This window comes from Arvicanthis niloticus, chromosome 16 (genome assembly GCF_011762505.2).
Source record: "Arvicanthis niloticus isolate mArvNil1 chromosome 16, mArvNil1.pat.X, whole genome shotgun sequence".
Taxonomy (NCBI): domain Eukaryota; kingdom Metazoa; phylum Chordata; class Mammalia; order Rodentia; family Muridae; genus Arvicanthis; species Arvicanthis niloticus.
In genome coordinates, this window is record NC_047673.1 from 7,545,121 (window position 1) to 8,114,968 (window position 569,848).

General features: G+C 48.9%; 12 protein-coding genes, 3 long non-coding RNA genes and 1 pseudogene across 60 annotated transcripts; 9 read left to right on the plus strand and 7 right to left on the minus strand.

The window, feature by feature from the left end:
• Nucleotides 1-704: 704 nt before the first annotated feature.
• Nucleotides 705-114,253, plus strand: Atp11a (ATPase phospholipid transporting 11A). 11 transcript variants are annotated; one of them, XR_013104275.1, is made up of 31 exons: nt 705-956; nt 52,031-52,153; nt 58,643-58,732; nt 59,664-59,744; nt 63,267-63,374; nt 66,496-66,624; nt 68,619-68,722; nt 68,975-69,025; nt 71,645-71,709; nt 72,253-72,334; nt 73,404-73,554; nt 74,444-74,641; nt 77,206-77,379; nt 78,707-78,876; nt 80,769-80,840; nt 81,314-81,387; nt 84,310-84,413; nt 89,059-89,240; nt 90,689-90,940; nt 92,129-92,306; nt 92,922-93,024; nt 93,197-93,342; nt 95,212-95,271; nt 96,234-96,361; nt 97,454-97,589; nt 98,002-98,025; nt 102,967-103,032; nt 103,956-104,059; nt 104,823-104,988; nt 109,341-109,603; nt 110,473-110,607. XR_013104275.1 is itself a non-coding variant. In XM_034520900.2 (31 exons), exons 1-30 carry the CDS (start codon nt 918-920, stop codon nt 107,182-107,184), a joined length of 3,438 nt encoding a protein of 1,145 aa, XP_034376791.1. In that variant the 5' UTR covers nt 705-917; the 3' UTR covers nt 107,185-107,191; nt 107,378-114,253. The 11 variants fall into 11 exon arrangements, 10 of the variants coding, with proteins under 10 accessions (XP_034376791.1, XP_076769932.1, XP_034376788.1 ...); XM_034520900.2 differs by adding an exon at nt 107,107-107,191 and having other exon boundaries at nt 107,378-114,253; XM_076913817.1 differs by adding an exon at nt 107,107-107,191 and having other exon boundaries at nt 108,591-114,253.
• On the minus strand, nt 103,396-110,487 carry LOC143434641 (uncharacterized). The gene is made up of 2 exons (XR_013104276.1): nt 110,355-110,487; nt 103,396-105,200 (listed from the first exon to the last, which is right to left on the minus strand). It is a non-coding gene; the product is annotated as an uncharacterized LOC143434641 (long non-coding RNA).
• Nucleotides 114,254-119,560: 5,307 nt separating the features above from the next.
• Mcf2l (MCF.2 cell line derived transforming sequence like) lies at nt 119,561-264,529 on the plus strand. 19 transcript variants are annotated; one of them, XM_076913823.1, is made up of 33 exons: nt 119,561-119,685; nt 125,241-125,413; nt 204,225-204,308; nt 209,898-210,012; nt 220,629-220,719; nt 229,049-229,168; nt 232,321-232,437; nt 232,957-233,106; nt 234,031-234,155; nt 235,657-235,771; nt 239,616-239,735; nt 240,176-240,367; nt 240,723-240,914; nt 241,576-241,735; nt 242,579-242,652; nt 242,888-242,964; nt 244,756-244,822; nt 246,078-246,193; nt 251,419-251,488; nt 252,926-253,018; nt 253,112-253,204; nt 253,866-253,991; nt 254,829-255,050; nt 255,184-255,276; nt 256,230-256,308; nt 256,983-257,049; nt 257,545-257,660; nt 257,927-258,019; nt 258,825-258,899; nt 261,372-261,493; nt 262,060-262,172; nt 262,714-262,817; nt 262,957-264,529. In XM_076913823.1, the coding sequence occupies exons 2-33, from the start codon at nt 125,245-125,247 to the stop codon at nt 263,040-263,042; spliced, it is 3,636 nt and encodes a 1,211-aa protein (XP_076769938.1). In that variant the 5' UTR covers nt 119,561-119,685; nt 125,241-125,244; the 3' UTR covers nt 263,043-264,529. The 19 variants fall into 19 exon arrangements, with proteins under 19 accessions (XP_076769938.1, XP_076769939.1, XP_076769937.1 ...); XM_076913824.1 differs by having other exon boundaries at nt 119,577-119,730; nt 262,904-264,529; XM_076913822.1 differs by having other exon boundaries at nt 119,577-119,730.
• Nucleotides 264,530-269,126: 4,597 nt separating this feature from the next.
• On the plus strand, nt 269,127-279,533 carry F7 (coagulation factor VII). Its single transcript, XM_034520700.2, has 8 exons — nt 269,127-269,237; nt 271,667-271,827; nt 273,810-273,834; nt 273,911-274,024; nt 275,479-275,619; nt 276,650-276,759; nt 277,222-277,345; nt 278,434-279,533. The coding sequence occupies exons 1-8, from the start codon at nt 269,165-269,167 to the stop codon at nt 279,021-279,023; spliced, it is 1,338 nt and encodes a 445-aa protein (XP_034376591.1). The 5' UTR covers nt 269,127-269,164; the 3' UTR covers nt 279,024-279,533.
• Nucleotides 279,534-281,522: 1,989 nt separating this feature from the next.
• F10 (coagulation factor X) lies at nt 281,523-298,556 on the plus strand. The gene is made up of 8 exons (XM_034520585.2): nt 281,523-281,679; nt 283,215-283,378; nt 287,876-287,900; nt 288,847-288,960; nt 291,021-291,152; nt 293,338-293,573; nt 295,957-296,074; nt 297,950-298,556. The coding sequence occupies exons 1-8, from the start codon at nt 281,610-281,612 to the stop codon at nt 298,537-298,539; spliced, it is 1,449 nt and encodes a 482-aa protein (XP_034376476.1). The 5' UTR covers nt 281,523-281,609; the 3' UTR covers nt 298,540-298,556.
• Nucleotides 298,557-301,296: 2,740 nt separating this feature from the next.
• On the minus strand, nt 301,297-303,537 carry LOC143434643 (uncharacterized). Of its 4 annotated transcripts, none has more exons than XR_013104278.1 (3): nt 303,175-303,536; nt 302,411-302,929; nt 301,297-301,663 (listed from the first exon to the last, which is right to left on the minus strand). It is a non-coding gene; the product is annotated as an uncharacterized LOC143434643 (long non-coding RNA). The 4 variants fall into 4 exon arrangements; XR_013104277.1 differs by having other exon boundaries at nt 302,608-302,929; nt 303,175-303,519; XR_013104279.1 differs by having other exon boundaries at nt 302,719-302,929; nt 303,175-303,508.
• Proz (protein Z, vitamin K dependent plasma glycoprotein) lies at nt 303,529-313,909 on the plus strand. The gene is made up of 8 exons (XM_034520990.2): nt 303,529-303,686; nt 305,817-305,980; nt 306,454-306,478; nt 307,102-307,215; nt 308,631-308,762; nt 309,121-309,203; nt 312,366-312,483; nt 313,334-313,909. Exons 1-8 carry the CDS (start codon nt 303,617-303,619, stop codon nt 313,825-313,827), a joined length of 1,200 nt encoding a protein of 399 aa, XP_034376881.1. The 5' UTR covers nt 303,529-303,616; the 3' UTR covers nt 313,828-313,909.
• Nucleotides 313,910-317,051: 3,142 nt separating this feature from the next.
• On the minus strand, nt 317,052-349,039 carry Pcid2 (PCI domain containing 2). 2 transcript variants are annotated; one of them, XM_076913833.1, is made up of 15 exons: nt 348,251-349,039; nt 344,611-344,700; nt 342,712-342,785; nt 341,669-341,736; nt 339,703-339,742; nt 339,208-339,262; nt 331,560-331,663; nt 330,055-330,138; nt 327,089-327,164; nt 326,137-326,278; nt 321,698-321,798; nt 320,278-320,351; nt 320,019-320,144; nt 318,369-318,492; nt 317,052-318,092 (listed from the first exon to the last, which is right to left on the minus strand). In XM_076913833.1, exons 1-15 carry the CDS (start codon nt 348,284-348,286, stop codon nt 318,003-318,005), a joined length of 1,284 nt encoding a protein of 427 aa, XP_076769948.1. In that variant the 5' UTR covers nt 348,287-349,039; the 3' UTR covers nt 317,052-318,002. The 2 variants fall into 2 exon arrangements, with proteins under 2 accessions (XP_076769948.1, XP_076769949.1); XM_076913834.1 differs by lacking the exon at nt 330,055-330,138 and having other exon boundaries at nt 348,251-349,032.
• Nucleotides 349,040-349,168: 129 nt separating this feature from the next.
• Nucleotides 349,169-390,030, plus strand: Cul4a (cullin 4A). Of its 2 annotated transcripts, XM_034520488.2 has the most exons (20): nt 349,169-349,365; nt 349,655-349,770; nt 359,771-359,874; nt 365,197-365,266; nt 366,367-366,440; nt 367,012-367,174; nt 367,428-367,517; nt 368,325-368,407; nt 371,663-371,730; nt 376,172-376,290; nt 376,809-377,001; nt 379,172-379,276; nt 379,439-379,549; nt 379,627-379,712; nt 380,114-380,221; nt 381,941-382,054; nt 384,518-384,623; nt 384,955-385,127; nt 386,147-386,299; nt 388,627-390,030. In XM_034520488.2, the coding sequence occupies exons 1-20, from the start codon at nt 349,218-349,220 to the stop codon at nt 388,720-388,722; spliced, it is 2,280 nt and encodes a 759-aa protein (XP_034376379.1). In that variant the 5' UTR covers nt 349,169-349,217; the 3' UTR covers nt 388,723-390,030. The 2 variants fall into 2 exon arrangements, with proteins under 2 accessions (XP_034376379.1, XP_076769947.1); XM_076913832.1 differs by lacking the exons at nt 359,771-359,874; nt 365,197-365,266.
• A 10,138-nt stretch (nt 390,031-400,168) lies between these two features.
• Nucleotides 400,169-417,485, plus strand: Lamp1 (lysosomal associated membrane protein 1). 2 transcript variants are annotated; one of them, XM_034519970.2, is made up of 9 exons: nt 400,169-400,451; nt 406,532-406,653; nt 408,899-409,118; nt 409,551-409,709; nt 413,111-413,289; nt 414,549-414,668; nt 415,820-415,886; nt 415,970-416,140; nt 416,579-417,485. In XM_034519970.2, exons 1-9 carry the CDS (start codon nt 400,406-400,408, stop codon nt 416,716-416,718), a joined length of 1,224 nt encoding a protein of 407 aa, XP_034375861.1. In that variant the 5' UTR covers nt 400,169-400,405; the 3' UTR covers nt 416,719-417,485. The 2 variants fall into 2 exon arrangements, with proteins under 2 accessions (XP_034375861.1, XP_034375859.1); XM_034519968.2 differs by having other exon boundaries at nt 400,178-400,451; nt 406,529-406,653.
• Grtp1 (growth hormone regulated TBC protein 1) lies at nt 415,975-444,066 on the minus strand. 3 transcript variants are annotated; one of them, XR_013104281.1, is made up of 9 exons: nt 443,902-444,066; nt 443,463-443,614; nt 435,580-435,738; nt 433,225-433,349; nt 430,435-430,531; nt 422,314-422,486; nt 422,054-422,239; nt 417,909-419,472; nt 415,975-416,330 (listed from the first exon to the last, which is right to left on the minus strand). XR_013104281.1 is itself a non-coding variant. In XM_076913835.1 (9 exons), exons 1-8 carry the CDS (start codon nt 443,946-443,948, stop codon nt 420,245-420,247), a joined length of 999 nt encoding a protein of 332 aa, XP_076769950.1. In that variant the 5' UTR covers nt 443,949-444,066; the 3' UTR covers nt 416,909-419,472; nt 420,218-420,244. The 3 variants fall into 3 exon arrangements, 2 of the variants coding, with proteins under 2 accessions (XP_076769950.1, XP_034375862.1); XM_076913835.1 differs by lacking the exon at nt 415,975-416,330 and adding an exon at nt 420,218-420,304 and having other exon boundaries at nt 416,909-419,472; XM_034519971.2 differs by lacking the exon at nt 415,975-416,330 and having other exon boundaries at nt 416,909-419,472.
• Nucleotides 444,067-462,094: 18,028 nt separating this feature from the next.
• Nucleotides 462,095-494,815, minus strand: Adprhl1 (ADP-ribosylhydrolase like 1). Its single transcript, XM_034520032.2, has 8 exons — nt 494,412-494,815; nt 489,249-489,413; nt 486,666-486,791; nt 486,112-486,252; nt 484,021-484,148; nt 483,735-483,867; nt 480,104-480,257; nt 462,095-468,824 (listed from the first exon to the last, which is right to left on the minus strand). Exons 1-8 carry the CDS (start codon nt 494,620-494,622, stop codon nt 464,747-464,749), a joined length of 5,136 nt encoding a protein of 1,711 aa, XP_034375923.2. The 5' UTR covers nt 494,623-494,815; the 3' UTR covers nt 462,095-464,746.
• LOC143434644 (uncharacterized) lies at nt 469,003-473,494 on the plus strand. Its single transcript, XR_013104282.1, has 2 exons — nt 469,003-470,037; nt 472,957-473,494. It is a non-coding gene; the product is annotated as an uncharacterized LOC143434644 (long non-coding RNA).
• A 1,950-nt stretch (nt 494,816-496,765) lies between the features above and the next one.
• Dcun1d2 (defective in cullin neddylation 1 domain containing 2) lies at nt 496,766-524,713 on the minus strand. Of its 8 annotated transcripts, none has more exons than XM_076913838.1 (7): nt 524,694-524,713; nt 516,135-516,351; nt 515,301-515,469; nt 510,642-510,772; nt 502,304-502,386; nt 499,747-499,843; nt 496,766-498,788 (listed from the first exon to the last, which is right to left on the minus strand). In XM_076913838.1, the coding sequence occupies exons 2-7, from the start codon at nt 516,307-516,309 to the stop codon at nt 498,709-498,711; spliced, it is 735 nt and encodes a 244-aa protein (XP_076769953.1). In that variant the 5' UTR covers nt 516,310-516,351; nt 524,694-524,713; the 3' UTR covers nt 496,766-498,708. The 8 variants fall into 8 exon arrangements, with proteins under 8 accessions (XP_076769953.1, XP_034375924.1, XP_076769952.1 ...); XM_034520033.2 differs by lacking the exon at nt 524,694-524,713 and adding an exon at nt 523,465-523,596; XM_076913837.1 differs by lacking the exon at nt 524,694-524,713 and adding an exon at nt 523,438-523,457.
• LOC117722125 (U6 spliceosomal RNA) lies at nt 518,353-518,452 on the minus strand (annotated as a pseudogene).
• Slc9d1 (solute carrier family 9 member D1) lies at nt 523,884-561,461 on the plus strand. Of its 3 annotated transcripts, none has more exons than XM_034520028.2 (14): nt 523,884-524,039; nt 526,612-526,783; nt 527,454-527,968; nt 528,561-528,740; nt 531,260-531,451; nt 532,894-533,022; nt 535,196-535,288; nt 542,706-542,892; nt 548,384-548,504; nt 550,097-550,292; nt 554,387-554,537; nt 558,633-558,712; nt 559,553-559,702; nt 560,652-561,461. In XM_034520028.2, the coding sequence occupies exons 3-14, from the start codon at nt 527,525-527,527 to the stop codon at nt 560,763-560,765; spliced, it is 2,037 nt and encodes a 678-aa protein (XP_034375919.1). In that variant the 5' UTR covers nt 523,884-524,039; nt 526,612-526,783; nt 527,454-527,524; the 3' UTR covers nt 560,766-561,461. The 3 variants fall into 3 exon arrangements, with proteins under 3 accessions (XP_034375919.1, XP_034375921.1, XP_076769951.1); XM_034520030.2 differs by having other exon boundaries at nt 548,387-548,504; XM_076913836.1 differs by lacking the exon at nt 523,884-524,039 and adding an exon at nt 524,681-524,795.
• The last annotated feature ends 8,387 nt before the right edge of the window (nt 561,462-569,848 follow it).

Consider the following 569,848-nt stretch of genomic DNA (forward strand, 5'->3'; position numbering starts at 1 on the left):
GGTACGGAAAGTTGTACAGCTGTGTGCCACTTCACACCTAGGCAGCAAAGAACGACCTTCCCTGGGACTGGGGGTGCTAGCCACGGAGATGTATAGCCGTAAGGTAGAAGCAGGAAGCACTTGGCAGGGAGCTGGACCACAAGGTAAAACCCAGGACTGTGGAGGGTCTTGCCATAGGCCTGGTTTCTGGAAGGCAGAACAGAGACCGGGCCCCAAGCAGCACATAGAAAGTAGTGAGTCATAAGAGCTGGATCAGGACATGCTTGGTTTGGTCTCCAAGAGAGGAAGTCCCAAAAGAGGTGGTGGTGTCTGCACCCTGTAGCCACCTGAGGATCCTGTGTCTTCTGTCCACACCAAGGCAGGAGGTGTGACCCTCAGACCCAGGGATCCAGGCCCTCCGCACCCGCCATCGCGCCCTGGGCTCACAGCCAGGCTTCCTTTTTAGAACAGGACTGAATGGTGGGGGTGGGAAGGACCAGCACCCGACGAGCCACGCGGGGGCGATGACAGCGCCCTCCCGCCCCGCAGGGAGGCGGAAGCAACAGGGCGGCGGCGCGCACTAGGGAGTCGCGGCGCGCGCGGGGCCGGGGCGGGGGCTGCGGCGCGCGCATGCTCACACGCGCCCGTGACGCGCGGGGCGCAGCGGGGCAGAGCCGGCTCCAGAGGCGCGGCAGCCGCGGGAGGAGCAGGCGCGGAGCATCGAGCGCAGGCCGCGCCGGCCGGACGGGAACAGCGCCGGGCGCGGGCCGCCTCCTCCGAGCCGCCTGCGCGCGGGCTGAGTCCCTTGGCCGCCACCGGCGGGGCATGAGCGCGGAGGGGCCGCGGCCGCCCCCCGCGCCGCCCAGGCCGTGACCGGGCGGGGGGCGGCTGCACTAGCGCCCGCAGCCCAGGGGCTCGCGGAGCCTGGAGCGATAACCATGGACTGCAGCCTATTGAGGACGCTCGTGCGCAGATACGTGAGTGGCGCGCTGAGATGGGGCCAGGGCCGGGGTCGGGGTCGGGGTCGGGGTCGGGGTTCAGGCCCGGAACGTCCCGCCGGCAGGTCCCCGCCGCGCTCCACCTGCGCTCGGCCAGGCCCACCCGGAAGGCAGTTGCAGCCTGGTCAATCTCGAGGTCGAGGGACATCCATCCTCGGGGGGTTGCGCTCAGCTACAGCGGGGCGGGCCCGTACGGAGACCGGGACCGGCTGGGACATGTGTACGGTGCTACGGGGAAGCGGGGAGCCTCCACCGGGGAGTCAGAAGTGAAGTTTGCCATCTCTGAAAGTAGCCAGCCAGGTCCGAGTGTCCTGGATGCCGCTGCGCAGTTAGTGCCTCACCAGGGGAGACCAGGGAGGTGGCAGCCATCAGTCGGGACCGGGCAAAGTGGGTGTGTGTACCGAAAAGAGAGAATCTGCCCCGGGACAGCTTGTCTTCCCGAAGCCGGACACAAGGACCTATTGTCCGGCAGCTGGCGCCGGGTGGTCACAGGTTTGAGGAGCGCGTGCCGAGTGCGGGCTGGGTACGGAGGGGACCGGAGCCGACTCTTTCTGGCTTCTCTGAGCCGGACACTTGGCCTTGGATGTGGGTTTTTCTGAAGGGGAATTTACCCGGGTATTTTTTCTTCTTTTTTCTGGTTAATTTCCTTCCAACTTTGGCCTTCCAGTAAGAAAAGAATCAGACTAGGAAACTGCAGTCCTCCCCCAACCCCTGTGGGAAGCGAAAGGAGGAGGGGTGGTCTTCTTGGTCCCTGTAGAGACTCTCCATGGGCCCACCAGCTTCCCAGGGCCACAGGACTCATCTTCGTCCCTGGTACTGTCTTTTACTTCCATAGTGCCCTCAGGGAAGACTTCAGCTATCTTAGAGTTCCTTAATCTAGGTAAAATTTCCGGTTACTTTCTTTTTGCTGTGCCATTTTACTTTCGAAGTGGTATTTTCTCTCAGATCTAGGCTGCAGATAATTCTTTAACAAACTTTGCCATTCTTATTATTTGATAATCCATCTGGAATGTAAGTTATGGAATGATATGCTTTCTGCTCATCTCATTTTCACCTCCTTGCAGTGTGTTCTCTTGACTCCTCTGCCACAGGCCTGTACACAGCTACTTTTTAATCTGTTTTTAAACTCTAGTCTAAGCCATGAAATTAATTTGACTCCCCCGCCCCCCCCCCCCCAAACAGTTATGGTTTGTTTTCTTGTACTTTGGTTTATCTTCCAAGATGTGAAGTCAAATTACATTTTTTTTGGTAAGAGGAGAAAAAGAGATTGGATATTCTTATCTCATGGTTTATGCAACTTATTCTACAGAAATGAACCTCTCCTCTGTCGCCTGCTCAGCCTTTCACACAGTCAGAATTCCTGAGATCAATAAGAGCATCACAGCTCCCTCTGAGGCCTAAGCTTGCTAAAGATGGAGTCATCAGCCCTTGGAGAAGAACGTTGTTATAGGTATTTTGTCCTGGGTCAGTTACCGGCAGTGAGTGCAGGCAGGTAAATCAGAGAGAGAGAACTCTGTCTTAGAGGCCAGTCCGCTCCACACCACACATTGCTGCGTGTTTGAACAGTCACATAGCTGTGTGCTCAGCTCATGCTCCATGTAGTAGCCGTGTTCCGGATGTAGTCTAAGTCATGTCATGCATCTTATACCTCTTAAGGGGCACGTGTAGAGCCAGTGACTCTTCCTCTTAGGTATGTGAGGTGAGGAGTGTGGGTCTTGTCGGTGACCCTCTGAAAGGAAGCCACAGAGGCTAAAGGAGGCCTTCCCTTTGCAGCTGTGAACCTGGCTCCTAGGCTCCTGCTTCAGTGCTCTTGTTAACTTGCTCCTTGCAGTTCTTGTGAAGATTGAGTGTCTTAGTCTAGAAAAGGGGTAAGGATGGGGCCTGGATCCCCAGAGAGGCCCAACAAGCATACCAGCACCCACTGTTAATGTTTCCTGGGGCCCTGGGCAGGCCCTAGCCTGGGCTACAGTGAGAACTTAGCTGAGTACTCTTATATGGGGGGGGGGTGTGGGGGGGGGAAGTTCAGGAAACCTTCAAAAACTTTTACTTTTTTGAGAGAATCTCTCCCTAAGTGTGGTTCTGGTTGGCCTGGATCTCATTATTAGTCTGGGCTAGACCTGAACTCACAGAGATCTGCTTGCCTCTGACTTCTCCGTGCTGGGATTAAATGCATTGGCTACCTGACTCCAAGCCTTTTTAAAAAAGGGTCGAGGGTTGGTTGGTTCCCTACAGGGCTTTCCTGAGAAAGTAGGGGGAACAAACTGGAGGTGGGTATGATTTGTATACTTGGCAAAGATAAAATAATTTAAGGCCAGGTGTGGAATACTGCTGCCTCCGAGCAGAGGTTATTTAGAGCCTGCTTCCTGGGCCAGGCTCCTCACAATGGCCTCTCCCTTTCGCCTCCTGGTTCATGCTGAAGGGATTTGATTTCCCTCAAATCCCTGTGGGTTAAGAGCTTCTTTTTGTCATGTCTGAGTGATGTGTTTCTGCAATGGGGCCTGGATTTTGTTTATTAGGTTTTATGGCTTGTTGGAGCCTCTGCTTTCCAAAATTTGCTTTGCAGGCAGCACACACTGTCTAAGACAGAAAACTCAGGAAAGCCTGAGGGTGCCCCCCCCCACCACCACCACCTTTGCCTTCCTTTCTTTTTTTGTAACAATTGGCAATTGAACCTAGGACTTGCTGCAGGCTAGGCAAGTTATATCCCTAGGTCTTTTGACTTCCTACTTTGAGTCAGGCTCTCCCTAAGTTGGTCAGGCCGGCCTTGAACTCTCTTTGAATCCAAGTGGGTCTTAAGTGTGTGGTCTTCCTGCTTCACCTTCAATAGTGGCCGGAATGGCCGGCTGCACCTCTGTGTCCAGCTCATTTCAACTTCATTTTATTCTATTTTATATGGATTGCTTCTTTGCCTGCACATGCCTGTAAACATGCCGTGTTCATGCCTGGTGCCTGTAGAGGTCAGAGAGAATCAGCTGGGGCTGGAGCTACAGACCATATGAGCTCACACGGGCCTACTGGAGATCAAACCTCTGGAAGAGCAGCCTCTTAACCGTTGGACCACCTCTCCAGGCCCTATAGTTCTTTATATTAGAAAAAGACAGTTTGGCTCCTGAGAACTTCAAGCATTTACTTTATACTTATCCAAAAGTTTAGAAAATTGTAAGCATTCTCCTCCTCCTCTTCTTCTTTCTCCTCTTCTTTCTACTACTTCCTCTTTTTCATTTCCTCTCCTTCCTCTTCTCTCCCTCTTTTCCTTCACTGTCCTCTTCTCCTGCCCCTCCTCATTGTCCTTTTTTTTTTGGGGGGGGGGTAGAGTTTTACTATGTAACTGGCTGTCCTAGAACTCAGTACCTAGGTCAGTCTTGTCTCAAGCTCACAGAGATCTGCCTGACTCTGTCTCCCAAGTGCTGGGATTAAAGGTGTATGCCACAACCTGGCTTCTTCATTTTTCTTACCAAGTGGTTTGTATCATGGACATCAGGGCTCACTGTGAGCTTGCCTGTTCTAAGAGACTTAACTTACTGGACTTCCTGCCTTTAATCCAGCTCTGGGGATCCAGGCCTTCCTGTTCAGCCCCCAGAGTCCATATTCCCGGATACAGAGTGAAACCACTTAACCACCAAGGCCTTCTGGTATTTGAAATAAGTGATTCCTTAGGCGTAAAACCCCCAAGCTAATGGATGGTCCATCTCCAACATAGTGGTAGCAATCTATAGGGTGGACTTGTAAAGTTTATAATTAACACACATTTAACAAGGCGGCAGCTAGACAAGTTTGTCCAGCGCCTGCCTGCCTTCAGAGGCTGGTGTCTTCTGATTGGATGTTTCTAAGTAATCACTGCAGCTGTATATTTAACCTTTATGTTAAATGTTAAAGGTTGAATAAATCACCTTTATGTTGTTCCTTGCATGGAAGCTTCCCCATTGTCCTATGAAACCCTACTGAATGTCTGCTCATTAGGACAAGCAAACCTCAGATGCTTTTATTTCATGCCAGAGACTGAATTTAATAACCCAGGGGAAAGAGGCTTGTATCATTACAGCCAGTTAAGTTTCTAGAAATGAGAACACTGTCCTCAGTTTACAATTAGCTTGAGATGGCGTGATTCTGCCAACAGGCATGTGTAGTGCTTCACTGCCTAGGAATCCTGCTTGAGAATGTGCTCTGAGCTGGACATACAGACTGCTGTGGGGTGCCTGCGCCCTCTGCTTGACAGAGACAGGCTGGATGCAAGAGTCCTACATCTCAGACTTACAAATGTTCTTTTAACCAAGTTAAACGCAGGTAAGAGTGCTATTTATTTGTAATACAAATCAATAGAAAGCCATTTTTACAGTACTGGAAATATGACAAGATTGAGTAGGTACTGTTTTTGCCTGACTGGGATGCTGAGGGCTGAGGAACTCAGGGTGGATGCAGAACTCTGGAGGTCAGGCATCTGTCTCTTGGATCGCCACTCACATTTGTCTCTGCCTCCACCCGGGTGGGTACTTCGGGCTGCTGGTTAGTTTCTTCAAACTGAATCCTGGTCTGTAAAGCAAGGGCTGTCGGTACTGCCCGCTCCTGGGAGCCCACAGCCCCCCACCACGTGGTTGATGCACCTTGACTGGAGCACCTCAGTTTAGACACCACGTGTTGTCCTGCTTCTCAGCAGACCTGCACTCCCTCTTCATGGGGCAACTGAAAACCTGCCTGGATGTTTGAAAAGGAAGCAGACAGCTTACCCCTGTGACACAGCCCACAACTGCTGTTTGTGTCCTGGCCTCCTCCTGGTTTGGGACAACAGATCCCATTCTGATAGAGACCAGTTCTGTCCTTTGTACTCTGGATCCCTCCCCAACCCTCTTCCTGTATGGGTGACATAATCTACCCCATGGCGTACAGTCAATGTCTTCATTTACCCGTTGTCATAATGGCTTACCAAATGGAGCTGACTAGACTCTCCTCCCTCCCACCTTGTCTTATCCCACTCCTGGGGGGTGTTCATCCCAGGATCTTCTTGACCTTGGTGGTATCCCTCACACCTGACTAAAGCGTCTTCAAGCGGTCTACATACTCACACTTTGTGTCAGAGATGGAGATCCCCATTTTTGGATAGCCAACTCAGAATGGAGAAGTAAACTGAACACAAGCTACGTAGCCAGGAAAGAAGTGAGAGGGGAGAGGAAGGAGAGAGACAGAAGCAGGGCAAGGAAATGAGCCAGGGATCAAACCAGGCATCCCAGAGACAATGTACGTCTTTGTCTTTCCAGGGCATAATTCCAGTCACCTCATTTTTCCAGTACCTTCCAGTGACCCCATGTATTTATGAATTCATTACCATATTAATCTGTTGATCAGGTCAGAGTCTTCATAGTCCAGTTGTCTTCCATGACTGACTGGCAGTTGAGGGCCAAGCCATGAGCCGTTTGCAGAGGGGGATGCTTTGTATCCAAACCATAGCATTGGTTTAGCAGGCCCCATTGGGCAGCACCCTGAGGGCTTAGGGACCAAATGAGTCTGGGCTAGGTAGTGTGGTCAGTAGAGAAAAAGGGTAGTGTGGAAGCTGTGGGGGCAGGGGCTATAGGACAGAGGCTGTGGGGATGGGGGGTGTGGGGCAGAGGCTGTGGGGATGGGGGCTGTGGGGATGGGGGCCGTGGGGCAGAGGCTGTGGGGATGGGGGCTGTGGAGGCAGAGGCTGTGGGGATGGGGGCTGTGGGGCCAGAGGCTGTGGGGGCCCTCCGCTTCTGGTGCCTGGTGCTTGCCTGTGCATCCTTAGGTGCCTTCTGAACTCTTCTCCCCTTGCTAGGACCCTGGCCCCAGCACTGATGCCTCCTGTCTCTGTTGTTCCTTTATCTTGGGAGGAGATAATCTCCCTGTACATGCCAGGGATCCTGTGTGTGTGCCAGGGATACTGTGTGTGTTCCAGGAATCCTGTGTGTGCCAGGGATCCCGTGTGTGTTCCAGGAATCCTGTGTGTGCCAGGGATACTGTGTGTGCTAGGGATCCTGTGTGTGTGCCAGGGATCCTGTATGTGCCAGGGATCTCGTGTGTGTTCCAGGGATCCTGTGTGTGCCAGGGATACTGTGTGTGTGCCAGGGATCCTGTGTGTGCCAGGGATCCTGTGTGTGTGCCAGGGATCCTGTGTGTGCCAGGGATACTGTGTGTGTGCCAGGGATCCTGTGTTCCAGAAATCCCATGTGTGCCAGGGATCCTGTGTGTGCCAGGGATCCTCTGCTTAGGCCTGTGTACAGCTGCTCTGTGACCTCTGATGGCTGACTCTCACCACCATTGTCTTAGCCATGGTTGGAGGAAGTGCTGTGGGCAGTTCTGAAGCAAGCATTACCAGGCTTTGGAGCGGTTAACAAGTCTTTAAATCTTGTTCGGCAGTATCGCAGACTGCAGGTTTTCTTTCCTTAGCTCATTGCATACAGTCCCAGGAATGTGGGACAGACTGGACTCTGAAGGCTTCTGGCTCTTCAAACAGAGTTGCTAGGCTCTCAGCCTTCGTGCCTCTGATGATAGCCTGTGCCTTCCCAGGCTCTGCCACCTCACTGACTGTCCCACGGAGCTCCTGGGGATTGATTCCGGTTTTCTTCTGTGGTTCATTGGGGCTCAGGGCCTGGGGGGACAGCAAGCCTTTCAGAACCTGGTTTCAAGAGCAAAGCTCTGAAGGTCTCCAAGGAGTTTAAATTGTTATTTCCCATGAATTAACTCTGACCCCTTGGCAGGGATTTTTCCGGTTCTGTGTCTGGAACTGGTCCTGGATCAGGCAGCTGGCTGGGCCTGCACTGGTTAGACTCAGTAGCTGGGATGGTAGTTGACTTTCTGACCAATATTTAGATGTAGGTGAGTGCCTGCTTAGTATCCACACTTTCTGACTTTTCCAGAATACTGGTGGATTCTTTTCCTTATGATCCTGCTGCTGGAGGGTACAGCTGCCAGTGCGGGTATGGGCTGTTCGGAGCTGCCTGGCGTGTCGCCGGCTTGTGACCTGTCTTTCACCCACTGATAAGGATTCAGGCTTTTCTGGTTTGGGCCCCCATGTGATGAGGGTAAAATGGTTTGCATGCTGCTTTTCAGGTTCTTACTGTGCTGATATAGTCTCTCTGCCTGTATGTGTGCATGTGTGTGTGTGTGTGTACATGCATACATGCGCTCTCTCTCTCTCTCTCTCTCTCTCTCTCTCTCTCTCAAGCTTCAGCGCTGTGACTGAGGTAGGGAGGTCCTTCTCACTGTACCTCCTGAAGAGGAAAGTGGTGTGGAAGTCAGTGGCCAGGGCTCCTGGTGGGCCTGGCCTGTGAGCACTGTGTCCATTACTCACTCTCTCCACTGTCAGCCCCTTAACTGGTCGTCAGTGCTTTTAAAGTGGAGTAAGGAGCAGTTGCCGGTGCTTCTTCCTCTCATCCCATCTGCAGGAGTTGTTAGTGGCAGGCCCTACTCAAAACCACACTGAGCCAGACAGATGTAATTCAGAAAACTGTATTTTCACATTTCTGTTCTAAAACCTATAGTGACCACCGTCTACTCTTTCTGATACTTGTCCTGACTAATCCCTCTGTTTGTGTAGTTTAGCTTCCATGGGTGTCAGAACTACACCCCTTCTTTGGATGTTTGTCGAGAGGTTCATGCACATTGGACATAGAGGTGAACCTCACTCCTAGAGAGTGAGCTACCCTCCTGGGGTGAGCCATGCTGCTCTGGGTGATGGCTCTGCTTCCAGGCTGTGGGAAGGGTACCTGGCTTGTCTGGTATTAGTTTAGACTTTAAAGGAACATCAGCACTTGGGGGTTGATGTCCACTGAGAGTCCGACTCAATCCAAGTGGTTTTTGTTGTTGTTGAGACAGAGTCTTACTGTGTAGATGGCCTGGAACTTTCTGTGTAGACCAGGCTGGCCTCAAACCCATAAAGATCTATCAGTCTTTGCCTTCTGAGTGCTGGGGTTAAAGGTGTGTGCCACCACTCATGTGGCCCAGTCCAGTTTAAAAAAAAAAAATCTGTTTTTAAATGATGGGGTTGGCCCACGTTCCCAGGCTGGCTTTGAAATCCTTCCTTAGCCTCACAAGAGAGCTGAGAGCCACTGTGCCTGCCTGGCCCAGTTTGTGGTTCGGGTTTGGATAATTTTTCACAAATGAAGGTGTTACTGGCAAGAACACGTATGTCCCTGCAAGTCCTGACCTCATTCACCTGGCAAATGATGTCATGGCCCTAGCCCTCCATCCCTGTGTGAGTCACTCTCTGTGGTTCTCAGGTGTGTCCAGGTGGCCTTTGAGCTCATTTTATCTCCCAAGGGGTCTAAAGAAGAGGCAGATGGCAGCTGCAGCTGCTTCCCTGCGGTGCAGATCTGAGGATCGGATACTCACTGGAAAGAGCCTCAGAGCTCCTCACCGGAACGCATGTGTGTGTCAGCTGGATTTTTTTTTTCAACTTGAAAAGGGAATGAACAGCTTTTTTTTTTTTTTTTTTCTAGTTGGAAAATAAAAATTTTTAAGAGAAGGTTTGTTCTGTGAAAACTGAATTTGATCAAAAAGCCAGTGGGGTTCTGCCCCACTCCCACTGAGCCCATCACAGGCAAAAGAGAAAAGGGCCTAGGTAAGAGAGCTGGGTAGAGGGGTCTGGGCCCAAAGTTAGCTCTCCCAGCAGAGGGAACCTTCTCTGCTGTCACATGGCAGACTCTACCCTGAGGTTGGTCTCCACGCCCTCAGGGAGGAGCACTGTGTTCTTCCACAAGAATGCTGGCCGTAGCCATGTAATGGAGCGGCTATGGGCTTGTGAGCAGCTATGGGCTTGTGAGCAGCTATGGGCTTGTGAGCAGCTATGGGCTTGTGAGCAGCTATGGGCTTGTGGCCTTATATGAGGCTATGCACCCATTTTGCCCAGCACAGCCTCAGAGCAGGCAAGTAAGTTAGGTGACCCTCTCTTTAGGTGGAGAATGGGCCCAGAACATTGTGGTCCCCTGCCCCCAACCTTGCATGTGACCACACTGGGACCTGATAGCCATGCTGCTGATTCATGGTGATCCCCCTACCTTGTTGGAGAAGTCACCTCTCTGCGTGCCCCTTGAGTATATATAGAGGATGGACTGGGTATCCTAGCTGATGGTACCAGCCCTCTGTGGTCTCCACAGTGTATATGTAGGCAGGTGGGGTTCAGGGTGGCCTTGTAGATGTGACAGCCTCACTGTCACTGCTGTCATATTTCTGTGTCTTGTGTCCTTTCTCTTCATGGGACCTGTCTCACCCAGGGGATCCTAGGGCACTAGTCAGGCATTGTACCTCTGCGAAATCATGTTTGTGACTTGGTTTTGTCCTCAAGTGTCTGAGGAATATTGTGGTTGGTATTTGGTTTATGCAACATACCATAGAGACAGAGTCAGAAGGCAGGGCAGGCTTGAGAGAAAAGTCCAAGAAACAACTCCAGACCAGAGCTGCAGAGGGGATGGAGTAGCAGCAATGACTGGGGCTGAGGACAGAGTGGAGCTGGTGCTTCATGGCTGAGGGCAGGGCAGCATGGCCACGTCTGAACATCCTGACGTGCTCCTCCTCCTCATGCCCTGTACCCCATCCTGATGTGCTCCTCCTCATGCCCTGTACCCCATCCTGATGTGTTCCTCCTCCTCCACATGGGCTGCACCCCATTTATGTTTAGGGCCTGACCAGCTGTTGATATGGCCGGACATCTGTGCATGGACATGGGACACTTTGTACCTGTGAGGACAAGCCTTGGAAGCTGCCTCTCTCTGAAGTACATCAAACATTATGTAAAAATGACGTGTGAGCCCTGAGGCACCCTCATTGCCCTGGCTACTTCCATTCCTCTGTTACTGCAGAAGCATTATCCCTATCCCTGTGAAGTGTCTTCTACCCACTCCCTGTCTGGGACTCCTGTCCCCGTCCCATGCCAAATAAGGTGCAAAGCCCTTTGGCCTTTGAGTGTTTGACCTGGTTTTACAGATTTCTTCTGGCTGCCTGTGTTGGTCCCCACAATGATCAGTTAACTAAATTCATCCTCTTTAGGTGAAGTCAGAGCAGGCCAGCTGGAGTTTGTGTGGAGGCCCCAGAGGAGTTTCTGTAGCGGATGGCTGTTTCAGGCTCTTGTCTGGTGTCTCATCCGGTGAGATCGGCAGCAATAGTTTCTTTGACATGCTCATTGATGGGCGTCTAAGTTAGATGGCTAAGTATACCAGTGCTAGGGATGGGTCAGAGGAAAACCAGCCTATGTCTGGGATGTTACCCCGAGGGATGCCTCTTACCAACTCTGTCAGTGTAGTTGGTTCCCTGACAGCCTATATGCAACACTGCAGTAGATGTCATGTCCTCCTCAGTGACCCAGGCCCCACACAGCCTATCTAAGCAGGAAGCTAAGGGCCTGAAGGCTGGGCTATGTCCCCATCTGTTCAAAAGAGAGAGTAGTCCTTCCGTATTAAGATAAGATGCCGCCATCTTCAGGGCTTTGTCACCAGCCTAATCTTCAAGTTACACAGCACGAGGGCTTCAGCACCTGAAGCAGCACACAGTACAGGAGGTTCAGTGTAGACCGTGTTCAGACACAGTGGATTTCAAAGCACACACAGTTTGCTTTTTGTATTACCAAATAAATTATAACACATTCTACAAAATCTGGGAAGACTCAGCATAGAATATGCTGTGTGTGTGTGTGTGTGTGTGCGTAAGGGGGGCTAAATAGTGATAACAGGTAATTCACCTGTTATTGCATGTGATCTAATGACTTGATCTTCTCTTCCTTGTGTATCTGTCGAGGCAGAGGACAAGGCAGTAACGTAACACATTGTTGTGGTGTTTGTGTTGTAGTCCAGATGCACAGCATCTGGCTTATTGACCAGACAGATGTTGTTATTTACGTCACAAAGTGGATTGGGCCTGCCGACTTAGTAGCCACAGCCATGTAATCAGTAGGAGGCATGGCTCCAGTTAGTGGGCTTGCTACCTTTCTCATCCTCAGGCTGATGTGTTTTCTGCAGCAAAATTAGGATTGGTTAAGCCCCCGAGCTAGCTCTTGTCTGGCTTGCAGTGTGCTTAAAGAACTGTAGTCTCATTGTCATTTGATGAGACTGTTGTTGCAGAAATCATTCTTCTTCTAGTCTGGTGTTGTCTGGCCTCCCTGGCCTCTGTGGATGTTGAATTCTGGAGACTACAACCGTTAGACTGAAAACAAAGCAGGAAGCCTGTCTTAAGCAGAGCTCCCACCCAGCTTTGACACTAAACCCCAGGCCTGGAGACGTCATGTGCTGCTCAGAGGCACCCAGAACTTCTGCAAAGTGTGAACCAAGGCCAGGGCAAGAACGACTTGCCATAGGTGTTAGCCATAGGTGTTAGGCTTCACAGGAGAATGGGCAGGGGCTGTGTAGGCTTCGTGTCTCCCACCTCAGATCCGCGGCTCCATGTACCTTCCTCCTGCCTGGGAGGAGGACATACTGCAACAGTTAAATATTCTGTGCTCAGAGAAAAGAGGATTTCCTCAGCCTATTTTCAGCAGGGGATTAGGGACAGCAAACTTCTGCTGTGAGGATTTCATCTAGGTTTTTGTGTAGTTTTGCAAGGTCTCAGAGATCACCTAAACGTGAATGAAGGTGGGAAAGAAATGATGTGGAGGCCATTGACGTGGTCCTCTGTGAAGGGTCAAGTCTCACCTGCACTTGTCACTTTCAGATAAAATGCTTTGCATACAGAATCACTTTTTATCTCTAGAAAGTATTGATACAGTTATTGGTTCAGAAAAATGTAAACCATTAAAGTGGTGAGTTTTTCTAGTAATGACTAACTTTGGTATCGATTGGGAAGTGTCGTGTGTATGAAGGCGGCTGCCACAGTGGTCAGTGACCTTTTGGTGATCATTCCTGATCAGTTCATCTCACCTTTTCTTGAATAAAGAATGCAAGTAAAACATCACTGGAGACTGTCTGCAGACGTGTGAACTTTGCACACAGAACCCTGCACCAGTCAGCCTTGACTTTTGATGCTTCTCAAACTTGTTGAATACTTGCTGTATGCACTGCACGTTCAGTGGAGCACACTGGAGACTGGCTACCACACAGATAAGAACCGAGTGAGCGGTGTGTGGTAGTGTTAGAGGAGGGGTACCAAGGCGAGCAGGGGTGAGTACTAAGAGGTCTGGGCCCATGGCCTTGCAGCTGTGGACCATCAGGCAGAGGAAGCCTGAGGCTCAGTCTGCGTGCTGTCACCTGCAGCTGGGTAGACACAAGACTGGCCCCTGACTTGTCTGCCATGGAGTTTGATGTCTTACATTGGTAATATGTGTGCTGCATTTTGAGGAAGGTTGGTTTGTTATTAAACCCCAAATCTGGCTTTGTAGCCTAGGCTGTCTTCAAATGCAGGTTTCAGCTCCCTGAGTGCTGGAATTACCAGGGTGCACTGCCATGCCTAGCTTTTTATGCAAGCTTGAATTCTGTCTTGAATTAATATGGTCAAAGAAATAAAATTACATGATAGAAAAATCAGAATAATTTTAAAAATTAAATCACTGTTAACATTTTAGCCGACACGGTATACGTGTGATACACAGACAGTACAATGTATATGTTTATGGGGCACAGCATGACACTTAGTGTTTATAGAAGAGCACGAGGGTCAGCTCAGGTAACTGGCCTGTCTACACGGACTCCTTCTTACGTTGGAACTGATTGCCACATGCACTAACTTCAGTGGTTATTGAAATAGTTCCGTGACTGTTGCCAGCTCCAGCCACCCGTGCTTCTTGTCTCCAGCCTCGATGCCTGTCCTCACTCTATTCCCACGCTCCTCCTGGCTCAGACGCTGCTCTCCTGCTCTTTCTTGAGATCAGTTTCCGACTCCACATAAAAGTGGGACCACCGTGCTTGTCCTTTTGCTCCTGGCCTCCTTCACTTAAGGGGTGGTTTTTTTCTTCAGAGGTGCATGTACATATGTGTGTGCTTGTGCCTGTGTGTATGTGCACAGGTATGTGCCACACAGCACATGTGGAGGTCAGAAGATGACTGTTTCAAGTTGGTTCTTCTCTTACACCATGTTGGTCCTCGGGATCAAGCTTGGATCACCAGGCTTGGTGACTGATCTGATAAGCCAGCTTGTCAGTCCAGGGAATGATTTTTAATAGTCTGTGGACATGTTAATTTGTTGATTATGAACAGTGTTTTGTGGTAAAATGGTGCCCATGATACTAAATTTATTGTAACTGCCATGTCTGTGGTATCAGACAGCACCGTATTTTGCCACCATTAACACAATCCATTTCCAGAACTTAGTCCAGATTAAAGTTGATTTGTGGATAGTTTTAAATAAGAAATCTCTTCTACATTTGATATTGTACACCCTTCTTTTTGAGGAAACACTTTTAAAAAAATCTATAAAGCCCAAAAAGATGGCTGGGCATGCTGGCAGAGACAAGTGGATTGCTATAAGTTCAAGACCAGCCTGATCTACAATATTGAGTTCCAGGCCAGACAGAGTTACACAGTGAGATCCCGTATTAAACAAAGAAACAAGAAAAACCCAAACAAACAAGAAACCAAACAAGCAAAAACAACAAACATGGTGATGGTGGTGACGATGATGATGGTGGTGATGATACTGAGACCTGAGAACCAATGACATTTTAGTAGATCATTCCTGTTAGGTTATTGGTAGTGTTTTGATCGAGGCAGAACCAAGACGGCTTATACACTGCTTAATGCCCAACTGGGCTGGGAGGGTGGTGGGTGTGGATGCTCCAGAGAGGAAGGCCTGGTAACCTGGCAATGCCAATATCAGGAAGGGTGCGTTTAGCAGCTGGGACAGCTCAGGAGTATGGTGGCAGTCACTGTTGAGTTATAGCATCGGGAGTATGGTGGCAGTCACTGTTGAGTTATAGCATCGGGAGTATGGTGGCAGTCACTGTTGAGTTATAGCAGGGGGTTCCTGTGTTTTGTCTAAGTACTTGTAGCAACTGGAGCTGTGGCGTTCTGTGTGATGGATTTTTTTCAGAATTCCTTTCTAATCACTCTTGCCTTGAAGACATTTTTCTTTCAACCTATTATGTTGACTCTTTTATGATTCAAAGAAACAGTAAGAAACAGATTGATAACATTTAAAATTATATTTACTAGTAAAATTATTAGTTCCGTGAGAACACTGTCAGGCTGCTTTGAGATCTTGGTATTTTTTGGTTTCTTGTCCTTTAATTGAAGTGTTTTGGTTTTTTTTTTTTTTTTTTTCTGTTTCATAACTTTTTTTTTTAAGGAAAGTATTATTTTTAAAGTTCTGCGTCCTCTTGTTCCTAGTAAGTTTGTGTATGTGTTTGTCTGTGTGTGTATGTGTGTCTGTGTGTGTCTCTCTGTGTGTATGTATGTCCATGTCTGTCTGTCTGTGTGTATGTGTGTCCGTGTGTGTAAATAAGAAGCTTATTATAACACTGATTAGTTGGGCTAGAAGCCAGTGGTCAGAAGGTGAGGGTCACAGCGTTACTTCTGTGGGCTGAGGGTCTCACCTTGTAGTCCAGAAGTGAACTGAGCCTGGTGGGCACTTTTCCATATCACCCAGCATGCCTCACTGGGGTCAGCTGACCCGCGGCTGATTTGCTCAGTAGTAATATGGCCTTCGTGCTGGATGCCTCAAGGCTGAGCTTGTGCAGAGAACTTGGCATTCTTCACGTCAGACTTTATTTTGTTTCGATAGGCAGGTTAAAGAAGAGAAAATTTGGTTCACATCTCAGTGTGAAGGTCGCTAACAAAGGCTTGGCCTTACAGCTCTAGAGAGCGAAGATGAAGTGTTTATTAGGGATACAGTTTAAGAAGGAAGATGACAGGAAGCAGGACAGGGCACGACAGCCAGCTTTGTAGGGAGCATGTCCTCCAGGCACAGCATCTTTGTAGACACCTTGTCCTTCTGCCTCCTTCACAAGATGGGGCTGTCCCCAAGGACGAGACTGCAGATGCACCTGAGCGCTGTGTGCTGCCCAGCCCCATGGGATTCACCAGGGAAGCTGTGGCTGCTCACAGGGCACTAACTGTGGCTCGCAGTTGCTGCAGGTATCCAGCCCTTCTGCCCACCAGTCCCCACAGTTCCCTAGAACTAAGATCGTGGATACAGAGAGGGCCTGAGTGAGCCATTCACATAGCTCACAGCTGCCCCGTGGCAAAATTGGGGGCAGTCACACTGGCACCAGCACTGTGATTAACTCCGCAGTGTTTTCTGTAGTTTTATTTGGAGACATGCAGGAGACCATGTCTTCTGAAACTACACCTGCAGGCCTTGTGGGCCCTTCTGGAAAGATATGTGCTTAGGAAGAGCACATGGCTCTCACGTGTGCTTTTTTAAGTTTGGTCTGGCACAGGCACCTGCCCTTTCTGCCCATCTTACTCCCTCCAACACCTAAAATACACAGTAGTCACCCCTGTATCTGGCTGGTGCAAAACTGGCTTTTTCCAGCAGGGTGTAATGATCTTGGAGGAGGCAGGCACGGCCACTCCCTAGAAAATAACTGCCTGGGATTTTCCTGTCTCCTCTTGGTGCCTATGGGAGCTTCCACAGCACAAGGAAACTTCAAATCAACTCATTGTTATGATTTTAGCAATCAGGAAGGAACCAGGGGGAGGAGAAAGAGGTGGAGTGGCGAAGCCTTTCATGGCCAGCATCACTGAGAGAAGTCCCAGCAGGAGGGGCAAGCAGGACTTCACGGGGAGACTTCTTCCAGCCTGCAGTTCAGTTGTCCTGAGGTCACAGGAAGCCATGGCTCTGATACCTTTGGTTTGTAAACCACAGTGAGGGAGGTTGTTGCCAACTGGTCAGTGGTAGAGAGGCCAGTTCTGAGCAAGTACTGGAAATGAATCTAAACACATAAGCAGACAGATCATGGCCAAATGCTGTTATGTGGTAAGACTCCATAGTGATCCCCGAGGCCCTGGTTGCATGACCAGAGAGTTCTCTAGGGATGTTCAGATGGGACCATATTTGTCACCTGGGGCCAGGGAGAGCTATTGTGCACCTGGCCCATGGCCCCAAAGCCACTTAAAACTTTTGTTGTTAGAATTTTGACTTTAATACTTAGTACAGTGTTACAAACATGGCTTGAAATAGTTGAGAAAATTGTGTCACATTGTTGCTTTGTTAAGAATAGAAGGCAGGAGGAAGAGCCTGGGCAAGACAGGGGCAGGAAGAGGAAGACATGGATCCAAGGCCACCTTCTGGCTTTGATGGGGGCATCTTGGTACTTTCAGTTTGTAAATGATGAGCAACCGCAGTTTCCTGGAGAGGTAGGTTTTCAGGATAGAGTCTGCTGAACTCAACCTGCTATGAGGAGGTCGACAGTGAATCCCCTTCCTCCCTCTCTCTCAGCATCTGTGTGGAATGAAGGAGTGGAGACTCACTCTCTGGAGCTGGAGTAGTGTGAGAATAGAGGATGCTTAGCTGGTGTCATGGCTCCGAGCACCTCCAGTTGATGGTTCTAGAACCTGTGCAGAATAGGTGCCGCTTTGGCTTGACCCTGGTGTTCATGAACGATTCCCTGAAGCTTTCTTAGTGCAAGGGTCCTCAGCCCACTCAGCTGCAGACCACCAGCACCTCACACCTGTGGCCATTCATATACTGCCTGGTGATAGACTGTGTCTCCAGGTGCTGAAGAGTAAAAAGCGCTTGGTGACTCAGGACCATAAGGGCATAGAGGTTTCTCCACTGTATAAACCTGGAGGCCCTGATAGAGTAACAGCCTAGCTGAGAGACCAAGGAAGCACGCCAACAGTGCCCCGTGGGAAAAGGGTAGGGGCAGCATCTCTGGAGGTAAATTCCTTGTCTCTGGAGACCATCCAGAGCATGGGTGGGTTTGTGGATGGTAGGGAGCTACATTCCCGATGACAGGCTGTGTGGTAGAGTCTGAGGCCCAGGAGAGAGGCTAGTTTGCAGTTCTGCGGTGACATGAAGAGACCAGAAGAGGCACAGGAGCTTCCTTCCTCCTCACCAGCTGTGGCAGTGACCCCCCCCCCCAGGTGATTACCACCATCATGGTAATTACAGTGAGTACCCTTCAATCCCAGTGCTGAGAAAGGAGAAAGTATGAGTGTGTCTGCTGTCTGTGTGTTGTCTCTGTTTTCAGGAAGATGGGATGGAGGTTTTCTCTGCTGGGAGAGGTTGTGGGTTCTTGTCTATCTGTAGTGAAAGGACTTGGAGTCCTGTCAGAGAAAGACACTCACCTCCAGGGAGGAGCAGGCACAGCTGGAGGGAACTCCTGATAGTAAGTGACTTCAGAGCTCTTGCAGGCAGATTCCGGGATCAGCCCAGCAAATGAGCACAGGCTGGTCTTTAGCCTGGCCCCTGGCCATAGCTCTTACCTTCTGTCTGTCCTGCTCGTGTTCCATAGTAACCCATGAGCGTCCTGGTGCAAGGGCTGCTGGAAACAAAGAAACCAGCCGCCCTAGCTCTGAGAGCAGTTTCTGTTTCTTTGGGCTATTTGAAAGGCTAAGCAGAGCAGCCTATCTAGGGAAGGTTCAGAGCTTACAGAATTTATATAATCAGAGGCAGAAAGGCAATGTTCAGCAGGCCTCTGGAGGAAAGTCCTAGGACACTAGCCTTTTGCTTAATGTTCAGCTTCAGAACTCTTGCATGAGTTCTGAGTCCCATACAGTGACTGGTGTAGGTGTAGCTGAGCCTGACTCTCTCTGGGGACCTTTGAGCAGCAAGCTGTTATCTTTTTGCAAGCTTGGCTGTGCTTTGTTTAGTGACTACTTGTTGAGGCCCACACTCTGCCTCAACACTTTGGTGCTAAGTGCTCTGGTCAAGAGAGAGAATGGGGCTCTTGGGGCAAGAGATGCGAAGAATGGAGACAAGACAGGGTGTGATTCAGTCTCTCTTCTATTTTCTCAAGTCTCCCCTATTGAAGGGAATTCTGAGGTATTTATATACGCAAACAAGAGAACACAGGTGAAAACATTTTACCACGTGCACCATACAGCTGAGGTCACTAAACAGCAAAACAAGCTATGTGGGATAAACAATATATTTATCAGAGTGTGCTTCAGCTGTTATAGGCTTTTGACAACCAAGTCTTTAATCAGGGTATATGGTTCCAGATGGCTGCAAAGTTGATCTAGCCACTTTCTACTAAAGTCAGCTCCCAACAGGTCCCCCTTTTTAAATTTTTTTTTCAAAAGGGAAGGCTGGGAAAACTTACGGAAACCGTGCCTGTCCTAGGTTGGAACAAAGGACCCAGCCTCACTTAAGATGGTGAGGCCTCCCTTATTTTAGGGGCAAGGGTCTCGATATGCTCTCTTACCCGTCATTGGCTATCCGGCTTAGCGCGTAAGTTAGGGGTTAATCCTCGTCTGTCTTGATGACAGAGGTTTAAGAGTCCCCTGCTTCTAGCCTGTAATATTGGATCTGTATGAGTTTCATTTGAATAGCATCTATCTGTTGTCGTATAAAAGCCATCAGTTAGTTGAACCACATCAACCCAAGAGACAAGAGACTTAATGCCTAAATAGTTGGTATAAAAGCAACACTCTTTAAGGCAACACACAACTTCCCCTGTTGGAGAAGTAAAAGGTCTAAGCCTTGTACCCACAAATTTTCAATAGAAGAAATTATACCAATGAAATCTTTGAATTTGTATCAGCTTAGTAACAATTATACAGATTTAGACAGCCTAATATTAACCACGTCAGTCCCCAAGTCCAGGGAATTGGGGCGCCGACTCTTCATTAACTTCTTCAAGCTGAATATGGGCGTTGACTTTTAGAAGAGGAATGAGGGGAAGGGTAAATTGATAAGCATCTGAAGTCTGTCTTAACTGCATCCAGCTGGAAGTCCAGGGCATCAGTGAACATGCAGGTGATAAGATTCATTCTCCAAAGCTGTGTATTCTGCAATATACAAATCTCAAAACAAGTTTTAGTATCTAGATAATTATTTTGTTTCTCTGAAATCTAGTGTTCTGGAGGCCTACCTCTGTCATGTCTGATCCATATAATTCTGGAAGACATAACTACTACCTTAATGACCTCTTCAGAAAACACATAGAAAAACCTTTTTTTCCAAATTAGCCTTTCCTTAAGCCAGTAACCAGAAAAACCTTTACATTGAGTTTTTATCCAGAAAAATATAACTATATAACTCAGAATCACACCCATTTTGAAAGTTAAATCAATTAACATTATCATTCTGCTTAGCTCTCTGTCTAGAGCAGCCTTCTATTTATTCCTCGCGTCTTTAAAGCCTTTTTCATCTGTTTTTACTCACTTATTTCTTGCCCCATTTTCGTTACTATAACCTTTATCTATTTATTTCACTTCCGAATTCAGCCAGCTCCGTCAGTCGACTGGTTCTCCAGCGCAGGGTGTCTTCCACTGTATCCCGCTTACTGGAGTTCAAACATTGAGGCTCTGTCCAAATTAGCCTTTCCTTCTTAGTTTTCTTCTCTATCCTAGTTTTCTTTTCTATTTTATTAGCGCTCTCTCCCTTTTCTGCTTCTGATAGGCTATCTTGTTGTTAAGCCAAACAAGATCCACCATACCTTGCAGAAAAGCGTCTAGACTCTCCACGCCATCAGTTCTGAATCCTCTGCGAGCCAACAGGGTCCTTCGTGACTGGTCAAAACCCCGAGACGTTCGGCTCCGCCCGGGTTTCAGTACCAAATGTAGCGCACAGCCTCGCCGATAAGGAGAACACCACACTCAGGATTCTTCTGACAGCATTTATTGAACAGCTCTCATGATGGTGAGGTGGAGGGAAGGACACCGAGCTCAGAAAGCCCGCTGCTTAAATAGAGCTTTGGGAGACGTGCAGATCCCTCATTGGCTCAAATCTTTCATCCAATTGTCATACTCGGTTTTCGCGCCATGCGCAGGCACATTCTCAAGTAAAGCTTCCGTGGAGAACCAGGAAGCAGAAGCCTGCGCCATCTTGTAATGGCAAATGCGGCTCCTCACATCTCCCCCTTCCTTATTAAACTGCATCAACACTCGAGGACTGTTAGGTTGCCGATCTAGCCCACCGTTCTACCGATAGGCGTTCAAGGCAGTTAAACAGTATGAGACCCTCCACACCTTTTATCCCGTGCAATGGGAACCTGAGCCCCGGGAAGTGTGGAGGACCACCACTAGGATACCTGGTGCAATGGGAACACGAGCCCTCAGGATATCCTGTTAAGTGATGGTGTCTCATTGTTTAAGCAGATTCAACCAGGCTTGAGGGGATGTTCCCTGCTCCACGGCAAGCAATGCCTGCGTGATCACCACCTTATCCTTTTGATGTTGTTGTTTGAATTTGCAGAGCAACCAGAGGGTAAGCAGCACTCCCCCAAAGATCATGCAGCCAAATAACCCTACCCCCACCCATTCCATACTGCCCGAGTAAAATTTTCATATTGAATGGAGGTATTTATATACGCAAGCAGGAGAACACAGGTGAAAACATTTTACCACGTGCACCATACAGCTGAGGTCACTAAACAGCAAAACAAGCTATGTGGGATAAACAATATATTTATCAGAGTGTGCTTCAGCTGTTATAGGCTTTTGACAACCAAGTCTTTCATCAGGGTATATGGTTCCAGATGGCTGCAAAGTTGATCTAGCCGCTTTCTACTAAAGTCAGCTCCCAACAACTACTGCGCATCCTCTCAGGGTCAAGGGTTGCACCAGCGCTAGAAATATTGACAACGAAAAGGACGACTCGGCTTTTCCTGCTAGAATTTAAAATTTAGTGAGGGAATCACACAGTTGCCTTAATTATCTGATGAGCAACAAACCCGTCATTGCACATGGCAGCCGGGCCCACACAGGCAGAGCCCCAGCGGTGTGCTAGCCTGTACATTAGAAATGCTAGGAGACCTCCTCCATCTGTCCTGACACTGACCGTCTTAAGGCCCTGGCCTGGGAAGACAGTCCCATGACTTGAGCTTGCCCTTATCTGCCTCTAGTCTGACACCAGGGCGCACTGGCAGGTCATGCTTAGAGCTTAAGTCCCCAACAACCTGTAGTTAAAGGGTGTGCCTCAGTCCTCACATTCCTCGGGCAAGGAGTTCTTAGGCTGCAGCCAGGGCCCTCCTAAAGGTCACAGTCCTATCCTGTTCTGAAAGGAGGAGCCTGTGACCTGGGTACCCACTCCTAGCAGGGTGCAAACACAGGCCAGGTATGAGGAATGTGGTAGCCCCAAGCCAAAAAGTCTACTTACAGAGCAGCTGACTGACTGTCCAGAGAGCGGGTGTGGCTGGCTGTTAGGGACAGTACTGGCAGGCTGGGCTGCATGTCACCCTGGGTCATGTCACTGCCTGTTTGGTCCTTGCTGGCCTCTGCGGGCCTTCTGTTTTTCTCTACCTTGTTCTTGGTTGTTTGAGTGAGCAGTGGTGATTTAGTGAGTGCAGAAATACACGGGTGAATGAGGAGTGTACAATACCGCACCATCTCTGCCGTTTGTCTCCAGTCAGCTGCCCCTGCAAGGCCATGGGGGCAGCATCGGTGCTTGGTCCCCTGCTTAGGTTGCTCCAGGATGGGGGTCCAGGCAGCATTAGAGCTCAAACAACATGCTGTAACTTTGAAGACACTTGTTAGTACAGCACCAGGACCCCTGGCACACCTGTGTAACCTCTGTGACTCCTCTCTGGGCCGGTGTTTCCCTTCTTGTGGTTTCCCCAAGTTTCTTTCCTGCTTGTTGAAGATGCCAGAGTCCAGTAAGCTCTTGCTTCTGCATTGCTTTGGAGTGGTCAGGGTGTCCCCATGTGAAGAGTGTCAGAAGGCCACATCAGTGCTCTGCTATTTTTAGTGACCCCCGCTATCTTTAGCTGATGCTCCCCAACAAGGCCAGCAACTTGCCATGTCTAATAAGAAGTGAGGGAAGGCAGTGCTGGCCTTGGTCCCTCCAGAGCCAGCAGGGAAAACAAGCACTGTTTGGAGGTGCTTGCACACAGCTAACTTGGTCAATAATGATCAAACCTGCTTGGAAGCAGAGTGCTAGAGCTGACCACTTAAAAATAGCCTATAACAAAGATTTTGTAAAAAAAAAAAAAAAAAAAAAAAAAAGAAATATATAATAATATGTTATAATAGCTATTGTTTACTGCTAGGTTGGAGAGTGGAGGTCATAACCACCTCTCACCTGTGTTCATCTGTGTGTCCTGACGGCTGTGTGGCAGCCTGTTTCTCTGTGGGAAACTTTAGTGGCAGTAATCATAAATCATGGGCCTTACAGGACCTTGGTCAGCTGCCCTAGGGGAGGACATTGTGCAGTAAATGACAGGTGCTGCCTATGTCTGAGAACATGTCTGCACTCTCAGAGCTCCACTGCTACAGACTCTTGACTGAGACGGACAGCGCCTGTGCTGCTCTGTGTTACTCTGGGTGCTCTGCTCTCAGTGTCTCAGTGCTGCTGCTGTCAGTGCGATGCTGAGGACTGAGATGGGGGGTGGGGGGAGGTAACAATACACTGTAGGTGCTAGCAGTGTTGAGAGGGGCCTGGGCACTCAGTGCTCTTCCAGAGCAGCAGGCTGGAGAGCCACGGCATCGCACACGAGTGAGGGAGAGTGACTACTCAGCATTCTCAGAGAGGCACAGAGGAGGCTCTTGGGAGAGAATAGTGTCATAGAGATGTGTTTACAGTGAGTCTTAGTTAGTGTTCTATCACTGTAAAGAGACACCATGGCCAAGGCCACTCCCGTAAAGGAAAACATTTAATTGGGGCTGGCTTATAGTTTCAGAATTTAATCTATTATCATCATGGCAGGAAGCATGGCAGCATAATGGCAGACTTGGTGCTGGAGAAGCTGAGAGTTCTATACCTTGATCAGCAGGCAGCCAGAAGGAAACTGAGTGCCACTTTGTCCAACAAGTCACATGTCCTAATAGTGCCACTCCCTATGTACCTATCTGGGGCCATTTTTATGCAAACCACTACTCAGTGAAAGATTATACAGGTGGGTTACAGTAGGTTATTGAGCTGGCTGGCTGAGACACAGAGGTATACGAAGGTCAAGAATTAAACAGGTGACTTGTTCTAGAATCTTGGAGGTAGTTCATGGTGCTGTGGTCTCCTTAGACTCCTGTCTGGGAAATGGCTGTTTGTGCTGCTGGGTAGAACCAGGTGCAGCATAATCTATAAACTAGCAAATAGACCTTAAAGTTTAAGCTTAGAGGTCTTTCAGATTGTGTGTGTGTGTGTGTGTGTGTGTGTGTGTGTAAATTTGTCAGTTGAAAGTTAATAAGGGGGCTTGAGGATTTAGCTCAGTGGTAGAGTACTTACTTGCTAAGGCTGAGGGTTGGTCCTCAGCTCTCAGCTCGGTGTGGAGGAGGAAGTGGGGATAAAAGTTATTAGGTATCCTCTGTTTGCAACATGGAGCTCTTAACTCTAATTAACCTCATATACCATAGTGCCCTGCATACAACCTCGGAGCCCTGTTCAGTATCAGAGTTAGCCAGCTTCTTTGGAAAGTCAAGTAGTATTGTGTTGATGAGACAGGGGCCCATGTTGGGGGAGGTTGTGGAGGACTCTCTTGATCTGAGGCCACATGAGGCAGCCTGGTAGCCTTTGAGCAGTAGCAGTTTGTGTGTATCTGGTAGCTGCATGTTGATTATCTGTCAGGGGCAGCCCCTCTTGGAAGGGAGAGAGAAGGCAGAGACACGGCTTATGCTCATGGCTGTCCCGTGAGACTCACCGTATCATCTGGGGTAACCCTTGGGGTAGGTACAGGTGTAGGTGAAGTCAGAGGGAGACAAGCAACTGTCTGGGAAGCAGCAGAAGAAGCTGGTTGTAGTTGGTCCAGTATGGAAGGGTGATTTACAGTCAGGAATAAGGGGCTTCCAGTGTTTGGAAGCATGGACTATAAGACCTGGCCCCCCATGTGTGAGGCAGTGACTCTGGGTGGCCTCGTGTAGGGTTAGCTCTGGCTAAGGTGTTACGTGGCAGTTAGATGCTCAGACAGAGTGTGAGGTCTGCTGTCAGGGTTGGACTGGATGGAGCCTTGGAGTTGTGCCTGGAGTGTTCATAGTGGTAATTACATCCAATCTGCCTCTCATAGAAGGAGTTGGTAGTTTGTGGGGATGAGACCAACCTGGATCTAAGAAGTCATATATTTTTAAATATTTTGAATTAAAACAGATTTTTACAGCATGAAATGAAAATTTTGTACAAAAACATAAGAATAAACAAGCTCAAAGAGGTGGTGTGCTGTTGGCGATCGTCTGAAAGGCAGAGCTTGCCTTCCTCCCCTGGCCTCTCTATGCTTCCTGACCCCTCTCAGCTACTCGTCCCTCCACCATGGTGGATGGTGAGACTTGAGGAATGAACACACACAAGCCTGCTATTCTGAGTGCGCCTGTGTAAGGTTAACCCGCATTTACATTTGATGTAGGCAGCAAATGTTGAATTGCAGAGCTGTGTTAGAACCCTTCTGTTTTAAAGTTGGAGCAGTAGATACAATGTTTACAACCTATTCATATCAAAACTTAACTTATAGCCTCTATGTATTTTCTTCTAGAAATACACGTTACATTGTTAAAGTTGCACATGGCTAAGAACAATTCAAGCTGTGAGGCTTGTGTTCAAAGACTCCCCACCGCTCCTTTCTTAAATTCTTGGTCTCCGTCTTGCAAGGCTGAACCTTTAGGAGTGGAGTCTGGTGGTGGAAGTAGGCACCAGAGGTGGGCCTTTGAAATTATAGCATGACCCTTGATTCTGGCCTTAGTCTCTGTCCAGAACAGCCATTGCTGCATGCTTTTCCTGTCAGAGGCTGGGCCTTATCTCCCTTATCTGCCCCACTGTGATAGCCCACAACCCTGCAGGAACCATGAGCCCAGATAAACATTTCCTACCTTAGCTGATTCCGTCAGACATTGGGGTCACAGTGACACAAAGTGACTGATAGAAAAGATTTGCACCAGAGATGGGGCCTTCTATGACTAAACTTGGCCCTGTAGAATTTGTTTCTAGGAGGAATTCTTAAACAGTTTGGAGCTGAATTCCTAGAATGCTATGTGTGTGGTTTACTCGGTGCTGTGGGAGTTCGGAAGAATAAAGTGATGACAAATGTAGACAATTCTGTGCAAGCCCAAGAGGGTTCAGACGGGAGGGAGGGAGGGAGGGAGGGTGGGTGTTCCTGGGAGACTTGGAGCAGTAGGAAGGAGAAAGTACACGAGGGGACAAAGTTTGGGGTCAGGAACCCTTGGGTAAGCTGATGCCCATGCCAAGCAAGTTGTTTACAAGCAGAACACTTTATATCCAGTTTACAATGGGAAAATGAGAGACAGCTGAATTCCATCATACAATGGAGTGATGCCACCTGGAAGCTAATCACCCAATGTTGCACAACAGGATATCAAGTGAGTCACACACCAACCTCACAGCAGCCTTGGGGCAGATAACCACAGCCCTTCAAGTGGGAGAAAAGTCGAGATTTTAGGACTGAAGCTCCCCAAGACACTGCCTTCAAGGTATTGGCCTTGCCAGGCATGTTCCTGGTTTCAGATAAGGAATGGATTTCCTTCACCAGACATCAGGGCCACAGAGAAAGCCTTGGGTCTGCCTGGGAGTTGGCCTAGAGGCCTTTCCTGCTTTATCCTGGCAGAGATCACTTATGTTCTACCCATGACCTAAGAGTTTTGGAGATACTGAGTTCAAAATGAACCAGTTTATTTCATGACAGCACAGCAGTCAAACTGTGGCATGGTGATTGCCTGCTGCATTTAGTCAGAATTATAGTGAGAATCATGAGGGGACAGCAATGCAGAAAGATTTGAAAAAAAATGTGCATTTTGACTGCAAGAGAACATTAATGTTTTGGAACAAGTAACTATGGACCACACAGCTGTGGTTGTTATGATCAGTGCCATGAACAAGAAGCTATGCACTTAAACTAAGACCATAGTAGGATGAAACCCCACCCATCAAAGGCTCTAGTGTGTAAAAATGTAGCCATGCCGGAAGTATTTATCTTCTAAAGAGAATTGCTGCAGGGTCCTCTGCTGGAGAGGGGCTGCCTAGGATGTTTTCCTGAACTCAGCAACACAGACACCTAACTGTAGTCTCTGTCCAGCACTTGCTGAAGTGACAAAAGAACACAGCATTGTACATAGCGTGCTGGATGTTTAGGCATGAAGGACTCAGAAGTTATCAGGTCATGGAGGCTTGTAGCAAGAGTTTTAAAAGAAAGCCTGAAGGCCAGGCAGAGTGTGATGGGGTTGGGTTCATAGGATATAAATTGTTCATACCTTAGGGCTGTTTTTGTCAGGTATTGTGGTCACTGCATCGTAGTAGTGACAGGTTTAGAACGTAAGTATTCATGTGCCTTAATGTCTCTGTTCCTCCATGCAAAATCTGAGGCCCTATGCATGGGCCTAATGCATGGCCCTAGTACTCACTTAAGGTTAGTTGCCATAGTAGCACTGGATACAGATGCCATCAGAACACAGGTACACATCGTCCAGACATAGGACTCATATGATAAGCATTTATGTCTTCTTCAGTAATTCTTTGTGCATGTGTGTGTCCCCATCCGAAGTCTAAGTGCATCCTGCCCTAGATCCACTCTGGCAGCATGAGAATATCTCTAAAGCCATCATTGACTTCAAGGAGCATCCTCCTGAGGCAGCACCCTAGACTGCTAAACACTGTTCTGCCTATGCTCAGCTCTAAGTTACAGCGTTAAATAGATGAGCCATAGTTGCTTCATGGCTTGGAGAACTCAGCTGATGCCAGGGAAAAGAAATTCTAGTTAGACATGGCCTGCCTCTTTCCAGGAATGACTTGAAATTGCTTATATAATTAAATGCAGCATAAGGAAGGGGAGGGGGACCCAGAACAAAACAAAACAAAACCAGAAAGCAAACAAGCAAGTACCAGCAAGCCTCTGAGGTGAATTTGGCTCTTTGTTTCTGCTAGTGAAATTGAGAAAAGGAACTCTCCTTCTCTGTCTAATAATAGATGTCCATACATTTGTCTGGGGAAATAAACTTTTTTCATTCAAGGGGGAATTAATTATAAAAGATACTAGGAAATCCATGTACTACAAGCTGTAGTTTTGCTAATGTTTTTAGAAGTGTTCAGAATAAGTTTCTTTTTCTTTAAATAGTGAGTTGATTTTTCTGAATTTCCTGAAAGTGTGGCGTCCCACATAGTTTGGCTGTGGCATTCTCTTGTGTGGGAGAGGGGCTGAAGTCTTCAGCGTGTGGTGAACTGACAGGTGTAGGGTCCTGGCATGTCATTAGAGGTGCCAGACAGAGGCCACGGGTGGGATGCTGCCTGGCCCTCTATGGGCAGGTCACCGATGCTGACTCTTCACCATTCCAAAGTAGTACTACATCAACTCCTCACAGATCTTCTGGGGACAAGATTAAACAGCCACTATCACAGTTCAGTAGCGTGAAGAGCCACTGCGAGTGCTGACACCTCTGAAAACAGTGTCAGCATTTTAAATTCTCAAACGTCAGCTGCTGGTTAGAATGAGACTTCAGTAGTTTTTACCTTATATGTTGCAGACACCTGTGGACTGTGACATTGTTAAAGTGTCCTTAATACACTGGAGATGAAAAGAGATACGGTATAGAGGAAGGGTTATTCTGAGAGCTGTAGACATTTTAATTACATCATTTGGGTGAGATATCTGTAGTAATTTCTTCAGACAGTGGAAGCTTGAGAGAAAAGTTGTCTGTGATCTCTGAAGACTTGCCGTCAACCTCAGACCTTATTTAGAGTCAAGTAAACCTCTGATTTAAGTCGTGTGGACCTCGTGCTTAGGCTTCCTGAAGAAGGGAAAAAGTCCTTTATAGTCACTGCCATGCACTGTTTGTGCTGACACAGTTCCCAAAGACACACCCCTCTGATATGATAGGTGACACAGGTGACTCACAACTTGTTGTAACACTCCACCACGCCTCACGTGACCCTGGGTCACCAGGGTGGATGATCTTATCATCCGCCCTGGCAATAGTAGGCCGGGTTATCCCACTGGGTCAACACTGGCCACCAAATCTGGCTGGATGACACACATGTTGTCAAGTGTACTGGCGAGCCCGGCGGAGGGCTAGAGTGGTGGCCACCCACATCTTGCTGAAGTCGTGACAGTGCCTGCAAGCTTGGGCTATTCCCTCTGTGGGTTCGGTCGACAGGTCAAGTGTTGTTCAGCCTCTTTGGGCCCTGGTTTTCTGAACCATAGGTTCAGAGCAGTGATTGTTACAACAATCTGTGAGTCACCTGAGTCACCTTTCATATCAGAGGTGATAACCTTATACTTGTCCACAGTCGTGAGTGACGGTGACAACCATATAGCACTGTCCATAGTCGTGAGTGATGGTGATAACCAGACAGCACTGTCCACAGTCATGAGTGATGGTGATGACCAGACAGCACTGTCCACAGTCATGAGTGATGGTGATAACCAGACAGCACTGTCCACAGTCGTGAGTGATGGTGGTAACCAGACAGCACTGTCCACAGTCGTGAGTGATGGTGATAACCAGACAGCACTGTCCACAGTCGTGAGTGATGGTGGTAACCAGATAGCACTGTCCACAGTCGTGAGTGATGGTGATAACCAGACAGCACTGTCCACAGTCGTGAGTGATGGTGGTAACCAGACAGCACTGTTCACAGTCGTGAGGAGTAACCGACTACAGTGTCAAACGCTCGCTCTTTCCTGCGTGCCACTGACATTGGCTGGGTCGATGCCATGTCACTATTTGTTATTTAAAGATTGTATGTTGCTGGTTTCCTCACACAGAAATCTAAGTTTACAGGTAATTACTATAAAATTATTATTTCACTTGACTAATAGTAAACAAAACTCCTTTGCTGTGACTCTTCCCTGATGATTAGTACCTAATGATACTAATAGTAACGGTTAATACCCTAGAAGGGGCCAGGGCTCCCGCACAGATGTCACAAGAGAAGGAATGACTGAGTCCTCCTGACACAGGGAATTTCCCAAGTAAGGATCGCAGACCCTGTGGTGGCTGCACAGTCTGCGTATCTCCCACCCCTGGGCACCGCAGTGTGATCTCCTAGCCCCATAAAGCAGGCAAGGTATACCACTGGCGTCCAGGTCCTCCCTAGCACAGGCGGGCAACCCCCACTCACTTCATGTTGGTCTGGGGTAGGCAGGCTGTGAGCTCAGTCCTCCTTGGCCTGTTCTCTCTGTGTCCTTTCCTGTTTAGGCCTGGCACACCCCTGCCTGCTCTGCCTCTGCAGTGTCCTGGGCCTGCCCTCAAGGCAGTTAGGAAGGCAAAAGTGTGCCACCCTCTGTGGACCCCAATGTGCTCTGGGCTGATGCCATCCTTTGTTCCCTTACCCAGGGTAGCCAGGCCTGTCATGCCCTGGGCTAGACTGGGGGAGGAAAGCTAGCTGGAATACAGGTGGGTGCAGGTAGGATATTGGTCCATAGTGAGTGCTCAGGCAGAGAACACACACACACATGCACACGCACACGCACACGCACACGCACGCACGCACGCACATGCGCATGCACACCTGGGAGGAGTTTTGGAGAATTGGTTCAGTTTAAGTGAGGAGAAAAGAGCTATTTATGTCCCTGGGGAGGTGGCCAGGGTCTTTGGGGCAAGGTTTGTGTGGCCATGTACTGTTGGCCAGGGCAGGGGTGTTGGAAGATGCTTCATTTGCATATTGAGGGCTGTAGCATCTGGGGAACAGGCGCCTTATAAGATCAAACATAGCGTGAAGCCTGAGAGCTGTCAGGTAATACATCCTTACTAGGGTTGATGGTGGGACAGGAGGGAGCCAACATCCTGTCATCCTCATCTGAGGTATCCAGGGTTGAAGCTGTCCCCAACCCTTCCTCCATAATGCTGTGCCATTCCAGTCCCACAGGCTGATGTCCTCCAGGACACGGTGTGCTGTTAGGAACATCCTGTCTACCTGATGCCCTTCCCATCAGTGGGCACAGCTCAAGCCTGCTAGTGCTGCCTGCTCTCCACACTTCCACACCCTCTGACCATTGCTGCCCCCACACCGTGACCTGCACATTCACACCCTCGTCCTGCTGAGCCAGGGTGGTAGCCTTCACTCTTCCTCAGGCACCATCTGTACACACAATCAGGGTATGGAGGTGTTGCTTGCAGACCCATTCCTCTCTCCTGCAGCACATAGGATCTGCTGGTTGGTGAGCTTCTCTCTGAGCTGGTTTTAGGGATAGCTTCTTGTCCACTTTACAGCAGACGTAGGGGACTCCTCTCTTCTCTCACTGGCCCAGCACCTTTCCTGGCTCCTGGCCCCTCCCTCCTCTGCCTTCTTAGGTCTAACTCACTGCCAGAAGGATGTGCCTCCTTTGTACTGCTTCTCCCTTTCCACAGACCATCCCCTGTGTGGAACTGAGCATGTCCTTCATCCACAGGACAGAGAAGAGCGGGCCTGGGTTTCACAGGTGCACCCTGCCTGCTGCATGACATCACCCCACTGGGAACAATGTGCAGGCCTACACCTTCAGGCTTGCTGTCATCAAAGCTTCACACTCATGCACTGGAGGACACTCCAGAGTAAGCTGGGGCTTGAACACCTTGACCTGTGCTGCTGGATGCATGGGGTCCTTGACCCACCTGACCAGTCCCCTGAGGGATCACATGCATCACCCCAGTGACTGTGATCCGTGCCACCCAGGCACATCTGCTCTTTCAGAGGCCTGTGGTACTTCTGTGGATCCTGTCCAGCCAGAGTCTGGGCTCCGTGTTGAGACCATGGCATCCCACCCCATCCCACCCCTCCCATGTGATGCCATGGCCGCATTCTTTTTTATTTATTTTATTTTATTTTTTAAGGAAGCTTTTGTGCTATTTTTGACTATCAGTTTGAAAGCCTTTCACTCCTAAAGAGCTATTCCTTAGATTAACAGTGTACTCGTGAAATGGACCTAGCACTAACCAAAGAGTTACTGAATATTTGCAGGGAGTTGCAATATTTCTTTATTAAAAGCCCTAGAGATAAAAATAGGCAAAGGAGATACACAAAATCAGAAGGAAATTCAAGCATGCTACTTGACACAGTGGAGGGGAGCAGGGAGCTTGGTGTCTGGGAGGGTGGGTACCATGTTGGGGAATAAAAAGGAACTCACCCTGTATACCAGGTTGGCCTTGAACTCACGATGATCCTCCTGCCCCAGCTTTCCCAGTGCTGGGACACAGGTTTATGCAACAAGGCCTTGCCTGGGGTCTTTTAGACCATCTGCCCATTCTTGGCTGCAAGTCTTCATGCTGTGGCATCAGGAAATGTGACTATGGCCCCTTCCCAAGAGCATGCTGATTATGCCATACAGTGGCCTCCTTTGGGAGTCTCTGGGTAGTCGACTTGTGGTCATGAACCCGACAGTCTTCTGATTCTTATGAAAGAGCCTTGTCACTAAGGGTGTGGTAGGAAAACATGTAAACTAGTGCTACGTGAAGTCCCCGTGCTTATTTTGGAGTAAAGACATCATCCGGCCATCAAAGGAGTGTGCACAGACCCTCTACTGGTGTGTGTCTGCGCTTTCCTTGAGCCATTTGCCTGTGTGTGCAAGTATCACCTACTGACTTAGTACTCAATTTCCACTCCCAGGCTTAAGCTTGGCGTTGCAGTGGCCTGCTGCAGCTGCTCCGTTACTATCCCACTGACGGCTACAGACGAGAGGGAAGTGGTCTGGGGCTGTTCCCAGCATGATGACAGAAGAGTGGGGATTTCCAGAGGGCGGAAAGACTTCCCCAAACTAGTAGTGATTGAGCACTGGCTTCTCTGAGGTTCCTCCTGCTAGTCATTGGATGGAGTGACAGGTGAGGACATTTATCTGATGGTACCCAGTCCTCTCATGATGCCTTCAAAAGAAAAGTGAAAAGTAAAAATTTACTAATGGCCGGTTTTAGTAGCAGCACATTAAGCAGCTTGCGGGTGTTTGAAATATTGGAAATCATAAAAGTGGGCGCAGGGAGTAACACAGGGCGAAGCAGCTGTGTGTTCCCCGTGTCCTGCACACGTGACAGATGCAGGCGCTGTCACTTTGAGAGTACGCAAGGTACAGAGCACCCAGTGTGCTTCGCTGGCCTTTGTTTCTGAGTGCAGGTCATCCTCTTCCTGAGCTTTTCCGTGTGCGTCCTCGTGAGCTGCATGGGCATTTGTGAAGAGGAGAGGTATGTTCAGATCAAAACCAGGCTCCTGGCCTTACTTTAATCTGATGCTTTCCCATCTTGAGCTGGATTTTTCAAGAGAATTGATCTGAATCGGGAAACGTCTCAGGTTCCCTTTCGGAGCTGGACCGCCACTCTCTGCCTGTTGCACCAATGAGGAGGGGCTTCGATCTCAGAAGCTTCCACCCTCAGTTGCTTGGCCCTGTTTTTTTGGGCCTTTCTTACAGACGTGCCATGGTGCTGAACAGATGTCCAGTAGTCTCAAGTCCATCGTGAAAATTAAATTACACAGATGAATAATTGAGAAAGGTAACAAAGGCTTCCTAACCCTGTCGCTGGCCTCTGCTGCGGCTGCGGCTCTGGGAGATGACCTCGGAGTCCTGTGGTTTGTAACACACGCATTCATGTCCATGTATCATGTGCCTTCCAGAGCCTGGTATGACTCTTTCAGTGTTGAATACTTCACTGCCCCACGTTGGACACCACCAGGCCCACACTGCCTGGCTTAGGGGTCACTGTGTCCTGGCCTGAGCTGTTGCTCTGGTCAGAGAGAGAGAGAGTGGGGATGGAGGGGAAAGAGACTCTAAGAATGGAGACAAGACAGAGGGTCTGATCAAGTCTCTAGTCTCCTTTATTGAAAGGAAAACCTGGGTATTTATATGCTTTGCCACGTGCCTTGTAGGCATGGATACCACGTTCGTCTTGCAGGTGTGGATATCACATGCACCATGTGTCTTGCAGCTGGGGGCACTAAACAGCAAAACAAGATATGTGGGATAAACAAGATGTTTATCAGAGTGTGCTCAGCTGTTGTAGGCTGTTGAAAACAAGTCTCTTGTCAGGGTATATGGCTCCAGATGGCTGCAAAGATGATAGCCGCTTTCTGCTAGGGGTCGCCTCCCAACATTTCAGCATTGCCTGGGCAGTGTTTCCAGAAGCAAGCACCATGGTACCCACCAGGTTCTGACTGGAGCTGAACAAGTGGGGCCTGTGTTGCTTGGCATTCATTCAGTTCCAGCATTTTCACCTGACGTACTTGGACTACAGTGAGCACATTCCTAGTAAACCCGCCGACTCCTCACTGGCAGCCAGAGAGCTGCTCCGTAATGGCTGCTGGCAGTGCCCACTGTCACCTCTGCTGTCAGCTTCTGTGAGGTGAAGTGTGTAGGCTGAGTGAAGGAGCATCTTACATAAGGGATGTGAGCACGGTGGGGTTTGGTACCTTGGGACACTGGGCACAGAGGCTCCTCACATCAGTGTCACATCTCATGAGTACATGGATGCAGATGCAGCAGCTGGAGAGGAAATTGGCCCTAGAATTTTTAGTTTTGTAGATTACATTTCGAACTAAAATGTAAAAGTTCATCAAGCACTGGGGTGTCTCTGAGGTTTGCCAGCCCAGTGAGCGGATGCTGCCAAGTGCTTCCCGTCCGTGAGAGTGGCGAAGGTGCTCAGGCATAGGGAGTTCCACCATGACAGACGTTTCCTCCCTAAGACGGAACACAAGACTTCGTTCTGGAAGGAGGCTGGCTCAGACTCTGCTCACATGTGAAGTTCCACAGGAGAGCTGAGAGGGAGACTCAGTGCTGGGGGATGGGGCAGAACAAATGTATGTCTCAGAGGCTGGACACCTACATTCCTGCTCTCTCAGGGAGAGAGGAAGCCTGGACTGAGGCTGGCTGCCTTGGACAGGTGCCTGCAACTCTCTCCCCTCAGAGGCTGTGACAGGACTCAGAAGTGCTGGCTACCTCAGCTCCCTCCTGGGCTGAGTGTTCAGAGGTGTCACAGGGTTCCAAAGGACATGCTGAGAAACTTGGGTGTCTGTGGACCTGCCTGGGAAATCAGAAACCAGAGTGACATCTCCATTCCTACTCCATGTTACGCCCTCCACTCAGCATGTCCGTGGGCTCAGCTTCCCAAGTCCATGGGTTGTTTAAAGACACTGGCAGTTGTGCACTGGTTGCCTTTGCCTGGTTTGGGAGTATTTTCTTCCCCCATAAACAGTCAGTCTCTGCCTCGTCTTCCTTCAGCTCCTGGTAACCTCTGATTTGCCCTTCACCTTCATGCATTTGCCTGTTCCGGACTTAGAAATACTAGAGTGGTTCAGCAGATGTTTTTGTTGGTTCTGGCTGGTTTCAGTCAGCGCAATGTCTGCAGGATGCATGCACGAGCTTCCTCCCTCTGTGTGGCTGAATGATGCTCTGCTGTGGGAGTATACCGGGTTTCGTGTACTCATGAGTCTGTAAACGTTTACAGTGTTCTGCTTTCTGCAGTTGTTTTGAATGAAGAATTCAGCAGTGAGCATTCATGTTTGCTTCTTTGGAGACACCTCGTGGATAACTGTTTTCCAAACTGCACCATTTCCATGCCTTTTTTTGAAGAATAAAGAGCAAGCTTTCATTATCTCTTTATTCTTTAAACATTTAAAATACATATTGTTCTTCGTAGCCATGTGCATGGCTGTGAGGTGTGGAGTCCTTTTTCAGCACTACACTCAGATGTCTGTGCGAGGAGCCACACCCTGCAGCACCACTCTACCCCACCCCAGCACACCCCCATGACCCGTAGCACCCCCAAACCAACCCACCCCTGAAGTATCCACACATAGCACCACCACCCCTGCAGTGCCCCCGCCCTTGCAGTGCCCCACCCCTGCAGTGCCCCCGCCCTTGCAGTGCCCCACCCCTGCAGTGCCTCCCACCCATGAAGTGCTCCCTACCCATGCAGTGCCATCTAATTCCTTAGGTGCAGTCATTTAAACTTGAATCCATCTTGCTCCAAGGCAGAGATTTTGCAACTGGGAACAACTCTGCCCCATCCCTCCCATCCCCAGGACACCCGACCTTTATCTAGAGATGTTGGTTGTCACTGTGGGGCAGTCAACACCCGTGGAGAGCAGTTGTACACTGACGTTGGTGCTGCCTTATGATTCTGAGCCCAGGAATGCTGTCGTGAGCCCCTGCCCAACTCCAGGAGACACCTATGTGTCATCCTAGAATGACCCTCCCTGCACAGGCGCAGCAGCCGGCCTGCACTGCTCGGCAATGGACGATTCCTGCCTTTCCCCTGTGCTGAGAGTTCATTGAAATCAGAAGTGAAGTCTCCACCATCATTAGAAGCTCTGCAGTTTACTTCTATTTAAGGGAAAATGGAGACAGACACTTTGATTTGTTCTGTTAGAGGTGTTTCCTGATCATCTGCAAGGTCTGCAGTAGTTTTTCTAAGTTTTTCCTTGTAGTTTTGTTTTTGTTTTTTAATTAAACAGATTCGTTTTTTCCAACCAGACAAAAGGAAGTCAGTTCTGAAATGAGGTCTAATTACACAGCAACATGTTAATTTAACAAGCTTTTCTTGGAGGTGCTCAGGCCTGGGGATTTCAGCCCTGCTCAGCAGGAGGAAGATAAACGTGTCCAAGTGCCGTCAGCACGGTGTCTTAGGGTCTACCTCTGAACACGCCTGGTTGAAGGATTCTGTCTCAACTCAAACTTGGCCAGTTGTTATAGCCAACTCATGTGGAGCTGGACCGTTGTTTCTTGCTGAGTCTTGAGCCCCTGCCCTTCTTTGTTCAGATATGGTTATGAGTCAACACTGCCAATAAATTATTGCTTTGACCGTAGTTTGATAAAATTCTAGCTGAGGTTTGAAATATGGTGGCCTGCGAAAAACGAGAGACAATTTTCCCAGAATTAACTTGAAGTTGTTCATTCTACAGGGGTGGGACTTGGAACAGCTTGTGGATGTGGCCACAGCTGGATTCTGTGGCCTGCTCTAGATCTATTTTCTAGAACCATGTGACACAGGGAGCTACAGCAGCCAAGGTGACTCCTGACAGTTTGATCTTCAGCCCCTGTGAGTGGCTCCAGGTCATAGGGTGACCTTCCGCCATGTTCTGTGTAGAAGCCTGTCTTTCATGCCTTGCTGGCTAAGACCCTGGAAGAAAATAGAAAGTGTAGCAGATAGAATCCTGTTACGGATAGTTTCCTGTGATTGAGGCCATGAAAACTTTTCTCTTCTAGCTTGGTTCTTAGAGTCGTATCTTAGTCTCTTGGTCTAGTCCCACGGGAGGCCCAGTCTTCTGGTCTGGTCACACAAGAGGTATCTCTGATCTCTGACCCTTGCGGCTCTGATTAAGGATCCAGATCCTAACCTCATTTTCAGTAGATCACTTCAGCTTACCACATGGTTCCTTCATTGATGAGCTCAGGTGATGGGCTAGTCAGCTGGCCAGACAACCTCTAAATCTATATCCTCTGGGAACGAGAAATTGATCATTCTCCCTTTAAAACAATGAAGGTATCAGAAGTGTTTTCTGAAACCTTGGTAATTCTAAGTCCTCAAATGTGAAACTCTGATGAGCCACCAGACACTACTAAGTGCTGTCCTTACTGCAGTGCCTGGCTTCTGGTAAACTGTAAGGACCCTTCTCCCCCACCCCAACCCCCCAGGAGACAAGGGAAACCAAACAGAAATCGCGAGAAAGAAGAGGATACCATTGGAAAAGTGCCTGCCATACGAGAGAGAGGGGGCCTGAGAAAGCCACATGACAGGCCGAGCTGGAGTGTGCCTGTACGCCTAGTGCTGTGGAGGCCTAAGGCATGCTGGCCAGCCAGGATAGCCGAATAGGATAGCTCCCTAGGTTCAGAGAGACTGTCTCAAAAAATATATACCGGGCCTCCACATGCACCCAAACGTGTATACATGTGAACATGTGTGCACAAAATGCGAGTGAATGGTAGGAAGCCCACATTAGTAAGAGCTAGTCAGACAAGCCAGTAATTGAAAGAGCCAGACAGGACGACAGTGAGGCTGTCTGTCTGTCTGGGTCAGAGGGTAAAGGTGGCAAGTGCCATGTGAGTGTAGGGGCCAGGCCTTCTGGCCCTGCATGGAGGCATGTGCACAATAGCTTTCCCTGTCACTTACTGTGCCTAAGGTTACAAGCCTAGAAGCCTCTCTACATAGCACTGTTTGCAAATGGGGAGGGAGAGAAAACACGGATAGGTCTATTAGGGTTGTGTAAACAAATCATCTGTTGCTGCTATGCAGTATTGGACACTGGTTGAAAGGAATGGCCCTGTGTGTTTATCAGTGCAGATAAGCTGTTATCTCCTTTCTGTTGATATAAATGTAATACTTGTTGACTGCATCTAGTATGCACAGAGAGTGCCTGGTGAGGCCACATGGGTGAACTGGAGTGTAGACACGTTCCAGCCTGGCTGTAGACAGACAGATGTAACAGCATGGTGTGGCTGAGCTCTGTGGACCAGGACGAGAGTGGAAACAGGGACCATGGAACAACAGCTTCATTTGCTGTGTTGTAATTTTTTAAAAAAGATTTACTACTTTATATATGTAAGTACACTGTCACTGTCTTCAGACACACCAGAAGAGGGCATTGAATCCCATTACAGATGGTTGTGAGCCACCATGTGGTTGCTGGGAATTGAACTCAGGACCTCTGGAAGAGCAGTCAGTGCTCTTAACCACTAAGCTTCAACCCTGTAATTATTTTTTAATTTGCTTATATTTATTTATTTATTGTATTGTGTGTGTGAGGTCAGAGGACAACTTGCAGGAGTTATTTCCCATCTGCCATTTGGGAGATTGACCTCAGATCTCAGGCTTGGTTGCAGCCACCTTACCTACTAAGCCATCTCACTGGTCCGTCTTGGTAGTTCTTAGAGTGCATAATCAAGGCAGTCGAGACACAGGCCTATAATCTGAGCTCTCAGAGACAGAGAAGAATTGTGGGTTTGCAGACAGCCAAGGCTGCATAATGAGACCCCTTTTCCAGCGTCCCCTGACAGTGCCCCAAACAAAACAAGACACCAGATGGTGTCAGCATTTGTGGCCCTGCCGGCGAAGAGGCATGTCCCTTGGCGATTTTCTTCTTTGCCAAGCGAGTGTAATGTGTGACCTCAAACACTGGGTGCATGGGTAGCCCAAGCCTTTCCTTTTCGTATTTGACTGGGCCACCCTGGCAGATGTGGCAGTCTGTTTGTCCTCATCTCCCTCTTGCTGTCCAGGTTTCTTCACTGAATGCTCAGCCCCCTCTCCTAGGTCCTCTCTCTGTCCGTGTGTTGAAGTACATGACCTCAGGCCCTGGATCAGACCGCATGCAGTCAGCCAGTGGATGCTCTCTGACAGGCCTGTTGCCTGGCACGGTTTGGATTCTTGGGTGCAGATGCTGGACCTCTGGGGTGTTTTCCCACTATTCTGAAGTTGGGACGTGAGCACTCGAGTTGAAGTATGGTGTCTGAGACTGGGTACTCTGCTCTGACAGGCTATCCTCCGGGCAGCCACTGCTGGTCCTTGCCCAAGGCTGCTGTGTGATGATCCATGGGGCTGATCTGCCCTTTTTGGCAGGTGCCAGAGAGCCCACCTCCATCTATACAGAGGCTTCAAGCCTGTTGGAGAAACTATCCAATATCTTGTGGATGTCACACTAGCCAGAAACAGCTAAAGTGGTCATTCTTGTCTTAATTCATGTATCCTTGATGGCAGTCCCCATCACTGTGAAACAGTGACCTCCAGCTTCAACTGTGTTCAAGGGAATAGCTAGATGGAGCTATAACAAGCAAGTATGTATTCACTGTGCTCCAGCGGCTGATGCAGCTAAGACCCTGCGACCTGCAGCCTCCCTGGCGACCAGCTTTCTTCCTGTTCCCTGGGTTGGACTGGTTCTCCCTGAGGATGATGAGACCAGAGGCTTGTTTGAGAGCACTCAATTCCCTGTCCCTGCTCTGGTGCCTCTGCCATGTCCTCTGGAACAGCAAGCATACCTGCCATGTGGGGAGGGGACTCCTGAGGGCAAGGCAGGAAGTGAGGACCACTCACCCCTGGGAGCCTTTTGGGGAAGCAACCATCAGTTTAGTCCATTTTAAATCTGTAGCAATCAATCCTCCCCTCCCTTCTCCCTCCGTTCTCCTCTCCATTCCTCCAGTTGTAGAGACATTGAACCTGGTCTCACATGCGCTAAGCAAATGCCCTACCCTGAGTTGCATTCCCAGACTGCTTTTTTTTTCCTTCTAATTTGAGACAAAGTCTCATTATGTTGCCCAGGCTAGCCTTCAACTCACATAGTCCAACTTTTCATCCTCCTGCCTCTGAGACTCCTGAGGAGTTGAGGTGACAGGTATCCATCACCAGGCCAATAGGTATTGACAGAATAAAACAAAACATCTTAGAAAAATCTTGAGACTTTTTAACTTGGTTACTCAAGACAGAGGTCCCCTCTGTTCTAAGGAGGAGGCTGAAAAACAGAGGCCTGCCACTCCCTTCAGGAACAGATGCTGAGCAAGGCTAAAAGTCCTTCCAGTTGGAGCAGCAGCTAAGTTCTGTTTCTGCTTGTTTACTGCTGAAATACTGATGCGTCCCAAGTCCCTAGGCCTCTCCATCCCTACCTCCTCCATAGTGAAAGGCAGACTCTAATTCAAACACCCGAGTTGATGGATCCCTGTGCTGAGGAGGTGAGCAGAGTGCTCCCAGGCTGGGAGTTGCCAGTGTGAATGCTCTGTTATTAGAAATGGCAGGAGAAATATGTACCAGGGATGAGTTTGATATCGTGGGTACATTTTCTGCTCTACTTAAAACCCCTGTCAGCCATGTTTTAATACAGCAAACCAGTTGTATTTACACAGGAGTGCCTAGCATCCCCACAAAGGCTGAAGCCTTAAGCTAGCCATGCTTGCCCGTTTCCGTGGGAACAGCCTCATAGACCCAGCTGCCTTCCAAACTCTGCTGAGGTGTATATCGCCAACCCGCATAGTTGTTGACCCTCTTCCTGGGCAGGAGGCCTGCAAGTACTGAGGCCTCTGAGGACAACTCACAGGGAGAGACTCCAGGTGACTCACAGCCATTTTCTCAACTCACTTGTCCCTATTCCTTCTGGGGTCCTAGAAGGAGAGATGGGGGGCACTAGTCAGCAGAGCCTCCCAGCAGGGCTGCTCACTGTCTGCTTGTGGGTGATACTCAGAACCAGGACAGCCCTGCCCTGGTGTGGGAGCTCGATGCTCAGGCTGCCTTGGGCATTACGGCATTTGGCATTTGCATGACAGGACTGGGACATTTGACATCTCATGGTGTTGGGGACAGCTTATGTACCAAGAATCATCTGTGCTAGAGTTGTCCTGAGCCAGTAACCCAAGTCACACGTAAAGCAGAAGTCCAATTCAGCCGGGTTTTGTGCGCACTTATGTTCCCAGGGACACTGCAGTTCTGGTGTGGCTGTTGGATCTTGCTGAGGGTTACCAAGGCCTAGGAAGGACTCTTCTAGGGTGTGACACTGAGTCGCTGTCCTCTGAATATGCCTAACAGCCTGACAGCGGGGTATACCACCACCCATCCCAACATGTACATTAAGCAATCTTCCCTCGGAAGGAACCTGGCTTCCTGTTTCTGTCTGACTGGGGCACATGGGAGATGGGAGCAACCACAGGCCCATGTTGAAGACTGCCCATGGCAAGGGTCCCAGGAGTGTTTGCATACAGTGCTCACCTAGGTGGATGTTTCCCTGCATGTCCCCCCCATCCATATTTCCAGCTCCTGTTTGTCCTTCAGATGAGGCAACTACTCCCCGGTGGCAGGTAACAGTGGCCTTGCTCTGTATGGAAGCCACAGAGTTTGTTCAGAGAGGGGCCTGGGGAGAGGCTGGTCACAGGTGATATGTGCAGAAGCCTGACAAAGCCACAGGGTCCGCTTATAGAGAAAGAGAGAAGCTGGCCCCACAGGTGCCACCCGAGACACAGGAGCCCCAGCCAGGAAACTGTCAGGACTTGAGGTCTAGAGTGAGAAGGTGTCTCAGACCACAGATGATTCTTGCTGTGTTGGTGCAGAGTGTACCCTAAAGAGCCAGCTGTAACCTGTGGGCAGTGTCTTGCTGAAGGTGGCCTGCCACCAGTGTGAGGGAGGCAGGTCAGGGATGGCTCATCTGTTGGGCACAGCTTAGCTGCCTGTTCTTGTGGTACTCTGGCTGACCTCTACCCGGTGGCTCCAGTCTCTCCCATCTCCATTCCACTCAGACAAGGATATCCTCAGCTGTGTTCCTTGTCCACTCTGGGCCTCCAGCGTGATAGTTGCTGGTTTCTGGTTGCAAGGTAACATCATCATGCAGACTGACATTCTTTAATCTGTGAGCAAGGGAGATGGGTACATCTGAGGGCCTGTAGCATCTGTTCTCTGGCCTTCTCTGTGAGGTAGGCCACCTGCTGTCTTCTCTCTCACCCATAGGCTATGGAGGAGGACAATAGTGAGGAGTGAGTGCCTCCAAGTGTCTGACATTGCCTCACAGTGGATGTGTAGCCCTTCCCCACACTGTTACATGTGGCTGTCTGGGCCTTAGGCCTATGTATCTTTGGCCTCCTAGGAGGACAGTCCCTCCAAGTTTTGTGGGTGCCCTGGCCAGGTAGCCTCATCTGAACTGTGGAGACTGTCAGCAAAAACCTCAGTGGAACTGGTGTCCAGGACCCTCTTTGGAAGGAAGAGGTCTGTCATTGCCTCATCTACTTTTGCACTAAGCAAGTCTTGGCCCAGATGCCCTCTCCCCATCAGCAGAGACCAAGCAGAACTGAGCAGCAGAGGTTTCTGTGGAAACTATGGACACATTTGCCTCCCATGGTCTCCTGCTTCTTGAGAAAGGAAGCCACTGAGTAGAAGAGGTCTGTGCATGGTGTGAGTGTTCCTGCCCTGTGTGTCTGACTTGTCTGCTCCTCCCACTGGCCTGAACTCCACCTGGCAAAGAGGTAGCCATGGAGCCATATAAGCTGGACCAACCCCTGGATGGTACCCCTCGGGGAGTGGGGCGCTTGGGAGAGTGAGCACCAGGCGCCTCAGATTCTCTTGGGCTCGAAAGCCCTGCACCACGGTCTGTGGTTGTCCTGTTCAGAACTGCAGGCTCACTAGGCGGTGTCTTTCACCCCATCCCCTTTCATCACCCTTTATGCAAGTCATATGGCCTGTTCCTTGTTTGATTGGCATATCTCAGAGTGTGCATGTGTGACTGCGTCAAGATTAAGAAATAGTCCCGAGAAGGAAGAGGAGAGTGTGCTGGCATTTCCTAAGTGAACTTCAAACACAGGAAGAGATGTGTAGCCACACTTTCATGGTAAACAAACATTTTGTCATAGTTCCATGGAGTGTTCTGACTTGCTTCAGGGCGGATCCAGTTGGCTCACTTGGGTGCTGCCAGGTTGTAGCTGAGAGAGCTTGGGGCTTGAGTGTCATCTTTCCTTTCCTGGTGCTGAACTTAACAGCTCAGGAGCAGTGGTTACCATGGTCACGAGTATGCATGAAATGCCCCTGCCTCAGCTGAACTGTGGCTTTGAAAGCCCTTCTCTGACAGACCGTAGCCCCAGGGCAGCACCTAAGGCATGAGCATGGACTTTAGAGATACACTAGAGATAGGTTTGTAGGCACTGGAAGGGATTTGTCAAGTATGAGGTCCTTAGGAAGGTGGTAGTAGGCATGGCTGTCTTGAGTACCTCCTGTCTCCTTAAAGGGAGAACACTGTTGTCATGAGGCCCTGTTGGCAGCTTATGTGGGACCCTCTTTTACCAGCTCCCCACCCTCCTACCAACCCAGGACAGCATGCCAAGGGAAAGGGGTATTGACTGAATCATTGCCACAACGCGTATGGGGCATGGCTACGCTGGCAATGTGCCCGAGGTCAGAGACTGGGCTGTATCTTTCCTTCAGTTTCTCTGTGACGAGGATACTCTGTGGCAGTGGGAGGGGACTTCACACAGGCCTTCACCTCCTGGCCTCCCGCTATAGTGCACTGAGCCTGGAGTCTGATGTATGACTGCAGAGGAGTCAGATGGAGCAAAACACTACAGCGAGTGTCCTGAGAAACGAAGGTATGTTGTCTGTGACCCTGTTAACTCGGAGGCATGCATCAGGGCAAGGGGCTACCTTTTAGACACCCCGTGGGTGAATGTTTCAAAGGTGGGGACCCTATGGGGGAGATATGTAGCTGCTTATCTCTTAGGGAGAGCCAGAGTCCAGTTAGCCCACCACAGCCATGGTGCCCGTGCAGGACCTGTGGAGCTCACTCCCTGTTGCGTGAGCTGTCAGCAGCCTTACCTGCTGTTTGAGTGTTCTCACACCACAGTTACTGATACAGTAAATGGAGATGAACTTTGACATGACCTACTACTACTACTACACCATGCTATCAACGTAAGGGATGGACACCAGGGTACTTGTATTCCTTGGTTCTTACATGCAGACCACTGTCCACTTGGCAGCCTGGTGTCTAATAGGTGGTGCCAAGTCAGTTTCTCCCTGGGTGCTACCTTTGCTTCCCGAGCTCTGCTTCCTGTCTGTCAGATACTACATCTATCTCATCATGTAGGCTTAGGAAACACACTTATTAGATGTGTGTTTGCTTAACTAGTCTGTGGCTTCTGCACCAGAGTGTACCACCATTGGTCTCCTGTGCACCAGGTTGCATATGAGCATGAACTGTCTGGGCCTAAGTCAGTGACATGCCACCTGAAGGAAGAAGTGTGGGTGGACCAGAACTGGGTGCCAGGATGTGGGGAGCTGGATCTGGAAAGGGACAAGGCTCCTTTGCAGAGCTGAGCCAGGACAGGGCCCACTTTGTTGGTGTCCTTTAGACATGAGCACATGGCCTGAAGTGGTCCTGGGCTATGCTAGGTCATCACCAGGCTGTGGAGGTTGATGGTGTTAGCCAGGGTCTTGCTTACTTAACCTTCTAGGTCTTCGCTCTCTATGCAGTGCCTTCTATGCTCAGATCTGCTTTGCAGGTTTTCCTTCCAAGGCTTCGCTGAGATTAGATTATTTGTGGTTTCCTTTCCATTCTTCATATATTTTTATTCCAACCCTAAGATGTAGCTTTCCTCAGAGCTGCCTCAGGGCCAGTGATGGAGGCTGCACGAACCTGCTTAGAGTTCCTGTCTGCTCAGCCTGCTTGCAGCCTGAGGTGTGGCAGCCCTCGAAGCCAAGCCCAGCCCCAGTACAGTGTGGTCTCTAAGGCGGAGTCTCAGCTTTGGATTCTCAGGGGTTTGTTGGTAATTGCTGAGCTGTCTGCAGCTGAACTGTGCTTTCTGAAGTCACTGTGTGTGTTGTCAGCCAGTGTGTATTTTCACTGAGCTGTTTTGTAATTACTGACTCAGCCCTGCCTGTGTCTTCATTAGATATTTATTCAGTGTTTTGTAAATATGCCCGCAGTACAATTGGAAGGTATATAATTTCAGAGTTTTTTTTAAGCTCACATGTGTACCCACAATGCTCTGGTTTGAATTTGGACGTTTGCTGATCTTTCTCACTCATTCATCTGTAGGAGGAGGAATGGGTTGTGGGAGGTAGACACAGAGGCTCTTGGTTCTCATGCCTGGCCACTCAGGACAGGTTGGCTGTGGCTTTGGGAGGTAAAGAGCTGGATGCCTTGTGTGGGCTCCCGGCCTCACACCTCACCAGGTTTGCTGCTTTTAGTGGCATTGCCGGTGGCCCCCACACCAGGTCCGTTGCTCTGTGCTGAGTCCTGTTGGCTGCACCCTTACTAAGGACACGAAAATCTGTATGTAGCGTGTTGAATGGCACGTGGGCAGGTCTGTACGTGGGGACGTTGGTAATATTTCCTTCTACCTCCTCCTGTGTCCTTGGCTTTCCATCACCACCTGTTCCTGGCAGGCACTGGATAAGCTCATGCTTCTGGCCACAAGCAAGGGCACCACCAGCACCAGCCTTCTAGGCTCCAATCCTTCTCCGTTCTAAGGCCGGGAGGACAGAGGCCACAGGGCTGGAGGCCCAGGCTCTAGGGTAGCAGAACCAGTGTTCATGTTCTCTACAGATAACTAGGCACCATGGCCTCCAGAGAATACCTCCTTCTTTGGTCAGTGTCAGTCCAGTCTCTCCTGGCTGGGGAGGGGAAAGTCCCGGGCTCAGGTCTGACACCAAGTTCTAGTCCTCTAGCACCTTCCCCTGCTCACCCAGCATGAAGCTGAGCAAAAGGAGGTTTGGGTCCATGAGTTTGACGAGAGCGAGTGTTTGTGAGACACAGTCATATGGACATACTATTAGTAACATACTTATTACAGACATGTGGCCCAGAGACACTCATTCACATACATGGTTTAAACAGCTCCCAATTTCCTGACACTAGGCCTGTAGTTGCTGTCAACTTTCCTCAGTCAGCAATAGCAGGGACCCTGTTATGGTTCAGTTAGCAGTTGTGAGGGCTCTGTTGTGGTTCCGTAGAGGCTGTGATTAAGCAGTCAGTGCTTTCTTAGGAGTCACTTGGGGCCAATGTGGGAAGCTGTGATGCACCCCAGGGCAGCCTGTCCACTCCCTCCATCCTCACCAGCTTCCTACCCAAGGCTAGAGGGAAGCTGCAGCCATTTGTACATGCAGCAGTCAGGCCCTCCATAAGTCCACGTGTGTCAGTCTTAGGAGGTAGTTGGTTACCTTGGCGAAGTGCTGTTCCCCTGGAGCTGTACTGTACTGTCGCTTGAAAAACCATCCCTATCCCAGCATGCTTGCCATTCTGTACAGTTCCTTCTGTCACCCCCTGTTAACCGCTGACACTAACTCTAGAGCCCCCAAGACCTCAGTGCCGACTGCTGCTGCCGCTGCCGCAAGTCAGGTGAGCCCAGAGCAAGCCAAAGTCATTTGCGGCTACAATTTCTATTTCTATTTTGGTTCTGAGTGCAGGAAGATAGGCTTGGGCAATGAGTGTTTAATGGTTTTCAGATTGACTATTTTCTAAATCAGGTGGGCAGTCAGTATACTTTTCTGATCTAAATGATTTTGTGTTTAGAAACCATGTTCGTAGCAGAGAAATGCCCCATGAGCCTTGTAAATAGCCAGAGGGAAAGTTGGTTCTGCCGAGCATGGTAGGATGGGTTTGGGGTTTCTGTTTCCTGTGTTTCCACAGTGCAGAGTTACAGAACAGCAGAGGGACAGGCATGTCGGGGTACCCCGCCCTGAGGGCTCTGGGCCTTGAGCAGGCATGTGGGGTTCCCCCCTCACTGAGCACCTTGGACCTTGGCCGCAAGTCTAGACCTGAAAAGGCTGAGAGGAGATCCTGGACCAGGGCACTGGGTCTCCTGAAAGCTGCTGAATACTGACTGCATTTGTACTTACTGTACCTGAGGGAGTCTTGTGGCTCCAGAGTGAAGAACTCCCTCTTCCCCTATAGAAGGAAAAGATTTTCACAGGCACTAGCCTGGACTCTGTGAGACAGAGGGCACACTGTGGGGGAGAGTCTGCATCCCAGGATATGACTGTGGGGGGACAGGCATGGGCTGGACACCGCTCTGACCTAAGTGCATGCTGTGTTGGGGCTACTGGACAGGGGAGCTTTCCATTTATAGCCATAAGCAGACACCGCAGCAGACTGCCATTGGATACCTATAAATTTAAGCATTGTCCTCAGAAGGAACTGCCTCTGTAAATCGATCAAGAATTGAGCTCAGTAACATGTTTGTCCTGTCGCCATGGTGTAATTTGGTTAGTGGGTTTGCTTGTTTCAGCTAAAATTTGAAGCTTCCATTAGGTGACTAACAATGACCAGATCAACTTCCTGTGAATGATTTAAATCTCAGCCACCCCCACCCCCACCCCACCCCTGTCCCTTTGCTAACTTCTCTAGCTGGCCTGGGGCAGCTGGCGATTCATAAGTGAGGACGGACTGTGGAAATATGGGCCTTGTGACTGTGTCAGTCCTTGATTGAATTTTAGCTCCCGTGCATATCGTCCCTCCTGGGGCAGCAAGTTTGTCAACTCATGTGCTTGCAGAGCAGCTGCAAGGGTCCTTGCTGCCCTCCACCTACCCTCCACCTGCTGGCCTCCTTTCCTCTTTGCTTTGTGTGATGAGCAGGGTGCGGGCAGTTCCAGTGTTCTACAGTGGAATGTTCTCAAGTGACTTTCACTGGACTGAGCATCTTTGACCTTTGACCTGCCTTTACTTTTCATAACTGATGATGACTGGCTTGCTCTCTCATCAGTCTCTTCATACAGAAACTCAAGGGTCTCTGGGCTTGGGAGAGAGCAGACCCTGTGGTAAGCTGACTTCTCTAAGAGATGCCTTGAGATACTGCTTAAGTCGAGAGATGGAGATGACACAACCCCAGGCTATGAGCACAGTGCACACAGACACAGTTGCCCTGTGGTCAAGGCACGGTGTGAATCTGGTGTGTGTCTATCAGAGGCCTGTGTGGTACCAAAGCCATCACTGTCCATGGACAGCTACCGTTTGTAGTCCACAAGGTCTGCCTACAGATCCCGGCCCTAGGAGTGAAGTGGAGGTCATCCTCCAGCCTGGACGTTCCCTCCCAGAAGAGACAAACCTAGTGAGTGTCCCAGAGTTGTGGAGTTTCAGTTTCAGGATGGCCACTGCTCCTGATTGTTCTGGAGTGAGAGTATAGAGAGGCTTGCATGTAAAGCACCAGCCCTGTGCCTGCACGACAGGGGTTGGGGAGCCTCTTCAGCCCTGCTTGAGTGATACCCCCAGTGCCAGGAATACTCAAGTTCAAGTTCTGAACGACCTTGACCTCGGGCTTGAGGCCAGAGGGAGAGATCGAAAGTGCTGCTTTGCTCTCGCACAGCAGGCCAGGTGAGGGTGGGTGAGAAGTCTGCTTTCCATCATTCAGCCTCCTCAAACAAAGCCAGTTATGGAGTTGTGCTTCCCTTTTCTGTAGGAGTTCATTGAGATGCTAACTAGATGTGGATTTCAGAGCTCCATTTGCATCTTTCTTTGAGCAGGGGTAGCCTGCTCAGTCTGACGGAAACGCAGTCTCCAGTCTTCTCCAGACCCACTAGAAGGAAGTTTCCATGGTCTGTGTAGAGACTCCGAGTCACCAGTGGATGTGCTGTCCTCTGAAAGGCAGCTCAACACCTGCCCAGACCATGGAGCCCTCTAGGAGAACCCGCTGAGCGCGGTGTTCACCTTCCAGCAGCCCTGCCCATTGGTCTTTGGTGTGTGGTCAGTCCACAGTTATCAGAGAAGCACATTGCAGCTCAGGTGGGAAGAGGATCCCAGAGACTTGCAAGGGATGCCGTGTGGGCTGGGTCCAGCCAAAGCTGCGGAGGTCTACGAGGGGGGCACAGGAACATGACGGGATGTAACTGAGACTGGTTAAGGGAGGTGACAAATTCTGTGTTTTTAAAAACCCCTCCCAGTTTCTTTGAATGGTGGCAGGATGATGTCTTCCTGTTAGAGTGGCCTTATCTTTGGTGTATTCTGGAACATTCCCCATCCTCCTCGTGTGAGCTGCACCAGTTAGGGTCCTCTCTGTGCTTTATGAGAGTCACATGATTGAGGTTAGAGCACAGACAGTGGGTGTCTATCCCTGACCGTGCCCCTCAGGCACGTTAGGTCTTTCCATGCTTACAGGGTCTTCTGTTTCCTCTTCCACTGCCCACAGGGAAGAGGTACCAATGACAAATGACTATTTGGAAAAATCTGTATTTTCATTTTTTAAAAAATTAATCTGGCACCAATATATCAAAGATGTTAATCTAGATGATTATTTTTGTACACCAGCGTTCTGTGTTTGAGTTGTTTTATTTTTTTACTATTATTTATTTATTTATTTTTGTTTTTTTGAGACAGGGTTTCTCTGTGTAGCCCTGGCTGTCCTGGAACTCACTCTGTAGACTCAGAAATCCACCTGCCTCTGCCTCCCAAGTGCTGGGATTAAGGGCATGTACCACCACTGCCCCGGCTAGTTGTTTTATAATATTTTTCTCCCACAGTCTTGAGTGGAGGTGCAGACTGTCATTAGGAACAGTGACGGTGGGCAAGTCTTGGCAGGAACCCATCCCGTTGCCTCTGCTGTACTGGGCAAAGGCAGTTAAGGCTGACCCAGTGACATCTGTTGGGTTCCCTCAGTAAGTGGATATGCTCCCTGGGCAGCTGCAGGCAGCCTGTGGGTTCCCAGCTCTAGAGCTTCCTCACCGGGCCCTGAAATGCTGGCTGGCCTCTGTGGGCTCAGGCACTGCATCCACAGCCGCTGCCTGCTATTCCAGGGGGTTTGCCTGGTTCACAGTGATCTGTGTCAGTGTCTTCCTTCCACCTTGTCACCTCCCTGCCCACCTATCAGTCCCCTCTGTCTGCTCCCATGCTGCACATGAGGAAGCCTGGACCCATTTATCCATGGAAGTGCTGTCTGCTTCACTTGCCTCAGATTTATTGATCTGTTCTTTTTAGTACTTTATTAATTAGTCATGTGAACAAGGTCCTGTGGCTGGTCTAGACTTCAATTGCTGCTAATAATTGTCCATTTGTTCTGATGGGCCCAAACCCCAACAGCAGTCTTTTACCCTCAAGATACAAGACTACTAACACTCTTGCTGTGATCTGAGCCTCTGGTGGTCAGCTTGATTTGTCATCTGTCAGAGACAAGTGCATATGGGTTTTATTTTTAAAAAACTCAGGCAGTCAAATGATTCCTAGGAGCAGCTCTGACTCCTGGCCTTAGTCAGGAAGAGCAGCAATTAATATTTAACTGACTGTGTTAGCACCAGAGCAGAGCCTTCGCTGTCTTGGCCCATGCTTCCCTGCGGTTAACCCTTCCCTGGAGAGCGCCCTACAACTCAGCCTAGAGCCTTCCCCAGCCAGGAAGCATGCATCTGTCAGAGCTACACACACAGCCAGGTCTGGGAGTGAGACCTTTTTAGGAGGTGCATGATCTGAGAAGAACCTCAGAGCAGCTTGGAGGAGCAAGATTCCCCAGGAGCTATGTGCGTGGCCACAGGGATTCTCTTCAGGGCTCCTCTTCTACACACTTGCAGGTGTTTTTACCCCAAACCTTCTCTCCTCCTGAGGGTAGATAGGAAGGTGCTAGTTCTCCTCTAAGTGATGCCTCTGAGGCCTGGTGTGACTTTAGCCTTCAGACTCTCAGTGGGGACTCAGGAAGTTGTCTAGTGCAAAGTTGTCTAGGAGTTCCACCAAGCAGTGAAAGGTGTTTGTGCGTCTTCTCTTTCCTGTGTGTTTACAGCACTTATCTCTAAGCGTCTCTGTGAGGAAGGAGTAGAGCCCTGAAGGCTGTCTTGGGATGTGTGGCCCTTGACAAGACTTTGGTCACCATCCCCACACTCTCAGCCTTCCCACAAAACAAGAACAGCTGTGCATGAAATCGTCTTTACTGGGAGGGGCTACTGGGTATGGTTTAGTTGGAAACTCCTTTTGAGGAGGCAAATCCTAGATTCTGATGAGGGAGTGCTTTTTTGGCTCGTTGTGGGATAAGACCAGTCACTGCCCTGGGAGTGGCTGTGCTGCATCTGACCCAGGGCTGGAAAGCTGGCCCCTGTGGCAGTGGTACTCACCATGCCTGGCTCCTGGGGAAGTGGCTGCAGTTTGAGCTGTTTACTCAGACTGCTGCACAAGCAAAGCCAGTTCCTACTGAGGAAAAGTGCAGGCACAGGCATGCAGGGAGACAAAAGGGAATACCCACTACAGAATCTACACCATGCATGCATTGTGTAGCACAGCATACTGGGGAACAAATGGGAAGGGCTTCATGACCCCAGCAAGCAGGTACCTGAACAGAGGGACTGGTTATACTAAAGGAATAGAAAGAGCCAGGAAGGAAGTGACTGGAGCAGGTGCACAGGTGCTGGGTTGCTCGGCAATGCCTCTTCTAGCCTGGAACTCAAGAGTTTCCCAAGCAGCAAAGGTCACCCAGGAGTGAGGTGTGTTCCAGGTCCCCCTAATCTTCTGGCCCAAGCACCTTCTGACCATGTATTTTGTGTCCTTTCTACAATTTGAAATGCACAATCCCCCTGCCTCATGTTGTGTCTACCTGGGGAATTGGCTACAGAACTGAAGCCCCTCGTCACCAGTAGGGCTCAGCCAGTCATGTCTGGCAATGGTAGGGAACCTGGGAACCCCATGTGACCCTCATCAGAATGTACTTGGGCACAGAGCAGGATGGGACTATGGCCTCCATCTCAGCAGGATGGTCTCTGTTTCAGCCTGACAGCATTGTGGGGAAGATCAGCACTCCAGGCTTCAGGCACATGCTGACAATGCTCTTCTCTCCACAGTGTGCAGGAGAAGAGAACTGGGTGGACAGTCGGACCATCTACGTGGGACACAAGGAGCCCCCTCCGGGTGCAGAGGCCTACATTCCACAGAGATACCCCGACAATAGAATCGTCTCCTCCAAGGTAGCCTCACTATCTGCCCTGAGCTGCTGCCTGAGAAAGGCTGCCACAGGGGATGGCCTCTTCTGAGCAGCTTTGGCACTCCTGTGCAGCGCAGTGTTGGTGCTGCGCTCCTGTGCAGCACAGCGTTGGTGCTGCTTTCCTGTGCAGCTCTCCCTAGGGTGCCTCTGCTCCCACAGCAGCTGTGGTGCTTTGCACTGCAGTCCTGTGCGGGCAGCACCTCTCCAGTCACAGAGGGGTGCCAGGTAGGCTTCTCAAGACCTTACCCTCTTCCTTCCTCTTGGGCCACACCTCACTGCTGCCCCTCACCTGCACATTGCCTGGCTCTGTGTCTGGCAACGGGGCCTGCCAGCTACGTGCAATAGTCGGGGGAAGAAGTTCAACTGGATCCCTTCACTTGAGTGAAGTGCTCTGTGGTCAGCAGGATGTGGGAATGTAGTCCGCACATAGAGAGATCTGGGAATGTCAGATCCATGGCTTCCCAGAGGATGAGGCCCACCTTTGCTCACGAACAGACATGCCTGAACACACATGCATTTGTATGCCATTTGTATGTATACTGTGTGTGCATTGCAGGTGTGGCACGGCTGTGCTGTGTTTGCCGTGGAGCAAATGCAAGGTACAGATGTGTAAGTCAGCCCAGATATTCCTAGACCGAGACTTGTGTGGTCAGTCTGTTTAGGTCACACAAGGCTCTCAAGAAGGAGGTCTCTGTCATTTATAACCAGGTGTTTTGTCATGCACAGCTTTCTGGAGGAGCTACTTGTGTCACAGAACCCTGCACTGTCGAGAAGACCTTATGACCTAAAAGCTTAGCTTCTCAAGGTCTTTTTTTTTTTTTTTTTAAGATCAGAGTTAAAATATTTATAATAGCTTTTGTCCAGAAACACAGCAAGGTAAGTAAAATACACATAAGCAAAGCCCACCACATGAGTGTGCCCTGAGGTGACACAGCGCTGGTAGTGAAGAGACAACAAAGAAAGCCTGTCCAGAAGCACACCTCCTAGTCCCTGTGCTCACAGGCCACACTGACACTCCATCAGCTCTCGCTGAAGACAGACCCATCAGAATGTGCCTGCCTCTGTGTCTGTGCATGTGTGCGTTTGCAGGACACATGTACTTGTGCTGTGTGTGTCCATATCTGTGTCCACGTGTGTATGTGTGTGTGTGTGTATGCTCTGCTAATGCTGGGCGTGCTCATGGAGTGTGTGTGTGTGTGTGTGTGTGTGTGTCTGCCATAAACATGTTCTATCTGGACTGTACAGGATGCCTGTGAAGAGCAGAGCAACCTGCTCTGAACTCTCTGACTGAACTCTCTGAGAGGCTGAAGGATTTTGCAGCCGATGGAAGCCCTTTGCCCTTAGCCGTCTGGGGCCTGTTGCCCACAGTGACTCTCGGGTTTCTTCTGTCTTTGTCCCTGGAGAACATGAGCTACCACAGCCTCCTTGATTTCTGGAAAGGAAATCCACAGGGAGGGTGTGTGGGAATTGCAGGCCCCAGGGGTATTCAGGAGCAATTTTTTCTAGAGAGGCTTCTTCACACCAGGAAGCTTTTGAGCAGGAACCCACAGAGTTAAGTCAATACTCTGGGCAGAGAGTGGGCAGAGGGAGGCCAGGCCAGGCCAGGCAGAACACTCAAGTACTTTTCCTCCCAGATTCCCAGCAGGCTCAGCATGAGCAGCGGGCACCCGTGTGACAAGGAGCCAGTGATGTTTCAGGGAGGAGACACACATAACCTGGCCCCTGTACCACTCAACTTCAGGAAGGAAGGGTAGGCTCTTGGACAAGAGGCAGAGTCCCAGGACCTCAGCTGACACTGGGCTATAAGGCATCGTTAGGAATTTATCTTTGTTTTTGCTTAAATAACACCTCACATGCATGGAAAGTGCTAATCTAACAGGAATACAAAGGTTTTTGTAGAATATGTCTATAGTAATGTGTCTGTGTATCCAAGGAAATTTTGTTTCTATCATAGACATGTCAAAGAATGCCCCTCAACTTAGCAGTTTAATTAAACCAGGAAGCTGTGGCACGGTCTGTCCTGTGAAGAATCACAGGGGCATTAAGTTGTGTTATGCCCCAACCTGTATGGCAGGTTGTCATTACTGGTGGTCAGTGTTTGGCCAGAGTTCCCACATTATCCCTGGGAATCCCTATCTTATGGAAGAAGAAAGATGGAAATGGCAGCCTGCGTGGTTCTACCTGGCCTCTGGCCACACGGACGTCCCCTGTGCTCTGTGCCCTGGGGAGACTCTGCTCTCAAGAGCTGTGCCTTGTGCAGAATGGTCCTGGGGATCCTTGCTTTGCCAAGTAAATGCTGGCTCCGTCTGCATTGCCTGCTCCCCTCCTCACACCCCATATGTTCAGGAAAGCTAGACTATTTTTGATTACTGTGAAACTGGTTACCTCAGTTTGGATGCAGTTTCATTGATGAGTGTTTATATAAGTGATAAGTGACTTCCACATTTACCACGTCACTTCAACACTGAGCAGCCTTCTTAGGCTACAACTGATTTAAGAGGAAACTAAAGCTTAGGGGCAGGAACATGTCAGTGGCCACGGAAGGTCAGTGCCCTGAAGCATGGAGCTCTGCAGGACCATTGTCCCCATGACTCCGTCCTAGACCCTTCAGAGTAAACCCACATCCTTCAACACCAGCAATCCTGCATAGCGTTGCGATTTCCCATCCTTGACAGACCCTGACCCAATCACAAAGGAAAACGATGTGACTCCACTGGATTAGAGACCAGTGCTCGTCCTAGTGTTTCTGTGGGATAGTCAAGTACACACATGTGGGCTGGATCCATTTTAATTGAATAATGATGGAAGCTTTGGGACCTGGCAAACAGGAGAGTACCCAGTTCTTCTCAGTGTGTCCCATTGACTTGTGACAACATGTAGAATAGGTGGGACTTCTGTGAGCCATCCTCATGCCAGTAACAAAGCCAGAGATTGGCACACCCAGGGGAGATTGTATAAACCTGAAACTCACATGCCAATGGGGTATCCGCTGTTCAGTGTGAACACAGAGAGGCCAGTGAACACCCTCAGGTCAGGGTAAACACAGAAAGGCCATTGGTTTGGTGTGAACACAGGCCAGAAGGAACCTTCTGCTCAGTGTGTGTACACAGAGAGGCCAGTGATCATCCTCAGCTCAGTGTGAATACAAAGAGGCCAGTGAACATCCTCAGGTCAGTGTGAATACACAGAAGACATTGGTTTGGTATGAACACAAAGGCCAGCAGTCATACTCTGCTCAGTGTGAACACACAGTCCAGCAGTCATACTCTGCTCAGTGTGAACACACAGAGTCCAGCAGTCATACTCTGCTCAGTGTGAACACAGAGAGTCCAGCAGGCATACTCTGCTCAGTGTGAACACAGAGTTCAGCAGTCATACTCTGCTCAGTGTGAACACAGAGAGACCAGCAGGCACACTCTGCTCAGTGTGAACACAGAGTCCAGCAGGCACACTGCTCAGTGTGAACACAGAGTCCAGCAGGCATACTCTGCTCAGTGTGAACAAACAGAGTCCAGCAGACTTACTCTGCTCAGTGTGAACACAGAGAGTCCAGCAGTCATACTCTGCTCAGTGTGAACACAGAGAGAGCCCAGCAGGCCTAGTCTGCCCAGTGTGAACACACAGTCCAGCAGGCATACTCTGCTTAGGATGTCAGACAGCCCAGCTGACCCTGGCCCAGAGTTTCCATGAGCATGAAGAAGCAGGGCTTCTTCGCTGTCTTGAGGTTCAGTGTGCCTCAAGACATCTGCATGGGAGAGAGCTGTGTCCTCATTTTCCCAGTCCTCTCACGGGTGAAGCAGTCACTTTGTTCTTCCCCTTGGTCATTGATAACAGAGTTTTCCAGGCTGGGATACTTTCCTCTGCTGATAAGAGAGTGGAACTAGAACTTGATACCTGAGTGTGGATGGCAGAGAGACATGTGCTGGCCACATGTCTTCACTGATGCGAAGACTTTTACAGACCAGCAGAGACAGAAGATGTGTGGCTGACCTGCCGCTGTTACTGTGCCAGTCAGGCTCCTATAATGAACAGTTCCATGTGTGTGAGAACATGCAGGAGGGGCACATGTGTGGAGGCAAATGTGCACACATGTACTTGTCAACACCATAGGTCAAGGTTGGGTGTCCTCCTTAATGACTCTCCATGGTTTTTTTTTTAGTTTATTGCTTTTTGTTGTTGGTGGTAGTGTGAACACACAGTCCAGCAGTCAGGGTTTTGTTGTTGTTGTTACTGTTATTGTTGTTCTTGTTCTTGTTGAGTCAGAGTCTTTTCCTGAACATGGAGCTTACTAATTGATTAGATTGGCTAGCCAGCGAGCCCCAGGGATCTCCCTGTCTCCACTTTCTCTCTGGGGTTGTGGTGTGCACTTCTGTGCCCTGCTTTTTATTCGGTGCTGGGATTCTGAACTGTGGTCCTCATGTGTGCATGGCAAGCCTTTATTTGACTGGGTCATCTCTCCAGCCTCTTGTTTTATCTGCTACAGCGGTATCATCTACTTGTGGACATTTAAATTATTTGTCTTCCTGTTACATGCAGTCAGCAGTAATAACCTCAGGATGATTCTCAGCCACAAGAGGGTCTTCTTAGTGGTAGGACTGCATAGCAGTCCTCTTTCTCTGGTACACAGAAGAATTTCAGGAAACTAGAACAGTAACATTCAGATAGCACAGATCCAGATGTGCATATGGCCCTCTGTGGAACTGCATCGAGCACAGTAGGGCCACTTGTTGTAGCCCACTGCAGTGGAGCTGAGCGGTCCCAGTCACCTGCTTCAGGGGCAGCCCTCAGAGCCACTTCAGCTGCACTGTGGCTCTGTGTTGACGCCTGCTTCATTTAGCAGACTCAGCAAACCTAGGTCTCTCTATGTAGCCCTGACTGTCCTAGAGCTTACTATGTCAGCCAAGCTGTCCTTGAACTCAGAGAACTCTGCCTGCCTCTGCCGCCTGAGTGATGGGATGGTGTGTGTGTGGGGGGGTGCATGTGTCAGTGCAGGTACCCATGACAGGCCAAAGAAAATGTTAAATCCTTTAGGGCTGCAGGTACAGGCAGTTGTGGGCCACTGCGTGTGGGGTGCTAGAAATATTTTGACTAACTACTGTGCAAGTAATGAATTCTGGCCTGGGTACAGGGAGAAATAAGGTTGACTTCATAAGTAAGGCCTTAAAATAATTCCATTTGACAGTGGCATTGTATAAAAAACAAAAGGTATAAAACCAAGAGATAGGTCTGTGATCATCCCAGAAATGTGAGGCAGAGGACTGAGAGTCTGCCACTAGAGTCCACTTGTGTCTTTAGCACCCCCCTTAGGAAGCTAGTGGAAGGGATGGATGGAAGAAATGCATGCTTCACCAGAGTGAAGAGAGAGGTGCTTGTCAAGTTCCAGAGCAGCAGCCTCCATCATAGCTGAGTGGCTGCTTTAGCCAGGGCTCTGAGCAATCTAAGTCCTTCCCAGCATGTTTCCACACAGACAAGAACACTAAACTGGAGTCATTGGGAAAACTGCACAACTGCCATAAGAGAAATGAAAGACTCTCTGAGCAGAGGGTAGACAGCCATGTTGATGGGCAGGAAAATGGTGTTGTTAAAACGCTGATCCTGTTGATGTGGTCACCACAGTTGCCACAGTCCCCACCAGTAACCTTGAAGGTCTCCTCATACTTGTAAATGTGAAAAGGCAAGTGAGCTTGGACAGCAGCACAGTGTAAAGGGTGTGTGGAGAGTCGCTGCTGTGCTCAGTGCATGCTGAGGGAGAGCATCTCAGTGTAAAGGTGTGTGCAGAGTCGCTGAGGGGACAGCAGCACAGTGTAAAGGTGTGTGGAGAGTCGCTGAGGGGTCAGCAGCATAGTGTAAAGGTGTGTGGAGAGTCGCTGAGGGGACAGCAGCACAGTGTAAAGGTGTGTGGAGAGTCGCTGAGAGGACAGCAGCACAGTGTAAAGGTGTGTGGAGAGTCGCTGAGGGGACAGCAGCACAGTGTAAAGGTGTGTGGAGAGTTGCTGCTGTGCTTAGTGAATGCTGAGGAGTCAGTTTGAAGAATATGTAGCACGGGAACCACCTTCTTTTCTTACCCAGTAAATACAGCAAAAGGTCCCTGCGTGTAGCCACAGACAGATGCAGCACACTGCAGTGTGGACACCATGCCCTACTGTCAGGGAAGCAACCTTGAGGCAGCTCGAACTCTGTTCCTTCTGCAGCATCTCTCAGATGTACCTGACAACAATGCAGAGATGAGAAGAGATAGCCTGATGTAACACTCTGTACCTGCACAGAAACTGCCTGAGTGCTTTGCTCTCTGCCTTGACTCACTGACCTGAGCAATCTGGACATGACTGCTTTGGAGGGTATACTCTGTCTAGGGCATTGTAAAAACCCTAACAAATGTCAGTAATTAAGTCCTGGTGAGTTTATATCTACTCCTGCAGTATGCAGGAGGACACTGCACACAGTGACCCTTTTGTGCTTTTGTTTTCTACAGTACACGTTCTGGAACTTCATACCCAAGAACTTATTTGAACAGTTCAGAAGAATAGCCAACTTTTATTTTCTCATCATCTTCCTGGTACAGGTAAGGACAGTCGTGGCTTTCTGTCTTAGCGAATGCCATTTGATTCTCAAGTAAGTGGCACACAGGCACTAACATCAAGGACTTAGCACCCTAAGGGCTGCCATTCATTCTTGTGTTCTTGAGGCTTAGCTCAGCTGAGTATCTCTCCAGATCCTTCTGTGTACGTGGACCTTTCTGTGGCCACTTCCCAGCCTTACGAGGAGACAGGGCAAGATCTCCAGCCACACCTGGCAGCTCCACTTACTCCTTTCTGATACTCGGAGAACATGCAAAGCAGGTGTACATCCAGAGAGGCAAGGATACAGCAAGGGTGTGGCAGATGCAGCCTGTAGAATACACTTCCTGAACAGCAGTACAACATTTTTCTAAATTATTCTAAGTATGGCTATAAACTACTTAAAACCTCCTAGCATGAAGTCTGTCAGAACGAACTCGTGTGACACCTGTAGAATGGACTAAATGAAACAATGTATCCTGTGTCACACTTGTGAATGGACCAAATGAAACAATGTATCCTGTGTCACATTTGTGAATGGACTAAATGAAACAATGTATCCTGTGTCACACTTGTGAGTGGACTAAATGAAACAGTGTATCCTGTGTCACACTTGTGAGTGGACTAAATGAAACAATGTATCCTGTGTCACACTTGTGAGTGGACTAAATGAAACAATGTATCCTGTGTCAGACTTGTGCCCTCACACTTACTGACATGGTTTTCTTAAGCACACCCCTTAAGGAGCCTCCCTAAGTATTATAGCCACTAGGATAGGGTGGTGACTCTCCTGTGCATGTTGCTAGGTAAGGAAGAACCCAGCAAAGTATGTTGAGGTAGGAAGAAGCTGGGCTGGGAAAAGGCTGGGCTGGGCCAGCTTGCCACCAGGTTGCTAAGTGTTTCCAAGGTGACTCCAGTGCTCTCTTTTTGCCACAGTTGATCATCGACACACCCACAAGTCCAGTGACGAGCGGGCTCCCACTCTTCTTCGTCATCACTGTCACAGCCATCAAGCAGGTAGGACTTGGATACTTACTTGTGGTTTCTTGTGGTGACTGATTTGTTTCATAGTAAGCTTGGTGTTAGGTGGTTGAGAGGGTGATTGCAGATGTGCAGTACCATCCTTGACCATCACAAGTGTATGTCATCAGTGTGACTTAGTGTGAGGGTGTCAGTCAGATTTCATTATTCACCTGTGATCCAGTTGCCAATCTCCTTGCTGTGGAGTGGGTTTTGCTCTTTCCCCTGTTTGTATTCTGTGCTTTGGAAGTAATTACTAGGTGCAGTCTAACAGTTAAGGAGTGCAGACGTATGCTTCAGCTCCTTTGTAATCAAATGTGTATGTTATTTCAGATTTTTACTCAAGGACCATTTGTCTAATACCCACCTATCTTTATTCAGTCATTTACCAATGTCAACATGGACTTACAAATGTTTATTTTAAACTTTGGGCTATAGTCCAGTAATGTTTAAATTGTTCTTGCTTAAGCCATTACTAGTTGATTCAGTTGGACTCAACTAGTTGATTACTCAACTAGTTGGCCATTACTAGTTGATTCAGTTCAGCCTTCCCATTGGGTTATTTGCTAGTTTGTGTGGGGTAGAAGAGACTCCCTTCTCACTCTCTGAGCTGACATTAGCCATGAGACAGCATAGTAAAAACTGACATAATTTGGGGCCTTGACATTTATCCTGTTGTTTCCTCAAAAGTTTTATCATTTTAGTTGCTAATTTAGGTAGCATTTCATGATCATTTTAAATATGGTACAGTATATTAGCTAAATTGTATGTGTGTTTATTCTGCATGTAGATATTCAGTGACAGTTGATGAAAGGCCATCTTTTCCCCATTTTGAGGGTTTATGTCTATGAATTTTGTTTAGCTGATGCATCTCCATCACTAGATTGTTTTATATACTGACTTCATTTGTAGTCTGTAGTACAGTTTTGAAGTTAAAAGTATAAATGGAACAACTCTGCTATTTTGGACCCCGATGCTTTGCATTTCCACATAAATTTTAGGATTAAATGTTAAGTTTTTAAAAATATTTGTACAGTTTTTAATTAAATTAATTTTTTAATTAAAAAAAAAAAAAGGTCTCACAGCCAGGAAGGCAGGTACTCATGTTGCCAGCAGGGGTTGCCTCCATTCTAGGTGGGTGGTCTCGTTCTTTCAGCTAATTCATAAGGCGCAGAAGCTCCCACCTTCCTAATGCTGCGACTCTAACCATGAAGTCACCTTCATTGCTACTTCATGTGTAACTTTCTACTGTTATAAATCATAATGTAAGTGTCTGTGTTTCAGACGTCTTATGTGACCCCTGTAAAAGGTTGTCCAGTCCCCAAAGGGGTGGCAACCCACAAGCTGAGAACCACCGCTATAGGGAAGCAAGTTAGAATCTCGGTCACTGGTTTGGTGCCTTTGAATTGGAGAAGAAAGTAGGTCTGTACATTCTGAGCCAGCCAGAGCAGCTGGATTCCAGTGTGCTGTCCATGCTCCTGGGCACTGCTCTACCTCACCCTAGAATGTGTTTCTGCCCAGGCCTGGCCTGCTGACCATTGTGAGGTAAAGAGAGTGTCTTCTTGGTCCCGGAAACGTGGCCAGGGAGTGTCTCTGGGAAAGCTGTCTCCAAGAAAGCTGTCTCCGGAATACACTTTTCTGACTGATCTCTTTCAGGTAGCATCATGTTTGAAAGGCTTGTTCATTGTCTAGCATGTCAGAGCTTAGATCTGTGTCATAAATGAGAGACACTCTGGGGTCTGTGTGTACAGACCTGATTAGCTTACCCCACAGTCTATCTGTAGCACGTGGCCTCTGTTCATTCCAACCCTGGTGACATGCCCTGCTCAGAGCATTTGTCCTTTGTTCCTGCTTCTTTATATATTTCTTTATTTTGATTTTTTCCTTCCCCTTCTCCCTATGTACTTATTTTTAATTAACCAATAATAATTGTATATATTGTATCTGGAGATAAAGGAAGATTGATAGATGTAAATCCTTCATTCTTGGAGTATATAACTACAGGTAGAATTGCTCTAAGCTTCTGAGGAACTGGCAGGAAGTCTGCCCTATACAAGCAAACCCTTCCTGCCTGGTCCACAAGCTCTGCCCCTGATGTGCTCTCAGCCTATCAGGGCTATCTCAGTGTGTGCCTGGTGCCTGTTTCCCTGATGGCTAGTAAGCCTGGGGATAGTTCCATAAACTTGAAGCCATTTGTAGATCTTTAGAGACCCGTCCTCTGCCTGTTTCACATGGTCTACATTCTTCTGCAGAGCACTGGATGGCATAGCTTTGCTTTTCAGTATTTAGAATTCACTTTTTCATTTGAGACATCTAGATAATTTGCAGAATGTTAACTTCTAAGTAAATTCTTTCCCAAGAAGAAACAATGTAGCCACATAACAGCAGGTGCTTAGGTGGCTGGCTTTGGGGTTTACTCTACAATCTGACAGCTGTGGGGGTCTCCACATGTGTGTGGGTCTCTGTGTGTGGGGTGTGTGTGTGTGTGTGTGTGTGTTGTGTTTAAGAGATCTTTGGCACCTGATTCTTGCCATAAGATAGTAAGGATTTGTTGATTATCTATTATTATTATTGCTACTTATGTTTGGAATTTTAAACAATATAAAACTGAGGAATATTTAAAAGTTATTTATTGATAGTCTGGGCATAATGATACATACCTTACATCCCAGCACTCAGGAAGGAGAGTAGGAGGACCTCTGAGTTCAAGGCCTACTTAGTCTTAATAGTGAGTTCTAGACCAGGCTCAAGTACATATGATACTGTCCTAGTTGCTTCCTATGGCTGTGTTAAAATACCATGACCAACAAACTGGGGAGGAAAAGGCTGCTTCCTGGCTTCATTTGTCCTGGGTTGCTCAGCCTGCTTCCTTATATAGCTGAGGACCACTTGGTTCCTCCCACAGTGCAACTCTGCTTCTGTTATTAGCCAAGAGTGTACTCAACAGGCTTGCCTAGGGGCCAGTCTTGTGGAAGAACTTTCTTGATGACTCTAGCTTATGTTAAGTTGCCCCCTGCCCTGCCCAAAACAAAACAAAACCCAAACAAACCAACTAGGGAGAGATCTTATCTAAAATAATAATTCTAAAAGAGGAAAAAGAAGCTAATTGCTGTTGGTCTATCTTTGTTTCTCACGTGGCAGTCATCTGGAAATGCAGGTTTGAACACAATGTGCCTTTGTTCTCAGAGCCAGCGGGCGAGTATGGTTGGCAGGTGCAGTCTATACCTGGGGACTGCTGAGCCACTGTAGAGACTGTCACCGAAGAATTCTCAAGCCTGGCTCGTCTTTTGACTGAATCATTTCTTGTGAAGGAATTTTTCCCAAGCATAGGTCTTGGGTTTATACAGAAGTTTTAATTACAAAGATTATTTCAGCTATAATTGCAGAAACATAAAGCAGCCTAAATGTTGCTGTGAGAGTGACCATCTATAAGGGCCAGGGAGGTGTGAGAGCCCAGGCTGGACCATGCTCAGCCATAATTGTTTTAAACATACCTTCTCTTTGTCTCTCTGCCTTTAGGGTTATGAAGACTGGCTTCGCCACAAGGCTGACAACGCCATGAACCAGTGTCCTGTGCACTTTATTCAGCATGGCAAGCTGGTCCGGAAGCAGAGTCGGAAGCTGAGAGTAAGGGCACAGCACATCTGCCTGGCTTACCAATATGTTTTCAGAATCCTTTTAAAAGGAACTTTTCAAAGCAGGTTTGCCATTAACGCACCGGTTGTTGGCTATCCACACTGTCCTGTCTTGATTTTGTTGAAGATTTGAATGGTGTAAGTCATTGGAGCGGCTTGCCTTTCTGCCTGTACTGACTGTTGAAGGCACTTACACTGTGTGTATGACAGAGTGCGGCTGCTAAAGCCCGTCTCAGGCCACATCCCAGCCGTCACCTTGGTCATCACCTGACTGTAAACTTGCACTTGATCTCTTCCTGTCTCTGTCTCTCCTGGTACCCATCCCATGCCTGAGCCTCATTCGACTCCACCTCCCTCCCTTTAGGTAGCTCTGTTATCTGTGCTGACCACTTTGATAGCAGTCTGCCCCATCAGCAAGTATGGCTATCCCTAGTACAGGATGAGTCTTACATACCCCAGCCTGACCTCAGCTTGAGGTCAGAGGGTGTCTCTCTCATAAGGTGGGCAAGCGCCATTTCATGTGTCACTGCTTCCAAGAGACCCTGGTCTTCTGGGCCAGGAGCTTGAAATGTTTTCATACAATCAGCATTCAGTAGGCTCAGCGCCTATGGGCCTAGCTCAGAGAAGGCTGCTGGTACCTCATCTACGTCACCATACTTGGGTCCTAGCTTGAGTGCAGTTTCTGTAATGATGGGCTGTCTGTTCCAGAGTCCCCCTTACTTGTAGATAGACATGACTCCTCTTTAAATGCAGAAGTGAGCGGTGTCTATTGCAGGAAAGTGCTTCTTCAGTGTAGTAGGTTCTGAGGACAACCACTTGCTCAATATATGGTATCCAGGGTTTAGAAACAAATTGCAATAAACTGGTTCCCTGGGATGAGCAGAGGAGGACCAACCTGTTCCTGTGGTCTCTACTCCAGCCTGCTAAACCATGATGCCCTTTTCTTAGAAGGCACAGGAGGCTCTTAGGAAATTAGTCCTGTTTTTGTGTCCCTTTTAATCTTTTGTTTTGGATAACATGATGTAAGCAGTAGAGGAGACGTTCTTTGTACTTGCCCCAGTCTGTCTCTGGGATTTGCTCACTCCAAGAAGGGTGTATCCTCTTGGGTGGAGTCTCTTCACCCAGTCCAGGCCCCTGTCTCATCTGCTTCTGCATGGTGAACATCTGCAATTCCTTCTTTCTTGCCCCTGAACAGAACCCTTGGTGTGTGTTATGAGTACACTCACTCAGACATCAGACATCAGAGGACACAAGACTGCTTCCAGCCTCTGCCACAGAACTACCTTGAACTTTTGTGTGCAGGACTTTGTATGAAGTTCGATTTTGTTTCTTTTGATATGAAACTCAACTATTGGTTGAAATGTGAAGCCCTTTTTGGCTCAGGAGAGCCCATCTAACACCTTCCAGAATGGCTGCCTATTCCACCTTGCTTACCAGCCTGTGGGTGCCTGTCTTGGGGACCCAGCAGCTTAGGGGTGCATTTGTTTCCCCTTTAGCTGCTCTGTCATCCTGGGTGACTAGGCTCATGTCTCCTGGGCTGTGTGCACCTGTGCTCATCCTTTCTCTGGGATTCTTCATGTGAAGCAGCAGTTCCATCTCTTACTGTTTCCTAGTGTGTCGGTGAGGCTCATTTTACTGTCAGGTTTTGAGAGTTTGTGTCTTTTTAAGAGTATTTAGTTCAGTGCCAACTGAATGTCTACCACTGTCTTCACAAGGCTTTTCCAAAGCAAGCATGTAAAAGGAGGAAATCCCCACTGTTCAGTTTGCCCTTTAGGGAGCTCAGTTTTGATATTGTGATTAACACTCTTTTATAAAAATTTTTTTTAATTTATTCCTCACTCATATATCATCCTAGTCAGAGTTTCTCTTCACTCCTCCCAGTTCCTCCCACACCATCTCCCCTGTCCCCCAGATCCACCCCTCCTCCATTTCCCTGCAGTTCTTCCCACACCATCTCCCCTGTCCCCCAGATCCACCCCTTCTCCATTTCCCTCCAGTTCCTCCCACACCATCTCCCCTGTCCCCCAGATCCACCCCTTCTCCATTTCCCTCCAGAAAGGGCAGGCTTCCCACACATATCAACAAACATGGCACAATGATTAAATATGCTTTGCCCAGCCCTGGAGTCCAAAAGTGTGCTGCTAGGACTTGTCTGCTTTCTAATCTAACCTAATGTTTGCATTTAAGCTCTCTGAGTTTCTGTTGTTATTGTCTTAAGAATGAAGTTAAGTCACAGCTCCATTGTTAGCTGTCTTACTTTCTTCCTGCTTCTTGTACTCCTCTGTTGGTGAAGTGTGTGTGTCCTCCGGCGTGTGCGCATGTGTGGGTGTGAGTGTGCATATGTTCGTGTGTGTTCATGTGTGCGTGAACATGCATGTATGTGTTCATGTGTGTGCGTGTGCATGTTGTATGACACGCTACATTAACTCAGCTGACTGGACTGACTGCACTTGGCTCCGTCACGACGCTCCTGTACTCTGGAACCCACCCTTCCTTCCCATTTAGTTCTTAGCCGCTGTACCTGTCAGATCCCTTGTTAGGATGAGACATGGGTTTCATGTAGTTGTCACGATTGTAAAGGGATCCCCAGCTGTCCTGGAAATGCCTACACTGCTGAAGAAATAATGGAAGACACAAATTAAGGTGACTGGTTTAGTTAGTGGTCACATATAGGCTAACCTGCAGCTGAGCCATCTGTCTTGGTGACTACCAGGGCAGCTCAGTGATGGGCCACTGAGAACTCTCAGAGTGAGCTTGGAAAACCCCTTTCTGATTGGAGCCCCCAAGGCCTACTTCACTCTCAAGCACTTTAACCAAGCATGAGCTCATCCTTTGTGGTCTGAATTAGTGATAATCTTGTTAGAGAGTTGTCTGGGTTCTCATTACGACATGCTCTCCTGATTACCCTGGAGCTGCTCTGGTCTGCAGCTGGCCACAGAGGCCCAGCAAAGCCTCATTTCAACAGAAAGCCTCCACATGGGTCTTTGTTAGAATCACATCTGTATCCTAAGGGACTGTGGTACAGGATACAGTAGGAGAGTGAATTCCAGCCCACAGTAAGCTGTCGCACAAAGGTGACCTCTCGGTAGCCATACTGTCTTCATGTCTTGCAGGTTGGGGACATTGTCATGGTGAAGGAAGATGAGACCTTTCCCTGTGACCTGATCTTTCTCTCCAGCAACCGGGCAGATGGGACATGTCATGTCACCACAGCCAGCTTAGACGGAGAGTCAAGCCATAAAGTAATGTACCTGGATTTGGGGTACAGCTCAGGGTCTGAGCCAGACTGACATCCTGGGTACAGACTAAGTATGTCTGTGCTCTCAGAGTTCACTCAAGGGTCCTCCCAGGGTCCTCCCAGGGGTTTTCCCCTCTGGCCCTTTCCTTTCCTTTTGCTCTTTCCCATTTTCACCTCTTCTCTCCTCCCTTAATGTCTGTGACAATGAAGGTCTGAGGTGAGCAGACACATCCACCATTACTCAGACTTAACAGATTGTTAGAATAACAGTGGTTTCACTTTCTTAGTTAAAAATCCATGTCTTTTCTAGTGATAATCTTGTTAGAGAGTTGTCTGTGCAGGCAGAATCTGCAGATTATATCTGTTACTTCACTGTCTTGTTAAATTATCATAAGACATTTTCTGGAACTATAATTAATTGTTTGAACTCCATATGGAATTCTACACTAGATTTAAAAACTTTGACAATTAGGTGAGCAAAAAAAATATAGTACTGTTAATTTGCAGGGTTGTTTTTTTAACTTAAAAGTCTGGAAGTAGAAAGTTCTGTGAGATTTGAAAGCTGGCAAACTGGTGCTTCTGGCAGCGCTCGGTGTCAGCCTCTGAGAACCTAGAACATTAGGAATGATTCCTGTAGGTACAGGCAGCCTTGCTGAGATGGGACACTTTCTCGTAGGGTTAGTGAAGATGTGGCATCTTTGGGAGCCATCCGTGGCACCATTGTGTACAGGCCTGTAGTGGTTCCATGTTTTCTAGGCAGTACGTGCAGGAGACTGACTCAGCATCCTCCTTTAGGCATACAAAGCAGCGGTCTTTTGGGGAGAGGCTCCTAGTGACTTGAGTTGCTGTACCTGGACAGGGATCAGGGCTTTACCTGTAAGCTACTCCCCTCTGCTGGACAAAGCCTGCTCTGTGGCCCTGTCTGAGAGCATGACTCTATTCCAGGGAGACTGGCCCAGTGTCTGGATAGATCTGAGCCCCAGGGGTTCAGTTTTGTTCTGGGCAGTCCCTGCTGCACGTCACACTTGCATGCATTTGCACCATGTTTCTGGCTGTTCCTGTCATTTCTGTACATTTGGTTTGGCTCTGGGGGCTGGATTATGTGGAACCTTTCCTTGAAAGAACAGATTGTGGGAAGGCTTCTACTGACCTCAGGGAGTCTTACGCCAGTCACATGACTTCAGCCTGGCCTTTTGCCCTTTTGGGACTTTTTACATCTGTGAAAGGCTATCAAATCCCTGATTAGAAGCCTCCCCCAGACGCCACGCATCCCAGCACTCACTCTTAGAGCTGTAAGCAGAGACGAAGGGACACCCTTCTGACAGGACCCTGATACACATCTGTGTTCCGGGGTTCTACTTCCTAGGTAAAGGAGATCCATCCCCATGTTTACCTGTGCTAGCTAGGCTACATGGCCCAGGACAGCAACACATGCCAGCTGGCATCTGTCTGGAAGTGCAGTTCTTGGGCTCCTGCTCAGACTTACTACCCTGAGACCCGAAGGGAGACCAACAGTAATGGCCTAGCAGCCTCCTGGGGATTTGGATGCACTTAGTTCAGAGTTGAAGCACCTTGTGGTTTAAACAGTTGAACAGCCTCAGAGAGTAGTGACAGGAGGAGATTTGGTGGCAGAGTTTGGGAAACGAGACCAACTGATGCTTCTAGCATCTCCTAGGAGCTACAGTTCTTTTCGTGAAAGAAGAGAAACACATGAGTGACTGACAGCAAATGCCAGGTTTAAGGAAGTCCCAGGCTTGCCCCTCATCCTGCTAGTTTTGATGCTGTGTCAGCATGGAGAGCCAGTGTTCCTGTCATCCACCATACAAAGCAACAACTCAGTCTCATCTTTCCATGACCCTTTGCGTCCAGACTCACAGTAGGACATCCAGACTCACAGTAGGACCCATAGGATGTGCTTGAAGATCAAATTCTGGATGGGTGCCAGAAGCCAGGTGCAGTGAGGTTCAGGGTGTGGCTCGTGTTTTCTCTCCACTGCAGACTCACTACGCAGTGCAGGATACCAAGGGCTTCCACACAGAGGCGGATGTTGACAGCTTGCATGCCACCATCGAGTGTGAACAGCCACAGCCTGACCTCTACAAGTAAGCTGAACACACTGACTGGGAAAGACCGGGTGCACTGCTGGGAGAGTCACTCTGTGGTTGTAGACTAGCATCGTGCCGACCTGCAGCTTCTCCAGAAGGAAGCTTCACTGTTGTTTATGTCTGTGTGTTAAGAAATGTCACGTCAGCCAGGGGAGAAGAAGCACAGAGAGTAAGAGGAGAAAATAGGAAGAATGGGACGAGCTAGCTGTGGTGCAGACTGAGTAACGAAGAGAGCTTTTCTCTTGACAGGTTTGTGGGGCGCATCAATGTTTACAACGACCTGAGTGACCCCATAGTGAGGTGAGTCTTCTTGGAGTCCAGGCCTTTACCCTCTTTGTTGTTACAGCAGAAGTTCGCACGGGACGGGTCCTGCCATGCTACTTGGTGTAGAAGGTGGGCCTGCCTCATAAGCACATTCACACGTTTACTCTGGGGTTGGTCTGCACATGTGTGCAGATGCTGGGACCGCACACACGACACCACCAGTGTGGAGTCTCTCCAGCTGCGCCAGGTCAGAAGCCTGCAGCATGAGTTTTAAATGAGGGAAGGGCCCAAACTGACTGAGCAGCATCCCCACAGGCTGTGAAATCAGAAGTTTCTAATACAGAGGCCTGTCTGACAGAAGACCAGCCTGCCTGTGGCCATTACTGGGTTGATTGCTCAGGGCTTCTTTCAGGCCCAACTAGGATGAGGGGTCCTGGCTACCTGCAAGGAGGCACTGTGTGCTGGTTGGCTTCCCGATCCATCATCCATGCCTCAGTGCCTGCAGTCAGGATGTGCATCTGAGAAAGAGCAGCCATCGGGCACTGACATGTCTGAGCGCCGGCCAGTGGTTGGCCCTGGGAGCCACCTCACATGTCCCCGTCTGCACACCACATGCTGCCATGCTGCCCAGCGGAGAGCTCTGTACCTTAGGCTGTTGCCTCTGCTGTGCTTGATGAGGAAGGGTTTGGGTTCATTGCTTAGGAATTTGGCTTTCCGTAGGTTTTGAAGTTGACCTTTTCTTGCAGTTTAAGCAGTTTCCAGATTACTGATACCCTGGTATCATTCTATGCTAAAAGGAAACATTTGCCTAGAAGCAGAGGCAGATTTCTTATGGGAGAAGTACCACGGACTAGTCACTAGAGCGTCGTGTCTGGCCTGTCTCTCATGGGACTCAGTAAGACACTGCTTTAAGGGAACAGTTGGTTACTTCTTAGCTTGCGTTTTTAATGGTTTGTTTGGTTGTTTGTTTATGTTACTTTTTTGAGATTTTATCTTGCAATTATCTAGAGAGGCCTTGAACACCCGATCCTCCCGCCTCTGCCTCCTGAGTGCTGGATCACAGTCTGGTGCCAATGCTGCGGTCTTACCCTGCTTTTGTGGTAGCCATCCACCGGCAGGCTAGTGTTAGTGGGAGGCCAGCTGGCAGGAGGGTGGAGGCATTGCTTCTGTTTTCAAAGAAGAGCTCCTCACTGCGTTGGAGACGAGACTGTGGAGAGCTGATTGATGTCAGATGAAAGAGCAAATGGGGGGTTTTCTCACTGCCCGTCGACGAATCCAAGGAAGCCAGTACTGTGGCCCTTGAACTGTGGGCTGTGACCCCAGGCTGGGGACCGTGGTCCTAATGCTCTGTGTATTTTGATACTAGCTTTAGCTTAGCCTTTTAACATCAAAGTTGTTCTGCTTGTCATTTGGATTTTTACGATGTTTATAAATATTTGGAGTAATACAAACAGGAGGCAGATGTTTGCTTGTCTCAGCTCCCCATCCAGACGCCCAGGCCACTCAGTTACACTTCCTCTCCCATCTGTCCACACTAGAAGCAGAGGATTCTGTCAACTAAGTTATTTTTAGAGCTCTCAGGACCCATTTAAGGTGAGGCCATTTGTTTTCATTAACTCTTGTGACATGAATTATTGTCAGCAAGTTACTAACAGAAGCCGACAGCCCTGCACAGGCAGCGGAGCTGTGCTATCAGTGCCTGTCAGACCAAAAGGACTGCCACTTACCTGCCGACCGCTCCATGAGGGGCTTGAGCAGCTTGCAGCCTCCCCTCCCTCTGCTCCCCACTGCCTCCTGCAGGGTGCAGTCTGAACTACTAAGTGTGTAATACTGTGTGCATCTGTCTCTCTCCGAAAGGGTGATGAGTACGCACATAAATTAAAGGCAGACGGGTTCTTCCCCGACACTCTGGGTCATTGGGACACTAGCAGTACAAGAATTTGCACATTTAGTTCACTCCTTTGAATTTTCCTTCACTGCTTGGCGGGAAGGCTTACAGCCAGCCACTACCTGCAAATAAGCCTTGCATGCTGAACTGCCATTACTGGGGCCCTTGGAGTCCCTTCAGACTCAAAACTGCATTTACACCAAGTAGGAGTCTCCATGCCCTGAGGGTGGCAGAGAAATGGCTGAAGGATGAGCGAAACTCAAAGTTTCAGCCTTTCCAGACCATTCTGATGTCCCCAGCCCAGACACCTTCTCAGTGGAACTGTTGGGAGAGGTTGCTGGCCCTGCCTTCAAGTCTCTTTTGTAGCAGAGCTAGGTGACATTTCTGATGGCCCCCGGTGTTACAGGTGACACCGATAGGGACCCCATCTGAGAGCTCTGTGGCCTCTGGTAGGGTGTCATTGAAACGTTCAAGCTCCTGGTTATTTAAGAGTAAGTCGAAGGTGACCTACTTCCTCGAAGCCTCTCCAGTGTCGCTGTGAAGCTTCAGTCCTTGAGAGTGGCAGGCCCGGAAAGCAGAGGGCTAGATACAGCCAGCAGGCAGCAGCTCCGCCTCAGAAAAGCCTAGTGGTTACGCAGTCTTCGGCAGTCTTCAGTATGAAGACTTACACAGCTTCCTGCTGGGAAGAATGGGTTGACTTTCAGTCTTGCACAACCCCTGTTCACCCCCAACTGCATCCTACCACTTCTGGTCTCCTTGTCTTCCAGGCCATTGGGATCAGAAAACCTGCTTCTCAGAGGAGCCACACTCAAAAACACTGAGAAGATCTTTGGTAAATATTTTAATCTGTAAACTGGCAATCATTTCTAAACTCCAGGACACACTAAGCAAGCTAAACTCTTGCAACACCCTGAGAGGCCTTTAGATGCCTTAAAGTACTGAGGATGTAGATTTGGTGCAGGGGCAACTTCTGCTAAGAGATAAGTGTTGTTGTGTAACCTGAACCCACAGAGTCACTCAGTGAAGGCTATGGCTTATTAAGGACCGTTAATGCATGACTCGGGGCCTAAAGCGGTGTCTGTGACCGTGTCCACAGAGCACTGGAACGCAGGTGATTTCTCTAAGTCTGCACATCACTGTTAGCACCTGCCATTGACAGTGCTATTTCCTGTTTGGATGTACTGAAATACATTGTGCCCTGCTGCCAGATTACCCAGTGTATTAACATTTGCACTAAAGAGTATAAGGTACAGAATAGATACTATACAAGCAAAATCCTAGTGAAGAGTGCAGCCAGCTCAGGAGTCACTTGCTGGTTAAGTTAGACACGTGACCTGTTCCTGCGGGCAGACATCACTGAGTCTTCTGCTTCCAGGGGTGGCTATCTACACAGGCATGGAGACCAAGATGGCCCTGAACTATCAATCCAAGTCCCAGAAGAGATCTGCTGTGGAAAAGTAAGGCGACTCCCTGCTGCCGCCTCCCACCCTCACTAGCCCCTGTAGATATAGTAGTATTCTCTGGGCTGACAGTGTCCTTGGAGACCACTCCTCCAGGGACTGTGGCTGCTAACCCCAGAGCCCATCACTCTGGAGACTTGCTTTCTTTCCTCCTGGTAAGGTGAATAGCCACACCTTCCTTTCTCTGCTAACATGCTACCTGCACTACCTGTAAGTCATTTCCCTGGATCCGTTACAGATGCCCATATCCCCACTAACCCACTGATCCAGGCAAACCTCAGATTAGGGGTACTGTTCAGCCACTTTATCTGGGGGACTTGTTGGGAACCATGTGTGTTCTGATGTGGTTTTACTGAGGTCACAGTGAGCAGAGTGAATATTTTCCTACAGACAATGGACAATGACTAGACTTATGAGAGAGTGGTGTCTGAGGTTGTGTCATCTCTGCCCCTTGTCAGAGTTGTCCTGTTTGAGGTCAGAGAGTGAGGCACCAGAAGCTAGTTAGTGACCATGTGTGGGATGCTGGCAGGGACTAGGGATGCTGTCCCTGGGCCTGTCCACGCTGTGTGGTATGTGAAAATGGACTCTTCATCAGCCCAGCTTCTGCATGGGCTTCAGAAGCAGACCTGGAAGGCAGAGCCTCTGCCCTAATCTGCCTCACCTTGATTCAGCCTCAGGCATTTCCAGCCTGGGGGGGGGTGGGGGTGGGCCCTTCTCTGGGTTTTCCCTTCTGTCACTCCAGAGTGATGATCACTAAGTTCTAAGTTCCTTTGGTGGTGCCTGATGGTCAGCAAAGCTGGCTCTGGCTGCTCCTGTTCTGTAAGCAGGGGAGTCCCCATGGTTCAGAGAGGCTCACCAACCGCTTGGCAGCACGCAGCTTTTCTTCCCATCCTGTGGCTCTGGTCCTGTGTCCTAAGCATTGGCAATGGCAGCTGTGAATGAGCTGGAGTCTAGTCTCACTGGGTCAGACTGGGTCAGACTGGGTCAGACTGGACACTGCGTTCTAGGGCCTTGCCGGGTAAGGAAGGACCGGAGTGGCCTCTGCAGGCTGGGCTCTCTCATCTAGGTCAATGAACACATTCCTGATCGTGTACCTCTGCATCCTGGTGAGCAAGGCCCTGATCAACACAGTACTGAAGTACGTGTGGCAGAGTGAGCCCTTCCGAGATGAGCCGTGGTACAACCAGAAGACCGAGTCAGAGCGCCAGAGGAATCTGGTAGGAGGCATGTCCCTTGTGTAAGGAAGTGACCCTTAGGCCATTGTTACCAAACGATGATGCCAGAAAACTACAGAGGTGACTTGCTTCAGGCAGGATGGAGCCTTGCCAGAGCTGAGGACCAGTGCCCTCACTGGCACCTGGTGTAGGCGGGTGTGAACTGCCTGCTGACTTGGGTACTAGAACGTGCAAGTCTGGAAAATATTCCTTTCCACAGGAAATGTATAAGGACCAAAATCATTTCGATGTTTCCAAAACTTAGCATACCCACCATCGAGATAAATACTGCTTTTTATGATAACTAGATAAACAAAAGGCTCTGACCTCAGAGAAGAGCAGTGTGCACCAAGGGGTACGGAGGCAAATGTAGCCCTGTGTGCAAGCACAGACCCTGTGTGAGGCTGTGCTCCATCTGTCAGATTGTCTCTCCCTGATAACTAAACTGTACAGAAAGGCGTTCTGAGCTGAGTGTGGCAGTGTAGGCCTGAAATCCCAGAGCAAGGATGAAAGGAATGGGTTGGGGGATTGTGATTTTGAAGTCAAAATCACTGTATAGAAAGATCCCATCTCTTCATGAGCTTGGTGATTGTTACTTACAGAAGGACATCATGAACATCAAAAGTGGCCATTGGTCTCTACTTAGCATGGCCTCTCGGCATCCCTGATGGTATAGTTAGTATGATCCCCTGTCCCAGTCTCTTCCCAGAGACAACAGCCATTCAATTCCACTCTTGATCTTAACAAGACATGACAGGCAAGGAGCTACAATTTGTTCTTGGGTTGGGAATACTTATCTTTGCTTATATGGCTAGGGTGGTGGATGGCCTCGCTGAAGTTTTCTGTCCTTGCTTGGTGACCTACAGCTTCCTTATGTAGCCAATGTTCCCAGTTCCTCAGGGCCTTCACTGATTTCCTGGCCTTCATGGTCCTCTTCAATTACATCATCCCAGTATCCATGTACGTCACCGTGGAGATGCAGAAGTTCCTTGGCTCCTACTTTATCACCTGGGATGAAGACATGTTTGATGAGGAAATGGGAGAAGGGCCTCTGGTCAACACATCTGATCTCAATGAGGAGTTGGGACAGGTCAGTATGAGTTCTTAGCTCTGCAACCATCCACTATGGCCTAGTGGTCTGGGTTCTCTTTAGTAACTGGTAGTCTATCCGGTCACACCTTCAGCGTGTGGATGTGCTGCGGTGAAAGTCAGAAGCAGGAGTAGCAGTGGAAATGCATTGGTACTTTACTCTTTTCCTGAGTGCATGTTTTTAACCTGAGCCACATAACAGTCAGTGTGGTTTTATACAACTTTACAATGTGAAGAGCTGGTTGCATTAGCTGATTAGAGTAACCGAGTCCTTGGGCTTTCTTACTTATTCTGGGCCTTACAGTTGAACGAGGGTGGAGCCCAGAGAGGCCACTGGCCCGGCACTTGCTTTCAGGCACTGCTTTATTTTTTTATATATGACATTTTGTAGGTAGACAAGCAAACAAAAGCCTAACGCGGTTTTCTGGGGTGGGCTGCTGCAGAGTTAATGGGTGCACGGTCTGCAGAACCGTGGCTCCATCAGCTCAGGATTGGGATGGCGAGGTCCATAGAATAAATAAGTAGCAGATACCTGCCTATCCAAACTGGTGCAGAATGATGACAGATGTGTGACCACAGTCACACCACCTAGGACAGCTGTCCGGGGACCTAGCCTGTGAGGACAAGGCTGATACCCTGTGTTCTGTATGAAGCCACAGGGTCCCACAGAGTAAGACGGCTGATACGCACCACACCTGCTGGCCGCAGGCCTCGGAATGGCTGCATAGGAAAGAATGCTCCAGAAAGGCTCACCACTTCCCTCTCACCCGCCTCAAAGGGAGCCTCTGACCTCTTCCCAGCCGTATGTCAGGGAAGAGCCATTTGGCAAATGGCAGTTGGTTAAATAATTCATGTTGAACTGGACACTGCAGTCTGCCCTATGGTTGCCTGGCAATACCATGTAAACAGTCTGTAGACTGACAGGAAGAGGTCCCCGTGTGCTGTGGGGAAAGCATTTGTTACTGAAGAAGATACTGTCAAGGCTCCAACTTTCTGACACATTCCGCTAGGATATTTCCTGTGCCACCTCCTGTGTGATGTGTGGTCTGTTTGAGGAAGTGCTGTGGAAGAGGAAAGTGAAGGGATGCTTTGGGGCAGGGTGTCTCTCCCCACCTAGAGCACCTCACAGAATCCTGTCCTGAGCAAGGCAGCTGGGTTCAGTAAACTGGGTCACTGAGTCAAAACCAGCTGGTGAATAAGCAAAGCAGTGGCTTCTCCAGCTGCCCAGTGAATATGGGTGAGCATGCCTCTCAGTTTACACAGCAGAGCAAGATGGCAGTTCTGTCTGTAAAATAGGAGGTGCCCACCACCAGTGTCTATGTGTGAAGCAGAGATGACTGCCTTCCACGTCCACCTCACGCAGGTGCTTCATGCAGTTCCCCGTGTGACCTCCCACCCTTGTGATGTCAGCAAAAGCCCAGAGTTTGTTTGTAGGGCAGCATACAACTACTTGTAATTCCAGCCCCGAGAGATCCAACACCCTCTTCTGGCTTCCACAGGCACCTGAACTCACATATGCACATCCATACACAGACACCCATATACACACAGAAGGTTTTTTGTTTGTTTGTTTGTTTGTTTGTTTGTCGAAAAACAGTCTTTAAACCTTTGTTTTAGAACTGGGTAATAGTTGATGTGAGGATCAGCCAAATGCCCAGTGCCTGGCATAACTAAGACCTAACACATGTCCGTTGTAATCTTCTGTTATCATAGTCACAGCCTAGAAATCCGCCACCTGCTGGGTCCTTAGGGGTGTGGCCTGCACACCCTCCCTGGCTGGGTGACCTGGAAGATGTTCCCATGTGCTTTGGGCTTGTGTTTAAATGGCAGGTTTGTCTTAAATACAGTCTCAGCCCAGCCATGCTCTGAGTCTGTGCTTTATTTGTTAAAGCTAAGCACGTGGCGGGAAGGGCTTTTTCTGTGGGGTTTATAAGAGCGTGTTCCTGGGAAGACTCTTCATAGAGCACAGGATCTGGCTGTCCCCTCTACACTCCTACCCCCATTCATTCCTACACTAAACCCATCTCAGCCACCCCGAGCTGTGGGAATAGCTGGCCCTTCCTTTCCTCTGTTCAGTGGTCAATGATGGGTGTGTGTCCTGTGACTCACCTTCATTTAGAGTTTAAAGCTGGAGGTGTCCTCAGCACTTCATGGTCTTCTTTCTGAAGTGTTTTGTCCTTTTCCTTCTGTGTCTCCTGTCTTCTAAACCCCTTCTCGTGGAGACCTTGACCTCTCAGACTCCTGGAGAATGTTCCTCCTTTGCCCATCTGTGCTGTCTTGCTTAAGGAGAGTCAGGACCTCTTCTTATCCTGCTCTTCACAGACCCATGGAGCCTGGTTCCCTGGAGGACAAGTTCCACAAGGCCATTTTCTGTTGTTTCATACCTGTCACCAGTGTGAGGCCTCTTCCCCTCAAACTGTCCCTGTCTAGACCCACACCTGACTCTGGATCTAATCTGTCTGGTCAGACTCTCAGAAGTCCCTGTCCACTAGGATTGTGACAGACTTGTGCTAAGATGTGTCACCCGCCTAAGTGAGTCTTAACTTGGATGTGTGGTGCCTTCAGGTGGAGTACATCTTCACTGACAAGACGGGCACCCTGACAGAGAACAACATGGCCTTCAAGGAGTGCTGCATCGAGGGCCACGTCTATGTACCCCATGTCATCTGCAATGGGCAGGTCCTTCCTGACTCTTCTGGCATTGACATGATCGATTCTTCTCCAGGTGTCTGTGGAAGGGTACGTTGCAGGTCCTCAGGGTGGAGGGTATGGCTCTGCCACATGATTGAGGATACAAGTAGGTGGGGTGCTTTGACTCACACAAGTGGCCCTTTCATTTGGACAATACAACAGATCCCCTGCAGGACACTGATGAGGTCATGGTTTGAATCCACTGTGGTGCTGTGTCCCCTACCAAGGATCAGGAGATCTTGACAGTGATTGCTAGAACTGACCTGGAAAAACAAAAACGAAAAAACAGGGCAAGTGGAGCAGGCCGTGTACTAAAAGTAATGTGAACACACACAGTCTGTATTATGTACAAAGCTGCATGTGCATGCAGATGTGTGCACACGCACACCCAGACATGCACATGTATTTACATGCACACAGATATATGTACACATACGCTCTGCTCGTATACACACGCGCAGGGCACATACACATGCTCAAGTCATCTTACCCCCAGTGAGGGTTCATTGCAGCACCTGTGTACAGAGACTGAGGGCTATGTCGTGACTACAGAGCCTGAGGGATCCGCAGAGACAGGAGAGAGTATTCACGATTATGAGCTGCTCACAGTCAGACCACAGGCTCCTTCAGGGTGAACTCCAGCTGGCATCACTTCTTATAAAGGAGCAGATGCCCTGCAGCCTCACACCCTCCTGTCCTCACCCCAATTCCCATGGACCACGTTGGTTGTCAGGGAAGCCTACCCTTGGCCCCCATGCTGCCCAGCTACTGGTTACCTCAGAATCTTCTAACTCTGACTGTGGGGTGCAGCCAGTACTGAGTAAGCTCAGCTCAGATCTGGGTCAGCCTACTGCGACCTCATGCAAAATAATTCAGCTCTAGCACAGGACTCCTAGCTTCTTCTTCCAGGGCCATGTTACAGCTGAGCCTCAGGCTGCAGGCACTCAGCTAGGGGGTAAGTCATGTGGAGTACAGGGTCCTTGGCTGGTAGCAGACTGCTACTGCCAGGCAGGTCTTGTGGCCAGGAACAGGAAAGTGGGGTATTCAGGAGTGAGTGTGCCAACTGTATAGGTGACATGTTTTTCCCATGACATGGATGTTCCTGAGTGAGCTCATGCCTTGCTTATTCCTTGGAGTGTCACGATGAGCAAAACCCTTTCAGTCTTCACTGCCTGTTAGCACTTATATGAGTTGCCATGGCAACTCTAGAGCATGAAGGAATCACATGTGCTTCTCCTTTGCAACCACTGAGACAAACTAAAAGTAGTTCACCCCAGGAGGCTTAGCCTCTGCTCTGCAGGCCTGTCCAGGCTCTTGTCTTGTTCACATTCTTCCCATTGCAGAAGGAGGTGTTACAGTTTTCCTGTCTCTGCAGGAACGGGAGGAGCTGTTTTTCAGGGCTATCTGCCTGTGCCACACTGTGCAAGTGAAAGATGACCATTGTGGGGACGATGTCGATGGTCCCCAGAAATCTCCAGATGCAAAGTCCTGTGTGTACATATCATCCTCGCCTGATGAGATTGCACTGGTCGAAGGTGTGCAGAGGTGAGTCAGGATACTGGGTCTAGCTCTCTCAGAGAGTGTTGGGGTAACAAGTCTGTAACCCAACTCAAGACTTGTTCTGGAAAACCCTGTTTTGCACCCTATGTGACCTCAGGTCCCTTGCACCCTTTGTAGAAGTGGCTTTCCTAGCTAGCAGCACAAGCCCTTGTTGTTGTGTTTCCTGAGCTTGCAGCCATCTAGACGGAGCCCTGTCCCCAAACCCTGCCGTTGAGCCTAAGACACCAAGGCTAGCTATCTCAGCTCTCCCTGTCACCTGGACTGGAGAGCCAGCCTCTGGATCTGAGGCTCTCCCTGCCTCGGCTTTTTCTTTGGACTGGATCATTTCATCCTGGATGTTACACTAATGAGGGGTCTTCCCGGAGTTCTTTCTGCTTGCATCAGGTGTGGCATGTTAAACAGATACTTAGAAAAACACTCCAGACATGGCACAGGTTCAGGTTGGGGACATCTCTAAGGCTCTTAGCTCACAATTCTTATGGAAGCGTAAACCCTTGGTGTCTCCTCTTTGCTGCACTAACGTGTGCAGCCTCCCCAGACTAAGAACAATGGGAGAGCATTCTTGTGCCTCTCACCTCTTGGAGGAGCACTGTGTTGTAACTAAGCAAGTCTGCTTTTCTTACACAGCTTGGGAAGTTGCAGAGATGTGTGAATGAAGTTACCCTTACTAGGTGTCCAAGACGCCCCAACACACATGTACACACATAGCATTTGAGCTAGGTTTGGGAACATTTATAGCAGTGGTTCTCAACCTGAGTCTCAACTCCTTGAAGGGGGGGGTCACATATCAAAAATTCTGAATATCAGATATTTATATTATGATTCTTAACAGTAGAAAATTGCAGTTATGAAGAAGCAACAAAAATAATTTTATGGTTGGGGGTTACCACAAGATGAAGAACTGTGTGAAAGGGCCGAAGTGTTAGGAAGGGTGAGAACCACCGGTTTATAGAGTGGAGCTGTGGGTGTGCAGGGAGTAAAAGCCAAGTCAGTCTGTCCCGCCATCACTGTACCTTTCTGTCAGCTGAGGCCAGCTCTCATTGGGCCGCCATCGCTTACATTCCCAGCACCTGCCTGCCGTGACAGCTGGCATTGGATTGGGGGTGTACGCTGTCCCATCTTTTGGTAAAGCTGTGCAAGACCAGGCCCTCTTCACTGTCCTGCAGGTGCCCGTGGCTGGAAGGGTAGGGCAGCATCACTATGAAGAGCCGCCATGGTCCCGTGTCCTGCCAGATAACTAGGTTGACCAAGGTCAGACTGTCTTGGCTGCAGAATTTATAAAACAGAAATAAAACAGACCTAGGATGGATTTCTCACAGTTTGGAAGCTGAGCAGTCAGGTCAAGGCACCAGCATCTCAGTGGGTTTCTTGCTGTGCCCTAAAATGATGGCAGCATAGAGAGAGGAGAAGAGGGCAGGGTTACTCTATGTATGAGGAGCTCTCTCCTTGGTGGCCATATTAATCATTTCATGAGAGATGATGTGTTCCTGGCCAACCACTCTTGACACTTTACCTGGGTTCAGTTTCCAGCCCAGTGGTTTTGGTGACTGTTCTCACTATGGAGGAGCGACTCTGATCAGCTACCAAAATTTGGCTAGGAGCAAGGAATGCAGTCCAGATACCTGGGGCTGACCTCCCACCAGCTACCAGCACTCACAGAGGGCACCTCTTCACTGTAGGGGTGCACATTCTTGGATCATTGTCTTAAGTGGCCAATGAATCAGAACTCCTGTGTCCTGGCTTTATAACGCACTGAGCAACCTGTCTCACTGAAAGTGTTTCCTCCAAGAAAGTCTGTCTCCGTGTGAGATGAAGACCCCATGGAGGAGTCTTGTCCAGCTGTCAGACAAGCACTGGCTTTGCCTTCTCTGTTGCAGGCTTGGTTTCACATACCTGAGACTGAAGGACAATTACATGGAAATACTGAACAGAGAGAATGACATAGAGAGGTGAGAAGCCATCTGATGTTGTGTCACTGGAGAAGAAGGAAGTGAGGCTCCCAGGCCCTGTGTGAGAGAGGCAGGTCTGCCTACCCCAGGGCCTCAGAGACCATGACTGCTGGCTCTGCCCCAGTGGGTCTCCCTGAGAGGTTTGCAGACATGGTATGAGAGTTGTATATTCCTAGATAGATAGATAGATAGATAGATTCCATATATCTATAAGACATAGATATTACTACTCTTCTGGGAGGAATCAGAGCTGGACTGACCTGTGACCACTCTCAACGACTAATCCCAGCACAAGGCTAGAGGTGGACATTCTGTGAGGTCCAGAACATCCCAGGGTGCCCGCACACAGTATGGACGGGGCCCAGAGAGAGGCAGAAATGCCCCCTTCCTGCTGTGGCAGCCGTTTGCCAACCGTTCAGGCTCAGCACCCATTTGGCATCAGAGACTAATTTAGTGTCTCACTTCTGTTCCAGATTTGAATTGCTGGAAGTGCTGACCTTTGACTCTGTGCGGAGGAGAATGAGCGTGATTGTGAAATCTACTACAGGTACGGCTTCTCTAATATGACATGGCAGTGGTTAGCGTGACTGTTAAATCTACTACAGGGACGGCTTCTCTAATATGACATGGCAGTGGTTAGCGTGATTGTGAAATCTACTACAGTTATGATGGTGGTTATGTTCTGATGGTGAATTCTTCTGGATCATTAAAGGTTTAGGACATAAGAATGGTTTATTCTGTGTGTGTGTGTGTGTGTGTGTGTGTGTGTGTGTGTGTGTGTGTGTGTACATTCATATAAGTATTTGTGTATAGGCCAAATGTCAACCTTGGGTCTCATTCTTCAGGCATTGCCCCCTCTTTTTTTGTCTGCTAACTGTAGACAGGCTCTCACTGGCTTGGAATTCACTGAGTAGGCTAGGCTGACTAGCCAGCAAGCCCTAGAAATCCTCCTGGCCCTGTCTGTCCAGCACTGAACTTGCAAATGCATGTTACCCTACCTAGCTTTTTTTCTACATGGGTCTTCATACTTGCAAGACAGATTCTTTCCCACCTGAGCTACTCCCTCTCTCCATTTATCCCACTTTTTGAAAGACACAGGTAAACTCTATAACAACCTTGGAAAAAAGTGAGTACAGGGCTGGCCCCCATAAACACTTCATCATCTAAAAGCATCCTGCTACTGTGCTCCACACACATCTAAAAGGCAGCCCATGGTTTAATTGTATTTAAGGACATACAGTATGAGTTTGCGGGTGTTTCTGTACTAGAACTTAGAACACTAACTCATGACCCCTGGTTCCTCGGCTGTCTGCTTCTGCTTGGATCTTTATTTGGAAGCTGGACATTCTGCTTGTGGTTAGAGTGTGGGATGGTGAAAGAGTGGGCACAGTGGAGCCCCTTGACCAGGTGATTCCTGACCTTGGCGTGTGATCTCCATGTGAGTGGACACTTGCCTCTCCCCCACCATGTACCACTGGGGCAGCTCCTTCCCTGGCAGCATCTTGTCTAGAAGGCCTAGGGCTAGCCCCGCGTCAACCTCTCCAGAGGAGTTTCCACAAGAGCAGACATGCGTCTCATCCCCTCCCTGCCCTCACAGTGGGCTGGCTGCTCCACAGCACTCACAGGGCTCCGGTGTCAGAGCCTGCACTGTGGGTGTGTCCCCATGTCCCCAGTCTGTGCCACCATCTCCCTGCCTCCCATAGACTGTCTGCCCAGCTGTGTTTCCCCTCCTGGGTCATGGTGTGAAGTGGCAGCCCCTCCCCCTGGAATGCCTTCCTAGATAGCTGCTGCATTCAACTGGGAGCTGCCTAGTATTCTTCCTGCCTAGTGCGGGGGGGGGGGGGGGGGTCCCACCTGGGAGGCCCTGCCCTCTTCTGCACCTTTCAGGAGACACTGAACAACAGTCACATCTGTTGCCAGTGTTGTCCCAGTGTAGGCTTCTTCAGCAGTAATACTTCCCACAGTTTGGAAATAGCACAAGAGGGCATCTGTCAAATAGTTGTGCCTCGGAAATTGATCCCAGTCTTTACCCCAGAAGTGTGCCCTCCTTCTTCCCACTCCAGACAGTTCTGGATTGAGTCTCCACACACTTCCAAGCATTCTCAGCGTTAGGGGCTTAGGAGCCTGTCTCTATAAGGGATCTGGGTATCCTACCTTCCTGGGAACATAAACCAAGTTATGTCCTTCCTATAGCTTTGCTGCCGCTGGGATGCACAATGGTGTTTTCTTTTTTGTTGTTGTTATTGTTGTTGTTGTTGTTATCATTATTATCATTATTTTGGCTTTTTGAGACAGTGTTTCTTTCTGTAGCACTAGCTGCCCTGGAATTCACTCTATAGACCATGCTAGCCTCAAATTTAGGAACATGCCTGTCTCTGGCTACTGGGATTAAAGATGTACACCATCACTCCTGGCTTACTGTGATGTTTCTGTAGCTACACCCAAACGTTCTATTCAGCAACAAGCTTCGTACACTGCAGGCATGAGATTGCATTGCTGCTGAGCCGGATGACCAAGTGTGGGCCTAGCTCGTGTTTCACAGAACAGGGCAGCTTAGGGCTGGACTTGAGACACTGCAGAGCATGTGGACTGAGCAGGCCACATCAGAGCTGCTTTCTCAATTCCTCAGCCGAGTCTTTGCTGCCTGTTAATGTCTCTGACCTGGAAGGAGAAAATTTTTTGTGTTGAGAAAAGGAGCACAAATATCCAGCACAAAGGTGCTCAGAGCCCTGGGGACAAGACTAGAGATGTGCTGGAAGACAGGCTGTCCCATGACCCTTGCAATACAAAGGATGGGTTGTCCATGGAATTCCCATGACACTTGTGATACAAAGGATGGGTTGTCCATGGAATTCCCATGACACTTGTGATACAAAGGATGGGTTGTCCATGGAAGACCCACTTTCAGGAGGAATCACACCTTCACCTTCTGGTATTTCATGACGTTTGAACACTCCCTTTGGGTCAGCAGCACACTCTTGTTCTGTCATGCTCACTCCACCTGCCCAACCCTAGTGCCAGGAAGTTTTTTGCTTCTCACAGGAAGTCTGGGCATCCAGAGCCCTCATTGTTCCAAGGCAATAGAAATCAAACAAGGCCAGTGTGTTCCATGGATCACACTTCTTTTAGGTCTTAATGTATTAACTACTCCTTTGTGATGGCCTTTAAACTGGTCTCCACACTGGACTTACTTGCTTTCATTAAGAAGTTGAAAAGCTGGAATGATGCCTCATCAGTTAGAAGCACTGACTGCTCTTTCAGAGGTCCTGAATTCAATTCCTAGCAACCACATGGTGGCTCACAACCATCTGTAACAAGATCTGATGCCCTCTTCTGGTGTGTCTGAAGACAGCGACAATGTACTCATATACATAAACAAATTAGTCTTTTATAAAAAGAAAACAGAAAAGTAAATTTGTCTCCCCATGTAGTAATTAAATTCAACATTATTTTCCCACTCATTTTCCAGGAGAAATTTATCTGTTTTGCAAAGGAGCAGATTCTTCAATATTTCCCCGAGTGATAGAAGGCAAAGTGGACCAGGTCCAGTCTAGAGTGGAGCGTAATGCAGTGGTAAGTTCTCTCTCTCTCCTGCAGACTGCAGTTTCTGATTCTTCTCTGAGCCAAAGTGCTTTCTGACATGACCTGGCCTTCTTGTTTGCTGACTAGTAATGAGAGGTCGTCTAGTTTATGCTGGAGGCCATTCTCCTGCTGAGGCAGTTTCCATCCATCCTCTCAGCCACTCCTACCAGCACTGAAGAGCCAGAAAGACCCCATGCCCAGCTGTAAATCTAGGCTATGCTATGTAGACATTCCAGATACAGCACTGTCACATTCCCTCAGAAACAGTCCCCGTAGGGTGCCACAAAAGGCACGCAGTGAACTTCATTGAACTTATTAGGGCAAACTTTTTGAATTCCTGATGTTAACTCTAATTTCAAATGGGCACATTAGGGATTCTGATTCCTTCTGCCAAGGGCCACCCCCAGAACTGGAGACACATTTTGTGCTAAAGAACACACTGTCATAGTCTATGCTTCATTTGTTCTGGAAAGTTCTCTCTCACCTGAGAATCATTTTCTTTAAAAGATGTAATATGTTAATTATAATTCAAGTACATCTTTTTTAAAGGTTTTATTGAGCTATCATCAGTAAACATTAATGTGTTCATATTGAAAATATAAAATAGGTAAGTTTTGCTTTACACTTGTAGAAGCATTGCTACCCCAGTGTCCCAGGAACCTTTGCATTCCCTCCTGCCAACTCTCCCACAATCCACCACTGTTCGCTCTCACTGTGTCTGCGGTCTTACCTTCTGGAGTGTTCTTGTCCTGTAGAATCCCAGGTCCGTTTCTTACCAGGCTTCCTGAGAACACATGACCTTTCTGACATTCATCTGCATGGGCGTTCAGTGCGGCAGGCTATTCCTTTTCTTCTGAGCAATCCGTTCATCTGATGCCCAGCTTCCTCATTTGTTCACCAATCAGTGGACATTTGAGACCGAGTGCCGGTGTGAGCCGTGGGTTCTGGTTTAGACAGCCCCCTTGCCGTGGGAGCCTCCTTGTGCTAGCTTTCCATGCTCACCTTTCTTCTTTGTTGTTTTCCCATGAGTGAGGTCTGGCTGTGGTCTGCGTGTAGTAGTGCTCCTGCTTTTTCCGTTCAGGACTCTAAAGTGTGGTCTGTGGCTTTTACCAAGATTGGAAAGTTTTCAGAAGTGCATTTGCAGTGATGTATGTCCCCTCCGCCTGCCTCGTCCCTTGTCTACCAGAGCTGGCTAGTTGATCCCTGTCGTGTGGACTCCATCTCACATGGTGGTCACAATGGTGAACTTTCCGCATGGGCTGCTAGATCTTTCCCACCTCCTGTAGATCTAGAGTTTAATCAGAGATGTGATAGAACTCAGAAACCACTTGTTCCTTCACACCGTGACTTCATATCGTTTGCTGGATTTGCAACAGTGCTCTCTCTCCCTGGGGCCCTTGGGGATGCTGGGAATATGCTGTCTGCTGGCCTCTTGATGGCTTGTGCCTGCCTCTGGGCCTGTCCATTCATTGTCCTCTTCCAGATCTTTCAGGGACATTGGTTGTTACAGCATCTGCCTTAGTTAGGGTTTCTGTTGTTGTGGTAAAACACTTTGACCAGAAAGAACTTGGGAAAGAAAGGTTCACTAAGGCTTTATGTGCACCCTAGGGATGCCCCACTAACAATGGGCCAGTGATGCCCCAGAAGTGACAGGTAGAGACCCATTCTTCTCATTGTGGGCTCCCTTCCTCCTCAGAGCAACTTTCCTTGTAAGCAGCACAAGTGAAGAACTAAAACAGATGGAAAGTGCAGACCAATCATAATACTAATTATGTAAAAATGTTAATATGAAAGTGTTCACATCTGTCATATCACCATGCAGAATCCAGAAGCACATTGACAGTAGACAGAGTAGAAGCCATTTGACTCCAGAAGCAGATCATTTCGTACATGTATCCCACTCACACAGTCACACTAATAGACCATTGAGAAAAATGGTCCTTGGTCATTCACCTCGAGATACAGAGAAGGGACCTGCCAAAAATCAATATCTATACTTAATTTTGAAATAACAGAGAAAATGAGTAGATGAATGTTTTCTTAATGTAATAAAATGCATCCTGCTCCCAAAGGCAGCACGTGCATCAGTGGGGAACATTGGGGCATCCTCGCCTGAGGCTTGCCTCCAGCCACACCAGAGGGTTCTATCAGGTTCGTGCCCTCTTCCCAGATTATCTAGGTTTGTGTCAAGGTGACCAAACCCAACCAGGACAGCATCCCACAGACTCTCCTAGAATTGTTAGATCCGTCCTGCAGCTCAGCCCAGGAGGTACTCAGTCAGCGAACTGAACAACCACTTTAAACAACTAAAGCTTTACACAAGGAAAGACAGTTGTAGGTAATGCTGAGAGGACCAGTGTTTGCTTCAAACCCAGTTTCTCCTTCAGTCACTTGTTTTGGTATGTTTAATCACAATTAAGAAATTGATATCAAATGTAAGACTTTATCCTCTATTTTTTCTTAGAATTTTATAGTTTTAGCTGTTAAATTTAAAGCATTGATCTTATTTTCTGTGTGGTGTGAAGGGAGCTGTCTTACTTTTTGTTAAGTGGGTGTTATTTTTTGAATCCCGTTGTTGAATGGCTGTTTTTGTTTGCTCTGTTTTCCCTGTTAAATGATCTTGTTTCTCTTGTTAAATCATCTGGCCAGATGTTCCAGGGTTTGTTTGGGGTCTCAGTTCCATTCTGCTCCCGGCTGTCTGTCTGTCTGTCTGTCTGTCTGTCTTCTCCCCAGTTCTGTGCAGTTTGCTTTACTGCTATGTGCTAGTAAGCTCTGGAACAAGAGTGTATGCATGGCCAGCTTATTCTTATCCAAATCTGCTGTGCTGTTCTGCATACCCTGGCATTCCCCGTGAGTTCCTGAAAGATGGCCCTCGGGAGTTCCACAGATCACAAGACTCCACAGATGGTTTGCGTGGTGTTGTCACTTAACAATAAGAAATGTCATCATCCACAGAAGCAGATTCGGTTCTGTTACTTGGCTCTTCTGTGATTTCTTCAGTGTTACATAGTTTTCAGTGTGTTAGACTTTTTCCTCCACAGGTACACACATTCCTGAATATTTTCTTTCTGATGCAACTATGGGCAGAATTTTCTTAATGTTTTTCCAAGGTAACTGTGGGATCATGTGAGATGCAGCTGGCCTGTGTGTTCCGATGCCACGACTGCACCATTGCTGCAGTCATATAATACCTCGGATTTCATGCAAGGTGGGCTGTGTGTTCTTTAGAACGCCTGCCTGTAAGATCTGGTCCTCTGACAGGGTTTGTGATGCTGAGTTGTGGTCAGCCTAAATGCAAAGGCCAGGCAGGCTCTGCTGCTCCTTGCCCTGAGCGGTCCTGGGGAGCCGCTGTGAGGACACTGTTGCTCCTACAGTCTTCAGATGTTTCCCCTGCATCCGTTCAGAGCATCACATAGGTCCTCATCTGATGACGTCACATGTTACATTAGCCCATGTTCTTGGCTGAGTCAGTCTGTCACTCAGGGAGGAGTCCTGTTCGTGGCATTCGATCCTTCTGTGGCTGTTGGGCTCTGTTAGCTAGTGTGTTGCCCAGGATTGCTTTCTCTGTATTTACAGGGTAAGCACTAAGTATGACTGTGCTTTGTACAGCTTGGTAGTGTTTTATACAGGACATTTTGTCATGCTTAGCAAGAGGCTTGTACATGCCAGCACTCTTGTGTCACCACAGTAGAAAGTCCTGAATACCTGTACAAACAAAGGCCTCTTCACATCTGAAAACTTTACTCACTGCTCACAACACTCTACATTCTGGACAATCCTAGATCATTCTTTTAGAGACTCTCTGTTTGATGATCCTCTGACTTGTTAATGAAGCAGTGGACTTTGCCTCTGTGCCCCACCCTCCCTCTTGAGGGATTAGGAGAACTGTTAACCAGTGGGGTGTGTCCTTCACACTTACTAGGAGATCTGAGAAATAAAGCTGTGACCCGAAGAGCTGAGGGAAGTGCTGACAACACAGGAAACACGTTTTAAAATCTGAAATCCAGAGTTTGAGATGCTTGCCTGGGAGGCCTATGAGTGTTTCACTGTGTATGTGGATTAGGGTGAAGGAGCAGGAAACACCCAGAAACCCCACCAGGGGCTGCCACCCAGGGATAGTTTGCTGTGCCTTGGCAGGAGGGAGGCACAGAGGGGGGCTGTGCATCGCACATGCTCCACATGTGTTAGGACCCGTCATCCCTAAGGCTTATTTTAGTCTCCCCCGTACCCAGCATGAGGATGAATAACCTTGCAGTCTTCCATCTCCCAACTTCAAAATACTACTACCACAACACTGCAAATTATTATCTCTCAAAAACTAAATTGGATTCTGTATCTGTTTACAAAATTAAATAGAATCTGTTTGCAGTTCTACAGAGCACATGACTGTTTGTATGGACCAGGCATCACAGGTTACACATCTACAGAGCACACGACTGTCCGTATGGACCAGGCATCACAGGTTACACATCTACAGAGCACATAACTGTCTGTATTTAATGTAATTCAGTAATACCTAGAGAGTGGCTGGGTTATGACTCATTCATTCTCTTCAGAGATAGGTATGACAAAGACCTGAAAATGCATTCAGCAGGTGACATGGGATTCACACTAAACACTGGCTTGTGTTAAACAGGAAGGGCTGCGAACCCTGTGTGTTGCCTACAAGAAGCTGGAGCCAGAACAGTATGAAGATGTTTGCCGACTGCTACAGGATGCCAAAGTGGCGCTTCAGGATCGGGAGAAGAAGCTGGCAGAAGCCTACGAGCAGATAGAGAAGGACCTCATTCTGCTTGGTGCTACAGCTGTCGAGGACCGGTAAAGATGTCTCGTGTGTCTGTTTAGTTACAAATGGGAGAGGGGGCCACGAGAGTGGGGTGAAGGGCAGATAGCACATGTGTTCTGTGCCAGTGTGTTCTTCCCAAGGACAAGGCTCCTGTTTTCCTTCATGGACAGTGACAGCCTGGAGATTGATTACTACTGGGTGATATGTTACTGTCCACAAATCAGATGCCTGGGAGGACACTTTCCCTCCAAGTAGTGACAGTAACATCTTCACATTACATCACACGTGGAGGATTGGCTTTTTCTCATGCCTTAGAGAGGAGTCAGTAGCCATTTCCCAGCTGCTGCTGGATCCTCTGCATCTGTGACTTTGTGTAGCTCAGTGTCCTCAACATGGTTGTCATTGTTTGTCTAAGACAGTTACAGAAATGAAGTGGGCTGTTGTAGAAACCTGTGAAGTCACTGGGAAAGTTTCTGGAATTCTCAGTTACAAAGTGAAGAGCAAGGCACAGTGCAGTGGCCTGAAGGCAGGCAGGGGGCTGCTCCTGGGACAGGCTCTGATGGCCTCACATGGAGCCATCATGTGACATCATGTGGACAGCTTGCATGGCTGAGTTAAGCTGTGGAGCCCAGAGGGTTGACACCCAGAAACACATAGGGGTGAGTGGTGTCATAATGAGCTTCTTCCTAGACAAGGTTTCTCTGTGTAGCCCAGACGACATGGACCGTGCATCCTCCTGGGATTACAGATACAGTGTTCTGTTGAAGTGATGATTCATCACAAGCTACTTTTTAAAAACCTGAGCTAGTACACTGGTAAACTTTCCTCTCTGGGACTCAGGTCCCTTACTATTAATTCAGAAAATTACAAGGTTGGAGGTTGTTTCCTTCATCTGTGCAGCTGGAGTAATGGGATCGCCATACCTCAGGCCACAAACTTTCATCCAAGGACTAGTCTGACTTTGCAGAGTTCTGTAGAAGTGAAAGGTTACATCAGATTTCACACAGTGCTGGCACATGCTGAACCACTGGTAGATGTTAGCTGTGAGACCAGTGGCATTATTACCAGTATCTGATATCTTACTTGAAGCCTGGATTCCTATTTGATAAGTAGCAACATTAGAACACATAGTACCAAAAGAAAAGATGATGCCTTATTTCCCAACTTTATTTTTCCATTTTATTTCTGGTTGTAATGATTCGTCTTCTCATTGGAATGATACTGGGTTGTAGGATGTAAGGCTCAGCAAAAGTACAGCACACAGAGCAGCCTCCTTAAATAGCTCCTCCACGGTTGGCAGAGCTGTGCAGCACATCCTGTGTCCACTTGGACCTGTGGGAGCAGGTTCCGGTGTTTCTGTAGACCTCAGCCACTTGGCACATGCTGTGCTGTAGAACCGTCTTTTGATAGCGCCATGTTTCTTGAGGTTGTTTATTTTGGTGCCCTTTGGATCCTGATCCCCTGGGTTCCATGCTCTTAGGCTCCAGGAGAAAGCCGCTGACACAATTGAGGCACTACAGAAGGCAGGTATCAAGGTCTGGGTGCTCACCGGGGACAAGATGGAGACAGCCGCAGCCACCTGCTACGCCTGCAAGTTGTTCCGCAGGGGCACCACGCTGCTGGAGCTGACCACCAAAAAGCTAGAGGAGCAGAGCCTGCACGACGTTCTCTTTGACCTGAGCAAGACTGTGCTGCGCTGCAGCGGGAGCCTGACCAGAGACTCCTTCTCAGGGTACGCAGCTCCTCCCACCTTACGGACCGGGGTCTCTGGGGGAACTGACACCTGCACCCCTGGGGGTCACGTAGAAGCTCCAGCACCGGGTGTGCCTAGGCAGCCAATTTCAACCTGCTGGGCAGAGAATGTGAAAAGCTGTCTCGATTGGAACAACTTCCATCTGCTGTTGTGCCCATGGGTCCGTCATGGATGCCTCAGAACGCTGCCAGAAAATCCAGAAGGCAGTTAGAAATAATGGAGGTTGTTTTTCTGAGACAGCAGTATTGCTGAAGTTGAGTCTGCCAAGAATATCTATTGGTTTATTCATGCATTTTACAGGGGCACCTACACCAATGTGGGTGAGTCATCTGACTCTCACTCGTTGTCTTACGTTTTTATTTATTTGTTCTGGTTGTCAGCATGCAGGTGCCACAGTGTAACTTGGAGATTAGAGGACAACTTGCATCAATACCTTTTCTTCTTCTACCACGGACAGGTTGTAGGCTTAGAGCAGGCACCCTAACTCACAGAGCAGCCTCGCTGGCCTGTCTTAAGAGTCATAGAAATTTGACAAAACAAGTCAGCGTTTGAGTCTGTCTTAAGAACAGCACAGAATCATTTCTGTGTTGATCGGCAGAGTTTGGGGTCACAGATGTGTTTGTGATCCTTAGGCCTAGCAGAGGGGCTTGGAGACAGCTCAGTAGCCAGGAGTGCACTGCTCTGGCAAAGGGCCCAACTCTGGTTCCCAGCACCCACATCAGGCTGCTCTCAACTACCCGTAACTCCCACTCCTGGGAGATCAGCTCTGCTGGTCTGTGCAGGGGTGTGCCCATCCCTACCCACAAATACATACATATTTAAATTATTAAAAATAAACCTTTAAAGTCCAGCGAAGGGAGACCTTGACCATGTTCAAGAAATGAGGTCACCAGGGCAGAAAGCCAGACAGAGAAGGTTAGAGACCTGTCCTCCCAAGGCCCTCCCTGTGGTGCATCAGCACTGAACTTACACAGACCCACAGCAGGGTGTGGCTGCTCTGCCTGGGCAAAGAAAGTTCATTAAAATGTGATGTACAGTGCAGTCCAGGAGTTGGATCCAGTACTGTAAAGACTAATGAAGGAGGGAGACCTGCAAGCATCCTGATCCCGTGAACTGGCATGGTGCCTGCGCCCCGTTGAGTGGTTTTCCCTTGTGTGTGCTCTAAAGCCTCTCCACAGACATGCATGACTATGGGTTAATCATCGATGGAGCTGCACTGTCCTTGATAATGAAGCCCAGAGAGGATGGGAGCTCCTCGGGCAACTACAGAGAGCTCTTCCTGGAGATCTGCAGAAACTGCAGTGCGGTGCTGTGCTGCCGGATGGCGCCCTTACAGAAGGCCCAGGTACGGACTGGCCCACCAGTGGGCATGGGTGTCAGTCACTGTCTCTGATTGTTAAACAGTTAGGGAGATGTAAACATTTAAACATTAGGCTTAAGCGCAATGCATGTAGGGAAGTCTATGAAGAATTTGACTTGGAAATCAAGAAATAAAGAGAAATCGTGAATAGTACTCATTGCATTAGGTTGACATATTTGATTTTCACATGTGACAACTTTGAAAATTAAAATAGCATTAAAAACAATTTTCTAAAATTGTTTGATAATAGGTGGCATGGGATTTCAACCCCTTTGTGTAGACTACAGTGTTGGCATTAGCCCCAAGCCTTTTGGACACCTGAACATAACTCTTAAGTTTGTCTTCATGTGTTTGTGAAGTCTTGTCATTGATCATATCTTAGTTTATATGAGACCATTTGATCCTCTGTGGAAAAAGTAGTCTGAGAGCTGTAAGCAGACAGTCCCCTGTTTCCTGTACCAGCTCTGTGTCTTTGATAGTCTGAGAGCTGTAAGCAGACAGTCCCGTTTCCTGTACCAGCTCTATGTCTTTGTTGGTTCTGCCCAGTTAATTACAAAACTGAAACAGAGAAGGTAAACTCCATGTTCCGTTCTTTTCCAGATTGTTAAGTTAATCAAATTTTCAAAGGAGCATCCTATTACCTTAGCGATTGGTGATGGTGCAAATGACGTCAGTATGATCCTGGAGGCCCACGTGGGCATAGGTAAGCCATAGCTGCTCCAGTTGGGATGCACTTCAGGCAGACAAAGGTTGTGTCATGTGTACAGAGGGACCTTGGGCCTCCACCTTTGCCTTGTACTTAGGGGACATACCGGGCAGTGGTGTGCTGGTCAGCTGGCTCTGGCTTACCAGCCTGTTTGCTCTTCTTATTCTAGGCGTCATCGGGAAGGAGGGTCGCCAGGCTGCAAGGAACAGCGACTATGCAATACCCAAGTTTAAACACTTGAAGAAGATGCTTCTTGTTCATGGGCATTTTTATTATATCAGGATATCTGAGCTTGTGCAATACTTCTTTTATAAGGTAGGAAGTATTTCTTTTCTCCTCTCACAGTTTTAGTGGCATGAGACCTTTGTCAGGTAACTTAATGCTTCCAGGGGTTTATCACAAAAAGAAGTGCTCATAAAGAGTGGGTTTTTTCTGCAACAAGAGAATACTGGGTAGCCAGAGTTGGCCACTTTGTGGGTTCTTCCTTCTACCCTCTCCACTCTTTTTCTTCCACCCTTTCAACCCCTAACACGAGACAGGGAAGAAAAAGGATAGAGGGGAAGGGGGTGGTGGATAGAGGGGAAGGGGGTGGTGGAGAGAGGGGAAGGGGGTGGTGGATAGAGGGGAAGGGGGTGGTGGAGAGAGGGGAAGGGGGTGGTGGAGAGAGGGGAAGGGGGTGGTGGAGAGAGGGGAAGGGGGTGGTGGATAGAGGGGAAGGGGGTGGTGGATAGAGGGGAAGGGGGTGGTGGATAGAGGGGAAGGGGGTGGTGGATAGAGGGGAAGGGGGTGGTGGAGAGAGGGGAAGGGGGTGGTGGATAGAGGGGAAGGGGGTGGTAGATAGAGGGGAAGGGGGTGGTGGAGAGAGGGGAAGGGGTGGTGGAGAGAGGGAAGGGGGTGGTGGAGAGAGGGAAGGGGGTGGTGGAGAGAGGGGAAGGGGGTGGTGGAGAGAGGGGAAGGGGGTGGTGGATAGAGGGGAAGGGGGTGGTGGAGAGAGGGGAAGGGGTGGTGGAGAGAGGGAAGGGGGTGGTGGATAGAGGGAAGGGGGTGGTGGAGAGAGGGGAAGGGGGTGGTGGAGAGAGGGGAAGGAGGTGCTGTAACCCTTAGACTACTTCCCGCTGATTAGGATTGTTGAGTTCCTTGGGGCGAGTTTGATCTTCACCATCAGGGTGTCTAATTATTTCTCCTCCTCTTTTTTTCTCTTCATCTTCTTCCTCCTCCTTCTCTTCCTCTTCCTTTTACACCTCTTCCTCCTCTTCTTCCTCTTCTTCTTCTTTTTGACCCACAGCAAATAACCAACAACCCATCCTGCCTCGTGGGGTCCTAGCGTTTATATACCTCTGAAAAGTTCTCAGAATCCAAACATCACACAGTCACAGAGAGTGTCTGCACCTGGCAGAATCATGCCCCTACTAGAGCATGAGGCAAATCATAGTCACAGCACAGTCACAGAGAGTGTCTGCACCTGGCAGAATCATGCCCCTACTAGAGCATGAGGCAAATCATAGTCACAACACAGTCACAGAGAGTGTCTGCACCTGGCAGAATCATGCCCCTACTAGAGCATGAGGCAAATCATAGTCACAGCCGTGGAAAATCCCCATCTCTCATACCTGGATTAAAATGGAAACGTAGTCTTATAATATTTCTGTGGTTTTCAAAGAAACCAAAATTCTTTCTATAATCCCTGACACGTGTTGAACCTTGTCAGAGTGCAACATACGATGTCTGAGGGCGGTGTCTCCAGCCCTCTCCGCGCAGGCAGGCAGGTCCTTGCTGCTGGCTGTCACTACCACCTTTGCTGTTGAGCCAGTGCAGCTCCCTTCTGCTGCCAGCGATCACCAGGGCCACTATAGATAGTGTATGGGAAAGCTTTTCCATCACCAGCGATCACCAGGGCCACTATAGATAGTGTATGGGAAAGCTTTTCCATCACCAGCGATCACCAGGGCCACTATAGATAGTGTATGGGAAAGCTTTTCCATCACCAGCGATCACCAGGGTCACTATAGATAGTATATGGGAAAGCTTTTCCATCACCCATGTGGCTGCTGGGTAGGATGTTGGGCCTACTTGGAACAGTTCCCCCATGTGAAGCGTGATGTGTTGACAGTGCCTGGTGATCTCTAGGCAAGCCCATGCATTTCTGCTGTACTCTTGAACTAATGGCTGTGACTTACTTTTCAGAATGTCTGCTTCATTTTTCCTCAGTTTTTGTACCAGTTCTTCTGCGGATTTTCACAGCAGGTCAGTCTGATGTTGTAAATTGGAAGTTCATCATAGTCTTGTCTTCCTTCCTAATGGGGGGCCATGATGAGGAAACAGGCTTCAGGAATGTGCAGACAGACCCATGGAGCTGGTAGGGCCCAGGTGCCATCCATCCTGCTGCCCCTGGGTCCTGTCAGTAGACAAAGGTGAAGGAGCAGGCTACAGAGCTGAGGAGTTGCGAGCCCCCAGTCTGGGTGTCCTGAGGCTGGGTATGTCCCTAAACACAAGCCTGTAATGACATAGCCCGTGGGCACTCTCATGGGTGTGTGGGTCATCCTTGAAGTCTGAGGCATTGAAGTACACGGAATGCTAGCATCTGTGACTGGGAGTCGGGCTCCTCAGTACGTGCTGCCTGAGCAGACACATTTCTGTCCCCGAGTACTCAGATGGACAGTGGCCAACAGCTTGTGTCCAGAGCCACCAGGGCCAGGCCAATGAAGCTGGAAGATGTGAAGGGAACAGACCTGCAAAGTCTGGGATCTGAGCTCTGCCTGACAGATTGCCTTCATGAAATTTAAAATCTGTCTCAGTGTCTATCTCTGTAGAATAGTGGCTTTTATGCATTTTAGGTACATTTTCTATATATTTAAGCATTTTGCAAATTAAAAAGTAACATATTCATGGCCTAGGGTGATGGCTCAATTGATAAAGTTATTGCAGTACAAGCATGAGGACCTGAGTTCAAATCCCTAGTACCTGTATTAAAGCTGGGTATAGCCACATAGGCCTGAACTTCTGGTAAGAGAGGATAGAGGCAGAGGATACCTGCGGTTCATTGGCTGTCCACGCTAGCTGAGTCAGTGAACTCCAGGTCACCTGATGCTGACCTCTGGCTTACACACACACACACACACACACACACACACACACACAGTGCTATGCTAAATCGTGACATCAATGTGTTAAGGCCACCTTGGAGTGCAGATTGCTTCCTCTTACAGACTTTGTACGATACTGCGTATCTGACTCTCTACAACATCAGCTTCACGTCCCTCCCGATCCTCCTGTACAGCCTCATGGAGCAGCACGTGGGCATCGATGTGCTCAAGAGAGACCCGTCCCTCTACAGGTGCGTGCCTCTGCCTGTGCAAGTGGGAGCAGAGCAGAGTCCTCCAGTCAGCTCCTAGTGGTAGTATTTCAAAGTCTGGTGACATGCTTCCACAGGACGGTAGTTAAACAGTCAGGTGGTGTCTTGGGGTGTGCTCTGTAGGTGATGGGTCTACGCTAGGCTTGAGCACACACGTGAACCCCCTCTGCACCTCGAAGCTTGACAGAGATGTGAGCCCCTCTGCATTCCATTGCTTGATAGAGTTGGGAAGCTCGGAGTGTAACCAGCATCTGCTCTGCTCCATTTCTTAGTATTAAGGCAATACAGCTTTTCTCCTGTTTCAGAACTGCCCGGATTTTCTGATAGATACAGTGTTTCTTTGTAGTCTTTTTCCACCTATGTCATAGTAAGGAGCTTCTCCTGCTTCTGTCCAGGTTCTGCAGTAACCATGAGCTGGATGCTACAGGATAGCCGCCAGCCAGCACGCAGTCGTCATTCTTCACCTACCTCACTCAGTTTGCCCAGGGTCTCTTGTCTTAGTCATGTGTGTGCACACGGCTATGCACTTAGTTCTGTGAGGTCTTTTACCTGTTTAGTTTCAGAGCCACATAACATCAGACAACCTTCCCCTGTCCAGTTCCACAGGCTCTGGGATCTTTCTGACAATACCTAGAAGCTAGAGGAAATAGGTGTGCTTGTGTGTTTATGCACATACGCGCTCACACTTCTGCTGACACACTTACTCTTGTAAAATGAACAGGCGTAGAAACTCAGTGTAGCTTGGTAGCAAACCCAAGTCTTCAGTCTGTTAATCAGTGTGTCAGCTACTGTGTGCTGTTGTGTGGTAATTACATTCAGAAGACCAGAGAGCACCAGGTTCTCTTTGACAGTATTATAACTGAATCTGAGACAGAATAGTCAAAAGCCAGTGGAGAAGATTGGGCACAGCAGTGTGAGGTCTGGGGACCATGTGGGTTTGCCATTAGGGGTGCAGACACTGTTTGACAGTCACAGTTGATGCTGCTCAGGAGCATGTGGGTGGCGGTGACACCACAGAGGGCTGCACGGGTGGACCTTGGGCTGACGTCACAGTTCTCCCCTCTTCTCAAACAGAGACATCGCCAAGAACGCGCTGCTGCGCTGGCGGGTGTTCATTTACTGGACATTTCTGGGCGTTTTTGACGCTTTGGTATTTTTCTTTGGTGCTTATTTCATATTTGAGAACACAACCGTGACCGTCAATGGACAGGTGAGTACTGTGCGTGAGCGAGCAAGTGAGCGAGCGAGCGACCTCCTGCTTTATTGCTTAGTCACTGTGTGTGGAAACAGGTCAGCTGTGGCTAGGTGTGATCAGTGGAGCAACTGAGAGAAAGGAAGGGACAAAGGGACGTGTCATTTGCCAGCTGTGGGGAGTTAGAGTCGGTCCTGAGGTTTTCCTGACTGGTCCCAGGGGCTCCATGGTGTCATCCAGCCAATGTCCTTTCATGTGGGAGTTAGGTTGTGTGAGTGTCGCTCCACAGTGTGTGGGCATGGCCCCTTCACAGCGAGCAGCTCTATAGTTCTCTGAAGGACTGCAGCCTGTTGTTTGCCTACTTTCTGGGGTGTGTTATATTCGTATCTTGCTTTTTTTCTCTTTGCCATTTGCTTCCTTCCCACCTCAGATAATGACCACCAACACGAGCATGGTAAGACACTTTGTCCTCTCTGTGGTTTGCAGTGCATTACAAATAAAATATTTCTTGAAAATATTTTCAAATGTGACCTCTTCTGTGTGCTTTGTGGGTAGAAAAGCTATTAGCCATTCCTGTCCTCTGCTGGTGTCAGAGTCACCTGACTCTGCCAGGTGTCTTCTCCCTGGGTCTCTGTCAAGGCTTCTCTAGAAGGGGAAACGGCCGTGTAGGTCTGCATGCCACTGTAAACTAAGGTCAGGAGGTCTGGTGGGGACCTTGCGTTGCTGGTGTACCTGTGCCACCTGGGGAGAACCAGAGGCATCAAGTAGACCCTAGATCTTGTCCTCATAATCTCACAAGTTCCAAGTTAGTGTCAAGCCTGGCTAAAGTCACGGGTTCTGAGATGGCCGTTCGAATAAACACTGCAACTGACGTCAGAGAAGACTCCTCCTAGACATTCCTTCAGGGAGCTTGAAAACAGAAATGCTTCTCATTTCTCGTTGAACCAACTCCCCTCCTGTCCGTACTGTCTTCCACATGCTGGTCCTCAGACTGTGAGGTTGGAATGCCAGGGTCTGGCCTGTCTCCTGGTAGTTTGTCTCCCTGTGCATTTGTCTCTGTTGCCTCATAACTAAAGGTACTGATCTCTCCTAGAATAGCACACACCGGTCTTTACTAAGTCAGAGCCTGAAGATCCGCTGAAGCTCACTTCCCTGTTTTAAAGATCTTGAGCTCTTTGTAGCTCCCAGTCCTCCTTTATTTCCATCAGATAATGCCTGTCCATAAACATGGTGCAGCCTCTAGGCAGCACCTCACCTCCACATGTGTCTTAAACAAGCAGGCCTCAGCACTCAGCTCTGTTCACACCTCGCCTTGCCACGCAAGGACCCTTCAGTGATCTGGTGGTCACTGGTGTAGGAGGTTGAAGAAGGAGCTTGCACAGGCTGGGAAACTGGTGTAAGGCCTAGCCAGAACTCAGACCCTGGCCTGTGCCAGCATGGTGCCCTCCACCCCAGCCCACAGCATCTCAGGGCCTTAGAGTATGGCACAGACATTCCAGGGTGGGGGTGTGGTTGATGTGGAGAGCTAGGGAAGGACTCCGAGAGGCTCTCTATTTTAGAAAGACAGTGACCCCATTTCCCGGGCTGTCCCAGAGACTCTCTTCAGTGTCTCCTGCCTCTTATCCCACTCCTGGGGTTTTGGCGAGTCTCCTGCCAGGCCCTGCTATTGTGTGTAGTGACTCCTCTGCCGCCTGTCATGGGAGCTCAGGATTCCTGTGTTCCTTTGCCTGCACTCCTTGTCTTCCACCCCTCAGACAGTCCTTTAGGCCTTGTGTGGGCTGCTAGGAAGATGCTTCCTGGTGGCCCTGCAGTGTCTCCCCCTGACCCTCCCCATCACCGACAGATCCACCCTTTGCCACTGTTAAAATGTTCATCAGAAACAAGTCCAGAAAGCAAGAGCTGCAGGCAGAGACAGACACGCCTGAGCCTCCTGCAGGGCTCTGTCCCTGAGAAGGACCTTGGCGACTGCCTTTGCTCCACACACAGGTTGTCAGTGGAAGTACAACATATATGTTACATGTCTTGACACAAAATAATTCCCAAAGGACGCTTCCAGGGTCACCCCAAACCAGTGCTTGTCAGGACAGGCATCACAAATTCACAGGGTTCATATTCAGGTATGATGGTGACTATACTCTGGTCAGCCTGTGGAGCCGAGAGAGCAGAGTCACCTTGACATCCCTTCACATGTACTTCAGGATAGACAGTGACACCTCTCTGTGAGGTTGGAATGCAGGGACTGGGATGAACACAGATCCAGGAGGCCAAGGAAGAGATCTGGTTCTCAGTCATGCAGACCACCCTCCACCTCCACCCCAGCCTAAGCCTCAGGGACCCTACTCAGCCTGCATTAAGCTGGTGTGTGGGGATATGAGGTGAGAAAATATTAGATTTACAGGACTCAGGTGCAGGATGACCATATGGTGATCCTCCCAGGTGTGCTCCCCAGGGATCCAGGACACGTCTTCTAGATCCTTCTGTTTAGAAGCTCGTTCTGTTGATTGCTATTAAAGATTTCTCTAGAAAGCTCTACAGCAGTCCATGGAAACATTCATAGGTCTCATGTAGTGTGAGGACAGTGGAATTATGAATAATTTCTTAAAATTTGTACCATCAAAATTCATAAGTACTTTTTTTGATGCTACCAAAGTAGTAATCGCCATACGCTAGCTGACCCCTTGGATGTTTCTAGCCTGGTATTTAGTTTGGAATGTTACAATAGGAAACACCTAGTGGGTAGCTTAGTCAGTCATCCATGGCGAGTGATCACAGCACAGAGCTGACAGAGGGATGTGGAGCCAGGCCAGAGGAGTGCAGAGGTGTGACTGTGACCTTAAGAAGCCAAGCTATGTCTGTCATGGAATATTACTGCACATAAAAATGAAGTTGGCTTTGGTGAACAGAAAATACCTTCTGAAAATACTCACCATAAGGCACATAAGTGGGCCTGCTCTGGGTGTTCCTATAGGGTGAGGTTGTATGAAGTCAGTCAGACCACAGATGGAGGTGTACTGTTGCGTTATATATCCATCAGCTGAACAGTGAAGGTATGTCACTAAGGCGGTAATCACTCAGACCATTCCTTTAGGGGTATTGTTGAATATGAGCCATCAGTGGAAGTGTGTTGTTAAGGTGTGAGCCAGTCAAACCACCAGTGTTGGTGTATTATGGAGATGTACATTAATTAGACATCAGTGGAGGTACACTGTCACGTCATGGGTAAGTCGAGCACGGCTGGGGCAAGTGTAAAAGTGACGTCTGGCCAAGGGACTGGTGACTTAAGGAATCTAGAACATACTGAGTGACTCTGGGTAGGTGACCAGAAGGTTCCTACTGGACACAAAGGAGGAAATGAAGATTATACAGAATCAGCTCTGTGGCCATCTGTCCATCCCAGGGAGCTGACGTGGAGCCATGGGCACAGGGAGGAGATGACCACACATCTCCTAGCCAGTTTCCAGTTTCTCATTTGAGATTATTACATTTTACCTGCCTATTGAAGTGATGGTGGCCATAGTGTGTCCTGTAGGGACTCGGGGCCTGGTGACCCATCATGGCACCCAGGTCTGCCATCACCCACCAAACCCAAGGAAACCTGGAGCCAGGGAGGGATACTGTCCTCCCTGTAGCAGGTGTGGGAGGAGCAAGTTGCTGAGTTTACCGTGGCCTGCGGTGTGACACTGCTGGGGTCTGCTTGTTCCCTTGCTTGTCCCCTGCTTACACCTGTGCCCAGATCATGCTGACATCTATATTTTTAAAGAGTTCTCTCACTCTGTGCCAACTGATGGCCCAGAAGAGCTGGGGTGGAGGCAGGGGCTCCCTTCTGCCAAGCACAGCCTTTGCAGAGGCTCTCCTCCACTCACTGCAGGTCGCCACTTGGCTCACACCTGTAGCTTCTGCTTAAACAACCCAGCTGCTTGCTCCTAACATCCTGTTAGGTACACACGTTCATGCTGCAACTCTGCTGCCTCAGAGGTAAAGCATGCGGGAGAGTGCTTGTAATTTCTGTCAGTCCTGCACTCTCTGTGCTCTGGGCTTGGTGTGGGCTTTCTTCCTGTGGGCCGGGTCCAGCATACCATGCAGCATCTCTGGGTTCTCACTAGTTGCAGCAGTAGCCACTCTGGAGTGACCCATTGGCCCCTGGCTAGAAGCCCCTCACATGAAGGTCTCAAGGCTTCTGTTGCTGCTGTAGGCCCGAGGAGGAAGGCTTCTTCTTAGCAGGATGAAGAACAGGACTTGGCATCCCTCTACAGTCGATGTCTCCACAGAACCCTGATGCTTCTCTCCTAGCATGCTTCATGTACCCTGCTCTGACCCAGGGCTCCTCCTGCAGGCCATGGACTCACAGCAACCCAGGTTCAGGGTATGGTTATAGGCACATGCTCTGATTAAAGCTAACCATAGGCAAAAGCACTGGCAGCCTAGCCTTTTGATTCTTTGTGAAATAAACTTTTAAGAATGTTCTGGGAACAGTCCTCTGAGAGGTGCAGTTCACAAACTCCAACAGTGTCTGCAGTTGTCATGCAGGCTCATGCAGTGTGTATGGAACTTCTCTTGCAAAAGGCCTGTGTGGACCAGCTTTCCTGAGAGAGGGCTCGCAGCCACTGACCTCACATGTGTCTGTCTGTAGTTGAGAAACGTGTTGGCTCTTTTAGCATGTGGCTTGTGTCTGTACCCCCCCCCCATCCTGCCCGAGTTCCCACTAGAAGGAGGGCAGCCCACACCTGCTCCTCCTCCTCCTCCTCACTGGCCTGTTGTGAGCAGCCACGGCTGTGGCCAGGGCCTGGCTGTTGGAGGAGTAGCCACTGTAGCTTCTGTCTAGTTTGTGCCACCTGCCCACTTCCTCCTTGTCCTGAGGTCCGCACAGAGAAGCCCTCCCTGATGGCTGTCACCTCTGTGTTCTGGTGTCTCCTCTGGCTGTCTCCTGCAGTGTTGTAGCAGCCGTGCCCCTCAGCTGTGGGCATCTCTGTCACCACAAGCAGGTTCCCTGAGTGAGTTCTTGAGCAAACAGGCAGAGCAGCCCTGAGGAATATGGTTGTCATATAGTCTCTTCTATGGAAAGCAGCCTAGCCAGGGTCCAGGTCTGCACCATACATATTGACTCCCTCTATGCGGTCTCTCCCTACTGGACCTGGAACCTAGTATCCAGCAGGGCCAGTTTCGGGACAGCAGGACACCAACACAAGTCATCCTTGACCCAGGCTTGGCCATCATTGCTGGCCTAGGGCCATCTGAACTCTTGCCTTCTGTAACTCAGGAAACTAGTCTCCGTATCCTTGGGCTGAGGTGCAGAGGCCATGGGTCATACTCTCCAGCATCCATGTCCGGGATAAGGGAGGGGAGGCGCATGGCAGCGGGCGCTCACCGAGGCTCACCGAGGCTCTTGTCTTCACAGATGTTTGGGAACTGGACGTTTGGGACGCTGGTGTTCACTGTGATGGTGGTTACAGTCACACTGAAGGTGAGTCACTGCTCGTGACACACACGTGCCAGTCATGGCCAGCCTGCCTGCAGCTCGCCTTGAACACTTGGGGTCTTAGATCCACACTGACACCGGCACCCCCGTGCTAGGTTCCCACACTGACACCGGCACCCTGTGCTAGGTTCCCCAAGCTGTCTTCTTCAGTTCATATCCAGGCACCACCCAGCAAGTGAACGCTGCCTACCACATGAACTTCAGAATCACTCAAAAGAAAATGAAGAGCTGAGTATTTACAAAAGGGTAGGAATTGAAACTCTAAGGATACAGAGCCATAGTCCCAATAGAATTAAATCAGCTCTGTTTACATAAATTAATGTATTTAAGAAAAAATTAAAATATCTGTTTTATTTTTATCTATTTATTTTACGTGTGTGGGTGTTTGTTCGTATACCACATGGGTGCCTAGTGCCCCTGGATCCCCTGAGACTAAAGTTACAGATAGTTGTGAACTGACATGTGGGTGCTAGGAATTGAACTTAAGTCCTCTGGAAGAGCAGCCAGTGCAGCCAGTGCAGCCAGTGCTCTTAATCACCAAACCACCTCTTCAGGCCCCAAAATTCAATTTTTTAAAGTCAAGTTAGATTTTGTGAAGAACCTCATGATGAAAGTCCCCAAACATGTTACACTGGGTCTTTAAAAGTATGGAGACTTCTTATACTGCCTCTGTAGACAGCAGTATGTCAGCATGAGTGATACTTCATGATTGTGTGTGTGTGTGCACACAGACACACGTCCCAGCTGTCTCCTCCTGAGGAAACATGGGTTTCCTCACATGACTGACTCTCTCGTGAGCTCTTGCAGTACTGTGCCGTCACATTTCAGTTTGGCTCACTTTTCATGGTTTCCAGTCCTAATTCTCCACGCTTGGACGACAGCGGTATTCACACCTCCTTCTCTTGTAGCTCGCACTGGACACACACTACTGGACCTGGATAAACCACTTTGTCATCTGGGGGTCACTGCTCTTCTACATCGTCTTCTCCCTGCTCTGGGGAGGGATTATCTGGTAAGAACCCTTAAACCCCACATGGCCTCAGTGCCCCCCGCCCCTGCACAGCTTGCAGCCTCCTGCACTGGAGCTGCTGCCAGAACATCCCTGGTGTCACGGTACATTTTTTGGAGCTCCAGCAGACAAGTGGTTCCTAGTTCCTAGTGGACAACCAGTGTGGTTTGCTTTCCATGTGTGTTCTCTGGGGACACTTTCAGTCCACGGCCCTCCAACATAGTGTGGGGCAGGATCGTATGGCTCATAGTGCTGTGACATGCTCAAAGGACTTCAGCGTCCCAAAGTCATAGGGAGCCCCACCTCCTGAAGGATAGTGTCCTCTTCAGCCGAGTAGTTACACCATGGCCAAAGGCCCTGTGACTTGAGAGCCCAGACCAGAGAGTAGTGGGAAGGGGAGCATGGAGCCAGGGAAGCTATGTCAACATACCAGGAAACACTCCCTGTTCCTCCGACTCCTCTGGAGGCATGTATTCAAAGCATTTGGGCCTACTGGCCAGTGCTCCACCCACATCCACATCCGTAGGTACACTGCTGCTGTGTGAAAATCAAACAGACACTGGGGCTCCAGGATCCTCATGCCGCTTTGGGCAACAGGCTATAGTTGCTTCTTCCCTTTCTGGCTTAGAAGACTATAGGAGGCAGACTCAAAGCGTGCGGTGGCACAGTCAGACCCTGGCTGTACCGAGAGTGGCACCTTTGGGGAGGGCTGTGGCATCACTCCTGGCCAGGCAGGGTCTCACCAGTGTCCTCCCTGTCCACCCAGGCCGTTCCTCAGTTACCAGCGGATGTACTATGTGTTCATATACATGCTGTCCAGTGGGCCTGCCTGGTTGGGCATCATACTACTTGTCACGGTTGGCCTCCTCCCTGATGTCCTCAAGAAGGTCTTGTGCAGGCAGCTGTGGCCCACAGCAACAGAGAGAACTCAGGTAAGGAGGCTGCCTAGCCAGGCCGGCCACTTTCCTCTGTCTGTCTCCTGACTGGGAAGTTACTAAGAGAGATCTCAAAAAGTCTGGGCATCATAGAACTGACCAGCCTGCACCTTAGTCTTTAGTTCTGCAGTAACACATGTTTTAAGTGTTCTATTGGTAAAATTCAAGATGCACAATGTTTAATTTGTTCTTTAGACTAAAACAATCATCTGAAATGAGAAGAAAGATAAATAGAAAAAAATAAGTTATTTTCTGTAAACCCACAAAAAAAGTAATTGTTCCTTTGATCATTGAATTGTGGTCTGGTCTGGTGCCCTGTGATATGGGTACACATGTATGTACAAGACACTGGGTTCATTCCCTAACTCTGGAAGGGGAAAAAGATTTAAGTGGTGCCACTTTTAAGGGTGTTGAATTTGGCTCAAATTTACCTTTACAAGAATAAGCGGTGGGTATGGGGAACTCCGTTTCACACCTCGCAAACTGGCCAGCAAGCTGAGTCCTCAGCAGGAGGGGGCAGAGCATGAGACTGGCTCGGTGGCTTGCTGTCACCAAAGAGTTCACGAAGATGCAGATTTTCCACTTTGCCTGTGAGAGTCTTAATCTCTGAGTGAGACAGAGTGAGACAGGGCTGCAGGAGCTTTATTTCCAGCACTTCCCTGTAGCTTGTGGTGCTACAGCTTAACAACACGGGCCTGTGCAGAGAGAAGGACTGAGTCCGCCTCAGAAGGACTGAGGGCGACAGCCAGTAAGGAGCCACTGTGTAGGTCCCTTATTACCTGGCTTACCTACCACCCATGTATGGAACGTGAGTCTAGCGTGGAACAGCTGGCCATGTTTGGGGTGGGAAGCAGATGTCCCTGCCTGGGGGCTGCTGTGGCCTCCCAGAATTCCCAAGCTGAGGTTTATTCCCTCTCAGGGCTGTAGATCACTAGTTCTTTCTTACTCTGTGCCTCCTGCAACCGTTGATAACATCTATTGTCACAACTCTTCCCTGAGCCCCTGGTCATGGGAGTGGATATGGCCACTCAGCTATCAACAGTCCCAAGTCAGTGCTTCTCAACAAATGACGGCAGGCAGGACTAGCTGTAGAGCTTGGGGACCCTCACTTCACAACATGGAAGTCCACTTGCCACTGATCCCCCACACACAGAGCTATCAGTGCTTAGCTGTCCTGGTTTCCATGGGAATGGCATTCATTGCCCCTAGCCAGCAGCCCAGCCCGTGGGGAACTGGCAAGTTGTCCATCACTGTCTTCCACACACTGAAGCCTCTGCTTTTCAGCAGTGCAGCTCTAAGGCTGACATGTACTCTCCTGACAGACACAGTAGACACACATGGTTGTGAAGGCTTGTGTGTACCCAGGGTTACAGTGGACATGGTGTTCCCAATACCAGGGACACTGGACATATGTGCTCATTAGGATGCCTATGCAGAGACACTGTGACCATGACAGCACGCCATATATAAGGACAGAATGAGCACTGCCTACACATGGGGTGTGTGGGAACTCAGGGACACATGCTCACAACAGCACTGTGCAGAGGATGAGTGAGGCAGCTCAGGGTCACAAAAGCACATTGGACCTGATACCCAGATGCTGATGGCTGTTCAGGCGTTTGACCGGATTCATCTGAGCAGAGTTCAGCTCTGCAGCTAACGAGGGTACCTCTCCACAGCTACCTGAGATTTGCTGTGATAGAGGTTGCTTCCACAGTAGGGACTCTGCAAGAATCCTCTGGAATGGCCTTGCAAGGTGGATGGGAAAGGCTGAGATGAACTTTGTCTCCCCTCCATTAGTGGAGAAACCCCACTGCTGTGGTGAGACTGGAAGCCTCTTTGCTACAGACTAGCCCCAGCTGCAGCTGCAGTGCAGAAGGCACAGAGCCAGGAAGAGCCAGGTGTGGGCCTGGGTGGGGAGGAGCAGGCCAGTGGGGCCTGGCCTGGCAGCACCCAGCGGCTAGGGCAGTGGTGTTACTGTGTCTATATGTTTGCCTGTAACCAACTTACCTCTTGTCTCTCTCTCCTGCCTCCCTTACCGTCCACTGCTTTGCCTAAATAACCACTACTTGTTCACACACTCGGCGTGCCTGGGCTCCGGACTGCGGCCTGCAGGCCAGGAACAAGTGCCTTTCTGTTGAGCAGCCCACCGTCTTTATGCTTTCCCAGACCGCCAGTAGTCTGAGTTTCTGACCAACAGGTGACCATCTCTGCCTTCTTGCATGTTGGGGTGATGGCCACAGGACCAGGTGGAAAGGACTTAGTGTGAGGCCGCCCACTATACTCTGGTATTGTCAGTCATCACCATTACCTCATCAGGTAACACGGTGACGGGACACCACCTGCGAGGGGTACACTAACGATGGGCTCTGTCTTCCTCCAACAGCTCACAGCAGCCCCCCGTGTCCATCACAGGGTGCAGAGCTTTCAGCATTATTTGACACAGGTGGCTTAGCCACTAAGCACCTGACAGTCAGACAGATCATACACAGTCAATCCAGCTTGAGCAAGGCGACTTCAGCATGGCGCTGTTCTCCACAGCCATGGTGGTACAGACTGAGACTTCTTCCCACACATCCACCCTGAGAACTCTGTGAGATGGAGTCACACTAACGGTGACCTCTGCTTACTGATTCCTGTTCTACTTTTCAAAATAAAGACCTGTTTTTAGAAAACTCTGTGATAGGCTGCTTTTAACGCCCTGTGGCAGCACGGAGCTCCGCCCACTGTGGCAGCGGGGGACCTCGCCCTAGGGTCCTTCCCCTTGGTGGCTGCTATAGCCAGTACCTGCTCCTCAGCCAAGCGGTCAGAAGACGGCAGCAGCATGTAATGCTGTGGTGTTTTCGCTGAGTTTCCCTGTACCCCAATATGACACCCTCATGTGCTCCTTCAGTGAGGTTTACAGGATTACCTGCATGGGGTTCCTGCCTTACCAGGGCTTATGCCTAAAAAACACCCAAAGCAGAAAAAAGAAAGAAAAAAAAAAGTTACCTCCTATCCTATGTATCTTAAACACCATATTTAGCAAGATGATACATTTTAAAATAATGATAACCAAAATGTTTCTAACTTAGTGCCATAAAAAATCTGTTAGAATAAATTACATCATTCCAGCTGCTGTTTACACTCTTGAAACATTTTGGAGAAAATTTTTAGGAAGACTAAAATGCCACAAATACTTTGTAAAACATTATATACGCCAACTCAGGCTGCAAAGCCTGTTCCCTGTTGATGTTTCCTAAACACTGAGTTTCTTGGAGCAGTGCAGAAGCAGACTCCACCGCTGGTGAGGTCCGCTGGGGGCCTGTCTCCTGTAGCCCGAGTCTCAGCCCCGGGTAGCAGAGCAGAGCACACATTACAGAGGCCCTGCCACTGCATTTGAGACACAGCAGACAGACAGACTGTGCTGCAAAGCACCATGGGTCTGCAAAGCTTTGGAGGAATAAACATTGCACAGGCCTCTGTGGGGCAGATTTGACTTCAGACACCTGGGGTTCGCTTTTAACCTGTTCCTAGTACAGGGCAAGCGTGAAGGACACTGGGCATGTTATATATATCACGCTGTATATATAACATAGTGCGTGTCTCCCTCCGCACAGTCTCTGCGTCCACACACTTGCAGCAACCTGCCTGCCTCCCTGTGCCTTTGTGGGCGCCACCACCATCTCTGGCTTCTCCTCACTGGACACTGGCCAGTTCCACCTGTTCTTCTGCCATCCGGCCTGTATTCCTTCAACTCTGAAAACTCCCTCATTCCTCGGCGCTGAGGGACTGGTGAATGAGGACTGGAAATGCCTAAAAGCTGCGCCACGCCAGGCCAGGAGCCAGCAGCCTTCAGGACAAGGCCTGTGAATGTCCTGTCTGCCAGGCAGGCTGTGCAGAAACACTGCTCATATGTCAGTGCCTCTGCAGAGGAAGCGACACACAGGGCCCTGTGACAGTATGCAGAGTTTTACAATTCTGGACACAATTCCTCTATGTTGGGAGCAGGAGCTTGTTAGGACTTCCAACTGGTGGTCCTCTACTGTGGTGCTGCAGCGTGCCCTTTGACCTTACCACTTCTTCTCTGGGTGCAGACTTCTTCAAATAAACCTGCTCGGGGTCATCTGTTCCCTAGAGGGGTCTTTGTGCACAGGCCACCCCTGAAGCCAGCTCTGCCTGCCTTGATGGCATCGTGAGTGATACGTGCAAACCCTGCAGGCAGAGTGGATGGCCTGCCGTGGTGGAGTGTGGGGCTGGCATAGGTCAGTGTAGGAGTGGCCTGGGCCTGCAGTAGCCAGGGCACAGGCACTGGCCTCCCTCACTGGCCTCTGCAGGCAGCAGCTCAGTGTCTTTCCTCGTCCTTGCAGCAGAGCACCCGACTCAAAGCATTGGCCGATGCCACTTCGAACAGCGACAGGCCCCTGTTGAAGGACTTCTTACCGCAGCCAAGACGTGTCTAGCCCAACGCTAGGTAACGGTATGGCTGCCTACTGGGCGCTGGGCCAGTGTGCTGTGACTCTCAGACTGTTCTTCCTCCAAAGTTTTGCTGTGTTGTCTGTTTTTTAAATGAGTGATTTGCTCTGAAAACAACCTATAGCACTTTTACACATGCGCACACACATACACACAGGTAAGTAGCACCTGAGGGTGAGCTAAGCACATAGGGGAAACATTATAACACATGTGGCCAGTGTTGCCTGACAAGCTGGCTTCTGTCCTTGTGACAGACACAACTTACAAGCCACTGGGGATAATCGTATCTGGGCATTGGAAGTAAAATCTCACACAGCACAGGACGTGAGCCCAGGTAGTCTCTAGCTGAAACCGTTAGTTAAGCACAACTATGTCTGGACAGCCTTGAGGCTCTGAGGCCCCTACAGTATTTGTGATCCAGCCTCACCTAGTGGTGCTCACCTGAAAACAGTATAAAATCAGGGAATTGTCACCCGGGAGAGCGGATCCACCCTGTGCAGCCTTGTGTTCCCCACCCCCACCCCCACCTCCACCCCGGCTGCCACTGCTGTTTGTGCATGCTGTGATCTTTCTTAAGAGGTAGTGCCAGCCACTTGTGTCTAGTAACTGAGGGCGTGAGAGCTTGCTGTGGTCAACATGATATTGACCCAGTCCCATCGGGTCTGGACACACTAGCCCACACAGATGAAGCCTGTCTTTTTCCTGGGGTAGTGCTAGAACCCTAGTTCAAGGATGTCTGGGGCCTTTGATCACCATAAGTGGCATTAGTGACAGGGAGGAGGCTCAGTGTGTTCAGCACTTTGCTCCCTGCCCTCCTATGTTGTCCCCTTGTCAACCACGCGGGATGGTACCCAGACCTGAAGGCGCATTGCCTCTGGGCACAATTCCCATGGGCTGGGCCCACTTACCTGCCCCTCAGGGTGATACAGTGGTCCGAGGGAGGCTGGCAAAGCTTCAGTGCATTGGTTGTTAAGGGCTCCTCAGAGAGGTTCTGTGACTAATGTGGACCTTCTGTTCTTTTGGCAGAACATACAACTTCGGGACAGCATTTCAGAATTCACCCCTCTGGCCTCTTTGCAGAGCTGGGGTGTTCAGGGCACCAGACTCTTGGCTGCCCGATGCAGCTCCCACTCTGGGAGAGTTGTGTGATCTAGGTGGGAGAGTGAAGCGTATCTGGGCTCCCTCCTCACCCAGGCCTTCCCCACAAGGCGAGGTATGGGTGCTGTAGGTCCAGCCTGGAGACACCCACTTGATGGACAGACAGCCCCTCTGCCCCAGCCTCTGAGAGCTCTGTTCTTGGGCACCTGTGTGTGCCTGCGCCTGTTCCACCCTTCATCTTCAGGAAGGGGAGGGTGGGATCACAAGTCGGCCACTCAGGCACAGCACGCTGCAGTCCAGACTGTGTGTGACCGGCATCATCTTCCTAGGCCTGGTCGGGCTGTGGAAAAGAACTTTGTGCTAGACCTCATCTTAGGCACTACGGCTGTGAAGCCGGCCTTGCCAGCCTGTGTATCCACCTGCTGCTGTCTGCAGCCTTGTGCACAGCACATGCGCTCTGCCCATTCTGTGTCCCGATGTTCCTGACCACGTGTTTCCTGTGTAAACCATGCACACTTCTCATGAGAGAAGTGGCCATGTCAGACACTGAGGGGTGTGTGTCTCCTGGACCTGTGGCCTCGCTGTGCTCATGCTCGCTGTCCCCTCGCAAAGCCATTTTCCTGGATCATGTCTGAGTCAGTTTGCTGAGATACTGACCCTACACATCAGAGCTTTTGAAGGTGTCAGCGTCCCCTTCCTGTCACCGGCTACCTGTGGAAGATGACATTTATGTATGTGAATAAGTCACACTGTTAGCCAAGTCTCTCAGGAGTGAGGTGATACCCACCACATTCTGGAATGATGTCAGTTAACTTACTGGAAAACATTTGTTTCTGGGGTGCTGAGAAAGGTGGAGGTTTGGGGCACCCAGGCAGGTATTTATCTCACTCAGAGGTGAGTCCCAATACCCAAGCTGTCTGGGGCTAATGCAGATTCATCCGGTCTAGTTTGCTGCTCAGCCTGCCTTGCACTGGGGCCACACAGATTCCATCCAGGGCTTCACTTGGAGTGGACAGGCCATCGGAAGGCCACTGTACTGTGAATCTCTGCTGCTGCCCGCACCAGCGTTTCTCTTCTCAGCAAAGCACCCGACAACACTTGTAACAGCCCTGACTCAGAAGAGTGTGGTGCAGCCTGTCAGAAAGTGCCAGGCAGAGCCTGGGAGAAAGCGGTACCCATCCCTGGAGTCCTGTGGTGGCCCTGGAGCCATGCTGAGGGTCTCTGGCACTTGAGAGCCTGTATCCTGGGAAGCACAAATTTTACAACATGATTACACAAGGTTCCCCTATAAACCGTGTGCTTGACTTGGGGCCAGCCAACAGGAAGAGCTGTTGGGGGGGGGGGTGAGCATAAACACCACACCAAAGAAGGGGAGGGGGTGGCCTTGAGCTTCAGACAGACAGAGGATGTCCAGCTCTGCTGAGGGCTGTCTGCCTCCACCCACCCTCATGCCCATTCACCCACCTGTGTCGCCATGTCAGAGGATTGGAGCCCCAGGCCACACTGGCCCTTAGATAGTAGTTTGTGCATTTTTACAGCCCCTTCTAAGAACCCAGATGGGTACAAATATAATACCTGTGGGGAGGGGCAGATTCTCTCTGTGTTTAGTTAACAGATTATTTGTAATGTATTTTTTTAGGGATCTTAAAATTACCTTTGCACTAAAGTATTTTCATAGCTGTTTCTATACCTTATTCATTTGTTGATGCACCTTCTGATTTTTAAATATGTTTTTAAAGCTTTCACTTTTTAAGTTTAAGAATTTTGGCCACTCTAAATGCTGGTGAGCATTTCAGCTGAGTGTTTCAGTGTCCGGCAGTGACCTCTCTGATTCTCCTTTGTGCCTCTCTCTTTCTTGGTGTTTCCAGAGACTGACCAGCTGAGGGCAAACCATTTCCTCTGCTTGCTTTGTCACAGTCCTTTGTCACTTCATGGTTTCTATTTTGTTTTTGTTTTTTATTTCCATCCTTCAGCCTTAAACACTTAAACAATATTCTTCCTGCAGGCTCATTCTGTGACCCTCTCTGGGCGTGTGAGCACTCTCCTGCACTACCACCCCCAATAGATGCAGTTGATGTAGGAACATCCCAGACTGAATGCACACTCCAGTGTCCTTTAAAATTGTGCTTAGGAAATTACCAAATGAAGTTGCCTGAGAATTTGAAGTAGACAAGGGCCCAAGTGAAATGCAGAGACAGAAAGCAAACACGAGTGCAGAAGGTTGTCCACCTCACCTCACGGTGGCTGCTGTTTACTTTCCTTAAAGCAAGGAACTTCAACTCAAATTAAGCATCTTTTTTTCTTAATTCAGTTGCATAAGTGAACATCTGTGGCTTACTACATTGGCCCGAATTCATGGCTCCACCCCCTGCAAGTAGTTCACCTCACATATGTTCCAGGAGCCCTGGCTGCATATGTGTTCTCTGACTTTCTGCTCCACACATTCATGCCATGTATAAGCATGTATAAACATGTACACATGTGCATTCTTCTTCAAGACCATGTACCAGCCTGCTTTCTGACAGCCCTGTGCAGAGATGTTGCCCTCTAGAACATCAGGCTCCTTACACACACACACACACACACACACACACACACACACACACACACGCTTGGGCTGTGCTCACATGGACACTGTGTGAGTGAGTGCTATGCTGGACTGAGGTCTCCCCTCCCAGGGAAGTGTCCCTCTCAGTCAGGACCTTCCCTTGCTCCCTCAGTCCTGCAAGCAGGATCCAGGCTAACCAGAGCTGCATGCCATCCTGAGTAGAGGTGCCCGACCCCTGCCACACACTAGCTAGGAAAACATTCTGTTCCTAAATCCCAGCAATCCATTCCCGAGTACAAGCAGACCAAAGGCCCCACCCAGGGGGATGGCGCAGCCAAAGCTGGAACAGGGTCATTTCTGAGTGTTCATACTGAGCACACTTCCCAGGATCAGCTGCTGAATGTCCTGAGTGTGCCATCACACTCACCCACCGTCCTGAGTGTGCTGTCACGGTCACCCACGTTGCTGAGCCTCACCCAGGTGTCTAGTGTTCTGGAGGAAGCTCCAGCCTGGGTCTCTGAACCCCTAAGTTCAAGGTGTATCTGCACTGGTACTGGACTCGCCCATTCATTTATTTCATCTTAATGTAGCTTATTAGCCATGCCAGAGAACAGCAGGACCTTGCATTCTGCTTTTCTTTTGGAAGTTACCCATCCATGACTAAAACCAGGAAAACGTCACTTGGTGAATGCAATCTTTTTGTTTTAAAACCTAGAAGACAGGTGAATGGAAAGGGGCGTGGTTCCGATGCTATGTCTGGACAAAGCTTTAATGAAGACATGTATGTTGAAAGTATTATGAAAGTGTGATTCTAATTTTGCAGAGAAATGTCTATCAATTTATATAGCTTTATTTTTTACCTTATCAAGAGATAAAGAATTTTAATATGCATATATTGTCTGACTTAGAATCATGTGTGTCTGCATTACCACTTAAAATGTCCATCTACTATGTAATGTATGAATAAGAGAGAATCAAAGATGTATTTAACATGAATGGTTATCTGTAGCTGTCACTGTCATAAGTACTGGGATTTATTTTAAATTATCAAATATAGTAAGTACATTAAACATGTCATTCTCCAACACTAATGTTTAACTGAGAGCCCAGTAACCTGCTTTGAAAAATTAAATTGTGAATTAAACCGGATCAAACATCTCATGAGGTTTATTTTGAGTGCTGCTGATTTGCCCTTGGTTTCTGTAGGCAATCCTGATCCCCTGATTCTGTTTTCTTCCCAACGTGTGTGGTAGTGTGTTAGATGCACACACGCTTTCTGCTAACAGAAGCCATGGTTAAGACTCCAGGCACATGTGTCTTTTGGGAGGTAGGGGGGTCACATTGTGTAGGTGTTGTGGGAAACAGAATCTCTCAGCGTCACTGCAGGAGGCAGAGTAGTGATGTGCTGGGGACTACACCTCACTTCTCTACCTGAGCATTTGAGGGCCATCTGAAGCCTGAATGTAAAGCCACACTGTGACAGCCCTGGCCAAACACAGAACACAGGAAATTTAGCATCAAACTCCCCAGTACCATAAGGCCTCTTCACTGGGTCCTCTAATCTTGTACCCCACCTCTGGGACACCTCCTCTCCCATTCATCTTCTGCCAGACTTGGGGCTCACCAACCCCAGTGTCACTACAAGGCAGTTAACTGGCTCGTGCTGTTCCAGTTGAGACAGCTATGTGGGGAGCCTCAAGAAGGCCCAGGAGTCTATTCTGCCAACCCTGCCACCCTCTGCAGCTGGATGTCCTGGATGTGTTGGCACCTGAATAGACCATGTGGATGCTGGGCTCCTTTCTTGAGCACCTAGGTCATGCCTGAGCTTTCAGAATAGATCCCCTAAGAGCTGAGAGGGACCATGAAATGAAAGGCTACTCTATTCACTTAGTGGTGTCTTGTAAGAGTGATCTTCAGGCTTTGGTATGATGTGCTGATGATCAAGTCCTTACTTGGCTCCTGGCCATCTAAATGGTTCCCGTTACATGCAGTTCATAATCCTGAACTTTGGGACTCTCTGTAGTAGCTTGGCCATAGCTGTGTGTTTGTGGACCAGAGTGCCCAAAATCGAAATATGCACTCACTGCCCTGCCTTGAATGAGACTAACATTGATTCCCTGCCTTGAAAGCAAGTCAGGGATGTACCCAGCAAGTCCCTCTGGGGGTTCCAGCCACTAGAAGTCTTGTAACTAAGAAGCTCTCTGCGCTGCCCTCAACCTTCTCTGCAGACATGGGTTCTAAGCAAGTGTTAGGGTTTGTATATGCTTGGCCCAGGGAGTAGCAGTATTTAGAGGTGTGGCCTTGTTGGAGTAGGTGTGTCACTGTGGTATGGGCTTTAATACCCTAGTCCTAGCTGCCTGAAAGTCTTTCATTAGCAGCCTTCAGATGAAAATGTAGAACTCTCAGCTCCTCCTGCACCAGGCCTGCCTGGATGCTCCCATGTTCCTGCCTTGATGATACTGGACTGAACCTGTGAACTGTAAGCCAGTCCCAATTAAATATCATCCTTATAATGTTGCCTTGGGCGTGGTGTCTGTTCCCAGCAGTAAAATCCTAAGACAGCAGGTATCAGGGTAACCAATACAGACCCCCCCCCCATGTAGTTGCCTGGGCCTGTGTCCTGCCTCTGTTCTGCCCAGCTCTCCTGATCACTGGGGCCTTGGCTTCCTCTCCACATAGCAGAATATCTGACACCAAACTGGCTCTCCCCCTAGATTCCAGTGGTGAATAAGTCAACAAACAAATGCACAGTGGCTGGTAGTAGATAGGAACTCCAATGGACCAAGGCCAGGTGTCCTTTTTATGTGTCCATTGGGGAGTCTCTGACCCCTGATCCAGCCTGGATGAAGGTTCTTTTGGAGGTCTTGGCATGTTTCAAACTCTGGGACCCACTTTGGGTTATCCATTCTCTTTCATACAGACCTTGGCTAAGAAGTAATTCTATTCCCCCCTCTCACAACTGACTTACCTTGTATGTGGCACAGAACACCCTCAGGAATCGATCACAGGGGAGCATGTGTGAAGTGGTCACATGACACCAGGTACTTGCCTGTTCACTGGGTTCCAAGGCTGCTCAGCATTGTGGAAGAATCTACCCTCACAGCTCGGGAGGACAGAAATCCAAGGTCATAGTGTTCAGCCCCTGTGTCTCCCCTACTCCTGCTTGGGAACTCCATTCTCATCTCCTGCCTTTCCTCACCTGGCATCATCCTTGGCCTGTGTCCCTCCAGGCCCCTTCCAGGTCCTATTGTGTTGGATCTAAACTAAGGATGGCTTCACACCTTAAAGGTGTGCCCGGTGAACTACAGGTGGTCCCACAGCCCTTTAGGCAGGGGCATCCCTGGGAAAAACAAGGGGTCTGGTCAGTGAATGCTATGGCAAACCTCCTGGGACTTCCTTTGCTCACTCAGAGAACCATCAGACTACAAGCTGACCCTTTCCACTGGCTATTGTCTGCAACGTTAAGCAAGCTTGCTTATTGTGAATGGGTCTATGTCTGTCTGTCTGTCCTCCCTCTCTCCCCCTCTCTGTGTCTGTCTCTATCTCTGTTTCCCCCTCCTCTTTTTCCCCTGTGTGCGCACGAACACGCCAACACACACACACACACACACACACACACACACACACACACACACACACACACACGCACACACTCTTCACTTCGGCAAGGATTCCCTGAACTGACTTGATCTCCTGAGCTTCCTGCTTCCCCTTCCTTTGTGATGCTAATTTCCTGTATCTTGCTGGGGCTCCTTGGGGCTCTTAAGGCCCACAAGCACAAAAGACCTACCCTGCTAACAAGCCTGACACCAGCAGGGAGCTGCTGGGTTGTGTGAAGGGACCGATGGGCTTTGTTCTTGGCTGCACCAACTCCCTTACACTGCCTCACTTGAGACTCAACCCAGCCCTTTTCTGAATGGCAGAAAGCTTGTTCTCAGCCTTCCGAGAGCTCTCCAAAGAGCTCCGTGTGTGCTCTGGCTTCCCTTGTTGCCAGAGAGCCTGGCCAGGGCTGTGCCGCTCACATTTTAGGCACTTGAGACACAGTTTTCTGATTGTCAAGGGGTGTTTACATGATGATGGAGATACATTTTATAATATAAGGACTTTAGTCCTCGAATGAGAGGCCATGACTTGTGCAGTGCCACCTGTGTAGGGTCATGGATGTGGCATTGGCCACTTCTGTTTCTGCACTGGTAATGATAGTTGTTTGTGCGTCCTCCCAAAACTCTATATCCATGGGGACCGTTCCTTTTGCACTTTTACGAACTTTAGTTGTTCTATTAAATGGCATTTCATACAGCTATGTAGAAGGGGTCTTTGATGCCATCATGGGAAACAGGAACTTAGCCTTTTAAAAGTTAAAGAACCATATGCAGAGGTTGCTACATGGCTCAGGGGTAAGAGCACTATCTATCAAGCCTGATGGCCCGACTTAAATTCCCAGGACCTATACAGTGTAAAGAGAACAGATCCCACAAGTTGTCCCCTGGCCTCCACATGTGTGTCTTAGGACTCGAATGTGGAGGCACGCACACACACGCATGTGCATAAGTGTACACATGCACACACACACATGCATAAGTGCACATGCATGCACACACAAACACACACAAAGCCAGTTTTGTTTTTTAATTTTTTTTTAAAGCTTCCTGAAGGCACAGTCTGACCTTTTGGGGTATGGAAACCTTCAGGAAGGTAACCCCAGGTCTGCCTCTCAGTAGCTTCTGTCAGTCAGTACAGGAAAACATCTCCTTCTCCCTAGCTAACTGGAGAACACTGCTTGCTCTGCTAGAGAACCCAGGTTCATATTCAAGTACATATGTGGCAGTTCACAACCATCTGTAGCTCCCAACTCCACAGGCTCTTACATGTTCCCCTGCCTTCCCTGGACACTGGGCACTCAAAGTCCCCAGACAGACATGCAGGCAAAGCATCTATACACATAAAGCATTTTAAAGGAAAATCTTTGCCGGGCAGTGGTGCCTTTAATCCCAGCACTTGGGAGGCAGAGGCAGGTGGATTTCTGAGTTCAAGGCCAGCCTGGTCTACAGAGTGAGTTCCAGGACAGCCAGGGTTACACAGAGAAACCCTGTCCTGAAAAACCAAAAAAAAAAAAAAAAAAGGAAGCTCTTTAAGAGGATCTAAATATACTAAAGAAAGAAAAGTCAAGGAAAAGATTCCAAGGGCTCTCTTTCTCTCTTTCCAGTCCTTCCCAAGTGGTCTCTTCTCCCCAGCCCAGCCTCCCTTCCTGGTCATCTGATGGCTTCTTTCTGTTCCCCCATCCTTTCTCTGCCTGTCCCTTAAGCTCCTGCATTGAGGACTGGGCAGGGTAAGTGCCCAGTCCTGGAGGGGAACAGAGTGCTGAGGCTGGCCCAAGACGAGGGTTCTTTAGTGCGGTCACCCCAATCCCAGATGTGAGTCCATCTTGTCTACCCAGCTCAGCTCATCCATTGTCACCCCTCAAGTGGGTCCAGCCATGGCTACAATTCCCACACCTGTTTGGTTTGCTTCCCTCTTTGGGGGAGGGGGGCTTTTCCACAAAGACTCTCCTCTTCCACCCACCCAGTCAAGCCATTTGTACCCCCACTTCCCATTCTAAATGTTTGCATCTGGCAGCAGACTTACTACGGTGAATGAACGCTTGCCGGCTTGCCCGCGAGCCCCGGCGATGCAGGTTTAAACAGTGTGTCTTTGTGTTTTCTGAGAGACCGGAGTTTGTCTCTCCGGGGCAGAAAGCAGAGGTACTGGGAGACGGGAAGACTGACCCCTCTTGCCTTGGGACCAGCGAATAGGGGGCTTGACATATGAGTCTCTGGGGGTGGGGTGGGGTCCTGAGAGCCCCTGTGTTTAGGTGAATCCTGGCAATCCACCGTTTGCAGTGGCGTTTAGAGTTCCCTACAGGTGGTTACTCAGAACAGAACCTCAAGCGATCAACGTGAGTGGACGAGTGGAGCTCGCTCTTCCACCCTCAGGTCAGCTAGGAACAGAGGCCAGAAAGGCTTACGGAACTTGTCTAAAGCCAAAGGGTTCCCACCTGCGTCAGTTCTTCCGCCTGGAAGCAGCAGAAAAGGGTCTTGGGAGAGCAGGCTAGCCCAGTCTGGTCACCTGGGACTTCGGAGTGGACACAACTTCCCTACAGTCCTGCTGAGAAGCCTGGTGAGGACCCCAGGGCAGATCTCGAGGTATGGGGAGTTAGGGTACAGGTGCATCTTAATACTGGCTGGGCTGGGCTCAGAAAACCACAGGAGAGAGCTAAGCTGGAGATGCATGCACCTCCCTTCTTCCGGGCCCGCCCCTACCCCGCCCTTGCCCCACCTCCTCCCTAGGACCCCGCTCTTGCCCCCTCCCCTTGAGTCCCCGCCCATACCCCACCTCCTCCCTTGAGATCCCTTTCCCACTGTCTCGCAGCAACGGTCGCCTCAGTCCCCAGCGCCACCGCCCCTCCCCCACCCTCGCTCCCGCTCCCGCCTTCCCGTCTCCTCCCTCCCTGTCTCAGTGGCCCCAGACCGACCGGCGGGCGGAGTCTGGGAGCGTGGCACCTGCAAGCAAGTGAGCTCGCTGGATGAGGAGAAGACAGTCCCCAGCACAAGCAGGTGTGCGCGGGGTTGGGGCGACGAGGGACAAAGGAGAGAGGAGTGGTGAGATACCGAAAGAGAAGGAGGGGGTTACGGGAACGAGGGTAGGGGTGGCAGAGGAAGGGAGTGGGAACGAGCTCGTCGCCTAGAACCATTCCTGCCCGGATCGCTTTGCTACTAGACTGGGATTCTCTCCCCTACATTTCACCTCCTCCTGACCGGAACTCCGGCTCAGAGCAGGGGTCTCCCTAAGTGCTCCCGCTGTTAAGAGTGAGGTTCCTCTCACTCCCCCGGTGTCACATGGAAGGGGAATCCCAATACACACCAGGCAAGGTGTCACCTGCTGGAGGCGGGGCTCTTGCCTCCCCTGGGCAAGTCTCAGAACCACCCTTCAAGTTCTCTCCAGCTCCTTCCAGCCCACTGACTGGGCCAGTGTCCAGGACAGGTGCCACAGACGGAGAGGCTTGGACCAGCACCTAGATCTCCGGCTGATCGCTGGACTTGCCTGCTTTGCCTTTTTACCAAAACATGCTTAGGTTGTAGGTTAAAAATAATTGTGTCACTTTCTCCGCTCACTCCAAAGTCTCCCAGTGGGAGTTACTTTTTAATCAGCCTCTTGGCATGGTTACTCTTGACCCTCTCAAGCCCTGAGTGCCACCTGGCTTTTCTAGAAGCCTCCTGGTCATGGCCAGTTCTGCCCCCAAACAGCTGCGGAGCCGTGGGCCAGTGAGGGTTACGATGCCCAGCTGCCCAAAGGATGTACTTCGAGGCCGTGGGAGGCCCCAGGATGTGTGGCCCTGGCAGCAGGTCACCACCAAAATAAAGTACCACCCCTTCTCCTTGGTGGCTGGGGGTGGGGTGTGCATGGTCCTCTCTTCCAGTCATTAGGATACCACTTGGTTAGGTAAGAGTGGCTTGCTCCCCTGGAGGAGGAGCCCCTGGGCTCTGGGGAGGACTTCTAAGTACAGAGCCCAGGGGCCTGTCTGTCCCAGAACTGGTCTCAAGACCTGAGCTTGCAGAGGAGGGTTTCAAAGCTCTACCACAGCCTTGGTCAGCTGCAGCAAGAGAACCTCCACTTTGTCCTTAGCCTTTCTTGCCTACAGAGCCCTACAGGTCAAAGCAAGGTTGTATTTTAGCTTGTCATCTTGGCCTGCATGCAATTCCTCGGCCGAGGCTTGGGAAATGATCGCCCAGACTCTCAGCCAGTGTGGTCAAGAGCGGCTACTCTCCAGGAAGATGGCAGACGCCTGTTCCAGCTTTCTTGCCAAGTCTGTAGAAACAGAGACTGGTAGAAAAGACTTGCAGAGAATGATGGCTGTGGAGAAGCATGGCGTTGGAAGCCACCCACAGGCTTGAGCACAAAGTCTCGGTGCCAAGGACCCCCTTGTTTCTGTGTCACCAGACATCTCTGATCCATCAATTCTCTGCAGAGCTACCTCAAGTTTCTTTAGTGGAGAGGTCTAAGAACATGAAGGGGGACAAAATGTCCCCTCCCCACACTGCCAAGGCCTTTTGTGGATATGCCTTCCTCATAGGTGCTAGGCCAGCTCCATTTGAGGGTCCTCCAAGTGCAGACATTTGTCTTGCGAAGCCTGCTGTCTTGGTCGCCTCTGTACAGAGGTCTCTTCCTTGAAGGTTACTTAATTTCATTTCTGGAAAATGTGGTGAAATATGAAGCAAAGAGGTTTCTCAAGTGAGGATGGAACAAGGGACCTGCCTGGCGCCAGTGTGAGGATGGTGGGGACAGGAATGCTATGTCCTATGTGTGCCAAGCCTATCTATGCCACTCCCTGGCTTTACCCTTCCTGGTTCAGGTGAGAGAGTGACCAGGACAGCACCTCTGATCTCCCATGGACCTCTTAGTGTGAGACTATGAGTACCTGACCCTTGTCCCTGAGCAGGTCCCATCTGCCCTGCATCTTATGGAAGTCATAGGAACCTTTCTCTGTGGGGTCTGGCATTTGGGTACAGAATGGTTGCTGCTGTATTCCCCTTGGAAAGAACCCCCACAACGTGGGTACACAAAGTTGGGGCTCTTTGGGGGGGGGCACTACACCTGAGAGAAAGTCTCTTACAGCAGCGCCACCTGCATAGGGTGTTGGCTTCAGAATACTCTAGGCCATTGCTTGGGATGGAGTGGGGGGAGGCTTTGTGGTCATCCCATGGCTTCAGGCTGCTACGGGTCTGGGAAACTGAAGTGATACTCCCTCTAGGCCCTGTCAAATGGAGTTCTCAGAACTTTGGGGCTTTAATGGATCAGTGAACACACCATGATACCAAGAGACCCTCAGACACCCAAAAGGGCCAGTCACCATGAACCAAGGATCAAGAGCACAGAACACAGAATGTTAAGTAGCTCAGTCATTAATCGCGACCACCACGGTAAACTCTGTGGGGTCACAGGAAATTCCCCTCCCTCAGAATGTTCAGGGTGACTTTGGAGCCCTAAAGGGCAGATGTTCTGAGATCTAAGAAAATGCCAGCCCCAGAAAGCAGCATTTCAGCTGGGGACGCTCTAGGGCTCTGACTGACAATTCACGGTGTGCATACATTACCGAAATTGCCAAAATGGATGAGCAAAACCAGAACAAATCTACCGGGGAAGTGACAGCAGACACAGGGACAGTGATTACACTCTGCATATAATCTCTCTATCTGTCAGAGGACAAACCAACCTGGGAGAGGCTCTGCATGAGTAGACAGAGGGGGAGGGGGAGTGGGAGTGGGAAATGTGTCAATGATCCTGAGTGGCGGGCTGGAACCAGAGTCACTCATGTGAGGGGTGCCTCTGCGCTTTGTTTCCGCTCTGTGTGGGTAGCAATCGAAGAATCATTGGGGGCCCAGGCTGCCACGGTGACCTCTCCCTGAGGGTGTTGCCTCCTTTGCACGCATCGGCACCAAGTCTCGTCTGTGTTGCATTCTGTGCCAACCACCAGAAGGCAGGAGTTACTCTGACAAAGACAACGGCAGGTGTGTAATAAACACTGCCCAAGCGACCAGTGAGTCAGAGATGGGACTGTGCCTTGCTTCACTGAACATAGCCAAGCTCCAGCTACCTGGTGACTTTTCAGAGCTGTGGTTTAGCCTTGCCCTTGTGTGTGTGACACCTATTGAGGCTTCAGAGTGCAGGGACCTGAGACCTAGGCCACCCAGGCTGGCTTCTCATAGTGGACAGAAAATACCCGAAAGCTGTCAGACACCCATCTAGTGCCTGGGGTTGTGCCAACCTTGAGATTGTAAAACTGAGTCCATACGGATGCAATTGTCAGGACTGGTCTTCTGCGCCCTTGGTCAATACCAGCTGTGAACGTCTGGTTTCCTGCCTCAGAAAAGTCACCACTGCCTGTCACCCTTGTGCTGCACCCAGCCTCCCTCTCTGCCTGAGCGTGAGCAAGTTTTACCTCCCAAGGTTGTTCTTATACAGTTCTCTAGGGGATGGTGTGGACATAGCATTGCTGGAGAACGGTTGGCTCCAGCAGCAGGCATGTGGAGCTCAACCATCCTTGGGGCCTAAGGATGACCTAGGGGGTCAGAGTACCCCCAAGCCTTGTACTGATCCTCATCATTGCTGGAGAAAGTACCCAGGATGTTCTCAGTTGTCCTTAGAGATAGAATGGGGAGAAGAGAACCACAGGTTCTGGGCATCCGTGAGGCAGAGGCACCCGGCAAACTTTAGTCATCCTTAAGTATGGACACATATAGATAGCATCACCCTGGCCTCTTCCCAGAAAAGTCTGGGACACTGACATCCCCAACACAGATTAAAATTCTCTTCACTAAAATTTAGAAGACTAGAGGGTTTACATCTTGGTATGTTTGTTTTTCAACCAGGGAAATTTCCCTTCCAACTTTTTATAATCATAATTTGGTTCACAGAACCCAGAAGTAGGTCTCTGGTCAAGGGTGACTTGCCCTTGAAATTCTGTCCTTCTGGAGGCTCTACATGCTGATGAGGAGGGCAAGACAAAGCTATGCTGTATATATGAGGTGCCACATAGAGAAACCCACCCCAGGCCCTTCTCCTCCACCCCAAGTTTGGTCCCCAGACCATTACAGGGACAGCTTGAGAAACTTCATAGTAAACGAACATGCATAGGGTGACAGAGGATACAGCGGGCAGCATTTATAACCACAAAGGGACTTGGTTTTTGTCAGATAGGCAGATAGGCCAGTTAGTTGCCCATTCCCAGAGCCTGCTGGGAGTTGGGGAGGAGGCAGGAAGGAGGATAGCCTTGGCTGGACACTTCTGGAAGCATTGCTACTTACTAGACCGTGGGCATTCCCTGGCCTGGCAGCCTGCTTCCTCCCTGAAGGGGCCACAATGTGAACAGAGGTTCTCAGGCCCTAGGCCCCCAGATCACGTTTCTCAGGCCAGATATCTTCATATAAATTTTTACCCACCACTTGCCAGACCCCAGGAGGGACAGGCAGCTGAGCCCAAATAAAGATAGGCCTCTGATTCTGACCATGGTTTCTCTCTGAAAAGAGAGGTCAGACCTGTGCAGAGAAGGAGGTTGCATAGGAATTTTGAAGTTGGGAATCTTAATCATCCAACCTGTCCAGGAAGGAGTCTCCTGCAGACAGTGGTAGGAACTGGGGAAGAAATGGCTGAAGCAAGGTGTCTGTAGCCTGAGGCAGGGGACTCACTGGAACTCAAGGGCAAGCTGAGAGGGATGTCACTGTAGAGGATAGGTTTCCTGTGCAGAGCCAAGACAGTGTACTTAGAAGAGCCCCACTCTTCTCTCAGGTGTGTGCTAAACCACAGAGAAGAGTCCTGTGGAGCTCAGGGAGTGGTCACCCCGGGCAGGTAAATCTAGCCACGGCGCCTCTGAAAGAGCCATACTTTCTCTTTAAATTCAAGCTCACTTCTCCAGAAGCTTCACCAAGCAAGGTGTTGGCCAGATCTCCCCTGGCGGAAGAAACACGGTAAGGTAATGTTTGTTCTGGAACTGAGAGCCTTCACTTTGCTTAGAGGACTTTAAAATGTTTTGAGTAATCTGAAGAGCCACCAGCTTGGCTTTGAAAGTGAGGCGAACACGGGAAGCCAGAGAACAGGCACTTTTGTGTCCTTGAATCAAGACTCTAAATGTCAAGAAGAAATTCTAAGTTTTTCCCCCTTTCCCTTCTTACGCAGAAGTAAGTAGTTTTTCCTGTACAACCCCTATGTCAGTATTTATAAGCAAAAGCTGTTTGTTGTTGTTGTTGTTGTTGTTGTTGTTGTTGTTGTTTTACTGAATATCAAGACAGCCTGCAGCTGGGCAGTGGTGGCACACACCTTTAATCCCAGCACTTGGGAGGCAGAGGCAGGTGGATTTCTGAGTTCTAGGCCAGCCTGGTCTACAGAGTGAGTTCCAGGACAGCCAGGGCTACACAGAGAAACCTTGTCTCGAAAAACAACAACAACAAAAAAAGACAGCCTGCTCCAAGCTGTTGAAATTTAGACAATAAGCTTAACTTTACACATCTTATATCTAATTCAGAATAAATGCTAAAGACTGGTGGTTTCATTCTTGTCCAAAGAAGCAATCCTTGGATCTCCTGCAACCTGACTTCATTTTCTTTTGACATCACAGCCTCATGTCCGACTGCTGGTGCTTCATCTTCTGCAAGGAACACGCTAGAAGCAATCCTTCGTCACCACAGTGCGATGGGGCCTCAAGGGAGGAGGCTGATCACCAGGTGGACGTGTCTGATGGCATCAGGCTGGTTCCTGACAAAGCAGAGGCCACTTCGACCACAGCCTCAGGTAGGTGCTGGCGGCCCAAGCCGCTCTCTGATCCGAGATGATTATTAGACTCTAAAGTCCTGAGCTGAGCCACCAGGCACCAGAATGAGTCGCTGAGCCCCTGGCTGTGCCGAGGGTTGTCGTGGGTTAACCTGTTAGTGTCATAAGAAGAGGTTAGCTCTGCTTAGAGATTATGAAACGTGTGTCTTTGGATTTTAAATAAAGCACAGCACACCAGAAGGGGAAACATTTGTAGTCTTTGCTTTCCTTTTTTTAGTACTGTTGCTTTAATTTGGTATGTTTTATCTTAACCATGCAGACCAGCTCCACGTTACCAGAAGTAATAGAATTAGAGCCAATCAGTGTGAACCCCCAGCCTTCCAGGGCATCCATCAGCTTTTCCCAGGGTCCATCTCTGCATCAGGCTGGTCGTGTTGGGCCATGGCCATGACCAACCTACCAAGTCAGCAGTATGAAAGAAGAGCAGAGTGTGCCTCGGTCTGCGCACTGTTACCTGTACTTTCCCACCCCGAGCCCCAAAGGAAAGCACGCAGCAGGTCGAGCGGTGTGAACATCCCACTGCGGGGGTAGGGGGCCGGGGAGAATGTGAACTTGACTCCAGGGCTGTCTGCTTCCCTGCCAGCCCAAACATCAGGCTCACACACATCTTCCTGCCATCCTTCAATAGGCCAAGCCTTGGGTAGCATTTGCAGTGCTGTGCTCCGAGGCTACCCCCTCTGGGATCCTTGTCCAGAGCTGTGTGTCTTTTTGTTGTTGTTGTTATTTGTTTACACTTCGAAAGTTGTCCCTCTTACTGGTTTCCCCTCTGCAAGCCCCCTATCCCATCCCTCCTCCCCTGCCTCTATGAGGGTGCGCCACCCACTCCCACCTCATCACCCTAGCATCCCCCTACACTGGGCCATCGAGCCTCCATGGGACCAAGGACCTCCCCTCCCACTGATGCCTGACAAGGCCATCCTCTGCTACATATGTGGCTGGAGCCATGGGTCCCTCCATGTGTACTCTTTGGTTGGTAGTTTAGTCCCTGAGAGCTCTGGAGGTCTGGTTGGTTGATATTGTTCTTCCAATGTGGTTGCAAACTCCTTCAGCTCCTTCGGCTCCTTCAATCCTTTCTCTAACTCTTCTCTTGGGGCCCCCTTGCTCAGTCCAATGGTTGGCTGTGAACATCCACATATGTATTGGTCAGGCTCTGGTAGGGCCTCTCAGGGGATAGCTATACCAGGTTCCTGTCAGCAAGCCTTCTTGGCATCAGCCATAATGTCTGGGTTTGGTGTCTGCAGATGGGATGGATCCCTAGGTGAGGCAGTCTCTGGCTGGTAGGGCAGTTTCCTTCAGTCTCTGCTCCACTCAGTCCCTGTATTTTCTTTAGACAGGAACAGTGCTGGGTGTAATGTTCAGGGTGTCTGTGGTAACAGCCTGAGGCTTAGGCTAGCACTCTTACGCTAGCTTCTAAGGAATAGTGCTTTGCCTGCTGACCATGGCTCAGGGCTCTCTGGACCCAGCATTGTGAGCCATACCTTCTGCCTTGGCTGAAGGAGAGATGGTATCTCTTGTGGTGGCCCTACCTGAGGTCTACGGCTTGTGTTTCAGTTTCTGTCTCTGTGCTGGTGACCCTGTCCTCAAGGAACAGCTAGAGTCCAGTCTTCCATGGTGGACCCCAAGTGGGAGCCAGGGGATGGAGCCTTTTTCATCATGAGCCATGTGTTTCTGCTTCTCCCAGGGTCTGGTCCAGACTGAGAGGAGGTGATCAGAGACAGGCTACCATCAAAGGGCTGTGCAGAAGAGGGGGCTCCCCAAGAAGTCCTTGAGGGGCCATTTGATGGAAACCCCCTTAGCACTGTTTAGTCTACCTGAAGTGTGACGAGTTCCTTGGGGCTCAGGCCACTTTGGTCATGTGATCCTTGTTTCAGTTGGCACCGGTTGGTACTTGCTGGCCTTCTGGACGGGCCTCATAGGTGCTGGGTTAAGGCTGTCCTGGGAGCAACCAGCTGGTCAGTCCCAGGTTGACACTAACCTGGCTGCTCTAAATTTATTATCTGTACTTCCCTGATAGGAAAACCTGTCATGAGACAAGGACTGTAAGGCAGAAAGCCTGGCTCAAGGTCAGGCTTTGTCACATCTATGTGGGTATGGCATGTCCTGAGCTTGCCACCGCAAAGGGCAGTGGCAGCTGCCACAGGCTCTGGAGCTGGGCATCACTCCACAGATCTCCACCCTGTCTCACATCACTTCTGACTCCTTCGTTCTCTCTGTATGGCCGTCCATCCTTCCTGACCCAGAGCCATGGGGTCCAGAGTGTCACTAACCCAGTGACTCCAGGCAGTGGGTCCCCGTGATGACTCCAGCAGATGACCTAAGGACAGGCTCAGAGCACCTGGACACTCTCCTGTTTCGGTGACAGACAAGGGCTGTGATCAGGAAGCCCCTGAGTAAGCTGCCATGCCCTCTTGACAAGGCTCTTTGTCCCCCTCCTTCCTTTCTGGTCACCTTTCCCAGATGAGTCCGGAAGCCACGACTCTGCCTTCTGTCCGGGTGGTCTGACACTCCAGGGCCGTACGTAGTGAATGCCCTCATCGAGTGTTCTCACGAACGGCTGGACAGGTTCACTGGGCACTCAGCAGAGATGTCTGTGTCCAGGCTGAGTCAAGAGTCCAGGCTTTGATGGCCTAGCCAGAGCTTGCCCTTGATGCAAATGAGTGCATGGGCTTCAGGCCCTGTGTAGCTATTGTGAGCAGTCATGAACGTGGTGTGTTTTTCACACCTGCGTGCCTCTGGAGCTGGGTGAAGGGTGACTGGCCAGCTTTCGAGCTGTTTCACAGGCTGTTTCCCAGCGCCGTCTCTGCCGTTTCGATGGCAGGAGCCTCGAGCACAGGAGGCCGTGTTCAGTCTGCTGTCCCCATTCTGTCAACGCTCTGCTGTCCCTGAGGTCACGCTGAGGTTTGGACCGTGCTGGGTAAACATCGATAAGCCTGTTGTCCAGCTCGCTCGCCTGCCACAGTGTGTGTGATCCGGCCCGTCCTTCGGCCTTCTTCATTTCAACATTTCACCACAGTGGCGTGTTTGGCCAACTACTCCCCAAAACTCTGCCGTTACCCACTTCACTCGGGAGGCCTCAAAAGTATCGGTGGAGAGGCCCATTTCAGGGATCCCATCTGGCTCATCAGACACCTACCATTCAAGTTAGCTGACTGTGCAAAGTGACTTTGTGAATGGCCCCTGTCCAGTGCGGTTGCCTCTGGACCTTGCTCCTTGGTCAGTCTTTGAGGCAGGCCCATGCTCACCAAACTCAAGCGTCAGGGGAATGACTTCAACAGCCGTGTTCTGAAAAGCGGGACACAGCAAGCAAGCTGTTAAGTGTTTCACTCACTAGGGCAGTCTCTGCTGGGCAGCTAGTGGTCGGCAGGGCTTGTGCAAACAGTGCTGGCAGCCTGGTTGTGAGTGATTAACTTCTCATCCTAACCTTTATAATCCTGTAACATCTTATCACTTGTGAGGTTCTGTTATTTAGAAAGTTGGCAAGAGACCTTGATATTTTTTGGAAAGCATTTTTAGTGAAAACGGGCTTACAGTCATTTGGGGACTGGTTCGTGTGTTATTGGTCAAAAACTGAAAATAGAGTTAGCAATTCCTGCCTCTACTGCAGGTGGAAGGTGAGGTAGAGATTTTTGGGGACAGAGGGGCAGGCTGCAGGGATATCACTCCTGGGCTTGCTGGGCTCACTCCGGCCCCAACCCCTGTACTGAAGAGTCTACAGTGCTGGCTCCCCAGTCTGTCTTCTCTGGCTCCTGGATGGACAGAAGGAACTGGCCAGTGTCTATCACTGTTTAACTCAGTGAACAGTGTGTGTTATCTGAACAGGTGATTCTGAGGCACTGCAGAGACATCCTCCAGGAGGTAGACAGTGGGTAACTGAGCTGTCTCCACAGCCCTGCTTAACCCTCACCAACCTGCAGTATGGCCATGGGCCCAGAGATTTTGCTTGCAGTTCATCAGGAACTTTGAGGTGTTTCTGTCAACTCTGTGCTGTTTCTGTAAAATCTTCCATGAGAATCCCAATCACAAGTTTGGAATGCTCTCTGTGATCCAGCTGACATTTAGGAAACTCTGAAGTATATGCTTGACCTTGAAACCCCAACAGCGACTTGGCAGCCACTAAGCATCATCACACACCGTATTACATGTTAGTTATTGCGGCTTCCAGCCACTCAGTGTCGTCTGGGTTGCTTTCTTCGCCTTAAACTAGACTCCCTGTGTAGACGCTCTTCCTCTTCCTGCATTGGCCACTGTGAGCCGTTGACGAGGACAGGAATGTGCCCTGCCCCAGGAATAAGCTCCTGGATCTGATGGTCACTGTCTTCCTGGGCATCTCTGGTCTCTGTGGTTCCCACTGTCAGCATTAAAAAAAAAAAAAAAAACAGCTCTCATCATCTTAAACAAGGGAGAGATGGTTTATTCTGCAGCTGTTATGAGTGACCATGGCTCTGGAACCCCAACTCTATGGTCCACATGGAAGCAGTTTCTTAAGTTTTTATAGTTTCACAGAACAAAGAAAGTCATAAAGCAATTTTAAAATGCATTGGTGGTGTTGGTGGTCAGAGAGACAAGAACAAGATTGGGGAGCTTTTCTGTAGGCCCAAGATATTAACTGATGACATTCTCAGCTCGTAGACTGGGAGAAGCCAGAGGCCTGCTAAGTTACTAGCTTCTAATAGATTTTTATTTATTATCATGAAGTAATAAGTTTAGATACTGAGAGGGGCAAGGCATGGCTGTTCTAGAAGCTAAAACTAGCCCAAGACAAAGTAATTAGCCGCTGAACTTACAGACTCCAGTCTCCCCACAGCACTGAGATTCAGTCGTCTGGTCGGTCTCTACAGACCCGGACTCCTTCCAAGGAGTTCTTGTTCACAGCCAGACGGCTTCTCTTCAGGACATTTAGTTCACACCACCGAGCTTCCTGTGCTCCCAGTACACAGCCTCCCTGCAATCCACCAGCACTGGGCACCTTGAAAGCTTTCTTCCGTGTCCATGGGAGCTGGCTACCCAGCATCCTGTCTGATGTGGGCTGACAATGGTAGAAGTGTCCTCAGCGGAAGCTGGCTCTGAGGCATCCATGGTTACCCATGGCTCTGTCTGGGTACTTTCACCTTCTGTCCCTGTCACTTCTTCATCTGTTAAGAGTGTAACTGCCTGCTATATCTCTTGGTGTGAATAAGATGGCAGGACATACTGTGACCAGATGACCTTATGGCACAGCTGTGTGTGCATGGGAGATCCTCCCCAGGAGCGACCACTGTCTGGGGAAGCCTTACCTGCTTGATGTCTCCTAAAGAAAGGAATCAGACTAAAAGTCACAGGCACGGGGGCCGTAGAATTTGTCCTTGATGCTTGTTTCTGAGAGATCTCACCCAGGCTGTGCCTGCTGGGGCCACTCACAGTGGAGAGGCGTTTCATTAGGAATCTGCTCTCATGTGGAAAAGTATTCATGAGACAATTTGGCTGAAATCCTGTCAGGGGCACCTTTGGAGGAAGAGCTGGATATACATGAAGCCATGCCAAAGGAGTTCGTGGTGTCAGATTTCCATGGTCACTTGGCCCCATTGCTGTACTGGACAGAACATGGAGGTGGAGAGGTCTTAGTGCCAAAACACTGAGAAACAGGAAGGGGAGAGAACAAGGTTTCTTTTTGCAGGGCGTGCACCCCGGCTGACCTGATGTTTCCCTCCAGGCTCCGCCCCTGTTTTTTACTATGTCTCAGTAACACCGCGGACGTTTTCCTCCGTCCACTGCTCAGTCCACTGATGAAGTGGAAACCGCCATGAAACAGCCACATGCACCTTTTGGGGAAACTTTTCAGACTAAGAACACTGTAAGCACCACAGTCCGGGGAAGGCCAGGATGGAAAGCCCTGGTCTGTGTGAGCATCCCTGCTGAGCCAGGAGAACAGGCAAGGCTGGACCTGTCACTCAGAGCCTGGCATTTTTTCACTGACTCTTGGGAGATTTCCGGTACAAACAGATACGAGGAGCCGTCATGTCTTCTGGATGCATTTACAGTCAATAATGGGGTGGTGTGGGGACAGGGTCGGGGAGGGTAGGATCTTCTTGTAACAGACATGACTGAAGCCAGATCAGACTTTAGTGATGGGGTGGCACTGACCAGGGAGGCCCAGAGCCCTCTGACTTACACAGTCAGCAGGTCCCTTGTACCAGGCGCTCCTTCTGCCTGAATCCTCATCCCATCCACCCCCTCCATCCTCACCCTTCCCTCTGATGACTCCTCTCCTGCCCCTCTCCCCACCTACATCCTTCTCTTCATGACCCCTCCCCCACTCGTTCCTTTTCTCACCTGTCCCTTCCCCATTCCACAGGAAGTGCCTGACTCTCAGGAACAAGGCACCTAGATGTCTACACTGGGACCTGTTGTCTGGACTCAAGATCTTATGTTATAGTCTTTGATTTGCCCATTTCCCCAGAGGCAGGCGATTGCTTCAGTTCATGTAAAATACAGAAATCCATACAACAGAGCAGGTAGCCTTTATGTGTTTTCCCAGCCAATCACGGGGAGGTAAGATTTTACCATTTCTAAGATAGTTGAATGTAATTTTCTTGTAAAAATGTTAAAAGTTAGTATTTCCTTTAAAAAAAAAAATACTTAGAAGTGCCTGTTCTGGAAAGTGTTCAAGCCACGTGGCCATGGCTGTCCTCAGCAGTGCTCGTGCCTGGTTAGCTGAAGTCACTTCTGTCCCTACAAAGGCTCTGTTCTGTCAGCTCTCGGCAACAGTCTGTCTTCATCTTATCCGTGCCATCTGGAACTCAGAGATGGAAGTTTTTATTTGTAAATCAAGTAGAGCATGAAATGTATTTGAGATGCAATATTAAATTCCCCCCACATTTTGGAGGGTCCAACAGCCAGTCTGATCCTCTATGTGATTTCGCTCCGCTGCAGCCTGAACACACGAGCTGTGCGTATTTTGTGTGATTTCTCTCCGCTGCAGCCTGAACACACGAGCCGTGCATATTTTGTGTGATTTCGCTCCGCTGCAGCCTGAACACACGAGCTGTGCGTATTCTGTGGTTATTTTCCCTTCTTTACTACTAAAGCGAGCAGACACTGAGGTGCTCTGTGCCTCCAACAGTGCCAGTGTTGGTGGTGGCTTGTGTCTGGGTGGGTGACCCTAGTGAGTTCCTTCCTTGCATTTAGGGGTGGCGGTGTAAGCAGAGTGTGGGGAGCAGCCTTGGCCTCTGGGTGGTGACTCTGTATCTGCACTCAGCAAAGGGGGACCGAAGAATCTTTTTCCCATCAGACCTGCTGGAGAGCAGCACACACTGTAGCTCTGTCCCTTGTACACAGAAGCTTCTCTACGTTGGAAGAACCTGTCTCGGGCACTGAGCCTGGCAGAGAAGCCACACAACCGTGGATAGCTGTGAATGTGGCCTAACGTGAAACTGGATATAAACTTAGTGTGACTGTACAGGTTATCAGGTGTAAACTTTACAGATGACAGTGTCATCCTGCAAGTCTGCTCGAATGTTCCAGGGGAGTGAGCACTTCAGCTCTTCTAACTGTTTGAGCATCTACTACAAAATGCAGCAGACCAGGAAGCACAGGTAGTTCCTTCCACTCAGCCCTCGGGTTAAAGGGAACAAGCCCGTTCTGCCAAATGGACCAGTATCAAGCAACCTGTAAGTCCCTGTCTCTCTACTCACTGCAGCTCTCAGGCCCCACCAGCAAAGCTTCTGTGTGCAGCTTGCAGCAGTCACTACAGAAACTCACAAGTGCCCAAAGGGCAGAGACTCAGGGTCAGTGGAGAGCTCAGTCCCGAAAGAGACATCTGCATCCCACCCTCCTAAGGCTCAGGGACTGTCATGGATGAGAGGATGAAGACACTGTCAGAGCACAGTTTGGGAGGATCAGAGCAAAACAGCATCTTCTGGACATAACAGGACCACTACCCCATGAACTCACAGCGTCTGTGGTTGCTTGCACACGGTCAAGCCAGTCAACATTCCAGCATGGAGTAGGGAGAGGCCCATGAGCCCCACCCCCATGAAGAACTATCAGTTAGTTCTCTGGTCTTTACGTTTTAGTTTATGTTATGGGTGTTTTATCTGCAGGTATGTGTGTGCACTTACATGTACAGAGGCCATGGAGGCCAAAAGAGTGTCAGTGCTCCTGGAACTTGAGTTAGAGATGGTCGTGAGATGCCACGAGGGTGTGAGAAATCGAACTCAGACCTCTGAGAGAGCAGCCAGTGTTCTTAACTGCTGAGCCATCTCTCTCACCCCAAGAAAGTCAATTTTCTTTAAAGATGTGGCCCTTGGTAGGTTATTCACACTCTAGTGAAAGGCACACAGGAGTATATGGCCAGCATAGAGTGGATTCAATGTGATAGTAGGAAAAAAAGGATACAAAGTTACGGGCGTGAAGGTGGGGGGTCTGGGAGGAGTTAGGGGAGGAGTGGGAGGAGATGGGGTCTGGGAGGAGTTAGGGGAGGAGTGGGAGGAGATGGGGTCTGGGAGGAGTTAGGGGAGGAGTGGGAGGAGATGGGGGTCTGGGAGGAGTTAGGGGAGGAGTGGGAGGAGATGGGGGTCTGGGAGGAGTTAGGGGAGGAGTGGGAGGAGATGGGGCTCTGAGAGGAGTTAGGGGAGGAGTGGGAGGAGATGGGGGTCTGAGAGGAGTTAGGGGAGGAGTGGGAGGAGATGGGGCTCTGAGAGGAGTTAGGGGAGGAGTGGGAGGAGATGGGGTCTGGGAGGAGTTAGGGGAGGAGTGGGAGGAGATGGGGGTCTGAGAGGAGTTAGGGGAGGAGTGGGAGGAGATGGGGGTCTGGGAGGAGTTAGGGGAGGAGTGGGAGGAGATGGGGGTCTGGGAGGAGTTAGGGGAGGAGTGGGAGAAGATGGGGGTCTGAGAGGAGTTAGGGGAGGAGTGGGAGCTGGATATGCCTAAAATACATTGTATGACATTCTCACAGAATTATCAAAATGTTATTTTTTTTTAAAGCCTAGAGCCTCAGACACTTCCAATACTAGCCAGCAATGGAAACACACACGTGTGCCCATTCACTAACTTTCCCACCCAACAAACAGCTTTGCCCAGCACGTTCGTGGATAAGGGCTCTTATCCACTAAGCCAGTGGCTCTTAGAGGTGGGGATGGCTCATGTAGACCTGGAGCCAGGAGGCATGCTCCTGACTTTACCAGTATGAACCCCTGGAGATGTGGTCTTACCCAAGTCACCTTTGTATGTGATCCCAGAGGGCTTGGCCAGACTGTGCTGCCAGGGTCTCCCACAGAGTAAAGCAGGGGCAGCACCCTCCCCCACAGGGCATCCCCTGCACTGAGGTGAGGTCCGGCTGGCTCTTTCAGATCTGAATGATCAATGCCTTACCACTTCACCAAACAGCTTTCCAAGCTGAAGCATTCCTTTCTCACAATGCATTCGTACCTTAAATTCCTGAACCACCATAGCACGGCTTTTTCAACGTGGCTGCAAGGAGATGATTGTACACCTGCAGAGGCTGATGGCCGCTCTTTTGTCGATCCACCACTCAGAGACCTGGAAATACCTCGGGTGTGTAAGATATCTCTCCACTTAAACCATTTGCAAACCACTCTGTGGAAAGCAGAAGACAGAGAAGCTCATTTCCAGGTGATCTTTCCTGCTCCCTTGTGCCTTGTGAAAGTTTCCAAGTGTGTGGTAGCCTCCACACAGAACCAGCAGACAGAGCATGCAGTCACCTGATGCCTTGCTGGACACCTGCTGGCTCCCCTCCTCCTCTGTGTCAGTGGAGAGGGCACTCACATTCTGTGGCCTGGAGGCCCGACCTGGCATCCACTGGTCAGTGGCAGCTGCTTGGCTTTCTTCAGTTTGTGTGCACGCTTCCTCCCCTCAGGCAATGCTCATTCTTATAGTTGTCTTGAAATTTGCTGAAACAAAACTAACTGAAACCCAGTGCTGGAAAAGATACCCAGAATCAGCTCATGAGAGAGAGAGGAATAAGATCGCCACCCACTACCACTAACCCTGGAAATTGAGCATACGGGTGTGACAGACTTGGGCATCAGGGTCCTTCTAAGAAGGCAGCTTAGAGAACATGGAGCCCCAGTGTGTCCATGTGATGACAGTGGGTGGTTTCATTCCAAACTACACTGGGCCTGCACTGCTCAGCAGGCCTCCTTGGCATCCTCCCAGAGGGGTTGAGAACTCAGCCACCGGAAACCTGCCTGTGGGCATACAGGCAGTGTCATTCCCAAGCCCTGAACATGTGGAGGTTACAGTGTGCTCCCGAATGAAGTCATCAGCAGACACACCAACAGCCATTCAGTGAATGGAATGTCATCTAGGGAAAGGAAGGAGGTGTGGTATAATCCTAAACACACTCTGCTGGTGGGGGGACACCATGAAGGCTCTGCAGTGGGTCCCACTGTGGGGTAGTGTGGAGAAGGCAAGCCGTAGACAGCAGGAATGTCAGGGCCGACTGGGGAAGGTGGGAACGACGACCACATAGCATTTGGTTTGGCGTATTTTTTTGAGATAGGTCTCAAGCTAGCCTTGAACTCACAAGCGCCACTCAACCTGCAAAGTTCAGCAGTGTCCAACTTAGATAATCTTGCTACTGTACTGGTGAGACAGTGGTGTGTATGTACCAAGATCCGTAGAATCTTGTGTTATGAATTGTAACTAAAGCATCATGGGAGGTCCAAGAAGTCCTAGAAGGAATGAAGACTTCGACAAAAGAATCAGCTGCACTGCAATGGTTCCAAGCGCCTCCCTGGGGCTAGGACTTCGGGACCAACATTGAAAACTGGGCCAAGCAAAAAGGCCAGAGAAAGGGACAGGAGCCTAGACTGGGTGAGCTCTGTCCCTTGAGAGCACAGGTTCACCTGCTGACCCTGTGTCACACATCACACTATGATCTTCTAAGTGACAAGTACCAGGGGAGAGTGCCTCTTTCTTACGAATGGAGGAGGCAACAGGAAAGCCAGGGGAAAGTCTGATAACAGGGGAGATGTGGAGTCATGTGGGAACTCACATTAGCCCAGCATACATGCAGATGGCCGGCCACCTTCAGGATCTGCCGGCACCCTGTATATCGCCTCCTGCCCTGACAGCTGGCTGGAGCCCACCTGGCAACCCGCTCGTGTTTTCTAACAGTCTCTTCAATAAAAGCATCCAGGGTCCTCGGGGAAATGGCTGAATCTAGGATGAGGGCAGGAAACACAGACAATGACCCAGCATCTTGTGGTGCCAGAGAGTCAGGAAGTATTAAAAAATATCCCAAACCCACAATGATGGGGCAGGTCGGATGGTATAGGCGTCTAGCAAAGAGCCCAGTTAGCTAACTGGACCAATGGAGATGCAAAGTGGGTTGTGTCAATCTTGGTACAAAACCCAGGTAACTACCCATGAGTACACAGTGACATCAGTGACAGAATAAGCCAGTCCTGCTGGGGACACAGGGCAAGTGCCCTTTGCAGAAGTATAATTGAAGTGACCGCATGTTAATCTAGTAGGGCCTGGTCCCTACTTTGTCAGTGTGGGTCACTGAGTCACAGGGCCTGGAGATTGCAGTGTGCAGAGGAGGGAAGTCACTCTCTGAGGGGTTGGAGGGACCTGCCACACCCAGGATAACCTGCCACATACCCCTTAAGACTTTGGGTTCAGTGGAATTTATTCGTTTATGCCCAGCAGTGTGACAGATGTAGGGCATCATGGGAAGGCTCCTTGCTGGACATGATTCTGGTGATGCCCACTTCACTGAGTCAACCATTCTTCCACAGTTCCAAGGGCCTGGCTTTCTTTAGTCAGGAAGACACTACTTGATGTTTTCCATCATAAAACTGTTAGGTCTGTAGGAAAAGCTTGGTGCTTTATATAAATCTTGATGTGCTTTATACTGTACTTATGTGAAACTGGTTTGTTTTGACATTAGTAAACACACCATAATTGTTTCTTCCTCATGTATCTGTTGGGTACAGGAGATATCTTCTGCAATGCTGTCTCCAATTCTGGGCATGTGAAAAACGCTGTATTTGAGCTAAGCTGAATGTGGAACTCTGCTGGGCTTCCACCAGGTGTACCAGATGGCCTTCTGGGTGGCCACTGCCCACGGCCAGCTCAGGCAGAGCTGCCTCATTCCATTTGCTGCCTGTTGGCTATGTAGGTCAGGTCTCCATAGGTCTCAGGACTGCATCAAAATAGATGACTTTGACTTCAAACTTGAAACCTTATGTGCCAATCACTTACTATAAGCCTTCTCTTAAGTATGCACACACATCTGAAATAGTATCTGCAGCCAGACCTAGATATAGTTCGGTGTGTTGTTGTGAATGTCAAAGCAGCTACAGGATTGCATTGTGTACCCCCTGCACCAGTGATGTATGTAGGGCAGATGTCAGCGGTGGGACTGTGGGCATGGGGGCACTTGCCCTCCTGTGAGCCTGCTCTGCTGTGTAACTGTTTTGAACCGGCTTCCTTCCTGGCAACTTTCTGAGGCGTCACCCACTGAAAGGTCTGTCCCTGTCCTGGTCGGTGATGCTTTGATGAGGAGATAGTAGCCACAGGCAGAGAGGAGCTTAAAGACCAGAGAGTAACAGAGAAACTTGATCTGTCATGTCCACAGAGCCATGGATACGGAGAAGTCCTGTGTCCGACCAGATGCAGTGCTCCTTACAGCAAATAGGTGGCAGTGTCCCTTTCCTTCTGAAACTAAACCCACTTCTGGTTACCTCTAATAGTCAACTCACCCCAATTTGGAATCGCTGCAGGAAGAGCGCTGCAATGAGGGATTGTCTAGATCAGGTTTGCTGTAAGTATGTCTATGGGAGATTGTCTTGATGCTAAATGATGAAGAAGACCAAATCCCACAGTGGGCGGCCCCATTCCCCAGGTCTGGGCCCTGAATCGTACACATGAGCAGAGAAGCAAATGGCTGGAACACTAAGCATTTTTATTTCTCTTTGCTCTTGTTGGTGGATATGACCAACTGCTTCATGTACCTGCTTTGACTTTCCCACAATGATAGACAGTGTGCCCTGGAATAAAGCCAAATAAACCCCTGTAACTTTAATTTTTCAAAGCCTACTTTCAATGATGGTTCTTAAATGCTTTAACCTCCCTTCTAGCCCACCACCCAGCAGAGGTAGTGGAAAAGAAAGGATACAGGGGAAGTGGACCTGTTTAGAAATGGTTCTTTGGAGGAAATCCTATCTGCTTTGTCAGGAAATCAGCAGTTCAGTTCACAGGTCTGCAGCAGCTTCTCGATCCACTCGCAAATACTTCACAGATATACCAGCAGTCCAGTTCAGTAGTGTTGGGATAGCAGCAGGTGACACAACCTAGCAGGAACAGACAGGCCTCAGCCAAACTGTCACGAGTCAGCAGGACGGACCAGTAGGAACACCAGGAGAAGTTCCTGGCTGTGCCTCTCAGCGAAGTGAAGACCAGTGAAGAAGTGAGATCAACAAGCATTGCACAGCTAGCTCTATAAGCAAGTCTTGCTCAGCGCCCGCCGCCACCCCACCCCCTGCACTGTCCGTGGAGTCCTAGTTATCTCTGAGAATGTCCTCTGTTTACCAGGGGAGCCGGGTGAGAGAATGGGATGTACAGGGTGTGGCCATCCTGGGTTTGTCTACCAGGTACCCTCCACTAAAAGCTGCTTTAACCCAAAGTGCTCACTAGGGGGCAGAGTAACCACAGCCAGCCACTGCTTCTGCATCCGGCTTGACTGCTTTTGGGAACCTCCCTAAGAATGTCTGTGCACATCTCTGAAGATGAAGTCATCTATGTACGGGCATCAAACCCAGGCTTCTCAGACAGGATTTTGTGGAGAAAAGTGAGAGATGAACCATATATTTGCACTCAGTCTGTGTATGCTTGCATGCCCTCTGTACAATTATCCCTCAGCCCATACAGCCAGGGCTAGAAGGACACACCGGCAAATGCAGAGAGGTAGAATGGGGCGGGGCCCTGAGGGGCAGGCTCACTGCTCACTGCCCACTGCCCACTGCCCACTGCCCACTGCCCACTGCCCACTGCTCACTGCCACTGCCCACTGCTCACTGCCCACTGCCCAGGTTCCTCCTACCTGTCTTTCTAGTTTCTTCCCCTGGAAAGGAAATGCCACGGCTCCAACGAGGCCTGTGGTAGCCTCAGAGTTAGAGTTCCAGCATGGACCTTCTGGAAGTTTCCTTCACTGGTGTGTGGGAGGCAGTCTTGTGGAGGAGTGAAGAAGTCAAACTGTCTGCTAAGGGCTACAGGGCTAGGTGTAGTGTTGCTTAGGAACTAGGAACAGGGAAGAGAAGGCTGGGGAACGGGGATGGTACATGGTTATAATCCAAGGGTCAGAAGGGGACTGCTCAGTTTTTATTCTTCCTGCCTCTCCCAGACAAGGAGGCTGGAGGAAGGCTAAATTGGTATGGACAGGTGTGGTCAGTCAGGTTTGGGGCAACTAGGAAGATGGAGGCACTCAGTGTTTTCTCTCAGCCAGCGCTCAGAGGTGTTTACTCATTGGGCCAGGAATACTGTAAGTGGGTTTTCCCATCAACAGTGACCCTATGTCTGCCATTCCTTGCTGAGAGAATGGACTGGTGTTCTGCTCTGGACCCTGATCTTTGTCCATTTTGTTTGTTGAACTTTTAGAGTTTTTGATGGCTGTCCTGAAAGCCCCTTTCCCTACCCACACTTCCTGGTGAGTCCCTGGACTCTATGTGGGGGGCATCTTGCTCTGGCTAAACCCAAGACCCTCTTACATATGTTCCAAGACCCTCCAACATGTGAGTCTAAGATTCTGCTTCTTCCCTTCAGGACTCCAGCCCAGAGTGATCCAGGCCTGACCCACAGGCCTGACACAATCGCAGCACAGCCTTGGTAGCCAGCCCTCTGCTTTAGCCTTGTTCCAAGCCCCGTGCTGATGTGCGTGCTTTATCTCTGGGAATAAACACCATGAACACGTCCTGCCAACAGACGCTGGTACATCAGGTCCTGTTGCATGCTGAGGTCCCAGAGGCAGGCAGAGAGAGATTTGTGCCAGTTCTCTAGTCCCTCAAGACTCCTCTGAGAGGAAAACAGACCTGAGGTTACCTGGAGGTCATGGTTTCCTCTGAAGCAGAGGAACCAGCAGGACAATGAACTTTGTTATCTTGGGGATTCTTTTGAACGAGCTCTCCAAGGACCTGGAAGCTGGGTATATTGACAGTTCACTAAGAAAAGCTACAGAGGAGGTATTAACTGTGGCTTCCCAAATGGTTAGGAGACCTGCTTGTCCCTCAGCTGTTCAATACAGTGCCCTGAAATGGGCAACAGAAAGCATGCCGAGACCTCCTGTCCCAGGAGTCATGATGAGTTCTGGGCTTCCGTTTCATTTCTCATAGCCTGGATTTGGAACTAGCCTAGTCTGTGGGACTGTGATAAAAGGCCACAAATGGAACATTTTATAAAGAAAGAAGTTCGAGGCAAGGCAGTCTGAGGTCAGCACTAAGTGGGAGCCTTGCTGAGTCACGCCCCCACATGCACTTTTTTTTTTTTAAGACAGAAAGACAACTGGGAAAAACACCAAGGAAGGACCAGCATCCCAGAAGCAGAGGAGGAGCGTGCCTGGCTGTTACCTATAAAACCACACAGCTTAGGAAAAACCTAGGGGTCCGGGACACCTACGTCCATCTCAGAAAGGAAGAGTCAAGCAAAGTACGTGATCTGGATTCTTATTTTGCTGAGTGGCCAAGGCAGAGTGGGTCTACAGAGGACCCCCCTGCAGGATTAAACGAAGGACTTGGAATCTCAGAAGAGATCCCACAGGCCTGACCTTTGGCCCAAGTAAACCAGTTCAATGGAAGGAGAGTTTTCACAGGTGGCGTCAGAGATGCTGGACATCTGGAGGTAGCTGGGCAAGAACCTACATTTTAATTAAGTGGAGTCCATAGTTGAAAACAAGATGCTAAACCATGAAACCTTTAGGAAAACCAGTAAGTAGTATTTACAACTTGGAACTGAATCAGTTCTTCCATTTAATGCCAAAGGCACCCATTTAAAAAAAAAAAAAAAAACACTTCATACATTTAACCTTATCAAACCTTAAATGTGCTCTGTGAACTGTCATGTTGAGCAGATCTGAAGACAAGCTACAGACTGGGAGCAAAGATGCATCAACCACACATCTAGGGAGGAACGAGACGGCCTTAAACTCAGCCACGGGAAGAGACAGCCCTGCTGAGTGGCAGCTGAACGGTCACCAGTCCTCACCCAGAAGAACAGCTAACACTGAAAGTACCAACCATGCAAATGCCAGCGAGCTTGGTGAGACAGGCTTGCTTGTGCACGGATGCAATATACACTGCAACTTTGAAGAGAAGACATGCAGATTTCCCAGAGCTGGTGAAGGCTACACTCCTTTCGAGAGGACTCATTTCGAGAGGAAGATGGACATGCTTGATCACCGAATGCACATGTTTATAATTAGCTTTATCTGTAAACTACAACCTGTAAAGAAACCAGATGTCGCTCAGTGGATGGTTGGTTAGACCACGTAGCCTCTGCATAGGGAATACGGACCATGACTCAGCTGAGAGGGAGGGAGCATGGGATTCTCCTCCTCCTCTGAGGGAACCTCTATAGAATTCCTTCAGTGAGAAGCCAGCTCCCAAGGAGCCTGTGCTATAGGACCCCACTCACACAGCATCCTTCCTGCTGTACAGTGGAACAACAGAGACAGAGCTAGGGTTGCTGGAGCGGAGGCCATGGGGAGGGGCTAGGAGTGTCAATCAAGAGCAGCTCAAGGTGCCCTGGGTGGCTGGTATCTACTGTCCACTGTTTCCATACCAAGGATTTTGTTGTTCTTGTGATGTTGAGCTGATATTTAGGGAGCTGTTATGGGGGGACTCTGCCTCTTCCTCCCCCTGACCAGTGGCACATCTATCTGTCACCATACATGGCCTCACCCTCTGCCAGCAATGTCACCCTGAAGTGCTGCCTGGTCAGCACTTGTTCTGTACAGACTCGCTGAGGTAGAAAGAGGCCAGCGACCTTTCTTTCAGATAATCATGAGGTCCACTGGCTTGCAGCAAACACTGGTCCCAGCTTTGTAGGTTTTCGGCTGCAGATGTTAACTTGGGTAGGTTAACTCAAGTCCAGTGACCTTGCTGTCAGCTTTTGAAAATGCATCTTCCAAATTAAGGCTTCACTAAATAAAATCCTAAGAGTACAGTGAATGTTTGACCATTCAAGCAGAATGTTGGAAAACAAAGGAAGTTGGGGAGAGCATGGAGAGTCCGAGGCTTCCCGGTGAGCAGACACAACAGTGCAGGCTGCACTCCTGCTGGGCAGGTGCCAGGCGGCCAGGTGCAGCACCTTGCTGCACTGTCCTGTGTCACTGTTTCTGGAGATCCCAGGGTGATCATGGCCGTGTTCTGTCTCCATTGCTGCTGGCCACTTCCACTCAATGGGGACAGAGGAAGTTTCACACTCAAGAAATGCACGGGACACGCACACCAGGCCTCCATTGCCTTGTCAAAGCAGCAATTTGAATTTAAGCTCCGGGTTACTTCTCTTTCCTTCCCTGTGCCTTTGGGGTGCTTTCTGTGTGTTTGTTTGTTTGGCCATATTTGATGAAATTGAAATTGAATTGGCCATATTTGATGAAATTGAAATTGAATTGAATTTGATGAAATTGAAAACAAACAATAAGCCAGGCAGTGGCAGCGCATGCCTTTAATCCCAGCACTTGGGAGGCAGAGGCAGGCGGATTTCTGAGTTCAAGGCCAGCCTGGTCTACAGAGTGAGTTCCAGGACAGCCTGGGCTACACAGAGAAACCCTGTCTCGAAAAACCAAAAAAAAAAAAAGCAAACAAACAATAAAATGCACGTGGTCTACCGTTGCATCTCTGAGCAGGGCTTGCTGACTAGAAGCTGGTGTTTTTCAGAAGTTACTGAAGTGATGTGATATAGTGTGGTCATCTCACTGTGTCCCTGTAACCGGTGTAGACCTAAGGCCTACAGACTGGACTTCCAGAATGTGACCTGCGTCCCTCCCAAGGCAGCTTGCATTTGTAGTCATCTTCCCTCTTCCGAACTCCACCATCAGATTGTTCTGTCCCTTTGCCTCTGTGCGTGGAAGGGGACTCTCCAGAAAGCCTTTGCTTCCTCCTCCCCTGGAGTGTCCGCTCCCTTTAGGAGGTAAACCGCTATCTGGCCTCTTTTAACCCTAGCCTTGTTTTGAACTCAGCGTGATTTTTATGAATTTAAAAGGATGTTTCCAGGCTGACATCCTATCAGAATCTGGGGGCGGGTCAATGGTCTGACTACTGAGATCCAGAAAGATAACGGCTTGGACATGCGCAGTCTCCGGGCTCTATGACAGAGGCAGATGGGTCATCTCATCCAAGGAACTCACCACAGGGCAGACGGTTCCCTCCGGTCTGTGGCCACCACGGGCCCTGAGTGGACATTGGTGTGGGTTCCCCTCTCTCACAGTCAAGCTGAGGACCTGCCCTGTACAATGAAGCCATGAAGGGTGGGGAAAAGCCACAAAAAGAAGTTCCTGAGCGACCTCAGAAACAAAGGTTAATGGCTGGAAAGAGACAACTCACTCCTGAAGACCGGCCCTCCTGGGGCCTCGGCCCTATTTTGACTGAGCTGGTTTCCAGCTCCCCTAGGGCAGCAGCTCCCCGTACTTCTGTATTACAGATGTTCTGTACTCCCCACCACACCTCTGTATTCCAGAGGTGTCACTCAGCGCTTCCCCCCACATATGCTGCTCAGGGCTTTCCTGTCAGAAAAGCCAGATCAGGAGCCTTCCAGACTCTCTCAAATTCACACTCCGCCTCCTGCCTGCAGGCTCCCCGGAGGACTGGGACAACAGGCAGAGAGGCAGGAGGGGCAGGCACTGCGAACTGAAGCCCAGTTCCACTCTCTGGGTTCTGAGTGTGTATGGAAGTCTGCAGGCCTTCTGTGTGTCAAGTTTCCCGTAAGTGCTTGCTAGGCCTGCCTTGAGACGGGTCCTGGAGTGGGATCGCCTGCGTTTCTGCCTTGAGCCAAGCTGCTCTTGGTCCCACTGTCTCTCATGTTGAATTCTGATGTATCCGTCCCATCACCAGGGAAATGGGACTTGCGGTAGTGGGCTCCTGTCCACCTAGAAACTCCTGCCTCTTGGTGACAGCAACAGGTCCTGCTCCTGCTCTGCTCGCTGCAGGGAGCCTCCCCTCTTTGGGAGCATAAATCCTGCCAAGTGGCTGTTCTCCTCAGGCCTCTTCTGTCCCCTCTGGCCCCTGCATTTTGTCACCCGTTGCTACAAACTACAGGCTTTCTGCTTGCTGTTTTGCACAAGGAGAGGAGCTCTCCCGAATGTTCAGGGCTGGCTTATTGCACCATCCATGGGAACCTGTCCAGGGAGCCGGCCATCTGGGTCACTAATGAGAACTGCCTCCTTAGGTTCCTCCAGAGCCATGGAGAGTCATGGAGAGTCAGCTTCATCCAGGTCAGTCAGTGATGCTCTGCTGGACCTCATGCTGTGTAGTGTCAGGTCTCAATGCATCTGGCCTGGGAAAGATGTCATAGCTAGATGATTCACCCCCACCCCCAAGGTAGCCCAGGAGACTCGGGGATTGTGGGTAATTGAGGGTGGGGTGTGTCTGGGGCGTGAGGAGGACAGCCTCCCTCGTGGTGGACTCTGTCCAATCACTCAGCAGTCTCCATACGTCATCGTATCTCGTGAGCTGTCAAAGCTCGTACACATTGAAGAGATGAATCTGCAGCAGAACAGAGCAGGAACTGTCAAGCTTCAGTCAGTCATGTGTCCTGCAGGATAGAAGCCGAGGGTCCCCCGTACCCCACAGAATATGGGGCCAGGAGGTCAGAATGAGACAAGCGGTCCACAGATGGGTTTGGGGTGTTCCCATGGCTCATCTGACATTGAGGCTGTGACATTAGCTGGTGTTGACGGAATAGTCTCTGCTGCTAAGCTGGTGGACTTTTCTGGTTTGGAACCAAGTTTCCCCAAGACTGTGCGCTAAAGGCTCGGTCCCAGCACAGCATCGTTCAGATGTATCTGGGAAGTAACTGGATTACGAGGGCTCAGACCTCATCTCTGGATTAGTCCTTGGATGGCTTTGTTCTGATAGTAAGTGACAGAAACCTAGAAGGGAGTGGGCCCTTGGGGGCTGTGTCTCTGCCTCCTGGCTACTGTGAGGTGATGTTTGGTCAGTTAAGCAATGGGTCCAGGTGACTAAAGCTTGAACCGTCTGACACTGTGAGCCCAGCCGAATCTCTCTGCCCTTAACTGCTTTCTATGATTGCTTTGTCATGAAAGAAACTAACACAGGGCTCAGACTGATTTAACCCTCAAAAGAGCCCAATGACGTAGGCATTGTGTGACCCTCCTTACCCAGGTCAGGCAGATGAGGCAGAGAGAGGCTCCTTAAGGTTTGTCGTCCTAAGAAGAGGCTGAGCTAGGATGAGAAGCCAGACTCAGCCACCACTGAATGGTGGTTCTCAACCAGTGGGTCGCAACCCCTTTGGGGGGGTCACATATCAGATATCCTGCATGGCATATATTTACATTACAGTTTATAATAGCAGCAAAATTACATTAATGAAGTAGCAACAAAAATAATTTTATGGTTAGGGGTCACCACGATGTATTAAAGAGTCACAGCACTTTAAGGTTGAGAGCCACCATTCCAGAGGGTGCTGCTTTTCTCCAGAGGACAGGTCAGAGCTTCCAGAGCCACATGTCGAGGTCAGGGGACAATCGCAATGAGTCAGTTTCCCCTTCCGCCATGTGGGTCCCATCCTGGGAACTGAACTTGCGTTGTCGGGCTTTGCAGGAGACGCCCTTACCTGCTGCGGCATCGTGCTGGTCTACATCACTCTCTTTAAAGGCTCGGTTGTTAGTCGGCCTGGGCACCACCACACACACTTAGGACACCTATGGCCAACCCCACATAGCGTTGTGGGGTGTCTGTCGCCATAAGAACGTGGCATCTGGAGAGGGGACTCTGAAGACAATGAGAAGCTCCCTGCCAGGGGTGGTGGCTCTGGCGTGCTGAGAAGTGTGGCCTGAGAAACACCTACCTGCCTTTTATCTGGGGTTGCCTTCTTTTCCACTGAACTGTGGCTGTGGCCTCTAGAGACAGGTGGCCATCCAAGGGACACTGGCCTCAGCTGGGTCTGGCTTCGGTAGCGCTAATGGAATGTGTATCCCACTGAGTTCTGGGAAACTACAGCTGCATCCAAAAAATCCCACGTTCTTTTCCTCAGATCAAGGATATAGTTCAGTTAAAATGGGCCATGCTGGGAATGTCCCCTGTAACGCTGCCTTTGTCTGGTGCAGTGTGGGATATGACACCACACCACACAACACTTGAGGAGTGGAAGATCCCTTGAGCTCACAGCCTGGGTTGTTCTGACCATGTGGTCCTGCTTGACCTCTGCCTCATGGGAAGTGCCTGAGAAATACCCTACACCCCTGCTGGCCAGTGCTGTCAGCAGCCTCAGCCTGAGTCTCCTCTGCAGGCTGCCCTCCCAGAGACAGAAAACACTAGCTATGGCGCCTCATCCAGACATGCCCTGGAGAGTTCTTTCCAATCACTGAGACAACAGTGCCCTGGACCTCGGCTAGGAGCTCAGACAGGAAGCCAAAGAACAATGAGTATTTCAAGATCCTGCGTGGTCTTTGTGCTACGGGGAGGTTAATGCCAGGCGCCTGCACTGGATCCCAGTGGAGCAGAGCAACCCTGTGCTGCAGGGGCGCTTCGAGGTCTCGCATGTATATCCATGGAATAGAATACGCTGCATGGCTTATGTTATGAATACGCTCTCATTCCAATCAGGGATGTTGCCCTGCCTGCAGGCATGATTTCTGTACCAAATGTAGGAACTGCCTGAAGTTCTGTGGTGGTGTCAGCCATGCATGCTCAAGCAGAACACTTGGAGAAAACCAAGGAGCAGTGCAGTGTTTCTCAGCACTGAAGGATTCATCTCACACTCAGCGAGCCCCGTCTGCCTAACTCGGCACTATTTTGTCCTTATGCTCATAAAACATAAACATAAGCAAGACGACTCTGTTAGGCTCTCCTCCAATTCCTTCCATGGCTTCTGAATCTCTCCATGTCTGTGACCCACATCCATCATCTCCCTCAACTGTACCTCTTACTATTTTTCTCTTGATGTGTTATCACTTGCCGGCCAATAAAGACCTGGATCCATGTGGTCTCTGCCCAGGCCTGTGTCAGCCAGCATTTCTCAAGTGAGATTAGGAGATGCCTGGGTAGGAGCCTGGTATCCACTGACTTGTTTTCTTGAACTGGCTTATACACTGTGTGGCCCAGGGGGTCAGGAAACTGAGGCAGGGTTTCTGCGCAGCACTTAGAGGCAGAATTCTCTCACCATTGGGGACTTCAATCTTTTTCTTTCAGCTTTCAAGGGGTTTGGTGAGGCCCACCACACCCTGGAGGCTCATCTGCTTTACTCTAAGCCCCAAGACTGCAAGCGTTCTTAGCCACACCTACAGGATGCCTACACAGCATCTTAACCAGCACCTCGGCAGCACCCCGCCCCCACCCACCCAGGACAGCCACACATCAGCTTACTTCCTGATTTCCCACTTTGGCTATTGTCTCCTGTACCCATGGTCTGACCTGCACAGATCCTCTGAACCCCAAGTTTCACCATCCCTGAGAAGCTTGGGCTCCCACTGTGAACCTTCATGCCCACCCATGGCAGTTTTCCTCTCACAGCTCCCCAGTCCCGAGACTGCCTAGAGGTCTCCTGAGACTTCCTTTCTGCAAGGTCTTGACAGACCCCACAGAAGCTCTGGACACTGAGGCCATCTCAGGATGGAGGCTTGGGCTATCTCAAGACACCTAGCTTCAGTGGACAGGTTCATGGAGCCAATGCACACACCTGCCTGGCTGGGCTTATGGTTCAGGTTAGCGCAAAACCTTTATGAAGTCAATCCAGGAGAGCAGGCAGAGCCTCCGCTTTTTGGGTTCTGTGGTGGGAATGTTGCTCTTGTTTTTTCTCTCCAGCATGGGCAGTGCTAGAATCTCCCTCCTCACACCCATCCATCCACGTGCCTTCCCTCACCCCTGTGCCTGGGAAGTCAGTGTGTCAGTTAAATATACACACTACCATCTGGATCCCTCATCAAAATTTCTTGGATATGGTGTGACATCAGCACGTCCTTTGTTAAGACAACAGAGTCTCCCTGCTCTCCTGGCACCAGCTCTTGTGCTTGGGGGGCTTCCTCTCTTCTGGGCTGTCCCTTCTTGAGAACAGAGTGTCCTTTATTCCTGCAGTGAGGTGAGCAAGCCATCCTGACTTGGCGGGGGGGGGGGGGGTGTTTTCCAAGGCGTGCGTCCAAAACAACAGAATACGAGGAAGCTGCCCATTGTTCCATGGCTCCTTGTTGCTACAAAGCCTCTCCAGTGTTGGCTGGTTCATCTTCTTGTTTCTGTTTTCCCACCATTGAGTGGATATTCCATCCCCTTCTTGGACAAAGGCAAGTATCGGTTGGCAGGTTCTGCTAACTGTCCCTCATTACCCATAGCTACCCTCTCACACAGTATTCCACAACAGCCAAGGCCCCTGTGCCTCTTGTCAGAGCATGGTGCTATGGCCCAGCCCTCCTACTCCCTGATGAGTCCTGGAAGCCAGCTCTAAGATATTAGCCATGACACATGGACGTGACACATTGCCTTTGTCTGGGATGAGAGCATTCTGGATGACTGTGTAGTTTGTTTGGGGAGTTTTCAAATGCCTTGGCTCTCTTGTGGGTCAGGGAACCACTTCATAGTCTAGGGCTAGTGCCCCCAGGCCTACTTAGAGATGCCTTTTGTAACCCTGCCTAGGAACCTCTTAATCCAGTGTCCTACCCCCTTTCTCTATTGGGCCATTCTGGTTGCTTTGCTGAGCCTTACTTAGAAAGGAGTGTCCAGTTCTCCTAGGGCAGAGGGCTGGGCGGCTACTTCTTCTTCAGGATAGTCTTCAGTGTCTGCCTCCATAGTGGTGCTGGTTCCTGCTGCTGTTCTAGCAAAGCATTGTGACACAGTGCCACAACATCACACACTTGCTATGTGGCCATTCTGGGAGTTCCAGAAGTCCCAAGCTCAGGGGCGGGCAGGGTTAGTCCACCATGGGAGGCCTCAGGGGGAACCCAGCCCTACTCTGATCAGTTTCCTTTTGACTTGGAACCTCATTGCTGACCTCTGCCTTGTCTTCCCATCCCCTTGCCTCAGAACTACTTGTCTCTCTTTGGTAGACAGAGACAACATTGGTCTCTAGACACCATAGCTGTCTCCCACTGAGAGACCCTAACTGAATCCCGTCTGTGGCAACTCAGAGTCAAAGTGCACATCTTCAGGCCTTAATCAATAGTCCTTGTGGTCCTTCATTAACCGAAGGCCATGCCACAGCGGCTGGTGGCCAGCCCGTTGTTCACCACTGCAGGGGGCCCTATGGACTTCAGGGCTTGGGCTACAGAGATGGAGATGGTGTGTGGATTTCAGACTGTCAAGGAAATTAAAGTTCTCTTCACTCCCTATCCTTCCCTACCTGGAGAGTCTGGATCCAGTGTCCCTCTCTGCTGGTCCCTAGCTATGGCTTCATGAGACACCTACATGGAACTTGTAAGAAACTTTCCAAAAGCCGATGAAATCTGTTAGCCAGCTCACATAAAGCAGAGCCTAAAAAAGAATGGACTCAGAATGATGTAGGGACTCCATCTTGCTGAAATGAACTGGATCCATGTGTCAGCATTTCTAAAACACATGGCAGCTGGGCATCCACTGCATGGTCTGTGCTGGAGACAGTGCTTGGTCTCCCATGGACAAACCCTCTGGCTGGGACCAGGCTGGCATGAAGAGCCACTTGGGGCTGGGCTGGGTCCCCTGCACTCTTGAAAATGAGGGACCACGCCTCTCAGAGCATGGTGTCCAGGACACTACTGTTTGTGACTGAGGCTGGTCCTAGCCTCTCCTCCAGCTGTCCTGGCTTACGTACGGGTCCCCACCTTGTTCTCTCCTGCTCCCCTCTTGGCAGTCCCATTGAGCTCGAGGCCTCCCTTTCCGCCCTTTGCTTTGGGTGCTAAGTCCTGTGACACAATCTTGTCCCAATCCATTGAGGTCACAGATGACCTGGTATCAAGAACAATGCCTCCTGCCTTGAGGTCTGGATCCATGGAATTCATGCCAGGACTAAGCAAGGACACTTGCCTTCCTCTCGGGACTCAGGAGAGGAACTCTGCCCAGCCCCACCTCACTGCTGAGGGACCTGGGCCGGTTTCCTGAACTCCATAATGAATCCTTAAGAGCAGGAGCTTCTAGTCCAGGCAAACAGGGCTGGCGAGGAAAGCCCGGGGACCTCCCGTGACATCAGGGTAACCCGATGTCTGTGCCTCATGTCCCTCTACTGACTCTGATCTTCACTGCTACCTGCACTGGAGATGGTAAAAGTTTTGTTTGTTTGTTTGTTTGTTTGGCCCCATAGTTTGCCTGCTATGTGAGGTCACTGAAATGCCTCAAATTAGTTCATAAAGCTCAAGCCTATTCATTTAAGAACTTCAGACTACAGCCTCAAAACTCACCCCAGCAAGGCTCAGATGCCAGAGGAGCATGGCGATAACAGACCCCTGCCCTCCCTTCCCAGCTCTTCTCTGGTGCAACATCTCCACACACGTGTACTCACGGGAATGCACAGGTATACAAATTTACCCGTTATGCATACATAGGTACACAAATGTGCACATGCAAGGATATGGACTTCTTATGTAGTAAAGTGGTGCTGTCCCCTGCAAGTCTGCATGTTCTGCCCTGGGTAGGTGTAGGGCTAAATGGGGTTCCATGTCCGCTCCACCACAGGGCTCAGGGCTACTCAGGGAGGCAGGAAGGAGTTTCAACTGCTCTTACCCCATGCCAGCGCCGGGCAGCTGTCAGCTGTTGGCCTATGGGAAGCCATGGGACACCGCTCCGGGGATGGGGGAGCACAGTCTGAGGTCTCAGGGTCAGCTGGAGCTGGCTCAGGGGTCCCGGGCCTGTAGGGAGGGTGGGGCCGTCTGGTTCTCAGGGTCTTGGGCACTGAGGTGCCAACACTGGGAGCTGTGGAAGAGCTGAGAACAAAGTGGGGACCTGAGGGCAGGAAAAAGGGAAAAGGGGGGAAGCACTCCAGCTGGGTCCTGCAGGATAGTCCTTGGCTAGTGGAGGCCCTGGCTGGGAGCGCTGAGAGGTTTTCTGTGGGAGATTAGACGTGGCTCTTTAGGCGAAAGCCTGCTCCATTGGGCCTGCTCCATTGCTCCCCATGGCGGATCCGGACGAGGAGGGGCAGTCCATGGTTTCAAGGCTTTTATTGTCATGGTGGAAAGTGGACAAGTATAAACCATACCCTGTTTTCTCAGGGTGGGCCTGAGGTTAAATACCTTTTGCAGGGAGGAGGGGCTGGGAAGGAAGCTTAATTGACTGAGTCCTTCAGGCCTTTAGGTGCCTCATTAAAATAGAGATCTGTCTGGAGGCTAAGTGACCACAGGCCACGTCCTCTACCTGTGGAGGGGCTTGGGGCATTGCCCTTACATGACTGATGGCCACAAATTTATGAAGGGCTGTGGCCTTGTGTCAGGAGCCTGGTGTCCGGGAGTGTGGCAAAATGCCTTCCATTCCTCAGGGTCACTGGGTTTTCCAGCCTGTGCTCGACCAGGAACCAGGCTGCCCTTCACGGTCCTACAAGTAGGCATCTGTAGGGTCCCTAAATCAGAGTCACCCTCTGTGAGGAGCCTGACTGCATTGTAGTTCCCAAACCTGGCATCCGGCCAGCCCAGCACTTAAGCCTGACACATGGACAGATGCCCTGCCCAGAGCTGGCCACTCCTTCCGGCTGGGATTGTGGGCTGGGGCGTCTCCACCTGGGCAGAGACCAGATTTCCTCACTGGAAGCTTGTATTCTAATCCCACTCGTGAATTCTTCAGAGTGGGTGAGGGAGGCCTTTGTCATGATACTGTGTAGGACTCGGAATCCCCTCGCCACTTGCTTGCCTCAACACAGCTATTTATGAACTCAGAATTCGGACCTTTGTCTTCACCTTGGCCTTGAAATGAGATCCTAGAGGGTAGGAAAGATCCAGCTGTGCCCCTCACCTCTGGACCAGACCATCCTAGTGCATAAATCCAGCTGTGCCCCTCGCCTCTGGACCAGATCAGCCTGGTGCATAGGCTGAGTTCATTCTCCCTCCTAAGAAGGATTCCCAGGAGTGCTTGAGAGATCTTTGGTGATGAAGTTCCAAAGAACATGAGAATGAGAACTGAACAGAGGGACCGAGGGGCTGAACGGTTCTGGGGGGGCTTGGTCTCAGCCTAACACTGACCTAAGTATAGGCTGAGGTCACCCAGACAGCTCAGCGGTGTTCCCTCCAATGTGACAGAAATAACCTCCCTCACTCAGCGAATCCAGGAAAGTCCCTCAGAGAAACACCAGGAGTGTCTATGAGGTAGAACAAATCCTCCATTTCCAGAAAAACCGTCTTCTAGCACCCATGGCAACCCCAGTGCAAGCATGCTGCCCTGGGTTCTCTTTGGGTGGAAACGCATTCCTGGAAACAGTGTTGGGCCCTGCCTCAAAGCTGCACGTGTCACCTGCTGTGGAAATAAGGTGCTGTAGATGTAAAACACGGTCCTGCCGTGTCAGAGAGGGGCTGACTCAGTGGCTGATGGTCCCATGGATAGGAGAACATGGCAGGGTGACCCCAATGAGACCTCACACCCTCAGGGAAGCCGAGCGTGGAAAGGACCCTCCCACTGGGTTCCAGACTGAGCATGGTACACCTCTTTCCTGGCCTCCAGTGAGTCTCCCCAGGACAGCACAGTGACCACTATGTCTGTGGCCTGGGCTAAAACCTCTGGGCTGGTGGCTTAAAGCATGTCCAGTGGGCCCTAGGGATGGTTCAAGTCCTCCACTTACCCATCTTATGTGACCATGGCCATTCTGCTAGGATGCTGCTGGGGTGGCCACACAATGTGTCATGGGACTAAGATGTGGTTCCTGCCACATCCAGCTGGTGTGAGCATCTCCCTCCCTCATCCAGGCAAATGGTCTTTATGGGAACCAAGCTTGCGGCTCTTTCTCACCCATAAACCTTAGCGGTGCTGGGGCTGCAGAGGTTGGGATGTAAGCTCACCAATGCTTCCCATGCAGAGACCCCTGTAGTGAGTGCACTACGGAAGAAGAAATGAACACATTTGTGTCTTCCTACAATGTCAGGATGTATTCAATAGCAGTAAACTCACAAGCTACGTCTGTCAGGCTGGCTGCAACTTGCCAAGCAGTCCCAACTCCCCTTGATAGTTGGCCGAGGCAAATGCAGGTTCTTTCGTTCCGCTCTTGACTACTGGTGCTCCGATCACACATTACACACTACATAGTAACTGTGTGTGCTATGGAACGGCCATGACAAAACGTACAGGCTGCAGAAGCACTCAAGGACTTTAAACAGGCGTCTGTTCCTGGAGGCGGCGACAGGGATGGTAGAGATGTAGGGTTACTGCAGGTGGTGAGGTATGATTCTGAGGACCCAGGCAAGCTGGAGGAGGCTCATGGGGTTGCTTTGGGTTGTTGGGTAGATGTGGTTCAGGATCGAGTCCAGCAAGATGCAGGACCACAGAGACTGCAGAGGCAAGACACGGCTTGTGGGGCTACCTTTCCACGGCGAGCCTAAAGCCCAGGCAACAAGGAGCCAGTGGTGGGCGGGAGACCACACCTGAGCCAGACTTAACCTTATCAGCTTCCTTCCATTTAAACCGTACCCTCATTTCAGGATCCCAGAGGTGCGCTGGGTGGTGGTGCATCCCTGGATCTCTTTGCCCCTCTTCTCAGCATAGCCATAGTGACTACATCTTTTTCTTGCTTTTCACTATTGATTTTTAAATGACTGATTGAGGGCGGGTGGCCAAACCTGCCTTGTTGGGGCACAGGCCTTGACCCTTGTGTTTGGTAACATGACTGCACACATGAAAGTATGCGCCTATTCCAGAAACTTTAAAACTTGCCACAACCCCTGTCTGAAACTACTGGGCATGCGTACACTTGCATATGTGTTCATATGTGTGGAGGCCAGAGACCTGTGTCAGTCTGCTTGGTCAATAAGCTCCAGGCATCTGCCTGTCTCCACTTAAGTTGGTGAAGACTCTGATGTTCCAGGGTCCATTTAGGGAGTCTTAACCTCCATGCATGGAGGGAATACTTGTGTGTCTCTGCACCCAGGCCCTGCCTCTCCCACAGCTCCACCTCAGAAGGGGTGGTTCCTCCAGGCCTGCCCACCCTGGGTGTGCTTTCCTCCTCCTCTGTCTCTCCTGTGGCTGTTCTTCCAGAATAGTTGCTAGGGAACGGCTGGTATCCAGGTGTAGCCTTACAGTATCCGCCAACCCCCTGGGGCCTGGCCTGGGGTTGAGCTGCTCCCATGGGCCCTTTTGTCCCACAAGCCAGGCAGTGAGAAAGAAGGAACGAGGCCTGCCTCTGGGTCACCGATTCTCTTGGAGCTGCTGGGGGTGGGGCTTACCTTGTGACCAGGCAATAGCTAAAACAGCCAGAGATCATTTTAACCCAAGTTCCTTGGCAAGGTCCTAGAGACAAATACTTGGTTTTAGGTCAGACTCGGAATCCTGCCCCAATGGGGGACACTCTTGTGAGAGGTTTTAGAGCAAACGCCAGGGCTTGAGGCTGGAGAGAGGCTCCAGGGTTAAAAGCACTGGCTGCTCTTCTAGACGACTAGGGTTTGGTTCCCAGAACCCGCACGGCAGCAAGACAAGCTTTAGGTTTAAACAGTAAGGGACACGAGGTATGCACAATTAAGGAGTCCTGGTCTTGTGGTCTACTGAGGGCTGGGGTTCACAAGGAAGTCTTCAGAAGTCTTCGCCTTTGAGGGGACAGTATGGTTCTCTAAAGATGAGGGCTGCTGCTCCTGGTGTGGCCTCACCTGCACTGGTGCTGGGCCTGCCCTGTGAGCTGATGCTATTCTGCGAATTCCAGTTAAATTAGTTCCTTTTTTTTTTTTTTTTTTTTTTTTGAAGCTGTAACAAAATACCTGAGGAAAATCAACTTAATGAAGAAAAGGGTTTATTTTGGCTCACAGCTGAGGGTGCCATCCCTCCAACATGGGAAGTCACAGTGTCAGGAGCAGGAGGCAGCTGGTCACATTGCTTCTGTCAGATGGCAGGGAGTGATGGCTACAGCTGTGGAGCTCTTCTCCTTTGTCCTCAGTTCAGGACCCCAGCTCATGGAACAATGCTCTCCACAGTTAAGGGGGGAGGGGTCTTCCTACCTTAGTTAGCCCAGTCTAGACACTCCCTCAAAGAATGCCCAGAGGCTTGTCATCCAGGTAACTCTAGACCCTGCCAAGTTCATAATCCACATTGACCATCACCCAAGGTGGCTCCAGAGAAAGACTGAAGACTCTGAAAATGACTCATGTCTGCACCTGCAGCCAGAGCGAGGCAGTGTCATCAGGCCCCATCCTGCTCCTGCTACCCTGTGGCCCCAAGCAAGTAGCTGCTGCTTTGTCTTCTACATTCCTGTCCCATCTGTTCCCTAGGTGCAGGTTCCATAGTGTGAAACAGGGAGACGGCGGTGCTGCATGTCAGTCACCAGGAGAATGCAGTCAGCCCTTAGCATGTGTGCTTCTGAGAAGGGACTTAGAACATCAAGGCGCTCCAGGATGCTCCGTCGACAGGATGGTTAGAACAGGTTAAGACAGGTTAGTCAGACACTGTTACCTTTTCCTTTGGTTCTGGCTTTGAAGATTGAATGATGTCAGCAGTGTTTGTCAGAGTGTAGATCTCTGTGGGAGTGCACATAACAAGCCAGACCTACCCATGGGCCATGAGACCTCAGGGGTCTGCCCCAAGGAAGCCTAGGCTGCTCAGGAGCATGCTTAGAAAGACACAAGCATGTCTCTGTGGGGCAGATGGAAGGCGAGGAAAGAAAGCCGTGGGAAGGCGGGGCCTACATCTCAGCACTTGCCCTAGTGATGGCCTTCTCCGAGGCTGGCCGCACCAGCTTGGCATGGGGAGGGGTGAGCAGTGAAGGTTCTGGAGCTTAGGGGCATGAGTGTGACTCCCCCAGAGTCTCAGTCTTCAAATGTCACACATTTCCAAGTGTCAACTGACCTGACTCCTAGGACTACAGGCACAGGGCTTCAGTGCTGCATAGCCCAGGGTTCGCTTGTCCACGTGGAGCCCTGCTGCATCTGCTCCAGACCTCTGAAATCCCTCTTCCTTTGCTTCATAAGATTATTTCAAACCAAAGCCACCGCTCATGTTTGTAGGGCTCAGTTTTCAGAAAAGCAACAATCTCTATCTTATCATTGTATCCATATGTGGTTATTACACATTGATTTGGGGACTCTAGCATGGCGATTACGCTATAGAGCTTTACCTTCCAGGCCCCAAGCTCTGAGGACAAATCTGACATTTTGTGTCTTGACCCTTAGTTCGGTGCTGAGCCCAACATCTATACTGATGCAATGGCATCCTGGTACATACGTGTCTGTGGCTTGGTTGTTCAGTGCTGGTGAATACATGGATGTTGTTAGAAGCTGTGGTCTTAGAGCGCACACAGGTATCTGTACGGCTACTGACACATACATGTTGGGCACTGTGGTGATGGTGCACGCAGTTTAGGGAACCATGGTGTTGGAGCACATATATTGGCCATTGAGGTGCCGATGTGTGTATTTTTGGATACTGGTCTTGGTGCACATGTATGTTACTGCATGTACAACACGTTGGTACACACATGTTGCTGGCCACCATAGTGCTGGTGCATATACACGTTGGTGCAGGTTTGCGTTGTTGCACACCGTGGTGCTGATATACTCATGTTATTGGAGTCTGTGGTCCTGGGGCTTGCATGTGTTACCGAAAATCACAGTGCCAGGGCATTCATCCTACTGGCAGGAACTACGGTGTGAACACCCTCTCGGTACTAACTACCCCAGCACTGTACAGAATGCGAATCTTTTTTAAAACACTTCATCTCCTAAGGAAGCATGCGAGCCGTCTTACCAAACAATAAAACGATGGCCAGCAGCTGGAGAGGCTGGTGTTTACCACCCTGTGCATTGCAACAGTACCCTGTGCACCAGCAACCTGGAATCTGTGGGGAGCTGGTGGTGTCAGATGCAGAGTGTGGCCCTCTGCCAAACATGGCGAGGTTAGAGAGCCCTGGGCCTTCAGCTGAGCTTCCTTCCCGCAGACCTGTGTCTTAGGTCTGGCACGGCTCTTGCAGGGAGAGTTGGGTCCTGCCCCAGCTACCCACCGACTCCCTCCTACCTGGGCATGAGACCTCGTGGAGAGCGCGCTCTGGGCTGCTGTGGCCTCTGCACCTGCCCTGCAGCGGCAGGAGGTAAAGGGGACCTGGGGCAGGAAGGGAGCACTGGGCTCAGGCTGGGTGTTCTTTGGGTGGTTTGGGATTGCGTCCCTGCAGCAGCTATTTCTAATCCCTGAGGACAGAAGCCCTAGGGTGAGGGGGAAGGGCAAGGGCAAACCTGTGCGCCTGCGTAGCGGGGCTTTCAGATGCCCCCTTGATGCAAACCAGCCTCCCAGGTGCTCAGGTGGTGCACACGCATGACTCCAGGTGCGGGGTGGTGACACGCCCGGCAGGCTTAGTGCTTCCGCTTCCGCCTAGCGCCCCCCGCCCCCCCATCAACGCAAAGCGCGCCCCCCTCCCTGTGGCGCGGAGACCAATCCTGGGAAGCCAAGGAAAGCGCCACAACCCCCTCCCCGCTCCAGCCGCGCCCCCTCCCCACGGCTTAGCCCCACCCGACAGCACCTCTGGTGCAGCGGAGGACGATCTTCTGGGGATCGGTTTTGTTGAATCGGAGGATGAGGTTTTGGCTGAGAAATGAAGAGATGGCCCTAGAAGAAATGGTGCAGAGATTAAACGCGGTTTCCAAGAACACTGGTAGGAGGAGCCGCTGGCCTTGATTATATATTCTTAAGCTTGACATCATTTGTCGAATTGTTGAGAATTGCATCTAATAGCTATATAACCACCTTCATTCACTTTCCCCTAAAACTGGTAACAGAAAAAGCAGGCGTGATGGGCATTTCTGGTATCTGATAGGCTTTGTGGATTGACAGTATGATTTTATTCTGCTTGACACAGTTTGAGAATTACAGATCAGTAGCACTGGCTTTCTAGGAGATGAGGGTTTGTATGCGGAGCCATTTGCCTGTGGGGGAGTCTGCAAGTCTGCTTGGGAACATCACCTCATTTGCTGCAGTGGCCATGGAATTATGAGCCCAGAATGACCCAGGGTCCAAGCCCAGGGCCTTCAGACACTGGGATGGACGGGAGGCAACAGATGTTCAATTATGGAAAAAGTCCCCACCATGCACTGTCCAACCTTAAAGCAAATGTTTGAAAATAATGTAGGTTTAAAAGAGGGAGAATAGTGCAATTAGACCTTCATTTTCAGGATTAACTGTCTGATTACATAAAATAAGCCGAGGGGGAGAAGCTGTGCCCTCCTGCAGATTTCGGCCCCTCAGAGCTGGCAGGGTGCATCTCACCGTTGGCCTCCATCGGTTGTGCCGGGGGCTCCTGGCACATTGCAGAGGCAGGGACCACTGGCTAGTTGTGTCTGGCATGGAGAGGATAGTGGCGTACTATTAAAAACTAGGCTGCTGTTTTTGTCATGTGTTATGTGAAGTGTGTCCTTATCTAGTTTTCTAAGTAATACTTTCCTAAGGGATTAAAATTTCATTCGTTGTCTGGGTTGGGTGTGGCACGCCCTCCCTGTATTAAATGACTGAATTAGCATAAGCATCCAGTGTGGTGGTCTCCCTGACACGTGTGTAGACACTTGTGTAGACAGTCAGTTTATAACGCTGGCTTTGCAATAGAAACGACTGTTTATTATAAATGAGTGAAAAGAAAAGACAGACATTTGTGCCTTCTGTCCCCTTCCTCTTAGAGATGTGGCCCATTTTTCTGGGTGTTGCTTGGGCAAGGTCTGGATGAATGCGGAGCTCCCTTGAACTGCCTACCTGCCCAGGGGCCTGAGGAAGGAGTGGGGCTTGTGCTCTTCCCACCTGTGCTGGGCTGGTGTGGGGGATCACAGAGTGGGAATTGTTCCAGCAGTGACGTCATCCTTGAGTTTCAGACACTGAGGCTTCCTTGTGGGCTCTGAAGGACACAACATGTGTGTTTTAAGTTGTGAAAAGGCCCCCAGAGGAGCAGACCCTGGACCAGATACTCACTGTGCCTGTCCAAGCACCCTCGGATGGGCTCTGGTGGCTACTATTGTCTCACCAGAAGCAGTAGCTCCCAGCCTGTGCCCTATGAGGTTTCTGCAGTACTAGAGCTGCAGATTTCACTCAGACCCGAATATGTGGTTGGCAGGACCCTCTGATATGAGCATCCCATTGATTAGTGGTGGGGAAGGAGAGGTCACCCACACCTGCACCCTTCCTGCCTCTCCTGCACACTGACCTGTTCTCAGTATAGCCCAGTCTTTATCCCTGCTGTGGCACTGGGGAGGTGGGCGCTAACAATTAGGGGCTATATGTCATGCAATAGGGACAGGAGTTGTGCATGCACAATGCAGGTTCTTGCTTCCACCCCTATAGGGGAGTGATATAGGTCTGTGTTGTAATTATCACTTGAGGTTTACATTCTGAGCATGTCCTCAAGAGTCCCTTCTAGCAGGATGTAACTCAAGGTCATTGGATTGTTCATGTTCCAGGGGCATGCTAAGGTCATGGCCAGAAATGGGTAGAGAGTTCTGGAAGCTTGAGCTGGAGACTGGTGAAGCTGCTTAGAACGAAGGGCATGGGGTTGTATCCGAGGGCTGCAGATCTGACCTTCTGTGGCTCTCCACTATGTTCATAGGCAAGTAGGAAGTCTGTGCTGTTGAGGCCATGCTGCTGCGTTCTCTCTTCATATTTGAGTATTGTATGCAGTGACCCAGAACTTTCTTACCCGGGCTGTTTGGTAGGGCATGCGTGATGCCTGCTATCCGGGATCTGTACTGTTTGACCTTGAGCATTTGGGTTTCATGTGAACTTCTGAACCTGACCTTTGTCCCGACACTGGATGTTTTCCAACAGCAGAACCCTTCCAGGTATGTGGGCTCCCTTCCAGCATTTCCCTCTGTTTTGGGTTTCTCTTTAGATTTGCAGGATTTGGTGAAAAACAAGAAACATTTAGGGGAGAAATGGTGGGGACTTAGTTGAATGTTCCTTGATGTTTGAGCAAGTCAGTGGAAAGGCTGGTTAAAACATAAATGCAAGCCACCCTGGAACTTCTGACTCAGGAAGGCAGTGCAGCAACGTCTGAGAATTTCCACTTTAAAATTCCCAGATGGTGAAGATGGTGCTGGCCCAGGGTCAAACTCGGAAAAGTGATGTAGTAGATGAGTCTTTAAATGCAGTCCCACCTTCTATAGAGAGCGGAGGTAGATGGCTAAGGGGTGGGTAGATGAAAGTGCAGATGCACATGTGGATAGGAAGTGGGTGGAGGAATAGACAAGGTGTGGATGGATGGTGGGTGGATGGAGGTGTGACAGGATATACACGGAGGCATGGATAGTTAGGTGGGTGATATGTAGATGGACAGATTGTGAGTGGGTGTCCTGATAAGTAAACAAGAGACTAGGTGGGTAGGTGGGTGTGTAGACGCACGTGTGGATGGATAGCAAGTGGAGGAATGGATAGATGTATGAATGGATGGCTGTGTAGAAGGATGGATGTGTGGATGGATGGATGGATGGATGGATGGATGGATGGATGGTGGATGTGTGGGTGGATAGGTGGATAGATGGGTAGGTAGATAGATGTGTGGGTAGTTGTATGAATGGATGGCTGTGTAGAAGGATGGATGGACGGATGGATGGGTGAGTGGTTAGATGGATGATAAACCAACGTGTGGTGGATAAGAGAATAAATTGCTAATGAGTGGGTAGATGGATAGGTAAGTGGATGGATGAGTGGATGGATGGATGGACAGATGGATGGATGATATCAGGCTAGATGGGTAGATAAGATTGCATGCAAAACAGTACAATGTAAGTTATGTCATCTTTTAATATGATCCAAGTTTCAATCCTGCAACTAAGAACTTTTAGCTATTTTAATTAGCTATATTTAACTAGCAAGTCATTGACTTGCCTCAGAACATGGAAGATGACGGGATGTTGGTGAGCCTGTCTGACTCCACCCCCTGTGATGCAAACATATGATCTCCCTCCTACCCTTCCTGTTATCACCACAAAGCTCACCACAGTCTAGGAACTAAACTTCAGCTTTCAGCTGCTAATTCAACCACTTGGAAGTGTTTGACTTGGTGCCATCTGAGTAGTGTGTGTGTGTGTGTGTGTGTGTGTGTGTGTGTGTGTGTGTGTCTGTCTGTCTGTCTGTCTGTCTGTCTGCCTGCCTGCCTGCCTGCCTGCCTGCCTGCCTGCCTTGCTTCTCTGGAGAAACCTACTTCCATGTTTTCTGAGGAGATTCTGGGGAAGTGAGACATAATAGCTATTTCTGTCCCTCTTCTTTGGAGAACGCTGAAGTGGGAATGAGTGTTCTTTGTGTGTGTGGCTGACATGATACTTGAAGTTTCTTGGCAGATATTGGATGGAAGTGAGATTAGGTGAAGGACCAGGCTGAATGCCCAGATATGAACAGAGTGAGCTCAGATCCATGCGGAGTGGCCTGTGACGAAGATGGCAGGGCATATGCTCATCTCTAATACACGGTCCCTGCTCCTGTGAGTCCCTGAGAGGGGTATTTACCTCTCTGTTTTAACTGGGAAACCTTTCCGTTCTATGGCTGTCAATTGTGGTTGTCTTGATGTAGCCCCTTAGCCAGCTTGTGCCTCCATGTCCCAGGTCCACACCAAGACAACCAGGCTCCCGCAGTGTCCATGTCTTGGTCTGCCCCTGTCCCATTGCCTCTTTCTGGTCTGTGGTGACACTACCTGCCCAGTGCATCTTTTCCCTGGTGAGATTCATCCTCTTCCTTTTAAAGAACTCTTTTTCTTGTCCTGGCAGTCAGGGCTGATCCCCCTCATTCCCTGTGGCAAGTCTTGCTTTGGCTGTCCTGGGTGTAGCCCTGTGGTGTCACTTACCACTCTCCCAGGTCATGTGACCAGTGCCTGCACATTTTACGCAGCACTGTCAGAGCTGAAGCCAACATGGCTGGCCATTGCCTGAATCCCACAGTCCTCAGAGAAGGCTTGGCCAAGCTTCTGGTAGTGGCTCTTTGTTCTCGGTGAGCTGCGATGCCTGTTGCTCTACGCCTTACCTCAGACATCTGCATCCACCACAGATATACCTCATGTGGGATGCCAAGAAGACTCACAAGCTCACATTCATACCAACACGCTGCCTTGTCGCTTACTTAAAGGGCAATGTCACAGGGCTGTAGTTCAGAGAGGCACAGCTCTGCTGGTGACATACAACCGCTGCAGTCACCACAACAGCTACCGCAGCTATCTGTCATGTTGGAGCAGTGTGACAGACTTCCGCTGAGCTCCATGCTGCTCCCAAGGGATCCCAGATGTCTCAGCCCAGGAAAGGAATACGCAGAATCCATCCTGCTGCACATGCGTGCTGTGTGAGTTATGCACTTGGCTCTTCAAGGAGTGGATGTGTTGGGCTTTGCGTTTAGGACACACAGAGAAGCAAAATGTCTGCGTGGTTGTCTTAGAGCCCAAGGGTGAGCACCATATTCCTAAGAGATGAGTGTCTTCCCAAATATATGAATTAGAAAGCTGAAACTAGAATCCAGACCTGGATTCCTAACACTTCAGAGGTTCAGACTGTGCCACAGCAAGGGGAGTGAGCAAGACTCTGCTAAGATACAAGGAAACTGCTGCATGAACTTATTTTGGGAGATGCAAATAAGTACACATTACCCCCAGAGAGAACAACAACAGAGCCAAGCATGATTCCATCAACACCCAACTGGAAGACACAACTGGTTTATCACACATATTTAACAGCATGATGGCTATTTATAGGACTGTGTGTGACCCCAAAGCAGCCATATCATTGGAAGGTGTCATGCCAGAATGGTTAGCTTCCCTCGTGGTTGCAAACATGGAGTGCTGCCTTCTGTTAGCCTTCTATCTTCCGCACATTCCGCAAGGCCACATTCAGCAAGGGCTGATTTCAGGGGAGAGGTGTGGGAGAGAGCTGCACTCTCAGATGAGGGTCTGTGACCCTCTCCGTACCCCTGTGAAGGAATTCGAACGGCCTGATTGTGAGTGGTTCTTGTGGGCAGCCACAGCTGTGGATGTAATGGTTGCTTTGCTTGGAGGATAGTGCCCTGCAACATGGGGCTGTTTCTACCATCAGCTCTGCCTCTGTGGGGTGTGTGTGTGTGTGTGTGTGTGTGTGTGTGTGTGTGTGTGTGTGTGTGTCTGTCTGTCTGTCTGTCTGTGTCTCTCTGTCTGTGTATACATGCATGTTCATGTGTTCAGGTACATATGTGGAGTCTAGAGGATAACTTCAGGTGCTGTTCTTCCTGACTCTTCCATTCACCTTGGTTTTGGGACAGGATCTGTCACTGTCCTGGAGCTGGAGGATTTAATTAGGCTTGCTGGCCAGTGAGCCCCAGCGATCCACCTATCTCTGCCACCCAGTACTGGGATTTCCAGTCTGCCCCTCTGTGTCCAGCTTTGTCATGTTTGTTTGGGGGATCAAACTCGGGTCCTCATGCTCGCAACGCAAGCTCTTTGGTACCTGAGCCATCTCCTCGTTCCCGTCCTCGCTGTTGCTGCTTGCTCACCAGCTGTTTGTCCATGGGATGCAGGACAGGCTGAAGTAGAATGAGCCTTCCCAACTGTCCGGATCCTTACTCTAAGGACTCAGAAGAGCCACCCAGCATGGTTTGTGGTGACTCTGACAGTCACAGGCCCAGCAACTGTGAAAGGATTCCTTGCTTGGTTCTCTTCTCAGGAAGGTTGTGGTTTTTCTGAGTTACTTTGCAGAACAGACCCAGACATGAAGGGGGAAAGCACTGTCACAGATAAGGGAGAGGTGTTCTGGTTGGCCAGGTAGTACCTTGCTCCTTTCTCATGAAATATTTCCTATGGCATCTATCCATTTATCTGTCCACCCATCCATAGTAAGCATCTGTTTGTAATGCAGTGCTGCATTACCTGGCTGTAAATGAAGTCACAGTGCCTGCAGGTCATACAAAAAAATACATAGTGTGTGGGTTTGGGGAGATGCCTCAGTGGGTAAGAGCACTCGAAGTGTGAGCATGGAGGCCTGAGTTCAAATCCTTAGCACCCACATAAAAGCCATACATATAATGCATACGTATAACTCCAGTACTGTAGGATGGAGAGCCCGCAGGTCCCAGGAGCTCCCTGGCCATCAGCCTAGCAGAGATGGTGAGCTTCCGACTCAGGGAGACGCTGGGGAAAAGCAGCACAGTGCAGAATGATAGAGTAAGACATCCCTCCCCTGGCCTCAGCGTGTGTGCACATGGGCATGCGTGCGTACACGCACACACACACATGCACACGCGCATGCGCACACATCTGCATGCATACACGCCCACACTCATTCTCTCATTCAAATACACCCACTCACACATGCATCTGCACTCATGCACACACTCATACATGTACACGCACAAAACAAAATACATTAAATGGAATAGAAAAGAGAAAAAACTTACACTAAATGCTGTGCCTAAGGAAATGGTGCACAGGTTCAGAGTATGAGGATGTGGATAGCAACATTTAAGGGCAGAGAACAAAGACTGAAACATCTTTTAAGATTATTTTTATGGATTTATTTTACAAGTGTTTCTTGTGTGTGTGTGTGTGTGTGTGTGTGTGTGTGTGTGTGTGTGAGAGTGTGTGTGTGTGTACCATGTGCCTGGTACCCAAGAAGGCCAGAAGGTGCTGCTCATGATCTTCTGGCACTGGAGTCACTGATGGTTGTGAGCTGTCACGTGTGTGCTGGGAATCGAACCCAGGCCCGCTGGAAGAGCAACAAGTGCTCTTAACCACAGAGCCAGCTCCGCAGCCCTCGGCTGAGAGATCTTACATGTAATATCTTGTAGTAGAGAATGTGAAGGTAAAGATGAAAGTTAATTGGTGAAATACTTAAGCTGCCCCTTATTCACAAACCTAAGGGTGTGAGTGCAGACCCCAATGTCTGGCTGTTACCATGGCTCAGACCAAGACTGTAGGTACTGTTTTTCTAACCTATAACCTGGTTCAGAAGGAAACAGAGTGATCTCTTAGCCACCCAGAGCTGGGAGCATGAGATCACACGGGGCTGTGTTTTGCTGGGGTTGGGGCTATCTGTTAGGCAGGCCATTGTGCTGTTGGTGACTGAGCCTCAATGTCACCTGAACAACTGGGCATCTATATTAGAAGTCTTCCTTCTTGTTAATAAATGGAATGTCAGTGTTTCCTGTCGTTGTCAAAGAATACCTACCTGGGGCAGGGCTGTACACATTACACTTTGGAGAGCACCGTCCTGTCCCCAGGGATCTAAGTGGCACACAGAGAAGCAGTCGGGTGGGAACTGAGAAGCGGATGTTGACTGAGGGAAACATTAGGCATCGTTTGTAACCTAGAGATGAATCCAGCTCCATGGGAGGCTGTTCTGTGCAAACATGACATCATCACAAGGAGGCAAGCATCATGAGCTTTGACGTCTTTGGGGTTCTTAAGCCCCCTCTCTGGGGATACCTGGTGATTTGTAGTGTATCACAGACACTTCAAAGGGGAGGCTAAAAGACATTCTGGGCATTGCAGAATGGAGGGGCTGGGTTTGGGTTTGTAGAAATCCTGCCCACTTAGGCCAAATGCTGGTCCTGCTGCACCCCGTGGCTGCTGACCATCTGGGCTGCTGGGGCCCACTGTGGATGATGGTCTTCTGGCTGATAACACCAGAGCCATCCTCTGGTAGGAGAGTCTCTAGGGCTCTGGCACAGAGGGCTTAGGCTGGAGTTCAGCATACAGCTCTCTAAAGAGACCATAAAGTAAGGGCTTCTGTTCGCCTCAAAGGATCCTCTGTCCTCACCCAAACCCAGAGAGATTCACAAATGCTAGAAGGAAATCAGATATTTGGGAGGAGTCATTCAAGAACGTTTGAAGCAGTCAGTTGGGACACACAGACCCGCCAATTGTTTTCTAAAAGTCACAGAGATTCGGTGGCTCTGGTGAATCTAAACTGGCTTTTCAGCAAATGCCCTGGGTTTTCCTTTACTCCCCCATAATGCTGTTAAAGAAACAAAGCCAGTCCCCAAAGCATAAAATCCAATTTCTCAACGTGAGAGGCAAGCCACATAGCTGTGCTGTTTAACCCGTGAAGTAAAAAACCAGTTTTAAATGTCACTAATGGAACTGTTGACAGGGTATTAGGCTAGGTGGAGAACTGGTGCCCCACACAGGATTCCATCCTGTAAGGATGCTGTCTTTCAAGGCTTGCTTGTCTGTTTTCAGTGCTAGACACTGAACCTGACTTAACACAGAGCAGGCAGGTTTTGAACACTTAGCTGCATGCCCTGGACCTGGGTGTGCGTGCAAGCATGGTTGTGTGTGTGCATAGGTGTGTATGTGGAGAGTGTTCATGGGTGTGTGTGTGTGTGTGTATGTGTGCACATACGCACATGCAGGTATTACATGTGGATGTTGGAGGGCAAGCTCAGGTGTTGTTCCTTGGGAGACGTTTACATTATTTTTTGAGACAGTGTCTCTTGTTGGGACCTGTGGCTTCCTGATTAGGTTATGCAGGCTGGCAAGCCGTCCCAGGTTCCACCTCTCTCCTCCTCCCATCTTTCTTAGTGCCATGATTGCAGGCTTTGCTATGGCTCCTGCCCAGTCTCCCAGGACCAGGAGGCTGCATCGTGTAGATAGAAGAGAGTAAGCTGTGAATGGAGACCACAGCCCAGCCCAGGTCAGCTCCGTTCTTTTCTTTTTCTTCCCTTCCCTTTCTTTTTTTTCTTTCTTTCTCTCTCTTTTTTTTTCCTTTTGAGGCAGGGTTTCTCTGTGTCACCTGATTGCCCTAGAATTTCACTCTGTATACTAGTCTGCCCTTGAACTCCTGAAACCTGCTGGCATTAAAGGCGTATGCTACCTTACCCAGCTCAGGACAGGTTCTTGAAAACTGTTTTAATGACATTTTAAAAACACATGAGAAGACAGACCTGGCCCAGGCACACTTGGTGGAGATAGTGCTGAAAGGGAAACTGTCGGTGGTGTGCAGGCTCTGCCTTACTCAACGCTGGGCTCATGGCCCCAGAGCCACAGTGTGCACCCTGTGCTACCTTGTCACTTGACTGTGGTGATGCAGAGGTGAGGCACAGGCCAAGCAAGGCCAGCCAAGCTTTTCCTCCTGGTTGGCTAATGGGTTTTTTCTTCATGTCTGTGACATGAGGGCCATATCCTTGTGTTTGTCTGTGGCCCTGTCTGCTGGGTTTGGGTGTATAAGGTAGAAGGAGGGAGGGGCTGCTGGCTCTTCCAGCCCAGCTAGCTACATTCATCTGTCATGCTCAGAAATGGGTCTAATAAGAGACTTCTGCATAGAAGCTATGTCTTGGGATACTGACAGTGAGGGCCTTCACTACCTTCTTATAGCTGGAAGCACTTACCCCCTATCCCATGAACCCCACGAGAGGACAGGTGGTAAGCAAGTCCATGTGCACACAACCGTAAGTGCACTTGAGAAATCAGAGGCCAATTAAACATTGTTCTGCTGCAAATGTGACTCTGTTCCTTGCGTGGACTTTTGAGGCAAGAGGGGCGTGGTGCAGGTCTTTGGGAACTCACCTGACTCCAGCCCTGGACACTGTCTCCTGTGCCTGGACTAATAAGGTTATTGAAGATGACCATGGACAGTGTTAATTGTTTGGCAGGCTTGTGTTATTCTGGTGCTCAAATGACGTGCCTGAGTGTCAGACCTGAGGGTCTGAGCCCTAGGATGTGCCCGACACATGGAGTCAGACAGTGGCTCCCAACTTAGCTGTCACTGGAAACCCCGGTGCTGTCCCTTTGCTGTCCCTCCGAAGCAGCTGTGGGCACCAGGGCAGAGGTCAGTAGCCGCTGGCTTGGGAGGCTCAGCGTGTCCCATGGAAAGTGTCCCTGCCAAGCTGGGCGCCTCACGGTTTCCTCTGCTGAGGGCTGGACAGCAGACTGGGAAACTTCCCGATTTATTTCAGTAAGTTTGCAGCCAGCCCCTCCCTTCCTCCTGGTTTGTAGTTGTTTGTTTGAACTTGAGACTTCCTGAAGCCTGGAAGGTGTTTCTGCCCGGAGCAGCTCCCTGACATTTGCAGCTCTGTCCACACAGCCCCTGTCTAAGGAAGGAAGCGACCAGAACTCACGCACAGATGGGCGGGCTCAGCCATTCTCACTTGGTCTCCAGCAGCGGGGGCATCCTGCACCCTCAGCCTCCATCTGCGAGAGGAGCAGCAGGTGTGGAGCCTCTGGCTTGGAGACTGAGCGGGGAGGCTGGGAGCCCAGGAGGCCATTTGACCCCATTCTCTCTCATGACTTGGTAAAACTCAAGGTCACCGGGACATCAGCACCTGTTTCTCGTGACAGCTTAGCACCCAGGTGTGTCCTGCAAGTTGTTGGTGCCTCCACAGCTTCTGACTGACCTAGTGAAGACCTCTAGGCCTTGGGAGCCCAAGGGCTCTTTTGGGCTGACACGTGTACTGGTCCTGAGAAGTCACTGGGCCTCTGCATCAGAGATTCAACTGTCAGGGAGACAACGCAATGGCAGAAAAGGGTGTGTCCCGGGGGGCCGGGCGGCGGTTCTGGTCACTACCAAGGAAGCGTCGGGGAGCACCGGGGCGCCACAAGCCAGGTGAGTCAGGAGGAGTGACAACTCCCTGGGGACTTAGGACAAGTGTCCCCTCTAGACAGGAACTTTCTTGTGATGATTCAACACTTTAAAATTTTATGAGTGGTGTTTGCAGGACTCTTAGAAATCTCTAGTGAGCTATGGGGCATCCTGGCTCAAAGCAAAGATGGTCTGGGTGTGGAGTCTGGCTTCATATGAGCTTCCTTTGTCTTCTGGTCTGAGGACCTGGCTCAGAAGTTGTGGTGGTGCGGGTCCTGGGCAGACAGTGAAGACATGGCCACGATGCACTGTCTGGAGGGCCAGTGGGCTTGCTCCCAGGTTGAACAGGCCATCCAGGTTCCCAACAGCCCTGCTGTCATGGCAGCTATACCCCACCCCCACCCCACTCCCAATTCAGTTTCTCTTTGGAGCAGGCACACTTGCTCAGCCAGTTTAAATTCTCAATCTCAGACTAATGTTTTACAAATTAACATCCGGAGAAGTGGGAATGTTCCAGGGGCTGGAGTTAGTGCCTGAGGCTGAGTTCTGGTCCTGGCAGAGAACACAAGAGTGCTCCCCAGGAGCCTGGGACCACCGCGGATGTTGCCAGGGAGTTGGGTGCTCTCTGACCTCAGGCTCATGTAGCATCCCCAGTCAGCTGTAGTTCCCTGGGCTCCACTGTGCCCCACTGTAGACATAAAGGACCAGCGCCTCCTGGTGTCCATCTTAAATTTGCACGCGCCAGGGGAAGGGCAAACAGTCCACTAGGAGCTAGCCTGTTGGGACCACAGGCTGCAAAAGGGGGTAGCCATTTAAGGGTCTATGATCTAAAAAATTCATCCTGTTTCCCAACCCAGGATTCAGCTCCTGAGGATACCTCATGAGCCAGCATGGGCACCGCAGGGTAGAAGAGGGCCTTTGCCCTCCTGTGTGGGTATGGAAAGTTTCCCTAACATGGTGGGCCAGGCCAGGCCCTGCTAGATTGGCACAGATAACCTGGGCTGAGGGACCAGGTCCCTGGGCACCTTATCAAACCCTCTGACACCTGCCCAGAACAGTGCCAGGAAAGAGTGGGACTGGGGTGTGACAGAGGCCAAGATAATCCTGGCACCTGCTAGGTGCATCCCAGGGTGCTCAATCCCTTCTTACCAGCAACCCCCCACCTTCAGGCTCTAAGCATGGATGTGAGAAGACTCTCCAAACACTCCCTCACAATATGGGGTATTCTGGACCATGCTTGAGGATTACTCGAATGTCACTATTCCTGGACCACCAGCACCATCTGTCTGGTTTGGCTGTTGAGGGTGTTGATATCCATTTTGGGGTGCCCTCCTGGCTCTGCCTCCCCATCTGTGTCTCAGTGGGGTCTGTCTGATGATCTCCCCCATGGTGCAAGTGCATCTTAGACAGGTGCAGCTCAGTGCAGTCAGATGGCTCTGACAGGTGCTGCTGGGAGCAGGTGCAGCAGCTCACTACATGCAGGTCACTGCATGCAGCTCAGGTTTATGCAGTTCAGACAGCCAATAGCTTGCTTGCCCATGCTTAGCACCTGCGCAGGCAGTAAGCCGTGGAGCCCATTTTTCTATGCGACATATCTTTTTGAACGTGGAGCCTTTCCAAGGGCTTGCAGCCATCTACTTAAGTATCATCAGAGGTGAAGTCCTGGCCAGTGCTGTGACACAGAGTTAGAGTTATGAGAAAGGGCAGGTGATGGGGTTGCCGTGTCATGAACAAAGGGTGAAGACGGGGCAAGGGGCGGGTTATCTGGACTGGCGAGGGCGTTGGGCAGAGCTGCTGTTCTCCTCCCAGAAGTCCATGGGGGACGACTTACTGGAGATTAGTAGAGTGTTTCACTTGAGTATGGCAACCCTGTACCATGGCAGCAGACTTGATGCAATTCTAAATGGGAGAGCAAGGCCAGAGACACAGGTGCCCACCTCGGCAGCATGGCGGCCCAGAGGCTGCCTGTGCCGGGGGCATGCGAGGGAGGCTCTACCAGGCACCCCCATTAGAGCACTGTGGGTCCTCTTTAGTTGACACTTCTTGATGAACAATGGGACAGTTAAGAAGCCTTATGCACCACACAGTGGAGGGAGCACAGGAGCATCTTGGGGCTCCGGGGCCGACAGTGTTGGTTTGGGGAAGAGTCTCACTCTGAGTGTGGATTTGCCCTTCACAAGCTCAGTACAAAGTGGGACCCCAGTTGTACACTCCATTTCCCTAAAGCTCCCACGCTGGGCTGCAGCTGTGCTCAGGAGCCCCACCCAGGCAGACCTCCTGAGAGCATGACCTCTTGACAGTTAAACATTACCCATCACCTGGGTAGTGAGTGCTGATCAGGACACAGTGGACACTTGGGATCTGTGACACCTTGTGGCCTGGGTGGGTGTGGCCTCCTGCAGCTTCTCAGCGCTGCTAGGCCCTATCTGGCCCTACCCCCTCCCTACTGCCCTGCACACATATCCATTCAGCGTGTGCTGGTCTCTACATGTGCACAGACCTCCAGGCACTGCTGCCGTGCTGTTTCCACTGGGCCGAGCATTAACAGAACTCAGGTTCAAGGTAGAGCATGAGTCACAGTCGGCCTTCCCACACCTCTCCCCTGTGGTAAATGATAGTGTGGGGGGAGAGCATTGCTGAAAGTTATAATTTCCCGATAAGCCAGAAGTGCGGTGTCATCAGTTTATACAGAAGTTAGGGTTGATCTCCTGGCCATCAGCCTTCACAGAGACACTGGAAAGCAGAGCCCGATAACACAGTGGGGGTGTCCCCCTGAAACCCCATCTTATTAGGAATCCAGACAGTCTCTCTGTAAAAACATGTTTGAGCCTGGCACAGACAGTTTTAAACAGAGCCAGAACTAATTAAAAGGAGCAGATAAAGGCCTGTGAAGATGCTTCAGCCGCATAAGCTCCAAGATCAGAGTGTGGATTTCCAGAACCCATGTAAAAGCCAGGCAGGCATGGCGGCTGCCTGTAATCCCAGCACCGGGGTCCCAACAGCAAAACAAGCAAAGTCCAAAGACTAGGTGCATTGTTGAGCCTTGTGGGCAGAACCATCAGACACAGCGGCCCTGCCTCAGTGAACAACGTGGAGATAAATGGAAGAAAGTGCTCTGTGTCCACTTGTGGCCTCTGAGTGCACCTGCAGGCACACAGGAACGCGTGCACACATGCACACTCCACAGGCAAAAATACCGCAGAGATGGCTGGGGTGCGTGGGTTGTGCTGATCACTTACGTTTGAGCTTCTGGGGAGCGAAAATGAAAGGTGGGGAATGGTGGTAAAGTCAGGTGCAAAGGAAAACTGTTCTGTAGTGAATTTTGGGAGAATCCTTTTCTTTAGCAGTTTACACACATTTGTAAGAACTCTCAGTAGATACCATGTCTGAATTTTTTTTTCTTTCTTTAAGAAAATTTGCGTTCTTAGGTCGATGTTCATGGCAGCCAGCTAGAAATATTAAAACCTGTGTGTTCAGAAGGATTTCACCCAGGGTCACACTGTAGTTACAGTGTTGCTGACCAGGAGAGGCCCCACTGCAGGTTAGGACTACATATGTCCCCGTTGGTTGCTGTGAGGCAGGTGGCCTTCCTATACCAGATGCACAGCCCAGGACTCACCGTGTTGTAGAAGATAGACATATTATTGAAAGCGGGAACATCCAGAATGAGGCTAGACCACTGATGTGATGGTCCTGCCCATAGGCTAGTCAAAGCAGGGACATCCGGTATGAGGCTAGACCACTGGTGCAATGTGGTCCTGCCCATAGGCTAGTCAAAGCAGGGACATCCAGGATGAGGCTAGTCCACTGGTACGACAGTCCTGCCCATGGGCTAATTAAAGCAGGAACATCTAGTGTGAGGCTAGTCCACTGGTGTGTCAGTCCTGCCCATGGTCATTTATATCCACACTCCTGGCTTCCATGCTTCAGAAGTTAGAGCCAGCAGAAGGGCGTGGCCATCCTGCTCTAACTCTAAGCAAGCTTGCTGAGGGTCGGGGGAGGTGGGAGGAGGCTCTCCTTTGATTTATTGGGCTTTTGTTCACTGGGGAAACACTGGTGAGAGACATTTCCTCACAGTGCTCCTAGAACTTGTTTGTAAGAAGGCGTTTCCTGCTCTGAGGAAATCTGGGGATTGTTATCAGTTTTAAATTTTCAGGCAGCTTGCTTGAAGGTAGTAATTCTGTGATAACTAGATATAGATGCTGTCGGTTTAGCCAGAGTTGGGAAGGACCTCCTGACCAGTTCCTGACTTCCCCAGGCCACCACTTTGCCTAGACTGAGGCCAATGCCAGGCTGGAGAGACTCAGAAACCCCCTCCCCGCTATGCTAGGGTCCCTGTGGGCTCTCTTTGGGGTCTCTGGGGTCTCGGTCTCCGTGGGGTGCCTATGTGTTATCTTGGGGGGCAGGGTGCCTGTGGAGCCTCTGCTCTTGAGGAATGTGTAAGTACCCAGGCCCTGCTCTGCCCACAGTGTGAATTTGCTCACCTTGGGGAAATGGTGTCCTTGACATCTGAGTGGTGGAGGTTGCCAGTCACTAGATTTGAACTCTCTAAGTAGTGGTGACCTCGCTGTGTTCTGCTGGTTGGGTTCAGGAGTTCATCTCTACCGATCCCTGGGCAGACAGGTGAGTTTTCCAACTGCCCCTCCGTCCACAGAAGCTTCACCCACTTCTTCAGGTCCTGACCCTGTAAGAGTAGATTGGCCTTGTGAGCACGTGTCCTGCTCTCCAGTGCTGTCTGCACGCTGGATGGGGGCTATTCTCTGTACGCCAAGCCTCTAATGTCAAATGAAATACTGGGGAAAGGAAGGGACCAGGCAGACACAAACACACACACACCTCTGTCTGTTCCTTTCCTATAAGGAACGAGGCTTGAGCTGATGCCGCAGCCTCTTCTTTGGACACCAAGGAGCCCTCTAACCTCTTGCTGGTGTGCGCTGCTGACCCTACTCGACTCCCTACCCTGGGAAGGGTAACTCTGTTTTGTCCATCACCGTAAGTGGAAGTTGTTCCCAGTTGAGTCCCTGTGCCTCACGCTGGCAAGAATGGCTTGATTGTTCTTTTCCCAGAGCTGCTTGCAGGCTGCTTCAGCCTGAAGTCCCTGAGTAAATATGCAGGGTGGGGTGAGGAGGGGATGTTAGTCTTGTGAGGGCAATTACCTTGCAGGCTCCATCCTGGTTAACGGTGAAGTGAAAGTGAAGCTTGAACACGCCTGCAGTGGGTGAGTGCAGTCAGGTGCTTCGGGTGCCTGGGGACCAGAGGTACATGCAGGGTGGCCATGGCACACAGACGTCCTGTCCGGATCTCTGTGGCAGAGATGAAACTCTACTACATGTACTCTGAGTGGTGCTCCTGGCTACACTCTCTGGCTGAGGGTGAGTCCTGGGGTCCTCCGAGGGAGTGGGCACATTGTGCAGCCTGGGTGCTCCGTGGCTGGTGTTTTGTTGATGAGAGAAGTGGTCTCTCCAGTTCCTGTGTCCCCTTTGGACCTGAGGCCACTAGGGTGGGACCTGGAGCACATGAGTTGCCACCCCGTAGTTGTCACTGGATTATTTTGCAATATTGGCTACCAAGAGGAAAGAACATTCTGAGGCTGGTGAGTGGAGGAACTCCATGCCACCAAGCTGCCTTCGTGAGTGGCTCTCTGGAGAGCTACAAGATCACAGAGCATCTGTCAGAGCATGTAGAGGGTCCTTCCCTTAGCCTTGAGCCCAACCTCCTGCAGACAGAGTGAGCATCACTTTTCTTTTTTCAGGCCTGATCCCATCTTGTCTGTCTGATGTGGACCTGGGATCTTTGAAGGTTAGAGGACAGGCCATGGCTTGGCATTTGACAGAGTTCATTGTTGCACGTGGTGTAACTGCTGAGACGGTGGAGAGGGGTGGTTGTCAGAAACACTGCTCAGGGCCTGAACGTGTGGGAAGTGTCTCTGTGGACAGTGAGAGAGAAGGCTCAGCAGAGATGGCCACTGTCAGTCCTGTGCACACTCAGCCCCCGACCCCCAAGGGCTTTCCTGTGCGTTTTGTGACTCCTAAGAGGCTAGGAGGGTGTTTACCATGCTACTGCGGCTACGGTGGCACTCACAGGAGAGGCTCAGGAGGGGACACATCCCTCTGCCACAGGGCATTTGCTCATGAGTGCAAGCCAACCATATAGAGCCCCTAGTGACCTAGGGAATCAGCCAGGACATCTGACTCTTGAGAAAGAGGCTTGGAAGGGTGGCCAGTGGTGCAGATGAGGCTTTCACACTCAGTACCACAGCCCAAAGGGACATCTGTGTCAGGACCGGGGCTCTGTGAATGGGGCCCATACGCCAACCAGCTCTACTGGGAATTTTCATCTGTCTGTCTGTAAAGTAGGAATACCCTTTCCTTCTGGAAAGCTGAGGCTGGGGAGTTGTGTGGTCTCTGAGGATAAAACTCTAGGTTGTGTGAACAAGCCCATGTTTGGACAAAGAAATCTTAGATGTTTGACAGAGACCACTATGGGTCTATGATGTGAGATCACCTTAGCAACCATCCATGGGGTCTTGAGAGTCTGTGGACATGATGGGGCACCAGAAACCATCCGTGTCAAGAGCAGAGGCTGGGCCATGGGCATGATCTGCTCATCATGTTCAGATCACAGTGTGCAAACACCCTCCTAGAGCTGTCCTGCTGCTGCTGCGGGGACACTCACAGAGGGATGTGCTGCCACCCAGGGTCCCTGAAGCATGGCGTTCCTTCAGAGCTTCCCAGGAGCAGTGTCTAAGCGAGCAGCTGTCAACCTTCCTCACGCCGTGACCCTCACTCAGTACAGCTCCTCATGTTGTGGTGACCCAACCATAGCATCGTGTTTGTTGCTACTTCATAACTATAATTTTGTTTGAAATATGATATAAATATCTGTGTTTTTCAATGGTCTTAGGCAACCACTGTTGAAAGGATCATTGGACCCTCAAAGGAGCCAGGACCCAGAGGTTGAGAACCACTGGTCTAAGCTGACAGAATGGAGTCAGAGGCATAGGCCTGGCTGCCTGCAGGCTCTTATGTGGTAGCAGGGGGCTTAGGAACATGGCCTAAGCCCTAACACGTTCCCTCCTGTCTGCATGGACCACCAGGGATGCTAGCACACGACTCTGCTCGTGCCCACCTTCACTTTGTTTTTCTATAAAGCGCAGCTTCCCCTGTGTTTCTGGTGCCCACAGATGTGCTGCCTCAGAGCAGGGGTGAAGGCTGCTTGCTTGCTCTCTCTCACGTGGCAATAAAGCCCACAGACAGTGCTGCCTCAGAGCAGTGCTGCTTGCTTGCCCTTTTACCAGGCTGCTGGGAGGGAAGCCAGAGTCAGAAGCCTAACAGGAACTGAAACTGTCCTTCTGCTGCCTGGCAGAGTCCTCCCAAAGCATGGAAATTTAGCTCCTCCTCCCAACGATTGCAAGGAAGGGCTGAGGAGGAGACCGACAGACAGCCTGTAGACACTGCCAGCCCACCCAAGGGCCCGTCACACCCACCCTAACCCAGGTGTGCACTGCATTTGGTGTTCTTTTTGTGATGCAGATGAGAAAAGTTGAGGCCTTTAAGCTAGCTTTCTCATCCCGGCCTGATGGGGCAGGGGAGGGTGTTAGGTTGTTCACAGAAGTGCATAGAAACTAGAAAGTGAATAAAGCCCTGGGCTCCTAACACCCTCCCTCCAGGACTAGGAAGGGGCAGGTGAGATGTAGGTATACCTGGCCAGTATGGAGGGCCCCACCCCATTACCACAGAGCCAGTCTCTGAACCACCATAGTTGACTTAAGAGAAGGAATTGATCAACTTGTAGCCAAAGTGGAACAAGATCCCCAAATAACATGAGCCTTTTGCACACCTGGGCGAACTTGCAAGGCAAAGGAAATCACTTTGTTCTGTGTCTGCAGAGCCCCTTGGGGGTGTGACAGGGCTGGGGAGGGGAGCTTTCCCCACCGCCCAGCGTGTGGCCATGGCTCTCCAGCACATTGGGTGGCTGTCCTCGACTCTGAGACGTTCATTGTGACTCAGAGCAAATGTGACAGGGTCCAGAAATAGATATTTGCTGTTTGCCATGTGGGCACAGCAGCTTCTGGGCTCTATTTACATTCTCTGTCTACTATGTTTGTTTTTGTAATATATGGCAAGAAAATATTGCTAGATCAGCCTTAAGGGAGTCCACCTGCTACCATAAAACACACACCTTCCACGTGTGAAAGAACTGGAGGGCGCGTGATGGGGCAGTCATTCTATGCTTTGGTGCCCTGGTAGAGCCAGGCCTTTTCCCTTAGGCTCCTGGGTGCCTGCGATTCTGTGAAGCACCTCTGTGTGTGTCCATGTGGCACTCTTACCCCAGAAAGACATCTCTATGGCAAGGGAGGAACAAGCTAGGGACCCAGGTCCTGTCCTTACTCTTAGATGCTGTGCCACAGTTTTAGGAACTGAATTTACCTCCAAACAGTGACAACCAGCAGCCTCATCAACGTTTAAAGAGAGGGGTGGCTTGTGCTGGTGTCAGCCCTACTGGGGGCTGTCAAACTGTGAGCTCTGCCAGGACAGTGGTCTTTAAGGAAGTCTGTTTTGTCAAGGACAGAAAGTAAAGAGCCAGGGTTATAGTCCTATTTAAATTGTTTACCTGATCTTGATTTAACTTTGGTAAGTGGTATCTATCAAGAGACCCATAGCCAGACATTAGGCAGAGCTGGAGAATCCTGTGGAAGAGGAGGAGGAAGGATTGTAGGAGCCAGAGAGGTCAGGCACACCATAAGAAAACATAAGAGTCAATTAACCTGGGCCCATAGGGGCCCACAAAGACTGAACCACCAACCAGAGAGCATGCCTGGGACAGACCTAGGCCCTTGGCACACAGGTAACAGTTCGGCAGCTTGTAATAAAATAGCTCCTAAAAGCAGCAGCAGGAGCTGTCTCTGACTCTGTTGCCTGCCTTTGGATCCCTTTCCCCTAACTGGGCTGCCTTATCTAGTTCAGTAGGAACTAGGCCACATACCTAGTCTACTGCAACCTGATAGGCCCAGCGCAGGATGATAACCTCAGGAGTCCTTCCCTTTTTTGAGGAGAAAGGGAGGATGGAGGATGGGAGAGGGAGGGATTGGGAGGAGTGGAGGAAGGGGAAGTTTTCAATCAAGATGTAAAGTAATTTAATTAATAAAAAAAGAGTAAAAAGACAGGTAATAAAACCAGCAGGAGAGCTCATCCCGGACACCTCACATGGTATAGAAACATGCACCACCAGATGGTGTTGCCCAGGAAACAATGGCCGTCCTGTGACGTACTCCTGAGCTGGGCCACTCTCACAGCTACCAGGAAAGAGAATCTGAGGGAAGAAACCTGTGTGATGATGAGACAGAATGAGGAAACTGACATCACACTTCTCTGGTCGGTCCAGGGGATGCTCGGCTTTGCTTGTTTATCCGTTTAGTCAGTGACTTATGTACTTGGGGCCTCAGGCCTTAACCTGTGTGCCCATCAGGACTCCACTGCGGTGCCATTTAGCCCACGGGCATAGTGCCTTGTTAAAATCTCTCTGTCTCTCCGGTAGCATTCACACCATTTCCTCAAACAGGGAAATGTCACCCTATCCACAGAAGAGATCTGTCCACACTTGCTGGGGACCACGACTCCCCAGGGACATGTTCAGACCTATGTGGCTCTTCTTGCTTCTGCAAGGTCAGGACTGGACGTGAGGTATGCTCAGTCCACTGCTGTCCACTGCTGCTTCTCTACTGACCTTCTACAAGTTTTCAAGGACTCACCCCTCTTCATCCAGAGTCCTTGAGTGCCGGGGCAAATACTGGAAGCCAGTGCACCCTTTGGGAGACTGAGTGTTGGGCCAGTGGCTGAGCCTGGGGAAGTGACATGAGACATGGATCCCAGTGGATCACCCCCTCCACATAAATGAAACCATTGTCAAGTGTGTTAGGGGGAGGGGCACACAATCCCCACCCCCACCCCACACACATTTTATAGCCATCAGACCATGTTGTATTGTGCTGTTTTGCTGATAACAGGGGAACCTCTGAAACCTGAGCAGTTAGTTTCAGCTCTGGGTTTTAAAAGTGATGACTGTGGCGCTGTGTTTGAGCTCTAACAAGATAACAGAAGATGCTTCCTCTCAACAACAGGTGTGCATCTCATAGGTGACACACAGAGATTAGACCAAGTAAATGCAGGTCCTGCCCACACGACAGCATCGGCTCTCCTTTCATAGGCACCAAGCCAGGTCCCAGGGCTGCACTGTCTCAGTTCCCCTGAAGAAGCCCAGGGCCTCAGTAAGATGGCAGACGTCATCACCTGCTCTGCCTTTGAGAGAGTAGGGAGAAGAAGGATAGAGGGAGGGAGGCAGTCCTAATGTGGGGAGGCCACACTGGAGGATTGTGTTGGTAGAGGCAGAGGAGACTCCATTGATGGGTGGGGCAGACAGGCATCTGAGCAAGGCAGCAACTTGTTTGTGTAGACACGAGGCAGCAGTGCCAGACACGTAGCTGTGCTCATGGACGATCTCAACCCATGGGCTTTAGTGTCAGTCCCAGCTCAGAAACCTGAGTTTACACAAGGTTATCTTGGGGCTTTATGAGGAGTTGGGACAAGAGGTCTTTCAGGAAATCTCGGATTTGGGGACAGAGGAGCCCTTGCTTCGGCCCCACCTGGATTCTCTTGTCACAGGTACAGTGTGTCTGTATCTGATGTGTTACTTGCTGGCTTCTAGGAAGTTCTTGCATGTTGACCGATGGAAGGGAACTTCCCAAGAGAGAAACTAGCGAAGAGCAAAAAACCTGCTGGACCCTGATTTGAGGGGAGTTGTGTCCGGCATTGAAGAAAAGTTGGGAGTGCGGTGGGGGCAGGAGTGCGGTGGGGGCAGGGGTGCGGTGGGGCAGGGATGAGGGATGAAGGGGAGATAGGAAGAAACTGTGCCCCTGGGAGGGAAATCAGAGTGCACTGGCCCAGAATGCCGTCAACACAAGGGGATGGTGCAAATCTGACAGGCACGGTCTGAAATCCAGGAAGCCCCACAGGGGGTTTGATTCCTTATTGCAGCCATTAAGACTGGCACATGAGAAAGAAGCCAGACTGTGGGCACAGCTAACATGAGGGACTTCTCAGGCCCTTGGTTCTGAGGACCCAGAACAGATGGCCTCAGGCTCACCTCTCCGGCACTGTCTTTTTTTCTTGAATAAAGAAAATCTTAGGAGTGCCACCTCGGGATGTGCTGAGTGTGTGTCTGGAGATGCCAGATGTGTGTTCAGTGTTGGGTGAGTTTCTTACATGAGGGCAGATTTAGGCAGGGGCTTCGTGACTGCTCTGGAGGCTCAAGGGGTCCCCTTCTCACATAAATATGTTAGCTGCGCTTGTAAAAATGTTTGAGGGAGGGAAAATACTTTTAACATTTGGAAACACTTAAACTCTCCTTTAGATGCAGCTGTGTGGGCTACCCACCTCTCTGGAGGATACAGTGCCAGCCAGAGCTGCGGAAGTCTGTGGAGGCCATGCCACGCCTCTTACCTCAGGGAGTAAGCAGAGCGGTAGAACCAGGGTCACATCCTCTTGCTCAGGACCCTGCTGTGGCCTCCTGGGTCACCGGCAGCGTACAGCCCTCAGGCCCTTTCCTTCTTTTACCTTCTCTCCACACAGCAGCACTGCCCATCCCAGGGCCTGGGGGTCAGTGCTGGCCCATTGTCTATGACCAACCATGATTCACACACCCCAGAGTATCACCCTCTTGACCTGTGAGAATGCTATCCTCCCCAGCATAGAGCGGCTCACAGAGGCACATGGGGAATGTGGCTGGTGGCCAGCAGACGGGGCCTGAGGCCACTGGTGCCAGAGCCTATACTTTGCTAAAGACCACGTCCATTTGCACAGTGGGATGGATGAAAACACAACATAGAGGAGTCATGATGGTGCCCTGTGCACGCTTGGTGCCCACCAGGCACTTTTCCCCTGGGCTTCATGGCTGCCACCTCTCTGTCGGCTTTCAGCCTATCTATGGCTCTGCCCTCTTCAACCTCTTCTTCCCTCCCCTGTTTGGCCACTGTCTCCCCTGGGCAGCTGTGAGGAGACCTGGGTAGATTCTGCCATCTGTTTCCAGTTCTGGGCTGCTTACCTATGGAAGGTACACCCTGGATGGTGACCTCTGCAGACCGTTCCAGTCCAACATAGATGTGAATGAGATTGGGGGACAGAGAAACTGATGTCAGCTAGTCGTGTCCTCTGCTCCAGAAGTGATAGGGCTTCAGCTGCTTCCCACCCTTCCACCACACCCTGGTGTCTGTCACTGGTGATGGAAATGGGGAGGCAGTGGGCAGGCATGGCAGGACCAGCCTCCACACGGCTGGAGCAGCAAGGACCACAGGCATGTTCTTGATGCCTTCTTCTGACTCTGCACTGCACAGCCTTACCCGGTTCTACAGGAGCATCCTTGTTCCCCAGCTCCCGCCAGAGCCCAGTCACCTGCTTCCTCTCTTCCCTAGGTCCCCAGGATTGATTGAGCTTCTCATTTTGAGCACTGCTCTGTAGTGAAGAGGCGGGTAGCCTTAAGAGGAAAACACACTCACTTAGAGGGGAACTGAGAATAAAAATGGAATTTAAAATATATGTTACTTTTATGTATGTGAACGTTTTGCCTGCACGTATGTCTGTGCACCACATGCATGCCTGGTGTCTGCAGAGGCCAGAAGAGGGCACCAGGTCTCCAGGGACTAGAGTTATGGATCAATGTGAACCCCTACTTGGGCGCCGAAAATTGAGCCCGAGTTCTCTGAAAAGCAGACGGTGTGTTCTTAACTGCTAAGCCATCTCTTCGGCCCTGGTAAGAATGGAATTTTTGAAAATGCTGTTCTCTAGCTGGCTGTGAGCTTCTCTGATGTTGAAGGAGTGGCCCCTGCACCCTCCTCTTTCCTGTTAGTCTTATTAGCTACTGAGTGCTGTATGCGCATGCACCTGCCCTTCCACCTTCCTGGCCCTTCCTCCTCAATCCCCTGCCCCTGTTCCTTCCCGCCTTCCACTTTCTCTCCTACTACCTGGCCCTCATCCTGTTCAGCACTTCTGTCTCCACCTTTGTGCTGTATACCTTCTGGCCCTCCAGCTATCCCTTTCTTCCCCCACCCCCATGTGCCAGACAATGGAACCGAGCCAGATAGCACCCACTTCATGGCTTTCCTTGTACACAACATGAGTTATTTTCAGTGTGCATACAGCTTCCCATGCTCATCTCCTTCCACCAGCATCCTCTCCCCTCAACCCTACCCCCATGGATGCAGATCTGAGTAACCTCAGGCAGCATGGAATCCAGGTTTCCATCCACCTGCCCACGGCCGTCCACACAAGCTGTTGTGTTTCTGTCTGCACAGCCCAGCTCCGTTGGCCTGAAATCCTGGGCCTCACCCTTCTGCCACCCCCACGAAACTTCAGCACAGACCTTCAGACACACCCTGGCAGCTGGGTGGACCTGATCAGCTCTCACTATCCCGGGTAGATCCAGGCCACCAAAGGAAGCTGGCCCTGCTGGGTCATGACCTGCAGCCAGGGCCACTCCCACAGGGCTGTTACACTGCTGGGCTGTCTCTCACTCCACTCACCCTGCTGCAGCAGCTGTATATGAGTCCTGCAAGACCATGGAATCCATCATGTCCTGAGTAGGGAGACCCAGGCAGAGCAACTCCCCACTTCTCACCAACCTGGAGTCCGGAGTTTCCTTCAGTACTCTCAGGTGGGTCCTGAGACTGAGACCGCAGGTCCTTTAGGGGACTTTGGGGTTTTTTGTGAACCATCCTGAAGCTGGCTCTTGTGACTGCAGTGAGCCTCAGCTTCCGGGCTTGGGACGTGGACAGGTTTAGGGGTACAGAATCTGATAGCACTGTCCGGGGAGTCTTGTCTGACACCTGAGCAGAGGTATCCCCCCTGCCCCACCCCTGCTGTTCCTGTGGCCAGGGTGCCTGGTGTGCCAGGAGCATCCTGGAAGACAGACATGGCCACACCCTCTGAGTCCTAACTCTTCCGGGCTTTTATTTGACTTAGGTCCCACCTGTGTTTGCTTTCCGAGATGTGTTTCTGCCCACAGCTGCCAGGCTCACTGGATTGCTTGGGCTTCTGAGATGCAGCTGTCCATCAGAGGTGGCTGCTCTGTCCACAGCATTGGTACTGGGTCAATGACCTCACCCTTGTCCAACACAGCTAGCCCCCCTGAAGTCCCGGGGTGGGAGATGGACCACCATCCTAAACCCACTGGACCCTGGGTGTTAGGCCTTTTCCAAGTGGCCCGTCTGGAATCAGGGGAAGCAAGGATCTTCCAAACGCACAGGTTTCCCTGTTGGGCCTTCCTGTTTAGCTAATCAAGGTGGGCATGGGCGGGCTTGTCAACACTGGCGACTCTGCGCTGTGGCCTTCCGGAAGCTGATTCTGGGCCTGGTGGTAAGGTGTTTCCAGACCAAGCCTCAGTCCTGGGGCCTCTCCCTGCTTCCATCCCTGTTGTATGTAAATACCACCTCCACACTCATGCCGCTGTATTAGTTACTTGACATGATAAATACCAGACAAAAACAACTGAAGGCAGTAAGGAAGGACCGGTTTGCGTTGACTCCAGGGTAGCCTCTCATGACCGGGAAGGCCTGGCAGTGGGATCCTGAGGCAGCTGTCACTGATGTGCATTCAGGAAACAGAGACAGTGACTGCCGGGGCTCGGCTCACTTTCCCCTTTTCCCTCATTCTGAGACCCCTGCCCATGGGATGGTGCAGACCCTCAGTTAGGGTGGGCCTTCCCACACCAGTTAACTCCATCTAGAAACTGTCACAGACATCCTGAGATTTGTCTCTTAGGGATCCTAGATCCTGTCAGTTGATAGTATTAACCATCACAAACCTGGGAAAACACAATGAAGAGCGAAGGCCAGTTGGAGGTGAACAGAAGAATTCCTTACTCCTGCCACTGTGAATGAGTCCCTATAGCTCAAAGCACAAAGACTCAGCACTGCTATGGGAAGGAGGAAGAATCTTAAATCCATGGAAACATTGGGAAGAGGTTCACACAAACGCAGTAAAGCAGGAAACCCAGCGTTGTGACTATATCCCAAGGTCAGGAGGCTCAGAAGTGGAGACACTGTGGAAAGCCTCCGACAGGGCTGCGGAGGCTGAGACGGAGGTCCCTGGGGAAATAGGGTTGAAGATGGGGTCCCGAGGCTCCGGGCCTGATCTGAGAGGATGGGCTGGAACTTATTCCTAAGCAGGAGTTTGCCTGGAATCAGACAGAAAGGATGCCAGGGAGACGCCTGGAGCAAGTGTGCCCCAGGAGGGCCTGGGGCTATGTGCTTTGGCGCTTCTCAGGCTGCACCCCTGTGCAGATGTGAGATTGGCTCTGACTCTGACTCTGACTCTGGTACCCATTCCTTGCACTATCTCACTGAGTGAAAAGCTGGTCTTCTGGGGTTCCCAGCTCCTTCCAGCAAGGGTCGCTCACTCTCCTCCTGGAGCCTCTCGACTCCTGTGCATTGGAATGTGTGTCCCTTGTGTGTCCTGGTGTCTAGAGGATATGGGACCCTCATGATCTTAGGGAGGGGCTTCTCTGCTACTGAGGCAGGAGGAGTTTGTGGGCAGGACAGAGCACAAGATGTAATGCTGCTGTTATCTGTAACCAGCCAGACCTCTGTGTGGAGACTTGGCCCCCGGGACTCACCTGGAGGGGCTGGAGTGTATGTCATTGGTCACGTGTCCCAGGTATAATTCTTGTCTGTACCAATACACATCGGTTGCTTAAAGTATATGTTTCAAATGTAATACTTCTGGGCTGAAAGACGGGTCAACGTTAAAGATCAAATATGCTTCTCACAAAAGACGTGAGTTCGTTTTCAGCAACCCACATTGTGGCACGCACACACACACACACACACACACATACATGCATGCACATAACTAAAGATAAAATAAATGTTTTAAAAAATAGGATATTTAAATACTATGTGCCAAATATTGAACTTTGGTTGGTAATGCTGTTTCCATACATAAATAAGCCGTTCCCTCACGGGGGAAACTGGACCTCCCCTGCACCACGGCCTAGAGCTCTTCTCAATGAAGAGGTGAATTCAGAGCCAACAACCCCTTTCCAAATTCCAACTCAGTAGTTCTCAACCTGTGGGTCGTGACCCCCATCCTATATCCTATGTCATATATTTACATTATGATTCATGAAAGTAGCAAAATTACAGTTATGGAGTAGCAATGAAATAATTTTATGGTTGAAGTCACCACGGCCTGCAGCAATGAGAACCGCTGTGGGTGAACAGTGTAGTCAGAGCCTTGGAAAGGTGGAGTCCCTTCCCTCAGGAGGCATGGCTGCTCCTCCCTCACGGTCCTCTGCAGCAGCCTTCCTGATTGTGCAGTCCCTGCAGAACCTGTGCTGTGACTTATCAGTTTCCCTTCATGCACTGCAGGGTAGAGTCATGCCAGTTGCCTCTGTGTGTGTGCACAAGTGTGCGTGTTTGTATGCATGCGTGTGTCTGTATGCATTTGTGTGTGAGTGTGCATGTATGCATGTATGTGTATATGTACCTATGTGTGCACAAGTGTGTATACGTGCCTATACATGTGTCGGTGTATGTGTGTGTGCATGTGTGTAAGTGTGCATGTGTGTTTATGTGTCTATATGTATGTGTGTGGTATGGGGTGTGTGCATGTTGCATGTGTGTGTGTGCATGTGCATGTGTGTGTGAGTGTGGTATGGGGGTGTGTATGTGCATGTGTACGCATGTGTGTGCGTGTGCGTGCGTGTGCATGTGTGTGTCTGGAAATGTAACTCAGGACCCTGTACATGCCAGTCAAGGACTCTTCCACTCAGCTTTGCTTTCACCTCAAATTGTATTTTGTGCGAAAGACCTCGTCTGTCAGCAGAACCACCTCACACAGCACACTGAATGATGTGTGTCTCTTAAGCAAAACTCTGCTGGATGAGAAGTGTGGGCCCCAGGCTCACGTCACTGGCCTTGTGGGTGTGTGTGTACTCTTGGAGCATCTGGTGTGGAGAATGACATGAAGTGACAGCTGTCATGCTACCCCAGTCCTTGAGAAGTGTGGTCAACTCCCCCATCTGCCAGGGGCCTGCAGCTCTCCGACTCCTGGCCACGGCTCAGCTGCACTCCTGAGGCTCTGTAGCTCATGTCAGCTGTGACCCTCGGTGGGTGGGCAGAATTTGAAATGTGCTTTCAGGAGATGTGGCCGATCATGGGAAGACAGCACACGCCCAGAGGAGCTCTCATCCTGGTCTGGGAATCTGCTTTCTGGAGAGCTGAAACTCTTGACTGTCTTGGTCCCTTGTGTCTCTAGGGCCTGAGTAGCACTGATAAAGGAACACGGCCCCACCCTTGCTTCACAGTGGGTTCTTTCCAAAACTCTGTTGGCTTTGTTGACCATAGTCAACAAAAGCATAGCTAGTTTCTATGAACCCGATCATTAATGTGGGCCTGGCCTTGCTACAGACTCAGAATGGAATTAGGATCTTGCCCACTGTTCTGGGCTGCACACCACCTGCACCAGGGTTCTCCACTTCTGGCTGATTACCATAGGACGCAGAAAATGCTTCAGTTTACTTCCCGTACTTCCCAGACTCTGGGCTTAGCTATGAAGCTGCTGCAGGCTGGGCTGTATATGTATCTCAGGCATCATCTTCAAAAAAGACCAGGAAGATGGCCCTGACATTATAAGATGTCACTTTTATGTCATATTGAAAGTGTGGGCAAGTCAGGCGGTGGTGGCGCACGCCTTTAATCCCAGCACTTGGGAGGCAGAGACAGGCGGATTTCTGAGTTTGAGGCCAGCCTGGTCTACAGAGTGAGTTCCAGGACAGCCAGGACTACACAGAGAAACCCTGTCGCGAAAAAACAAACAAACAAACAAACAAAAAAAAAAAAAAAAAAAAAAAGAAAGTGTGGGCAAGGCTCATGAGCTGTGGCTATAGGAAGGGAAGAGCACTGCTCAAGTCAGGTGATGGACCATGGGTCAGACCTTAGACCTTCTGTAGTACACTGGAATGGTCAGGACCTGCAAGAAGAGACAAGATTTCAGTGTAGTGAGAGAGTCAGCCTCCCAAAAAGAGTAAAAGAAATCATGAAGTCAGTGGCCAGGCCCACAAGCATAGACACAGGACAGCAGCCAGCCTCTCTCCATCTGTGTCACTGTGGGCCTTGGTAGGGTCTCCATCCACGCTAACACATCACTCACTTGATGAACCAATGGGAACCCGCCATGTGCTCTGCAGACCTCCGGCCACTGTGCACACTAAATTGTGCAGCCCCAAGCATGGGGCTGGGGACACACAGAGCCTGGGACAGAAGAGCAGGCAAGAAGGAACTGGCCAGCTCCACAGTTCTTGCTTCTGTCCCCAGGTACCTTCCTCTGTCACATGGTCCCTTCTCAGCAGAGGACAGCCCTGGACTTCTTCCTGTCCCTGGGCTCAATAACAACTCCTTATGTAAGCAGCTTGCTTCTCAAACCTATAGTTTTGCTTTTAGTCCATATGTGTCTGCTGCAGTGTGGGCACCAGAAGTCCCCCCACCCCCGTGCCTTTACTGTCCTTGGGCTCAAGCACAGCTAGGTGCTTGGGTGGGTAGACTCTAGTCTGACTTGAATTTGGGGGAACTGGAGGTTGGACATGGGTGAAGGTGGTTGCTTCCCCACTGGGCCAACAATCCCGCCCTGATCTGCTCTGGTGGCCCTAACGGTTGTCCTGTCCCTGCTGGCTGCTGAAGCAGGGGTTACCCCATCAGAGTACAGATGCTGATGAAGGGGCTGAGACAGAGGAGGAAAGGACAGAATTCACCTGGCAGGTGACACACCACCTGACCCACTGGGTCAGGACAAGGGAAGGGATGAGGTGGGTCCCAGGCTACGAGCCTGACACATCTATTTACAGTGTCCTAACAAGCCTTGATGGCGTAGTCGCCTGAGCCCAGACAAGGTTGGCCTGAGATATGTTTCATTCTGATGGCAGTACCTTAATCTGTCAGGGTCAGCTCCTAGGGCATGTACGCGGCCACCAGAGTTCTAATGCAAAGGCCAGAGGACTCTGGTAAAGGGATGGAGAACCAGGCATAGGTAACATTGGGGAGCCACCCAGGGCTGAGCGGTAAGAAGCCAGAGCTACTGAGGTGATGTCTGACCCTGATGGGGACTTGGGACAGAGAGGCCATCACATGGCTGCTGTTCAGCAGAGCAGGCTCAGGGGCAAGTGTGGGATTTACTGTCCCTGCTCACCTGGGGGTTGTAGGCACAGGACATGGGTGGTGACTACCGTCCAGGAAGATGAAGTCTCAGAAAGCACTTCAACAGCATCTCACCTGCTGTACCACTGGGAAACTGAGGCTGCAGACAGTGTTAACAATGACCCCAAACTCACAGTAAGCTACAGTCGGGCCTACAGCCTGGGAGACCCCATGTCTGAGACCTTCTCCCCATCACAAAATTGTCCACCCTCTGGAGAACTGGGAAGCCTAATACTTACACCCAGACGGACAGTCCGCCTGAGTCGGGGGTGTGACACCTTCCGCTGAAGGGCTGTCTCAACGTCAGGACCTGGTTAAGCTTAGTGCTCCTGTGGGTAAGGGACTGTGTGGGTGGATAGGACCTGTCTGAGCCCAGACCTCTAAGGCTTAGGTCCCTATGCCTTGCTGTCCCTGTGGATGGAACCTGACTGAGGTAGGGCCCCTGCAGGGAGGGTCCAGACAGACAACAAGGCGCCTGGCTCTGCAGCCAGCGGGACTCAGCTGCTGCCAGGCTCTCAACAGTTAATCATCTGCAGCGGGATAAGTGAGCTGATTCTAGCTCCTTAATCAGGACATCGAATCCGAATCTGAGGCCCTGCAAGGAGCAGCAGCAGCCTCCGCAGCCCTTGGCACTCGGGGGGACGGCTCTGTAAAGCCAGGAAGGCGTAGTATCCCCACTCAGCAGCCCAAGATGGAGCTCCACTGGCTTCCTTTGTGTGGCCCAGGAGGGCTGGCCAGCACACAGGTCATCGGGTCCTGACCAGTGTGGAGGGTGACAGCATGACTTTGAGCCTCATCTCCGTGCTGTCCCAGGACGTCACAGCCCTGTGGCTCCTGCTGAAGACAAGTGCAGGTGTGTGGGCTTCCGCTATGGTGTGTTGTAAGAGGCAGGGGGTGGGGTGGGCTGGGCTGTGACAATACACTAGGTGAGCTAGGTGGGCTCGCTCTGATGCCGGGCTCCTATTGTTGGCTCAAACGGCAGGGTGCCATGGGGGTGGGGCATGCCTGGCTGGCTAGGTTATAGAGAAAAAACATCCATTCCCTCAGGGTGGGGGCCGTGATGCCTCGCCCTTGTGGTCTGGGCAGCACCCCTCAGACCCTCCCTGAGCGTCCTTTGAGGACATCAGCAGCTGCATCTGCTCCCTGATAAAGGGTGGCTGCACACCTTCTTGGAAGGCTGAAAAAGGAATGATCTCTCCTTTGTTCAAGATTTCCACAGACATACCGGCTAGCAAAGGGAAAACACGCCCAGAAGCAGTGGCGCGGCTTTAGTTCCCTTCTAGCAGGGGTAACTGGCAAGAGTTATCCCCGTAGCTGCCCATTTAATGCCAGAGCCTAGGAACAGTGGGATACAGGACTAGACGGGCATGGCATTTGGACAGTGAACTCTGGCTGCTTCCCGGGGGCTTCAGTGGGCTCACTTAGGGCTGGCTCTGCCTCTGTGAGAGGCGGGCTGTGAGGTGCTACCAGCTGCCTGGATCCTGGCTCAGGCACTGGATCCTGGCTCAGGCACTGAGAGAACAAGGGCCCCCGGGGAAGGGAGCAGTCATCCCAGGGAAAAAGAGAACAGGGGGCTTGGCAGAAAGGAAGTAGCTTTGGGTCCCTCCGTTATTTCTAAGAAAGGAAGGGCACTCCTTTGGAAGTATTTTGTCGCGGTTACATTTCCTGGTGGTTTTTCTGCCAAGCATTGATGAATGACCCATAAAGGATTTTTGTGCATTTTAATGAATCAGCCCTCAGCTCTCTGACAACAAATAAATGTACGGTAGCCGATTTCCCAGGGAGCCACTGGGGGACAGCGAGATGCCACAGAGGATTCCCCAGCATGTCAGAAGGGAGGGGCCACACAGAGTCACATTTGATCCCTGCTGTTTCTTAGCCAGGAGAAGTCCTAAATTCTTAGGACTCCCCTAAATTCTTGGTGTGTTCATGTGTGCTGTAGCTTTAAGATATCAACCACTTGGAGGACTTTCCTGGGGAACCTTGGTGAGGCTAAGGTTGGGGTTTGTGCTTTGGCTTCCAGGAACCATTCGTCAGATTTCTGCATAAACAGAAGCTAGTGCATGTGACAAATGCAACAGCAGGCTTGTGTGTCACCAGGCCATTTCTCTAAGTGGGCACTCCCCTGTGGCCACGGGGAGCCATTTTCTGGGGCATCCAGTGCTCCTTAGGTTGCCTGTGCACTCAATGGGGACAAGTGGTCCTGGACCCCTGTGCCTGAGCCAGGGTGGGAGTCCTGAGGTTATCACAGCTGGTGGAGCAGGGGAATGGCATGTTTGAGCACACACACGCAGCTCGTGCCTGTCTGTGATCCATGAGACCCACAGGTATGTGTGATCCCACCAGCCCCACCCCACACCAATCTGTCACTCATTGAGTCTCTGTCTCTCTCTGTCTCTGTCTCTCTCTGTCTCTGTCTCTCTCTCTCTCTCTCTCTCTCTGACACACCTTGGTGGCTCTGCTAGGCTAAATTGATCTTGCTCATCATCTCTGAGTCCCTACCAGTCACCCCTGTGCTCTCAGCTGTCCCCTGTGTGTGCTCATGGTCATGCGTGTGGTGCAGGGCCAGGTCTTGCCGCTCTGCCTTGGTAGGGTCAAGCTCTCCCATGGATTGTCTCTGTTGAGAAGCATCTCTGGAGAAGGTTGATGTAATTGTTTGTTTTTAGATTTGCACCGGCCTTGGTACTTAATAGGAGGTAAAAGTCCCCCTGTGAAGTTTAGGGGAGGGGCACAGGACCCATCTCGTCCCAGGAGGCTCTTAGCACCAGGCCATGGGGAGCCCAGTGTCCCTGGGAACAAAACATTGCTCTATGCCTGGGGAGCCGGGACTTGTGCCTTGGGATTCGTTGCCCTCTCTGAGCCGTAACTAAGAGATTCTGTATACAAGTCATTATTTTAGAATGGGTAGGAAGGGAGCAAAGCACTTGCTTGCCTGCCTGTCACCTGCTCTTAGCCTTGGGCTAGCCTGGGCTGCTCCCACCTGTATCAACACTGAAGACTGTGTGGGTAACAGGGCATAGTTAGTCCCTGAGGTGCCATGCACATGTCCGGCCTCAGCTGTGCTATAGATCTACCCCACCACTCTTTCCAGGCCGTACCTCCCCATGCCAGGTCCAGTCTGGTTGCTCCTTCAAAGGTATGTTCCAAGACTCAGGCCCTTCCTGTCCTGAGCCCAGAGGGATGTGTGGACCATGGCCATGACCATGACTCCCGGACTGTGCTGTCTGAAAACTCAGTACCTGGAAACTAGCTCTTTCTGCTTCAAACTGCAAGGGACACTATGAGATCTCTGGATGGGTAGGGGCAGGATGCAGGGGCAGGATGCAGGGCTGGAGCATCATCCCTCTAGCAATAAGTAGCCCTACTAACTTGAAGGCACCTCATATACCTGGGTTATGGGCTTGGTTCTGGAGCATTGACACAATATGGTAGGAGCCATTTGGAGAATGATCATACCCCCAAATGCCCACTGTGTATCATGCCAACAGACACCCCTGATCCTCTTGGGCCATATCATCAGGGAAATACAGGAAAGGTCAGAGTGCCCCAAAAGCCAGCAAGAACCATCTTTCTGACACTGTCACTGCCTGGGCTATCCTTCATCTCTGGCATCCTGGAGGGGAAGGACAGGGAGAAACTGGTAGAGCGTAGGTGTCACCACTTTGTGGTGACCTCGGTCAAGGGCATAATCTAGGTGATCCCCCCTCCTTAGCCTCCTGCGTACCCACCCATTCTCTGGATACCTCCAGGGAACCCCTGAGACATGGAGCCCAACTGCAGCTAACACTCTGGTGTTTTTAGACTTGGCCCTTGCCAGTGCCAGTGTATCTGTGTACCTGGCAGTGTCTCCATAAAGCCAGGGTACTGATGTCAGCAGTGTGAGCACAACCCACAGGCTGTGCTCGCCAGATGGTGGCCTCCAGCCCGCAAGGTGAGAATTCTCATCCCTATTTTGTATGAGGAGGCCAAAAAGAAAGAGCAGACTGCCCAGGGCCATAGCTCAGCTGTGTGTGGTGAGCAAGGCTGGTACCTAGAATGCATCCCTCCCTCCTATAGGGTGGCTCTGTGTCTGCTGCTCTGTGGACCTTCTGAGTCAACAGTTCATAGCGGTGATGAAACCAAGGTCAGACACTGAACATGAGCAGCAGACGCCTAGACTCCGTGTTTGTAGCTGTCCCTTTCTAGGCCATCACAGGGGATTTGTGGGGAGGCGGGAAGGCATGGCCACTGATGGGAATGCGGAGAAGCAGGAGCCTCACTAAACACACTAAATGTGACCCGCTGTGCCACCTACAGACCTACACCTGCATTCCCTGCTCACTGAGATGTCACAACAGCCAACGGGGTCGGCCTTGGTGTCATCAGTGGCAGTCAAAAGTGTAGTTCATAGACACAGAGGGAGATACAACTTAGCCATAAAACAACATGACATCCTGCCATCTCAGTAGCCCAGAGGGGCTTGTGGGCCCTGTGAAAAGTTAAGTAAACCAGGCAGAGAACTGATTGCTGTGTGACCTCACTCCTTCTGTGTGTGCACTTCCCTGAAGGAGAGAGAGGAGGAGAGGGCAGAGTCCTCTGGTAACCCCCCCCCCCCAGACTGACAGAGCAGAGCCTTGCAGGTGAGCCATCCCATGCCGGGGAGAGGCGGGGGCTGACGTTGCTCTTCATGGACCCATGCCTCAGTGGGGGTGCAGCCACCCCAGCTTCTCCAACACCACAGTCAATGAGTGGCCCCCAGACACTGATTCAGGCCTGTTTATGCTCTTAAAACTTAAGGAGAGTGCTGAGTGGGGTGCTGGGGAGGAGGAGTGCTGGTTACCTTGGGGTTGGAGTTGGTTCGAAGGATACAAAGTCTCAGTTACACAGAATGGCCTGACTGAAAGCTGAGGCAAGGCCAGTTAATACCACATTGCTGGATACTTTCTGAGTGAGTCTGGACCCTACCAGCCACACAGACACAGGCAGCTGAGGCGATGGAGTGGCCATGGAAACGACCTCATGGCATGAGCAAATATCATGTCGTCCACCTCAGCCACACAGTGTCTATTTGCCCGTGTACTTCAGTGAAGCTGGGGCAGACACCATGGGTCACTAGGCGATGCCAAGTGAAGGATGTCCTTAGGGTCTGTTGTGGGGTCAAAGGTTGCTCACTCCCTTATGGGGCTGCTGTCTCTGATGCTCATGTGTCCACCAGAATCCCCGCGTTTCTCTCAAGCTGCTCATAGCCCACGCTCAGCAGTTAATGATTTGTGTCTGAACTGCAGATGCATCTCATGGTCATGTAACTATGCTTCAGGGGTCAGTAGCCATCCACAGTGTCTACACAAGGGACACCTGACACAGGTGAGCAGAAACAGATATCCGTCATCCCCCAGCTTCCAGCGAGCCCAAGTCAGGCTGGCATGGAGATCAGAGGTCCTGAGTTGTTGCTCCGTGAGTTCCAGTCCTGATAAAGCGGTGGTGTGGTCATCAGAGCCCCAGCTGGCTCCCTGGCCTCCAGCTGTCCTGAGACAAGGCAGCTGAGGCATCTCCCCCTCCCCAGCAGGGTGGGGCCGGCCAGAATGTGCCCTCAGCTGCCATCAGGGCCACATAGGCTTTAAGAGGCCAGAAGGAAGAAAGTACTGGGGGCTGCAGGGAGGAAGGACAGACTAAAACAGAGAGGGAGAAGACTGCATGCCACAGGCTCCACTCTGGAACTCAGGGTGGCCCTTGGCCTGTGCTGTGTGCAAGATGCCACTCAGGTGGTTCGTCCAGCTCACTCTCATGCCTGCTCAACCGCCTCCTGTTCAGTGAACATCCTGAGCAACTGAGCCCAGAGCCTTCCCAGAACCCAGGGCCTCAGAGTAGACTCTGATCTACAGTAGGTGGAGAAGGCAACAGAAACCGGGGAGGGCAAGGGCAGACTACCCGCCCCTCCCCCACGGCTGTGACCATAGTAACTGCAGGTGTCCCAGACCTGTGCCTCCCCTCAGCTTCTGCACTGTCACATTCAGACTCTTAGACACTTTGTGCTCTTAAAACTTAATGAGAATTGCAAAGAGCTTGAAGCCAAATATTTATAGTAAAAATTTGCCAGAGATTTAAAAAAAAAAAAAAAACATTGTAGTGACTAAGATGTTTCTTAGTGAAGAATACCCCCTCTGCCTTGGATGAGCTCTGTGAGGAGAGGCCTAGGTGCCATCTTCCCTGACTTCTGACCTCCTGAGCTTGGCTGGGCATGGATAGTCTGAGCACAGACACACCAAGCTCAGAGAAGAGCAGGGACATTGTGAAAACAGTTTGAGTCCCTGATCCCTGAAGAGCCCTTAACTGTAATAACATGTTTTTTCTTAACAAAGTCAAGCGGCAGTGGTGACAGAAGCCTGCTGAGTGGACCCTGCTCCCTAGGACAGTACACATGGCCTTGTCTCCTTTCAGCAAGGAAGAGGAGGAGGACTCATCAAAGCCACCTCCAGGCCACTTGTGCTCAGATGCTGGGAGAGGCTGCAGGTACCCAGCTGCCAGGCCCCTGTGACAGACACCTAACCCACTGGTACTCAGAAGGACCAGGACCATCAGGATGCTAGTTACACAGCAGAGGCCTTCACAGGCCCGAGACTTATGTTTCTCCCTATGAGAAGCTTGAACACTTCTGACTTCTGGCTTTTGGGGATGACCCCAGGCATCATTTCCATGTCTCTGCCTCACTGTGTCCCACTGATGAGAAAGCCTCTGGGGTCAGTGGGTTGAAGTGGGGCTGGTCCCATAGAAGTAGATGTGGTGCCTTCCAGAGCTTAGAGGTAACCTCCTTCTTCTCAAAGGGCATGTGCCAAGCCCAGGGCTCTTCATGAGCCTCTGGAAAATGGTGCTGCACATGGTTGCTTGGAGCGCTGGGCCTTGGGGACACCAACCACTATGCCTTCTGGGTAATTTGAGGTGGTCCTGTGCCATCGGAAGGTTGAAGTTTAACAGACTTCCATGCCGCCCTCCTGCTGTGTAGAAGGCTATGGAGCACTTCCGGGAAAGCCTGTTCTGCTGCCTGGTGGTTTGGAGGGCACTACAGTGTCTTCACAACCTGAGCATATTCCCAGAGGTCACAGGCCACAGGCTGGGAGCCAAGCATGAACATGGGCAGGCTGGGCGGGCCAGCCATGGTGACCGACTTTCCAGCACCTTCCCTGGCTCTCGGTCTGTCTGCCTTGTGGCTGCTGAAGGTTAGCTCAGGCTATACCTTCCCGACTTCAACAGGGCATTGGTCTCTCAGTGAGGTCAGATTCACTGAGCCCACCTCCAGATTCGTACACAGCCAGTACGATGGAAACTCCCACCATTGTGCGCACACACACACACACACACACACACCCATGGTTGTGTGAGCCCAACCTTGTTTCACAGCAGGGGCAGTACACCTCCATCTTTGCAGTCTTCCCTTCCCCCAGTCAGGACTGAGTGCCTGCAGTTTCTCTCCTCAAATCTGCTTATAAAGGGCCCACTGGCTGATAAGTGCCTTGCTTTCCCATGGGAAATCATTTGTTTTCAAAGTCAGACCTCAGCGTGTTGTTCTATCTCCTGGCTTTCCCTGTGTCAATGGAAGTAGAGGGTGCTATGAGGCCGAGGTTGTCGGAGGATGAATCCCAGTGGCAGTCTACTGAATCAGCACTTAGCTACCCCACCTGACTTGGCCATCAGCCTCCATAGAAACTGTGATAGCTGAGCTACATAAGGCTAAAGTTCAAATAGGTAAACATAACCCAAACCTTAAGTCCGGCCCCCAATACCCATACTTAAAGGTTCAGTAGCTACGGAACCGTGGGCGCTGGAGAGATGACAGAGGAGCCCTGCCCACAGCCTTGCCCTACAGTTGGGTGGCAGCTGTGAGGATGGAGGCCAGCACTGTTGACACGTGTGACATGGGGAGGGGTTGGGAGGTAAAATGGGGTCAGGATCTGCTGGGACCCGCTGGAAAGTGCATGAGCTCGGGGGCCAGGACAGAAACCCCACCCCCTGGGCTGTGAGTATGGGATCCACTGAGTGGCTTGCGGCACACAGAAAGGGAAACCATCATTTCCCTGAAGGGTCAAGGGGCTATGGGGGCTCCTCTTAGCCTCACCCAGACATGGCAGAATCGGCAGTGTGACAGTTATCACAGGACATTCAACAAGTGCAGCATTTGGGGCTTGGTGAGAGCTTAAAAGAGCGGCAGTTGGAGTGGGCTTAGGCACATGGGAGTGGCAGCGTCCAATTTCAGGACCCGGCCTCTCCCTCACTGGCCCTCAGCACCAGGCTTCCTTTGGCTATTCCCAGCCCAGGGCCCATCTGTGAATCACTGGTTATAGAAGGACCTACAGAGACTGAAGGGGGCCGAGACACCCCTTGGGAGACAATGTATAGTAGGCTGTGGCTAGTTGCATGGACCCCGGGGCAAGTCTATCCAACAGTACTTCCTGTATTCAGAGCCCGTTGAAGCAAAATATTGAGAACTCTGTTAAAATTATCAGAACTGTCTTCCTGATCTTCACACCCCACACAACTGACTCCACTCTTCCATTTCTGCCTAAATCACTCTTTTCATTGTCTCAGGGTTTCTGTTGTATGATGAAGCATTATGACCTTAAACAACTTGGGGAAGAAAGGGTTTATTCCACTTCCCCTCTGTAGCCCATCACCAGGACAGGCAGGGGCCTGGAGGTAGGAGCTAATGCAGAGGCCGTGGAAGAGTGCTGTTAACTGGCCTTTTGCTCATGGCTTGTCCAGCCTGCTTTTTTATAGAACTCAGGCCCACCAGGCCAGGGTGGTCACACCTACAAACTAGAATCATCTTCCAAAATGATCCTAGCTTGTGTCAAGTTGACTTAAAATTAGCTAGGACAAGTATGTACCACAGTGAACCTGGGGCATATGTGGCCAAGGGGCATCCTGTCTTTGGTGGCAGCTGCAACCATGTTCTTATCCATCTGTAAACTTGAGTCACCCTGAGCTACAGTCGTGAGCAGCCCTGTGGGTGTCGTCCTCCCAAGGATATAGATGAAGACCCAGAAACCACCTGGGAGAGACCCGCGGAGTAGGTAGTGTTCCAAACAGCCTGGAGAGCTAGGTGGTCCTGGGCAACACTACTTGAACATGGACCAGGGGAGAGGCAGGTGTTCATGTCAGTAGTGGTTAAATGTCCACCACCCACCAGATGTGCAGGTTACTCTGAAGAGAGGGGGGACCTTGCTTGTCCTGACATTTTAGAGACTGCCTCTGAGAGTCAAGCAATCTACCAAGGTTGCTTAGCCCCTGCCAGAACTCATACCCAGAACACTTGGCTTCTCTTAGTCAGGTCAGCAGCCTCACAGACAGTCTCAGGAAATCCAAAGTGAGGATTGGCCCGGAATGCAACCTCACGATAACGTGATTGCTGAGGATGCACTGTGCTTTGTATGAGAACAACGTGGAGACTGTGTTGGGCTGAAAGACTAGACTCTGCTGCCAACATCCCACCTGTCTGCCTTCCTGGCTTCCTCAGCCTTGACCTGAAGTGAAGCCCCACACCCCAACCTCCATGCCCCATCCTCCACGTCCTACGTCCTAGGCCCCACTTGGCATGCCCTGGGCCCATACCTTCTACCCTAACCCTGCACACTGTCCCTGTTTGTCTTTGCAGCTGCAGTTCACAGCTTGGAGACAGCTGCCCTGGTTATTAGACATTCTTTTTTCTGCCTGAGGTAAAGAGCTGATCAAAGATACACACTTCACAGACTAGTCACACACTTCCTTTGCAAATTGTGAGGCTATTTCTCCATCTGTTGACTGAAAGACAAAGGGTTCGTGAGAGACTTAGCTGCTCAGGAAGTGAAGCTGTGGACCTTGCCCCTGAACAGCTGTGGAGAGGCACCAGGGTGCTGCCTCCCTCCAGAGGTCCCTTGGCCGGCCCCCTCTGCTTAGAAACGGCACCCTTAGCTTTTACTTCTAAACCCTGCAGTTGGGTCTTCACCTCCGAGCCTCAAGCCAGCCAGCTTCTCTGTCTACCCTTCCACGACATTGACCCTGCAATCACATAACCCCGCAGTCACATGGGTATCACCATGTGACTTCAGGCAAGTTGTCTTACTCATTCAAAGCATAGCCTTGCCTCTGCGCCAGTGACTGTGATGTTAAATTCATGAATAACAAGAAAGCACTCACTGCTGTTGCTCCTTCAGTGAACAGTGTCCTCTGTGAGCCTATTGAAGTATAATTTAATTGCTTGGGACAGTGCAGCTCAAGAGCCCCCACAGTTCTCCTGTGTTTTCCACTGTGGGAATGAGACTCTACAGACTTCAGAAAACAGTGGATTTCCTGGTAGCTGAGAAAGGGGTGGGCTCGTCCTTGGGTTTTCTCTAAACTGGCCTGGTGGTAGCTTAGTATGTCAGTGTTTCCTAAGAGGGCTGCCTACTTCCTGTTGGTGAGGGCTGTCCTGAACAGCACTGGCCCTCTACACTGTGATACTTTAGGTGGCTTTTAGGTACCCCAATTCTGAGGCCAGAGAGTTTGGGATGGGAGATACGATCACCCCAAGACTTCTCAGGCTTCTCCGGTGGGGTTGGTGTGGGATGGTTCTGCCTGTGATATTTATCTTTCCTGAGCATGGCAGAGAGTTCTGTGGGACAGGCAGAGGTGACATTCTAGGAACCTGACTTTAGTGATGCCACAGTGGAGGGCTGGCAGGGAAGTCAGGTGCTGCCAACGTTCTTGTAGTAAGGCAGGTGCTGGTCATGGCTGCTGGCTCCATCCAGTTGTGCTGTCTACTTGAGAATGAACCATGTCTCCTATGAGAGCTAGGCATAGAGTCCAGCAAACTTCTGGGTGCTGTGTTCCTTTAAGGAGGGGATTGCAAGCTTGGAAACCACCGTGCATAGTGACACCCACACTCCAGGGTGTGAATGCCCAGGCAGGTGTTTGCTTGTGCGACAGTCCAGCCCTTGGGAAGGTGTGAGTTTGACACCTGACCTTCCACAGGGTCCTGCCTAGTGGAAATGGCCCATATCTTCATGCAGAGCTGGTGGATTCCCCCACCTTGCACTGATAACCTTCAAAGTGATTCTCACACGCTGACTTGAAAGCTGTAGGCTGGTATTGAAGATACCTGGAAGAGGTGGGGCTTGGGACCACGCCCTGGATGCTGTAATTATGCGCATGTCTTCCTCTGCGCCAGTCTGTAAGTGTGTGACCCATGAGGTTGTGAGAAGCCCGGTGCATGTGAGCATGATGGCTTCTAGCCCTGCTGGCTCTCTGCTGAGTGAATCTGAGGGGAACCTCCTGCCCTGAAGGTGCTTCCCCATCAGCCCTTACAGGCCATCTTTATTATGGGCCTTGGTTCAAAGCTGGGACAAGATGGTTAGTGACAAGGGAATTCAGTTGCTCTGTGTGTGTGTGTGTGTGTGTGTGTGTGTGTGTGAGAGAGAGAGAGAGAGAGAGAGAGAGAGAGAGAGAGAGAGAGAGAAATATTTTAATAATAACAACAACAACCACCCTGGGATTTAAAAACGTTAAGAATTCTGTCGGTTTAAATCAGTAGCTCTTAGCATGTGTAATGGGTTCACCCTCAGTCCCAGCATGTGACTGCAATGCTGGCCTGTCTTATTGTCACTTTCTGCCCCAACCTGCCATCCTGAGGATGCAGCTAGTTTGAAGACTGCCACTTCAAACATCACTTTGCAGAATTTGAATTTTATTCTGCCTAGCTGCCCAACTGCCTTCCTCATGTCCCCTCTCCATGAATATGACCATGTCTGTGGTTAGAGGCTCTCCGGGGACACGAGGGACACGGTGGGGCTGATCTCCCACCGGATGGATGGCTGCTGATGTCATCCCATTTGACCTTCAACCCTGGATTTGAAAAGAAGCATTATGTTTGATTGACAGTAAGCAAAAGCACTTGGGGATGGGCTTTTGTCTGCTCTAAATAAAAGGAGATGATTGGCAAAGAACAGACTTTACTGTGTGACCCTAAGACCCCGCTCTCTCAGCTGCCAGTGCAGGGAGCCCTTTCTTCTGCTTTGTCCCCTTGAGGGAGGTCAGGACCCCATCAGAGTCATCAGCCAAGCAGGGACCAGCTTCCCCATCCATCTCCACAGCTCCCCTTACTTCCCGGCAGCCCCCTCCAGGGGGACCTCCAGGGCCAGGTCTCTGACCCACCTTGCCCTAAGGTGTCTCTGCTCTTTGTTAACTGTCACTTTCTCTGGCCTTGGGTAGCAGAACTAGGGGTTCAGAATGCCCCCTCAGATAGGTGGGGGCCAGGAGATACTGTGTAGGAATTTTGCCACCTGTTTCCCTGGATGAAGCTACTGGACTAAGAAGCTTGACCTTGAGTTAATTTGTGAGGACTTTTACCATCTCACTCTGTAGAGCAAAAGTTACCAAGAAAGCAAAGAGCAGCCCTGCCTATGTGGACTCCCAGACCCAAACAGGCCAGGACCTGGCAGCTGTTTTGTGTGGATAAAACTCAGCAGTTGAAGGCCCTTCGAAATTCAGTCCAAATTGATTTAGACTAAGATGGGCAGTCTTCCCTTGTCTCGTGTGGGGTGATGGTCCCTTCTCCCCTAGAAAGACCATATGAGGGCACCCCACCCAGGTGCACTTCGAGAGCTTACACACCTGCCTTCTTTCCTTACTTCCTGTTTCCCGACACAGGAGCCTACGGGGAACCGGTACCATGAAGTTGGGGAGGGTTAAACTCGGGCTGTCTACAGCCCTCATGTCGTGGGGCCCCTCCTAACTGCCTCTCTGACTCTGGCAGGGTCATGGCTGGGGCCCCTCAGTGTGGGTTATTATCTGTGCCTCCTTGTGCTCACACAGAGGAGCTCTGTGAAAGCTGGCCTACCCTGACCTGTGACCACTAAGAGAGGGGGTGACCTGCTTCCTGCCCAGGGCACCTTCTGGGACTCTGCCTCCTGTGGACCTGTCTTAGCAGCACAATTCCCTATATGCTTCTTACCTCCAGTCTACAGATTACCCTGGGCGAGGAGACAGCCTGCATCAGGGCACACACACATCCAGGTTTCTTCAGCTGCAGAAACATCAGAAAGAACAAAAGATTATAATTCAGGAAAAAAATGCCAGCAGCCTGCTGAGCTCTGGGACAGTATAGACCAAACTCTCCAGTGTTGGCTAGACAGCATTTGTAGACACTTAGTGTATCCCTACGGACTAGCTGGTGATCATGCAACACACACACAGAGGAGAGAGAGAGCAGGCATGTACACGCACACACATACACACACACACACTATTTAATATTTTATCTTGTTTGCATGTTTGGGTGTGCGTACATGTATGTGTGAATACATGTGCACATCTGTATGTGGGGACCAGTGGACCTCAGCTGGGGTTCCTCAGGTGTCATCCACCTCTTTTGGTTAGTTGTTTTGAGAGTCTCTCGTTAGCCTGGAACTTGCCAAGTGTGTCAGCCTGGCCAGTCAGTAAGGCCCATGGACCTATCTGTCTGCACCCCAGTGCTAGGATTGCAAGGGCATAGCAACACTCCTGCCTTCTTTTTACATGGGGTCAGATTGAACTCTGTTCCTGGTGTTTTCAAGGCAAGTACCTAATCTCTAACCTGTTGTCCCAGCCAGGTATTTGCTCGTATGAGCTTGAAGGAGGCTGAAGCCCAGGTACTGTGGCCTCTGCAGCTATGGGTGACGGGGGGGGGGGGGTGATAGCTCATGGGGTGAGGGCCAAGGCCCTGCTCAGGCAGAGGCAGAAAGACTTCGAGAGGGTCTCATTGGAACTCTGGCAGTTGGACTCCTCACAGAATGGGCTCCTCTCACGGTGTGGCTGTGGTGAGGCCCAGGCTGGACATACCTCCTGTCTGAGGAACTCACAAATACTCTGAAGCCAGTTCCTGGGGAGAGGTGAGCCAGGAGGCCTCTGAGTAACACCCAAGTGGAACTTAGCCCTGTGTCAACCCATCCCTCTCCATGGAAACAGCTCTATCAGGTGGTCAAGGCATGAACAGAGCCTGTGAGGTAGAATGAGCTCACAACCTTTGGAGCCTGACCACCCAGGAATGTGTCACCCAGGAAGACAATGTCATTTACAAACATAAGGAATCTAGTCTGAGGACTCTGTAGAAATGTTTTCATCAAGGCCCAGATGCTGGGATTTTATTTCCTTGGGAATAGGTGCACCCTAGATGTTTAAAAGCATAGGTCTACGGTCCTTTTGTCCCCAGAGTCGTGGCAAAGTCCCAAGGAGCTTTGACCTGCTCAGGGCTCAACTCTTCACTGGCTTTGGAGGACCATTGTATGCACCATTCTCAGCTGTGGGGAAATCAACAGCCTTAGGTGACACCCACAAACTTCCTAGTAGCCCCCAAATTTCCCAAACGTCCCGAAAGGCTCTCAGCTCCCATTATGTGTTTCTCCTTAAGTCAGATGCAGGTTTGAGAGCGACCTCCCTGGCCTTCCACCTTCTGCTCTAGCTAATGCCACCTGAGATGGGCAGCAAGATGAGCCACCAGTCATGAGCGTCACCCCCTACAGTGATACGCGTACAAGCACTAAACCATTTCCCCAGAATTTAAAAATGTATCAGTCTTGTTAGGGGACTCTTTCTGGCCCTGCACTCCCCACAAAGGAATTAGCATTGCCAAGAAGTCTGAACCTTGTTGGATTGTGCGTGTTGAGCTCACATGTGAGACCAACCTGGTGTTCACGGTGTGGTGAATGGCAGTAGTTGTTCCCTGCTCTCTCCTCGTGTGGCACTGCTGTGCTCCTGAAGGCTTCGACAGACATAATATTTCTGGCACCTCTTTGTCCCATGACAGTGTGGGGCTCTGTATACTCTGTATCACTGGCTTTGCCAGCAGGCATTTGTATCACCAAAGAGCAGGATTTAAGGTTGGTGTTGTACAGGTGATATCTGCTGGTTTGTACAGGTGATATCTGCTAACTCCATGGGAGCTTTCAGATAACAGTGTCACCATGACCCACTTTCTCAGGCCTCTTGTGACCTGGGTCTTCAGGGACAGAACCTACCTTTAAAGCTACTTGTGATCAATGTGAGTCACGGGGCTTATGGACACTGAGTGTCCAGGACTGTCAGCACTGCCCTGACTTGTGGTAAGGACCACCACATTTCATCTGTTGGGTTGACTTCCCCCTGAGAGTCCTAGTGCCCTTTGCTGTCGTCTTGAGATTAGCTGGGATGCTGCCTGTCTGTGCCTATGTTAATCCATAGCCTACAATGAACACCGGGGCAGAGCCACCAGCGTGCAGCCAAGCCTCAGTCCTGTTGCTGGTGCCTACCTCAGGCATCAGGTGAATGAATGGTAGGATCACAGCAGGCACAGGGCCCTGAACATCTGGGGATTTGTGGTAGCTCTAGGTCTGTGGTGATGGCAGATGCCTCTGTTAGCCAGGAAGCCATCTATAGGCAGCAGTGAGAGCCCCGAGGAGCCTGCACCTCTGCCAAGCAGGGAGGAGGAGGCACCCTACCTGTGAGTCAGGTCCTGCCTCCTCCCTTGGCGCGTGTCTCTCCCTCCCTCCCTCTCTGTCTCCCTCCTTCCCTCCCTCTCTCCTGTAGCACTTCCTCCATGCTCCCCTTGTTTCCTCTTTCCTTCTCTGGCTCTTATACACATTTTTAAAACATTGATGGCGAATCACTTTGTGCTATGAGAAACAAAGGCTTGCTCTGCTTATTGGAAACTGAAATGCCTTTTTTTTTCCAGACACGTGACCACAGCTCCCTAGGTAGTCCCTAGCTCGTTCCAGAGGCTCCCGAGGGCTGTTCCCAGAGCCCCAGTGGGTGTGAGGCCAGGGTTCCTCCCAGTGACAGTATGTCTGCTCTTCCTGCAGATGAAATCATGCACCAGGACATCGTCCCGCTCTGTGCTGCCGACATCCAGGAGCAGCTGAAGAAGGGCTTTGCTTACCTGTCTGGTGAGTTCCGGAAGCCAGGGGTGAGGGGTACAGCAAGGGCGTAGCCAGTCTCCGGGGCTACACCCCACTCTGTATCAGTGGCAGCTTCACTGTCCTCTGTGAAGTGCCTAGCCATGGGGAGGAGGGGGCAGGGTCATGTCCATACCCTCATTTCCGTTCTGTTGTCTACACTGCAGTGTCCCGGATCAGGTGAGTTGTTGAGAAAAGAGGCTTATTTAGCTCACAGCTGTAAAAGGCCAAGGCTGGGGGATGTATCCAGGGGTGATTTTCTCGCTGTCAAAACCCGAGGCCATGCAGGTTATCATACAGTGAAAGGCGGGGTACGTATGAGTGTGCTCACGCATGTTTGTGTGTGTCTGTGTCCTCAAGTTTCTTTTTATAAAGCTATAAGGACTCAATCAAAGGGCCACCTGCCTGTTGATTAACGCTGATCACTTCCCCTAGGCCTCCCTCTGGGTACCACAGTTGGATTATTTCTGCCTTGCAGAACCTCCCAGATTAAACTCCAGCACAGGAAGACTTAAGAGACACTCAAATCCCAGCCATGGCCCTCAGGCTACTGTGGGCCTGTCAGGATCTGGAGACGGGTGAGCTGGGTGCCCCTGTCCTAGGATTCTGGAAACTTGGCCCTCCATGCATGGGTGGATGCCAGTCCCACTGCCGTTGGTGCCTCCTGTGATCACGGCTGTGAGACATCTCACCAGGCACCTCCCTTGGTATTGCTGTTGTTCAAGCTCTGCCTCAGAAGCAATGGCATTGAGCCTGACCAAGCTGAAGGCTGAGGATCATGGCTGTCCCACCTTGCCGCAGGTGGTGTGTGTCTAGCCTTGTGACAACACTCGTGAGCTGAGCTAGTCGTGTTTATTTGTCAAGACCAATTCAGGAAAAAGCCACATGTGAGCCTTCCTCCAGATCTCAAGTCAGCTCAGGGTGTCCCCCCTCTAGTCAGCCTGGAACACCCCCATCACTTAGCCACATAAGGAGAAACTCTATCCACATCTGTGACTCCAGCACGTCCCAGCCCTGTGTCTTCTCTGGTCTTCCAGCCTATATTCATTGACCAGGCCTGTGGTCAAGATACAACATGCTCCAGTTGAGTAGATTCCAGGGAGCTTTGAGATATTGGACAGGGGTGAAGTTGGAATAGTCTGAGGGGAGTAACATCACTGACTTAGGAAGAGTCTGGCCGTGAGGTGAGCAGGAAAGTGGAACCTCTGAGGTGTTCTGCTGATGAGGCAATCCCATTGGGACAGGTCTCCCCAAGGTTCCTGAGAGGACAGTAGAAGGGGTGAGCCACCCTGGAAGGGCAAGCTCAGAGAAAGCTTGTGAAAAGGCCACAGTGTCTGCCTCCCCTCCTCAGCTTCTCCCTACCTGTCACCCCAGCAAGGCTCCAGGCTTAGATACATGGGCGCCTCAGCCTTGGGTCCCTGGCCTTGACCTTAAAGTATGAGCTGCCCACATGTCCCTACGTGGGGGCCTAGGGTACTCGAGGGTAAGACCCTGGGAGCCCCATTGCATGCTCACCTCTCCAGAGTCGATGACATCAGCCTGGGAGCCCCAGGCTACTTAGTTGATGAAGTGAAGGTCAGGTCTCCATCAGCTAAGGTCCCCGACTGAACTTTGGCCTCATCTGCGGAGACTGCGGAGGCGAGCTGAAGTCTGAGATTCTGTCCAACTGCAGAGATGCAGAGGTGTAGAGGGAAGGGGTGAGGATGAGCATGCATCGTGGGCCTAGGACTTGACAGCAGCCCCTGCTGGTGTCCAGCAGAACCAGAAGGAGCTACACTCTGTAACCCAGGAGGCCTGGAAGAGGTGCCAGCCCATGTGAGACACAGCCCACAGACAGCACTCAGCCTCTGAGACTTGGAGGGCCTGCTGGGCCACGCTGGGCAGCTGTGAGCTGAGAAGCGGAGGTGTTCTTTATGACCAAGTGCGAGCATGTACTCTGAAATGTTCAAGTACGTGAAACTTGAATGTCTACCACTATTCTACAAACCGGACCCTCTGCGATTGTCACTGTTCATGGAGACATGCCTGAGACATTCCATCCTTCTCTTGTTCCCATACCGCAGTCACTGGGACACCCTGGTGCCTTACCTAAGGATCTGCGTTCTTACTGCCCCTTAGCCACACCTTGGACAACCCCATTCCCCTTGCCTCTCCACTTCCATCCTCTAGAGGGCACAACCTCTTAAGCACAGCGACCCTGGCCTGCCCCCCAATCTACTGCACAGGTAGAGGGGTTTATGAATACAGTGGACTGTAAAATAAATCACTGCCAGCTAAGAGCTTCAGGGCCAAGTGGTACAGGACTGATACTTTACTCTCCTCTGCTGTGGATGAAATTTGGGCTGGCCGACTACTCATCCTTGGCCACATAAATTCAGTCTTCACAAGAGTTACCGACCAGGCCTTTCCCTTGACCTCATGATGTGGCCATTCCTCGAGACTCAGCAAGCTCCGTTGAGATGAAAATGCTTTAATTCAGAGACATGCACCTTTTGCCTGAGACCCCCTAGTCTAGGCGGAACTGCTCTCCTCCAACACCCTGACTGAGCGTGTGAGACAAAATGCTGATGGGGCCACACACTGCCCACTGTACCTGACAAGGTGGCCATGTCGCTGGCCCATAGCTTCTGGGGCCCCTTGGGCCTCATGGCCTTCCCCTCAGCTGGCGCTTCCATTTGCCAGTGTTTACAGCCTCGTGTCCCCCATGGCAGCTTTAATGGCAGAATTACAGCTGGTCTCAAGTTCTCTCCAAATTGAGGCTACCCCATACCCTGTGGAGTGTCCCTGGGACCTAAAACACCCTCTCCACTTAATGGCTGAGTTTGGGGCAGGCTCCTCAGCCCTTCAGGGCATCACTTGCTTCTGACTCCACAGTCAATCTGGGGCAGTCTCTGCTCTTGGGAATCACCTGGAGAGAAGCAGAAGTGGACAGCTGCCTGGGAGCCCTGAGTGTCCAGCGAACATCAGATGGCAGTAACCAACACAACTCCTGGAGACTGAGAAGCAGTCACACCCACCAGCTTCTGGATAGCTCTTCGGGGTCCACAGCCATGCAGTGTCTGAGATACCTGGCAGCTTCTTTGGCCTGAATGAGTGCCCCCACATCCACATGTTGAGGCCCAACCCCTCGTGAGGTGGTGTAGGGAGACAGGCTCCATGACATAATGGTGCATCAAGCAGGAACACCCTTACACCAAACACTGAGGCTGCTGCTGCCATGACCCAAGGCGTCCACCCCGCAAAGCTGCGAGAAGGAACTTCTGTTGTCTATAAGCTACGAGCTGATCATGTTTTGTTTTAAAACACCAAAGAGACAAAAACCCTAATAATACCTGTGAAACTATTAAATCAGTGTGAAAATCATTTGTGCTCACAAAGGCTTTATACCAATTTGGGGTCCCCTGATTTTTTAAATGAATATCCAGCTTCAGAGGGATACCTCTGATACTTTCATCCTTTTGTTAAATTTTATATCTTTATAATAGTTTTTTACATAATTCCATGATTATCCCCCCCCTTGTCCCCTCTCCCCCTTCCCATGCACTTCCCTCTTTCAGATTTCCTAGTTCTCCAACTCATGGTGTCTTTTTCCTGAGTTGTTGTTACAATGTGTGTGTGTGTGTGTGTGTGTGTGTGTGTGTGTGTGTGTGTGTGTGTTGTGACTGTTTGGTATTAAATAGTCAGGTGGGGCTCTGTCCTGGAGAAGACCATCCCTCCCACTCTTGGCAGCCCTAGTTGCCTGTGGTGCTCTGTCTAGGGTTGGGTTGAGGCTCCATAATCATCCCCCTTCATGTCAGCATGTCCGTTGGTATCATCATCGTTCAGGCCATGTTGATGAGACTTCATGGGGTAGTGTTTTTGATATTTCTAGGAGACACAGTATTACAGAGAAATCCCTGTTTGTTCTGGCTATTACAATCTTTCTGCCCCCTCTGACAGTGATTCCTGGCCTTAAGTAAGGAGTTGTGTTGTAGCTGTGTCAGTTGGGACTGGGCTCCACACTATCTCTTGGTCTCCTCGTTTTGCTCAGTTGTGGTCTTCTGTAATTCTCTCTGTCTGTTGCAAGGAGACGTTTCTTTGATGAAGAATGAGAACTATACTTACTCGAATGTAATCAGGAACTGTGCTTGCTTAGTAAATGGCAGTTGAAGGTTCTTCTCTAAGGTCCGTGGCTTACCAACCCCAGGTTGTTGACTGGTGTTTCAGTACCAGCACACTTTCCCTCTGTTAAATAAGACCAGTTACAGAGCTGTTCGTTACCCAAGGTGTGCATGCCACTACCGCACTCCTATGTTTATGTATGGTGGTGCCATGTTAGCCCTTGTTACGGTTTGCAGGCATCACATCTGACTAGAAGTCCCCTTGGAAACTTACATGACACCTGTGGTACCACGAAATCTAGTCTTCAGGGAGAAAGCTTCAGGTCATATCCAGCTCAAGCCTCTGGGCTCCTGTGAAGAACATGGTGTCCCCATAATAGGAACTTACCTTCTGCCTAGGGGGCAGCCAAAAGCAGCAGCAGTAGCTTACAGTATTTTGGGAGTCTCTTGGGCAACCCTGACCAACAGCTCAAAGGGGAGCTTTCTGTGCTTAGTGTTGGTGTCCTGTTAGAGCTGTGGCTCTTGTGGGGACATTGTCAGCCCGATGGAAGATTTCATTGAATACACACACACACACACACGCACACGCACACGCACACGCACACGCACACGCACACGCACACGCACACGCACACGCACACGCACACGCACACACACGGGGCGGGGGGTGCACATTGTTTCCTTGTGGCTTTTCAGCCATCCTTACTGCTGTTCTCCCATCCTCACTCCTCATCCATCTGTATCTCCCCCTCCCTAGTTACCCCCCTATTTTCTCATTCCCCCTTCAGATCACCTGTACCTGACACTCTCTCTCTAGTGTTCTCCCACCCTCATGGACCTGTGTTTCTTTTCTGGTCTCAAGTTGATAGCCTCTTCCATTTGTTTATATCTGTCACATATGTGTGTATGCACACACATTTACATAAAGAGAACCAGCCGAGTCCATCTCTGTTGTCTTTGTGTATATGGTTCAAGGCTGACCACTCTGCACTGGGAAACCAATAAGGGGCTCATCCCTGGGCAAGGCTAACTCTCTTTCTCGCGGCAGTTATTACTTTCCTGTGCTTCTTTGTCTAGTTCTGAGACCCCAAGAACTCTCCCCTCCCTCCTGCTAGCCTGTCCATTGGTATTGCTGTGGTTCCATCTTGTTTATGCAGCCATTTCTAGAAGAAAACTGTTTCACAGAAGAATTCCTAGTTTCCTAGCTCTTAAAATCCTTCCAACCCCGCTTCTGTGATGCTCCCTGAGCCATAGATGCAGGAGGTGTGATGTAAAAGTATCCACTGAGGCCTGGGCTTCCACAATCCCTTGATCTCTGCATGCGTCCAGCTGTGGTTTTCTGTGACAGTCTCCATTTGCCACAGAGCTTCTTGGATGAGGGTCAATTGAAACACCTGGTGTCCGAGAAGTCTTTGTGGCTCTGTTGGAGACAACTAGGATGCTGAGGCTCTGCTCAACACCTGCCCCTTTTCCTCCTCAGGTGGGCGGGGACAGGACGGAAGCCCAGTCATCACCTTCCCTGACTACCCAGCCTTCAGCGAGATCCCGGACAAGGAGTTCCAGAATGTCATGACCTATCTCACCAGCATCCCCAGGTAGGACTGCTGAAGCCAGAGCGGGATTTTCTGCTTGATTGAGACCCCAGAGTCCTGGGTTGGGATGGAGTCTTATCAAAGAATGTGTTCACAGTTCAGAGTCCACTGTTACAGGTCCTAGGCTCCCACGGACTACTTGGCACTGCAGTAATCCCAGCCCTTAATCCCAAGTTCAAGTCCAGCATGAGCTGCTAGTGAGACCTGTTTCAAGAAAACAAAATTTAGTCATTTTTCTCTTTTAAAGTGTCACTAGTCATTGTCCATTCTGGTGAGTGAGTCTTTCCATCACTGGGAAAGGTGCCATGTGGTCATGTCTATGGGAGAAGACTCTCTAGCTGAGGCTCAGTTTATCCCAGAGCCTGGCTACCATTCTAAACTGGTCATCAGTTCCAAGGAAGTCCCCTGAGGTGGCTGCTGGGAGCCAAGAGAACAGAAATAGCTACAGCCATTCTGTGTCCTTGGTGTTTGTATTAGTCATGATTCCCTCGAGGACCAGAACCCATGTGTATATATTGAAGAAGACTCATTGATTGGTTTACACACTACAATCCAGGTAATCTAGTAATGGCCACCTCATGTTGGAGAGGCCCAGAGCCTGATAACTGTTTGGGTCATGAGGCTGAATGTCTCAGCTGTCTCAATCTGAGACTGAGAACAGGAGGATTCCTGGAGAGCTGCTTGTCTTCAGTCTGTCATAGAGCTGAGAGAGAGGCTAGAGAAGTGGCCGTGTTTCATCTGAGATTCACTCAGACATGCAAGGAGAGGTGGCACTCTCGGACTGACGCCAGAAGGGCTGGCTAGGGGTGGGTGGGTTGGTGGGTAGGGCTGATGGGTGGAACAGGGGAGGAGTTAAAAGGAGCCCCTGTGTGTCCCCAGAAGGGGAAGAAGATCTACTGTGCCAAGGGTTGTAGGACTGAGCCAGGAAGTAGGGGTGAGCCCAAGCTGGCCCTGTGGAGCAGGGGACCACCAGGTCCTGCAGGTGTAAATGGTTCATGGGTTTCTAGGTCAGTACTGTGCTGTGCCTGCTACTATGAGTAGCCCCACCCCCTTTTCTGTCTCTTCTGTAACCATCAGGTGTCCTGTCCCTCTGGCTTGTCCCAGCATGTTAGGACGCTGCTGAGGACACTTGGGTGATTGGAGAAAACTTTACAGGATACAGGAGAAAAGTGGAGGGCACACAGAAAGAGAGCCCCCACTTATCTTGCCCACAAGACCACAGAGGTGGGAACTGACAGAGATGGGAAGAGTCTGTGATGGAAACCCCAAGGGAGAGAGTGTACTACTGACCCAACAGAGAGGAAGAGGGAGCGAACAGCAGACTTTTTATCCTTGCCTGCCATGGTCCATTTCTTTCTCAAGGCTGAGCTAGTGCTAGCGGATCTCTGTGAGAGATGCGGCATAGCCTGCAGGGCACCTCTAGTGTCAGCCACTCTGCACTCACCCACAGCTCCTCTCATGATTCTGGAGCCAGCCTCACCCACCCCATACTAGCCAAGGTAATCTCCAAACTTCCCTGACCACCTCCAGGTCCAAGTAAGTCCACCAAGGCTTTCTTCAGACATGCATGCTCACCCATGTGTGTGTGTGTACACGCACACACACACACTCATGTATTCTCACAGTCACACATGTACACACATACAGGCTAACATGCACGTATGCACGTATACATGCTCATCCTCACAAATGAACTCATATATGCTCACGTATACGCATGGATTCACACCTGTGCTCCCTCTGCACGGGCACACTCTCACATGTGTGCACATCCCTGTGTGTTTCCAACATGTGTTCACATATGCATTCTTGTACATACCTGTTCACACATGTATGCTCATCCATACACACAAACTCACATCCATTTGCATGTTTATGCATGCACACATTCTACCACACAGGGAAGCAAAGCAAACCAGGTTAAGTTGCAAGGTTTTTTTCTTATTTTTTTCTTTTTTCTCTTTTCCTTTCTTTTCTTTTCTTTCTAAGTTGCAAGTTTTAAGAATACTCAGGGGAGCCTGGTGTAGTTCCTACTGTCAACTCAGCACTCAGGAGGCTGAGGCAGTAGGATCACAAGTTTGAAATCTACAGGTTTACACAGGAAACCCTAGAGGGGTGGAGAGAATAAACGAACACTGAAGGGAAAGAGGAAGGAAGGTACCAGGCTTGCCAACTCTGAAAACATTTGGATCAGAGAACAGACCCATGTCTGCTGGCCACAGCGTGTGTTCTCTTTGCTGTAGCTGCCCCTGGCTCCTTGAGAAGTCTGCAGCCATGGTTTTTAGGTACTTCTGTGGGGCCAGTCTTCTGTGGCAAGGGTGTACACTGACCTGGATTGAAAGGGGCTAGTGGAGGTTCCAGGTGCCTCTGCTTTTTGGAGCATGCTGACCTCTGACCTCAGATGGGCAGCCTTGCCTTGCACTATCGACAGGCCCTGAAGCTGCTTGCTATACAACTTCCACATGAGCTAGACTAAGTTGCTAAGACACACTGGTCCAGCATAAATTCAAAGTGAAGTGCAGACAGATTGGCTCCTAAGCAGATCATAAGTAAATCACCTGGAAGCCCTTTTCAGTTGGAGGACTAGGAGCAGCCATAAGATATCAGGCCATCTTCTCACAAGGCACGTTGACCCTCCACTTAACAAAGCTCCTCCAGTTCACATAGGCTAACAGGGACTCCTGCTCCTAAGAGGTGCCTGCATGGCTCACGCATGTACAGATGCACACACCACACACTTGCACTGAAACGTGCAGGTAGAAATGAACAAAACAGATGCACACAGACATGAACATGTGCACGTACACACACACACACACACACACACACACAGACATACTCACTAGTATGCAGAGACACATGATCACTGAGATGGCCCAGAGCTTGTGAGGACCATTGGAGGTGGGATACAAGGGACAGAGGCACTGCTCAGACTCCGTCACGGAGTGTGGATGCTGTCTTCTAGAATACCTGTTTCACCCTCCCTTCCTCCCTTGCTGGTCATTCATTCACATGAGCCCCAGAGCAGCCAGATGTGCCATGCATTCAGATGGAAGTTTCCGTGGAGTGCGAATGTTCTGGGAGAGAGCGTGTGTGCAGACATGTGTGCCACGTAAATTTAAAATGAAAGAAAACAAAATAGTTGTTTCTGCCCACACATGGCTAAGGGCTACCACAGTGGGCAGCTGCAGTCTGTGACTCACGTCATGTTAACAGTGCATGCCTCTCTTTCAGGGACAAAGGCAGTGGCCATCCTGGTCTTTTGTCCAAGAGGAAGGACAGCTGCCATCACCCTGCTAGAGGCTATGCCATTGTACCATGAGGAAGCTTGGGAGGCACAAATAGTGGCTCTGGGTGGCCTGCCCCAGGTCCTTCCTCAACCTGTCACACAGTGCCATTAGCTGCTGTTCAGGGAGTTGGCAATGTGTCAGAATACTGCTTGTCAAAATTCTAGTTCTAGGGTAGGAGGGTGCCTGAGGAGAGAGGTCTTGGCAGCCTCAGGCAGCCCTCAGGGAGGACACTGACAAATGCCCTGAAGCCACAATGGAGACAAAGTGGCGGCTCCCCCACTACACACACATATACACACACCCATGTGTACACACACACACACACATACATACATGCATGCACGCACGTGCACATGCACACATTCTTTGTGAGGTCTGATGAGCCCTTGTCTGAGCACAGACTGATTTGGGTCTTGAAGAGCTTAGCAGAGCTCACAGAAACTTTGTGGAGAGACCATGGGTTCTAGGAGAGCGAGGGAAAGCCAGGGCAGAGGCTGCTTAGCTAAGATGGCTGGGAGTTGGGTTTATTCATGCCATTTTTTGACAGCAGGGTCTTTGATTTCTCTTCTCAGATATTCAGAGAAGGGCCGGTTGTGCCCAGTTGCTGCTGAACTGTGGGTTCCGTTAGTCTCCCTGTCCTCCAGAGCAAGGAGTACTTGAATCATAGTGTTTGAGCCCTTCTGCCCTCCACCAGCCACAGCGTGCACCGGGGCCCCAGAGAGTCTTGAGGCTGGGGACACCTGCCCAAAGCCAGGCAAAAGTAATAGAACCAGGCATAAGAAAAAAAAAGACAAAAATCAAAACGAAACAACAAAAAAACCCCCAAAAACAAAACCCTGAACACACAGGAGCCAACCAGGCAGCCTAGGGAAGATGGGTAACCTCGGGAATATGGCCTTATTGTCCTGGAGCTGCCCTTGTGTACTTACTGGGTCCTCACAAACTGTCCCTTTATGCTCTCTAGGCAGTCAGCTGTGGCTTCAACCTGTGAGGTCTGGGAACCTGGTGGGAGGAGGCCAGAGGGCGGTTAATGATTCACCTCCAGCACCCTCCCGAATGTGCAGCTTCATGATGACCACATGAGGGCGCCATTAGTCAAACGATTGTCAAGTCAGGTTTACTGTGAGCCTCATGGCTCCTCTGTCTGACCCTGGTTTCACATACTTCCCCACCCCCACCCCTTCCATCCTTATAACTAGTTTGTAAATCTCATACACTGTACTCCAAAGACCTGCTTTTAAATACCAGTGTCACTAAGACAGTGGCACTCAGGTAGGATAAGACATTTCACACACTCTGAGAAATCGTGAGGACATGTCTCATTGGCAAGAGAGGTTCCATCTGTGGTGAACCTATCCTGAGAGCCCTGGGCCTCAGGTCGGCTCACCCCAGCTACCTCACTTCAGGCCCCCACACCCTCTGCTGGTCTCATATTCTGATTCCCTTCATCCAGGCACCACGGGGGAACACGTCACCTTCCTTGTTCAGCCCTCTACCAACCGCTGGGATGCCAGTGTCCATAGGTTCAGGCCATGGGTTCTGAGTGCTGGCTGCTGTACCCTAGATCCAATACTCTCTCACTCTTGCTGCTGGCCCTTGAGTGTTTACTGTACCCACGACTTACCTACTGATGTGAGCTACAGAGCTAACTTCTCCTGGGCAGATGACACCGATGACAAGCCAAGAAAGGTCCATCAAAGTCTGTCTTTTCAAAGTCATGCATTGCCTAGGCTCCTTACATGTTCATGGGTCACCCCAAACAGCGGCATCACAGTAAAGGCACCATCTCCCCAAAACTGTATGGGGCTGGAGCAGGGTTGTATATAGGGAGGCAGGTAGGAGGGGGTGCCTAGAATCTCAGGTGAGAGTCCAGCGATCCCACCACCCACTCCATCTATGTGGGAATAGCAGGCCTGATCTTGTGGGTACTCACAGATGCTCTGATTTAAAGAGGGAAGCAACCGTGCCACACCCAGAGGACAGTGTTCTATAGCATGAGTCTTATGGGGCCCTTCTCACTGATGTCACAGGGCTTGGGGTGTTTGACCTCTGCTGCCCCAAACCAGTGTGGGATGAAGTAGGCCCTCCTGGTGCCTCTGCTAGGTCTGACGAGAAGATCCTGCTGGGCTAGGTCTTTGGGGAAATGTGAATCAGTTGGGCATTTATGTCTGTTGCAGGACAGACCCTGTCATTCTGTGCTTGCTCTTTCTGCCCAGTGGTATTGTCAGACCTCAGGCCTTCAAAACAGTGGCCTCAGAGAAGGTTCCAGCAAATTCCAAACTCCTAAAACAGCTTTTGTGAGACTTCTGGGCCTTTTTTTGGGATAAAGTAACCCTGAAATTTAGATCACGTGCTCACCAAGGAAACCCCCTTACATGTTTTAGGGCTGGGGACCACAGTGGCTGTCTCTAAGTGCTGGGGCCTGGATGCTGAGAAACATCTGAGGCTCCCTGCAGGAGCCCAAGGAAACCACTTCAATTCCAGGGTCGATTCCAGTGCCTAGGTTGCAGATAGTGCAGGCCAAGAGACACCGTGAGGATGGGTCCACTTTCAGCTGAGCCCTCTCTTCCTATGGATTAGTGCTCCTGCCCCCTGGTATGGGAGGAGGGAGAAGATGTTGGCAACAGGAGGGGGACACAAGATAGGGCTGTGGCTTTCTGGGGCTGGCGGCTGCCAGCGACAGTGAGAAAAGAAAGGCTGTTTCATTCCAAGATTTCCTCAGTGAGGTGTCCCTGGGGCACAACCATAGTGGCCTAGTGACCGAGTGTGGCAGGTCCAACCCTCTGGGCTCTGTGACAATGGTAAAAAAAAAAAAAAATCCTTTTCTGTCCTTAACAAGATAGAGCCCCGCCTTCACAAAGTCACCATGAAGCCTTGGTCAATGACTGTGGCATTGTTAGTCCCATACCTGGCCCATAGCCACGCAGAAAGTCAGAAGGTCCTCACCCAGAAAGTGGGCTGGGCCCCAGCTGGACGGAATCATGATGGAACCTCCTGCCCCAGGAGTTCTCTGTTCCCAGACTGTGGGCTGCCAGGCAGTGGGATGAGGACACAGATGCCTTCCTAGGTTCAATTTGCAAACCATCAACTAGCTACAGTGGGCGGACCATTCGGAAACACACCTGTGAATGTTGATTTTTAATATAAATGTACGCTATAAATTAATGCAGCAGCTGTTTTTCTTTATCCTAGTGAATTCCCCAACAATGACACAGAGAGTCCAAGATTTACTTAAGGCTTTAACCTGGGCAGTCAATTGATATGTTTTAATCCCCTAAACTAATCTGGCTACCTCCCAGTCAAAACCCCCATAATACTTGCATTTAAGGCCTTCCATGCTCCAACTGAACTCTTATGATGTCTGCTCTCCTCCCTCTCCATGGCTCAGTCTGTTACTCTTCATCTCTCCCCTCCCCTGGCAGAAGTCCCACCTTATTCTCTCTTCTGCCCAGGCATTGGATAATCAGCTTCATTGACACGGCAGAGAACAAATGGGGAGAATTGTTTACTTAAACTTGAAACAGGAGATTCTTGACATAAGCATCACAATGTTGTATCCAGATTGAAACAAGATATGGGGGCAGAGAAATCAGCATTTGAATAACACAAGGATAAACTACACAGTGCACAGAACATAGCCACACACAGCTTGCACTCTGGTCCCATCCCTCTAGTGTGTGTTTTTAACTGTTTGTATGTGTGGTCTCCATAAGCTCATAGGTTTGAATGCTTAGTCATTGGAGAGTAGAACTATTTGAAAGGATTAGGAGGTGTGGCCTTGGGGGTGAAGTGTGTCATGGGGGAAGGCTTTGAGGCTTTAAAAGCTCAAGCGAGGCCTAGTATCTCTCTCCTCCTGCAGCCTGTAGATCCAGATGTAGAGCTCTCAGGTACTTCTCCAGCACCATGACTGCTGTGATGCTGACAATGGACTAAACCTGTAAGCCAGCCACAATTGCAAGAGATTTCCTTTAGACGAGTTGCTATGGTCATGGTTTCTCTTCACAGCAATAGAACACTGACTAAGAGAGACGTTGGTACCAGGAGTGGGGTATTGCTGTGCTAGGCCTGACCATGCTGCTCGTTGGCAGAATGTGGACTTTGGGACTTTGGGTTAGGATCACAGTTGACTGCTTTGAGAAGAGATTAGTGGGCCGTACTGGAAGGAGCATGGAAGTCAGTGGCACTGAGAGCAGTGTAGGTTATGATGACTCAGCTCAAAAGGTCTCAGAGGAGAATATTAATAAACAATTTCTTGTGGTATTTTGGCAAAGAATGTGGCTGATCTCTATCCTTGTCCAAAAACTCTGCCTGAGGCTAAGTTGAGGAGTTTTTGGATTAATGGTGTTGGCAGAGGAGATTTCAAGACAACCTAGTGTTGCCTGTGTTGCATGGTTATTAGTGGCCACTCTTGCGCAGACCTATAATGAAAAGCAGGACCCCTCCATGGCCTCTGCATCAGCTCCTGCCTCCAGCTTCCTGCCCTGTTTGGGTTCCTACCTGACTTCCCTCAGTGATGAATAGTAGGAAGTGTAAGACAAAATAAACCCTTTCCTCCCCAAGTTGCTTTTGGTCATAGTGTTTCATCGCAGCAACATATACAGTAAGACAGTATTTCATGCGTCATATTTTTTTCACTCAAATGGACTTGTGCGACATTTGGTATGAGTGAGTGAAGGCCATGCCCATGGCACTGGGTGTGGGGGACGGAGCTTCATGGATGGAGGGGTGGGGAAAATGTGGTCCCAGTGTGTGGCCAACAAGTGTCTGCATTTTCTTGGTCATTTGCATAGATGTACACACGAAATGGCAAGCTGGATATAGGCTCTCAGGCTTCTGAATTAGCCTGGGATGGGTGGGCTCGAGGACCCTAGGTGACATTGTGGAAATTTATTCCCCTGAAAGAATATTCTGGCTTCAGCAACTTGCTAGAGTCTCAGGTTTAGGGCCTGTTGTGGAATTGTGAAGGGGTAACTTTACGGGTCTATTCTATGTGAATTATTGGGCATGTGCACATGTTAAGGTATGTACAGATGCAAATGAACATGTATGTTCGTGTGGAGGTCAGAGGACAAGATCCTGTGTCTTCCCCGATCACACTCCACCTTATTTTTTGTGTCAGGGTCTCTACCCAAATCTGGAACTCCCTAATTTGGCCCAGCTGGCTAACCAGTGAACCCAGGGACCCCCCCACCTCACTCTTCCCAGTCCTAAGCTTACACGTGTGCACAGATGGCCATGCCAGCTTTTTCCTTATGTGAGGGCTTAGAATCCAAGCACAGCCCTTCATACCGCATGGCAAGCAAGTTTACCTACCAGCTGTCTCTCTAGCTCCCTCATGAAGAGATTCCATGGTTGGGGAAAGAGACTGTGTTTCCTCCATAATAGAAATTGCTCCAGGAGAAGGGGGAAACTGAGTCAGGCAGTGTTGCTCACCCAGCCATAGGTCTCCAGTTTTACTGGATTTGCACATAGCTCACAGCAGCTCCAGCAGGCAGATGCTGTTATTACTTCCATGGTTGCAGAAAAAGACCCGGAGGTGGTCACAGTGAATCCCAGAAGAGCAGCATTGCCCCTCGTGCACACCCCTTGGTGGTAGCTGCCATTAGGAAGCCCTGTAGGTTGGCCCTTTGTGGGTGTTCCTTAGACCACTGGTTTGGGGCTGGCAGCATGCAGCCAGACTGTTTGGGCTGAGGCTTATGTGTATAGAACAACCTGGTATTCTGAGCCCTCTTTTCTTTGTCACTCTAGGAAGGGTCAGGCTCGGATGACTAACTCAGAAATACAGAGACAAACCTGGTGCACTCCCCTGAAGGCTAGGAGGGAGGCAGTATGTGGGGTCCGGTTAGCACAGCTGTCTCATGGTCTTAGGGCTTCAGTACATAAATCTCATGCCTCATGAGGAAATAGCCTCTAACCTTGAGGGATGGTTGGTGGTCCATTGCTGGGGACTCTATGAGGGGTCTGTACTCCATGTGGCCACCACAGTGCTGTTTCCTCCCTCCTCCCTCTCTGATTTTAGGCTTTGCTGTGAGCCACATGGCCAGGCCAGGACAGTTAGAGTCACCCACCAACCATTAAGCACCATGGTAAATTCAGGGAAACCCTGTGTAGGCCTCTCAGAAGGGGCTCAGCCCCCAACTGCCTCAGGGTGTTAGGTGCCCGTATTGCCCAGTCCAGAGCAGGACTGGGATCTATTCTGTTTCCACTTCTCAGACACTGGCCCATTGGAACCAGCTAGGCAGGGGAGCGGGGCTGCAGTTCTGCTGAGCCAGCAGCAGCAGAAGGCTGTGTGAGAGAAAATGGACCCTACGTGGACATGTCCCCAGGAGTATTCTGCATGTCACTGGACATGTGGAGCTCTTCCTCCTCCTATGTATTGGATGGCGCGCAGCACTCTGGTGTGTGCTCCGGGTACCACCATCACAGATCTTCCCAGGACTCAGAATGGTCTGTTAATGGAGATGCAGCTTTGCCGACTGCATAATTTATAGTGCACTGTAGAATTCTGACTTTCACTTAAGTGCAGAAATGGCTTACTGAGAATCGTTCATAGATTCGGAAATCAGGCATTCAGAGCGGGTGCCTCCACCAGCCTGTCTCGTTCCTCTCTGCTGAGGATTGGCTGGTAGCAGGGCCTGCTGGCCCTGCACAATTGGCTTGGATGTGAAATTACCCAACAGAAGCAGACCTCCCACTTCCACCCTGTGACTCAGGCTTCTGCCGCCAGGCTGAGCCGAGAGACTGAGGGCATGCTACCAACTACACGATGCTGCCCTGCCTTTACCACAGATGTTGCTGCTGCTGCGGAGGGCGAAAGCTCCTGCCTCACACCCCACAGACACCAGGGAGCCTTCACAAGCCTTGGAGATTTTCACCCCAAATTGTGATGTCATCAGGAGCCATTTTTTAATGTGGATGAACACAGGACCGCAGATGCTAGGACTAACGTGACGTGGGGGTCCTGAAGCTTGTTCTGATGGTTTTGATCAGCTGTCCTGTTCGTGCACCAAAAGAAGCGGCTTGGCCCTTGCAGGGCAGTGGGATGTCAGCCTGTCCCAGGAGGAGGGGCTTCTGTTGATCTGTGAATTGATGCTGAGAAACAAACAACATACTGAAAGTATCCGTCCTCCTTTACATAGGAGAAAGTCCTGGGAATTACAGGGTGGGGCCTCTTGGGCCTTCGGAAGCCCGGTGCTGCTGAGACCTCTCTCGGACATGCACCACGGCATGCAGTGTGGAGATGGCGTGGGACAGTGGGGTCGCTGGTGTCCGTGGAAGCCAGGTTTGCTGCCAGCACATACTGACTCCAAGTGTTTCTCCTTGTTTCAGTTTGCAAGATGCTGGCATTGGATTCATCTTGGTCATAGACCGAAGGCAGGACAAATGGACCTCTGTGAAGGCGTCAGTCCTGCGGATAGCTGTAAGTACCTCTGGGGCTCAACACATGCTTGGAGGGCAGCAGCTTGCTGCTTTTCTTTCTAGTTTGTGTTGAAGGTGGGAGATTGAGGCGACAAGCAGGAGACCTAGCCAGGGGTAGGCTGAGCCATGCTAGGCCCATAGGGGCCCCCTGAATTGTGGGCATGTTTTCCCTGAGGTGGTCACTCTTAGGGGTCTGTTGTGATCCTCTCAGTAACAGCTTGGAAGTTTGGAGCAGAGACGGTTCTGAGCACATTGGACCTTCAGGTTAGAAGTTGGATATTGAATCCAATCGCTTCTAAGCATCTCTCTCCTTTCCATGTTGGGCTGTTTGACCTTAGTCCTGAGATGTGTTGTTCCTTGTTACCAAGCCCCTCCCCCTTGTAGCATGCAGAGACCCTCAGTTCTAGGGACCTTCTGCAGCCCCTGCAGCCACAACGGTAAAGTTACAGGACTTGCTGGTGGTTTCAGCCTGCAGTTGCTATTTCAGAACAGTAAGACTAAGGCAGCAGAAATCCTGTTTCTGCAGCTGTTCCACCACCTACAGACTTGATCTGGGCCGCGTCTTCCAAGACGAGTTCACCCACGCTTGTCATCCCCACCTGTCATCCACAGATTCATGAAGGACCCAAAAGCCTGGATGTCCACTAGCACCATGGCTCTGGGCAGCAATTGTTTAGCTGCTCCCAAGGTCTCTGGGCAACTGATCCCATGGTGTCAAGTTCTGCATCTACTTTTGCTCACACCTAGTCAGGGCCTAGGCTCCCTTCTCCCCAGTTCCTGTTTGCTTCTGTCTTCACAGAGTACAGCTGCATGGGGCCAGCATGAACAGGATTTCTTCACACACGCATCACATGTACTCACCTGGTCATACATCTGGAGAGACAATCACAGTGTGGATGTGCATGTGTGTGCACATGCGTGCAGCGTGCATGTGCACTTGTAAAGTTACACTTATTTATTATTAGGGGAGCCCTGTGCTGTAGCAGAGGTCAGCGGACAACTAGTGTGAGTTCACTTTTTCCCTTCTGACACGTGGGTCCTATGGATCCTAGGACCCTTCACTCCCTGAGCCGTCTATGTTTTATCTAGTAAGTCACTCCCAGGTTAGAAGATGTGTTTCCAAATACAAGGTATTTTCCCAGGAAACAGAGATTCCGCTTTAAGCCTAAAGCAGTCCTGTGAACCTGCCCCACGGGAAACTGGTCCTCGCACACTCCGGTGCATGCTGGGTCCCTCTTGTCAAGTGTGAATGTAGATGAACTTAGAACAAGGTTTCTAAGTGGGTTTCAGAAGCCAGCTGACTCATCTTTAAAACTGTGCTTTGTGGACACGGTGGCTGCAAGGAAAGAATTTGACTTTTATTTTTACATTGCCCTTTGTTTCTGTTGTTGTTGCCTGCTTCTGAGCTGGAGTCTCACTCTATAGTTGAGCTTGGTCAGGGCTCTCAGCCTGCCTGCCCCAGCCTCCCAAACACTGGAGCTGTAGGTGCACACTGTAGGTGACACTATCACACCTCTCTTGCATTGATTCTTATAGTTATAAAACAGGAAGTGTTATTCTTATGACTCTTAGCATTTGCCAGAGCTAGGAAGTAGCAGAAGCTACCGTTTATTCCAGCAAAATTATCATGTATTTGCTTTGATCTCCAGAAATGACCAATGGTCTTAACACAAATCCAGCAGGTAAACTAAGCAAGTACTGTAGGCCAGGCCTGGAGCAAGCCTGGGAAAATGAAGAAAAACAGTGATCTAAGAGTGTGCAGCCGGGCTGGATGTGCAGTGCAGGGACCCTGGGGGCTACAGCAGCATGCAGGAAGCTACTGACACCCTCAGTGTGGGGACAAATTCACAAGCCAGTTTGTTGCTGTTCTAGGAATGGGTCCACCGTCCTGTGTAGCTAGAATTCCTGACAAGGCTCTCTGGGAAGCCTGCATGTGTGTGAGTGTGAGAGAGTATGGCACAGAGGGCGAGGGGCAGGCAGGAAGAAGGAAGGGTTGAGCATGTCTCCAGGAGGAGGTGTACAGTCTTAGTTGTCTTAGTTATTCCTGAGATGTGGGGAGCAGTCTCAGCCTGAATAGCTGAGCCCCAGGGAAGGATGGCACACTAAGAAATAAGACACCATTCAAGGGGCTCAACTGTCCTCCTCCTGAGCCTCTGAGGGTCACCTGGTAAGGAATGACAGTATGAGCACAGTGGGGTTTATACCTGGGGTCTGGAAATGGGATAGCAATTCGGGTCCTACCCACTCGGTACATATAGCTGTTGAGGCAGGTCAGTATGTTTCCTCCAGGATCCTGGCTTTAGAGTGTATCGAGAAGCAGCCTGTTCTGGGCACAGCATCCAGACCTGGGTCTCCACATGCACTGGGTTTTGAGTCCAGGTAGTCTCAGGGAAACGACTGCTTCATCCAGCCAGGCCCCCAGGAGGGTGGCCTCTCAGGGTGCTACCAGGCAAGGAGGCCAAGGGGCTTCTGCCTCCTGCTGCCAGGGTTCCTGCTGAGCTGCACTTATGTAAGCCTTGGAGATGACTGCTATTCTTAGCCGCCATCTGTGCAGCCTCGTGAGCTGGCGTTCCCTGCTTTGCGGTGGTCTTTTTCCTTTTTGATGCCTCCAGCTTTGCTTGGAACTTAAAAAATAAGAAACGGAAGGAACCAAAAACCCAGTCTCCCTAAAATTCCAGTGCCTCCATCAGGGGAAAAGTGTGTGTTCATCTCTGGACAAGCGTGCACTGCCTTCCATCACTGAGCAAAGACAGAGATACTCAGCCCCAAAGCTGAGAGCCCAGGAAGCTCCTCACTGCCAAGTAATTGGCTCAAAGTTTTGAATAGCCATTCTCACAGAGATATAAAACACCCGAGGAAACACTTCTAGGCTCTCTGTCAACATCTCGCCATCCCTGCTATACTGTGTATGTTTCTGTCTGTGTGTCTCATGGGTGTGTTAACATTCAAGGATATCATAAATGTACATGTCTATTCTCATAGGTAGCCTAGTCCTAACTAAACCTGTGCCTGTTTCACTTAAGGAGATTGGGTGTGTGTACATGTATGTGAGAGATGTGTATGCACATGTATGTAAGAAGTGTGTGTGTGTGTGTGTGTGTGTGTGTGTGTGTGTGTGTGTGTAGAGAGAGAGAGACAGAGAGAGAGAGAGAGAGAGAGAGAGATATCAAGGTCTAGTGTCTTCTTCAATTACTTTCTTCCTTATTCTTTGAGACAAGGTCTCTTGCTGAACCTGAGGCTCTGATCCAGGTAGACTGCCAGCTAGCAAGTCCCAGGGACCTCCCTGTTTCTACTTCCCTGGTACTGGGGTCTCAGGTGATGCTGTCATATCCCATGTACCACCACACCCTTCTTTTTATGTGGGAATTGAACTCCCCCATACATGCACAGCAAATAACTTTCTAACTGAGTTACCTCCTCAGCCCCAAGAAAATGGAATCTAAAATATTGCTCAGTCTGCCCAGGGGAAGAACTCTTTTTGCTCTGGGAATGACGTAGTCTATGCAGAACAGCACAAGACTTGCGTCTGAGGGACCTGGGTTTGCAAGTCATCCAGCCAGCTGTCCCATTTGCTGCATGAAGCATTGTCCATTGACTCCAGTCCTGCTCCAGTCACGGGCTGCAAGATCAAGTGAACCACCAGAGGTCAGGAGAGTCATGGAGAGAGAGTGGGAGGCAGCACTAAAGGACTTCCAGGCAGAGGTGTCTGAGGCAGTCAGGGTGTGCCATGGATTTTCCCCGGGGCACTGTGCCAAAGTGCAGGCCAGAGAGAGAGAGGCCAGCAAGTGAACCCCCAGCAGTCAAATCACTAAGAGGGAGAGAGTCATGTGGTTAACTCCCTTACTAAGTAGTCTACAGACTGACCAGAAGGGTAGAGACGACAGGTAGCGCGACACCACTTGGCACCTGGTACTCCTTGTAGGCCTCCAAGCTTCCCATGGAGATGTGTGCACCCCAGGCTGGTCAGATGAGCAGCTGTGAGTCTGTGTGGAAGGCTGGGACCAGTAGCTGGTAAGCATCACCCAGACGCTCACTGCCCCTGTGAGATGCTCCAGTTTCACCTCCCAAGAGGCCAGGATGGCTCTGGAGGGGCCAGCCTAGGCCTCCCAACACCGGAGCCTGAGCTCTCCCTACAGGGAGGTCCCCACTGGGTAGGGATGGTCTGTACAGAGTATTCCAGAGGAAAATGGGCACAACCTGAGGGGTGTCTTTTTAAACAGTTGCCCTCCAGCCAACGATCAGCTTTCCCACTTTATTTTATTAAGAAAACAGATCTTAATAATTGTGTTAGAGGGACGTTCTTATGTGTGCCTCGGCTGCCGCTCCCGCTCCACTGCAGCTGCTCTGTGGGTTTTCTTTTGACAAACACTGAAGCAGTTTAGGAGAAAGGCTTGTTCTTTATCCATCGCTTTAAAGCCAGACAGATCCTCAGCAGGGAAGGACATGGCAGAGGACTGACCCGCTCACAGAGACCAGGACCCTCAGAGGAGTGACAGGCAGCAGGCAGGAACATGAGGCTACAGAGTAAATCAGAGTTCTTACCAACTCAGCACCTTTTCTTCCAATTTTTTATTTTGAAATATTTCAAGCTTACTACCATGTGTTCTTGCAATGACAGTTTTCCCATGTGTCTATATGTGTATGTGCACACACACATACACATACACACACACACACACATGCACAGAGATATGTGCACAGAGAGACACACCGCCATACCTGTACACTTTCCCACACAGAAATACACATAGACACAGAGAAACTTGCTCACAGATAACATACACACACAGACCCATGTATACACAGAAGCATGCACATACAGACAAGTATACAGACATGTATCATGTGTATACCCATATGCATACATATACAGGTGATAGACATGCACTGCATGCATATACACAGAGGCACACATATACATAAAGACACATGCATACAGAGATATGAGCACATACATGTGCACAAGAAAGCATACAGGCAAATGCAGAGGTGTACATGAACACACAGGCTCATGAACACTTACACATGTGCACAGATCAACACTCATATACGGGTATAGCTGCATACACAGCCTCACACATGCATACACATATGTACACAGATGTAACTAAATACACATGCACAAAGGCACATGTAGGAATGTGACACACACGGTAACTCACCTGCACACACACACACACACACACACACACACACACACTGCTTGCTGAGCCCACTTGACAACTGGTTATACCACTGTGGGAAGTTTTCCTCCAGGTTTTGGCTATGAGCCCACTGAGAATAAAGCTGTGCTATAGTGAAGCCAAGACCCGCAGTGGCAACATAGTATTAACATTGTTCCGACTCCATAAAGATACACTACTGAAACAGCCTTCTTATATCTTCTGCTAAAATCCAAGGTCGGTGACAAGTGAAGCGAGCAGCCAGTTATGCCACCTCAATGCCCACTTAGCTTTTTGCTTTAGGTCTTGTGACACTGATACTTGTGAAGGCTGGAAGCCAGGAGCTTTGTAGAAACCCTGGGTTTGGTTTCCTTGCCTCTGGCTTCAGCAAGCCTCCATAGTGAGTACTGGCACCCTTGTGTCCCATCAGGTCAAATCCCTGCACTTCCCCACTAGATGATGGCTCTTCTGTTTGTGACATGTCACCTGTGGTGATACTTTGGGGCTGACCAGCAAGCCTGTTCCTCAATATTTTTCCTCCTGTGTTTGCAGCCACAGGGATCCTTGAACTCCTACCCACGCCAGGAGTGTACTAGGTGTTGTTTCATGGTTGTTTCCTCTTGTGGCCTGTGGCAGGTGCTGGGTCCCCATCTGCACCTCCTAGTTCCCATGTAACCTGAAGGCCCAGCAATGATCAGGTGACTGTTTACTCTTTGCCTGAAGGGCAAGTGTGGAGTCCATCACCCCTGTAAGAGAGAGGCTATAAGCTGACCAGAGAGTGCACACGATGCCTTCCAGGCCCAGAGTGAGCTTTGTAGTCACGCTGCTCCTATAGAGGAGACGTGACCAGAGCCAGCCGGAGCTTCTGCAGAGCAGAAAGAACAGGCAAGCACCTGCTTGAGGTGGGTGGGGACAAGAAAGACAGCTGCTTCTCTGACAGTGTCCTAGTGTCCCATTTTCCTACCAGCTGCCAACACAGTGTCTCTCGAGTTTGCAATGCAGAATCCCCATGTGTTTGTTTTCCCGAGTCTAACTGACGTCAAGTCTGTGAGGATGTGTTCTGTGTCACCTGAGGGGAGCACACCTGGGTGGTGGTGCAGATCCACCCTGAGATCTCCGTCCCCAGAGACCGTGTGATTTATTAATACTGGTCTCATGCATGCACCTTTGGCTGGTGTCTCAAAGCCTCACCAGAGGCTCCATGGCCAGCATTTAGCCTCTCAGGAGGGCACCTTAGACTCAGATCCAGGCTTTTCTGGTTGGTGAACACTGAGGTAACAAATGCCATTTTCATATTAGCTTTTGTTTGTTGGATGCTACCAGACAAGAGAGGTTGGCCCAGTGTCCGCTGCTTTGCGAAGCACAGGACACAAGCTGGGCACACACAGCTCTGAGCCTTGAGGAAGACTTGCACCTCACCTCATGGACCACTCAAAAAATAAGTGACACTTTATGTCAGATAGAAACCTACTGCCATGTTACAGTTCAAAATTATTAAGTATTTTACCAAACACCAATATCAAATTCTCATCTGTCTACTTCTGTGTTTTAGGAATGAGGGTTTTATTTGAGACTTCCCCCAGCTTTGAACACAAACAGTAGAGTCTAGAGCAGAGAATATTTACTCTGCTGCTGTTGATTTAACAGCAGCAGCTGCTACATGTCCTTGTGCAACCTCCAGACATGCCTACGTTCATCTTAATTCTTATACAATTATTTATGAAAATTCAATAGCTTAACAGAAGCTAGTGCAGGTAAAGAGAAGAGATAGTAGCTACAAATGGGAATGGAGGGCACCTCTGGGCCAGTGGAGGGCACCTCAGCCCAGGGAGTCCTGTATCTGGTAGGAATGGGGGGCATCTGTTTATCTTTTAAGGGTTCGGGCATTTTCCCTTCTACAGAGCCAGTCTTCTGGGAGGTGTGACTCTGGTGACAAAGCTAATTGTAGTTTAGAGAAGGGTGACTCACTGTCACCTGAGGAAAGCTGCCTGCCCCAACAGTAGCTCCTTAAATAGTGGCATCCGATTTCACAGGGAGGACAAAACTAACAACCCTTGTGCGACATTGCCCAGAGAGAGTCCGCCCTCCCTGGCTGTGTTCTGTTCTTAGTCTGACTATTCATCCTCGCACAAGGCATCAGGGACAAAGTCTGAAAACTGGCATTACCTATTCACAGCTCCCTCCTGTGGGAGCAGCTGGGCACATGCCTGCAGAGTATGGGAAGGCTGTGGACAGAGGCATGCCCTAGCATCCTCGCCATGGCAGGGCAGGGGAAGCCAGGCCACTGGGGCAAGAGTATGAATTGGAGGGTGCTGTCTGCAACAGGACATCAGTTGTTCCCAGCATCCTGCTTCACATCCCCTCAGAAAGACCCCTGACCGGGCCCCTGTTTCTCATCATACCTATGACTGAAAAGTATGAAATAGGTGAGCCTCACCATGTCGAAGGCCCTGAAAGAACCAAGGGCCTGCGAGTCAACAGAAGAACGTTTTCTTCCAGGGCAAGGCCACTTTCCACTTTTCTAAATGGGAGGCCAGCTGTAAGGGCTGGGCACTGATCCACACTGTCCTGGATGGGGTCAGCTGTGGAGAGCCTTCAGTGTCTAGGAACACACGAGCTGCACTAGTTTCCTCACCCACAGTCAGGAATGAGGCAAGCATCCGCTTCATTCCCCATTTTGCAAATAGGAAAGCAGAGGCACTACCTTATCCAAGGTCAAACGCCTGGCAAGAGGCAAGGAGTAACCACACAAATGGAATTAACCATTCAAGGGTGTGAATATGCGTGCGCATGCTGGGGGAGCTTATATTGATCTTGGTTCTTGGTGCTGCACAAATATATCTTCTTGCTTCTTTTTTCTTTGTGAGTTCATTAGGCCCTATGGCTGAAGTGACAAGATGGCATAAATGGGGTGGCTTGAACAACAAGTACATCTTCTCTAGATAGAAGTCTGAGATTCGGGTACCTGAGCTATGGAAGACCCTTGCTCTGCATGAGTCTATACTGGGAGTAGACACCATGTCACCCCTCACAGCTGTGACGTGCATTCGGTGTTTACTTTTTTAAGCAACATTCATACAGAAGCCCACTGTCAGCTGCAGCCACAGGCCAGTCGCGTGGCCTAGGCCACATGTGGCAAATGCTCCAGGCCCTTCTTCTGTCTTGCAGGCATCTTTCCCAGCCAACCTGCAGCTTGTCCTTGTTCTTCGGCCCACGGGCTTTTTCCAGAGGACTCTCTCGGACATCGCCTTCAAGTTCAACAGAGATGAGTTTAAGATGAAAGTGCCGGTGAGTGCTCTCGTGAGCTGTGTCAGCAGAAGGGAGCTTAAGGACATTCTTGGCACGTGGTTAGCTCTCACAAAGTGACCTCCACTCTGAGGCAGCAAATAAGCCCCCAAATAAAACCCCAGAGATTCAGTCGGAAGTGACACTCCCCTGAGTTCTGGCAGTGGAAGCTTGATGATTTGTTTCCCTTTTCCTTGAGGCCTGTCCTGCCCAAGCTAGTGGTCCATACATTCAAGGCCACAGCCTTGGGTAGGTTCCAGGGGATAACTCTGTCAGAATATTGTAAGTCACCGTGCAGTCCTACGCCAGCCCACTGTGAGTGGCACACCCCAAACGTCTCAGAGAAAGGGAGGTTGGCCGGGCAGTGGTAATGCACACCTTTAATCCCAGCATTTGGGAGGCAGAGGCAGGCGGATTTCTTGAGTTCGAGGCCAGCCTGGTCTACAGAATGAGTTCTAGGACAGCCAGGGCTACACAGAGAAACCCTGTCTCAAAAAAAGAAAGAAAGAAAGAAAGAAAGAAAGAAAGAGAGAAAGAGAGAAAGAGAGAAAGAGAGAAAGAGAGAAAGAAGAAAAAAACGAAAGGGAGGCTGGTTGGTGGGGACATGGGTGTGTCCTGAGGCCATGGAGGGAGCCTCAGCTGCCAGCCAGGCATACTCTGGACCTCAGCCAGGAACAACCCAGCAGGGTAGTCCCTCCCTTATCTGCATGTCTCCCACCAGCATGGGCCAGCCTCTTCCCACCATCTACTGAGAAAAGACCCTTACGATACTCTACTTCCTGTCAAAAACCAAGACTATATAAAGTTCCTGAAAGCACACACCTCGCAGCCTGTGAAGCCTATGTATGACCCATGCAGCACCCAGGAGCTGCCAGAGCGTGACCCTAGGAGGTTGTTTCTTTTTCACAAAGAGAACAGGAACACAAGGGCCATTGCCAGGCTGTGAAATGCCCCCAGCAGTGCCACCCAGATTGTTTTTGGAAATGTAAGAATCCGGGCCGGTTGCTGTCCACAGTGCTGTCTGCTGTGTCTGGGTCTTCAGGTGGCAGACACCCTCTCTTTCCTAACTGTCTAAAGCCTCTGCCCATCCCTCATGACTGCTCCCTGACCTTGCTCCGGGAAGGCTAGAGTCCTTCAAAACAGAAACAATGGAGGCTGGGTTCACTACCCTCTCTGCTCTGCCTCCACTGCAGTCTTCCTCAAAACTCAGGAGTGGCTAGAGAAGGACGCTCGGCACGGCCCACGTCCTCAAGGGACGACCATGACTCTCTAAGAGTCACAAATTGGTAGCTCTGAGAATCACTGGCCCCAGGTCTATGGGAAGATACTGTACCCCATGTCTTGTGGCAGCTTTTTCCAGACAGTCTGTTTCTTGGACCTAGTTAAGGGCAGAACCACCCATGACAATAGCTCACCTAGCTAGACGTCAAGTCCTGGTCCCAAACTAGATATGGGAGACACGTCCATAGCTCTTGTGTCTGAGCCCCATGGATGCCCTGCCCCTCCCCTCTTATGATCAGATGAAATCGGCATGTCTGGACCTTCTCCACCTTCAGCTTCCTCACCTCTGAACATGGCGGGAAAGTAAGGTTGAGGCCATCTATAATAGTGTATGGTCTCTTTTGTAAAATTATTTTGTAGTATTATGTTAATAGGTGTTAAAAACAGATTTACAGAAACTGTCCTGGCACCCGCAAGCTTATAGACAAATCTTAGATAAATTCTAGAATTATCAAAGGACTTGGCTTTTAGGAGGTGCTAATACCGTTTCCACTGTGCAGACCTCGTGGCAAGAGAGCTCTTTAGACACACTCCTGGGCTCCTCACCTTCTCTGTTATGATGGAAAATGTACCACACACACACCACACACCACACACACACATACACACACACTACACCACACACCACACATCTCACACACACACCACACACACCACACACACCACACACACCACACATACACCACACACCACACACATCATACCACATACACACCACACATACCACACCACACATACCACACACACTACACTACACCGCACATACCACACACACCACACTGTGCACACTCACCACACACCACACACTTTACCCATCACACACTACACACATCACACACCACACACTACACACATCACACATCACACACCACACACACACTCCAGTATTAAAGTTAAGGATAGAGGTTTTCTTGAGTTACCCAATCCGTCTTGGGCTTACTGGCCATGAGCCAGAGTTGTTTGACAGCATGTGGATAAATTTATTAGAAGAACCAAAAGAAAATGGAGCAGCTCTGTGAGAACTGTGTTTCTGGCTCAAACTGAGGCTCTAATGCTGTTTTATCTGGCAGTCGGACTTCAGTGGGGACCTAACATCTATACTGCTTCTCAGCGCTGTGAACGGCTCCTTTCTGGGAACCCTGGTTCTCAGCAATCCTGACTTCTGCCCAGAAGACACCAGAGCCTTTTCTCTATTGTAAAAAACCAGGTTGTCTTTAGACACCCCCAGTATAGAGCCCCCACTTTAAACTGACTCAGCGCTGAATAATAGATGCCATGGTATCAAATAACATCTGCACTGAGTCTTTGGAAGTTTATTCTGTAGTGTCTGCCTGACAGCTTACAAAGCAAAGTCTATATTTTCATCTAAAACTCATGGTAGAATGACCTCAGCAATGGCCAAAGAATGGTGAGATCCAGCTACAGATGCAGAGCTCGGCCGGAATTGTCAGTCTGATGAGGTGGGAGCCTGACTCTGCTGCTAAATTGATTCTTGCCAGTGCCTAACATGATGTTTGCAGAGTTCTCATCAGGAGCCAGCATAAACTGGTTTCTTAGGAAGCAAAGCTCTATTCCCTCGGCGTACCGAGCTCCTTGCCAGAGAAGGTACTGGCATCCGTGGCTATCTGTGACAGGCCAGGCACCTTATGCAGGGGTTGGTCATGTCCAGTGGCCTCACTGAGTCCTCACCATCTCCCAGTGAGATCCGTCAGAATATGCCCATTGTATAGATGAGGAAGCCAAGGAGAAGTTCCAATAAGAGGCTTGCATGGGGCTCATCAACCAGAGGGCGGAGCTGGCCCCATTCAAGTCAGAAGGCAGAGCCAATGTGGAGGCCAGGGCAGGGCGCCTGGTGATGCTCCCTTCTCTCACAGGTCATGATGCTAAGCTCGGTGCCAGAACTACACGGCTACATTGATAAGTCGCAGCTGACCGAGGACCTCGGGGGGACCCTGGACTACTGCCACTCTAGGTGGCTGTGCCACCGCACAGTGAGTGGGGGCCTGGGTGCTCTGCAGCCATGTTCTCATTACTTCATAGCCCAGCAGAATAGTTTTCACATGACAACACTGCCTTTTAAAACATGCTCACATGAAGTGCCTTCCCCAAGAATGAGGAGATGGTCTCTGTAGACCTTAGTCACTGTAAAGAAAGACCATGAGTAATGAGCCTGGGTGCGGCTCTCTCTGAGCTTAGTGGAGAAAAAAAACCTACCAAGCTCTGTGTTTCAGTCTCGACACTCACGAGTCTCCTATCAAGGAGCAGGAGGTAGAGACCTTGAGCGCAGAATGACCCTGGGCAATAGGGATATTTGCAAAGCCTGCCCCATACATTTCTGAAGAAGTGCGAGGTTGAGACACTCACCAGAAGGTATTTGCTGGCACCCCTGTGTCCACAGGGCTTGGGGGCCACCCTCTCCTTTCCAAGAACAGTCATGGTGTCAGCTTTCAGAGTTGCAGGCCGCGGGCCGGCGTGCAGGATTCTGTGACTGGGCTCTCCCTCCTCCCCAGGCAATTGAAAGCTTCGCCCTGATGGTGAAGCAGACAGCTCAGATGCTGCAGGCCTTCGGGACCGAGCTGGCCGAGACAGAGCTGCCTAATGACGTCCAGTCAACCAGCTTGGTCCTCAGTGCACACACAGAGAAGAAGGCTAAAGTGAAGGTGAGTGTGGCTTGTGGGGCTGAGGTTCAGAGCAGGGCAATTTGATGCCAGACACAAGATGTCTCATGAGTTGCCACACAGAAGGGCCAGAAGTAATCGGGTCTTCGGGGCTCTTGATAGGATACTGAGAACTGACCATAGCCCTTTCAGAGCCCCGTTAGAATGCATGTGCACGGATGGGTGGCACCTTTCAGCCCAGAAAACCTGAGGGACTTCAGAGTCTGTGCAAAGCCAAGACCAGAGCACTTCTCTGGTGGGTGTGCCCTGTGTGGGGGACCGGGCAGCTCCAGTGTAATTGAGCAGGGCCTCTGCCAGTTCCTCTCACCGGTGACGGATGATGTTATGGTTGAATTTGCTGCATAAAATCCCATTGTGCTATGAGCTCACATGGCCTTCTGGGGTCAAGACATTCTGCATCACTGATGGCTCTGAGACAGCAGGGTCTGGGTGTCTGTAAGCTTCTGTGTCCTGACGATGACACCCCATCTCTTCCAGGCATGTCTCTCACTCCTTAGAAATGGCTTTTGCCTGTACAACAAGGCCAACTACAGGAGAGACACTCGCAAGCCTGGTTTCCGGTCACTTTTGACCTTATCCCCATGCCCCGAGTGACCGTATCCCTAGCTGTGCCACAGCAAGCAGCAGTGGCACCATCCTTGCTAGCATATGTCTTTTCAAGTTAGTGCTTTGAGAATCTTATGTAAGTATACAATGTCCTTGACAGTTTTAAGTGCACTGTGTGATCACCCACAGTGCACAGTGTTCCCACCCCATGCTAGCCCCACCTACTCAGTGTTGAGACGTGAGTCCAGCCAGCTGGCTGCAATACAAACCCTGTGTTCTCATTCTCTCTCTCTCTCTCTCTCTCTCTCTCTCTCTCTCTCTCTCTCTCTCTCTCTCTCTCTCTCTCTTCCCCCTGTGCAGGAGGATCTGCAGCTGGCGCTGAAGGAGGGGAACAGCATTCTTGAGAGCCTCGGGGAGCCCCTGGCTGAGAGCACTGCCCATAGTGTGAACCAGGACCAGCTGGACAATCAGGCCACGGTGCAGAGGTAAGGCCCGCACCTGCCCACCCTCCCTTGCCCTGGCCAAGGTGCAAGACTTCCACAGATACACAGCTCCTGTGAAAACATGAGATGACTAGCCAAAGCGATTGCAACAGATCCCAGGCAGGTAGCCCTCTGGCCAGCCTCCCCTGCTAAAAAAGGAGAGGTGGTGCTCACGAACAGACAGTTTCACCGACCGGAAACCGTTGGGCAGGCAGCAGTAGCAGAGCACCTTAGATTCGAATGGCTCCCACATCCCCAGTGAGAGTCGTTGTAGGAGAGTAGCTCAGGATGTCTCTGTTCTAGCCTTGTGTCTTCAGGCATCCATTTACTATCACAGTAAAGGGTACTGTCTGTATTTCTCGCTGGTTCTCCATGTTTATAACACAACACAGGGCAGGATGCCATCCATCCGTGTCCGCTAGTGTCCGTGTCCGCTAGTGCTCCCTGTTGCTTTGACACATCCAGAGCCCTATCTGCCGCCTCACCACACTGCAGACTAGGGGGCGCTGTTCCCACCTACAGGACAGGCTCCGCGCATCTGGATGGATAGAATTTTGTCCAGAAACCCAGCGATAGGCAGCCAGGCTCTTGGCTCCTGGCTTTCGCCTGGCGCTCACCCACACTAGCTGTGGCTGTCTGCAGAACAGGCATGTTGTATTGGGAACATAGGAAAGGCACACACTAGGTTACCAAGGCTCACTAGCTGGAGATCTAGCCAGCTTCACTCTGGGAAATTTATCAACTCCTCCAAGACTAGGGAAAGGGTCAGAACAAGGTGGTGCTGGCTGGTTCTATTTTGAGTCCTTTAGCAAGAAGTAATCCTAAGAGTGAGGGCGAGGGTGGCGAACACCAGCTCTAGACCTTGGCAGCCAGCTGCTCTTCACCCTGAGCCAGGGTTGTCATCCTTCAAAAGTGAATAAATGTGGGACTGGGGAGATGGCACAGTTGATCGAGCTTGCCACGCAAGAACAGCAACCTAAGTCGGGATCCCCAGTGGACAGCTTGGGTGTATTGGCTCCTATTTGTAATCACAGTACTGTTCAGGTGGAGACAGGCAGATTCCTGGTGTTCGCCGGCCTGACACTAGCGGAATTGGCAAGCTCTAGGTTCCATGAGAGACCCTGTCTCAAATAACAACATGGAGCAACTGAAGAAGACTCCTGATGTACACACACACACACACACACACACCACACACCACACACCACACACCACACACCACACACACACCACACACATCACACACATCACACACACCACACACACACCACACAAATAGGGCTCTGCAGTGCCGCATCCGTGTGACACAGGCATGGGTGCAGGAGAGAAGTTCGAGCCTGAGGTCTTGTCTGACATGCATATCCCTCTGTCCCTCAGAACCCTGAGAACCATAGGAATCAGCACGTGAGGCTGGGGAGTCACTGGAAAGCTTGTTGGGTAGACCTCTGTGCACCCTGGGAGGTACAGTCTTCCTTACTCCTGCGACCCTTCCTCTCTTTTTCAGGCTCCTGGCCCAGCTGAATGAGACTGAGGCTGCCTTTGACGAGTTCTGGGCAAAGCATCAGCAGAAGCTGGAACAGTGCCTGCAACTGCGGCATTTTGAGCAAGGTTTCCGGGAGGTGAGTGACTGAGCTGCGGGCCACGGGATGCTGCCTTTCAGGAAGTGGGAGGAGGTTTATCTGCTTTATTTCTAACTCAGTGGTCCTCAACCCGTGGGTCACAACCCCCTTAGGGGTCACCCAAGACCATCCTATATATTAGATATTTAGTTATATTACGATTTATAACAGTCAGAAAATTACAGTTATGAAGTAGCAACAAAAATAATTTTATGGTTGGGGGCCACCACAACATGAGGAACTGTATTAAAAGGTCACAGCATGAGGAAGGTTGACAACCAGTGGTCTAACTTATATGACAACTGAAGAAGGCTTTCCAGAGCAGGTGACATTTCAAATCTATTTGTTATTCATGTGTGGAAGGGGTGTGTGCATGAGTATGTAAGTGCACACATTCATGTGTGTGCACACATGTGTGCACATGTGGGCTAAAGCAGAAGTTAGTGTCTTCCTTTATCACTCACAGCCTGAAGACAGGGTCTCTCACTGAAGCTTGCTATTTAGTGTAGACCATCTGGCCTGAGAGATCTCAGGATTCTGCTGTTTCTACCCCCACACCCCAATGCCGAGATTTTAGGCACACACTGCCATGCCCAACTTTTTATGTTGTGCTGGGGATTTGACTCCTGCCCAATGAACCACCTCAGCCACAGACAGCATTTTAAATCAAACTTTCTATTCAGAGATAATTCCAGACTCACCTGTAGTCATGCAGAGTGAGACAGCAAGTCCTGATCCCCTTTGCCAGTTCCCTGGGGAGGAGCAAGCCATAGCTCAGTGTTGCGGCCTAGACTGACATCGAAGCTATAGGTACAGGACACCCTTCACACCAGAACCCTTGGGCTGCCCTTTGCAGCCCATCCCAGCTCCCCACATGTCTCCAGTTCCTGGAGATCATTATGTGACTTAAACTTCCAAGTCATAGTCCATTATTGAAGGAGTCAGAAAAGGAATGCAAGCAGGGCAGGAACTTGGAGGCAGGCGCTGATGCAGAGGCTATGGAAGGTCAGAAGCTGATGCAGAGACCATGGGGGGATGCTGCTTACTGGCTTGCTTCCTCTGCCTTGCTCAGTTTACTTTCTTATAGAACCCAGGACCACCAGCCCAGGGATGGCACCGCCTACAATGGGCCCTCCCACCCTTGATCACTAATTGAGAAAATGCCTTACAGCTGGATCTCATGGAGGCATTTCCTCAAGGGAGGCTCCTTCCTCTCTGATAACTCCAGCTTGTGTTAAGTGGACACTCAGAACCATGCAGTGCTGTTAAACTCTACCTTCTAGTCAATCAGAACAGCGGGGCCACCACATATCAGAGTTTTCTTAGCTTCGTTTCATCAGGGCTGCGTGGTTTTCAGCATGGTTCCAGTTGTCTTATTGGACATATATCAAGCTGCTTCACTGAAAACTACAATGGTTTGGTGTTTTTATTCTGAGTGTATCTACTACAATATAAGAAATGCAGCTGCCCTTGTCCCGTGAGGCCCATCAAACACACCTGCCTGCTGCGGATTTATTTATTTATTTCTTCTGCAGAGTTCTTTGGGTTTTCTACACAGACAATCATGCCATTGAAAGAAGGGCACTTGGGGCCAGGCAGTGGTGGCGCACGCCTTTAATCCCAGCACTTGGGAGGCAGAGGCAGGCGGATTTCTGAGTTCGAGGCCAGCCTGGTCTACAGAGTGAGTTCCAGGACAGCCAGGGCTACACAGAGAAACCCTGTCTCAAAAAAACAAACAAACAAACAAACAAAAAAAAAAAAAAAAAAAAAGAAGGGCACTTGGATTTCTTCCCTTGGCTGTATGACTCTCCCTGTTATATTGACTACAGCTTCCCTGTTTGAGTAAAGGCAGTGAAAGGTACCTGGATGTCTTGGGCCCCATGGGGAGCATCCATGGTCTTCAGCCAGACACCCTGGGGGCTGTCAGCCTCTGCAGGAGCTTCTTACCAAGCCGAGAGAGTGTCTCTCGGCTGCCATTCTTTTCAGATATTTTAAGATCAGGGTAGATGTTCAATCTGTCCCATTCTTTCCTTCAACTGATGAATTCTGTGACCTCTGTTGCAAATTCTGTCAATAGGCTTTCAGATTCTTCACCCACCTTGCATCTCTGAAACAAAGCCTGGTCCCAGTGTGTGGTTAGTTCATGCACTGCAGTTGCTTTTATGCATGGCTGAGTCAAGTTTGGTAATAGCTTGCTAATTTTTGCAACCAATTCAGGGTGCACAGATCCAGGGATTCAAGAAGCACATGTCCGGGGATTCAGCATGCATGGATCTGGGGTTTTCTTTTTCACTCTTTCTCTTGTTTTGGAATCAGGACAATGTTATTTTAGGGAAATGAATCAATCAAAAGAGGACACTTCCAATTTCAGAAGGTTGTATAAATTAGTGTTAATTTTTTGAATGTGTGCTTATGCATACATTTGTGCATACATTTGTTTGTGTGGGTATGTGCACAAGTGTGTACATGTGCATACACACGTGAATGTATGAGCACAGAGATTAGAGGGGATGTCAGTATTCTTGCTCATGCTGTACCTTTACCTTTGGAGACATGATTTGTTGCCAAGCTTGGAGCTCACTGAGTGAGCTAGACTGAGCTCCAGGGACCCTCTTGTCTTCTCCCCAAAGTCTTGTCACCACACCCAACACTTTACCTGAGTACTAGAGATGTGGACTTAGGTCCACGTGCTAGCTTGGCAAGCTCTTTACTGGCTGAGCCCCTCAGTTTTTCTGTAAACATCAGATGTGATACCCTGGGAAGCTATGTGGGCCTGGAGGTAGGTAGGTAGGTGTGTGTGTGTGTGTGTGTGTGTGTGTGTGTGTGTGTGTGTGTGTTGGGAGGTATGTTGGGATGTGTATGTGTGTTGTTGTGCACGTGTGTGTGTTGGAGGGAATGTTGGGGTGCTGTTGGGGTGTGTGTGTTAGGGTGGGGTGGGGTTTAAGGGTGACTGAGCATGCCCAGCAGTTCTGACACTGTGAAAAGTGCTGCTTCACACTGAACAAACTGATGGTCCTATCAGGAGGTGGTCCCCTTCCTCTGTATCATGTTAAGTGAGATTCATGTCCAGACTTGCTTCTGCTCTCTTCCTGTCTGTGGAAGTCTGTAGTGATGGCCCCTGCTTCCTCGCTGATGTTGACAGCTTGCATCTTTTCGCAGTGCAGGGAGCTGACTGCTGTATTATCACAGTGTGCCACTTGAAGGGCAGCAGCTCAGCTTTTCAAAGAGACAGCATTGTTTCTGGTTGTATCTCCATCATTTATGTCTACAGGTGGCTTTGAATTCATTTCACTCTTATCCCAGGCTTGGAGTAGGATCCTGTAGTAGCTACTTAAGACTATTCTTTAATAATATGCTTATTTATTTAGTGTTTTTTATTGAGACAAGTTCTCAGTCTTTATACAGTTTTGACTGTCCTGAAACTCAGTATATAGCCTAGGCAGCCTCAAACGCAAACAATCCTCCATACCCGGCTTATCAATAATATACATATTTGTTATTGAATGTTACCAATGTTCCTCCCCCACTTTTAATGTGTCCCACAAATTCTGATATGCTGCACTTTCATTTCCATTGAATATAATGTCTTGTACTTCCTGTCAAGCCTCTTTGGTGACCTGTGGGTCATTAGAAGTACTATGGAGTTGTTTGGTTTCCAAGTGTTCCAGGAGTGAGGCAGTGGGTCGGGACAGCCCCCCAAGTGGCTCTGCAGACCCGAATGGATTGGCCAAAGCCTGATGGCCCTCGTCACCTGGCTGCTGCCAGGGTCACCATCCCCTGCCCCTCCAGGCATGGGCCCCTGAATGAGGCACAGATGTTTCAAGCCAGTCTTCCTCTTTTGCAGGTCAAAACCACCTTGGATTCCATGTCCCAAAAGATAGCTGCATTCACGGATGTTGGAAACAGCCTGGCCCACGTGCAGCACCTCCTGAAGGACTTGACCACCTTTGAGGAGAAGTCCAGTGTGAGAGCCGGGCACGGGTGGAAGGGGAAAGGTCACAGCATCATCTCACTGTGCAGAGGGCACAGGGCTGAGCCTCCCTTTGAGCATAAGCTCCTGTGGCACCTAAGGGGTAGCACAGGCAGTGTGCAGGGACCCCTAAGTGTCCTCCGCCATCTCAGGCACACACTGGGTCCTCCCTCTGTCCAGCTCTGTATTATCCCTTGACTTTCAAACCTGGACTTACTTACTGTATGCCTGGACATACAGTAAGTAATACCAACACCTTCCTGACTCCCACGACCTTTGACCTCAGAGCATCCTGAGGATTCAGTGGCCTCAGGCAGCCATAGCAGTCCACAGACTCCACGCCCATCGCCCATTTTCAGGACAGACAATAGGACCAGGTTTATCATTTGTCTCTCCTCAGGGGACTAAACAGACTACTTTGATGTGTCGTGCAGGTGGCTGTGGACAAGGCCCGAGCCCTGTCACTGGAAGGCCAGCAGCTGATTGAGAACAGGCACTATGCTGTAGACTCCATCCACCCCAAGTGTGAGGAGCTCCAGCACCTCTGTGACCACTTCGCCTCGGAGGTCACCAGGAGGCGGGGTCTTCTCAGCAAGTCCTTGGAGCTGCATAGCCTCCTGGAGACGGTAGGACACCCAACTGGACTTAACCAGACAACCAGAGCACTCCCTACCCCCACATCCTCCATCTTGTCTACTCAGAGCCTTTGTCCCCATGCACTCAGTGTCCCAGTAATGATTTCTTGGGCTTTCTGTTAGTCCTACTTCATTCTGATCCCCTCTCCTTTGGTGAGTTCAGCCCCGGAAACCTAGTCAGCTTTTCAGTGTCACGTCCCTCCAGGCACCCTTTGGCAGGTCACCTCATTTCCTGCAGGTGCATCAGATAGGAGGCAGGTGTGGGGAGCACAGGGTCCAGCAGGCAGCCACACAGGGGAAGGATGGGGCAGCAGGTTCTGAGGCTGACAGCCTTCCTTGTTTCCAGTCCATGAAGTGGAGCGACGAGGGGATCTTTCTGCTGGCCTCACAGCCTGTGGACAAATGCCAGTCCCAGGATGGCGCAGAGGCGGCCCTCCAGGAGATCGAGAAGTTTCTGGAGACTGGTGCAGAAAATAAGATTCAGGAGCTCAATAAGATTTACAAGGAGTACGAATGCATCCTCAACCAGGACCTTCTGGTAATGCCAGCTTGGGTTTCTATCTCCAGATGGTAGCCTGGGGACTAGGGACCCATTTCATAGGATATTTCAAAGAACATGTGTTTTAGATACTAAGGATTGAACCCAGGGCCTCAGACATACTAGGCCATATCAGTGAGCTATAACCTCAACCCCGGAAGAGCCGTTTGAGTAGGAGATCGGGGCTGGTGGGTAGCAGCGCAGGGATGGGAGCATCAGGTTCAGCCCTTCCTCCATCACAGAGGTTATCCCATGCCATCACCTCCCCCAGCATTGCCTGGGATAGGCATGGGGTTATGGTGTGACGTTCACTGGAACCCTGGTCACACCATGGTATCTCAGATATTACACAAAAGACCGGCTGGCTCCCCTTTGTCCCCAGCCTGCTACCCTAATTCCTCTTCTGGGGCTATAGGGAGAGATGCATCCCCCATCCACAGCCATCCTTTCTGAGTTCTGGAGATGGCTCCCCGTCCTGCTGGGAATCTCACGCAGCCCTGGCTGTCCGACCAGAGCTGGTACAGCACAGTGCATAGACACTTCTCACTCACCTGAAGCCAAGGAGGCTGTAGCCACTGACATGCACTCTCTGGACAACGGGGTGTTTTTAAGGGGCTGAAACTGACATCTGCAAGGTGTCTCAGAAGCCCTGTCGTTTCAGGAACACGTGCAAAAAGTCTTTCAGAAGCAGGAGAGCACGGAGGAGATGTTCCACCGCAGGCAGGCCAGCCTAAAGAAACTGGCAGCCAAGCAGACACGGCCTGTGCAGCCCGTGGCCCCCCGACCAGAGGCGCTCACCAAGTCCCCTTCCCCCTCGCCAGGTACACCCTTCCTCTCAGGTAGCCAAGTCCTGTTGCCGTGCACTCTGCCTGCCCTCCCTGGCCTAGTTCATGGTCAGCAGCCTGCATGCAGTTCAGGGCTCATCCTGTCACCCATTTTGATAAGTTTTATGAGGACTCGGACACACTCTGCCACATGTCGTCAGCTATGGCTGCTTTTATGCCTTGGCCACAGCAGAGTTGGGTCCTTTCAGCTGAATTCTGGTGACCCTCAGAACACTGACCGAGCCATTAGGAAAAGTCTCCAAGTCACTTCCTCTGACCCATTCCCTCCCATCTATCCATTATCTGTGCTGTTGCCAGAACTGTGCCCCTGGATCAGCTCTGACCTCTTCCCCAACCCTCCAGGCTGTCACTAACTATGGGACTGTGTTCCAGACCCCATGGGCTGCAAGGGTGTCATGGTCTTCTGGCCCTCACCTTGCTTGGAGACTTCCTCCTCCCTACATCAGGCAAGCAGTCTTTCCTTTCCAAAACAAAACAAAACAAAACCAGAGATGAACAGGCTTCTGTGTTGGTGAATAGCAGCCAGAAATGTCCTGAGGAAGCGCCCACCCTGGCCTGCGTGTTGGAGGTGGAGAGATGGCCCGAGCAAAGGGCTCCAAGGTTTCTAAGATGCCAGTGAGAGTTCCCTCCCTCTTGTCCACTGTCTCCTGTCAGCTATAACTATTCCCAATCTAGGGGCTATGGCGGCCCCAGCCAACATCCCTTGCCCACCGATCACCTCTCCCATCTTTATTGCTGTAACCCTTCCTTCTCTTCCCATTCCCTCGGGGTATAGACCTCGACAACACTAACGCCCTTCTTTGCCCCTTTCTATGCTAGGCTCTTGGCGAAGCTCTGAGAACTCCAGCTCTGAGGGCGGCGCACTCCGCAGAGGGCCCTACAGGAGAGCCAAGGTGAGGCTCGTGCCTTGATGACCCTGCATGTGCTTGCTGGAGCCACAGCAAAGCAACGCAGCATCCTCCTTTGGTGTGACCTTGCTGTCCATGTGCTGGGTCTCTGGGTCTCTTGAGCTCTGGGGCATCTACTTGCCCTCCTCAGACTCTATTCTCAATGGGAAAGCCAGCCGGGTGGTCAGTGCCTGAGGGGGCACTTTTCATCCTCAAGCCCAGCATGCTGTTCTCTCCTCAGAGTGAAATGAGTGAGCCCCGGCAGGGCCGCACCAGCTCCACAGGAGAAGAGGAAGAGAGCCTAGCCATCCTGCGCAGGTGAGTGGCCATACTTCCCGACCAAGCTGGGGGGATGAGGGGAGCTGTGAGTGTCTGGGTATTGCCATCAGGAAGGTGGTAAGCAGCACTTAGACCGTGGCATACAGAGCAGGAAGGAAGCCAGCATCATGTATATGACAACTGAAAACAAACACATGAGCTAGAGAACACACGCACATGAGCATGCACGCACATGCACACACACATACACACGTATACACGCACACATGCACAGAGCTAAAGGACATACACAAAGCTAGAGAACACACACGCACATGCATGCACATGCACACGCACACCCACATACACACACACACATACGCACGCACACATGTTCACACACACATGCACACATACCCGTGTGTGCACACATGCACATACATGCACGCACTCGTACACGTGCACATATACACACAGAGAGCTAGAGAACACACATGCACAAAGACACGCGAGCACATACACACACACACACACACACACACACATACACACACACCCCTGTCTGGGCTGGGCAGTTGACGATCTGAGCCCTTACAGTGTAGCCTGCCTTCTGCTCTATGGAAACACATACCTATCACAAGGGCTCCTGCAGAGTAACGGCCAAATGCTCTGACATACTGAAGGCTTGCACTCACAATGTCCCCACTGAAACCTGCCCGTTTGTCACCTTCACTCATGAAGTGTCTAAGCAGCACATAGGCCAGACAGTGTGAATGCAAGAGGATAAAATTGCAGAGAAGAAAAAGCACGCAGGGCTGTGTCAGCCAGGAGCTGGAGTCATGACCTCAGGACTGGAAGGAAAGGGTCAGCCCTGCAATGTCCTAACTCTTCGTGTTTGCTCTACGTACAGTAAGAATGAAGAAATGCTCTTGGAAGCACGTGAGCACACAGGTGCACAGGCAATGTGTTTCCAGATGTCCTAACGAACTCAGCAATGTCCCTCTCAGGAGATGCAGGACAGTGAATTATGGAACTAAAAACCAGCTGAGAAGAGCATTCTGTCACTTCCAGCTTCTGATGCAAAATAAGAGTAGGAGGCAGAGAGGAGTAGACAGTGGAGAAGCTTCCAGCCAGGGCGACACACATGGGGCCCTGAGATGGAGGTGGCCTCCCGCGTGCCCGTGTGCAGTGTGTGACTGAGGAACAGGCCCAGGGCTCTTTACTCTGCCAAACCAGTCTCACACACAGGGCCTAGTTACTTGGGATTGGCCGCTTTATAATAGTCCACGCCCAGGTCTCAGTCCAGTACTCCAGGGGCTGTGGCCTCTGTGGGTGAAATGGGCAGATTGGCTACAGGCAGGCGGTCCTCATGTCTGAAAGGCATGGGTAGCTGGATGCTTCATAAGCCTGTCCTCATCTCCTCCTACAACTACTAGGCACACTGCCAGGCTGCGGGTGGTCCCCATGTAGCTCTCACGTGCAGGGTCCGAGCTGGTAGAGAAACTGAGGAGCCACACCTATCCAGAGGCTCTGGGGTAGGGGCTGGAAGATCTTGGTAAAGAAGTCTTGGAGAGATTCCAATGGCTTGTGAAGGAAGCAGGGGGTGTCTTGATTTGATAATGTGTGTGCAAGTGGCATTGAGTTTGTACGGATGGCCACAAAGGCCAGAAAGTGGATAGAGAAATCAATCCCAGAAGGCAGTGGGAGCTGGGCAGCCAGCTTCTTTCACACTCCCTGTCCTGGGCAAGTCCTAGATGACTGATTTTTCCATTCACAAATAAGTCTCCTCTCTCAGAAATTCCAGCTGGTGCTCTCACACTAACATCTTTGCTCCCCATGCTCCATCCACAGACACGTGATGAATGAGCTCCTGGACACGGAGCGCGCCTACGTGGAGGAGCTGCTCTGCGTCTTAGAGGTGAGGCCGGGCATGCCCAGGTGTTGGGCTTCCCATCACACAATGGCAGTTTTAAATTGTTGCTAGACAGCTGTTGATAAAGGCCGATATTTCCAGCCACTCTGGAGACCGAGGCAGGAGGATCATAGGTTCAAGTCCTGCCTGGGCTATAGAGTGAGTTCAAGACTAGTTTGAAGACCCCATCTCAAAGTAAAAAGTGAAAAAAGACTTGCCTAGCATGAGGCTGGTTTCATCTTCAGCACCAGCAGCGCACACGCGTGCGCACACACACATACACACACCACACACACACATGCTTATCACAAACACAAAGAATTTTTTAAAATAATGCCTAGAAGTGAAGACTTATACCCATGTGTATGAAAATGCTCATAGCCAGTTTACTTGTATCAGACCCAAACCAAAAACAGTTCAAATGTCCATCAGCAGGGAGAGCGGCTGGCCCTCACAGGAGCAGATACGAAAGCCACAAGAACTGCCCACGCACATAGCAAACACTAGGCCCACGAGACCTCTGTGACAGCGATGGGGGTCACAGGAAACAGTGCATACAGTTATGAGTGTGGAGTGGTACACCCTGCATTCCTAGCACTCAGAAACTAAGGCTGGAAAATACCTGTGAGTTCAAAGCCAGCCTGGGCTACATAATGAGGTGTAGGCCGACATGGGCTATAGGATGGGACCCAGCCTCATCTCTATTACATACACACACACACACACACACAAAGAAGAAAAAGAAAGTTCCAGAACAAGGCAGGTCTGGAGTAAGAGAACTTTGAGGAGGGGACCCTGGGTCAGACTTCCAGGTCGTGACCTGGAAATTAAGAGCAAGTTACTTTGGATACACATAGGAGCGGCACAGCCCCTGCTTTATGTAGGTTAGACCTGAATAGAAAGGTCAAAAGGAAGATGGGAACCCCACCTGCCTCCACACTGGGTACTGTCCGTAGTCACTTGTGCTTTGCGAGCCTTTTCCAGATGACCATTGCAGTCAAGCATAGACAGATAAAAGTGGCGCCTCAGTTTTCATTGTCGCTGTGGTTCTGTGGGTGGAACTCAGCGTGCACGCCAGGGGAGCACCCACCACTGAGCTCCTCCTTGGCCCTTGGCTCACTAAAAGCATCAAGGCACTGCCCCTGGATCCCGATCCTCACGCTCAGGGGTACCAAGCCCGCCATGCTTCCCTTCAGCTGCAGGCATGGTTCTCCTGGCTCACACTTCCTGTTAGCTGACCGCCTCCTCCCCTCCCTTGCAGGGTTATGCTGCAGAGATGGATAACCCCTTGATGGCGCACCTCATCTCAACAGGCCTGCAAAACAAGAAGAATATTCTGTTTGGAAACATGGAGGAAATCTATCACTTCCACAACAGGTAGGACACTTCACCCAGACATGGACACACCCAGACATAGACACATGCAGTCATAGACCTGTGCAGTCCCTGTGATCCCTTGCTTCTGGCATGGCTTCCTTCAGGGAGCAGGGATTCACAGCCCTGGGGTGTCGGCTGGGAACAAATCTCGAGGGAGAATTCCCAGAGAGCCACAGGTGCATGTAGTAGGTGCCCATGCTACATTCTCTCTCTGAGCCCTTGTGAGCCCTCGTCCTGCTGACTCATGTTAAGGTGGCTGGGTAATGGGCTCACCGCCTGCGGGGGATAGGGTGCTGGGGAGCAGTCTGGGCCTCATGCTTCCTCTATAGTGCTTGGGACCTCCAAAGGCCAGGTCCTTCAGCAGGATCTCCATCCAGGCTTATAAAGGAAGCGGCTGCCCATCTCCCTCGCCCACCACCCCAACCCCGGGTCCTCACGCAGCTGCTCCTTTCCTGCTCAGAACCTTCCCTTTAGCATCACTGAGGCTAGTCCTTGACCTGGCCCCAGTGGCTTCAAACTGCAGTGAACCCCAAGCAGCCTTCCTCTCCTGGAACCTCCCCAGAGGACAGGTCAAGTCAATGTTTAGACAGGAAACACAGAGGGGTTTTGGTGGATTCCAGAAAACCCACAAGCTCACAGCCAGTGCATGTAGGTCCTACAGAGCCTTTGAGTGTTCAATCCCCCATCTCTACCCATCTTCTCACCTCTGCCCCAAGAAGGGTAGCTCCAACTTTAACATGAAGTATGGTTCCTTCCTTCCGGTCTGCGCCTGTGCACTGAGCAGATGCCGGGCGGCAGCTCTGCCCCCAATCTCATAGAACCCAGAAGAAGCGGAGCTCCCAGGAGCTCTAACCCGGGCAGTATCTTAGGTAAGGAGACAGCAACACCCGCCCCAAACAGGGAGTAACCGGGACCCACTAGGACCCAGGAATTTACTCCTGGCCTGGAGCACTGGTTCCTTCCAGTCTGGGCCTGAGCACTGAGCAGATCTTGGGCCTCAGCTCTAACCTCAGTAGTAACACCTACCCCACACAGTTCTGATACAACCAAGATAATAGGAAAGACAGGCTCCAGTCAGAGACAGCACAGGTAGCACTAAGGAGATCCAGATGGCGAAAGGCAAGCACAAGAACATAAGCATCAGCGACCCAGTGTACTTGGCATCATTAGAACCTAGTTCTCCCACACTAGAAAGTCCTGAATTCCCCATATCACTAGAAAAGCAAGATTCACATTTAAAATCACTTCTAATGATGATAATAGAGGACTTTAAGAAGGACATAAATAATACTCTCAAAGAAATTGAGGAGAACACAGGTAAACAGATAGAAGCCTTTAAAGAGGAAACACAAAAATCCCTTAAAGAATTACAAGAGAATATAACCAATCAGGTGAAGGAATTGAACAAAACCATTCAGGACATAAAAATGGAAGTAGAAACAATAAAAAAAAAAAAATCACAAAGCAAGACTACCCTGGAGATAGAAAACCTAGGAAAGAAAATCAGGAGTCATAGATGCAAGCGTCACCAACAGAATACAAGAGATAGAAGAGAGAAACTCAGGTGCAGAAGACACCATAGAAAATATTGACACAACTGTCAAAGAAAACGCAAAATGCAAAAAGTTCTTAACACAAAATATCCAGGAAATCCAGGACACAATGAGAAGACCAAACCTAAGGATAATAGGAATAGATGAGAGTGAAGATTCCCAACTTAAAGGGCCAATAAATATCTTCAACAAAATTATAGAAGAAAACTTCCCTAAACTAAAGAACAAGATGCCCATAAACATACAAGAAGCCTATAGAATGCCAAATAGACTAGACCAGAAAAGAAATACCTCCTGTTACATAATAATCAAAACACCAAATGCACAAAACAAAGAAAGAATATTAAATGCAGTAAGGAAAAAAGGCCAAGGAACATATAAGGGCAGACCTATCAGAATTACACCAGATACTATAAAAGTGAGAAGATCCTGAACAGATGTCATACAGACCTTAAGAGAACACAATTGCAATCCCAGACTACTATACCCAGAAAAACTCTCAATTACTATAGATGGAGAAACCAAGATATTCCACGACAAAACCAAATTTACACAAATCTTTCCACAAACCCAGCATTACAAAGGATAATAGCAGGAAAGCTCCAACACAAGGAGGGAAATTATACCCTAGTAAGCACAAGAAAGTAATCCTTTTCTAACAAATCCAAAAGAAGATAGCAACAGAAACAATGCCACCGCTAATAACAAATATAACAGGAAGCAACAATCTCCTCTCCTTAATATCTCTTAACATCAATGGACTCAATTCCCCAATAAAAAGACGTAGGCTAATGGACTGGATACATAAACGGGACCCAGCATTTTGCTGCATACAGGAAACCCACCTCAGTGCAAAGACAGACTCTACCTTAGAGTAAAAGGCTGGAAAACATTTTTTCAAGCAAATGGTCCTAAGAAACAAGCTGGAGTAGCCATCCTAAAACCTCCAGCCTGAGAACACAAAGGGAGGGACTCATGGCTCCACCTGTATAAGTAGTTGAGGGTGGCTTGCCAGGCATCAGTGGAAGTGGAGGGCCTTCATGCCTGAAAGTTTGGATTCTCTAGTGTTGGGGAATTTGAAAGCAGGGAGGAGGGAATGAGAAGGTGGTGGGAGCACACCCTCATAGAAATAGGAGGAGGGGGATGGGATAAGGGGTTTTGGGGGGGATGGGAGAGGAGATAACATTGAAAGGTAAATAAATAAAATATTCAATTTTTAAAAAAAAACAGATAATGGGTCTGGCAATTATAGTTGAGCAGTCGAGACTTTTTGTCAACAATTTATTATGGGGATTTTGTATAATCCTCAAGGACAAGGTATTGTGGAAGAGGCCCATGGAACTTTAAAAAGATTGGTGAGACATACTGTTGCTGAGACAAAAAATGATGCTGACCTGTGAGCTTGCTGAGTGCCCTGACAAGGATGACAGGGGAGCTGAATTGGACACCTAACCCACCTTTGCTTGACTATATCTCAGATGGGACAAGCTGCCTTTCCTCAAGTTTTTAGACACTGTGGGATAGAGAATTGAAAAGAGAAATGATGTCTCTTGTATTCTTCCTAAAGGTGCCAGCTATTAGAACTCAATCATGTACTGGTCTAGAAATCAATCCAATATGGGAAATAACAGTCTACTTTTGGAAGACTGGATCTGAACTTTGTCAGAGATATATTTGGAAGCTAGATGTAGCTTGCTATGATGTTAGGATAGCAAGAGATAATGTTGGGACAGGATTTGGATTTTAAACCGGGTTAGTGCATGTTTTAAAGCTCTTTTAATTGTCAAGCTAAAATTGGTTCTGTCTCTTCTACAGCATTTATTGTAAGTTGCATTGACTGTATAATTTCCAATTATGTTAGTGTGTTGAAACCGGGCATGTCTGTTACGGGGGTCTATCAACCAGCTTTTGTCTCACTGCCCTGAGTATTAGAAAACCTTGATTCTCTGAAAAAAGCTTGAAAGTGCTGGAAGAAGTGAGTGAGGCTTTAAGCAGAAGCAAGAGGGTAGCAGGCTTGATTATTGCTGGTATAACAGCTTTAATTCCATTAATTGCTAGCACCACTGCTTCTGCAATTGCTGTGACACAAGGAGTTCAGACAGGTACCTTTGTTAATCATTTAGCAAAAAAAAAAAAAAAAAAATGTTACTAATGTACTGAGTATACAAAAAGATTGATATAGGTATCCGGAACAACGAATGATGCTTTATAACCCATTCAAATTATCTGAAAGAGGTTCAGGGTTTAAGAGTTAGGAGCCATCCCAAGTGTCATGACAAATATCATTGGAGTAGTGTTACTTTTGAAATTCACAATGATTGTCATTATAATTAGAAAAAAAGTTTAAAGACACCTGTAGGATATTTGGCACAATCCTAACACTTCTCTGGGTGTGTTAACTTTGCATAGTGAGATTATGAATTTAAAGAATGCTGCTTTGTTGATCTTTGATGCTGCAGATAATGCCGATAAAATTATCCATGGCCTGAGCTCAGTATTTCCATTTTGGACAAACCTCAGGAATGGCATATATAGCTTGATCAGGCTAGACCTTCTTGTCCTGGGAATATTTTTATTCCTGCCCATCATGTTAAAGCTTATCTTTAACAACATCAACATGTTGGCAGCCAAAGTACATGGCTTAAACTTGAAAATAAACCCCCAGACAGAGTTATTAAATTAATAGTCTTGCAAGCCAAGGACGGATAAGATTCTGCACAGAGCCTTACCAACCCAAGACAGAAATGCATTGCCTTTGATAATACATATTGCATGATGGGTAAGGAAGGCATTCTTGTCAGAATGACCTAAGACAGGCTCAGGCTTGTTAATGAAATAAAAAAGGGAGAGAGGTGGAGAGCTTTTGAGGCTTCTTGGCAAGAAGCTGACATGGGGCAAGGACAAGGAAAGGGGCTGCTTGGCAGGAATATGACATTGGCCAAGGACAAGGAAGCAGGCTTTAAGCAGGAATCTGACATTAGACTAGAACAAAGAAGTAATTTCAGGTAGGAGTCTAAATCATAGGCTTCAACAAAGAAGTAATCTCAAGCCGGAATCTAAATATTAGGCCAGAACAAAAAAGTAATTTCAGACAGGAATCTAAATTTTAGGCTAGAACAAGGAAGTAGGCTTTAGACATAAAAATGACCTTGGGCTTGGATAGGGAAGTAGGCTCAGATACTTTGGTCATACTGATAAGCCTTTAGAAACAGTGACCACAGGACTGTTCATGTAAGTGGGTTTAATGCCTTGCTTCTTCTTTGACTATTTGTGTTTATTGTCTTGCTTGTTCCTCAACTATTTGCATCTACTGTGTTACTAGACCCTCAACCTAGAACTGACCTTAATACATTCATGTAATCAAAATGGTATAAAAGCATAAAGAAAGAGGGGGTATAGGATACGGGACTCTAGGGAGGGGAAAGTGGGAAAGGGGATGACATCTGTATTGTAAATAAATAAAATATCTAATTAAAAAAAAAGTACCAGGCCAGATACAGGGAGGCAGCTGGGCTGTGGGCACTGAGGAGCCAGGGACAAGCATGGGCTGCAGGCTTCTGGGCCAGGTGGGGAGTTCCTGCCACACTATGATCAGATTGTTCTGTGTCTCTGGAAGACAGTGTCATCTGATTCTGCTGTGCTCACTAACTCACTAACAACCTCTCCATACAGAATATTCCTGCGGGAGCTGGAGAGTTGCATAGACTGTCCAGAGCTGGTGGGGCGATGCTTTCTGGAAAGGGTATGTATCTTCAACTGCATGTGTCACAGGCAGTGCATTGCTCAGGGCTCCTCTGGGGGACCCTGGTGTCTCTGTATCACACACCACATGTGGTGCCTCGCCTACCACGTCAAGGCTGCTAACCACTGATGTCTTCAGCTCCCAATGCATCTGAAACCAGACACCACAGTGTCTCCAGTGTAGTGGGAAAGGAGGGGAAAGTGGGATCTTGCTTCTAAGGCTAGTGACCACTTCCAAAAAAAGAGGAAAACCGTAAGGCACAAGGTTTGGGATTGCTGGAATCATTGTTTCTGAGGCCCGATGTGGACGAACTTTCCTTGTGGTTTGGTTCGTTGTTGCCTCAGCCTTGCTTGCTGGACAACATTGGAAAAGGCGCTGGGCTCCCTCTACATCCATCTTCTCCTCTTTAGAATCACAGGTGCTTCCCTCATAGGGGGATGGAGATGAGTTTAAAAGAGGGGTGTGTGGAGATGCTCTGAGCAGAAAGAGCGGAATGCTCACATCACTTCTCACAGACCCATGGGACATTGTCATGTTGAGCACTGTGAACCGTGTCAGGTTCACACCTGTCTTCTGGGAGGTCGCTGACACGAGAACGTAACGTTTACCCTTGCCCTATAGTCCTCTGCGCCACAAACCATTAAGGTTATGTTCCCGAGCCCATTTCGTGCCTCAGAACCATATGGCCAACACCACCTGCCTTCCAAAATATGTCTTAAACTGTCTTTACCCCAGGCCCCCCTGCATTTTCAATCCATCCATTCCCCAGGAACTTCTGTGATCTATAGCCATATGTACCCTATATATATTAAAGACCCAGAGCCTGCTGTACCCCCAAATCATGTGTAACCACCAGAGCACTCTATTCTAGACCTGCTACACCCCAGGGCTTCCTGCGTCCCCTGAGTGCCCAGGAGCAATTGGATTTTACAAAATATTCAGGTTTATTTTTAATACGCATGAGTGCCAGCATGAGTGTGTGTGTGTGTGTGTGTGTGTGTGTGTGTGTGTGTGTGTGTGTGTTGTGTACAAAAGCCAGAAGAGGATGCTGTATTCCCTTTAACTGGAATACTGACAGTTGTGAGCCACCATGTGGATGCTGGGGACCGAACCTATGTCCTCTGCAAGAGCAACCAATGCTCTTAAGTGCTGAGCCATCTCTTCAGTCTTGCTCATGTGTGTTCTACAAAATAACCTATATAATTTTCAAAACTGCCTGAGAGCACCCTGAAATTTTATGTAAATAAACAGATTGTACTACGAACCACCTCTTGGTAGAGCTCTCCCTCCCCCTCTCTGGGCTGTGAATGGTCAGCGGTAAGGGGATTAGAATACGAGGCTCCGATATTGGTGAACAGCAAGCCTGGCTGGGGAAGTTGGCCTGCCAGCAGCAGCTTCAGCTCTGGGGTCTGTGCCCTTTGTCCCTCCCGGCTGCAGATGGAGGAGTTCCAGATCTATGAGAAGTACTGTCAGAACAAGCCACGCTCCGAGAGCCTGTGGAGACAGTGCTCCGACTGTCCCTTCTTCCAGGTTGGTCCCGAGCCCCTCTCCCTCTTGTATTTCCTTTCCCGTGGCCTTGGGCAGAGCCATGGCCTTGCATGACCAAGTGTTTGGTGTTTGCAGGAGTGCCAGAAGAAGCTGGATCACAAGCTGAGCCTCGACTCCTACCTGCTGAAACCTGTGCAGAGGATAACCAAGTACCAGCTGCTCCTCAAGGTGAGTCTCCGTGGCCACTGCCCTGGTCAGCCACACCTGCCTACCGGCCAAGTATCTGCAGGGCTCACTGAGCCCTGACCCTAGGCCCCAGGGAACTCTCATAAGCCACTTGCTGTGGCCCTGATTCATTGAACCATTTGTGTGGGCCTACTGTGTGCTAAACATTGTAGAGTGCCAGGTACCTACCCATGGCCAGCTATACTAGGAGTCAATGCTGATGGCCTATGGCCTCCCCATGGAGAGGATGAGAGCCAAGCCCTGTCTGTCCTGTTGGTCCCTAGCACAGCGGAGAGTGAGGAGTCTCTGGCTTAGAGTTAGCTCAGTGTGGCAGGACAGGAAAGGGCTTGTATTCCTGTGCCTTTAGCAGGGCCATGGAAGCAAGTGGAAGGCAAGGAAGCACCTTTCCAGCCAGGTAGCTTCTGCTCTGCAGAGCCCAGCTGTCTGTCATCCTGCCTTCTGGGAGGGTGTAAAATGATTTCCTGACAAGCAGCAGGAATCTGGTGGTTGGTGTGCTGGTGTCTGTCCAGGGACCACACCAGCCTCCCAGGGACTGCATCTTCAGGCCTTGGCTGGTGTCTGAATCTGTAGGACGATCAGCTGCTCGTGGGGAGAAGAGGGAAGCTCTTGGTATCTAACTGCACTCCCTCGCATTCCCCTTCAGGAAATGCTCAAGTACAGCAAGCACTGTGAAGGGGCAGAGGACCTGCAGGAGGCGCTGAGCTCCATCCTGGGCATCCTCAAGGCGGTGAACGACTCCATGCACCTCATTGCCATCACTGGCTATGATGTAAGGCCCCCATAGTGGCACCGTGGTGCTGAGAACACGCTGGCTTTTGTCCTATCTTGGTCCTTGTCTCATGAGCAATTCCATAGGGAAATCCTATCAATACTTGCAAGCTCTCTGAGGCTTGAAGTGGACACATGTGGCCCAGAGCCTAGGGCAGCCCCAGGTTCTGAGTCAGGAGCTTGACCATATGTGGAGCCAACCAAGACTGTTCCCCTAGTAGGGCCTCTCCAACAGGGATGCGCCTGAAACCTCTTTCCTGCCTACTTCCTGGACAGCAGCGGGGACCCTCTGTTTTCTATGATAAGCTGTGTGGTCCAGTGGCTGGTGACAGGTGGCTGCCTAGAGTAAACTTTTCTGATTGGCCCACCTCAAGTCAACATAGAAGGGTTTTGCTTCTCAGAATGTCTACTTAACATTCATTTTCTGTTTTTATTTAATGACTAGGTTGTATTTATTTTTAATAGTTTTAGATTTATGACAGTTGAGTGTGAACCTCAGATTCCCTAAACCCCATCCCTGCCTCTGCCTCAGTGACACACCTATAACACCTAATAGGACTGTGGGGACATGTGGTTAACTGAAGCTCACTGTGCATTAGGGTTCCGAGTGCTGTTGCTTCTCCACCACCCCCGTGTCTCATGGCTCCTCCATGCTATGCCTCCTCTTTCCCCTAGCCCCTGCAGCAACTGTCCAGTCTTTTGCCACCTCCCCAAATTCGCCCCTCTGGAATGTGCTGCAAGGAGACCCCTACAGTGTGCAGCCTTTCCAATGTGCACAGGATGCTGGCCCACGTGAGTTCACCTGCCTTCCATGCCTAACGTGTGTCCTGTGTTCCAGGGAAACCTTGGTGACCTGGGGAAGCTGCTGATGCAAGGTTCCTTCAGCGTGTGGACAGACCACAAGAAGGGCCACACCAAAGTGAAGGAGCTAGCCAGGTTCAAGCCCATGCAGCGGCACCTGTTTCTGCACGAGAAGGCTGTCCTCTTCTGCAAGAAGAGGGAGGAGAATGGGGAGGGATACGAGAAGGCTCCTTCCTACAGCTACAAGCAGTCCTTGAATGTGAGTGACTCAAACAGCACTGGGAGGGGCCTCTACCATCTTTAGCCCTTACCCTGCCCCCAAGGGCTCCATCAGCTTCCACCGTCTCTGGATGAGATGCATACTGATGCCTGTCTGTTCCTACCCCTGCCAGATGACTGCTGTCGGCATCACAGAGAACGTGAAGGGTGACAGCAAGAAGTTTGAGATCTGGTACAACGCAAGGGAGGAGGTTTACATCATTCAGGTACAGCCACTCACCTGCCTGTAAACCAGGAGCCAAGGATGCCCTTGGGCCTCTTCAGGGTGGCCAGCGAAAGACTTCCAGTGAGAATAGTCTTCATGAGATGCATCCCCTAAAAGCAGGAACATCCATACTGGGACACAAGATGTGCTAAGCACAGGATGAAAATTGGGAACAAGTTCAGCTAGGGTACTAGAAGGGTACTTCCAGAAATGCCTCTGCCTCCCACACCTCTCAATAGTCCTGGAGGACTTTCTCCACACAGCCTGGCTGTCTGGTGGAATGTATGGCATCCCTGCCCTTATTGGCCCATGGGAGAGAGGGCAGAGCTACAATATAGGCTCAAGGGGTAGCATCCTCTCCATAAGACCTGTCAAGAACCTAAGTACTCCATGAAGGTCCTAGCTGTGCTTTTCACTTGCCCTCAGAATCACAAGGAAAGTTGACTACTGGCCAGCACACAGTGTAGTGTGTCTTCCAGTTTTATACCCAGCCAAGCAGGCCACACAGACCTGAATCAAGGTCTAGGCCCAGCAACTGTCCTGACAGTAGTATTCAAGCTGGGCTTCAGACCACATTACTAACACAGGACAACAGTCCTGGCCACAGGTGACACTCTCAGCCTGGTCACAACCATATGGCTGTCTGTGTGAGTCTGAGACCCACTGTTGGGCCTATCACCTAAAACAAGCCCAGCACACCAGCATCAACGAAAGAGGTGGCCTCCCTGCTAGTAACTGGCTGTCTTTGCCGTGCTCTGGATACCTGCACAAACCCATGGCCTTTCGCAGCCAGTGCAGCATGTGCTGCAGGGAGACCCCCAAAGGGACATTCCTACCACCTGCTCCTGCTCCATACACAGGGGTCCTTTGGTTCCTAGGACTGTCCTTGAGAGTGTCTGATGGAAACTGCAGTATGTTTTTCTGATCACTGGCTCCCATCTCTCCTTGGGATAGGCGCCAACTCCTGAGATCAAAGCAGCGTGGGTGAATGAGATCCGGAAGGTGCTGACCAGCCAGCTGCAGGCCTGCCGGGGTGAGGCTGCCTTTGGCTTTTGTGTGTTTTCTCACATGCCATTGTCATTGGATGCCCCATCCAGCAGGGCAGTGAACAGGGTCCGGGGGACCACCTGAAAGGGATAATGGGGGAATACAGGGGCATGCCAAGAACCACGGCTTGTCTATAGTCTGACCAAACTGCTATCTTTATTTTTTCACACAGGGGTTATATACACATAGAGGCAGGATGTGGGGAAGGGGATGTCGCAGGAGTGTAGGTATTCTCAGGGGAAGTACAGATATCTTCCAGAACAGAGTGTTGGCTGGGTGAAGAAGCAGGGGACAGGTCACTATGACTCTGTTATTCATTTGTTTTTATCTAAGCTGGTACCCTCTACCAAGGCTACCTATCCACCAGACCTATGACTACTTGTTCTTATCCAGGCTGGTAATTTTCCACTAAGGCTACTTGTCTATAAGGTCTGTAGCTATCTGTTCTAGAGTCAGTGTTTTCCCACAGAGACCAAGACTTTGTGTTAGCAGGCATGCATGGCCCACTCAGGCCCATGGCCTATTTAGGGCTTCAGTGTATAGGCAAGGCTGCTCCTGACAATTGGACCATGGTCCAAGAGCCTTTAGCCTGTGAGTGCAGGGATGCTCAGTTCCCAGTGATAACTGGTGCGTGTCTCGTCCCCCACTCCCACCCTACAGAAGCCAGCCAGCACCGAGCCCTGGAGCAGTCCCACAGCCTTCCTTTGCCCACGCCATCCAGCACCAGGTAAGCACATCAGTGTATCAGTCAGAAGCAGAGTTTCTTACTGGGCATGCCTAGAATCCCAGTACACAGACACCACGGCAAAAGGACCTACTAAAGCTACAGTATAAAACTGTCTCTAAAACATAAGAAAAAAATAGCAGCACTTCTGCAAACACCAGAGTTTACTGTGTCACTGAGATGAGTTTGCACAAGGCCCTCCAGTGTCACCTGGAGATTCTGTGCCAGTGGCTTATGTCTGAATGTCAGGACTGAGGGTGTTGTCCCTAGCCCTAACTCCCTCCACAAGTCCCCTGCTTCACAGCTTCCTATTTGTAGGTTACCTCTCATGATAGTCAGTATGGTACAGCCAGGTGACAGTTGGTCACCAACTGGAGTAAGGGACGGCACCTGGAAGACAGTCGAGAAGCCAAGATGTCTTGGTACCTACCGTCCTCAGTCAGCTAAGACACTAACCAACTTACTGTTTCTTTCTTTACGGGTTGCTGATGCCTTCAGTCCCACAAAGGGGAACACAAGAAATGTCAAGAAGCTTGAAGACCGGAAGACAGACCCGCTCAGCCTGGAAGGCTACGTGAGCTCATCATTGCCAAAGCCCCCTGAGAAGGGTAAAGGTGAGTGTCAGCTGCAGTGTGAGCCGTTCAGACACTGCTCCTGGAGTGCCCGCCAGCCAGCATGGGAGAGCCCAGGAGCCCTTCATCACACTGGTCACACAGTAGGAGACCCCTCATTCATGGTCACTGGGTGCCTCCACCAGGTGCACCCTAGGATGTTCAACTGCTCTCTGCCCACCTACCTGAGCATGGGGCCATGGCCACTTGCACCCTGCCATCCTCCCTCCCAGATGCTATCTCTGCACTCTGTCTCTCCTCCCTCCTAGACGATGCAGTCCCTAGTTCTACCTCTGAAAGCTCTGCGCTTTCCAGAAAGCGCTTCACGCTGCAGGGCTTGGCTAACCTCAAAGGTCAGAAAGGTAAAGAGGCAGTGCCCCGCTGCCTTCTACACCATCTTCCTGTGGCAACCTCTGGTGCCACATGCAGCCCCACAAATCCATCTCCCACCCTGTCATTCGTGCCCACCAGTGCTGTGCAGATACAAACGCCTGACGTTATCTTTTAGGGGTGCCTTTTGGATACAGAGAGAACCAGCTTAGTGAGTGCAGCCTCCTAAGAACTGGGGCTGGTAACCACTTTTCTAGCCTGTTGTCTTTCTTCTGCCCCTCCTCCCTCTGCCTCACCTCGAATTTTCCTGTCAGCTCTGCGGACCTCTGCCTTTCTTGCTGTCATGACCCTCGAGTGCTGACTGCCATGGCCAGGTGTCTGGTAGGGTGTTTGCCAGTGAACAGTGGCAAGGAAGCCTTTTAACTGAGAGCTGAAATAGTTTCATCACCTGGGGATGCTCTTCCTTGACCACAGCCCTGACCTGCACATGTTCTGCACATGGCTCCCTCCCAGTGGTCCAGCTCTCCCCAAGTGACAGGCATGGGTCCAATGAATTGAAGTGTTTCCCAATTTATAATTCTTACCTGTCTTCAAACTTGAACAAAAGAAGCTTGTGGTGTTCCTGCGTTCTTTCTAAAGCAGAGCTGCAGGCAGCCCCTAAGAGGATGACTGACGGCTAAGGCCACCATCTGCCACCTCCGCTCTCCGGGCCTCTCCCTTCCCCGTGAGACCCTCAGCCATTTCATCTCATGACCTTCCACGTGCCTCCTCCCCTCACTGGACAATTCTGCAGCTTTCTCTCTGCTGTTGTATTTTTGCCTCTTCCTCTTCCTGCAGCCTCTCCGACCAGTCCTGACAAAAAGGCTAAGCGGCACGAAGTAAAGAGCGACCCGACTCCCTTTGGTTTGCGAGGTAGCGCTGCAGCCCTGAACCCCAGCCCAGCATGCTGTCTGGCTGTGCAGGGCACCTAGGATGAAAGCGAGGAGATGAGATGAGCCAGGAGCAGTAGTAACTCTCACAGCTCGATGCCTAGTAACATGCTGACAGATGTCACATTCCTGCCGGCTCCTTGGCCCAGGCCTAGGCCCAGCTTGGCTGACCAGCTTTTCACTGAGTTATCACTCAGTGCTGGTGCAGGCTGCAGGCGTCCTGTTCAAAGGACCACAGCACCAGCACCCTCCCCTGAGTCACTAGCTGGCCCAGTCCTTCTGGGTAGAAACAAGCTGCAAGGTTTACACCAGGCAGACGGTCACTCACATGGGCCACTGGAATCAGCTACACTCTGGGCCTTAAGTCTCTGTTTCCTTCTCCCAAGTCCTCCATTGTCTCCCAAGGATCTCAGGTTCCAGTAGAGGGTTCCCAGGAACATCCTCAGCATGCTGCCAGACTTATTCAATCCCCAAACGGTGCTCCAAGCCCTAATTACCCAACTGCTGTGCCAAATGCTGTTCTCACCTTGTTCCACTTCAGTGTTCCTGTTCTTCCTACCTTCCATCATGCACTGACAGAAGTGGGTGCAGATACAAGCCACACCAGAGAGAGAGAGAGAGAGAGAGAGAGAGAGAGAGAGAGAGAGAGAGATTGTACAGAGTCGAACATTCTCATGCAGTCTCCCAGCATCCTCCAAAGAGAGTGATGTTGCCTAATTTGCTGTCATCAATACTTGTAAATCCTTTCATGTGCTTGTCTTAAATATGCTCCCTGGACACTGCAAGACCAGCATGTTGGGCTCCCTGTTAACAGAGTGTCCAAGAACTACTGACAGCATCATGACCTGGTGCTGATCTGGCCACAGACACTTCAGTTATGGCAGCTACCAAAGCCTGGGCTGATTGACATGTCTCAGCTACCCTAAGGAAGGCAACAGTTTCTATCGTCTGCGACCCCCTGTGTGGTCTCTGATGATGGAAAGTTGTGTACTTGGAAGTGTCCCTCTGCTCCAACTGTCCTCCTGCTCAGGTAGAGGACCCATGTGAGCATATAGTGACACAAAGGAGGCTGGAGGGGGGAGAAGACGACTGAGTCAGGCTGCCCTCACGCGTGCTTGGAGCAAGGGTAGATGACTGCAGCTGGAAACCTCTAGAACACAGTTCTTAACTTATATAAGCCTGATGCGGCCCTTCCCAGGACCAAGTACACAGCTGTCCCCAGGCCCTGAAGTCTGGTCTCAGGGAGGTAGACAGAGGGGCTCGACCCGTTCATTGCAGAGTGGGCTCTGAGCCTGCATAGCTGGGAGCTGGGAAGTGTCTAGGCCCAGCTGTTTCCTCGGAAGACAGAGAGGCTTAGCAGTATCCCGAAACAGAAGGTTTTCGTCACTGGCTCTGGGCATGCTCAGCCATGTAGTGATGGCAGATCTAACGGCCTCTTTTGTTAACCTGATTGTGTGGGGGGCTATTCTGTAATTCCATCACACCTCACACCCTCTTACAAGGAAGAACCACACTGCACCAGCACCTAGTACAATATGACATCAGGTATGCCAAGCCTTGGGTCCAGCAAGCAAGCTGGCCTTCCTGGCTGTGCTTTTTAAAGTCTGTTAGTGTCTGAAGAACTTACTCAGTAGGGATTTATCATCTCGATCTCTGCAGTGTGGGAGACGCTGTGGCTTTCCCCTGGAGGATACATCAAGATAATCAAGAATGAAGCTGTAGGAAATTTGGGGACCCACTGGCCAACCCAGTGGATTTTCCAGGCAGGACTGGAAAAGAAGGCAGGACTGGGGCTCTGTCATTGCTAGGCTGTCCAGACGTGGCTTAACATGTTCCTAGTTGTTAACTTGTGTATGTCACAGGTCAGAGATTTACTTGGTCATTCTTGCTGGAAATTGTTTTTCTTGGCAGCTAAGTAGATATTGACCATCAGAGTTTTATCTGATGACAGCTCCCCTTCACGGGTTTGCTATAGGGTACAAGTGAATGAGCTTGTAGGACAGAGGGCTTGAAGAAGGTAGAGATGTCCGGGGCAGTTATGGGCCTCATTTTATCCCTTAGAGTGGACCGGCAAATAAACAAAATAGATGCGTACACTCCCACACCACGTCTCCCTGTGCTGTGCAGTCGCAGCAGCAGAATGGACCCAACATTTTATAACTGTATAAGAACCAGTGGGGAGTCTAAGCAGGTGATTCCAGTGACAGAAAGCTGTCACAGGCAGCACAGTTCAATGAACCTAGGAAGATAGCAGGCATAAGTTCAGAGTCCCACAGATACACGTTCCAAGGGCTCTGTGGACCTCATATGGAATACACTTGGGTAATGGTGACTGCAGTGTGTGTGTGTGTGTGTGTGTGTGTGTGTGTGTGTCTGTCTGTCTGTCTGTCTGTCTGTCTGTCTGTGTGTGTCTGTGTGTCTGTGTGTACACCTCACAGAGCACTGTTTCTCCTAGGCTGGAGCAAAACATCCCACTCACTGGAGGCTCCTGAGGAGGATGGAGGCTGGTCCAGCGCTGAGGAACTCATCAATTCATCTGATGCTGAGGAAGACGGGGGAGTGGGCCCTAAGAAGCTGGTAACTATGGCCTCCCTGTGGGTGTCCCTGGCTGGGTCCCTATGTCTAGTGAGGATGCACCCTGGCCTGGTCCCTCCTTTGCAGCCACTGTTCATCATCTGGAGGTGCTCACTTAGATCACTATCCACTACCCACAGTCCCATGGCACCGTGTGCCCCTGCCTCTACATGCTCAGGCATGGTTTGCCCCTTCTTAAGAGGACAACAGCCCATACTCATGCATATTTCACATTGGTAGAATGTTCTAGCCAAGCTCATAAAGACAGGCAGTGATGTGGACACATTGGTACACCCATTTTTATTTTTTTTTTTTAACATGGCCACAATATGAGTTGGACCATCTCCCCAACACTAGGAGTCTTCCCGTTTAAGCCAGAAATCTCACCAAAACCTCCACAAATAGCAGAACCCCAACACTGCACTGGTCCTCCCCTTGCTAGTTCTAACGTGGGCGCTGCTGTGCTACACACAGAGATAGAGGGCAGGTGTGCTGTTGGGGCTGCTGGCACTGGGAGGGAGGGAGTGCCAACAAGATGCAACCTCAGCCCTACCCCTTGTCACCCTCAGGTTCCGGGTAAATACACAGTGGTGATGGATGATGAGAAGGGGGGCCCTGACACCCTTGCCATGAGGAGTGGGGATATGGTGGAGGTAGTGGAAGAAGGCGCTGAGGGCCTCTGGTAAGATGGCAGTAAGCTCTCATACCCAGACATGTTCCTCAGACATGAATGACCTGTGTGTTCCTATCCCAGACATGACCATGTATAATTCCACCTCAAATATGATCTATGTGTTCCTACCTCAGGCATGTCCCTGTATGATCACATCTCAGGCATGACCTGTGTATTCCTACCTCAAACATGACCCTGTGTGATTCCCACCTAAGACATGACCCTGTGTGATCCCACCTTAGACATGTCCTTGTGTGATCCTACCTCAGACATGACTTATGTGTTCCCACCTCAGACATGATTTATGTGTTCCCACCTCAGACATGATGTGTGTTCCTACCTCAGACATGACCCTGTGTGATTCCCACCTCAGACATGACCTGAGTTCCCACCTCAGACATGATCTGTGTGTTCTAACCTCAGAGATGACATGTGTATTCCGACCTCAGACATGCCTCTGTATGTTCCTACCTCAGATGTATCCATATGCCCACCTCAGAGGCAGACTGTAGGGATATGGACCATTACAACCATTGACTTCCTCTTTCAGGTATGTTCGGGACCTGACCAGCAGCAAGGAGGGATGGGTGCCAGCCAGCAGCCTATCCACCCTCCTGGGCAAATCAAGCTCAGCCCAGTGTCTGAGCAGCTCAGGTAAGACCCACTGTGCGCGCCAGCTGTGCCCTGAGCCTGCCAAGATCCTCAGCCCAGAGCCTGTTTAAAAGCAGAGGGGTTTCTAGGTGTGCAGAGGGAAGGGCCAGAGCCGAAGCCTGTCTCCGCTGGTTTCCCGCAGACTCCAGCCCAGGGTCAGCCGTGCTGAGCAACTCGTCCAGCTGCAGTGAGGGCTACCCTACTCCCTTCTCCGAGCTCCAGGGATAGTGGCCAGGCCTCTGTGGCAGGCACTCAAGGCCACGTGCAGTAGACCAGCATGCAAATCTCTAAGTTTTTTTTTTTTTCCGCTTGGGCTTGCTTAGTTTGGGAGGGGATGGTGCTCCAAGATATCTGGGAACAGGAGAATCCTATCAACCATGGGCTTCAGAGGACACTGGGGCCTTGGAACCAGGACTCCGATGCATGTGCAGAAGCCAGGAGACAACAGTTCACCACCAAAGCTTCCTTGGAGACTCCAGAGTGGACAGAGGCGGGGCTGTGGGTCAGGAGACCCCTGTGCAGAAAGGTGGGAGATAGCCCTTTCCCACACCTTGGCAGCCAACAGCCCCTGCCGTGCAGCCTTTCCAAGGTGTCCTGGCCTCTCTGGTGCTTTCTATGGGAACATCATCCTGAGGAAGCAACTTCTAACAGGAGTGAACAGTTTGCTACCAACAGCCTAAGAAGGGGATCAAGGGACTCTTGTCTTTTATAAGTTTTTGATTTTTTTTAAAAAAAAACAAACAAACAAACAGGGATTAACCCCATGGCCATTTTTTGTGGTACTCTGGCCTCAAATCTTTAACCAAGAATCACTGTGTTTACATGAAATGACAATTTGATACTGTATTTGATATAAAACTATTTTTTGTTACTGGGGTTTACATCAAAGCACGTTGTTTATACAACTAACTGATTTCTGGGGCACTCTCACTGAGACCTGACACTCCCTGGAATGCAGGTGCAGGAAGGCCTGGTAAAACAGGGGCATGTCCTCCTGGTAAACCAGGTTGCGTGTCCTTCACCAAAAGCAGTTGGAAATCACTGAGAGTCTTGCATCTGCATAGGTTTCGTTTTCACAAGAAATGTAAAGTATAATTTAAAATATTAGCCTTCTTTTCTACAATATAAAGGAGACTCTCTGTTTTTTTAAAAGAACATCATTAAATTAGGATATTTTTATTATTTTTAAAGAAAATGTAAAACTCCATGCTGTCAGCCATCCTCAGCAACTCAGGCACTGGCTGCCTCTCCGTGTCAGGGCAGGCCCCACTTCCCCTCCCCCAGCCCCACCCACCTCTGCCCTACAGCAGGAGGGGCTGCAGCTGAGCTTATGGGGGGACGTGCAGCCTCCATTCCAGTCACGGCAGAACTGCCACAGACTGTTGTTTTCCTCTTTTTTGTGTGTTTCAGAAACAAATTCTGTTCTTTGGGAACTCTGTACCTCGTAGGGCAGATATTTTTATATGTGTGTATATATGTTCATGTGTGTACATATGATCTTGGTGTAAAGGATGTATTTATGGTCTCACGCTGCTGAACATGTGTCACTTTACGGTCCCTCCCTGTCTCCTCACCCTGCTGCCATGGGAGGCCACCGAGGCTCGGTCACCACTGTTTGTCCAGGAAAAACACCCTCCTCCCCTGCCCTATGGCTTGCAAAGCCATTACTGGCTACACATTCAGAGAATGGTAATAAAATAAAAAACGTGCGAAGACTCTGTAGCATCTCTGGTGTATGTGTTATGTGGGAAGAGTCATGGGACATAATTGCACAGCCTGTTTTAAAAGGCCACCTGCTTTTAGGAGATCATCCTCATAACGACACTTTAAGATGTTTTTTTGTTTTTTTTTTTGTTTTTTTGGGTTTTTTTGCCAGGCATGGTGGCTCATGCCTTTAATCCCAACACTCAGGAAGCAGAGGCAGGTGGACCTTCTTGAGTTGAAGGCCAGCCTGGCCTACATAGAGAGTTCCAAGTCAGCAAGAGCTACACAGTGAGACCTCATCTAAAAACCAACCAACAAATAAACGTTCCACCTCATTCAGTGTTGCTTTTACTTTCTACTGCTGCTATAAATAAAAAATTTAAACTCAGAAGTCTTTATTGTGTGGATGAAGCTTGACTAAAGGCCAGTAATTCCTGCCATCTACCCTCTTGCTGTGAGCCCTGGGCTCCCAGAATGGTTGTTTCATGAATGCCTGGTATGGCTACTGTACGACATAAGGCAGAACATGGTAGGATGTAGAGGAAATGCAGGTACCAAGCATATTTTGATATATGTTTTATTTTGTCTGGCGGTAATGGTGTTAAAATAGTAACAGCATATACTTGTGTGTATGCTGAGTGTAAAGGGGACCAGAGACACGCAGTAGAGACATTACAGAATAGTGATAAATAACACACTTAACTCCTCACTGAAAAGGTAGAGAGCAGGTTTGCTGATCTGTGAGAAAGGAAGGTTGGAGAGATGGGGAAAGAACAATGAGCAGAGAACACAAAACCATAGTAAAGGGATGTAAGCAGACATGTCTGCCTCACAGGGTGACTCCTGTCCTAATTGATGTGCCGGGCAGCACCAAATAGGGTAGATAAATAAACACTAAAGGAGAGCCTGAGCCAAAGGCAGTGACTGAGAGGGAAGGAGAGCAGAAAGATTAGCCCGAATAAAACCAAAAGAAAGCTGACATAGTAATGCTAATAACAACAATGACATTTAGGGCGGTTAGACTATCAGGAACTAGGTGGAAATCCAAACTTTTAAGCTAGTAATGATGCTCAAAATGCAGACAGCAAGCCTTGGTAGTCAATATCGCTGTCATAGACATTGACACCTGTCTATCAAACAGGAAATGACACCATTGTCAGCCCACACAAAACATACACAAAGCAATGAAATTGATTCTTTGTGAATGGTGTTTGGAAGTCTGTAGCCATTTTTCTGTGTCGTTACCTAGGGTGTAGCTGAAATATGACTGAGGTGGTATTGCACTTAATCTAATATGACAACATTGTTACGTTACTCATGTGAGGTGGATAACAAATATAATCTGTACAACTCACAAAGAAGAAATTGCTACCTTGAGGGAATAAAATTTAAAAAAAAAATTAAAACCTTAATTATTGAAAACCAGAAAAACTGACTGTAACTTATAGAAAAACTAAGAAACTATTTAGCAGTGTGACAACATGTCTGCTTAACAAAACAACAGTGGTGGAACACACACACACACACACACACTCATGCCCTGTAGGCCAATAACCTCCCAAACTGTGGGGATTGGTTTGGTTTTGTTTCTCTTGATTTTTGGCCAGGTTTACACTAACAGGCAATTCCCTCTTATGGAGCCAGCCTCAAATCCAAATCAGAGAAGAGCTGGTTACCCCTGTAACAGTTGTAATTGGTTTCCCCTGTAACAGTGGTAGTCGGTTACCCCTGTAACAGTGGTAGTCGGTTACCCCTGTAACAGTGGTAATTGGTTACTCCTGTAACAGTGGTAGTTGGTTTCCCCTCTAACAGTCATAGTTGGTTACCTCTGTAACAGGCTTAGTTGGTTACCCCTGTAACAGTCATATCACTATTTCATTCATAGGTTCGTTTTCCTGGCAGGTCACTGTTCTAGCATGCAGGGTTCTCTGATAAATGGGACAGTTGATGACTCTTTCCTCCAGTGGGTACTTTTCAGAACTATGAAAACAAGGGATCAGGGAGGAAGTTTTGAGGTTAGTACCACCTTAATCTCTATATGCTACAGATAAGTGTGGTGTACCTTCAGCGATCAGCTAGTTAGTCATGGTGGGCAAGCAAGGACAGTGACCTATGTTGGGGAACACACACACACACATTCAAAACAAGTAAATTTGTCCATGTAATGCAGGTATAGTGCAATATAAAAAAAATTACTGCTATAACTTACTGTGTCAAACTGAGTAAGATAAGTCAGCAGCTTCATAGACATAGAAAACTTTTATTGATCATTAATTTATCATGGTTATCATACCAGGAGTCTAAAAACAGTCTTTAACCTGATAAAGCATGTGTAACAATCTTCAAAGCAAAAACTTTAAGTATCCAGACACTGTAAGCATCCTCATCCAGTCAGGAATGAGAGAGGGGTGAGCAGGAACCTTTCCAGCACACAGGACAAACATGAGGACGCCTCACCATTAAGATCATTCACTAGAATAGGGAATAGCACAAAGGAGCAAGAAGTGAGCCCTGTGGATACAAAGTACCTGTTCCTAACCAGAAAATCCAGGATCGTTCACACATTGCTAGCAGCAGAGTCCTCGAGACTAACCCATAGAGCAAGACACAGATCCAGAGCAAGTCACAGATCCAGAGCAAGACACAGATCCAGAGCAAGACACAGATTCAGAGCAAGACACAGATCCAGAGCAAGTCACAGATCCAGAGCAAGACACAGATCCAGAGCAAGACACAGATCCAGAGCAAGACACAGATCCAGAGCAAGACACAGATCCAGAGCAAGACAGATCCAGAGCCAGAGCAAGTCGCAGATTCAGAAGAAATAAAATGGATACCGACATTTGACTCAGGTCAGCTCTCTAGTTCCTAAACTTCAAGTTAATGATGTCATCTCTGCTGGTCCCCAACTTCGCAGGGCATCAGAACCCACAGGCATCATCAAGCTCTGTGCTAGGCCCACTCCTAAGATTCTGCTTCCCTGTGGAATGAAGGAGCCTGCATCTGTGTGAGTGTCATAGATGATGTGAGTGTGAGAGTGTAGCATGCATATACACAGGAGTGTGCATGAGCTGTGTATATGTGTAAGAATGGTATGTAACTGTGCAAAGACATTGTGCATGTGGACAAGTTTCTGTGCATGTGTGAGCATAGTACATGTGTGTCCCCAGGTAATCCTCAGCCCACAGTCATTTACGGACCTCTCATCTGTGTCACGTGTACAAGGGTAAGACTGACATGTAGCAGCATACTGAGGAGCCCCGTCCTGTTCTGCAGACTGTGGGGAGAGCCCTTGGGAAGCTGGCTGGGGAAGAGGCTTAGTGTTTCCTATCCCAGAGAAGGGGCAGACGGTTCCTGAGCATATACAAGGAATGTGCACATAAGAGGAACTCTGGGATCCCAGGGAAGCCTGAGAAGATAAGTGGGGAGGAGTCCAACAGAGGGACAGACAGTGACGCCTATGCTATCTCTCTAAACCATGTGTTTGCACTAGGCACAGTGCTAATGGTACCCACAGCACAGGTATGACGGGAAGACCAAGCAGACAAGTGGAACCCTTGACACCTGAGACTCAGGAGCCAGCCAAGGCAAGTGCCACAGGGAAGTCACCATCTGCTGAAGAACTTCAGCAAGAGCCCAAGTACCAGGTGGGTGCAGCATCTGTCCTCTGAAATAACTCCAATTGTCTGTTGCCCCAGAAAGCTAAATACCCATGTCCTGGAGCTCAAAAGGGAGGAAATCCTGAGTCCAGGCCCAGCCTCACATAAGAGAGCTGGGATGAATGGCTGCTGGCTCCTCTCATGTCCCTTGGGTTATGCTGTGATGAGAGGATTAGGTTTTACTGGGTGAACTTTGACCTCTATCCCAGAAGAAGCAACTGAGGTCCCAAGTGTGAAAGGGCCCCAAGAGTCAGAGGTGCCCCTGAGGTAGACTGTGCTGGCAAAGATGAAAGTCACAGACTAGGGAAGGAGAGGTGCTGTTGCACCCCACAAATGAGGTCTGACTCCCAAAAGGATGGTCTAGCCTTGTAGTGTCCTGTCCCTGAAAAGGACATTTTCCCCAGAGGATCCAACTGAAGCCTACCTACCATGTGCTCTGGAGGCTGCATGACCATAAACTGAGTGTTCTTGGGCTGGATCCAGTTTTTAACACAGAAAGTTTCACATGCTGAGAAACCTTGTTGATCTCAGGCAACCCAGTGTCCAAAACTTCACCTGGGACCTGGGCCAGAGGGCACGAAGGGACAAATCATGGGCCACCTGCCGACAGCTGCTTTCACAGTGTGGGAAGAGGAGGGGGCAGGGCAACCCTTGAGAGTCACTGAGGGCTACACAGCCAGGTCTCCCCTACAGGTCTTCTCCAGGTGTTAGGCCCATACCCAGCATCCTGTGCTTTACAATGATGTCATACCTGGGGATATGGACATCCATCGGTGGGTGAGATCTGGTCACACCTCCAGTCTGAGCCCACTTTGCCTGTCATAGCCTTCCTCTTTCCCTGGATATACAAGGGCCAGAGACATAAGTGACAGCCTCAGGTCGCTTCCAGCCAATGTTCCAGCTTTCTCCACCCTTCTCCCCTCCTCCCTGACCTTTGCCCTCCCGGCAGCATCTGGACAGTCCCCAGCCAGAAGCAACAGTCTCATCATGGTTGCGCAGACTCACTGGATGCTGCTTCTCTACTTTCTGCTCCAGCTTCAGGGACCCCTAGGGACTGTAGGTACGTACGTCTGTCTGTCCAGGGAGGGTTTCTCTGTGGACTGACTTGTTGCTGTTTGCAGCATTGGCTGGGAGATCAACAGGAACCCCTCACTGGCAGCTTCATTTGGTGTATGTCCCTGACAAAAGCAAATAGCATCTGGATGCTTGCCACCCTGAGACAGGCAGTTCTTCACAGGGGTGGGATCTTTGGCTGTTGGCTTCCAAAGACCTTTTAGAAGTAGGGTGTCTTCCTGCCTTCTACAGACACAGACACTTGGCTGTGAAGTTAGATCCTGGGAGTCACTCAGTACAGAGCTCTGTGGCAAGGGATCAAACACGTCAGAACAGCCACAGGGCACTGCGCTACAGGGCTCGCTCACTGTCTTGGCTCTATGTCCACAGCCACAGTCCCCTCCCACCAAGTTCACACACACACACACACACACACACACACACACCTTGAACCTCTAAGGTCTCGGGGGAGAAAACTTGTGGCTATGCATCACAAGTTGCAGTCTTACAGAAAGAGAGGCTGCCATGAATGTCCCCATGTATCACTATGATACACATGAGTGGTTGAGCCATTACTGTCCCCTTCAAAGCCCATGGCACATAGAGATTGTGGTGTATTCTCCTGCAGAACTGAGTGGCAACAGGGGCAATGGCTCCCTGCTCCCTTTCCTGGCTTCCCCAAGTTCTCTGCAGCGGGGTGGAGGACCTTGGGATCTCCAGGAGGTTGATGAAGTAAATGTGCCTTCTCCTAAGGGCCCACCCCTTACCCAGTCACTCACTGGAGAAGTGTATGTGTCTCAATGGCTGTGGCATATGCATCGTTCTCTGCCTGGTGAAGGACATTGATTGGTCCCATCGGACAGTGTCTCCATCCTCTCTAGGCCCTCTTCCCTCTCTCCGTCCCTTCTTCCCCAAATGGTTTTATCTGACTTCCACTCTTACCCTTCCTTTGGGGCATGCCAACTCCTCCTGGTGAGCAGAGCCACCTCTGCAGCCCCACCTAGACCTAGTTCATCCCAGTAAGGCCCATATGGGGTTTGCTCTCTTAAATGAGCCTCCTCTGCATAGGGAAAACCTGTCTCCGTTAGTCCTCTTCTTGAATACACTGGCTGCTTTTGGGTCTTCCCTAACTGCCTTCCTTCCTGGCTCTTCTCCCTTCCCATCTCAGCCACACGCCTCCCCATCCATCGCTGCCCCTTCCACAGACATCCCAGGCACACAGTTTATGTGACATAGTTGCCGTATGAGGACTTCGAGGGCCTCAGCTTTATCCCTGGTTTCCACCCCTGACTAACTTTAGGTGATTTAAACATCTGCATCCCCAATCTCCATGCTCACCCCTGGGATTCAGACCTCATGTCTATTGGGGTGTCCCACAGAATCTTCCAATTCAGCACATCCAAATGACTGTGGCTGCCTTCACCAAAGCTTTGCTTTTCCAAAGCCAAGTGGGGAACACTGCTCTCCTAGTTTCTGTCAAGGTCATTGACAGGCAGGGTTGTGTGGTAGAGGCTGCATCTGAAACATCTCCAATGTAGGAAATCAAAGGACTCGAAACCCCAGGTGAGGCAGCTGGTGGCCATGGTACCCAGGGATCTTGCTATGTTATCATAAGATCTGAAGCCCCAGGGCAATGTGATGTGAGATTCTTGGATTGACTCCCTGGACACAGGAAAGTGAACACAGATGGGAGGATAGAGGAAAATTTAAATATATGTTTGTGCACATATTTTATGAGTACCCAAGGAAGGGATTGCACAATGTGTGATTAACTGTCTCCTTTTGGCATGATGTCACATCATAAGCCTCGTGGTCACTGGCCTCATGGGATACCACCATTTGGCGACTCCTTACTAACGATGTGTCACTTCGTGACAATTTGTACGCCCTCCTAGCATCTCCTCATTATAAATCCCTAAGCGAGATTTAGTGAAAATGCCAGACCACATGGATATGGTAAATTTTCATCTCATCTAATAAATATATCACCATATACTTTCGCATAATATAAACCATATACTGTGCCATGTTCTCTGTCACCAACTATTTATGAAAAACATACCCAATTTTAAATTCAGCTGAACCTGGGCTGTGTCATTCCCTGTGACCTTCAGCCCAGAGAAGAGGGCCATTGAAGGAACCAACCTCTGCACCTTCCTTTCCTTGAGGTGGACCAGGACTCTTAGGTTCCCACCAAAGAGTGGGGTGGGAGAAGATCAATGTGTGTAGGTTGTTCCCATCACTAAGGGAGATGGGAGTTTCCACCACTGAGAGATCTGGTGTGGGTGGTTCTCATGTGCTGACCCAGTGTGGTTTTCTTCCCTCACTGGAATGATCCAGTGTGGGTGTTTCCATTGCTTATGGGACCGTCAAGAGTGGTTGGCTTCTGAGAAGCTTGAGGAAAGCTGCCAGGGCATGGGACCTTCTGTTTCTCAGTTTTTGTAACCCAGGAGGAAGCACATGGTGTCCTACACAGACAAAGGCGTGCCAACTGGCTCCTGGAGGAACTTTGGCCCGGCTCCCTGGAGAGAGAGTGCAATGAAGAGCAGTGCTCCTTTGAGGAGGCCCAAGAGATCTTCAAGAGCCCTGAGAGGGCCGTGAGTGACCCCTACCCCATGCCTGCTCGTGTGTAGCACTCTAAGACTGGAAAGAAGTGAGCTGGGAGTTGTGAGGGTCACACCCATGGCTCTGAATCTGTCTCCCCATTACTGTGGAGAGTGACAATCAGTACTCAGATGCACAAGAACCCTGACATACACAGCTTTCTACTCTCAACCATGCCACAAGCACTTTTACAAGAAATACAACTAAACTACACTGTCTGTGTCTCCTATTTTCCCAAAGAGAAATCCTTATTCCCTAAGGGCTGCCCATGAAGTTAACCTGAGACAGAAAATTCACCTCAAGGAGGGCAGGACACACACACACACACACACACACACACACACACACACACACACACACACACACAGTCCTCATCGGAAAAATGTGAGGGACACTGTGGCTTCCTCGGCCACACGTGGCCATGTGCACAGATTTGTCTCCACTCCTGAGTTACTCTTTTTATTTGTTTGTTTCTCTCTTTTAGTTTTTTGAGACAAGGTCTTGCTATGTAGCCCAGGCTGACCTCCAACTGTTCATCTTCATCTGCTTCCCAACTGCTGAAATTACAAGTGTGTGCTACCCTGCCTGGCCCTGTGATTTCATTTTGTAAAACATACATATTTCTATATCACTGAGCACATCTCTGTCTGGTTGGACATCTCCCTCTGGAGGTTTTTCCCAGAGGAAGGGTGTGTCAAGATAGGACAAGGCTTTGAGACAGGGTCCACTGTGTTTCCTTTTGCCATCATCTCTGGAAAAAATAGTCACAGCTCTAGGGGCATTTGTGAAGCTCCAGGAGCATTTGTGAGGCTCCAGGGCAGTTGTGAGGGGCTGGTTGTTCGTTCTCCAAGGGCTTTTCTTCCATCCAGTTTTGGCTCATATCATACCTCACACTCACAGGAGGCTCACCTCACACTCACAGGAGGCTCACCTCACACTCACAGGAGGCTCACCTCACACTCTTAGGAGGCTCACCTCTCATTCATAGAAGGATCACCTCACACTCATAGAAGGATCACCTCACACTCACAGGAGACTCACCTCACACTCACAGGAGACTCACCTCACACTCATAGAAGGATCACCTCACACTCATAGAAGGATCACCTCACACTCACAGGAGACTCACCTCACATTTATAGAAGGATCACCTCACACTCACAGGAGGCTCACCTCACACTCACAGGAGGATCACCTCTCACTCATAGAAGGATAACCTCACACTCACAGAACACCTCTCTCTCACACAAGAGACCTCACACTCACAGATGGCCTCACACAGGAAGTTCACATGTACTGGAGAATTTACACCCACAGAACACCTCACGCAGGAACCCTCATTTCCACAGGATATCTCACAAACCCGAAGGATGCTCCACACAGGAAATTACATAGCAGACCTCACATTCACAACACTCTCTTACAAGTAACTCTCTTACAAGTACCCCCACACTCAGAGCACACAGGGAGCTGGAAGAAGCTACTTTCCTCGCTGACTGGTGTGACCAAATACCTGACAGGAAATAACTGAAGGCAAGACACATTTATCCTGGTTGGTAGTTCAGGTGTCAGGGAAGGTGTGGTAGCAGCTAGTCACAGAACATCCAGTCAGGAAGCAGAGAGTGACGGAGGCTGATGCTCAGCTCACTTCCTCCTTTTTATTCAGACCAGAACTCCCATGGGATGACGCCTCCCACAATTAGAGGTTCAGGCCAGAGCTAGAGAAAGCAGGATCAGGGTCAGAACTCAGGTGCTTTCGCTTGGGAGAGGCAACTATGTGGTGACTTACATGTCTCTAGAAAGGGCTAGAGAAACATCAACCTTAGATAAGCCCTCCTTGTCTCCAGAGGAACACTGTCTTCCCAAGCCCCTCACAGATGCCCAGGTCAGGAGCCCCACCCACAGCTCCTGAGCTCCCTCTGTGCATGGCTACTTCTCATGAACGCGCCTCACATGGCTTCTTCTTCCCTTTCAGAAGCAGTTCTGGACTGTTTACAGTGGTGAGTAGATAAAAGCCATCTGTGCCCCTCCCCCACACCCTTTCTTTGCAATGCACTAATGTCAGCTCACCCTCAGATGGGGACCAGTGTGCCTCGAATCCATGTCAGAACGGGGGTACCTGCCAGGATCATCTCAAGTCTTACGTCTGCTTCTGCCTCCTAGACTTTGAGGGTCGGAACTGCGAGAAAAGTGAGACCAACTTTCTGCCTCCGTTTGCAATGGATGGAGTTGGGAGGGAGGGGCCTGGGTAACTGGCTCCAGAGAGTAACAGCCTCATCCAGAAAGGAGTGGGTGTCCAGGGCAGCCTCAGCCCCTGCAGGAAATTGATCTGGGAGACATTAAGTGCTCCTTTTAAACCAAGGGCCTTTGATTTATGAGTCTAAGATTTTGAGTCTCAGACTCAGTGTCCCTTTTGACTCCCTGCTCTGAAAATTCTGCTGGTCTGGAGACATCTGGGGGAGGGTCCAGCTTCTGTCCCGGGCAAGTCAGCTGAGTAAACTTCTTCTCTGCTGGTTTAAAGGTGTGAAATATTTATTCAGCTTTGAAATATCAAATTATTGTTAGGCTTGGAGACCACCAAACCACTCTGGACTCAGTAGTTCACCGGTGGGCTTCATAGAATTCACTGGCAGCAGAGATACACATGAGTGTTTTGTTACACCAAAGTTTGCAAAGGCCAGGAGCAGGTTTCCAGTTGTTCTCTTCTGTGGGCTCACACAGACAGCTCAGTTCTTCTAGAATGCATGTAAAGTACTGTACAGTATCACCGACCTAGAAAGTCACTTAACCCCAGGCCTAGGTGTGAAAGACCTGTCTCCAGCCCCTCTGGGCCCAAAGCCCACCATCAATCATACCTTTGGCTAGCCATCTGATATGACCCAAGGCCCCAGACAAGCGGCAGCATCGCAGTTGGGGGAATCCCCCAGGGTTACCTCTTCAGCCAGGGCAAAGGTGTCCTTTCTTCAGACCCAGGGATCCTTACTGCCCAAGTGGGTTCTTCCTGGTATCAGCTGCCTCCTGTTCTCATCAGGACAAGGTCAGGGGATGTAAAGGGGAAGGGAAGGAGGACTCACTAACAGTCACTGACCCCAGAGACCGGTAAGGTTTGGTGAGCAGTGATAGTGAGTGACAGGACAGGCTTCTATACTGTGGCTCTGGGCTGATGCAGAGTTGAACTGACCGCCCTTGCTGCCTTCTCTGTCAGGCCAATGGCCTGTGCTGGAACCAAGGGCCTAGATAGCTCACATGGTCATGAAGTTTGCCCCTAAAGTAACTTCTCCTTATGACAGTCCGTGGACCAGTTCCCCATTCTGTTGAGAACGTTTCCTTTCCTCAGGAAATGTTTGCTTACCTCCAGAACCCTTCCCAGCTTCTCATTAGAGTCTTGGAAGGAAGAAGCCATCACATACCAACCTAGCATCCTCCAAATGCCATCCAGGCTGCCTGCTGTCAAGATTGCTCAGACATGTGACTCCCAGATCTAGCTCTCATCCCTCCAGACCAGGCCACAAGGCAGGTGATGCCAGTTCAGCCTCAATAGTCCATAGCTCTGCGCCATATTCCAAGGGGACAAAGATGACCACCACCGTGGCCTGCCTGCCAGCCTTGCAGAGACCTCTCAGGTTGTCTTCTCCTGTCCTCAGACAAGACTCAGCAGCTGATCTGTGTAAATGAAAACGGTGACTGTGACCAGTACTGCACAGACCACGTAGGGACCAAGCGTACCTGCAGCTGTCACGAGGGCTACGAGCTTCAGCCTGATGAGGTGTCCTGCAAACCAAAAGGTAACAGGCTCCAGGGACTGCAGCTACCTTAGGCTCTGAAGAGCCAGTCACCTGTGCTGGTCTGTGGCAAGTTATCAGTCCAAAGATTTGTAACAGGCCAGACCCCTGCTCATCAAGTATCTGATAGATGCTGACTGACTGTGAGGTAGAAGAGTAGAGACTTGAAGGACACCTGGCTTGAGAGCTGTTAGCCTGGAACCCTGGGCCAGCATCCTGCACTGGCTCAAGTGCCCTGACCATTGAAGCAGGCCAGGAGTGGATGAGGAGGTCCTACATTGCCTCTCATGCCCAATTTGAAGTCTCTGAGACATGCTTGGGAGTCACACAGACACACCTGGCATCTGTAGCCACTGCTGCAGCTAACAGCATAATTATTGTTAATTATGTGCGTGTGGGTGGAGCAGTATTGCATATGACCGCAGTCCTGCAGCGGTCAGAGAATGTCAGATCCCTCGGCAGCGCTGAAGTCACAGTCAGTTGTGAGTTGCTTGTGTGGGTGCCGGGAACCAAACTCTTGCCCCCAGCTCTTAAAACATGTTCTCCACAACAAGACTATTTGGGCTTTGCTTCCAAAGGCCGAGGCTCCCTCAGAAGAGGACAGGCTCAGCCTGTGCCATGAAACTGGAAAGTCAGAAGGCCACAACTAAATGTTCTTTCTTACCTGAGGCCTTCGCAGTGGGAGGAGCATAGTCTGGTTAGAAGAGCCTGCTTTTCTGTGCTGGTTCATATTTACCCAGATCAGCCCTTGCTTCGGAGCAAGCCAGAGCTGCGTGTCTTCCCTGTGAGGATCTAGCAGACCCCAGCTCTAGAAAGCAGGACCCCAACTTTCCCCAAACCGATGTCTGCCCCTTCTCCTAGCTGCTGCAGTAGGCCCTCCCTGCCTACTCTAGATGGAAACACCAAGTTTCTCTGTCTTGAGGCCTCTCACTGCCCCCAGCAGGAGCTACAGCGGGGGCGGCTGCTTCTCCTCCTCCACTCCCGAGCACCTCCACCTCTGCACCCCGCTCTCTCTGACTTCTGTTTCATACAGTTGAGTACCCATGTGGGAGAATACCTGTCATAGAGAAAAGAAACTCCAGCAGCCGCCAAGGCCGGATTGTAGGAGGCTATGTGTGCCCCAAAGGGGAGTGTCCGTGGCAGGTAAGGCTCTCCATCCTGTGCAAACCTCCTTTCTCCGGCTCCGGCTCCGACTCCCCTGACATCAGGGTTTCTACTCTGGGGTGTGGAAGTTTTGAATTGGATTAAATTTATACACAAGGAACATGGGCCAGCCTCCACCCCACACCCCCACCATTACACTCTTGTGCCTAGAAAGGGAAAGAAAGCAGATACTGAGGCCCATTGCATGCAGAAACCACACAGGGTCTGCAGCTGCCTCATGCGAGTCACTTGAAGACCTGTAGAAGCACCCCATCATCCATGCACCCCATCCTTCCACAACCCTGTTGTCTACCAGAGCCAGCAGAGCCAGGGCTGCCCTACCCTGCTGGGGGAATCCCCAGAGGGATTGTGGGCAGGAATTAAGTCAAGTCAGTTGCTTCCTTGGGAGCAAGGAGACCATAAAAATAGTGTGGCTCTCTTTGTCTGTGTGCCCCCACCCAGGCTGTGCTGAAAATCAATGGGTTATTGCTGTGTGGGGCCGTCCTGCTGGACACCAGATGGATAGTGACCGCAGCCCACTGCTTTGATAATATCCGGAACTGGGTAAACATCACAGTGGTGATGGGTAGGTATGGCCGTCCCGGCCTCTGGCCTGAGGGCATTTTCAGACTAACACTGGCTCAGGGACTGAAGTCAATGGCCCATCAGAGTCCTTAACCAGGGGATATCTACAAAAGCGGCACTGGAGCTGACCCACTTTGTCCTCTGGGCTGCCCCTCCCATCAGGAAATAGGAGGAGATTGGGGGTTGCTCTGTCCATCTTGCCCTACTCAGACTGGGTGTCAAGGACCCCATCCACTCCCCCAGGCTCAGCCCATTTACAAACTTCCCTCCAGAACTGCAGTATACCCTGATGCAGGCTTCTCCTGAGACTCTGGCAAGGAGTCAAATTCTCAGATACCAGTGGCTAGACTGGCCATAGCCCAGTTTACATACTCTAGGTCAGAGGGGCAAGACAAATAAGAGGTCTGTGAGGGGAAATGGCCACACATATGTACCATGCGTACAGTTCTGTGTGGGGACATGGCCACACATAGTAAGATATGTACCATGAAGCATGGTAGGATATGTACCATGAGGCATGGTAAGATATGTCCCATGAAGCATGGTAGGATATGTCCCATGAAGCATGGTAGAATATGTCCCATGGGGCATGGTAGAATATGTCCCATGAGGTGTGGTAGGATATGTCCCATGAAAATTGGTAGGATATGTCCCATGAGAATTGGTAGGATATGTCCCATGAAGCATGGTAGGATATGTCCCATGAGAATTGGTAGGATATGTCCCATGAAGCATGGTAGGATATGTCCCATGAAGCACAGTAGAATATGTCCCATGAGGCATGGTAGAATATGTCCCATGAGACATGGCAGGATATGTCCCATGAAGCACAGTAGGATATGTCCCATGAGGCATGGTAGGGTATGTTCCATGAGACATGGTGAAATATGTCCCATGAGTCATGGTAGGATATGTCTCATGAAGCATGGTAGGATATGTCCCATGAGACATGGTAGAATATGTCCCATGAGACATGGTAGGATATGTTCCATGAGACATGGTAGAATATGTCCCATGAGTAGAGTTCTGTGTGGGGACATGGCCACACATAGTAGGATATGTCTGGTGAGTGGCATGACATCCCTCCAGGTGAACATGACTTCAGTGAAAATGATGGAACGGAGCAAATACGGCGGGTAGTACAGGTCTTCATGCCCGACAAGTACATCCGAGGCAAGATCGACCATGACATTGCCCTGCTCCGCCTTCACCGGCCTGTGACCTTCACTGACTATGTGGTACCCCTGTGTCTGCCTGAAAGGGCCTTCTCCGAGAACACACTAGCCAGAATCAGCTTGTCGATGGTCAGTGGCTGGGGCCGGCTACTGAACCAAGGTGCCACAGCCGTGGAGCTCATGTTTATCGAGGTGCCCCGGCTGTTGACTCAGGATTGCTTGGAGCATTCCAAGCACACTCCTAATACCCCCAAAATCACAGACAACATGTTCTGCGCTGGCTACATGGACGGTACCAAGGACGCCTGCAAGGGTGACAGCGGTGGCCCACACGCCACACGCTACCGTGGCACATGGTATCTGACAGGTGTGGTCAGCTGGGGGGAGGGCTGTGCAGCTACTGGCCATGTTGGGGTGTACACCAGGGTCTCCCAGTACACAGACTGGCTGGTCAGACTCATGGACTCCAAGCTGCAGGTTGGGATTTTTCGAGTCCCACTGTAGCTCCTTGGACAGCCCAACCCATCCCAAGAAGGAAGCTTCAGCTTGTGGTGCTGTTTTGTATCAAATTCTATTGACTTTCCTGCTATCCTTTGGGTGAGGGAGAACGAGATAAAGAGAGAGTGAAGAAAGCAGAGGAGGAGGGAAATGAGAGAGGCTGGGAGAGGGGAAACAAAGCAGGGGTGGGAAGAAGTCTGAGTCAGAGAGTAACAAAGACATTCAGAGGGGCTGAGCAGTGCAGTCACAGACAGGCAGCCAAAGGGGCAGGGTGTCCCTGAGGGAGCAAGACTCAGACCTTGCTCTGTCTCCCCTCAGCTGCCTCCTGTCTGCATGTGTTCAGTCTGCAGTGCTGCACAGTCAGTGTGCACCTGTGCACATAGGACACGTGAATGTGCACGCATGCGTGTGCATGTGTGTGCACTCAAGTTGCATGCATCATTTGCACTGCTGTTCCCTTTTGTTTCGTGTGAGCACCCCATCTTTGTCTCAATTAAATGAGAAATGTCGTCTGCATATGTAGTGTCATCCTTCTGGGTTACCTAAAGGAGTGTTTCAGAAATCAAGTGTGCACCCTTGCTGTTGAGTGCTGCTCCTCCCCTGGCAGGGACCAGCTGATCGCAGCACACTTTGGGGATGCCTGCTGTTACCCTGGGTTGACCTTAAGTCCCTGAGCGCAGCCTCTGATGTCAAGTCAGATACACTTCGGCAGGGACGGGAAAAGGAAGGGGAAGGTGGACTGGGAGGGTTCCTAATCAGTAGGGATGCAGGGAGCCATCTCACAGAGCCATCCTGAGATGCCCACCAAGTGCCCTTGAGAGGCCTTACTGAGAATCCAGCTCCCTGAAGACTGGTGTGCTCAGTCTGGAATGTGCTTATTCTCAAATCAGCACTTCCTTTCTGGGAGTGGGGTGGGGTGGTAGAGAGGGAAGGCAACAAAGGGAGGACCCCCTCAAGCCAGCTTTAGTGTTTGTCCCTAGTCCCAGACCACAGGTCTGCTGTGAGACTCAGTGTAGGCTTAGTGACCTCTACACAGGCATCACCGGGCAGGGCAATGGTCAGGCGTCAGACACCAGCCAACAGCCACCAGAACACCGCACATTTTTTCCAAGTTCTGTTACAATCCACCACAACCTGTTTAATGACAGTGACTTCCCTCCTGGTGAGATGCCAGCATCAGCCTCGACATCTGACATCACGGGTGTGTTTGTTTGTCAGGTACCCACAGCATGCCAAGGCCCTCTCAGCACTGGCAACAGTGGTAAGCCAAATGCCATCACCGTACTCTCTGCCTCACGTGCACGCAGCCTCAGCCATGAGCCATTGCCTAACCAAACACCATACCCAGCACGGACTACAGTGTACAATGAGAAGCCCATTTCTGCTCACTAATGAGCAGGCACAGTGCGCATGCTCCCCCAGCTCAAAAATAGCTCCGCCAGATGAAGCTTCGAAGGAGGAAGGGGACAACGTGAGCTCCAGCCGTCGTGTGCACTTGTAGAAGGTGGGGACAGAGTGAGCACTGCGTCCTCACAGGCCAAACATAGGGAGTTTTGTTGTTGCTGCTGGGGCTGCTCCTGCTGTTCCTCCTGGGACTCTGGAGCATGGGCCTCCAGTGGTGCCTTCTGGTGACAGTTCATGAACTCAGAGCCTACAATTCTGACATTGCAAGAAAGATTTGGGGGCTCAGAGGAAAGCCTCCCCTTCCTGGCCTGCAGCCCAATTACATGTGCACACTCATTCCCAGCAGAGTCATCTGGCCACAGCTTGTGAAGAAGCTGATTCCACATTTATAGCTCTCAGATGGCTTGCCCTTCCCTGGCCTTCTCTTTCAGGATCAAGGGAAAACGGCTACCCCTTTGCAGAACCAACCCAGGGTGTGAGCCACATGCTTTGCAGAAGTGATGTTGGCCATGAAACACCATACACATGTTCTCCGCCGTCCAGGCCTGCAAGAAGGCTGGGCATGGCAGGCCTGGTGGGCAGAACCCAAATGTGTGTCATATGACCTTGTGGACTTCCCTGGATGTCATGTATCAGAGAAGTGAACTTGTGTCAAGACACCAACAGTTCAGGGCTCCTGTCCCCCCAATAGCCCAGCCTGTTTCCATGACTACAGTATATAGCCGTTGTCCAAGAGACACACAAACCTCACACCCACACTTGTGCCCAGAGTCAGTGGGGGCCAGCCAGGGTATTGAGAGCTAGAGTACCAATCCCACCTGACACCCAGGCTTCGCCTCATATTCATCTCAGCTCCTGTTCCTGAAAACAAGGAGGCGACTGACACGTCTCCCAGATGGATAATTGCCAGCAGGGCTGGGATGAGTATTAGAGAACCAGAAAATCCCCATCAAATGTTAATACAGAACTCAGCAGAAAGCAGGCCTTGCCAGGCACTTTTGGATAAGGATAGCCTCCCCAGGAAAGGCTGGGGCTGGTCACCACAGTCCCCAAGTCCCCTGACCTCATTGCTGGCCCAGGGCTCCAATCAGGAGGCTGAGATAAGCAGAAGGACCATGGCCACCCGGGGCCCAGAGGAGTGAACCTTGACCCCTGCCTGTCACAGCCGCTACCGTCCTTGGCCACATCATGGGGAGCCCAGTGCGACTCAGCCTGCTCTATGTTGTCCTGGCCAGCCTCCTGCTCCCTGGGAGAGGTGGTAAGTGCTCCAGCCCTTCCTTCACAGTGCAGAGCAGCCCAGGAGGAGGGGGTGAGGGTGGGCAGTGGGGGGGGGGGGTGAAACACGTGGTTCACTGGCCAGCCAGAGGCTGCCTTCTAAAGGTGTAGTTAGGGCCAGCTGCGAGTATGCCTGCAGAGCACATGGAGATTTAAATGGAAGGACCTGGAGAAAAGAGGGGAAGGGAATGGAGACAGAGAGAGAGAGAGAGAGAGAGAGAGAGAGAGAGAGAGAGAGAGAGAGAGGAGAGAGAAGACACAGGAGCCAGGGCTCTGAGCTGGGGAAGCCATCTGGGCCAGAGGCTTCACAAGGCAAAGACTGTACAAACAGGCAATGAGCAGATCTCAGGCCTGCTCCCCCCAAAAGGCTTATTCTAGTTAACCCAGAGCAGGCTCAGCTCATACAGAACTGGCCTTGCTCCAGTACAGTGAAGCCTCAGCGACACAAGGCACCTCCCACGCACTGGGGCCTTAATGTGGGAAACCTGCTAACACGCAATCGATGGGTCAATGCCAGCGAGCCACTGACAAGGCCATCCCCACAGAGACAGCTACATGTTTGAAGGCAGCAACATGTAGGAACTGGACAATCAAAGGCCACCAGTAACAAAACACATAGCCAACAGTGAGCAGCAGGACACCTTGTGTCAGGACAGTTGGAGTCCTTGCTGGGTTCCGTGAACAGTGTTCACCATGTTAATCTGCTTTAGCTCCGGGCTACCAAAATCTTGATTTTACTCAAATCAGAACCTATGGCTGCGGGCGACAGGGTGGGTCTGTGTGACTGACTAGGTCTGTGTGACTGATTATAGTGTCCCAGCACAGCCATTCCTGGAGATTGAGATTGGTCAAAAGAGCGAGACCTGGAGGCCAGGCCCGTTGCCTTCATTCACTGGGCCGGGACTTTTAAGCGCCTGCTCTTTCCAGGCCTAGAAATGGACATAGGCAGACAGGTCAAATGTGTTTGTAGGACCACATTCCCACTGAGGCGAAAGCAGAAGACCAGGAGATACATGACATCAGAGAGCTGCTTGTACTGTGATCAGAGACAGGACAAGGCGGGGGTGGGGTGGGGGGAAGTCGGTCATGAAGGTGGTCAGGATGGTGGGCCTCCTGAAGGATCGTGTAATGGAGTTGCAATGGGCAGGCACACCATGCTCCACCCTTGCATCCCTGGCACGGACAACTTAAGGATTCGTGGCTTCAGTGGACTTAGTCTGTCGTGGCAGAGGATGTGACAGGTGGGAGCAGCTCCCACTGTGGCAGCCAGAAAGCAGAGGAAAGGGAGACCATATGGTGGCTCTCCCTTTCTCCCAGGCCATGTGGTGATTCTCCCCACACTCGGGGTGCACCTTTTCCCCGAGTTAGTTCTCTCGGGAATTCCCAGACATGTCTCCGCCTCCCAGGCTGACAATGGCGATTAAATCATCATACTGTGGAAGGACAGACCAGACGTCCAGATGGGGAGAAGCCTGTGTGAAGACTGGGTGAGAGGGCTTTCACCTTCCTGTCTTCTAGTGTTTATCAACCGGGAACACGCCAACGATGTCCTGGCGAGGATTCGGAGGGCAAACTCATTTTTTTTCGAGGAGGTGAGGAAAGGAAATCTGGAAAGAGAGTGTATGGAAGAAATTTGTTCTTATGAAGAGGCCCATGAAATCTTCAAGGACGACGAGAAGACGGTGAGTCAGGCCAAGTCCATGTGAGGGTGCCAGGGCTGTGTCCTCTCAGTTCCTTATTAGCTGGGGCTGGACAATCCCAGTTTCTGGGCTGCTACAGAGTTCTAGGCTGGCCCAAAGTTGGACCTCTACCCACAAGCCTGTGAAGGGTAGTCAGGGAAAGCAACCAAGGGGCAAGACGACCAGGCACAGTATCCTAGCTGTTGCCTATGGGACATCCATTTTGATCTCTTTCACATCTTTCATGCTCTCTTTATGAGCAGGGAAACTGAGGGGAAGGGATCATGGTACATCACAGAAAAGTAATAAAAAATCACAAGTGTGGCCAAGTTAACCTGTGGGAGATGAATGCACACCGTCGCCTTCCCCTCCCACTCCAGTGACTCTGTGACTAAGAGCAAGCAGAGCACATAGACATATGACAGGAAGCCCATGGCACCACCATTGCCTCTGCCCCCCGCAGTAGCAGGGGTGAGCCTGCTCCTTCTCCCCAGAAGGAGAGGACCTTCAGGTGCCTAGTAGAAATCTGAGCCTAAATAAACAAGAATGAGCTAAAGAGAAGAGGGTCCCCTCTCCCAAAAAAGGAATCAAGGGAGAGCTTATGGAGAAACAGGCAGTTGTCGGACCCAAGTGGAAGCTGCAAGGTCCACTGGCACCACCGAAGGCCACAGAGTCAGGCCTCCACCACTTCACGGCAATGCCACTGGCTCCACTTAGGAACTCAGTCACCTGTAGCCAGGATCATGTGACCAAGATCACCAGGGCAGGTTAGACCAGTGTGACCCTGGAGGGCTGGAATCAGAGCTTTCAGATAGCAGTGACTAAATGTCTGAGAACAGTGAAAGGTATGGAGCGTTTCAGCTCTTGCTATCAAAGGGTTCTTCCGGTCAGTGATCTCCTCATGTCATGAGCTTATGCCGGACACTCTAGCGGCAGCCAGAGGGAGCATGCTCTCCTCAGGGCAGACAGGAAGCAAAAGGGGGAGACAGGAAAGTGCTGGAGCCAACATTCTAAGGACAGCCCTCACCAGGTCAGCTCACCTAAAGTTTGCAGAACCTGCCAAAATGCCACCCCCTGGGGACCAAGTGTTCGGGTTACGAGCCTCAGAAGGGCACCATAAGAAAGGTCACGTTACAAGGCAAAGCTGGCTCTAGGCCTGGTAAAGGATTCGTTCATGGTCATCAGACAACAAATGGCCTTAGGAGACCCACTGAAACATGGGAACGACTAATGCCGTCCTCCACAAAGCTGCACGGGCACCTCTGGACCCCCAAAGCTCTACGTCCTCACTTTACCTTCAAAGATGTTACAGTGCAATGCCGTTGAAACCATTTGGACTTAATCACAAATGATTTCCTCGGGTAGGACTCACCATGCACCCTAAAATCATCCCCTGGCTCACTAGAAACGTCCCCGCCTTGCATCCCCAGACACAACAAACCAGATGTGAACTCAGATGTGAGGATTGTTCTGGAACTTTGCTGTAACTAACAACGTTCACTAGAATTAAGAACCTGAATGCCGGTTCCAGGATTCGTTCCTTTATCCCACGTTCGGGGAGAATCGGCTTGGTAGAGAAGGTTGAGGAAGGCTTGGAAATGAAGCTGACAGAAACCAGCCTGTTAGGGACCGGAGGAAGCCGTACAATTCTTTATGCCCTCTATGGGAGGCAAGCTCTTAAAGCCCTCCACCTCCAACCACATCTGGGCTCCTCAGCGAGCTTGCCAGAGAAGTAGGGCCGGGGATGATTTCTCCAGCCCCCATTTCGGTATCAGCCGCAGACAAGGAGTCTTCTAGTCAGAGGAGCACTCTAAGGAGACTCTAGTGAGGTACTCGGATCTCTTGGTCATGAAGGAAGTGTGCAGCTCTTAAACTGAGCTGTCATAGCACACTGAGAATCTAGCCGAGGCCATTAACTGTGGGGAGGCCATGCCACACAAGACAAAAGGAGGAGGAAGATGTACCAGACGAGCATCCTGGAAAGCACACCACAGCAGGTCGGCCTATAGAGAAAACCACTTTCTGATCACGTGACCAGACACCACCTCACTTCAGCAGGTCATGGTATTCAAGAGAATTCTCATGTTGGTATCCACTGGGCGGCCACAGTTCATTTCAGCTGCCAGAAAACAGAAAAGGAATCAAGAATTCTTTTTATTCCTCATTGCGGTGGCACATGCCTCTCATCCCAGCACTCAGGAGGCAGAGGCAGGGGGACCGATGTGAATTTGAGGGCCTGGACTACATAACTAATTCCAAGCCAGTCAAAAAAACATAGTAAGAGCCTATCTCAGAAAAAAAAAGAAAGAAAGGAAAGAAAGAAAGAAAGAAAGAAAGAAAGAAAGAAAGAAAGAGAAAGAATTCCTTTAATTCTTTGCTACCAAAACAACGGTTTATATCTAATGCAGGAACTATTTTTATTTTAAGCATCTGTTTAAAGTAGTTACATATATATGAATAAAAAACTGTTCAGTAGATAAGGAATTGCTGTTTTCAATAAGTAGGATTCCTCTCAATCTCTTTGCCCTGCTATAACAAAATACCCTAGGCTAGGTAATTTGCAAACAGCATGAAGGTTTTACTGATAGTTTTATGGAGGGTGGGAAGTCCAAGGACACGATGCCTGCAGTTTCGGTGTCTGCTTCCAGAGGGCTCCATGTTGCTAACTCCTCATTTGGAAGACAGAGGAAAGGCACAAGGAGGAACACATGGAAGCTTCACAAGGCTTTAGTCACCGAAGTGGCAGAGTGCTCAGGACCTAATCATCACATAAAGCCTTACCCCTTAAAGAATGCCATCTAGGACCGCTCAGCAGGCTGGGTTTCTCTGACAGTTAAAAAGTGAAAATCCAGGGAAGAAGCATTACTGGGAATCTTGGGGAGTCCCTCTGCAAAGCCATCCTATGAAAGCTGAGAAATCAGAGCCCCTTTGGGGTTCTTGGTCTTATTAATAATATATTAGAGTCTGAAAGGACGACCCAAGGGCAGGCAAGTTTTCCAGATTGTGGGAGGAGAAGAATGAAAAGAAGAAACAGAAGCCATGCGGCTTGAGACAAGGTGGTATGTGGGCAGACTCACAGTGGACTGGGGGCTTTAAAAGAACAGAAAGCCTGGTGTGTTAGTTGGGGAGTATTAAAGTCTAGTTAGACTCTGGCCAGCATCCAAAAGAAGAAAAAAAGAAAAAGATAGTTATGTGTTCATTATGTCAAGACTTAGAAAGTTGAGCAGACACAGCTGGCCCTTGTGGTAGCTCTGAGAGAGTGTGCAAGAAGGCAAGACTTATGGGAAGGAAAGCATGTTGTCTTCAGGTCAACTCATCTTCTTAGGTGTGTTTACTAAGTCAGGTCCCTAACCTACCACATGGAATTAAAGAGATGAGAGTATGTCTTCAGCAGGCTATTCATGTAGCCCAGGCTGGCCTTGAACTCACTATGAAGCTGAGGAATAGACCTTAAACTTCAGTCCTCCTGCCTCCACTCTGAAGTGCTAGGATCACGGGCTTGTGCTTTCATATAAAAGTTTCTGTTTACATTTTGGAAATATATTCTGCACCAAGCAGATCTCTGTAGATCTCTGTCTTGTTCTCGTTCACCCGGAGACTGAATCAAGGGCCTCTTGTGAACTAGACAAGAGCTCTACTCAAGGCTGTATCTCCCAGTCTACACTGAAATAGTTTAATAACAGCACACTCACTGCAACGTCTACCACAGCAGAGTCCTATAAACAGAATGAATTAAAGTAACAAAGTAACAAGAATTTGTTCACTTGAAGTTTCAAAGGCAGTGAATACAAAATCAGGACCCAACTAGGCTGGGACCTGTTGAACTACCAGAAGAAGCTGTGGTGTGGTGTGGTGTCGAACATTACCGAGACATCTGCTGTCTCCCGTGACCCTTCCCCCACTGTCTGCTCCCGTGTCTTTTCCTTACTTTGCAATAGATGATCTCATTGGTTAAGAACATATAATAATTCTGGATGACATCACCTGGGTCTTCACCCTACTTTACATTCACTAAGTTCCATTTCTAGTTAAGATCGATCATACTCTGAGGTCCCAGCTAGATATGAATGGGGAGCAGAGTTGTGAACCAGCTGAGTGTACTGTGGCCATCTGTTAGGTTAGTGTAGACCTTGACCTGTTTAAAGCTAATAAGCCATTCACACTTTCCCCACTGATGCCTGGCAGCCAGGGGTCTTTTTCTTAATTTTTGAGCATGGGGATCCTTTAACTGAACATCCTCCTCCAGTGGTGTATAATGAATGGATCCACTTCATCCAGCCTACTTCTTGTTGGTTACCTTGAAACGTTGTTTCAATACTCAGCAAGAGCCATGTGTTAAAGCAGCGGGGAGATAGGCCCTTTCAGGAACCAAATATACTGGCAGCTCTCCCTTTCAGATGGAGAAGTTCTGGAACATTCCTCAGGGCAGGTTACTGGTTACTGTCAGTGTAAAATGTCTGTTTTCTCTAATGCGTTTTAAAATATCTTTTTTTCTTTTAGCAAGAATTCTGGAACAAATATAAAGGTGAGATGTCTCCCATTTCAATCTTAAGTGAGAGAGAGTCCTTAACATATTTAAATCAGGAATAATGATTGGCTTTTGAAAACACTTTGATCTATATTCCTGTTCAAATCTTGTTTATCTACAGTTTTCCCTCATGGCTTTCCATAATACTATAAATAAGCATTTTATAGTAATTTTATATTGAGTCCAGTTTTATTATTTACTTAAAATGCACATCTTTTAAAATGGGATCTTGTCCTGTTGCCACAACCCCCCAGGCTCAAGTCAGCCTCATAGTGCAGCCCCTGGAATAACTGGGGCTGCAGATTTTTTCCAGATATGGATTTAAGTCAGTTCTTCCTCATCTGAGGATGCCAACTTCCATGATATTTTTAATAAGTATAGCAAGTTAGATCAAACAGTGAAGATCAGAATACTGGACTCTCTAAACAGTGGTCACCCTGACGACTGCTCACAGCATCAGAGGTGGTACTGATTGTGACTACCTGGAAGTTATTTCAAAATGGCAGTTAGACCTGCCCTGGGGTAAGTGACTGACCAGGAGAGGTGGAGCCTGTGTGAGGGCGGGATCGTTTTTGGATTTTCATTCCATACCCAGAGGCTTTGTGGAGAAGGTTCTCCATGTTCTCTGATCAGCGGACACCAGAAACAAGTGGCCTCTTGTCCTTCTCCCTTCCAGAGAAGGCAAAGCACGTTGCCCTGGCCACAAACACACTGTAATACATCCCAGCAGAAATCAGGGACCCAGTCAATGATGAGGGACAGGGGTGTCCCACATGCACAGCCACCCATGTGGGAAGTAAACAAGATCTAGATATGATGGATTCTTGTCAAGGAGAAGTGTGCTGAGGATGTCTGCAAAGTGGGTGCAGGGGCGAGGCCCACACACTGTCAGTGGCGTCCGCGACGAGGCCTCAACCTTAGTTTCCAAATCCTCCCATTGCAGACGGCGACCAGTGTGAAAGCAGCCCTTGCCAGAATCAAGGCGAGTGTCGAGATGGCATCGGAGGTTACATGTGCACCTGTGCCGAGGGATTCGAAGGCAAAAACTGTGAGCTCTGTAAGTCCCTCTGCTTGGTGGACCTCCGGATCATAGAGTAAGAAGAGGAAAGATACTGAAATGCCTGACAGGCAACTTAAGTCATTTGTAATTCTCTGACACAGGGAACCACCCGAGCGGTCCTCTAGCTGCTTGGCGGGATGCTGTGTGAGAGACAGTGCTCTGTGGGCCAGAGCTGTTGAAAGGCATCTTGAGGCAGGTGACAGTACAGTGGTAGACTATTCACTCTGCTCTGGTCAAATGGTCTCAGGCCATTTGTCACCACAAACATCAATGAGGAATGTTCTAGATTGCCCAGTTTTAGACAAGCGGTGCACTTAACCAATTCTACAGGGAGAGTCACCGAGCTATTTTTACCGTGGTAATTAATTTTTTTTAATGAAGCTTAGGTTACTATCAGACCAGTTTTCCCTTACAGGAAAGAACTGCGTTTCTTTTACCTCTTTATTTATTGATTCTTTGACATGGGGTCTCACTCACTGTCCAAGGAGAGCCTAGAACTTACTGTATAGCCCACTCCAGATTTGAACCCCTGCCTCGGCCTCCCATCTACTGGGATAACAGATGTATGTCACCATGTCCAGGGTTAAGTGACATCCCTTATAGTATGAGACCTTTTTGTGGGTACCCTCAGGACTCGCCCCAGTGAAGCTGCTGATCATGACTCTGATCCACAGAACCCCAGAACCCCAGACATCTGCACACCACAGACCAAGGGGTCCAGTGAGGGGCACAACCGCGGAGCTAAAATTCCATTCCTTTACTCCATAATTGTTTTTTTCACCCAAGCCTACACGGAGAGCTGTAATGCAGATTACTTCTGTCTTAGTTAGGATTTTACTGCTGTGAACAGACACCATGCCCAAGGCAAGTCTTATAAAGGACAACATTTAAGTGGGGCTAGCTTACAGGTTCAGAGGGTCAGTCCATTATCATCAAGGCAGGAGCAGGGCAGCGTCCAGGAAGGCATGGTGGAGGAGAAGCTCAGAGTGCTACATCTTCATCTGAAGGCTGCTAAAGGAAGATTGACCTCCAGGCAGCTAGGATAAGGGTCTCAAAGCCCACACCCACAGAGACACACCTACTCCAACAAGGCCACACCTACTCGAATAGGATCACACCTTCATACCTGCCACTCCCTGGGCCGAGCATATACAAACCATCACAGCCACAGACATGGCTATTAGCAAGAGTTGGCTCAGCCTATGCTACAAGCAGGTGAGTGTCTCTGGTCCAAGATGCTGTGGATGGGCATATATGGACTCAGTCAGCCTTGAGATACAATGGGCAGGTCGGACGTTACCAAGAGAGTGCTATGCCACAATCTCATGTACCCTGAGGCCTTCACTTCCATGACTTAATATCACAGATACAGAGCGGAGGGACTTAAATGGAACCCCACTCCACCCCGGCTTCCATATGCTCTGGACCTGGGTCCTGGCTTCCTGCCACATGCTTCCCATAAAGGACTATTTCTTCCGGGTCTCACAGGAACCCAGAACTAAAAACGCAACATACCCACAGCAGGGACCAGGACGGGGCTCACATACTGTTGGTTTTCATTGGCTGAAGGAAGAAAGAGTTGCGGCTAGGATGCAGCCCTCCCCTCATGCCAAGGGCAGCGCCCTAGAGAAGCAGGATGTGCACACCCCTCAACATAGAGCACATTCCTCCATCACTCACAAAGCTTTTCAAAAGGTGGAGAGCCCTGCAGGGATGTTGAGTGTTCCTCCCACGGTCTGTGAGGATGCCAGATGTTTTCCTGAGGCCCCTAAGGTTGCCAGGTGTCCCTGCCATGGCCTGTGAGGATGCCAAGTACCATAACCTGTGCATATGTCAAATGTCCTTCCCATGGTCTGGGGAGGCAGCAGCAGGGAAAAGGCTTATAGGGGACTGGCTTCTCGCTTAGCTGACTGTCACGTTATCGTGTGTGTATTCCTTGGGACTCTGGTCCTTTCCACACCCCAGCCTGGGCGTGACTGAGATGAGGACAATGTAGCTGGCATGTCTGAGTTTATCACATGTCTATGAGAAGGGCTCATCTGTCCTCTGCTTTGCAGTGGTTCGGAAACTCTGCAGCCTAGACAATGGAGACTGCGACCAGTTCTGCAATGAAGAGCAGAACTCAGTGGTATGCTCCTGTGCCAGCGGTTACTTCCTGGGTAATGATGGCAAGTCCTGCATCTCCACAGGTAGGGGTCATCCACTCATGGAAGCAGTCTACCACTGCTGTGTAGGGGTCATAATACCACAGAGACAGTGTACCACTGCTGTGGGGTCATCAGGCTATGGACACAACATGTCACTGCTGTGTAGTGGTCACCAGGCCACAGAGACCACGTGCCACTGCTGCGGGCATTGTTGTGGCATGTTCCAGTGGGACTTGCAGCTGACAGTGCCAGAAGATGGAGAATGAAAGTTGGGGTCGACAGACCTACAGTTCAAGCATGGAAACTTTAGGTTTGAGAGAATGTATGCTAGATCTAGGGGCAAGCAGCTGCTGAGCCTCAGGACCTTACCTGAAGTGGCTGGCACTGTGGTCCTGTTCCTGCTAAAGCAGCTGAAAGGAGGTGGTCCCAGGCATCTCTGCACTGGATCTCCCCACAGCTCTGACAGTGACTACTGTGCAGGGTACCCATGCTCCTCTGGCCCAAGGGCCTGGAAATCACAGTTGTCACAATACCCCAGGGGCAGGATGAGAGCAGGATCCTCTTGGGTTAAAAAGGAGGCATAGGCAGGAAGGGGACCTAGCACCAGCTCCATGTCAATTGGGTTCATTTGTTACCCGGTGAGAGTGAGATGTGCCAGGTCTGAGGAGCACCAGAGCCACTATTAACAAGGCTCTTAGAGAGCAGTGAGTGCCAGATAGGTTGAGAAACATGAAGGATCATAGCAATGAACACCTTGTAAGATCTAGAGAAGGGTTCATCTGAGCAACACAGACATGATGAGCTGGAAATAGCAACTCTGAAAAGCCAGCCTGTTGGTTCACAGATAGTCCCTGACTCCCATTGTAGCAGCCCCCAGGAGTGAAGAGTCTCAGGCCCACATAGATTGCAGACAACCAAACATACAGAGGAGATGAGATAGGACTGGACATACTGAGCCATTTCTCTCTCTTCCCCTCTCATCTGTTGCTCACTAAACACAATTTATCTCAGCAACCAAGTAATCAGAAAAGCTCAGCTCTGGATACATCCTTCAAGGATGAATCCAGCTGGATAACATGAAATCTCTCAACAACCAAAAAGACAGGAAGGTTTTTTTTTTTCACTGTTATTTTTTAAGTTTAAAGAAGTTAAGAAAATTGTAACTGGGGTTATTTCTTAATATGTATACAAATTATTTTAACTCCAGGAGGGATAAATCACAAATCAATTCAAAATAAAGTTTAATATCTGAAAACATAACAAAGGGCTGAGGTGTGTTCAGTAGTAGCGAGCTTGCCTAGTATACTTCAAAAGTTTATAACTACATATTTCAGCCTAAAGATAAGAGTCTCCAGTTTCTTCTCACTAGCTAAGGTCACAGTCACAACTCTTAGGAACACAAGCAAAGGCTACATTGTAACTACTTGACCTCAAACCATGGCTGGCAACAGAATAGCCACTGTGCCCTGTCTCGGGCTACAGGGTCCTTTTCTTGCTGTTGGTTACTACTCCTTTTCTTGCAAAATGTAAAGGCTTTTAAGTTTTCTAACTCTGCTTTTTATTTCTGGCTCTCACTGTAAACTTGGTTTAAAACAGCCAGCAACAACCATGCCACAGCCTAAATACTGGGCAGCCAAGGAATTTCCTCTGCCAATTTAATTTGCCTGTCATCTTTAAAATATAGATTCTACAGTGTGGGCAAAATGTGAACAAGGTCTTTATAGCCAATGGCCTCCAATCTGATTCCCAACAGAGCTTCTGATCCCTATTTAAAGTTCATGATCATAATATTTGCTACACACAATTCTATCAGCATTCTGGTCTTCTAAGATCCCACTGGAACCACTCATTCAGCTCTGCCAACAGAATTCTAAGTTTACTCCAGCTCACATCTCCAAATGCTTTCAAATTCTTCCTACAAACTAGTCTGAGCCTTTTGAACCACATAACCAAGTAGCCATAGCAACAACCCCACTCTTGGTACCAAATATTTGTATTAGTCAGAATTTCAGCACTGCAACAAAATATCTGACAAAAGGATGAAGGATTTATCTTAGTATTTATTTATTTATTTATTTATTTATTTATTTATTTATTTTAGCTGCATTATACTAATCTATCACTTGACTCTTTGTAGGCTTAACCATCCCACCCCAGCCAGGAAACCTCACGAGGCCTAGCTGGAGCTTCTGGCTTTGCTGAGGCCACTATGGTCCTATTCTTTCAGCTCCCTTCCCCTGTGGAAAAGTCACTACAGGACGCAGGAAGAGGTCTGTGGCCCCAGACACCAGCAACAGTGAACCTGACCCTGAAGACTTCCTGTCTGATGAGGATATCCCATCCCCTACTGAGAGTCCTTCTGAACTGCTCAACCTCAATGAGACAGAGCCTGAGGGAAACAGCAGGAACGTTACTCGGATTGTGGGTGGCCAGGAATGCAAGGATGGAGAATGTCCCTGGCAGGTAACCGGCCTAATCTAGTCTTGGATGCAAGTAGGAAAAGCCTCTCAGGGTCAGCAAAGGCTGGTGGGACAACCCTCTCTGGGTCAGCAAAGGCTGTTGTGATCACCCTCTTTAAGTTAGCAACTCAGACCTACAAGGGTCCTTCTCAGTGGCCATCTTTCATTTCTAGTTTGAGAAAATGTTTAGATTAAACGCATCTAAATGCTAACAGGGGTAAAATATGTTGAAGAAAGATACATCTATTAAGATTCAAAAAAAATTTTTAAACGACTCTGGGTTATTGATGTGATCTAGGGTTGCCAGACTTAGGAAAGAAAGCCCAAACTCCTTGGTGAGCCTGGAGTCTCCCTAATGTAAACATGCTGTGGACACTGTAGAAAAGTGCTCAGCCACTATTTCTGATCCCAGCTTGATTTCTGATCCAGTGCCCTGAATTCTTCTGTCATCTCAGCTGGCCCTTGAGATTTGCAACATCCAAAACCTAAATAACTCTTTTAGAAGAAAAAAAAAAAAAAACTAGAGCAGCAGTTCTCAACCTGTGGGTCACAAGTTCTTTGGGGGTCACATATCAGATACCCAGCATATCAGATATTTTACCTTATGATTCATAACAGTAGTAAAGTCACAGTTATGAAGTAGTAACAAAATAACTTTATGGTTGGGGGGCCACTGTAACACGAGGAGCTGTATTAAAGGGTCACAGCATTAGGAAGGTTAAGAACCACTGGGCTAGAGTCACCAGCAGTCCCCAGAGATCATCTAACAGCCTCCATCTGCAGGGTGCAGGGCAGGTGTTGTTAACCAGAGGCGGAAGTTCCAGCCGACTCTCTTCAAACACAAATACCGAGAACTCACTGAGCTTCACCCAGAGTGACTGCTATGTGTAGGCTATGAGATCTCTTATCATCAGAGAGGCTGGGGAATACTCACCAGGGCTCCTGACGGAGTCTGGGTAAGAGAAACCTGCTCCTGGGCCAAGACTGCCTCCTCCTTAGGGAAAAGCATGTGCTGTTGGGTCTTAGCTAGCTTCCTCTCCCTTGTCACTCAAGCAAGGTTTGAGTTTATATAGTTATCAAAGGTAAATAGGGGCTGGAAAGATGGCTCAGTGGTTAAGAGTGTATACTCCTTTTCCAGAGGACCAGAGTTCAATTCCTGGCACTTACATTAGGCAGCTCACGATTTCCTGTAACTCCAACTCCAGGGGAGCTGACATCTCTGGCTTTCATAGTTATCTCCACTTACCTGTGCATAGCCATGCACATAAACATAAATTTAAAACATCTTTAATGTAAGAAGAGGAAAAATAAAAATCAATAAAAGAGACCTCACTGAGTCTTTTTTAGTAATGTTTTTTGAGATAGGGTCTCAGTGTGTGGGCCTGGATGGTCTTGAACTCACAAGAGATCTACCTCTGTCTCCTTTTAATCCTAGGATTAAAAGTGGATGTCATGTGCATCCTGCCCATTGACTGAGTGCAGCTCCTAACTCCCACTATAGTGTAGGGAATTTGCTAAAGAAAGGCAACCCAGCCAACACTTAGTGTCCAGCACTGCAGGCCGGCGCTCTGGGATGGGTATGGTTCCTCTCCTGGACATCAATTCTGGCTTCCTCTGGATAACTTCTCAGTGGCAGCCACATGTACCCTGAGTAAATCATCCCAGACAGTGGCATTTCGCCAGCAGGAAGGCAGGTCTGAAGGCTGCATGATTTAGACTATGGGAAGTAAGGTGTTTCAGCTAAGCAAGGCTGGCTAGTCTAGGCCATGAGTCACAGCCATGTAAACCTAAAGGTTCTTACTGCAGAGGGATGTCTTCTGTGCTTACAGGAGAAAGTGCTAGTGATTTGGGAAGAGAAAAAAAGAGGAAACCCATTACAGTGACCTTGTCACCTGGGTGAGAAGGAGACAGGCAAAGATTCCTCCAGGGTGGTTTTTGGTCTAGGTCAGACCCTCAGCAACTGTCTGTTGGTCAATCTTTAAAGCAAACCAAACCTATCCAGAGGAAACCAGGTTGGATATTTCCAGGGATTAGGCACAAGGTGGCCATTGGAGAATAGGATGAGTATCATGCAGGAAGGTCTGGCCACTTGAGTGAATACCACAGAATATGCAGGGTCACATGATATAGGGCTGGCTAGTGGGGGTAGGGCAGAGCCATGCTGTGGGGTGGACTACATGGGACCTCTGCCAGTATCTGGAACTAAGAGAAAGGTACCATGTGCTCCCTGGGCAACAGACAGACAGAAGGGCAGGCTTTCTGTGTAACTTAGTGGATGGAGAGAGCAGTGGTCAGAGAAATAGGCATAAGACTCCTAGAAAAGGGTACTTGAGAGTCCCCAGAGAGCCCAAATGGCCTAGTCAGCAGACATTCTGTTCTGGTCACAGGCTCTGCTCATTAATGAAGACAACGACGGGTTCTGTGGGGGCACCATCTTGAATGAGTTATACATCCTCACCGCCGCCCACTGTCTCAATCAAGCCAGGCGATTCAAGGTGAGGGTAGGTAAGTGACATTCCAGCCCTGGGGACGCCACCATCTCAAGCTCTAGAAACACTGATGCTCTCCCCAGATCTCTAGACACATGGGATCTGTTAGCCACACTCGCTCGCTCAAATGCAGAAGTCCTGCTTGGAGACTGAGAGTTCATCTCATGGGAAGAGGGTCCGGAACCTCAGAGGGGGAGGGACAGAGAGGAGAACGCAGAGGGCAGGCATCTAACAGCTTCCTCAGACCAGGCCATTCCCCAAGAGACTTTTCTCTTCAGAGTCTCTAGTGCATCTTTCTTGATGCTCTCTTAGTATGCATACCTCGGAAGCCTTCCCAGCCTCCCTCTCTCTCTCTTTCACTGAGTCATTGAATGCATTCCCATGTTTCTACAAGACTCAGGAGCTGTCCAGTAACAATCCAGTTTGAAAAACGTCTGACATTTCTCTGCTACAGATGTAATAAGTACAGATTGTTGAGGGTATTTCAGAATTTCTCCTCTCCAGCTGTGTACCCAGGGCCTTGACTTTCCATTCCTCCTAGGAGGATAAATAAACTTCCATTGTGAATGAGGTGTTACCACAGTGTCCTTCCACAGTCAGCAGCACTGTTCTTTCAGTTCACCTTAACTCAGACTGGGTGGGTCCGAGTGCACTGGCATCCATGAGGATGGATGCACCACCCCGGTCTGGAATAGAAGACCCTTGGCTCTGAGCAAATCCACAGACCCAGCTTCCAGGAAATACTCAGGCACCATCTGCTAAAGCATGGGAAATTGGAAAGAACTGGAGTCCTAAGCCTGCACAGGGAAATCTGATCAGGAGCTGTCTTAGTGTTGACATATCCACTACTCTTTCAAAGGACCTCGGTTCACTTCCTAGAACCCATATGGTGGCTTACAACTGTCTGTGACTCAAGTCCAAGGGGATCTGATGCCCTTTTCTGGCCTCCACGGGCACTAGGCAAGCCCAGAGTGCACATACATACATGTTCAGGCAAACCCTCAGGCACATAAAATAAGATAAACTTTTATTTTAAAAAGATTTTTTAAAAATATGATGAGAAGGTGAACTGGAAGAAAGACAGAGCACTTTTTAAGTACCTTTATTTTTATTTTATGAGATGGGTTACTCTACAGACAACTGGCAGTTCTTGAATTTATAAAGGACCTTACTCGTTCTTCTGACTGCTAGGAATACAAGCATACCCTCCTTAGATCTGGTTTTCTATCAGGAAAAAAAAAAGTACTTGTGGAGAATGGTTTATTTGGCTTACACTTCAACATCACAGGTCACCATCAGAGGAAGTCAGGACGGAAACTCGAGCAGGGAGGAACCTGGAGGCAGGAACTGATGCAGAGCCCATGGAGGGTGCTGCTTACTGACTTACATAACATGGCTCACTCAGCCCACTTTGTTATAGAAACCAGGACCACCAGCTCAAGAATGGCTCCATCCATAATGGGCTAGGCCCTCCCTCATCAATCATGAACTAAGAAATGCCTTCAGACTTGTCTGCACCCCAATCTGTCTTAAGAGGGACATTTTCTCAATTGGGGTTCTCTCCTCTCAGATGACAAGCTTGTGTCAAGTTGATGTAAGACCAGGCAGCACATTGCCTGCCTCCCTCCCTCCCTCCTTCCCTCCCTCCCTCTCTTTCTCCCTCCTTTCCTTTCTTGCTTGCTTTCCTGTTGAGACAGGATCTGGTTTATGTAGTGTGGGTGGCCTGGGAGTTACCATATAGATAGATGATGCTGGCCTCAGACTCATAGATCCACTTGCCTCTTCTTCTTATGCGATGGGACTAAGGGTATACTTCTTTATCGCAGCAGATTTCAAACAAGTGGCCCTCTGGGAACTCAGCACCATCTTCTCTCTCTTTCTCTGGCCTCAGGGGACCGGAACACAGAGAAGGAGGAAGGCAACGAGATGGCGCACGAGGTGGACGTGATCATTAGGCACAACAGGTTTGACAGGGACACCTACGACTTCGACATCGCCGTGCTGAGGCTGAAGACCCCCATCACGTTCCGCATGAACGTGGCCCCTGCCTGCCTTCCTCAGAAAGACTGGGCCGAGGCCACACTGATGACACAGAAGACAGGCATCGTGAGCGGGTTTGGACGCACGCACGAGAAGGGCCGGCAGTCGACCATCCTGAAGATGCTGGAGGTACCCTACGTGGATCGCAACACCTGCAAGCTCTCCACCAGCTTCAGCATCACGCAGAACATGTTCTGTGCAGGCTATGAGGCCAAGCTAGAGGATGCCTGCCAGGGGGACAGTGGTGGCCCCCACGTCACACGGTTCAAAGACACCTACTTTGTGACCGGCATCGTCAGCTGGGGAGAGGGGTGTGCAAGGAAGGGAAAATTTGGCATCTATACAAAGGTCACAGCCTTCCTCAAGTGGATTGAAAAGTCCATGAAAGCCAGGAAGGTATCCACAACTGAGACCCCACGGTTAGCCACTCTGCCCTATTAAAGCAGCCCTTCTCCAGACCTGTTGGGTCACATCTAGTGTTGTTTAATGTCGCCACCCGAGCAGGAATGTCCTTGGGGTGGCTGTCCACCTGCGGTGGTGGGGTCTTTTGTCACACTCTTACTTCCCTTGACTTCATGGTATAAGAAACAGGCTGCAGGTGAACAAAGGTCACTCTTCCTGAACCAGACTAGAAGACACTCAGGGAGTCGCTGGTTCTAGGGGTTAGGTGTCTGCTCACACTTGGATGGAGCCATCTCTGCCCATAATCACAGCATCTGATTCTGATTTTGAGTGGTCAGACTGACCATCTCAACTGACTGTGCTTAACGCGCGTGCACGAGTGCACACACACACACACACACACACACACACACACACACACACACACAGACTTCTGCCCCTCACCAGGTGTTTTAGGTCGAGAGGCCCAGACTCTGATACTCCTTAGCCTGGCCAGAGAACCCTCAGTCTCCTCTGGGAACCAGGCAACATGGAATTGCTGATTCCATGACATCCACTGAAAGTAAAATATCCTGGGAAGAAAGGCCAAGGTCTTTGTCTAAATAAAGGGACCCTTTACCCAGATCCAAGCCAGGCACAATCCTATGCTGGGTTGCCTTTAAGTGTGTACAGGTGCTCCCCACACCGTGCTGCCCACTGAGTGTTCATAGACGTTGTGCTGAACTGAATGTCGCGTGTGCATGCCATCTCCCCGGGCTGGGCTGTGTGGTAAGAGCGCACAAGAGTCTTCCCAGATGGGCTGCCTGGGGAGTGTGCATGGAGTTCCCCTGAGCTAAGCTGGGTGTTGAATGTGCACAGGCCCTTCTTCCTGAGCGTATTATCAGCTCACTAGTTGTTAATAGAGACCCTACCCCCACCAACGCGTGGGTCTTAGCTCTGGCTTTGATTAGGAGACCCCAGTGGGGTCTTTGCAAAATCTAAGTCCTGGCCTTATCCCAGACATTTAATTCTAAGTCTCTGGAGTGAGCCTAACCGAGAAGTTTCTGGAACTCTCCCAGACACTACCATGCCATTCAAGCAGGTGTTCATCGAGTGGCACGACGTGGCTGGACAGGGCTCAGGGCATGTCTCTCCCTCTAGACTTCCATTGCGTCCAAGCCCCGAGTTAATGTTTGTGGAAACCAAGCCTACGTTTAGTAAATAGAGTAACTTTTTCCAGAAGTACGTATAGCTTGGACTTTACATAACTTTCCTAAGCAAAGTTTAAAGGTTCTAGGACAAAACTTCCCCCAAATCAAGAGCTGAACCGAGTCCTTTGTAAACAGATTTTGCAACGTTTGGAAAAATCAACAAAAACAGCACTTGATTTCCTAGAACCATAGTGGCCGAGAGTGAGGCTGGGGTCTGAGAGCAGAGCCGACCTCAGCAGCTGCAGCTGGGACAGTGATGTGGACACTGAAGAACACCTTTTCTTTAGCATGGTCCACTGGCCCTGCCTATAGGTCAGCAGTGGGGGGACCACAGTTTCACCTGCCTCTGGGGATGGACTCTGTGGCTGTCCTCAAGAACAAGCACTCCCTGGGCTCTGACAACCCCGGGACAAGGTCAGCATCCACACAGATCCCTGAATCAATAGAAAGGCAAGCACATTATTCTGTGTGGGTGTGGGGTCAGTCCACTGAGCAGACATTAAAATGTGAGTTTTCAGGCTGGAGGGGTGGCTCAGCGGTGAAGAGCACTGACTGTTCTCCCAGAGGACCTGGGTTCCCCGCACCCACAGGGCAGCACACAATAGTCTGTAACTCCAGCACCAGAGGATCCAGTACCTTTACTCAGACACACATTCAAAAAAAAAAAAAAAACAAAAACAAAAAACAAAAAACAAAAAAACAAAAAAACAAAAACAAAACAAAAAAAACCTAATCCACATAAAATAAAAAATAAATAAATTATTTTAAAAGACAATATTTAAAAAGTCAATTTACTCAAAAACACTTTCATGTTGTACACATTTTACCACAATAAACATTAAGAAAAAAATCACCAATAATTTCAAAACAAGGAGAAAATTCATCACTCAGTACTGAGTGTCAGGGCTGGGAAGGTTAATCCTGGATTGAGTGAGGCATCTCCCCTTGTGGCTCTGACAGTTGGAAACCAGGATCTCTGTGGTGCTGGCAATGTGGGTACAGGCTCTGGGGTGCTGGTAATGGGGACCAGGTTCCCTGGGATGCTAGCGATGGGAACCCAGGCTCCCCAGGTGTGCTAGTAATGAGAGATTGCCAGGGCAGATAGTGGTCGTTTCTAAACTGATACAGAAAAGAGCAAAGTCCTCACTTGGCTCTGCTCCTAAGAATACTTTGGAATCCAGAAGTCAGACCTAATGCAGTGCCAGGGAAGGGTTCAACCCCCAAAACAGACAGGAACCAATCTGATGCAACGCACAGCAGGGTCTTTATTCTATTAGAGCTAGCTCAGGCTGCCCCATCACACTGCTGTCATGCAGGATGGTTTTGGTGGTGGGGGAGTCCGAAATATCTATTGGGGCAAGGCTTTATAGTAAGGGGCAATCGGGGGAGGGGATGAGTGTGCAAGCATCTAATTGACATAATTGGCTGGTGCTAGGAGTCATATTGTGAATTTAATTCTGCTCCCCTCTGCATTGGTGGTCGTTAGGCAGGGGGTGGGCTTGTAACCTGGGGGTGCAGGTTTGTTGGGGGGATAACCTGGAGATGCTGGTCTTGTTGCAAATTAGCCTAGAGACTAGAGGTAGGCTCTGTTTTTGTTGGGTGGGCGGCAACTTGGAAACCAATGCTAGGTACCAGCCTGTTAGTTTACCTGAGTTCAAACCTAGGTCAGGTTCTCTAAAACGGAGTCTGAACTTAAAAGCTTTGGCCTCTCATTATCAAATGGCAGAAAGAGAAAAGACTTTGCTCCTGGAGGGTGGCTTTCACAGAGGCCACGCCCTCCCGATGCTGAGGAATGTAAGACCAGATGTCTTCAGTGTTTTTATATCCTGGATGGTTTGGGGAAGCCATAGACGTGCTTCCCATCAGTCTTCCGATCAGCCTGTGCCTAGAGAATGTGTGAGCAGGGCTCAATTTCATCCAACGAATTCACTTAAAGTGGTCCCAGGTGGCAGGGGAAGACAAATGATAAAATCCTTCAGAAAAAAAAAAAAAATGTGATTCAGGTGACGTTAGTGCAGAACTGTCAGAAATAGCTGAGGCCAGAGACACTGAGTCTGAAAGTTTAGGGTCTGTGATGTCTCTGCTTGGCATCAGTGACTCTGTCTGAACTAAACTGAGACCTAAGTGGCTGGGAACACCTGTCAGGGACTTTTTTTTTTTTTTTTTTTTTTTTTTTTTTTTTTTTTTTTTGATTGAATCATTTGAGGTGGGAAGACCCACTTTTAATCCAGGCCAGACGTTCTGCTGGGAGCCTAAATAAGGTTATGGAAGATGGAAGTTTGCTCGTTTTGCTGATTGCCCTCACTCTGGCTGGCAAGTCGATCCCTCCACTGGAATTCCTACTTCTTCAGGATTCTGGTGTATATTGGACAGCAGCTGAGACATCCATCCTTGTATACTGCACGACTACTGGATCCTGGGTACTGGACTAAAGACAACCATTATTGGACTAGAAGGACTACAATTCATAAACTACTCTAACAAATCCCATATATACAATAAGATTAAAAAGAACATTTAAAAAGCCAAAGAAAAAGCACAAGAACATACTCAGATGGGGAGGCACACACAGAGATGCCATAAAAACACAAAATCTGAAGCTCTAATGTGTAAGCAAAAGATCTGTAAGGTAAGAAAGAAATGCCCAGATGAAGCATTATGAGACCAAAAAAAAAAAAAAATTATCAAAAATAAAAAACAAACAAACCCTGGAAAAATACCATTGAGTTTGTTTTGTGTTGGCCTTCTGCTGGGCGTGGAACCTGCCTTTAAGTATTGTTTGCATTGCCATCGAGACTCCATTGGGGAAAACTAATTTTTCCTTTGAGAGTGCTTGCCAACTGGAGATAACTTCTGGGTTCCTGGTGGGGCTTGTGTCTACCTCCCCACCTAGCACTGGGAGCCATCTGGTTTAGACCTGTGCGTGCTGCCTCTTCTCTGAGTTCACACGTGTGTTCGTTCCATTGTATTGAGAAGACCCAGTTTCTCTGTTGTCTTGTGTCCCCTTGGGCTCTCACAGATTTCCCACCTCTTCTTCCTCGGAGTTGCATGAATGCTGACAGGAAGGGTTTGGATCCCTCTTCTCGAGCAGCTGTTCTTGGTTTTAAGATTAGTTTTTAACAGTGTGTAAATGAATGTCCAGGTGGAGATGGAGCCCCGCAGACAGATCTCTCTCTCCAGACTTTTCCTAGGAGGCAGCACAGAGACCTCCAGACTGTCTGAACGTCCCCTGCTTGGTCCTAGGAAAAACAATTTCCAGCTTAGGTCATTCACTAAAGATACAGTTGAATTTGTTTCTCATCCAAATTTTTAAAAACACAGTGTATGTATTGATAGGCCGATGCCCTCTCTGTCTCCTTCACTCAATAAATAATTGTGTTTATAGATGTCATTAGATTTTTACCTCTGTGAGTGCCCTTCAGTCAACCAAAGATACAGGCACCAGCCATGGTGATATAAGGACCCATTTGCTCACAATACTTACATCCTATCTAACTCCGGTGTCGCTGTGAGTCTGGCTTCCTCCCACGTGCCTCTCACCAGCCCATCTTCATCATGGAACTTTGCACTGTAAAATTCCCTTCTCTGTTAATTCTACGTGCCCTTCCTCTGTAAGACCATACATTTCCTGCGGTGGCTTCCTTCCTACTCATGCTGTGTCCAGACCCAGGAAGGCGCCTTGCAGGGAAAGGAGCCCACCCGTGCAGAGGCCCCTCCACGTCTACCTCTTCCTAACCATAAACACAGGAAGGGAGAGTAACAAGAGTGAGCCTCCTCCTCAAGCCATCAACTTCTGGGTCCACGGGTCACCTAGACTAGCCTCTGTGTGTTCTAAGGCACATAATGACCACAGTGCTTTCCACAACCCTGGACTTTGGCTGTTTGCAGACTTTGCTCTGGCTGGGCTAGCCGGGCTCTGGGTCAGCATGGCTGGCTGCATCTTGCTGCTCCGGGGCTTCATCCTTATCCTCGTCCTGCACCAGGTGGAGCTTTCAGGTAGGCATTTTCTGTTTTATTCTTTTTAAAGCATTTTCTCTCTTGTTTTGCCCATTAACTTATTTATTTATTCAGTTTACAACCTGATTGCAGCCCCCTTCCTCCCAGTCCCCCCCACACACACATCCCCTCCCCCACCTCTCCTCCCCTTCTCCTCTGAGAAGGGGGGTACCAACCCACCCTGGCACATCAAGTAACTGCAGGGCAAAACATTTTCTTAAGTCAGTGTCTTATTCTATACCCCAAGCTAGTTTAGAATTTACTGTGTAGTTCAAGCTCTTCAGCTCTTGGCAATCCTTCTGCCTCAGTTTCCCACATGCTAGAACCACAGGAATGAATCAGGAGACCTAGTCATCTCATCCTTGGGACACTCAGTGGTTCTAAAGATGATCCTGTCTCTGGGGGCCTGAAAGGACAAGCCACATTCTCACTCTCCCTCCTGAAAGTCAGTGTGGTAACAGCTGCTGAGAGGAACAGGGACCTGTCAGGCCAAGTACAGCCTAAGTTGTGCAGGGCGAGACCAGCCCAGGTACCCCTTAGCCAAAGCTAGGCTGTAGCTTGTTCACATACATGTCGAGTGGTTTTTTTTTTTTAAATTGGATATTTTCTTTATTTACATTTCGAATGTTATCCCTTTCCCGATCTCCCCTCTGCCAACCCCATATCCCATCCCCCCTTACCCTGCTTCTATGAGGGTGCTCCCCCACCCACCCACTCCCGCCTCACCACCCTAGCATTCCTCTACACTGGGGCATCAAACCTTCACAAGACCAAGGGTCCTACTTCACATTGATGCCAGATAAGGCCCCTTCAGCTCCTTCAGTCCTTCCCCTAACTCCTCCATTGGGGTCCCTGTGCTCAGTCATGCCGGGTGTTCTTATCCTGTGCCAGAGGACTGTGGGAACAGCTAGCCTGAGTCTGGATCCACACTGCTCTCTCCACCCTGGAGCAGCCTTCTGTGGTGCTCCTAGCCTCTCTGAGTCTCAGGGCCTTCTGTGTGTGGTTCCAAACCACTGACCTCCACTCTCTCCGACTTCCGCACTCCCTCCATCCACGCCTGACTCTCCTGTGGAATGGTGTTTGCTCAAAGCCAACTCCCTGTGAGGGTGGAGCACACATGGGCAAGTTCTGTCTGCCATCCGCAGTCACTAGAGCCTGAGCAGAGGTGCTCAGAGAATCACTGTTGTCAGGTTGAGCCTCCTGAGCCTTATGATCCAAACAAACACAGCTTTAGCCAAATAGGGAGGGCTACTTGGTACTTTGCACAGTGGTATGTGTGCGTGTGTATGTGTGTGTGGGATAATCAGACAGCTCACATGCCTGCCTTCATCCTGTAGACAGTGACTGTGAGCTGGATGCTCCCTGGTGAGTAGAACCGTATCTCTAAGCCCTGTGATGGCATCACGGTCCCTGGGGTGGACAAAGCCTTGTTGCCACATCAACACCAAGCTGTGAACACCTTCTCAGCCTGCCCTCTCCTCAGACCACTGCCCGAAGTGTCCAAGGTGCAAACACGGGTAGGAGATGCTCAGAGCCCAATTCTACCCTGTGAATGTGCAGAAGGGAAAACCGTGTGGGGTCTGGAGCTGTGCCCGAGGGAGTGACTTAGCCTATCCTAGTGCACCCCATCTCTAGAGCTGTCTGTCTGTCTGCCTGTCCAGAACTCCTTCCTACCGTGGAGAAGCCACCGAATCCCTGCATCCCTGTATTTCTTGTTCATACATGGACACCCTCCCCTCTCCATGAAGCACTTACCTGCTGTGTGTCTGTCCACAGGTGTTGCATTTTTGCAACACCAAGATCAGAAACTACCAGGGTAGATAACATTGAGGCAAACAGTGATGCACCCTCTCATGTTCTCGTGCTTCTATGTGGACACTCACCTACTGCAGCTCACAGAGTGTGGCTTCTCTGGGCCTGGATCCTCGATCCATAAAATGTGTCTGCCTGAAACTCACAAGGGCCGCTCACTCACTCAACCAAGAGAAAGTACATGCCCAGCTGAGGAGTGAGCAGCTGGTCCTGAGGATGCACAGAGCAGGCCCTGCTGACTAGTGGAGAACAGCATGGGCTGGTTGAGGCTCTGTGTGTGAGAGGCCCCCATGGTCACACTGTTCTGCCCCTCTGCAGTGTTTCTTCCAGCCTCGAAGGCAAACAACGTTCTAGTGAGATGGAGGCGGGCCACTTCTTACTTCCTGGAGGAATTCTTCCAGGGGAACTTGGAGAAGGAGTGTTATGAGGAAATCTGCAGCTATGAAGAAGCAAGAGAAGTGTTTGAAAATGACGTCAGCACGGTAGGAAAGCCCTCGGTGCCTGTGTGCTTTCTCATGGTTCAGACACAGCTGTCTTGAAATTAGTTAGCCGGTTTTCTTAGGGTGGGGTTGGCGCAACCCTGACCTCACACATGAGAAGCCAGACCTAGAGATGGCAGCGAACTGGCCTCAGTAGCAGGTGAGGAACCCCATGCCCTTTCAGGTCAGGCTGCCTAGTTGGGGAGACCTGCCGATCACACCACGACCAAAGCACCGCTCTCTGCTGCTTGTACATGCCAGGAGAACTTTAGAAAGAAGAAACTTTTTCTTTACAGACACACAGCAAGAATATCCCCCATGATCCCTACTCCTGGATTAAGTAATTGCTTTTCACACACACACACACACACCACACACCACACACACACACACACACACACACACACACTAACCAATCAGGTAAGAGGTCAACATTTGGTTACCTGGGGTAACATTCTTCCCTTTTGCCCCCACAGAATGAGTTCTGGATACAGTACAGTGGTGAGTGCCTTCCCAGCTCTCTGGCCTGTGTTCCTTCCTCTTCTGCTCTGAGATGGGTCTCCAATGGAGCCCATGGGTTTATATTCTAAGCCTCTGGCTCCTGGGAGGGACGATATATCTTCCAGGGAAGGGCAATGATCCTAAGGCTCTCCCTAGTAGGACCACAATGAGGCCTCTGGTTTTGGTATGTTGATATCTGGGGGTTCCCAGGCAGCTAGGGCTCAAGCAACAGACGGGAGCCTCCTCCCCACTACATAGCTTGTCCTACTTCTGGGAAGGAACACACTGTAGGCCAGAAATTGTTGGTTCAGACTGGAGAGAACAGTGGCTGTGAGCCAGATGTCTGTCTTGGGGCCTGCTCTGCAGGATATCCTCAGGAGGAACATGAGGTGGGTGTCAGCAGAAAGCTGAATGGAGAACATAGGGTGGGTGAACTCAAGGACCTTTTGAAATGAAAGAAAGACGGGGTGCATGATAGTAATGTCAAGAGATGCATAGGAGTCCCATGGCACCCAGTGGGACAGGGAACACCTGGAACATGGCCTTCACTGCCCTGGTGCAGCAAGCGTGGGGTCCTGGCTCAAGGATTCCACAGTGCAGGTTCAGAGGCCCTTCTTCCATAGGTGGCTCACTGTGTGTCTCCCAGCCCTGCCTCAACAACGGGACATGCGAGGACCACATCAGAAGTTACAGTTGCACGTGCACCCCCGGCTATGAGGGCAAGACCTGTGCAGTGGGTAAGGCTCCGCCCATCCCCCCATCCACGAGGGCCTTGTTGGAAGTCACAACAGCTTGCTCAGGCACCAGAGGGTGCCTGGGAACCATGAGACACTCATCCCAGGGGGCTCCTTGATTCCCCTATTCCACCCCACCCTGGAAATCATGCCACAGGTGCTGGCTGCATCCTGTGACCCACCGTCTGGCCCCAGCTCTGTTGAAATTTCTCTTTCCTAACCATTCCTTATAATCCATAATTGGCATCCAAGTTGGAAGGGCAGTACACAAGTGTGTCTGACTGGCATGCCAGTTGGGGATACTCCAGATAGAGAGAAATCAAAGCAAAACTTCATAAGTAAATAGTCTTTTTTTTTTTTTTTTTAAGTTCTAGGAATTGACTCTAGGGTCCCATATGTGCAGGCAAACACTCTTCCACTGAGCAGTATCTTCAGGCCTATTTACTTTCTATTTTGATCAGGATCTGAGTAAATTCCCCAGACTGGTCTTGGAAGATGGCTCAGAGAGGTTAAGAAGGCTGCCTGCTCTTCCAGGTTCAATTCCCAGCACCCACATGGCTCCTCTCAACCTTCTATAGCTTCAGTCCCAGGGGGAATCTAGTACCTCCTCTGACCTCTGCACACATATGGTACACAGATATATATGCAAAACATCCACACACCTAAAAAATAATGGAACTTGCTATGTAGCCCAGGCAGGCTTTGAACTAATGATTCTCCTCCCTCAGACTTCAAAGTAACTATGATGAACAGACCTGTAGCACCAGGCCTGACTAAGAACAGTCTCTAAATACCCATGCAAATGACCTTATGGGGCCAAGGGAATGGATTCTTGATAATTGGTGGCTACAGAATAAATGCATGTAACTCTTCCTGTGTCTCTGGTAGCTCAGAACCGGCTCTGTGGAGAAAAGGGTCCTTGCCCAGTCCTTTGCTGTCAACTCCAGATTCCCAGGCCATCACCTCTCTAGTGATGCTTTGGGTGTGTCCCACCTAGACTGTGCCAAGGGACTACAGCTCCACCTCAGCTGCTCATCTGTCTATCTTGGGCTCTGACCCCTTTCTTGGTCCCATTTCTGTTCTTTAAAGGAACAATCCAAAGACAGCCGCTGTTGCATTGGGAAAGGAAACAACTGGGAACGTAGATGCTAGTGCAGTGGAAGCGTCCATGTGTGACTCCTCCTCGGCCAAACATAGGTGCCACCTCACTGCGTCTCCATGAGCTCTCCTGAGTGTGGGAAGCTTTCTGTGACTGGAGAGAATGAGGACTGTAACTGTATTACCATGTTTAAATTGCCCTTGTACACATAACACACAAACAACACCAGGACTAACCAGCCAGACCCATGCGCGGATAGACAACGACATCGACTGTTCCACACCGGCAAGGCTGGTTCTAGCTTCTCCTTCCCTTTCAGCTAAAAATGAGTGTCACCTAGAGAGGACGGATGGATGCCAGCATTTCTGCCACCCAGGGCAGTCATCCTACGTGTGCAGTTGTGCAAAGGGCTACAAGCTGGCCAAGGACCACAAATCGTGCAGTCCAAGTGGTGAGTTCTCACAGAGGTAGGCAGTCACCCTCCACTTCACCGTCCTTCTGCCGCCATGCACAGGGGCTGGAGTGCTATGGTTAGTTAGATGTAGTTGCTGACTCCTGGTTCTGGCCTCCATGTTAGAGCAAGCACAGGCCGGAAGTACTCTGTGTCAGAAGAGCCTTGACTCTCTTATCCACAACTGCCCCCTAAGTAATCCCGGGAGCAGGCAGCCTAGCACTGCCTCGCTCCCCACGGACACCAAGGACCTTGAGTCTGCCAGCATTCAAATGAGACTTTAGGCTACGGCCACCGTGGAACCCACGTCTGCTCAGAAGATACTGATTTTCTCCCCATGTCGCCGCCACAAACGAAGACAATTGTGCATGTGGGGCCCTGACTTCTGAACACATCAGGATGACAAAAAGCTGCCAGAGTCTGCCCACCTTCCCATGGCAGGTAATAACACCCTCTGGCAGGGTAACAACCTCTGTTTTGTTACAAACTACATTCTGTTGTTTCCATTTTCTTGCCCAAAAGAGCTAAGGACCGGGGAATTAGGACAAGCTCTTTGCTGAGCCCCACCGGCTCTTGGGGAGCACAAGCCCTGCTCTCCTCATCGTTTGCTCCTCATTAGAAGTGTGGGTTGCTTACATCCACCAGGATGCGCCGTGTGTGTCTGACCAGTGGCTTTTTACTCTTCCTCTATGCCACAGTGGAGCACCAGGGGATGCAGCTATCTGAACACAGCCCCTGACTGGCTCACCCTCTGCCGGGTCTCCAAGCTACTGTTTCCTCCCATTCCCCTTTGCTCTCCTTTCCTTGACTGACTTAGAATGTAAGCATTGGAGGCCTGCTCACCTGACAGTCGCTCTTGACAAGGATCATATGCAACTTGACAACAGTAACATAGGATTCTCCTGTTGCCCACACCTACACCCTTCACTGTAAGTCCCAGTTACTTGGTCAGTAATTGCTCCGCTTTGTAACTCTGCAACACAAGCAATGCGTGGTCCTTAGGGTTCTATGCCACCATCTTGGTTTTGATTTCCCTATTTTCTACTCTGTTCATGGCTCTCTATGGCAGACTCGGTCCTCTACTTCATTACACGTCCCATAGAATAGCCCGCTCAAAGGGGGTATAGTGCTCACCATGTAGGCAGCGAAGAAGTTTCCAGGTGTCACAGGAATATAAGTAAGAACGGATGAAAATAGCTTTAATAGTTTTGATTCGATCTAAATGTATGCTAAATAATATACATATAAAATAAATCAGTTTTTATTTTGTTCATATATACACACACAAGCAGCATTAAATGGATCTAGTAGTGTGTGTGTGTGTGTGTGTGTGTGGCAATAATAATTAAAGAGGAAGAGGTCATAGATTTGAGAGGGACTTGGGGGAACACACACCTACTAAATCCATTTAGTGTTGTTCATCCGTACTTGCGTTCAGGGCTGGCCACTTGGGATGGAATAACCTATTAGCTGGTCCCTGAAGAAAAGGATTCTTCCTCCCTCAGTGCTCATCTGCGGCAGCTCTTTAAGAGTGAACACGTTGTGAAAGTTCTCCACCCACATTAGCAAGCTGGCTGTGTCGTCATCATGCAGTATTGTTTAGGCAGCTACACTGTTGCTATTTCATGGCTGAAGTTTTCCTGTTGTGTCTAAAACACATTACCTCACACCAGGCATCCTGGTCCTCTGGATTTTATAATTCCTTCCATTACCTGAAGTCCCCCTGAGTCTAAAGTATAGGGCTACATATCTAGTAGGTAACGAGGTGGGGGACCCTGGGGACCCCACAGTCACCTACTCTCTGTATTTGACAAGTTATGGACTTCAGTAACAATCTCCCTCTGCTGCAAAAGGACCCAGAACTATGTTTATCAGACTGTGAATGACCCAGCTAGGCCCAGGGTATGGACACAGTGTGGGTGTGTGGACACAATATGAGTGGGTGTGGACACAGTGTGGGTGTGTGCAGACACAGTGTGGGTGTGTGGACACAATATGGATGGGTGTGTGTGGACACAGTGTGGGTGTGTGCAGACACAGTGTGGGTGTGTGAACACAGTGTGGGTGTGTGGACACAATATGGGTGGGTGGGTGTGGACATAGTGTGGGTGTGTATGGACACAGTGTGGGTGTGTGCAGACACTGGGTATGTGGACACAGTGTGGACGTATGCGGACACAAAGACACATTGTGGGTGTATGTGGACACAGTGTGGGTATGTACAGACACAGTGTGGGTGTGTATGGACACAGTGTGGGTGTGCAGACACAGTGTGGGGTGAGGCAGACAGTGTGGGTGGGTAAGCTTCCAGGCTCCTCTCTGTCTTAATCTGAATCATTTTGACTGCCATCTTCAAGGTCAGGAATCTTTTCCTTCAGCATCTAATCTGATGTTAATCTACAACCCGTACCCTATCCATCACCTACACTTTCTTTTTTAAAGATTCATTTATCTATTTTATGTGAGTTTTTATGTGAGTACATTGTCTCTTCAGATCGCTCTCTTCAGACACTCCAGAAGAGGGCATTAGATTCCATTACAGATGGTTGTGAGCCACCATGTGGTTGCTGGGAATTGAACTCAGGACCTCTGGAAGAGCAGTCAGTACTCTTAACCACTGAGCCATCTCTCCAGCCCTTGTCCATCACCTAAATTTAACTTGGGTTTTCTCTCTACGTAGTTATTTGGGCTTCAGGAATAGTGATCACTGCTTTGTTGGCCCTACACTGTGCCCACACCTAACAGGTGGTTCTGAGTCGGCTTGGCTGACTTTTCTCCTAAGTATGGATGGAACATGGATCTTGGGGTGCTTTTTTTCTGCCTGGCCTGCAGAGCTTGTGAACTATAACTTATTGTTTACAGAAAGCTTTGTGCTCTGTGAATGTGTTTCAGTGATGCTCTGAAACAGAGCAAGATGCCTGGAAGCAGCTTAATGCAATTGTACCTCGCTTTGAGGCTTTGCTGGGGAAGGCCAGTGCAGTGGTTGGGGCCAGCTGCTCCCCCTACAGAGACAAGACCCTGCTGTGTATACCGACTGCTTGGTCACATTTCAACTGGCTGGTATAACACATTACTTTGAGCATTCATAAGCAGTCCCCACTGTCCCTTTGAGTAAGCTTCCCTGGCCTTGAGGAGTTCCTCTCCACACATGCATGCATATGACTCCTGACAACTGGCAGAGCCTGCAGCTCCCCAGCATCCTCTCTTTAGGCTCCATCCTACACTGCTGCCACTGTGTCTCCGGGGGCTCTCTGCTCCCTTGCCACTCTGTGGGCTCTGCCTGAGTTATCCATACCACCCTCCCTGCACCATACAAACTCAGGAATCACAAACACTCTAGTCCCTGAGAGATCAATGTCCCTAGTGACCAGTCCTTCAATTCTGCCTGTTTCCCTTGTTCCAGGGGGAGGGACAATCTAACAGCCATTACTCTCTTTTGTCAGGAAGGGCCTCTAACCTTGGCAGCAGTGTCAGAGACACCACAGAAGAGACAGTGGGATGGGGACACTGACTGACTTGTCCCCTGGTACCCAGGACACCCACTCAGCTTTACTCTTCTCTGATGTCACACTGGCTCCTAACAGCCATTTTCTTTTTGTAAAGGTCAGATTAACAAATTCCGAAGGAGAGGACTTCTGTGCCGGCGTGTTACTACAGGAAGACTTCGTGTTGACAACAGCAAAGTGTTCGTTACTGTACAGCAACATCAGTGTAAAAGCAAGTAAGTATCTCTTCCGTGAACTTTCTAAGCTCTCGTAAATAAAACAATCCAACAGAGGGATGGCATGATTTGTTTTTTTCTACTGGAAATTTTGTTTTTAAGGCATGACAGGAAACAGTATCAATAATACAGTGATAGCTGGAAACGGCTAGCACAGACAACCAAGACATGTGGGTAGAATGTGGACACCGCAGGCCAGTGCTAAGTAGCATTTAGTACGGAACGCGTCCCAGCAGTAAAGCCACCACCTGGACATGGAGGGCTGGCTGAGGGCCAGAGAAGCTGGGTTCAAATCCCTCCTCTCAGAGGAGTCAGGTTCAAATCCCTCCTCCCTATCATCTTGGGCTGCAATCCCATCTCATCTCAAGACTTATCTGTAGCTTCATTCTCCATCTCTAAAACGCAGACAATCATTTCTCCCCATTGGAAAGTTCCTATAACCGGCTACAGATGTCAAATTTGAGCCTTGAAGTAAGTGTGTCTCACTGCTTATCATTAAATACTTACGTGAACAAGCTGGTGGCTGAGACCCCACCTGAAGGAGCCAAATGTGCCGAGAAGCCAGCCCTGAGCAGCAGGTTCAGATGGGCCTGAGGCCGTTTCTTTTCAGCATCTCCTGGTTTCTAACCACTTGCCACGCTGTCCTGTACTCCAGAATAAACGTTTGACTTTTTTAGAGGACAGTGTGAAGAGACCCAGGAAACGAGTCGGCTTGGCCCACTCTGTGACCCACACTCAAGTCCGGGAAGAACACAGTTGCTGCTCGCCAGGGTTTCCCTGAGCCATCAGTCCCTGGTGGCTAGCTCACTCTGGGAAACGTTGTAAGCTGGCTGGTTGCTCATGATTTCAGATGCTGACCTGAGGATCGGGATCAAGAGCGTTCATGTGCACATGCGATACGACGAGGAGTCGAGGGAGAATGACGTCTCACTGCTGGAGCTGGAGAAGCCCTTGCAGTGTCCCAGCTCAGGGCTCCCTGTTTGTATCCCAGAGAGGGACTTTGCAGAGAATGTCCTCATCCCTAGAACGGAGGGTCTCCTCAGCGGCTGGCTGCTCAATGGCACAGACCTGGCTACCACCCCGATGATGCTTTCAGTCACACAAGCAGATGGGGAGGAATGTGAACAGACCCTGAATGTAACCGTCACCACGAGGACAAGCTGTGAGAAGGGCAGTGTGGTGATGGGGCCTTGGGTGGAGGGAAGTGTGGTAGCCCGCAAACACAAGGGCACCTGGTTCCTCACGGGAATCCTAGGCTCCCCACCACCATCAGGGCAATCACGCATGCTCCTCCTCACCGCAGTCTCAAGATACTCCATGTGGTTTAACCAGATCATGAAGTAGCAGAAATCCAACAACATGGCTGCCAGAGGGTCAAATCCTGTCACAGTTAGCACTGGAAGATGTCTTGTTCCTTGGAACTTTACATGTTTCTTTACTCTTGAGAATTTCATACACATGTACAATGAAATGTGACCACACCCACACCCGTTTCCCTTCCCCAACTCCATCTATATTTCCCTCAGTGTGTCCTTCACATGTGTTTTTTTTTTTTCCCCTGAGAATCCACTAAGCTCAGTTTGCACTGCCTGTGTGTATGGTGTGGGGCCGGCCACTGGAGCACCCTCAAAACCACACGATTTTCCTTCCCCCAGCTGCAATCAACTGTCAACAGCTCCCCAGTGAGGAGTGGGGCAGGGAGTACACCCCCATCTATGTCAGAATCTCGTCTGGCTTGATCTTGTGCAGTCTTGAGCAGGTCAACCCAGCTGCTGTGAATATCTGACCAGAAGGCAGCATTTCACGCCATATCTCAGCTGTTTGCACTTCCCCATTCTCTCTGACAATTTTTCCTAAGCCTCGGTGGAGGCGGAGGTGTGGGTGTAAGGGAGTTGGGGCCTGTTGATTAAGATGTCCCTCTTAGGACTGAGCCCTCAGCCCCTCACTCTCAACACTGACTAATGATGCATTCTTGCGTTAACTGTGGCCCACTGTGAAAAGAAGCTTCTCTGACCAAAGCTGGGAACAGTGCAGCCCTATGGGTACGAGCATAAGTATTTAGAAGGTCGTTTTTAACATAACCACTTAGCAAAGTAACACTAGCAGCTTCTACCCTAGGCCTATGACCTCCCCAGTCACAAGCTTTTGGCAGAGATTATAGCTTCCAGCATGGAATCCCTGTAAAGCAGGTCTCAAAATCAACCAGAAAGCAGTTATTTACCCCATAATAGTTATGCCACAGTTGCACCAGTGTGCACATCTTGCCTGGCATGTCAGTATTGTAGATGAGGGTCCAGCACTGGGTAAGACCATTGTTACCTTTGCTGTTCCTGCAGCTAGCCCGGGACTTCTGGCCCTATGAAAGCTAGTCAGCAGGGAGTTTCCTTGGTAATTTTTTACCTAAACGGGGGCCTTTAGGAAAAGAAAATAGGATTTGTGAAATAAAATCAGTTATCAGTCATAAACCAGCTGGGTTACTGAGTGGAAGCTGAGCGGAGAGAGATTGAACACACGTGGCTGTGTCACAGTTGGTCTGTCTGTCACAGACATCTCTGCTGAGTCACCAGTGAGACAAAAGGGTAGCCCCATTATGATTCTGCTAGGGAGAGGAGAACAGGCTTAATCCTGGAAGAGAGCCGTGGACCTCCCGACAAGGCTGCACCTGGACATACCGGGTGAATCAGCGGATTCCGGGAGTGCAGTAGCCTGTCAGCTGTGCCCTGCAGTCGCTGAGGCTGTGCTTACGCAAGATCTTAGTTTCCTGTGCCTCGCTCAGCACCCTCATCTCTAAGAGGGATAGATGAAGCGTGGCTATGATGACATTTACAAAGGACAGGAAAAGGCAGGTAAACTGAGGCTGAGGTAGGGAGTCCCGGGTGTGAAGACAGACTGGGCTGCAGAGTAAGGCACTGTCTCAAAAGAACAATAATGGGCCAAACCAGTGTACCCTTAGGCAAGGGGTAAGTGTATTTGATGTTGATGCAAACTAGTCACAATAACGTATGGGTCTATGTCCCCACAAGCTAGGAGTCCACACCGGGACACCAGAGGCAGCACACAAGCACACACTGTGGAGAGGCAGCACACAAGCACACACTGTGGAGAGGTCACTGCTTTAACCGACAAGTTCAACTACTCATCACTTCAATCAGGTTCTGACTTGGGATGTCACTGTTTAATAAATTACCTGGAACAGCCTGAAAAGCTGATTCTGTTGCTTCTAACCTCAGAAGGATGGGATCCAGGATGCTCATAGCAACCTCAATATTTGAACTGTTACAAGGATACTTTATTGGGTCAGTTCATGGTAGCTCTGCAGGTGGTAACACCATAGAGGACACAGAGGACACAGGAGGGCAGGCTCAGCCTTGGTGGACACCAGCAGCTCTACCAGCCTGGGGCCATACTCAATGCCAGATGCTTCTCTGTACACCATGGGCTACTCATTCAGAGAGTAGTCTTGGGGTCATGGGACATGACCAGGGACAGGCAAGCTGCAAGGACATACTGTTCATCCAGTGTAGGTGCACAGGCAGCGTGCTCAGCTGAAGTGGTGCAATTCATAACACAGCGTACCACTTCTTTTAGCCCTGTTCTGGAACTCAGCTTCAGCTGCTGGAGATGGCAACATGGAGAATACAAGCTGTCCATGTACACAGCACTGAGCCCAGTGAGTCCAAGCCCACACCAACCATAGGAGTGAGCCACCTTCTAACCCCCAGGACCATATTTTCCATCACATGGAGCAGACGCCAAAAGCCACAAAGTCCTGACCAGGCAAAGATTTGGGCAAAGTCAGGATGTTGGTGCCTGATGGCACAGTGATGGGTGATTTTGCCATCCTGCAAGAGGATGTTAATGAAGTGGCCACGTAAGGGGAAGTCCTGCACCAGGCCCTGTGGAGAACACATAAGCTCCCGCACAGCTCATCTGCACAAGGGGTGGCTTCTGACTGCAGAGATTTAACAAATAGTTAGCTTTCCCTCCTTAGTGCACTTCTCATAAACAAGGGAACAAGCCTCACGCAGGGGCACACACCTGTAATCCCAAGCACTTGGTCTGGGGACACAGAGGCAAGAAGACAATCATGAGGAAGCATGGTCTACATAGAGTTCCAGACCAGCCAGGCTGTATAAAAAGACTCTACATCGGAGATAGATAGATAGATAGATAGATAGACAGACAGACAGACAGACAGACAGACAGATGATAGATAGGTGATAGATAGATGACAGATAGACAGATAGACAGATAGACAGATAGACAGATAGATAGACAGATAGACAGAAAGACAGACAGACAGATAGATAGAGATAGATAAATAGATGCATGCATGCATACATACATACATACATCATGGACAAATGAACAAAATAAACAACACAGAGAAGAAATGTACACTCTTAAGAAGTTGGAGTATTGGGAGCTAGAGAGATGGCTCAGTGGTTAAGAGCACTGGCTGCTCTTCCAGAGAACCTGGGTTCAATTCCTACCATCCACGTAGCTGTTCACAGCTATCTGTAACTCCAGGATCTGACCCCCTTAAACAGACAAAACAACAATGAACATAAAATAAATGAACTATTTATTTATTAAAGAGGAGAAGGAGAAGCTGGAATGTCTTCAGTGCTGCGGGATGCACTGTGCCCAGGCTAACTGTCTAGAGGAAGGGTTTCTGGACATGGTTAAGCTAGATGCAGCTGCAGAGTAAGGGCCCGGCAGGACAGTGGCTGTAGGAGACAGAAGAGAGGCAGAGGACGGGGCCATCACCGGAGCCCCACAGCCAGGCCTTGTCTGCGTCCCGCAGCCTTTAGAACTGCTAGAAAATGAGCAGAGAGCTGAAATTTTTACATCAGACTAAATTCTGCTTTTCTTAAACAAAGATTTACTTATGTATGTATGTATGCCTGTTGCCTGAGTGAGCTTATGTACACATGTGTGCAGAAGCCCGTGGAGGCCAAAGAAGGCAATGGATCCCCTAGAACTGGAGTTAGACGGTTGTGAGCTGCCACGTGGGTGCTGGGAATCAAACACATGTCCTCTGGCAGAGCAGGAGCTGTTCTTGACTGAAACATCTCTCCACCCCACAAATTCTACTTTTTAAAAAGAAGCCTCAAGCTAACCCAGCATTTTGAGCTCACAACATGCTGAAATTCTGCATATGAAAATAGATGCATTATCTAACATACAGTAAAGAACACACCACTTGTATACATTTGGATTACCTTTTAAAAAAAGAAAGAAAGAAAACAGTACAAAATGTTACAAAGACAGCCTCCATAAACGACATAAAACTGAAGCATAGCTGTCTCCTTCCCGGATGTTCACAAGCTCCAGAGGCCAGCAGCAGGGTGACTGTCCATCTTGAAAAAGAATCCTAGGTCTCAGCAAGGCTGGTGTGAGTTAGGACATGGAGCACATGGCTAGTCCCTCAGGTGCTGGCGACTGCCACAGTGATCCCGGGGAAGCACCAGAAAACGTGAGCGACAGAGGACAGCTGTGTCCGCAGGTCCTGGGCATCAGCATACCGTGGACAGTGGAGGGAAGGGGTTCTGCTTGCTGACAACCAGTTTCTGATGTTGATGGGAGATGTAGCCTTTAATGTGACCCTGAAACAGAGAAAAAGATAGCGGCTTACACCTCTGTGTCTCAGTCACATTGGATGTGTCATGATGACAACCACTTCCTTCCCTGGGGACACATGTGGCAGAGAACACGATAATGCAGGTTATAGCCCTCAGCACTGACCCACACGAGGCCCTTGGAATAGTATTTACTGGGGAAAAAATTAGTTCTACTAGAAAATGCTTTCATAAATAGAAAAGGTCTTCTGGTGACATCAGCACCACATCACGGCCCTGCTGAGAACAGGCAGACTCACGCACCATGTATATCAAGTTGGCCAGAATGCACTGGACCTCATCAATGTCCACGTCTTCCACATGCATGAACTTCAAAGCAACCAGAAAGGCATCTAGAGACAGCTGATGTGTCTTAAGTAACAAGTATCTACAAAGAAAAGAAACTACTGTAAGTAACAAGACTCAGTACTTCAGGGACAAGAGAGGAACCGGAGGACAGGAAATGACATCCTTTGGTGAGCAAATGTTTATACATATTTTAAGTTCTTACTGATAAGATACACCCTAAAACACAGCCCACAAGCAATGGCTATTAAGTACAATAGTATATAAGCTAGGTATTGTAAGCATCCACTGTATGAATAATATAATAGTATATAAGCTCGGTACTGTAAGCATCCACTGTATGAATAATATAATAGTATATAAGCTCGGTACTGTAAGCATCCACTGTATGAATAATATAATAGTATATAAGCTCGGTATTGTAAGCATCCACTGTATGAATAATATAATAGTATATAAGCTTGGTATTATAAGCATCCACTGTATGAATAATATAATAGTATATAAGCTCGGTACTGTAAGCATCCACTGTATGAATAATATAATAGTATATAAGCTCGGTATTGTAAGCATCCACTGTATGAATAATATAATAGTATATAAGCTTGGTATTGTAAGCATCCACTGTATGAATAATATAATAGTATATAAGCTCGGTACTGTAAGCATCCACTGTATGAATAATATAATAGTATATAAGCTTGGTATTGTAAGCATCCACTGTATGAATAATATAATAGTATATAAGCTCGGTATTGTAAGCATCCACTGTATGAATAATATAATAGTATATAAGCTCGGTATTGTAAGCATCCACTGTATGAATAATATAATAGTATATAAGCTCGGTATTGTAAGCATCCACTGTATGAATAGATATTTAGATATTTCCTGAGTATTCATTAAATCTTCAACGCATACTTTATCATAACTCTGAGATGTCCTGTCATTTCAACTCCTGCTTACTATTTCTGAGAGACTGCCTTCAGCTGTAAAAAGGTCTCTGTGTGTCTGAGAGGAGGCTGGGACAAGGCCTCAGAAGAGCCAGTGTTCAGCATCGCACAGGAAAAGGAACCATCATATTAAACTCCCTGACACACATGGTGGTAACAGAGGATAAGCCAGCTGCCACGACAGCAAAGGGAAGAGGATGATGGTTCCACAGTGTGGACAGGCAGGAGGTGTCTTGCCCCAAAGCTCATGCTGAGTCTGTTGCCAAGCTATGTCATTACACAGCCTTCATGGTCAGCCTCTGTCCCCAGAGGGTCAGGATGTCGCCCCCATAGGCTACAATGGGCTGCATCATCTGCCCAAGGGATCCCGTTGCAAGGCAGCCCACTTTCTTTTGTGCACTGTGTGTGTGTGTGTGTGTGTGTGTGTGTGTGTGTGTAGGGTGTGTATTTCTGAGTGAGAATGCAGGTGTGTATATAGAGTTCAGAGAACAACCTTAGCTGCCAGTCCTCGCCTTCCACCTTGCTGAAAGAGGCTCTCCTTGTCTCTGTGTTTTCACACCTAATATGGCCTGCAAGCCTCCAGCCTGGACATGGACTCTGGGGCTCAGGCTCCGGCCCACATGCTTGCACAACAGCCTTTTACCCAGGCACTCACACTTTCTTGAAGAGGTTCCTGTAAGTGATGATCTTCAGCTTCTCCAGGATAAGGAAGATGCCACAGCGGATGAAGAAAGTCTCGTGCTTTGCCAGGGCCTCATTGAGCAGCAGCAGATTGCCCTCACTGGGTAAGGAGAAACACCACGAGGGTCACAGAGCAAAGTCCCAGACAGAGAGGTCAACAGGGTTTCCAGGGCAACATGTATGCAATCTCTATTAGCCTCCTGCTCTTAAACAGTGTGACAGCACGGGCCTACCTGACAGCTTTAGTCACTTCTGAAAACTGCATCAGGTGGTATTTCCTCAGGAGCTCGATGGTCGGCATGTGACCCTAAGACAGAAGTTAGCTTTCCATAACAGAAACACTTTCACTTAAAAAAAATGTATGTACAAGTATGTCTGAGTGTATATCACACATGTGCAGGTGCCCAGAGGCCACAAGAAGGTATTTGATCCCCCTGAGCTGGAGTTCCAGGCAGCTGTGAGCTACCTGACATGGACACTGGGCACCCAATTTCAAATGTCTACAAGAGCAGCAAACATTCTAACCCCTGAGCCAACATTTCCACTTTTAAGATCAGTAAGATTCCCATCAAGAAATTACCTTTGAACAGAGAAACAGACAAAGCACAGAGAACCAAATGTATGAAGCTGAACAAGGATTTTACACCCCAGGCTGTGCCAGGTAGAAGGAAGGCTCAGCCGGTCAAGGCATCTGCTACCACACCTGAGGACCCAAGTTCAATGGCCGCAGAGCAGAAGGAGGGACAGTCACCCTCTGAGATCTGTGAGTGCTGCAGTCTGCAGTCACACAGAGAAACACAGAACATCGACGTATCAGTAAGCTAGATAGAGAACAGCAACTCTGGTCAAGAGATCAGGAAACCTGGGCACCAGTTTTGCAACTCAATGGGTACGACCTCAGTCATGACCTCAGGTGCCCTGCCACTTACAGACTGAGAGTGGTGGTAACTGAAGAGATGCCGGGTAAGCACAGGACTGAAGAACTCCTCTCAGGAGTGAGCTGAGAATGCTCAGTTCACGCTTCAGCAGGAGTGGGAGCGAGACGAATGACCTCACTGCTTTCCCATTCTCATAAGCTCTCCTCAACGATCTGTTTCAGCCACAGGCAGCACTATCTGCCTCCCACAGCTATGATTCGTCTTAGATGTGAAGAAGAAACACTTTACTTTGATGCTACACCAACTGACTAGGATATCTACCTACGTGGCTTTCCTGCCCAGCACTAACTGACCTTCACGGTGATGCACACATGCAACCCCATCAATTGGGAAGTGGAGGCCGAGGATCAGAGCTGACGGGCAGTCTAGGTTACATTAAGTTTAAAGCCAACCTGACATAAGACTGTCTCAAAAATATTTATTTATTATGATTAAGATTCCCATAGGCAGACTGGAATGGTGTTTTTCCTTTCTAGTTAACTCAGTGAAATGACTTTAGCTTCTAAGAAGAATTAAGTAACACATACTGTTTCCCTTGTTATATGACTATTACCGTTCAGACTTTCTGGAAGGACTTGGCGCCATGCGGGCGTGCCATGCGGGTGTGCCATGCGGGTGTGCCGTGCACACTGGGCCCTGGGCTATGCTCAGGTCCAGCACATCCCTCAGCACAAGCGCACCACAGCGAGCTACCAAGTCTGCTCCACACACTCACCAGCAGCATCTTCACTGGCAGCAGGTAGATCAGAATCATCCTCTTGTTCTTCTGGCTGGAGCGATGGCAGTGCTCAAAGGCAAACGACAGGTACTCCTCGGCTGCAGAGAGCAGGCCCTCATATCAGACCCGAGCACACAGCCCAGCATGCTCACCCCCGCCCATTCTACCACAACCCTGGTGCAAAAGGCAGGGCAGCCCCACCTCATTTCTGTACCAGTGACTTTTCTTAAGTCAAATCCACAGCCCCAAATTCATTAAGGATTTGCCTGGGTGTCCTTGGCCTGCCATGGTGGTCAGAGATGGCATAGTTAATGGAACTATGTACATTAACTTCTGCTGAGATTCTAATTTGCTACAGTCATCAGATTACTGTTAAAGCTGGAAACACAAATGCAGTCTCTACTACCCTATGCAGACTCAGAAGTGAGAAAGCCCACCGTGGGCAGCACACAGAGCGCCTGCCACTTAAACCACCATGTGCTCAAACGCTGAGTAACCTGTAATCTAAGTCTGTTCCCATTTCAGGTAAAGAGTCTGAACCTAATAGATTTAAGAATACAGAGAATAAATATTCAGTGTGCCAAGAGGCCCTACCCTCAGGTAGACTGTCCAGTGACACCCAGCATGGAACTCAGAGGGTTACCTCACTACTGAGACTTGTTAAGATAGTGAGCAGGAACAAGCCTTTCCTCAGTGCAAAGCCTGAAGGTGCAGAGAGGAGCAGTGTTGGGAGACAGACTTGCCTGCACAGGTAAGAATCGACTTGCTACCAAAGTCTCTCCTGGATTGTTAGGCCATGACTACAAAACAACAAATACGTTTGGAAGCACAGGTCACCTCCCACGGACTGGAGTCTGGGGCTGAGGAAGTCTGCACCGAGAGCCAGCTCTGCTCTCAGACAGTGTGGCTATGCAAAAGTGAAGCACTAATCTCACACCTAGAGGTAACTGTCACTGGGACAGGCCCGTGTCACCCACCCCAGCTGTCTCGCTAAGCAGCCCGCAGAGGTGCTCCTACTGGAGCTGTAGTGGAAAGTCCACAGCCAGGAGTGCACACAGGGCAGCACACAGGGGCTTCTTGTGTTTCTGTGTGCTCTGTTTTGTTAAGAGCTCTCAGAGGACTCAGGTTTCGTTCCAAAACCCACACTGGGGCCTAACACCATTTGTAACTTCTGTTCCAGAGAATCAGACACTGTCTTCTGCCCTGGATGGATCCTGCATGCACATGGTGCACTTTCTACATACATGCAGGCAACACTCAATAAAATAAAATAAATCTTAAAGAAAAGAAAAGGCTGACAGGAAGAGAAGGAAGGGAATAAACCTGACAACCAGGCATGAAGGTCCTGTGAACCTCAGGGAACTAAAACAGGAAGACAAATGATAAGGAGGTTCTGAAATACACATTACTTTATAAACAATCAAAGCAGAGGCAGGAGGGGACGCACCTGCGGGTAGTTGGGAGGAATGAATATACTCAAAACATGCTGTATGAAATTCCCAAGAAATTATTTTTTTAAGAGAAAGGAAGGAAAGAAGGAAGAAAGGAAGGAAAAATGGATGGATGGGTGAATAGATGGATGGATGGTTTCCAAACAGAGCTTGAGACAGAATACTCAGGGACAGGACTACCCTTTTTCAGAGCACAAAATAGTTCGGCAACCCCAAAGGCAGGCTCAAGACCATTTGGGCTTAAAGTAAATTGGACGAGCTGGGAGAGAAAGCGTGGGGTGGCAGTGTGGATACACCAGCCCTGGCCATATTAGGGTGGCAGTGTGAATACACCAGCCTTGGCTATATTAGGGTTCCCCAATATCTCTGAGCTCTCTAAGGAACACCACATCAATGCGATGTCATCTCTAATGCTCCTAACTTAGGCTTTCTGTTTAAGACAGGAAAGAGAAAAGGCAATGATAAGGAAAGCCCTCTGTGAAAGCTCGACCACCTACTGAAGCATAGGTGAAAGGAAAGAGACACAACGCAAGCCCAAGTGAGAGCTCAAGCAAAGGCGAGCTCCACACACAAGGTGCAGTCTTCTGCTGTCACAGAGCCTCAGGCCTGACAGCAAAAGAGGCTAAGCAACCAGCCCTCAGAAGCTAACTTCCTGCTATCTCCTGGAAAAGGGAGTACATGTCCATCTCAGAAACAGGGCATTGGATAATGCACATTGAACTACTTTTGATATTACAACTCACTACAGTCAGAATGGCTGGCATCATGAAATCTGTCATCAATTGCCTTAGAGAGATGGCTAAGAGGTTAAGAGCCCACATTATTCTTCCAGAAGACCTGAGTTCAGTTCCCAGGTTCTAGCACAGACATCTGGCAGCTCACAAGTGCCTGTAACTGCAGCTCCAGGAGATCTGAAGTTTCTGGCCTCTATGAACAAGGGATGCAAATACCGCCCTCCCCAAACTAACCCCCCCAATACACATACATATAATTAACTCAAAAATAAAATGAACCTTAAAAAGTATCTTTTAAGAAAGAAATTTGTTGACAAATATGAGAAATAATGTTGAGAAAGAAAAACCCTTATTCACTGCTGGTGGGAGTGCAAACCAATACACCCATTACATAAATCAGTCTTAAAGAACAGAACCCCCACAGGGCCCAGGCATCCCACATGTGGGCACGAGATGCCCTATCACAGACATCTGCACATCCAACTTTACTGCTGCTCTACTTAACGACAGCAAGGAAATGGAACCAATCTGGACATCCATCAACAGGTGAGCACAGAGTCAAATGTGCTCCATACACAAACTGGGATGCTGTTCACTGTTAGTTAAACTTGAAAGGCACCGTAAGTGGCGCAAACCCCTTAAGAAAAGCACACCCATTCTCTTCTGGGTGCGGGTCCCAGCAAACAGCTCATGAATGTAGCTGCAGAATGGGATTCGGGAAGGTCACTCAGAGTGGGTAACACTAGGGGCTGAGGAAGGACAGAATGTGGGCAGAGGGACACACGCGTCATTAGAGGATGGAAAGCTAATCGCTTTCTAGCCTCACCTCTGCGGTCGCTGGCTCTCTGTTTTATGGCAGACCATGTATAAGTAGGTAACTGACAGCGAGTGCACAAGCTGAGCAAAGCTCCACGGCTTTGGGATGTCCGCCCCAGCTGCACACAGCTCAGCAGAGGACAGAATTTGGACCGCACACGTGTTTCTTTGAGTAGCTACCTTAATCCATCTGCGTGCTGTCTCTATAATTGAGTTCATAAAGTGTGCTTACTTCATTTTTTAAAATAATTTAAAAATAAATCAATGTCCACTTTCTGTCCATAGAGGAGAGCCCAGAGGGCTCTCATGCTCGACACTCACAGAGCTAAACGCAGAGAGCCTGGCTCTGTTCCTGAGGAGGCTCACGAGAGTGGACAGGCAGGCTGCTGTCAACAACATCACCGCACAACTTCTCAAAAGTCACAAACATAAACTACAGAGCAAGGCCTAAGGGCAGCCTTGACTGCCGCAAGGTCAGTCTATTGGGACTTCAGTTACTGAGGCTGCAGTGGGGCCAAGTTCTGTCCCCAAGTTCCACGGAGAGAAAACAGTCATCGTATCCTACTCAAAGAGCACCTCAAAGGAAGGGTGCAGAGTAATGGGCACCTCGACACGTAGTAGGAACCCTACAGAGATCAAGGTCTTCCAGGTGTTATTCACTTGTGTAATTATTTATTGCCAAAATTATAAGCACTTGGAATATAAAGACATAAAGATAGAAGCCAGCAAGATGGCTGGGCACAGGGCTTGTTGTGAAGCCTGAGAAGCCGAGGTCAGTCCCTGAGACCCATGTAAAGGTGGGAGGGGAGAGCCAGATCCACAGTTGTCATCTGCCCTCTATGAGGAAGCCATGGCACACACACACACCAAAACTCACACCACACACACCAAAAATCACACCATACCCCCCCACACACACAAAATAATAAATTTTAAAAATACAATAAATCTAGGTGTGGTATCCCCTCCCTGTAATCCCAGGATACTCAAGAGGCTGAGGCAGGAGGATAACCATGAATTTGAGGTCAGTCTAGGTTACATAGTAAATTCCAGGACAGCTTATGCTACAGAGTGAGACCCTGTCTCACAAAAACAAAGCAAAGAGGAGACTGGACAGATGACTCGGTAGTCAAAAGTGCTTCCTGCTTTTCCAAAGGACCCAAGTTCAGTTCCCAGACCCACTTGTAAGTAACTCCAGCTCCAGGGGATCAAACACCTCCTTCTGACTTCTGTGGAGGCCTGCACAACACACATGGCAGACAGTCACATGGGGTGTGTGCGCATGCTCGCTTGCTCTCTCTCTCATTTGGACTTGGACTACACATCCATCTCACCTTAATAAAATGCAGTCATTCTATGCTCTGAGACTATCAGTGTCCGCCCGGCAAGGCAGACGCATGTCTTACCCGACACTGGAATAGCGCCGTCAACATACCTTGCTTGAAGTCACTGTCGAACATGGCCTTGCGCCCGACGTAGTACTTGTAGGTGACCCTCTGCGCAGTGCTATAGTCGTCTCTCAGATTCGAGCTGTCGATGGCTCTGATAAGAGGCTTACACAAATGGAGTTTGTTGATCTATAATAAAGAAGAAACCATTTAAAATATTGATAAGCAATATCAACAGAACAGGCAGACAGACAGACATGAACTTCTGTTTTGCTTTTTTAATATGAATTTCAAGTCATCAAAATTTCTGTAAAAAACAAAAACTACCTGGTACAGACAACATACAATCGAGAAGCTTGAACTCTGTGAGGGGAGTCAGAGCCAACGCCCGAGGAGAAGCCTGCCTCAGGCCGCACACTAGGACAAACTAAATGTCCCATGAAGTGAAAGCCAGATTCTTAGTGACGTGGGACAGGCTGCCCTTTGCCCACTTGTCTTTATGAAGCAAACTTGATTCCTTTGTCCGTCCACATGTCTACATAGTTCCCTAGTTCCATAAGGTCAATATAACAACACAAGATGGAGGCTCAAGAGTGGCCACATACAAGCCCCATGACAAGGACCAGTCACCAAATGTTCAGCCCTTCTGTCCCCACAGGGCTGGCCACTCAGTGCTCAGAGCCTGTGTCTGAAGTAGCTGCATTTCCATGAGCTATCCTAAATCAGATCTTCATGACCCTCCAGTTCTTACTTGTGTCTGTGGCACAGGACAGGCCCTGGTTCTGAAGAACGCCGCACGGCTCTCTCTGCTGAGCTCTGGTCCTTTATTTAAAACAAAGCCTTGCCCTTGGCAGGCACACAATGACGACCAGCTGTCAGGATTATTAATGTGGGTGTGGCTGGGATCCCTTCCTATTACATTTTAGAAGGCAAACTAAACCAATGATTTACCTAGGCAGATAGAAAACAAGACTTTACAAAAATGCATGCAAAGCAAACCTTAAAATAGATTTTAAATAGCTGGTTCACCAGGAACAGCATCCCCCACTTCTTAGAGTCTTCTATGCCAGCACGACTACGGAAAGAGCAGACAAATGGGATCAATTACAGAGTAAAGCACAGGACAAATCACTACTGTGAGAGACAGTCCCGCAGCCCAAGCCGGAGTCACCAGAGAAAAGGTTCTATTAGCAGCTCTCTGCTCCCCCGTCCCACAGACAGCTGTGTCTTCTCCTGCATGCCAGCCTCTTCCCTGACACACAATGGCGAAGGTCGGAGTGAATGAGTTTAGCCAAAGCAGGCACGCAGTCACCAGAGCTGCCCCCAGTGCTGGCACTGTTGTGGACATCGCTGCCATCAGTGACCCCTTCTTTGACCTCAAGGTCTCCATGTCCCAGCACGACTCTATCCACAGCAAGTTCCATGGCACAGTCAGGATGTCATCAATAGGAAGGCCATCTCCATTTTCCAGGAGTGAAATCAGCCAACATCAAATGAGGAGGTGCTGGTTTCCACTATGTTGAGGAGCTTACTGGTTCTTCACCATCATGGAGAAGGCCAGGGCCCACTTACTAGTAGAGACCAAGGGTTATCCTGTCCACCTTGTGTTGATGACCCCATGACTGTGATGGCTGTAAGCCGTGACAAGCAGAACAACTCTCTCAGCTTTGTTAGCAATGCCTCCTGCACCTCCAACTTGCTCAGCCCTGTCTGGGACAGCTGAGGTCATGCTATCACCGCCATCCACAAGACTGTGGACAGCCCCTCTGGAAAGTCGTGGTCTGTGGCTGAGGAGCTACACAGAACATCCCCCCTGGACTCACTGGCACGGCCGAGACTACAAGCGAGGTCACCCCAGAACTGAACAGGATGCTCACTGGCATGCATGGCCTTCTGCATTTTTACACCCATGTGTCTGCTGTGGATCTGAGATGCCAGCTGAAGAAGCTGCCAAGTATGATGACATCAGGAAGGTGGTGAAGCGGGTACCACAAGGCCCACTGAAGGGCATCCTAGGCTACAGTGAGGACCAGACTATCTCCTGTGACTTTAACAGTGGCACTCACTGTTCTACCCTGGATGCTGGGACTGGCATTGCTCTCAATGACAACTTTGTAAAGATAATTTCTTGGTATGACAACAAACAACAGATATAGTCACAGGGTGGTGGACCTCTCAGCCTCCATGGCCTCCAAGGAGGAAGAAGACCTGGACCCCCTACACCAGAACCAAGAAGAAGAGGGACCTCAGCTGTTGAGGAATCCTTGTCCCAAGTCAGCTCCCAACACTGAGTATGTTCCCTCACAGCTTCTATCTCAGAATCCAGAGAAAAGGAAGCCCTTTGGAGTCCTAGTCTCTTCACCATCAGTGAAGCTCACTACACCTGCCAAGAAAAGAAAACTCGACCCAAGAATTCCAACCCAGGTAAACAGCTGCAGGCGCCCTCTGCAGAGTGAGCACGCTCTGTAAATGAAGGCTGTGAGCAGGCGGTTTTTGGAAGAACATTTTCTCTCCTAGCAACAACAACACAACTATCCTCCTTACACACATAAGGAGGAGCCCAAGGAGGAAGTCACAGAGAGCGATGAATCCACTGTACAGGTGACATTACAATAAGTAACAGCTGAGCGGCCCTAGTGAGGAAATGCCAGGACATTGCTGACCAGGCCCTACCAAAGGCACATTGCCAAGCCCAGCACAGCGGGTCTGTGTGGCTCTGAAGGTCCACTTCACCCCAAAAGCAAACAGGATGCTGGAGTACTTGGAGGGAAATGTACAAAAAAGTGCTTTAAAAAAAAAGGATGATGAGAAATATTGAGATAATTTGACAGATGGACAGGGAGAAGACATGGATAGGCAGACAAGAACAAGTGTAATAAACTCACAGAAGTGGTACTTAGAGGTTGTCCTATAAAATTATCTCAATTATTCTGAGTATTTGTAGATTTTCATGATAAAACATTGGGAAAACAAAACTCAGAGTTGAATTAATTATGTGACTCCCCTCCAAGGAGCTCCCCCGACACATAACTTGTGTGTAGTGGGTGCTGGCCCAAGGGCAGCTCCTGGGAACATGAGACTCAGAACTCAGACTCTAGACACACAGCAGAGACCTGGCACTCGTGGCAGAGAAGCGAGTCCACAGTGTTGCTGGTGTAAACACTGTCCACTCTCCTAAGAGCACAGCCTGCCCGCCCCCCCCCCCCACCCCCGGCAGCTGCCCAGTTAGCGCCAGCACTTTCCCATACAGTGCTCCAACTGGTATCCCCAAAGACACTTGCTCGTGAGTTCAATGTCCTCTCACCCAAGTGTGATAAAGAATTTAGATGTTCAGTCTCCTCCAAGAGCCACGGCAGAAACTCAAATTCTTTTTTTTTTTTTTTTTTTTTTGGTTTTCGAGACAGGGTTTCTCTGTGTAGCCCTGGCTGTCCTGGAACTCACTCTGTAGACCAGGCTGGCCTCGAACTCAGAAATCCGCCTGACTCTGCCTCCCAAGTGCTGGGATTAAAGGCGTGGGCCACCACCGCCCGGTGAAACTCAAATTCAAAAAGCAAATTCAGGCAGTGAGAAGTGACTAGGCAAGCACAAGTGTGCCACACAGTAATACCTTGCTGACTGGCCATGGAGGCACAAGACACAGGCAAAGCCTTCCTCCCTTTGCCTGCCTTCTGGGCAGCATCTGGCTGCTGTGGCACATGTCAACATCAGGCTAATGTTCTGAGAACAGCAAACACTTGGCCACACAGCTGACCCCTCAGCAGTGTGCACTTCCGGCTCTGATCACAGCCGCTGGAACGGGCACAGGAGGCAACTCCCTGCTGGTTTAGAGCAGGCTAGGACCTGCTTGCTAGACACCTATCTTTTTTTCTTTTGCTTCTTCTTCTTTTTTTTTAATTTAAGATTTTTCAAATATATATATCATTACAGCTGGGCATGTAGAATACACCTTTAATCCCAGCACTCACAGAAACAGGTGGATCTTTGTGAGTTTGAGGCCAGCCTGGTCTATAAAGTAAGTTCCAGGATAGCTGGGGGTACACAGAGAAATCCTGCCTCAAAAAACAAAAACAAAAAAAAAACAAAAACAAAAACAAAAAAAAAACAAAGAGGCAAATCGTCATTTAAACATGGATTTGTTCCTTCTTGTTCAGTTCTAACAGTTCATTTTACAGCCCATACTAGACCTTTATCAGACTGTTATTTCAAGTGTTTTTCAAATATGGCTGCTTTGATTGAAACACAAGTATTTTTACTCTGCTTGGTTTTTTGCAATCCAATCTGAGAAACCACGGACAGTTCAAAGGTCAAGGAGGGGGTTATGTCGTGCAGAACTACTGAGCCACAAGGACCCCCAATCGTCCATTCACTAGACAGGTATCAAGCTACTGTATCAGGAAACGGACTGTGAGAGACAAGGAGCCCTCCCTCAGTGGTCTCCTTCATCTCTAGTCGTCAGCATCCACACATGACAGTGCTAAGTGCAATGCACCGTGGGAGCTGATGGGCGGAAACTCCATCCACTGTGGGCTGGGCGGTGAGAGCCTAGAGATGGCTGAGACCTTCGCCTACAGAAGGATGGTCAGTGAGGACCGGTGGTGAGAGGTGAGGGAACAGCTGAGAGCTCTCATCATGGAAGGACACAAAGAAGGGTGGAGGGCAGAACTAAGGTCTCCAACCACAAAAACACACAGCAACAGCAACACAAGCCAGCTAATCAGGAGTATGGGAAAGAGAAGCCTTGAGACAGCTTAGACCTTCAACCATGGGAGGGCAGCAAGGGTAATATAGCAAGATCATGCTCAACTTCACACACACACACACACACACACACACACACACACACACACACACACACTTCCTATAAACACATAATCAAATAACATGATTATATAATTGGTAGAGATGAGTTTTAGGAAAAAGATGGAAACTCTGACAGAAGGTTTAGTTAAGAAAAAAAATTAAACCAGCTATGTTGCAAACCAGCTAAGACAAATTACACAAAATTAAAGGGAGGGGGATGATCAAAAGGATATAAAAAATTAAATATTAAAAATATAATAAGCCATGCAAGCATCTGGGAGGCAGAGACAAGAGGATCTCTGAGTTTGAGACCAGCCTGGGTTCCAGGACAGCCAGGGATATACACAGAGAAACCCTGTCTTGCAAACACAAAAAGCAAAAGAATCTAATAAACCAATCACTTAAAATCCAGATGCTCAATGAACCATCTACAGGAGACTGAACCGCACTAGACAGAGCAACAATGCTCAAGTCAGTGCCGAGCAGAGCTCAGCGTCCCCCCAGGGAGCCAGGGGGAGGAGGCCTGGCTGTCAGAGCTGACAGGGAGAGAAAGCCAGGCTTCGTGCACCGGGCAGAGACCTTCGAAAGTGAAGGCAGAAAGTGTGGCCAGCATCAAGGACTGAGTACAGAGAGAGCTCTTCGGGGGACAAAGCCCCCAGACCCCGCTTACGTGTCACTGGCACAGACTCGGAAGCAGCTCATCAACAGCTCGGCGGCTTTTTCCAGCATGTCTCCAACCTTGCTCTTCCCTTTCTTCACCAGCTGCTGATCTGCCTAACAATACAAAAGGAATATACTTTGTAAAGCAACAGAGGCAAAATTAATGGTGCAAGTCTCCAATAGTGTATGCATCTGAGGAGTAGCCAGTGCTAACCAGTGAGCTTATTCCTACAGCCCTTCTTAGATAGATGCTTTTTAAAACTGATAAGTGTATACATATTTCCCCTATCTGTTCTCAAGTCAAGCTGACACCAGCCCCAGTTGGCCTGGTTGGTCTTTGTCAACCTGACACAAACTTAGACATGGCTGGGTAGAGGGTATCTTTATTGAGAAAATGTGTCCATGTGTACCTGTAGTCCAGTCTCTGAGGTATTTTCCTAATTAGTAACCAATGGAGGAGAGCCCGCCTCATTGTAGGCAGTACCATTCCTGGGTTGGTGGTCCTGGGTTCTATGGGAAGGCAGGCTGAGCAAGCCTTGGGAGCAAGCCAGTAAGCAGCACCCCTCTGTGGTTGCTGCTTCAGTTCCTGCTCTGACTTCCTTTAATGATGGACTATGATGCAGGATGCCTCTGGTGATGGTGTTACCATAGCAACAAACAGCAAACCAGGACAGCAACCTTGACCTAATGCACAGGCCTGCAGCTTCCTCTTGCATTGGTCTCTAATCTTCCCTCCTGTGGACGGCGGTCCAGCCCTGAACAAAGCCTGCTAAGGAGGTAAAGTATCACTCTTACCCTGAGTTTAGAAGAGAATCAGACTCTTCCCATTTTTGAAGCTGGTTCAGAACCTGAAAGCTTTTAGGAAATTAGGGGTTTAGGAAGGTGATCAGGTCTTGAGGCAGCCCTGGTGAATGGGCCAACGCCTTTATGGATGAGGTCCCAGAAGGGCTAAAGCAGTGGCTCTCAACCTTTAATATTCTTTCTCATGTTATGATGATCCCTGACAATAAAATTATTGTCATTGCTACTTCATAATTGTAATCTTGCTACTGTTATGAATCATAATGTAAATATCTGATATGCAGAATATCTGATAAGCAACCCCCAAAGGGGTCTGGACCCAGAGGTTGAGAGCTCTGGGCTATAGAGATGCCTCAGCAGTTAGGGGTCCATCCTGCTCTAACAGAGGATCTAAGTTGGATCCCCAGCATCCCCATTAGCTCACAAGTCCCTGTGACTCTAGCTCCAGGGGTCTAACGCCCTTCACAGGCAACCACACTCAGACACACATACATACACATAATTAAAAATACAAGTAAATCTTTAAATGGGAGGTGGTACAGGGAGCTTTCTTGCCCCACCATGAGGACTGAACAAAAAGACACCATCAGTGAAACAGAAACTGACAGCAGTTTCACTAGACACACAAACTGTCTGTGCTTTGTGTTGGAGTGTTAGTCTCCTTATCAGTGAGGTATGAATGAACATGCTGCCTACAGCTAACCAGTCCATGGTACACACTGTTACCACAGCTGGAATAGACTGAAACAGAACTATAACAAAACCACATAATCATGCGGTTTGGTGAAAGATCAGTGTCAAATGCAGGATGAAGAGGGATGGATGCAATGGCAAAATGTTCACTGAGGTACTCTGCTAAGTAGTGACCAATGTGGGAGGGCCCAGCTCATTGTAGGCAGTGCCACGCTCAGGCAGTGGCCCTGGGTTGTATGGGAAGGCAGGCAGAACAGCCATGGGGACCACAATGTGCTACCCTTTAAGACATGCTTCAGGGCCGGGGGACAGCTCAGTGAAGTAGTAGCCTTACAAGCACAAGGTCCTGGATTAGATTCCCAGAACAATGGTTTAAATAACAAAACAACAGAAAACATGGTGCATATGCTTGTAATCCCAGCCAACCAGCATGGTCTAGTAGGCAAGTTCCAGGCTGATGAGATGAGACCCTGTCACAAGACCATGACATCTGAGGCTGTCTCTTCCTCCTTAAGGATGTGAGTGCAAACACACACACACACACACACACACACACACACGTTTCTGGGGGCTTCGGTTATGCCAATAACAAATAGTCTATGATGATCTGAAAGGCTGTTAAATACACCCCTTCCCCATTCTCAATTGCCTCTACAACGCAGCACCTTTCAATGGAATAAACGCAAACGCAGTGAGACCCAGATGGGCTCTGTTAAATAGAACTAGGTTAAGAGTCCGTGACACAAGGTAATGCCATTCTCTTCTTGTCAGTTAAAATTAACCACCAAAAGATTTATTATTGTTATTACTTTATGTGTATAAGTATTTTGCCTGCATGTATGTCTATGCACCATGTGTGCATCTGCCCATGTATGTCTACGCACCATGTATGCATCTGGTACCCATGCATGTCTATGCACCATGTATGCATCTGGTACCCATGCATGTCTATGCACTGTGTGTGCATCTGGTACCCATGTATGTCTATGCACCATGTGTGCATCTGGTACCCATGCATGTCTATGCACCATGTGTGCATCTGGTACCCATGCATGTCTATGCACCATGTATGCATCTGGTACCCATGTATGTCTATTCACCATGTATGCATCTGCCCATGTATGTCTATGCACCGTGTGTGCATCTGGTACCCATGCATGTCTATGCACCATGTGTGCATCTGGTACCCATGTATGTCTATGCATCATGTGTGCATCTGGTACCCATGTATGTCTATGCACCATGTGTATATCTAGTACCCATGTATGTCTATGCACTGTGTGTGCATCTGGTACCCATGTATGTCTATGCACCATGTATGCATCTGCCCATGTATGTCTATGCACCGTGTGTGCATCTGGTACCCATGTATGTCTATGCATCATGTGTGCATCTGGTACCCATGTATGTCTATGCACCATGTGTGCATCTGGTACCCATGTATGTCTATGTACCGTGTGTGCATCTGGTACCCATGCATGTCTATGCACCATGTGTGCATCTGGTACCCATGCATGTCTATGCACCGTGTGTGCATCTGGTACCCATGCATGTCTATGCACCGTGTGTGCATCTGGTACCCATGTATGTCTATGCACCGTGTGTGCATCTGCCCATGTATGTCTATGCACTGTGTGTGCATCTGCCCATGTATGTCTATGCACCATGTGTGCATCTGGTACCCATGTATGTCTATGCACCGTGTATGCATCTGGTACCCATGTATGTCTATGCACCATGTGTGCATCTGGTACCCATGCATGTCTATGCACCATGTGTGCATCTGGTACCCATGTATGTCTATGCACCATGTGTGCATCTGGTACCCATGTATGTCTATGCACCGTGTGTGCATCTGGTACCCATGTATGTCTATGCACCGTGTGTGCATCTGGTACCCATGTATGTCTATGCACCGTGTATGCATCTGGTACCCATGTATGTCTATGCACCATGTGTGCATCTGGTACCCATGCATGTCTATGCACCGTGTGTGCATCTGGTACCCATGTATGTCTATGCACCGTGTATGCATCTGGTACCCATGTATGTCTATGCACCATGTGTGCATCTGGTACCCATGCATGTCTATGCACCGTGTGTGCATCTGGTACCCATGTATGTCTATGCACCATGTGTGCATCTGCCCATGTATGTCTATGTACCGTGTGTGCATCTGGTACCCATGTATGTCTATGCACCATGTGTGCATCTGGTACCCATGTATGTCTATGCACCGTGTATGCATCTGGTACCCATGTATGTCTATGCACCATGTGTGCATCTGGTACCCATGCATGTCTATGCACCATGTGTGCATCTGCCCATGTATGTCTATGTACCGTGTGTGCATCTGGTACCCATGTATGTCTATGCACCATGTGTGCATCTGGTACCCATGTATGTCTATGCACCGTGTATGCATCTGGTACCCATGCATGTCTATGCACCGTGTGTGCATCTGGTACCCATGTATGTCTATGCACCATGTGTGCATCTGGTACCCATGTATGTCTATGCACCGTGTGTGCATCTGGTACCCATGTATGTCTATGCATCATGTATGCATCTGGTACCCATGCATGTCTATGCACCGTGTGTGCATCTGGTACCCATGTATGTCTATGCACCATGTGTGCATCTGGTACCCATGTATGTCTATGCACCGTGTATGCATCTGGTACCCATGTATGTCTATGCACCGTGTGTGCATCTGGTACCCATGTATGTCTATGCACCGTGTGTGCATCTGGTACCCATGTATGTCTATGCACCGTGTATGCATCTGGTACCCATGCATGTCTATGCACCGTGTGTGCATCTGGTACCCATGTATGTCTATGCACCATGTGTGCATCTGGTACCCATGCATGTCTATGCACCGTGTGTGCATCTGGTACCCATGTATGTCTATGCACCATGTGTGCATCTGGTACCCATGTATGTCTATGCACCATGTGTGCATCTGCCCATGTATGTCTATGTACCGTGTGTGCATCTGGTACCCATGTATGTCTATGCACCGTGTATGCATCTGGTACCCATGTATGTCTATGCACCGTGTGTGCATCTGGTACCCATGTATGTCTATGCACCATGTGTGCATCTGGTACCCATGTATGTCTATGCATCATGTGTGCATCTAATACCCATGCATGTCTATGCACCGTGTGTGCATCTGGTACCCATGTATGTCTATGTACCGTGTGTGCATCTGGTATACATGTATGTCTATGCACCATGTGTGCATCTGCCCATGTATGTCTATGCACCATGTGTGCATCTGGTACCCATGTATGTCTATGCACCATGTGTGCATCTGGTACCCATGTATGTCTATGCACCATGTGTGCATCTGTCCATGTATGTCTATGTACCGTGTGTGCATCTGGTACCCATGTATGTCTATGCACCGTGTATGCATCTGGTACCCATGTATGTCTATGCACCATGTGTGCATCTGGTACCCATGTATGTCTATGCACCATGTGTGCATCTGGTATCTATGTATGTCTATGCACCATGTGTGCATCTGCCCATGTATGTCTATGCACCGTGTGTGCATCTGGTACCCATGTATGTCTATGTACCATGTGTGCATCTGGTATCTATGTATGTCTATGCACCATGTGTGCATCTGGTACCCATGCATGTCTATGCACCGTGTGTGCATCTGGTACCCATGCATGTCTATGCACCGTGTGTGCATCTGGTACCCATGTATGTCTATGCACCATGTGTGCATCTGGTACCCATGTATGTCTATGCACCGTGTGTGCATCTGGTACCCATGTATGTCTATGCACCATGTGTGCATCTGGTACCCATGTATGTCTATGCACCATGTGTGCATCTGCCCATGTATGTCTATGCACCGTGTGTGCATCTGGTACCCATGTATGTCTATGCACCATGTGTGCATCTGGTACCCATGTATGTCTATGCACCATGTGTGCATCTGGTATCTATGTATGTCTATGCACCGTGTGTGCATCTGGTACCCATGTATGTCTATGCACCATGTGTGCATCTGGTACCCATGTATGTCTATGCACCGTGTGTGCATCTGGTACCCATGTATGTCTATGCACCATGTGTGCATCTGGTACCCATGTATGTCTATGCACCATGTGTGCATCTGCCCATGTATGTCTATGCACCGTGTGTGCATCTGGTACCCATGTATGTCTATGCACCATGTGTGCATCTGGTACCCATGTATGTCTATGCACCATGTGTGCATCTGGTATCTATGTATGTCTATGCACCGTGTGTGCATCTGGTACCCATGTATGTCTATGCACCATGTGTGCATCTGGTACCCATGTATGTCTATGCACCGTGTGTGCATCTGGTACCCATGTATGTCTATGCACCATGTGTGCATCTGTCCATGTATGTCTATGCACCATGTATGCATCTGGTACCCATGCATGTCTATACACCATGTATGCATCTGGTACCCATGCATGTCTATACACCATGTATGCATCTGGTACCCATGTATGTCTATGCACCATGTATGCATCTGGTACCCATGTATGTCTATGCACCATGTGTGCATCTGGTACCCATGCATGTCTATGCACCATGTGTGCATCTGGTACCCATCCATGTCTATGCATCATGTATGCATCTGGTACCCATGTATGTCTATGTACCGTGTGTGCATCTGGTACCCATGTATGTCTATGCATCATGTATGCATCTGCCCATGTATGTCTATGCACCGTGTGTGCATCTGGTACCCATGCATGTCTATGCACCGTGTGTGCATCTGGTACCCATGCATGTCTATGCACCATGTGTGCATCTGCCCATGTATGTCTATGCACCATGTATGCATCTGGTACCCATGTATGTCTATGCACCATGTATGCATCTGGTACCCATGTATGTCTATGCACCATGTGTGCATCTGCCCATGTATGTCTATGCACCATGTGTGCATCTGGCACCCATGTATGTCTATGCATCATGTATGTATCTGGTATCCATGAAGGCAGAAGATGCCATTAGATGTCCCAGGACTGGAGTAAGACTGTTGTGAGGGGATATATGGGTGTTAGACATCAAACCTAGTCCTCTGTAAGGGAAGCCAGTGTCAGTAACCACCGAGCCACCTCTCTAGCCCCTACTGCTCTTCAGTTCCTCCTGTCTCAGTTCCACTTGGTTCTTTGCATCTTCTAGCTCTCTTCTGGGAGAGAAGAACATGGGAAGTCCATGTTCTCATTTGTTTGCTCCTAAGTGTCCACTGAAGCACTACTGTGATGGCTGCCTTAAAACCCACATCAGTTCAACAACTGCTGTGGAGTCTGGTGGCATTCTCTTCAGGATCAGTGGCTTCTGGGGTGTTGTGTTATAAAGCTGTAGGCCACATGCATGCGCCCTCTCAGTGGCTCTCTGCTGTGTTATAAAGCTGTAGGCCACATGCATGCATTCTCTCAGTGGCTCTCTGCTAGCCTCGTGTGTCAGTGGGAAAGCAGAGACACCACCTCTTTGTTGGCAAGTTGGTTGGGGCAGAGATTCCCACTATTGCTGCTGCAGACTTGTTTGTGGAGCACTGGAGCAGACAGTCTGACAGAAAGTGCTGCTGTGTGGGGCAGTTACCCTCTCTTTCATAGGTCTCATCCCTGCCTGTGGCGTTTCTGTGTTCTCCTTGCCAGGCCCTCATCAGAACAGACAGGAAATTCCATCCATGTCACCGAGCTACGTGAGCTTAACATTCCCCAGGCCTGCAACTGGCTTAGTGAGAAGAGAGAGCTGATCTGGAGCCGGAAATCACCAACAGTTTTTAAAACCATAAAGGGTCTAAGGCCCAAAAGATGCTTCTGTGGCTCCTCGAGGGAGGCCGACTGGAAAGTCCAGGATCTGGACCCTTAGTAACCACCTGAGTCCTCAGCACAGGCCACAGCTCAGAAGTGAAGGAGGAAAGCTGCTCCATGTCAGTCCACTCAGCACCACAGTGGCCCACCACTCTCCAGAGAGGGCCTGTCCGCATGGACACAGATGACAGACAGACAGACAAGCTGCCGCCTGGTCTTCCCCTCCGTACACCCAGATACACCCCACTTCCTATTCATCCCTCAAAACTGGAAATTAAGCAGTAGGTGGTCACCCAACATATTTAACTTCAAACCAACAGGGATAGGAAATTAACTTACATTATTGGCAAATATCCGAAGGTCAAGTGCTACTGCATACATGACAGGCAGAGCCCTAAGGACGAAAAGCAAGTATGTTTGAAGAGCTAAAAGTCCAGCATCCTACCACTGACACCAAGGCTATTACCCAGAAGCAGGTCCACACCCTCCGAACTCGTCCTGCATCTGTCACACAGACACACTGCAACCCCAGATTCCCATACCACTGTCCTCGCCCCATTCGGAGAACTGGACCCTGGTCTATCTGGGAGGGAGCCCCCAGAACTTTGTCCTTCTCAAACTCCCCACCACCAGCAAACGGCTCCATATTAAAGACGCTGAGTCTCCAAGTGGGAGCTGCAATGTGTAATACACAGTCACCAAAGAGGTGGGTTGGTGATAAGACAGTCTGGTGATAAGAAACCCTGCAGTAGCTCTTACTACAAACTTGGCCACGTCAGTCTAACCCAAGCCCACACTGACACCACCTAACCCAGCCGTTCCTGTTTCGCTTACCAGTTATCTTCTTTGTGAGCCTGGAATGCTCGAAGGAAGGATGTGCTGTATTAAGGAAGGCATGACACACAAAATTTAAGAAAGACTACTCTCAGTAAAAGTGAACTAAGGGATAAAGTGTGCTCTAGATGACTGTAAAATCTTAAAGGCAGAAAACACACCACAATATCCACATGTCAGCGGCCAAGTAGACTCAATGCATTCACTTCATACAGACGGGCATGGGGACACACCTGAAATCCTAGCACTTGGGAGAGGAAGGTTCCAGGCCAGGCACCATAGTATGACCCTGTCCCACAATTAAAAAAACCAAGATATATGTACATACATGGGTGTGTGTGTGTGTGTATGCTGTGTGCATGTGTGAACAAGTCTGTGTGCATGTGTGTGTATGTATGTGTGTGTACACAGGTCTGTGTGCATGTGCGTGTGTGTACAAGTCTGTGTGCACGTGCGTGTACGTGTCTGTGGTGGCGAGAGGTCAACTGTGGGTATCATTCCTCAGGCCACCCACCTCCTTTTCTGAAAGAAGGCCTCTCACTGGGATCTGAAGCTCATCAGTTAGAGACAAGAAGCCCCCGAGATCTGCCTGTCCCCACTTGCCCAGTGATGGGATCACAAGCACACACCACCACGTCTGCCTTTGTTGTGGGTGCTGGGGAACCAACTCAAGTCCTTATATTTATGGGCAAGCCATTACCAACTGAGCTATCTCCCCAAGCCCGGCTATGAGACTTTTACATTCTCCTCTACATTGTACTTGATTTCCCCGAGTGCACTGGTTATGAGCTACATTTAAGTGGTCAAGAATCTGTACTATAAGGTTTATTTTACCAACACTAGAATTCTGAAGTTTTAGGGAGATTTGGATAGTAGCATCCTCTTCTTAGTGTATTTAAACACAGTAGTTTTCAAAAACTAACTAAAATCTAGAGCTCTACAAATCCGTAGCATGCTCTCAGATCGTGGAGTGACGGCAACACATGTATGTGAGCCCACTCTTCTCTTCCCAGGCCGGGTTACGGGCACTAAGGTCTACCCAGTCTCTGTAGGAACACTTGCAAAACATCCTTTCTTAATTAAGTCTTCAGGTTGGTATGCAAAGTAATGGCTTCACTCTTGCATTGTCATATATAATGGTATTGTCAAAACATTAATTTTGCCTGGGCATGGTAGTACAGGCCTTTAATCTCACAACTTGGGAGGCAGAAGCCAGTGGGTCTCTGTGAGTTCAAAGGCCATTAAGAGCTAGTCTATAAACAAAATAAACAAACAAAACATTATTCTTGGAGTTAGGGATGACTCTGTGCTAAGAGTGCTTCTGGTGTAAGCATGAGACCCTACTTAATGCCTCAATACCTACATGAACATCTGGAAATGGCTGTGTGTGTCCGACACCCCAGCACTGGTAGGCTCAGACAAGTAGATCCCAAAAGCTTGCTGGCCAGCCAGCCTTGTCAAAATAGCAAACCCGCAGTTCAGTGAGAGATCCCACCTCAAGACATTAAGGCAGAGGCAAGACATCCTTTTTTGGCTTCTGACCACTGTGTGTGCACATTTATATACACACACCACACACAAACACAAACTCTGCTCTTCTCAACCAAATGAAAGAAACCTACCCTCCATGTATGCAGTGATGACATTAAGGAGAAGGGAACTAAGGGACTGATTGGAGGGGAGGGAGAAGGACAAAAAGGATGGGGTAGTGAGGCATGGGAGGGAATGTTTTCAAAGTAAATACAGTGGCATGAAAAGAGCCTCACGTAACCCTGTATAGTATACATAAATAAAACCCAATATACTGAACAGTGTTCTTCCTTACTATGTAAGTACCTGGGGGAGTCTTAAGAACCAGGCTAAACTTAGGAATCTAAGAGATTGTGGTTCTTTTTTAGCTGAAGGTTTGAACAGCTGGTCCAATGTTTCCAGACCGTGAGCCTCAGTAACACATGTGGTAAAGGATATTGGACTATCACCGTCTGGCACTTGTACGCTTCTATGAAGTCGTGATTCCCCACAGCATAGGTACACCTGGAAAAGACATCAGAGCCTGAAGAGCATCTACACACCAGATGCCACATCAGCCCAGGGTGCAGTTCTCTCACACCCCCGTCCAACCCTCTCGTTCTCCTTCTTGGCAGAGAACCACAGATGGAGGAAGCGCCAGGGACCACTGACTGAAAGCAGCTGATGGACGTGAAGCCCACAGGGTTCTGACACCACTCTGTCAAGGGCCAGAATGAGAAATCCTTCAGCTGCTCTGAGCAAAGTGACTGCAGACGAACATGGCCGTCCACGTCAGTGAGCCTCCACAGACACTCACTCTGTCTCGGTTCCTGCTGGCAGTGAGCCTCCACAGACACTCACTCTGTCTAGGTTCCTGCTGGCAGTGAGCCTCCACAGACACTCACTCTGTCTAGGTTTCTGCTGGCAGCCAGAGCCGGCCCATCAACAAATCTGCAACCTCACTGCAGAGAGCACCCAGCTGGGAAAACAGGGATGTCTCTTGCTACAAGAAACACTACTGGCATCCCCAAGTCTTTCCAGGCCTGGCCCAGCTTGCTCTGAATACAGCAGGATGCAGGCAGGCACAGTCCTGTGCACATAGCTTCTGGATCCACAGTTCTGTCTGAAGTGCCTGACACACTGGGGTGACAGCAGCAGACAGACCGTGTGAATGACAAGAAGCTTGGCTCTGTTCTGCCTAACTCAGATTCTTTTTCTTTTTTCCCTATAAGGCAGAACTATTAAAGCCATGCTGTGCCACGAGACAAGTGCGACCTCAGTTAGTTATTACAAATACAAAAGGACCGTAGAAACACCAAGTGTGACACAAGAGGCACATGACACATTTGTCTACTTTTCCAAGTTAATTATTCACTGCTGCAAGCAAACAATGATGCATGATAAAATCAGAGTGAACAAGGGGTGTGTTACATGCATGCAGCTGTGTGTTACATGCATGCAGCTGTGTGTGTGTTTGTCTTCTTACTGTCAAAAGATTACCTTAAATGAGCTGCAAACATTTCATCATAAGGGGGTTCCAGAACTTGCTGGCATTTCTCTTCTGGAGAAGCCATCTAATCCACAAGGAGAAAAGGCAGGGTAAAGTTAGGGGCGTCAAAAACACCGATGTATAACTAGAGCGTCAGATGAATACTCTTAAAATTTCATAGCCTAAGGAAACAGTTCAGTTTGGCACTTCTAAAGGAAAGGCTCATCACTCCACCAATGTCTGTATTTCAAGAAAACAAGAAGCTCAAGAACCCAATTCAGTTGTTTGCTGCAGGCCAGAAAAGCACTTTCATACATATTTTATTTGGTGTGTGTGTGTGTGTGTGTGTGTGTGTGTGTGTGTGTGTGTGTGTGTGTAATATGTGCCTGTAAGTGTAGGCCCACATATGCACATGTGCCACATATGCACACACCGAAGTCCAGGCTTGCTCAGCAAGGACTTCTACTCAACTGTCCATGTCATGGGCTCTCACACATATTCCAGTACTTAAAGCTAGTCAGTCAGTCAGTCAGTCAGTCAGGAAACCATAATCAACTCCTATGGCTTTAATAAACAAGTGTACAGCTCCTTCCATGAATAAGGTCAACAAGTTAATGACCATGTCATGTGAAGTCACTGCACAGCTTCCTATGGGGAACAAGTGTCCTAGGTTAAGGGCCAACAGTAATTTCTAACTTTCTCTTCCTTCCAGTGGTGAAGAGTGGACAAGCTGAGCACACCTTTGAGGATGAATTTTACGTGTCGTCATGTGACTAGCCTTAAAGCACCTGGGATGAGCGGATGTCTGGAATAGGTGACTGTGTGAAAGACATATCCTTGCCCAGTAGAGTGGATACCCACTAACCTGATGAGGAGCTCAACAGGAGCACAAGTAAGAAAAGAGAGCACATCCTGTGGCTCCTGACAGCCGACTGAGCTGAGACATTAGCGCATCTCAGGCAGGCCTGGGTCTACCCACAGGCCTGGGACTCAGGGGCAGCACTGCCTTCCCTGGGCCTGCAGCTGAAGACGGCAGGTCACACAAGGACCTTCTCAGCCTCTATAACCACACAACCCACAGAAATCAATCTCAGTGTATATATAAATTATGCATGTATAAATGTATTCTTATTAGTTGTTTTTCTAATAGTAAACTAGTGCAAAGTGAATTAACAGGAAAAAAAGTCAGTGAGAACTCACCAGTGTAATACAGACCCACACACCTACACACAAAGGTGGAGACCAGAAAAATCACCATTCTAAGCCAGAGAGATGGCTCAGCAGATAAGAGGCTTGCTGCCAAGTCTGATGGTTTTAGTTCAATCCCTAGGACCCACATAGGGGAAGAAGAGAACCAACTCCCATAAGTTGTCTCCTGATCTTCAAACACACACACATACACACACACACATACACACACACAGACCATGGCACATATATGCCCAAATACATATACACAAAAACAAATGAATAAGTATAATTTAAAATTAAACTTAAAGGAAAAAAGCAGAAAGAAAATAAATCACTATTTTGTAGTTCCTCCTGAAAACACTGACTCAGACATCGACCATCAGTGTGAGCCTACGAGATGAAAGGTCAGTGGAATACTGTCCAGATGGACCTACGTGATCACACACACAAGCCCGTCATCTCAGCTGAATGGCAGCCAGCACAACGCTCTCACATAGGGGTGCTGAAGCCAAGTGAGCTAGGCTCTCTTCAAGAAACTTATAAATTTTCAAATGGGAGTGGTAATATTAGTTTCCTTTTACTCAAACTTCCGTAGAAAACTGACAGCCCACAGTTCTCTCTAGATGCCTGTGTATAGCCCTTCTTACCTGCAGACTGACAGCCAGCATCCCTCACCCTCTCCATTTTCTTTAGACACTATGGGTATATCCACCGCCTACCTGGAGCCGTGGGTTCGCAACATGAGGGTGCTTGAAGGACACCAGCTCTGCACAGGATGGTCCATCTCTGTTGTCGATGGCTTCATACACCTGAAAAGATGAAGGAGACACTTGAGCAGGTAGACAAGATCTGTTCTCACAGAGCCTGAGCAATGAACTGTACACCGTAAGAGCAGATTCCTCCTCTGTGAGAGGCTACAATAACTAAAATGTAAAGTTATCCAGGAAACAAATATATTTCAAAATGGGATCTTCCGAGGGTAAGAAAACAGTTAAGCCTGAGTCCTCCAAGGCAGGGAGCAGCCCCCAGGACTATTCACTCCTGAGTGACTTCCTTTGCCAGTGACCTTAGAGATGGCAGGGGGAAGGAACCCTAACACCAGTAGCTCTGGATGTCCATAATCACCTAACTGTGCCTAAAGCCTAAAGAACAACTTAGCTGGCAACGGGCACAGTTCCACAGGGCACTGCGCACAGGCCTGGACTCCCTAAGAAAGCCCCATCAGAGTCCTGCCTCAATAATGAGATACGAACTTAGGAGTGGGCAAGAAAATAAGGCTGGTGTCAGGCCTTAATAAGCAAATCTTTTTAAAAAATAAACAAACCTTAAAACAGGAGCAGGGGCGGCAGGGGTTAGGATGAAGCCCCGTGGTCCTAGCATGTGCAAGTCCTGGGTTTAGTCCCCAGTACTCTTTTAAAGTGTCTGGTCACGCCATAGATACCTCATCCCTGGCACCCAGCCACCTGCCACAGGTGCTTTACCAAACGATAACACAGAAGCTGCATCCTCTAAGGTTAGACACTGTTTGGACCATGAATTTATACCCCAAGCAGCACCTGTGCACAACATCCTGGGCTGGCACGTCAGGGGAGAGTGTTCTTCAGGAACTCCAGGAGACATCTCTCCCAACTACACTAGGTCTTCTCAGGTCCTAGTCAGTCCACAGGGGTACCACCTGCTCTTAAACCTGACAGTTCCTTAAAACTGTACACATTCTTTCTATCTATTGAAAACCCACAGCAAACATAACTGATACCAGGCTTGTTTTATAAGTGCCATTCCTCACTGACAGCAAAACTCCTTGGAGAAAGGGTTGATGCCAGAGCTGGGTCAGGGAAGGCTTGGATGAGCTTAAAAACATGTGGCCCAAAAAAAGGCTCAAGGAAGGACAGGGACAGGTTCAAAAGCCACAGAAACCAACTGAAGCAGCTTTCAGAAAATCTGAGCTTCCAAAGGAGTACAGTGGTGATAAAGTATAACTGGGTATTAAAAATAATCCATAATGTGTGCTGGGTGTGACATCCCATGCCTTTAATCCCAGCACTTGGGGGACGGAGATCTATCTCTGTATGCTCAAGGAGAGCTGGATCTACTTAGGGAGTTCCAGGACAACCAGGACTATGTACAGAGAACACACATACATACACATACTCACACACACACACACACACACACACACACACACACACACGTACACATATATACATACATATATACATATCCATAATAGTTTTTAAAGAAAGAGTATAAGGGGAATTATTTTTTAATATTTACTTTTTATTATTTATTTTAGCTGGGTGTTAGTGGCACATGCTATTAATCCAGCACCTAAGAAGCAGAGGCAGGCAGATCTCTAAGTTCAAGGCCAGCCTAATCTACTGAGTGAGATCCAGGAGAGCCAGTGCTACACAAATAGAGCCTGTCTTTAAAAGCAAACAAACAAACAAAAATTGACTAATTTATTTTATGTTATGCACTGCCATGTGGGTGCTGGGAACTGAACCCAAGTCCTCAGCAAGATCAACAAGTATCCTTAACCTGTGAGCCATCTCTACAGCCCAGAAATTATTCCTTAACCTAAAAAACAAATAACAGATACTTATAGAAAGAGGGTCAAGATGTGACTCAATGAATGACAGAGAACTTGCCCAGATGCACAGACCCCAGCTTCAGTGCCCAGATGCACAGACCCCAGCTTCAGTGCCCAGATGCACAGACCCTAGCTTCAGCGCCCAGATGCACAGACCCTAGCTTCAGCACCCAGAATCACATAAAAAAAAAATCAATTCAGAAAGGAAAACAGGAAACCATATCCTGGCCAACTGATACAGTACCTGGTTTGGGAAAGAACCCTCGTAAGGGTAAGCCACCTCTACAAGAGGAACTGGAGGACAGAAAGCTCACAGACCCACATTATCCAGAACAAGAATGCATGCAGTGTGCAACATGATTGCACTCTGGATTCAAAAAAACAAATCCTAAGGAAAATTAAGAGTTACACACATCGGTGTCAAAGTTCTCAGGCTACTGAAAGTATCGTGGTCACAGGGAGTGTCCTTGTTCTTAGGGCTATGATGTCTATGATGGTCTTTGGCTGTGGGTTCTGAATTAGAGGTGTGTTAGAGCTGCTAACCTTGGGAAATGGAGTATAGTTTCCTTCTGGTTTGACCTTGGAGAAAAGTAGGCCTCAGTCTTACTGTAAGGGGTGGATTCCTCAAGCTCCATGTTTCTCTCTGAAACAGAGCAGGCATCCCTTGTAGCCCATCACACCACCACTATGGAACTGGGATACCCAGGAATCAGCACACACACACTGATGCCATGCCATTCCCTATGATAGGAAGGAATGACCTTTATTCCTGGCTCAAGCAACCACGAGAGTAACCGGCTACCTTACTAACCTGCAAGGATGGCAAAATTCAACCAACCTAATCCCAACAGCTTCTGGGAAATTAGCATAGATATCACAGGGAAGGAGAGACAATTTGTCAACAGGTAGCCATTGGCCAATGTGTTGAAAAAAAAGACTGGTCTTTTGACCAACAATAAGATAACTGATCTCCAGAATCAATATCTTGCTAAGTATTAAATAACTGCACTATAGAGCCAGAATCTGAGTCTGAGTTTCAACTGAGTTTCAACTGATGTTTCTGAGCTGAGAAGACATGGGTTAGCCACCTACCGAGCTCTTCAAGGAGGGCCTTGTGATAGAATCAAAGTGAATATATATGCACACACAGCACCGACAACAGTGCCGCTACTTAAGAGGCACACAAGTACTACTTCTAGTACACTAGTGCCCAAACTGAGGTGCTTGGGACAGGAAGCGGGGGCCTTGATAATAGAGCTAAGTGCAAATCCAAGATTCATAACCAGCATGAGCAGCAGTGTAGTGAGTTAAAACGTTCATCAGACTTTCCTATCTGGCTGCCTCTTGTACCAGGTGTATTGCCTAGTGGGATTCACACCTTCAACGCCTTAACAGGCCCTCTCTCCTAGGTTTGTGGAGAAAACGCAAACACAACCCTCCGCCCAGATGCAACACTGTTTGCTTGTGCCATTCGCAGGCTTTGAGCAAAGCCTTGATGGGCACCGCTGCCAAGAGACACAAAGTGCTTCGTGCAGACAGTGCTACTCAGACAGCCGCTTCTACAAGTGGACCCGATCTTGCTACCTCCACCTCGGATCCTCCTCTGTCCCATCGGGAAGCACCTGCAACTTTTGAGTAAGGCAGGCTGCCCACTGCATGCAGCAGACCCTCCTCTCCTCAACGCCAGCTGCAGGACCCCCGGCACCGTCCGACTCGGCCCCAGGACTCACCCCCGTGGCCAGTATGCAAGGATACCAAGCGAAACCCACCTGCTGTAGGTACTGGTTAATGGTGATGTGCGCCATAGTAGCGGCCGCGGGCGTTAAGCGCCTCACTTCCGGCGCAGGTCCGTCTCCGCTTCTTGTCCCTACACTGTATCCTCTGCACTTTGGTTCCGGAGCGGGTGGCGCGAGCTGAGCAGAGCTGGCGCGAGCACTTCTTTTTGGTAGCTGTCAGTGAGGTCGCTGGGACGCCTCAGGTCCGGCGGGGGCGCGCGCGAGGACGGAGGACTGACGTGGAGGAGTCCCAACCGACTTGGGAACGTGTCCCTGCGTCCCTGATCACGTCTGTGTGCTAGTGACCCGACTCCTCGTACTCCTCACCCCTTGCCCGATGAGGGTGACCCGCTCCTCAACCCTCAGTGTGCAGAGGTGCGCCTGGCTCTCTTAGAACAAAAGTCCAGATCCCACTGGGAAGACGTCCCGCGCGCTCCTAGCACCCGCTGACGGTGTGCCAGAGTCCTCCCATCCCCCTTCCCTGGAGCACCCCAGATCAATGGTTGCAGCGTATTCCGTCCCCCAACCCCCGACGTGCCACCGCACGGAGCATTCCTGAGCCCTAGGTGTGAGGTGGCCCCGGAGGCAAGGTTGTGGGGTGCTTTTATCCACTCAAGTCTTCGCCGGGGTGTCCCGGCCCTCGATGTGACGTTGGGCAGCCAGCTCCCGAGCACACGGTGCGAGTGTCACGGCGCCCTCTCGCGAGCATTCGTTGTAGAACGTCCACGAGTCCCCCGAGCCCTCCTTGGGCGGAGTCCGCGCACCGGAGCCGGATCGTTCCGGTGCGCGCCGCGGCGGTTGGACCTCCGGCGCGCGGACCCGGCCGCGAGCAGAAGGAGGAGGAGCCGAGCGCTCACGGGCGGAGCCCCACAGGAGGAGGAGGAGCCGGGCGCGCACGGACGGGGCGCAGGGCAGGAGGAGGAGCTGGGCGGCGCGGGGCGGGGCGGCGTCCGGCCCAGCCATGGCGGACGAGGGCCCTCGGAAGGGCAGCGTCTCGGCTCTCATGGGCCGCACCAACGGCCTCACCAAGCCCGCGGCGTTGGCCGGTGGCCCCGCCAAACCGGGGGGCACGGGCGGCTCCAGGAAGCTGGTCATCAAGAACTTCCGAGGTGGGTGCGCTCCGGTGAGGAGCGAACGGGGCGGTCCGCAGGTCGCGCGCTCGGACAGGGCCTCCTGGGGCTGCCCGGCCGGCCCTGTCCCCGCGCCCCAGCCCGCCTTGTTCCCGCACTGTCCCGTCTCGGCGCTGCAGCCTAACTTGTCCCTGCACCTCATGCTCCGCCACGTCCCCGCGCCCCAGCCGGCCCTGATCCCGCACCTCCTGGCTGGCCCGGCCGGGCCCTGCCTCGGTGCCCCGGCCTGTCCTGTCCCCGCGCGGCCGTTGACCCTCTCTCCCCACAGACAGGCCGCGGCTGCCTGACAACTACACTCAGGACACGTGGCGGAAGCTTCACGAGGCGGTCAAGGCGATCCAGAGCAGCACATCCATCAGGTACAACCTGGAGGAGCTGTACCAGGTGAGCGGCGGCGAGGGCCTGCGAGCACCGGGCTGTTTTCCTCCTCCCGCAGCCACGGGGGCCGACGCTAGGGAGGCCTGCCCGGGGAAAAGCTGCGGCCCGAGCCTTCCCTAGCGGAAGCCGCGAAGTCCTGGGTCAGCAGGTGTTTCTGTGGATCGCCGCCCTGGATTAGTGCTGTGTGTTGAGGCTTAGACCAGGCTGCTTAGGAGGTGTAAGTTTTCCCATCACCAGAAGAAAGGAGATGTTTGGAGCTGAGAGGCACAGGGCTCCAGTAGTCTGCAGTGCTATCAGAATGCCAGCTTATGATCCATAACACACTTGCTAGTAGGGTCACAGTGTTGTGACGAACCCCCCCTCCCCAACACACACACTGTTTTGTTGTTTAATTACTGCAAATAAGGTTGCAGACAGATTCGGGTAGTTTTAATTTAAAGATGCGTTTTGTCTGCAGCAGGGAAAAAAATTCGTCAGAAGTACATTTTGCTGTTTCAAGCACACTTTTCTGTCATGGTTTTATACAGTATTGTTTGCAAAATAGTCTATCTTTTAGTTCATGATAGAGCATATAATTACTTATGTGTTACTTAAAAGTTACCTAAGAGGCTTGTTTTGTCCTGGTTACACACTAAGTGTGTTGTAAGTTACAGAAAGCACAAGAAGAACAGTAAGCAGTAGTGCCCAAAGGGATCTGTGACCAGCCGATCACGCCGAACCCCAAACTCCCAAATCCAAAACCTGTAGTGCACTCACACCTGACCTCCTCTGCCTGGCCTCAGACGGAGCACAGTGTACGCTAAAACTATTGAATAAAATGACGGTCGAGCTAGGGCCAGCCAGATGACTCACTGGGTAAAGCACTGGCAGAGCAAGCTTGGCAACCTGTGTTGGAACCTCAGAACCCTCAAAAAGGGGGAAGGAGAAAACTGACCTACAGACTCTTGATGTGACACAAACACAGGTACACATCGTCTCCACAGACGATGATAAACAAGAAAGTCCTCAAATTGTGTTCAAGGGATATGGGATATGAATTAGCTTTGTTTAGACTTGATTCTCATTCCCCAAGTACATCATTGTGCACATCTGAATCCAAAACACTGGTGGCCTTGAGCATTCTGGGTAAGGGACCACTGGCCGATAGTGACAGATTGGTATATATATGTGTCTGTTCTTTGTCTTAAGTTTTTGAGTTGATTGTGTATTGAGGGAGAGGATTTTATTTAAGGTTTTGTTTTTTTGTTTAGACAGGGCTCACTGGGTAGCCTTAGCTGTTCTAGCACTCACTAGTCTGACTCACGGAGATCCTCCTGCCTTTGTTTCTTGGTGCTGGGATTAACATTATGCACTGCTACACCCGCCTAAAGGTTTACTTTTATTTTTATCATTTTAAGTATGTGCTTATGAATACAGTGTTGGGGGCATATAACATGGGCTCTGATAGGTTTATTTTACTTTTTCAGGGGAAGAGAGAGTGAGTTGGTTTTATTTTTTAAGAGATTCACTGTGGGGCTGGAGAGATGGCTCAGCAGTTAAGAGCACTGACTGCTCTTCCAGAGGTCCTGAGTTCAGTTCCCAGCAACTACATGGTAACTCACAACCATCTTCTGGTGTGTTTGAAGATAGCTACAATGTACTTATATACATGAAAAAAAGTCTTACTGGGTAGTTGGTTCAGGCTGCCCCTCGTGTGTGGGGTTATAGGCTCACACTAACATACTTGTTGTTCCAGTAGATTTTAATGGCCTGAAATAGAGTTGTTTGCCAGCCCCTCCATGGAAATTTAGACTATTTCCATCCCCTGTAAAGAAGGGCAACCCCTTGCCGTCATCTCTTCCCACAGCAGCTGCTGTGTGTTTCTATGTACTCCACCTCTATCTAAAAGGAGTCCTTCGTTTGCTGTCCCCTGTAAAGAATGGAGTTTGCTGTTTACTTGGTTGCTAACAGTTTGGTATTTTGGTTTGTTTCATTGTTTGTTGTTGTTTTTAATGTTTTTATTACTTGAAATAGAATTCCTTCCGTCCCGTTCCTTCTCCTTTCATGGCCCTCATACACCCTCTCAAACCCCTCCTGTGTGCCCCCAAGTGCATATTATTTGTATTAATGAGTAGAGTAGATAGAGTTCAGTTGGCTTATTCATCAGGTGGTGGACGTCCTGTGTGTCCAGTGGGAAAACACTGCCCCCAGAGCTGCTAGGAATGTTGAATACATTTTGTGTGGGAATGTGTTCTCATTCTTCTCAGGAACATATCTCAGAGATATACAAAATGTGGATTAATTTCATAAGAAGCTGCTGCTCTTCAAAGTGACTGTATCATTTTCCACCCTACTGGTAGCATGAGGGCCCTTTGCTCCACATTCTCACCAGCATTTGGTACTGTCAAGTTTTACAAACTGGTTTAATTTGCCATCCCTGTTGATGGCAGGCGTCTGTTCATGTGCCTTTTGCTGTACTGTACTGTGGATGCAGTTTACTGTTGACATCTGCTGGCTCCCTGCCTCCTCCTGTCATCTGCCTCTTTCTGCTTCCCTCTTATCTCTCCGTGTAGCTTGCTCTGGCTGCAAACTATAATCCTCCTTCGTCAGCCTCCCAAGTGCTGGGATTACAGATAGGAGCCAGGATGCCCAGCTTCATTTGCTTAGATTACGTTCCCATTAGTAAATGTATGAGTTTAGTATGTATTCCACATAAAAGTTCTATACAGGTGTTGCAAATAGTTCCTTCTAGTCTGTGACTTATCCCGTAACTAATCTATGTCCTTTGAAGAACAATTATTTAAATTCTGAAGTTAAGTGTATTGGTGGTTCTTTTAGATTATGTTTTTAGTATCCACATAAAAAATAAACTTTTGCTATAACTGGTAATAGGAGCACACTCCTGTAATCCCAGCATTCAGCAGGCAGAGGAGAGTCAGGAATTCAAGGCCAGCCTCTTCTACTGGCCAGCTCAAGGCCAGCTACATGAAACCCTGTCTCAAAAAAAAAAAAAAAAAAAAAAACCAAAGCAATATATGTTTGGCCTAATCTAAGCCCTTGTATTTATTTCCCTGTAGACATTTAGAGTTGAAAGTTTTCCATTTAGATCTGTGATGTACATTGTGTGCACATCTGTGTGTGTGGTAAGATATAAATCTAGGTGCAGTGTTTTCCCTTTAAGTGTCCAGGGGTTGGACACATTGTTGCCCAACTGCCTTTCTCAGACAAGACCAGTTGTCAGATTATCTAGGAGGGATTGCAAGGCATTAAGTCAGAGGGTTGGCCTCCAGTCCTGTGTTTTCCACATTTGTCCCAGCTGTTCTTGGTCCTTTGCATTTCTTTATGAATCTGAGTCTGTTTTCTGGCTTCTTCAAGGAACCAGCTCGGTTTTGAGGTATGGTGACTCTCTTAGGTCGCCTAAAGAGAACTGACTTGGCCTTAGAGATAGACTGCACTCTGTTGAGGCTAATATTTCTCAGCAGTGATTTCTTGTTTCAGTATTTTCATCTTACCTTAAATTCTGACTTGTGATTCTTACTGGCATTTAGAAATGCTGTTGATTTTATTATATATTGGAATTGCCCTTCTAACTTGCCAGCTTTGGCTGTTTTCTGTAGATCCCATTGTGTTTTCTGTCTAGACAATCACGTGTAACTAGAAAGCTTTTTCCTTTCTAAGTTTTGTGCCTCTTATTTCTTGGCTTTGTCTTGCCAAATTGGCAAGAGCCTGTGGGACAGCGGTTAGAAGTGAGAGAGCTGGCGCTGTCTTGCTCTGGGTCTCAGAGACCTTTTGTTTGCCCCTGTTGAGTATGATGATGCTACCATGTAGGAGGGTCCTTTCTGCTCCTGGTTAATTTAATGAAAGCACATTTCTGCATCTATTGTGGGATTGCATATGTTTTGTTTCTTAGTTCATTGATTATGTTCATTAATTTTTTTCCTGTTTTGAATATAAGGACAGTCTTGCATGCTTGGGCTATGTCTTACTTGGTTGAAATGTATTATCTTTTTTTTTTTTTCCTCAAGACATGGTCTCACTATGTATCCTTCGCTAGCTTGGAACTTACTATGTAGATCAGGTTAGCCTCAAACTCATTGTGCTCTACTTGCCTCTGCCTCCTGAGTACTGCTGGAATTAAAGTGACTGCCACTGTGGCCGTTTCTGTTACCTTTTTTATTTGTTGAGTTGAATGGTTAATGTTTTGTTAGCTTTCTCTTACTGTATTATTTTTTTATTATGTCTTCGATCAGTTTGCATGTCAAAGTAATGTTGGCCTTATGAATTTAAAATTATTCTTTCTTCCTTATATAGAATTGGCATTGTTTCTTTCTTAAATGTAAAGGGATTCCCTAGTAGAACCATTTTGGTTTACATCATCATCATTTTATTATTTTATATGTATGGATGTTTATTCTGCATGTGTATCTGAGCACCATAGCCAAACCTAGTATGCACAGAATAGAAGGTGTCAAATCCCCTGGACCTGGAATGAAGTGAATTGCTAAGTGGGTGCTGGATATCAAACATGCATTCTCTGAAAAGAGCAGCCTTTACCTGCTGAGCCATCTCTCCAGCCTTACCTTGGTTTTCTTCATGAATAGATTTTAAGTGCACAGTGATTGTTCCAAGTGCCCCCAAGGATGCCAGCCATCTTGTCTTCAGAGTTTCTCATTCTCAACCGTGCCACAGGTGTGAGTCTCTCTCACACTTCAGCTCCCTCCCAAGAGTGCAGCTTGGTCATTATGAAGGTTCCTGAAGCTCTGTCTAACCTTTGGACACATGGAATCTTGTTTATGGTTGTTGTCTTGTCCTGACCCACTGCCCCTCTTCTTGATTCCCCCTGTCCCCCATTAAGGAAAATCTGATAATCTTTGATTGGATGTTCAACGTTCTAAATTCTAACTGATGTGCCAGGTATTTTTATATTATTGTAAATTCCTGTTTTTTATTCTGGCCATAGTTAAATGATGTGAGGACCATCTGGTCTTAAGTCTTGCTTTTTAGAATTTGTTAGGCCAGGGCAGATCATTGCTGTATCCGGGGCTAAACGACCCTACCACTGAAGCAGGCCTTCTTAGGTGCCTTGACTGCGGTTTCCATCTGGATATGGAAAAACCGCTGTGCTAGGCCCCGTGAGAATTCCAGCACCTCTACCTCCACCCTTCTAGATGGTTCGTTCCTTGACATTTGTAGTTTCCTCACCCCAGAATGGGTACCCTTTGTTGCATATTGGGGATTCCTTCTTCTCTCCTGAAGATCCTCATCTCCTGACTGTCCTGCATGCAGCCTAAAACTAGGTAGGCAGCTGCAGCAGCTGAAACTTCCCAAAGACCACCAACTTCCAGGCAATGTCCAAGGCCCCAACATGCCTCCTGGGTTTGGGTTTGGGTTTGGGTTTGGGTTGTTTGGGTTGTTTGGGTTTGGGTTGTTTGGGTTTGGGTTTGGGTTTGGGTTTTGGTTAGTTTGGTTTGGTTTGGTTTGGTTTGGTTTTTGGTTATTTTGAGTGGGAGCAAGAACTGCACCAAATACCTAAATACTCAGGTTTTGGCCATACCATCAATATGCAGCAGTATGTCCTAGGGTAGGACCTCATGCATTCCAGGCTGCACCATCCCACTGGGCACCCACCCATGAGGACTCAGCTCTAGCCTCTGTAAAGGGCAGAGGGGTGATTGTGGCCTCGGACAAGCAGTGTGGTTACCTGTGCGTCCTGTCTCCATTGAAGCCTAGGGTACATACAGGAGCCCATTGGTCACAGCTCTCTGCTCGGCAGCTCGTTTTCTGGGTATCACTTGGGTTCATCTGTCCTTCATGGTGAGGAGGTCTCCTGGCCCCCACTGTCTGTGTCTTCCTCTGAGCTCTGTTATTCATGGTGAGGAGGTCTCCTGGCCCCCACTGTCTGTGTCTTCCTCTGAGCAGGGTCGTGTTTTTTTGCAGATCTCTTTGCTTATGAAGACCTGAGTCTGAACCACTCAGAAGGATGTACTCCTGTGACTTACATTCTTGAATTTTGTCCTTTGGTCACCTTAGTGCACATCAGAGGAAGACCCAGTGTGGTGCTCCACCTAAGAACCAACTCCTCAGGGTGGCCTAGCTTCAAGGAAGAAGCCAGCTCTGGTCTGGAGTACACAACAGGGCTAGAAGATTCATCCCTGTCAGGCACATTAGTGAAAAGAGGGAGCAGTGTGGATCTGTGTAGAGCTAAGTGACAGGATTGACTAAACTAACGTGGGAAAGCAAGCCCAGGGAGTGGTGAGCAGGTCCTTATGGCTGGGACCACTTTGAGGAAGTCACATATTAGTAGAGCATAAAGTCACTACAAAAGCAGAGAGTGTGCCCTCTCTGACTTGTCTGTCCTACCAGGGTCTAGCAGCCTCCTGCTCAGCCCTCACAGGTGTCTGTTGCCTCAGCCTTGAGAGCCAAAGTTGGATTTTGAAGATAGTGACAGATGCATGTCTCCTCTGAGTTTTCTCTGGCCTGGATTTGGGTCCTGATTTCATTTTGTATACTTACTTATTTCTTTCAGGTAGGCATCTAGAGGGGTCCAGTATCCCAGCCCTACTCTGGGTGGCGGGGAGAGAGGGAGGGAGGCAGCAAGTCTGGATGGGAATTGTGATCCCAGGCCATCTTTTACCACAGAAAGTGCCACCAATCCTGGACTGCTGGGGCTAGGCAGCGTGCCTTACTGGTCTTCTGGTGTGAGTTCAGGAGCATCTAGGGTCCCAGTCTGTCATACTGTATGTCTATGCAGTGGCTGGGTTCAGTTGTAACTAGGTATATGAGATAGTTTCCTGAGGGCTTGCCAGGCTGTTGAGACTTGTATGCTTTTTTTGTCAATAAATCCAGTAACACAGTCCATGATTTCTTGTTCCTGTTTTCTGTGGCTTCAGCTCTAACCCAAAGATCACTGCATGAATTTGCATTTAATGAACACCAGCAGAGCCCTGGCCTCCACGTGCCTGCAATCCCTCCTTTCAATCAGTGTTCTTCACCAGGAGGTAACTGTTTGCAGCCACAGGAAGCATTTTTGTTTTGGTATCAGTAAATGCTCTGAGGTGGTATTTAAGAGAGCAAGTGGACAGCCTTGGACGCCACAGCCCATGCTTGTCAGTGTGCAGCATTATGGCCCTGGTGCAGTCTGTTGGTTGCTAAGTAGTCTGCTCTGAAGTGTGACCCTCAGGGAGGGATGAGCAGTAGTCTTAAGAATGAGTTGATAGGAGAACAGCTGTGAGCTGGTACAAGCAAAATCCAAAGCCTCCTCATCCCACCTATGGTTGTTGGACTCAGTCTTGCTTCTCTCAGGTGACTACTTTTTAAATGCCACTAGCACACTGTCTTAGCCTGACTGGACCCTTCCTTCTTACCTCAAGAGAGGACGTTTAGAAACAGCCTCAAGGACCAGGTAAGGCCGTACACACTTGTACTCAGGCCTACAATAAGCCTCTGCAGCCTGTTGCCGCCTGCCTTGAGGTATTCTCAAGTACTAAAAATAAAGCCTTGCCTCAGTGTATTTCATGTTAGTAGGTATGACAGTGATAGCGTGTCACAGCTAGAAAAAGTGGGTTTGGACTATTGACTCCAACTCAGGAAGCAGCACTAAGAAAACGCTCATATGCGGGGACTGGTGGTGCACATCGTTAATCCCAGTACTCGGAAGGCAGAGGCAGGAGGATCTCTGAGTTTGTGGCCAGACTGGTCTATATAGCAAGTTCCATGACAGCCAAAGCTACACAGAGAGACTCTGTCTCAAGAAGAAGAAGAAAGAGAAAAATGTTCTTTACAAATTGCTATTTTACGAAGGACAGTGTACTATACACACAAACTGGGTTTTCTATTTTAGAAAGGACAGTGTACCACACACACAAACTGGGTTTTCTATTTTAGAAAGGACAGTGTACCACACACACAAACTGGGTTTTCTATTTTAGAAAGGACAGTGTACCATACACACAAACTGGGTTTTCTATTTTAGAAAGGACAGTGTACCACACACACAAACTGGGTTTTCTATTTTAGAAAGGACAGTGTACCACACACACAAACTGGGTTTTCTATTTTAGAAAGGACAGTGTACCACACACACAAACTGGGTTTTCTATTTTAGAAAGGACAGTGTACCACACACACAAACTGGGTTTTCTATTTTAGAAAGGACAGTGTACCACACACACAAACTGGGTTTTCTATTTTAGAAAGGACAGTGTATCACACACACAAACTGGGTTTTCTATTTTAGAAAGGACAGTGTACCACACACACAAACTGGGTTTTCTATTTTAGAAAGGACAGTGTACCACACACACAAACTGGGTTTTCTATTTTAGAAAGGACAGTGTACCACACACACAAACTGGGTTTTCTATTTTAGAAAGGACAGTGTACCATACACACAAACTGGGTTTCCTATTTTAGAAAGGACAGTGTACCACACACACACAAACTGGGTTTTCTATTTTAGAAAGGACAGTGTACCACACACACACAAACTGGGTTTTCTATTTTAGAAAGGACAGTGTACCACACACACAAACTGGGTTTTCTATTTTAGAAAGGACAGTGTACCACACACACAAACTGGGTTTTCTATTTTAGAAAGGACAGTGTACCACACACACAAACTGGGTTTTCTATTTTAGAAAGGACAGTGTACCACACACACAAACTGGGTTTTCTATTTTAGAAAGGACAGTGTACCACACACACAAACTGGGTTTTCTATTTTAGAAAGGACAGTGTAGCACACACACAAACTGGGTTTTTACAGACGTACACAGGCATGGAGATGTGTACAGAAGGTCCTTTGTTTTACTGCAGTGTAAATGTGGACTGTCTGATGCTCCTGGGGCAGAATTGACATACCTGATATAAGGCGCTATAAGGACAGAGCTGAGGGAAGGCTCTCTGGGTCTCCGTGCTCATTAGAGAGACTCCTGTTTCCATTTCACACTGGAATGACACTCTGACATGAACACCAGACTGGAGGGGGTTAATTATGACTAGTGAAACTATATTCTTTCAGTGGGTAGAAATATTTGATTTTTTTTTTTTTTCTGGAGGCTGTTTAAAGTTGCTTTTTTTGCTGGATGGTGGTGGTGTTCACCTTTAATCCCAGCACTTGGAAAGCAGAGATTGGCAGATCTTTGAGTTTGAGGCCAGCCTGGTCTACAGAGTGAGTTCTAGGACAGCCAGGGCTACACAGAGAAACCCTGTCTCAAAAACCAGACAAGGGCTGGAGAGATGGCTCTGTGGTTAAGAGCACTGACTGCTCTTCCAGAGGTCCTGAGTTCAATTCCTAGCAACCACATGGTGGCTCAGAACCATCTGCAGTGGGGTCTGTTGCCCTCTTCTGATGTGTCTGAAGAGAGCAATGGTGTACTCATATACATAAAATAAATAAATAAGTCATTTTAAAGAAGAAACTTTTAACAACAAAATAAAACCTAACAAAAGTTGCCATTTCTTCATTAAGACAACATAAATGAATTCTACGTCAGCAGTCAGTAAATAAGCAGGGACCAGCATAGGCTGGCCTGTCACTCAGGAATCAGGTCTTCCACTCACACAGCTGGAATCTGCCGTGCCTGAGCAAGGGCCCTGCTCTCTTCCTGTCATTCACACGGCTTGAGTCCCAGCCTGAGCAAGGGCTCTGCTCCCCTCCTGTCACTGCCCAGGTTTACATGGTCATTTTTCGGATAAATGTGTGCCCCGTCTCAACCTAGAGAATCCGAAAATGGCCACATGATCTAAACCTACTTTAGACTCCTGGTACTGTCGGGCAGCCTGATGGGAAAACAGCTGTACTAGGGCAGAGCTGGAGACTTGAGGTGCCAGCCCCCAACCCCTCCCCCCCCCCCCCCCAGGAATAGTGGGTGAGTACCATCAGTCTGAGCCCTCGCTGTTGGCCGTTGCATCAGTGTGGGCAGCACAGGTGCCCTAAGCGCCTGTGTGGCTGGATGGTAGGTGACTGCAGGGCTCTCCGAGCGCCACGGTGCTCCTACTGAACAGCCACCTCTTCCCTTTGTTGTAGGCTGTTGAAAATCTCTGTTCTCACAAAGTCTCCCCAGCGCTCTACAAGCAGCTGCGCCAGGCCTGTGAGGAGCACGTGCAGGCCCAGATCCTCCCGTTCAGAGAATATCCTTTCTTTGCCTTGTGATGTTTCGGTTTATTACACAAGTCTTTTTAAATGGGATAAAAAACTAATGAATATCCTTAAGATAAAATAATAGGTTTTAAGTCTTTTTAATAGAACAGAGGACCTTTTTGTTTCATAATTTGTTATAATAGTTCTTTTAGTGGAATTTGTAACATTTAAATTGCTGATATGAGTGAGGGTACTGCATCTAGTAGAACATTCAGGGGAATTTTTGAAGATATCTTAAACTTTAAGTTCTGTTCTTTAATAAAAATCATCTTATTTATTTTCTATGATATGTGACAAATCCCCACAAATATAGCTGTCATACCCAGCTTATTTTCTTGGAGTGTGTCTGTCAGGAATCAAGGTACAGCACAGTAATTTTCTCTGCTTAGGGTCTGGCAGGCCCAAGTCAGTGTGTCAGGGAGGCTATCTCATCTAAGGGTGGGTGCCTCCTGTCTCCCACAGGTGGGCAGCTGTACGAGCAAGGTCCCTACTTACCATCTGGCTTAACCCTGAGGACTGTGTGCAGGTCTTTGCTGCATCCAGTTTCTCCTGATGGATTGTGCACTACTCTGGGCAGGCAAGAGAACCTGCCTGTCTGGCCTGAGACTATACCTCCAGGGACAGAACCAGACAAAGGAGGGCTGGCTATAGTGTTTCATTAAGCAGGGAATTAGTCAGGCATGTACTGTATGTACACAGGGCTGGGCAGAGGCCATCTGAGGTTTGCTACCATGTCATCTGTGACTCATGCCCACAAGGACATCTGTCTGACCTGGCCTTAGGGCAATTTTAGGACACAAACTCTGTTGTGCATAAACCCATGTGGACTTCTTTGGCTCCATGCATTCATGTCTAAAACAAATCCCAGAGCCTTTGTAGTCAAGATTTTCTCCTGATTCAGGAAATCTTTTTTTTTTTTTTTTTTTTTTTTTTTCTCCTATGGAAACTTGTTCCTGGCAGCTATGCAGACCTTGTTAATTCAGAGCAGCTGGTAGTGTTGCTAGACACTGAGCCTCTATGGTCTAGGTGCATGGCTGGCATCCCACAGCAGGTTTGTGAGGCCATCTTGAATTCTGCTACACAACTTCAATCAGGATGCCTCTCTGTTGTCCAGTAAGCATTTTGAACTAAGGACTGCAAGATTTTACAAGATTATGGTGACTGAATCCCTGGAGAACCTTCTAGTGTGCTTTGAGTGTCGCCGTGGTCAGCAGCCATGGCCTAGGGCACCATGGTCAGCAGCCAGCGCCCAGCATTGTTTTGCTCTAACCCCACTTTGCTGCAAATGACTTTTTGATTCCCTGCTTTAATTATCCTGCCAACTAATCCCACTCTGGGGTTGACCTAAGTGTTCACACATTCAGCAAGCCTTTGTTTCCTACCCAGTGTCTTGATCCTGGATTATAGAAAACTGGCTGTGCGCCTGATTCCCATCCTCCAAGAGTCACAGCCCTAGGACAAAGCCATGGAATTACTGTTTCTTGATAAGAAAGCAGATTATAAAAATTATGACTTGTTTTACAGGAGGACAAAAGCACTAATACATTCTATGTTCCTAGTGACATGTCACTGAGAACACAGGCACGTGCAGCTCACAGCAGCACAACAGAAGTCAGGTAGAGCCCACAGAGAGGCAGGTAAGGGGTAGTGGGGGACCACTGCACTGTGCCTTGAAGAACAACCAGACAGTGAACATGACGTAGTGCCAAGTGTGTTCCTAAGAGCTGCACAGTGTGTGTGCAGTTCAGGTCACAGACTGCATTTGATTCTGGATATGCCATCAAGAATTGCACTTAAGCTGTACAAGCCACTGAGAGAACTTATAGTTTCCAAGCTAGAGCTCAATAAAGTTGTCCTGTGAAGATCACAGCATGGTAGGACAGCCTGGCTCGTATGCAGTCTAGAACCTTCACCAGCCAACACATTTCCAAAAGAGCTATTATGTGCTGCCTGGCATCATACTAGGTCCTGAGAAAAATCACTGTGAGCAACTCAGACGTCAGCCTGAGAACTTCCGATAATGGAGATAACAAAGACAGTGTGTAGCAAAGGATAAGCCCACCTGCCTGAGGAGGGAAGTGCTGGGGGCAGAGGAGGCCCAGCGAGGAGAAGCTACTGTCAGACAGCCCGTGCAGGGGCATGGCAGGCAGAGCATAGCCCACTGGCAAGAAGCAGCAGTTGCTGCCACAGGCTTCCAGAGAAGGGAAGCTCCTCTTTTCTTGAAGTGTGACTGACCCATGCAGTTTTGAGGGCCAGACTGTACACAGCTTTGGACCAGTGGGATGTATTGACTAATAATTAAATAGTCCTAAAAAGAACAGTGTTATATAAGATATTTTTTCAGCCAGATGCTGAAGCCGAGCAAGCAGTGCTTCAGAGTGGGTGCAGCACCTGGGCTCTAGGGTAGGCCATTGCCCTGCACTCTTCCAGCCAATATAAGTAATACAGTTTTGCTTTGTGATTGGGAATTTTTTTCATAGTCTTTCATAAGCATTCTTGCTATTGGGTGTTAATTGTATTATGAAAGGTGTACCTTACTTCCATGGATGGTATGAGTCCCTTGCAGGGATCAACTCTTCTCCAAAATGAGACAAGAATGGCTACCAGGAAGCTGCCTCAGCAGAAGCCACAACAGACCCTTTTGACACATGTGTATCTCACTGCCTAGAATTACTCACCTCTGGCACCATGGTGACACCTTAAGCCTTGCATCCTAGAACTGACTGAATTGCAGCAAGCTGAGTAGGACCTTAACACAACTCTGTGGAAATGCTTTACTCTTCTATACTGTTTCCATGGAAAACAGCAGAAAATGGTTGACCTGTGTTACTTAACAGAACTCTTCTATTACAGAACTTTGACATTGGACCCTTGCATCTTAGAGATGCTGAGCCAGGTACAACTCCCCTGTGGCTATTGATGACCTGGAGCTGCCTGGTAGCATCAGATGGACTAGTGTCAGTTTAACTTCGTCTTAAGCTTAAAGGCTCATGCAGGCTCACTGCCACACAGCACTAGCCAATGTGAGCTTATTAGACACTTCACCATCAGGCCAGTGGCATCTCTCACCCTGCTGCATCAGATGTCCTGTGGCCAACCTGTGTCTTGCTTTGCCCAGCTTTTTGTATAGATCTGGCATAGTTTATATAACATTACAGACGCATTCTCCAAGGAAAATGTGCTAGCCCTTGGACTGACAGGCTTTCACTCTGCCTATCCAAATCTGTGGATATGCTCCCTGAGACTTAGGAGGGAGAAACTAGACCTCTTGACCCACTGTGGCTATGGCCACCTGCACAGATAGATGTGCCTATCCCTCTCCTGTCTCCCTGAACATTGTCTTCCCTCCTGAGGTCAGGCCAGAGTCGTGCCTCTACCAGTTGTCCTTCGCTCGCTGAAGATCTGGTGCTTCTCTCACCTGGCTGTGGCACACTTAGCAAGCTTCTCCCCCATCTAAGTGTGCTGCTTCCTCATGTGAGCTGAGTGTGCCGGCCTTCTGTACTCGCACTAGCATGTGAGCTGAGTGTGCTGGCCTTCCATTCTTGCACTAGCATGTGAGCTGAGTGTGCTGGCCTTCCATTCTTGCACTTGTTGACATGGATGGGGCATGTGGTGCTGAGTGGCAGACAGGACATCTGCTGCTTTCCACCTACATGGACTGCTTTTCTGTGTTAGGAAGTGTGAAGATCAAATGAAAATTAGGGGAAAAAAAACAACTTTCTCTAGAAACCCACATTCTGACATCTTTGTTTTAAAACTGTGGTTTTGCACATTTTAGAAAAGCAGTGCTAGGAGCTGGAGAGGAGGCTCGGTAGTGAGAATACTTTTGCTCTTGCAGGATCCCAAGGGCAAGTCCCAGGACCTGTGTGTCCCTCAGGACCTGTGTCAGCCAGTTGACTTACATTCCAGGTGATAGCTCATCTCTGGCTTCCATGGCTCACCAGCATACACATGCATACAAATAAAAAATTAGGTCACTTGAAAGAATTCTAAAAATTTAAAAATAATGGGGCTGAAGAGATGGCTCAGCAGTTACAAGCACTTGCTGGTCTTACAGAGGACTGGGATTTGGTTCCTATAACCAACACGGTAGCTCACAACCATAACTCCAGTTCCAGGAGATCTGATGCCCCTTTCTGCTCTCATTGGGCACTGTACATATATAGGTGTACGTACGTACATACATACATACATATATACATACAGTAAGTTATAGAATGTCCTAATAGCAAGGTCCAGGCCAGCCAGAGTATATAGTGAGACCCTACCTCAAAAAATGTTTAAGTCTTTCCTAGGCCACATACACTGGCACATTCCTGTAATCTCTGAGGATACTGAGGCAGAAAGACTCACGTTCATTGCCAGCATAGGCTGTATGTTAAGATCCTGACTCAAACAAGCACAGTGTGGTGTCTGACACCTAAATTCCCAACATGTGGGACACTGGGAAAGGAGGAAAGCTGAGTTTAAGGCCAGTCTTGGGCAGAATGACACTGCTCCCAACGCACATACAAAGTCCCAAACACAGAGAAGCACACTTAGAATCTAGCTGGTGCACAGTCTGGTCACAGATGCAACCTTGTGTTTAGTGTTCTAAGTTTTTACTAGGCAAGCCTCTACCACTCTTGAGCTGCCGGCTCCCTGCTGTTATTATTCATACACACTTTTTGACTGTGAGACATCCTGGTCCTACCAGACACCGGCTGTAGAAGGTCTTTTGTAGAGTTCTGTTCAGTCCTGGGGTGAAGTCCTGTCCGCCTGATGAAACACCTGTGCCTGGTTATTTCTATCAGCTGGCAGGAACAGAAAGCAACCCTGCAGAGAGGAGAGAATGGAAGTCAAAGCAGTAAGACACAGATCTCAGGGGCGGATGAGTCAGGTAGGTTACCACAGACAGGAAATGAGGTGGCAGTGGGCAGAGGCCAGGCATTCACACTCGTGATTTGGGAGCGGCAGGTCTCTGTTGGTGTATCTGTAATAATTACCCGTGGGTGTTTACTCTTCCCAGCCGGGAGACTGGAAGTCCTAAGACCCAAGTACTAGTTGTCTCCACCTGGTAAGAGCATCCTGCTTTGTGGGTAGGATGAGGCGGCTCTCTGGGACGTCATTTATGCCTCCTGGCACTATTGCCTTAGGGTTGGGTTTCCACTGTGGAATTAGGGTACGTAAATGTTGAGAGTGTAGTGTGACCTTTCAGTGGTCATATTTTCAGTGTTCGTAGAAGGGCATCTAGCAGGAAGGGTATGGTTAAAGTGAAAGTTGGAAAACTGGGATGGACTGTTGTGTTTAAAGCTTCCTTAGCAGGGCTGCACAGACTCACTAGACAGCGTTGTATTTCTAAAGAAGATTAACACATGCTGGCAAGATCACTGCAGACAAATGGTAAGTTTGCAGCCGTCGTCAGCCTTGATTCTGTCAGTACTACTGTGAATGCCTGAGTCAGCTCGCTCACGCCTGCTCACTTGTGCTTGTCCTCACAAGCCTCCGCTCTAGACACATGAAGGTGAGTTCTTCATGGCCGCCTTTCCACCAACTTAAGGCCTGAGCTCAGGGACCTTTCACCACATTAAGCAGTAGAATGGAGTGGGGAGGTGAGCTACTCACTCAGCCTCTTCCAGAAGGAGGTGCTGGCCAGCTCGGCCTCCAGGTCAGCAGTCACTGTGTGCTCCTCGAAGACTTCCCCAAGTTCTCAAAGGAGGTTCCCAGTGTCGAATTGAAGGTTGGCCTGAGTTCCAGCTCTTGGATGTAGCTGATTGGCCAAGCCTTAGGCTGTAGATGGGTCTAATGTGACTTGAGACGTGGGTTTTTTATGGCCCAGCTGCTGACGACCTCTGAGAGAAGGTGGTCTCTGTGGCTTCTTCAAGTAGACGGACACTCCTTGTCTAGTGAGCAGCATTGTGAGCCACGTGGATATGAAACGCAAGAGTGTCCACTAGGGAAGGGATTCCAAATGTCAGCAAGGCTCACCAAAAGGTGGAGGCGGTTCCAGCTGGGAACACATGGCTTCAGCAGTAAGAGAGAGGACAGTTCACTGCCTGCACAGGAGCCCAAGAGCCTCAAGACAGCGCAGCAAGTTTTCTAACTGTTAGAAAACTTAAGCCAGGAGTAGAGGGGGTATAGCTGCCTGTAATCATCACATTAGGAAGTAGAAATAGGAAAATAAAAAGTTTAAGGCCATGAGACCCACACCTCCATCCACAAGGTTCATTGTATCATATTTTGGGCGATAATTACATTTCAGATTTCCTTGAGGCTGAGTGCTTTAAAATCCTTGCTGTCTGAACTGTTGTATTGAATGGAAAATTCCAGAAGAAAAAGTTAAGTTTGTAAAAATGAGGGTCTTGGTATGTGCGGGTTTCCATCGAGAACTGATTGTCACTTTCAAGGCAGCTAATGTAAGATGGTCCAAAAAGTCTGTCCTCAAAGGTGTGTGGGAGTGGGAGTGGGTGTGGGTGTGGGAACGCTGCTCCTCTGCTCTTCAGATCATGATCAGAAGCATCTTCCTGTTTCTGGATCGCACCTATGTCCTCCAGAACTCCATGCTGCCTTCTATCTGGTGAGTCCACCCTGACCCTGGGACTGCTGGAAACCTGCAGAAACCTCTTGTTAGAGCATGGTGTCTTCACTGCCCAGACTCCCATGACTCCTGGGCTACAGGCTGAGGGAGCAGGGTTAACTTGCAATCATTTCATATCTGCTTTCTGTGGAAAAAGTATCAGCAACAGTGGTTGCTGGAGACAGTATGGGGGATGGAGGGATGCAGATGTAATGGTGAGTCCCATAATCTAGATACCTTTGTAGCTCACTCCAGGAGAATGGTGAGCCATAGGTCAAAGACAGTAGATCCAACATTAGCAATTTAACAATTTGATAATCGAGTGCCTGTGTGGCACAGATACCTCATAATCTCCTTGGGATAGTCAGCTTGACCAATCTAGGAATTCACCTCAGAGGCACAGTCATCCTGGACTAGCCTAACAAACATTTATAAGAGGACCTTCGACGCTCTGGATATAATCAGCGTCAGCAGTTTTGGGCTGGTGCTTGTAGCTTTGGGCTGGTGCCTGTAGCACACATGAAGCTCTAGAACATCGAGGGGAGCCAGTCTTGCTGTGTCTCTCCATCAGGGACATGGGCCTGGAGCTATTTCGGAGCCACATTGTCAGCGACAGGACAGTGCAGAGTAAGACCATCGATGGGATCCTGCTGCTGATTGGGCGTGAGCGAAGTGGAGAGGCGGTGGACAGGAGCCTGCTTCGGAGCTTGCTAAGCATGCTCTCAGATCTCCAGGTGAGGCCTCAGTCTCGAGCATGTGACCGTCATCTGCAGGTACCTGCCCCAGGGGAAGCGCAGGCTTCAGAGATGTAAGTGGGGAACAGTCCCCCAGAAGTATGAGTGGAAAACAGGATTGTCTGGTCCTTAAGGAGAGTGATGGGGGCCAGTGGTTCACCGTTCAAGGAGCCACAGAAAAGACTGATAAGAATTAGTGCTTGGTCAGGATGGTTTCCGTATTCAAGCTCATCGCTAACTGCCTTTTCCCTAGGTGTATAAAGACTCTTTTGAGCTGAAGTTCTTGGAAGAGACTAACTGTCTGTACGCTGCCGAAGGCCAGCGGCTGATGCAGGACAGGGAGGTGAGATGTGCAGCCGACGGACTGTGTTGGCTGTAGCCCACTCCTGGGGCTGCTGCCCTTTCCTGTGCACACATTTGCCAAAGTCTCAAGTCCTCAGGAAAGAACTACTTGCTGCAGAGAGAAGTTAATTTCTTTCCCTTAGGGGCTCTCTTCCTTTATCCCCCCCACCCCCCCCCAGTAGTTTCTGAAATAGCAAAGGAGCACATGTCTAAACAAGAAGATAAAGAGCTAATGTTAAAAGTCAAAATGTTCACCTGTGTAAACATGGGTAAAGAGTGCATGTGAAGAAGCATGTGGAATGGCAGTATCCCTCAGACCCACTGAGCAGCTTCTCAGGGACCAGAGTCCAGTCCTTCAGCACCTCCATGGAGCCACCCACTCCTTCCAAGGTCGGCCTAGCCTGTCAGGTCATAGTTTAGCTGCAGCCATGCTGGCAGGTGGCACTGAGGACTTTTCACCCCTAGACAAGTGATGTCTGTGGTTGCAGGGGAGGGAGGGTGGCACGGCTGACAGATCCATGTGATCCATGAGTGGGTACAGGTTGCTAGTAAGCTTTGGGCTGTCTACCCAGGTACTACTACTAACTCCCACATTATGGGCCCACTGGTGTGTATTTTGTCTCCCAGCACTTTGTAGTAAGCAGTGAGTGAACCCTGGGCCCTGGTTTTAGAGGTGTTCTCAATGGTAGTCAATGAATGTCTCACTTGAATGTATTTGCTTCTCTCTTTTTTTCTCCAATTTTTTGAAGAAATTTTATGTATAATATGAGAAATGTTTGTCATTGATGTGTTAAATGTTTTTTGGAAGGTTCCAGAATACCTTAACCATGTGAGCAAACGTCTAGAAGAGGAAGCGGACCGAGTGATCACTTATTTAGACCACAGCACACAGTACGTAAGCACTGCACTGAATGCTTAGTTCCCACAGACCGCGTGCCTCTGGCCTCACATTGCAATCGCGCGTGCCTCTGTCGTGCACCCACCCAGCACTTGAGACTATTCTGCTCCCGGGGCCAAGCTGTGCCTGTAAGATGTGTGCGCTCAGCAGTTAGGAACTGTGTTTCTTACAACAAGGATCGATCACAGAGGACTCAGGAAGGGGAGTGACGCCCTCAGCCTCGAATGCTTGTTTGCCTGATAGGACTTCACCGAGTGCAGGCTCTTGTCCTTCCAGCCTCTTGTTGTCTGAAGGTTTGTGTGAGTGTGTACATGCGCAGTGTGTGGGGACGCACGTGAACACAGATGCCTGAGGGAGGAGCCAGCACTGTGAGACCCCTAGAGTTGGGGACTAGGTGCTCATGGGACACCTGCTGTGGGTGCTGAGCACTAACCTCTGACCTCTGCAAGAGCAGTGTGCACTCTTTAAGCACTGAGTCATCTCCACCCCCAGCTAGGAAGACTTCTTAGGTGTCTTGCATGGCCATAAACCTTATGAGACCGTACGCATTTCTCTGTTCATTGTCTTTCTCCTCTGGACTGTGGGTCGGTGAGCAGTGTGTATGTGTGCTCGCTCTGCTGTGAGGAGATGGGAACGTGGAGGGCACAGGGTACAGTGATGCTCCAGTCCTTTGGGATTTGGGCACAAGAGGAAAGGAAGGGTCAGATCCCAGGAGACATAGCATGCACGTGCAGGACAGCACCTTTAAGAGAATTGTGCTCTCCCTGTCCAGTGAGGGCACCATGGGTCCTAGTGCAGACCTGTGCTGGGGAGGCTAGGCTGCCTGGGGAGGTTGGTGTTCTCATCACACTCCCACTGTAGAGAGACTCTTATAAGCATCATCGGTCAATAAAAAAAGCTATGGCCATGAGCCAAGGCGGGAAATAGGAGCTGAGATACCCGACAGGGATAGAGAGAATTCTGGGAAATAGAGACATGGGAGACTCACCCTGGAAAGCTGAGGAGAAAGACATAAGAAGACAAGGAGAGAAAAACAGCCATGTAGTTAAACTCTAACTAGAATAAAAGGGATAATAAGTTAAGAGCAACTCAAAGCTTTTTGGCCTAAGCATCTATTAATAAATAATTAGTCTCAGAGTCATTATTGGAAATCACTTCATATGGAAATGAAGTGATTGAGAGGAAAAGCTAGATCTTATACATGGTGCCCATTGTGGGGGGTGTAATCTAAACCTTTTAATTTCATATTCAGTTACTAAGAATCGTTATTTAAGGGGATTAAATGATCTCAAAAAATTAATATTTATATCCACTTGATAGAGAAGATGAGTTAAGATGAGGCCATTCAAGGCTGAGCATAAGCAACTGGAGAGAGCTGGGTGGTGGGGGCACACACCTTTAATCCCAGCACTTGGGAGGCAGAGCAGGCGGATTTCTGAGTTTGAGGCCAGCCTGGTCTACAGAGTGAGTTCCAGGACAGCCAAGACTACACAGAGAAACCCTGGTTTTTTTTTGGGGGGGGGGAGGCAACCAGAGAGAAGTAGAAGCTACACTGGGCTCCCCTCAAAGTGGTGGGCTTCGGTCACTCAGGTTTCTGACCTCGGTTTTCATGGAGGATAGGATATAATCCTCCCTTTTGCCATAGGTGCTATGAGATTGAAATTTGCTAAGAAGTTCCTTGTAGAAAGTTAGTGTACACCTTTAATCTAATGCTCAAGAAGCAGAGAAGCAGGTGAGTCTCTGAGTCCAAAGCTATCCTCATCTACATAGTGAATGCCAGGCCTCCAGGGCTACACAGGGAGACTCTGGTAACCTGCTGCCTAGCCTGACAACCTGGGTCCGGTCCCTGGGACCCACCTGGCAGAAGGAAAGAACTGACTCCTGAAAGTCCCTCTGGCATCTACACACATGCTGTGGTGTGTGCACAGTGCATTACTTAAAACATTGGTACTAGGTACTAAACCCCAGTAGTGTTCCTTATGAACTCTAAAATGGAGGCTTGAGGAATGTCTAAAGTTAATCGTTCTCTGTGCTCTTCTGAGAAGAAAGTGAGTTATGAATAAGAGGAGAAAGCCAGGAGGCTGGTGTGGTGAGCTCAAGGGAAGCCAAGGGAGGTGTGCATGTCTGTGAGTTCAGGACTCACTTAGTCTCCATAGTGAGTTCTGTACAGATCCTGTCTCAGAGAGAAGAGTGGGTGGGCTGGGGATGAGCCAGGAAGGCCTTTTCTGTACCTGTGACTACAGTAGTCAGCCCTGTTCTGTGTGGTACTCATGAGCCCAGACCTCCCAGCAGGCTGTATCCATGAGCAGAATCCTGCCCAATAACCATGGGCATGGGGATGGGCAGGGTGAGGAGTGTGCCTCAGACCTAGAGTAGCAGATGAGACAGTTGCCAGTTTCTCCTGTGATACAGAGGTGAGAAAAAGGCTGACAGCACAGTGGAAGGCAGAGTGTGTGGGAAGACTGGACCATCATGGAGGAGGAGAGAGATCAGAGTCTGGATCCCCAGGGAGTTGGTAATTTGCCACAGAAAATACTTAAGCCCATAGATCCTATCCCATAGATAGGCCTGCTGGTGCCTCAGCATCGTGACAACATCCTGCCCAGCAGGCCAGCATGAGAGTGAACACAGAGCAGAGTGCCTCAGTAGACATGTGCCTACTGGACTGGAGACTGCACTGCTGGGCGTGCCCTGCCAACTTCTAGACTGCATTACTGGCCCCTCCACAGGACTCCAGACTGCTTTAGAGTTTATGTGTATGATTCAGGAAGCTTTAGCAAGTGACATCAGGGGCCAAACCATGAAGGGCAGAAGAAAAAGTCAGAACCCAGGGTACTGTACCCATGTACCTACAGCAGCCAGGCAGGCAGGCAGGCACCTCAGGTGCTCTGGACTGTCGTGTGGACCTAGTGTGGTGTTCAGCAAGTTGTGTTTAGAAATGCTGCTGCAAGAGCCAGGTATGGTGGTGAATGTCTATAATCCCAGCACTGGGTAGTGGAGGCAGGAAAAAACTTGCATTCAAGACCAGCTTGTCTTATGTATTGAGATTTTGTCTCATGAAAAAAATAAATAGAATTGAAATCTGGTTTACAGTCATCAGCAAAAGCCGTAAGTCACAATCAATTTAGTGAAAGTCTCAGGCTTTAGTCCTCTGTCCAAGTGGCTGTAAGCTGGCTGCCATGACTTCAACTCTCATCTCGGTAGCTAACCAGCCTCTGCTGCTGACATCTTCTGGTTTGCTTTTACAGAAAACCGTTGATTGCCTGTGTGGAGAAACAGCTGTTAGGAGAACATTTGACAGCAATTCTGCAGAAAGGTAGGTTTTCCCAATCATGTGTGATTTTACATTGAATTCTAATTATTAACTTGGGAAACTCTGGAGCATTGTATATTACTTCACAAATTGTTAATTTTATAAGACAAACCTTGTTTAATAAGTGTGTTAGCCCTCAAAGGAATTCACAGTTAAATGATACGGCTGGGATCAAAAGTGTGCACCACCACCACACTTGCTTTGTAACTTGGACTTTGTATTTTAACTAAACATTAAAGGACTGGCTGGGCAGTGGTGGCGCACACCTTTAGTCCCAGCGCTTGGGAGGCAGAGACAGGTGGATCTCTGAGTTTGAGGCCAGCCTGGTGTACAAAGGGAGTTCCGGGACAGCCAGGGCTATTACTCAGAGAAACCCTGTCTTGGAGAAAACAAGCAAATTGTAGGCTGGTGGTTTTGAGCCCTGCTTGGCTAAACCACCTTGGAAGGCTTTCTTTTGTGAAATAATTGTTCCTCCTTGTGGAGTACCATCATCTAGAATACATACATGTAGCATGTCAGCGTGTTCAGTGTGTGCTGATTAAATTATAGCCATCAGTGTCTCCAGACCAGTATCTCGTGCCATTTATTCATTTGCCGCCTTCAGTCCTCTGTTCTAGTTCTTCATAAGCTGTACACTAGGTTACCGTGAGCGTACGCAGAAGCCCGGGCTCTTCCCAGAGGGTGACTGACTGGAGAGACTAAGACTTGGATGGATAGATAGATCTGTTATCTTGAGAAGAGCTATGGGAAGGACTCTCTGAATATAAGTGGGCTTTTGGTCACAACTTAGGGTTATAAATAAATCTTTCTTAAAGTTTGTCTTTAGAGGGTGTTACACAACTTTGCACATAACACTAAAGCCATAAAGCATTGTATGTCCATAGCCCACCCACGTCCTATGGTCTGCACTTGCTGGCTTTAGTGTAGACGTGTTTAGCTCAGACCACTGGTTTGGTGGCTTTTGGTTTGGTTTGGTTTGGTTTGGTTTCTCACCTTCACAGTGATTGTACACCTCCAGACATTACAGTGCACACAGCCACTGTTTTATGACACTCAGATACCAGTGTAACTTGTTAAAACTTTATTGTTCCGTGCCGCCCATTTAAGGTCATTTACCTGAGATGGGAAATCATAGCCTGTAGCTCCTCCCTTGTGCTTTGAGTGTTTGAGGCTTAGTTCTGAGGAAGGTTCGCTCCTGCAGTGGCTATAGATTCTGCTTTGCCAGGTGCTAGTGCTGGTCTCTGTGAGACACATGGAAGCGGGACCTCCATACAGTAGCTAAGTAAAGCAGGAGAAGGAGTGTGCCAGGCCTCTGTCGCCACAGTCTGCCCTCAAAGAGCAGACCCTTGAGATTACCAAAGACCGAGGCCACATAGCCGCTGCTGCCTAAGCACCATGGCTTGTGCCTCCTATCTGCATGGATGGGTTTCCCAGTGAACCACACACAAACCTACCCAAGTGCACATTCTCACTCAGTGCTCGAGTCATTTGCCTAAGACAGGTGCGTTCAGAACTTGTGTTGGGTACTTTTACAAAGTCAGAATTGGAGGCCAGGCATGGTAGGACAGCTGTTAATCCCAGCACCGAACAGAGTGGATCTCTGTGAATCTGAGGCCAGCCTGGATTTGCATAGCAAGTTCTAGGACAGTGAGGACTACATAGAGAAACTTTATCTTAAAAAAAAAACAAAACTAAGAGACAGTTGGCCAGCAAAGTAGCTGGGCTGATGAAAATGCTCACTACCAAGCTTGGTACAGCCGTCTCCTACAGCTTGTCTTTTGACTTCCACGCATGCATTTATACAGATAGAATTCTTAAATGTTTTTCTTTAAGGAGTATATCCTTAGTGAAACATTTTCTAAGAATAACAGGAAATAAAAATAATGTAAGGCTAGAGATTAGAGCAGTTCTACAGTGCTCACTTAGCACGGGGTGCGACACGGCGAGAGGCAGAATATGTATTTAGTTTGCATGAGCCCTGGGACCAAGCAACAGAAGGGAAAAGGTAAGAATTCCTAAAATTATTTTAGAAATAATATTAGCCAAGCACAGTGGTGCACGCCTTTAATCCCAGCACTCAGGAGGCAGAGTAGACAGATCATAGTGAAACGGAGGCCAGCATGGTCTATGTATTGCATTTCAGGTTAGCCAAGAATACAGTGTGAAAACTTGCCTTTAAAAAGATTTTTTTTAAAAAAATGCATTTGATAGTTTTCCACTCAGAGTCTAGTAACAATATCCAGTGTACTAGGAATGAGCACCTGTCGTGTAGACAACATGACTGGTAGGTAACTATCTCCACTAAGTAGACACTGAAGAGCTGTTGGAGAATGCACATTTCCAGATGTGGGTCACAAGTACAGAAGAGAGCCTCAGCATCCTAGAAACAAAACAGTGTTTCTAGGGTCTCGGGATGACCCTACAGCAAGAAAGCACAGTAGGCTGAAATTCATTTTGTGTTCTTAACATCTGGGAGTTCAAATTGGCACAGAAAAGAATTTTTAAAAATGAGTAAGTATAAGAATAAAGAGTTGGCTGGAGCGGTGGTGCACACAGCAGTTAACAGCCTTTGTGACCACGCAGAGGATGCTCACTGAGCTCACACATGGTAGACAGCTCACAACCACACAGGCTCTAGGGCAGTCAGTACTTGTTTCTGCCTCATAAAGGCACTCAATCTCATTTGAGCGCGCGCGCACACACACACACACAAATTGTCACGGTGTGACAATTTGATAAATTCTTGTAAGAAAATAGTAAACTATGTTTGTAAAACTTTATTCTAAATTTTATTATGGAGCTATGAAGAGGTCTTAGTTGATCACGTGCTTGCCGTGCATGCATTAGGACCTAACTTTGGATTCCCAGAGTCCACATTAAGAAGCTACCTGTAACCACAGCACTGGGATGGCAGAGACAAGGACAGCTCTGCTGCCAGCCAGTCTGCTGAGTGGTTAAGATCCAGAGTCAGGGGGACTCTGTCTGGCATGTAAAAAGGTGGAGCACAGGTGGAGGATGACTGAGGAGACATCAGCATCAATCTCTGGACCCAGGTGAACACACACCTACAGATACGTGCACAAACCCATGAGCACATGCATACACAGTTATACAGACACCTACAGAAGATATGTGCACAAACACACGATCACATACATACACAGTTTATACAGACACCCACAGATACGTGCACAAACACACGAGCACTTACATACACAGTTATACAGACACCTACAGATACGTGCACAAACACACGAGCACATGCATACACAGTTATACAGACACCCACAAAAGATATGTGCACAAACACACGAGCACATACATACAAAGTTATACAGACACCCACAGATACATGCACAAACACACGAGCACATACATACACAGTTATACAGACACCTACAGATATGTACACAAACACGTGAGTGCATACATATACAGTTATATTAGAAACATTTCAAAAAGTAAAAGGCCCTTAAAATTTTTAAGACATTATTTAGGACTTAGAGGAGATAAAATTTTGCAAAAGTTAAAGCTTATTTGCATGTTTGGCTTAGATTACTTTGGACATGCCAAGCATATAGACCTCTAGCTTAGAACCTGTGTGTGCAGACACTGCCAAGTGGAGAGAGGACAGGCGGTTGAAGTGGCTGAGAGCCTAGGTCTACAGCTAGCCTCTCTGATGCCCTCTTCTGGCCTCTGTAGGCACTGCACAAACATCTTGCATGTACTTAACAGGCAAAACACTTGTATAAGTGAAATAATAAAATTATAAAACTTAAATAACTGAATAAAAATTCTAAAATACCTGTACATGAAATATCAGATAAATACTTGTCTTACCATTTATTATGTGAATCAAATTAATCAACTAAAAACTTAAAGTTGAATCAATTTCAGTTTAGATTTATTTTATGCATATAAGTGTTTGGCCTGCATGTATGTATATCCAACGCATGTATGCAGTGCACACAGTGGTCAGAAGAGAACATCATGTCTCCTAGAACTAGAGTTAAAGAGATCTGTGAGCCACCATGTAGGTGCTGGAAATCAAACCTAGGTTCACAAGAATAGCAAGTGCTTTTAACTGCTGAACCATCTCTCTCTCCAGCCTCTGAAATAGTCTTTTAACAATGTTTTTCTGATAGACAAATGATTTGCACCATGGATTTCTCATAGTAAAACACTTGTCTACATGTTTTTGACTCGTTACTTCTGTGAAATAAGGGCTTAGTGAGGTGGGAAGTAAGTAATGCACTCCAGTGTACTTGGGAAAGTGGGGCTCGCCAGTAGGAGCCACCGCAGGCATTTCATCAAACAGACATGCCTCTGTAGCAGGCATGTGCTGCAAGTCTGCAAGCCATGTCCTTACTGTGTGGTCAGACTATCTTGCTGTCACTTGTGACGGCTGCCTTGCTGCTGTGACCTTTCTTGTGCATCCCACTAGGGCTCGAGCACCTGCTGGATGAGAATAGGGTACCCGACCTCACCCAGATGTACCAGCTCTTCAGCCGGGTGAAAGGAGGGCAGCATGCACTGCTGCAGCACTGGAGCGAGTACATCAAGGTACACACTGGCCCAGGGTGGCTCCCACTCCACCCCAGCAGATGGCAGCCAGCTACTGTGAGGAGCCAGGATGACAGGAGCAGTAATGGCAGCCATGCAGGTGGACACTTGCAGTGCAGTGATGACAGCTTCCTGTCATTCTCTCACATGCTCACTCAGTCACACATTCACTGGCACATGTGCTTCCTGTACACTGATACATTCTGTGGTCTGCCTCCTGCTATGTTTCTAAGCCCAATTTAAGATTTATTGCCTCAGTTCCTACCTGTGTGATCCAGGCATTATGCCCCTCCCTTGCCAGGATAGCCCCATTCAGCATCTTTTAGGACAGTTGCCTGGGGCTGATCCAAGACCTCTGAATGCCAGGCACCACCTGCTCAGGGTTACTAGAGACACCCACAGTCATGGCCACATGTAGAAAGTGGGAAAACCAGGCCTGACAGCGTGTTGTGAGACAGCTAAAGACACACTTTGCTTCTTAAGCCTGATGCTGACTTGGTTATTTGTTGCTTCTGTAGACCTTTGGGACAACCATTGTCATCAACCCTGAGAAAGACAAAGACATGGTCCAAGACCTGCTGGACTTTAAAGACAAAGTGGACCACGTGGTGGAGGTGTGCTTCCAGAGGAACGAGCGCTTCATCAACCTGATGAAGGAGTCCTTTGAGACGTTCATCAACAAGAGACCAAACAAGCCTGCAGAGCTCATTGGTATAAAGCAGCCCCAGATACTTCCTGTGTTTTACATTTAAGCAAACGCACTGACACTGTGTGTGTTCCTGCCCAAGTGGGCGTCGGGGGCTTTCAGGAGTCCTCGCAACATGAAGTGATGTGGCCTGAACTCAGCGTGGCAGCCGGCACCTTTACCACTGAGCCATCATGCTGGCCTCTTAGGTGCTTTGTAAATACAGAAGAGTGCCTGGTGTGGGCAGATGTCTTTCCTGAGCACTCTGTGGGTGAGGGGCAGGTGGATCTCTGTGAACTCAAGGCTAGCCTTATCTATATAGCAAGTTCCAGACCATACATGATAGGACCTTGTCTCAAAAAAGGGAAAATGAAAGCTGGACCTGGTAACACAAACAACTTTGGTTCTCGAACTTAGGAGGCAGAGGCAGATGGATATCTATGAGTTTGAATCCAGCATGGTCTACATAAAGAGTTTCAGGCCAGTCAAGGCATATAATGAAACCCTATCAAAACAAAAACTCAAAAAAAAAAAAAAAAAAGAAAAGAAAAAAAAAGAAAAAGAAAGAAAAAGAAAGAAAAAGAACCTCAAATATTCTTCCAGATTAAGTGCTTCAGGAGATTCCAAGCCTTATTACACATAAAGCTCACATCTCAGACAGGATGGGAGGGCTGTAAGCCAGGTCGATGCAGGTCACATGTCAGAGACAGGATGGGAGGGTTGGTAAGCCAGGTTGATGAAGGGTCTAGACCTGCCTTTGACACTCAGGGTCAGTCCTTTGTCCTGAGAGAACCCCAAGCAGGTGGCTGCAGGGAGGCCTTGGCTCCAGCTGTCAGTGTGGATACTTACTTCCTGTCATACTTCAAACTCATTCCCCCAGTTAATAAAAGGATCACTGCACTCATAGAAGGGCAGAAAGTGACATGCAGCCCCAGAAGAGTGGGGGTGGGGGACAGACAGATCCCAGAAGCTCACTGGCCAGCTGACCTGCCCAAATCACTGAGGTTCAGTGGCAGGCCATGTCTCAAAAAACAGGGAAGTGGTTGAGAAAATACCCCCCAAGACCTACTCTGGCCTCTAAACCCACACAAGCAAGTATAAAACACACAGTCATACATACATGCACTACATACAGTATATATAAATGTATATAGAGATATATCTTTTTTTTTTTTTTTTTTTTTTTTAGAAAGAAAAGAAAACCTAATGAAGGGCCAGAGAAATCGATGGGCAGTTTAAGCAGGCTTAGTGCTTCCATGGAGACTACCAACCCCAGGGAGCCTAGGCTTCCAGAGGCCTGAGCTCTGCTGTCAGGGAGCTCTGGCTGTCTCATCCATGACATACACCTCTACCAAGGTTGTTGGCACTGTCGCCTCAGAGGCCCTGAGTGAGATGTTCTCACCAGAATGCATACCTTGCCCTTGATAACTCGGACAGCAAGGAGAGTTCTCTGAGGAAGCTAAAGTTCTGACAGCAGATTTTAAAAGGGTGCACTCAGCAGTGCGTCCTAAAACTCAGATATGAAATCTGGGATTAGAAAAGAAAGTAGGCCTGCTTTTTAACACTCATTCAGGGGTCGGGGAGCTGGAGAGATGCCTCAGTTTACCTCACTGCTGCTCTTCCCGCCCCCATGTGGATCACAGTCATCTGTAGCTCTAGTTCTGAGGTCTGATGCTGTCTTCTGGCCTCCAAAGGCACCAAGCACATACATGGTACACAGACAGACATGACAGGAAACACCCCCACATATAAAATAGATACTTTTTTTTTTAAGTCTGGGGCTGGAGAGCTGGGTAGGAGCATCTGTTGTTCCTGCAGAGCTCAGGTTTCAGCCGGCAGCTGTTGGTAACTGAAGCTTCAGAGGGTCCAGTGCCCTGTTCCTGGCTCCTGCTCATACACAAACCCATACACATGAATAAAATTAATCTTTAAAAATAAAAACTCATTCTGAGACTTTTTTAAAAAAGAATCTGTGGATTTGTTAAACTTCTGGAAAGATAAATTCTCATTACCTTAGGACAAGTTGTTTTTAAACGTCTGTTTGCTTCCTGGAGAATTGAAAGGTGCAGGTTTGAGGGTTTTCTTGTGTTTTTCTTGGCTGCTGTGTTGGGGACGGCTCCCACGGCCTGTGTGTCCAGCTGTCTTCTCTGCTTTGACCCCACAGCCCTTTTCTGACTGGAACTCTTGCTCTTCCAGCCAAGCACGTGGATTCAAAGTTACGAGCGGGCAACAAAGAAGCCACAGACGAGGAACTGGAGAGGATCCTGGACAAGATCATGATTCTGTTCCGGTTCATCCATGGTGAGAAAGGAGGTGCTGTGCGGCCAGATGAGCGCGCAGACCTGCGTTCAGAGGGAAAGATGGCCCCCAACCCGGAAGTAGTGCCGTACTGAGGAGCTTTTTGCCCCTGGAGTGTAGCATGTAAACCAGGTATCTCAGGTCTTGGTTTTCCTGTTTGCACAGGTAAAGATGTCTTTGAAGCATTTTATAAGAAAGACTTAGCAAAAAGGCTGCTGGTGGGGAAGAGTGCTTCGGTGGATGCAGAGAAGTCCATGCTGTCGAAGCTGAAGCACGGTGAGCTCAGGGCGGGCCGGGCCCCGGGCGGGCGGGCGCCGTGCCAGCTCTGTCTCACCCTTCCTTCACGTACGCAGAGTGTGGAGCTGCGTTTACCAGCAAGCTGGAGGGCATGTTCAAGGACATGGAGCTTTCCAAAGACATCATGGTTCACTTCAAGCAGGTGAGTTATCTTCAGTAAAACTGGCTCAGTGTGGGCCACATTTGCAGCATAAACTGAGTAAAGAGTCGTTACAGCAACGCTGGACCACACTGGAGCATGTTCAGAAGACTGAAGTAGATGCACATGTGAAACTGTGTTGTAAAAATTATACGATTTCCAGGCCGGAGGTATGGGTGCACACATTTAACCCCAGTGCTTGGGAGGCAGAGACAGATGGATCTCTTAGTTTAAAGCCAGCCTGTTTTCTACATAGCAAGTTCCAGGGCAGTCAGAGATACATAGAGAGACTTAGTTTTCAAAAAACAAATAAATAAATACAATTATATATGTGCATGTAACATTTCTTCTACAGTGCATTCTGGATTTGTTTGCTTATTTGTCTTGGCTATCTTTGTTTTTAGCATATGCAGAACCAAAGTGCACCAGGCCCCATTGACCTCACGGTGAACATACTCACCATGGGCTACTGGCCTACATACACACCCATGGAAGTGCACCTCCCTCCAGAGGTGAGTGGTCAGCTGCTGAACAAGCCCACTTAGGCCAGACCTCCTATGTTAGTGGTGGGAGAAAGAGGTTGTCAAGACACCCTCTCCATGTTCAGTGGCCCTGGAAAAAGTGGTGTTTGCAAATGGCCTCTTCAGCCCCAGGCAGAGGCACCCTCCCCGTAGCCCATGGCCTCTTGCTGTCCGTCAGCAGGGCACCTGCGTAAATGCAGCTTACCTGGCTGATCCTGCTTCCCAGCATAAGATGATGATGAGTCTTGCTCATGGTGTAGGCCTTAGGTATTGACTATGATTTGAAGTGTTGTGGAGAACCTGAAGTGGGGTATGGAGCTGTGGACTCAGGGAGGCTAAACTCGAATGCCCAAACCATCAGTGAGGCTGAGAGAGGAGCAGGCTCGGGAAGTGCGTGCCAGGGCAACAAGAGGAAGGCTGGGCCTGCAGTGAGATGGGGCCTGGTCACCACTCCCTGCTGAAACTCTTCCGTTCCAAGGCTACTTTCTCAGTTTCCTTGTCCTCACTGGTCTCTCTAGCCTTCTCTGTCTGTCTTCATCTCTGTCCTAACTTTCCTCACAACATAGAGACAGGCCTGTAGCTCAGCAAGCAGCTTGCATAGCTGCTTTTCCCTTGGCCGGCCATGGTACCCTGTGCCTCCGTCTTGCACTCACTGAACCTAACTAGACCAGTTCCTCCTACTCCCTGAGTGCTGCCTGCACCTGCCATTTGCCATAGGTCTGACAACTGGGCGTCAAGTTTATTTTGTTTCAGGTAGGTTTGTGCCATGTTGCCTCTGCCCTGGTAGCTTTGCTTGGTCCTGTCCTCCTAGAATCATTTCTCCTACCCAGGGAGCGTCTCAGGACACTGTGGTGTTGTCACTTGTTCCAAAATGTTCAAATGTATCCAGAGTGTGCAAGGTAATTGCTAGGATGCCTGTGTTTGGCACTGGCTGTGGAGATGGCATCTCCTTCCTGTTCCGTGAACTATGTGATACCCTTGCCCTCACAGCCTCAGTGCAGGCCTCCCAGGATTATCTAAAAGCACCTTAGGTCAGGAAATGCTCACACAGACAAGTCCTTCATCCAAGGTTTTCCAGCTGTCTGAAGTATATCTTGATGGCTGCCATGGTTAATCTGAGTTCAGCACAATTGGATTGAGGACTAACATAGGTTAGCCAAACATGCCTCAGCATGTGTCTGTGAGGGCGTTAAATAAATAAATACTTTTAAAAAGATGGTTAGCATCATCCCCAGGAAACACTGACCACACCCTGGTCGGCAGTGTGTGCCAGCAGCCCAGCCAGAGGGAGAGGAAATACACTGAGCTGCAGGCACCATGGCCACATGTACCACTAGAGTGGCCAGCAAGAATGAGGAGAGCCTGAGTGTCAAGCACAAAACAGACAGCAGGCAGATGTCACAGGAAGCTCTGAGGTCTGAGGCCCATGGGTATTAATTATCACAGTCAGTACAGCCTAGAAAATAACTGTCAAAACCTGAAGCTGCATTTTTAGCTCAGCTGTGCTGGCCTGTCAGAGTTCTTTCAGGTTCCAGGTGATGGTGGTACACACCTCTGTGAGTTGGAGGCCAGCCTGGTCCACAGAGTTCTATGAGAGCCAAGCTACACAAGAAAACCCTGTGCTGAAAAACAAACAAACAAAAAAAAAAGAGCTTTGTCACTATCAGGTTGCACTGAGTGTCTGTCTCCCATGTGTCTCTTGCTTGGCAGATGGTCAGACTTCAGGAAGTATTCAAGACGTTCTACCTGGGCAAGCACAGCGGCCGGAAGCTGCAGTGGCAGACAACGCTGGGACACGCCGTGTTGAAGGCAGACTTTAAGGAGGTCAGGTCTTGGTCCAGTGCTCCTGTGTCTTCCTTTCTGGCAGGATGTTAGGAGACTTTTCAGATTGTCATTGAACTTCCGTAACAATGAAAGGCAAGAAGTCTTCAGTACAATTCAGTCTTCAGTACAATTCAGCAGTAGCTTCTCTTGGTCAATTAAAATAAGTAAAGGGTTAATATTCTACTTAACAAGAATCAATAGTAAATTAATCAATAGCAAATTATCTGCCAGGGTTGGGGAATGAATCAGTAGATAAAGTGTCCTTGCTGCACAACCATGAAGGCCTGAGTTCAGATCTTTAGCATCCAGGTGTGGGCGTCAGCAGGACGCCTCAGCTAGTAAAGTCACCTGGCACCAAGCCTGGCAATCAGGACCACATGGTAGGAGGAGGGAAACCCCCACGCCCCAGGTTATCCTCTGACCCCCATGAATGCACATGACAGGCGCAACTACACATACAAGTGAACAAATGAATACTATTACTTAAAACTTTGGTAATAGGCATGGTTGTGCTCACATCTGACCTGAGCAGTCAGGGTGCAGTCATGGGGGCATCCCAGAGCTTTCACCAGCCTCACTGAGAAACAGTGAGAGACCTATCTCAAGAGAAAGATAGAGAGCAGCAGAGTAGGGTACTGAGCATTCTCCTCTGGCCTCTGTGCATGCACAGCAGCACACACCACACACGCAGTTGGTACGAGAGCACTAGGTGTGAAAGGCAGCTGTGAAAGCAAGCCTGAAGCCCCATGTGATGAAAGTGCGCTCCAGTCTCTGCTGAACAAAACAGGGAGCTGTGGCTGTGACCAAGCTGCTGGTGGATCCTGGAGAGGGCCAGCAAGTGCAGCTCCCAGAGGGAGTTAAGCTGTGTAGCATCCTGGAGAGTGGCATGTGGAAGTTTGACTACAAACCAAAACCAGGTTACCTGTTTTTTACTGCTTTAGTTTCTAGTTCTAGAAAGCACCCTCTTTTGGGTGTGTGTGTATCTGTGTCCCTGAGGAGTCCAGAAGCACCCCAAATACCCTGAAACTAACCGCAAACAGTTGTGAAGCACGTGATGCAAGTGTTGGCCCACAGGAGCAGCAAGCTCCTCTGCTGGGCTGCTCCAGCTGCCCCCCTTCTCTCTGCCTTCCTTTCTGTTGGCCATTTTACCTTTCTTCTGTTGCAGAGTGCCAAGCCAAGGAGTAAGTTCTGTCATGTGCCAAGAAACCAAGAGGAGAGTCTTTTAAGATTTCCACATACTCTCCTCCAAAGTCATTTTAGTTAGAAATGGTTAGGAGTCCTTACTAAGACGTTTGCACAGATTACCGGATCAGAATGGTCACCTCAGAGCTGTTGCAGCAACTACATAAGCAGACACAAGCTGTACAAGGACATGAAAGAAGCATGTCACCAAGCAGTGGGTGGGACAAACCACCCATGTTCACATCTAAGTTTAATATATAAATCACATATGTCAAGGAGCATACTGAGAGTTCCTGTTTCATAGAGCCTTTATAATACACTCACCCATACATTGTATGACTCTATAGGTACCACATACATTATAACACACTCACCCATACATTGTATGACTCTATAGGTACCACATACATTCTTCTGCAAGGTATTAACAAAGTTGAGTTGTGCCACTTGTGAGTGTCTGGCTGTCCAGTTAGGAGCTGACCTCTGCAGACAGCAGACAGCAGACAGCCCCTGAAATACAGTGAGGTCCAACAAGAAGCACCTGACTCTGCTGCTCTCCCAAATCCCCTTCCTACCCTTTGTCTTCTCCATACAGAACTGCCAGGTCTCATGCTACTGACTGTGCACTAGGACATTCTAGATAAGGAAAAAAGATCATGGAACATCCCTGCCAGAGTCTGCCTCACAGAGCAGCTGAGCAGAGGTCACACAGAGCTCACTGTGCACTTGTTCTTTGTTTGAACCAAGTGGTCGGAGCACTGCAGGCCTTCCTTTCCCATGCTCTCTCCCAAACTCCCTGTGCTGCTCTTAAGCGTCTAGAGTTTCATTGCCACCCAGAGCCTCAGAAAGCCATGCGTGTCTGCGAGCCCAGCACTCCAGACAGGCAGAAGGATAGAAAGTTCTAGGCTACCCTGGGATTATACAGCAAGTTATTGTCTTAAAAACAGTAACAACAACAAACAAACAAATAGGCCTGGTGTCTGGGAAGTAATGTTAATATGTAAGGAGCAGTGGGTACTCAGCAGCCTGAACCCCCTGCCTCAGCCTCTCACTCGCTGCTGGCTTACAGGCCTATGTTGCCATGTCCAGCTCCAAGACAGGAATTTACATGGAATACTCAATAATCGTTTCATTCTTTTGTAATTAATAGCACAATTTCTTCTCACTTGGTGCCTGTTAGTTAGTTCTGAGTCCCCTAAAAACAATGCATGCAAAGCATCCTGTTGTGACTTATAAAAAGTGTCCCAGCTCAGCTTCTGTGATGGCTCCATTCTCTTAAAGGGGAAGAAGGAGTTCCAGGTGTCCCTCTTCCAGACGTTGGTGCTGCTCATGTTCAATGAGGGGGATGGATTCAGCTTTGAAGAAGTAAAGATGGCCACCGGCATCGGTAGGAGGACTCCTCGTGATGTTTGTTCGTTTGCTTGTTTGTTTGTAAGCTCTCTCACCTTGGCTATCCTGGAAGTCAGAGATCTACTACTTCTGCCTCCAGTTTGCTAGGGTTAAGGTGTGCGCCCCACACTGACACTTAATACTGCTGTGTTGCTTTACCAGAGAGAACGTAGGCTGGAAGTGTGGCTCACTAGCAGAGTGCTTGCCTGACATGCACAGGACTTGGGAGAAGAGTTTAAGAGGTGTAGACTGTGGTGCATCCATGGTTCCTCTCCTGGCTGAGTCTCTTGTGTGTTCTGTGACAATTCTGTCTCCTTTGCCTCCCTCAGAGGACAGCGAGTTGCGAAGAACACTGCAGTCTCTTGCTTGTGGTAAAGCGCGGGTCCTGATTAAAAGTCCCAAAGGAAAGGAGGTGGAGGATGGGGACAAGTTCATCTTCAATGGAGACTTCAAACACAAGTTGTTCAGAATAAAGATCAATCAAATCCAGATGAAGGAAACGGTAAGTGCTAGCCTCTTCTCTACTCATGTTGTCTTGCCAAGGAGTCCTTAGCATTTCCAGTAATGTTATGACCATTAGGAGGTCACAGCGTATGTCTGAATACAAGTGTAGAGTTTTGGAGTAGTGTCCTTTTATTGATCTTTAATTAATTTTATGTTATCAATAGAAGTAAAAGTCACACCTTTTGACTGTTTGAAATCACACCTTCCCATATCAAAGGCCAGAACAAAAGCAGCAAATGGAATTTTCAGAAGTTAGTGCCTGCCCTCTGTTGTGCCTTGAAAAAAGGAAGACGTCTTCTACAGACCCTCAGACCTCAGAAGCAGCAATTCCAGCGGGAGCAGGCCCTCAGTTTCCCAAAGCTGGACAAGCCTACGACCACACTGTCAGCCCTTCTGACCTGAAGCTGACACACACTGGGATCTAGTGCCTTCCTAGAGATGTTTACTCTAGTATATATATAGGAAGGGTTCTTACAAATTGCAGATGGGAGAACAGATTTGCAGAACAAGTAATTACCTGAGTGATGTCACAGGCTACCCCTCCCATAGACAGTGATTGTGTCATTCTTCCTAAGACTTTCAGTTTGCTGCACAAAAAATGTACTCAAAATCCTCAATACTGTGGTCTGTGAAGGTTGAGGGAGGTCTCCACAGTTCCTAACACTGGCTGCTCTTTCAGAGGACTTGCTTTTGGTTCCCAGTATCCACATGTGGCTCACACCATCCTGTGCAGCTAGGAAGCCCTGGATACAAGCATTCTTATAAGAAAATACAGCTTCTAAATGCATTTTTCCAAGTGTTAGTTTTAGAGTTGTACACTTGTGAAAAGTTAAGAGCTTTCATGGAACAAATTAAAATGTAGCAAACAGAACAAAGCCTGAGTCAGTGTGCATCAAACCAGTGTGTCAGTACAAAGCAGAACAAAGCCTGCGTCAGTGTGCATCAAACCAGTGTGTCAGTACAAAGTGATACTGAAGCGTCTGTGCACTCCTTCCATTTCCCTTTCTCGTTGTCCAGGTTGAAGAACAGGTTAGCACCACAGAGAGAGTATTCCAGGATAGACAGTACCAAATCGACGCTGCTATAGTCAGAATAATGAAAATGAGGAAGACACTTGGTCATAATCTTCTAGTTTCGGAATTATACAATCAGCTGAAATTTCCAGTGAAGGTGAGTACCATCAGCACAGCTGGGTGTTAGGGTGAGTACCATCAGCACAGCTGGGTGTTAGGGTGAGTACCATCAGCACAGCTGGGTGTTAGGGTGAGTACCATCAGCACAGCTGGGTGTTAGGGTGAGCACCATCAGCACAGCTGGGTGTTAGGGTGAGCACCGTTGGCACAGCTGGGTGTTAGGGTGAGTACAGTCGGCACAGCTGGGTGTTAGGGTGAGTACAGTCGGCACAGCTGGGTGTTAGGGTGAGTTCAGTCGACACAGCTGGGTGTTAGGGGTGAGTACCGTCGTCGGCACAGCTGGGTGTTAAGGTGAGTTCAGTGAGTACAGTGAGCCCCAACATGCTCCACAAATATTACATGCTATGTTTTCAGGAGGGAGCAGAGGCTGTGGCCACAAGATGTCAGAGCAGATGTTCTTCCTCATGGTAGCTCTTAAGGCCATTCCCCAGGCCCTTGTGGCGGTGGTGGTGTTAACTCCCCGGGCCCTTGTGGCAGTGGTGGTGGTAGGTGCTAGTCAGTATTCACAAGCTAGGTAGCATTTCCTACTTTGGAGATGTAAGTCAGCCTCAGGCTTGTCCCTCTTTTTTTTAGTTCTAGACCATGCACTGAGGTTCTGTAGCTTGTGAAGTACAGGATGAGCTGGGAAGGGTTGCCAAGATACATCATAAAATGCAGTCTAAAATGCATTATCAGCTCAGAAGGAATTGAACTCTCAGGACCTTCAACCTTCAGCAACTGGAAGTCCCCTGATTGCATGACACCTGAGTTGGTCTTCTTTTTTCAGGAGTCATACTGAGACAGACTGATTAGTCAGTACCTCAAGCATAGGTGTGACCCCTGCCCTCCATGGTGCATATGATGATGGGTGCATAGCCCATGCTATATTGTGTTGTTTCCTACCCCAAGTAAGCGCATCTGTTTGTTGGTTTGTGAATGTAGTAACCTGGTAATTAAGGGTAGAGTGCAGTGTCCAGATGGGCAGAGCTCAGCCTCCCATGTTCTTACAGCTGTCTGAATGGTCAGCCATATCTTGTAAAATTCATGGCCTGCCACAGAAGAGAGGGTTTGCTGTTTGGAAAATGATGCTTCCCTCAGCAGAAGGCACCTGCTCCCAAGTGCTAAATGGTTTGCTTCCTACTGCAGCAGAAGTGGAGGCGGGTGCCTTTTGGGCAGAGACATTCTAAGGCTGTGGACTTGGCCCTAGTTTTAGTCATCCACAGAGACTGAGTTCTTTGACTGGGCACAGTGGTATACACCTTAATTCCAGCATTTGGGGGTAGAGCCAGGCAGATCTCTATGAGTTTGAGTCCAGCAAGTTCCAAGACAGCTAGGGCTACAAGGATAGACCCTGTCTCACAAAAGAAAACAACAAAGGCATGGCTGGTGTGTGTGGCTGGTTTAGGGCCACCTGCTTTAGGGCCAGCTGTGTATGGCTGGTCCCCTTGCGTTTTACCCATATGGCAAGTTAAAGCAGTGAGAACAGGCTCTGTGGTGAAGCCTGCATAGTGACAATGACAGACACACTTTGGCAGTAACTCAGGACACTCGGAATTTGTGGTTACACTCTGTAGATGTACCATAGCTGGTAGCTATGGAATGAATAGGGTTAAGCACATAGAAAAAGGGCTTCACAAAGGCTGAAGATGGCTAGAGATGGTGCATACCTATAACCTTTACCTTGAAGAGACTGAGACAGGGGGATTGCTGCAAGTTTGAATCCAACCTGGGCTATATAGTGAGTTCAAAGTCAGCCTGGACAATAGAGTAAAAGAAAAAACCCTGTGTCAGAATCTCAGTAGGAGCAGCATGAAGGCTCTGAGGGTAATGTAGGTAAGGCACTAGTTAGAAAGCCTGTAACCTGAGCTCAGTCACTGAGACCCAGAAGGTGGAAGGAGAGAACCAAGTCCCACTGGTTGTCCTCTGGCCTCCACACAGGTGCATAGCATGTGCCCACACTCTTACACACAAAAGAAAAAGTATAAATATATTTTTTTAATAATAGCAGAAAAGTAAGAACGCCCCACCAAGACATAATCAGATTTTCCTTCCAAATGCGTGAGAGCATGCAACATATAGGGTCTGTTTACATGCTCATATTAGGAGAAGCCAGGTTAGTCATCCCTGTGCAAACATTTATTCAGAATATGATGCTAATGTGATCATCTTGTGATTCTCATTGATTTGTGTGTGTGTGTGTGTGTGTGTGTGTGTGTACATCTGTTGTAGAATTGCATATTTTTCTTACATGTTCCGTGCAGGATGTTGGGTCTGTGTTTCTAGGTTCAGTGCTCTATCCTAAAATGTCTAATTTCTCTTTTCTAGCCTGGAGATTTGAAAAAGAGAATCGAGTCACTTATAGACAGAGACTATATGGAACGAGACAAAGACAGTCCAAATCAGTACCACTACGTGGCGTGATGCACCAGCAGACTGTCGTCTCCCAGTGAGACACACACACACACATGAAGCACCTGAGAGTGTGAAGCTGCTGTGCTGTTTGCAGGTCCCTGCAGCTGCCCCAACTGTGGACGCTTGGATTCGGAGCAGAGGATGTGGTTCTTGGCTCATCCTTCCCAGGGCACAAGGACTCTGAGATGACAGACATCTTTCCTCCTTGCTCTTCCCTCCTTCTTTATTGTTTCTGTTACTCTCTGACTTTGCGTTGAGAAATTCCTTCACAAGCTCTTGTTCCTCTGGCAGAAAGCCACAGGCTTGGTTTGTTGTGTGTGTGATTGTGGGACACAGTGGAAATACCCTAGATGCTGTGTTCCTCTCCAGATGAAGACTCAGAGAGAGAGCCCTGGGCTGGAGGGCACTGGGAAGAAACTGTCTAGGCTGCCACTCGGCTCTCTGCACCCTGAGCATTGGCCTCTCTTCTGTGTATTTTCAGAAAGTTGGAAACTTTGGCTTCTGTAAATCAGGTTTCTAAGTGAGGTCCCTGATGTGCCAAGAGGACATCATGTCTGTCATGAGATACAGCTCACCCAGAGGGCTGCTTGTCGTTTGTTTAGGGGCTTGGGAGTTTCATGTTTGTTTCCATGCTGGTTGAGTATGGAGGTCCTGGTTTTGGCTTTGGGGTGACTGCTGTTTGACTGTTGAAGTTGCAGTTTGTGTGATTACCATAATAAAATTGGGCCTGGTTTTATAGTCTTGCACAGAGACCATCCTGGATCTCTGCCCTGGCACTATATGGAGCTTAGTTATGTTTGTCCAAAGGACTTGTTGGTTCCTGGTGACATACTGTGTGTACACATGAGGTTGAGCAGCGAGAACGAGGCTCCATCGTGGTGTTGGCATGGTGATGATGACAGACACTTTTGCAACATTTAAAAGTACTTTATATTTTACAAAATAGCATGTTTCATTTTGATTAAAAGCTACCAAAGGAATTTTGATCATGTATAAGTGTTTAAAGCAATATTTTCTGGAATATACCAAGTTTATATAACTCGATTTTATGCTAAATTATTAAAGGATTCTCCCTTTTTGAAACATGCATGTTTAAGATATGACATCTTTTGGGTCCCCATATTAAACCTTACTCTTTAAGTATCATTTCTATATTTGTACATTTTCATTTATGAGTTCTATGATGTGGTCTCTGAAAGACCAAATAGATTTCTATTTCTACTTCTTATATTTTAAGTTCATTGTGTCTACAGATTGTTAATATTGTAATTTAATGTAGACTTACTTTGAATAAAACTAGTTTAATTGGCCTTTAAATTCCTTGAATAAAACATTGGGTATGCAGACTACACTTTCCTCCTGACTGCTCAGAGGCTTTAACAGCTAGGAAATCAGACAAAAGAAATGAGACCTGTCACCCTCATGTGACTGCCCTTCCCTCTCCTCCACTACAAGCACAAGTTAAGTAAGACATGGGCCAACTCAGAAGGAGCAGGACAGGACCTTTCACTGTCCTCAGTTCTGTCCAGCCTCTCCCTCACCAGCGTCGTCCAGTGTCTTCTCAGAGTTAAAAGGTAGTGTGGAACAACACAGAGAACATAATGCTAAACAAAAGGCACAAAGATTTAAGGTTGGAAACTGCATTTCAGGGAACTTTTGCCTAAAAACCTAAGAGAGACAAATGAAAAGGTGTGACAGGAAATTAGCAGAAGTCTGGTGGCCTTCCCACAACACAGAATGACAAAAGGATGTACTGCAGCAGCAGAAGAAGAAAAGATGAAATGCCTAGTGATGAACAGTTCTTCTGAGGAGTCCCCTGAATATGTGAATTATGTAGCTGGCCACTTGGTAAAACTGTCTTAAGTAGTTAGATTTATTTAAAAATAAAAATGGGGGTGGGGAGGGTGTAACTCAACTCAGTGGTAGAGCTATTGCCCAGCATGGTTTTAGCAAGGCCCATAGTTATGTCCAGCCCTCAAAAGAGAAAGAAGATATCAATTGTCTCTCACTTTAAAACACAGATAAGGTGCCAGCAAGGTGACTCAGTAGGTCAGGGCACTTGGGACCATCTCTGATAACCTCAATTCAATCCCAGAAACTCACACGATGGAAGAAGAGAACCACCTCCAGCAGGCTGTCCTCTAAAATTTATTTTGTCCATAAGCACAAAATAAATGTTAAAAGAAAAAAAAGTAAGATTTCTTTTAAAAAATGTATAGGTAGTTTTATCTGATAGTTATTCTTGGTTGTCACCTACATCTGGAATTAACTAAAAACCCACGCAGCTGGGCACATCTGTAAGGAGTATTTAGTTAATTGGATCATTTGAGGTAGAAGGACTCATCTTAAATCCAGGTCATTTGAAGTGAGAGGACCCACCCTAAATCTGGGCACCACCTTCTAGCAACAGCCTATGTAAAGGACATGAGAAAAGGAAACTTGCTTTTTGCCTGCTTGCCCTCATTCTCACTGGTAACTTCATGTATCCTGCCGCTGAGGCATCCCGTCACTGGTATTAGAGCCTACTTGAGGATTCCAATATATAGTGCAGACTAGCTGAAACATCCAGCCTCATGGACTGAACACTTCTGGATTCCTGAACTTTCTGTCAAGGAATCACCTACTGTTGGACGAGCTTGACTCCGGAGCCTGTAACCCACTCTATCTGTTCTATTCTTCCAGACTTAGAGAAAACCCTGGCTGATACAGGCTGTATGTATGTCTGTGTGCCGAGTGTTTGCCTAGGGCCTGTGGAAGTCAGAAATGAGAGTGGGGTCTCCAGGGACTGGAAGGACAGGTGGTCGTGAGCTGTCATGTGGGTGTTGAGGATAGAACCTAGGTCTTCTGAAGAGCCACCAGTTTTCGTAACTACTGAGCAATCTCTCTACCCGGATTTATTTTTATCTTATGTGTAAGACTTTGCCTGTATAGATGTGTCTGTATCCTGTGCATTCAGTGCCTACAGCAGCCAGAGGAGGGCATCAGATCCTTTGGATTCAGAGTTAAAGGTGCTTGTGTGCCACCATGTAGACACCAGGAACCAAACCTGGGACCTCTATTGAGCCCTCGGTCACTGGGTCACCTCTACAGTCTCTTTAAATGTTCAATGTTTTACTCTACTAGTGTAGTTAGATAAGATTCACTTTTGTAGAATAGAATTAATGTTGAATGGCATTTTGTTTGTTTGTTTGTTTGTTCTGTGTGTGAAAGAGTGAAGGAGAAAGGGTCTTGTGTAGCCCAGGCTAGCTTCAAACATGCCTTGTAGCTGAGGATGACCTGAAGGTCCTGATGTAAGTTTTAGATATGTGCTGCGACATCCCGGGTCTGTTAGTTCTGTTTCCTGTTATGGTGCTGAGATGAAGCCCATCCAAGGCCACAGTAGCTTTTCACTGGTATGTTCTTTATACATATGTCTTGTGTGCTTACATACAAGTGAAGAGAATTTAGGAAGGGAAGGAAGGCCAGAGACATGGCTCAGTGCTTAAGAGCTCTTCCTGCTCTTGCAGAGGACCTAAGTTCAATTCACAGCACCCTTGTCAAGTGGGTCACAACCTACAGCTCCAGTTCCAGAAGATCCAACACCCTCTCCTGATGTTGGAGAGCATCTGTACATATGTGCACATGAACTCGCACAGGCACACACATATAAACCTTAGAAACCTTTGATTAAAGGGGAGCTATCTCGGTGGTGGAGAGCACTAGGTCTTGCAAAGGACCTGGATTCTTAGCACCACAGCTCACAACCATTCACAACTCTAGTCCCAGGAGAGCCAATGCCCTCTTCTGATCTCTGGGGCCACCAAGCACACACTTGGTGCACATACATACATGCAGGCAAAACACGCATACACATAAATTTTAAAAGAAATTGAAAAATTCGTTTAAAGGATTAAAATGTCCACTAGGAAAACAGACCCACAGCACACCAGGTGAGTGAGTTCTGCACTCAAGGGAGGTGAGCAGAATGATCATCCTGACTGAAGCTCATACAGAGATGATGCCAGTGGGGGGCCGGAAGGAGGTCCAGGTCATCATGGAGAGGGGTCAGGCTGAGGTGGGAAGGATGACACTGGTCACACTATGGACTCAAACCACTGTGAGTGAAAAACTGGGCATGAGTAAAGAGTGAACAGGACCCACTGCTGGAGAGTGAGTGTGGCTACTGGCAGCCACACCGTCCAGGAGAGACAAGATCCAAGAGGTGAGAGCCGAGACGGAGAGAACAGCAAGAGAATAGGACGCACTGCCTAGCACTCAAACAGCTACAGCAAAGCGCCTGTGATATGGGCTGGGGTTCCTGGGTGAGAGGCAGTGAATGACCAGAGGTGGTCACAATGTGGAGAAAAGGCTCACATCCATTGATATGTGCCTAACCGAGGCAGGGATTCGACAGGATGGGAAGGGCCTAGGGAAGCAATGGCTGAAGGGAAGGCCCCTATCCATTTCCAGAATCAGGATGGAGAGGTCCCAAGAAATTAAGGGACAGGCAGTCCCGCTGCCTGCTTATGGGTGGGGGAGGGGCAGCATTAAGTCAGGAGCTGTGTTCGAAGCATCCAACCTAGTCCTTACCCTATTGCTGTGTTCCAGAGAAAAGCACCCGGTTCCATGTGGGATGCTTGGAAAGAAACAAGTCCTGTGGCCCTGGCTTCTGTGGAACAGGCCAGGAAAGCTCAACTGTGACAGAGAAGGCATGAATCAGGAACATCTGACATCAGAAGAGTGAACACAGACAGATTAGTGGGAAGACCTGGGCTGAGAAGAGGCTGGTACAGGAGGGCGAGTGCAAAAGCCTGGTGTGCCGGGCTCACAATGCACGTGGCTGCTCGGGCAGCCTTCTCTGCCATCTCCTAACATCTGCCTTCCTTCCATTTACCACCTGATCCTTAATGAAAGCCACCTATACGGTGGCCTGTCCATGTTTCTGGTTCCTGTTGGCAGTCAGATGATTCTTTCTTGCTTTTCTGCAAGAAAAGCACTTTGGTGCCTTGGAGAGACAGGAGAAGACTATGGTGTGTGTGGAGGTTAGAAGACAACTTAGGAGAATCGTTTTCTCCTTTCTCCATGTAGGACTCAAAAAGTAAATCAGATTTGCCACTTCTTAGCCTTCTTCTGTTTAGAGTAGACCTTAGGTTCTGGCTTTGGGCGGGCATCCTCTGGCCTGTGTGCCAGCCACTTCAGGTGGTGGTCTTCAGGTACTGTCCACTCTCTTTGGAAGGGAACAGGGAGGGGGTCAGGTTCTCATTGGCCTGGAACTCAGCAAGTACAGTAGTTCGAAGGCTCTGCCCTCCTCCTCCCCGACACAGAAATAAGCAGCCATGTGATAGCCCACTGGCTTTTTCTTTTCTTTTTTCTTTTTTTCTTTTGTGTGTGTGTGTGTGTTTCTGAAAATCCGTTTCAAATTCCTGTACTTGCAGAGCAAGCCCTTGATTGACTGGACCATCTTACCACTGCCTTACATACCTTTAAATAATAAAACGTGATATATAACAATTAGCCACCCCTGCTCCAGAGCCTGGAGCTTTGCCTAGTACTTCTGCCCAAGCACTAACCAAAGGGCGTCTCACTTCTAGCTCTTCCTTGAACACTCAAAGGTCATCTTAGAGCTGACTCTCTCCACCTGTGTAACTTAGGTGTCTTCCTGGCTCGTGGTCCTTCCCTGCTTGTAGTCCTGTGCCACCTGTGCTAGTGTTACCAGGAAACTGGGCTCAGGAAAGTGCCCTTTACTAAATTAGGACTTTGAAAGGCAGGCAGGCCCCAGGTGCTACAGAGATGTACGTTCTGGAGTGCTGTGCGAGAGAGGCTTATCTGAGAAAGAAAGGGACATTATCGCTTTAAGGGGATAATTATTCCTCCCGTCACTCTGCTGAGTCAGGGGTGTGTGTGTGTGTGTGTGTGTGTGTGTGTGTGTGTGTGAAGGGGAAGTTAGGTTCCTGGCCTGCTGATCTACAGGCCCTCCTGAATTAATGCTTTAATTAATTAATTAATGTCTAATGTTTTGAGTAGCTTAGGTCTCCACCCAAAACCAGTCCCTAAAATCACTTAGCGGATGGATAAAATTAGGGACAGGATATAATCCATTTCAACCATGAAAAAAACCCAGAGATTTAGTTCCAAAGTTGTTCAGAGGGGTCAGTGTCAGGACTGGAGTCAGCCACACCCTCATACATATCTTGGGGGCGGGGGAATCCTGGCCTCTGGCCAGGAGAGAACTGAAGACATTCCCAACTTCTGGCCGAGGACTAGGAGGAGCCTGCTGTCAGGGTCCACATCCCCAGAATCTACCTGACCAGTTAATATTTCATGTTACAATCTGGGGCTCCACCTTCGAAAGTCATTCTTTAAAAAAAAGATTTATTTATTTTATGTATATGAGCACACTGTCACTGTCTTCAGACACAACAGAAGAGGACATTGGATCCCATTACAGATGGTTGTGAGCCACCCTGTGGTTGCTGGGAATTGAACTCAGGACCTCTGGAAGAGCAGACAGTGCTCTTAACCTCTGAGCCATCTCTCCAGCCCTCAAAAGTCATTCTTAATGCAGATTGTTACCCAAATGTCTATGTGTGGCGTCCAGTGGAGCAAATGGCATCTGTAGAGGATGAATACAGAAATAAACGGAAGAACAGAAACCCGCAAAGCAGGAAGTTTAAGAGGTCAGCAGCAGGCAGATCCCTGGACTCTGGCACAGCTGAAATGGGTGAGCTCCAGAATCAGTAAGACACTCTGTCATGGAAAATATGGAAGAGGCAGACCTCTTATGATGCAACATACATGAACAAGCACGTGTGTGCACACGTGTGTGGGGATATACTCCTTCCTGCCCACAACATCCATAAATAAAGCAAGGGACAATCTGAACATCGCTGTTCTGATGTCCTATGCAGGAAACACTGTGTGCCACTCTACGACATCAGAATTTACTAATTTAGTCAGCTTTGAGAGGTCATGGCACAGATCGGTGGGAGTTGCTGCCTGCATACAGGTATCCACTTTTATGGGGTCTCCATAAGAAAATTGTTACACCCTTTCCTTGGTCTGTGTCTTGTTTCCCTGATAAGACCTTAGTGTGCCCCTAAAATGGTAATTGATATCCATAACTTTATAGGATGGGACCCTTCCTACTCCAGGAATAGGCCAGAAGAGGACATCAGGTGTCCTGGTCTATTGCTCTGTACCTTAATCCCTGAGACAGGATCTGGCACTAAGCCTAGACCTAGGCTGGTAAGCAGCAAGCTCACCACCACCACCAGGACAATCCCCCTGGCTCTGTCCCCCTGAGGTTAGAGGTGCTTGTGCCACTACTCCAGCTTCTATGTGTGAGTGTTTGAGGTTTAAATTTGGTCTTCACACTTGTCTAGCACTCTTATCCAGTGAACCATCCTCCAAGCCCAATTTTTGTTTGTTGGGTCTGAAGTTCAAAGGCCCCAGAGTCTCATGCATTCCAGGCAAACGTTCCACCCCTGGGCCACATCCCTGCCCCTATGCAGCGGATTTATTACATTAAAAGAGAAATTAAGGAGGCATTTTCCCTATTCCGTCCCAGCTGCTGAGTCAGGAAGACCCTGTTTTTTGGATGAAGAGTCACAGGTCACTGTAGGGTTGGTTTCCTTTCTGTGTGAAGCAGGAACACACGGGCCAGGCTGACACCACTGTGCGGCCTTCATAACAAATCCAGAGCTTACAAGATCCTGACTGAAGAGTGTGTTGCCTCTTCATGCCCTGGGCTTCCTTTTAAGGCCTGATGTGAGCAAGGGTCCAACTGGGCAGCCTTGTTCTTCAGTGCCTGGAAACCCGGCACCCTTCGAAATCCCCCTCACTGCTCCTTCTGGTTAAAATACTGAATACAAATAGAGAAGTGGCTTTTTGCGAATTTCACTTCCCGTCCTGTGTCTCCCATCACGAGGAATGGGCTTCAAATGACGCATTAGCAAGAACTGACCCTATTGCTTATTTGATGATTTATTTAATGGATGGTTGGTTTGTTCTGGAAAAGGCTCTCACTATGTAGTTCTTGCTGTCCTGGAACTCAACTATGTAGATCAGGTTGACCTCAAACTCACAGGTCCTTCTGCCTCTGCTGGAATTAAAGGTGTGTGTCACTACACCTGGCAGAACTGGCCCTAGTAAGTGCCACCTATGACCCTCTCTCAGCCAGTGTGTCCAGGAGTAATGCAAAGGCCACAGGTGTGAGGCTACGTAACTTCTCATACATAACTTCTCAGCCTGCAAATGCGCTTCAAGTGGTGGTGTTTTTTGAATCTGCTTTCTAAGAAGGAAAATTTTGGATCTTCCTTGTGAGAAGATGCCTTTCTCTTTCATTTTTGTAATTAAAAAAATATGTGCATTGATGTTTGGCCTACGTGTATGTCTGCGAGAGGAAGTCAGATTCACTGAAACTCTGAGTTTCGGACAGTTGTGATCTGTCATGTGGGTACTGGAATTTGAACCTGGAGCTTTTGGAAGAGAAGCCAATTGTCTTAACTACTGAGCCATCTTCCCAGCCCAAAATTCCATCCTTATAATGCTAGAAAACAAACTAATGAGGTGTAAATACAAAGGAGATTGGTAAAACCTGACCACTGTCAGAGACTAAAGAACAGCATTGGACACTTGGAGCCACCAGCGGGGAAGCCACCTCATGACCAGCTATGTCCTGGAGAGAGACTTAGAAACACATTAGGACACATAAGAAGTCTGGAGACAGGGCTCAACATCTAAGAGAGAAGAACGCTTTAGCAGAGGACTTGGGTTTAGGTCCTAGCACACATTGTCTCACAACAGCCTTTAACTCCAGCTCTGGGGGGTCTGATACATCTGGCCCGATGGGCACCTGCATCAAGCGGTGCACAGACATACATGCAGGCAAGACACCCATGCATATGAAATATTAAAACTTCACAGAGAAAAGCAATATAAATTCACTGTAGTGCTTTAACATTCTCTCCTCTATAAAAGCACGTCTGCTAAGCCTCTCACTTCTATGCCCTGTTCTCCTGTCAGTGTCACTAAAGCCAGTGTTCCATTAGGTGAGGACAAACTTGTACACACTAAACCGTCCATACATGCTCTAAATAGAAAACTGATAGGTTGAAGGGCCTCAGAGCAACTTACCGGATCTCCAAGGATACAGAAGAATGCAAGCCAAGCACCAAACACGGAACAGCCAGGAATAAAACTGGAGATACAGATCCCACCAGTGAGGACCAGGCAGGGTCAGCCCCTCCTCCATCGCTCATCCGTGCTTGACACGCATGCTCGAGTGCTACCCCTACATTCACTGGGCCGTTCTACCTCAAATGTACTCTGGCCTTTATCTACATCTTAGCTGCAGGGGATGCTTCAGGGGTTCTGTCCATCACCAACTCTGACAAAATAAAAAGGACCTTGGGGCCGGAAAGCACAACTCGGTTGGGGGCTTTTGTTTCCGTTTGAAGAATTCATTGGCTGGTTTTTAAACATTTTTAGGAGAAACGAACATCTTAGAAGTCCTCGGATTGTGCCTGAAGTTAGTTCTCTACTTCAGAGAGCAATCCAAAGCCAGAAACCATTTTCATTTACTGGACAACATTGCTACAGGACTGCTGACCGACCACTTCACAGGAAAGGCATCCCAGTATGCTTGCTGCTTCCTGTTATGGATCAAAATGTAACCTCTCAGCTGCTGCTCTACCACCCCTACTTCCCTACCACCATGCTCCCCACAAGGATGATAATGGTCTCTTAACTCTCTGGCCCAAATAAATTTTCTCTAAGCAGCCTTGATCATAGACTTTTATCACAGCAACAGAGAAGTAACCAGAGTCTTGGGCTCACACGCTGGTGACCCCACACCTCATTATAATTTTCTACCTTGCTTCACTCCCTTTTTTGACAGTCTGTAACCTGGCTGGCTAAGAACACAGAGGTCCACCTGCCTCTGCACCCCAAATCCTGGATTAAAGGGAGGCACGTCCACCCCATATCTCAATCTTAAAAAGGACCTCATTCCTCTTTTAGGTTAGAAACTGATCTTTGACTCATTCCTCCCAGTTTCTTCTTAAAATTTCACTTTATTTTGCACCTGAGAGTTTTGCTTGAATGTATGCCCGTGCATCATTGGCATGTGCGGTGCCCTCAGAAGTCAGAAGAGGGCATCAGGCTCCTGAGAACTGGATTATGGATAGCTGTGATCCATATGGGTGATGGGACTGCAACCAAGTTCCTACACAGACGAGCCATCTCTCCACCCACTCTACCTTTTCTTATTCTCTGGTCACAGAATAAACTACTCCACTACATAAACAGCTTTTAAGTTTTGTTACTGGGTCTACAATTCTGAGGAGGAAGAACTTAGCTTAAATGAAAAAATCTGTAACAGGAAGAATCCTCAAGCTAAAACTCTGGTACTTCAAGGTAGATGTGCTGATTCTGCCCTTCAGTCCTGGCACCCTGAAGGCAGAGGCAGGCTGATCTCCGAATTTGAGGCCACCCTGTCTACATGAGTCCCAGGATAGCCATGGTTATATACAAAGACCCTGTCTCCAAAACAAAGTAACATAAAAGCTCGGACTATTTATGTCATGGTGGCACACACCCATAATGTCTGTACTCCTGACAGGATAAATGCCCTGAGTGTGGGGCCAGCCTGGTCCATACAACGAGTTCCAAGTCAACCTGAGCTTTAGAATGACGTCATGAACCAAAACAACAAACAACAAACCCTTGAGTCTTGAGTGTTACATCCACAGAAGAGGAAGATATTTTAGTATTGAATTCTTACTGGAAATACTCAGTCTTCTCAGGTAATATGACCATCAACATGCTCTTCAACAATCAGGAATACTCAAAAACACTGAGCCCACACGTTATCCAAGCACTCAGGAAGCACAGGCAGGCAGATCTCTGAGTGTGAGGCCAGCTAGAGATATATATTGAAATTCTATCTTTTAAAAAGTGTCTTTCCAACATGCCCACTGTCTACGCGTCCTAAAGGCCTGTTCTCTGCCTGGACGACCAAGTAGACATGGACACACTTGAGGCTGGCCCTAGACACTATTCTGGGTCTAGAAGTCGCCTGTGAGCCTGAAAGTGAAGGCCAGCCTGGGACTAGGACACCGGTCTAGATGTAAATACCCACCTGGAAATGGGTATGTACACTGTCCTTGGATGGAAACACTAGTATTGACCTAGACATGGATGTCAACCTACGACTGAGCTGCAGGCTTTCAGGGGCTCAGATCTGAAGAGTGTCACGCAGCTGGCCTACGGGGCTCGGTCCAGCCTTCACGACTTCCTGTTTCCATCCTCACTTTCTCCGGCAGCGTTTCTTCCTTCCTTTCTCCAAGCCACAACCTACTTTCCATTTCAGGACACTGGGGGTGGGGGGTGGGGGTGGGGCGAAAGGGCTGGATGGCAATGCATCACGTGGGCGGGAGACCACGTGACGCCGACCGGCACGTGACAGCATCACATGCGGAGTGGAGCCTCCCGGAGAAGTGAGGAGTAAGCGGCAGCGGGGCGCGCTCTCGCGAGACCCTCGGCTCACGTGACCGGCGGGCGCGGCACTGCTCACGTGACAGGCGCTGCCGGCCGCAGGGTCCTCTCCGTGCCGGCGCCGCCGCTGCCGAGCCTCTCGAGTCGGTGGACGCGCCCTCCCGCCGGCCTCGCCGCCCGCGCAACCGCCGTCCTCCGGCCTCGGCTGCGTCGCGCCATGGCGGCCCCCGGAGCCCGGCGGCCGCTGCTCCTGTTGCTGCTGGGTGAGCCCGGGAGGGAGGGAAGGAGGGAGGGCCGGGCGGGGTCGGCGTCTCGGGACGGACGGGGAACCGGGCGCCAGGCCGGGCGGGAACGGGACGCCCGGGCCGCGGGCGTCGAGTGGGCCTCGAGCCGGTCGGCCCACTCCGCAGTGGCGCTCGCCGCCTCGGAGCCCGTGCGGGCCTCAGGACGCAGGTGCGGGTTGGGAGTCCAGCCTGAGCTGCTCTGGAAGGAGCTGGGATGGAGTTCCTGCTAGGCAGTGCCGCTGGCTCTGAGCTGCCCTGTGAGAGGCATGGGTGCTGCCTCCCACCCTGCCTGGGGTGCCCTTCTCACCGCTGTATCCCAGCAACGCGGAGGGTTTCGCTGCAGTGCCAGCATCTGCAGGACCGGAGAGAGGTGGCTGGCCAGGTCACCTGGGCACCTGTCAAGACCTGTCCGACCCCAATATTCTGCGACTATGACTTTATGGAATTTGTTTTTTCTTGTTTCTTTTTTCTTGATGCTTGTACGAAACGAACTCTTTGGTTCGTAAGAGGTGCGCTTACTCGGCGGTCTCAAACCAGAAGCCTTGCTAAGGGTCTTGTGACCCTTCACGGTTCAGTAGTTGTAACTAGAATACGAGTTGTTGAAACAAGTTCTGTCGTGTCAGAATGGCTTCGTTAGAAGAGTTCACAGGGCTTGGTGACTAGCTGGAGTTAAATCCCCGGCACAGCCAAAAATACTTAAACCTTTAGAATGTTTATACTTTGAAAAAGGCGGAGGGGTCTCAACCATGTAGAATCTGCTGGTCTGAAACTCACAGGTTTAGGCTCTTGCTGCCTTTGCTTCCTAAATAAATGCTGGTAGGGATAAAATCCGTCTGACACCAGGTTAGGCCTCTTTAAAACTACCCTCTGGCTTGCATAGTGGTTTACACCTTTAATCCAGCACCAGAGAGGCAGAAGGACCTCTTTAACAGGCCATTCTGGTCTACATAATGAGTTCTAAGACAGCCAGGACTGGAGACCCTGTTGCAAAAATAAAATAAATGAATGAAAGAATGAAAGAAACTAATCAGAGGTGGGTCACACTTGTTAGACCTTGAAGGCTGAGGCAGGGGAATTTTAAGTTTGGGTCAGCCTGAGTTAGGTAATGAAATCCTTTTTTTTTTTTTTTTTTTTTTTTTAAAAAAAAAGGAGGGCTGGAGAGATGGCTCAGGGGTTAAGAGTGCTGACTGCTCTTCCAGAGGTCCTGAGTTCAAATCCCAGCAACCACATGGTGGCTCCCAATCACCTATAATGAGATCTGATGCCCCCTTCTGGTGTGTCTGAAGACAGCTACAGTGTACTTATATATAATAAATAAATAATAGTTAAAGAAAAAAAAAGAAAGGAAAGTCAACGTGGTGGCTTATGCTTATAATCTAAGCACTTAACAGGCTTAACGTGGGAGAATTTCTGTGAATTGGAGGTCAACCTGGGGTACAGATTGAGATACTGTTTCAAAGCAAAATCAAACAAAGTGGAGAGGGAAAATCTGTGACCCTGACTGAGTGCCCTATGCCATAAATTATGTCCCAGCATTCACAAAGGCACTTTAACAACTTTGACAGAGGTCTTAGTTGTGTAACTTCAAAAATAATTTTATCTTTAAAAAAAAATTGTATAACGTTGGAATTGTTGATTGTCCCTACATTAATTGCTGTCTCCCCAGGCGAGTGAACTGAAACTAATGTGTATGGTTGCTTAATGGGACTGTTCAGTTGTTGGAGCTAACCCCATGACCTTCCCCTTTCTGGATGAGCCATCAGTCTAGAAGTATGAGAAGTCTAGTTAATGTTATCCTGGATTGTGGGACCTTGAATTCTTAACTAGATTGGTGGTCCAGCTGTTCAGTAGTCTTGTAATTTTGAATTTATATTGTTAGACCCAACTCAGACATTGTTAGTTTTATGTATATGAGTACACTGTGGCTGCCTTCAGATCTCTGGACATCATATCCCGTTACAGATGGTTGGGAGCCACCATAATGGGAATGGACCTCAGAAGCTCTGGAAGAGCAGTCAGTGCTTCTAATCCCTGAGCTGTCTCTGCAGGCCAGCCTGGCCTGTTAACTGTGGACACAGATTTCGGCACCTGTACAAGGAGTGGCCTGTCCCCTTGGCAGTGTTATGAACGTCAGTCCTCACATGTGATTGCACGGTGCTTTCATAGAGTGCCAGGCTACAGCAGTAGTCCTCAGCTGAGTCTTTCTAGAAGAAAGAACACTTGTCATTTTTCTCCACAACACTCTGTGTGGTTTGCCCCAGCCTTATGGAAGCTAGCTAGCAGAGAGGGAGGTATGCCTCTAGAGGTGCTAGTTCAGTGTGTAGAGTAGAACTTTGGCCATTTGTTTAAATGTTCAAAGGTGATTCTGTGTCACTAGATAAGAAACTGGATTTAAATCAAGCAAGAGAATTCAGGGTGTGGTTGGCTGGAGACAGGGTCTCACTTTGTAAGTACTCCAGGCTGGTTTACCCATACTCCTTCACCAAGTGCTGGAGAAGCAGTGTGGTCAATAGGCCATACACTGAAGCCAACAAACTGGGCCACTCACTTCTGGGACCTTGAAGCAAGTTAGTATCTCTGGGCCTCTCCAGTTCAGCAAGAGGAAATCACAGTGACAGCCTTTTCAGTTTATCATAGTAATTTAATTGAAAAATGCTTTGAGCAGTACTTGTCACAAACTAAAAGTGCCACAAGTACTTGTTAAGCAGGACTTCCTGGGCAAAGAAGAGAGCCCAGAACCAAAAGTGGTTAAGTAGCAAGCCTTTTTGGTGGCGTGGTAAACTGCTGGGGTGTTCTGCCAGCCAGCCTCTCTGGCTCTGCTCTCTTCCCGGTGTCAGTTGTGTAATCTCAAGGTGGTTAGGTGGCTGCTGCTGGCTCCAAGGTCAACAGCTCTGGCTTACTAGTTGCAGGGAGGGAATTTCCACACGTGTAGTGTTTTGAGAGAACTAGCCAGCATTGCCCTTTGATCCGTGGAGAGATAAGAAACAAGCAGGTCGTCATTAGCAGGCAGGTGGGGCCTCCTGGCAGCTGCTCTTGTCTGGGTCCCATGTTTGCTGTAGGCATCTTAACTGATGGGGACAAAAAGCTCTTTTTGTTAAAATATTTAAGTGTTGCGTGCCTTTTAAACAGTTTCTTTAAAGATAATGTTTTGTGTGTATAAGTACTTTGCCGGCATGTGAGGTCAGAAGAGGGAGGCGTTGGATCCCCTGGAATTGGAGTTACAAATGGTTTGGCTGTTTGAGAGTCATTATATGGATGCTCAGAATCGAACCCAGGGCTTCTGCAACAAATGGTCTAAAGCACTAAGCCGTCTCCTTATTCCATTTTATCTTTAAAAACTTCAGCTTTGTCTTTTTAGTTTATGCATATAGGTGTTTGCCTGCATGTGTGTGCACTGTGTGCATACAGTGTCCACTGAGGCCAGCAGAGAGCATCACATTTGGAACTGGACTCTTGTGAACTGGGATAGAGATTCTGGATATATACATTCCCGTAACCTGCCATATTGTTGCCATGTTACAGAACCTGGGCTCTCTGAAAGAGCACGAGCAGCTAGTGCTCTTAGTGCCTGAGCTCTCTCCACTATGTCCCTTCCATTTTATCTTTTAAGGAAGTAGAACTAAAGACAGGTTTTAAGGAAAGAGACCGACATACCACAGAATGGGAGCAACTCGTGGGCTGAGGAAAAGGCCTGTTCTTAAAAGCCATAAAGTTTATTTCAGATTTTAGTAATACTTTTTTTTTTCTTTGAATGTGCATGTTTACTAGATTGGGGGAAGTGTGTTTGACAAAGACACTCTAGTCAGAGCTGGACTGTGTGCTCTCAGTGGGCATCTGCTGTGTTGGCCAGTTAGACCTCCGATCTTTCTGCTTAGGACATCTCTGGCCAAGGAAGCCTTAGGTCTGGAACAGTGACCTTTCCTGCATTTGGTCTTTTTTAAAAAGGTGTTTTGTGTTTGTATAAGGGGTATTCACAGAGGCCAGAAGAGGGTGCTGGATCCCCTGGAAATGGAGTTACAGAAGGTTGGGGGAGGGGGGGGAGTGAGTGTCAGTGCTGGAACTAAACCTATGTCCTCTACAAGAACTGACACATTGCTTCAGCCCCTACTCTGTTTCTAAAAGTCTGCGTCCACTGTTGAGGATAAGCTGTGATGGACTCTTTGGGAAACTTTATAGTTACCTGCTGTTTATTTGTGTATGTATATGTTGGGCACATGCCAGGGCTTATGTGAGGAGGCCAGAGCATCTCAGTTCTCTCCTTCCAGCGTCTGAGTCCCACGGATGGAACTCAGTCATCAAGCCTGGTGGCGAGAGCTTTTGCTGAGCCATCCTGCCAGCCCTTCTCTGTTTTCATGGTATACTGGTCAACCATTGGAAATGCTTTTAATAGAACGTGCTCAGTTATAAAGTGCACAGGATTCTGGAAGTGAGCTGAGTTTGCTTCTTTCTTCTGTGGCAGTTTTGGTTTTTGGTTTTTCGAGACAGGGTTTCTCTGTGTAGCCCTGGCTGTCCTGGAACTCACTTTGTAGACCAGGCTGGCCTCGAACTCAGAAATCTGCCTGCCTCTGCCTCCCAAGTGCTAGGATTAACGGTGTGCGCCACCACCGCCCGGCCTGTGGCAGCTTTTTTAACATGAGTTTCAATGTTTGCTTTGCTCTTAGCACAGGAGAAAGGATATATGATTTCTAGTTAGGTTCTTGGGTGTGAATAATACTTACTCTAATTTTTTTTTTCAAAGTTTTGGCAGTAAACTAAATTAGGTTTGTTGAAGTCTGCTTGTTTTGGAAGTATGTTTTTCTAAAAATTTTTTTTAAATTTCTTTTTAAGAGTCTTGGTATGTATTTCTCATGGGCTTTGAACTTACTGTGTAGAATATCATAGCCTGGAACTTCTAGTGATCCTCCTGCCTCACATTTCCATGTAGACACTTCAGACTCATGTCTCAGTATCCTTGGAAGGCTATATACAAGCTTGTAGCAGCAGAAACAGATGACAGCATGTTACCTGTCACTGAACAGTGTGGTTGTTGCTGTGTAGTTGTTGGCTTGGGAATGAACACCTGGCTTGTTCATCTGTAAACTGTAATGAAACTTGATAGTTGTCAGAGAACTATACCACCCTACTGCCTTTTTTCTGGAGACACAGTCTTACTGTGTGGTCGTGGCTGGCCAAGAACTCCCCATGTGTAAACCAGGCTGGCCTCAGATTCACAGAGAGTGCTGGGAATAAGATGTACTGCCATGTCCAGCCGAAAGTACTGTTGTTCTAGCTTGCTGCTAGGCATCTTGACTAGGATAGTGCGATTGCTTATTACTTTATAAGTCTCCTCTGTGCTGTGGGTTGGTGGACTGCTGATCCTCTTGCCTCAGCCTCCCCAGTGTTAGATGATAGGTGTGAGCTTTGTCAGATGTATTTAACAAGCCAGAAAGGAAATGCCCTGAAAAGATGAATATTCACTAGAAAATCTGTAGAGTTTCCATATGTCTCTGAACCTCCACAAATAGGGCAGCTTTCAACATGTATGAGTTGAGAATGTGTCAAATTGCTCAGCCATGTGCTGGTGGAATCCAAACACTGTGTCTGAACTTGTGACTCTGCCACAGTCCTGGTCTGAGAAGTAAAAACAAGCCAGATTATAATTTATTTGTTTAGGACCACAGTGAGAACACTCACTGCAGACTCTCCTTGGATTTCTGAGTAGGTTGATGCTTGAGTGTACCTTTCAGGCCCCATCACATCTTACAGAGCAATTGTTTAAGGGACATGTGCCTAGGGTAAGTACTCCGGTGGTAACACTTGTGGGTGAGATTGTCAGGTTGATGGAACAGCTTTAAAGGTGGTAGTGTCCTATGGAGTTAAGAGTCAGAGGACCATCCCAGGACAGCCAGGACTACACAGAGGAACCCTGTCTCGAAAAACCAAAAAAAAAAAAAAGAGAGAGAGAGAGAGAGAGCGAGTGAGCACCTTCAGGTTTAGGGCATCAGGAGTAAGACACAGCCTGTATAGAAGATGGAGAGACAGATAGCAGCTGTATGATTGTCTTTTTCTCCCGGAAGCAGCAGGCCTTGCACATGGCGCCTCAGCACTGTTTGAGGTGAAAGACAACAATGGCACAACGTGTATAATGGCGAGCTTCTCCGCTTCCTTTCTGACCACCTACGATACTGGACGTGGTTCTGAGGTAGGAAACACCAGCATTGTGGGATTCTAAAAAATTACCCTACCTTAGTCTGGCCTTGTCACTTGTGCAGACAGCTTCTAGGCCCATCGGTAGTCTCTGCTCTGCTGGTAGCTGGAGCCACAGCACACTGCTGCTGAGTGATAACATGTTCTGGATGCGTGTTTTATAGCCACCTTGGAGACCTCACAGAAGTCAGCACATCTGCTCAATGCTTTCGTGCTGCTGCTTAGTTAGCTCGTTACAGTCTTCACGTTCACTAAACCACTCTAGGTTTTTATGCTCTGCCTCACTTGCTTCAGAGTGTCACTATATTCCGAGATGCCATCTAAGGGATGGCTTGATGAGCAGTGCTGTAGACTGTCCCTTTAAGAAAGAGGTTCCTAGTGGGCTGAACCTAATACCACACATCTTTAATCCCAGCACTCAGAAGGAGCAGGGGCAGGCAGATTTTGAATTCAAGGCCAGCCTGGTCTACAAGCTTAGAACCACACAATGATACCCCATCTCAACAAATAAGCAAACAAATAAAAGTATGTTCTTAGTGGTTACATTAAAGCAAGGGTGTGTTTCTGTAGTTCTTAGATTACTAGTAGATAAGTGTCATGCATTTTACATTTCTTTTTAATTACCTGTTAGTAGACATTTCACACACTCATTATATGTAATTACCCTTTTAAATGCATCCCTGGATCATGAGATACCCACAATCCTATTACTTAAAAGGGTCAGGGGTTCAAGCCTAGCCTGGGCTATATGAAACCCTGTATCAATAACCTTGAATTACATTTTGGTTTCTGTTCTTGGTTGGAATTGTCCTGTTTCTCACACAGCTCCATACAGCAACACTCAGTTCTGCCCTGGAGGGCAATAGGGACTGGCCCTGCAGGATAACTTTTCCTTAGAGCTCTTTAAGGTCCCTGACTCATTTGTACTAGTTTCCGTGTAAGTGTAGAAAGGCTTGCTATCAGAGAAATGCCTTGTAATAATTAGTACTTGTCCAAGCCTTTAGAAGCTTCTAATTTACTTTTTATTTATTTTTGTAAATGAGTTTTTGTCTGTGAAGTACATATGTGCAGTGCCCACAAAGGTCAGAAGAGGGCGTCAGATCCCCCAAAACTGGAGTTTAACATAGTTGTGAGCCATTGCATGGGTGCTGGGGATTTAATCCAGGTCCTCTGGAAGAGGTCTTACCACTGAGCAATCACTCCAGCCCCTCGAGTTTACTCTTTACAGAGGAGTAGGGGGCAGCAGTGTGTCACAGTATATGGATAAAAGCCAGAGGACAACTTGGGAATCGATCCTTCTACCATGTGGGTCATAGGATCAAACTCAGGTTGTTGGGCCTGACAGGAGGTACATTTACCCATTGAGCCATTTTGCCCACTGATGCTTCTTACTTCTCTTATATAATTTTGGGGCCTGGGATTGGTAAGGGTTGGTTTATTTGTGTTGATGAGTGAAAGGATCTCCCATATCCCAAAGTGACCTGAAATCCCTGATCCTCCAGCTTCCAAGTGCTAGGATTACAGGCTTGCCCCATCACACTAGAGTTATGCAATGCTCAAGAAAGAGGCTAGGGCTTCATGTGTGTGTGTGTGACAGGGTTCTACCAGCTGAGCTCAGTCTCTCACCTTTGTACATATTCTTTAAAGAGATATTTTCCAAAAAAGAAGTACCATCAAGTTAGGTCCTTTACTTTCAAGGTAACTTTGGCTTTGATTCTTGTATAAAATGAAATTAATCGTAGGTTTTTCTAAATTTACACTATGCTTTATTATATAGCACTGGTGGGTCTCAAGCTAATGACTTTCTGTCTCTGCCTCCTGAGTATTGGGATTAGGAGTGCACACACTGAGTGGGAAGCAGGTTTAACCCTAACTCCACCAGGTCTCTCACACTGGATCACTTGTCAGCCTGTTTCTGTTAATAGTGAGAGGGCATGAGCTTTTTACTGGTTCGTTAAAACTGAATATAGAACCTGAACCCATGTCTACCACAGCCTGTTAGTATTTCAGAAGACTCAGAACTGTCTGAGGAGATGGAAATGCTGACTACCCCGGGTTAAGTCATACACACTGTTTGCATGTATTGAGTTGTAGTCCACTAATTTTGTATAGATGTAGCACCAAGTAAGAGTCTCTGAACGACCGCTTTAAGAGTGATTGGAAGTTGAGTTTCTGTCAGTATGCAGTGTCTCCTTAGCATGCATTCTCATGGCGTTGCATCAGAATTGTATTTGTTCTAGATCTCGAACATCACCCTGCCAGCCACTGCAGAAGTACTGAAAAATAGCAGTTCTTGTGGTAAAGAGAATGCTTCTGAAGCCAGGCTCACAATTACTTTTGGAAGAGGATATTTACTGCAACTCAACTTCACAAAAAGTACAACACGTTACAGTGTCCAGCATATGTATTTTACATATAACTTGTCAGACACAGAACACTTTACCAATGCCAGCACCAAAGGTAAGACTTCTGTATAAAATGCAGATCTGAAGGGAGGGCTAGAGAACTTGCCTTTCCAGGAGCCACATGAGGGTCCACTACATCTACCTGCCTTCCTGATCATTGCTTTCTGTGTCTTTCTGTCCCTCTTAGATGCTCACCAGAGCCTGAGTGTTCTTTCTCTGGTACTTAGGCTCTTTCTCCAGCCACTGTGTGGCTGGCTGCATGCTGGCATGTGCATGAGCATGGAATTCCCTCTTCCTCCTCTCCACCTTCCTCTCTCAGTCCCTGAGATTTACAGCTCACCTGTCGTGATGTTTTTCTTTTGAAACCCCACTAAAACTATTCTTAAGCTTCACAACAAACAGAATACAAGATGATGGTATTAAGTCACTTTTAACTTAGGTACTGCAAACACATTGTGTTTTGTTTTGTTTGTTGATTGGGATACAGGGATCAAAACCGTGAATTCCACAACTGACATCAAGGCAGACATCAACAAAACATATCGATGTGTCAGTGATATCCGGGTCTACATGGGGAATGTGACTGCTGTGCTCCGGGATGCCACTATCCAAGCCTACCTGTCAAGTAGCAACTTCAGCAAGGAAGGTAAGGTGCTGAGTGACATGGCTGCAGGTGACAACTGCACAGTGGGTGGAGTCTGTACCTCCATCTCTTTTGAGCCCCTCTACTGTTAAAAGATGAGAGTAGGCGCATCCTGATTAGGAGGATAGAAATGTGGTTAATACAAGCTGGTCTCAGTCATGCATGGGGTACAGAAGAGTGATCCTGTGGTGGTGAGCAAAACCCTGCCTGTGAGCCAGTTTCCTGAGGTCAGCTTAGGCATCTCTAGAGGAGGTGTGGCCCTGGCCTGCACCAGTTTGTCAAGCTAGCTGGCCCAATTGCCACTTGGCCCCAAACTCTCAGTTGGCTCTGAAATCGTACATTGGAAAGTTAAGGGCATGTAGTTTGTCAAAGATTTACCTGACTACCTGTCCTTACTAGCTTTCCTTCTCAGGCTTCTTGAGTAATCTTAATGAACACTGTGGTGTGACTGTGGAGAGAGCTTACTCAGGTGCTGTCTCCCAGCTCTAAGTCCGTTGCAGGCCAGGGGAGGTAGTGTGTATTTTCTCAGCAGATGACCCTAGCCTGCCACCTAAAGTTTAAAAAGAAAGTATTTTATTACATATAAAGCTAATTGTAAGGGCCACTGCCTAGAAGCATAGACTTGCTGCCACATAAGTTACCCCTTTTGTTTCTTTGAGACAGGGTCTCTCTGTTTTGTAACTGTTATTGTCTGGAACTCACTCTGTAGACCAGGCTGGCATTGAACTTAGAGACTCACCTGCCTCTGCCTCCAAAGTGCTGTGATTAAAGGCTTGTGCCACCATGTCTGACAACATAGTCATTTATTTACATTAGTTACAGATGCTCTTGCACTGACTAATCAAAGCCCAGTTGTTGCGATAGTCGTAGTCTGAATTATGTATTGATACAAATAGAACTGGGTTTGGGGGTTTTTCCCTTATTTAAAAAAATGAGGGTTTTTGTTTTGTTTTATGTGTGTTTTGCCTATATGTGCTCTGTGTACTTGCTTGGTGTCCATGATGGCCAAAGAGAGGATATTACATCATCTGGAACTGGAGTTAAAGTCACTTGTGAGCCACCAAGTGGGTGCTGGAATTAAATCTATGCCTTCTGGGAAAGCAGCAAGTGCTCTTAACCTACAGAGCACATGAGCCAGACATAATTAGAAGAAATGGGTGGTTCTGAAAGAGGCTGACTTTGGTTGAGTCCTTCTACCAACTTTCCTGCATCTGATCTTCCAAAAAACGTGGGATGTTACAGCAGTGTTTCTTTTCCTGTTGACTGCCATCATATGTTTAGTAGATGAAGACCAGAGTCAAAAACTGGGAGCAGCAAGTATCTGCAGAGCCACCTTCAGGTTATCCACGTGCTGGCCAGCATCCTGTCATCTTGTTCAGCCATGTGCAGTACAAATGTGGGGTAGCTTGTCTTGTTAAAAACAGCTGTTCTCTCTCTCTCTCTCTCTCTCTCTCTCTCTCTCTCTCTCTCTCTCTCTGTGTGTGTGTGTGTGTGTGTGTGTGTGTGTGTGTGTGTATGTGAGTGTGCGTGCAGTGCAGTGCAGTGCATTGCATTGCACACATGTAATGAGGAGTCAGTTCTGTCCTGTGGAGGCAAGTCCTCAAGGTTCTAAGCGTGCAACCCCTCCTACCTGCTACACCTGAGTAATGTGTCCTTAGGCTTCCTAATAATTGTTATTTAACACAGTTTTATTAAAGCTGAGAGTGTTTCTGCATGTGTCCGTAGGTAGCACGGAGTGGCCTTGTCCAGGAAGGAAGCCTCACATATCCGCTTCCTGTTAACTGTAAATGGTCAGACCAAAGAAAACTTGGGCACTTGACAAATCTTGTTTAAAAGAAAATGAATTGGAGCTGGAGAAGTGGCTCAGCAGTTAAAGAACATTGGCTGCTCCTCCAGAGGACTTGGGTGTGAACCACCACCACCCACGTAGTGCTTGCCAGCTCAGCTTTAGCTCTAGGGTGACCTCTTCTGGCCTCCCTGACACTTGGCACACATTAAACACATAAATAAGCACATAGATATTCATGCAGGCAAAACTTCTTGGGTTTTTCAAGTCAGAGTTTCTCTGTGTAGCCCTGGCTGTCCTGGAACTCAATAGACCAGGCTAACCTCGACCTCAGAGGTCCACCTGCCTCTGCCTCCCAAGTGCTTTGATTGAAGATGTCTGCCACCGCCCAGCTTCAGGCAAAACATTTACATACATAAAGTGAAAATTTTTTGAAGAGGAAGTAAAGCACTGGCTGGACCTGGCTATTTTGTGAAGAACAGGTACTTTGCTAAAGATAGGCAGATGGTTCTCAGCCTGGAGTGGGCTGTAGGTAATGCTGCCGCAGGCCTGAGAATAGCCACATCAAGGTCCCACCAGGTTTATGGTGCAGGACCTGTGTCAGGCACTGCTTCCCAGGTCACCAGCAGACTTATGTATATTCTCTTTTCCTTTGCAGGGGTGGGGGTTTGAGTGTGTGTGAGTGTGTGCATGAGGACAGAGGTCAGTGTTGGGTCTGTCAGGCAGTTGTGACACGGGTACGGGAAACAGTATGTGTTAATCACAGAGCGTCTGGCTCCCTGTTTATCCACGCCTCTTTTGCTGTTGTCACTATTCCTGTTGTGGCTCTAATTATGTGTGTGTCTCTGTGTGGGGATGTACACACACCTGAGGAGGCCAGAAGTGTGAGCTTTCCCTTGGGTCTGTGGGAGATGGAAGCTGCTCAACATGGGTGCTGGGAATTCACCTCGGGTTCACAGTGTATACTCTTAGCATCAAACTCATCTCTCCAGCCCAGCTATCCAGGGTTAATCTTTAAGGTTTGTTATGTGAGACTTAAACATAGGAGAGATTTTTCCATGACTTTGAACAGTTAGTAATAACAGCCTATAAAAATAGACTCCCTCCCCTCCCCTCCCCTTTTCTCCCCTCTCCCCCTCAGCAGGCTCCTGCACATCCTTGCTGATAATATGTAGCTGTAGTTGGTTCATGTGTTTTCATAAATGGCAGGCCTGACCAGGGTCTGACAGTCAAGAGTCCCTCTTCCATGTGACAGCTCAGTGTAAACACTTGAATTCATGCTACATTCATGTATATGATATGACCTAGACATCGCTCCCTTGTGGCGGGGTGAAGCTTTCTTTTGGTCTCAGTATATTTGCTTGCTCACTGAGAAGGAAGGCTAAGATGGGGAAAACATTGGGGGAGTCTGGGGAGGCAGCAAGTGAGCTAGGGTGCTCTGGGTCGTCTCTGCCTCCCAGAACCCGCTGTCCATGTGCCTGTCCGATACAGGGTGAAGAAGTGCCCTGTGGAGTTAATAAGTGGGTGTCTCCGGTTCTAACATACTCCAGCATCTGGGGTAGTTAAAAGCAAGCTGGATTTTGAACTGTCCTTCCAACTGTCTTTACTGTCCCTGCAGAGACACACTGCACACAGGATGGACCTTCCCCAACCACTGGACCACCCAGCCCCTTGCCACCACTTGTGCCCACAAACCCCACTGTGTCCAAGTTCAATGTGACTGGTGACAACGGAACCTGCCTGCTGGCCTCTATGGCCCTGCAACTCAACATCACCTACCTGAAGAAGGACAACAAGGTAGGGACGATGGCAGTTTGCTTTTACTTATCAGAGGAGTGCAGTGCTGCAGACTGTTACTTCGTATATGCTGCCATCAGTTGTGCAGGTAGGTAGGCATGCGGGCTTGTGCCCCACCTGCACCTCTGTCCACTCTCTGAGTCCTGGCTGCATTTGTCTTCGTGGGCTGTGGCGTACCGTCTGTCCGTGAAAGCCTGAGATGCTCACTAGCCTGGCACCTCACAGAAAGAAATCCCTTAGTCCTAGGTGGAGCATCGCATTTCCCTCAGCCTTTATTACTTAAACTGTGTAGTATTTGTTTGTTCTCTGACAGGAACAGCATCTGTGGGGATGGGAGATTCTTGTGTGTAGTTGAGCCAGGCCAAGGTTGTAGACACCTGTAGTCTTGGCCACTCAGAAAGGATGGATGCCTGAGGCAAAAGGACCAGTTGAGGCATTGAAGCTGGGAAAAGCTAGGAGAAGCATCAGGGGCTGTGTTAGTCAGGGTTCTCTAGAGGAGCAGAACTTAAGAAAGATACATATCCCCATATAGTCCATCCTAATAAATCAGTGACACACTTCTTCCAATAAGGCCACACCTCCTAGCAGTGCCACTCCCTATGGGCTTGTGGGAGCCATTCATTTACACTACCACACTCTGTGTGTGTGTGTGTGTGTGTGTGTGTGTGTGTGTGTGTGTGTGTGTGTGTGTGTGTGTGTGATTTACTAGAATAGCTTATAGTCTGCAGTCCAGCTTGTCCAGAAATACAGTAGTTGTTCAGTTCACAAGGCTGATATCTGGTCTTCCTGATGCACCAGAATGCCAAAGAAGTAGGCTCTAATGATAGTGGAGCAAACAGACTTGCTAGCAAGAGCAAGGAGGCAGCGCATAAGCTTCCTTCTTCTATGTCCTTTATATAGACTGACACAAGAGTGTGGCCTAGATTAAAGGTGGATCTTCCCACCTCCAAAAACAAACAAACAAACAAAAAACAGATTAAAAATGGGGCTTCCCACCTCAAATGATTTAATTAAGAAGAAAAAAATCTCTCATGAATGTACCCAGGCACTTGGGTTTTAGTTAATTCCAGATGTAGTCAAGTTGACACCTAGAAAAGCCATCACAGGGACCAATCCAAGCCATCTTTGCAAGATTAGTAACCCTAACCCTCCTGACTTGTTAGAGTGGGTGTGTCTGCTCCATAGCGGTTAGTGATGTTGGCTGTGACCTGAGACTGTCACCAGAGCCTAAACAATAACTCATTTGCTTTTCTTGTCAGACTGTGACCAGAGCGTTCAACATCAGCCCAAATGACACATTTAGTGGGAGCTGCGGTGTCCAGGTGGTGATCCTGAAAGTGGAGAACAATAACAGTGCCCTGGAGTTGCAGTTTGGGATGGTGAGGCTGAGCTGTCCTTGTCACTTGGGCATATTCCCTGGGCTCCTCTCATGCCGCCTGTCTCACACTCTTGCTGGGGTGGCAGTTAGGAATCTCCTCACTTGTCACCTGCAGATGACACACTGACCTCATTTATTCTGCTCATACTTGCACACATTCATGCTTCCACAGCTAGATGACTGTGGTCGCTGCAGAGAGCAGAGTGTGAAGCTGGGCTGTGGGGTGCCACCTGCTTCTCGCAGCCTGCTTTCTCCTCTTTGTACTGTCTCCGGGAAAAGCCACATGTATGCTTAGTTATTAGCAAAGGAGAAAACTGGCACTGGGAAGGATCTGACGCTTGTGCCTAGGGCTCCTACGTGTCTCCCAGCCATACCCCAGCCAGCATAAGTTTTTGGTGTTTTGGTTTTCAAGACAGGGTTTCTCTGTGTAGCCCTGGCTGTCCTGGAACTCGCTCTGTAGACCAGGCTGGCTTCAAACTCAAGAGATTCCTCTTGCCCTTGCCTCCAGAGCACTGGGATTAAAGGTGTGTGCCACCACACCCAGCTCAGCACAAGTGTGAGCTTATTAATAATTTCTTATAATGGTTTCCAAACTTTTCTGTACCATTCTAAAGATATTTTTAAGTAGCATGGTTCCTGTTGTCTCAGTGTTAGTGGGTAGCCTGGTGCTAACAGATGGCTCAGGTGTTGGGCATGCTGGTGCATGTTTTAATGCAAGTACTGAGAGTTGCTGACAGGAGCATGACTTTCTCACTGGGCTATATAGTGACAACCCGTATTGAAACAAAGTCTGGGGACTGCAATGCTGGCTCACTGGGTTATATAGTGACAACCTATACTGAAAAAAGTCTAGGGGCTGGAGTAGAGGTTCAGCGATTGGGAGCACTGGCTGCTCTTTTCAGAGGACCCTGGTTCAATTCCCAGCACCCACATGGCAGCTCAAGGCTGTCTGTAGCTCCAGTTCCAGGGAATCCAGCATTTTACACAGACATACATGCAGGTAAGACACTCATGCACCTAAGATAAATAAATCTTAAAAACAAAACTCTGAAAAGAGCGAACCAAAATGTTTGGTTTTGTGCTGCAAATGTAGAGGTCCTGTCGACCAGATGATGACCACCTGTGCTGGCTGACGAGTATCTTTTCTTTCAGAATGCCAGTTCTAGCCTGTTCTTCCTGCAAGGAGTCCAGTTGAACATGAGTCTTTCTGATGCTCAAGGTGAGGCCGGCTTCCTCCTTCCTTCAGTTGGTGTGCTTGTTACCCAGTGTGGCCTGTGCCTGAGCAGACTCTGTCCATTGCAGATCCCAAACTCCACATCTCCAACAACTCACTGAGAGCCCTCCAGGCCACTGTGGGCAACTCGTACAAGTGCAACACTGAGGAGCACATCTTTGTCACCGAGGCGCTCTCCCTCAATGTCTTCAGTGTGCAGGTCCAGGCTTTCAAGGTGGAAAGTGACAGGTTTGGTTCTGGTAAGTAGCAGAGGCAGCATCCAGAGTAACGGCCACAGCAGAGGTATCTTATAAGTTCTTGTGGGACCAGGATATGGTCAGGGAACAAGCACCCTTTTCCTCTGCAGTGACCTTTTCTTCTTCCCAGCTTGAGACTTCCCTTAGTAAGGAAGGAACTGCAGGAATGGGTGTGTGAGGTAAGGATGTCCTGCTGAGGAAAGAGAGCGGAGAAAATGATAGTCAGTGTCTCTCTGAAAGCTCACCAATTGTCCAGTGGTTGGCGCCATTCATTCTAACCTGGGTGCAGTGTGCCTCAGAGTACCCCGCTGCGTCTATAGACTTCCAAAGGTGTTGAATCTTTGTCCCTGGCCTGGCCTCATCCTTTGCCCTCAGGCTGGGGAGGAACAAGTGGGCGAGGAGGGCAGACCCTGGAGTGATACCCTGGGTTGTCTGTTGCAGTGGAAGAGTGTGTGCAGGACGGTAACAACATGCTGATCCCCATTGCTGTGGGCGGTGCCCTGGCAGGGCTGGTCCTCATCGTCCTCATTGCGTACCTCATCGGCAGGAAGAGGAGTCACGCCGGCTACCAGACCATCTAGTCTGCTGGGCGGCTGCGGCACAGACGCACAGCCTGTTCTCAACATCCCAAGCTTAGATAGGTGTGGAAGGGAGGCACACTGTCTGCAACTGTTTTCAAACCTGCTTTATCAAATGTGAAGTTCATCTGCAACATTTACTATGCACAAAGGAATAACTATTGAAATGACGGTGTTAATTTTGCTAACTGGGTTAAATATTTTGCTAACTGGTTAAATGTTAATATGTTACCAAAGTAGAGCTCTAAAGAGGACGAGAAGGCTCCGCTCATTTGACTTTTAAGACTTGGTGTTTGGTTCTTCATTCTTTTACTCAGATTTAAGCCTTACAAAGGGAATCTCTGGTCCAGACACTCGGGCCTGGCAAGGGTGGCTGAGGATTAGGCTGCACACTTGAGAAGCACACGGGAGCAGGGAAGTCCTGCCACACAGACACGCACAGGGTCAACCTCTGGACACTTGGCTTGGGCTGCCTGGCCTGGGGGCAGACTCTGGCATCTGGCTGGGCGCCCCCTAGTGTTTCTGTGCTCTGCCACCCGTGAGCTGCCACTTTCCTAAATAGAAAATGGCATTATTTTTATTTACTTTTTTGTAAAGTGATTTCCAGTCTTCTGTTGGGGTTCAGGGTGGCCCTGTCTCTGCACTGTGTACAATAATAGATTCACGCTGCTGAGCCGTCCTGCAGCATAGGTGGGTTGTACACTGAGCGTCAGCGCACTGAATGCATTGCCTGTAACGATGCTAATAAAAAGTCTCCTTCTTTGTCTGTCTGCACTGTGCTTCTGTGACCCATCAGAGAGCCCTGGGTGTGGTGCTGATGCAGTTCTGGCAGTCTGTGGGGAGAGGCAGGGTGCTGCTCATGTGCTAAAGGTTTGGGACAGTGTCAGCCTATAAGAAAACTACACATTGTTTGGTTACAGAAATGGCACTTGTCATGGCTCTAGATGCTAGGAGTTTCTTACACGATACATGTTCATATAGCTCAGGCTGGCCTTTCTGTGTAGTTTATTCTCCTGCTTCTGCCTCACAGTGCTGGGGTAAGAAGCATGTGCTACCGTGCCTGACTTTTAGATGAGTCTTAGGTGATAATGATAATATGGCCATGTGATTATAGTCTCCAGAAATGCTGTACCTATGTCACAAGATCCTTACACACATTAAACATGAGGTGAGTTGAAGAGGCTGGTGCTCACCGTTTCCTTGAAGCTCTGATCTGCCCATCCTCCTTTCTGTCCATAGCACACTTGGGACATGCAGACTCATCTGTAGTTATCTCTGCTTGCTGGTGGGATTTTAAAGACTTCAGAAACTCCTCGTGACCACAGCAGCTGTATTCATGGTGGGAGAGGTCACTATCTGCAAGTGCCCCACCCCCATCTTGTAGACCAGCTCCCTCCTCTGGGGTCAGGAGACAGAACAGGAACCCTGCCTTTAGAAGCATCATGTGCCTCTGACTTCAGAAACCAAAAGCAGGGCAGAGAATCCAGACTGGCAGGCAAGGTCAAGGTCTGCCTGTGGGCCTTGGAACTTGGCTTCCTGGTCCTGCCTTTGAGCAGAGGAAAGCCTTGTCTCCAGCCATGCTTTGTTGGGATTGCTGGCAGGGTTGTGGATCTACCTTCCTGGTCTGACTGGAAGCAGGAGCAGCTTGAAATCAACCCTTTGAAAGGGACTGAGCTGAAGGGAGCTTTGTTCCTTGGGTAAAGGATCTCTGTGCACTCAAAACTGACCATATGAGATCTCACCATGTGACTGAATTCCATCTCCCTGGCAGTTGACACTAGGTAGTCCTGAGGAAAACCATCTCCAGGTGTAGCTTTAAGGTATAAACTACCTTGGGAAACATCTGGACAGTAGTGTCAGGTGCAGCTGAGCCCACTCCCTCCTGGATGGGGCTAGCACATCACGCCTCCCAGCTAATGCTACAGCTTTGAAATGCATCCAAGGAAACCTTTGAGCTGTCCGTGTCTTCTGTGAGGTAAGGGGCTCAGGGCTTATTTGCAACTGATAGCAGTGTCATTGAACAGGTTACTTCATGCATAGCCTTCCCCAGGGGATATTTAGTGATGGCTGTGCTAGATACGTAGGGCATTAGGGTAGGGTTTAGAAGGCCCGCCTGCCGAAGAGCCAGAGGACAGGGCCCTAACCAGCCCGACCTGTAAGGGCCGTTCTGAGAAAGCCAAGGATCATGCTCAGAAGTAGGCTACTCTGTCCAGTTATCCCCCATAGGGCACAGGTCTGCATAGGCACAGGCCAGGAAAGTCCTGGGAGGGTGCCAAAGTCACATATGGCAGTCACTAAACTTTTAACACTAGGAAACATGTTGCTCTCAACAAAGTGCACACATAATACCTCATATTCCTAGTATCTATGGTGAAGAGAGTTTGGACGCATTGAGTGTGTGTGTGCCTCTCTCAAAATGACCATTTTGAAAGTGTTCTCTGCTTCCACTTATGGGGCCTGGGATGGACCCGTAAGGTCATCAGGCTGGACCAGATAATTCAGTTTATGACTCCAAAGGCAGGAAAAGTAGAACACTAATTTTAAATCATTCTTTTAAAAGTTCACATTGAATGTCGTGATTTCAAGTGTTTACAGCAGGAACAGCATGGTAGGAATTGGTGAAGTGTGTGCTCTCGAAGAGAACAGTGGCAGCGGGCCCCTGTGCACTCAGCTCTGTGCCTGCAGGGCAGCTCGGCAACTCTCCCGGAGCCTGGTGATGGTTGTCATGGACAGGCTTCCTGGTTCTGAAAATATTTTCTGGAAGAAAAACAAAATGTTTTTCCGAGCAGCCCCTCATAACACACTTCCACTTCAGCTGTCCCTTAAAAGGCCCCATTGCTAGGCCCGGTGTTACAAGCCTCACGTCCCAGCACTTGGGGAAGGGGCAGGCAGATCTATTGTCCAGGCCAACCAAGGCAAGACCTTTTCTCAACACGCACTCAGGAGGTAGAGGCAGACAGATCTCTGAATTTGAGACCAGTGTGGTCCACAGACTTGAGTTCTAGGACAACAAGGGCTACACAGAGAAGCCCTGTCTCAAACAGGAAAGAAAAGGTTGGCACCTGGCAGGCAAACCAAGCTAAGGCTTGGTACTAAGGCAGGGACATGGGCTCCATGAGGATTCAGTCTTCAGATACATGGCAGTGTCCTACACTAGAGGACGCCATGTGCCGAATATACTCGGGTTTTATTTCTACAAAATCCAAGCAAGAACACTTTTGACTATCACAATCTTGGGGTGCAGAGGTCAAGCCAACCAAGACTGGCAAGTCAGACTGGACTCAGCTGATGAAGCAGGTGATGGGGAGTGAGTGCCACAGAAGGATGGAGACCAGACAGTTCTCTGCTTAAGTGGGCCTGGACATTTCTGACAGCACACCTTTAGGCTAAACTCAGAGCACATGAGAGCATTCCTGAGTTTGTTCTGACTTGGCATCTGACTGTAGGTACACACAGCACAGATGACTCTTAAGCCTGTTTATGGCAGAACATGGACTCTTACGTTTTAGGATACACAGCAGGAGAGGAGTCACTCCGACTCCTGAGAAGGCAGTCTAACCACATTCTCCAAGATGCACCATGCAAGTGCCTGTGGAAAGACAAGAGGCTGTGCTGGTTCTAGGAACCAAGTTAAGGGTAGGTGCCAAGGTGCCCTTCTGAGCCATTTCACCAGACCAAATAATTTGACTGCAAAGATACAAATTGTGGAACTCCAGGTTTTAAATCACTCAGGGCACAGGGTCAACAAAACACCTGCCAGTGAATCCCAGTTAAATGGCAGTCAATACCTAGCCAGGCATAGGTATAGATAGGACTGCCTGTAGGCACAGAGGAAGCACCCTTGGGCTCTCCCTAGGCTGTCCGTCAGGCAGCCTCAATCCACATCTACAGCCTGTGAACTTCTGGTTCTGGGAAGCCTGGGTTCCTTGTCTGGTTTTGTTATCCCATGAAGCCCCAACTCCAAGAAGCTTACAGAAGAGCCTGTCCATAACCCAGAATTCCCAGGCTTGACTTAGCAGCTGTGAGGTCATTTCCCAGGGTTCCTACTGGGCCTTACCACAGGTTCCTATCTTTACACTCAGAACTGTCTGCTCTTCATCTGACCAACACTCTTGTATGTGCCCAATGACAGTTTTCCTTTGTTTGTGGTTTTTTGAGACAGTCTCTAGTCCTGGCTATCCTAGAAGGCTGGCCTTGAATTCACGGAGATCCTCCTGAGTGGTAGGATTAAAGGCATGGGCCACCATGCCCAACCTCCAGTAGTACTTCTTGCCAACAAGGGGCTTCAAGCTCCAGCTTGGTGGGATAGAGGGACCACTGTCACATCATCTGACTTTATTTCAAAAGTTTTTTAAAAGTGTTGGATATGATAGTGCCCTTTTAACCTCAGGATTCAGCAGGCAGAAGCAGCCTGATCTCGGTTTGAGTCCACCATGGTGTATATAGGAAGATCCAGGCTAGCCTACACAGCAAGATCCCTGACTAAAACAAGAAGCAGTTGAAAAGAACCCTCAGAGGCTGGAGAGTCGGCTCAGCAGTTAAGAGCACCGACTGCTCTTCCAGAGGTCCTGAGTTCAATTCCTAGCAACCACATGGAGGCTCACAACCATCTGTAATGGGATCTAATGCCCTCTTCTGGTGTGTCTGAAGACAGATACAGTGTACTTACACATAATAATCTTTAAAAAAAAAAAAAAAAAAAAAGAAAGGAATCCTCATGTCCTGCTTTGCACCAGATCCTGCCAGGGTTACTCAGCTCTGGGCTCTGAGGGCCTCAGGCCTCCAGCTTAGCCAACCTCATCTCACCTCACTTTAACAGTTTTCTGAGCCAGTCCACAGTCTGCACCAGGTCAGGATGCAGCAGCCACCCGTAGCCTCATGATGGACCCTGGTAGGTACCACAGATGACTGTGTCATACCAGGGCAGGAGGGAGGTCATGACTTGTGATCAACAGAGCCTGTGTATCTAGGCTTTAAGCCAGCTGAGGACATGGAGGCCTCACTGACATGCCTCCCCCCTTCCTAGACTCCAAGGAAACCAGAGCATTTCTCATCAGTGTGAACTAGAACAGGCTTTCCAGGTAAGTGGTGGTGGCCTGGGACAGAGTCCCTCAGGCAGAGGGACTTTTTGCAGCCACCTTGGCTGGCCAGCAGCTCCCAGGCTGCAGGCAAGAGGGAGGGAAGTAGGAAACCAGCCACTGGACTGCAGCCATAGCTCAGGGAGGGAGGTCGCCCCTCATGGAGACAGGGACTCAATAGAGGCACCAGGACACTTGGCATAGTTGCGGGGTGGGACAGAACTAGAGCCCCTGCACAGGCCAAGCAGCCCAGAACTTACCTGCATGAATGTGTGACACTCTGTCACAAAGTCCCCTTTGGTGATCTGCTTGAACTTGTCACAGATGTCTGGAACACTGCTGGCTTCCAATATAAATTCCTGGTGCTGCTTAATTAAGGTCAGAGCAACCCGGAATATGATTTTGGAGCCTTCGTTGAACAAACAGTCCCAGATGCGTAGCACCGTCTGTAGAGACACAGAAATGCCCCCCATCACTTCACAGCGGTTCACCCAGCTCTGGGGCTGATCAAGGTACTTACCTCCACAGGTAGGATGTCCACAAACAGGCAGATGAACCAGCGGGACACCAGCAGAGTCCACAACACACCATGGCCATCCATCAGGGCTGCCACCGCTGGTAGCTTCATCCTCACCAGCTCTGCCAGGACCTCTTGATCAGTCTTCAGCCCCAACATTGCTGGGCTATAGTAATCTGCCACACAGAGGGAAGGGGAACTGAGACTCAAATCAGCAGGGCCTGGGGGCAGAGGCCTGTATTCCAAGCTGCTTGGGAGGCTAAAGCAGGACTGCTCGAGCCACAGAGTGGGTTCAAGGACAACAAGAGAACTTCATAAGCCCGTTTCCAAATGAAAGTTAAGAGGGCTAAGGGAGAACGCAGTGGCAGGGCATTTGCATATGTACAAGGTCCCTGGGTTTCATCTCCTGTACACACATACACACAGAGACTCATCACTTGTGAAAGGAAACTTTGACAGCTCTTCCACAGAAGAGCCAGTGAGAGCAGCCATCTTAGTGAGCTAAGAGCCACCAATGACAGGTCTTGAGTGATTCTACCTCCTCAGTAAGTGCTCAGGGCATCAGATTCCAGCCACCATTGAATGGTGAGGACTGGGAGTTATGGGTGAATGAGACAGAGTTTCAAGTTGGGACTCAGGGCCAGGATTCAGCTCAGCTGGACAGCATGCAAGAAGCCCTGGATCCCTGGATTTGATCCAGTGCTGAATAAAACTAGGTGTGATGGCACACACCCAGAGTCCAAGACTTGGGAGATGTAGCACTCGGCTACATAGTGAGTCTGAGACTAGCCTGAGCTACATGATGGGGTGGGGGGAGAGAGCAGAAGGAATAGGAAAGGAAGTGTTAGGGTGGCAAATTTTAGAATAGAAATCTAATTCACGCAAGTGCTTTCAACAGCATTTCATGTGAAGACATGCATCTTACCAAAATACTTTTGAGTTTCCTACTCAGTTTTTTTTTTTTTTTAATTACAACTTTTTATTCAGTGGTGAAAGAGGAGCATGAGGGCCATGGCAGCCATGCATGTGGAGAGCGGGGGACAACTTCATAGACTTGGTTTTCTCTGCTCAACAAAGTAGGTCCTGGTTATGAAACAGTGGTTAGCCTAGGAGACGGGGACTCCACCCACGAGCCATCTTACTGGCCTGACTACTTAACTTTTTTTTTAAGTTGTTAGTGCAGTGTGTTGTTCTAAATTTTAATGCTTGATTTACACTACAAAGGAAATCACCAAGTCTGTGATAAAACAGAAAACCATGGTACACTAACTACACACCAAAGTGTCTTGTCCGTGAAGTGACTGGAAAACAGGCACTGCACTACAGGGTTAAAACATCCACATACATTCAACATCTGGGCGAAACGATCATTCTACCGCCACAGGGTTCCAAGACAGCCTATCTCAAAAACAAAACAAACAAAAGTAGGAAGGGAGGAAGGAAGGGAGAGAAGAAGGAAGGAGGGACAGCAGGAAGGAAAGGAAAGGAAAGGAAAGGAAAGGAAAGGAAAGGAAAGGAAAGGAAAGGAAAGGAAAGGAAAGGAAAGGAAAGGAAAGGAAGGAAGGAAGCAAACAAGCAAGCAAGCAAGCTATCCTCTTGCAAGCTTTGAGTCTGCCTCTTGGAGGGGGCCTTTCCACTGTTGTTCGCTCTTCTTGTTTTCTTTGTTTGCTTATTCGGCTGTTTCTGGGTGCTGGCAGTTCTCTGAGATCCCAGGATGACCTACACATTGTGACTGTCTTGCCTTAACCTCCTAAATACAGGGGTTACACACCAGGATTACATGCCTGGCTCACCTTCGTAACTGCACATCTTGTTTAGCTGGAAGAGTCATGTGCAGAGACAGTCAGGGCCGTCCCAGCTCTATCACCAGCTCAGCAGAGGGACAGGAGCTGAGCAGGGACAGAGGAGATTTGCAGAGGAGCATTTCGTGACCTTGGCCCTGCTTGGAAGCTTAGACCAGCTTCCAAAAATAGAAATGTTAAACTCATGCTCCGAACTCCATGGAGCTGAACCAGTCTCCAGGGGGAGAATTGCATTAACCCACCACACCTCCACGTTCCTGCCAGTCTCCTGTGGAAGCCACACCACGGCAGTACCACCCTTGGACATTAGGTATGACCAGTGTGCATCGACTGGGTCAGAGCCTTGCCCAGCCCGAGCCCCAGGATGTCTATTCCTTTGCTCACAGCTGCACACCCAGGCTCAACCACAGCACCCTGTCTGCCCCAGGACAAGGCAGATGCTTCCAAGTTCTAACTTTGATACTCATCACTTCTCAGGGCCTCCACAGTGAGGACGTGTGTATGCACTCTGTGGTATGCATTCCAGGGCTCTGCCTGTTGGCTCCTGATTACAGACAGAGAACCTGTCAAAAGGCACTTATCTTTAGCACCAGTATGCAGGAGCCCCTATTTGCTGGCAGAGATAGGCTCTGCTTGGAACAAGTGAGCCTTCACCTTTTGTTATAAACCCCTGTGGAGGCCAGCTCCGGCTGCCCTCCCTGCAAACAGCATAAATGAAAACAAAGAACTGGATGGTGGTGGTGGAGGAGGAGGCACCTGCCTTTAATCCCAGTACTCAAGAGGCAGAGGCAGCTGGGGTTCTGTGAGCCTGAGGCCAGCTTAGTGTAGACTGTAGTTCAGGACAGCTAGGGCTCCACAGAGAAACCCTGTTTTGTTTGTTTGTTTGTTTGGTTGGTTGGTTTTTCGAGACAGGGTTTCTCTGTGTATGGAACTCACTCTGTAGACCAGGCTGGCCTCGAACTCAGAAATCTGCCTGCTTCTGCCTCCCAAGAACTGGGACTAAAGGCATGTGACACCACTGCCCGGCTTTTTTTTTAAAGGAATAAGGTGATGGTGGTGGTGTTTATGATGATTATGGAAGACGAGGAGGAGGAAGAGGAAAAGAAGGAGAAGGAACAAGAAGGAGGAGGAGAAGGAAGAAGGAGGAAGAGGAGGAAGAGAAGAAGAAGAAGAGGAGGACAAGGAGAAGGAAGAAAAAGGAGGAGGAAGAGGAGGAGAAGGAGGAAGAGGAGGAGGAGGAAAAAAGAAGAGGAAGAGAGGAGAAGGAAGGAGGAGAAGGAGGAAGAGGAGGAGGAGGAAAAGAAGAAGAGGAGAGGAGAAGGAAGAAGGAGGAGGAAGAGGAGGAAGAAGAAGAGGAGGAGAAGGAGGAAGAGGAGGAGGAGGAGGAGGAGGAGAAAACAGTTTGGAGAAGGCTATGTATGGCGATACCAACTCCTGGGATAAGGAAGACTACTGAGCCTTGGACTCCAGAGCTATCACACTAGACAAGCCAATGAAACAGTGCCTTACCCTGCACATCCAGGCCTTGCAGGGAGATCTCTCCAAGGACCAGAACGCCTAGCCTTGGAGACCAGTGCCTCTCCTTTGCTGTGACCTGGGGCTACCCTGAGCTCCATCTACCAGGATACAGTCACGTCCCAAGTTCAAGGATATCATGAGGCTCCCAGATCTGAGGCTGAAGGGCAGAGACACAGGAGCCCCGGGATATGTGTCCGACTGGCTCTTTGGGATAAAGGGTCTGTGTTCCTTCCTTCATTTTGACCTAAACCCCAGCTGGAGCATAAGTGGCTGCACACAAGAGAGGAAGAATGACCGTCAACACCACTGAAGAGGCCCTAACCCACAGAGTGTTAGCCTGCGCTTCCAGTCAAATCCTGCTCAGACTGTCATGGTGACTGCGCTGAGCCTCCTTGATCACAATGGTGAACTGTAAGGGATTCTGGGAGAGGCTCTCTTCCCCAGCATGTCTCACAGTGCATGGCTGAAATGTCTGTCTTACCTGTTCCTGGGTCTAACTCACACATCACCATAGGCATGTGCACCAGGAGAAAACAGCACACTGAAGCTTGGTCCAGGAGTCTTGGAGTACACCTGCAGACTGAGGTAGCACTGGTTTTCTTGTTCTCTCTATCCCTCCCTCCCACCTACCCCCTCTCTCTCCCTCTCCCTCTCTCTCTCCCCCTTCCCTTCTTTCCCCCCTCCCTCTCTCAGCTTTTTGAGATGAGAGTTCTATCCTGATGTAGCTCGGGCTGTTCTTGAACTCATGACTTTCCTGCCTTAATCTCTCTAAGTGCTAGAAGTATGACATACACTGGTTTTTTTTTTGGGGGGGGGGCAAGACAGGATTTTTCTATGTAGCCCTGCCTGGCTGTCCTGGAACTACCTGCCTCCCAAGTACTGGGATTAAAGGCGTGCACCACCATAGCCTGGGGACACTCTGAGCTTCTGTGGTTTGAAGATCTGTATCTTCTTTTCAGTGAGAGAACTTGGATGAGAAACCGGTGAGCAGGAGCAACAGAAGTAAACAGACTTTAAAAGAAATCAAGCTGGGAAGCTGAGGCTGGGGGAAGTATTCATGCAGCCCCTGCTGGGGAAGCTGGGAATGGGAGACGGGCTCTGGGGGGTGTCCTCATGACTCCAGGAGGTCCCGGCCTGCTGGAATGAACTGTGTGCTTGCCTAGTGGGTTCTGCTCTCTGCACTCTACTGAGTACATCATTCGTGACTATACTCTCGGCACTGGATGTGAGAAGAGGGTCAGAGGTTCAAGGTCATCTTCCAATACATAGCAGGTTACTTGATAAATAAGTTAGGTGTTGTGCGGCATGCCTTTAATCACAGCACTTTGGAGGCAGAGGCAGAGGCAGAGAGAGAGAGGCAGAGAGGCAGAGAGGCAGAGGCAGGTGGATTTCTACGACCTGTGATTTTGAGCCAGCCTGGTCTACATAGAGAGTTCCAGGACAACAAAGCTACATGTCTGTCTCAAAAAGTAAATAAATGCCAGAGAGATGGCTCTTAAGAGCACTGACTGCTCTCCCAGAGGACCCAGGTTCGATTCCCAGCACCCACGTGGTGGCCAGAGTCTGTAACTCTGGTCTCAGGGGATCCCATACTCTCTCCTGGCCTCCGATGGCACCAGGCATGCATGTGGTACAGAGATATGCATGGAGGCAAAAACCCATACACATAAGAAAATAAAAAAAAAATCTTTTTATTTTCATATTTAAATATACAAAATTTCTAATTCCTAAACCCATTAATTATAATGACAGACTGTTAAAGGCAAAATAAGTACTGAAAAATTAACTAGAAAATGAAACACATGTTCCTGGTGGGGAGATCGAACCCCAAATCCTCCTTCCAGATGAAGGTGCCCCAATATGCAGGCACAGCACAGTACTGGAAGCCCCTTTCTGAGCTGCCATGGCTGGAAGAGGGAAACGGGCATGATCTTGCTCAGACTATTTTTTGCTGCCTGGCTTCAGAGGAAGAGGCAGACTCATAAGCTCTTACTCTCAAAGGACACTCCTAACCCAGGACCAAACCTGTGTGGCTCATGAGCCAACACACAGCCATCAGAAAGCCGCCAGGAAAGTGAGCAACTGCTTAAACTCCGCTGAGACCAGCAGACAAGGGAGCTCCGCGCCAGCCCTCCTGCACTAGGACCTGTGGCCCGCAGAGACCGGGAGCCCCTTAGCATCACGGTTGTGCCTGGCTTGGACAGAGATGTTTGTGTGACCAGCAGTTAGCAACCTATGTCCCTGCATTTCAGGGGAAAACAGGTCAAACTGTTTACATGGCATGCAGGAATCCATTCATAAGAGATGGAAGGTGCCAACGTGAAGAGGAGGTCTGTAGCCAATGGTGGGTGGGCCCTCTAGGCAGACACAGGAATTCTCCACCCCAGAGAGGCCATCAGCTTGGCATCAGAGTCCTTCCACAAGATGACATGAAACTCCCATCTGAGCAGTCATCATGATGGATGGACGGACAGACGAGCAGCAGCATGGGGATGAGGCAGACTCGGAACCTGCAAGCCTCCCATGACGTAAGAGCCCCATGTTCTGGGACACTGCAGTGAGAAGAGCTAGCAGTAGAAGCAGAATGCTCGTTCTGCAGCCAGGCAGGATGGTCCACACCTGAGGAGCTCTGGGAGCTGAGGCCAGCCTGGTCTATGTAGCAAGTTCAACACAGCCAGGGATACATAGCGAAACTCTGTCTCAAAACAGAAAAGTCCTCAGTCAACTTCAGCTCAGCTGCTGAATGTCAGGAAATACTCCAAGGAAGCAGAGGCGGGAGGGCTCTGTCAGAGGTCTGCGGGTAGGATTGGGGCAGCTCTGGGCTAGTCAGGTGGCCAGTGAATCTCTCACATCTCAGTTCCTCCTCCCTGAAGAGACCATGGCACATCTACCATTTTTAATTGGACCTTGATGGCAGGCCCAGGGGGGCTGAAAAATACCTGACAGCACAGTACTTTGTGACCATGCCTCTCCTTATTACAAGGGCCATCCAGGCTCCTCTCAGGAAGCTACATTCCTGTACCTCAGTCCCTTAGGACCTCTTTACACAATCCAGAACTGATCCTGTCACCTCTATGGACCACACACAGCCTGTCTCCAAACCAGGATCTACCTTGCTCGCTGTGTCCTTAACCAAAACTGCTAGCATGAGCTTTTTTTGGTTTTTGAGACAGGGTCTAACTGTGTTGCCTTGGATGGACTGGAACTTGCTATATAGACCAGGTTGAACTTGAACTCAGAGAGCTTGCCTCTGCCTCCTGAGTGATGAGATTAAAGGCATGTATCTCCATGCCCTGCCTCCTAGCAGCTTCCACATGTCCAGCTGGGCTGTGGCATCCAGACACCATGACCAAAAGCAATGGGAGGAAGAAAGGGTTAATTCACCATATACTTCTACATCACAGTCCATCATCAAAGGAAGTAAGGACAGGAACCTGGAGGCAGGAGCTGATGCAGAGGCCATGGAGGGGTGCTGCTTACTGGCTTGCTCCTGGTGGCCTATAGAACTCAGCCTGTTTTCTTACAGAACCCAGGAGAACCAGCGCAGGGATGGCCTCACATACAATGTTGCCATCAATCAAGAAACCATATCACATGCTTGCCTACAGGGCATTTTCTCAGGTGAGGTTCCCTCTACCCCAAATGACTCTAGCTTGTGTCAAACTGACGTAAAACCAGCCAGCCCACATCTCTGCCTCTGTGCCTCACAGACTAATGGCAGCAGCAAGGTGAGCTTGCTTTCTAGCTAGTGGGTCCCAATCCACCAGCATCTCCCTATCACGGGTCTCAGCAAGGCGGGTACCTCACATACCTCACAGTCCTCTCATGGTATAGAACCCAGACTCGGAAAAGACAGCAGGACATCAGCCTTGAGCTGACCCATTCCCTAGATCTCCAGTCTCCTTATCTGGGAAATGGACTTGACCAATATGAACACACGACTTAGGTTGAAGGGAGGCTATGTTTGAAGTTTAAGAGGAACCAGGAAAAACCAGCCCAGGCTGGAGGCCACACCCACCCATGTTCTCAACACCTTTCTGAGGGGCCACGGATAGGACTGGACAGACAGGAAATCCTCTGTCCCAGGACACCTCCCTTAGGATAGCACTGGCTCTTCCCAGGGCATCGCTGCAGCTTAGGGTCCATGCTGACTGACTTTACTACAACTTGTGACTGCTCTCTATTAATGAACAGAGAAGACACACAGGTTTGCGAATGACTTCCCACTTACAAAGCAGCGACCTTGGGCGATAGCATGCTGAGTTCTTTTTTGTTGTTGTTGTTGTTTTGTTTTGTTTTGTTTTGTTTTTCAAGACAGGGTTTCTCTGTGTAGCCCTGGCTGGCCTCGAACTCAGAAATCCACCTGCCTCTGCCACCCAAGTGCTGGGATTAAAGGCGTGCGCCACCACTGCTGAGTTCTAATGAGCACAGTCATACATTTGGACTATGTGAGTGGTTCACATGTGAACAGGTCGACTATACAGGAAAGGGACCATCAGGGACACATGGCCGAAGGCAAGACCACACCCTAAGCAGAGAGCACAGAAACCCAATTCTCCTTAATGTCAGCTTCCACAAAGCCACAGTTTTCACTCCATTTTTTTCTCCCTTTTCTCTTTCCAGTGTTAGATCAAACCCCAGACTTCCTAATAAAAGCCAGAAAGTGCTCTATCCCTAGTTACACACCCCAACCACTTCACTCCACCCTGACTTTGCCAGCCAGATCTTTTCAAAGACAACAGAGGCAGGGCAAGGCGTGGCAGGGTGGGACGGGGCGGGCGAGTAAAGAGAACTTGGAACCTACCAGGTAGTATTCTTCCAACAAGAGCGTCCAAGAGCCAGAAAGACTCCTCTTCATTCTTAGTGATAAGGATCAGATACCCGGCTATGAAGTTCATTCCCTGAAATCAGAATGGAAAACAAACTTCACTGAGATCTAAACAGAAGAGCACAGTGTTTCAGCTCACAGCGGTTCCGTTCTTTTGCCCTTTCTGGAAACTTGTGAAGCTCCAGACCAGCAGTTCTCAGCCCTCCTAAGTCTGCAACCCTTTAACACAGTTCCTCCTGTTGTGGTAATCCCCAACCATAAAACGATTTTGTTGCTACGTCATACTAATTGGCTACTGTTGTAAATCCCAACATGAAATATATGATATAAGGATATCTGATATTCGATCCCCTGTGAATGGTTTGCGACCCACAGGTTGAGAACTGCTACTCTAGACCTATCTTTGTCTAGCACAGTAGAAACCCGAAGCTAGCTGTCAGCCAGCCAAAATGAGGGCATTCAGCCTGAAGAACGCCGGCTGCCACTCAGAATATGAAACTGAAGGTGCTCTCCTCCTAATGCTGGCCTGTGGCCGTCAGTCAGTGCTGCCTGGCTCCTAAGTTACCAGCCCTCTGACCTGCACCTAGGCCTTACAGAGGGGAAACAGTGACTGTGTCTGTAACAGCAGCAAACAGCAGCCAGGCCTAGTGACATAGTCCTGTAACCCCCTAGCTTTTCCCGAAGCTAAGGTAGGATGACCACGAGTTCAAGGCCAGCCTGGGCAACTTACTGAGACTCTGACACAAAATTAAAAAAAAAAAAAATGAGAAGAGGACTATGGGATAGCTCAAGGGGAAACACGTGCTTTGCATGCTCAATCCTCAGTCCCCCAAAAGGACAAACAATAAGAATCAGGGGATCATGGTCCTGCCAGGAGTGGGGTGCCGAGAGGATTCTCTCCCTAATGGGCAGATACTGCCAGGTTGCCAAGTGCTGGCCCAAAGCCAGATAGGAGTATGATTTCCTGTCACTTCTGGGAGGATAAAGCTTTGCACAACCCTGTCTCCCTCCCTTTTGTCTATACTTTCTGAAACAGGCATGCATTTCTCTAGAAACGAGGGAAGAAATCCAGCTTTCCTTGGACAAGAGGAGAGGTTCAAATAATACGAAACGGGCACTGCACGTGTGATCTGCTCAAAGACACACACACCGAAAGGCAAGGCCCACGGCCAGGCACACAGTCTCCACACCTGTTCTCCACCCAGAGTGTCCTCAAGAATGAGACTCAGTGCACAAGTTAAGATGTGCAGGGGCTGGGGAGATGGCCCTGCCACAACTGCCTTTGGCTCCTCAGTGCCCATATACAGAAGCCAGCTCCGTAGCAGGTGCTGATCTCAGTACTAGGGAGGCGGTGACAGGCAGATTACTCCAGGACCTGCTGGCCTAAATCCCCCTAAGTCAGCAAGCAGCAGGTCCAGTGAGCTCAGAGGCCAATGTCTTCAAAATGAGGTGGGGGAGTTATCACTAGGGTGAGACACTTGTCAGCCTCTGGTCTCTGCAGGCAGAAGCACGCAGGTGCTCATAACCACATCCAGTCATGTCTCGGCCACAGAGGCTGAAGGAACCTCAGTGTCAGAGAACTTCTCAAGCATGCAAAAGATCCCTGCTTCTGTGCCCAGCACTAAAAAAAAGAGAAGAGGCAAAAGGGACGTGCACAGACCAAGACGCCATGACAGGGCAGAAGCCGGTGACAGCTCTATGCTCCTGCGACATGAGCTCATGAGGGTGACAGCTCCTGGAAAGATGGCAGCGTGAGAATGGTGGTGCTTCACCTGTGTGAAGTCCATCCTCATCAAAAGAGACTGCAAGGCCATTTGCAAACACTTTCTGACTTCCCCATGTTACGAGCAGGACTGTGTCCCCAAAGCCAGAAGGCTTCTGCCTCAGTGTGGCTTCATTTGGAGACAGGTCTGTGCAGGTGTCACTAGCTAAAATGAGTTACCTTTGGAATAGAGATCTCCACTTAGATGATGTGTGCCCTTACAGAAAGGGAGGGCCTGGACACAGATAACAAGCAGGGCAAATCTGGAGACAACAATCCCAGGAATGTTAGGTTCTGGGGTAAAGCCTGGACAGAAAGTAGGAGGCATCATCCTTAGCAGCTGCAGAGGAGGTGGCCCTGACAGTAGTCCACCACCCTTAGCAGCTGCAGAGATGGTGGCTCTGACAGTAGTCCATCAACCTTAGCAGCTGCAGAGGAGGTGGCCCTGAGGGTAGTCCACCATTCTTAGCAGCTGCAGAAATGGTGGCCCTGACAGTAGTCCACCACCCTTAGCAGCTGCAGAGATGGTGACCCTGACAGTAGACCCACCCACACCGGGGTCTCTCATTTCCAGAATCATTCTAGGTTAAGCTACCCAGTTTGCAAGTTCAATGGCCCCAGGACACTCCCAAACAGAGTCAGGAAACTGTTCCCCAATTGGCAATCCAAACAAGACCAAAATCTACAGGTGGGATCTATTACACCAGGCACCCCGAAACACGAGAGAGGTCAGTACCGTAATGCTTCTCCACACCCACAGGAAGCCTGCACAGCGCACTTCAGGCTCCAACCCCCTTCTCATCTGTGCCCACTCAACATCATTCCCACTCTTCCCAATCCCCACCCCCACAAAAGTCATCCAACAGGCGCCCTCTGCTTTTCTAGCACGGACACAATGCAAGCTGTGAGGGGCCTGATGTCCCCCCTAAATGTCACTGCTGTGGACCTGTGGGTGCAAAATGTCCCCCCTAAAACATGCCAGTTCTCAGGCTCTGAGGGCTCACCTGGCAGTACCCCACGTCTTGGTTGTGTAGCCCATATGCCAGGAGCACGTTGTACAGGGTCTTCTGGAGACAAGGATCCGCTGTCTTCCGGAACATCACGTTGTCAGGGAATGTCCGGTTCAAGTCTACACAGAAATTCACCAGCAGCAGCATGAATTTCTTTGCATCTGCCAAGGTGGCCAGATTCTGCGTCGAGTTTCTAGAAGGTACCACCTGGCTGCCCCCGAGTCACCCCAGAGAAGCCTAGCCACCACCTCAAATGTGCTGCACACCTGAGCCTGGGCAGCTCAGGAGACAGCATGCTGCAACCAGGAAGAAGAGTAGTGATAGAGCCCAGTGCTCTTTCAGAACTGGGAATGGTGGGTAGCTTCCTGGAACTACGGTCTCTCCAATGGACACTTCCAGTCCCCCTATCAGCATGGAAGAACGCTTCCAGATTCCAAAGATCAAATATATAAGACTTGGGCTGGCACAGAGCACACCTCTCTGATCCTTAATCCCAGTACTCTAGAAAGAGAAGCAGTCAGATTTTCTGAGTTCAAGGCCAACCTGGTCTGCATAATAGGGCAGTCAGGGCTACATAATGAAACTCAGTCTCAACAAACAACAACAAAACTCTAGGCGTGGTGGCTCACACCTGTAACTGCAACACATCTGCGAAGGCAGGTTGCCTGCTGAGTTCAGGGCTAGCCTGGGCTACATTGTGCACCACAGTTTCAAGAGAACTGAAACAAAAACCGCCCAGATCATAGGAAGGAGATAAGATTCCCTTCAGAGATAAAGCAATACCAAGAATTAAGCATGCGTAAACTCATGTTGCCGGGTTTGTGCCAAGGCTTCCCTGCCCCGCCCCTTCCTGTTCTTGTAGCCCTTCACCTTCCATAACCTCCCAGACCCAAAACATCTCCGCTGGAACTGTAAACATTCCGTGATGCAGAACAGTCACAGGAACAACAGCAGCGACTTGCTACCTCAGACTAGAGGGCAAGGCGGAGCTCACCCTACTTGGTGAATCCACTTTTGGCCATGACGTATTTCTATGTCTTTATCTTTCTATGGCCTAGGCAAAACGGGGTGTGGATGAGGCTTCTGGCCCTGTCTGTGGTTCTGTGGACATGGCTAGCCCACCATGTGGTCCTTCCTCTCAGATGGTTTATCCAGATACTCAAAACAGAAGCTGGGGGTCTGGCTCAGGTGGCAGTGCTTCACTGCATGTAGAAGGCCCTGGGTTTGCGCTCCAGGCATGGTGGCATCCACCTATAATCCCAGCACTCAGGAGGTAGACAGATCATTTATGGTTACATATGGAGGTCCAGGCCAGTCTGGGAGGCCATTCTAAGAAAAAGCAAAGGTACTTGCCACCAAGCCTGAGTGCTATCCTTGGTACCCACGTAACGGAAAGAGAAGCAATTCCCACAAACTGTCCTTGACTCTCTGTCTTCAATACACACACACACACACACACACACACACACACACACACACAATCAGTCAATAAAATGAAACCTCTAAAACAAACTAGGTCCAGGGTTTGCACCTCTTTGACTGGCAGATTGTGAGCTGAGGCCAGCCTGGTCTACATAGTAAGTTCTAGGCCAGCCCCAGAATTACACAGTGACACCATGTCTAAAAAAATAAACATATAATTTAAAAATGGCTGTGCGATAGAGCTTACACATGTCCCACAGGATCTGCAGTCTGAGATAAACAGAGGATGCCACACACCAGGGCTGGAATGTAAGATGACATTAGTGTTTAACAGGACAGTTTCAGTTTGGGGAATACAAAGTAAATTACAATATGCATATTTCTCCACAATATGTTTTTTTCTCTCTAAAAAGGAACTAAACAGAACCTTTAAAATCATTGTCCAAACAAACAGCAATAGTGAATTGTATGTAAGACACACAAGGAAGGCTACCTGAGGACCTCACTGGGTTCCACAACCTCACAGACTGCCTCAGGCCATGTGAACTGTAACTAAAACTCAGGAGGGCAGAGGAGGCTGCAGAATGGTCCCACCCATGGCAGGGACAAGCCCCCTCCCTCACTCTCTGTTCTCTGCTAGGTAACTACAAAACTCCGGCACACTGTTTACACTGGTATTATTGACCAGAGTTTTCAGAGAGTTCATTTCCTCATGAGCTAGTAGTCACACAAATGTCTGCTCTTCTTGTGAACACTTTAGTCTTGATTCCCCTCAAAACTTAGCATCTGTAGGTGCATCTTTAGTTAAGGCAGACTTCTTTATTGCATAAGACTTGAGCAACAGTGAATCTCTGCTCCTGGAAGAACCCTACTCTAACCTCCCCACCCAAGCTACATGGTGCAAGGCTCTGAGCATAGGCCTCCTACCGGTCCTGATGGCTTCCTCCAGGCTGGAGCTACTCTCTCCCTCAAGCAGTCGGTGGTAGTATCCAGGGTTCTGGTCCATCTGGGCCTGGGCTCCACTCACGGCCATCCACACACGGGCCCGATGCTCCAGTGGGATTCCCTTCCGGACATAGCGCTTCACTGAAACCCAGAGAGACTGAGGATGAGCTCAGAGCCCAGGGAATAAGGAGGACACTCGGCTTCCTTCTTCACCAATTCAGGGAGAAGCGGAAGCTTTCTAACTCTGTCCAGATAGAAAGTGTCCACACGGCTTCTGGAATGGAACACAGCCGGTACAAACCCTAACCACTCTCCTCTACTGCACTGTCGTCTACCCAGAGTGGGACAGACTAGGGCTGTGGGGTCACCTTCATCTTCTCTATCACCATCCCCGAGAGCTACATACCCTCCACTCTGAGGATTGAAGGACTCTGTCCAGGCTGACCCTTGGCCCTAGCTGGCCACTCTGCCCACCATGCTGGTTAGACCCAGTGCAGGACCAAAGAACACTTGTCCAACTGGGGTGTGGCCCAGTGGAATAGAGTGTGTTTGGCTTATACAAGGCTCTGGATCCTATGCTCAGAACCAAAAGAGATAAAAACAAGATTTAATGCCTCAGTTGGGAAGTAGGCAGAGATGTGGAGTCTGCTGCCCATTGGACTTCAGGTAGAAAGGAAGGGCCAAGGGACTTCAGGGAGGCAGTTCTCAGGAACTTAGACACCAACCAGGCACTGGTCCTAACCTGGAGGAACAGAAGCAGGAGACCCAGGCCAGGTCTGACAGCCATGCAACACATGGTGACAGGGACAGAAGCCTGAGGGAGGCCACAGATGCCTACTTGGCTGACCCCAGGAACCCAGAGAGACCAGGGTTTCAGCATCTGTATCTCTGTCTCAGTTACCCTCCCTTACTGATTACCACTTTATCTGATAGGGATATATATACTTTTTTTTTTTTTTTTTTTTGAGACAGGGTTTCTCTGTGTAGCTCTGGCTGTTCTGGAACTCACTCTGTAGACCAGGCTGGCCTGGAACACAAAAATCCGTCTGCCTCTGCCTCCCAAGTGCTGGGATTAAAGGCGTGCACCACCACTACCCGGCGACAGGGATTTTTTGGTTGGAAGTAGGTAAAGGTCTGATGACTTAGGTTTGGTCTCACAATTGAGCTGAGAGAAGAGACACAAAATATCTCCTCAATTTCACACCCATCTCTTCTCCACAGCTGCTCCTTGGCCCAGGGCTGCTGCTGTTTTAATAACATCTTCAATATTTGCTTCTTCCAAGTAAATAGTCAAAGCTTTGTTGTTTTGCTTTGACATTATACTATTTATGAAATCATTACTTTGGGTGGGAGAGATGGATTAGTAGGTCAACAGCACGCGCTGCTCTCACAGGGGACCCTTGTCCAATTCACAGCAGCCCCGTGGCAGCTCACAACCATCTACAACTCCAGTACCAGGGGATCTGATGTCCCTGGGCACCAGGCATACATGGGGTAAGTACATACACACATGCAGGAAAAACACCCACACACATTTTTAAATATTAAAAATTACCTTTAAAAGAAGCTAACTTTAGGGGGAGTGCTATAATTCGGATGTTGACTGCCCCCCCCCCCTTCTATCTAAGGTGTGGTCTTCAGAGCAGTGTTACCAGAGGGTAGCACCTTTTAAAGGCAGTGCCTAATGTGGTCTTCTGGTAACTGGAGGTTCTGCCTCCTCTTTCTCTGTGTCCTGGCCATGAAGTGAGTTGGCATACCCAACTCTGTCATGAGAAAAAAAGAAAGAAAGAAAGAAAGAAAGAAAGAAAGAAAGAAAGAAAGAACGAACGAACCTGGGCTCAGAATACAGCTTAATGCTACAGCATTTGCTTACCATGCATGGGGTCCTAGGTTCAATTCCCAGCTTTACATGAGAGAGAGAGAGAGAGAGAGAGAGAGAGAGAGAGAGAGAGAGAAGAAGAAGAAGAAGAAGAAGAAGAAGAAGAAGAAGAAGAAGAAGAAGAAGAGGAAAAAAGACAAAGCCTGAGACATCAGCTATGTTCAGCAGACAAATCATAAAAAATAACTTCATGTGGGCTGGAAAGATGGGTCAGCAGGTAAAGGCCCTTACACTGGATTCCTGGCAACCTGAGATTGGTCCCCAGAATTCACATAAACCCATGTAAAGGTGGAAGGAGAGAATCAGCTCCACAATGTTGTCCTCAACCTTCAGACAGGCACCATGCGGACTATAAACTCACAGTAACGAAAACAGTATGGTAAGTGGCTTCACGGTACACAATAAAGAAACAGCTGGCTACAGAGACGGCTTAAGAGCGTGAGCTGCTTTTCCGGAGGATCTGGGTTCAATTACCAGCACCCACATGCATGCAGGCCAAATACCCATAATTAAAAAAACAAAATCAAACAAACAAAAAAAACTTCTTTAAAGCAATTCAGAAAAGCAGGCGCTCAGACAAAGAAAGCCAATTGCTTTTGACAAAAGTGGTGAAGGAAATTCAATGTGAAAAGAGTAGTCTGTCCAAATAAAGAATGGTTTAAAAAAATCAATAATGTAAAATCTGCAGACACTGGAGCCCTCGGGCGCGCCAGGACTGCAGAATCGCACAGCCACTCAGCACAGCCACTCAGGAAGACGCTCGCTCCTCTCCCCTTTCCCCTTTGATTCTAGGAATCATATTCTAGACAATCACGGGCTAGACAATTAAACGTCTTACCAGTTACGCCTTTAGTATAACCTAGCAATCCCACTAAGAAAACCTGAAAGCCGTGTTCACACAAAAGCCTGTGATAAGCAGATAGGTTGAGAACCACCTCAGCGGCAGAAGGAATGCGCCTCTGAGGCTCACAAGACCCCGGCTGAGCCTCTAGTGGAATCAGGGAACCAGGCTCAGCAGCCATTACTTGGCACCCTGGGAAGGCTGACTCAGAGCTGTCCTGGAGATGGACCGGCAAGGAGTGGTTCATAGAATTCTGAAGTGATGCAAGTGTTTTAAGTTTTCACGTGTATGGAGGGGGTACCCACCAGGGTGGTGGATCTCCTGGACCTGGAGTTTTACAGTTAGAACAGCCTGACACAGGTGCTGGGAACCACACTTTGTAAGCACTACGGATTCTAACTGTGGAGCTATCTTGCCAGCCACCCCCTTCCCTCCCCATCTCAGCAGCCACCCTTTCCCCTCCCCCTCCCCATCTTGTCCTCCCCATCTCACCAGCCAAATCCCCTCCCCAGTGTTTTTAGGACCTCGCTGTGTCACCCTAGCCACATAAAGACAGCACAAGAAAGATCGACAAAAGGACCAATCTGTCCAATAGAGAATGGTTAAAGAAAACATCAACAAAGTAAAACCCGCAGCCCCGGAGCCTCAGGCGTGGTCAGAGTGCAAAACAGCCGCTTCGGAAACCGCTCGCTCACAGGGTCTTTTCTGGCTCCCCTCACCCGTTTGATTCCCAGAATCCAGAAACGGCTTCTAGGCCTAGAACGGGATCCCTATGTAGACCAGGTTGGCTTCAAACTTACAGCAAGCCTCCTGTCTCTGCCTCCTAAGAACTGGGGCGGAAGTCACCCTGGCTCTGGTTTGAATTTTAACGTTTTGGCTGTTTGTCTAAAACTCCTAAACCTGAACTATCAGAACAGTGAGTTTCACTGTAAATTTCAAAAATCACTTAGTAATAGAAAGTTTTTGTTGTTGAGTTTAAGCAGAGGACAAAACAGTCCCACAAACCAGTTCCCGAATCCGATACCCGCTCTGCTATGGCTCCCTAGCCCCACGCCCAAGCATGCCTCAGTTTCTTCATTCAGCCCAGCTGAGGAAGTGGCTGAGCTGGGACTCCCTGCTGGCCCAGAGGCCAGTCTCCAGCACACCTTTAAGCTTTCTTGCCCTCACAGAAGAACTGAATCCTTCTGAAGGCAGGGTTCACCCAGAGGCAGCCATTAAACCCTGGAGAAAACTAGCTTCCGCCTGTCTGCCCAACCAAGTCAAGGAAAAGCCAGGTTTGGGACATTTGGCTCTGACCACGCTTCTACAATACACAGGTGTGTGTGACTAAGCCACTAGAGAACAAAGAAGCAAAGGGCTCTACTGTGTGTTCTCAGCACCAAGAACACTAAACAGAGAAAGGCAGAACAGAGGGCTGAGTTCAGACTCCCCCTGTTACAAAGAATAGGCATGCTCTATTCTTGGGGACTCCAGATAGAGCTTCACATGGGACAGAAAAACAGTTTTCACTGTACCCGATTCGAACAGAAGAGAGACTTACAGCTGTCATCTGGGACGTCTCAGATAACAAGATTTGCAGGTAACTAGAGACATCCAGATGGCAGGGGATGCTGGCCAGGGAGAACACAGATGCAGAGAGAGCCTGTGTGGAGGTTGCTTCCCAGGCTGAACATTTGAGACAACTATGTCAGTCTCCTCTGCTACCAAGGGCAGAAGCCACGGCCTAAAACATTCTCTCTCGTACAGATAGAGGGGAAACCTGAATCAGAAAATCTTTGGGACATACAGAATACCATCATGTTGCTGTCCCCTGACACAATCAGTTCCCCCTTATGGTTGGTAACACCTTTTTGATACTGAAGGTATCAAAGACAGGGCCAAGAAGACCAGCCTAAAGCCGGAAGTGAGAGGAAGCCCCACATGATAAAGAGAAGTGTGACAGCCCTTAATAGGATGCTTACAGTCCCTTAGCCCCACCCCCACCCAGTGGCCTGCAGACTCCTGGCATCTCCTTTTCGAACTCTGTTTCTCTTCCCCTCTTTGATCTCCTTGCAGCTGCTGAGACCTGCAGCTTGCCTGCCCTCCTGTCTCCTTGAGTTTCCTTCTCAATCTATTGAAAAAAATTTTTAATAACCCCAAGGCATGGTGATGCAAGCCTTTAATCCCAGCACTAGGGAGGCAGGGGCAGGTGGATGTCTGTGAGTTTGAGCCCAGCCTGGTTTAGCCTAGGTCAGCTAGGGCTAGAAGGATCATATCTCAAACAAGAAAATTCACCTGTGAGACTCAGAACTTGGAAAAGTGGCCCTTCGTCTACTACTGACTCCAATAGGCAGATTACAACCAAAACCAGAAAGCTATGCATGGTGGGTGGACAGACAGACAGACACACAGACAGACAACAGACAGAATGCCTTCATCTGGGAGTTGAGACACAAGGATCTCAAGTTGAAGGCTAGCCTGGATTACATAGGCAAGACACTGCCTCAAAAAACAAATGAGATACAGACAGACAGACAGACAAGTGAGATACAGACACACACACACAGAAGGTGGGGGGAGAGAGAGAGATCAGCAGATACTAAGGAGTGCTCACTGAAACTCAAGAGTGGGTTTAACACTGAGGCCCTGGCTGCTACCTCCCCAATACCTGAAGGCAGCTTCCTGGATCATGTGATCTCTCTCCTGGGATTAGGCCCCTGCTGATTCCAGTCCAGTCAACCTAGAATATCTGTCAGGAAATTCCCATTTCGGGAACAACCTGTCTACTCCCATTTTATGCTTGACCAGCCTTTGCTGGCACCATAGGTCCTAGAAACACTGTACTGCAGGCGGGGACGCTGGAATAGACTCCCAGCACCCCCACACCTCTTACTGATTAGGACAACTCTCACCCTGCTTCTGGGTCTCCATCCATCAGGCTGAGGGTCTGCCAGGAGCCAGACACATCTGTTTACAGCAATTATACCTATTACCATCATTACAGCCTAACGGATATTACATAACCAAAGGGATATTAAAACGATGGTTAAAACAGGTTAAACTTTTTTTTGGAGATTTATTTCTAGCCAGGCCTGGTGTGGTGTCGTGCATACATAATTTCAGTCAGCACTCAGAAGACGAAGGCAGGGGGAGCTCTGTGAGTTTGAACTTAGTCTGGTCTACATAGAGAGTTTTATTCTACACCAGCTCTGGCTGCACAGTGAGACACTGTCAAAAAAGAAAAAAAAAGTTAAGAAGACAGGCCGTCTCTATGTAGCCCTGACTGTCCTTACTATGTGGACCAGGCTGGCCTCAAACTCACATAGACCCACCCAAGTGGTGGGATTAAAGGCATATGATGTATGTTTGTGTCTGTGTATGTCTGTGAGCGTGTTTATGTCTCTGTGTGTGCGCATGTGTGCACACATGTTTACATGTGACTATGTGTGCCCACAAAGGCCAGAGGCATTGGATTCCCAGGAGGTTGGAGTTACAGGAGGCTGTGACCCACCCCATACAAGTGTTGGAAATTGACCTCAGGTCCCTCTGGAAGAGCAGGAAGTACTGAGCCTCCTAATCTCCGAGCCCTGCAAGTTAAACTTTCAGAGAGTTGAGACAAATGTTCCAAAACAAAGCGAACCTGCTAAAGTAGGTACTAGACCACTGCGAACCAGGCCTAGAGGCTGAGGCCTGCAGAGGGTCACAGGTTCAAGGCCTCTCTGGGCCTTGAAGGCTGCACTCACTCACGTTGATTGGCATGTGGAAGAGACCTGCATAGACCTACATATTCCAGGGGTCATCGGTCTGGCCTTACTGATCCTCCTAGCCACAGGAGTCACTTCCTGTCCCCAAGTGGGGGGACACATTAAGGCAGTCTCCAGTGGTTATTTCTGTGACAGACTAGAGCCTGGGGTGGGAGAGAAGAGGTTTCATTGTGTGTCTTTCTGTATAACTAAAATGTTCACCATGGGCATGAATTATGTATTGAGTGTAAATAAAACTTTCTAACCTTAAAAAGACAAGAAAGTAGTGTTTATTAGAAACATGCTGACCATGGAGAAGAGTAACTGCAAAGGGGAGGACAGAGGTGCTCGCTGGGACACGGTAGTACGAAGACAGCCAGGTCCTCTCTGCCTGTACACTTGCCCCTACGCTTGGGTCAGCATGAATGTTGACCGGCCAGTGTCCCGTCCCCCCCCCCCCCGTCACACTGCAGGTCTGTCTACCTGGCAAACACCTTCACACACTCCTTTAGCAAATATTAAGTCCCTATCATCTCAATGAAGCAATGCTCCCTGTACCCAGGATTCCACAGTGAAATAAACAAAATGCCCTGCAAGCAGGGAGGGGCCTTTGGTTCCAGCAAGAAAACAAATGACTATCAAAAGTGGTGTAGGGGAAGGAAAAAAAAATGCTTGGAGAGGCATGGCAGTTCCTGTTCAGAGAAAGAGGAAAGTTCGTCTGGGAACTGGACTACCCAGCCTGTCTGATTTGGAAGCGGGAAATCCATCTGGTGCCCAGCCCCCAATTGCAGCTCCAGCAAGAAAAGGACATACTGAGAGCCCCACCCTGAGCACCCCACCCCTACCCATCTCTGAGGACTAGGTGCTGTTCTAAATCCCCTCAGAACACAAGGCCTTCCAGGAGGCTTCCCAGGAAGTGTGGACTTTGCCCATCTTCAGTTAAGAGGGCGGGGTGACCATGGAGAAAATTCAACCAGGTGAGGAGCTCTCCTGGCCTGCTCCGTGGCACATACACACCCCTCAAGTCAGTGCTTGGGCAGGGGTCTCATGGTGTCCCAGGAGTGGCGCTTGGGGGCGGTGGGGTTCAACTATAGAGGAGTCCAATACTTGTGTGTGCTTGTGCGCAGGGTAGTGATGGCTTTAGGCGTTCCAGCTGGTGGGGATCCTGCGGCTGAGAAGTCCCATTATAGAAGGATCCCGCTACTGGGGGTGGGGGAGTGATGCTCACGGGTTTAGCTGTACTGGCTTCTACTGATGGGGAGTCATGCCCTAGGGACTGTACGACTGCAGGGTAGTAGCTACTGCAGGGAAGTCCTGCAGTCCAGAGGTCACGCTGGGGGTCGCGCCACAGGGGTTCTGGCCGTTGGGGGAAAGTCCTGTTTGTCTGAATGGATGCTATGCCAGCCAGCATCAGGCCTCTCACCTGTCACGCTTTTTCGGACACCACCGCTTCCCTTTAGAAGTTTGGACCATTTGATCGCCCTTTTAGTGAGTATCACCAGGTACGTGGAAAAGAATTCTTCATAAGCTGCATAATCAAAGTCTTCGGGCCTTTCAAATCCATACGGATCGATCCTACAAACAAAAAGAACCTGTTTCCCGAACCAAGTTTCCGCGCTTGCTGAGACGGAGATGCGGCTGGGGTCCAGGAGCTCCGACGCCCCTCGGTCGGCCCCTCCGTCCATCCTCGGTTCACCTTCCCTTCCTCTCTTCCTCCCCTCCTCCATCCCCTCTACTCCTCCACTCCCTCATTCCCCCTCGCTCTCCGTGGACCAGAGCGCGTCCCCCGCGCAGCATCGACCGGCTCAGACCCAGTCCCCGGAGGTCGCCCAGCACCCCGCACGCGCGGCCTCCGCTCCCACCTGGGCACCCGAGCTCGCGCCGCCTGCGCGCGCTCTGCGGGATCCATGCGGAGAAGGGCCAGGGACCACGGGACTCAGAACCAGGGCAGCCCCGAGCGCTGGACCCCGGTGCGCCGCTGGCCCCGGGGCGCGCGAGTGCTTCCGGCGGGGGCGTGGCCGAGACGGGGCGGGGCGGGGACGATGGGCGGAGCCAGTGGGGCGGGGCGTGCTAGAGTGGACAGAGCAAGGATGGGGTGGGGGCGGTGCGGGGGTATGGGAGGGCCTAGGGACCCGAACTGAGTGCACCTGCTGCAGCCTGGCAGTAGAGATTTGAAAATCCATCGAGATGGAACTCTTGCCGAGGCAAGAAGACCTGGATCCACTTTGCAGGGTTTTAAGTATCCTTCAAGCCTCTGTGCCTGGCAGATTGGACTACGGACTTCCAGCTGCGATGCTGAAAAAGGAGTCTTTTTTTTTTTTTTTCCACTTTGTTCCCTTGCATTTCAAGGCTGAGAGCATACGGTTTTAAGTACCCTTCTCTAAGGGTACTCGCTTCTCCAAACCTTGGAACCTGAGGTCTAGCCTTGGAATGAGTCGTTGCCGCCTCACCGTTTCTCCTCGCCTGGAGAAGCTGTGTGCGCTACTGCAGGGTCGCAGTGCCTCGGTGCCGAGCTTCTTTCCTGGTCCTTGTCGCCGTCAGTTCCTTGAGATTTCAGACTTTGGGCTTGGAAACCAGTTGACTGCCTTTCTTAGCGAGGAGCCATTGGAAATCTGTGGAGAAATTTTTGAATTAATGAATTCTCAACGTACCGAGGTAAAGCATAGGGCTTTGGCGCCTTCGGGCCCCTGGGGTCAGCGGTGGGGCGGATCAGACGTTGCAGAAGCACTTTTCTGTGGTGTTTAGAAGGTGCTACCCACCTTCTATAAGTGTCTTCTGAAAAAGTCCATGAGCTCTGCTGGCGGTGTTTGGAATGACCCTCAGCTGGACTTGGGGAACTCGGACTAGTTAGAAGCTCAAAGTACCTAACAGGAAGTGGAGGGGGGTCAGGAGGCAGGAATTAGAATTTAGCCTGGTCCACTGGGACACTTGTATAGCTCAGTGTAAATGACCCTGATCTCAGTGCTAAGAATACAGGCAGCACCCGGTGGGACCGATTCTCCACCCCCGCCCCCGCTACATAGGCATCTCTGGCCTTTGTTTCATTTTTCTCTAGGTTTTGAGACTATTGTAAGACAGATGAGAGAACCTGAGGTTGGTTTGTTTCTTTCCCCTCTCCTTGCTTTGACCAAACTGTAATAAACAAGGATTATTTACTAAGTTTTGGTGCTCCCATCTTTCTTTTATTTTTTATGTATTTTATTATTTTTATTCTCATTTATTTATTTATTTTGAGACAGTGTTTCACTGTGTAGCTCTGGATGGTCTGGAACTCACTATGAACACCAGGCTGGTATCGAAGAACTCAGAGAGCGATCTACCTGAGCCTACCTAACACACACACACACCCTGAGTGTTGGGATTAAAGGCATGTGCCACCATATCTAGCCCCATCTTTCTTTTAGAATGCAGCAAGAAATGAGCCTGAAAATCCAGTTAGAGCTGCAGACTTGAGCTTCTCTGTTGACACTGGATGAAACTTAGTGCTGGCATGAGCAGAACCCCAAAATCCAGTTCCCACAGTCGCCCAGAGTGCTTGCTGCCTCTGGGGAAAATGTGCAGAGATCAGCTCAGCCCATCAGCGAACAGCGTTTTAACACCAAGTGTCCTTTCTCTCAGGATGGACAGCCCAGTCCTGCCAGTGCTCTGGCCTTGATGTTCCCCCAGTGGGGACTCAGACCACAGGTAGGACTACATTCTTTCCATACACAACTTTCCCCTTGGTCTGGCCACACAGAGCTGGAGTGCTGTCTACCAGGGGGGCTCTTCCATATTTGCCCCTCCTCTTCTTCTCCCTCCTCCTCTTCCTCCTACTTATTTATTTATTTATTTATTTATCTATTTGGTTAGTTGATTGGCTTTTTGAGACGGGGGTCTCTCTATGTACCTCTCTATCCTGGAGCTCACTGTGTAGACCAGGCTGGCCTTGAAACCATAGAGATCCTCCTCCCTCTGTCTCCCAAGCCTATTTTCTGTTCTTTCTTCCCTGAGACCAGCTGTTGCAACCAAAACAAATAAAAGAGACATTTGCAAGGTCGGTTATGACAGCCCACCTCCTTGTCCTTTTTCCGTGTTCAGCTCCCACCTCTCTGTACGGCACCCTAGGCCCAAACGGCATCTCCAACACCCCCCTCTCTGTGACTCCTGCCCTTCTGTTGATGGAGCTTGGGAGTCCCACATGGACCCTTCAGTGGTCCTGGCCTGTGGCTCTCATGCAGGCTGGGACACATCCATGGCCTCCTATACTTAAACTTGAGAATGAAGGTGTGTTCTCTACTGTAAGAGTTTTATGGTCAAACATGACCACAGGGTGGGATGCGGGCACTAGCCAGAGTTAGTTGGATAAGAACAGCTCCCCTGTAGGAAGAGCGGGGAGGGAAGAGACAAGGCTCCAGAAGAGGTTCAAGTATGGTTGTCTAATCTTGCCAAGCTCCCCCATGGGACTAGGAAACCTAGACTCTCTCTCTGCCTACCCACCTCCACCATGTATCTTAACATAGCCTGACCTATGGTGGCCCACTGTGGTCATCCACACTCTTCCCAGTCCTAGGCTACCTTCTGAGGAAGCCACTCTAAAACCTTGCGCGGATAGCACTGGACAGTGTAAACTCAACACAAGAACCCAGGGTCTGAGAGAAATCTAGTGTTACTTCAGAAGTTAAGCATTTCTGAGGCTGTTCTCTCAGACTAAAGGAAATCGAGACAGATTCAGAAAAGTGTATGGGGCATTGGTGTAGATGAATAAAGACAGCAACAGCTGAATCCACTGATGTGTCTTCAGTACCAACTACCTAGGTGGCCAGCCATATATCATCAGCTCCCTGGTGCCTGGCCCCTTCCCTGTTCCATCTTAATTGCTTTTCTATTGGTGTGAAGAGACACCATGACCAAGGCAACTTATAGAAGAAAGCACTTATTGGTGCTTATAAGTTCAGAAGACTAGAGTCCATGACCATCATGGTGGGGAGCATGCCCGAAGGCAGGCAGTCATGGCGCTAGAGCAGTAGCTGAGACCTCACATCTCACCCACAAGTGGGAGCCAGAGAGCTAGCTAGAAATGGCCTGAGCTTCTGAAACCTCAGAGCTTGACAGTAGTAACCCAAATCCTTCAACAAGGGCACACCCCCTAATCCTTCCCAAACAGTTCCACCAACTGGGGACCAAGCATTCAAATACATGAGCCTCTGGAGGGAAGAGGCGTTAGCATTTGAACCACCACACTCTGCCTGTCAGATGGGGTTTGGGGTAGAGAGGAGTTCCTAGGGCTGCCTGAAGCTGGAGAGACAGTGACACCATACTTTTCAGAACTCTCAGACCATGTAAGTGGGAGTGGGTTGTCTACATTTTCCTCACAGAAATTATGGAGCAAAGTGTCTGAAACTCTGATGGGCTGCAGGTTACCATTTGTGCAGGTGACCCTGCAGGCCAGAAGACAGGGCTGGATCCCCCAGAACTGAAGTTATAGATGGTTGTGAGCCAGCATGTAGTTCTGTCAACTGAACCCAGGCCCTTTGCACAGCAGCAAGCGTTCTCTACTGCTGATCCGTCACTCCCGCCCCCTCCCTTTTCCTTGCGTCCTCCCAAGTCTATTTTGTTCTGTCCATACTCATGGGTGTGGGCCGAGTGGAGTGTGACTAACCTAAGGGCCACGCCCATAAAGGAACTGATTTTCCCTCCTCCCGAAGCCAGCAGCTGGCTCCTCAGCTATGAGTGGAGACACAATCCCTTCGTCCTTCCTCAGCTAATTATTTTTACTAAAAATTGATTCGTTTGGACTTCATCTACACCCTTTAGCTTGGAAAGCAGATGGATAATGAACACCCCTGATTTGTGCAGTAGGAAACGGCCCCTTGCCCATGTACTATGGATGAGACCAACCATGGCTCTTGTGACAAGCCAGACGTAGCTCCTCCAGCCCCGCCCTCTGCTTCATAAAGCTTACACAGGTGTCTTTGCTGATCCCCTTGGCTCTCTGTCCCTCACCTTTACCCTACCCTGAGTAGGGCCCCTCTGGGCAGCAAGTTTTCTCGCTAGCCCTTCACTCAATGCTGCACTCGCTCTTCTGATTCTGACAGAAAAGCTCTGCGTCCCTCCCATGACCCGTGACCTCACAGCCAGGATGGTCAGAGCTCCCACGCACTGCTGTTTTCTTAAGTGTAAGTTTACCACTCCCCGTCCCAGCAGCCAACCACCGTCAGCTCTCAGCATCTGTGCGTTTGGCAGGCTCTTGAGCAGACTGACAAGAGAAGAACATTAAGTCTGAGGGTGGCTTTAAAGATGTTCCAACTGATGGAAGCTGAGGCCAGCAGCAGGTTAGCAGGACAGCCCAGTGGTAGGACATTTGCCTATGACCCTCAGCACTAGGACAGACAGACAAAAACTAATAGGAAGCCATTCGGCTAAATAAAAAGGAGACATAATACTCGTTGTGGCTGGATAAGCCTCTGGGGAGACTTTTGTCTGTATTTAAAATTTTCCATCCTTCCTCTTGGAAGAAACCACTGGCTTCCACCACAGCCCTGTGCCCTGGGCAGCTTCCTAATGTAAACGAGAGGCGGAGCCCTACCTGTCCACATGCCGGGGTCCTGAGGACCTGGGGCGCAATGCACATTTTTCTCTGCAAAGAGCTCAGCAGAGTTGCTGCTGCTCCATCCAGGGCAGTGGGGCAGTGCAGAGCCATGAATAAGGGATGGATGGATCAGCATTGAGGGGGACCCCAGTGACCCAGAAAATGTCCGAATTGTGCACATCTTTAATACCAGCACTTATGAGTCCGGAGGTAAGTCTGTGAGTTTTGGGCCAGTGTGGTCTATATACTGAGTTCCAGTGCGGGCTACAGAGTGAGACCTTGTCTCAAAAACAAAAGAAAACAAACAAGCAAAACCCTGAATCTTCAAATGCTGGCCGAACATGGGGCCTCTCCTTCGGAACTCCCCAACTCCTACTTAGCACTTTTAGCCTAAACAGGACCTGAGTGGGGATCAAAATAGGAGCCATTTAGGTGACCACTTCACCCTAGCTGCAGGGTCCTAGGATGGGCTGGTGTAGCTCAGCCACAGCTGTGAGAGTGACTTCAGCAGGTCACTTGGCTCACAGGAGTGAAAGCAGGGTGTCAGTGTGGCCAACCTAGGGTCCCTAGGCCTTTGAGCTGGTGACTTCATCCCTGTGAGATCCTGAACTCACCAAACTCAGAGGTTTCCTCACCTGACCAGATGCAGAAGGCACTCCCAGAGCCTGGCAGCCCCTCCCCTGAGATTGTATCCAGAAGAACTTTAAAGAAAGCAAACGGGTTTAGGGTGGTGAGTGGGTGGGGCTTGGGCCACCCTAATTGGGTTGATGGGCGGGTCCAGATCTGCCAGGTCCCTGAATGGAGCTGGGTCATGTGAAGCTGGGAACTGGCTCCAGATGCAGCCTGTAAAACAGACTAAGTGTATGTCAAATAAGTTAATGGGTTTCATTCTGATGTTACCATGCATGTGCAGAGTGTGCTTTATAACCTACTGGCCCAGAGCTGATCCCAATCCATGTAGGCAGAGCCTACTCCCATCAGCCTCATGTGGCTTGATTATCTCCGTGGAGAGGCTAGGAGGTAGGAGACAAGCATCTGTCCCTTGTAAGGACACCACACTGTTTTCACCATATTCTTTTCTGGGCTGGATAGCCTTGACAGCATCTTGAAGGCCCTTGAGAGAAATTAGAGATGAAAGTGTAGAGTGAAAAATTATATATACAGGCTTTTCCTTTATCCTATACCTGAACAAGAATGTAAGTTCCAGAACGAGGAACTGAATGTAAGATTTTCACCACCCCAGGACACATTCCAGGTGAATGTGAATCAAGCCTCAAATAGGCCCACCTATGGGTGGGAGAGGCCCAAGGCAGGAAGGCATTCCTGACTACAGATAAAGATGCTGCCACCTAGGTGGGGCTATAGTTAATCTTAAATGGCAGGATAGGGCACAATGGCATGGTAAAAACCACATTTTTGAGAAGAATGAGTGTGCAGAGTGATTTTCACATGACTCTAGATCATAGTCCACTGTTCTTGGTTACCCCTCCCTTGGTCTTCCCAGTGCTATGTTTAAATTTGTAAAACAACCAATCATGTGTAACCCCGCAAAAATGCAACCATTCATGTGTAAGCGCACGAAAATGCCTTCCTTCCCCCACCCCATGCTATAAAAGACCCTTTAACCCACCACTCGGGGCCAAAACCTTGCTCTTGGAGCTAAAGAGCTTGTAGTTTTGACCGCCGGCTAATTTCCCTAATAAAGACTCTGCTGATTGCATCCAGGTATGGTTTCTTGTGATCTTTGGGTGGTCGTGATTTCCGGAGACTTGAGGAAGGGTCTCCCGAGTATAGGGGTCTTCAAAAGTCCCTGAAGCTACTAATCCCATGACTTTGGAGGCAGAGGCAGGGGAACTACTAGTTTGAGAGGAGTCTGGGTAAGACTTTGTCTCAGGAGAAGAGAAAGGAGGGGAAGAGGAGAGGGAGAGGGAAGAGGAGAAAGAAGAGGAGGGGGAAGAGGAGAAAGAGGAGGGGAAAGAAGGAAGAGGGGGAGGAGGAAGAAGAAGAGAAGAGGAGGAAGAAGAGGAGGAAAAGAAAACCGAGGCAGACAACCTATTGAAAATTCCTTGGGGGAAGAAAGACCTTCTCTCTGGTTCAGAGTTTGGATCACTGTGGTCCTCTACCTGTGGACAGCATGACCAGGCAGACCACAGCCTGTCACCGAAGCCAAAGGAAAAGCACATTACCCTGGTGGTCCAGTGGAAGGACTGTCATCCAAATATTCCCGCCACACACCCTGTATCTCCTCCCATGGCTTCAGGGGAACTGGGCGATATTGTTTCTTTTTTCTTTCTACATTTCATGTAAATGCCTGTCTGTCTCATTTAGGGTCTGACAGTTCTTGGGGATTTCCTACATTTTCCCCATTTATTTATTTATTCACTTTACATCCCAATTGAACCCACCACCTTCCCTGATGTCACGTTTTCTTAAAGTTGCAAAGTTACCCTCGTGAGTGTACGATCTTGATGTTCCTTCCTCTCATTTGTACTAAGCTCATCCTGGTAGAGTATATGTATAAAACATAAAAACTCTAAATATGTTTACCTGTGAAATGGGTACAGAGTAGTTGGTAGTCCAGACATTACATTCATTATGAGACTCTCGAGAGTCTGGAGCAGATGAATGTTAGCTCACATCCCCCCTTTCTCTAGGAAGTATTTCCCTCCTCTTTTAAAGACCAGACAGAAGCTGAATGTTGAAGGCAGAGGCAGGAGGATCCAGAGTTGCAGGCTAGCCTCAGCTACATGGTGAACATTGACGAAATTTCCCAGAAAAAAAGCTGCTTTTTCAAACTGAACCTTCTACGAGACTGATTGATTGGATGTGGAGAAGCTGGGATGTTGCAACTTCAGAGCTAACTTGTCTCAGGCCATCTTTAATCCCTACTGACTGTCCTCAGAGCTACATGACAGAGGTGGAGCACCCGGGATGCACAGAGAATCAGTTTCCCTTTGGAATATATTCACTTGCTTCCACCAGTCCAAACCCTAAGGCCTAGAACAGGGTTCTTGGTTTTTCTGCAGCCAGCCTCTCCGAAGCTCCCACCAATGTGTTTGAAAAGCACCTTGATTTATTATTTATTTATTTATTTATTTATGACTTTATTCTGTAACTGCCTCCACGCCATAACATGGAATTTAGGGTAAACTAACTCTGTGTTCCATGGCCATGGTCACTCACATTTGTCTCCAAAATAAACGTGTCTTATCTTCTTTGAGAGAGGGAAAGTGTTATGGTTTTGATTTGATATGAGTTTGAGGCCAGACCGGGTTTGAGACGTGAGGTCCTATCTCAAAACAAAATGAAATAATAAAAAATTAAAATAGAGCTCACAAGTAGGCTCAGGAGGTTAAAAAAAAAATGTTCGCATACAACCTCATGACCCATCCCCATGAGCCCGTGAAAATAAGCCAGATACAATGGCTGACATCTTTAACCCCAGCACCTCTATGTCAAGATGAAAGATGGAGACAGGAGCTCTTGGGCCAGCTTACCTGGAGTACACTACATGACAGAAACAAGAAGGGAGACTGCCTGAAACCAGTGGAGGAAGAGAATCGACTCTCTTTTTTTTTTTTTTTTTTTTTTTGGTTTTCCAGGCAAGGTTTCTCTGTGTAGCCCTGGCTGTCCGAGAATCGACTCTTGAAAGTGGTCCTCTGACCTTCACACACAGTGTGGTGTGCACACACTCATACTCACAGGAACACATGCATGTGCACACTTAGAAATAAAGAAATGTTAAAATAGATTATGATCATGGTGGCTCATGCCTGGACTAGGGATGCTGAGGCAGGAGGATTATGAATTTGAGGCCAGCCTGAGCTATATAGGAGTTCATGGCCAACCCGGGCCATGTAGTGAGACTATATCTTGAAGAAGAGAAAAAGAACTAGAGGAGGAACTGGAGAGGTGGCTCAGTGGTTAGGGCACTGACTGCTCTTCCAGAGGACCTGAGTTCTATTCCCAGCAATCACATGGTGGCTCACAACCATCTGTAATGGGATCTGATGCCCTCTTCTGGTGTGTCTGAAGATAGCTACAGTGTACTCATAAATAATTCTGAGAGAGAGAGAGAGAGAGAGAGAGAGAGAGAGAGAGAGAGACTGAGACTTGGAGGAGCAGGGTAAGGGCTTTGACTGCTACCTTCTGGGTGTGAGCAGCCAGCCTTGGCAATGTGTGTTTAGACACAGGCTGGTACTTGTGACAACAGAGCCTCTGGCTCTCTTGCCCTGCCGCTGAACAATGACTAAGCACATTTGGAGACGGTGACCCGTAAAAGGGAATGCTACTTAAATATGAACAAATGTGAGATTCTTAAATATAAAACCATATATGTCACGGTGTTTATCAGCCTCGAAAATGCCCTAAGGAGGCACTGAGAAAGGCTTTGTCCAGCTCCCAGGGTAGGGTCTATGTCTTCTTGGTGGGTTTAACAGAATCCTGGGTGGTGTCAGGCCTCCGGAAAATGGGGAATTATCAGCCTCACCCTGCTCCTTGAAGAAGTCACCTGCTCTTCCCCACAGTGAACAACTGTGCGGGAGCCAAGAGGCTCCTCCTCCATAGAGAATGCAGCCCTCCCTGCCATTCCCTTGTCACCTTGCCAGAGCAGCCTGGAGAGTATCAGTCGTTTTGCCAGCTGCATGCAGGCCTGCCCTTCTCTCTCTGTTTAGCTTAAGCTTAATTTACTATTTTGACTTACATAGAAAGTAACAGGTGCCCTCTTGGCATTTTCAAACACGCGTATTTTGGGTCGTTGACCAACCTCTCCACCTATTCCTGTCCATCTCCCTGACTGGTTTTGTTTGTCTGTTTTACACTTATTCGTGTTATTTGTTGTACACGTGTGTGCACATACACATGTACAGGTGCACATGCATGTGCTTGTGCACACAAATGTCGAAGTCAGAGGGCAGCTCCCAGAAGGGGAGACAGTCCACTCGGCCAGCATCTCTTCCACAGTGTGGGTTTCAGGTATTGAACTCAGATAGTCAGACTTGACTTGCAAGGGCCTCCGCTCAACAAACCATCTCACCTGGCCCTGTTTTGTGTTGTGCTTTGGAAGCAAGACCTCACTACATAGCCCTGGCTGGCCTCAAACTTCTGGGGATTCTCCTGCTCCAGACTCTTGGATGCTGGGATTACAAGCGTGCACTCATAACCAGCCATGTCCCGTGCATTAGCCTCTGGTGCATCGTCTTGGGAACTGATGTGTCATAAAAATATAGTTGAAGCACCATGAGCAGCTTGGCCATTTGTCAAGTAGCAGCAGCCTGGTGTTTTTGTGGCATAGACCGGAAGAAGCTCGGACGCCCCTAAGGGGCGGCCCGCACTCCAGTGGAGCCTAACTTCACAAGCCCTGAGCACCCGGAGCTGGCCGGGTTATTTTTAGAATTGGTTGACATTTATCAACAACCAGTTCCACCCCTGCCACTCCTTGAGCCAAAGCCTTACAGCTGTCCCCAAGCATAGGGAAAAGAGCATCTGCTCCCAGCGTCTCCCAACCTCTACTGAACCCAGTCCACCTACGTCAGGGCTGCGCTGTGTTTTGTTTGTTTTTATCTTATTTATTTATTTATTTATTTATTTATTTATTTATTTATTTGGTTTTTCGAGACAGGGTTTCTCTGTGTAGCCCTGGCTGTCCTGGAACTCACTCTGTAGACCAGGTTGGCCTCGAACTCAGAAATCCACCTGCCTCTGCCTCCCAAGTGCTGGGATCAAAGGCGTGCGCCACCACCGCCCGGCTTGTTTTTATTTTTTTTAAAACGTACTTAATTACTTACGTGTGTAAGAATAAATTGTAAAAATGAAATTTTAGGTCTCAACGTGAGAGTTTCTTAGGTTCAGAGTTTCAATTTACACTCAAGTGTTAGCTGCCCCTGGGGTGCATTCCAAGGGCTTGAATAAACATTCCAAAGGCACAAAAGACCCAAGATAGAGGCAATAAAACACCTGGGTAAACGGAAACCACTTGAAAGGAATTCTCCCAGGAGCAAGATACAGATGTAAATTAGGATAATTGGGATGGGGGCTAGATGGAAACCAGGCTTGGGAACGGATGTTTGATATATCCAATCATATGTAACCGCGCCAAACTTTCCCGCTCTCCCCAACCCCTACCCATAAATATCCCAAGTTTCCTGGGCTTGGGGTCGGAATCTCTATCTCTTGCGTGAGATATATTCCGGCCCGAGGGCCCTCGTCATTAAACCTCCTCTGCAATTGCATCAAGAAGGTTTCTCGTGTGTCCTTGGGTTCGTGCAGGTCCAGACTTGGGTGAGAGTCCCCTTTTGGGGTCTTACACGTGTACTTATGTGTATGTGTGTAAGACAGTGTGTCTCTAAGGAGGCCAGAAGAAGGCATCAGGTCACTTGGAGTTAGAGTAACACTCCACGTGGGTGCTGGGATCAGACCTCCAGCCGGCATGACTAAGCAGTACTGGAGCTGCTGAGCCATCTTCCCAGCCTGAACCCTCTTTAAAGCTGGCAGAGAACAAACAACAGGTCGGGATCTTCCTGAGTGTGGACTTGACTAGCTCAATAGCTGCCCATCCATCACTACCTTCTTCCCACAGGGCAGCTCTGCCTCCACGGTCCTCTGCAGCCAGTGCTCTCTGTCCATCCAGGTGCCTCACGTGATAGAACCCTACTCACTCTCCCTTCTATCTTTCTATTTCTCTCATCTTTTGTTATCATAGGTGATGGGAGTCGTAGGTCCCAGGGTGTGAACACGGTTTTGTTAACTCTTTGTCTCAATGTGAACACAGTTTTGTTACTTTTGTCTCAGGAGCTTCACCAGAGGTAGGCTGGCTGGCTGATCCTTTTCTTCTGAGTTTTTGGACAAGCTCTGGCTCGGTAGGTCAGGGTCTGCAGGAGAAGCCTCCATCAGAGGAGAGAGTCCCCAAGGGGCTTGGGGACTCAGAGTATGCAAATAGAGTATTTTCTTCTATCAGAGTCATTGAAAGACAAGCATACTTTTGTATTTAATTTCTTTCTTTCTTTCTTTCTTTGTTTTGGGGGGTACCATATATAATGTGTGCAGAGGTCAAGGAACAACTTTCAGGGGTCAGCTCTCTCCTTTTGAGGGAGCAGGAGCTAAAAATTACCCCAGGCAGGCAGACAGATAGGGAAAGGGTCACAGAGAGATAACCAAGATGGCAAACTTCCAACTCCTTCCTTGTTCTCCAGACCTGAGACAAAAAAGGCCTGAGGGTGCTGTGGGGGGTGGGGCAAGGATCCTTCCGGCACACTGGTCCAGGCTGGTTAGATATGCAGAAGGCGTGTCCTAAACATGTTTACCCAAAGCTGTGGGCCTATCTACCCCCCCCCCCCTTTGTTTAAACAGACAATATCAGGGGAGGGGAATTTGCCCTGTGCTACCAAAACAACAGAACAATTTAAAAGACCCAGGTCACCCCAGGGGATTTAGCTCTCAGTGTCCTCTCTGTTTTGCAGGGAGTCTTTCTCTCTGTCCTTTGCTCTATGTCTCTCTGTCTCTCTCTCTCTCTGTCTCTGTGTGTGTATGTGTTATTTGTGTTTCTGTATATGTGTATGTGTGTGCATTCTTTTTCACTTGTAATACATTTTGTTACTTGCTGCTGCCTGCTGTGTCTGAGACTTTTCTCTATTTTTCTTTTATGAGTGTTTTGATGTATGTATGTGTACCACAAGCATGAAGTAGCCAAGGAGGCCAGAGGAATGCATTGGCTTCCCTGGGAATGGAGTTACAGACAGTTGTGAGGCACCGTGTGGGTGCTGGGAACTGAACCCAGGTCCTCTGCAAGAGCAGCAAATGCTCTTCACCGTGTCTTAAGTACCCTGTCTTTTAATTCTGGTAAATTCTCACATTCTCCTAGCAGTATAGAAATATGATATATATATATATATATATATAAAATAAAATTCACTCACTTGATGTTTCCAGTTTGTAGCGGCTCTGCCGTGTGAGCCTCAGAACAGTCTTCCTTTCCAATGCCCAGAACATCTGTCAAGACCCTAAACTGTTCCTCCTCGTGGATTGTGGTCACATGGAGGCTTTTCAAGGGCAGCCATGAACATCCACGAGGTTCTGTTGTTTCTGCCGTCACCGAGGCTGTTGAGTCCCGAGGGCATTCTGCAGCCTCACCAGGACCTGCTTGGTTTAGTTTTCCATCCCTTCATCCTCGTATCCCTCAGTTCTTTGACTATTGGTGCTTTGTGGATTTTGTGTGTATGCGTGTGCATTTCCTGTAGCTTCTTGCTGTCACTGCATCCATGTCTTCCTTATACACAGGAATGTTTGTCCCATGAGGCAAACTGCCTCTCCTCTCCTCTTCTCTCCTCTCCTTTCCCTTCCCCTTATCTTTTCTGGGCTTGTTTTTTTTGGGGGGGTAGGGGTGGGAATGGGGGAGGGGGCATGTCCAGGCTTCAACCACATCAGGCTGGAGTCTGGGAGGCCTACGTAGTCACCTAAAGAGCAAAGGCTTGTGATCCTGCCAGTGTTGGTAAGGAGATGCGTCAGCATCACAAGCCTTCACCACAAGGAACCCTCGGAGCTCTCCACTTACCAGCCTCCACTCAGGGAAATCTGGGTCTAGACTCCGCTGCTGCAGAGGTGTTCAAGAGCAAAGATGGTCACTAATCCTGTTTTCACATTTTTCTCCCAGTCAGAACCTCTGGGGGCAGAGATGTCTCATGAGAAGGAGTAAGCGGCTGGGTTGTGGGGTCACACGGTGGACCTGATGCACACAATCAGGAGTCCTCTGATCCTCGAGGACATCAGACAGGGGTCACCATGATCTAGCAAGCATATCTGAGCTTGGCTGTTCTTCCCACTGCACTAGCTGCCGCATGATACCTGCTCACTGGGGCGCTCAGTGGTTGTCAACCACAGAAAGCCCACAGACAACTATTTTCTGCTATCTGCTTCATCTGTGGTGACTTCACCTCATCCTGCGGTCTTCCGTTGAACTCTCAGGGGCACTGAGGAGCCCTGACAGAGAGCAGGAAGAAGTGGTTAAAAGAGAGCGCTTTTCCATCCTCTCAAGGCAGAAAACCTCCAACACTCCCATCTGCCAAAGGGGATATTTTTGGGGCGGGACCAGGGGCCGGAAGTATGTTTCTTCTAGAAGAAAACATCAGGCCAGGGCATGGAAGGCTCAACCCCTGCCACAGCTACACCAGTAGGCCCTATGCCCAGCACTGTTTTAGTGCTAAATGCAGTGTCCCATTTAGAGTTCTAGGTCTTACACTATCTCCCTAGAAACCCAGGCAAAGACCTGTGAATTTGTGTGCCATGCCTTGCCCCGCACCCCCACCCCTACCCCCACTTCCCCGCTCCCACCCCCCCACCCCATGCTCCCATTCATCTCAGTTTCAGTCTGGCAAAGCCTCCGGACCACGGAGAGTGGCAGCAACTGGGTGTACTTGCTGGGTTTGCACAATTGCAGCTGTGTCCTATAGCCCTGCCAATGCTGCCATCTGGAGGCTAGCAGTGCCCCCTGGTGGCGCCTGAGAATCATGAGTCACGGGGACCTGGGTGCTGAAAACCGGACAGGCACACTGGTCCACCACATGACCTCAAGGCCTCCCAGACTCTCACAATGTCCAGTCTCCAGCTCAGAGAAGAGAACCTAGGTGTAGAGAGCCTAGGGAGTGTGAGGAAGAGTCACAGGGGAGAGGGAGCGGAAAGGGGATTTCCCACTCCTTTAGTGTCAGTGGGACTGAACCATTGAAATGGTGCCCAAATCCCCTCTGCACAAAGGTGTGTTGCAGCCTGCAGTTCTCTGTGCTTGTAGGGGAAGTGTCTCAACGCTTTCTTAGCGGGAATTCACACATGGACTTTCTAGTAGGTCACTGCTCCTGGTAGGTGTAGAGATTCCACTCCTGGTCAGTTCATTAATGATGGGCTTTTGGGAACCGGGCAGTGGTGGCGCATGCCTTTAATCCCAGCACTTGGGAGGCAGAGGCAGGTGGATTTCTGAGTTCGAGGCCAGCCTGGTCTACAGAGTGAATTCCAGGACAGCCAGGACAACACAGAGAAACCCTGTCTCGAAAAACAAACAAACAAAAGATGGGCTTTTGGATACATTGAGAAAGTTCCATGCTTGGTAGTGGTGATACATGAGCATGCCTTTAAACCCAGAGGCAGAGGCAGGAGGATATCTGTGAGTTCCAAGACAGTCAGAGCTACACAGAGAAATCCTGTCTCAACAACAACAACAACAAAACAAAACAAAATGAAAACCCCCAAAAAACAAAAAAATAAAAAAATAAAAAAAATAAAAACCCAAACTTCCTATCAGAAACTAATTGTAATCGTAGAGTCAGCTAAATCATAGCAAATGGTCACCATTCAGCAGACTAACACATAAACAGTTGGTGTGATCAGTATTTCTTCATAATGTTTAGAGAAGTATGAAGACTTCCAACAAGAGCTTTCCAAATTAAGGCTGAAGAGATGGCTCAGTGGTTAAGAGCACTGGCTGCTCTTCCAAAGGACCCAGGTTCAATTCCAAGCACCCACATGGCAGCCTCAATTGTCTGGAATTCCAGTTACGGGGGATGGGGGCCTGACATTCTCACAGAGACATACATGCAGGCAGAACACCAATAATAAAATTTTTATAAAAGGTGAAGAAAAAAAAAGCCAACCATTGGACTGAGCATGGAGTCCCCCAATGGAGGAGTTAGAGAAAAGACTGCAGGAGCTGAAGGGGTCTGCAATCCCATAGAAAGAACAACAATATCAACCAACTAGACCCCCAGAGCTCCCAGGGACTAAACCACCAACCAAAGAGTACACATGGAGGAGCCCATGACTCCAGCCGTATATGTAGCAGAGGATGGCCTTGTCAGGCATGAATGGGAGGAGAGGCCCTTGGTCCTGTGAAGGTTCAATGCCCCAGTGTAGGGAAATGCCAGGGCAGTGAGGGGGGAATGGGTGGGTGGGGGAGCACCCTCATAGAAGCCGGGGGAGGGAGATGGGATAGGAGGTTTCCAGAGGAGAAACCGGGAAAGGGATAACATTTGAAATGTAAATAAAGAAAATATCCAATAAAAAAAGGTGAAACAAAGCTTTCAAAATTAAAATATATCTACAGAAAGTTTGGGTTAAGGCTCGGTGATGGGGCTTTCCTCTCTGGACTAGAAGTCCCCAGATCATCTCAAGTTCTGTCCATGAATAGGTTCTCAGCTCCCTAGGTCCCGGCAAGCTCTTCACTAAGAGGAGGGCTTGTACACATAGGGGAGGGCTCCCATCCCTGGGACAGAGTCACTTTTCATTTCAGCGTGAAGGGTCCTCCCCTATGTATGTAAGCAGGCAGAGACTGACTGCTTACTGCCTTGGAAGGGCGGAAAGAAGGAGGGAGGGAGAGAGGGAAGGAAGGAGGGAGGGAGGCGTTTAGTGGGCTATGCCTACTGGTTTTCTCCTCACTCCTGTTCTGCCCTGTCTCCTGAGTGTCCTAGGCCACTTAGATGTCTTGCCACATTGTATCGCCACTGAAGAAGCAATCCTCCCAAGTGTGGCCTTGACACATAATAGAAGAACCTGTCCCTCTCTGGCTAAGAGTTAACATTGATGAAAGTGTTGCTAGATGATATTAAACGTTGCTGATAAGGCTGTTGATGATACATCTTCATTGTAAGCCCTGCTTTTGCTGTTGAGAGGCCCTGCCCCCCAGTTGTCAGTTGTTAGACTTTCCCCTGGCGCCCTGGCTATATTTAGGAAGCAGTGCCTGTTGCATATTCAGCTGGGCTTCCCTTATGCGCCCCCAGCTGCTTTGAGTGCTCCGAAGAAGGCTGGAGGAAGCCATGTCACAGTCACAGGTGCTTTCAGCTTCTGAATGTCAAGCTTCTGAAGTTGCAGCTGCAGCCCCAGCTGCAACCATTCCATCTGTGACAGGCTTTACTTATGCCATTCCGACCCTTGCTGAACTCTAGAGAACCCTACAGCCTTTCCACCGACATCAGAGAAAGAGCCCTTCCTCTGGTGCCTAGCAGAAGGCCAGTGACTGGGGCAAACACAGTCTTCTGTTTGCATGGGAGGAGCACTGTGATCAGTCAAGTGTAGTTTGTCATTTGCACGCAGGACTATGCCACAGCTAATGCAAGTCCTGTGCGTTCCACTAGAGGTTTCCTGTGATTGCTGCAAAAGTTCCTTCCCTGATGGTCTAAGCAAGCTGTATATTGCTCACTTAGTGAGCAAGCTGGGAGAGACCTTCCTAAGATGCCTTCCCTGATGATGCACCATTAGTCTCAATAAAAACGTTTTCAAGTGCTTTCTTTTGTTTGCTTTTAGTAGAGCTGGCTGAGCTAACAGTGGGGCAGAACAGTGACATCTGCTTGGATAACTACATAAGAGTAACAGCGGTGGCACTGACAACAGGATTCTGATACACAAGCCTGGTAGCTGTGATGCTAGTTGCTGCCAAGGGCTAAGGGATCCTGACTTGTTAGGGCTATAGAAGACCTATGACACTTGTAAAGCTAAGGGTTCTTTATACCCCAGGCCTGCACAAGAGCTGTCAACATTTCTTACCTTACAGGCAAGAGACCTTGGCACCTACGCTAGAGTTGTAACAACTAAAGGGTTTCACCTGCTGCTCCTGCCTGCCTGTTGCTCTCAAGCGCTGACATATACTACAGCTGCCAAAGACTAGCACGAGGAGAGTTTCTTGAGTGCCCACAGTTTCCCTGTAGGTAGAGCAAAGGGCCCCAGTCAGATGCTTAGAAATAGTCCTGCCTCCAGGGCAGGCATATGAGTTCTTTAAACAGACCTAGAGAAGATCCTGGAATAGTGTTGCTGTCTTTCCCAGAACACACTGAGGGTTTCTCTGGACAGAACCTCCATCCCTGCTGGCCTGGTGCTAATATACCATGGAGTTCTTTGTACCCCAGCCCAGGCCTCACTGGCTTTTCTCTTCCTTTCATGGCTACTTCCTATGTGATGCCCAGTTCATCCATGCAGCATGCCCAAAGATAAGTAAATAAATAAATTGTTATAGTCCATTTTCAGTAGGTGGTGTGTGTGGAGACCAAGGGGTCACAGATAAGCAGGAGGCATGAGGCCCCTCACTCTCTGGCTGGTGGCTGGTGCCTGCTTGTCTCAGAATCCTGAACCCTGAGAATTAGAAGGTTGCAGCCAGTTTACTAGGCGACTGAGCCCACCACTGGGAAAGGGGGGAATCTCATTAGATACGACTGTGTCCTGAACCAGTATGACGGGACTAGGGAACAGGCTCTGCCAGAGAAGCCCGAAGCTCTGACTCCCTGGAGTACCAGCCAAGGGAAAAGGGGACAGGACATTCTCATGGCCAGGGACTTGTAAAACCATCAGTCTTGTGCCAATCCACGCCTGCCACTTTTCGCCTTTTCTGTATGGCTGTGTCCCTTCCTACAGAGCCTAATTGACTTTCTCTAGCCTCAAATTTCTTACAGAGTGAAGATCTTGTTCCCCACAGACGGAAGTAAGAGATTTATAATGGGAAATATAATTTATTTCCTTTTACAAAATTCCAGCTATCCAAAGTTAGTGTACATTCAAAGGAAACAATATACCAAAATATTTTTTTGTCTAACCCATTTTAGAGTTTTTATATACAAAGAAAAATAGAAACACAACTTAACAGGTAGCCATGGGTTGATACATAACTAAAATGGTAGTGAGATCTTCGATCAAAAGAGTAAATGCTGTACTCTCTGCACAATTCTGGAAGTGACAGTCCCAAGGGTGTGCACACAGCTCACTCACAGGCTGCCCTCTCTGGGCTGCAGGAGTCTGTGGACGGTGCCTTGCCGCAGCAGCAAGACCTGAGTGAGCGAGTAGCGAGTTTTAACTGGCCCGATGAGTTAGAAGCTGGAATAAATGGCTTTTAAATTTTGGGTCTTATGGGGGATGGTCTGCACACCACCTTGGGCATTAGTTCTTTCAACCTGGGAGGGGTCTCTCCCTCTCTCCCCACAGGACAATGGTCTGCCTGACAGACACTGTGGTAAGCTCTCTGCTGACTGAGTTTAGACTTGGCAGTAGGGACTTGCTCTGATTTCAATTAGAGCAGCGTTTAATTGCTTACAGCCTTTCTGAATACTGGGCTGAGCTGTGCCTCCCTCAGCCTCAAGGCACAGAGGATTTCACTGTGGCCTTGTGTACAGGGACAGGTCACATGCTATGCTACCTGCAAAGGTCCTGCTGTGTGAGCTTACTTGCTTGCTCCTCACAACTTTTAGGCTTGTTTAAAAGTTCTTGACTGCAAAAGTACTCCATCTTAAAAAAGAAAAACAAAAACACAAACCTTCAGCAAAGTCCTCCTGCTGGTGCTCCTTAAGAGGATTTCCAAAGAGCATGCACTTTTTTTCTATCTCCTCTGTCATCATGCTTTTGATCAAATGTCATCTTACATCCTCCGTGGGTCAAAGTATGTAAAGAAAGAAAACAAGTAAATCGGTTTTGCGCCTGTCCGGTGGGAGATTCTCATACCTGGGCATCTCAAGGGTTGGAGCCGCTTTCTAACTCATGTCACAACGGATGTGAGCAGATGCTGCTGATAATTCCAAAAAGACCCAAGGAGGTCTATGGCTTCTGCTGGGACCACCCTCCTGTATCATAGTCCCTAGGAGCTGACTTTATAGGAATTCTGGGTAGGGTAAGAAATCATTGCACCCCACAGCTCCATGTCCCCCAGTATTGGCTGGGCTTGAAAAACAAACACCTAGGCATCTATCTCCGCAGGACCCCAGGATATGGGGAATGGCTCCAGGGGTGCAATATGGGACACAAGGGGACAGTGCCTAGTGTCCAGGAAATTCACACACCCCCTGTAACTTCAGCAAAGGCTCTTGAAAAGGGTGAGGAGCGCTGCCTCCTACAGAGGGAGCACGTTGTGGCCACAGAAGCTGGGGAGCTGACACCTGCTGTGCTCAACACACAAAGACCTTGTGCTGCCTGTTTAAGGGGCTCAGGTTCCTGGGCAATGGGCCATTTGTCTACTCAGGTGTCCCTGAGCTGGGGTGGGGCCACTCATAGTCAGCTTTGTCTGGGATAGAACAGGACATCCTTGTTATGGGTATTTGAGTTGGAAACCAAAGAAAGTTCCAGAGGGCCAGTCTCCAGAGCAAGCAGAGCACTGAGGGGAAATTCTTGAGTGTGATAAACCAAACAGCAAGTCTCTCAAAAGGCAGATGCCATTTTTCTGAGAGGAAGTCTCCCAAAGGAGAGCATCCAGCTCAGCTCTTCTGTGGTTCTGTGGGGGGCATCCCCACACGTCATGGAGACCAGAGCTCCAAGAGGTGTAGTCTGCTCAGAGGTGTCCAGCTTGGTCTAGATTTCAGTAGACACACCAAGGGGTAGTTGGGACACTGTGAGTTGTTAATGGAGACTATCCTGAGCCAAGGTGCAGTGGGTATCAATTGTCCTTGTGTGCAGCAGGACAGCAAATGCCCCAGACAGTAAGACAGAAAGACAGCTGTTTTCAGCAGCTGGAAACAACTGGAACCCCATGCAGCTTGGCCAACAGCAGGATGGGAGAGCTGCCTCATGAATCCCACTGGGGATGTTGGCAGTCACGGGGACAGCAGAAGTCGTCACCCAGCTAAACAAAGGCATGCTTGGAATCGCGTGCCTCACATCAGTGTGGGGAAAACCTCCTGTGGCTCCTTCTGGTTCTCTCCTGATGTCTGCTGAGAAGACAAGCTGTTTTCAGCAAGACTTAGGTGTCAGCTTAGGAGTGGGCCGTGGCTTAAGCAGGCACTGCACTTTCCATCCATGCAAGGCTCAGGTCAAAGGTCACAGGCACTGACTTTGGGTAGTAAGCCAGCTGGGAAGACCTGGGCTGCCGAAGGCCAGAGGACACAGAAAGGGCAGCTCATGACATTGATCTCTCTTCTGCCAAGACAGGAGTGAGTGCTCCGTGTCCTCCAAGTCACACAGTGCTGGGCTGACATCACAAGGTCCCATGAAAGCAATGGGCCGCCTTGGATAGCTAGCTAACATCTTCCTCATCTAGAGAGGTCTCACGGCTGCCTCAAACTGTATGCTTCCCCAGACTGGTTCATGCGAAGAGAGAAGAAATGAGAGACACGGACGTCTACATTCTTTCGGCGGTGGGGGGTGCTCAGAGTCACGACTGGTTAGAGACAGACATGTTGGCTCAAGGTGAGCGCTCACTTTGGAGGCTCAAAGGTATCGCTGGCCCTGAGAACCGTGGGCCTGAAGGACAGATCGAAGGCCTTCTGGTCCCGAAAGCTTTGGGCACGGTACTTTGCAAAGTGCACCGACTTGGGATGCTTATGATCTGATAGGCCCCTTTCTGCCCCAGGGACACTTGGGGGCCCTTCCTGGGCAAGGGATTGGAAGAGTGGGTGGCCCCCAGCATTAGATGTGAGCCACAAAGTGTCGCTGTCATGTGTGGTCTCCAGGGAGCTGACTGTGGTCCTGCTACTAGCCAGAGTCTGGCTTTCTTGGGGCAGCTGCTGGGCAACCAGGCTTTGCTGACTGCCAAATGTGGGGCCCAGTCTGGGAGGCTCCCCACTTGTGTCAGTAGTCAGGACTCCTTCAGCCGTGCTGTCAGGTTGTCCCCGGGCCTGAGGTGCTGGGTGGCTGGCCTGTCCCTTGCTCTGGGTCTGTTTCTGCATAGCCAGGCCACAAGGCTTCGTGGGCTTCCCTGGGGTAGCTAGGTTCTTGCCAGCCCAGAGGCTGTCTCCTTGAGCTGGACTCTTTTCCAGCCTCTTCAGTGGTCTTGAGGGGTGCTCCTGAGCCCTGTCCCTGTGCTGACAGGGATTCTCCTCCACTGGTGTCTTTTCATTTGCTATTATGTCCTGAGAAGCCCAGACCTGAGGATCTGTCACACACAGCACATCTGACTGTCCAGTCTGCTGTGACCGTACATGCCCTCTACCAGTTTCCTCTGATCGGAGCTGTCTCTGTGGCCTGCCCATGTCTGCCTGTGTTGACAGGCTCTCTTTGGCTTCACCTTGCAAGGTTTTTGCCTGGGAGGCAGACCTATGCTCTGCCTTCTGGGTGAGGACAGGAGGCTCTGGACCGTGGGCTAGTTCCACCTGCCTGGTCTCTCCCTTTGCGGCAGGCCTTATAGGGGAGTGTGCTGCCCTAGAGAGGTGCTGTTCTTTCTCAGGATCCTTTCTGTCCAGTCCCTGTGGACCCACAGAGGGCAGCGGCGAGTGGTGCAGATGCTCTGCTGGCTTCGTTTGTGGCACTGGAGATGCCGTGCTTTTGCATAGAGGATCTCTTTCCCCCGCTGTAATTTTGTTCCGTGGCTCACTTGAAACACACAGGGGAGACTTAGTAGACACCAGGCAAGAATCCGCAGCTTCCTGTGGCTGAACGGCTGGGGATGCCGACCTTAGGGGATGGCTCCGCAGCGGGTCTTCGGTGACCATGCTTCCTTCGGTGGCTCTACTCTCATGCTTTGAGGACCTGCTTGATCCCAAATAAGGATGGCTGTGGGGTCCTTGTGCTATCTTGTCTTTATCGTCCTGGACGCTTCCTGACCATGGTGTTGTCCTCTTTTCAGGGCTTTTTTCTCCCTCTTGGGCATCACCAGCGTGGGCAGTCACCTTGTGCTCAGTGTCTGGGGCACCACTTGTTTGCGGCACTATCTTGTATTTAGTGTCCTGGGCACCACCTGGCTGTGATGTCACCTGCTGTCTAGTGTTTTGGGCATCACCTGCCCATGTGGCTGTTTTGTGTCCAACATCTTGGGTGTCGCTTGCCTGTGACACCGTCTTGCGTTCAGGGTCCTGGGCACTACCTGGCCGCAGTGTTGTCAGTTTAGTGTCTTGGGTCCTATCTTGCTGTGTTGTCTTGTGGTCAATATTCTGGGCACCGTTCGACCACAGTGTTGTCTTGTGTACAGTCTTCTGGGAACCACGAAGGTGTGGTGTTGTGTTGGGTCCCACATCCTGGGACAGATGTGGCTGTAGTGTCATCTTGTGTGCATTGTTCTGGGTGCCACTTGCCCGTGACATTTGTTTGTGTTTAACATCTTGGGCACTTGTCTGTGGCACTGTCTTGTATTCAACCTCCTTGGAATCACCTCTATGTGGCATCACCTTGAGTTCAGGGTGCTGAGTACCAGCTGGCTGTGGTATTGTGACATTGGTGACAGTCCCTATCGCCTTCCCAGAGGCTTTGATACTTGCTACAGGCTGACTAGTTAATGTGGACTGGCTGTTGTTGTCCAAATCATGGCTGACATTTTCCTGAGCAATGCTTGGTGGTTGAGCTGACTCACCCAGGGGCCCTTGGCACTCTTCCTGTCCAAGCTTGTTCATGCCTGGTGCTGTAGAGCCATCAGGCCTTATGCAGTCCTGGCTTGACACCAGCACCACGGTGGATGCCCCTTGCTGGAGGCCAGTGGCCGAGCAGGTGCCCACTCCTGCATAGCTTCTCCCGGCAGTGGGGTATGTCCAGGGGCTGTCACCACTGCAATTCCTGAAGTCACATGACTTCTCAGGGCTCAGTTTTTCCTCTGTTGCACCAGGAAACGTCTTGGAAGGACTTGGTATTAGAAACCTCTGTGAGGCATCATGGCCCACACCGCCGGCGCCATCTCTTAGGTCTTCCTGGAGTCCATGCTGAGCTGCAGGATGGAGACTCGAAGGCATCCCACAGGGTTGACTCTGCATTGTTAGGGCTGGGGGACCCCTCCTGTCCTTGGTCTCAGTGGAAGACACCGCCTGCTCATTTTCAGCCACGACCTCTCTTCTCACAACTGGAGAACATGTGTCTTCGCGACTAGGAGAGGCTGGCATCTCGTGGACAACAGGAAGCTGCACTGTTATTTGTGGAGGCTTGATGGCGGGCTGTGCTCGCCGCTCAGCCTGGACTGCTAGGGGGGCCAGGAGGGGGATCCGAGTCGCAGCCTCCTGCTCTGGCAAGTGCCTCTGGATAGCAAAGAAAGGCTCTCTTTCAAAGCCTGAGGGTGTCCTTTCGGCTTCATCTTCAGAGCTGCTCACAGTCATGGCGATTTCAGGAGCCCCTCTTAAATTATCCATCACTCCGTGGGCATCAGCTGCCACCTCTTGTGTACTGGGCTCCACTGTTCTGTCCCTTCCGATTGGTCCAGTACTTCTGGGGCTGTCCAGTCCAAGTGAAGCCATCACTGGTACGAGGCCAGGCAGAGCATGGTCTTTGGTAGCTGTGCCAGAGAAACCTGCATTCAGAGCCACTGCCTGGGGGTTCAGAGCCACGTGACTGTCCACATCAGCCACTGCTTGGGGCACTGAGGACATGAGATGTTCCTTGTTCTCCTTGTTCATGAGACCTTGTGTTCTGTTTCCAACAGGCTCCAGGTTTTCTGAGTTAGACACCATGATAGCTCCCCCGGTGGGCCAGCGTCTACACTCCGAGTGACTAAGTTTTGCACAATGGGACAGCCAGCTCTGGGGACCACAGACGATGGTGGCAATGTTGAGGGCTGGCAGGGGCTCAGCTGTGCAGGCCAGAAACTGGGCAGGGGGGATTCTGGTGCAGCTAGTAGCCATGGTGGCCACGTGGAGCACCCGCACTTGTGGCCTGTGCACCTTCCTCTTCTGTAGGTTCTTGCTCTTCAGACCTTCCCTGTGCAGGGGCAGCACCCCAGCCTCAGAGTACAGGCAACTATTCTGTTCGAATCTTTCCCTCAGCTTGGAGAGGATGGAGCTCCGGCCCACGATTCTTGGCAGGAGGCCCCTGGCAGCTCCAGGCCGCTGGGCAGGGGACTTCTCACCTACTTCTTTCTCCTTGGTCTCCTTCTCTTCTGCAGCCAGGAACTTCTTCAGGATGCTTTTCACAGTGCTCTTCCCACTTGAGGGGTTCCACCGGGGCTTCTCATTGGCTGGGGTCCTCTGACCGGGACTTCTGCTTCCTTCCTTGGTCTTTTCCAGGAGCTTGTTGATGGTGGCATTTACAAAACTCCTACCAGGTCCTTGCTTATCTTTAGAAATCAGCCGGCCCACATCCCGGGTCTTCTTGAGGTGGGGCTCCCGGCCAGTGCCCATGAACTTAGCCTGTAGAAGCTGGAACCGTGTGGGTCTCCGGCCGGCCTCCTGGAGTTGGGAAGAGCGGTTGGCCCTGTGTGTCCTGTCTTCCGCCTTCTGGGGCCCCTCTGCTCGGTCCAAGACATAAAGCAGGAGACTACTGAGGATGATTCGCGCCGCCTCGTCGCATGTCCTGCTGATCTTCTTCTTCAGCATCTGCGCGTCCATGGCTGTCTTCTCAAAGCCAATCCTGGGGCTCTCGGAACTGGAGGAAAACAAAAACCAAAGCCCTTGACAGTCACATATTTTATTCCTTTTCATAAGCTCACCACTATCCTGATTTTATGCTGACTTGACACAGGCGAATGTCATCTGATAGGAGGGAACCCCAAGGGAAGAACCGCCGTAAGATGGGCTGTAGACAGGCAAACCTGTGGGGCATTTTCTTAAGTAGCAATTGATGGGGAAGGCCCCAATCCATGGTGGGCGGTGACGTCCTAGGGTTGTGGTCCTGGGTTCTATAGGAAATCAGGCAGAGAAAGCCATGAGGAGCAAGCCAGTAAGCAGCACCCCTCCATGGTCTCTGTACCAGCTCCTGCCTCCATTCCTGTCCTGTTTGAGCTCCTGTCCTGACTTCCTTCAGTGATGGACTATAATGTGGAAGAAGTGTGAGCCAAAAAACCCTGACGAGGACAGCATCGAAGCTCCTGAAGCTCATTCTCAGGAGTCAGGACCCATCTGGGCTTGGGGCCGGTGCTGGTCTTGAGCACTGTCATGGAGGCCTCTGCAAGCCTGAGGCATATGCATTCAAAGAGCTGACACATTAAGTAGGAGTATTAAAGGACAGCCACGTTGTGAGCACTCCGAAAGCCCTGGCAGGGTGTGAGTAAGCACAGAGCACTGGGTAAAAATAACTAAACCCAAGTAGCAGCTGTGCGGCCCCACACCAAGAGCTCCATTGTTCTGGGTAGTCAGTCAGGATATAAAAGCCAATCCGGGTAGTGGCTGCTCTGTCTTTGCAGAAATAAACCAATCCTGGGGCGGCCCCAACACTCCCTTGGGGCCCAGAGTGGAAAGCTAGGCCATTCGCCATTGGTCTGTTTCAGAGTTTAGGAGCCAGCAGTCTCTGAGCTCAGGCTTGCCCCTGTGGCACCTGGTTGTCACAGTCTTACTGCCTGACCTGTCTCTCCTGTTCGGATGGCCTGTGGACAATCTCTTCACACTGATCTGGAAGCTGCCCTGGGTGGAGAGAGACCTCCTTTCACCTAATGGAGCTCACCATCCTGGGACAGCGTCAGCAGAGTGATCCTGAAGAGCTTGTGCTTCCTGCAAAACCACCTGCATGCTTTAACGGCTGCGGCTGCCACAGGCAGAGGGCACGGGGTGGGGGTGGAGCAGGCTGTGTGCCGCTGCTGGGCTTCGGGAAATCTGAGCAGAGTTGTGTGGATTTGAGTGGTCCCAGATTTCCAGCCTCTGAGGTAAGTAAGATGGTACCGTCCTGAGAACGGGTTGGCTTTGACTGTGGGTGGCAATTTTTCCGTCTCCCAGGGCATCTTGTTCTACAAGGTGGCCATTAAGTTCTACATCTTGGGGTTGACCTAGATACAAGCTTCTGTGTGGATATCTGGGGTCTCCCAGGCATATTGCATACTGATGAACTAAGCCCTTACACCCCAAATTCCTCCTTCTATTAACTGCCTTTTGGGCAGACAAAAGCTTTCCTGACCTTCACCCACTAACAGCCACAGGGCCCTACAGCTTTAAGATGTGTCAGACTGTTGCTGGGCCCAGGAAACATTCCCTGCCCCTCTTCCAGGCTTGCCTGACCCACATGCGTACAGCCAAAAGTGTCCGCGCTCCAGCCAGTCACAGGTCACATGATCACACTCCCCTGTCAGCCACATCTATCCTCTACTCTCATTGGATGTTCTTTGTACAGAGGACAACAGCATCTCTGACCCACCCTAGGCTGGGCACAGCCACGCCCTTCCTGTGCTGTCCTGGTTGCCAACATCTTCTGTGGGTCCGGTTCCACTTGCCCACTGTTCCATCATGAATATCAGCACACAGGGTCTCAAGCAGGGCTTGGGACCCAGAGCTGAATTCACACATCTGCAATTACCACGCCCATACCCTCCAGCAGGGCCTGGACTGGCCTATGCACACTTCGCTCTACAGTCTCTATGAAGAGAAGCTTGACAGTTATCATTACCAGCTCTCAACTAGGTGCCTCAAGCTGGGCCACCAGAGCCCCCTTGTGTGAGTTCCCAGGAGCCACAGAGCCTGCGGAGACAGGGTATTGCTCCCCAGGCCTGTGGTGTGGATAGACTCACCTGGCTCGGGTCCTATGAGGAGGCCCAAGAGCCTGTGTGTGTACCTCTTGGAGCTTTGTGGTCACACAGTGTGTGAGCCAGCCAGGCTACTTCAACTGTCTTAATAACTTTCTCAGGTGAGTCAATAGTGTGACTGAAATAACCACACTGACGACATCCAGTCGATATTCTGACTGACTGACTAAAGGCCACGGGGCCCAACCACGCAGGACACTGAGTATCCTTCCCAAGTTCCTCTCTGAGAGCTTCTGAGCCCAAGGTCTAGAGGGAGAAATAAGAAACTCATCTGGCATTAACTGTTCAGCTTCTGCCACAGAGGGGACAGCCTAGCGTCTCCACATGCCCCATGCCATGGTTCCACACTACCTTACACTCTGGGTAGTGCCAACAACTCGGTGGTAAGGTGCAAGCGGGACATTTTCAGGGAGACTTGCTGAGTGTCCTTAGATCAAGAGTGTTAGTGGGTCTAAACCCAGCTTGGCTGGTTGGGCCGAGGCCATGCTATGCCACCGTTCGGCTCCCAACCAGCTGGAAGCTAGTGCGACACCAAGGTACTGTCCAGCAGCCCACCACCTGCCCATTGCCAGGGACCAACACTTGAGGCCACTTGGGGCCTTCAGTCTAATTTGTTCGGCAGACATGAGAAGGGGATTTATCTAACAGCCCCAGATGGAGTTTTGGAATGCTCCTCAAAGCTCTCGTGGTCGTCTCCAATGTTTTCAGTTAAGGCAGGGCAGATGCTTTCCCAAGATTTCTTGGCCAGCATTAACAGATTAGAGCGGAGACTTAAGTTCTTTGCTGGTGATCCACACCTGGCCCTGTCACACCAAGGCTCTACACCGAGGGGCATCTGCGCTGTGAGTGAGTAACTGGGATTTCCCAGCTCACTCCGATGAGTCAGAACTGTGTTTAACAATCATTATAATAAAAAATTCCTCTTTCATGAGGATCTTTGCTTATCATCCCTGAGGCCATCCACTGTCTGTGAGGGAGGGAGCTTCTGTCCTCTTCCAGAAGGCCTCCTCCGATCTGCAGGCCCAGCCTTTCCAGTTCTCCCAACTCCTGGTAGGATGAAGGAGAAAACCTGGGGAAATGGAATTCTAGCTTGTCTCTCCTTGAGGTCTTTGCTTTAGCTCATTGGCCTGAGGCACTCTCGCCTTAGAACAGCTGGTGCTGGCCCAGGGGACACAGACTCATGGTTATCTCTCCAGAGCAATCTCAAGCTCCTAGCCCAGGGCTGCTCCCCAGAACACCACATGGGTAGCTCATAGTCCACGGACGCTCCCCAGTACATCATTGGGGTACCTCATAGCCCAGGACTGCTCCCCAGAACACCACAGGGGTAGCTTATAGTCCATGAACGCTCCCCAGAACACCATGGGGATAGCTCATAGCCCGGAGCTGCTCCCCAGTTTACCACTGGGGTAGCCAGTTACCATGTGACCACTTAGAGTTCCCAGTGCAATTTCAAGAGCCATTCTGCTTCTGCCCGCGGTCCTCTACTGCAACAAAGGCTGCATGAGTAGGAAGCCTGTCTGTTTTCTTTTCCACTTCAGTCCAGTTGCCCACAGAGTCTGCATGAGAGTCAGGCCTTTGCGGATGCCTGTGGTGGAGCAGCGAGGCCCCATGGATACCTGTAGGGTAACCGTAGGCAGCACATAGACCTGCCCCTTCTACCATTCTGCTCTCCTGGCTATGGCCCCAGCCTTCCAAATGTGCTTCTTTTTCCTCTGGCATGCGGCTGCTCACCTTCCATATTCCTTCCAAGGAGCCTTTCCCAGCTGTGGGTCTATACCGCAACCCTATGGAAGCCTCTCTGTGCTCTGTGTGTATCCTGACACCCAAGCTGTCTCATGTGGACCCCTCCCACCCTACCTTGGTTCTTCTGAGCTGCTGGTGCCTCTGGCCTAACCTATGCCAGAATACTCCAGAGTCTTTGCTCACTACAACACCTTACACTGGAACACTAAGATGGCTCATGGAGCCTTATGCTGCCGGTGTGGGGCACTCTATGCCCGGCTGCCATGTACAGACATGACTAAGCCCATTTTCCATGTCCCTCAGGTACTTGGATGAGCTATAGAGCCTGGCCCAGGATGGAACAGAATCTTCCCTTCCATGGCCAACACAAACAGGGGGCCCATAAACCTTCCTAATTTAGGCACCAGCGGCAGGCAGGCAAGGTCATTCAGGATGGGAGACTGGACAATCATCTCGGGACACACCCAGACTGCTCAGCACTTAGGAATGCCTGCTACATCATGACTTCTACAGAGAACAGCAGACCTCAAGCCCCGACTACTTCCGTTTGAGTGCACGCAGCCTTGGGTCAATCCAGCTCCTCACCAGCTATGGCCAGCAGGGCCTTGCTGGACTGCCCTATGGTCAGGGCGTGTGGCAGCATCCTGGGTACCTGCTCTGCTCTGAGCATCCTCTGGCAGAGAGCGCTCCTCAGTTCACTTGTAGGAGAAGTGGAGTTCTCAAACAAACTCCAGTGAGCAAATCAGCAAGCAGCCTTCCCCCGTTGGCCCCTGCCTGAAGTTCTTGCCCTGACCTCCCCCTGAACAGTAAGTATAGGTGGAAATAAATCTCTTTCTCTTCAGATTTGTCTTTGGCGATGGTGTTTATGATAGCAACAGAAAAGCAAGCTAAGACAGTATTGTTATACCCATATTCCATACCTCGAAACGGAGGCCTGAGGGCCACTGCTTCTTCCTGCTCATTCTGCCCAGCGCATGGTGGATAAACACTCAGCATGCTGACTGACCACCATGTGTTGTTTTTATGGCTGTCCCTTCTGGGACCCTTTCCTCAAAAGCCTTGAATCAGGCCTCCCTGGCTCAGGGGGTCCAGTGGCCTTTGCCTGCCATCCCTCAGGCCCCCTCACCTAAGCTCATAGATAGATTCCAAAATGCTTCATCAGCTTCTACTCATAGGTTCTCATGGCCACCCTGGAAGGACAATGTGGCCCTAAGGACAGGGACCCTTGAAGGCCACCCTTGTAACTGGGTTAGAAACCCATTTGTATCTTATCCAGACACCCAGTCTTGACATGGTCAGTGTCCAAGTGGGGCACTGATATGGGGACTTTGGACAACATGCATAGCCTGGTCACTTCCACAGAGCAGTAACCATCTGTCTCAAGGGCTGGTTGCTCAGCCAGTGACCTGCCCAAGGGCTTCACGGATGCACTTGCCAAGCTAGTGTTATAAAGAGAGATGCAATCTAGGTTCGCTTTTACTTTTATAAGTAATATTGCACCTTGCTTTGCGGGTTTTCCTGTCATGGAGACTACCCAGGTCCTCATGTATATGAGGCGCACGCTCCACCATTCAGCTACATTCATCCACGGAGTCAAGTTTTAAATAACGGAGCCCTTTAAGCGAGGCTCTGAATATATGTTACTGGTAGGTCTAATATTAGGCTATGAGTGATGAAAATATATTTCTAAGAGAAAAAAAGTGTTTTCCAAGCAGTCCAGAAGACACAGCTTGGGATGCTGTAACTGTGTCTGTGTGGACTGCGGTGTCAGTGTTTCAGGAGGAGCCATGAGCACTGTTAGTGTTGCCTGTCATTTGTAAACTTGTTCTCATTGTGACTCCTGTCTGGGAGAGCTCGGTAGCAGATGCTTGCTAATGCCTCCCTGTTATTTGTGAAGCCAGACAGCCATAGGTGGAGTCCTGAATCTGAATGTCAGTGCTATCCTGGAAACACACTTGTCTCCAGACTGATGCCTGGTTGCCTTGGCTGTGGTACCCCTGGTTTTGCGGCTGGATCCAGCATGTGTGGCTACAGGTGTGACTGAGAGATGTTTGGTCATTTGGGCTGTAGTGATATGCTATAGCCATCACCCGGGCTGACCCAGGCCTACCAAGAGTTGGGCACTCTTCAATGCCTCAAAATCTAAGAGGGAATAAAGGGTTCTTAGAATATCACTCTGGTGACGGCTACTACCTCGTGCTGCTGTTCAGTATGAGATGGAGGTGAATAGCTGAGAGCAGACACGGGGCACAGGGGGCAGGTGTCTGATCTGTGCTGCAGGGATGTGGCATAGAAAAACAGATTAAAGGGGGCCATGGTGAGCCGGATGGCAAGCTGTGTAATATAAAATAGTATTTCAGAGTAGGATGCTAGTACCCAGACCGTAGAGCTCTAGCCTGGTCACCCCTCTGGCTTACAGCAGTGAGAGAAGAGCATGCTCGATCAAAAAATTCATGGAAACGTTTATGGCAAAAAAAAAAAAAAAAAAAAAAAAAAAAAACCCAAAAAAAAACATAAGGACATAAGTTTTGTGGTTTGTTGGTAAGTGATTAAGAAAAAAATTATGCGTGTGTCTCATCTCTGTGTTTCTATATATTTCTGTAACTGTGTCTATGTCTGTGGCTGTGTGTGCATGAGTGCATATGCATGTAGTAAGAGGGACAGAGAAAATGGTAGGTCACTGTGACACAGCATCAGCAGTTGCAAAACTTCGAGGGAAGGATACTGGAGCTGTCTACTGTTTTGACTAATTGTTTTCTTTCTTTTTATCTTTTTCTTTTAGACAAGCATCACTTTGTAGCCGAAAGCTAGTTAACTTGGAACTCACAGTGCAGCCCAGGCTGGTCTCTCATTTGTGGTGAGCCTCCTGGCTTAGCCCTCTAAGCCTGGAAATTATAGGTGTGAGCCACCACACTTGGCCTCGTAAGTAAGATACATTCGAATCTGTCCGAGGCCAAGCATGACAGTGCACATCTGTGATCCTCGTGATAGGAGGTGCAGGGAGGGGGGCTGCAAATTTAGAGGTCAGTTGGTTTTTGAGAATTTATCTTAAAAAGGAGGAGAAACGACAGAGAGAAGAGAGGAAGGAGGGAGGGAGGAACAGAGGGAGGGAGGGAGGAAGGAGGAGAGAAGGAGGACTGGAGAGACGGCTCAGAGGTTAAGAGCACTGACTGTTCTTCCAGAGATCCTGAGTTCAATTCCCAGCAACCACATGGTGGCTCACAACCATCTGTAATGGGATCTGATGCCCTCTTGTGGTGTCCAAAGACAGCAACAGTGTACTCATATACATTAAATGAATAAATAAATCTTTAAAAAAAAAAAAAAAAAAAAAAAAAAACAGGGGAGAAGGAGGAAGGGAGGGAGGGAGGGAGGGAGGGAGAGAGGGAGGAAGGAAAGAAGGAAGGCTTGATTCAAAAACAATCAAAATAGGGAAGGAGAAACAGCACCGTGACCCTGTGGTGTGAGGAATACTGACATAGATGGGGCCATAAAAAGGGTGACAGAGCTTCCCGGAGTTTGAGGCTGAGCATTGGAGGTGATTGTGGAGGGAGATGCTCTCCATGTTGTCATCACCTAGGCTTCTAGTCATACACCCGCCCGAGGAAGAAGGGTGGTGGCCCTGAGTGATGGCCCTGGGCAGGAACCATGGAAGGGTAAGTAGGTCACAAAGATGTCCTCCAAAGCCTTGTGTAAAGGCTACAGTCTTGGACCCACCTGCTCTGGCCCTAAAATAATACAAGTCTGTTGTGAGTTTAGCAAGGGACTGAGAAGGGCAGTGCTGGGCTCTGTACAGCACTGGTGTCTTATTCACATGTGGCCACCTTGGGGTGCAGGCCCTCACACTCGTGTGGACTCTTTAGTTGCAACATCCCGAGTGTGCTCTCAAAGTATTTCTATCTAATAGCAAGAAGTAAATCAACCCAGTGGCAGTTTTAACATCAGAGCAACGCTAGCTCAGTGTTCTAAAACACACTTCCAACTTAGCAGACATTTTAGGATTTTTTTGTTTGTTGTTTGTTTTTCTAGACAGGGTTTCTCTGTGCAGCCTTGGCTGTCCTGGAACTCACTTTGTGGACCAGGCTGGCCCTGAACCTCTCTACCTCCTGAGTGCTGGGATTAAAAGTGTGCACCACCATCGCCAATATTAGCACTGGCTCTTGGGCTGGTTTTCCATCTACCTTCAGTGAAGAGAGGCTATGGACGGCACAGAGGCTGCCTGGGCCAGGGAGCAGAGTGACATGTGTGTGTTGTCAGACACGGGAGTTAAACTCCGACTACCGCTCTTTCGCAAGTGAGCCACTCTGGCCTCCAGATACTTTCCCACCTTCAACACAAGCTCTTCGACACTATCTACCTCACGGAAACCTGGGTTAATGGAAGATACACACTTGACAGTAGTGACTGTTATTACCATGGGCACAGCAGAGACTTGGGGAAGCCAGGCACCCAAACAGCTCTGGGACTTAACTGGCTGAGACTGGAAACTGGCTGAACTCCAGCTGAGAGTGGCAGAGGAGGAATTGTACCTGGTGTTATGTAAGCTGTTTGTTGTTGATGGTTTTTATTTTCCTTCCAAGGTGTGTGTCTCTCTCTCTATCTCCATGCAGCTCTGGCCTTGCACCATCAGTGTAGCTATGGCTGGCCTCAAACTAGTGATCCTCCTGCCTCTGCCTTCAAAGTACTGATATTATAACTATCTACCACTGCAACCTGCTTGAGAATCTAATTTGTCAAACTTTCTGAGGAATCTATCATCTTGTCTAGCAGACTTCCACCCTCCAATTGTCAGAAAAGAATGCCATCCACAATATCCACCTCTTATCTGGCTTTCAGATATAAACACCTTGGGAAAATAATTTCAAATATAAATGAAAGACCTTGGTCTGGGTTTGTGGCTCAGTAATGGAGCACCTGTCTGGCACACGTAAGGCCTTGAAACTCTCTCTCTCTCTCTCTCTCTCTCTCTCTCTCTCTCTCTCTCTCTCTCTCTCTCTCTGCGTCCCTCTCTTTTCCTCTCTCTTCACCCCTCTCTCTGTTTCTCTCTCTCTGCCACTATGTCTCTCTCTTCCCCTCTCTCTTTCTTGAATTTAGGTAAATTCATCTAAATTAACCAGAATTCCAAAACCTTGTATCTCTCGACCAGCCTTGTCCACCACATAATGCTTATTCCTCTTCAGGGAACATGACTCTTTGCTGGGCACCAAGGCAGAAGCTCACACACATTCTTGAGAACACACTGGAATACAGATCTTTCCTGAGATCACCTTCTCCAGAAACCAAGACGTCTCAGTCTACGCCCAGATTCAACCTACATGCTTGTGCCTCTAGACCAACAACAGATGCTCTTCAGGTGTTTTAGGCAGAAAATGGGTACAGAAGGTTGCATCTATGACCCCTACACGTAAGTTATCCCCATTTGTCACCTAAGAATAATAAACACCAATCCCTCCAAAATCTAACGCACAGAGGTGCTGACCTTGTGTTGAAGCAGAGCACACAACAGTCCCTTAGTCTCAGGTATTAGACTCATAAGGTGCTATACTCATAAGATGTAGCTACTTCCTCACTCACTAATTAAACTAGGGAACAATAAAAATGTTGTCTGCACCACAATATCAGAACTAGGAAAGCAAAGCAATGGTCCCAGAACGAAGCACGACTTATTGTGCTTTGGGAGACTGATTTGTTTGCACAAGAGATTGTGGAAGTCATCTGAGTGTGGTGGCACAAGCCTGTAACCAGTGCGGGGAAGACTGAGAACACTCGAAGGATCATGAGTCTGAGGCCATCCCAGGCTACACGGTGAAATCCTATCCCAACAAAACAAAATAAAACCAACAATTTAACTAGGCATGGTGACGCATGCCTTTAATCCCAGTACCAGGGAGGCAAAGGCAGACAAACCTCCGTGCGTATGACGCTCGTCTAGTTTGGATAGTGAATTCTAGGCCAGGGCTATATGGAGACCTTTTCTCAAATCAAAAAAATTAGTAAAGCACACACACACACACACACACACACACACACACACACAGAGAGAGAGAGAGAGAGAGAGAGAGAGAGAGAGAGAGAGAGAAAGAGAGAGAGAGAGAGAGATAGAGAGAGAGAGAGAGAGAGAGAGACCTGCTCATTGTCAAGCACCACACACCTGTCCACCATATGACTCTACTCTTGACCACAAAAAATGGAAGCCAGGTACTCTCAAAAAACAACTGCTATGTCCCAAGACACGCTTTCTTCACCATAAATACAGGATAGTTCCCTAAGATACCTGGGACAGGGCAGCTTCAAGAAGTCCCAACACATCCCTAAGCCTGTGGTGGCACCCTTTGCTAATAAAGTCTGCAGCCATTTGCCCAGCTGTCTACTTAGATATAAACCACAGGGGAAAGAGAGGCATCCCCACATCCCATTTAACTGTTCCTCAGAAGCAGGTGAGGCCCCAGGAGAGTTTGCATCCTATAGGCTGTGCAGATTCCAACAAGTGGATGCTTTCTGTCCCCACCCATCAGAGCTTCAAAGGGACCCCACCAGCCTCTCACTGCAGACAGTGTTGGCTCTCCTCAGAGACAAGTCCTCATGTGAAAAGGACACAGGACCAACAGGACAGCCCCAGCTGTGCTGCCCAGGCACAGCCCCAGCCATCTGTCATCAATGGTGGCTGGCTTCATTCTCGTCACTAACGGAGGAAAACCGTGTTGAAAGTCATGGTTGGAGGAGCGTGTGTCCACCTTCTCCACACTCCCAGCCAACCCGTACTGGGGAAACACCATGGAATGGGACACCATGGCTAAAGACTTCCTCCGACATGGATCTAACCTACCAAAGGTGCCGCATGTGACCCAGAAGATCATCTGCTGCCTGGCTTTCTCAATGTTCATAAAGATTACAGTAAAGTATTAGTGACCAAAACATGGTAAAAAGGTTAAATTACTCCATTTGGGTACATCCTGAAGCCACCAACCACCTCTACTATGAGACATGAAAGAATCTGACTTCAGAAGAGAGATGCCCCACCTCACAGTGTGCCAGCAGGGTCTCAGGTAGATACAGCTAGGCGGTGGGAAAACAGAAGAAAGTTCTCCAATGGAGAGCCACGGCTGTTAGTGCTGTTAGTGCTGATCCAGCATCACTGGACTTGGGGCAGAGGGAATACACCTGTTGTCCAGGAGATAGCTTGTCACCAACCATCTGGAGGTTTGTGTGTAGTGAGCACAAGAGACAGGGTGGGGGGAGGGGCAGAGCACCACGCTTCAGAGAGGGTGAGGAAAAATCTTCTCTTAGGACAATGTATTTTACACAGCAAAGAGGGTTTGTTATTGGAGGGGAGGTGTGTGCTCCTCGGGTGGTGACTGCACACATCTACCCTCTCCTAGGGGAGGCTCTAACCCTGAGCACGGGCGCTACGGGCTGCCCTCTGGGAGGGGAAATGTGAGAAACACTTTACTTTTCTTCTGTGGACAGGCGGTGCAGGGCTGTGCCCATATCCTCTAGTCTGCCTTTGTGTTCCAGTTCCTGGTACAAGCCCCGGGGAACAGTGGCCAGGCCGTGCAGCAACCCGAACAGGCAGCCGGCGATCGTCCCTGTCGCTCCACTCTCTCCTGAAACAGCAAACACAAGTGCATCCTAGAGGGGATCCCCACTGACTAAGCCTGCTCCCCCACATCTCTGAGACCATCCCGAAGAAGGCATGCAGAATGGTAGACAAGCTGTAATCCTAGTACTCAGGAGGCTGAGGTGGGTATACTCATGAGTTCAAGTCCTGCCAAGGCTAGAAAGTGACTATCAGGCCAGCCAGGGGCACACTGCAGTCCCCTCTCTCAAAATGTACAGGACCCCGTGGGCTGCCAGCTACTGAGGCAGTCACAGTTGTAAGCACCAAGCCCATCTCTGCTCTACAGGGGTTCCCCTTTCCATCTCAGCCCCAATTAAATGTTGTCCTTATAAGACTTGCCTTGGTCATGGTGTCTGTTCACAGCAGGAAAACCCTAACTAAGACACTCCATAAATATGCTACCCACCTCATAGATAACAATTCATAAGATTGTCCTTAAAGCTGAATGTGCAGAACGCACCGGGCAGCTGTTTCTGATATCGTGTCTCACGGCCTTTCCTTCTCTGGCTTGTGTTAAAGTCAGCCGCCGCCTACTTTTCTTTGTTTCTTTAAAACTTAGTTTTATTTTATGGATATAAGTGCTTTGCCTACACGGATGCGTGTGTGCCGTATGTGTGTCTGTTGCCGATGGAGGTCCAAAAGGGATATCAAAGCCCCTGGACTTAGGATCAGTGGTGGTTGTGAGTAACTGTGTGGATGCTGGAAACAGAACTCAGGCCATCTGTGAGAGCGGCAAGGACACTTAACAGCAGATCCACCTCTCCGGCCCATACTTTGTTTTGAGTCAGGGTCTTAGCTGCTCAGGGTGGCCTTGAACTCCCAAACTCTTGACTTTATGTCCCTGACGCTGGGATTGTTGGCACATGCCATCATCACAGCCAGCTTATGAGGTGCTGGGGATTGACCCTAAGGCTCAGTGCATGCTAGGCAAGTACCTTACCAACTGAGATCCACTGATCCCGTCACCAGCACCCTCCCCCATTTAAAAAAGATTTTAGCACATTTATTTATTATGTGTATGTGGGTGTGCACATGTGCCCCAGAGCCTGTATGAAGGAGTTGGTTCTTTCCCTCTACTGTGACTTGGAATTAAACCCAGGTTATCAGGTTTGGCTACAGTTGCCTTTACCTGCTTGCTGCGCCACACAGGCTCCCTGTCTCAACACACAGCTTTTTAAGAAATGGAATCCGATGTGATCCAGGCTGCTTTCAAACTCATTATGTAGCCAAGTGTGACCTTGAACTCACAACCCTCATGTTTCCATCTCCCAAGTACTTGGATTACAGAGATATGACACCATGCCTCTTGTGTGTATGTATGTGTGTGCACGTGTGGGTGTGCGTGCACATGTGGGTATGCGTGTGCGTGGTGCCGGGGATCAAATTCAGAGCCCTGTTCACACTAAGCCGCCCACTGCCTGCTGAGCCCCTCCCAGCTCTACAGCCTCTTCAGAATCACTTCTCAAGGCTGCCTGCTTCCTGCAGTCTCACGCAGTTTTAAAAATCACACTGAACCTCCAGCCAAAGAGTGAGTATGGGATGGACCTAGCCCTCCCCCCACCCTCACGCATACATAGCAGATGTGCAACTTGGTCTTCATATGGTTCCCCAAAACAACCAGAGTAGGGGCTGTCCCTGAACCTGTGGCCTGCCTGTGGATCCCGTTCCCCTAACTGGGCCTTGTTTGGCCTCAGTGGGAGAGGATGCACCTAGTTTTGTAGTGACTTGATGTGCCAGGCAGGGTGATTGATACCCAGTGGGGGCCTGCCCCTTCTCAGAGGAAGGGGAGTGGGGGATAGGGGAAGGAAGGGTGGACTGGGAGGGGGGGTGCTGATATTGGGATATAAAGCGAATACATAAATTAATTAATGAGAAAAAATATTTTGAGGAACCATCCAAAGTGTTATACACTAAGACATGTTCATGGAAATCTATACAAGAAATAATCCAAAATAATTCCAATGAAAACATACCCGTGTATATTAACATTAAAAAGTCAGTTGCAAGGAGGGCAGTTGAGTGCATTTATGCAGTACATAAAGCTTCAAGAAATTCCCAGTTCTAACAGAAAAATACATCTGGGCTGTGGCACCTAAGTCATGTGGCCCTTGTCTCTTTGGCTGGGAACCTTGGCACTGCCTGTGATTCCTCTCCATGTGACCTCTGACCCCAAGCCGCTTCTGAGTCCTGGTAGTGTTCCAGGCTCACTCTCATGTGCTAGCACAGACACACCTGTGTACACACAGTGGCTCGAGCAACCAGATTGAATGAGGCTGGGACCACAAGGGCTGATGGAGGGGAGGTCAGGGCCGTGGTTCTCAGAGTAGATACACCTAGAGACCTGGGTACTGGTCCTGGGAGAGGCCTGAACACAGGCACCCAGGAATGGCAGGAACGACAGAGCCGCACTAGCCAGGCCTGACTTCCCACAGCTTTTCTGTCTCTCCCACTAAAGCCTGTTTCCAGGATGGCCCTGATACTGGTTGAGTTTTCCAAGGAGAGTAGAAAGAATGATGAAGAACTCGACATAGTTTGTGGGACAATGTTCTGGTCCCACGCAGAACTCCACTGGCATCTTAGGGCTCTGGCCACATGCTCAACTTCACCAAGATGTATCTGTCCTGGACAGAGGCAATTACAAGGGCAGTGACTTCCTTGTCAGAGTCTTTCAGCCTCCCAGGTCCATGCTGCCTCTCCTGGCCATGCCGGGCACCCTGCAGCCTTCCTCGGCTCCTAGCTTGCCTCAGAACTTGGCGGCTCATATTCTAGATCCTCTGAGCTCACTCTGTCCCTGTCTGCAAGGACAAGGGGCACGCAAATGCGTGCATTTTTTGCCTTCCTGTCTGTACAAGATGCTCCTGCCTGCACGGGCTCTATGAGGTGACTCCCCCCACCTTGCCTCAGCTCCTTCTGCCCTCCTCACAGCCTGGCTCCTCTGGGAGTTCACGGCTGGCTTCAGCAGTGTGGACATGGGTTGTCCTAGCTGAAGTACTGTGCACCAGCAAACACTGGTGAGCCTAGTGTTTGTGGAGTTCTGCACAGTTCTTATCATTTGTTTTCACACTTGGTAAGCCCATGGAGTGGGGGGTTACGGGGGGACAACTTGCCTTAGGAAGAGAATCATTTCACACAAACTCAGAAACCTGCCAGCTCTGAAGGAAGGGATGGCTGGAGAGAGAAGAGTCCCTGTGCCTGGTCACTGTCCTGACCGTGGTCACCTATGAGCCTGGCAGGCATGTGGGTCACATCAAAGTAGGTTACTGTAACCGTATCTGTGGCCCACATGCCACAGTTGTTTGTGTGCTGTAGTCAGAGGCTGCAGGGTGTGTCCAGCAATGGAGATGAGCCTGGATTCTGGGTCTGTGACTGAACCCCATGTCTGCAGACCCTAAACACCTACGAGTGCTTCAGAGTACAGATTAGTACCTTCTGGAAGTATCCATACCAAAGGAGGACGTCTTACCTCCGTGAAACATGGCCCTCTGGCACAGCTCAGTCCAGTTGCTCCCTGCAGCAAGAAGGGCATCATAGGCGATCATGGGGGCGTCGTGGCCACGCCGTCCCCCTCGGCCTTCTGAGCTCCATTTCTTGTAGGTCTGAAGAGAACCACGGGTCAATGTAAGTCCAGGAAAAGATCCCAGTCCGTCCCTGTGGCTGCCGCCCACCCGCCATTCTGTTTCACTCTCTTGCTGTGTCCTGGCTGAGTTCCACGGAGCACAGACATCTCTCAGGGCTGGGGCTGAACTCACCTTGTCTCTCTCCTCGGCGTCATAGTTGTCGGGAAAGGTGGCTTTGTCTTCTGCGTCTTCTCTGATTTTTCTTTCCTCTAAATAAAACTGCCATTTTGCTTCGAAGTAAAACCAGTGTTCTTGGTACTCTAGAGGCAAGCACAGGGCAGGTGGGCTGACGGTGCCTCAGGGGTGGGCACGGAGACAGGGGAAGGAATGCCCTCCCCCAGCTGCAGCTGTGGGGATGGCGAATCTGTGCCAAAAATAAGCAGCTCTGATAGGTACTGGCTGCTTCCAGAAGTAGCTCAGGCGGTGGGGAGTATGCAAAACAACACCGGGGTTACTTAACTGCTCTCTAAAGCAGAAAGTGATTGCAGGGGGATTGTGGGTCTGTAATTTTAATTAATTAGTGGATGTAGCTCAGAGTTAAGAGGGCTTGCCTAGCATGCATAAGTTACTGAAAAGAGACCCCCCCCCCCGAAAAAAAAAAAAAACACCCTAAGAAGCCCAGAAATCCAAAACAAAATCAATAGGGAAGTCTGTATTTTGATTAACTGAAACCTGGGCAAGCAGAGTGAGAGGGGCAGTTTCATTATTACTGAGAGCCTGAAACCCAAGCCCTAGGTAACCTGAAGTACTTGTGGTCCATCTGATGAAGAGGGTACCAGCTGGGTAGTGGCCAGCAGCCACTCATATTACAGAGGACCGAGACCTCCAGAGACATGGCAGCAGCAAGCGGGGGTGCCTGCTCTGGAAGGTTCCCAGTGTGTCCTTCTCTGTGCCAAAGGGTGGGGAATGCCTGGGCCTTTGGGGACTGGTAAGGACTGGGGGACATAGCTGAAGGTAGAAATCTAGAACCTGTTTTCTGTCTATGGCCAGCAGAGGACAGGAAAGGGGCTCCAGGGTGGTGCACAGAGGCTGAGGGTGAGAGAAACTGCTCACCCACTATGGGTAGCATTGGAAGAACTTTGGGAGACATGGGAATGATGGAACCAGGGGAACCAGGGAATGACGGATTAAACTAAAAATTAATGACATAAATGTTCCTTGGAGGTAAAGTAGGTGAAGTAGGTGAAGTAGGTGAAGTAGGTGAAGGTCGGTCGGATTGTTCAGAGATGAGCTAGCTCCAACGCCTGGCACCATCCTTTGGGTGCCATTTCCCCCAGGGCTGAGGCCAAGTGGGTGTCCTCTGTGTTCTGTGTCCTTGTAAAGTTCTCCTGGAACCCTCTAGAGCATGTCCCCCCTTGTGGTGACTCTTGGGACTGCTCAGGAGCCGCTCAGCTTCATGCTGTCTTGGAGAAGCTGTGGCCCTGGCCCTGTGCTCACTACCTTCCTTCTTCTAGGACACCCTGGTGGCTTATCTACTTAAGTGGATGGCAGGACACATGGAGCCACCTACAACCCCCACTCACACATCCCTCGTAGCATGTAGAGCAGCCCTGGGGTGACAGCGTGTTCTGTATACTCAATGGCCTGGGGAGTGAACACTGTTTTCTTGTCCTGCCTTCGGGTTCCTGTGTCTGTCTAATGTACCACACTCCTGAACCAAGCAGGTGAGAGGGTGGGGTATACATTGCTCCTTGTACGTCAGACCCTGAAAGCCACAGTGCTCCCAGGATGTCTGATGAATAGGATGACCATATCCAAAAGGTTGACAGGCTCTGGGTTGATGAGGACAGATAGAAACCTCCAGAGAACGTGCCTTTAGTTGTCTCTGGGGACTCATGGCACGGGGACCCATCTTGATACAGATGGAAGCGCATGTCATGGGATACATCTATTCGGTCAAGAACAGGTTAGGTTGTGTGAAATGTAGGCGGGATTCAGTCCGCTTTTTGGTGTCTGAAGAGGCAGTGAGTGGGCGTCACTGAGACCTCAGGATACTGAGGAAGAAGCCGCTCTCTCATAAGGCTGGGGTTCCCCTTGAGGTCCTGATGCTACTTGGAGCAGTGTCTGCCCTGAGGCAGTGAGGACCTGTGTGAAGTCAGCCCTTCCCGCACTGACCAAGACTTCTTTAGGCCTTTGGGCGGCTGGTGTGGGACTTGAGTTGAGTGTGAGCACATGTGCTTTGTGTGAGCTGAAGGCGCTGGGGTGGGAGGAAGTCAGGCTCACCCGCCATGTGCCTGATGGTCTTCCTACAGTACTCCTCTGCCAGGGGAAGTGCTTTCAGCATCTCTCTTCCCCACTGTACGAGTGGTTTTCCCTGGATTGCATAAGAGGCGAACAGTGCCGTGCACAGGGACCCAAGGAAACCTGGAGAGAACAGGAATTGAGATACAGCTTTGTTAACCCCGGGCCAGTGGCTTTCTGAGTCCAAACAGACCCACCTCTAGGACTGTGGGTTCTGCCTCTCCCTCTGTATAATAGGCAAGACACCTTTTCAGGGCTGCTACAGGGACCAGAGACTAAGCAGAGAGGCACCCAGCACAGGCCAGGCAGTGGAGAAGGGCATCAGCTCATAGAACCGACTGGAACCCCTCAGTTTTCCCCTCAAGACCTATACCCCTATTTTTTGTTCTTACATGAATGATGGGAATTCTTTCCCTTGCATGGCTTTCCCAACATAACCACACTTGATGCCACTTCTGTCCTCAAGCGGATCATCGCCGGCATCAGACCAGCACCCGTTCGGCACCCATTCGGCCCCGTTCAGGGCAGCTCTTTACCTGTAGGGTGGTTGTGTGTCATCCGACCGCACTCGATGCTGACTTCGACGAGGGTCTCCAGACGCTCTGGCTTCCAGTACCGCATTCCAATGCACATTGCTTTGGTGGCCGCTCCGAATCCTGAACCTACATGGGTGACAGACGCCTGAGTTCAGGCTTGCCTCTGTGACCCGTGGGAGTCCCGGATTTACAAGTTCTGAAGTATGAGGTCTACGCAGAATCACTGAGTGAGTGAGCAGTAAAGGCCGTGGGAATCCTGGCCAAGAGAGAACCTGGGCCAGGTCACGAGAAAGTGGAGTTATTTAGCCCCTGAAAACGGATTTTTTCTTGGCCCAGGGCAGGCTTGTGATATGCTTCTACTCAGGCTACACCGGAAGCAGTGTCAAATCGGACATTTCTGCTTCCTTCATTCATATGTCCCCCTCCCCCTTCCCCTCCCCCTCCCCCTCCCCCTTTCACCTCCCCTCCCCCTCCCCCTCCCCCTCTCTCTTCTTCCTTCCCTTTTTCCCCCCTGAAACAGAGTCTTGTTATATAGCCACCATTTCTGGGAGATTTTCTCTTTTAAAACTCTCATTAAGTTATTATTGGCATAGAGTCTTCTTCTGGCCTCCTCCTCGGGCACTTCATGTATGTGCTGCACTTCCGTATATCAAAACACAAATATTCTTATTTCTTCTGTGAAGGCTTCTTACTGTCCTTTGAGAGGCCTTCTGTGTGTGCAGTCTATTAACTCTCTCCACGTGCATGTCCTTTCCATAAATACGGGAAGTGGCTGGAATCTTGCTTTTTTTTTTTTTTTTTTTAAGATTTATTTGTTCATTTTATGTGTGTGAGTACACTGTCACTGTTTCAGACACACCACAAGAGGGCATTGGACCCATTACAGATGGTTGTGAGCCACCATGCAGTTGCTGGGAATTGAACTCGAGACCTCTGGAAGAGCAGCCAGTGCTCTTAACCACAGAGCCATCTCTCCAGCCCTGGAATCCTGTTTTTTTTTTTTTCCCCACCAATTTATAGCTGAGAATTTCCACATCTCGACACGCAGATCTATTTCATGGTTTTAAATATCCTATGAGGCATTCTATTGCATTGATATATAATTAACTTTCCCATTGTCTTCCGGGTGTTTGCTAGTACAGCTGATGGTACAAGGGTCACTGTCACACACGTTGCTGCATGCTTGCTCTACCACGCTACCGTCATGGGTGTTTAAGACTTTTAGAAGTAGAATGTCAGATCAAAATGCATTTTCATTAAAGAGTTCTGACAGATAGTACTGGGTTTCCCTCTCAAGAGTTCACAGCACTTTGCCCTGCCTGGGAGGAAGCTCTGTATGCCTCCTCATGTACCACAGTGGTGACCCTGAGGTCTTCCTGGTTGGTAGCTGTGATGGTCAGTTTTGTCAACATGACACAATCTAGAATAACCTGGAAAGAGTCTCAACGAGGAACTGCCTACACTAGGTTGACCTATGGGCATATTTGTGGGGATTGTTTTAATTAAATTAATTGATATAGGAAAACCCAGTCCACTGTGGGCGGCACCATTCCTAGTCAGGGGTCCTGAACATTTAAAAGAGGAAAAAATCAAGCTGAGCACAAGCAAGCAAACAAGTAAAAACACATGCATTCATTTCTCTTTGCTCTTGACTGTGGGTGTGGTGACTAGCTGACTAAAGTTCCTGCCTTGAGTTCTCTATGATGATGGTCTGTAACCTGGAACCATAGCTGAAATAACCCCCCTCCCCTTTACATCACTTTCATCGGGGGTATTTTATTCCAGGCACAGAAATGGGAACAGAACAGTAGTCCTGCTATACTTGTTTAAACTGCTACCCTTAGTCGTGACTCCCTCATACCTGTTCAAATGATCTCTCCTCTGGTAACGTCTATACCACTCACACCGCGCCTCTACTGGGTTGTTCTCTCTTGGCCTACTCAGGGTATCAGTGTCTGGCCTGGTTCTGCCACGAGTGTTCTGCTGCTCTCCTGCCCTTCAGTTCAGAGACATCCTAATTCTCAGCACTTCCTCTTCTGTTTGGGAAGAGTGAGCCCAGGTCCCCAGATTGATGGAGCTGGGGAGGCGGGGCTGACAGTGTGACACCCACATGTGCTCTCTGCTCCCTTCAGGGTAAATGCACATCTGTGGGCTCACTATTATAAAGGGGGGGGGTACCAACACGAGACAGGCACAAGGGGAGGAGAAGCTCTGAGAGGCGGGAGCTGTGGCTGCCTATATGTGTGTCCCATGAACATGGCATAGAACACAGGAGATATGAACACAGATGGCACTTCTCCTTACCATAACACAAGCTTCAAGGAAAGGCAGCGGGACATAGTCTTTAAAGGAAACTGGAGATGGGTAGCAAAAACCCTTCTGAGGGAGCATGATGTCACATGGACAGCATCCTTAAGAGATGCTGAAGCAAGCTTGGAGAGCTCACAGGGGATGCCCTGCCCGCCAAAGGACCTTATCCAGACAGATAGGAATGCCACACCAAGTGTCAGGGTGGGCTGCCAGCCTCCACACTCACAGGGTCCCTAACTGTAGATTCTGTCTCTGAACAGAAAGGTTCCTGACCCTTTTCACTGAAGGGCGTGTGCCATGCGAGGAGGTAGTTATCCGGCTTCAGCTGGGAGCAGCCCTCGATAGTGGAAGGGTCTGGCCGATGTTCTGAGAGCTTCTCCACCGTCTCCACGTAGCGCTTCACCATCTCTCGGTACAGGTCATCTAGGCACCAGTAGTCTGTGGAGGAAGGAGTGGGAGACAGATCTCAGGGAGGATAGCAAGTATTTGAGGGGGTGGGTGTGGGAACAGTTTCCATCAGTGGCAACACCCCTGCTGCCTGGATGAATTTTAGACCTCCAGTGGCCTGTCATGCCTATTCTGGTGTCCCGAGAGCCTAGGGAACACCTACCACCTTCATCTCTACTAACAGTCTCACCTGCTTGGAATAATGTATATGCTCAGCTTAGGGAGTGGTACTGTTGGGAGGTGTGTCATTGTGGGTGTGGGCTTTAATATCCTTGTCCTAGCTACCTGGGAGCCAGTCTTTCACTAGCATTCTTCAGACGAAGTTGTAGAACTCTCAGCTCTGCACCATGCCTGCCTGGATGTTGCCCTGCTCCTGCCTTGATGATAATGGACTGAACCTCTGAACCTGTGAGCCAGCCCCAGTTAAATGTTGTCCTTTATAAGGCTTGCCTTGGTCATGGTGTCTGTTCACAGCAGTAAACCCTAACTGAGACAAATAAGCCACATCAAACTACACCATGTAGAGCAGTGGTCTCACTGTTATGAAGGGACACCAGGAGACAGGATGATGTCACTGAGTCTTAGCTCCCACTTACCCCACTCCCTAGGAAAACCCCGGCTCTGCATGGCTGCTATTGCCAAATGTGCTCTGGTCCCTTGAAGTGCATCTGTGGGACCAGAATGGGTCAAACCCCTGAAGATCAGGGGGCACAGGGATGAAAAGTGCTAGTCCATTCGGAAGCCACCTTTGGCCAACATGGTGCCTGGTTCACTTCTACCTCACGTGCTCCAGAGCTACCACTGTTTTCTCCAGGAAGACTGCCACGGCCAGAACGAATGGGTTTTGATTGCAAAGCCAGAGCTTTTTGGTCACTAAGTTAATCCACGGCTTGGTGTACAAAAGGTCGCACATGTGTGTGTGAGCATCTGGAGAGCAGGCAGTAGTCCTGGTACCCGGTGAGGCGGTGGGTTCTGCTCCTCCACATGGTCTTGCATGGCCACCACCGGGTTTTTGTCCTATGCCACAGCTGCGGTTAGGATAAAGTGCCATTAGGAGACAACCACTGGCTCTTTCGATGGCCATGGTGACCTGTGTTTGCTGAGAGCTGGGTGGTTAGAGAAGGACAGAGAGGGGCTTTGTGACAACCTGTGCCAGAGCAGAGAGGGCTGGAAACCTCCGAGATTCTCTTGTTGCCAAGTGGAGTGAAGTGCTTGAGTTGACAGAATTGCTCCCCTCCTGGGAACAGAGCTTTTACCCACAGCTCTGAGCTCCTGGAGAAAGAGCCCCTCTCCTGCCCTGCTCAGTGCGCCTGGAACAGAGGCAGACCCTACCATTCTTCTTCCCTTCAGAGCTCTGAACTGGGGCAGGGGAAAGGATGGGCCGAACTTTGTTTTGGAGGAGGGAGTGCCTTAAATCCCAGCCAGGCTTCATGTGGCAACCCCACAGGAATAAAATTAGCTGCGGCTGCATGCGAACCCCTGCTGGGAGGCAGGTCCAAGTGGCTGGCACTGGTTTTCCAGTGCTATCTGTTTACAAATGGCAGCTTCTTCTTCTGTTCCGGCAGCCCAGCTCTGTCCAGGCCCTCTTAAACAATTATTATAAGATCAGATACCACAAAATCTCTGCCTTCAACTGAAACTGAGCTTTCTCAGAGTAACAAGAGGTCCATAAAAACCCAGCAGCCACAGACTCTTGTCCTTTCAGGTTGGAATATAAGAGAAACAGGCCTGACAATCTGTTGACCCTTCTGGGCACTCTGCCTTGACTTCAAAGCTCGTCTCCCTAACTCCCTACCCATCCTCCCGAAGGGTAAGTCACTTTAGAAGACTGGCCAGCAGCTCTTAGCTAATGTGATTACAACAAATAAAATAAAAATAAAAATAATTATAGGGCTGGAGAGATGGCTCAGTGGTTAAGAGCACCAACTGCTCTTCTAGAGGTCCTGAGTTCAATTCCCAGCAACCACATGGTGGCTCACAACCATCTGTAATGGGATCTGCTGTGTCCGAGGACAGCTACAGTGTACTCATATACACAAATAAATAAATAAATAAATAAATAAATAAATAAATAAATAAATCTTTAAAAAAATTATAATAAGCAAAACACCATGACCAAGTCTGAAGTAAAACACCGAAGAATTCTACAAGGTTGCATCCTCTCTCATTCATTCTGGTTCCAGCCTGTGTGTCTGTCAGAGAGCCATTGAGAGGAAGAAAAGGACCGGCTGTGACATACCCTTACTCTGCTGGTCTCAAGTTCCCTGTGGGCTCTGCACTGAGGCACTTCCTGTCCCTTCTCACTGATTGGCCCTGGCAGTCAACAGTCAGACGGAACTCTTTACCTTCAGAGACTCGAGATCCTCTGGAGGCCAGGACCCCAGCCTGGTGGCCTTACACCCCTGCTACCCTGAGTTCCTCACCATCTTCCTGTGGCTTTGCTGGATGTGAGCACCTCACCAGTTCCTCGGGCCAGCAGCCATCGGGAATGTGGAGCTACAAACCTGGGCCCCAGAGCAAGCAGTCCCTACAGGAGCCACACTCAAAGCTCAGGCTCACCAGGTGACCCCCTGGGGACATGGTGGCCCTTGCACCCCCGAGGGGAGTCTTTGGAGCAAGACTACTGATGTGACTTGTAGAATGTCAGGCCCTGTCCTTGCTTCTGCTCTTGTGTCCTGAATGGCACAAGCTGGCCGTCGATGAGCTGTGGTCACCGGGGCAGCCGAGCCCTGGCTTGTCGATCACACAGTCTTTGCTGGGTTATGGAATCCTGAGTGGCACTGGCTTAATTGTGCCAAGCGTGGCTGCACTCTGGGGAGCAGGCTATAGGGCACCCAAACTCCACAATAAATAGTTCTGTGGCCATCTGGACCTTAGGCAGCAGGTGGAGTACGTGAGAACACAGCTTGTGGTCAGGTGGATGTGCTGTCAGTTGGCTGCACAGAACTGGACGGGTCACTCAGCTACTCTGAGTGTCCATCTCTCACCTGTGGAAACACTGAAGCCACCTTTCAGAGCGTGACAATGACATGGCCTCGGGATAGTGCGTGTAAGGCAGGTGGGACGGCTCCTTGTGCACACTTGCTGCAAGGAGTTGTGCCTACTATTACTGACACGTCTCCAAGGCCTCCCAAAGAGGACTACAACGGTTAAAGACTGGGTTGTTTAAAGACAAAACCTTGAGTTTCAATGAGCAGAAAAGGCTTGCTTATTGTGTAGAGCACCGGTACCCAACAATTCTAGTGCTGTGACCTTTAATACACTTCGTCATGTCACAGTGACCCCCCCCCCCAGCCATAAAAGTATTGCACTGGCACCTCAGAACTAAGGTTTTGCTACTGATATGAACTGTGATGTAAATATCTGTGTCTTCCAATGGTTTCAAGCGACCACTGTAAGAGTCAATTGACTCCAAAGGGGTCGTGACCCACAGGTTGAGAACCTCTGGTCTAGCGACTCAACTAAAGGGGTGTTCACGAGCTACAATAAGAGTCTATGACAGGGCACAACACAGCAACACATGTTTGGTAAACCTGGTGACCAGAAAGGAACCCATCCCCCCCAAAACCAACCAAACAAACCAAAACCCCAATACTGCAAATGGACCCAAATCTTCCTAAATGTACATATTTCATCTTGAGTGGACTGTCGTCCATTGATCTAATCCCAAGTGCCCTGTGTCATTACACAGGACCTACTTGAGCCAGGGGCTTGCCAGGGAAGCCCCAGGGACAGACACATGCCAAGCACTCTGCACTCTCAGAACCCCCATTAGCAATAAGCACCCACAGGCACCTCTGTGGCTTGGCTTGGCTGTGCAGTAGTGCGTATATAAGTGGCAATATGAAATATCCTTAGTCCCGGCTGCAGTTTTAAGTCCTGTTCTCCAGAGGTTGTGAGCTATGGTGGGCTCTGAGCTGTACCACTGACCTTAAAAGCACATAAGTATGCCCAAAAATTATGACAGGAAATAAAGATTTGGAATCTGTGTTTTTGATGCATCTCACATCCCACAGTGTGATGACACTGTGCCTTAGCAATGGGCTTTACCTTCCCCGCTAGTTATTTAGGGGTGAGCTGATGATATTCCTATACAGTGATGGCAGAATCCATAAATACCAGAATTTCATCATGATGTGCACTCAGGAAGATGCTTCACCATTTTCAACGAGCTGTGACCCCGTATCTTATCAATGTGCTTCAGCTCTATTTAGAGACATGACATTGGTGGCATTCCTATACAATGACCACAGAACTAAGCTGGGCATGTCCATGACAGATGGACAGAGCAGAGAATGCGTAAGTGAAGTCCGCTGGCTCAACTGCTGCCCTCAGGTCTCAATTTTGCAACGATGGCATGCCAGACCTGTAGGATATTACCACACCCTGTGGAGAAAAGGCACACGGTGCTCGCCTATATGTGCGTCCAGGTAACGTTTTGGTGATCTTAGCGCTGATCCGCTCCTTAGGGAACAAGCTTTGTTCTCCCATGTCCAAAACTCTTCCTTAGAACATTTACTCCGAAACAACGCCCAAACTGAATCACTCTGACAGGTAGTTCAACCTTAATTATTTGGATCTGAGATGCCATCCCCAAACAATGTTATCTCAGAGAGCCTGAATTTCAAGCTCTTCTGTAATAGCCTTAGAACAAGATGTTCATCCTCTGCAGTGAGAACCCATATCTGTGCTTTATCCCCCCAGTCGCTTGCTCACACAACACAGAAACAAGCGAAGCTGTTTAGAATCTGGAGATGAATTATCTGCCAAGTGCTGCTCTCCCCCAAAGACACTCAGGAGAAACATGACCTGCTGCCTCTCAGGCTCCAGGTCTTGGGTGAATATTAAATCACCACCTTCAGCAATAGTGTCAGGTAACACAGGGCACTAACACACCACCTTCAGGGTTCTTGGTACTGGTGTGCTATCAACACAGGCAGCCGGTCTTTCTACCGCAACACACTTGGAGCATATGCCAGCCAGTCCTACCTGTGGTGAGGGCCTCAGCAGTTGCAATGTGCATGATGGTATTGTCACTCACTGGCCACTTCCCAGGTGAGAGCACAAGGCTGTCCAGTCCCCCGGCCTTTTGCAGCTCCTCCTGGATTGAGCCTAAAACGCTGTTCTCCCTGCAGACATTTCCATAGCCGAGGGCATCTCCAACACTCCCCAACAGCATCGCAGCCTTGAACTTCTCCATCTTGGAAGGTGACCCCTGTTACCCTGCAGTTGCCTTTGTCCTCTCCTGGCCACCCTTAGCCAGCCCGGCTGACATTTATACTGGTCATTGTATCACCATCCAGCACTCTCCAAATGGTCAGGCGTTCTTTTCCTGCCTTGGCAGGTGCCACCAATGAGATAAAGGCTCGGAGATCACCACGTGGGAGCTGTCTGGACAGCACTGGCTCTCCAGCAAAGGAGCCTGCTGGCGCCAGGGGACACTCAGCCAGCTCAGAGCCCTTGGGCTGTGCTACTGGCAGCGCCTTGGTGGATGGTGCCCCCTGCTGGCAGAGCAATACATGCTACAGTGTAAGCACATGGCTCCATCCGTCTCCTTTGCCATCTGCTCTGCCCCAGCTTCAAATAAACAGTCCTCTTGCCCCTTCTTATCTGCCCTCTTTCACTCAGCACAATGCTGACATCCATCCATGGTAGTTTTATGCTTTTAGAAAACTTTTCTGGCTGGGTGCTGGTGGTACACGCCTCTAATTTCAACACTCAGGAGGCAGGGGCAGAGGCAGGTGGATTCCTGAGTTTTAGGCCAACCTGGTCTACAGAGTGAGCACAGGATAGCTATAGCTACATAGAGGAACACTGCCTCAACAAACAAACAAACAAAAAAAAAACCAAACAAACTGCCCCCAAAACAAAACAAAAAACCCCCCCAAACCATAAAAAGCAAAAACCAAACAAAGGAACCCCAATTTCCTTACTATAAAATGGAGGCTGAGGGCTGCAGTAGCAGCTCTGACAGCGCAGTCAGTTACCTAACGTTTACGAGGCCCTTGGTCTGACCCTCAGCTTCATTAAAAATATGTCACGAGAGAAAACTTTAGAAGATGTAGCAATCCTAGCTCCTGTGAAAAAGTATTATTTCACAAGTTAGTGTCCCATGAGGGTCTCCAATGCTAAACTTTAGAGTTGTGTGTGTCTACGCAAACGCCGTCAAATGTGGTTATGCTGCCCCAAACCTGTTGCAAACAGCACTGTCTGCTCATGGAATTATTGAATAATGAGGCTGGATAGACACACTATTATAAAGGTTTGACATGAACTGGAGAATGACCACCTCCTTACTCCCTGTCTCAAGCACAAACCATGCAGGCTCAGTCAGTGCTGGCCCTCCTGTGACTTAAGTCTGTCACATCTGGAATTGGCAGGGGATCACTTGGACTTAAAATACAATTGGAGAAAACATTTTTAAAAAAGGATTTTATTTATTTTATGTATAGGAGTAATCTATCTACACATACACCCACAGGCCAGAAGAGGGCATCAGACCCTATTTCAGATGATGAGCCACCATGTGGGTGCTGGGAATTGAACTCAGGACCTCTCAAAGAGCAGGCAGTGCTCTTAACTACTGAGCCATCTCTCCAGCCCTGGAGAGAATTCTTCCTGCTGGCACAACTCTCAGTCTGAAGCAGTCCTGCAAACCCAAAAGGCACATGGTTCCCATCCAGATAGACAAACAGCAGGAGCCAGCTCCCACTTAAGGTAGACCAGAGTATGGACAGAAGTGTGACCTGGATGAAAGAGAGCTAAGGACTCTTGGGAGAGGGTTTGTTGAGGACGTCTGGAAACCACGTCTACACTATTGGGCCAGAATTACACACAAGATAAGGCCACCTGTCTGTCTGCCTGACACTCACAGAGCCCCCTCTGTTACAGGATGCTAGCACAGCAAGAGAAGCTGCAAAGTTTGCTTCTGTGCCCACAGAACATTATTTGAAATGGACTGAACACTTAAACACCACAATTCAGCACCTATGCCACTTAACACAAGGGCTGTGCTGTCTCTGCTGGAAGTGGAACAGATAACATGCATCTCCTAAACCTGTTGTGTTTGGTAAATATGTTCTAGACATAACCACAGCTATATTGGTATATTCCGATATACGGCCTCCACATTCCAGCATACTGTGCTGAGAAAGGAACCTGGGGGAAAGGAGCTGTCTGTCTGTCTGTCTCCACGCTACTTACCTGGTAGGGATGCAATGTGGCAAGGGCTTGCTTGCTGTCGCTACCAGGGGTCCTTCTGCTGCTTCAAGACAAAGACCAGGGCCTTGATGTGCACAAGTAGGTATTTGTGCAACCAAGAAAGAATAAAAGACATCACAACACCAGGGAAAATATTTTATTTACTATTTCTGAAGTTTTCAGCATTTCTGTAACATGCACAATTCAAGTGTAAATAAGAGAACAGAAAACACAATTTGTTGAAAAGCCTTTATCAATTACTAGTATGTCACAGCCTATTGACAATCCCATAGAATTCAACATTTTGAAGTTATTTATTTATTACGTTTGTTTGTTTTATTGTGTGAGTATGTGTGTGTGGGGAGTACATGCATTTCACGGCACATGTGTGGAGGTCAGAGGACAACCAGGGGAAGTCACTTCTCCCCTCCACCATGTGGTCCCCAGGGACTGAACTCAGGCTGGGCAACATGTGCCTTAACCTGCTGAATCGTGTCACTGGTCCTTTCCCTGAAGAGTGTTAAATCTTAAAAATAAGAACGTATTGCAGACCTTCAAGATTTAGTTATTTGTATCTATAAACTTCTCTGGACAGAAGTTACTTATAAGTCAGGAACCCACAAAGCCTGGAAGGAGGCTGTTTGCTAGGCTTTCACTAAGTCAGTTTGGTTATGTACGCTCTCAAAGACATCCTGCTTGTCCCTTTACTGAGTTGACAGGCCGCTAGTGATGTCATCTCACACACTGAGGGGTTGGCTTTGTGGAGACTGGCTTCCAGTTCCAGTCCTCCACCTCCTCCGTGAGATCCCTACTCACTAGCAACAGTCCATCTCGTAGGGCTCGCAGGTCTCGGAGCTGTGTCCTACACCAGGAGCATGCCCCAGTACCAGAGGCTGCCCAAAAGCGCATTTGGGACATGCTTTCTGTGTGCAGGCATTGACCAGTCCCCTGTCCTGAAGTGGGGCCGGCATATCTGCTCCATGGCCATGTTGTAGGCTGGGCAGCAAGGCACGCTGTGACACCAAGTCTTGGCAAGTATGAGGTAGGGTCAGCACAGTGATGTTCAAAGCTTGACACCAGATGAGCAGGCAGTATCCAGGCCTTCCACGCCTGTGTGCATGAGTGCATGTTGACCAGATAATCACCGGAAAAGCAGATGGTGACACGGCATGGTGACACGGTACAGTCTCAGGTGCAGACAAGTGAGACAGGGCTTTGGGTGTGCATTCTTTCCGGATGGCGTACGTTTGCTTACAAATGCATATGGCTTTCGAAGGGCTGGACACTGGGCACTGAAGACATTATAGACAGGTGACGGGAACTGGTACATATTATTTGTAAATCTAATTCATCACTCAAAAAGAAGTGTTTCTCATGGAAAACGTCCTTTTAAATATAAAATATATTAAAAAAATAAGAAACTTCTCAGGAGGCAGCATCCAGGCCTAACAGTACTAACCTCCTTAGTAGTGAAACACGTCTACCAGCTTGTAAACAGTTTGATAGAATGAAGCTGCTGGGTGTATCCTGTGCCACCCTGTGCAAACTGCAACAGTATCTTCTAGAGAAAAGGAAAGCAAAACATCCAGTAGATCTAGAGATTTGATAATTCAAAACTATCCGTCTTGAATAGCAAGATTAAAAGCGGTGGGCTCTCTGACAAGGCCATCGTCATGAGGCGTGTGTTTAACAGCTTGGACTTGTACAAACGTTACGTCATTCTCAGGACACAGATGCTACTTTGAAGCCTAATTATAACATGATTCCAGTTTGGAAATGGCTGGTGCTCACCTTAATGTCATGAACTAAACAGCATGCTTTCAGCCCTGCACACAGGGTCTATGCTGCTCTCTGTAAAGACAAGGCATGCAGGAGTCTCCTAAAGCGATAGCTCTGTCCATGTCCCTGATATCCTGAGGAGCGTCTCTGTGTCTGCACGTCAGCCACTGCAGCCTTTAAGCAGAGTAAGGATTTGCTTCATGAATGGACGAGGAAGACTCTGAGGTCAGCGACAAATGCACACAGCAACCCACGCAGCTGGCTCCTCCAGGACACGCCCATCCTACCCTCCATCTGGCTTTTCCATCTAGAAGGGGCCACGTCTCCCACCTGTGACTACTGGCCGTGCATATTCTACAAAGTCATCTATAAGGACAGGCCATGCTCCTAAAGAAAAACAAACAAATTTTAAAAATAAGTCTTATGCCAGTATTTTTATATTGAAATATTCTTTCCCCAATTCTAACATCTAAGAAACACAGGAATCTGATGCTTATGCAACTTGCATCTGACCACATGACTCACTGAAGTCACTTCTGCTCCAGGAGGTAGGTTGAGTGAGTGGTGGGTCTAACGTCCTTGAGACCACATTCACTGACCAAGCCTACATGGTGGCTTCTCAGGCCTCAGCCAGTGTATAAGCAGTTAGTTAGACTCTGCAGACTGGGAAGGGAAATAACGCCAAGGAGCATTAATTCCTAGTCACGGGCATTCTTTCTCTGAGTCCTTACCAGAGACTCCCAAATCTATCCAGTGCAGAACACCGCAGCTCCCGGGTTCCTTCACAGCACCGGCATGTACTGCCTCTCATGCCAGGTATGGCTCCTGGAAACCAAGCTGTCTATATTCAACTATCTCTTCTTTTCCACAAGCTTTCATTAGGCATTTGTTATGAGCTGGGCACTGTGAAGCGGGGAGGTCATGGAGATGAGGGGCAGGAGCTGAGCGGATGCTGTCAGTGACAGGTACTGCCCACAGGCATGAGTGAGGACGTCCTAGACAGAGTCCAGGCAAGTACATCTAGAGGGAGACCAGCCAGCCACCTGGACCAGGCCCCTCTCTCGGGGAGCAGTGCTACTGCACAGGAGGGTCTTAAATGCCCCTGATGTGAGGTTCTCTGGAATTAGGGGGAACATATGTCCAGACTTATGATAGCATGTGCAAGCCATGCTACCTGGTTTTATGTGGCTATAGGGGCTGACAAGGCAGTACACTGCTCTTACTCCTGTGGGTGGGCGGCCCCTCTGGGTCAGTGTCTGCCCCGCATTCTGGGGCTAGTCAGGTAGCATCCATAGGGCGTGTGAGCATCTCTGGTAACCCTGTGAAATCCTACAACTTCTAGTACCTTCTTCATCGTAGTTAGACAAATCATCTGCAATCATGTTTCCAAAATCTAGGAGAAGGTTCCAAGTATCCCTTGGAATTGATCTTTTGTGATGCTCCTAATACATAAGAGAAAAACATCCACCAGGTTACGGTTCAGATCTTAACTCTCAGATAGTATAGTGGTTGGGGCGCACTGCATTAGGAAGTGCTTCTCCTGAACGTGATGAGGAATACAAACGCAAAACCATCACAAGTACAGGTAACAGTCCGTTCTTCAGCCTTATGTGCTACGTGCCGTATGTCCAAAGGAGAATACCGAAATACTTACAAACATTTTAAATTGACAATTGTCCATTCCTGTTTTGGTCACACAGAAGGCTGGTCTCTAAATGTCTTCACCCTCCCCACTTCCTGAAGACAACACTGTTAGGAAATGACGTGGGACAACATGGAGTCCTAGTTCTCCTTGTCTTGTCTCTCAGTTATACTTCCTTATGTCAACTGTTTCCTCAGTGGGATAATTGTCTAAAAATAATCGTTGTTACTTAATATTCTAGTTGTAGCAAAAACACAGAGTCTAATACAGCGCCTGTACCACAGAGAGGCGAGTTCTGAGGCGAAGCTGGGCCTCCGGGGCTCCCTCTCAGCTGGCTCTCCCCTTACTGCCTGCAGAGTATTCATCAATGCAAACATAGCACCATCACACCAGCCTTTACATGCCAATGCACACATGTAACATGAATAAGCTAAGCCCGCTACATGTGTGCATGCTACCTCAACATTCTTTTCACACTTCTCTTTTTCTGTGCATGTGTATAGGTCAGGGACAACCTGTTGTAGGGGTCAGTTCTCTCCTTCCACTGTGTGGGGCCTGGAGATCAAACTATGGTCATCAGACTTGGTGACAAATAACCTTATCTGCTGAGCCATCTTGCCAGCCCTTGTCTTAAATATTTCTTTCTTTCTTTTCTGGGAAGCCACCTTATTTATTCTTGGAGAACTTCATACAGTATAGTAAAACGTAACCGCAGGATTGTCACTTGTCTCTAGAGTCTGTCCTCCCCTGCTAACATTTGGTCTGAGTACAAAGCTGCCGGCGATCTGACTGCCCCACTCCGCCCTGTCCTCCTGGGTAAACAGTCTCATTGCTATCATCCATCTGGCTTTTCCATCTAGAAGGGGCCACATCTCCCACCTGTGACAATGCCAGCTCTCCTCTAGCATTCTGCTGTCTCCATGATGTGGTGGGAGGGTGGCACCTTCTGATTTCTAGACACATGGCCGTAGAACGTCTCTAGTTTGGTGTTACCCACAATGAGAATCTGGTGAAATAGGCCAGTAATCCCGGCTACTTACTAGGCCAGGCAGGAAGATCTCAAGTTCGAGACCTGCCTAACCTCAGCAAGTCAGACAAAAGTGGGTTGGGATGTAGTTCAGTTGTAGAGCACTTGTCTAGCATGTATGATGCCACAGCTTCCATCCCTGGTCACAAATGAGTAGAAGAGGAACTGGGTACCGGGTTATCAGCCAGTGAGCATCCCAGAAGTAACACGGCACATGACGGGATGAGCCCCTGGACACAAAGCCCTTCCCTAGGCCACTAAGATGTGCTTACCCTCCGCAAACCATGCTCTGTGAATGTTATCACTAGATAAAACAGCGAGGGGAATAAAACACCCAAAGCCACCAATCTTGCCCATGGCAGGGCACAGTGCATGCTGCTGGGAACACAGATGGAGATGAGACGGATGAACCCAGCTGGGCCATGGGATGTGCTGTGGGAAGTGCGGCCTTCTCTCACTGTCGAGATGGTGTGAGGGTCTAGGTATCCCTGCTGTCACCAGGACTGTTGCTTGTGGATCCAAGACACGTTCTTGCACACTCCGCTCATCTCAGAGAGCTCACAGCTAAACTGGCTGTCCTTACAACACAGGGTCTAGCACAGCCATGGCTCCTGTCACAAGGTACCACACAAAAGCCTCCTGCCTTCTGTATATGGCAGAATGCATTTTAAAATAGTGTCAGAGTACAGACACATGGTGGCAGGTACCTCTGGACAAGATCCAGTCCACTGCAGGGTCTGGAGCTGCATGCTACAAGTGCAGTTCTGGTGCTTTACGGGTTTGAAGTTCCTCGGTAGAAATGAAGAACAACTGAGTTTGAAGTCCCCAGAGGAGACAGCAGGATAGGAGATGAGATTTACGGCTGTTTGACTGTAGGACAGCTTTGGGACAGCTCTTACCTGTGCCGCGGTGCCACAGTGCCACCACCGCGGCTCTCTGTAAGCAGCTAACCTGTGTAGCCCCTGCCTGATGCTAATGCCTCTGTGCTCACACTTGAGCCCAATGGCTCTTCAGTCTAAGCTATTTACTTACTTACTTACTTCTTTTGATTTTTGAGACAGAGTCACACTATGACACCCTGGCTAGCTTTGAACTCACAGAGATTTGCCTGCCTTGCCCTCTTGAGTGCTGAGATCAAACGTGTGTACCCCCACACAGAGCCTAAATTTTAGCATTTTCAGTAAGAAAAGCTTCCTCTTGGTTGGATACAAAAGGTAAGAAACAGTCACTTACCAGTAGAAATGTGTTCCAAAGATCTAAAAATTTAAACCTTCCAGACAATACTAACTTCCAATATGCAACAGCCATTTCTAAATCTGGCAGAGAGAAATGGGAAGTGAGGGGAGAAGGGGAAAGGGGGGAGGGGAGGGTAGAGAGAGAAAAAGGGAGGGTGATTAATAAATCCCAGTCTTTCTTTCTTTGGGATAGAAATAATTACGTGGCGATTCTCCCCAGCAGTCACAGGAGCCGATCTCTACACAAGGGCTTATGGAAATGGCATGGAACCCAATTTTACAAATCTGAAGAAATTTCTTAGGAAGCACTTCTGTATTATTTGGACATGCAAATAGTTGCCCCCAACAAACCAGTTCTGGAGACTTGCATTCCACGTGTGTCAGACTTAACTATATGCCCGATCCAGCTAGGGCTGGCTGTCTTAGAACCATCTGATCACAGGCAAACTGGACGGTCTGAGGACTCTGAATTTCTCACTGCACAGTGAAGACAAATTTCTACACAGAGAAAACCATTTTCACTGCCACAAAGATATTCAAAAAGTTTAGGTTGTTTCTCAATTAGAGCCAATATCCTTCCCCTCTACTAGAAAGCAGCGATGTCTTCATTTTTAAACAAATCTATGCTGTAAGGTTTGTTTCAATGGTGTGTGTTAATAGAAATGAACTCTGGGTTTCAAGAGGCAATGGGACAGGATGTCCAGTCAGACCTTTCTGGAACAGCAGTGTACTCTCTGCTCACTGCACATTTTTTAAGTACTTCTTTTTATATGCCGAGGTATAGCATATGAAGACATAGCAAGTCTATCTCTAAGCCTTTGAATCATGATGAATAGTACTCATCACAGGCGATAAAAAGACAGTTATGTTGAAATAATCTCCTAATTATATTTATGCATGTCTGTCAGATTAAAGCCACGTGAAGAGCAGACTGACAACTGTATTAAGGGAACAGATTAATTCAAATACAGAATGCACAATGAAGCACTCTTCTAGACTCTCTTATAAGTCTGGTTTGATCCCCACTTGCACAGATATTAATGTCAGTGTTCTAGTTTGAGACTTCCAGGCTGATCATCTCCAACACTGAAGAACTAGAGATACATGGGTAGCAACCAACACTGGACAGGACTCTCTCTAGAGGCTTACAGGGTATGCTGCAGGCCTGAGCCGACCTAAGCACGCTGGAGTCTCACTCAGAAAGGACAGAATCAGAGAGGTCCTAGCAATGGTATGTGCAGGACTTGCCTGGCCTTACCTATGGGACCCGCAGTGTACGGCTAAGATGATTAGTCTTGTCCTGCTTCTAAGTCTCCGTCCTTCTCCCTTGGGAAGGACATTCAGTGAGATCTATAGTCAACTCATCTCAATGGTGTGAAGTGCTCACAGCGGGAGATAGAGGAGAAGAACAATAGATCTTACTACTTCATAATCTAGTTGGTCTGGGTTAGTTTCGGTCCTAAAACCCTTGGATAACGAGAATGTGCAAGAGTTATGTGACTGAAGGTAAATGCTCCAGTGCTTACTATTCCTGCAAAGGTGTCACACTATCTAAGTGAGCTCAGCCATTCGGAAAATAATGACTACAAAATCCCCAGACAGCAGGACTTAGGACTCAAGTCAGGGCCACAGTTACTTTGGTACGAGAATGTTTTAGCATCAATTTCTTGTTAAGAACCTCTTTTAAAAGTTTATTAGGAACATGCTAGAAGGTAAGGCTAGTTAGAATGTACATGTGTGACGCTCTACACGACAAGAAGCATCCTCAGTCCAAAAGGAAAAAAATGACGTATAAAACTTCATTTCCTCAAAACCTGAGAGTCTCCAAGGCAGCCAACTGGCAGTTAGGCAGCTGAGTACTCACCTAGCATTTGTAAGGCTCTACGGACCATCCCAGGAGCAGGCACATGCGTGCTCATGCATGCGTGTGTGCACATCCACATTCATGTCAAGAAAAGTTTAATTACCCCCTTGCTTAGGTGACCTGTCTGCTGGGCACGGAATAAAGAATGTTACCACACACAAACAAACGCTGCAGCTGGGTCAACAGCAGTGAGAGCAGGACTTTGCGGCCAGTGTCAGTAACTTAATAACCCTGTCTCAAAACCATCAATACCGCACACCACAGGATCCTGACACACACAGACACAAAACACAAGGGAAGAAGGGAAGAAGGCTCTGACGTCACTCCTCATAGCTTCTAGGAAGCTCAGAGCCATGCCTGCCGGTCTCTGCTTGTGCCAATTCCTTAGCAGATGAACCACACAAGTGTGCTCTGCAAAGACTAAATCGGCAGTTTGCTTTTAATTTAATTTGCAGTCATAAAGTGATTCGATCTTCTTTTGAAGAGATCCTCAAAAACTTTCCTTGGATAAGAGAAACAAACTCAGTAACCTTTAGCTTTCTGGTGAACGATTCCAACAGACAATAGTGTTCTCAGAGATAAGTAAGACTGCCCTTTGCTCTCAGTAAAGGGATCATTAAATTGTTGTAGCTTTTACTGGCCAATCCTACTGTCTGAGGCTATGGAGGTTTATGAAATGAAAGCTAACTGGATCAGGCCCGTTCCTTAAAGAAGGCTTCTTACCTTTACAGTGGACTTCTCTGAAATACTCACACATACAAAATATATTTCATCATATTTTCCTTTTTCTTTCCTCTCTTTCTTTTCTTTTTTTTTTTTCTTTTCTTTCTTTTTTTCCCAATGCTGGTAATCAAGCCTATGGTCTTACACACGCTAGGCAAGCGCACTACCAGCGAATTACAGTCCTTGCCTTAATTTTATAAATTTAAAGTGGGCAATGATTTTAGAGTCTAATTTATAACATCTTCAAAAATACTAGGGAACTAAAATTCATATGGTACATGAACACACTGGATGGTCAGGGTTAAATATGAGTAGCTACCTGCTGTTAGAAAAACCCAGATGTGGGACACAGAACAAAAGTAAAATCTACCCAGCCTAGCCACTGGCTGAAATGCCCTAGAGAACACTTTACCCATGCATCAGAAGGGCTGTCCATTGAGTCCTTGACCCAAAAGATCAGGAGTTCTAGGCAATCATTTGAAGCCACTGAGTTTTGAAGTGTCTTATTATGCATAATAACTAACCCAAGCAGTGTATCTGTGGTAAGCATTAAGAATCGACATTTCTTTCCTTTTTTTTAAAAAAAAAATTATTATTATTATTTTATTTTATTTTATTTTTTTGAGGCAGTGTCACACTATGCAGCCCTGGCTGGCCTGGAACTCGAACAAGCTGGCCTCAAACTCACAGCAATTGGCCCACTTCTGCCTCAGTGCCAGGACAAAAGGCGTGTGCTGAATCTGCATTTGTTGGTGTTCTCAAAGGCACCGAAACTGTCATGGTGCAGGACACACAACACAGGGGCCTATAAGGAATTCCCAAGACTGTTCCATATTTTCAAGTTATAAGACACTGAGAGTTAAATGAAATGCTAACTTTCAAAAATATTTCACTTCATTAAATAGACGAGTCTGTTAAGATTGTCGAATATCAGTGATATGAACGGCTCTTCCATTCTTTGCCTGGTTTTGTTTGTTTTGTTTTGTTTGAGACAGGGTCTTGCTATAAAAGCATGACACAAACCAATCCACTTGCCTTGCAACAGCTCAGATTACGCATATTTAAGTCACTATGCTTGAAGATAAGGATTTATCTTCAAGGAATCTTAATGTCCCACTATTATACTAAGTTCCAAATCAGAAGGAAACAGAAAAACAAAACAATCCCCTCCACCCACAGAGGCTTCAAGGCACCCTTTTCTCAAAATCACTTAATGCTAAGGCACTGTTGCTGCTTAAAAACTGGGATTAGACCAATATTCATTTAGAAAAATCAAACTCCTCTGAGAATTAAACTGCTCGGTCACCTCAAACCCACCTGCTTCTAATCTCTCCAGTAACTGAATGTCATCAATTTTACTTAACCAATAGTTTTAAATCAAGGAACAGGTTTATACAACAAAAGCTTGTAAAAAAAAAAAAAAAAGACTGCCTACCCATGTTTATTACTACACAATTCACAAAAGCAGAGTAGCAGTCTCAGCCTAGATATGTCAACAGGTAAAGAAATGGAAAGAATGTGGTGTACACAGTGTCAGGAAGTCATTCCATGTAAGTGTAAGTCACACAGTGTTAGTAAGTCATTTGTCTAAGTCACACACAGTGTTAGTAAGTCATTCCATGTTAGTGTAAGTCACACACAGTGTCAGGAAGTTATTCTGTGTAAGTGTAAGTCACACACAGTAACTAAGTCAAAATCGTCATTCAGGGAACAGATGGAACAGAGGTCACACTGAGTAAAGCCAGCAGGACACAGAAAGACAGAGTATCACAGTTTCACTCATATGTAAACATCTCCTTTTTAAAAGAATTGGTCTGGACATGGTGGCACTTGCCTTTAATTCCAGTACTCAGGGGCACAGGCAGGGAGATCTCTGTGAGTCTGGTCTACACAGAAAGTTCCAGGCTAGCCAGAGCTCCATAGAGAAACATTAAGTCAAAATAAAATAATGCAAATTAAAATGAGGAGCTGGACCAGTGACTAAAGTGTGAGGGCCAGAGTTGGATTCACACCCAAAGCTGGTGGGGCTGGAGAGGTGACTCTGAGGTTCAGAGCACTGGCTGCTCTTCCTGGGGACTCGGGATCTATTCTTAGCACCCAGGCAGCAGCTCAGAGCATGTGTGACTCCAGTCCTTGGAGATGTGATGCCCTCTTCCGCCTGTGTGCACCAGGCACACACATGTGTTGAGGCCCACATTAGAGGGACAGTTAAACAGCTTTAGAACTCATGGAATGTGGCCCACCGGTCAGCATGCCCACGACTCTTGTGCTGAGCGGCAGAGCCCTGAGAGCTACTGTCCTGAGGACTTCACTCTGTTGTAGGGTGTCACTCTGCTCTCTGCCCTCACACCACATCCCTCATAGCCTAGAAGTTGTGTGAAAACTCTAAGGGGCTTCCAGCCCCTCTCTGGCCAGTACCCTTGGTACGCACAATACTGCCTGGTCTTTTCAAGCACTGCTGCTTGTTTTAATTTGCATTATTTTATTTTGACTTATTATGATTCCCTCACCAGCCTTGGAACTTAGAGAACTTTGAGATGTAGACTGTTGCAATGACCACCACCCTTAGAAAGAATTTGGAGAAGTAGATTGTTAATGAAGCTAGGTTAACATGTGTTTTGTTAGTGGCTCTGATGTAGAAAATCTTAGGGAACAATCTGAAGTTCAGAAAGGCACACTCTTGATAGTGGAACTAGGGATTTTTTGTGGTCAGGGAACAAGAACAATGGCAGCCGGGCAGCACTAGCTGGTGTGCATCTCTTGCTAAAGCTGGGCTGGTGATCAAGGTGATAATTTCTGGGATATAGATGCTGTGGGGCAAAAAATAAAGTTATTGGAGCCTTGCTCCATCTACCCACAACATGCGTGTATATGTAGGTATGTAAAATGGTTGGAGCTTTGTTCCATCCACCCAATGTGTAAATGTATGAATGTATGTATGTATGTATATGTGTGAAGTTGTTGGAGCTTGTCTTGCTTCATCCACTGTGTGTGTGTGTGTGTGCACGCACACACCTGCTTTACATCATCACCAACCCCACATCCCCCCCTTGGATCACTGAACATACTGTCTGTCAGAGCTGGTCTTCGACACACTTGGTACATAGGCACACACAGACAAAATACATAGACATACACATACAAAATGACTTCTAACACGTAAAAAGGCTGGGAGGGCACGGCAGCCCACCTAAAATCTCTCACAAGGGAGATGGAGACAGAGAAGCCTAGGAGCAAGCTCGTCAGCCAGACTAGCTGGCACTGTGAACTCCAGGATCAGCGACTTCCTGCCTCAGTAAAGTAGACAGTGACCAAGGAAGACACCCAATGTCAACCTCAGGCATCTACTTCCAAACATGTGCACACACGCACGTACACACATGCACCACATAAAGAAGACGTTAGAAGGGCAGAAGAACGCCTTGGGAGGGAAGGGGAGCAGTGTCGTGGACTGAATGAGAATGGCCGCTCAGGCTCACAGAGTGGAGTGCTTAGCTAATCAGGGAGTGGAACTGTTTGAAAGGATTAGGATTGGGAGGGGTGGCCTTGTTAGAAGCAGTGAGGGTGAGCTTTGAGGTTTCAAAAGTCCAAGCTAGGCTCAGCCTGTCTCTCTGTCTCTGTCTCTGTCTCTCTCTGTCTCTCTCTGTCTCTCTCTCTCTCTTCCCTCCCCCTCCCCCTGCTCCTCTCCCTCTCTGCCTGCTGCCCGTGAAATAGGATATAAAACTCCCAAGCTACTTCACCAGAACTATGTCTGCCCGTGTGCTGCCGTGCTCTCCCCACTAAGCCTCTGAAACTGTAAGGCAGAATCCAGTTAAATGGTCATGGTATCTCTTCACAGCAATAGACCAGTGACTAAGACACCCAGTAAGAGGGAAGGGGACAGGGCCTGAGAAGGTATTTGGTAAATGTGGTCGGTGTATATTATATGCTGAATGAAAATTTCACAATGAAACCAATTATTTAGTACAGTCTATATATTCCAATAAAAGAACAGAAACAGGAGCATGAGCCTCTGTTTGTCAAAGAGATACGGAGAAAAGATCAACCAATCATTAGCAGGTACTAGTGGTTATTAGGAACAGTATTGAGACTCCATTTTTGCTGGAAAGAAAACATCAGGGCTCTTGGAGAAGCAGGTGAGCCTAGATCTGAAGAAGAAAACTTTTGGCTGAGTCTCGCACTGTCCCGCAGACACTGAAGGCGCAGCCAGTATCCCAGGGGTCATATTTAAGAGACCGGAGTCATCCTGAAAAGCAGCCTACTGCCTAGAGTGGGCGACTCAAGCTCAAGAAGGATCACTGCCTGTCACAGATCAGCCTTCAGTGTGGCGAATCCTGAGTCCACAGTGTTATTAAAAACACAACCACCCCATATCAGATCCTGCTCTGAGTGTCTGAACGGCAGAGATGACAGAGGGGACCCATGTGCACAGGCTGACAGGGACTGCTGTAAGATACTTGTCGTCATGGCCTTATCTATAACACCCGAATGCACCATTAGAATGGCTACTGTTCTGGCCCACATTTTGACTTTTTACCAACATCCCTGGCAACAGCCAAATTTCTAATGTCACCAGGTTCCTGTGGCCAATGCCTGGGTCTGCAGACATTGCCTTGAGAACCCATGGGCTCCTTACTCTACCAGGAAGGCTTTGCAAGAGCTCTCCAGGATATGCACTGATTGGCCATAGGTCACTCAGCAGAAGAGTCTGTGTCATCTGGCTGGGTCCTTTTCATCAGTTAAGCAAAGGCTGGTCTCTAAAGAGGGGTAGAGGGGCTGCAGAGATGATCCCGTGGTTATGAGTGAAGGGTAGAGGGGGCTGCAGAGATGGCCCCGTGGTCATGAGTGCTGATGGTTACAATTCTCAGCACCCACACGGCAGCTAAGAACTGTCTGTAACTCAGTTCCTCCAGGACGTGCCATCCTCACCTGGCCTCCTGAGCACTGCACCAGTGTGACGACGCACAGAGTCTGCCTCCTGAAGCACTCACTCTGACTAAGAGGTGTTATGATCTCAGAGGGGAAAAGGGTATTTCATAGGCAGACTAGCCTGGAGGAAAAGGAAGTTGAGCCGTGGCACAAAACACCAGCATTAAAAAAATCAACACCAGAGAAAACAAACAAGATGCAGATAGCAACCCCAAGGGACTGTTTTAGTAAGTGCAGGAAGAGAAGGCTGCTTGGTTGTACCGCTGACTCTCTGGCCCTGTACCAGGCTGGAGGAGAAGGAAGGGGAAGATGACAAAGACAACAGGGGAGTATAGAGTTGATACTATGTGTAGGAACAAATGAGCCAGGAATAAGCCACTACTCATGCAAAACTAAATAAAGCCCCCAAATAAATCAAACCCTCAAGCTGAAATAGTCTCAGATGTGTACATATGCAGTAAGGCACAACTGGAACCGTACAACTCTGCAAGGAGCTGAGACGCAGCTCGGTGTATGGTGCAGCTGTTCCAAGACGTGGCTGGAGAAATCGCCACGCAGGGGACAAGTCCCAAACACTCACATTGTCAACTCTGATCGACAGCATGAAACACAAACTAGTTCATAATTTAAGTATTTAAATTTCAAAGCCAAAAGATATTATCAATTGGTATTTCCAGTTACACGGAGAATAAGTAGAAGAAACCAAAACAGAGACCATGCATGTCCACCACAGCTGCGTGTGCTGGAACCACACTGACTCCGTCCTGTACGACATAACTCAGATCTGGCACAGAGACCGGAACCGGGAGGCCGTACTCACCTAAGCCCTTCTGCCCAGGGTTCTTAGCGAAGGTGAAGGTAAACTGGTAAAAGTCCTTGAACTTCGCTGAGTCCTTAAGCTCTTGTTCCAGTTTGGGGAGAAGAGCTTTCAGCCTCTCTGTGCTGTCACACCTGAGACAAGAGAAGGACTTGTTACCTGTGATCTGCCTTTCCACCATCCCCTCTTCATAGGAGCCTCCTCATTGGTGCAAGTTCAGTTTGAAGTAGGCACGTATTATAAAACCTGGTCTGTTTTATTTTTGTTTTTTGAACTGCAGTCTCTTTATGAACGTCTGGCTGCTCTGGAACTATGTAGCCCAGGCTAGCTACAAACTCAGAGAGATCCACCTGGCTGTGCATTCCAAGCGCTGGGGTCAAAGGTGTGTCCAGGCTGTATTGTTTTAAAAATACATTTTCTTCCAAAAAGACAATCACCTTTAAAAACAGTAACCAGCCTGGACTGGGTGTGGCTCAGTAGTGCTCACCTACATACGTAGGCCCTGGACTCCATCCTCAGCTCTGTAAACCAAGACAAAAAGCTCCCCTACCAAAAAACCCCCAAAACACCTCAGTAAAACTATTAGTTGTTCTTTCAGACAAAGATGTGAGACAGTAAAATGAAATCGGTCTCTTCTGCTTCAACTGTCCAAAGGGAACAGAGAAGAACAGTTTGCAGGCACTGTCCAAGGGAAGTCAAACCAAGGAGACCAGAGCAACTGGAGACAGTCGTCGACTTCCAGACTGCCTGCCACACCTATCCTTATGGACTGTGGAAAAGATGTGGCACAGACGCAGCCAACAGCTGGTGACCAGGTACCACCACATCTGGGGTAACACCTGGGTGGTAGGCACCAGGTCCACCGAGGCCCAGAGAGGCAGGGCCAGCTCCACTGTCTGTCTGTCTGTCTGTCTGTCTGACCCTGATGGCACTCCTGCATCTGAGCTTGATGTAAATGTGAACTCATGCTATTTTGTGCCTGGTCTTTGGGCCTTCATTATGTGTGTGAGGTTCATCCTGCAGTATGTGCAGATACAACTCAGTCAGTACTTTTGTCACAGGAACCTTTCATACACACACACACACAATTTATAAATAATTTATAGGACACACTGATGGCAAGTATGTTGACTGTCTAGTTTTCTCATCACAAGCAAAACTGTTAGCATTTCCTCACACATGGCCTGAGCACACATGAACATAAGTCTAGGTAGGCAAGTGTCAGCAGGAGCAGCAGCTCTTGGGATGTGGTAACTGTGTAACCACACACCATGGCTCCCAGGCCTGTCCCACTGCTTGCTGCTCTGACTTATTACAGACTCAAGGCTCTGAATCACTGCGCATCTCACCCGAGCTTCCGTGAAGAACGAGTCCTCATTAGTGGTATTTCACATCTCTTATTTGTTTTCCAATGAGGTTTTCATCATTTGTCAAGTTCTTTAAGAGGTAAGTAGAAGCCCCTGCCAGCTTATATCTCATCTAGAATGTACCCTGTCTTTCTACTTTATGTTTTGTATGATTGTACTGGCTGGTTCTGTGTGTTCACTTGACACAAGCTGGAGTTATCACAGAGAAAGGAGCTTCTCTTGAGGAAATGCCTCCATGAGATCCAGCTGTAAGGCATTTTCTCAATTAGTGATCAAGTGGGTAGGGCCCAGCCCATTGTGGGTGGTGCCATCCTGGGCTAATAGTCCTGGGTTTTATAAGAAAGCAAGCTGAGTGAGCCAGTAAGTAACAACTCTCCGTGGCCTTTGCATCAGCTCCTGCTTCCTGCTCGGCTTGAGGTCCAGTCCTGACTTCCTTTGGTGATGAACAGCAATGTAGAAGTGTAAGCTGAATAAACCCTTTCCTCCCCATTTGCTTCTTGGTCATGGTGTTTGTACAGGAATAGAAACCCTGACTGAGACAAATTGGTACAAGCATAGTGGGGTATTCCTGTGACAACTTAACCATGTTTAGGGGAGGACTGTGGAAGGACTTTGGAACTTTGAGGTGGAAGAGCCATTGGGATGTTAAGAGCTCTGTGGGATGTTCTGTAGGAGGTGGGAAGATGTTGAGAACAGTGCAGAAGATGGACGTCTGGCTTGTAAAATTTCAGAGGGAAGATTAAAGACTATTATCAGGCCCATTGCTGTTTTGATTGTGAAGATTCTGTGGTTTTGGTTAGCTGGGGTGGAAGAATCAGCTGTGATTAACAAGATACCAGAACTACTAAAGAGAAACCTTTGGATTACTGAGACTATTGGTACTGGTTAGCTGGAGCTAAGAAATTAATGGTGATTAAGAAGAGACCAGCATCATTGAAGTGAAATCTTCTGGGAAGTGTTTTCTGAGAGCACAAAGAGACTGTGTTCCTGAGATAGCCAAGGTTGTACCTCGTGCTGCAGCTGGACTTGGTAATGTGTAAGAGTCACCCAGGTAATACTGGTTTTGAAGGCATGAAGGGGTCATGAAGAGCAGCTGAGGCTTGGCCCTGAGAGAGGCCATGGAAGGCCATTGGTGGAAGGTGTAGCCTCAGTTGCAGTTGACAGCCCAGGACTGAAGGGGTCATGCAAAGGAGTTGAGGCTTGGCACCATGAAGAGAGCCTATGAGAAGCTATTGGTGGAGCCTTACAGCAGCAGAGACAGTGGAGTGGATCAACCTGAGCTTAGAGTGCTACAGAGAGCAGAGCTGGAGAAGTGACGCCAGCCCTTTGGAGGAGCCCAGAAGATTGTGAGTAGACCCAGACATTAGATAGCTAAGAGTTTGATTTTGCTTTTGATTGTGCCCTATTATTTTTCCCTCTTGAAGTGAGAAAGTGTTTTAGTGGATCCCACAGTTAAGAAACTTTGAATTGTAAAAAGACTTTGAATTTTAGAAGAGATTGATTATTTTCAAAGGATTGGAATTTTAGTATGTAAAAAATTGTAAAGACTTTTAAAGTTATTTAGGTCTTGGGGATAAATAAGAAAGTAAGGGTTGAGGCTTAATTGTGATGTGTTTCTGTGTCAAGTTGACAAGGGGTCAGTTGTACTGGTTGGTTTTGTGTGTCAACTTGACACAAGCTGGAGTTATCACAGAGAAAGGAGCCTCCCTTGAGGAAATGCCTTCATGAGATCCAGCTGTAAGGCATTTTCTCAATTAGTGTTCAAGGGTGGGAGGGCCCATTGTGGATGGTGCCATCCCTGGGCTGGTAGTTTTATAAGAAAGCAATCTGAGCAAGCCAGGGGAAGCAAGTCAGTAAGTAACATCCCTCCACGGCCTCTGCATCAGCTCCCACCTCCAAGTTCCTGCCCTGTGTGAGTTCCAGTCCTGATTTCCTTTGGTGATGAACAGCAGTGTGGAAGTGTAAGCTGAATAAACCCTTTCCTCCCCAACTTGCTTCTTGGTCATGATGTTTTGTGCAGGAGTAGAAACCCTGACTAAGACAATGACTAACCTGACTAAGAAGAGTTAGGCTTTTGTTGCTGTTGTTTGTTTTTCTTTTCTTCTGCACAAACACCTAAAAAAGTCCTTCCTTTATCATATTGATTTGGTGACATTTTAAAACTTACACTTTTGCATGTTGATAAAGTTATTTTCTGCATTATTTACCAGAGGTTAAATGCTTTTAGCATTGATTGTCATGGGTTGTAATGGGGATCACAATTAAACCGACTTGGTGATCTCCTTCCGTCTATGAAGCTCTCTGGCACAGGCTGTTTAAAACTTAGGATTTCCTTTCATGAAAAGTTTGGTAAGTGAAGACACCCCAAGTTTTCTCTCTGAAATTTTAAATGATAGACTCTGGTGGCATGCATGAGAATGTCAACAGTGCTGACGTGTTTGAACACTTGGTCCCCATCAGTGGAACTGCCCGGGAAGGATTAGGGAGTCTGCTGTGTTGGTGGAGGCACACCACTCAGGGTGCAGAGCCTGGCCACACCCTCGACCTCTCTGCCTCCAACTTGCTGATTATGAGACAAGTAAGAGGAGCAAGTTGATATCGCCCCACAGAGCAGGCCAGGAAGGTTAGCAATTAGAGGCTATTTTTGTTGGGGATTTTCATTTACTTCTTTGACACATCTGTTAAATGAGCAACATCTTAAGTCATTAATCCTAACTCTGTAGGTAAAAGAGAGAAACAAACCCCAAAATATTGGTATTTAATGCAGCAACATGACACATCATACACTTAGTATCAAATATTGAGTGGTTAAAAACTTTACCCTCCTATTCACTGTTAATTCTAACTTGAAGGAAATCTGTTTACAAATGTTAAGCTTTACTTTTGCTAATTTAAGTTAGATGTATGTATGTGTGTATGTGCGCACATACACCTGTGTATATGCATATGTATGCAGACACCTGAGGAGGCCAAAGGGGTCAGATCCCCTGGAGCTGCAGTTTCGAGCAGCAGCTGGGAACAGCCTGTCATGGGTGCTGAGAACTGAACCATGGCCCTCTGCAAGAGCACTGCAGCTTCCTAACCTCTGAACCATCTCTTCTGCCCCACTGGAAGGAATTTTTTAAATTTATAGAATAGGAAGAATTAATGTGAATAAAGGTGTAGATAAAACTCCAAGTATGAAAGGAAGACAAAGCATTTAATACACACATATAAAATTACTATTTGTAAGTCACTGGAAAAAAAAGTTCCATTTTTCCTTCTGAAGAATTTAAGTTGAGAATAATTCGCTTACCCCAGCTCTGTCATGCCATCCACAAATTCCTTCTTGCTAAATTCACACTGAGTAGCAGCCCTGAACTTCCATGCTATGACCAAAACGCTGATACTGGCGGGGTCCAGACTCAGGTCATCACAGAACTGCTGAATCCCATCCACTCCGATTTTGTTCTCGTCCTGTGGGTCTGTTGTTAAGATTGAGGGGGAGGGGAAAGCGTCATACTACACTGAAAAGCAATCCTAAAACACCTTGTAAGAATCACACTACTCTTACAGAGGCCTCTCAAGTATTTCAGTCACACCAGTCAGTGTAAACAACGCATATGTTGTCTTATGAGATAGGGTTTTGCTAGGTATCCCAGGTTGGCCTTGAGTTTGCAGCAATTCTCCTGCCTCAGCTCCCGAAGAGCTGGGATTATAGCTACGTGCCACGGTGCCCAGCAAAGAAAAACCAGTGACATAAATGAAAGAGAGAAAGCATACATCTCTCTAACTGTATTGTACCTGAGATGGCACCACGCCTGTGGGACAAAGGCTCTGTTGAGGGCATATTAACAGGTACCGCACGGCTCAAACAGCACAGCTCAAGCAGTAGCCTGCAAGGCAGCTCCCTCAGGATGGCACTCACTGCATGGGGAGCTAGGGATCCAGGGCTCAGGCGACAGCTTGCTTGTTATCAGTCTTTGGATTCCTCCCTTATCTCCAGCCTTTCTGCTAGAAGGTGGTTCTCAAACTAAACCCACCAGGGGGAGGGTGGTCTGGAACTCTTGGCCCCGGCCCTGCCCCCTTCTCTCCCCCACCCCCACCAGCACCAGGGTAGTCGGCTATCTCCAGCCATTCCACCCCTTACCTTTGTACCTGCTGTACAGCTGTTCCAACTTCTTCTGGTCCACACTGCTCTTCATAGACTCTCGGTGGAACGCCTCCGGGTTTTGGAAGAAACTGTCTGTGGCCTCATCTAGTTTCCACTCATTCTGTGTCAGGCAGTAGATGGCAGTCCTCTCGCTAGCCTGAGTGCATGCCATGAACTGGCGGACCTTGTCCTTCTGAGCTGATTTAAGTTTATGCTTTGGGATGGAAAAATAAAAGTGGGGAAGCCAATGAAGCGATGTTTGCTCAGCCCGTTCTTAACATCTACGTTTTTACTCAATTTATGTTTCCAGTTGGGTAACTCAACTTTCCGAACAATAGCACACAAACCCTGCTCCTCCTCAGTTCAGAAGACTGCGTAGTCTTCTGAAAATGGCAATGACGGCATCTGTACAGTAACATATAAGAGTTTAATCTCCAAAACTAACGAAAATCATCATTTTATAGAAAAGATACTGAGGCCGGGAGTGGTGCTGCCAGAGCCAGCCTCTGCACAATGATTCTAAGTTAGCCAAAGATATATTGGGAGACCTTGTTTATAAATAAGTAAATCAGCAGCCAGCCACAACTAATCTAGCACATGGAGGCAGAGATGTGGATCTTCAGGGGCCAGCCTGATCTACAAAGGAAGTTCTAGGCCAACCAAGACTACAGACTGAGCCCATCTTTAAAAAGGCAAGAAAAGAAACACATTTTAAAATCTACTCAGTCCCCTTTATATAAAATATAGTTTTCCCCTTTAAAATGTTAGCATGATGTCTCAGTAATATACATCTGGACTTCTGTCACCACAGTCCCTGATGCCATTACAGGGGCTACCTCCAGAGCCAGGAAGCTTCCATTACGTCCAGGCTCTAATAAATAAGGAGAAAATGGATAGTTTGGAAGCACTATTGTTTTAGAGGTGTTCCTGGTTTAAAAGCAGAACTGTGCTGATAGAAACACAAAGTAACTGAGGCCTACACTGGAGGCAGTGACTAAAGCACCACGAGCAAGCTTGACAACGGTGCTCACGACAAAATGAGGATAATAAAGCTGTGTTTGAGGGGCTGGAGAGATGGCTCAGCGGCTAAGGGCACTGCTTGTTCTTCCAGAGGTCCTGAGTTCAATTCCCAGCAACCACATGGTGGCTCACAACCATCTGTAATGGGATATGGCGCCCTCTTCTGGTGTGTCTGAAGACAGCTACAGTGTATTCATCATATATATAAAATAAATAAATAAATAAAATGTTAAAAAAAAAAAAAAAAGCTGTGTTTGAGATGAGGGGCAGGCTGTGGGTCGGCGATACATAACAACCCACCAAGCAACGGGGTTATAGACAGTCTAGAGTGATGCAGGATATCTCTGCAGACTTCCACACTAGCACGGCTACTTCTCTAGGTAACTCGGCATAAGTAACAGCACAAGTGACTGACTCGGTTCTAGGAATCAAAACAGAGTCCGCCACGCTCAAGTCTCTTCATTTATTTGGCAGTATTGGTGTCGCCGGGTCCTTGTGCATGCTGGGGTGCTGTATCATCAGTCCTGACAGAAGCTTTATACAATAATAAGGAAACAAGTTTTACATAAGAGGATAACACTTAATCTTGTTCAAATGAAGGTGAGAATTTATAGCAATGCTGAATAAATTTTAACTTACAGAAATGCATAATGAGCAGCAAGGTGCAGATGAAGAAATAAAGAGGAAAAGGAGGTAAGAAGAGCGTTAGAGTAAAAGACACGCATACCAGGAGCTGACAGTGAGAGGAAAAGCAGGCTCCAAGCCTCCTAGCTGCTACAGCAAAGAAGGGACCGTGATTAGGTTAGGAAAAGCTCTTGTAATAACACGGAGAATTCTACCAATGGGTAGACCTCAATCCTCACATTATAAGATGTGTGCAATGTCCCCTGGGAATATGCAAATACCAACAACAATCAGAGCACATGCCAGAGCCCTCCTGAGGCAAAACTTATGCTCATGTCAAAACGCCACCGTTGACCCAGCAGGAGTCAGACGTCCATAATACAAGAAGCTTGAGAAGGCACTGCAGATCCCGGGTGCTGAGACTTTTGGGGGCTCCCAGTGAGAAAACAAGACTCCCTAAGACTCTAAATGGCACCATCTGGTCCTCTTCTCATGAGTGTGCAGAAGCCTCCAGGGACGCCATGATTTGTGATACAAGAGGATGACCACAGAAAGATTGAGACCTTCTTTAAAAACCACAGAACACTTGATGAATTTGCATGCTGGCCTTGCACAGGGGACATGCTAATCTCTGCATTGATCTAATTTTAGTCTGTGCTGCTGAAGCGAGCAGAAGAACTTATCTTTTATAACACTGGACAGTAAGTTGTTTTCAGAGATGTAAGGCAAAAAAAAAGATTCACTGTTGCAAAGTTTTAAAAGATCGTTGACATTTTTATTTATCATCTTCATGTGTATGAGCATTTTGCCAGCTACATGGTTACGCACCATGTGTGTGCAGTGCCCCTGGAGGCCAGCAGTGGGTGTTGGATACACCAGGACTGGACTTCTAGATGGTTGTAAGCGGCCATGTGAGTATTGGGGATCAAACCCAGGTCTTCTAGAAGGGCAGCCAGGGGGCTCTTGACAGCTGGTCCCACTATTAGAAATGTTAAAATATGTTTTTATATATATATATATATATATATATATATATATATATATATATATACACACACACATATATATATATATACACACACGCACACACACACATACACACACATGTATGCATGTATGTATATATATGTGTGTGTATAATTATATATACATATGTGTATGTGTGTATACACACACACATATAATTCCTGGCATGATAAATTCTGATGCCCATGATTATAAGTAATCATATAAACAAAATAGCAATCTCAATTACTAAAGATACACGGGGTTCCTGAGATGAAGGCCTAGTCAGTGAACACCACGGGCTACAGTTGTGCAGTTTCTCATGCATGCTCAGCTTCGCAGAGTAAAGCCAACAGTGCAGACACTATGAACATGCAAATAAAAAAATTATACAGGCAGCTGCTGGTTTGTTGGTTCTAATCTGCTGCCCCAATATAGGTTCTGAAGGAATATATTCTAGGTACTATCCCTGAAAACTAAACTTTAAAAAAGAATAGGCAAAGAACTTAACGTACATTCTTAGCTAAGATCAAATTTAGTTAAACTAGGACAGATCTTACACACTCTCATAGTCATCTGACAGTGATAGAGACAGTATCTTTTTATGAATCTGAAAATCTCTCCAAGGGAAGACTGGCATAGCCAGAAATATGTAAAAAGCCTTAAGACAAAATTGCCATCCCCAAATGGCCCTCTATTAAGAATAGACAATGTATCTTTACAGTGAAATAGCTGTTAGTGCTAGATTTAAAAGTTCTGTTATGGTTATAAAACTAATTTTGGTAAATGTATACAGAGTATCAGTCATAAAAAGGGATGAAGCAATGGCAAATACCACAATGTGAATCTCGAAAACACTGTTCTCAGTGAAATAAGCCAGACACAAAGGGCCATACAATATAGAAAATGCTATATGCTACGTGCAGAATATGCAAATTTGTAGGTTAGTAGATACCAGGGGCTGAGGGGAAGGAAGGAACTTGGAAGTGCTTATGGGTACAAGGTTTTCTTTGAGGTAATGTTTTGGAACTAAATGGGGGTGGTGCGAAGTATTGGGACCATGCTAATCACCATCAACTTGTACAAAAGAAAACTTCAAGAAAGCAAACAAGAATCTCCAAGACGATCCACCAGTTATATCTCTGGGGCAGCCACACTATTTGACAAGTGTAATACCACAGAGAGTTACACATAAAGAAACTGCAGACATCCCGAAGACAGGATGATGCCTGGTTCTGAGCTATGTAATTCCTGAAGTCACCCCTGTAGGCCTCTCCCCGTGTATGACAACCTAGCTTCACCTAGTGCAAACAGCCTGTGTGATAGATAGATGCAAGTATGTCAGGCACTCAAAGACGTTTTGAATTACCTCCATGTTAGCTAAAGAGTGGGCAGAAGTGGAGACAGGGAAATAATCAGACCCCCTCCAATATATTAAAATTGGCTTATCTGTACAGGGTACCCCACCAACTGCAGACCTCAAGAGAGCACCAAGGTGACAGTGCAACATGAGCAGCAGCAACAGCCACACAGACAGAGCAAGGAGCTGGCAACGCAGTCACAGTTTGAAGTTAAACATTACATCCAGATGCTGGGTATGGTGGTGCAGGCCTTTAATCCCAGCATTTGGGAGGCAGAGAATTGATCTCTATGAGTTTGGGGACAGCCTGTCTACATAGTGAGTTCCAGACCAGCCAAGGATACATACTGAGACCCTCCGCACCCCTTATGGTCTTCCCCACTCTCCCCACAAAAAAGAAAGAGCCTGGTCAAGTAGCTCGGTGAGCTCACTGTACAAACTTGACAACTGAGCTACATCTTCAGAATCTTGTAAAGGGGAAGGAAAGAACTGACTGACTTCCATATGTCCACCTCATAATAAAAAATATATAATATTTATTTTTTATTTTTATCTGCATGTCTAGTGCCCACGAATGCCAGAAGAGGGTGACAGATCCCCTGACATTAAGGACATCCGTGAGCTGCTGTGTGGGTGCTGGAACCCACACCTGGGTCCTCTCTGAAAATTCTCTTAGCTGAGTTTCAATTTCTCTAGCTCCAGTAATGTTTTTAATAACCAATAATCAAGAGATAAATCTAAGGAGTGTTTGCTTTGCATTAAAAAAACAGGAGCTTCAATGGGAAGAAGTGGGAATTGGTGATAACTTTCTTTTGAAAAATGGTTCATAAACCAAAAATTTACAAGAAAATTAAGAGAGTGCCACGTCTATCCATGTGTATACTCAGGTGTGAAATCCATGCCAGGGTCTGCTCATGCCAGTGGCTCTCATTAGAGCTTACCTTGATGGAAGCCAAAGCACTAGGGGGGCATTTTCTGTTCCATTATTTTAGTGTTTAAAATGCACAAGATTTTTTTTTAAACTTATGTAATTTGTGTTCCTGTGCTCCAATGTGTGTGTATGTGTGGAGGTCAGAAAACAACTTATATTGTTGGTCCTCTTTATCCACCATTTGGATTATAGAGATTGAACTTGTTGGTAGGTAGGCTTTACCTGTAAAGCCATCTGACATGCCCCCAAAAGGTAAAAAATTCCTCAAATAAGCACTGGACAGTCCAGTTAACCTCAAGAATTGGTATAGCCTTGCCTGGCCTGGAACTTGTTATGGACACATGGCTGACCTTGAATCTAGAGAACTGCCTGACCCTGAATTCCAAGTGCTGGGATTAAAAGTATGTGTCACCATGACCCATTAAATGTGTGTGTGTCACACACACACACATACACACACACACACACACACACACACACGCAGAGTGGGGGAAGGGGGAGGAGGAAGGAGCACAACACAGGTGCCAGGAGAGAGCACTAGTTACAGGCAATTAAGCTGCTGAGGCAGATGCTGGGATGGAACTCAGATCCTCTGAACATCAAGCAATTGCTCTTCAGTGCTGAGCCGACACTTCAGGCTGGAGTGGTAGATTTTACTTTACCCTTTTGGTCAATTAAAGTGCAATAAAATACTACATTCAGGAAAAAAAAAAAGACCATCAAGAAGAGACTAGCAGAGCTCCTTCAGGGACAACATTTTAGGGGGACATTCTCTGCCTAGCATTTCCAGTGGCTTTGGAACATCAATTTCAGATGTTTCAAAACTAAATTTACAGCAGACTACTGCTAGAAGCGCCCGCAGCCACTGCTTTAGGTTTCCATAGTCTCCCCCAGAGCTCAACACAGTCCCTCACATACAACAGTAGCTATTCAGAATTGTTTCAGCAAGTGATAACCAGTAAGATATACAGGAAACAGGACAAGTGGACCTTCTGAACAGCAGAAGCTGGCATGAAAAAGATTCAAACGCTTTATGTGTTATCTTGTGAAGGATAACACACAATCTAGGCACGAGGGTGCTCCTATATAAGATTTTAGGGGCTGGAGAGATGGCTTAGTGGTTAAGAGCACTGATTGCTCTTGCAAAGGTCCTGAGTTCAATTCCCAGCAACCACACGGTGGCTCACAACCATCTATAATAGGATCTGATGCCCTCTTCTGGTGTGTCTGAAGCTACAATAAAATCATATAAATAAAATAAACAAAACTTAAAAAACAAGATTTTAGAAAGCATCTGTAAAATGTCCTTCCAGAGCCGCTTAAAAACCTCCTCTTACAGTCAGTTTACAAAGGGCTCGCTCATAGGACAGACATTTGATCAAACAGATTTGTGGCCTACTTTAGGCTGACTGTGTTTTGGCATGTACAAGTCTGGAAATGGGGGCATAAAATCCAAATGCTCCCGAATCTTTAACCTCCCAATATTTCCTTCCCAAGTGAAGTTCCCCATCACATGCATAGGTGAGTGGCTTGGCCGCTGGGTCTGCTAGCAGCTGGTCAGAGGGGTCTTTCTGCTGCTTTTCTCTATTTCTTGGTTTCTAGGTTCACTCCTTTTAATTTTCCAGCCTCGCGCTTCTCCGTATTCGTTCCATTCCCTCTTCCCTCCCCGCGATTCGGTCTTCAGCCCTGTTTCCTCTATGCAGATCCAAGACAAGCAGACATCTCTCCCAGGACAGAGACAAAAGTTGTCTTCCTCGGCTCCCAATTGCCGGCAGCCTCTCTGAGCGAGGCTATCCCGAGATCCAAGGAATGGGACTGTCAGATGTCCTCCCGCGATGCAAACCCTCCGCTACCTCGGTGTCCAGTCGGTCCCTCCCCGTTTCCAGGATTCCCAGCCTGATCTCAAGAAGAGAGCGGGCAACTTGGGATATCCTCGCCCGGTGAGAGCTGACCGGATCGCAAACCATCCTAACCCCGCAGAGCCTTGCGCACCACCTTCCGGGGATTGCTTCCTTCTACCTCTTCCAGAAACCTCCCTGGACCAACAGCTTCAAAGCTCCGCCAGCTCCGCCCCAGTCGGCGTCACTGTCCACTCAGACGCGGGTTGGCTCCGCCCAGAGGGCAGGTGTCACCAGTCGCACAGCCCTGTCCCGCCCTCTGGTCCGGTCAGCACCCGGCTGACCCGGCGCCGCTGCCCTTCCCGAGATCCAACTGGACTCCTCACACCCCTCTTAATACTATGTTTCTCCAAGTCAACCGTGCCCTCCCTCAACACCCCGACGGGCACACACAGCCCCTCCGTTCAGTTATCCTGAAGCCGCCGCGGAGCGGTGACCTCCGCGCCCGGCTCTGGCCCGCACCTGCAAAGCGCAAAGCCAGCCACCTACCATGCTCCCCAATGCTGCCGAAGCGACTTCAATTTTCTGCGCAAGCGCACACCGCTCTTCCTCTGCGCAGGCGATCGCAGCCGCGGCTAAGCGGGCGCTTTGCGCAGGCGCAGTATCGGGACGCTCCTTCAGCGGACTGGGAAGCTCGCTCAGTCTTGGGCTCTCCGCGTGCAGTGCGGACAGGCGCCCTTCAGCTCCGAGCCACGGCGTTTTGGGCACATCGTAACCTCTCTCGGAAGCTGTTGACGTTCTGTACCTCTTGGGCTACACACCAGCTGGAAGGAGGCTGGCTGGACGGCTCCAGAAACTCCAGTTCCCGGCGTGCACCGCGCCGCGCGAAGGACGACGGAGCTGCCCATCGGCAGCCCGCTTAAAGGAGACGCAGCTACTTTTCAGCTGCACGTCAAAAGCGCCTGAAGTAAGAAGAGGGCGGTGCCGTCCTCAATGTCCTGGTCCTGAGTCCGGGAGATGAGGGCAAGTCCTTGTCGGCCCTTTGGTTCGCTGGGCCGGGGAGCTCGCGATCAGGAACAGTGATGCTGAGGTCGCATGTCCAGAGAGCGGCCTCCTCCACCGGGGTGAGCTCTGCGGCTGCGGGACTCCTGTCCTGAGATGCGTTCCATTGGGGTCCTCATCCGGGTTGCTCAATCCTGGGGACTCCTGCCTGGGGATTCTTCTTGGTTTGTCTCTTCCAGAAATGGGTCCTTCCTAGGAGCTGCCTTTGTCTACTTTACTGGGAGTGGGAGGGTCCTTTCCTAGAAGTTCTTTCGGGGTATGGGGGAGACTCCCGTTTCCAAGACTTTACCTAAACTCAGAGGTTTGCTCCTCGAGCCTCCCGTTTTTGTTCTTCCCTGGAATTTTATGTTGCCTCTGTGTCCCGCCCCGTGAGGTACTGAGGTAGACAGCCTCTTTTTAAAGATATACCTGGAAAGACACCCCAAGATTGTCTTTCAATAAGGGATGTGGGTGCCCAGCAACGGTTGACTTAAGCTTGTACAACCAGGGAGGTGTCAGAGTAAACAATCAACCAAGATGGTTTACACATTAATTCTTAATTTAGGTGTAGTGTGTGTGTGTGTGTGTGTGTGTGTGTGTGTGTGTATAAAACCAATGAAGTAGGTTGAAAGCAACGTGGAAGGTCACTCTAGCCCAGCGTGTTTAACCTCTCTTGCTTATTTATTTTCAGCATCCAATTCATCTTCCTGGGGTGCAGTGTAGATTTGCTTACTTACCAGAGAAATATTTGCTGCTGATGAAAGGGCCTCTTTCTTCACAGATCTTTTTCTCCTCGTTGGCTTCCCTAACTAAAGAAAGAACACACAAGCAGCTGGCTAGTGAGTAGGCCCTGTGTCTCCTCTCTTTGTGGATTTAAGTCGGCACCTCCTGAACAAATAAAGTAGCTATTTGAACAGCCCTTTGGACACCACCAAGACGCTATGGTTCATTGGTTATGAGTCAAATCACTGTTTGCTCACCCTCTGTTTTTCTTATCTTTTTTTGGTTCGTGGCATCTTATTCCTCTTCCGTATTATGGTTTTCTTTTTTCTTTTTCCAAAGTAGTTTCAAGGATTGGCCAGCTAATGAAATACTTCATCTTTGACAGCTACCTATTGTGTTATGTGGGTACAAGTGCTCTTTTTAAATGTACTTTAGAATTTAAAATAGGCTTTGCTGATGGAAGAACACACATTTAATCCCAGCATGTGGAAGGCAGAGACTCAGATCTCTGTGAGTTTGAGGCCAATTTACATAGCTAATTCCAGGACAGCCAGGGCTACATAGTAAGACTGTCTCAAAAATAGATAGATAGATAGATAGGATAGGATAGATAGGTAGACAAATGAATAGATAGATAGATAGATAGATAGATAGATAGATAGATAGACTTTAAGCCAAGGGCTTTAATTCAGTAATTTTTCCCACTGAGACTTATTTCTCTTTGCTATCTCATCCATTTCTCCTTATTCATATCATCTTGCAAAGAACAGAGCTTTACTTTGGAGCCTGAGGCAGGAAAATCAGATGTTTGAAAGTATCCTAGCTATATAGTAGTAAGCACAGTGTTTCAAAAATGGATGTTGAGGTTTTTTTCTTCTGAATAAAATCACGGCTGTGATTGTAAGACTGAATCACCATGCCTGGAAAATGATGTGATTCTTGTGCTGAAAGTATTGGTGTTGCTGATCCAAATGAAAAAGAGCCCTGAGTTTGACTCTCAGAAAGTTTCTTCCTCAAAAAAGAAAGAAAGAAAGAAGGAGAGAAAGAAAGAGAGAAAAAGAAAGAAGGAAAAGAAAAGAAAAAAATCGAGGCATAGCGTCATACACCTTTAATTCTAGCATTTGGAAGGCAGAGGCAGAGGGAATCTCTTGAGTTTGAGGCCAGCCTGAGTGAGAACTAAGATAGCCAGAGTTACACAGAGAGACCCTGGTTACACACACACACACACACACACACACACACACACACACAGAGAAGAGAATGAATGGGAAGGAAAAGAGAAAGCAAAGGATTTCCTCTGTGTTGCCCTGGTTGTCCTGGAACTCAGAGATTCAAGTTCTCATGTTTGTTTTTGTCAGCCTGCCTCTATTGGCTTTCGCTTCCTGGTTTTATCAGAGTGCTTGCCTCCCTCTGCTAGGAAGAGTTAGAGTCTTTAGAAATGCCACCTTTTATTTTTGTTACAGCTAGCTCATGCTGCCTGGAAAATCATTGGGATTAGCAGAGAATGTGGTGTGTGTGTGTGTGTGTATGTGTGGTATGTGTGTGTGGTATGTGTGTGTGGTGTATGCGGTGTGTGTGTGTGTGTGTGTGTGTGGTATGTGTGAGTGTGTGTGTGTGTGTGTGTGTGTGGTATGTGTGTGGAAGGTATGGTGTGTGTGTGTGTGTGTGTGTGTGTGTGTGTGTGTGTGTGTTTTAGCAAGCAGATTCCCAGGGAGATGAAATGCTGGCATGTTTGGGGTGGAGGATGCCGTACAGGCAGAACAGTCAGTTGGAGGCTCCATTAAGAGATTAGATGGGGTACATCCCTGAGCTGCAAATTGTATAAAGACGGTATATTTTGTTTTCTTTGTGGGCAGAACTCCTTGTGACCTGGGGTTCCATGTTCAGCCGATTCCTAGGGTTTAACTCCCTTTCCCTTTGTTTCTTTTTCAGCCCATTTTCCAGCCTCCTAGATCATTGTCTGTCAGGATCGGTTACTGAGCACTGCTGCTCCCGGCTGCTAAAGCAGCTCTCTTGCCTGCCCTGGCCAGTGTCTTCTAGTCATCTCAGCTGCAGCTGGCACCGAGACCTTCCTCACATCCCCAGACGAGACTTCAGGAACCAGGTTCTTTGCTCTTTTGCCAAACACCCATATGTTTGTGTTAGGTCTCCCTTTGGAGGGAAAGAGAATAGGGCTATCTTTCAGTGATGGAAACGGTTTGGACATTTTATCAAGACATAGAGTTCCAGGCATGGTCAGACTCTTGTGAATGTCTTTAATCCCCATGTCTTGCTTCATTAACTACAGCTCATTTTGGAAAATTAGCAATACTCCAATAGAATTTGGAAAGCAAGCAGGGTGGCCGAGCACACCATCAGCATCTCAGAAGACAGGGGCTTCCTGTGTGCTGGAGAATTTGGATTCTTTCTTCTACTTTTGACATGTGGCTCCTCTTAAGTAGGAATGGGTTTTTTTCTTTCACACATGGTCAGTTTATGAAGCTATGTGTAATTTTCTTACTGATTTACCTGTTGGGTTCTCTTGAGAAAAGATGTTAGGTAGCATAGGTTGGCCTTGAATTACCAATCCAGTCTTTCTCTTTCTCTCTCTTAAGTTCTGGGATTACAGGCTTGTGATATTGTACATGGGGGCTATGTTTTAAACCTTTAAAATCGTCTTTAAAGTCAGATGAAATCCCTTTACTCTCCACTTATGGTACTTAACATTCAGTATTTGACTGTAATCTGGATTTGGTAAGTTCAGAAGTTGATGCAATGTCCAATTTGTTTTTTAGCCGAAAATGTGCGTGTAAAATGCAAGCCGGATGCAGCAGAGGTCTCTCTTCCTGCCCCGTATCCTTGGACCATGAAGGTGCTGGACCAGAGTGTCTTCTGGATGCTGCTTTCCTTTTTTGGCCTGATAGCCAGTGCTGCCGAGCACGAGGAGGTGGCCAAGCACGCCATCAAGTTGCACCGTGGGAAGGGCGCCACTGCCACTCAGAGGAAGCAGTGGGCCCTGGACAGCTGCAGGAGGCTCACTGGGCTCCTGCGGCAGAAGAATGTGGTTCTCAACAAACTGAAGAACGCCATCAGAGCAGTGGAAAAGGACACCAGCCTTTCAGGCGAGGAGAAGCTCTTCCAGGTGCACACGTTTGAGATTTTCCAGAAAGAGTTGAATGAAAGTGAAAATTCAGTTTTCCAGGCCATCTATGGACTGCAGAGAGCCCTGCAGGGGGACTACAGAGATGTGGTCAACATGAAAGAGAGCAGCAAGCAGCGGCTGGAGGCTTTGAGGGAGGCTGCCATTAAGGTCAGCCACCAGTCTGGGGTAGAGGAACCTGTCCTCTAGGGATCTGTCAGGGGATGGGAGTCAGGGTGGGGTGACACACAGACTTAGGAAGGGCGGCTGGAGGAAGTACCTTTCTTGAAGCCTGTCGGTGCCATCATTGCATCTAGGATGTCATGTGACTCCTAGTGCTCACTCACTCTCACTAGGATTAGCTTGGGCTCTACCTACCTGTAAGCTCAGAAAGCAGCTAGGTGTCCATGAGTATCTGCGCCACACGCACGGCAGCACAGTGCCTCAGGGCATTGCTGTGCCTGGCACGTGGTTTCATGTTAGCAGAGGACCGTCCTGGGTGGTGAGCAAGCCCGTTTACAGTAGGATGCTTTCTTCTTTGGTGTGTCCCCATGCTGGTTGCTCTATACACTTTGCCAGGCTCAGCATATTTGAGCGGTTTGGGATGCTCGACACCCTCTGCTGGGAAGTGCTAGAGTTGCACCCGTACAAATGGCCCATTGACTGGGTCTAATCCGGAGGCGAGCCTTTAGTGAGTGGATCAGAGTATGTCACACCACCGTGCTGTAAGCTTACTAAACCTCCACTTCTTACAAATCAATAGGAGGAGACAGAGTATGTGGAACTTCTTGCCGCAGAAAAACACCAAGTGGAAGCCCTTAAAAATATGCAGCATCAAAACAAGAGTCTCTCCATGCTTGACGAGATTCTTGAAGACGTGAGGAAAGCTGCGGACCGCCTGGAGGAGGAGATAGAGGAGCATGCCTTCGACGACAATAAATCAGTAAGCAGACCAGAGTCCACTGGCTAAGCCACTGTGATGACATGGGCCCTGGTGCACACAAGATACTTATGTGTGTGTCTCAGTGGAGTCGGCAGTGCAGATAAGTTAAAACACCTCTGTGCCACATTCAGAAGCGAGGAGCCACTCTGCTTTCTCTATATATAGTTTTCTGAGACAGGGTTTCTCTGTGTAGCCCTGGCAGTCCTGGAACTCGCTCTGAAGACCAGGTTGGCCTCAAATTCAGAGAATCAGCCTGCCCTGCCTCTCTAGTGCCAGGATTAAAGTCGTGCGCCACCACCCAGCTCTGCTTTCTCTTATGTCAACCACAGTCGCTTCTGTGTGAGTGGCTTGACTCTGGATTCTGGAAGTTTAGGTGGTCAGGTTTCAGAGCTTATCTTATGTTTTGCAAAAGACAGACTTAGAGCTGAAATAAGATTCGTGCTTTACCTTTGCTATGTTGAGATCATAAGTGGAAACCCCTAATGACACTAAGAATTGTGGTCTTGGGTGGACTAGAAACAGTTGTGGAGTAAAGACAAATCAGACTGAGAGTAGGCGTGTGTGGGGAGACTAGAAACCGGCGGGAACAGGAAGCTCAGTCATCAGTTCTAGGATTGGAGGGGAGCTCCTAAAAGTATGTACCGCAAACCAGGTGAAGTATATACCATAAACCAGGTGAAGTATATACCATAAACCAGGTGAAATATATACCATAAACCAGGTGAGGTATATACCATAAACCAGGTGAAGTATATACCACAAACCAGGTGAGGTATATACCATAAACCAGGTGAAGTATATACCACAAACCAGGTGAGGTATATACCATAAACCAGGTGAAGTATATACCACAAACCAGGTGAGGTATATACCATAAACCAGGTGAGGTATATACCATAAACCAGGTGAAGTATATACCACAAACCAGGTGAGGTATATACCATAAACCAGGTGAAGTATATACCACAAACCAGGTGAGGTATATACCACAAACCAGGTGAGGTATATACCATAAACCAGGTGAGGTATATACCACAAACCAGGTGAGGTATATACCATAAACCAGGTGAGGTATATACCACAAACCAGGTGAGGTATATACCATAAACCAGGTGAGGTATATACCATAAACCAGGTGAAGTATATACCATAAACCAGGTGAGGTATATACCATAAACCAGGTGAAGTATATACCACAAACCAGGTGAGGTATATACCATAAACCAGGTGAAGTATATACCACAAACCAGGTGAGGTATATACCACAAACCAGGTGAGGTATATACCATAAACCAGGTGAAGTATATACCACAAACCAGGTGAGGTATATACCATAAACCAGGTGAAGTATATACCACAAACCAGGTGAGGTATATACCACAAACCAGGTGAGGTATATACCATAAACCAGGTGAGGTATATACCACAAACCAGGTGAAGTATATACCATAAACCAGGTGAAGTATATACCACAAACCAGGTGAGGTATATACCATAAACCAGGTGAGGTATATACCATAAACCAGGTGAAGTATATACCATAAACCAGGTGAGGTATATACCATAAACCAGGTGAAGTATATACCATAAACCAGGTGAGGTATATACCACAAACCAGGTGAAGTATATACCATAAACCAGGTGAGGTATATACCATAAACCAGGTGAAATATATACCATAAACCAGGTAAAGTATATACCTTAAATCAAGTGAAGTATATACCATAAACCAGGTGAAGTATATACCTTAAATCAGGTGAAGTATATACCGTAAATCAGGTAAAAGTATATCAGTAAATCAGGTGAAGTATATACCGAAAATCAGGTAAAAGTATATACCATAAATGAGGTAAAAGTATATACTGTAAACCAGGTGAAGTAGGTGTTTGGAGGTAGCATGATCCTAATATTTATTTACTTATTTATTTATTTAATTTATTTATATGAGTACATTGTTGCTGTCTTCAGACACACCAGAAGAGGGCATCAGATCTCATTACATATGGTTGTGAGCCACCATGTGATTGCTGGGAATTGAACTCAGGACATCTGGAAGAGCAGTCAGTGCTCTCAACCTCTGAGCCATCTCTCCAGCCCCCGGTCCTAATATTTTTACTCTTAAATTCTTTAGTTGAAAAATTTCCCAATTCTGGCTAATGAATACTACTGGTTTGGTTTGTTTTATTGGTTGGAACTGGATATTCTGTGCACACTGCCAGAAAGGTGCCCTAGCACTGACTTACACACCCGCCTTCTTCTCACTTGTCTTCTGAAATGGAAGCTTGCCAAGTTGCCTGTGCTAACCTTGATTCACTCTGCAAGCCGGGTAGCTATTAAACGTGGATCCTTGTGCCTTACCCTCGCAAGCTGGGATTATAGACCCTGACAGCAGACTTCGCTTTACTGATCTTTTTGTCACAGAATACTAAAACATTTCCGTTATTCTTTTAGTCTTTACTCTTTAAGGGCTGCTGTGAAAGCATTTAATTCTAATTGTATAATATTGGTTATCATTATAGGTCAAAGGCGTCAACTTTGAGGCAGTTCTGAGAGTGGAGGAAGAGGAGGCCAGTTCCAAGCAGAATATCACGAAGAGGGAAGTGGAGGATGGCCTAGGCCTCAGCATGCTTATCGACTCCCAGAACAACCAGTATATTCTGACCAAGCCCAGAGATTCAACTATCCCACGTGCAGACCACCACTTCATAAAGGCAAGCCATAGCCATCAGCCTGGGGCTGGCCAGTGAGGCTGAGCTGTCTCCTGCCTCACACTGGACGCCAGCCTTCCTGCTGCCAGAGGCTCCACTGCGATACTCAGATAATGTTCTTTCAGAAGCTTTTCTCATTTTGTTTTATTTTGTTGAGACAGGCTCTTACTGTGGATCCTAGGCAGGCCTGGAACTCACTATGTAGTGCTTATTGGCCTTGAGCTCTCAGCAGTCCTCCTGTCTCAGCTCCTGAGTGTCAGGGTTATAGGTATGCAGCACCACAATTGAGTTTCAAATAGCCCCTCCAATGGGCAGAGAAGACGGGATGCCCAAGGGCTCCTCCCAGGAGCTAATTCTTACTGGAGAACCAAGCTCATGACAACCAAGCTCTACTGTTGTAGAAAATTCTAATCCCAATCCAGGGTTTCTGCCCTGCCTTTAACCATTCAGTTCCTGGATAAAAGATACACACAGCATTTATATTTACAATAAGCCTTAACCAGCACAAGAGCTGGACAGATGTCTATCCTCTGGCTGTTATGTCTATTTCACAGCCAATAGTCCCACAATATAATTTGCCATGTTTCGTCTGGGCTGCTCTTAACTCCAATTAGCCAACCCACATGGGCGTTATTTCATGACTCACCTAACCCGCGGTAGCTTCCTCCTCTATTAACCTTCTTTGCCCCCCTCGTGGCTCTCTTACACCCCAAGCCCGGGAGCCCTACCCACCCCACCCATGTTTCTCCTGCCCAGCTGTTGGCTGTCGGCATCTTTATTCACCAATCAGAAGTAACTTCAGGGCAAGGTCACGTAGCATCACTTGGGCCTGCCTGTGGACTCTCCAGGTCTAGACGGCCTGCACTTAGCATTACAGTACATAGCAGCAGACCAGACCTCAATGAGCCGCTGTCTATGACTACGGCTAAATGGACACAGAGAGCTGATACTGCAGACTGACTCAGCAGTAGCCTCCTTGGAGGTCGGGGCTCCTCTTTCTTCCCCTCCTTTTGTGATGAGTGAATAATTTCTATGAAATATTGGAGACTGCCTAAATATCCCATCCCGAGTCTGGCTCGCCTGGGGGCTTCAGCACTGTGCTCGGTTTTATTGTTAGTCAGTGATGTGATCAGTTATTAAGTGGGGAGAGATGCAGTGTGACGGCATCGTGAGTTAGCATGTGAGCTCTCTGGGCCCTGGGACCAGAACACGCAGTGGAATTCAAGTACTCAAGAGTCAAAGAATGCTTTTAGGGAGCTTGAAGAAACAGACAGGTTCTATCAGGATTGAACTTCATCTCTTAGAGCAGAGCTTAAGGTTCTCAGCTTCTGTGTGAGGCATAGCTTGCTTTCTATTCTCAACTTATAAGATGAAATCAGAGACCTCTTCCCATTCCACCCTCCCAACCAACCACTCTGTGTTTTGACTTTTTCTTCCTGTGTTAGGACATCGTGACCATAGGGATGCTGTCCTTACCTTGTGGCTGGCTGTGTACAACAATAGGACTGCCTACGATGTTTGGCTATATAATTTGTGGGGTGCTTCTGGGGCCTTCAGGACTGAACAGTATTAAGGTAAGAATAATTAATTCTGCATTAGTGTCAAACAAGATGAAAAGAAACAGGAGTGAAGATTAAGTGGGTGCAAGCTGGAGTCCATGCAGACGCCAGTCAAGGGTGCCCTCGACGAAATCTTTAATTTATGGGAATATTTCATTTCTTGATGAAGGGTAGTTTGATGACAAGTGATATATCTCTTTAAATTATATTAATATTTAAGAATGATTGGTGATGTAATGGCCTACATTATCCAGACAACCATTCAGACAGTAGGTCAACTCGGTGTAATTTTGTGTAGTTCCTGTGATTTGGGGAAGCTGACTGAAGTCCCAGTCTTGAGAGACAATAGAGACCAAGGTTCCTTTTGCTGAAGCCATCTATGGAACAGGTACTGCTCCCTGTCATCAGGAAAAGAAACACTCTGGCAGGAAAGAGGGGTCCTGGAGCATGTCACTTAAGTGGGGACAATGGGAAGAGGCTTCTCAGAGTGGGTGCTGTGAGTTCCTTATGGAGGAAGTGATCCAGGAGGGCACAGGAGCAGCCCTGGAGTCATCCTCGTGTCACTGAGACACCCTAGGGGAATAATAGGAGCAAGCGGTACCCAGGGAGACCTGCAGGATGCTCCAGCCCGCAGTCCTTGAACCAGGTCGGAAGAGCTCAGTGACAACAAATGATCTTTGACCAGGAAAAGAGCTGTCTGCCTAGGCTGCTCAGGCTTGGAGCTTTGGGCCTTCCAGGAAGAAATTCACCTGCTGTGAAGGCAGCCCTCCATCCCGTGAGGGGCTCAAAAGCTTCACAGCACGGTGAGCTGTACAGATTCGTGTTTGGAACAAGTACTCCTACTGACCTAGGACAGTGTGATAACATTTAGGAGGAAGGCCCTCCACTGCATCTCTCTCCCACCTAGAGCGTTTAGGGTAAGAGCAGACACACGGGAATACTCACAGACATGCTGCCGTTACACAGAATAACTGGGCCACATAACACCTGGGTACTTCGAGCGCTGACAGGAGAAGCTCATGTGCTTGTGAGGAGAGACCCAAGAGCATCCTAACTAAAGGTCAGGAGAACCAGAGCAGTAACCATTTCCTATTGGAAGTTAATAGGCTTGCATGATGAAGTTGAGAAATGGAGATATAAGTGTATCATCTGGGCATCATAGCTACGGTCTGACCAAGAAAAGGAAAGACATAGCAGGAAAATGGAAGTAACAGTAAGGAAGCATCAAGCCAAGAAGATGTCAAGGAAATACCGTCGGCTTTAACAGTAAGTGGAACAAATTCCCACACTGAAAGACAGACTTACAGACAGTCCAAACAGAAGCATCATAAACAAGGGACACGGAGGAAATACAGCAGTAAGGTGAGCGGACAGTGCTCGCAGCAAGGACAAGCATGCTGGCAGCTCCGGACAGAGGGACCAACCACAGCAACACTGAGAAACATTAGAACTTAAGCCTGTTGTCCTGTCTCTTTTCCTTTAATATGACAGTGTTAAAAACAAAAGACAAAGCCGGGCAGTGGCGGTGCACGCCTTGAATCCCAGCACTTGGGAGGCAGAGGCAGGCAGATTTCTGAGTTCGAGGCCAGCCTGGTCTACAGAGTGAGTTCCAGGACAGCCAGGGCTACACAGAGAAACCCTGTCTCGAAAAACCAAAAAATAAAAACAAACAAAAGACAAATAAATCAAAAGATACACACACACACACACACATCAAAACCTCTGTGATGTGGCCAAATGTGAAAGCTCACCTCAAGAGAAAAGGAGAAAAACTTCCTTTCTTAGACATGCTCATTTCCAAATAAGAAGTCAGTGTGAGCTTTGATGGCTCCTTCTCCCCAGGAGGAAGCTGAAGAGAGGAGTTAATGAGACAGAATGGCCACCCAACGTGTATGTGAAAGTCAGCGAACCCATAGCTGCTCCTTCATAGAAACGCTAATGAGAGTAAATATTCCTCTGGCAAATCAAGAAAAACTGTGTATGCATATGTGTGTGTGAAACACACACCTTAAGGAAGTCAAAAAGATCTCAGAAGAAATAACAGAATGCACTTCCTTTTTGAAAAACACTGGATTTTTGGGGGGGAGGAAGGGGCTAGAGACTATTTCTCTCTCTATTAGCACATATTCTTTTGATAAAGTGTACTAAGTGGATTAAACATTAAATAATATGCTTTCTTGCCTCTCAGTCTATTGTACAGGTGGAGACATTAGGAGAATTTGGGGTCTTCTTTACTCTTTTTTTGGTTGGCTTAGAATTTTCTCCAGAGAAGCTGAGAAAGGTAAGGACCCAGCCCCTCTGCCATCTCCTGGGGGAGACACTGTGTTTGTTTGTTTGTTTGTTTGTTTGTTTTCTTATTATTTATTTTGGAGACAGGGTCTTGCTAGACCTGACTGGCCCTGAACTCATTTAGAGTCCTCTTGGCTCTCAAGTGAGCTTTAAAAAAAAAACAGCAACACCAGAATATGACATTTTAGTTTGATACTGTTTTTTTAGAAAACAAATTTGAGAAAGTCAGAACTTAATAAATGGGATGGATTTTCATACAGTTTTATATGTGTCCTTCCAAAACTATGTAACTGAGGGGAAAATGTAATAGAGATTTAATACTCAGTGTATTTCTTTAGAAGAAAATTCCTAAGATGGAGAGTGAATTAGAGACTGCTCTTTTTCCTCTAAAATGAGGGAAATAATTTCTTAAAGGTTAAAGGTGTTAGGAGATAAAATACTACTGGAAGTTGAGCATGGTGGTACATACTTCCATTCTAGTATTTGGAGAGTCCTCGGGCTTGCTCCCAGTTAGTCTACCCTAATTGGCAGCCTCCAAGTACATGAAAGACTGTCTCCAAAAGGTAGACAGTACAAAGAATGACACCTGAGTTTGTCCTCCGGCCAGTGGACATACAGTGTGCACCTGCACACACACGCACTGCCTCTCCTTCCCCATTACGCACCCACAAGCATACAGATTTTTATCAACAAGAGAGTTTAATTCCTCATGGGGACAAGTTTAAAAAGCATTGGAGTTAGGTACGGTGGCACATGCCTTTAATCCCAGCACTTAGGAGGCAGGAGCAGGTGGATCTCTGTGTGACCAAGCCTGCTCTACAAAGGACATTCCAGGCTAGTCAGGACCACATAGTGAAACCCAGTCTCAAAACAACAACAAAACAAAATGGGACTGTTGGTGAGATGGAGCCTCCCGTGAACGGAGCCTGCCTCCAAGCCTGGGCTTCAGAGTTTGAGCTCCAGGATCCACGCTGTGGAAGGAGGACAGCAGCTCCTGCTGAACTCCTGCTGCCCTCTGACCTCCATGGGCAAGCTGCAGCATCTTCCCACAGGCCGGTCAGTCAGTACATTAAAAGATTGTCGTCAATAATCAGAAGAGCTAATGGCTAAGCAGGAACGTAACTGCCTGATGGAATGTTGTGCAGTGACTAAAATTCTAAAAGATAGAAACAAAGGAAAATGTTTGTGGCAGCACTAACCATAAGCAAAATGGTGGGGCCGGGGAGGCAGCTTTCTGCTTTTGCAGCAGACCTTTCAGTTCCCAGCACCCACTTCAGGTGGCTCACAGGCTTACCTGACACTCTACCTCCAGAAGACCCAACATTTCTGGTCTCCAAGTGCGCCTGCATTTATGTGCACATACCCCACCCCCAATACATATAATTAAAAATAAACCTGAGAGAGAGAGAGAGAGAGAGAGATCAAACTGTGTCCGGTAGTGTGAACCTGTAACCCTAGTATCTGAGAGTTTGAGATCAGCCGGAGCTGCTAGTCAGACCAAGTATGGGTAAAGAACATATTACTTGGTAATAGCAAGGAAGAGAAGCAAGTACACACAGGACACAATAGGGACTGGCTATAGTTGCGCCCTTCTATGTCTGTCCAAATTTTCTACAGTACTTTTTAAAAGTATGTATCTATTTGTTTATTTTATGTATGTGAGCACGTTGTCTCTGTCCTCAGACACCCAGAAGAGGGCATCAGATGCCATCACATATAGTCATGAGCCACCATGTGGTTACTGGGAACTGAACTCAGGACCTCTGGAAGAGCAGTTGTCAACTTTGTGCTCTCTCTCTCTCTCTTTTAATTCTTTGAAAGGCTCAAGTTTCAGAAGGTGTGTTTTAATCATATTCAGGCCACCAACTCAGATCTACCCAGGCAACTCTGGCTTCGTTTTCTCTTTTAACCTGTAAAGACCAATTTGTGCTACTCAAATATGCTTGGATGTGTGGTCTTCAAGTGGAGTATGGTCAACTTATTAGAGAATACAGTTTTACAAAAAACTGTTCCTCCTTCTTCCAGCAGCTAACAATTGCCATCCGTGCTACAGCAAGGGGTAGGATACTGTACCCAACTCCCCTGTCCATGCTGGGATTTTGTCTGACTTGGGCTTGCACAGGTTTTGTGCCTGCTGTCACAATTGGTGTGGATTCATGTGTGCGACTCCCCTGCTATGTCTAGAGGATGTTTCCTTGTAGTTATCCACTGCCTCTGTCTCTTACACTCTTTCCACATCCTCTTTTGCATTGATCCCTAAACCTTGGGAAAGGGATGTGGCATATATATTCCCTGTAGGGCTGAGCATCCTCTAGTCTCTTGTTCTCAGGTGATGTATGGGTATAATGATACGTCATTGAGGGTCAGTTCAATGCTATGCCTGTTTAACAGATAATAGCAGCTGGTTCTCCTCCAGAGCCTGTGTCCTGTCTAGCCATAGGATCTGGCTCAGTAATGGTGGCAGGAATGGGTTTCATCTCATGGAATGGAACTAGAGTCTAACCAGAAGGTGGGTGGTTACTCCTGTGATGTTCATACCACTATTGCACCAATGGGCGTGTCTTGCCAGCCCAGTCCTTGTGGTGCATGACTCGCAGATGTTATGATCCATGGTTGCTTTCCCCTCCAGGAGCTGGCTTAGCACCTTCTAGCACTATGAAAGCTGGCCAGCATTTTGGGTTTTTGTTTGAGATTCCCCCATGACTCCCTGTAGAACCTGATATTCACAAAGCCTCGAACTTGTGGCAGTCCTCCTGTCTCTGCTTCTCACATCCTGGATGATAAATGTGTACCACCACCACTCCCAGCTGCAAGAGACTTTTTAACTTTCTTTTTAAACCTTTGTTTGCTTCCAAGAGTGACCACTGGTTTCCGACATTGTCTTCACACTGTCTTCACACTGTCTTCACACCTTGTTGCCTTCCCTGGAGAGAGGCTACTTGTCACTACTGCCTTTAGGTTTCCTTCACCTCTCTTCTGCTGCCAGCTCTGTTGATCTGTCTGCTCTCACTGCCTGGGACTGATGTGCAGAGGTATGCTGCTTCTTGAGGAGTCTGAACTGTGCCAGTGCCATCTTCCAGGGACTTTGGTTTTCTCATGCACTTCTTACACCATAAGTCACATATGCCCATTTCTAAACTGAAAGTGCAAAGAAAATGAACCATTCTTCTAGATCCTAAATTAAAAACAGCTCCATTTTTTCTGTGTGTTTTTCCTCTCTTGAAGAGTGTCGGGTAGGAAGGGAATAAGCTTGGGTAGAAGGGATTTGTGGGGTGTCCTGCTTTGTTAGAGTAAGCTGGGCTTGGCCATCACAAGTGCCATAGTGGGCAGGCTTCAAGGAAGCATGTGACCTCTGTTTCCAAGTACAGTGGCTCTTGAGGGATTTTATAACTAGAGACGTTTGGTGTAAATAGTGCTTGATGGCAAGCAAGACAGGCGAAGCCCTGTCTCCTTATAATGAGCAGTCAGCTCTTCGGTAGGATCTGAGTCTTCCTGGGCATCAGTTTCCGACATCTTCTGTTGTCTTAGGGTTTTACTGCTGTGAACAGACTCCGTGACCAAGGCAGCTCTTATAAAGACAACATTTAATTGGAGCTGGCTTACAGATTTAGAGGTTCAGTCCATTATCATCCATGTGGGAGTATGGCAGCGTCCAGGCAGGCATGGCGCTGGAGGAGCTTAGAGTTCTACATCTTGTTCCAAAGGGAAACAGAAGACTGTCTCATGGGCATCTTAAAGCCCACCCCAACAGAGACACACTTCCTCCAACAAGGCCACACATCCTTCAACAAGGCCACACCTCCTAATGTCACTCCCTGGTTCAAGTATACTCAAACCACCGCGTCTGTATAGTAGAATTTTGTTAAAGTTTCTCTTGGTTTTCATTATTAATTCTTTCTGTATTATTCAACAGTTGCTAGTGAAATGACATTCTATGACATATTGTTAACATTGTTATTATGCTATTTCTGATTGGTGCTGTCTGTGGGCTTTTGCCCTTGTAATCTAGACATAGAGCCTGTAGGAAGGGTTCTTGCTCTGTAAGTGAGTGTATTTTGGGTGCTTGAGGGATGGTGGTGGGTGATGCACCTGACGAAGGAGAAGAATGCTGGACTGGAAACCTGTCTTTTCTAGAAGCCTTGCTGGGCCTTTATTTAGTGACCTGTAAGACCTCCTCTCGCCTGATGGGTGGCAGCCCTAGATCTAGATGTGTGCCTTGGCTCTGCAATTTCATTTCCAAGAATGAAATTCTTGCTACCATTGCAGTCCCTGGTTTGGAATGCAGAAGATTGGTATTGATTTAGCAAACCACAGTATCCTTTCCTATTTTGTCATGCAGACATAAATGACTGGGGGCTTTAGGGCAGGTAAAGTAAGGAGAGAGAACACTTCATATCAGTAGATCTCTTCTGTATAGGCAGTTTATGTAGAAAATATCTGATAGTGTTTTCCAAAATAGTAATAATTTCTGGACACCCTCTCAGGACTCAGAAGGGATGATTAGAAACAGCCATAGTTACTGGACTCTGGGTGAGCTTCCCAGTGTGGTAGAGAATAGTCCTTCTACCCAGAATGCATGTCCCTGCTGACTGCTTAGTCTGTGTTCTTGCACCTGCCAGGACCTTCCTCACCATCCTGCTTTGCAGTTGACTTAAGTTATCTTCTTTGTTTTGAGACAAGGTCTAATGGTGTAATTAAGGCTGGCCTTGGACTCACAGATCCTCCTGCCTCACCCTCCCTAGCGCTGGGATCACAGGTATGTGCCACTGTACCTGCCTCTGAATTGGTGTTCGTTTCTTATCTTAATAGTTCATCAGTTTCTACCTCTCTCTGAATAAATTATGAGTCCTGGGGAACCAGAGTTATGTGTTCTTCTCTTGTCTTTCTGGCCTCCTGGCAGATTGTTGCTATGGTGTTATGTGTACAGTGCATCAAATCCTGCCCTGTTGCTTGCCTTTAGGGTTTCAGAATGATGTGCCTTGAGAAAGAAGAAACAAACTTAAGACAGCCTGTGAGGCAGGTACCCAGCTGTCTGGGGATTAGCGCTGTTGCTGAAAGTTTGAGCGTCCTAATTCTTCTTTGCAGGAATCAATTGGGGATAAAGCCTAAGTGGTGGCCCAGGGTGACCTTAGGCTGCATTTCAAACCCCTCTTGGGTCTCACGATGACTCGGCTTCTGACTGAACCCACTTGTTCTGAGTCATTCCATGAGCTGTCTCTCCCCAGGACCCTCCATGTGCTGGAGAACCGCCAAGGTGGTCTGCTCTCACAAGGACCCCAGAGTCCTTCCGCCTCAGAGGTTAATCAGTCTCACTGTTCCTCCCCCGATGTGGAACCTAAAGCTATAGAGTCAGTTACCTCTCGTGGGAGGTCAGGTGAGTGAGCACCTGACTGCAGTCAGAAATCTCAGCCACCAGCCTAGGAGCATCTCCCCACACTCCCAGTTCCAGAAAAATGAAATTGTCACCCCAAGAATAGAGCATGATGGGAAATGTCCTAGGCTAGAAGCATCTGAGGGAGAGCCACATGAAGCTAGCTCTGTATAAAGCCTCTGCTGGCCTCTAGTTCCACACACCCAAACCCTGGGCCCCCATTCACTTTCAGTGGATGATCTAGACCTATGGGGCTGATGACCATGAACTGTTGACCTTGACTGAGAGTATGTGGCAGAGGAGAAGAAGAAACAAGCATTTAAGGCAAAATAGGATGAATTTTATGTTATATGCAATACGTAGATCTGCATCAGCAGAGTCCCTGTCACCGTGGTCCCTCTGCTAGGCTGAGAGCCTAACCTAACGGAAATGCTTACCCTGGAGTTCTCAAGCTTTCACGTGTCCTACTGTTTGAGGCACTGTGCTACATATTATCTATATATAAAAATACACTGAGCACCTAACGGTGCCCATCTGCCTGGGAAGCCTCTCGGCCTGGGCTTGCCTCCAGGTTCTGCTGCTTACTGATCATGTGACTTCTCCCAGGCCGCTTCCATATCTTCACATCTCCAGATAGAGTGGGAAGATGTGGTCTGTACTTACAGGACTTGCTCTGAAGATCTGAGTTTTAAAAATGTCTATACACTGTAGCTGCCCGTGGCCACAAGTCAACTGGATTCACCTGAAAGGGGGGCTGGGAATGAAGGGGGAAGGAGGGCGAGAAGAGATGAGGCCAAGACAAAGTTCTCTGATCAAGGCCCAAAGCTTTAATGTTCAGCTCTCAATTTAAAGGGGAAGACCCAACCCACAACCCCTCCTGGTTTCAGATGGGTGGGATAATCCATAGTCCATTCCAGGTCACGGCTGGAGATGTCTCAGGGCAAGCCCGGGGGCAGTTCTGCTGTGTTCCGGGCAGCCAAGGTGGGTAACTCCACTTGACCTTGCTTGTGGCAACCAAGGTCTCTCAGTCCTGCTCATGGAGGGGAGAGTACAATACACAGTTGGGCAACGGTGGTGTGCACCTTTAATCCCAGCACTTGGGAGGCAGAGGCAGATGATCTCTGACTTTGAGGCTAGCCCAGTCTACAGAGCAAGTTCTAGGACAGCCAGTGCTTCACAGAGAAACCCTATCTTGAAAAACAATAAAACAAAATGTGTCTACACACCAGGGGGTAGAGGATGGGAACAACAGAGAAATCCTGTGTCTAAATGGCCTATAGTTACTTTTCCATGTTGTGGGTTCTGCATCCATAGATTCAGCCAATTGCAGAATGAACATATCTCCATACTGAACATATAATGGACCTATTTTTGTCATTAATTCTCTAATACTACATAAGCATTTGCAAATTATGTTGTATTGCGTCTTATAAGTCATTCGGAGATGATTTAAAGTCTACAGGAGGGCATACAGAAATACTATACATTTAAAATAAATAGAAGGGTTTGAGCAAGTCTGGAGAGATATTCTTCCAGAGGACCCAGGCTCAGTTCTCAGCACCCACATGGCATCTAACAGTATTTTATAACTCCATTGTCAGTGGTTATGGCATGCCCTTCTGGGCTTCAGGGGCACCAGGCATGAATGTACACACATACAGACAAAACACCCATACACACAAAAATAAGCAAAATTTAAAAATAAAAGATTTGAACATTGGAGGATTTCAGAATCTGGTATTTGTTGGGGGTCTATAAACAACCTCCAGGGATATACTGTGAAGTGATTGTACATAGTTTATGTATCTGTGTCTGAGGGTGTTTCAGCCTGGGATGTGTGTTTGTTAGGTGTGCATGCATAGGCTCCGAGTTCCTTCCTGGAAAGTTAGTTCTCTGCTCTGGAGTAGCAGTTCAGAGATGAGCTGTTGCTTTGGAACAGGAATGAATGAATGTGTGTGTTCTTTCTCCACTCTGAGGCCGTAGTTCAGGGATGGGCTGTTGCCCTGGGATGTGTATGAATGACTGTGTTCTTTCCCAGGTGTGGAGGATTTCCTTACAAGGACCTTGCTATATGACACTGCTGATGATTGCCTTTGGCTTGTGGTGGGGACACCTCCTGCGGATCAGACCCACTCAGAGTGTCTTCATTTCCACCTGCTTGTCCTTATCAAGCACACCCCTGGTGTCCAGGTTCCTAGTGGGCAGTGCCCGGAGTGATAAAGAAGGTAGGTAAGCAGCATGTTCTCAGTCTGTGTGGAGTAAATATTCACGCGCGCCTCGCCTGCAGGCCTTTCTGTAGGATTGCCCAGCTGTCAGCAGCTGCTCAGGTCATGTCAACACCTCAAGGAGCTCACCTTCCTGAGTTCAGTGCATCCATGCATCCACCCTTCTGCTGGGTTAAAAGAAACACTCGGGCTGGAGAGATGGCTCAGCATTAAGAGCACTGACTGCTCTTCCAGATGACCTGAGTTCAATTCCCAGCAACCACATGGTGGCTCACAACCATCTGTAATAGGATCCGATGCCCTCTTCTGGTGTGTCTGAAGATAGTGACAGCATACTCACATACATAATAAGTAAATAAATAAATCTTAGATAGAAAGAAAAAAGGAAAGAAAGAGAGAGAGAAAAACAGAGAGAGAGAAAGAAAGAAGGAAGGAAAGACAGAAAGACCCTCTGTGTGCTTACGTTCTTATCATTGTTAGAGATCTAGAAAGAAGTTAGACCAAGATCAGAAGCCTGTGCGGCACAGTGAACGGCGGTTGTAGAGGTGGTAGCTTCGTTGAGGGGGCTGTGTTATTGCTGGTTGGTTTTGTTATGGCAGTACTAGGAGCTAACACAATCAGGGAATTTTCCTGTAAAACCAGAGTGCTTTAGCAATAAAGAGACTCCCAGGTGTCTTACTTGGCTGGGTTTGTCCTGTGTGTGTGAGCTGTTGTCACTCGGAGGCACTGCTTTGTGTGGTGAGGCCAGAGCCGCATGGAACAGTCACAAGTGGCTTCATCCCCCAGCTATGTCCTTGGCTGCATTATAAATCTCACATATGCGTGTTCACTGGGCAGCATGCTTTCCTTCTTACTTTGTGAAAGTAAAACAAACCACGAAATGTCCCAGCAGCTTCACACTGACTCATGACCTCATCAGCAACAGATGAGAAAATGTAAAAAGAAAATCAAGAAGACTGGCTAATTTCTGTAGCAGCACTAAACTGGGTGTGCCTTGCACAGGAGCTGTGAGGGACAGTGTATGGGGCTGGCCCCAGGACTCCTGAACTCTAAGCGGAGGCTGGAGCTCTTGAGTTCCACTGGGACTGTTGTAATACCTTCGTAGTATGACCTGGGAGTAAGGGGCTTCTCACTGGCAAAGAGGCTCAGAGAACTGCCATTTCTACCAGACCTGCGGGACTCATAGGATATGGATGCACCAGTTCCTTGCTTGGGTGACTCACTTGTCACTACCTTAGTGGCCACATCTGTGGCAATCCAGCAGACAGGTCCAATATTCCTATGGATGAAACCTAGGACACAAGACGGGGGGACAGAGGGTGAAAAAAGTCAGGCCAGGGGTGAAGTGTGTAGCGGCTTTCACACAGCTTCATGTGTCCTGTTTTCTAGAAGAAATCTGCTTCTAGAAAAGAGCCGTCAGCCTCAGTGTCTGTGCGTCTGTCCTTCACAGGCGTGTTCACCAGACCACAATGGCATGACCAAGTGACTGAAAGCATAAATGCAGGTGTCACATCTACGTAATTGGATCAGATACAAAAAGCTGAGAGCAGAGGAGACAGGAGAGCATTTAAGCACATGCAGATGAGATGGGAGCTGGATGTCTGTGTGTGGGAGAAGCTATGGAGGGTGGCTGGTGATTTTCCAGAACTGGAGAAAGGCATGCAGCGAAGATTTAAAGTACATCTCTAACCCTCAGTGGGGAAAAATGGAAAGCTTGTCTTACCTATGTCAAAACACAGAAGTGTTTCCATTCCAAGAAAATCTCAGAGCTCAATGGAAAAGACCATTGGCTTAAAGAAACAGCTCTCGTCCCTTCTCTGCACCCTTCGGTCATTCCTGAGGGCAGGGAAGCTGTAGCTTTGAGAGATAAGGTCGAACCTACAGAGATGCCACTGAGGGCGGGGTTGGCGGAGTGGTCTCTAACATCCTCACCCCTAGCTGCCATGTAGCAACAGCAAAAAGATGCTCACCAGAGCAAGCATGCAGGGAAGCAGCGAGGAGCGTGGGGTTTACAGGCTGGACTGCTGAGGACTGCTTGGAAAGGAGAATGCTTTGGTCTGGTTTTAAGGTCAACCAAACCTGTAGAAAAGGTCAAAGGGCATGCTGCTATTGGCATGTGTCAGGGAACACGGAGGGATGTAGGCGGACGGGCTTTTGACTTAATGTGTTAAGAAGGAGGTTCACTTGCACTGTCAGGAGATCCAACTGGGGAGGAATGGCCAATATCCTGGGATATAGCTCAGTTGGTAGAGTGCTTGCCTAGCATGCCTGAGACCTTGGGTTCAATCCTCCGTACTGCATGAACTTTGGAGAGGGCATTGGGCCAGTAATCCCAGCACCTGGGAGGGAGAGGCAGGGAAATCAGGTTACTCAAGGTTACTTTCAGCTACATAGGCCAGACTGGGATAAAGATCTTGTCTTTTTTTTTTTTTTTTTTTTTTTTTTTTTTTTTTTTTTTTTTTTTTTTTAAGTTTTGATGTATAGTAGTAATAAATATAAGAAATTTGGGGATAAATCTCTCAAAAGGTATATGTTACTCTTTTTTATTGGATATTTTATTTGCATTTCAGATATTATCCCCTTTCCCCATTTCCTGCCCACCCAGAAACCCCCATCCTATCGCCCCTCCTCCTGCTTCTATGAGGATGTGCACCCACCCACCCATTCACTCACTCACTCCCACCTCCCCAACCTCGAATTCCCCTACACTGGGCATCCAGCCTTCATGGGACCAAAGACCTCCTCTCTCACCTATCCCCGACAAGGCCATCCTCCCCTACAAATACAGCTGGAGCCATGAGTCCCTCCCTATCTGCTCCCAGGCTGGTGGTTTAGGTGGTTTATATGTTACTCTTGAGAGGGAAAAAAATCATATTAATGGAAAATTACTGAAGATTTAATCAGGGAATTTGTCTGTGTTCATGGACAAAAAGACTTTTTTTTCCCCCTAAGATGTGTTTTGTCTTTAATTTATAAGTTCACGGCCTTTCTAATAAAGATATCTGCCAGCCCTTTCATGGGAGTTGGCAAAGGGCACTTCAGATTCATTGGAGGCCAAGGGGCCAGGAAGGGCCCTTGTGGGTCGGAGGAAGGCGAGGCTGGAGATGTCTCAGTGAGTAAGAGCATTTGTTGCACTTGCAGAGTGCTGGGTGTGGTTCTCAGCACCCTGCGGCAGCTCACAGCCACTTTCACTTAAATTCCAGGGGATCCAGTGTGCTCTCTTTGGGCTTCCTCCTCTTCAGGGCACTGCATGGATGTGGTGCAAATACACACACACACAGGCCAAGCACTCATACACATAAACTAAATATAAATTTAACAAAATATTGAGCACAGGGCAGTAGTGGTGCATGCCTTTAATCCCAGCAACCAGGAGGCAGAACTCGATCTCAGAGTTCGAGGCCAGCCTGGTCTACAGAACAAGCTCCAGGACAGCTAGGGCTACACAGAAAAACCTTGTTTTTTTGTTTTTGTTTTTGTTTTTTTTTTTTAAGTGAGGAACCTTCAGATAGCAGGACTCTTTGTGGCTGTGACAAGGTGTCGGGGCCTTGCCACAGGCACTTGTGGAGCTGAGCAGGACCTAAGTGCTGCAGGTACAAGGGGGGAAATGAGGAGTCACTGGTAAGAACCACTGCCCCGATTTGATTGACAGCATGAAGTCAGAGCCCTTCCCTGACCTTAGTGTAAGTTCTACATGGATCAACAGCAGCATGTGAGAGCAGGACCTGAGAGCTACTGGAGGAAAGATGGGGCTTTCACCTCGACAGCTGTGAGCACAGGGAGGCTGAGGATGTACAGAGTTTGTCTCCGTTACCTTTTCTGTTGCTATGGTGAAATAACCCTGACAAAAGCCACTTAAAGATGGAGGGGCTTCCTTTGGCTCACAGTTCTGGAGAGTTAAGAAGAAAGTTCCCATGTGGTGTTGACTCTGCAGAGCAGGGAGGGCTGGTGGCAATGGCAGCAGCTTGGAAGCCGGCAGCAGATGCACATCATATGGCTCTCTCTGCTCTTCTCCATCCACCAGGATGTGCAATTGCTTGTAAGAACTAGCAGAAACCACTAAGGTGGAAATGCAATCTGTAGTTCCTGCTTTCCTGCAGTGGTTAAGAGGAGCCCCTTCCTGTGCCGGGGAGGGGGAAGGGTGTCGGGGATTGCTTGAGTGGTATGCAGAATGTGGAACCTACCACCCAAAAGAGCTGAGTCTGGCTTGTTAGGGAGCTGGGGCCGAGGACAAAGAGATCATATTTCCATTATACAAGCATGTCATCTTGTTTGCCAGAGCATCTTTTGATAGTGGCATTTTGCTATAATTATATTAATAGCAAGCCATAGGAATAAGGTATTTTTGTGATTTTCTTTATAAAAAAGTTGTTGCAGTAAATCTCCAACCCAAGAAGGCCCGATCAATAAAAACACAACTCAAATATTATAAGTACAAACTGCACGCCTAGATTGGACAGAATTACCACTACCTAGTTTGGGAGAGAGGAGGAAGAAGAAGAGGAGGAGGAGGAAGAGGAGGAAAAGGAAGAAGAGGGAAGAACAATGAAGGAGAAGCACGTGGCCTAGAAAAACTGCAAGTGATAAGGGCTCTCATGGATGGGGAATAGAGTAGTGTGGTGATTCCACCCAATCTAGGCGTGCAGTTTGTGCTTATAATATTTGAGTTGTGCTTTTATTGATCAGGCCTTCTTGGGTTGGAGATTTACTGCAACAAAAAGTTTTTCAGGCAATGGTGTGTACTTGTAGTTCCAGCTAACTAAGAGACTTCAGCCTAAGAGGCAGGCTGGACAACACAACCAAACCTATGCACCCCCATCTCAAACAAAAGTCATTAAGTTTTTTCTTTAAGAGGAAACATTTGCCGGGCGGTGGTGGCACACGCCTTTAATCCCAGCACTTGGGAGGCAGAGGCAGGCGGATTTCTGAGTTCAAGGCCAGCCTGGTCTACAGAGTGAGTTCCAGGACAGACAGGACTACACAGAGAAACCCTGTCTCGAAAAACAAAAAAACAAAAAAAAAAAAAAAAAAAAAAGAGGAAACATTTATTTTAAAGATTATAATCCTTCTAAATTATGTTTTGAGATGGGCCATGTTACCTTCCTTAGGATGGCCTCAAACTCTTGTCTAAAGGGATTCTTCTGCCTCGGCCTTGCAATTGTTAGGGTGCAGGTGTGCCCCACCTATGTTCCAAGGAGATCCTTAAAAATCTATGTATGTTTAAATTACAAAGATTATTGTGAATTATCTTGAAAATATGTCATGCCCTGTGATTTTTTGGTTTTGTTTTTAATCTTACTACTGTGTGTGTATGTGTGTGTGTGTATATATATAAACATGCATTGTGTCATGAAGTCCCCTCCACCTTGTCATGGGTCTGGGAGGTTAGATCCAGGCACGTGCTGCTGACGCCTTTGCCCACTGAGCAGTTACAGTGGCCGGGACCTGGGCTTCGCCTGGGGGACTTTGTTCTGAGTAGCTGTCTCACCAGCAGGTGACATTGACTACAGCACAGTGCTGCTCGGCATGCTGGTGATGCAGGACGTGCAGCTGGGTCTGTTCATTGCCGTCATGCCGACTCTCATACAGGCTGGAGCAAGCGCCTCTTCCAGGTGAGTGTCTGCACGCTCAACCGCTCCTCTGGCTGGAAGTCGTTTGTTTATAGAAATGCTACACCCCTTCCCCAGTGTCCTGCCGGAACTCATGTCATGCGTGCCTCCGAGCATAGGCAGTGGCGACTCCAACAAGCTGATTCTGGCTTTGCTGTGTACTTCCTCCTGGCCTGGAATATTACACAATGTCACTGCTCTTCACCGTAACTGTGGCATGGGATGGTGGTGCCCCTGATCTGAGGCAACTCAAAGGCTTAAATGTGTCAATAGGTGTACGAGCCAAGGATGTTCTGGAGAGTGGTGATGCAGGTGTGTCTTTGCACACGTGTGCTGTGACGTGTGGTGATGTGTAGAGGTGTCGTGGTGGATGTCATTGCCATCGACACTACTGTATCCTCTCCTTTTCATTCTTTCTCATAACAGCCCCAAACCTAGTCTGCTCTTGCTTGTTCCATATGGAAGAAGTCACTGGGAAAATTTAGCTCGTCCGAAAGCCTTGGTTATGTTATAAGTCCAGCAGGCCTCCAGGACTGCCAGCCAGGACAAAACCATTTGGCAAATACAGAGAGCCTAGGGAATGGACAGTAGACTGTGTGCCACTGAAAGCTTGGTCTGAACAGACAAGCTCTAGCGTGCTCACAGAAACTCTGCTTATCTCCAGTACACCTTTAGTCCTCTAACTATAGTTTTACATATAGTATCCGTAGAGATCTGAAGCTGTCAGTTGAGACTGTATGTATGTGCACATGTGCACCTGTGAGTATATGTGTGCATCTGTGTGTGTTGTGTGTGGTGTGTATGTGTGTGTCTGTGTGTGCTATGTGGTATGCATATTTATATGGTATATTGTGTAGTGTGTGTATAGTGTGTTTGTGGTGTACATGGAGCAGACATGTACATGGAGCAGACATGCTGTATATGCATGTCCATGTATGGGTATATGTGCACGAGTGTATGTGTGCATGCATGTTGTGTGTATGGTGTACATAATTGAATGTATGGTGTGTATGCATGTGTATGCAGTATATATGGGGAGGTGTGCATGCAAAGGAAGACACCACCAGGTGTCCTGTTTTATTCCTCTGTCTTATTTCCTTGAGACAATGCCTTTCCCTTAGTCTGGAGCTAAGATGGCACCAGCAAGCCCCAGGTGTCCTCTCCCACTTCTGACCCCCACTGCACAGAGATCTGCCTGCCTCAGCTTCCTGAGTGCTGGGATTGCCACACTCCCATGCCTAGTCTTTTTCTTGTTGTTTAACTTGCACTGGTTATATGAGTTCAGGTCTTCATGCTTATGAGCAATGCTCTCACCCACTGAGCACCTCCCCCGCCCCAGTAGAAACTTTTTACACTCTCAAAAACCGATTTACTTCGAAGCATAGAACCCCAAGAAACCCACATTTGAGTCACATGACTCAATTTTCTAAATTAATGTAATGTATAGGTTTTCTTTTAGCATTTAAAAATAAAAAACATGTATGATTTGGGTCATTCATTTTGTAACATGTTAAAGAAAAATGTTTTAAGATTATTTGTGGACTCTAAAGGAATACATTAGGGGTGAGATGACACTTGTCTCTTTTCTTTCCTAGCGTTGTCATGGAAGTATTGCGCATTCTGTTTCTGATTGGACAAATTCTCTTTTCGCTAGCTGCTGTCTTTCTTTTGTGTCTTGTCATGAAGACGTATCTCATAGGACCGTATTATCGAAAGCTGCACGTGGAAAGCAAGGGGAACAAGGAGATCCTTATCCTGGGAGTGTCGGCTTTCACCTTCCTGATGCTGACGGTAACCCTCAAGTGTCTGTGCTGTTTATGTGGCCCCGTGTAAACAGTGTAAACAGTGGCCCCAGTCTCGCCGAAGCTGATGGTTGCTTCTCTAATTCTTCACTTGAGAAGTGCTTAAGACATCAGAAACGGAAGTGCTTGTTTCACTCAGTTACCCTACCATGGCCAAACCTATCTGATCACCCGAGTGCTTGGGAAAATAGGATTTGTGAGTGTTGCAGATTTAAACACAAACGAGTGTTCATGAAAAGGCATGTGAGCACACCGCTGTCTTAAGCTGGATTCAGAATATCAGATGAAGTTTAAAAGCACTCTCCATTCCTGGGGAGGATGGGTAGTTAACAGCATGGCTTCTCATGCTGTAAAGAGAAGACTTTAAAACAGACCGTGTATGTGTACGAAAGGGAGTACAGGGAAGGTATATGAGACGGTTTTCGGGGGGTGGAGGAGGGAGGGGAAATGATATTGTCTTAAAAAATAAAAGAAAGAACAGTAAAAACAAACCAAACCAGATTTGTGTTAGAAAGTAGGCTTCCCATGAGATAGTGGGGGAAAGGCCTGGAGACACCGTAAGCAGTCCAGCAGTAACAGTGGTGTCACCACACACTTTGACTGTATTGTTGAGCAGCTACACATGTTCACTCAGAAACTCAGGCGTGTTATAGAATTCTGATTATAATAGCCAAATCCAGTCCAGTTGTTCTCTAAGGTGAATGGTAAAAAGTTATGGTACACTAGGCTGGAATCCAGTCCAGGTGTCCTCTAAGGGGAGTGGTAAGTAACTACGGTACACTGGGGCTGGGGAGACGGTTCAGTTGTTGAAGTGTTTGCCTTGAGTTCAGACCCCTGGCTAAGGTGGTGAGAAGTGCCTGTGAACCATGACCTAAGGTGCTGTGGGGCAGCCCCAGGAGCATCCCTGGGCTGCTTGCCATGCAGTCTGCCTGAGGAGGTAAGCTTCAACTTCAGTGCCATGCCTCATCAGCAAAAATAAATAAATGAAAAATAAACTAAATAGAATAGAGAGGGAATGTGATTGCATAAGGCACCTGATGTTGACCTCTGGGCTCCATATGTGCACATAAACATATATACACTAAATAAATAAGTAGGAACTGTGGTATACCATGCCAGGCAATCTGCCCTACAGTGAAGCTGCTCGTCCACACAAAGCCGAGGCTCATCTCCAGGGAGTCACGCAGAGTGCAGGAGTTGATCCTCAAAGGCGGATGAGAGGATCCGTTTGTATAGTACTTACAGCAGCTTCAGCACCTAAGGAAGGAAGCGAGGACTAAGGGTTAGGAAAGGCTGGCAGGTAGCCAGAGTTAGACAGGATGCTGCCCCGGGGAACCCGAATGCTCCTCTTCAAACTGTACCTGGCTTGACAGTAAAGGTTTCAGGGGTTTGGTTTGTTTGTTGTTGTTGTTATTGTTCTTGGTTTGTTGATTGTTGTGGTTGTTGTTGGTTGTTGTTGTTGGTAGTGGTGGTGGTTGGTTTGGTTTGGTTTGGTTTGGTTTGGTTTGGTTTGGTTTGGTTTTTCCAGACAGGGCTTCTCTGTGTAGCCCTGGCTGTCCTGGAACTCACTCTGTAGACTCTTTGGCCTCCAGCTCAAAGACCTTCCTGCCTCTGCCTCCCAAGTGCTGGGATTAAAGACGTGCACCACTGTGCCCAGCATCCAGGTTTCAATTTTTTTTTTGAGGTAAATTAAGAAATTGTTTCTTTATGTCTGGTATTATTTTTATAACTTTGGGGAAGCACAAAACTTGCTTTTGTTCATGATGACTGTAACTCTTTCAAAAATGTTATTTAAAAATGTCCCCTGCCTTATTCCAGAGCATTTTCCTTTTGAAAGTAAAGAGCAGCGAAGCCGCCTTGTCTGTGTAGGCTGATGCCGCCTTCCCCAGGGATGTGCCAACCAGAGTAGCTCCTCACTGGCACTGGGTTCTTCCCTTTGATCACTCACCTGCATTTGCCGGACAGCTGCTGTCAGGTGCAGCGGTGACAGGAGGTGCCAGGCCTTTGCACATTAGATGTTCAATCGTTCGTGTGGCTGCTCCAGTTAGGGGCAATGTGAGAAAGCTGCTGCTGTTATCTCCATGGTTTGCCCCTAGATTTTATTTCTAAAGAGGTGGAACCTCTGGGCCATGGAACAGACATCTCATTACCTTCACTGCTCGTTGGGTTTGCCCAAAGCCTGACCTGTGACACTGACATTGGCAGGAGCCCAGGTCTCACCCCCTTCTCAGTGTTGCCTGCAATCTCACCCTTTCTGATTTGTGTGTTTGCAGACACACATGCAGTAGATTCAGATTGCTACTTCCTTGGGGCTGCTGGGATCGGCTCTGGGACATGTCCTTACGTCTGTCTGTTTCTTTGCGGGATTGGTAATGTTCTCACTCACTTGTAGGACTTAAAAATATTTTTGGTAAGTTGTCTGTGTCATTTAAAAAGCGAAAAAGCAGCTGTGATTTATTTATCATAACCTTCAGGATTTTAATCATCTGACCTACTGGGTGATGCTCTCAGTGCTGTGCTATCACCACTGACGTGCGGCAGCATCCCTTACTCTCCATCTTCATCCCATCTCCTAAGCGCTAGGTGCTCCCCGCTGGTCTGCTCTCCACTGGTCTGCTCCCCACTGGTGCTGTGCTCCCCGCTGCTGTGGGCTTGCTGCTTCTTGGCCTTTTTTTTTTTTTTTTTTTTTTTTTTTTTTTTTTTTTTTTTTTTTTTTTTTTTGTCTAAGTGGGGTCAGACACCATGTGGCCGTTACTGTCTAGTTTCTTCCATCCTGATGCCTCCAGGTTCACATGTAGAGTGTACCAGCACTTTTAGCTGTATGGTTGCATAGTGTTCTGTGTCGCATCCATTCCTGCTAATGTCTTCCTGGTCATGGCTTGCTCTTAATGGCAATCTTTAATAAACTGTGGTTTTTAATTTTCAATGGACTCCAATAAGCAAGTGTTTTCTTTATGGTTAGCACATGGTGTATCCCGTGTGCTATCCACAGATGCTGACTACTTTGGAGCCGTGCCGTTGCTCTGTGTTATCTTCTGCAAATATCATTGCTCCTTTTTCCTCATTCAGATCTACAGTCACCTGGACTCTGAGCTCAGTCTCAGTGTGAAGTGAGCCTCATTTCTCTCATGTACTTCTGAATGCCACATGTAGAAAAGAATCTTTGCCCATTTCTTCATAGTATAACCTTGTCAGGATCTAAGTAGCTGTGTTGTGTGTGTGTGTACATGTGCTCGAATTCATTCTGTACCTATTGTGTGAGGTATACATGCACATGTGCACTTTTGTAAATACATGTGGATAATGTATATATGTGTATACACATGTTTGTTATATGTGTGTGTGTTTGTATGTGTGTCTAGTGGGTTGGTGTGTGCATGTGTCTCTGCTGATGTATGTGTGTGTGTTGCTCAGGCGTGGTTAAGTTAGGCTGTTATTTTGATCTGCTAGTGCTGTGCCTCTTAGTCTGTGCCTGCTCTCACACTGTGTTGAGGCTAGACACCTGGCAGTATTCTGGCCCAGCCTTGAGCTCTGTGTTTAACAGAGTTAAAGAACTGGTTCTGGTGACCATCATTCTGTCTGATATGGCTCCTGTGTTTGCTTCTCTCCCCGTGCCCCCCCCCCCCCATCTGCCAGAGCTCTCTCCAGTTCCTTGTCAGTGTGGTTGTCTGTCTTCTCTGTGAGGCTTGAGGTCAGTGAGAGGAATAGCTTCAGTGCTAGAGTATGTACGGCTCTTTCCTGACACAGATAAAGAGTACGCATTACAAACATTCAACATAAAGGTTGGAAAATATCATTTAAAAACATCACAGTTGTCTGCATGAGTGACTTTGAAATATTAGCTTTTCTCTCTTAAGGATGGCTAATTCAGCCAATGTTAGTCTCTTCTGTGTGTTCTTTCTAGGGGCCCTCCTGGGGCTTCATAGGAACCTGTGTCTCTGGGGTGGTACTTGGGTGGTAGCTGTTCTTGCTGTCCACCGAGCTTCTTCTGCTGGGTTGAGGAATGTCTATCTGTGAGGACTCTCTGACAGTAAGTATCAGACCGGCCAGTACCAGGTATGAAGCTGACTCCCTCATCCTCAGGTCACAGAGCTGCTGGACGTCTCTATGGAGCTTGGCTGCTTCCTGGCTGGAGCATTGGTCTCTTCCCAAGGGCACATGGTCACCGAGGAGATCATGGCTTACATCGAGCCTATCCGTGACTTCCTGGCTATCATCTTCTTCGCATCCATAGGTACTCCCCACAGTGCTGTGATTCTTTCAATAAGTGTGTGAGATTTGTCTATCATGTTTGTATATATGTTTTCTTAGAGTTTAAGGCAAAGACTTATCTTAAAAAAGGGAAAATAGGAGGAGAAAAAAGGACAAGAATTATCCAGTTGCTTGTCAGGTTTCATCAGTGTGAAGGTGAGAATGTATGTAGCATTTAAAGTGACCTTCAGGGCCCCAAGCTTTATCGACAGGTCCCAGTGCTGGGGTTCCTGAAGATGCCATGCAGTGGTGGGAATCAAGTGGGTTATAATCCTGGACGCTGGAGCAGCTGAAAGCCAGTCCTTAAGATTTACGTAGAAATCCAGAAGGTTATGCATAGCTCTGTCCGTCTTGAAGAAGAGGTGCACAGTGGGGAGGCCCAGCAGCTATGAGGGCGGAAACAGACTATTTACCAGCTGCTTTAGTGTTCTAGGTAGATCTGGGGCACAAGACATCAGCCAAGTGCATTTTGACCCACACAGAACACGAGCCACGCGTTACCTCTCTTCTGCACTCCAGTTTCACCCTGTGACACCCAGTGAGCATGCTGACAGCTCGCTAGTTCTGACTCCCTGGCCTGCTGTTCCCACCTCATGGTCCATCCTTATTAAGGCAAGCTCCCTTCTGACCCATTCCATATTGCCCCAGCTCACCCGGCTAATGTGTGTTCACCCTCCGGATCTTGTCATCTGAGGTCATTGAGTATTCATATTTTTGTTTGGGGGTTTGAGACAGGCTCTCTTTATATATCCCTGGCTGTCCTGGAACTCAATATGTAGACAGACTGGCCTCAAACTCACAGAGGTCCTGCCTGCCTCTTGCCTCTTGAGTGCTAGGATTAAAGGTATATGCTACCACACCCAGAAACTATCTAGATTTTGGGAGTGGCATTTTGGTTTTTTTCAATTTGTTTTGTTTTTCATTATGTGCATGCATTTGTGTGGGTGTCTGCACATGGTGCCAGTGCTTTTTGGAGTCGGTTCTAAGCCACCTAGTATGGGTACTGTTGATCAAACTCAGGTCCTTTGCAAGAACAGTACATGCTCTTCATTGCTGACCCATCTCTCCAGCGCTAGAATAGGCTGTTAAACGCAGAACTCTGCTAGTGTGTTATTTGAGCAGAAACACCTCCTTCACAATCTTCGAATCAGGTTAATAAGTCATGTGTGTTTGCCTCTATTCTTTATGCTATGTTCACCAAGGGAATTCAAGTTCATTTCTGAAGGAACGCACACACTGCTGGCCATTCCACCTCTGGTTGCTGAGTCTTTCTGTTCAAGGCTCTGACCATATAAACGGCATCCACTCCACCAGGAAACAGCGCAGCCATGAGTTGAGTGAGGCAGACGCCTGGTGTAGCACATTAGCAAGTCCAGGGATAGCTGCTAGATGGAAACAGTAGCCATCCCAGGACGTTGGCCAGCAAGTGTGCATCTGAAAGGGATCACACTTGCAGGGCACGAGGAACAGGGAACAGTTTATGGCCCATGGTGAGGAAGAGCTTGTTGTGCTGAGGGAAGACCCTGAGGCTGCTGGGGAGAGTGAGAGCTGCTGTTGGGGCCGGAGGTTTCATGACCCAGGGTTATGTAGGCAGCCAGCATGGTGTACACGTAGCACCAGGTTTTGTGGCCCATCTTCTGACCAGACACAGGTTGGTCAGTGTCCCAACCTAGTCTGTCACCTGTTTTATGAATGAAGCTTTACTAGGATGCAGCCGAATTCACACATTCCTGTTATATGAATGGCTGCTTTGATGCCATATTATCTTGGGATGCTATTACTAAATACCCCAGCCCAGGTCCCTCAAATAATTGATATTTCTCTCGTGCCTCAAATTTTCTATAATAAAAACAATGTTCATGGACTCCCTCTCACTAGACACAGTCCTGTCAGCTGGGGCTCACCCCTGTATCATCACCTCCTACAGACTGACTCCAGATGGTCACCTCTCAAGAAAGTTTCAGCCTGAAACTTTGTAGGGCACAGATAAGTGCATAGCATGCTGCTGTGCCAGAGCTGGGTCAAGGGCCTGTGCCCACGTCTCTAGAGAGGAGGGGCTACTGACTGCACCTCTACCATCCTCATTTGGTTCTGAGTGACACAACCACTTAGTTCAGTCTCGAGTATTCCACCCCTCCTGGGCAAAGGAGGATCCTAACTGAGATTAAGGTGACTCTGGGACAGGGCCTAGCAGTTGATCTACACACACCTTATAGGATCTGCTTGGGAGCGTCTTTCAGACTTCACGTCTATGGCCTGGGCATCAGCATAAGGAACATAAGGCTGACCATGTACTTCACTGGACATATTTTATCGACCTGCCTCTCAAATCCATACTTATAGATCTATGAGGGCACAAGTACACTGAGACCAAGTGACCGGCCGTCCAGTGTCAGAGCCTACAGAGCTTACCTTACATTGTACTGAGCATGCGGAGTCTGCTCCGAGCAGAAACAACAGTGGCTATACAACTGGCAGCTCACCCCCTGTCACTGATGCTTGTGGCCAAGTTGTTGAAATGCAGATTTTCCTTGGTGGTTCTGTTTCTCAGATGTTCCTTCACACTCATCTGGGCAAGAAAAGGACTCTGTCCACAGAGCAGAGGGGCTCCGGGTTAGGGCCTGCACAGAGTCCTCAGCTAGAGGCCAGTGCTGGAACTCCCTTTGTGGATGTGTTAAACAGATGACATCATTCCAGGAGAGCCGTCAGAACTAGGGTAGGAAGCACAGCGTTCCCCAGGGGAGGACCCCAGGAAAGCCTGGGGATGGCAGAGGCAAGAGCAATGCCCAGCACATGGCATTCCATGGGAGAGATACAAGTCAGTCAGTGGTTACCCACAGCTCAGCTGGAAAAGGCTGCTCTTCCTGAATGGCATGCGGGCAAAAATCTAGGCAGACAGATTAAGTGCCCAATACCGAGGTTGGACCTGTCCCCTGTGGGCTCAGCCTGGGGAGTCTCCGCCAGCTGTGGTTGTGTTGATCGACATGAATAGCACTGTACCACACACTGCTCCAGAACTCAGTTATACCAACATGGATGGGCTGTGACACCAAAAACATCTAACTTCCACGTCACCAAGAAAGTCTACCTGGGCTGGTGGTACAGGCTTTGGGTGGCCAGGGCTGTGCAGCCTATAGGACTTATGGCCAGCTGGCAAAAGAGACCCCAGATGCTTTTCATGGCCTTAGGGGACATAAGTGACATTCAGGAATGTGGCGAGAAGAGGTGGGAGGTCCACTGAAAGTCCGAGGCAGCTGTCTGATCTCTAACACAGACTCTGAGGACAGGTCCCTAAAAGGGAAGCTACGCCACATGAAGCCAGCAGTTGAGGAGAGAGTTCCAAAGGGGTCAGGCATACAGCTAGAGAGGCTGGAGGGCCAGGTGGATGCATACTAGAGTCTAAACCACTTTGAGGAAGCATCTCCATGTCTCAGGAAAGAAGAAACTATCTCGGAAAGAAAGGGAGTATCCATACATTTGTGATTGAGTGAGTAAAGTGGAAACATGGTCTGCAGAGCTGAGGCTGCGGACGGAGTGTATTGATGGTTGACTGAGGCAGAGCCTCTCATGGGGAAGAAGGCCTCCAGGTACCAGTGTTTTCCTGAGAAGATGACAAAGGTTCAAATGGGCAGGTGCTCCCACCTGCAGCCGCCTGTTCCTCTCTGCAGTAACAGGGGACAAAGAGAAGCACCTAAAGCAAGGTGCACCCCACTGTTTCTTCCTTGTCTGAGCCAAGTGAGAAATGACAAAGACTGTGTAGGTGTGGGACAGTTCCCGACCCTTCCTCTGGCTGCTGTGCACACACTAGCTGTGAATGCTCTGGTCCAAGGTCTACAGGGAGGGCTGGGCCCTGCGCTTCTTGGGGATTCTGCTGCATTCTTTGCAGGTGTGTCCTGTTGGGGAGGGCTGCTGTGTCTCCCTCTCTCCCTGGAAGAGGAACACAGCTTGCCAAAGAAGGGCTTGGGTTTTAGTTTAATCCTCTACAAGAACAGGTTTAATTAGACTGATAGAGGTATAGACTTCCAGTCGTGAGCTATCTGGACCCTGTTCTGAGGCGTCTCATCTCTGTCTCCCACAGGGCTTCATGTGTTCCCCACCTTTGTGATCTATGAGTTGACTGTGCTGATATTCCTCACGCTGTCCGTGGTCATCATGAAGGTATGAGGCTTCCTCCTAGAACTCGCAGCTGAAATCTCACACATATCACACAGGAGAGCACTTCTCATCAGTCCTCATTTCCAGCCAGCAGCTGCATAAATCCTTCAAGGCCCCAATGACACTTGTGTCTCCAAGTGCCACTGTGAGGAGACACTGCTGATCCAAGGGGCAGGTCTGGGCCAGTAGTTAGGCTGTTAGGATGATGTGTTGTTTCAGAACTGGGGTGTTGGGAACTGCCAGGAGCCAGGTCAGGTAGCATCTTTATAGATCGGCAGGCTTGTTCTGGACAAGTCTAAGGAGCAGCCCATGCCTCCTTCCTGATGGTAGTGTACGTCAGCACACAGGAAATTGAATGGACATTTTCAAATGTCCATCCTCGTGGCCACAGATTACTGTGTTACCTGTGGTGGTGCCTGAGTCACAGAGTGGCTGCCTGTTTAGCAGTATCTGGTAAGTTGCTAGTGCTGGGCTGCCTGCCAGTTCCTGGCTGCTCACTGGAGAACATCTCTCGTGTGGACTGGATCTTACTGGATCTTCGTCTTGAGCACTTAATATTTAATGCTATCGATTCAACTTGCTGGGGGAAGGCTTATTTTCTGTCAATGAATCCAAGCCTTTTATTTTGCCTTCTTGTTCTAAATGAATTTGGTAGTTTATCTGTTTATCTTGTGCCTTCTTGGTGGGTATCTGATGTGCCACTGTGTGTGCCTTCCTAGTTGGTTTGTGACTAGACGCATTGGTAGCCATTGATGGTTTTTTTTCCATCTCCGTTTTGTATGATGAGAGTGATTTTGTCCAGCCTCTGGTCACGAATAGTGATTCAATAAACTATTCTTACAGTTTGTGTTGGCAGTGCTGGTCTTGTCTCTCATCTTGCCAAGGAGCAGCCAGTACATCAAGTGGATCGTATCTGCTGGGCTGGCACAGGTCAGCGAGTTCTCCTTTGTTCTGGGGAGTCGAGCACGGAGAGCAGGCATCATCTCCAGAGAGGTGAGAGTCTATAATCTGACTGAAGTGAAAGCCCTGTGGAGCACGGAATGCTTCAGTGCAAGCAATTAGGCAAAGAGTGAACACCCACCCACCCACCCCCATACCCTCCACTCCTGACTGACTTGGTAGTTCAGGCACAACAGGGCAGCAGCACCCTCTCAGAGGGCACTAAGCTGGCCTGGAAGGAAGCCTTTGGTGGGAGTCATGGAAGCTGGGCCTGGCTGCTTCCTTCTCATATAAGATACTGAATTTCTTAGGTGGAAATAGTTAATCCTGCTGTTGTCTTTTATATTTGATCTTAGTCCAAAGGCCGAGAAGTGATGTCATTCTTCTTTACAGTATTATAATTAACAGGTTGATATTTGCTGTGATGGGTTGTTATCCTGACCCTACAATAGAGGGTCCCACTGATGGGGGGGAGGGGGGCTGTGGAATATCTGCAGTTCTGAGGCTATCTCTGTGTAAGGAGTGTGAGGAAGCAGCAGTGTCAGGGACACAGTAGGAGCACTGTGGAGGTTTCCAGTGAATGAATGAGGTGTTACTGAACCAGATGCAGAGCTGCATCATGGGGAAAGGATGGGTCCAGTCTGAGTCCCTTTGATGTGTGGGGCCCCATAGGGTTCACCTTCAGGCCAGCAATGAAACCAAGCTGCTCCCCTGGAATTTACTAGAGCTGACCACAGCTTTCCATCAGAGGTGGTGGGATTTCCATCAGAGGTCTTCCCACGGCAAATGTCCTCTGGCCTGTGGCGGAGTTTCCCCCTCTTTAAAGATGGCTACGCCTCTGGTTGACAGCGCACCTCCCAACACTCAGTGGGACCACACTCTCAACGTGTGCTACTCAAGGTGTCCTCTGAACGTGCCGGACCTCCTGATGCTCAGTGAGATAGGTAGGCTGTACGCTCTACCTCCTGGAACTCTCGTGACTGTGTCTGTTTGCCTGTTGCAGGTGTACCTCCTTATCCTAAGTGTGACCACACTTAGCCTCTTACTTGCCCCAGTGCTGTGGAAAGCAGCCATTACCAAGTGTGTGCCGAGACCAGAGAGGCGGTCAAGTCTCTGACAGCACCAAAGGACCACAGACTATGGGGCGGGGATCCCTCCCGGGGGTTTCCAGTCCTGAGATGGTCAGCTGCTGCACCTTTCCACTGGCTTCCCATCAGAGTCACACCGACCAAGAGGCAGAGTCCTCATGCTTGCTTGCATTTTAAAAGACTCTCCTGTCATGTTTAAGAATTTTCCAGAGTAATTTATTTGCAGTCGGTTGATTATGTACAGAGTTTTAACACTGCATCTTACAATCACCTGAACTATTTTGCCTGGATGTGCCTTTTTTAATGAAAATTATTAACTTCTACTTGTTAATTTATCAGCTTATGATTTTTTGGTAAAGAAGAAAAAGTTGCAAGCCGTTTTATTTATTGTATAATTATAATCTGTTGGTCAAATATTTGTTATTAAACATAATAGCAATATGAGATTTTAATTTTATTTTTGAGCTTGGAATCTTACTTTTGATCTTTAAAACCTCAATATCCTCTTGCCTCTTGTAACTATTTTTTTTTGTTGTTGTTGTTTTTTTTTGAGACAGGGTTTCTCTGTATAGCCCTGGCTGTCCTGGAACTCACTCTGTAGACCAGGCTGGCCTCGAACTCAGAAATCCGCCTGCCTCTGCCTCCCAAGTGCTGGGATTAAAGGCGTGTGCGCCACCACCGCCCGGCCTCTTGTAACTATTTTAAATAAAACATTTTCATTTTGATTTTTATTAGTTTTACTTTTAAGATATTTGATTTTGAATCACAAGAATACACATTCTTAAATAAAGATCATTTATGATCAGGGTATAATTATTTGGAACTTATTGAGAATCCCATTAAAAAAAAGATTTATGTTTTGGGTTTTTTTTTTTTTTGTTGTTTTTGTTGTTGTTGTTTTTTTCGAGACGGGGTTTCTCTGTGTAGTCCTGGCTGTCCTGGAACTCACTCTGTAAACCAGGCTGGCCTCGAACTCAGAAATCCGCCTGCCTCTGCCTCCCAAGTGCTGGGATGAAAGGCGTGCGCCACCACTGCCCGGCGATTTACGTATTTTTATGTGGCTCTTTGCCTGTGTGTATGTATGTGAGGGTGCCAGATCCCCAGGGACTGGAGTTGCAGTTATCAGCTGCCATGTGGGTGCCGGGAACTGAACCTAGGTTCTCTGGAAGAGTAGCCAGTCTCCTAACCCACGAGCCATCTCTCCAGACTCCAGAAATCTCACTTTTTAAGTTATATTTTTTGTGTTGAACTAATCATTGACAAAATCTAGCCAATGGTTTTTTTTGTTGTTGTTTTTCTTTTTTTGTTGTTGTTTTTTTGTGTTTTTGTTTTTCAAGACAGGGTTTCTCTGTATAGCCTTGGCTGTCCTGGAACTCACTCTGTAGACCAGGCTGGCCTCGAACTCAGAAGTCCACCTGCCTCTGCCTCCCAAGTGCTGGGATGAAAGGCGTGTGCCACCACTGCCCAGCTAGCCAATGTTTTTTTATTTTAGATTTACATGTATGTATGAGCACCACATGTGTTCCTGGTGTCTGAGGGAGTGAGAAGAAGGGGATTGGGTGCCTTGGACTTAGAGTTATGGGTGATTGAGAGGCTCTGTGTGAGTGCTGGGAACCAAACCTGGGTCCTCTCCAGAGCCATGGGTGCCCTTAACTGCCGAGCTGGCTCTCCAGCCCTAGCCAATGGGTTTTTTTTTTTTTTTTTTTTAAATATAAGGATCATTCATTCATTTGTCATCATATAGTTCTTAAAGACCAAATGAATTCATTTTAAAGATGTTGAAGTTTGGGCTGGAGAGATGGTTAAGAGCACTGACTGCTCTTCCAGAGGTCCTGAGTTCAATTCCCAGCAACTACACAGTGGCTCACAGACATCTGTAATGGGATCCGATGCCCTCTTCTGGTGTGTCAGAAGACAGCTACAGTGTATTCATATACATAAAATAAATATATAAATCTTTTTTAAAAAAAAGATGTTAAAGTTCTAACTTGGGGATTTAGCTGGTATATTTTAGTTATTAGATACCCTAGAAATAAAGACGTCCTTGTCAGGGCTCTCCTGAGGGGCATGGTCAGTCTCTCTATGGTGCTGTACCTGGATCCTCTGTTGGGAATTGGAATTTACTCTTAGTTTAGGATGCTAAGAAGCACAAGGTCAAAGGGGGTGGTGGAGAGGTTCTGTCCTTCCGCCTCTGGGATGGTGCCCTGGGGCTGGGGATTTCAAGGTGTGAGGAGAGCAGACAGAGAGCCCACTCCCAGGGGCTTATTTATAATTAATGTGGTTAAACGCAACCATGAGGGCAGGTTCTCTCTGATTGAAACTCTTCTGAGCCCACTCTCCCAACACTGTTGTATTGGGGATTAAACCTGTAGCACCTGAAATCTGGGTCTGGAAACACACATAGTAGGTGTTTTATTTTTCAGTTGCATATGCTTTCTATTTTAGTTGACAGTTACAGTTTTATATGTGTATACTGTGTACAACATCACTGTTACTTTAAGAATTTCTCTGTAAATACTGGTTTTCAGAGCAGGATAAATGGACCATATATTCTGAGGTAGAGGAACAGAGTTTAAGGTGTGATTATGTATTTTATGTATGCATGTATGGATTGCAGCAATGTAAATGAAGCCATCGAAGTCGATTGAAATAGACTGTGTCTTCTCGAAGCGGAGAACAGTAGAAGAAGCACAGGCTTTCAGAAAATGATGTTGCGCTCCTGAGTGGTGTCAGATGGCTGATTGCATCACCCTTCCCACGTGCTTGGGAGATGCTAAAGGTACAAGGTACCTGGCATGGCTGCTGGCCAGAAGTGCCTACAAGGTTCTGTGACATTTGAGGGAGGCAAAGATTGCTTGGAGACTGACTGGGAAGGGACAGTGAGTGTCAGCGATCCTGGACAGAGAACTCAAGGATGTCAGTTTCCCTGCCTTCCAAGAGCTTGGCCATCAGCCTCTGGGTACCAGTGCTTCAGAGCACAGTGCACTCATGGAGGTTTTGCTGAGGTAAAATGCAGTTCCAGGTGTGCAGGGAGATGCATCCAAGATGCTGTCTGTGTTCCCAGAAGGTGTGGCAGTGGGACTGGGAAGGATACCTGTTTTCCCTGGCGTTCACCAGCCTACATCAGCCATGCGTGGTCTGCATGCTGCACAAAGGTCAAGACAGGGATGGACTGGTTCAGAGTCAGAGATCTCTTTCTGTCACATACTTGGACAGGTCTGGAGTAGCTGAGGGGACAGAACTGACATACAGGCTCACTAACCTTCTTGAAGTTGGTTCTAGAAAAACCAAGGCTCTTGGAGTACCTGGAGAGCCCATTAAGAAGATGAAGAGGAAGAGATGATGTATGCAGAAAGGCCTGGGTGGAGCTGACTTCAGAATGGGATGTAGGGAAGGAAGATGGCTGGAGTCACATTCCTATTGTGTCTCCAGGGCCTGATGATGACAACAGGACCCCTCACAAAGGACTTCATGTTCCTGCAGAGGAAGGGAAGATAGGGTAGAAGGAGCTGCGGCTAGCACCTCTAGGTAGAGAGGAGACAGTGCCCAGAACAGGAGGACCCTTGCCTGGAGGGAAAGATGCTGAAATAAAACACAAGACAGTGTCCAGGGATGTCTCCTACCTCGCTGGACTGGGTCAGTCCCTGTTGTAAGGACGGTAGTAAGGATACTGCTTTACACAGGAGTAAGTGGAGGAGACTTAGACCATTCATTGAATGGGATTTACAGTGTGATGATGTCACAGAGAAGCAGGCCAATGGGCACAGATTATCCCAGCTGAACACAGATAGCATCTGATATTAAATTTTCCTGTCCTTATGGTGTTGAACTTTTATTGGGAATTCTTTTTCCCAAAAAGTTAGTTCTTGAAAGGTAATAAAGGCACCTTCCAGAGGTATTTTTATTGATTTATTTAGACATAGTACTTCTCTATGTAACAGCCCTGGCTGTCCTGGAACTCACTTTATAGACCAGACTAATCTCAAACTCACAGAGAGCCTCCTGCCTTTGCCTTTTAAGTGCTGGGATTAAAAGCATATGCCACCCTGCCTAGCTAATATTTTGTGATGATTTTTTTTTTTTAATGTGCATTGGTGTTTTGCCTGCATGTATGTTTGTGTGAGTGCCAGGTACCCTGAAACTGGAGTTACAGACAGTTGTGAGCTGCCATGTGAGTGCTGGGAATTGAACCCAGGTCTTCGGGAGGAGCAGCCAGGGCACACTGCAGATGTAAGAGATCAAAGGCCTAGAAGAAAACTTGCCCAGACCATGGTGAACTGACTGAAAGTAGAAGCTGCCTGGAAGGGGTGGGCTTCTGTGATTGGCAGCTCTGATCTATCTCAGCTGGTACTCCCTGGCATCCTGAAGAGCCAGCCTTGTTATCTTGTGCATCTCAGCCAAGTAACTGTGGTCTGCTTGACCCAAAAAGTGCACAGGACAGCGCTGTGTGAGTTAAATCTCAGGACTGGATGCCAAAGATTTCCAAACAAATCCTTTTGGATAGCTACCCCCAACCCCATCATACAGAGGCACAAGTTGATCTGGGAGTTCACCTAAGACTCATTCCCAGTTCCTTCTACACTTCCCCTTCACAACAACAAAAGGAGTGCCAAGTGAGTGTGTAAGAATTTCTTAATGTGCCTGCGGCAGCGGTGGTGGCGCATGCCTTTAATCCCAGCACTTGGGAGGCAGAGGCAGGCGGATTTCGAGGCCAGCCTGGTCTACAGAGTGAGTTCCAGGACAGCCAGGACACAGAGAAACCCTGTCTTGAAAAACCAAAAAAAAAAAAAAAAAAAAAAAAAAAAAAAAAAAAAAAAGAAGAAGAAGAAGAAGAATTTCTTAATGTTTTTGATACTTTCCTGCAGTGTTTTGTAGCTATGAGAACATAGACACGTGACCTTGACGTTGCTGCCCTTTGTGCCCTTTGTAGGTGTCAAGCAGAACAGAGATTTCTATTTTCAACTTTTCAGGAATGTGTTTGACCCAATTATCAAGTCTGAAACACCTTCATTTTAGCTAATTAGGATACAATATAACTTTGAGGTTCCATCCTGCAGTTTCTTCCCCTTAATACTGGGGTTTTCTTGGACCCAACCATTTAGACTGAGTACATATGATGTAACTCCCTTTCAAAGAAGGTTTGGAGTTTCTGATTAAACCAGACACGGTTTTACCATCCCATCCAACAAGCACCCACTCTGGCATTTGTCCACGGGAACTGAGGGCAAATTTATGTCCCTGTAACAATCTGTGCATGATGGTTTAGAGCAGACTTTTCTTATTCCCAAAACTCAGCCCAGGACCCTTCAGATAGGGCTCTGTGGGAGCATCCAGAGCATGGAACACACAGCAGTACACAAAGAGTGATTGGGTTGTGAAAATACCTAAGGGAACTTTAAATGACGCTGAGTGAAGAAGCCAGTTCAAGCATGTCTCCTTTCACCTGTGACATTCCGAAAAGGACAACACTGTTGGGACAGAAGAAAGTCGGTGGTTGAGGAGGCCTGAGGGTGGTGTGTGATGGTGGGCAGGGGGTTGACAGAATGAAGAGGACTTTTAGGGCAGTGAATAGATTCAATGAAACTATTCAGTAGGAGGTAGAGGTGGTCCCACCCCAGTGCGGTTTTCCAAAGAGTGTATAATAAGATTAGAAGCTGCCAGGCTTGTGGGGGCGTGCATTTAATCCCAGCACTCTGAAGGCAGAGGAGGGAGATCTCTGAGTCTGAGGCCAGCCTGTTCTATATCCCCAGTGTGAGGGCAGCATGCTGTCTCAGAAAAAAACAAAACAAAACAAAAGCCAAAACCAAGAGTAGAATCTGATATAAACTATGAATTCTAGGTGATAATTATTATAAATCATTGTAGGCTGTTTCCCTGGCTAGGATGGGTAGCCATGAGAATATAGTTTAGCCATGTGCTTAGCATGTTCAGAGTACCAGCTCCAATCTCCAGTGCTGCCATCGAGAAAGCCAACAAGCAGGGCATGGTTACTGCTCTTGAGATGGCAGTCCCACTATGTTGTCAAAGCTAGGCTTGAACTCACAGTCCTCCCACCTCACATGAGTACCAAGGATCAAAGATGTCTAGGGCCACACCTAGCTCAAAAAAACAAAAACAAAAACAAAAACAAACAAACAAAAAAAAAACAGACTGCCTAATTTTAGCAAAAATGCAGAGACTTTTTATCGAGATATCATGGAACCTATGGAATAGTTTGAGGATGAATGGCCAACTTCCAAACCTATCAATGTGGTTTGTATTCATATTTTTATTTAGATTTTCTTAAAGCACTATTTTATATTTTTTAATCTATGGAGTGTTTGCAAATCTGAATTAATTTTAATTAGATTTCTTTCATGCTAATATAAGCTATATTCATAATATATTTCCAGTAGATTGTTGTTATAAGGGACTGTAAGTTCTTTTATTTAATTATTTGCAACATGGGATTAGGAACGCAGAGGCTCGTGTCTGTTCCCCCACTGACTTCACTCTGCCTCCCTGAACTGACCTGAAAGTGTTAGTTTACTGGTTAACTGCAGTTCCTTCCTTGATTTTCCTCATGTTCCCTCACCACCTGAGAATAAACATGTCTTCCTGTTCAATATTTATGCCTTTCAATTTCATTTTCTTATCTTTAAGACTTTTATGAGAGTCTTGTCCCCGCTGTGGTTTTGTGGGTGTATGCTAGATACTTGAGCATAGCAGCATGGCATGCCCAGTGCTCCTGTGGAGAGGTTGGAGGTCACTTTCAGGAATCTGTTCTCTCCTTCCTCCTTTAAGACAGGCTTTCCCTTGTTGTTTCTGTCGCTCTAACTCCTGTGCCCAAGGCTAGCTTGCCTGTGAGCTTCTGGGCCGTTTTTCCTGTCCCACCATCTTGCTGCTGTGTGAGGACTCCAGATACCAGCTGTATCTGGCTTTTGGATTTCTGGGGCTTGAACCCCTGAACTCATCAAGGCAGGTTTGTGCAGGTAACATTTTTCACCCACTATATTGCAAGTCCCTCTTTCTTGTTTTATTGTACTGTTTGGGACTTCCTGATTAATGTTGTATAGAAATGAAATGTTATCCTAGTTATTTTGAAAAATTCAAAGGATATAGAGATTGGATCATAAAAATCCCCACATTCTAATCAGTAATTATGTTCTACCTGAACATAAAATAAATAAATTTCCAGTATCATGACCCTGGACCTAATCTCATCACCACTTTCTTGTAAGTATGAGAATGATGGTTACCCTATAAAAAATCCACTGTTACACCTAACAATTTGTCCTTGATAGCTTTCAAAAAGTCATATTGAGGGGGCTTTCCCTCAGTGGTTAAGAGCACTGAGTTCAATTTCCAGCAACCACATGGCGGCTCACAACCATCTGTAATGGGATCTGATGCCCTCTTCTGGTGTGTTTGAAGACAGCTACAGTGTACGCATATACAATAAATAAAAATATAAAATAGGGCTGGAGAGATGGCTCAGCAGTTAAGAGCACCGACTGCTCTTCCAGAGGTCCTGAGTTCAAATCCCAGCAACCACATGGTGGCTCACAACCACCTGTAATGGAATCTGATGCCCTCTTCTGGTGTATCTGGAGACAGCTACAGTGTACTCACATACGTAAAATAAATAATTTTAAAAATATATAAAATAAAATAAAAAAATTAAAAAGAGAAAGTATTGAGATACAATTAATTAAATAATTAGTATAATAAATTCACTCATTTAATGTGTGAGTTGGGTTTTATTATCTTTTTAACTTTTGAAAACGCAGATACATACACGCACATATACATATGAGCCTGTGTGTGTGTGTGTGTGTGTGTGTGTGTGTGTGTGAAGCTTATCTTTTGTTGTGAGACAAGGTATCTCTGTAGCCCTGGAACTCACTATATAGACCAGCCTGGCCTCAAACTCACAGAGACCTGCCTGCCTCTGCCTCTCAGGTGCTGGCACCAAAGGCGCGATGGATCGACCATGTCTAGCCAAAGGTTATCACTGAAGTGCGTGCCCATTACTAGTGTTAATGAACAGTGTTGCATAAACACTGCTATCACCTGTTCCTAAAACACTGTCATCGTTGCAAACAGACTCTGCGATTACAAAGAACGAGTGCACATTTCTTGCTGCTAACAGCGCTAGTATTATTCTGAATTCACAGATTCTGGTAGATTCACACACTAGTCATCCTTTTGTGTCTGCCTTCTTTTACAGTGTAATGTTTTCCAGTCCCATACATACTGTAGTGTGTGTCAGAATCCCATTCCTTTGTATAGCTGAATAATAATAGCCTGTTGTGTGTGCTATGTCCCATTTTGTTAATCCTGTTACTGTCAGCAAGAGGATCGTTCCACCTCTTGGCTATTACAGCTAAAGCTTCAAGGAATATTTTCATAAAATATCAACATCCATCCCATATGTGCGTGTTCTATCACTCTGAAGTTACATGGATTATCCTATGGCGGGCTACCTGTGTATATCCAGGATAAACTTCCAACAGTCATTAGGTGATGAAAGACCTGAATGAATCTATCAATCTATCGACTTTAAAGCTCAAGGAAGTCCATATCCCATCAACTCAGAGACAAACCCAGAGACCCACACCAATGCACAGAAACTCGAAAGACAAAAGCAAATATGTACTATTTTAATCACCAAGAGAGAAGTGCTTTGTCCCTTACTAGTAACTGTCATAGGATTGGCATCTCCTCAAAACATAATGACCAGGAGGCAGTAGGGTGAAACACTTTAAGTTCTGAAAGAAATGAAAACGAACCTTGTCTGTCAATCAAGAATCCTAAAGTTGGCAAAGCTGCTTTTCACAAGTAAGGGATGCAGGAGCTGGAGAGAAGGCTCACTGGGTAAGCGCATTTGTTGTTTTCCCAGAGAACTAGATAGCCCCCAGGTGGCTCACAACTGTCTGTAACTGCAGCTCCAGGGACTGCAGACCCTCTTCTGACCTCTGTAGGCACCTGCACACATGTACACAGGCATACATACATACATATACATATATATATATATATGCATAAAATTTAAAAATAAGCTACATGATATGGCATTCTGCAGATTAAAATTAAAATGCAGAAGAATTTTATATTTTTGTTGTTGTTCATG

What these genes read in the sequence shown, in the direction of transcription:
- Atp11a (XM_034520894.2), top strand. Translation starts at nt 918, where the DNA reads ATGGACTGCAGCCTATTGAGGACGCTCGTGCGCAGATAC. An exon ending in GATTGTGAAATCTACTACAG is followed by an intron (nt 81,388 to 84,309) that starts GTACGGCTTCTC and finishes CTCATTTTCCAG; the next exon opens with GAGAAATTTATCTGTTTTGC. An exon ending in TGCAATACTTCTTTTATAAG is followed by an intron (nt 93,343 to 95,211) that starts GTAGGAAGTATT and finishes CTTACTTTTCAG; the next exon opens with AATGTCTGCTTCATTTTTCC.
- Mcf2l (XM_076913823.1), top strand. Translation starts at nt 125,245, where the DNA reads ATGTCCGACTGCTGGTGCTTCATCTTCTGCAAGGAACACGCTAGAAGC. An exon ending in GGTGGCTGTGCCACCGCACA is followed by an intron (nt 232,438 to 232,956) that starts GTGAGTGGGGGC and finishes CCTCCTCCCCAG; the next exon opens with GCAATTGAAAGCTTCGCCCT. An exon ending in TAACCTCAAAGGTCAGAAAG is followed by an intron (nt 258,020 to 258,824) that starts GTAAAGAGGCAG and finishes CTCTTCCTGCAG; the next exon opens with CCTCTCCGACCAGTCCTGAC.
- F7 (XM_034520700.2), top strand. Translation starts at nt 269,165, where the DNA reads ATGGTTGCGCAGACTCACTGGATGCTGCTTCTCTACTTTCTGCTCCAG. An exon ending in GGGACCCCTAGGGACTGTAG is followed by an intron (nt 269,238 to 271,666) that starts GTACGTACGTCT and finishes TCTGTTTCTCAG; the next exon opens with TTTTTGTAACCCAGGAGGAA. An exon ending in GGGTCGGAACTGCGAGAAAA is followed by an intron (nt 274,025 to 275,478) that starts GTGAGACCAACT and finishes TCCTGTCCTCAG; the next exon opens with ACAAGACTCAGCAGCTGATC.
- F10 (XM_034520585.2), top strand. Translation starts at nt 281,610, where the DNA reads ATGGGGAGCCCAGTGCGACTCAGCCTGCTCTATGTTGTCCTGGCCAGC. An exon ending in AGGCAAAAACTGTGAGCTCT is followed by an intron (nt 288,961 to 291,020) that starts GTAAGTCCCTCT and finishes TCTGCTTTGCAG; the next exon opens with TGGTTCGGAAACTCTGCAGC. An exon ending in ATGGAGAATGTCCCTGGCAG is followed by an intron (nt 293,574 to 295,956) that starts GTAACCGGCCTA and finishes TTCTGGTCACAG; the next exon opens with GCTCTGCTCATTAATGAAGA.
- Proz (XM_034520990.2), top strand. Translation starts at nt 303,617, where the DNA reads ATGGCTGGCTGCATCTTGCTGCTCCGGGGCTTCATCCTTATCCTCGTC. An exon ending in GCACCAGGTGGAGCTTTCAG is followed by an intron (nt 303,687 to 305,816) that starts GTAGGCATTTTC and finishes GCCCCTCTGCAG; the next exon opens with TGTTTCTTCCAGCCTCGAAG. An exon ending in TTGAAAATGACGTCAGCACG is followed by an intron (nt 305,981 to 306,453) that starts GTAGGAAAGCCC and finishes TTGCCCCCACAG; the next exon opens with AATGAGTTCTGGATACAGTA.
- Pcid2 (XM_076913833.1), bottom strand. Translation starts at nt 348,286, where the DNA reads ATGGCGCACATCACCATTAACCAGTACCTACAGCAG. An exon ending in CGAGTCTGTGCCAGTGACAC is followed by an intron (nt 330,139 to 331,559) that starts GTAAGCGGGGTC and finishes TTTTTGAGGCAG; the next exon opens with GATTTCTCTGTGTACCCCCA. An exon ending in TGGCCAACTTGATATACATG is followed by an intron (nt 318,093 to 318,368) that starts GTGCGTGAGTCT and finishes TCTCTGTTTCAG; the next exon opens with GGTCACATTAAAGGCTACAT.
- Cul4a (XM_034520488.2), top strand. Translation starts at nt 349,218, where the DNA reads ATGGCGGACGAGGGCCCTCGGAAGGGCAGCGTCTCGGCTCTCATGGGC. An exon ending in GGTCATCAAGAACTTCCGAG is followed by an intron (nt 349,366 to 349,654) that starts GTGGGTGCGCTC and finishes CTCTCCCCACAG; the next exon opens with ACAGGCCGCGGCTGCCTGAC. An exon ending in AAGTGCACCTCCCTCCAGAG is followed by an intron (nt 380,222 to 381,940) that starts GTGAGTGGTCAG and finishes CTTGCTTGGCAG; the next exon opens with ATGGTCAGACTTCAGGAAGT.
- Lamp1 (XM_034519968.2), top strand. Translation starts at nt 400,406, where the DNA reads ATGGCGGCCCCCGGAGCCCGGCGGCCGCTGCTCCTGTTGCTGCTGG. An exon ending in GCTGCTCCTGTTGCTGCTGG is followed by an intron (nt 400,452 to 406,528) that starts GTGAGCCCGGGA and finishes TTCTCCCGGAAG; the next exon opens with CAGCAGGCCTTGCACATGGC. An exon ending in TGGAGTTGCAGTTTGGGATG is followed by an intron (nt 414,669 to 415,819) that starts GTGAGGCTGAGC and finishes CTTTTCTTTCAG; the next exon opens with AATGCCAGTTCTAGCCTGTT.
- Grtp1 (XM_034519971.2), bottom strand. Translation starts at nt 443,948, where the DNA reads ATGGATCCCGCAGAGCGCGCGCAGGCGGCGCGAGCTCGGGTGCCCAG. An exon ending in AAGACGTGGGGTACTGCCAG is followed by an intron (nt 430,532 to 433,224) that starts GTGAGCCCTCAG and finishes TTCTGATTTCAG; the next exon opens with GGAATGAACTTCATAGCCGG. An exon ending in AGTGTCACACATTCATGCAG is followed by an intron (nt 419,473 to 422,053) that starts GTAAGTTCTGGG and finishes TTTTTCTTCCAG; the next exon opens with AAAATATTTTCAGAACCAGG.
- Adprhl1 (XM_034520032.2), bottom strand. Translation starts at nt 494,622, where the DNA reads ATGGAGAAGTTCAAGGCTGCGATGCTGTTGGGGAGTGTTGGAGATGCC. An exon ending in ACGCCGAGGAGAGAGACAAG is followed by an intron (nt 483,868 to 484,020) that starts GTGAGTTCAGCC and finishes GGTTCTCTTCAG; the next exon opens with ACCTACAAGAAATGGAGCTC. An exon ending in CGCCTGTCCACAGAAGAAAA is followed by an intron (nt 468,825 to 480,103) that starts GTAAAGTGTTTC and finishes GTTTTCCTCCAG; the next exon opens with TTCCGAGAGCCCCAGGATTG.
- Dcun1d2 (XM_034520033.2), bottom strand. An exon ending in GCTGTACAGCAGGTACAAAG is followed by an intron (nt 515,470 to 516,134) that starts GTAAGGGGTGGA and finishes TCTTAACAACAG; the next exon opens with ACCCACAGGACGAGAACAAA. An exon ending in GATGGCATGACAGAGCTGGG is followed by an intron (nt 510,773 to 515,300) that starts GTAAGCGAATTA and finishes CTCTTGTCTCAG; the next exon opens with GTGTGACAGCACAGAGAGGC.
- Slc9d1 (XM_034520028.2), top strand. Translation starts at nt 527,525, where the DNA reads ATGAAGGTGCTGGACCAGAGTGTCTTCTGGATGCTGCTTTCCTTTTTT. An exon ending in CAGACCACCACTTCATAAAG is followed by an intron (nt 531,452 to 532,893) that starts GCAAGCCATAGC and finishes TTCCTGTGTTAG; the next exon opens with GACATCGTGACCATAGGGAT. An exon ending in TCACCTTCCTGATGCTGACG is followed by an intron (nt 550,293 to 554,386) that starts GTAACCCTCAAG and finishes CCTCATCCTCAG; the next exon opens with GTCACAGAGCTGCTGGACGT.